Source organism: Lissotriton helveticus, chromosome 12 (genome assembly GCF_964261635.1).
Source record: "Lissotriton helveticus chromosome 12, aLisHel1.1, whole genome shotgun sequence".
Taxonomy (NCBI): Eukaryota; Metazoa; Chordata; class Amphibia; order Caudata; family Salamandridae; genus Lissotriton; species Lissotriton helveticus.
In genome coordinates, this window is record NC_136073.1 from 238356504 (window position 1) to 238933219 (window position 576716).

Below are 576716 nucleotides of genomic sequence, written 5' to 3' on the forward strand. Positions count from 1 at the left end.
TGTGTGTGATTAAATCAGAGAGGGTCTTGCACACAGACTATTGGATTAGAATACTTATCAATACAACATGCAATTATTTTGCAATTTCAAAAGAAAATGGTTTTGCATACGTAAGAAGAACCTTACAGGATCTAACTCACATAATTATTTGTGAGTTCATATCTAGAAATGTATCCATAATACTCTAGCAACTTTACTTCCTTTTTGGTATCTACTAATGTACGCCAAAGCTTGTTGTACAATTCACTCCATGCATTTTCTATAAAAGGCAGGGGATTTACCACTGTATATTTTGTCTTCATTTAGAGACTGAGATTTAGTGGGTTATTGAGTCAAATGCAGCCAAAAATGCCAAAACAATGGATGCTTTTAGCGAGCACTCATCAGCAAGCTCCATGGTGTCTTCTTACGCATCCACCAATGTCTTGATCCCATATCTAGTGCAGAGCTGATGCTTGTTGGGCACCCTGGAGCCCAAAGCCCTCCACATCATCATGCAATCTGGGTAACAGCTCACTCTAGAACTTGAATGTCTCAAATTTCCCACACTGACTCTTCTATGGAGAGGCTCCTTGACAGTGGAATTACAAAAGCTTTTTTAGATTCTTGGGCTTTAAATAAGTCTTCAATGAAAGGCTAACATACTTAAACGTAGAAGGGACTATATTCCCAACATATGCAAACATGCATTTGTTATACTCAGTGATAACACGGTACATGACACCAATTGTCCATACCCACACTAGCTAGAGAATGTACCACTTAAGTGGATGTGACTCCAGGATACTGCAAGTTAGTCCATGAGACGTTCACTTATTACAACCTCATTGGATTGCTTAAATAATTATTGCCCTGATTAAGTCATTGTGTACTTGAACATGAGGAAACATGTTGTCTAGACTGTGTAAATAAACAAGACTCATCAATACAATACTCTTAAGACATCTGGGGCCCGATGTAGGTAAATCTTATTTACCACTTCTTAAATACCGAATTTTACCGATTCGGTATTTAAGAAGTGGTAAATATGAAGGGGGGAGATGTAGGTATTTCCAGATGTGTATATACCGAATCTTTAAGATTCGGTATTTACCGAATCTGGAAATACCGAATCGGTATTTCCTATTGATTCCTATGGGCTGTGAAGCCCATAGGAATCAATGGGCAATACCAATTCTGTAATTACAGAATCGGTAATTATCGATTTTAGCAAGGGTGCAGGGGGTGTCACTTTGACACCCTCTGGCCCCCCCAAAGCAGGCTCGGGTGCCATGTGGCAGGCATACATGCCCCAAGGGCAGGTCTGCCTGTCATATGGCAGAGGTGTGCATGCACACATGTGCATGCACACCGGAATCGGTATTTTACCATCAAATTGGATTTTGCACCTTATTATTGAAATTATTGTCTTAAATGATTTGATGCACGTATCTTGTTATGATATATGAATTAATGAATGTATATATGTGTGTCTTTTATGGCCGTCGGCCGAAATAAAGAAATAAATAAAATTAAAAAAAATACCGATTTTGTAAGGCTTGTGGGACTCAGAAGAGTCCCACCTACATCTCAAATTTACTGAATCGGTAAAAATACCGATTCGGTATTTTACAGAATCGGTAAATTTACCGATCGGTAAATTTACCGATTCTGTTAAATTAAGGGCCCTACATACCATTTCTGGAATACCGGTCGGTAACGGCCGAAAATACTGAATTTCGGCCGTTACCGACCGACCTACATCTGGCCCCTGGTTCTTGAATTTCTTGCTGTGAATCCGCTCAATTGCCCCTTGCTTCACTTCTCACCTTTATCTAAGACCACTAAGTTCCTCCATCCATCCTTGAGTACACTCAGGAAGGAAAACACCTAAATCTCGTCCTCCACATATTGAGAGGTGCACTACAAACCGGTTCTTACCATGCATACTTCAGGTCTCTATGATGCTCATTTAACAATTTCGTTGCCCTTGGCATTTTTTCCTACAACTTCTGCCCTTTCAAATCACTGGTGTGTCAATTAGTTTTCTGGCTCCATTCATTTAAGTGAGAGTATGAGACCAAGGTATCATAGTGGTGTGGTCCTATACGCCCCACTCCATTGTTTAACTCTATCCATGCTGATGACGGAACCGCTCCGTCATCAGCCGCGGTGAAGCTGTGCTTATGACGGAGCGGTTCCGTCATGGCCCGCTCGCCGCAGATTCCGCGCCTGTGCTGGGCGTTCCATTGAGCGGGCGGGCCATGACGGAACCGCTCCGTCATGAGCACAACTCAACCGTGGCTGGTGACGGAGCGGTTCCGTCACCAGCATGGGCCCGCCGCGCGACCCCCCTGCCCCCTTAGCGCTGCGGCGGAATAGCCGCCGCAGCGATGTGGTTAAAGAGTCATGCTTCCATGAAACCTCAATAGCTACAGCCAATTAAAGACCCCTTTAACCACCTGGCCCGCTCTTTTCAACAATCCATTAGTCTGCATGCAGTAAATTGGCTAGAATTTCTCCTTCACACCCTCCTATTGGGAAAGCACAGTAGCTTCTCAATTTCAACTGACATTTTCTCCACCCATGGAACACCTCCCTGGGGCATAGTAATGCAACACAGCAATGTGCGCTGTGCTGTGTTACTCTAGAGTTATTAAGCACTTAGCGCCACGCAAGGTGGTCTTGCATGGCTCGATAAATCAAACTTAGTAGTTGCATCGCCCTTGCACCCCCTTCCGTGACACAAGGACAACACAACTAAATGATAAATATGCCCCATGGCATCTCCTACTCCACACAGAATTTGTTAGGCCAACCTCTTTACATGCTGCCACATACAATCACTATGCAATCTTGTTTGTGTAACACAAGCATTTGTAAATCATAGCTCAGTCGCATGATATACTGCAATTCCCCAAAACACTAACAGTGCTCATATGCAAATTAGGGTTAAGAACTTTCCTCTCTTCAACTGGATTTGATCTTTGCTTCTCCTCAAAGTCAAAATCCACTACACCCTCTTTACTATGTACCATATTTAGCAATCGAGCTCCCGCACTGCACATGTTCACATCTGTGCTCAGCATGGTTATCTTTCCTTCATTAAACCTTTCAAGAGACCGCAATCAACGAACATCTTCCTTTAGGGCCCCAAAAGCCCTCGTCGGTCCATGCACACTGTGCCTCTTTCTTATTTAGCGATCTCCGGGGCTCAATCAATATTCTATCATCTCATCTTGCTCGTTTACATCAAAATTAAAACCAAGGAGAGATCCAATACAACCATATTTGGGTGCATCAGTGGATATCATGAAATCATTTCACCTGCCCTCTCCTCATGTAAAAAAAATCTGTTAACGAGCCCTCTCCAATTTGCAATGCTTTATCATAAACAAAATGATTCACTGGTAAAATATTAATCAGTTAGTAAATTTACAAATAACATCCAAAACTCTTGGGGTCTCGCTATAGCCTTGTCCTCTTATTCTATTTGCAAAATGGGGAAAACCTTCTCTCCAGAAGAAAATGAATTCCTTGTAAAACTCTCCTTTTAAGATCACTAATACTATTTAATACATTTTTCGGGGTTCTCTTTTTCATAAAAACGTCCACCCACCCCACACAACATCTAGTGGGCTGCTTATGCAACACCACTGCCTCTTTTAGGAAGGGGAAACAATCCGCTATCCAGTAAGCACAAGTTACCTCTCCAATAGCGTCTTCCATTGTTTCCATCGCACTCCATGCTCCCTGTAGTAGACAAAAAATGAAGACCCGAGAGATACTTTGGCAGCTGTAATGTAAGGCAGATGAAATGCTATGGTGCAAAACAACAATCTTAAACTTAGATCTAAATAATGAGTGAAAAAAAGTCAAAACAATTAGACGAATAGTAAAACAAAAAAACCCACTGCGGTTTCAAGATGTTCAATTGCTTACACCACGATCCCGCTTGTATGTTGATTGTCACATTCTGGTTAGGGGTGGTTCGCACCAACCAGAACCATACTGCAGAGCCAGTTGGCGACCCCCGTGTGCTAAGTCTATTCCACTGTGGAAGCAGAATCATGCCCACGCTACTGTAGACAACACTTACCGATTGCTAGGAGCCATGGAGGTTGATGTCTGACACGAATGCAGGCTATCTGGAGACCGAAGGAGGCCTAACGCGTCATCACGGAAAGACCGCAAGAGGTCATGGAACCGAAGCACGCCCTGCTGCCATCAGGTCGGGTAAGACTGTTTGAGGCCAGCATGCCTACTTTTGATTTGCACAAACTTAGCAAGTAGCTCTGTTGAAGTTGGCCAAAGTTTTTTAAAGTTTTTTAAAGTTTTGTCTTTTGGATGCTGCCAAAGACCACACTACTACACCAACCCTAAGAGACTGTGGTTTTTATTTAGTTTGTTGCCTCTATGCTATGTGTGCTCTCATTAACATACTCTGTGACCTCATTAACATACTCATTTTTGTTTTCCATAAAAGCATGAATTTATCTGAATAATCATCTTGGTGCTGTTACTCTGTGTATTTTAGGTCTTGAACTTGTAAATGTCTCCCACCTACCTGCACCTCGAAGAGCTTTATACTTCTGAATATGCGCTACCACTGAGAGTCAAGTGCTGAAAGGGTAGTACTTGGCCCAATACTCAGGACCCACAGTAGGTCGGCTACAGGACAACAGGAGTAATTGACCTCAACCCCCATGGTTGGGCCCAGTAACTCCTGTTGGCCTCGTGGCTCTCTGGAAATGGTTTTAACAATTGATGGCAGTGGTGGAACACCTAACGTTTAGAAGTCCAGGGTATGAACACTGCAAAGACTGTTTCCAATTTGTGCCAGAAGCACAATAGGTCCAGATATTTTTTTTTTGCACACTAAGTCTGGACATGTAAATAATGGAGAGCACGGAGTTGGAAGTATACCTTAGCACCCTGTCTACAGGTAAGGTGAATTATCTCAGTAGGGACCCGGGGTAGAGGATTCCCAGGACCAGGGTAAGAGAGGCCTTAGTTGAGTTCATTAGGGACCAGTTTGAGAGACTGAGTGAAAGGGAGGAGACTGTGGTAGACTCTGGGGAGGGAACCATGTTAGGAGCCCAGGAGGAGATCACTGTGGAGTCAGGCTCTCATGTCCCCTTAGTACAGATCTATCCTAGATACATTCAGTGTGTCTTCTCCAACATACTTTCAAGAGTTTCCCCAATAAATTCACCACTTCAAATGTCTAGGGTACCACAGTCACCAATTACAGGAGTAAATCCCTTGGGTGGTTTGAGTATAGAAAATACCCCAAACTTGCATTGGCTCATCAGAAGTCTAAAGATGAGCAGTAGAAGGCCAAGGAGTTTGAAAGGCAGAAGCTGAGGCTAGCTCGCCAGGAACAAGAGGCGAGGAGGTGGGAGAAACAGGAGAAATGGACCCGGAAAGAGAAACTGAAAGAGCAAGATGAGAAGCTAAAAGAGTGGGAAGAGAGGTGGTCTGTTTGAACATGGATTCGTGGTGTACTGCGTGACCGGAATTAGTTTGTGAGAGGGATGGAGATCAAGAATTTTAATTCTCAAAAACCAGTGGATGTTGACAGAGCAAATCAAGGAGTGTGGTACCCCAGTTAGGCAATACCGGTCCAATCTAATGGAGAGGGATCCAGAGAAACATGCAGTTTTGACACAAACATCACAAAGGTCTGAGGCTGCAAGGTTCTAAGCCAAAAGGGGAGAGGAACTCTTCAATGGCTGTTTCCAAGCCTGAGGGCAAGGGTCAGGATAATTCTCAAGGGACCCAAGTAAGTACCACTTGAAATGGAAAGGGTAATGGTGTGTCTGGTAAGGAGCATCATGAGAGGGGAGGACAAAAAGGTTCTTCAAATTCCAATGTGGTGACTTGTTAGAAGTGCCACCAGGTGGGGCCTTATAGAAGAAATGGTCAGGTGAAAGTCCCTGTAGCAGCAGCACCCATGATAACTAGCATGTTAACACGTGAGTGAAGGGATCCGAAGGGGCCCTGTTGCCCTCAACCTTGTGCTATGGACATCTGGGAAAGGAACCTAGATGCTCTGAAGTACATTCATCCTAACACAATGGGATTTGTGTGGGAAGCCGGTATCAATGGGAGGCAAGTGCCTGTCCTTAGAGATACTGGGGCTTTCAGGACTATGGATGAGACAAAGTATCTCAAGCCTGAGGAAATTCTCCCTGGTACCAAAGATACTAGTTTTGTAGTCAGTGGTGATGACAAGGAGTACTCACTTGCCCGTACGGACGTAGAAATTGATGGCAAGGCAGGCATGGTAAATGTAGGAGTGGGAGAGAAGAAAGGTACTGGTTGTCTCTTGGCAATTATTTGATTGCCAATGGCTTGGTGCCAGAACCAGAGGCCTATATGGTTTGTACAGCATCAGCTGTGTTGACAGAGCAGAGGCTGTGCAGCAGTCTCAGACGTTGTATGGGACAATTCCAATTTGCAGGGACCAGGACAAGATAGTTTGCAAGAAAAGGCAGGCTCCAGGAAGGCACTGGACATTGAGCTCATCACTTCTGCACCAGAATGAGAGGAGGAAGAGTCTCTCAGAGCAGACTAGGTGCTGGAGTCTGGGTCGCTTCCAGAGCTGCAGTGTTTGTTAACTGTAGGAGGGCCTACCCAGGAGGATTTCCGCAAGGCGCAGTAGGAGTGCCCTACACTTGTTAGACTTTACAAGGCAACCCAGGTACAGGTCAGCAAAGAAGTGCTCGGAGGACACTATAGTGGGCAGGTGGTTTGCCTATTTTATAGCAAGACAGTAAATCATGAGCCAGGTACTAGCAAGAGGCTAGTGGTTCCGTTGGTGAACAGGAACTTCCTGTTGTCATTGGTCTACGATGTGCTGTTGGCAGAACAATTGGGCATTAAGAAACCCCAGGATGTGTTGGACCCTGTGTTCTACTGGCTAGGGATTTGCAGAGAGACAGAGAGGTTCTGTAGAACATGTCCCACTTGCAAAGTGAGTGGCAAGTCAGGACGAAGGCATGTCTACCAGCTGTGAGTGTTCCGTTTGAGTGGGTAGGGATAAATGTTTTAGGTCCATTTGACACCCTTCACAGTCAGGCAACAAGTACATTTTGGTTGCGGTGCATCTTCCACCAGGTACCCAGATGTGGTACCTCCGAAAAGCATGGCTGCTAAACAGGTTAGAGAACCTTGCTGGGGAATCTTTTTTAGGGTCGAGTTTCCAAGAATTGTAATCTAAGACCAGTTAACCAAATTTATCTCCTCATACACGAGAGAAATGTGGGAGCAAGCTGGTGTGACCTACCACTTCTCCGCGGCATACTAACCACAAACCAATGGTTTGGTGGAGTGGTTCAACAAGACACTTATGAGCATGATAGTAACTCTGCCAGAGAACCTTAGGAGGAAGTGGAATCTTCTCCTACCATGTCTCTTCTACACCTACAGAGAGATCTGTAGAGGGTGGCAGGGCTTAGTCCCGTTGAATTTCTGTACAGATGCCCAGTGAGGGGTACTCACTAGTCAGCGAAGAATGTGGCCGACTATGTGATTGGCTTTTCTAAGCTGATGGCACAATACATGAGTCAGGTAAAGGAAAAGCATCAAGCAATCCACGTGCTTTTGAATGACTGTTATGACCAGGAAGCTATGCTGACTGGATATGAGGAAGGTCAAGATGTGTTGGTGCTGAAGCCTATTCATCCCCAGGCTTTGAAGGAAAAGGACATTTCTGAGGTTAAGTACTATTTGTTACAAGGGAAACAAGGGGAGGGTTCCATGTGAACTGGCTAAAGACTTACCTTTGGAGAGATTACACAATGGATGTCATGGCTTTGGCAGAGGAGGTTGAGGAAGACAAGGAGCTTCTTCCTAACCTGCTGCATGGTGACATGAGGGACGGCACTGGGTGAGGGGTAAAGTTCGCCCCTGAGTTAATGCTTGAGCAGCAGACAGAGTGTAGAGAGGTACTGAGGAGCTTTCCAACCTCTTCTCACTGGCTCCACAGTTGACACTTGTCTGTGTCCACAACATAGACACAGGTGGCAATCTGCCAGTGAAGGGCCAAACGTACCGATTGTTTGACCAGGTTCAGCGATGCATTAAGGTAGAAATTGCCACGATGTTGAACCTGGGGGTCATTGAGAGATCTCACAGTCCTTGGTCTATTTATGTGGTACTAGTATCAAACCACGGGTCTATTAACTTCTGTGGGGACTATTATGCCCATAATGAGGTAACCAAGGCCGATCCCCATCCAATCCCGAGAGCGGATGAGCTTGTGGATTGGGTAGGTGCTGCAAAGAACTTCAGCAACCACTGATTTGAACAGTGGGTACTGGCAGATTGCCTTGGCACCAAGTGCCGAGAAGAAGACTGCATTTTCTATGCCAGAGGAGTTATATCAGTTTAAGGTAATGCCCTTTGGGTTAAAGCCCCTGCCACTTTTCAGCACATGGTGAACCATGAACTCGCAAGGCTGGAAGAGTTCTGTGTGGCAATTCATGGCAATTCGAGGCACCTACAGGTGTTGGCTAGAATACAGGAGGCAACACTGGACATCAAAGTGACCAAGTGTCAGTTGGGGCAGTCCTCCGTTATCTACCTTGAGCATGAGGTGGGTAACGGGCAGGTTCAACGGTTAGATGCCAAGATCCAGTCTGTTATGAAGTGGGAGATGCCCACTACCCAGACTGAGGTGAGGCCCTTTTTAGGACTCACGTGAAAATACAGGCACTTTGCGGCGAACTATGGGATATAGTTGCACCACTGGTTGCATTCACCTCTAGGAAGCAGCCCAGTGAAATGACCTGGACTGAGGAGTGTCAAAGGGCATTTGAGGAGCTGAAGACAGCACCATGCAGTGCACCTGCATTGAGAGCACAGGTCTATACTCAGCCTTTTAATGTACAGATGCCTTTTGCCATGGGGTTGGAGGTTTGCTAGCTCAACTGAATGACAAAGGTAGAAAGAATCTGGAGGCCTTCATCAGTAGAAGGTTAATCACCAGGGAAAGGAACTGGGTGGCCACTTCGAAGGAGTGCTTTGGAACATTGTGGGCCTTGTAGAAGTTCCACTCTTACTTGTTTGGCACTAGGTTTGTAGAGCAAGCGGATCATAAGCAATTGAAGTGATTGATGGCCATGAAGGGAAATTGTTCCCGGTTGTTGAGATGGTCTATATGAATGTAAGGGTTAGCTTTTGTAGTGTTGCACAGAGCTGGGTTAAACCACAAGAATGCAGATGGACGTTTCCATAGGTTTTGTCCATATGACAACCTAACATTAGGAGTTGTTGCAAGGTAGTCTGATCGGAGAGGGGTGTCTGTTGAGACAGAAAAATCCCCTGCATGGTGCCGGACGTGTACCACTTCCCTGACTGTCCCAGATGCATGGAGATCTGGACCCATGGTACTGATTCTTGGTCAACAGCAAACATGTAGCATATGTGTGCCCCATGGCCTAAGCAGGGAAATTAGGTCTTTTTGGACTGGGAGGCGCACACCAAGTGCTACCCTCATGATGGTAGAGGGCTACTGCCCTTACCGGGTGTTAATTAACACAAGCACGATGGTGGCAGCATACCCATTTTGCGTTTGGTAGTAATCAGTAGTGTGAGCAGCCCTTTTTAGGTCGAGGTACTATCCGGTCTGCCGAAGGCAGAACCGGAAGTCCGAGATTTTATGTTTCTTAGTGGGACTATTAGTCCCGCCTCTGCCTTTGGCTCTCTCCCATTGGCTGGCTTCCTAAATGGAGGCCAGCAATTAGAGGAGAGAGCCGTCCCTCCGAATAGGCTCCTTCTTTTTCGGATTTGGGGGCGTAAGTTTTGCTGTTCTTTAGACAGTGACGTTGTCTGTCACTCAAAACAGCAAAACACGCCCCCGAATCCGAAAATGGCCGGAAGTTTGCGGCCGCCATTGTTGCCTGTCCACCGCCGAGTCTTCAAGTGCATCGTCTTGTTATTTCAGGTGTACGGATTGTAAAACGGTCTTCCATGGTCCCTGCAAGGTCGGAGTACCGTCCTGCCCTCAGTGTGTGCGGAGAAGAAAGTACTACGAGTCAAAGCATTCTGCTGCCTTATAACACTGCAGGGATATGTTTACAAAAGGACACGTTCAAGATGACGCACATCTGCCAGCCGATAAGAACTCTCCAGAGTTGGAAATGGTGGAACGTCACACGCAATGTCTTTGCACCGGATTGGACAGGCAGATCGACCTCATTTGCATAGGGCCCTACGCTTGTCTAGATCCAAATAGGCAGCGGTGCAGCCTTCATCCCCCTGGAAACGGCTGGGTGCAGTGGACGGATGCAGGGCGCCACCTCCACCCATATTACCTTCCCTTACACTGTACCCAAGCCATTTTTTCGGTAGTGCATATTTACTGATCTTACCCCCGCTACCGCTATGGGTGCCACAGTCCAGATGAAACGTTGCAGGACGATGGGTGTGTTCCCTGTAGAATGAAGGAGGTCACATTTCCAGCTGCTTGTTTCCATTCAGAGCTCTGACGTGTTCGGTTAGTATGGCCAGTCCCAGGTGGGCTTTCTTGGTATGTCATCCTCACGCTGCTTTACCTCGGAGACCAGGCCGTGCAGGAAGGTTCAATATACCAAACGCAGCAAGGACGAGTTTAGTAAGATTTTGCACTTGTGAAAAGGGAGCCCCTTTGTTGGGCACTCTGGCGGGCACTGACCGGAAGGTGCGGGGTTGGCCCGAGATCTTATACCCGCTGTTTAGAAATGTAATATGGACCAGAATGTACTCCACTAGTTGGAAATGTCAGGCATGATCCCGAAATGGGTGTTTTCATGATTCTAACCAGGGCATGCGTTTACAAACAGGCCCCTTCTCTGCTCTGCCATGTAGGAAGAGGAGTCCACGCTCCGTGGAAACAGTAGGAAGGAAGGAATGCAGACATGTGGGAACATACCTGCAAGCGTTCGCCTTTGTTGGGAGCGAAACACGGTTTTCGTTTGAAGGAATGAATGTGTACATAACTTTCCATGTATTTATCTTTCTCAGGGCACACAAGGTCTTCCATTTTCAGCATACGCCATGGCACATTCAGAACAGTTTTATTTTCTGCCATGTAAATATTAGACCCGTTTTTAACAATTTTTACCCATAGGAGGATCTTGGACAGAACTGAATTTATTGCGAATTACTTAAATGTCGATCACCTCCGTCGCTGACGAGTGATGGTTATATTTTTTAATATCTTTTGTTAAACGAATCACCAGCTGTTGTATGCACCAACATAACTTGTGGAGCCTCTTTGTATGTGTTAAAACAAAATATTTGCATACGTCTGTCTAGCAACATCACTTTTTAATTAGGTTACAAAATGTGCTTCAGTGCCACAACCTTGTGCCTTGCTAAACCTCTTAAGTAACACTGTGTGGGTTCAAATGCTGATGAAGTTCGTAATGTGCCAAACCAACTGCAGAAAAGGGCAGTTGAATATTACGTTGCTCATTGGCACTTATTTTTTAGTGCTACAGTAATACCAGGATTAGGGCGCAGACGGTATTCCGTGTTGTGTGATAATAACGCCGCTCGCACAAATTCTTCCAGTGTAACCTGGAGGAACTGGCGTGAGGAAAAGAGGTCGGTAATGGGAATGTGCATAATATGGGTGCTGGAAAACTGCTTCTGCACGTTATTCCCCACTCCAATCTCAAAAACTCGGAATGGGGCGGTAAATTTGCCCCGTTTAGCTGTTAACCACAATGTAAATGTGTGGCCCTCATTTTTAGGCTCTTAGGGGAAGTAACTGTTCTCAAGAAAGAAGCTACAGGCACCTGATATAAAACGCGTACAAGGTAAAGGGACAGTTTAGGCGGAAGTTCTATGGTGACTGCAAGGTGTAGCAGAAAATCAAAGGTGTGTGCCTCTTGACTATCCATGCTCATGTGTGGTGACGTTGACGCCAATTAAAGGACGGTGCTCAGACTAATCTGTCCAACCTGTTTTGCTGCTCCTTCCTAATGTGAAGATTTGGCATTTGCAATGACTATCCCAAACATTCATTCATGTTTACTGAACATCGAGGGGTGCTTAGAAGATATTGCACGTTAGCGGACTGCTAAAGCCCATTTCTACAGGTGCATTCACGCGCTGCAAACATTGGAAGTTGTAGCGTATGTAGATCACGAGCGATCTTGATTGTATGCCATGCAGATTCGGATAGGTTTATACACACGTCTGATCTCTCTCTTTCTGTCTCTTCACTCTCTCACTAACTCACTGTCTATCTCACTACCTCACAACTTCACTCTCTCTCTAACTGACCGTCCTGCTCCCAGCAGAAGCGGTCGCTCCACACGCTGCTCCCCGCCCTGCCTGCAGCCTGGTATCGTAGCGCTATACCGCCAGACTGCTCTCTGCCACATCGCCTCGCTCCCACATCTGCTATTGGCTGATTGATTTCCATTATTAGATCGTAGCGCTAGATTGCTTGTTTATTCATTAACCTTCTGTATTAGATCGTAGCGCTAGATTGCCTGTTTATTCATTAATTTTCAGTATCAGATCGTAGCGCTAGATTGCCTGTTTATTCATTAATTTTCAGTATCAGGTCGTAGCGCTAGATTGCCTGTTTATTCATTAATTTTCAGTATCAGGTCGTAGCGCTAGATTGCCTGTTTATTCATTAATTTTCAGTATTAGGTCGTAGCGCTAGATTGCCAAAGTGCGCTTTTACTTTCTTTTCAATTGTGCTGCGCTGCCTGTAGATTTGATCTGTGCCTGAGTGTGCCCGTGCCTCTGCCTTTTGCCTCGCGTTCATGCTGATTGTGCCCCAATCCTGTTTCTCTTTTGGCTTGCTGCCATTTTGGTGTTGTTGTGGTGCCTCCCTGCCCGGATCTCCACCCCGCCCTGCCTCCCAGCTGCTCCTCCCTCACCCCTCCCCCTCCACTATCCACATATGACAGATGCTTCTGCGCGCAGCGTTCACGCGCCCCATGCGCGCCAAAGGTAAGCCCGTCTACGCCCGTCCGCGCCTGGACCGCGCCCAGCGCCAGACCCCCTGTCCTCCGCCATATACTCCCTGCCCGCATAACGTACGACGCCGCAACCCTCTCAGCCCTTAACCCCGGTCGCCCACCTATCTGCTACCAAGCAGCCCCAGGACACACCCATGGACCCTTCACCTGCCACTCCTGCAAGTTCGACAGCACCAGGACCCAGACCAAATCCACAATCTCCAAACAGAGCTCCGACACCAATCACCTGAAGTGCATCCTACTCAACACCCGCTCGGTCCACAGACACGCCATCGAACTCTGGAACCTACTCGACACTACATCGCCGGACGTCGCCTTCCATACAGAAACCTGGATGAACGCCTCATCAGCTCCCGACATCGCCATAGCCATCCCGGACGGCTACAAAATCATCCGAAAGGACCGCACCAACCAAACAGGTGGAGGAATCGCCATTGTCCATAAGAACACCATCCGCGTCACGACCAGTTCCGACGATAACCTCACTACCGCCGAACACCTTCACTTCCAAATCCACACCGACCCCAAGACCACACTCAGAGGAACCCTCATCTACAGACCACCAGGACCCAGCACACAATTCAGCGAAGACATCACTGAATTCATCAGCCCACATGCCCTCCCCTCAGAGAACTACATTCTACTGGGAGACCTCAACTTCCACCTGGAAAAGAAAAACGACAGCAACACCACCACCCTTCTGGAAAACTTGGCCAACCTCGGACTCGAACAACTTGTCAATACCCCCACCAACTATGCCGGACACACGCTCGACCCAATCTTCACCTCCAGCAAGCACATCTCCTTCGATCACACCACAGCTCTCCATTGGACGGACCACAGCTGCGTTCACTTCAACTACAAAAAAAACGCGACCCACAACACCTCACAACATATTCCCCGAAGAAACTGGAACAAAATTACCACTGACCACCTCTTCACATCGCTCCACCAAAACCCTCCTGCCAAATCATCAGACCCAAACCAAGCAGCCACCAACCTCACACAATGGATCACCCACAGCGCCGACGAACTAGCACCCTTGAAAAACCATCAAATCAAGCAAGGTAGCAAAAAAGCCCCCTGGTTCAACGATGACCTTAAAAAATCCAAGAAGCTCTGTCGTACCCTCGAGAAAGCCTGGAGAAAAAATCCTACCACAGACAACCTGGCCACCTTCAAAAACGCCACCCGCATACACCACAGCTGCGTTCACTTCAACTACAAAAAAAACGCGACCCACAACACCTCACAACATATTCCCCGAAGAAACTGGAACAAAATTACCACTGACCACCTCTTCACATCGCTCCACCAAAACCCTCCTGCCAAATCATCAGACCCAAAGCAAGCAGCCACCAACCTCACACAATGGATCACCCACAGCGCCGACGAACTAGCACCCTTGAAAAACCATCAAATCAAGCAAGGTAGCAAAAAAGCCCCCTGGTTCAACGATGACCTTAAAAAATCCAAGAAGCTCTGTCGTACCCTCGAGAAAGCCTGGGGAAAAAATCCTACCACAGACAACCTGGCCACCTTCAAAAACGCCACCCGCATACACCACCAACTGATCCGATCCACCAAGAAATCAGCATTCAAGGATCGACTTGATAACAACGCCCAAAACAGCAAGGAACTATTCAACATCGTCAAAGAATTTACCAACCCCACCGCCGGCACCAACGACATCACTCCCTCCCAACACCTCTGCGACTCTCTCTCCTCATTCTTCCACAACAAAATTGTCGACATACACAACAGCTTTAAAAACCAGTCAGAAGACCAGCCCACACCACCCACCTCCGAACCAAAACCGCACTCTAACAACCTGAGCGCCTGGAACCCAATCACCACGGAAGACACCATCCGCCTGATGAACTCCATCCATTCAGGATCGCCAACCGACCCATGTCCCCACCACATTTTCAACAAAGCAGACTCCATTATCGCACCCCATCTCCGAGACGTCATCAACTGCTCCTTCAACTCCGCCACCTTCCCGGAATGCTGGAAACATGCTGAACTCAGCGCCCTTCTAAAGAAACCCACAGCAGACCCCACTGAACTTAAGAACTACCGCCCCATCTCGCTCCTCCCATTTCCTGCCAAAGTCATTGAAAAAGCCGTCAATAATCAGCTCGCCGCCTTCCTTGAATCCAACAAATCCCTCGACCCTTCACAGTCCGGCTTCCGAGCCAAACACAGCACTGAAACCGCCCTCATCGCAGCAACAGACGACATTCGGACTCTACTGGACAACGGAGAAACTGCCGCCCTCATCCTACTTGACCTCTCCGCAGCCTTTGACACAGTCTGTCATAGCACCCTCATACAACGCCTCAACAACGTCGGAATACAAGGAAAAGCATTAGACTGGATCATCTCGTTCCTCGCCGGAAGAACACAAAGAGTCCGCCTCCCCCCCTTCAAATCAGAGGCCACCAAAGTCATCTGCGGCGTACCACAAGGATCTTCACTCAGTCCCACCCTCTTCAACGTATACATGAGTCCCCTCGCATCCATCGCGCACCAACACAACCTCAACATCATCTCCTACGCAGACGACACCCAGCTTATCCTCTCACTCACCAAAGACCCAAACACCGCCAAAACCAACTTACACGAAGGTATGAAAGAAGTAGCCGAGTGGATGAAGAACAGCCGTTTAAAACTTAACTCAGACAAGACGGAAGTCCTCATCCTAGGTTCATCCGTCTCTGCATGGGACGATTCATGGTGGCCACCGGCCCTGGGAACCGCACCCACACCAACGGATCACGCACGTAACCTGGGCTTCATCCTGGACTCCTCCCTCTCGATGACCAGACAAGTCAACGCTGTCTCATCAACATGTTTCAACATCCTACGCATGCTCAAAAAAATCTTTCACTGGATCCCCACCGAGACAAGAAAGACGGTCACCCACGCACTGGTCACAAGCCGCCTGGATTACGGAAATACCCTTTATTTATTTATTTTGAAAGTTTTATATAGCCGGAATCACAGCCAAACTACAGAAAAAACTCCAACGCATCCAAAACGCCTCAGCCAGACTCATACTGGACATCCCTCGTCAAGCTCACATTTCCGATCACCTGAAAGACCTCCACTGGCTCCCCGTCAACAAGAGAATAACGTTCCGTCTCCTTACCCACGCACACAAAGCCCTCTACGATCTAGGACCCGAATGCCTCAACACGCGACTGTCCTTCTACACCCCCACCCGCCATCTACGTTCGTCCAATCAAGCCCTCGCAGATAATCCGCGCATCCATAAATCCACCATGGGGGGTAGATTCTTCTCCTACTTAGCGGCCAAAACCTGGAATTCTCTCCCCACCCACCTCCGCCTTACACAAAACCACCTCTCCTTCAGAAAGCAACTTAAAACTTTGATATTCTATAAGTAAAGCACCCCCCCCCCCCCTCAAGCGCCTTGAGACCCTCTGGGTGAGTAGTGCGCTATACAAATTTCTGAACTTGAACTTGAACTAACTCACTACATCGCACTCTCTCTATCTCACTACCTCACTCTCTCTCTTTCTATCTCACTAAGTCACTTTCACTCTCTTTCACTACCTCACTCTCTCTCTATCTCACTACCTCACAAACTCACTCACTGTTTCTATCTCACTACCTCAGAACATCCCTCTCCCTCACTCTTTCACTACCTCACTCTCTGTCTCTCACTACCTCACTCTCTATCTACCTCTCTCTCACTACATAACTCTCTCTACCTCACTACTCCACTCTATCTCAGTACCTCACAACGTCACTCTCTCACTACCTCACTCTCTAGCTCACAACTTCACTCTCTCTCTAACTCACAACTTCACTCTCTCTCTAACTCACTACCTCAATCACTCTCTATCTCACTACCTCACTCTTTCTATCTCACTCACTTTCACTCTCTTTCACTACCTCTCTCTCTATCTCACTACATCACAACATCACTCTATGCTTATATCTCACTACCTCACAACATCCCTCTCCCTCACTACCTCACTCTTTCACTACCTCACTCTATCTCACTACATCACTCTCTATCTACCTCACTCTCTCTCTATTTCAATACCTCACTCTCTCTCTCTATCTCACTACCTCACTCTCTCCCTGCTAATGCAATAGGTATCACATATGCAAAAAAAAAACTAATGCCAATAGAAATGACAATGCCATTTATTTAGGGATACAAAAAAGATTAAAAAAATGAGCAATACCAATAGCTCTACCTATAATATTGCCGAGACCATTGCATTGTAAATGCTTGTTTATCTGTGTCACTGGTATCGTGGCTGCTGGTCCCATGCTCTCCATGCCACTGGGTTCAGGCTATCCTAGCTGATGAGGGGTGAAACCCCAAAACCGGTTCTAGGATGCTTGGTTCCGGTCCAGGGAGGGCCTGGATTTAGGCACAGATCTCTGTACTGGGGTGAATGTATAACATTGTTCTGCACTCTGTTCATCAATTGTTCTTTTTGCATTTGTCACCCAGAGTGGGACGAGTATGCCAAGACGTGGGTCCTGTGCTCCCCATGCCAGTGGAGTCAAGCTATCCTGGCTGATGGGGGTGAAACCCCTACACTAGTCCTAGGATGCTTGGTTCCAGCCCAGGGAGGACCTGGCCTGGCAGTTCGGGCTGGGCTGTTCCCATTGAGCACAGGGTTAAGACTGATTTGATATATGGCTGGGTTCAAACTGGAATGGCATGGAAGGCAAAAAAAAACGATGGATTTAGGCCCAGATCTCTGTAGTGGGGTGAATGTATGACATTGTTCTGCATTCTGTCCATCAATTGTTCTTTTTCCACTTCTGTAAAGCTCTGTGGCTGAGTACTTAATTCACCCTTGACCTACAAGAATTGTGTGCAACACCGGAGAGCATGTGATACTTACAAATGCATGCTGGGATGCATGTGTGTGCACCTGTGTGTGGTATATGACATGGAAGCCAGTGGTTTCCATTTTGGAAACAGAAGGCCTGGAAAGGTGTGTGGGGGTGAGGATTGCTGACATTCTGGTGGGCAGTGGTGGGATCACACTGATGGAAGGGGAGCAGGGAATCATCTGTGCACAGCAAAGGTCTCTTTGATTCCAGGAACAGTTACAGATCAGTTGGGCCTGGGCTCATTGTCAGGGAAATAGTAAGACTGATAAGGCAGCCACTGTGGAGCAGAGAATCTTGCTAGAGAGGAAGGTTTGTGTCTTTGAACCTTTATGAGGCCTATTACAGTGGAGGGTGACAGTCGTGTGTGCTCCCCAGTTACTCAATTGGCCTGTGTTGTGGGCCAATCAGAATCGGAGCCACTCCTGCTTTGGTACACTATGCCTTTGTCAAAGGCAGTGCAAAGTAAAGAGCACTTCAAAGAAGCTGAAATCCATGGACTAATTTTACAGAACCAGACACTAAATCACATTTGTGTCTGGACCTGGACTATAAAGGTGGGAGAATGAGCCTCACACTTTTTTCAACAGCACTAATCAGTCATGAGAGAAGACCATCAATACCTCTGGCTCCTAGACCAGGACTAGTGACCATGGTCTGCTAGTCTTCCTGCTGGGTGAGTGGTCACCACCCAGGAAGCCAGGACCACTTGCCCTGAGCGTAGAGAACCAGCCTTCTGCCCGTCTGCCAAGACCAGTGGACTCTGTGAGCAGGAGGAATGCACCTGAGGAAAGAAGTCCTAGCAGGCATGCTGCTGTGTATCTCGGTGAGCAAAATGTGCGATGCCGGGTCCAGTCGGGGCCATTGCTCCAGCAAAGTAAGATTCCTCCATGTGCTAAGTGGGAGCCCATGTGAAGTAAGGGCTGATGTCCTTGTGCAGTGCGAGATGGTGACCCCTGCATGCTAGGGGGGCCACCGTGAAGTAAGGGCCATCGCCCTGTGCATCGCCAGTCAGAGACACCCGTTTGCCTGGTGGAGGCCACTGTGGAAGCAGGACTGTTGCCCGGGCCCAACATCTGAGGCTACTGCCAAGAACACTTTTTGACCGATTTTGAGGATCCACAAAGGAAGATGTCTGGCATCGACACACGCTGTCAGGAGACTGAAAGAGGCCCAATGCATCATAGAAGAAAGCCCGCAAGAGGTCGCAGACCCTTATCATTGGGGGACCGGAGCCAGCCAAAGCACACTGTGGTCCTCCTGCACTTTCTAGATTCCATCAGGTCAGATATGACTGTGCAAAGCCAGCATGCCTTATGGGAACTTAGCACATAGCACTGTTAAAGTTGACTCTTAAGGCCAAACTTAGGTTTTGTCGTGCAGGGACTAGCGTGGGTTGCATCTGTGAGACACCTCTAGTATCAAATGGGAAATAACCAGTCTCACTAAAATGGGATGGAGGAACTCTGGGATACTACCCAGAACTACACTAGTGCAACAATCTTATGAGACTGTGGATGTTATTTAGTGTGTTGCCTCTATACCTTGTGTACTTTCATTAATAAAAACTCTTTTTTAAAAATAAAAAAAGCAAGTATTTGGCTTCAGAATTATCTTATTACTGTTACTGTGTGTATTTTGAGACTTGAGCTTCTGTATGCCTCACACCTACCTCCCGCTAAAAGAGACTACCCTCGCTACCACTAAGAGTCAAGTGCTTAAAGGGGTAGTAGTTGACCAAGTTACTCAGGCCCCAGGACATTAGGGGTAACTCCAGTGGTTTCACCTAGTAAATTCTGCTTGCCTCCTGGCCCTCTGAAATGGGTTTTGACAAATACATGACTATGTTTTTCACGGTCTGTAAAGTTCAGTTTACAAAAGTAAAAGACAAAACATTTTAAAATACTGGAGGAAAAGCAAATACATAATCATGGGATCTCAGAACTGCACATTAAATTCAATGTTTTCATTCTTAAGAAATGGCATGGTTTATTTTTAAAATACTTTTCACTCTGGAAACTTTAAACATAATTTAATGAGAATAAGGTTGCCTCAGAATTAAAAGAAAAAAAGTTGCCAAAGCCTAATTTTCTTTCCATGGGATTCAGCCATTTGGCCTTCATTGGTAGCCAAGGCAGTAGATGTATAGGGCTCCAGGGGCCTAAGAGATAATCCCTGCACCATTAAATCCTTTGAGTACCAAAGCTTGTACTTTCATACTATATGTGGAATGCGGGATATAAAACTAAATATAACCCTAAATGTCTGTTCCTCTGTCACACCCCAGAAAAAATAACCTTGTTGCTGTGGTTTTACATGCAAGCCAGAGCAATGCAGCATGGGGAGGTAGTACTTGAGGAGGGTAGCATCACTCATGGAGTGCTAAATTAATTAATTAATAGGAACTCAGCAGTCCACACCAGAAATTATGTTTGCGGTGCCTATTTGGGAGCCACCCAGGCGCGCCGACATCACTTACTTTTTGCGAATTTCCAAGCCAAAAAAGCAAAGAGCCATGAAGCACATTGACCACTTATGTGGTACACTAGGGACCTGAAAAAGGGACAGCTCTGTCCCTAGAAATCCGTTCTTAGAGTGGGAAGTATGGATGAGTCGTTAAGGAGTCTGTGGTTAGAAAGTCTCTACTAGTTAATGCATTACCAATGCTAAGTAACTGGTTGATCTGATAGAGACTTCTAGCCACAGATTCCTCACCTTACCCAAGCAATACCTCCCCGGAGGTGGGTCTGCAGACCGATTTCACAAGAGGAAGTCATGCAGGACCATCCCTATGGACCTGATGGTTCAGACAGTAGAATTTGGTAAACGTGTGCAGGAAATCCCACGTTGCTGCCTGGCAGAAGTCCAGGACCTGATCTCCGTGAGCTAATGAAGTTGTGGCAGCTCCAGCTCTGGTGAAACGAGTATGCAAACCCTCAGGGAGTTGCTTTGTAGCCAGTGCTTAGCAGATTCTGATACAGAGAATGATCCATTGTGAGATAGTGCTCTTGTGAACACTCCGTCATTTCTCTGCTCCGACATACCCCAAAAAGAGTTGGTCATCCACTCGGAACTCTAGTGTGCGGTCAAGGTAGAACAACAAAGCTCTTTTGGGGTCCAGAAGGGGATGTCGCCCCCCCTCCTTGGAGGATGCGGCACAGCGTACAAAATAAGCAGAGTGATGGTTCGGCCTTAGTTAAATGGAGTGACCACTTTCGGAAGAAAGGAAGCACTTGTACAAAACACCAGTTTGTCTGGGTAGATGTTAAGAAAATGAGGCTTGGATGACAAGGCCTGAAGCTCACTGACCCTCTGGGCAGATGTTATTACCACCAGGAAGGCCATCTTGATGGTAAGGCACCTGAGAGGAAAGTTATGTAAGGACTCAAACTGAACACACATCAAGGAACGCCAGGGCCAGATTAAGATACCACTGATTCATAATGAAAGGAGAAGGAGGAAACATGTTGCAAACCTTTCAAAAGCCTGTGTGCAATAGGGGATTGGAAAAGGGATGGTTGGTTAGGCAATCGATGAAAAGTAGAGATTGCAGAAAGATATCCCTTAACAGTGCCCAGAGCCCTGCTGGGCAAGGCAAATAATGAACAGGAGAACCTGAGAAAGCGAGCGGGTCAGAAAGGGGAATCAATGTGCCTTTCTGAACACCATGCCACAAATTTTGTCCAACCGCAGGTATAAACTGGCTTAATAGAGGGCTGCCTGGCTGCCAGGATAACGTTACAGACTTTGGGTGAAAGATTAAAAGTGGTCAACTGTCGTTGCTCATTCTCCATGCAATAAGGCAGAGCGTTGACAGGTTCGGTTGAAGAAACCCCCCCCACTGCTGCAACAGAAAATCCTCCCGAAAGGGCAGCCTGATTGGAAGACCAATGGCCATGCTCAACAGCTCAGGATACCAGTCTCTCCGTGCCCAATCTGGCACCACAAGGATGACTTGGGCCCGGTCGTTACTGATCTTCTTGAGAACTCTGGACCGGAGTGGTGTGGAGAGTAAGGCATACAGGAGGCCTGAACTCCACTCGAGAAGAAAAGCGTCTCTGAGCGAGAGACGCAATGGAAACTCCAGCACGCAGAACTGCTGACATTGCACAGTCTCGTCGGTGGCGAACAGATCTAGCCAGGCTCTGCCCACTGCTAAAAGAAACCTTGCACAACCTCCGGATGGAGATGCAATTCGCGATCCACTACACTTCATCGTCTGAGTATGTCCGCTATGGCATTCAGCAAGCCAGACAGATGTTGAACCACCAGGTATATGCGCTGCTGTCCAGAGACCCAAGACCTCTTGACAAAGGGTTTACAACCCTACCCTCCCTGTTTTTGCAGTATCACATGGCTGTGGTGTTGTCCGTGAACACTTGCACAAGCCTTCCCTGGATGGAGGGAAGAACAGCTTTCAATGCCAATTGGATCGCTCGGAGCTCCAACAGGTTGATTTGGAGTCCGGATTCCACCGGAGGCCAGAGTTCTCCAATCTCCCAGATGACCACAACCTACTAGGAATGACACATCTGGCACTACTCTCAGATCTGGTTGGGGAGAGGGTCGGTCCCGGTTTGTAAGCCACCACTGCTGGTCTTTTGCAGTTTCCTCCGAGATCAGGACCATGTCGGAGAGATTCCCCTGATGCTGCACCAACTGGAACTTCAGGTCCCACTGCAGAGCCCAGATATGCCAACAGGTATGTGTTACAAGCAGGATGCAGGAGGCTATGAGTCCCAGCAGCCTCAGAACCAGTCTCACCGAAATCCAAGATAGAGGCTGAAACATCGGTATCATAGCCTGGACTCACCATTTGGGAGGATAAGCCCGAAACTGCAACGTGTCGAGAACCACTCTGATGAAAGGAAGCACCTGAGAGGGAGTCAAGTGTGATTTAGCCATGTTTATAGTGGACCCCAGCAAATGCAGGAGGTCCGCCGTAGTCTGGAGGTGGGAGACTGGGGCAAGCCCGCCTTCAACAGCCAGTTGTTGAGATAGGGGAAGACTGGTTCCCCTGATCACCACAGATGAGATGCAACTATCACCTTCACCTTGGTGAACACCTGAGGGGCGCTGGTGAGGCCAAAGGGGAGCACAGTGAACTGAAAGTGCTCTTGGGCCATTTTGAACTGCAGGTAATGCCACAGTGTGTGAATACGCATCCTGCAAGTTCAATTCTACCATCCACTCTTCTGGGTCCAGGGCAGACAGGACCTGAGCTACAGTGAGCATTTTGAACTTCTCCTTTTTGAGAAAGATGTTGAGAGAGCGCAGTTCTAAGATAGGATGATGGTCTCCATTCTTCTTGGGCACCAGAAAGTGGCAGGAACAACAACCACAACCCACTTCTGGCATCAACACCCTCTCTATGGCTCCCTTGGCCAAAACAGCAGTCCCATCTTGACGGAGAAGAGATAGGTGGTCCTCTGTCAGCCAGTCATAAGTAGGTGGCACGGAAGGAGGGGTAGTCTCGAAGGGGAGTGAATAGCTTCTTCGGACAATCTGTAAAACCCACCTGTCCTATGTTATGAACTGCCAGTGGTGGAGGTGACTGCGAATCCTGCCGCCCACTGGGTGCCCATGATGGAAAGTGACCATTATAAACAATGGGGTATACCAAAATGGTCTCTGGACCTGGGTATCAGTTATTATAAAGAAACAGTTATTATAAAGAAACAATGGTCCTGGACCAAATATTTAAGGAAGAGTTAGATTAACAGAATTATCAACTTATTTGAGCTTACATTAATCAGCTCACAAACGTCTGTAAATTGTGAAAATAATTAAAACAAACAGATGTGCAGAAAAACCACTAAGTATTATTACAATATATTCATTTAGTCATTTAAAGTAACAATCATTAGACGGTCAAGAAGGTAGGAGAATGTTCATGGGGACGTGTAAGAAAGAGTGCCCAAGTGTATATGTAGGAGTCAAGAGAGCTCAAAGTGTGTAGAAAAGTAAAGGGCATATATTTGCAAGACTGTACAAAACTGATATCCAATAAACAGTTAGATGCAACCTGGCCACATGCAAATTATTCATTTAAATTATATTTTCTAAAGTTGTAAGGAGAGTTTCCTCAAGTCTGTAAACAGGGGTAATGGGGAAGGGGAATTGGTCCAGGTGCGGTAGGGGGTAGCATCGACGTTTCGATCCGGCTTATAGGCAACTGAGGGACTTTAATACCACCAGAAAAAATATTTTTTCCTTTTCCTTTTCAGGTCAAATTTAACGACTAAAAATCAACTAGTAGGTACATGTAATATGTCCTGTACATATATTTCACTTTTGTAAGTCTTTATGTTTTATTTAGAAACACGTGTGTAAGGTGGGGATTTGTGTACCCTGTCCTGAAGAAGGAGCCTAGTCTCCGAAACATGTCGACACACACACAAGGGAGGTCGTGCACATAGCCTTGCACTTAAAACCTCAGTTTCTGCACGTTTTAATAGTGCCAGTTCGGGGGCAGATTAAAATATTTTTCATTGCCCCACGAGCCAGGCCCTTTTTAAACTTCACTCGCCGTCTTTAAACCTCACCACTCACATAAGATACCTTCACACACACCACACATAGTCTTGATTAAGTGCTCCCGCGTAGTCGCAGGTCGTAGCACGCCCCATCCCGTAGAGGGGTGCGAAGACCCCAATGATGAAGCATGACACCAAGGTTCCTTTTGGTGTGTGAGGGGTATTTTAAAACATAGGGTGTTCCCAACCATAGTTAGGGAAACCGTTTCTACAGTGGATTCTATTTGTTTGTAAACTTTAATACCTCAGCCTTCCGGATCTCCCTCAGGACAAGGGGACAGGTAAAGTGACCCTCATCAATCTTGCAATGCTCAATTGGAGTCCAAAACCTTGTTACACCAATGCCCATAAAGTGGCAAGGGCCAACTAAGGACAAATCCTGTTATTCAGAACAAACCATGAATGGTGGTGCCCAGACCATCCATGGAACGTAATATTCAGGCCCGTATGTGTAAGGACGTCGATCAGATCGTCTCCAGTTGTATAAATTACGATGTACCCCGTATTGCCTGATTCGTTCAGCAAACGAATAACCATGGTTGGGGGGAAAGCATATCAGCATCTGAAGAGGTGTTCTTTCCACTGGCTTCACCCAGAACCTCGCACTAGTCCATGGGGTTTTTATAAGGTTTTATTCTTCAGGTTCCATTCCTCCGTATGTACCAGCCCAAATATTAGATGCATGGCCTCATAAAATTCTCGTAGCTGGGCAGGGGTCACCCGGCTCCTGGAAACTCAGGAAGGTGCATAGCCAACCCAGATGTTGGCTCAACCGCAGAGCTAGGCCGCGAGCGGTGACACTCCATCTCATCAGCCAACGTATGAGGAGAAGTCGAAGCACACTTCGGTATCTATTTCTTCTTATGTTTGGCCTTACCTGAGTGGCTTGACAACTATGAGTGCGACGCAACCCCGGGCTCTTTCTTTCGAACAGGACCTTGATCGTTGCACCTTCCCATGTCGAGCTGCTAGAAGCTTGAGGGGTCTCTCCCTTAAGGCCTTCGGGTGAATGGCATTGCAGTCGGGACAGGTCTTTGGGCCATAGTCCCGCGTGAGGCACCAAAGGCAAATAAGGCGGAGGTCCGTCACCGACATTTGCTTGTTTCAGGCACCCCATGGCTTGAAGTCGACCTTCCTAGATTACATATTCCTACCAAATCAGGAAGATATTCTCAAAGAGTCGACAATATGGCGAAAAAACCTCATTAAAAGTTACTAAGGGGTAGCTCTTCCCGGATCTGTGCTAACTGGTGGCAAAAGAAAAGAATTGACATCAGCGCGCCTGGGTGGCGCCTCTATAGGCACCGTGAATGTCACTTCCAGCACAGACGACACAGACGCCATGGGAGCCGAACGACACTGCCTACGAGTGCACAGGGGTACTGCTGACAAAACATTTACGGATCCAGTCTGGGGATAATTCGCAGGTCGTAGCACGCCGCATCCCGTAGAGGGGTGTGAAGACCCCAATGATGAAGCATGACACTAAGGGTCCTTTTGGTGTGTGAGGGGTATTTTAAAACATAGGGTGTTCCCAACCATAGTTAGGGAAACCCTTTCTACAGTGGATTCTATTTGTTTGTAAACTATTGACCAGGGGGTGTGAATCCACCTGTGAACCCTCCCTCCTCTTTTTGTTAAATCTACTTTACAGGCAGCGTGCAGCTGCGGGAGTATTTATTTATTTCACGACATATTCTTTCATAACACAAACACACTTATTGATAATACCCATACCATAGAGGACGAACATGGCCTCACCTTTGGGGAAGACGAGATTGACCGCATCCTGACGGCAGTCAACCCATTCGAGGGCCTAAGCAGCACTGAACCAGGACCCAGCATTGCAGATTGGGATGAGCTAACCAATCTACGCAAGACCCAAGTCAAAACAGCCTTACGCGGACTACTCATGACTGAGTATCTAAGAAGTAAGATAGCACCATAGGGTCTGCTGGTAAAAAACGAACCCTTTATTTTCCAAAAAGATATGCAGTTCAAAAAAGAATGGTCACTAATCTCGTGGCATTGTACACGTGATTGGCTGGTACTGATTGTGAAAACAGCCACGAGGTTAGCGCAAGAACTCAAAGTTGACATTCAGAAAATCGAAGTTCATCTAAAGACATACCAAAAACCTGCTGAAATCAAAAAAAGATTAGATGAACTGAATCAAGAAATGAGTGATTTTGAATTCGCTCTAAAACAAAGCAAATTCAACAAATTAAAAAAGGATGAAGAAAGATTCACCCCAGAGGGGGCCTACCCCTATACGAAAGTGGGCTACCAATCAAAACAAGTCAATAGTGACAATGACAGCGAAGCCTCTGACAGTGGGACATCAGGGTCAAATTCAAGCGGCAACCGTAGGCAAAACCCTTCAGAGGTAATTACAGACGACAGGGTCAACAATACCCAAGACAACGAGGTTGGAGGGGTTACCATACACAACCCAATTTCCCACAATACACAGGACCCTTCCCACCATACCATTATGGTCCGCCACAAACAGGTCCTATGTTCCAACAATGGGGTCCAGATTTTGAGTCATGCTACTTCGACCCTCAGCCTTTTTTAGGGGCACGCCCAGGACCCCGCCGAGGCAGAAACAGGAAGGGCAACACAGTAACATGGCAAGACCCGGGTCAAGAAGACCCCAGGATAAACACGCAGAGCATGACAGGGGCATTACATAACCAACCGTCAACCAGCAAGAGGGGGACCTAGTGGTCAACATTGCCCCTCTGGTTCTCACCCCAATTGATAAAGCAGTCCTGAATAAAGGCCTGGGTTACGTTCCAACGAATAAAATTGACTCCTTCAAACTGCATGTTGAGATGAAAGAATTTATACGAAAAATCAAACTCCAAACTTTCTTCAAAGACAAACCACAGGTCCAAAGAAAAGACACTGGGCTGAGACCTAAGTCCACATATACACCCCCTGATAACCAACTACCTGTGGAGGTCCTAGCCTTTGAGAAGGCTATAATGAATGATCTAAAAACACTAACCAGTTCTCAAAAAACCTCTTTCCAGAATACCAGCAAAGAGGAGCAGGAAGCCATACGGAGTCTGGAGACCCACAAGGAAATTACCATAAAACCCGCCGACAAAGGGGGAGCAATAGTGATACAAACTACGGCAGCCTATGAGCAGGAGTGCTCACGTCTATTATCTGACAGACTTAATTACCAGATCCTACGAGATGACCCAACTGAATCCATTAGGATCAGGATTGGTGGGATGGTGGAGGAAGCCGTGACATGACTGGCTAACAAAAAAGGAAGCTGAATTCTTAACACAGAAGTCGCCAAGGATACCTTACTTTTATTGTATCCCAAAAATACACAAGAACATGCAACATCCGCCTGGAAGACCTATTGTGTCTGGCATTGGTTCCATACTTGAACCACTATCCAAATTTGCAGACGCCTATCTCCGACCCCTGGTACAGGCCACGGGCACTTCCCTCAAAGACACTAAGGCAGTCTTACAGCTTTTGCAAGGTGTACCTTTCGACCCAAACACCCAACTTTTACTCAGCTTGGACGTGGAAAGCCTTTATACAAGCTTACCACATGACGAAACCCTAACAATTATTGAGGAAGTTCTATTCAGCACCAGTTGGCAATACCAGACACCCAGAGGAGTAGTACTGGAATGCATAACACTGGCTCTAACTAAGAATTTCTTTGAACTCAAAACCACTATCTACCTACAAAGCCATGGTACGAGCATGGGGAGTACCTTCGCTCCTAGTCTAGCGGGACTCTACGTACATCATCTGGAAGCAACCAAAATTCTAAATGACCATAACCCCTTCAGAGAGAATATCTCCAAATGGAGAAGCTACATTGACGACATTCTTGTCATCTGGAATGGCAACCTGTATTCAATCACTCAGTTCATGGAATGGTTAAACAATCAGAACACCTACCTGAAATTTACACATACAGTGTCAAATGAGAGCCTGGTCTTCCTAGACCTGAACATTTTTCATGAGAATGGAGTCCTGAAAACAACGACCCACTTCAAACCTACATCAAGAAACTGCCTATTAAGGTTTGACAGCTTTCATCCCCGACCCCTCCGGGAAAAGCTTCCTTATGGTCAGTTCCTCCGACTGAGGAGATACTGCACTGAAGTAGCTGCCTACAAATTACAGGCAAATTACCTCAAAATCAAACTAAAAGAGAGAAAATACCCTGAAAGTATAATAAACATCGCCATGAAAAGAGCAAGGAACAACAATAGAGATGCTCTATTAGAAGAAAAAATACCGCCAAACACTGAACAAAAAAGACCAGTGTGTGTCACAACATACAACACCCATTCAAACTAAATAACAAAAATAATCAATAAGAGATGGGGTATTCTTTCCAGCGGAACACTGAGTTTTGACAAACCCCTTTTCGCCCACAAAAGAGGGAGGAATTTGAAGGACATGCTGGTCCACACACGTCCAAAACCAGACACACCTCTGCAACTATCTACACACGGGATACAAGGCCACTTCCCTTGTGGAAACTGTGCGAGCTGCCACCTGACCAAAAGGAGCAAGCAACTTGTCTTCTGCAACGGAACCAAATGGGATCAACGGGGAATGACAAACTGCAATAGCCACAACGTAATATACATGATCACTTGCCCCTGCGGCTTGGAATATATTGGCATGACCACGAGACCCGTAAAGACCCGGATGAGTGAACATAAGAGCAACATCCGATGCAAGAAAAGCACAACCAAAATGGCGACCCATTTCCTGGAAGCAGAACATTGTGTCAACGATATTCGTTGGACAGTCATTGAGCAACTTCCATCTGAATCTGGCCTACATGAAAAAGAACAACGGTGGGTGTTCCGTCTGGGGACCCACGTAACAGGCCTTAATGATGAAATTCCATGGGGGCAACTAACTTGAAACAACGCAGTTCCATTTGATCTTCAAAAAATCAGGTCATACACGTAATGATGTGAACTGAATAGGCACACTAATATATTTTCATAGTTACTCTCAGGAATTACTTTCCCAAACAGGAATTAGTGACTACAGAATGAGCCGTTATAGAACTATCATGACCTTTGTTTCAGAGAATTTAGAGAATCAACAAATTACAACCCTTAGTATTTGTATTCATTGGTTTGTACTGATCATCATTTCTATTTTAACAAGACCACGATGATGCATCATGTAAACATACCAAATGCAAAAAATGCCCCTCTAGTTACCATAAGGTCTGCCATGATGCTAATTATTACCCAAAACTTTGAAATGCCCGATTTGAGAAAATGCACTCTTAACAACGTGCTTTCCACACTAACGTGCTTTTCCACGGATATCAGGGTACTCCATTTGTTTAATTACATCCCAATACACGTTTAACAACGTGCTTCCGCACGCGCCAACACACGCGCTTAATAGGAAGGGATTTGCAGCGTCTGAACTGTACCAACACAGGCGCATGCGCATTGCCACTGCTGAATACACATGCGCGGGACGGTAGCGCTACAAGCAGGGAGCTTTCGCAAGACCTAAGTGCTCAAACCGAGATACCTGATTCAAATTAAAACGCGATGCCCGGAACACCTTTACATGGGCATTTCCGGCAATCCGAAGGCTTCAATTAACCAATTAGTGTTAGTATAAAACGGCACGAAAACGTAAGCCAGCTCACTCTCAGCGGAGCCGCGTATGGGGCAGTCAGGTAGCAGTGTCTCCTAGACCTTCGTGAGTATATAATTAGGACTGATGGTGAAATGCCGATACCTAAAGTAAGTACCAACAAAGGCATCTGGGGGCTGAATGCATTTCTTGTTTTCAGGTTGCGAATCAGCACGCTAATCCTCTATGTTGAACAGGCTTGTGAGGCATTGGAAGAGAACTATAACAGTATGCCATTCCTATTTCCCTTCCTTTTCTTCCTCACTTTACACCAATAACTCCAAGTATTATCACCACCATAGCTGAAACTCGATAAAAAACTCGTTTCTTAGAGAGTGTGTTTTATGTTAAGTGTAATGCATGTCTTGTATGTGTATTTTTTTCACACTAGGCACGATGTCACCGGTAATTTTACTGCATAGTGATTGGAGCCCACACATACTTTTATCTCCACAGGTCCCTGCGCCTAATGTTTTTGTTCAGAAGGATTGGACCACCAGAAAAAATATTTAGTCCTTTTCCTTTTCAGGTCGAATTTAACGACTTAAAATCAACTAGTAGGTACATATAATATGTCCTGCACATATATTTCACTTTTGTAAGTCTTTGTTTTATTTAGAAACACGTGAGTAAGGTGGGGATTTGTGTACCCTGTCCTGAAGAAGGAGCCCAGTCTCCGAAACATGTCGTCACACACACAAGGGAGGTAGTGCACATAGCCTTGCACTTAAAACCTTCGTTTCTGCACGTTTTTAATAGTGCCAGTTCGGGGGCAGATAAACATTTTTTCATTACCCCACGATGCAGGCCCTTTTTAAACTTCACTCGCCGTCTTTAAACCTCACCACTCACATAAGATACCTTCACACACACCACACATAGTCTTGATTAAGTGCTCCCGCGTAGTCGCAGGTCGTAGCACGCCGCATCCCGTAGAGGGGTGCGAAGACCCCAATGATGAAGCATGACACTAAGGTACCTTTTGGTGTGTGAGGGGGATTTTAAAACATAGGGTGTTCGCAACCATAGTTAGGGAAACCGTTTCTACAGTGGATTCTATTTGTTTGTAAACTTTAATACCTCAGCCTTCCGGATCTCCCTCAGGACAAGGGGACAGGTAAAGTGACCCTCATCAATCTTGCAATGCTCAATTGGAGTCCAAAACCTTGTTACACCAATGCCCATAAAGTGGCAAGGGCCAACTAAGGACAAATCCTGTTATTCAGAACAAACCATGAATGGTGGTGCCCAGACCATCCATGGAACGTAATATTCAGGCCCGTATGTGTAAGGACGTCTATCAGATCGTCTCCAGTTGTATAAATTACGATGTACCCCGGATTGCCTGATTCGTTCAGCAAACGAATAACCATGGTTGGGGGGAAAGCATATCAGCATCTGAAGAGGTGTTCTTTCCACTGGCTTCACCCAGAACCTCGCACTAGTCCATGGGGTTTTTATAAGGTTTTATTCTTCAGGTTCCATTCCTCCGTATGTACCAGCCCAAATATTAGATGCATGGCCTCATAAAATTCTCGTAGCTGGGCAGGGGTCACCCGGCTCCTGGAAACTCAGGAAGGTGCATAGCCAACCCAGATGTTGGCTCAACCGCAGAGCTAGGCCGCGAGCGGTGACACTCCATCTCATCAGCCAACGTATGAGGAGAAGTCGAAGCACACTTCGGTATCTATTTCTTCTTATGTTTGGTCTTACCTGAGTGGCTTGACGACTATGAGTGCGACGCAACCCCGGGCTCTTTCTTTCGAACAGGACCTTGATCGTTGCACCTTCCCATGTCGAGCTGCTAGAAGCTTGAGGGGTCTCTCCCTTAAGGCCTTTGGGTGAATGGCATTGCAGTCGGGACAGGTCTTTGGGCCATAGTCCCGCGTGAGGCACCAAAGGCAAATAAGGCGGAGGTCCGTCACCGACATTTGCTTGTTTCAGGCACCCCATGGCTTGAAGTCGACCTTCCTAGATTACATATTCCTACCAAATCAGGAAGATATTCTCAAAGAGTCGACAATATGGCGAAAAAACCTCATTAAAAGTTACTAAGGGGTAGCTCTTCCCGGATTTGTGCTAACTGGTGGCGAAAGAAAAGAATTGACATCAGCGCGCCTGGGTGGCGCCTCTATAGGCACCGTGAATGTCACTTCCAGCACAGACGACACAGACGCCATGGGAGCCGAACGACACTGCCTACGAGTGCACAGGGGTACTGCTGACAAAACATTTACGGATCCAGTCTGGGGATAATTCTAAGGTAAGGAATCTGCGACTAGAAGTCTCTATCAGATATTACCACAATTATTATCTAGTCTAATGAACAACACTCTCGAAACAAGCTTGGAAGCCCTCAATGGTTGTATGTCAAACAACTGAGTATTAATTATCAACCTGTAATAAAATAGTATCAAGAATATTGAATGTTACTATATCGTCATGGTAAGTATATATAGGTAGGTATGGATTTTACACACTTACCGCAGGGCAGAAGAAAATAAATGGCCAACATGTGATTTGCACCTTGTGTAATAAAGTGCTGCACAGAGACCAGCCTGGTGAATATTTGATAGGTACTAGTGGAATGTGGCAACACTTGCGTGCAATCCAACCAAACCATATTGCCTGGGTAAAGATGCAGAAACAACATCAAGGAGGAAAAGCAAGAAGCTTCCAAACTGTAGTACTGCAGCAACGCAGCATGAAGACAGTAGTTTGCCACATACTGCACAGAATGTATGCAAGTTGTTTGTTCTGTGGAAAGGACGGCTGTATAGGTTTAACCACCAAAACAAGCCTCCAGACTTGCAATTTACAATCAAAATGTAGGCATGTATGCATTAGTCAATGATAAGTCACATTTGTCTAAGTGCAATGGACAACCCTCTGTTTTCTTTTTTTAAAAGAGTACTGCACACTTTTCTGAGATGAGCAGAATGGCACACAACTTTACAGCTATGCTTAAAATCAAATATTGAGATAATACATGTGTAAGCTGTTACCTGAAATTTGTAGATTCTTGAACAATGTGCAGTAACTCAAAAACATTAGGTAAGTTCTGCATCTAAAGAAACACATTATAAACCTTCACTTTACATACAATTAATCTTTAGCTATGCATGACAACCTTTTCACAGGGGCTGGTGGCCACACATGCAACAATGGATAATCTTTTGTTAAAAGAATCTTTGACTTTTTCACAGATTTTTGGTGATATGCCTTACCACTAAGTCAGAACCTACTTAAATGAGTGCCACCGCAACCGACAAAAGGTGTGTTCAGACTTTTGTCATCGCTGAGAAGCAGTGCTGCTTGCACCTGAATCTTTACTGGTAGGTAAACCATGCGCCAAATGACCATCAACATGCACAGCCACACTTGACTATAGGGCATACCGTATGTCCTTCATATGCAGCGACGAGTATATGGAGTTTAGCCTGTTCAGGATGCTAGACCTTTTACTATCTATCTTCTTTTTTAGAATGATGCCAGTGTTAATGGACAAATGCAAATTAGAGTATCATGAATGAATTAATCAACAAGGTCATTTGATATGTCATCAGTGATGTCATTTGATATGTCATCAGTGATGTCAACCAATGATGTACTTTAGCATTTCATGAGTGATGTAATATGCTAGGTCACAAGCAGTGCAGGATGGCAGCTCAAGTTTTAGTTAGTTCACTACACAGTAGCTGGTGAATTTCAGTAGTTTTTGGTTTTTTAAACATAAGTTCATGTCTCATTTCCACACCTAACTATAACGTCACTTTAACTTGACTTGATGATACATATCCTGGTAGCCAACACTGTGGACACAATACTATTGCAGGCAGATAATCTAAACTCAGTAAAATGGCAGAACGTGCCACAATTGAATGGCTCAATGCCATAAAGTGCAAGAATTTTCTTACAGTTCTGTTAAGTAATTAAGTGACAAATTTTGAGAGGTGGCCAAAAGGTTTCCCATAGAAAATGATATGCACGAAATGTCGTGTCAAAAAGAGTATTTTCCCATTATTGGGTTAAGTTGGTGCCATTTTCAATTAATTATTGCATTTAGCCTATTAGAGGTCCGCGTAATTAACAAAGACATTACATTTGGGTGATTTAAGTGCTGCTTAAAGAAATTGGGCACTTCTTTACTATTCCAGTTATTGATGCCATTGTTGAGAGTCTTAAAGGGTAATTTTGATTGCCACACTCCCAACATTTCTTGGGAGCTTGGTAGTGGTTTTACCAACTAATATATTCAGGTTTCGATTGCATCCTTAAGTGTAACATTATGTTTTTAACGAAGAAAGTAGTTTTCATTGCTGCCATTAACTGAACTTGCAGATTCTGAAAATGTGACATTTTGTCACTTATTGAATCCTTATAAGAGGTCGGGTGTATGAGTTTGGTAAGCTCCCGCCCCTGACTTCCACTTTGAGTTGATGGTCACAAGTGTCAATGCAAACAACATCAAACTCATTCTTTCATCATTGGGCTATTGCCAAACTGTGTTCGAGGACATAGCGTAATTGTAACACCAATTATTTACAGCACTTTTCAGACTGCAAAATCTGTGTTGTGAGGTACCACATAAATAAGCAATAATTTAATATTTCACACATTTCAGATGAAGAAAGTGTTTCTAAGACATTATCGTATAAATCAAGACATTTTCCTACCAATGTTCTTTACAATAACCCAGAGGGTAAGTGAAAATTCCTTGTATTTATTGGACATGAAAAGGGCTTTGTTGGAATGTATCAACCATATTTAATGAGTTTTTTTCGCTATGGGAGCAAACAAAGTTACCAACTGGTTAAATGTCCCATTCCTCAAAATATAAGTACTCACTAAACAAGAGGGAAGCAAATTACAGTTGGAATAGCTCATTGGCTACATCTACAAAGCAGTGGTGTGACACTCATTACCGGTCTTCACACAGCACTTGGATTGGCTTCCAAAGTTAGTGAGTGGGTTAGTTGTCAGTGCAGCATTTACCCTTTGACATTTTGGCACCAGGTCTAGAATGAACCCCCAAGAAAGAGAACTAGAAAGATGCACAAATAGACCAGGTGGGGAGGCATCTGTTTAAGTAGGTTTTCTTTATCTGCATAATACCTTCCCATAAAAATAATATTTGTTTGACAACACAGATCACATGAATTTATAACATATCAATTGTGCGAAGCGAGAAGTTTCTCCCCTTAACTCCAGTTGTTGTGTATCTTTCATAGATTCACTTGCAATTCAGTCAACAACAAGGAAACAGATGAGGACACAAAGGATGCTTTCTAGCTTCCCTGGCCCAAAAACGTATAAGACAATGATGGCTAAGCTGAAAGAATTGTAGGGTTCCTGTTGGGATACAACCAGGGATCTAATTACATACATGACCTATAATGATCGTCACAAGATCTTATTTTATACTTTTTCAAAGACATCTTTGGCTTTTGTCACAGGGCAGCAAAAACAAGTTTAAACTATAAACCATACCAGGTACAAAAAAGTGTTAAAGGGGAGTCAATCTACTATAGCAAACCAGGAACATAAACAAATATCCATAGCAAACATTCATGTGTCAGGAAATAAGAAATATTGGAGATACACACAAGGACACCATTCAGCTTGACGAAAACCGACAAACGGATAAGATTATGTGTAGTCATACATTAGGCAGTGAATTATACAAGGGCAACATTCATACTAAAATAGAGTGACATCCGTGCCCTAGGGCAAACCACGCTGCCTTCTTAAAACTGTATGATCCTATTAAACTGCTTTCAAGCTGAAATTAATTAATTTAAAATACGGGACAATTATGCTCGCCTTATGCAGATTGCCAACATTTATGTTTTAGTTTTTTCCTCAAATTTCATTTATTTGTTACCACTGACACACTGCCTTATTTTATTTGAATTGTTATTGCTCTTTTATCTCATCAAACTTTTACTATTGTATTGGCACCTTTTATTTGACTAATAAAATTCTTTTGAACTTAAAACACGGGACAAGACCTGTGCCAAAATGAGAAATAAAATCACAGTATGAATAAAAAGTGATGATTGCAGAAGTATGTGTGGTCATCTAGCACATGTGTGTTCAAGTGAGTAACTACTCCATTTCTCTTTGGCTTGAGTGGAAAAAGGAAAAGAGTGCAGTTTTTCTCAAACTGCACAATTGCAATATTCGCAAACAGCGGATTCGTCGATCCTTCCTCTCCTTGACTGAAAAAGGTCACACTGTAACAATATTAGCACACATGTCCTGGCCTACTAAAAGTGCCGCAAAATCAGCATTAGCAGGTTAGTCCCTCAACCCAACAGAAGGTCCTCTGTCGAATAGGACCTCACACCAGCACAAGCTACTTCAGAATCCTTTGATTTGGTAATGCAAGTGTGAGGGCATTTCAAAGTTATAGTCATTGAGTTTTCAGAGCAATGAACCCCTTTTGACACAAAAATATTGGTCACTTTTCACTCTGATTTGATGCTGCATTTATAGTCCTGGTATCAGTGAGAAATGCAGCTAAAGTTAAGAACACAGATCAGCAGCAGCGACTACGCTAAAACATGGATTTCCCAATACTCAAAATGTAACCACTGCAGCAATAACCTTTTGGTTAATGTACCAATCTCCACAAAGCTGAGCACTCGTTTAAGGCACAAACACATTTAGGAGCGAGCACTCCGTGGCGGTACGGATCCGTGTACCAGGTTGCACTCCATCGAGGTATAGATGCATGTAACAATTAAACATTTGTGTGCGAGACCATTGTCAGTAACAGCAAAAATGCAGTTGAGACCTTGATAACTCAAAGAATGACTCATTTGAGGATCTAGAGGCTAAAAAAAAAACTGAACCCCAAAGGGAGTAGCAACTTCTGTGACAGGGACTATTCAGCTGAGGTACCATTCACTGTAACAGCCAGCACTTGTCGGAAGCACTAATCCATGTAACAATGATCAATCCTCGAAGCATCTGTATCTGGAACCGCAGACACTCACTTGTGGCATTGTATCCAGAGATATAAATAAGGCAGGTGTGACATCTGATGACACAGATCCTCTGTTAGGCCTCCTCGTGCAGTGTTTCAGTTTCCTCTTCATTTACCATCTCCTTGAGGAGTTGGGACCCTTCGCGCCCAGTACCTTCCCGGCCGAGCATCTTCTTGGTGGCGGTGACCAGACGCGAGTAGTTCTCAGGGTTGTACTCTCTGCTTCTTTTGCGCTGGGATAGCAGTGGGAAGCCATCCACAGTATGGGACAAGAAAAGAGGCGGCCGTCGCAGGTTCTCCCCATCCTTTAGGGATTCTGGAAGGCACTTGCGCTTGCTCTCGGGCAACAGCATGATGGTGAGTACGGAGAGGATAGCGAAGGATGAGAAGACAACATGGTGCAGGAAGAAGCCTCGGTTGTTCTGCAGGTCCATGAGGGGAGCTACAGCTTTACCAACAAAGCTGGATGCCATGATGAGCCCCAGGCCAGCACCCCTGCAATACGAAGAGAGAATAGTGAGATGCAGGCAGGGATGTGATAAACATGATACCGCGGCAGAAACCAAAGCAGTAATGAGGAGGAATTGTGACACACGGACCCCTGCAGTAATGGGACTAAGATGTGTCCCTGGCAATCACTGCAATGAGAGAGAATGCCAAACAATAAGAAACGCAATAGCCAGATGGACTCAGTGGTGAAACCTGGAGCAGATGGTTTCCTAAGTGCCGGCCTTATGGCCAAGGGACTTACGTTGCCTAGGCTGAAAGGTCAAAGGATGTGCAGTTGTGACAATTTGGTCATTAAATCCTCTTGTGTGAAAAATGCCCTGCTGAAAGCACCACATCCTTTCAGGGTGCCGAAACATGTTGAGTAAGATAATATATTGGATCTGACATACAGACCTGCATGTTTTTAGACTTGTGATGGGGACAGCATGAATAAAGTCTATACCAGTTGGTAGTCCCTTTGTACAATTTGTATCTCTCACTGTTTCTCCTTACACACATTTGCTACTCAGACATAACACACTACCTATCTCCGTTACACAACGTTTGCAACAAGTCCATGTGACAAACCGGACTATCCCATGACTCCTCTCAGTTTCAGATGTGGAACCCGATGATGAAGAGTGACACGCTAGGTGGGTGAGGAATCATGTTTCCATGGGAACAATAATCCTCAATTCAATTTGAGGTAGTGCTTCAAGCCCCACACAAGTGGAAATATTTGTTGGTGTCTTTCAGGAACAGCCTTGTTTCTCTGTAGCAAAAAGAAAAGAATCAGGCAGAGGCTAGGTCCACAGAGTGACAAGAGACATTTGGAGCCAGGCCAGAGCCACTGCAGTTATGAGAGCAACAAATGTGATTCAGGCCAGAACCTATATATTAATGACACCAGGCAGACACTAATGAAGCAAAGAGAGAATCATATGACCCAAACTGAGACTCCTGCAGCAAGAACAAAGAAATCAGACCAAGTCTGAATCCTCTGCAGTAACCTGGGCAGATCCCCCTGTGGACTGAGAAAATGATAAAAGCAAAACCAGATCCTCTGCAGAAAATAAAGAGAATGACTGAAGGTTAACAGATCCCAAAGGAGATAAAGAGTGAACTAGATGTTGAGAGGTCAGTAATGTGGAAAGTGAGACTGCAGGTGCGTTTGAGGCTAGTGATGTGGGGAGTGAGACTACTGGAGTGTTTGAAGCTACTCATAAGGGAAGTGAGACTCTAATAGAGCAAGTGAGGCCAGTGGCATATGGACTGACACTTTGCTACCAGGGTGAGACACTAGTCCACCAGGAACATAACCAAAAGTGCCTTGTGATCAGTGGGGTGAGCACTGGTGAGATGAATGAGGTGAGTGAAGTAGGAATTGCTAACTCTGCACCCAAGTGTCTAAGGTGATGGAGGTGGCAAGGAATTAGTGCAAGGTCAAGCACATGTGTGATGGACGGAAGGTTCCAGATCCCACATTATACTGAGGTGGCTCCTCATCCCCCTCCTATCACTGGTAAGGGAGCGGTCGCCAGCTACACGGCTAGGGGTAGAACATGAACTCACCTCACAACCGTGGGAAGGATTTCACTGGCAAAGAAGATGCTCAGCATAACTAGGCCATGTGATGCCAAGGAGCCCAGGATGGATATCGCTAACGTGAGTCCCTCGTATAAATCTGAAAACACAAAGCCGCAATAGAGGGGTTTACAGCCAATACAATGAAAGACTATGGCAGTGAAAAAGAATTAGTGATGAACAGTAACATTAAGGTGCCAGTAATGTATAATACTTTGATATGGGGAATAGGGAACATTGGGCATGCGCTAATATTGCAGCCACCATAACACACCAGATCACTACTGTTGTAATCTTCCTTCTTTTTTCCTCCTCCTGTTTTGGTACGTTCCTCCATGTCCCCCCCCCCTCCCAATTGGTATGTTCTGCCAGAGCTTGCCTTAGAATGTTGGCATCCATCTGGCAGTCTTGTAGAGTGGGTGGCAGAATAAAGCCTACTTGACTTCCCTCTGCTTCAGAGATTCTTCTTCTCAACAACTACCAACAAATCAAAATTGCACAAAGACCACAACACAGCAGTGACACAAAAGCGATCATGTCCCAGTGACAGGAAAACCAATGTTGGGTAGAGCCAGACGTGGGTTCCGTGCTCACTGTGCCATTGGATTCAAACCGCATCTTTCTGAAGAGGCACAAATAGGCTGAAAGTGGTCTGAGGTTGATTGTATTCATTTGTACATGGGATCTGGCATGGCTGCTCAGGCTGGATTGTACCTATTCAATCAGGAGAGGGGCAGTTTTGTACATAGATCCTGAAGACAGGAAAGTCATTTTATTAATCTCAGATTAACTTAACCACACCATTCTCACTAAGTAAACAGAGTAAGAGTCGTTGATCAGTATGAATGGCAAGTTTAACTTCACCATAAGAAAGTTTTGAAATATTCTATTGCCCATAGACAAGCTACAGCCTCCCTCTAAACGGTAAGATAGTGCAATTTAGGTATGTTCGCGCACCCTAGATGCAAATCCAATGGTGTGTTCTTTTCCTAAAGAGTGTTGTGTTAAGACTACTCAAATGCCTATTGCACTAGCACGAACCTTCCGTACCCAATTTGCATTAGGACTGATCATGGATTTAAATTTGTTTGAAAGCCTACTTTTCCTATATACCACAACCAAACACAGTGCACCTTCAAAGAAGCCTTTTAAATGGTTCTGCTATTAAAGCACAGCCAGGAATAAATCAAGCATAACACTTGCACAAGCCTAAAAACAACTTAATCTGCCCCTTTTTAGAGGGAAACGTATCATTCTTCATTGCACTAAAAAGGTCACTTTCAGGCAGGATTGTTTTGGAGGTTATCATATGCCCCAAGCTAGCAACAAACACAACCGATTTATGGCACATAAAGCTACTGCATTCTGCTTTTAGCCGTGCCATTAACAAGGTCGCTAAACTGCATTCTCTCATCGACGACAGGCACAAACTAAAGGTTCGGTCCCACGCCTGGATGGTTTTGCAATCCTATGGCACTTTAGAACCAGCAGCATACCTCAGCACGACATATCCAGCCTATTTAAAGAGAAAGCTGTTGGCCATGCAGCCAGGGGTCTTGTCATCTTTGGCTGACCAACCAGCATGGAAACACAAAGACCCTATTGCATGCAGATTATGTGATGCTAAGAAGGAGGACATCATACACTTGGTTTGCATATGACCAGCCTAAAGAAATTAAGTGCTTTACTGCTGAAATCCACTTTCAACGAACGGGGGATACAAACTTGTTGGATGGCCACAGTAAAGAGCACTGACCCTTCGGACCCCCAGAACAATTACAAACTTCCAACATTGCATGGTAAACTACTTAAATATTGCCAGGTCTCCCTGGGAACAGCATAAAACAAGGATGTTTTAGTGACAATATGGTCCTCTAGCAACCAAGAACCCAGGTCATTATCTTAATCGAATGATATGTATCTATAGCACAATATTTCTTCTGCCAAGATTTTTTGACGACAAGCATTTTATACTAATCGATGCAAGGAAACATTTATTTTTGTAGTTTATGGTATTCGATCGCTTGGGTCTGTCACAGTATTTAATATTAACGGGTACTTTAAGAAAAATGCTGAAAAGGTTACCTTTTAAGGGAACTAACAACTTCCCAGCCCAATTTTATATGTTTGTGTTATGTATACCGTTATATTGTGAAGGTTTTTATTAACTTAAAACAATTCTGACTGAATGATTCATAGGCTCTAGTAGTATATTAGCTCTCATACTGAACTTTATATGCTTGATTCCTTTGGACGTTATCAAGCGTCCTCAGGTACTCTACTTTGTCAGATAAATACATACACTTTCTAATGATTATTCCGTGAATTTGAAGATCTCTCTCTAATAACACATTATGCTCGTAAACTGTCTTCGCAAAGATGAGAATGTCCTCTTGATTTGCCATCACATCGAAAAGAATGTACATTAGTTCTTGAAACACACAAGATGATGGACGGAATGTTGCACAATGGCAAAACATTCACCCCCAGTCACAGATCTGAGTTTAATACATCGTTATTTTGCTCACCAAGCCACCCCAGTTCAGAAATGACCATATGCAAATCAGTCTTGAACCTGTGCCTCATGGGAACAGTCCAGACCGTACTGCCAAGCCATGTCTTTCCTGGACTGGAATCAAGCATCCTAGGACCGGTTTCTGGCTATCAGCCGTCTTCAGCCAGGATAGCTTGACTCCAGTGGCTTAGTGAGCACGGGACCCACGTCTGGGCATACCCTTCCAACATAGGGTGAACAGCAAAACACACACGCTTTTGTACCACTTTGTTCGCCATAAGTTGGCAGGGTATGCTCAGACGTGATTCCCTTGCTCACTTTGCCACTGGATTCAAGCAAACCGGGCTGAAGACGGCTGAAATGCCAGAAACCGGTCCTCGGAAGCTTGTTTCCGGTCCAGGGAAGGCATGGCTTGGCAGTTCGGGCTGGACAGTTCCCATGAGGCACAGGGTCAGACTGATTTGCATATGGCCATGTCTGAACTGGGATGGCAGAGTGGGCTAAAGAACGGTGATGGAATAAACCCAAATCTGTTGACTGGGTGTGAGTGTTTGATTGGTTCGGATGCTCCGTCCATCACCACCCCCTTTTGTACCATTAGTTCTTGAAAGACAGCAATGCTCAGGGAAGTGACTGGACCATATCATATGCAACAGAAGATGAGAAGTTGTGCTAATGCCGTTCACATAAGGGCTTCATACTCACACTGTGTTAGTGCCAAAAGCAGCAGAGAGGAGATCCCGGTGAGGATGGCACACAGCAGAAGGATCCCGCGGCGGCCGAAGCGGTCAACAGTTACACACAGGAAGATGCAAGCCAAGGCCTCGGATCCGGCTAGAAGGAAGTACATGAAGTACAGGGGAGGTCCATAGCCCATCAGGTTCCGTGAGAAGCACTGTCTGATGCCACTACCGATCAATCTGCAGACAGATGCGGAAGTCCAAGAATTGAAAACAGCTGGGAGAGTTATAACATGAGTGAAGAAGACTAACGGAGCCAAAGAATAAAGTGGGAGAATCAACCAAAGTAGAGGTAAAAGAATGAGCCAACCATATGTAAAGTAAAGGAATGACAATGAAGTGAACCAGGTTAGGGAATATTTAAACTAAGGTGGGGTGAGTTAAGCAGAGTGACAGAGCCAGGCTGAAGGTTCTAGCTTAAATCTAAAGAGTGGAAACTCCAGCCATGAAGGATCTCAACTGAAGGAGGAAGGAAGCAAAACGCGGGCAAATGAAGAAGGCAAAAAGTAGAAAATAAAGGAAAGGAAAGGTAGTGCAGGTGAGAAGGAGGGATGTGTTAAGAGGGTTGTTACATGCATTGCTTTATTGCAACCTCCAACATTTCAGCACACCTTCAGATATTCTCTAGCATTTACTACCGTCTCATTCAATTTTTACAGAGCATTTTGAGAAGCTCAGTATCGAACTTCAATGTGAGGCCCCCTTCTGTTTTTACCTACCCTTCTTAGTATAGGCCATAGCTCTAATTATCTCAAGGAGATCCAATCATCTTACTCAAATCTGCCTACACAACTTTCTCCGACCTATTATACCTTGTTTCCAGGTTCTCACATTCAAGTTCCAATGTCTGCAATTCTTCTCCAGTCACTTTAACTACCTTTCTGTCCGGCTGTATCTGCTCTTCAAAAGATCTTCTGCCTTTCTCCCAGTCCCCTGCACATCATTCTCCAGACTCACCATCCAACTTTCACCATTCTCGCCAACCTTTCCTTGTCCCTCCAGCCACCTTTTAAATTCAACCTTCCTGAATGCTCCTGGGGCTGATTTGTTTCCCCTGCCACAATATCTGCCTTTCCCCAGATTTATAAAAGCTTTTTTATGCCTTGAACTGGCATAGCCACTCTTCTGCCAAGTCATACCCTTAATCCCCTTAACTGCTGCCTTTGGGCTGGTTTTAAGGTCTGTGGTTTGGCTTGAAATGTATACATAAAGCACAAGTCCAAGCTCCATTGCTACACTGATACTCTGTGTACCCCCTGAAAGGCTCATTATGAGTTTTCCAGTTTGAAAACAAAGCTGGTTATAGCCCAGCTGGCCCCACATGTGCATAAAACAGACAAGCAACCTGATTAGATGATAGACATAGCAGGACACAGATACGTGGACTGAGCGGCAGAGGAAAAGAGCAACATTGATGAAAAACAAAATAGGAGGAAGTGGAGAAGACAAAAGGCAACACCTCACAGAATTTCCAGTGTGAGTATGGCTCATGCTTACGCTGTGAACCCCAAGATGAGAGTATTTTTGCCGATCACCCGTGAACGAAAGATCTCGTAGATGGTGTAGTAGTGGGGAAGTGGATCATCCTCGGCCAATGCATCGATCTCTGTGGGTGAAGAGCAGTAGCAGTGAGTAACAACATGACAATGATACAAATTGTTGTGCCCCCAGCATATAACCTTCCTTATTCCACTGCTCTAATAGTGATGGTACAACTGTGGCACTCACACTCTCCTCTCTAAACTATTTAGGGCTATTACCAAGCATATTTATCAAGAGATTCCTCCCTATCCTGACCCCAGAGAAAGTAATTAATGTGGTGACTTGTTGGATATGTTAAATAATGGGGGGCAGACATGTGCCTCAGGTACCATGGTCATAATTGACTTTACAGAGGACATTGCCACTAAAATGTTTACCTTTGCACAACTATCAGAAATGAAAAAGAGCCACCTGCCTGCTGACTCAAATACACCATCCCAGTGTACAATCTCTGCAGCAATATATTGTGGTAGAGCTTCAAAAAGGTGAGGTTCTAATTACAGCACACCAAAAAATATATTTTAAATGATTTCAGTCTTTATGAGCGTATTGCACAAGTGAAAGATTGAACTATTGTCACCAGTAAAGTTTATGAGACAACACAAGATTCACACAGTATAAGGATAAACAATGGTCCAATGTAGAGTCAAAAAGAGGTCCTCTTCAGATAGCGTTATTTTTGTTATTCTTCTTTATTCAAAGTTCATAAAAACAGGTTTTCCCAGCATAAACATCGCCAACACGTGTTTCGTCTCACACAGAGACTTCATCAAGGCATAAATAATAGTAGGAAGGTGTTCAATAAACCGCTCATGAAGTGAGGACACAACGTTATGTGTTAATAGTGGGATACCCCAAAAATAGAGAGTGTAAACACATAATTGAATTCACTTAACAGGAGAGTCAGCATATCTATCTTGACAAACGTATCTTCATTCATTAATGAGAAGATGTATCATAGGCGAAAAAAGTTTGGGTATGAATTAAGGATGTAAGAGTCCAGAGTTATAGGAAGGATCCCGTAGCATGAATCACACAGTATCCAAGGTGAGCAAGTAAATTTGGACGAACTCCCTGAAGGGTTAAAGAAGTCCGCACTCGCAACCGTGATAAGTTGCAATCCGCCAAGTGGCAGCAGCGCTCGTAACGAGGACTTCTTTAACCCTTCAGGGAGTTCGTCCAAATTTACTTGCTCACCTTGGATACTGTGTGATTCATGCTACGGGATCCTTCCTATAACTCTGGACTTTTACATCCTTAATTCATACCCAAACTTTTTTCGCCTATGATACATCTTCTCATTAATGAATGATGATACGCTTGTCAAGATAAATATGCTGACTCTCCTGTTGAAGTGAATTCAATTATGTGTTTACCTCACTCTTTATTTTTGGGGTATCCCACTATTAACACATACCGTTGTGTCCTCACTTCATGAGCGGTTTATTGAACACCTTCCTACTATTATTTATGCCTTGATGAAGTCTCTGTGTGAGACGAAACAAGTGTTGGCGATGTTTATGCTGGGAAAACCTGTTTTTATGAACTTTGAATAAAGAAGAATAACAAAAATAACGCTATCTGAAGAGGACCTCTTTTTGACTCTACATTGGACCATTGTTTATCCTTATACTGTGTGAATCTTGTGTTGTCTCATAAACTTTACTGGTGACAATAGTTCAATCTTTCACTTGTGCAATACGCTCATAAAGACTGAAATCATTTAAAATATATTTTTTGGTGTGCTGTAATTAGAACCTCACCTTTTTGAAGCACTATTTCTGGTTGTACATTCGTGTGCACCGATATAGCACCTTTAGGTAGTAGGTGCTTTGAGTTTCTTGAGCACCCATTGTATACTATTCGACTGTGTTTACTTACAACACGTATTTACTTATTTGTATTATGAAACATATTTTTCTTTTGAATGTTGCAGACTTTTCCATTTTTGACACTACTACCCTCTCATGTTGAATATTGTGGTAGAGGATAACAAAAGCTGCTGATGGGACGGGAACTATCAACAGAGCCTTGATCCATGATATTAAGAACAGTCATCTGCACATCCAGCTGGGCCATTTCCATTCTTCTAATTGGCCTGCACCGGGATTGCCACTTTCCTCATCCATGTTGATGTTCTAGGTATATGCTTCAGCTCTAAGGCTATGGCCTTCTCCACGGCTTTCAGCAGAGATTGAATTGCTTTGAATGTTTTTTGCTTTAGACTAGGGAAGCGGATATCCACATTTTTTTCAAATCACTGGAATGGGATTCACTTTGTATCGATTTGTTCACAAACTGAGAACCCAGCAGCCATTTTAGAGTTGCAAAGCTTGACGACCGCAAAGGAGCGGGGGAGGCTCTTATAGGTCACAGGGCATAAAACGTTTACGCGATCGCTAACTTGACCAAGAGTTGCTTCCAAGAAAGAAAAATTCCAAGAAAAAAACTTGTGCTATCCTTGTGTTTGGGTAAAACTGGCAAACCGAGCTCTCCAGTACCTACTGATGGTATACTGTTGGTGATAATTTGTCTAGAAGTTTCTCCATAGAATCATCATAAATCACCTGACACCATTCCTCTTTGGGGGGAGAGGGAACAGGGGATACAGTGCAGCTTGCAATTGAGATTTAGAGATTTAACATGTTCATGTCCAGAGTTACCTGGCCTCTCGATTTTATCAGTAAAATAATTCTTCTTTACCTTGAGTGTACTTTCTAAATTCGTCCTTACTTTCTTCTTCATATGAAGTTTCAGCTCTCTGGATTTTTTGCCAAGCTTATGAAGCCCCTTCAACCTCAGCTATTGCAGTTCTCAGGTCTTCAGAAAACCAGGTATTCATATTATTTGTGTTTTTTGTAGACCTTGTATCTCTGAGGCAAAAAGATTAGGAGAAGAGATAACAGCCTCAATATGGGGGCCCATCAGATGAGCTAGTCTTTAGTAGGTGATTGGGTTTACAAAGGGTTGACTTATTATTATTTATTTTTTTAGCCCTCTATGCTTTTTCCGGGGTCAGATTCTAATCACTCCTGTAGCGCTCGGTTTTCCAAAGTTTGGCTCTGATTCGGAGCAAGATGCACCCAATCGCACAGAATAAAGTGATATGATCAGACCTACGCAAGTTTTTCTTGAGTAGGTTTTTTTAAAACTGTGAGCTGGCAAGACAGTATTCACTCCAGGTTGAGCCCTGTACAATGAATGTAACCTCTGACCAATGGCTCAAAACCAAGATCTTGTAAGGTATGCCAAACACTGGCTGCCTGCAACACTTGGCTATCATGAGACCACAAAACTGACATCAACTGAGACTTGCAGGGCTGCTAACATGAGGGATGAAATGATATCCACCAGTTTGGACTCAAAACCCTTCTCTCCTTCAAAGGGGCTGTACACTAACATAAGAAGAGTTTCTAAGGGGGTTGGGGGGAAAAGTTTCATTACAAAACGCCCACTTTATGATAGGCTTGCAAATTGTGTAGCCTCCCAGAGTACATACTGCACACTTGGTAAATACCAATTGTGAAACGTTCTGTATTTAACAGGTACCCCATCTGCATCCCATTCTACGTTGTGCGCCCAAGAATGGAGGATATATACAAATGGGCATGATATTCCCTTCTGTGAGGTTGAGAAACAATGCATCTGTACTTGGACTATAACACCAAGTTGGACGTGAACAGAAGTTTGTGATCAATTCGGTATTATAGCAGTGATCAAAATTGGGGCCTACGTTTTCATAAGCCGGTGATATGTTGGTCGAAACCTGATGAATGGGCAATATTAACTAATGGCTCATTGTTACTCCACTGCCCTTGCCATTAAATCTGTCCATCCTCACTAACCCCTAACTCTATGGAATGGTCAAAAGCAGGAGGGTCATCAAGCCAAGTTTCTAGAATGAGTATCAAGATCATGAATCAATAGATCACCAATGGCAACGCAGTGTGCATTTACTAAACATGCAAATACTAATGCACTACTCACTTTAGATGATGGTGTCAACTGTAGGCGGCTGATTGATATAGTGCTTGATGCAACAATAAGTGAGTTTGGGTTGGGGTTACAGGCCTTATGCCCACTGATAGCACACATCTGCCCGTCACAATCGGTATCTGCCTACTGGTTCAGGGAGTCTTATGTTCAGCTAAATAATGTGCTTTTTGATAATCTTCTATTAAAGAGAAAACCATAATGATTCACTGCTCTTTGGGTTTCTGCTCAACCCTCAAGCCTGGTCTTTGTCCTACTGTCTGTTTGGTCGTACACGTCTCATTCAAAACGACCAATAAAGTCCTCCCTCTAACCAATGACATGTCCTCGAGCAAGAGATGGACTGGTGCATCACTTTCATCCAAGATTAACCTACTAATATATGGAGATCTTAGATCTCAAACTAGAACTTCTGGATTGTCACGTTTTAAGTCATCTATGTGCACCTGTAGCACCTCTGGCATATTTGAAGGTTCCTCGTTAGTCCTACTCATGACCTTAATGCTAGATTTATTCCTCTAATCAGTAGCCAAGGCTCTCTTTGCCTCACACTTGTCTAACCCAGCTCCAGGTGTGGAGTTAGTATTTATCTGGGCTGAGGAGAGACTTCCTCTCACACTCTTCTGTTCAGTCTAGTTTAATATTCTTTGCTATGACTTGCACTACCCTGGGGTGGCGATTGTGAAGGCGCTCATGGAGCGAGAACAGCACTCGTCTGGGGACTACTCAATGTGACAGGACCTTAACTACGTGTCCTCAGATTTTCAAAGTGAACCATCACTCCATGCCTTTTATTTTCCATAAGTAGGTTATATCCTTAAAGTGCCCACTAGAGCAGAATGGCAAGCCCTCTCATCGCTCAAACTGGTCCAAGAAGGCGCTTGCAAAGGTGCACACCAAAGCGGCTTGTTTAGGGGGGTCTATAGCCAAACGAGTTGTGATGCGTTTCCTCATGTGCCACCATCGACTCTTGGGAGTCCTAGTTTCTGATTTGAGATACATCCCCGAACACAGCAGTAGCACAATATAGGCCCCGTACAAAAGGTGACCCAAGTGATCTGGACATTTTCCATGGTAAGAACCACAGCTTTTCAATTATGAAGAACACATTAGCCATTTTTGTTCAAAGAAGTAATTCATAATACTGCATTACTGAAGATAGTGTACTGACAACATCCCACATTTTACCTGCAAACAGGTTGTCATGGTTGTACAATTCATCATCCACGTTAATCCCGTTGGCTTCAGCGAAAATGCGCAGCGCCTTCTTGCACCGGTCGAGCTGCCTCGTGGCCAGAAGCCAGCGCGGTGATTCGGGAAACAGAGACTGACAGCTGGTGGCGAAGGGAGAGATGGCAAAAAGCGTTAGGAAGAGCAATAAAGGAGAATTCAGAAAGTACATGACCTGTGTGGCAAGGATCACAGAAGATGGAACAACTGAGTATACAATACATAAGAGGCTCATGAATTAGGCAGACGTTTCACAAGACAGGGCTTCAAAAGACACAAGACGGCTGGCACTCTTGATCTGTGATGTACACAAGTAACTAATCATTCCCTTTTTCAGGATACATTGGCAGTTTGCCAACTATTTGTTGCAGTTATCAACTAACCATCCGATAGTCTCTTTCAAATAGCCACCAACAAGCCATTACGTACACCCCAAAAACACACATCTCCCATAATTTCCAAAGGACTGTAACATAGCCCCAGCAGGCACCTACATAACCTACGCACAAGCTCATAAAGCCACCAATGGGTATGAAAAAGCCCTAGCAGACAAGCTGATAGACCTATGAGTCCCTCCCATCCCCTTTAGAGACAATTATTGTCCAAAATACACCTTCATTTAGCCCCTCATAAAAACCCTGACAGCCCTCATTCAGACCCAGCACACCTACAAAACACAACAAACAAACCCTACTGTCGCACAGAAGAAAACCTCTCACTAAGCACACAACGGACACTCACACAGCTATCTCACAAAGAGATAAAAGACCTGAAATTTCTCCCAAAGGACCTCTACATATCCGCAAAATATAATTAAATAGAGCCTAACACACCATCCACAGCCCAGACAGAAGAGAGTCAGACCTTTACATAAACTAAACTTGATCCTCCCAAAAAATACAGCACAACCACAAGAAGCTCTGAAGGATCTTAACAACACCATCAAAGTCCACCAGATAGCCCAAACAGGATGTCACATAGACCCAAAACAGAGGCTCACACAAACAAAGCAGGAACTTACACCAACCAGCATATTCTCAGGTGAGACCCCAACATGCCCTCATACAGCCAACATTCCTAATGCCAAAACTAACATATGCTACACCCAGGCAGAAACTTAAATGGCCACCATAATACAGCAACTAGCATTCCTCTACAAAGAGCACCACAAAACCACACAAAAAGGGTGCAATCCATCCTACCTGGCACACCACTATCACATTTGGCACTTCACTGGCAGTACCACTGGCACATTGCGGCAGCAGTAACATCACTGATACCATCAGCAAGCCTGGTTGCTCACTGCAAACCAGAGGATCTCAGGGACTAGCATCATACCTGACACTGACTGGGTGCATCATCATGTGTCACGCATCACTAGAAGCACTGTCACACGTGGGATAACACTAGGATCAGTGTCATACATGGCATGCCACTGGGTACATCATGATACAGGAACAATATTAGGAACAGCTTCTCACATCACTGGTACCAACATCACCACAGCAGTGGCGGCTCCTTTCTGATACACCCCCTAAAACAGTCATGCGCACCTCGCTGATATCCATGCAGGCTGCATTACACGGAACAGTCAACTTCTTGTTTAAATAGTTCTACTTTAGAAGCCTAAAACCACCTTCATACTCTCCAGAGCTTTGGCATTCCTCAACCAAAGCAGACAGTGATGGAGCCTTAATGTTGATGTGTGTTGTGAGAGGTTCTGAGGGAAGGTGCTAGGGGCTCTTTCACCACTGCATCATACGCTGCACATTATCTGAAGCCAAACTCTGGACTTTAGTTTCTCGTAATGTTAAGTTGGCACCTTCATTTCATCTCATTTTATTGTACTTATGAAGCAACCGCGCTTAAGGGCCGAGAAGAACAAACACCACATGGTGCAACGTAAAATTATTTCACCATGCTAGCAGAGCTGGGAATGCCTCGCAGAGAAGGTGTTCTCTCACCAAACAAGAGTTGAGCATACAGAAAAAGGTTATGAATTATAAAGCAATGGAGCAAGAAGGTGAAAGGATATGAATGTATAGTGGAGGAGAGGGGAATTGCAATCTGAATTGAAAAGCATGTTATAAGAGGGAATGAAATATGAACCAGAGAAAACGGGGAGGGTCTACAACATGGAAGCATATGATGACAATTCATAGAAAGCTGAATTGTAGCCGAAGAAAGAACAGAAGCCAGGGGAGGGAGGAGTGAAAGAATGAGATGGGACAGAGTTTAAGAGAATATGAAAAGCAGAGTTAAAGACTGAGTTTAGAGGAGTGAGATAATAGGTACGAATGGAGAACAGTACAAAAGAACAATAATCAAGTCAGGAGAAAATCGGAGAGAGCATGAGAATTTTGACGGTCTAAATTTCAGAAAATAGTGGATTTTGCTAAAATTGTAGACCTGTAAAGGCAGGACTGAGAAACACAAGAGGTGTGTAAAGAAAACAAGAGGCTAGAATCAAACAAGCATGAGCAATGCAATAGGACTTGCATTTGCGAGAGTTTGAGCTATTGGCATTGTAAATGACAATACCTTTTACTTATGTATTGGTTTTTAAAACATAAATAAAAGGCATTGTCATTTAAAATGCCAATAGCTTAAACTCTCGCAAACGCGAGACCTATTGCATTGCAATGGTTGTTTGTAAAAGCGCCCCATGCCGCGCTTTTAAAAACGGCGGTGCCGCCCCTTTCTTTAGATGACCCGCGCCTAAAGAAAGGGGTGTGGCCGCCATTAAATTGAAAGCGTGGCATGGGGCGCTTTTACAAAAAAAAACATTTGTTTGTCAAGTTAACAAACAAATGCTTTTTTTGTAAAAGCGCCCCATTCCGCGCTTTCACTAATAATATTTTAAGTTAAAGTGTGACGTTGCGGCGCTTTAAAAACAAAAACATTTATATGGCGAGGGATGCATCAAGAAAGGCACGAACTGGTTAAAAAAATAAAAGCATTTGAGAGCATGTTGATGGAGCAAGGATTCGCACGTAAAGCGACTTGCTTGAATCAAGAACCTCAAATAACGTTAATAAAATGTAATCTACCTGTTCGTATTGCTAATATTGCATATTCTACATTACACGGGGTGTCCCAGTAACGCTTGCTTATGTGTTTACTTATCCTAAAACGCTTGACGCTAAAATGGCCGCTGCTTAGCGGGAATTTCTTCTGCGCATGCGTCGGTCACACTCGTATGACGTATAGTTCATGAAATATAGATGTTTCTTTTCTTTACCTTCCTTTAGCTCAAGTAACGTGATTGCTCTGGAATATTAGCGTGTTCCATTTTTTCCTTCCCTGTAGTTTACATGTTACTTTCGAGTTTCCATAGACTGACTAAATTTTCGTGCTTTGCCCACTTTAGAGGGGTATACAAACTGTGACATTCTAGCATGTTCCTTATTTTACCCCGTCCTTTAGTTATTCCACGTCAAGTCTAGATTCCTGAAAATTCTTACTAGCATGTTCCCTGTTCTTACCTTCCCTTTAGACTCATAAATGGTTGGTCTTATTTACTTCCTATATGGATATGTGCTCTTTATAATCTTAGTTATTGACAGTTTACTTTCTGTGAACCTTATGCTTTCTGAATTCGATGAACTCTAGATAAAGGTTTTAAAACTTCCGGAGTCTGTGGTTATTATATGAGTGCAACAGAGTAAATAGTATTTTGTATTCTGGTGTCTGCCTTTCTTTTACAGCTAGCTCCCTGATCCATTGTGATTATAGGTACCCGTAACAGTGGATTGGTAAGTCGGGTACATTGGAAATAAATAGGAAGGAACTGGGTTACTGGTAGTAGAGTGTAAGGCTACCCGATTTATGAAACGGTAAATTAAATTTATGGGCCCAATGTGCTTATGGTAAAATTATAGTCGGGTGACCTGCGCGCTCTATCAATGTCCTGCCTGCAACGGCAGGCAGGAGAAAGTCATGAAGGAAAATAGTGTTTGGAGGTTGTAATTAAAACCTACCGAGTAACAACGCACTTAAGAGGGCCAGCCCTTATGGGAGATTGCAAGATGAGACAAGGCTGTACTAAGGAGAGACTACTAAGCCTACTGACCAATGAAAAGCCATAGTTTACACAGGACAGTGTAGAAGCCAATTAAAAAGATAGGCTGGAAAAGGCGTGGAGCTTCAAGTTCATACCTGAAAACAGCATGCCTCGCAGAGCAGCGCATGCGTTGCCCAGGCTCGACCTAAAAAAGACGCCCAGAATGCAGGTTGATGAAGACAGAGAAGAAGGTAAAAATATAAATGAAGATGAAATGGAAGTATGGGAGAAGCAGCAGGGAAGAAGGGGATTTCGTTTTTTGATGGATCAAAGTGGAGTGCTTTCCAAGGCATCCATGAACTGACATTAAACAACAGAAAGACCTATTTGATTCAATAGAAGAAGTAAATGAAGTGGAAAGATGAAGACCCAGGAATCATCGGTTTAGAGGTCATAAGAAGAGGTTATGATTCCAAAAAGAGATGAAGTATAGATGGGCATTGATGACCGATCCCTGGGGCAGGAAAGTACGAGAAAAGAATGGACTCTTGAAACAGAATAGGTACAATCAGAAACGACAGGAAGAGAACTAAGAGCGAAATGTGTCAGAGATAGCAAAGGAAGAGAGGGTGGAACGCACAGCCGAGTTTACTAGCAGCAGACAAGTGGAGAAGCGTGGCTCAATGGTTAGAGCGGCAGACCCTGATGCAGAGGTCTGGCCCGGGACCAGGGTTCAATTCCTGCCTCGGCGGCTCTTGGACTCAATTTCCTCGGACCTGATCATTCTCGCCTCGGTGCCTAGTCTAATCATGGGTCCCACTCTGTGACTTTGGGCAATAGCTTGCTTAATCTCCACAACGGCCCCAGCAGCGCTTGGATGCCTGGCTTCACCTTGGGGGTGACCAGGAGTGGACATTTCACAGGAAAGTCAGGATGGGTTCCACAGCGGTATAAATACAGCGCTACGAGGCCTCCGGGTAGAAGTGCGCTATATAAAATACAATACATTTACAATACATTTAAATTTACAAGTGTAGGAGAATAAAGGAGGGGGCCAGTGTAAAATGCTGAGCGAATTGGAGATTATTTTATGGGGCAAGATTTGCTGCCTCCAATGAACGGGCCGGCTGGACACTGGACTAAGAAGGAGGAAGCACAGAGTGGGATTACAGTAAAACAGAAAGCTGATGATGCAGAGCGTGTTCCAGAAATTCTGGAAATAAAGGGAAGAAGAGACACAGATCAGACATTAGAGAGCTCGGGGAGATCAAGGGAGACTTGAGGGAGCTGAAAGTAAACGAGAACTTGAAAGGAAGGGGGAGTGAACCACATAGAAGAGAAGGATTACAAATAGAAGGAAGAAACGAGGAAGAAGAGGACGGAACTCCGCGACAAGGAAAGTAGGAACAGGATAGAGTGCTGGATCGGTTAAAAAGAAAAGAGGTTCGGAGCACAAATCAGGGAAGCTGTAGCTGATGGAGCAGCAGGGGATGGCCTGGCCGAAGACAAGCTATGGAGCGAGTCCATTTTAAAAGTGAAAATGTTAGGGGTACCAGAGGTTGATAGTGAAGAGACACGGCCATGGGGTAGGGCACGGAGGAGGAGTGGAGAAAAGGTGGCGGCGACAGGATAACTTGGCAGAAGAAGTCTCCACATCCGAAAAATTCCACATATAAAATTACTGGAATGTTCCCTAAAATGTGAACGCAGATAAGATTCCTTTACTGGAAAAGTAAACATCTGCCAAATGTAGCTTAGTTTAGCAATCTGTGAGCAGAGCACTAAAGCGCAGTTTCACGCTCCGTCCTGTGTACCTGACTGAAATGGGGGGGGTGCATGGTGCGTGCCAGACAGGGGCGTGAAGGCACTGTGCGTGCCAGGCACACACCGGAAGGCACGGTTTGTGCGAGAGAGGCACGTAAAAGAATACAGTGCACCACACACGGGAAGGCACGGTGCGTGCCAGACAGACGCGTGAAGGCCCTACTGTGCACCATACACGGGAAGGCACGGTATGTATTGCGACTTATTGCGACTTATATAGCGCACGTATCACCCGAAGGCATCAAGGCGCTTGCTTAGGGAACCCGTCCTGGTATTCCCCTGTGAGATACCCCGGCAGGGTATCCACAAGGTGAAAGCCAGGCATCCCGCCGCCGGTGCATGCCGGACAGACGCGTGAAGGCACTACTGTGCACCTGTAGTAAATCCATGACTCAGTAGTATGAGTGAAATGAGATTTATTCAGTAAAAACCTACACAGCTCTTCATCTGCCAGTATCTTCTGAGTTTCCAGTTTCTCAAGTGTTGAAACATAACATTCCATCATGTACAAGATGCAGATGACATCATAAAGTAAATGACAGCTGAACATGACAATTCACTTAAAGCTACAGTGTACAACTAAACAAGATATAGAATGTAACATACCTCCTTTTCTTCCTGAAGGAAAACAAAAATAAAAATTGAACAATAAAAAACAATAAAGTAACATTTCATGGAGGAAAGAGAAACAAAATAAGTGTACAATAATGAGCAGTAAAAACAGTGCTTAATCACGAAATCTACAAGGCAACTTAATGGATCTAGTACTCTTCCTGCGAGGAGAATTCATATTGTTTACATGCACATCACGTTTTCCAGAGGAAAGATTTTCTTTAACTTTTACAACTTTCGAAATATTCCACCAACACCCTCCTTCTACTTGAACAGCATTTCCACCAATTCTCACAATCTTGATAGGTTCACTATATTTACTCCTCCCTTTCTTCGTGTGAGTGGAATTCTTAATTCTAACAAACTCCCCCACACTCAACATGACCATCTTGGCATTTTTCTTTTGATAAAACCAAATTTTCTCCCTATTCTGTGCTAAAGTGGAATTAATCTTAACTGTTTCTAAAACAGACTCAACATCAACTAAAGGATGAGACCATTTAGACATCCATCCTGGTCGAAAACTGGTAGTAGCTTTCCTTCCCCTTAACACTTCAAAGGGTGAGACCTTCGTTGAGGAGTGCGGTGTCGTCCTATAAAACCAGAGCATACTTTCAATGGATGCAAAAACATCATGTCTCCCCTTAACTGCCCACTTAACACAATCACCCACAACACGGTTCATTCTTTCCACAAGACCGTTTGTTTGCGGATAATAAAGTGAGCTTCTAAGGTGTTTGACTCCACAAGATTTAAGAAACGATTGGAATGCTACACTAACAAACTGAGTCCCATTGTCTGAAATGATAAATTCAGGAAATCCTTCTCTCAAAAATGCTTCCTTGAGGAATTTGATAACACTAGAAGAATTAGCCTCCTTTACAACCTTAACCTCAGGCCATTTGGACGTATAATCCATCAAAACAATAATGAACCTCATCCCCAAAGGTAAAACTTCATAAGGACCCATAATGTCAATTCCCACTTTAACCCAAGGATTGGTAGGACACTCAATGGGAGACAAAGGTGGAACCACAACTTTGAGTGATTTTTCAGATGTAGAGCACACTGGACAATTCTCAACAAACATACGGATCTCATTGTCCATGCTTGGCCACCAAAAATCCTGTCGGACTCGACGAATTGTAAGAGAAATCCCTAAATGTCCCTCATGGGCTTCCTTCATGATAGTAGGTCTGAGACAATGAGGTGGAATAAGTTTCTCACATCTCAGAATTAAACCATCTTCAATTGAAATTTCAGACTCCACCTTCCAATAAGGTTGTAACACAGAAGACAGAGACTTCTCCTTGGGCCACCCATTCTTGACAAAATTGAACACTTCTTGCAACACTTTGTCCTTTAATAAAGATTTTCTCCAATCTTCCTCAGACCCTACAGCTAAAATGGGCACATCTATTGACGCCACAAAACAATCCTCCTCATCTTCATCATTCAAATCATGGAAACTTGTACCTTCACTCACATCATCATTCTGGGGATATCGTGACAAAAAGTCTGCACGTGTGTTTTTACCACCAGAAATATGCGTGATATCGAACTGATATTGAAGTAATTTAGTCACCATTCTAGTGATCCTAGGTGTACAACATTTGCTAGGACCAGCAGACAAGATAGACACCAATGGCTTGTGGTCAGTGATCAAATTGAAATGCCTACCCCAAACATAAGATCGAAACTTGTCAATAGCCCACACACAGGCTAATAGTTCTTTCTCTATGACAGAGTATTGAATTTCAGCACTCCTAAGAACCCTAGAGGCAAAAGCAACTGTAAATTCCCTTTCACCAGAACGTTGAGTAAGAATAGCCCCCAAACCCACTTTGCTCGCATCTACAGTTATAAAGCAAGGCAAATGGAGTAAGAGCATCACTTTTCTTCAAAATACTTTTCACTTCCATGAAAGCACGATCACAGTCACTTGTCCAAGAAAACTTTGTAGAAAATTTGAGCAGGTTACTAATGGGTCTAACTATTGACGCATACCCAGGGACAAATCTTGAATAGTAGTCCAACAACCCAAGCAAAGACTTAACACCAGACCTATCCTTAGGTACAGGTGCCTTCATGATAGCATCAATTAATCCTTGCCTTGGTTTGATTCCTTCAGAAGAGAGTAAGTGACCAAGATACTCTATCTCACTGCAACTGAACTTGCACTTCTCAGTTTTCAGAACAACTCCACTTTTCTTAAAAATTTCCAAGACTTTCCTAACAATGTTATCATGAGTTTCATCATCCTTGGAAAAATTAAAACATCCTCTTGAAAAACAAGAACACCCTCAATAAATTTTGCATCACCCTCTGAAAAACAGAGGCCGCTTAGGCAAGCCCAAAAGGCATCCTTTTGTAGCGGAACGTACCGACTGGTGACACAAAAGCTGTTAATGATCGTGATTCAGGGTGAAGTTCTATCTGATGATAGGCACTAGCCAGGTCTAATTTCGAAAAGATGTTCGCACCTTTGATGCTAGTAAACAGATCTGTAATTTTGGTTAAAGGATGGGAGTCAACCCAGATCTCCTTGTTTAAGGAACTAAGATCCACACAAACCCTGAGTTTCCCATCTCTCTTTCGTGCAACAACAAGAGGAGATAACCACAATGAAGATTCAGTAGGTTCTATAATTCCTTTCTCACATAACCTCGTTATTTCTTTATTAAGATCTTCCTTAATGCTAAAAGGAACACTCCTAAGTTTGTGTTTAATGGGAGTCGCATCATCCTTAACAATAATTTTGTGTTTGAAACCAGTGATCTTACCAAGTTGATCACTAAACACAGAAGGAAATTCATTAACCCACCTTGTGTTCTCTTCTTCACAAGAAACAAGTAAAACCTGTTCCTTCATGCCTGGTCTGAGCTGCATGCCAAAAAGACCCTGATGAAACCATCCTAAGATGTTAAGTTCTTTGACAGCAACATAAACTTTCCCCCTAATTCTCCTACCTTTGAATTCTAAATAATCCTCGAAAAATCTTAACAAAGCAATTTTATGTTTTTCATAGGAAACAGGTTTTCTGTCAGGAGGAAACAATACCCTCTCACCCCATGTTTCATGAAAAAGTCCCTCGGTAATCATAGTGATCCTTGCACCTGAATCTACTAAAAGATCAAGTTTCTTATCACCAACGAGTATCTCAACAATAGGATCTACACAGGTCGAGGGATCACCGGTGAGAGGTATTGATGTGTCATCAGTCTCTGTATCGTCAGTGACAATGGAGATTGTTTCAGTGTCTGAGTAATTATCCGATTCTATAACACAAGCTATGGTTTTCTTTTGAAATTTTTTCTTTAAACAAACAGTGGCAAAATGTCCTATTTTTTTACAATAATTACACGTAGAATTTATCGCTGGACATTTCGCACCTTTGTTGTGAATTGAACTTCCACATCGTAAACAAATATTGTTAGGTACAGAAACACCATCCTTGAATCTTGAAAAGGAATTGTTCACAGTTTTAGTGGATTTGTTCTTAACTTTCTTGGAACTACCAACAACATTTATACTATCTACTGGTTTGTCTTCTAATTCTTTAAGAGAAATGTGAGAAGTTTCTATACTTTTTGCAACTTTAATAGTTTCATCAAGAGTGGGATTGTCCATGGTGAGTAACTTCTGTCTAGTCTGTTTATCTTTACAATGACCAACAAATTGATCACGAATTAATTGCTCTGTAAAATTTTCAAAAAGACAGACAGAAGCTAACTTCCTAAGAGTAGAAAAATAAGAATCAACATCCTCACTTTCAGACTGCTTCCTCATAAAAAATGTATGTCTAAGAACAATCAAATTAGGTTTTTTATCAAATCTTAGTTTAAGTTTAGTGATAGTAGTTTGATACTCATCAATGACTTCATTATCTACAGGAGGATCAGGTAAGTGTTTAAAAATGGATCTACCTTCAAAACCAAGAGAATGTAATAAAAGACATTTCTTCCTTTCAGGACGAAACCTTGAAGCTCCTATGGCACCTAAATATGTTTCGAAGGCATCAAACCAAATGTCCCACTTCACTGGAGGATCTCCAGGAGTATCAAGGAAAGAAGGAGGAGCATTGATAGATTGTAAAGTAGACATTAAGAAGATAAAGTACAGCACAACAAATGAAAGAGGAAAAAAAAAACTTTTAGGAGAAAAAAATACAAAGGGCCAGATGTAGGTAATTTTTATTTACCGACCTCTTAAATACCGAGTCATACCGACTCGGTATTTAAGAGGTCGGAAAATAAAAATACCGAGATGTAGGTAATTGCAGATGTGCAATTACCGAATCGGAAACAGTCGGTAATTTCCGATGTGGTAAATACCGACCAGTTAATGCCCATGCATTCCTATGGGCTTTGAAGCCCATAGGATTGATTGGGCATATTCCGGTCGGTATTTACCACATCGGAAATTACCGACTGTCACAAGGGTGCAGGGGGTGTCACTTTGACACCCTCTGGCACCCCCAAAAGAGGCTCGGGTGCCATGTGGCAGGCATACCTGCCCTAAGGGCAGGTCTGCCTGTCATATGGCATAGGTGTGCATGCACACATGTGCATGCACACCAGAAACGGTATTTTACCATCAAGTAGTATTTGATGGTAAAATACCGATGTGGTACTGCTTGTGGGACTCAGAAGAGTCCCACCTACATACCAATTGTCCGGAATCAGTAATGATACCGACTCGGTATTTTACATACTCGGTAAATTTACCTACCGGTAAATTTACCGAGTCTGTAAATTACAGGGACCTACATGTCAAATTGCTTTTACCGGGTGGTAACGGCCGAATTCGGCCGTTACCACCCGGTAAAAGCCTACCTACATCTGGCCCAAAATGTCTTATTGATGAAGTAAAGTTTCAAATGTGTTGTGTTGTAAGTGGAACTTTCCTTTGTAGAAAATAGAAAACAAAAAGTCTTCTCCTATGTAGTAGATAGACTTATCCTTTCATTCTTTAATGTGTTGAAAAATGAATCCTTTCAAAGTCTATGAAAATAATGGCTTCTTTAGAAATAAAATGTCAAAGAGTAAAGAAACCAAGCACCATTTGAAAAAGAATGAAAGGTATTATTGATGGAATTGCTGATGGAATCTTGAATAAAATAAGAAAAAGAATGTAGAACTCGACCATTCAAGAAAAGGACTGGTAGAACAAAGGTAAAGATGTCACAATATCTTCCTTTGATAAAAGAATGAAGAGCGTGGGAAAAAATCGAATCTGCGTGGTTGAAAAAGAAGAATGTTTCCTCGTATTATTGCGTGGTTGGCAGACAAGTGATTGGCAAAACAACAGAGCATGCGCAAGAAACAGGAAATGCCAGGACGTTGTATAGTTGCGTGCGTAATGACGAGATTAGGCGAGAGCGTAATGGATGGGAGACACGTTACTAAGAAATCGAGACACTCTCTGTTGATCCTTAGAGCTGTACTCGCTCGTGCTCCTTCGTGCTCAACTTGCTCGTGCTCCTTACCGTTCCACTCGCTCGTGCTCTTTCGCGCTCCAGTCACTCGAGATCCTTCGCGCTCCACTCACTCGAGATCCTTCGCGCTCCAAGCACCAGTGCACAGCTCGCTCTCGCTCCTTCGCACAGCAGACACTCGAGAAGAGATCTCGCGCTCATGAGACGTTACTGGTAAGTGTATATGTTTGAAATACACTAAGATGACGTGTCACTCTTCCATTCAGGTTGAATAAAAACGAAAGAATGAAAGAAAAAAAAATCGCTCTGTTTTTGCCACAGTTCAAGACACATACAGCAGTGAAATTGACACGCTGCAATAAAATTAGTAGAGAAATATTGAAATAAAATGAAAAAGTCACTTATCTGGAGGTGTCGAAATAGAAGAAAAGTTGAAAGTTCGTTTTGATGAGGAGATGACTTTCAGAGGTGGTTTAGATTGTTGAGTAGAGTAGAAAATTTCTTTGAAAAGTTGAAAATGTCTTTGAGGAAAATGGTAGTTGAGGCAGATGGCTTGAAGTGGATAAAAGAAAAATCCTTTTGAAAAGTTGAAGATGGATGCGTGGGTTCAGCTGTGTAGGCCTGCGTCGCCAAAAATATGTAGTAAATCCATGACTCAGTAGTATGAGTGAAATGAGATTTATTCAGTAAAAACCTACACAGCTCTTCATCTGCCAGTATCTTCTGAGTTTCCAGTTTCTCAAGTGTTGAAACATAACATTCCAACATGTACAAGATGCAGATGACATCATAAAGTAAATGACAGCTGAACATGACAATTCACTTAAAGCTACAGTGTACAACTAAACAAGATATGGAATGTAACAGCACCACACACGGGAAGGCATGGTGCGTGCCAGACAGACGCGTGAAGGCCCTACTGTGCACCACACAAGGGAAGGCACGGTGCGTGCCAGACAGACGCGTGAAGGCCCTACTGTGCACCACACACGGGAAGGCATGGTGCGTGCCAGACAGACGCGTGAAGGCCCTACAGTGCACCACACAAGGGAAGGCACGGTGCATGCCAGACAGACACGGGAAGGCCCTACTGTGCACCATACACGGGAAGGCACGGTGCATGCCAGACAGACGCGTGAAGGCCCTACTGTGCACCACACACGGGAAGGCATGGTGCGTGCCAGACAGAGGCGTGAAGGCACTGTGCGTGCAAGAGAGGCACGTAAAAGAATACTGTGGACCACACACAGGAAGGCATGGCGCGTGCCGGCAAACACGGCGAGGCACGGTGCGTGCCAGACAGACGCATAAAGGCGTACTGTGCACCACACATGGGAAGGCACGGTGCGTGCCAGACAGACGCATAAAGGCGTACTGTGCACCACACATGGGAAGGCACGGTGCGTGCCAGACAGACGCGGGAAGGCCTACTGTGCACCACACACGGGAAGGCATGGTGCGTGCCAGACTGACGTGAGAAGGCCTACTGTGCACCACACACGGGTAGGCACGGTGCGTGCTGGCAAACACGGCGAGGCACGGTGCGTGCCAGACAGACGCATAAAGGCGTACTGTGCACCACACAAGGAAAGGCACGGTGCGTGCCAAACACGCGTGAAGGCCTACTGTGCACCACACACGGGAAGGCACGGTGCGTGCCAGGCAAACATGGCGAGGCACGGTGCGTGTCGGCAAACACGGCGAGGCACGGTGCATGCCAGACAAACGCGTTTATGCGTACAGTGCATCACACAAGGTAAGGCACTGTGCGTACCAGACAGACATGTAAATGTACAGTGTGCACTCACTAGTGGTGGGCGAGAGATGTCCCAGAGCCGAGGCAATGGCCTGGCTTAGCCCTAAGAGCCCCTATATTTGGCCCTTGGGTGTTATTATAGGATGTGCAAAATTTAGACTGTTTTAAACCACATTCAGGAAAGTATTCTGTATAGAGCGCACCATTAACTGATGTATTTTAAGTAAATACCTAGGATCACACAATTTAAACAAGTGAAGAATTTGGAAATAATCACATTTTTCCTGGTTCCAAAATGTGCACATTAACCACCCGATTGGAATCCATGACCCGTTTTACTCCAAAGATTAGTTCTTCGTTTTTAATTCTTTCAAGAATTCCCTCACACACACAAAACACCCACTCACCTATAAGCACTGCGCTTTCTTTTACTTTGCCTTCTCAATATTTTGAAAGCAGTATACCCCCTTCACACAATTTTGCATAGAATCACAATTCCAATTGCTACATTTAACTATTGCCCTATGCATCCAGCATTGAGGCCAAGGTATGGATGAGCGTGTGTTTTGAACACCTTTATGACTCATTGACAGGCACTGTGGGAAACTTGCACTGCCTTCAGCCTCAACACCAGAGCTCTCAATTGTGGTCCGCTATAGACACCAACCTGAAGCCACACAGACACCTAGAGGCGACTATATGCTGTATAAAAAAAATACAGAAACACAACATCCGGGAAAAAGCAAACACTTGTAGGGAATGCAAGATTAAGCAAAATAATATACATGTTCACAGGACCTACATCACTCACAGGGATTACCTTAAAGGTTTTAACAGGCCTTGCTTAGAAATGAAGAAGTGTTTTTCGTGTAAAGCTAGGGATAAGAATATAGGGCCCAAGGGGGTCAGTTTCAAGATCAGGTTTTATGCAACTGGGGCATCCGGTGCTGAAAATATCAAACTAGCTGATATCAAACTCTTTGGCCAGGTATGGAGCCCATCCATTTTGGGTACGCTCTGCCATGCAGTAAAAGAATTAATTATGCTTTACCATAAATATCCCGTTTAGGTTTGATGCTTTCCCAGATTCACTGCTCACACATCTATCTATCTTTCTATCCATCTATCTTTCCATCCATCCATCCATTTACCTATCTATCTATCCATCCATCCATCCACCTATCTATCTATCTATCTATCCATCCATCTGTCCATCCATCCATCTATCCATTCATCCATCCATCTATCCATACATCCATCTATCTATCTATGCATCCATCTATTTATTTATTTTATTTATTTTTGGTATTTATACAGCGCGCTGTTACCTGAAGGTGTCCTGGCGCTAGATGAATACTCCTAGAAGAGTTCGGTCGAGGTAGAATTATTGTGTGAACAGCCACGTTTTAATGCCTCTCATGAAGGCAATCAAATCTGTCATATTCTTCAAGGCTAGAGGAAGGGCATTCCAAGCCTTTGTATGCATCCATCCATCCATCTATCCATCTACCTATCTATTCAATCCATCCATCTATTCATCTATCTATCCACAATTAACAAGCCGGCACTACACACTGTATGTTCTTCCAACTCCAGTGATGAACGGTGGAACCACTGGTTCAGATGTTTAGACAGCGGTTTTGGCAGCTCTATCGATTGCTTGAACTCCCAGTAAGGAATCTTTTACCCTTTTTAATGATGATTTGGAGAAGTATCTTTAGCTCACAATGAAGTTTTGAGTCAATTATTTTATTCTATTTTCATACAGTTTTTACCAAACTAGGACAGTTTAAGATGATTGCATGAATTTCCTCAATGTATGGTTTTAATTAACTAAGACATGCATAAACTTGACTTGACTGCTCTCACAAATCAAAATACCTAGGTTAAATGTATTCTGCCAGGTGGAAAATTCACTTTACGTTCATATTACGAGTCCGCCCGTAAAAATGGGATGGTAATACTAAACTCGGTATTACCGCAGGAACTCGTATTGCCATCCCATTACAGGTTGAAAAAGCAGGAGGTATCACCAGGTGCTGTAACACCGGGTGTGGAACCTCACCCAGAACAAGCATTTACAATGCAATCGGTCTTGCCTTTGTATTTAGCAATGCAGCACATTAGCCTGGGCGCTGAAACATCTGCTGTTCTTTAACATGGAGGGAAAGTAAGCACCAAACTGGTAGTTTTCTATCAAGACAGTTAAATAGAGGCAGTTGAACAGGCAGAAAGCAATGCTGGTATTTTACTGAATTCTACTAGTCGTTTTCTATTAAGACAGTTAAATAGAGGCAGTTGAACAGAAAAAAAGTACCTAAGCGGAAGTAGACAAGTCCTAGGGCTGATCTCCAGAGCCCACAAAGTACATTCACATATAAGTATATACTAAAGTATATACAAGAGGTCTCGAATGCTCGACCTAAAAACGTGTTTTTGTGCAGAGAGCGCAATTTTCACAGAAAAAAAAGTGTGAAAACCCCATTCAGGACAACTCATAATGAAGCTGTAAGTGTGCTTTATCGTCATGTGGCACATCAGGCCGGGGTATCAGTAAGAAGGCAGCGAAGTCCGTAGAAACTGCAAAAGTCCCATCACCCAACTGGCCCTTAACCAACACTCAACACTCTAGCTGGGTCTCACTCGACCTCAGGTGCCCCCTGAGAGGGACGTCTTCTGGATGACCGAGTGAGCTTGTGAGGTTTTTGCCCATCATATCTGCAAGTAAAGTATTTTTTTTTGTAAAATCTAAAAGCATTTTTTGAGGTTTCATTTTCTAACCAAAACTACCCGTTGGACCAAACTGGCTGCAGAGTTAATTTGTCTCAGAGGTGACTATTACCAACTTATCTATACTACTATTATAAAGGAAGAACTTTGCACCTTTGAGGCGGGTAAACTCGGGAACCACAGTGCCAATCCACACACCCGATACATCATTGTAATTGTCAGGGTGTGCAGATGGACATAGGCTATATAAAGTATAAAAATATGCGTTATTTAAAAAATTAACATAAAAAAAAGTAGTCCCTTCGAAGTAGCGCTGGCCGCGACCTGCGTGCTGACGTCAGGAGCGCGGGGAGGAGCGGCGTCCAGGAACGCGAGGAGGAGCGGCGGACATGGCGTGGGGGAGGAGCGGTGACGAACGGCGGAATGGCGGTGAGGACCGGCGGACAGGCGGGAGGAGCGGTAAGTGGCGAGGAGCGGCGGAGCGGTGAAATGAGGAGCGCGGGGGAGGAGCGGCGGCTGAGGTAAGGCTGCGGGCAGGCGGGGGTCGGGGCAGGCGGGGGTCGGGGCGGGCGGGGGCCCGGGCTGCTTGACAATGTCGGGGCGGCGGGGGGCCGGGCTGCTGCACAATGTGCGGTGAAATGAGGAGCGCGGGGGAGGAGCGGCGGCTGAGGTAAGGCTCCGGGCAGGCGGGGGTCGGGGCAGACGGGGGACGGGGCGGGCGGGGGCCCGGGCTGCTTGACAATGTCGGGGCGGGCAGGGGGCCGGGCTGCTGCACAATGTCAGGGTGGGCGGGGGTCGGGGAAGCCTGCACCCGGACAAGGTCGGGACGGGCTGCTAGTTACCAAATACAACCTCAAAAAGTTAAGAGCAAAAGAAAGGGTGAGAGAGAACAAATAACTTTGGCAAAGCCAAATAGTTTGAAATGGTCAAGCTAAATTTGTGGTTTGATTTCAGGTTTTTTTTACCATTAGGGTGGTTTAAGTTAAGTTGAAAACAAAACGTTAAAAAAATGTTAAACTACCTTCCAAGTAAATGCACTAGACGAGGACGAGCAGTAGTGCAGGAGTTCTTAAAAGTGTCATGGACAGTTTTGTGATGGGCAACGAACAGCTTAAGAGAAAGAGCAAGAAAAGACATACACACTCAAAGCATGCTAAAGGAAAAGCAGAAAATTAGTTCCCTTGTATAAGCAGAGGAAGGATAAAATTCACCCAATCAAAAGGATGGTGAAGAGGTAAAGGTCGGAGAACAGGAAAAAACACAAAGGGAGTCAGCCACTGAATTAAGAGGATGGGTCTAAGATAGACAAGAAAGCCATCCAGTTATGCACCAAGGAGCTGACCCGCAGCCCGCTCTTTGTGCTTTACATGAGCACCAGATTTAATTACATGTTTTTTTTGTTTTAGGCCTGGTGAGATTACGTGATTTATCTATAATCACAGGATGTTGAGTCGATCCCAGTTTAAAACCAGATTACCCACAGCCCAGTTCTGGGCAGGGATCAGTGGAATGGGAGTTGAGGCGGCAGCCATAAACAAAGGGGGGTGGGGTCGTGCAAGGGGTTAGGTCGGTGATGGGGTGGGTGGGGTTGCAGGGATGGGGGGTTTAGAAACACAATTTTGTTTAAAAAAGTACCTTTTGCCACTGGCCGCCTCCAGCATTGCGTTCGCCGCCTCTCCTCTTCCTGGGTCCCAGCAGCCCCTGGAACAGACTCTAATCCAATCCCCGTGCTGCAGTGCAGCGCAGCGCGGGGATTTGTCTGAGCAGGCAGGAAAGACGCCCTGCTCAGACCACGGAGTCTGTGGGGTTTCTCCAGCCTGGCTGCTCAATGCAGTTGAGTTGGAGAAAACCTAAGTGCGCATGTATGTTTTGGTCGTCCTGAGACGGCCGGCCAAACGCACGAGCACTTACAGAGTAGAGTGCATGTAGTACTCCTCCTCCTCCCTCTCATGCGTCCGTCCTGCCCCTCCCAACACCGCTGGCTAAGAGCCACCAAATGCAAAATAAAACGATGTAAGAACATTGTTTTATTTTACATTTGCAGGCTCTGAGCCAGGTAGTGGGGTGACGCTCCTCCACCATTGTAGAGGAGCCGCCACTAAATGGGAGGCAGGAAGGCTAGGTCCTACCAAGAGGCCCTCCTGGCCCTCCCAGAGTCCATCCTCAACATTGAAGCGGCCATCATTTGTTTTAAAAAAAATAAAAGTTTCAAGTGTGTCCGTGTTCTATTCAATGCTACTAAATCACCTCACTAGTATGTAATGAAAGACGCTCCTAAAACTGTCTGTATGAATAGGTGTGAATGTCAGCAGGAATAGATACTGATGTTCCCTTCTTATACGGGGCTTTAAGTGGGATGAAAAAACTGGGGGCGTCTCTCAAAGGGATGTGTGTGGTCAATGTAATTAAGGGTGTGGCTTGAAAGCACACAAGCTAATAATCTGTGCTTAGCACAGTGTGCCGCCCGACTGGTATTTTGCTGCTTCTGTTATTGCATCCAGATAAATAATACAACAAGTAACAATCCACCTACAACAAGCCAGGCCTATTGGATTTGTCAATGGCGGTTAGTTGCATAAGATAAATAAGCAACAACTATGCTACAGCTTCATTGTATATAATATTAAAAATGCTTCAGTTCTCACATGATGAGACAGTGGAAGAAAAAAAGAGTCACTTGTGAGTCACCTTAAAGGCAGTGAAGGGTTTGTGTTAAGATTTTTTTTCACCCTCAGGTTGAGGCCAAAAAACGGAGAGCCCGATAGAGACCCGTCTCAGCACCCGCTTTTTAGAACTGCTGGGGCTGAGCACCGGCAGGACCCGGCCGACTTAAAGCCCTGCTTCTATACACAAAAAAAGAACAGCAGGGTATTTATTACGCTCCCACTATAACAAAGAATGGAAGCTCCCCTCGGAGATGAATTCATGAACATTCTGTGGATTATTGCACTGAGTTCAAGTGATGAGCACGTGACATTCTATGGATTATTGCACTGAGTTCAAGTGATGAGCACGTGACATTCTATGGATTATTGCACTGAGTTCAAGTGATGAGCACGTAACATTCTATGGATTATTGGACTGAGTTCAAGTGATGAGCACGTGACATTCTATGGATTATTGCACTGAGTTCAAGTGATGAGCACGTAACATTCTATGAATTATTGCACTGAGTTCAAGTGATGTGGACGTGACATTCTATGGATTATTGCACTGAGTTCAAGTGATGAGCACGTGACATTCTATGGATTATTGCACTGAGTTCAAGTGATGAGCACGTGACATTCTATGGATTATTGCACTGAGTTCAAGTGATGAGCACGTAACATTCTATGGATTATTGGACTGAGTTCAAGTGATGAGCACGTGACATTCTATGGATTATTGCACTGAGTTCAAGTGATGAGCACGTAACATTCTATGGATTATTGCACTGAGTTCAAGTGATGTGGACGTGACATTCTATGGATTATTGGACTGAGTTCAAGTGATGAGCACGTGACATTCTATGGATTATTGCACTGAGTTCAAGTGATGAGGACGTGACATTCTATGGATTATTGGACTGAGTTCAAGTGATGTGCACGTGTATTTAGACAGGTATCTGTGCCAGTTTTGTGACTTCTACCTGAGGCACGTGTAACCTGAAGGACACTGTTTTGAATGCCAGCATGGGCTTTTCGACATTTCACCTTTATGAAACTAATAACATGGGATACATTGGATTGACCTAAAAATAATTCCTTCTGTTTGGAACTCTACAAAATATATGGCTTCCTGCATAAAACACACATTTGAGTATATTTCTTTAAGGAAAAAACAAGGTTGCAACGGTTGAACGTACAATGGGATGTAGATTGCAGCACATAAAACCAAACAAATCTCAAAAGCCGGTAATTAAATAATTAAGATGCCTTTATTTAAAAAATAAAATACACATCGGTGTGTGTTACAAATTACCTTAACTATTTATGGACATTGCAGGGTGTGTTGGCTTATTGATCATCATTCAGAAGTTGTTCTAAATTTTGTATAGCTGTGTGTGTATTCTTTTGTCAAAAATGCAATATCGGACATATATCATCAGTACCTTTGAGAAATATTTGGCAACTGTGTATTTTGGTTCCATATAAGTGTCTGCAAAGTTGTGACGCTTATCACTTTGCATTTTTTTTTTAAACCTTCCCAATTTTCTGAAGTTTGAAGCTGGTAAAGTATTTATACAAGTCTATAATCACACCACCAGGCAACCCCATCTTACTGGCTCAGCCGAGATGCTTATACCCCGCCCCCCCCTCTTTTCTCCATTACTATAGGCCTGGAGGAAGGTATTCCGGCATCAAACAGGGGGAAGTATGCCATCAGTCCCTCAGCTGACCCTCGAGGTGGAATGACCCAGAGAAAACAGTTTCCTGCAGTTGGATTTCCTGCAAGGCTTCAGGCAACAGGATGGAAGGCATGTAATGAGAATGGGCACGTTTATAATTTGCCTTGCCTTAATGCCTTAATTCTACACATAGAACGAGGGGTTCTTTTGACATGATTGTAAACTAGGAGTTAGTGATGCGGAAATGTCACCAGAACTCCATTACATTACGTTATGTACTGTTTATATCACATTTTGTGAAACATGAACAAGTGTTTTGAAACCAGCACTACATATCACAGCTGTATGATGTAGTATAGTGTATTACACTACTCTGTGGTGTTATTGTTGGGTGATAATGTAATTTTCACAAACACTGCAAAATAGATATTTCATCAGTATGTCATAATTCATGTGAAACTTCAGTTGAGAAACTACTGCATAAAGGACGGTCTACTTGTTATACAAAACTTTTTTAACTGCCTGTACACAATTTATGGTGAGTTATGGGAGCACCTCCAACTCCACAGTCCATATGCTTTAGGCAAGCCCTGTAGTAAAAACACTCTTGCCTGCAATAATAACTGGGAATAGCTATGCTTAGTAAGCACTGGGCTGAGCATGGGCAGAACCCTTGCCCTCTAGCAAGAAAGATGCTCCCAGTGCAGCCAATGTGCACTTCCCACAGCTGTGCTCACAGTGCAGTAAGTATGGAGCTTGATGTGCCGGTATTCTGCTCAGTAACACACAGCACAAGGAAAATTTGCTCTGCTTAGCGCCAATGTTTGTTTCAATTAGACTCATCAACAGTAAAGATATGCAACTCTCACTTCTAGGCTTGTCAACATTTGACCTATGTTGCTAGTGTCTGAGACAGTAAAATATCTGAAATCTTTTGTTTATTTTTGCCCCTACAATATACATCATGTTGCCCACCTTTGGTCCTCCCAGATCCAGAATCCTGAATCCGAGCCTGATTCCTACTTACTTTTGTTGTGAACGTATCTAGGACCCTATTTAAATATTCCCGATTTATGCCCTCATGTGGTTATAACAAATCATATCCTTATAAAGGTATAAGAATCATATCCATATTTAGTCATAGCCAATGCAGTCCAAATACGGCAAGGCTACTCTCATAGACTCCTAGAAACTACAACGCGTTCTTTAAACAAACCAAGTCTCCAGCAGCCCGGGAATTCCCCCTGCTTCTGTTTTGATTTGTCCAAGAACTCCTGGAGTCCTGAAAGAACTGTAAGTTCTTAGTGACGTCATATGTCCAACCTTACGTCAAACTCGGCACCTTCCAGGTATAAATATACCAGCATTTGCCTTAGCAAACACACAGTGGTTTGGAGCAGATCGGCTATCTACTTGCCCGACGCCCTGCTGATACGAGTGCTGAAGGAAGCCGACCCTCCCATTGACGCACTGAGAGAGACGCTGTCTTTTCTCCTGCTGAGAAATCCAGCTCCAGTGTTTCCAGTCACCCTTGCGGGTTGCTGGGAGATCGAGTCCTGAGAAAGAGATACAAGACCTCCTTCATTCTGTAAACCAAGGTACGGAGCTGATTAGATCCTTAGAGAATTCTTGATTCAGATTCTTGGCAAAACCATCTTAACTAAAACTATATCTCACTTACTCCTTCCCACGTACTAGGCTTAGGTTAGGTACACTGGGGTAGGCGTATTTTAGAAACACCAGTTGAGCACGTTTAGTCAACTTTTATCATTGTATGCATTTTATCCGTTTTAAGTATCTTATGGCTTAGAAACCATATCAATGCTTTTACAGTATTATTTCATAATACTCTTTTTACTGTACGCACTTTACTTTATGACAAGTATTGCAATTGTGGCAATTCACTTCTCTTGCATGAGAAAGAAGACTGCTCAATAAATAACCACTTTTATTGAAAATGCCCGTCTCTCTATTTCTCTGCACTCCTGGTGAAACTAAGCATGCACGATTGACTGAGTGAAATAGCTGTCTATTGTCTCCGCGACTCTGGAGATATACTCCTTATTCTGGAGGGAGCAAAGTTGTCATGTTTATGCGGTTGTCAGAAACTAATCCCTTCTTGTCTATTCAGGAAAGTTAACTCCTTCCTGTTCACTCGAGAAAGTTTCTAGTGACCTCTGAGCTAGCTGGCATTCATAATTAAGTCTAACATATTCAATAGAGACCTAGTCGACCTCAGTCCTACGTCTAAACTATCGTTTATGTTATTCCAATGCGCAGAGCCTATTGGGAATATAGGAACTACACTACACTTTCACAAACTGAAGTATTCATGAAATGATAAATAAGTGTTTATTTTAAATACGCTTATTTTCATGCAATAGTTCTAGTTCTCAGATTACAATTAGCTTTTACATGTGAGATTTGTAGGTTCCCAGATTGCCTTCTTAGATTGAGTGCATGGCAAATATTGATGTATTTGTTTCTATTAGCGCTACTATATTCCAGGGGCATCAGAGAGTTTTACTGAGTAAAACAGAAAGCATTTCCTTCCCAGTTCCCGAGGTGTGTTGAGCACCGCCTGTCATGCCCGGGCAAGGTGTAGGCATGCCCTGCGGGTGGCACTCTGTTCAGTCTAGGAAATGAGGTCACGGTGGAGCCAGAAGCAGGGGGTAGGGAGTGAGTACAAAACAAAAGGTCACTAGGGTACAGAGCGGAAGACCTTGCGTCATGGCCTAGATTTGACCCGGAGGAAGAAATAGAAACCAGAGGTCCACTCAGCACAAGGTGGAGCCGGGGAGGCAAGATTTTAGGATTCTATGTCAGGACCAGAGGCTCCGATTATGCTCCTCTTTCTTTATTCTTCAGATTTCAGCAGCCAATCATATTGATACTTTTAACAAAACTAACGTTCCCATGACTACCTTGTAGTCACCTGACCAACCATACAGTCCCAGCCCTATATAATCCTCTTGCAGCAATTCAACTTCCTCTTTCTTTGTTGCTTCACAGCCAGTTAAGTGCATTCTTAGTATTGATTACTTTTATTGTTTATGAACATTGTCTGCTGCGTGCTTGTTTCGCATGTCATGCGCTGTCTGCGATGCCCAACTGCTTTATTGGGGTTTCAATGCAGTTTTCCTTCTAGTAGCTGAGGCGTGAGGAGCTGTACAAGCTGTTTACGCGCTGTGTTTATTGCGGGTGGCAAATGTCCTCATGGAAGGGAAGTGTGCCGTCCTGCCTAATTAACTGTGTAAAGTAGGTGAACGGGAGCGAGGACGCGCATCGGATTGTCACGTGGTTCTCTTTCTATGAAAACATTAAGGCGGCCTGCGTGCATATGCGGCGGCCATTTTGCACCGTTCTAACACTTGAAGGCAATTTGTAAAGGCAGTGAGACGTGTTTTTCTTGCTCTCTTGCCTCAGCCCTTCGTTTTGGCTCCCCATTTACACCCTGGTGCCTTGCCTTATCCACAGGGTTGGACAATAGTCAGAGGCTCTGCCTAGAGTGTTGGTAGCAGGTCTTTCCTCCACATTTTAAGTGTTTTACAACCCGCACCAGTGGTTAGACTGGACATGCAGATCGCTTTGATTTGATTACTCCCCATGATTGGCTCCTGATTGGAGGATTGCCCGTCTCCTGCCCTTGGTCTTATCCCCTCCTGAGGCTCTTACAGCACTGCTGCACAGGTTTTGAGAATATCGGAGAACTACGACAATAATACGGAAGGACATTATTAGTATGATGACCCTGAAGTGTCTTTAAAGCAGGACCTAGTGGATGCACTTGATGCAGGAGTGAAGCATTCTGTAAACAAAGCCCTAGTGAGGGCCACTGAACCTCTAAAGCAACACTTTGGTGGGTACGATTTTCAGCAAGGTTGGCTGCCAACCCCCCTTTGAAGTTTGGAGGTGGTCAAGTCCAGCGCAAAAACCCCTAAGGGCCCTACACTGTAGATTTTGAAAAGTTGGCAAGTTCTCTGGTGAAAATAGCACACATATAGCGCCCCGGACCTGAGGCAGGATGACTACAGCTCTACTTCATCTGAGAGCACAAATGATGGAAAGGAATCAGGCCCTAGTAAGCACAAATGCATGTCACACCACACTAACGTAACACATCAAGCTAGGGTACTCACCTCTGAGCCTCACAAAATCATCCATCTGAAGTCTACTATGTGGCTCCCACCACAGAAGTAGTGGACTATGTTCAATCCCATATCAGGCAGGGTTTCAACAAAGATGCAAGTGCACAGCAATTATGTGAGTGCCCCAGAGCAGACATCTCCGGCAAGGTCACCGATACACCGGAGGTGGACCTCACCCTATTTACTTACCTGAAAAAATACTCGATGGATCCAAAGAAAGGGATTGATCGGGCTTGGCGTGGGTGCCAAGATAAGCTACTAGATGTATCAGGACCCCTAACCAAAATACTTGAGCTGGAATACCACGCCAAGGAGTCAGCGACCCCCACTGACCCCGAAGTCTTGGTTGGCTCGGCCCAAAGAGCTATATGTCAACTGAGGAATGCAAACTGCGCCCTATCTAGCTAACAGCGCCGGTCCATCCTCCTCAAACTCTACCAGAAGCTCACTGTGCTCACATCGTCTTGAGTCAGGTCCTACAGCCCAAGGCCTTCTGTCTGGAAATTCCTTTCTGAAAAAATTGTCAACATTCGTAGCAACCTTCAGTAATCTGGATATGGCTCAAGGGTCTCTCAAAAAGGTGTTCATACCAAATTTTGGCAGGGCCGGACGCTTCTGGGCAGGCGTTCGGCCGCGACTATCAAGGGCCAAAATTAGGTTTTTATCAACAAGGTAGAGGGTGATAAGATTCTACCGCTCTCACCCAGAGGCAACAGGAACCATTTACAGAAGGGACGATACATTGACTCGCAGGGCTCTTCCCAGGAGTCTGGCGCCACAGGTGAGAATCATTCAACTTTCAGAGATGCTGCTGGGGGCAGGACCAGGTTATTCATACGTAACTGGCAGTGTATAATGCAGGACCCATGGGTTCTAGAGTCCATTCAAGGTTACACGTTTGAGTTCTACAGCTCCCCAATGCTGTCCTCCCTTTCTTCCACGATGTATTTGTCCCATCAAAAGCGAGACTTCATCACCTCAGAGGTTCAAGCTCTTCTGCAGAAAGATGCCATAGAGGTGCCATCCCCTCACCCAAGCAGGTTTCTCAGTTGCTGCTTCTTGGTATTGAAGAATGGAGGCGGGTCTTACCTGGTGCTGAATCTGAAGGATTTCAATGGTTGGATCGTTTACTGCCATTTCAAGATGGAAGGGATCCATCTCCTAAGGGATATTCTTCAGGATTGAAATTGGATGGTCTTGTTAGATTTAAAAGACACCTACCTCACCGTCCCCATTTTTCCACCTCATAGGCTTGTTCTTTAGTTCCTCTGGCAAGGTTGTTGTTACAAATACAAAGTCCTCCTTTTTGGCCTCTCCTCCCCCCTTTGGTGCTTCACGAGCATCATGAGACCAGTAGTGAAATCCCTAAGAGCCCGAGGTGTTCACCTAGTTATCTACCTAGACAACATCATTATCACAGCCCAATGTCCTCAGTTTATCCTAACCCACTTGGAGTGGACGATTCTCCTCCTTCAGGATCTCGGCTTCATCATAAATGCCCAGAAGTCAATTCTGACTCCCCTGACAGAGGTTGGAGTTCTTGGGTTCTCAAGTAGACTCCCCCCTGTTCCAACTAATTCTCCCTCCCTCCCCCGAAAGCCTGGGGTATCAAGCAAGAGTTGAGGTCGACAATTAGCAAGCTGACTGCATCCTTGAGGTCAATTGCTTACATTGTGGACCTGTTGGCCTCATCAATCCAGGCCATTTCCACTATTGCGGCCTTCAGCGACTCAAAATTCAACATCTCTGAAAGGGCCTCAGTTACTCTGAGCAGATTCTTCTTTCAGAGGAGGCGAGGACGGAGATGTCATGGTGGTTGGATCACATGGAGGTCTGGAATGGCAGGGCAATTTTTGGCTCACCTCCAGAGATAATCATTGAGTCCGATGCCAGCTCGTGGGGTTAGGGGGCTCGTTGCGGTCCGATATCGATGAGGGGGTCATTGGTCCAAAGCAGAGGTGAATCTCCATATCAACTGCTTGGAACTCCTGGGGGATCATTTGCGATTCACAGCCTCTCCCAGGAGAGGTCAGATTCATACATACTTCTACATATGGACAATCTCGCAGCAGTGCATTATGTGAATAAATTGGGCGGGGCAAATGTGCCTTCTGGCAGAGATAGCCATAGATTTTTGACATTTTTGTCCTCAATATTGGATATCGGTGTTAGAGGAGTATCTCTTGGTCTAGAGCAATACCATTGCGGACTGGCAGTCGTGACATTTTCAGGACTTCAGCAACTGGAGACTCCACCCAAAAGTATTCCATGCGCTTCACTGCCTTTGGGGACACCGTTTGGTGGACCTCTTCGCAGCTCGCTTCAACCGGCAGCTTCCGAGAATTTTCAGTTGGTGCCCAGAACCGGAAGCCTAGGCCACAGATTCATTTCCAACAGACTGGTCCCCCTTCTTGGGCTATGCCTTTCCCCCATTCATGATGAATCCCAGAGTGTTGACACAGTTGAAGTGCCAAAGAGACTAGCTGCTCTTGGTAACTCCGCTTTGGGAATGGCAAGCACAAGAGGATTCAGAGTTCCTTCCACTGAAACCTATTTCTGAATCAAATGGGCCTTCCACATCCTTTAATCCTATCACAACACCTCTCTCTAGTGGCAGGGAGGGTTTCCAGGAATGATGGAGTCTCCTAGGACTTCTACAAGAGACTAATGCTTTCATCGGTCAAGCCTGGTCTTCGAGCACACACAAGCGTTATGCGTCCTCCTGGAGACGCTGGTGTGGCTTGTGCCGTGAACGGGGTGCAGATCCTGTTGGAGCATATTGTAGTTTGGTCATACATTTTTTGTCCTCCCTGGCCTCCACTGGCATGCGATACCACTCATTGAACAACTTTAGGTCCGCCATTTCAGCGAGTCATTTGACAGTTGATGGTTTACCAGTAGGCAAGCACCTAATAGTGTGTCCCAATCTTCCAAAGCTTTCTGTTTTATGGGACATTAGTCCTGAGATTTTCTTGGCCAGACAATAAATATCTATTGCGGAAACAATTGTCAGCCAAATTGGCCAGGCTCTTATGTTCGATTTCTTGTAAATTGGTGTCTGATGTATGAGCTTTAGATCTGGCGGGGGGAGTTTTTTCTCCCGAGGATGTTACATTCTCGATTTCTCAGCAGACCAAATGTAAATCCAGGTCAGTGTCTTACCCAGCTTTTTAGGATAATGCTAAGCTTTGCGTGGTGCAATGTCTGAAAGCCTATGAGGTGAGTACTGCTGAATTTCGTACAGTTATGGGGGCCAAGTGTTAATTGCCTTGCAAAAGCCTTTTCGTCCAGTGGCTTCTGCCACTCTTACCAGATAGCAACGATGGCAGACGATTGAGGCTGGTATTGATACCTCTGTGTTTGGCGCCCATTCAGCTCGAAAGGCAATGGCTTCCTAATCATTTGCTTTCGGTTCTAGTTTGAATGATATTCTAAAAGTGGTAGATTGGTCGGCAGAATCTACTATTAAGTCTTTTTTATTATAAACCTATTGTTCATGTTGCTTCTGTAGTGGTGGCTCAGCTTTAAACAAGCATCATCCGAGTCTCCGCTCTGGACAAGAATAAAAATTGGACTAGCATTTAAAAGAATTTTCAATTCTATTAGGACACGGAGGTGAGGATTGTCCCGCCCATTTATTGACCTTTGCCTGCATACAGTTACTGGCATACACATGTAATATGATGTAATGTTTGATATGAGATTATTCTCCCTGATGACATTCTATATTGACTATGGTATGTCTTTCATGAGACCAGTTATTACGTCTTTGGTGTTTTTACTTCCTTGCTAGGAACTAGTGACAAGTGAGTCGTCTTTCTACAGCATTCCGAAATTTGGGAAGTTGGCCTCCCTGTTTCCGGAGTTAGCTTTAGGATGATTGTTTCTGATGTTTCAGATGGAGGATTTTGGGTCTGGTAAAACCAGAATCTTTGAGTTTGGCTCCTGTTGGGGCTGATGGTGATGTTCTCAGTTGGTTAAAGATCCTGTTGTTACAGGGTTCTGGACTGTTTGCCCTTTGTTCCCTTGGACTGGAGCAAAGAAAGAAGAATCTGTGTTGCTGTAAGAGGGACTCTATGGTTGATCAGGGAACTACTAGGTGGTCATGGGAAATGTAGTGTTGTTAAAAGTTTTAATATGATTGGCCTCTGCAATTTGAAGACTGAAGAGAAGCATACTTCTTGCCTCCATGACCTTAATAGAGTTGAATCTTCTTGTCACAAATGGTAGATAATGTTTTACTCACCGGCAGCAGCACTCAATGGCCTTTCAGCTCCGAGGAACAGCAATGCGGGTTGGGGGCCGGTGAGTAGTCTGTGCCACTATGTGCATCACGGAGGAAAGAGGGAGGATTGCATTCTGTACCGCAATTGCCACTGCAGTTTTGTCATGCAGCTTAGTATTGCACTTCAGAAAGATGAAAGGCTGATTTGGCCCCGTAGAGCCCGAAACTTGTAATATGACCATAACACAGAAAGATCTAAAAAAACAACTTTCTAACTTAAGTTGCAGGGCTACGTCATGGACTAGCCCACGTTCACCTGAAACAGTGCTACATAAAGCCTACGTACTGTATGAGAAACATGAGCGAACCCTCGTACCAAGCGGAGAGGTATTTCCAGGAATCTCTCTAAATTAGACGTCAGCTGAGGACTAGGTACACAAGACGAAAGACTGGTGTACATTGAGAGCAAACACGCATGACTGACTCTGGCCCAGCCCTCCCAACCACAGAGAGCACCAACAAATGGGGAAATATTGCGTTCCACTTAGAACAGTGGCCTCTAATTAAGAGAACAGGTCTCGGGTGACATTGGTTCAAACCCGACACGCACAGTTGCTACACCGTGTAATCCTCGGCAAACAGCTCAGTTGCTGCACACCTAGTTTCCTTTATCTGCCAGCTTTGGGAAGCTTGGAGAAGGGCTCGCTATAGTCAGGCAGGTCTGACGAGGGGAAAAGAGGGGAGGGAAGGCCCCTACGGCATACAGCAACACGTGGCAACGAATACAGTTTATGGTTTAGGCAAAGGCGGATAATCATTAAAAGTGAGCTGGGCTGGGGCATAGTCACGTGTCAAACAAGCAAATGAGACCGGCTAACTCCAGCCCTGCATGAATTTCAGATGTACTTGTTTCCCTACAAACAAGTTGTATGTAGGGAAATCTATTTACAGGAGACCTTCAAGCCTCTGCTTCAATGACTATATTTCCGGCCGCCATACCTGTCCACATTGTGTGATCTGGGGCACATCACATTATGTTTGTGCACCTCAGATCCCTTCAATACCAAAACGCCAAACGCTTATTAAGCACTACACAAACAAGTTGAGCATTTACAATTTATTTAATGGAGATGTGGTCATCACAGACCACAAAAGCCAACTGAAGTAGGAGTGGTGCCTGTGCATTGCTGATGCATAAAACAGGCGGCTCGAATCTAGTGATTACACATTTTAAGTGACTCATCAAAACAAACATGGAATACAAAAACACCACATTTTCCACATACATTATTAATAACTATAGTCTCTATAACTAAGGAAGAAACAGAAGCAGCTCGGAGCAGAAGCAGCAGGTTTGAGACCCTTACAGGCTGTACATGATTCAGATTTAGACGCTGGCAAGAATAAAACACGTGTTACTCACCTTTAACGAAGTTCACAAAAGAAAACAAGCACTGGCACAGCTGGTAGGTCCAGCCTTGACAAGTTTACCTTTTATTTAAAAAAAGACATAAGCAAAGGACATTAAAATGGAAAGGTAATAAAAAGTCGAAGTGCTGCTGCCTTGCATTATGTTTGCAAGAAAAACAAGTTAAAAATGCAGCACTGCAAAAATTAATAAAAAATATGAAATTATAGTAAAAATAAGAACTTAGAATAGTCTAGTAACACTGGCATAGAAGTGTACTACTTTCTGGGCAGAGATTCACATGTGCAAGAGTAACATTTTGTCACTCACTGTGAAGAGAACCAAAGGCTGAAGTGGGCTGACCCTCTGCCCAATGCTGTGGTGGGCAGAAGCAAAATGTTATTGACATGCAAAGAGACCAAGTTGTGCAAACAACTCACAGGCCCTCCAGCCGTTCTTTCTCACCCCTTCAATTTTGTGGGCAAATTCCACGTGTGAGCAAATCGGACTGCCCCCAACCGTCCGACGCACATGCCCACCATGACATCGGACAGCCGGGGGACATGAGGTTGAAATGTTGAGTTTCTTCTTTAAAGAACTGTAAAACCCTCTTTAATAATAAAGTCGGATGTTAAGTCACAATTCTGAAAATGCCACTTTCATAAAGTTGCCATTTTCTTATCCTATCCATTTGGTGCCTTCTGCCTGTTTCCTGAGCCCCAAGACTAGGTATAGATGGCAGTTGGCCTTTGTGTATTCCCCCCTGACAGTCTCACAATGGGGGACTAGGTGTTGGGAGGATGGACCGTAGCAGATTCACAAAGGGTTTCACACTTGTCCATTGTGATCCCAGGCAATCTGGAGTCAGGGCAGGAAGAAAGGAAATTCTGGACACCTTTGCTGGGCGGAAGACTCTATAAGCTTCCCCCTTGGCAAAGGGGGCACTAGATATAAAATTAGGACCCTCAGACCCAATCTTCAGATCACTTCTGCAACTGTAAAAGACTCAGAAGGACTGCTGTGCTGCCCTGGTGCCTGCGGAAGGAGGTCTGGACCTGCACCTTGAACCCAGGACCACCAAAGTTACTCCAGTGCCTAGTTGGCTTCGACCCCCCCACCCTCCCCCTGTTATGAGCTACAGGGGCATTAGAAGCTCCAACACCCTTGAACCCTGCACCTGGACTCTTGCCAGCAGTGAGTCCTGAACTTCCAAGTAGTGCCCCTCAGTCCTGGACCATTGGAAGTGGGGCTAAAGGTGCTGTACCAGCCTAACTGTGGTCTACATCAAAAGCGACGCAGAGCAACACAACTTGACGCAGGAACTCGCAGCCCCTGCAGCTCATCCTTAAAACTGACAACTCGGCACAGGAATACACTGCCCTCGCACAGCCTAATCAGATGCAGTACAATTCAACTCTGCACAGGACCTTATAGCTCCCAATCAGAACCGACGCAGCGCGAAGCAACTCCATGCAGGACCACAAATGGCAGCCCTCACAGCTCCTCTTCAAAATCAACGCAGTGCGATGCAGTGCCCCAGGTTAAGCGCATAAGGTACAATTCTCAGTGGGACTAACCTTATGCCTGTACCCAGCACGTGCTCTACAGTGGACAGTCTGAACTTGTGACTTTGTCCCAATTCGGCACGAGCGGATAACCACAGTTGGTACTTTTTAGGTCTTGCCTTCGCAGCGTGCATGCGCTGCACAGGAAAAAGACCTTTAGCCATCGATGCACTTTGCGTCCCAAAAACGTGCAAGCGTTGCATTGCTTTAAATGGCAACGCGTGCACGTTTGGCGATTCCCTTGCGGGAGCGAGCTGTGACACCATATGTTTGTAATTAACTTGCAAACACATGGTGCCCCTGACTCGCTCCCACAAGGGAAACGCTTTGTGTGCTCCCCTCAACCCTTCCACTTTTAGCGTGAGGCACGCGCTTGTTCTTACACGTTGCCCCCTCCCCAAGCTTGTCCTGGCCTGGTGTTCACTCTCATGCATCCCCCAGAAAAACATTGTCCTGCCAGTATCCTCTGGTGCCTTTATTCCCCAGTCTTGTCCTGACAATTCACCCTCCTACACTCATATTATCCAGCCGTGCCCTACCACTTGCCCCTCATACTCCCCCGGTGCCCTGGCCGTCACCCTCTTGCAGCGCAACCGCGGTATCTCCTCGAGTAACACATGCTGGCCCAGCTTTGTCTAATTACACACACTGAGCAGGCACAGAGAAGTCTGTTTGTCCACAAACAACGCCAGCTCAGCTTGGCAGCCGCCATGGTATTATGCAAGTGAGGACACCGCCAACGGGCCGAGTCTTGCAGGAAGGAGGCCGCAGGATCCTTCTCCGTCCTGGGTCCCGTGTGTCCGCCCAATGCTTCGTTTGTCCATCTGTCCGTCCGTGGTGATGTCTACACATCTGCCTGTCTTCGTCTGTGCGTAGACGGTAACACCGGACTGCCCCAGACAACATCAATCTGGTTTTGGCTTCCTCTGCCATACAAGGTACCAACCTTCTGCCGCAGATTTGTCTTGCTGTCCACGGGTCTCTCTGCGGATCGCAGTCGCCATCTGCCCATCTCATGCATCGGCTAGCCATCCTATACTATGTCCGATTATTCCTCAATTACGAGCCTGTCTGTGCGAGATGCGCAGCACTGCAAGCTATTTTGCAGTGCTGCACTGTGTCATGTCAAGATGCAGGAGTTCACCACATTTTCAAGAATACGGTGCACCCCTGTGTTTTCTCTTGCCCTAAAAATAGTTACCTAGCATTAACACAAATGCTCTTGCATAATAGCGAAAGGGTGCCTGCATTGTAGGGATGATTTCCTGCAACACAGACACCCTTGCACCCCCTGGAATGCAGGCACCCTTGCACTATGCTGTAAGGGTGTCTGTGTTGCAAGGAATGATTGTTTATGTGCATGAAGGGACACCTTTCTGCACATAAACAATCTTAGGGACACCTTTCTGCACATAAACTTTAAAGGCAATTTGGTCTTTCTATGTGTGCTGCAGAATGCAGCACACATCGAAAGAGCGAGAAGCGTTGGCATAGCCAATAGGTCTCGCATTTGGGACCTTATAAGTATTTAGTAATGCAGCACAATATCCTTGGTGCAACAACATTAACTGTTGCATAGCTAAACACTTATAAGGTCCCACAGGCAAGACCTATTGTCTATGCCAATGCTTGTTGCTTAAAGGCCCTATTTTTACCTAAACCTTTAAAATTGCATATCTTTGGTTCTACTGATCGGATTTTTGTTGTGTTGGCATCATTTTATTTGCTTGTGTTGCGTTTTTAGTTTATTACAGTTTTTGTGCTAAGTGAAGCCTGACTGCGTTTGTGCAAAGCTACGAGAGGGTTAAGGACAGGTTAATATAGTGACTTTAGTGGTTCATTTTGATAAGGATTGTGGCTGTTGCTTGAGAAGGGCTCACACCCACTTCAACTAACATCTCAATTTATCACAATGATGAATTCGTGATGATTCTATCGCATTATCTTGTGAACCCCAAATAGATACCGGGGAATCTGCTGGAAAATGATCAATGGGTCCTGGTTAAGCAGTGGTGCAACTCTGAAATTGACTGAGTTTATCTAGGAGAAATTCTGCTAAGATTTTGCTGTTTTCATTTCTTTCTCTAAATTCTAGATAGAGGAACTGGAACATTGAAGTGCAAAGGTTAAGGAGAATATCCTAAGTAGAGCAACCGAACATATGAAGGAATTGGCAGGTGCATACTGGTACAAAAGTGAAGAAGCCCAACAAAATGCATAGCTGGGAAGCAAGGTGTTCTCAATTCTGCTGGGTTAAACACAATCAGTTCCTGACTTGGCCTGGAAGTACTCCTCCGCCATTTTGGATTGGGAAGGCTTTAGAATCTCTTATGGAAACAGATACCCAGATTAAATGGGAAGGACAATAACATTTCCGGCATTTCCAAAGTATCATTATGGCTCTCGACAATGTCGATGTAGTTTTCTTAAGCCTCGGGAGCCTGATATTTACATAAAAACAGTGAAATCTCCTTAGAACCCAGAGAGTGAAGATGACAGTAGTGCAAGGACTCCAGCGCTGAGCCAAAAAGGATGAATATGTGTATGACAGAGACTCACTGATCCAGCCCACCAGAGTTTCCGTGAGCTTTGTGGCTGAGCTTGACACATTTCCAAAATCAAGGGAGTCACACTCATTAGCAAAGGTGGAAATAAGTCTTTTCCAGAGGAAGATATCTTTGGTTTACCCCATTTAAATGGCTTAGGCAGAAGACTAGCTGGAGAAGGAAGGGAACTTTATCCTGTTGCATAATGAACTATAGCTTAAGAGATAAGGTTCCCGGTGAATTACCTCCCAATTCTCCCCACTGTTGCTATAATAAGAGTATGGTGATCAAAAGAAACCCATTGCATACTGTTCTTCCATTTACAACTGCACAGATGCAGTTTTTTTTACCAGGCTGTTGCTGTTCTTGAAAAAGCTTCCAAAAACAATGTTTTGGGTACCACTTTAACAGTTGCTGTTCCCCACTCAATGCCTGCTTTATTGCTCACAATGAACACTCAACATTTAGCCACTGCACTCTTGTCCCAATATGACATAACTGAACCCTCTGCCTCTCACAACTCATCGGTCAGGTGCCCAGGGCGGAGCCCAGCTTCTCTGATGCCTGCGCATAAGACGGAGAGCCTCATGATTGTTCACTTGTTGCTGGACATTTGACTAAACCTAGGACTGATCTGTCTGATGCCTCTAAGAACAGTAGCGAACTTCTTTTCTATGGAGATGGATTGTGCCTCAGAAATGGTGGTCGAAATCTTGTTACTGGATAGGCTGTACACATTGCATGAGGTAATAGAGTGCCAACAACTGCCTCAGGTTCGCTCTGCTCAAGTGGCTAAACTTCTTGCTCTTACACGCGTGGACATTTTGGCTTCACACAAAACTAACAATATTTACTTATTCCAAGTATGCATTTTATGTGGCCCATGATGTTGGGCTATTATGGATGCAGGGTGGTACTTAATGTCTGCTGAAACCGCTAAAAAAGAACGGGACAAGCATAAAAAACTTGTTAGACACTTTAATGCTGCCATGTAAAGTTGCCATTGTTAAATGTGCTGCTCACGAGTCTTGTGAAGATGAACTGCCACGAGGTAAGTCATTTGTGAACGAGCTGGTTAAAAATGCAGGTTTATCTCCAAACTATTACATTACTATTTATACTAAGCAAACTGATGAATTTACTGTATTTAGACTTTAAGAATTTGCCTCTGCTACAGCAGCGGGCATCTGAGAATAAAAAGTCATGGATCAAGCAACATTATGAAATGGAGGCTAACATAGCATCAAGAGACTGAATAAGTAGAGTGGTAGCCCTAAAAATGTCTGCTCCCCATCCTCGCAAGGTTGCACCATGGTCATACCCATGACAGAAGGATGGTATGTTTCAGGTTGCAGTACCCTACTTGTCTGCATCCTTCTTTTCCTCGACCTTGCATCATACTGGTCACTCGTGTGCAAATGCCAAGCCCCCAACATTTGAAAAGGGATTAGGACCATTCTTACTGCACACCCACATCTTTGGGGCCCCTTTGACCACCTACAGATAGACTTTATTTATATATCTAAGCGTTGTTCCTATTCCATTGTACTTGTAACTGTATTCAAATGCTGTGGCTGGATAGAAGTGTACCCATGTGCTCCTGTTCATGCAGTTATGGTGATGAAAGCGGTACAAAAGGGGGTGGTGATGGACGGAGCATCTGAACCAAACACTCACACCCAGTCAACAGATCTGGGTTTAATCCATCACCGTTCTTTAGCCCACTCTGCCACCCCAGTTCAGACATGGCCATATGCAAATCAGTCTGACCCTGTGCCTCATGGGAACAGTCCAGCCCGAACTGCCAAGCCATGCCTTCCCTGGACCGGAAACAAGCTTCCTAGGACCGGTTTATGACATTACAGCCGTCTTCAGCCAGGCTTGCTTGAATCCAGTGGCAAAGTGAGCAAGGGACTCACGTCTGAGCATACCCTGCCAACTTATGGCGAACAAAGCGGTACAAAAGGGGGTGGTGATGGTGATGAAGCAGCAGCTAAGGGATTCATACCTGGGCTTGGACTCCCAATACAGCTTTCTAGTGATCGTGGAACTTTAACTGTTTCGACTGTAGTGCAGCAAGCATGCAAGGGGCCTAGGAGTAAAACACATTTTCATTGTGCTCATCACCCTTAATTCACTGCTAATGTGAAGCATTATACTGTATACTCAAGAACAAGCAAGCTGGAAAGTATATGGCAGACCAGCCAGGAAATGACCAACAAGGCCACCTACAAGACAGCCCTCAACCTCTACCACATACAGTTGAGAGAATCAAAGAAAAAGGCCTTAGCCTCAGGCATCAAATCAAGCTCCGATAATAGCAAAGATCTTTTCAACATTGTCAAAGAATTCTCCAACCCCTCAGCTGCAAAAGACAACATTACCCCTCACAGGAAGTCTGTGACAACTTTGCAAACTTCTTCCACGACAAGATCGCCAACATCTACAGAAACGTCAAACGCCAGCCCAAGACCACAACTTCTTCAAGCAACACAGTGACCAGGCTACCATTACAGACATCAGACTAACTGAATGGAGCCAGCTCGCCCCACAGGACACTGCCTCCATCATGAACTCTGTCTACTCAGGCTCCCCAACCAACCCATGCCCTCAACACATCTTCAACCGAGGCGAAGCCAGAATCAGACACATTCTCATCACCTTATCCAACACCTCAATTGCCACGGCCACCCTCCCCAAGGACTGGAAACATGCAGAAGTCAACACCCTACTAAACAAACGATTGTCAGACCTCAGCGAACTCAACAGCTACTGACCGATCTCCCTGATCCTGTTTCTGGCCGAAGTATTAGAAAAAGTAATCAACCAACAACTCTCCTCATATCTAGAACAGAACTTCCTACTAGACCCCTTCCAATCCGGATCTCGCAGCAACCGCAGCATCAAGACAGTCCTAATTGTGGCTACTCACAACATCCAAACCCTACTCAACCAAGAAGATACTGAGGCTCTGATCCTTCTAGAGCTCTCGGCAGCCTTCGATATGGTCTCCCACCACACACTCATCACAAGGATGCACAACATAGGCATCCAAAGAGCTGCTCTAAAAATGGATCACCTCTTTCCTCTTCCTGAAAATGCAAAAAATACACCTTCTCCTCCTTCACCTCTGAACCCAAGGAAATAATTTGTGGAGTACCCCAAGGATCCTCGCTCAGCCCCACCTGCTTCAACACTTATAGGGCACCTTTGGCAAGCATTGCCAACATCCACAGACTCACATCATATCATACACAGACGACACACAACTCATCTCTCTCTCGGCTCAGTGGACTAATGCATCTACTGCAGGGACCTGTGTTTGACCTCATGGTCACAGGTTCAAATCCCGGCGGGTCTACTCAGCCTTTCATCCATCTGAGGTCGATAAAATGAGTAGCATTGAGTTGGGTAACAACAAACAAATGTTATTCAGCACCAAGATACCCGTAGTGGTAAACTTGCGCTCTACAAATACACATTTTATGTTATGTTATGAAGACACCACCAACACCAAAACTAACTTCCACAACTGCATGACAGACGTCGCCGACAAGAAAGAGGTACTGCTTTTCAGAACAAAAGTTCACCATGGGACACATTCTGGTGGTCCTCGGAACTCTAACCTACTCCTACCCCCAGTGACTATGCTAGGAACCTAGGCATAATTCTGAACAAGCTAAACATGACGTCACAGCTCAACTTTGTCTCCGCCACCTGCTTCTTCATCCGCTGCATGCTTCGTAAGATATTCAAATGGCTACCCCAAAGCTCAAGACGCACCATCACCCAGGTTCTTATCTCCAGTCGGCTGGACTACGGCAATGCTCTCCATGCAGGGTTCGCAGTTCACCTCTGACGACTATAGACCATTCAGAACACCACAGCCAGACTCATCCTGGATCTACCCTGTACAGAAAAGATGCCAGTTAAGCTCCTGATCCATGCATACCAGGCCCTACACAACCTGCTTACTTGAATCACCGCCTTAACTTCCATCACTGACTGTTACCCGTCGGACTACATTTGCGTTCTTTTACTTTATTTTAGGATACCATGTGGGACGCATTACTCACAGCGACTCAGTTTCGAAACACAGCATCGTCTATCTCCACAGTGAGATGGTAATTTAGAGACGCACCTGTCTCTCTTGCAAGCTTGACAATCTCTTCTCATTTTGAGAAGCAACACGGATAGTGCTCTAAAGACTGTTTCTTTACTTATTGGACGAGATATTTAGCCTTGAAAAAGTCCAACGGACAAAGCATGTTTCGGCTGCTTCTGTCTTTTTACATATAAAGATATTGGAAATTTAAAGGAATAAAACCATCTATGAGAAAAGAAGAACACCCTGGATCTTAAACGTTTACCTACTTTAGTTTACTTGTTTTAGTTTATCCTAACTAAACAGAGTTCTTGAGTGTGCTTTAGTACCTGTTCTTTGTTCAATTAAGCCACCTCTCCTTTTTTCTCCAATACTAATTCTAAAGCGGTTTTCAGCCTTGAAAGCAATTCTGAATTTGAAATCAACAGTTGCCTTGATGATGCATTGAATAATCAAGTAAATATACAATTTTCCATCAATTTAACATAGATGTTCCACCAAATGGTGCTAAAGATGAGATCGAGATATTGCACTAAATTGCTTTGAAAACACCAAAGTGATTAGTTTACCGCCCAAGTTTTATATAGACTGTACTATTTTCTCGCCTGAGGTGCATTCAGTCACACTTTCATGCACAGCACTGCTAAACAAGGATTCGCAATGATTGTCCCAGCATCTGGAAGATTGCATTTCTTGAATCTTTATACGGTCCTTTTTCGTTCTTCTCATGAGAAAGATGTGCACCTGCTATCTGAGTTTTAGTTCCTGTCCCGTGAATCATCACTCAGTCTATGAAGATAACCTATTAAAATTCATGCCAATAACATGGTTTGAATTAGATTTCAACTAGCTAATGTAGGTGAAATGCAGCTGCTTTACACATCATCGCTCTTGGTTTTGCAGAACAATCTTGTCCACTTGTTCAAGTAGGCATACAAGTGGCTTGTCTTATCTTTGACACCCGTTTTAATCTGACTCAGCTTGCTCTTGCACCGTACACCATATTCTTTTGTTTTTTTTCTCTGCTCTTGACGCGATTGCTAGACTTGGCATCCTTGGTGGGGTTTCCCTGACCTTTTGCCCTCTGGCCTCTTCTTTTGCCGACTTCCTTTTTGATGGCTTTAGGCTTCTGGGAACTTTACCCCTGCTGACCAGTGCTAAAGTGCACGTGCTCTTTTTATTAAAACACAGTAACATTTGGCTTATCCATAATGGCCATGTTTAATGTACTTACAATACCCTAGTAAAGTGCACTATATGTGCCCAGGGCTGGTACAATAAATGCGACTAGTGGGCCTACAGCACTGATTGTGATACCCTCTTTAGTAGCCCTTTAACCACTTGGATGCTCAGGCCTTTTCCATCCTTCCCATGTAATTTCCATTGAAATGAATGGCAACTCCATGACGAGCTGAGCTCGTCATGAGCGTCGAAGGGGTTAAACCTGTCTCAGGCCTGCCATTCCAGAGCCTGTGTGTGCAGTTTTAAAACTGCCATGTCAGCCATGTAGGCCTGGCAAGTTAACCCTCTTGCCAGGCCCAAACCTTCCTTTTTAATACACATGTCACCCCTATGGAACGCCCTAGACAGCCCTATGGGCAAGGTACAGTGTATTAAAAAAAGGTTTGACAAGTCCTGGTAGTGAAAAACGATTACATTTGTTTTTCACTACTGCAAGATCTATATCTCTCATAACACTGGGATTACCTTATTACGTTTTGTAAGTGTAATTTCCAATTGGAAAAATATATATATTTCAAGTATGGTTTCTCTGGACTATCAATATAAAATCACAACTTATGGTAAAGTTTGATTTTAAATTGTAAGTCTGAAAATGCCACTTTTAGAAAGTTGCCATTTTCATACTTTAACCATTCTGTGCCTCTACCGGTCTCTGAATATACGTCTGGGGTGGAGCGGACACTTGCACCTGAATGGACTGTGCCTGTCCCCACACAAAGAGCTGCATATCCCCTATAGTGAGTCTGGAGCCAGGCCTGGAAGAGCAGGGACTTTGTACACTTTAAAGGCCTCCGTTTGAAGTCTCTCCCACTTCAAGGCACAATTGGGTATAGGTACTGGACCCCTGACATCACCAGCTCAGTACACTTCTGGACCTGAGGACATTCTGCCAGGAAGAAGGACTGCTGTGCTGCTGAAAGGACTGTCACTCTGCTGAACTCCTACTTTGCTGTGCCTGCCTTGCTGCCTGATGCCCTCATTGCCTGTGAGTGAGAAGGACTAGACCTGCATCTCTGCATCCCCAGAACCAAAGTGACTCCTAGGGTTCCTGGCTTGCCTCCTATTCTGAAGTCCCTGGGACATTAACGACTTCCAACAATCATTCTGCAGCCTCTGGACTCTACCGACTGGGAGTCCTGCCAGTTCTGGGCCCTTACAAGTGGGTTTTCTGGTAATTTGCTGCAAATATCACGCATCCCCATCACTGTGCTGGCCGGAACTGATGCACCTCCCCTTGACGCATAGCAACTGTCACTGAAGACAAAGACATCTCATTGAGGCTGCACGGCTTAATGACGATGTATTGCCTTCATCGTTAAGGGTTCGCGATTGATGCGTTTCCACTGCGCGGATCAGAACCAAAGAATTGCTTCATACAGCCAGACCGACGCATCGCCTCCTTTGCTCCTCGCATCGGGTCTTCGACGGCGACACATCTTCCATCCACAGGTACTTTTTCAGCCCGACAAGGTTGGTCCCTGGATCCCACCCGTGCTTCATCATGGTCCGACTGAACTATGGGATTTACCTCGGTCCTGCGCGGCCAGATGCCCCCAGTTGGCGCTAGATGCTTTTAAGCACTATTTTTCAATTTAATATTTAAATATTTATAACTTCAGTTCTATTTATTTGATTTTTGTCATTTTTATCTTGTTAATTACATTAATCTCTATTTCTCTAACCTGGTGTAGATTATTGTTGTGTGGTGTTTTCACTGTTTTGAGAATTGCACACATACTTTACACATTGTCTCTTAAGTTAAGCCTGACTGATCTGTGCCAAGATACCAGAGGGCGAGTACAGGTTAATTCTGGGTGTGTATCTAACTTATCATGACTAGGATTGTGTTCTCCACTTGGAGATGCAAACCAGAGACCCAATAACTAGCAGTGATCTACAGCACCAATCTCTTGCTTCACTTTGTGTCATGCTTTGTTTCACATCAAGCTCTGTTTCAGGCCTGACAACTTCCTAAAAGAGTTCAGTGTGATGAGAGGGCAGGGCTTAGTGTGGAGTACTACCTGAGGCACTTTAACTCACTCCCCAACCAAAATAAGAAATAAAAAAAGCTTTTCAGGCTGCTCTTGAAATCTCGTGAGGTTTCACAACCTGGGATGGATGTTGGATGCTCAGAGATTTCAAACAATTAGCTGGATACCTGCTCTCTTCAGCAGTTTCCAATTAATTGTGCGTAATGTTGGCTCCTCACCGGGTGACTGTTTGAAGGGAATGGATATCAAGTGGCACCATGCCATTGTGTGAAGACGAAGGTCTGGTGGTTGATATAAATACGAGTCAATTGAATTTATGCAGCGATGAAAGGAAGCAATAGCAACATGAATGTGTGGGAATAGTGAGAGGATTGCTGGGAAATTTTGGATGGCACATAAAGTGAAAATATCTTTGTTTCTACAGATCGTTAAGTGCAAGCATTTCATTACCAAGACTAGATACTAGTACACTCTTTCTTATCTTAAAATCAAGCGTTTCATTGCCAAGACTAGATACTAGTACACTCTTTATCGTAAAATCCTAAAATCAAGAAGCCTTCTTGCAAAATTTTGGACTCTAGCTAAGTGTTTCAATATTACCTGCTGAAACTCAATAATGTGGCTCTGTGATTTTGTTAGGATTCCCAAAGAGGACTAAAACACAACAACATAAGAATACAAAGACCATGATGGCCATTCGTGGTGATTTCAATTATCTGGAGGTGTTGTCTTGGTTCACTTTATTCTGGCTCCTGAATAGAGACTAAGCAGATCAACTAGCAGGTCGGACTTGGTCATCATGGTGGCAGAGGGCAGGGACAGGCACTCGTCACATTATGAGAAGATGTAGCTGCCCATAATATCAACTGCATCCATCAAACAATCACTTGGTCATTGTCTTGGACAATGGTAGCTTAGAGCACGAGTTAGGCATACAAACACTCTCTGACAAGACAATGGACAGGTACGGTTTGGCCACAGCCAGCCATCTTGGGAGAAACAGTACAAAAAGTTACACTTACCACCAGTACACAAAGAGCAATCCCAAGGACACAGTCCCAACAGCCTGCAGAATCCACCAATCTCTGCATAGCACGGCCAGCCCTGGCAACAGCAGCTCTCCAGCGACCCAGAAGAAACCTCCAACCATGGTGAACATCAGGCGGTGAGTTGGATCACAGACCTCCAACCCTGTGTGGAAAGGGTATAAAGGTAAAGGGCCTCAAAAAGGGATGCAAGTACAGCCAGAGCACAAACAAACACTATGGGGTCTATTATAATGTCGGGCGGATCGCCACTGCCCGTATGGCGGTGGCGATCCGATCAATAGTATTCCCCGCCCGCCACCCATTTCCCCCCCCGCCACCCATTTCCCCCCCCGCCATATTAGGATGGCGGGGGCCCGGCGAACGGAAAAACCGTCTGCCTATTTTGCGCCGGTCACAAAGGTGACCAGGCGGAAAAGGGGCCTGATATTGTGGCGGTGTCTTCAAGACATCGCCATCCATATTATAATGCAGGCAGGAAGCAGCCAAGGCATGCGGTGATCGCAGTTGGGGGCCCGTTGCGGGCCCCCAGGATGTTGGGGGGGGGGGACACATGGGGGTACCTATGGTACCCACCTGCATTTGCATGCACAACATGGCAGGCACCGCGCTGTGCCTGTCACATTGTGCATGCAAATGCACAACATGCCTGTATAACATTGTGGCGGGTGCTGAATACAGCACTGCCCGCCACAATGTTAAATATACAGGATGCGACTGCCATGGTGGCGGTTGCATCCCGATAGGCACAGCGGGACCGCCACACCTCTTGCGGTCGAGTCCCGTTGACCGTTACGGTGGCGCCCGCCATCGTAATAGACCCCTAATCCTGCCAGCCACGGCACAGCTCCTTGTTTAGCCTCTCTGCCTGTGTAGTATATAATCTGCCTCCATCGATTCACTCCAACTCTTATTCAACTGATGCATGGTTCACCTGAACCCATAAAGTGGAAACTTCTTACTTAAAAAGGGAGAGCCTGAACCATGAAAATCTTGATGAACAATACACAGTCCTGTACAAATCACTTGCTGATGCGCCGGCAAACTGTTCTGTGATTTTGAGTCTGGGGCCACACAATCCTTTAAACCCAAACAGCAGATCCTTCAAGTTTTTGAATGATGGACATAGTATAACAGGAGCATCAATAACACTTGAAGATCTAATTCTACTGACAGCACAGTCAGGAAATAATCAGTGCACCAATTTCTTTCTTTTGTGCATACAGCTGAAGCAAAGGAAACCCCCTCAACAGTAGATGAAAGAAAAAAAAGCCTGTTTTAGTTGCTCTGACTTTTTGAGTCTTGAAGAACTGAACCTGCCGACCAAGGTGACTGGAGCAAGTATAGGTCAAGAGGTGCTTCTGGTCAGACTTCAGTGAGCCTAGTTGTATCTTTTGATCCAACTACTAGGACATCTGTCAATGGAGCACTGTGCTTCAAGCTTTCTGTAGCATTCAGTGATGATCAATAGCAATTAAACAACTGAATACAATCATGTGTAAAGTAGACAGCAAAAGAGCCAACTAGAGCAGTATTTGAGTACCGCTTGCATTGCTCTAGAATGTTTATGAACAGTACTCCAAATAGCTGACTCAGTTGGAACAGAGGGAGGAGAGGAACACTGAAGAACAGTGTGGGCATGGCAAACTCCTGCAGGATGCTTCATTTTGATTTGGCAAATTCTCTTTTGGCAAGAGAAGACCTTGGGCTTCAAATGCGTGAAATCTGTTCAAATAAACCAGATGCCCCTTTTGCCAATCTGTGGATTCACCATTTAAAGCTGGGGGATAACGATTCCACCGGTGAGGCCACAGCTGGCTCAGCTAGGGGAAACCTTTGACTTGGAGGCCCATCTGCCACTGTGCCGGCAGGTCAATGTAACGGCTGCCCCACACTTTTTATGTGAGGCCGACAGTCAGTGACTTTTAGGTCTGGACTACAGGCTTTAGCTACTTGGAAGCCTCGTGGTTTCAAAAAAAGCATATGAAAATATATACCTAAATAGAGGGGCTATCAGTCAGCCCTCTTAATCCACTGGTTTGTTCAAGTGTCATTCATATTCTGCTTCCAAGCCACCGCAGCAAGGGTCAGTGGGTCTGCCCACTTCATCCATTAGCTATCTTGCACTGTGAGTGACTGCATTTTGCTTCATCACATGAGTACAGCTGCCTGAATAGTAGTGCACTGCTTAGCTTATTTTTTCTTTCAAACGTATGCCTGCCACCTTTCAACATCAGAATTTTTACTTTCAAATGTTTGATGAGCTTGCAATAAAATAGCACTCTTTCCAAGTCCAAACCTAATTGCTTTGCCATTGCTTGTTTCTGGTTGAGTCTGGCCTACGAGGAGGCAGACAGGGAAAACTTACCATGAACACCACTCACAGGGAGAAAACATAACACACAAGGGTCAATAACATATCAGGTTCAGATTTTTTTACTTTGCCTAAACTCGCTAACGCTTTGGGTGTTCATGTAGGTTCAAAATGGATACAAGCAGGCATAAAACATGACTCACTTGACATTCATCGCTGCCAGTAGTGTATGCTATGGTGGAGCAGAAGACACAGATATCCCCTCCACGCAGGCAGGGATCTCTAATAATAGAGGTTGGTACTCTGTCAGGAGAACTGATGTCAGGGTCTCTGCTGGCCTGGTTGGCAGGCGGCAAACCAATATCTAAAGGTCCATGGTTAGAAATGGCACCTTTAGCGTGCGTTTCCCTTGTCTTTTTTGCTTCTGACCTCCTGTTTTTGACTGTATGCTGCATTTCGTTTTTGCTGGTTTTAAAACTCTGGGCACGTTACCACTGTTGATCAGTGCTAAAGTGCAAGTGCTCCCTGTGTAAATTGTGATTATGATTGGCATATTTGATTTACTGGTAAGACCCTGTTAAAGTGCACTGTGTGTGCCAAGGGCCTGTAAATCAAATGCTACTAGTGGGCCTGCAGCACTGATTGTGCCACCCACATGAGTAGCCCTGCAACCATGTCTCAGATCTGCCATTGCAGTGTCTGTATGGGCACTTTTAAACTGCCATGTTGACCTGGCAAAAGGCCCGAACCTTCCCTTTGACTACGTGAGGCACCCTTATGGTAGGCCCAATGTGGCCCAATGTAGCCCAATGAGCAGGGTGCTGGGTATGTGAAAGGTAGGACATGTACTGTTATGTTTTACATGTCCTGATAGTGCAACACTGCCAATTTCGTTTTGCAGTATTGCAAGGACTGTCTCTCCTATAGGATATCATTGGAGCTGCTTTGTAACACCTTACTAATGTAATTTTCAATTGGGAAGAGATAGGGATTTGGATTTTGGGCTCCCTGAACTCAAAATTTAAAAATACGTATTTCTGTGAAGTTGTTTTTCAAATTGTATGTTTGAAAATGCCACTTTTAGAAAGCAGGAATTTTCTTGCTTTACTATTCTGTCTCTCTGCCTGCCTGGTTGAGACTGAAAGGAGCAGTTTGTGCACTCACTCTAGACAGTCACACAAAGGGAGCTGAGGGGTGCCCTGCATACCCTGATGGCCCATCACCAGGCTGATGAGCCTTCCTGAGCTAGTGTGGTGGGAGGAGTTGTCACTGACAACTGAATAGGGCTGTGCCTGTCCTCACACAAAGCTGTCTTCACCCCCTGTAGTGTGTCTGGAGCCAGGTCAGGGAAAGGATGTCTTGTGCACTAGAAAGATTATCTTTCACGTTTGCCTACTTCAAAGGCAGAAACTGGTAAAAGTCCTGGAGCGGTGACCCCACATTTTAAGAACACATCTGGACTAAGATGAGATTCTGCCAAGCAGAAGAGCCGGAGAAGCTGTAGGAGGGGAACTGCCATCGTGCTTGTTGCTGTGTTGTGGTAGCCTACTGCGTGCTGCTTCTGTCCTGGAACGTAACATGACTGGACTTTGTTTCCATCATCCTGCTTGCCAAAGTTTTACAAGAGCTTGTGGGTGCTTGCCTTCTGTTAAGAAGTCTCAGGGCCATCAAAGATTTATCTGCAGCCAGTGGCGGATGCTCCCAGGAAGCAGCAGTGGGGCAGGGAGATGAGGAATGGAAGTGGGGGTAGGTATTTAAAAAAAAGAAAAAAAAAATCACCTGCTGACCGTGTGGCTATCTGGCCAAGCCAATGCTGCCTCTCCTCCATCCTCTCAGTCCTCTTCCCAGCTTCTTCTGTGAAAAAAGGAAGCAGGAGGAACCTGGGCTCCCAGGCTCCCCTATAGCCAATCACAACGCTGCAATGAAGCGTTGTAATTGGCTTGAGCGCCGTGGTCAAGCACTCAGCAAGGGAATGTGGGTCTGGGCATGTTCTCCACGGTTATGCAGCCTGCATGAACAACATGCAAAGGGCGCATGAATGTAAACAGTTATGTGCACTTACATGGTGCCCACTACTCCTCCCCCTGCTCTTAGAGCAGAGCAGATCCACCCCACCGAGACGCCGTAGGAGGAACACATAAAATAATAATAATGTAGAATTGTTATCATTTTATTTTTACTTTCTTTTTTACTGCGAAAACCAGTGAGGTAACGCTCCTCCGCCTTAGCGGAGGAGCCGCCACTGTCTGCAGCCCCTGTACTCCTCTGCTGGGAGTTCTGACCTGCCAAGTGGTACTAATTCCAGTTCTGGGCCCTTGAAGGTGTCTTCTGCTGCAAGAAGAGAAGAAACTCCAGGAATCGACCTTCAGCCCCTGTTTTTCCAGCCACTGTCCTGCTATGTGGTTGAAAAACCAAAGCATCGCTGCGGAGCAGCAGAAAAATTGATGCAGCGCCTGCCGTGCAGCCAGAGGATCGCCGCAGCCAGAGTCCAGACCACCGTGTCTCTGACGTCCGAGGCACCCGCTCTAACTCCGATGTAGGGTCTGCTGTGCGGCTGAAGTTTCGGCACATCACCTGTATCACAGCTGGAAACTCGGCGTAGCGCCTGTTTCGCCGCATCAACCCATTGCGACTGGATTTTCCATGTATCGCACCTATGCGCCAAATCTTCACCAACGCTGCCCAGCGGTAAAGAACCCAGGCTGTGTGACGGAAATTCAATACATCACCTCCCCTTTCAGAAGGGAACCAACACATTACCTCCCCTGACAGCAAGGAATCGACGCATCACCTCCTCTGCGCTGCACCAAGGAATCAAGGAATCACCTCCTCAGGCAGTAAGGAATCAAAGCATCATCTCCCCTAAAAGTACAGAATTGAAGCATCACTTTGTTTTTGATGACTCATCTCCCCGGTGCCAGTTTGTTTTCTTGATACATCCCTGGTACTTGGTCATAAAAGTTACGCATCCATAGTTTTCTGTGGACTGAACTGATACCTTTACTTGTGTATGTTGGGTTTTTGTTGTTTTGGTCTTGTTTTACTCAGATAAAGATTGGTTATTTTTCTAAACTGATGTGTGTCCATTTGTGGTGTTTTCACTGTGTTACTGTGTGTGTTTTGTACAAATGCTTTACACATTGTCTCTGAGATAAGACTGACTGCTCATGCCAAGCTACCAAGGGGGTGAGAAAGGGTTATCTAAGCTGTTTAATCCTCTTACCCCTTCTTGGACAGGGTGCAAGCCACTGCTAACTAGAGACCCCCATTTCTAACATCCCTCTTAATCAGGGCCATTAGAACTATTCAATTCTGCAGGTGCTACTTTTTTATTAGATAATTATGGATTTGCCACATTTACCACATAATCCATCATCCACTACATTATCTCCAGAGTGTATTAAAAAAAATAGCTTCTAGCTCAAATGGATCGAAAACTTTCTAAATAAATGTGGCAACGTGGTTTCGTGCACAGTGGAAGGCCATTCGCAAAGATTAAATGGTCATCACTTCTTTCTGCATTTGGATGTTAAACTGGTACTGAGGTGAAATCTTTGCCCAAACAGTATTAGCATGAGTAAAAATTGAAAAATAATAAATGCTATCAAATGGTGTGCTGCATTATGCTGCATAATTTCCCTTTTCTTGCCACATAATTTGGTGCTTCCCTGCCGCATAATTTTAGCAGCCCTTCTCTTAATCTAACATAGTGTAGTCACTACAAATTTCAGACATATCAGCAAGATATAATGTTTAAATACACTGACTGCAAAAGACACTTCCCGCTTGCAAACACTGGTGGCATCAACTTTTCACCTAAAATTGTCTTGAATAGAAATAACACGAGCCTCTGCGGTCTGTAAGGAGCCCTGCGGTGAACAATAGACTAGTGTTTCTGATAAAACCCTGAGGTTGTTTGATCCTCAGGAAGTGCACCCGGATATGGAGATAGCACAGTAGTTCCTTAATTCTGTGAGGTCTCTCTGTGTTTTCTTTTAAAAGTTGAGTTGTTGTTCAAAGCTGGCCTGGAACGGTGCCTTATATTGTCGGAGGACTTAATACTAAGCTGTGGATGACCCAGTGCTCGAGGGGGCAGTCCCCATGGGTATACTGGTGCCAGCTGGGCTTCAGGAGTCCTTGCCTAAAAACACTGCCTTACCACTGGTGTAAACTGGACAGATGAAAGAAAGGTGCTAAGAGCAGGTCTTTGGGAAGGCACAACATCTCTATACTTTACACGCCTGATTTTGAGATGTCAGGTTTGATGCTTTGGATCAATATTCTCGTATTTGGTAAATTAGTTGTCAGAATATGGATCAAATATGTATTCAGAACATGTGAGTTGGCACAGTAATCCACGTGCTCCTGTTGGAATCCTTTGTTCATGCAGAATGCGAATAACATTCTCTGCAGAGTTTGCCTTATTCAAAATACATTTTACACATCTCTTTAAATAATAAAAAATGTTCCACTGACAGCTGTGAACCTATTTTTCTGGCCAAAACACAATAGCTATGCCTCCCTGGTCTTTCAGGTTTCACCTCCTCTTTTGTGGTTTGAGCTAATTCTGCAGTAAACAGGTCGGCATATTTCTTATTATTAGGTTTTCACAATTTCCAGAGGGGATATTGGTCTCACCCCGTCATGAGTATTTATGAATCTTATTCGAAGCACGTAGACCTTCAGACTTTCATGGTTGTTCAACCAAAAATCTGCATTTCTGGTTCGAGTTGAACATTTTCCGTCGTAGATGTATGACTGAAGGAGAAGATGCTTGAGTTACAAATGGTAAAAAAAAAGAATCATAAACTGGTTTAACCCTTCCGAGGATAATGATTCCCCCACCCCCACAATAATCAGTGTCTCATGACTTAGTGATAAATTTGTAATCTAACCCGGAGAATTGCACATAATGGCGCTGTACCGGTGGCTCCCATTTTCCCAACAAGGCGCAAAACAATGTCTCCTTGTTGGAGTCACTGTAAAGTTGTGTGCACTTTCCTGTTCCGGAAGCCGAGACTTAAAAGGTTACTTTGTTCTCGAGGTGGTGGCATTTTTCAAAAGAGTGGATTCACGTGAGCCTTGTCTAGCGATCACGTTAAGTTTGGTTGCCATAATGGCCGGCTTCTTTAACATGAGGGAATGTGATCACATTTTGCAGAGTTCTACAGAATAAATAACAAGTTAACACGTTCCTTAACCATCTGCCATTGACCTATCACAGAAGGGTGCACATGGGCTTTACTTGGACGTGCATTTGCTGCGGGCCGGTCATACAAGGATGTAGATAGCTACCAAGCTCCTTGTCAATAAGGAATCTCACTAGGTCAGTGGTTCTTCACCTTTTGACTTCTGTGGACCCCCCACCTAATCATTATTGGAACCTGGGAACCCCACTAAATCATTACTGAAATTCAGGGACCTCCACCGAGTCATTACTGGAAGCCGGAGTCCCCAGCCTCCCAAGCATTTTCGATGATTTCAACCACAAAACGATACACAAAAAATACAGAAACAAGCAAACATCAAACGAATACCCAAATGATTAAATATTTTAGTTGATTCACAAATTAAAAAAATAAAATCAAAATTGTAATTGGATGGCTGCAGCTTTTCTAAATTCAAAGGGGACCCTCACCTTCCATACAATGTTCTGTTTGATGCGCTTGCACTGTTCCTGCGAATCAATCTGACACATTTTTTGCCTCCCATTTCACAATTTGTCACATTTAAAGAACGTTTTTACATTTTCAATTCAACATGTTGCTTCTTTATGTATATACATTTTATTAATCTGTTAATATTATTTAATTTTCTAAGCATTCGTGAACCGCTTGAGTAAGCTTTACGGACCCCCAAGGGTCTCCGAACCACAAGTTAAGAACCACTGCACTAGGGGATAGCAGCCCAAACCAAAATGGCTGCTGTGCTTGCAACTAAAATATAAGAGATCTCACAGACAGTACTAGTCAAGAAAAGAAAAGTTGCAAGGAACCCACTTTAGGACAGTGATCTGTTGCGGGAGGTAGGGAACAAATGAGTACGCCTCATTTGGAGAGGCCAGGCACTGATTGCATTTGAAGACCTGAGGGCAGATTATCCGATGACAGACAATGAGAGGTTTGGATACCTGCAGTTATGGCAAGTGTTACAGCGACACATCTTGGAGGGGGAATAACTGCCAGAATACACGCCCTTAGAGGGCTGGCTACTGCTTGACCCTATGACAGACAATGCCACCTCTCCAACCTATAGGAAGCTCATGAACAACTCACCAGATCCATTGGGAACCCTAAGGGAAAGTTGGGAGGCAGATATAGGGCTACTAAAAGATGATGACTGGGTGGAGGCAATCCAAAGTCCTCAAGAGATAGTTATTCATGCCCACTTCCGCCCGATACAGCTGAGGATCCTGCACAGTTCCTATTCTTCTAGAACACTCATGCACCGACTTGGGAGATGTGAAACAGACTTGTGCAATACAGGCTGTTGCGCAGTGGGGTCCTTTTTAGGTTTCGACTTGCCGAAAGCTGCGCAGCAGCGTTTTGCGCAAGGCGAAATCTTTTGAGAAGAGTATGTTGGCTTAGTCCCGCCTCTGTCTTCCATTGGCTAGCTCCATAAATGGAGGCTAGCCATTGGAAGACAGATCTGTCCATCAATGCCGGAGCAGATTCGGGGGCGTTCCGGCGATTTTTAGGCATTCAGCCCCTTTGGTAACGTCATTGCGGTGGTGGGCGGTTCCTATTTTTTGGGGGGGGGAAGGTTTGTTTTGGTCATTGCAGGCCGACCGCCGCCGGAAGAAGTCCAGGTGAGTGCTTTTTCTTGCCTTCTGCTTTGCCTTTCTTGCCGTTTGCCGTTCCCGCCCCCCCTCCCGCTGTCCGTGCCTGTGATGTATTCCTATAGGTTCTGTATCGATCCCCCTATTCCTGACCCTATTCTGGTTAACAAATTAACTAGCAGCCATCCCATGATGCAGAAACCGTTATCTGATTACGCCAGACCACGGCACAGGAGCGCGTTATCTGATTAGGTCATAACGCTTGCCATCTAATTAGGCAAGCAATATTCCTCCAGCCCCTGATAAGGCATACGGAGTTCTCAAAACAAATCAAACCTATGACAACCTGGGAAAAACCCTGCGGCCATTGTTTTGATTTCACCGAGAACTTCAGTAAAAGAATGTGCTAACGACCAGCTCGTATGACATCCTTATTGACGTATCTATGTCCATCCTTACGTCAATCTCGGCACCTTACAGGTATAAATATTACCGATATTGCCTTAAGCAAACACACGCGGTGGTGACGAGATCGGAGCAGCGAGACTTGCCGAAGCTCAGCAGAGAGCGAAGCCCACTGACGCTGCCCCGCCTTCCTGACGCGCTGAGAACGAGACGCTGCCTTTCTCCTGCCGAGAAATCCAGCTCCGGCGCTTCCGAGCAGCCCTTGCAGGCAGCCTGGAATATCGAGACCAAAGATGAGAGATACCATCCCTCAACCATCCTAGATTCAAGGTACGGAACTGAATAACCCCTTGCAGAGAATTCTTGAATCAGTCACTTGGCAAAACAAACTTAACTTAAACTACTACTTTCTATCCCCGCCCACGTATTAGGCTTAGGTCAGGTACACTGGGGTAGGCGTAGTTAGAAGCACCAGTTGAGTACGATTAGTCAAATGTTTATATGTATGTATCTATTTTATCCATTTTAAACCACCATATGGCTTAGAAACCATATAAATGTTTTTACAGTATTATTTTATACTTCTGCTTTTATTGTATGCACTTTACTTAACCATAAGTATTGCAATAATATCGATTCATTTCTCTTGTACGAGAAAAGAGACTGATCAATAAATAACATCTTTTATTGAACACGCCCGTCTCTTCCTTTTCTCTACAATCTGGTGAAACTAAGAATGCACGTACTGACTGAGTAAAATAAGTTGTCTTTTGTTTTCACACGACTCTAGAGATACACTCTTGATTAGGGGAGAGCAAAGTTGTCATGTTCTATGGTTGTCAGAAACTAAATCCCTTCTTGTCTATCCAGGGAGGTTCAACTCCTCCTTGCCTATTCGAGAAAGTTTCTAGTGAACTCTGAGCTAGCTGGCAAACCCAAAACTTTAAGTCTAATATCGACAGTAGAAGACCTAGTTAACGTCTGGTCTAGGTCTATACTATTGGAGGTATTATTCCAATGCGCAGAGCCTATTGGGATAATAGGAACTACACTACATGGCGCCCAACGTGTTTGGATAGGCGATAAAACTAACGCAAGACTTTAGAGTAACTCAGTCGTGCTTTTTCACTCAGACCCCTTTTTTCCCATAATACTCCAAAGACGTCTGGAGTGGGTGAGAGGTAAAATCCGCCAAACCTCGCAGGAGGGAACTCCTATGTATGGTTCTTGGTTCAATCAACGTTGAAGGATACACTGTTCAAAAATATTGTGCATCTCATCTTTGTTTCCACAAGAAACCTGATCTGCAAACAAACAGAATAACCATCCTGACAGTAAAATGCCAGAAAGTGATGATGAAAGAGAGATAGCTAGAGTAGCAGCTGAAGTAATAGAAGCTGATAATACTATGCAAGAAGCAGACCCGGATATAATACTCATCCCGGTCAACATAAGAAGATCTATAACGTTAAAACTTATAGACAATGGACTGACACCAAGAGGTGGTACAGTCATATTCGTAATTGAGGCACACGAATATCGGCAGACAGAGGTATTCTATTCATGGATAAACTTTCCAGCAGCAAATGCTGTAACAAAGGAGTTCCACTGTTATAAAATAGAGGAACCTCCGGATACCTACACTCCTTTCGAGGAAGTGGAAGTACCACTTAAATTCCAAGAGCACCTGCTCTTGTTTAATGGCGCCCTAAAACATAATAATCACATCACCAGGCTCGGTCCACTAGGTAGACCAGGAGCAACGTGGCCGGTCCTAGCCGGATACACACCACATCCAGACATCGAAAGAATGTCTGCAGCAGATGTTTTAGTACAACTAAAACAATTAATTAAAATATATAGACAACTAGTCCAATATGTAATGCGGACTTCAACCATCCAACCTGTAGTTAAAATCCCACAGCTGACCCCTCATCAGGGGAACACAAATAAAATTACACCACAGAACATACAGTCCTGCCTAGGTAAAGTACCAGCTAAACGAGAACAAATACCATTCTGGTTAGCACAAAAAATCACCCAAATAGAGGCGGTGTTTCCAGACACCACCCCTGTGGATAAACACAGGATTCTGACTATCTGTCTTCCAATGGGAATCGCACCACACGTGGAGGACTGTGACACTTGGGGTACAGTCTTTGCTTCCATTTACACAAAAACACATGGAGTTCCATCCATGTCAGTAATACCAGATGTGCTAAAACAAATTCAAGACGAATACGGTCCAGAACCCGCTTTAACTCTTGGTATGAAATTACTAAAAGACTTCAAGCAGGTCTCGGCAATATTACTAGCCAACATAAAAGGAGAAGCAGCGAATGTGGCGATCCGCCAGAGGTTAAAAGAGACAGATATAGCAGACCAACCAGCTGAAATTGCCAGAATTATAGAAAAATCCTATGAAGAACTAGGTAGAGATAGTTTGGGTGGAATACCAGTAAAGCCCCAACTAATTGAAAGTCCTGAAAATAATCTAAACAGTCAAAAGAAGAACTGGGATGGAAACAAACAATCCAATCCAAAAGAAAAGAGATTCCAGTCCAGAGGAAGGTCTCCTCGGCGGAGAGAAAGATCTCCGTACCAAGGACCCAAGTCTCCCCAAAGGGAGCCCTCTGTGAAAAAATACAACCTTAGAAATAGGGATAACATAAAGAAACCTGATAGATATCAAGACTTTGATACACATCCCTCTCAATCTTTTCAGACTTCCTCGCAGAAATCGGAAAGAAGAGGACGATCGGAACCCAGGGAAGGGCACGTCAAGTCCAAAGACAAGGAACCTGCTCATCCAAATAAAAAATTACAGTTTCCAAAAAAGAAGGTAGCCAGTATTAAAGTATTCAACAATGCCGAGAATACTGAGGACACAGCTGAGAAACGGAGAGTGGGCTCAGACAATGCTAGACAGCGCAGCAGAAGTGAGCATAGCACGCAAAGTCCTTATGAATCATCTGGAGACAGTGGACACGAATGAATACATTCAGGTGGAAACTGCAGACACCAGAGTTAGCAAACCTCACAAAATATATGAAATAACTTTACGTATAGAAGGGGATAAGACTAGAAAAATAAGGGGCCTTTTTTGGGATAATCTCTCCAAGGGCTATGACATCCTTCTAGCTGAAAAAGATTGGCCACCAGAGTTCGTCAGGGAGTCCCCACATGGCGAAGAAATAATTATGCCTGCCTTCTCAAATCATATTCCAATTCATAAAAAATATACACTTGCAAGAAAGTGGGCAGTAGCTCAAGCTCCTGCTTTATATAAAAATCATATAGGATGGGATGAGGACTCTCCTCCTCACAAAATCCAGTTAAAATCACAACCTACTGCACAAAGGCAGTATCCAATCAAGCAAGAAGCTAAAAAACAGGTAAAAGAAATTCTAGATCAACTAGAATACCAGGGGGTGATTGAAACTTGCACCTCACAAATGAACAACCCTTTGTTTCCTGTCTCCAAACCAGACAATTCATATCGTCTAGTTTTGGATTACAGACACCTTAACTCGTGTTGCAAAACTTTTGCAGTACAAAACTCGCATAGTGCTGCACTAATGAATAACATAGTGCGCAAAAAATATAAAACAACATTAGACATCTCTAATGGATTCTTTTGTCAAAATATAGCACCAGAGAGCAGATACTTATCAGCGTTCTCAATAAATGGCGCTCAAAAAGAATTCTGTTGGTTACCCCAGGGGTACAAGAACAGCCCAGGATTATTCTCAGCGAGAGTAATAGAGTTACTACAAACATATGATGCCGAAGCATTATCGTTTGTCGACGACATATACCTAACAGACGATGACTTGGATACTCACTTGAAGAGAGTGAACACTATAATACTTGGGTTCGCAGCAGAGGGTTACAAATTCAACTTTAAAAAATCTAGAATTGCCCATCTAACAGTCCTGTTCTTAGGATATGAATTATCAAGTGAAGGCAAAAGCCTGGCTGACAATTTCCTAGAGAAATGTGCTGTACTCCAAGAACACTAAAAAACCTACAGTCAATTCTAGGCTTCCTAAATTTCGGAAGAACATACATTGCAAATTACGCAGAAAGGGTCAAACCCCTTTATGATCTAATAAAACCAGATTTTAAAAAAACAAATTGGACTCAAAAACACAGAAATTCTGAGATTCTTACAAACAGATATGTTAATTAAAACAAAATTAGAAACACGTGATAACACACGCAACCTTTTGATTCGAGTCATGCCAGGAAGATGCGGATTCACATACCTGACCTCTAACGAGGGAGAAAAGGTACCAATTGCATTCAAATCACACTTGTACACAGAAGCTGAAAAGAAATTCAGCATTAAAGAAAACATTGTTCATGCAGTTCAAACCGCAATAGCTAGAGAAAAAGATAAAGCTGACGGTAGACACATCACAGTCAGAACAGCAGAATCAGCCTTTGAGGCATTAACAACCCCGTGTAATTTACCAACAACAGCATTGAATCCGGAATGGATACAATGGGTGAATTCCATTACAATGGACAAAGTAAAATACTACTTTGATCCAGAACTAGAGGAACTAAAATATCTAGAATATGAAAGAATATTCCCTCTGCCAATCGACATTCTGCCATTACGACAGTACGCTTGTGTAATCTATACAGACGGACATGCTCAACCATCCGTTTGGGGGGAACAAGCATACAACCCCACATGTGAGATTAAAAAAGAAGTGTGGCGCGGAGGTATACTAAGACCTCTATTAACAAAAACACACTCAGTAGAAACTAATTCAGAACAACAGACTGAAATAATAGCATTGAAAATGGCGCTAGATAATGCAGATCGCGAATTCCCGACACTCATAGTGTCCGATTCGTATTACTGCGTCAAATCATATAACAGCGATTTACATAAATGGATTCAAAACGGTTACAAAGATGACACAGGTGCAACAATAAAACAAAAACTGCTTTGGGAACAAATAGTTCTGTTAAAAAAAGAACTACCAAAGACTCACGTGATACACTCACTGAGTCATCAGCGTGATGGCGTTCACGTTGCAGGGAATTCATTGGCTGAGAAAGCCACAGCGGTAGCAACTGAATCGGCTTCCGTAGCTAGAAAAAAGCGTGCAGTAAAATACATTGACGGTGAAACAATGCTGGAGGTGAAAACGTCATCAAAAGGCAACTGCTCAGCGTTACCGATCAGTTACCCACTCAAATATACATACATAATCGATGCGAACTCCGTTCCTTTTGCTCGAATCCCTGGAGTGGGGGATAGAGTAATTCCAAACAAGGACAGGAGAACTTTGTTAATAGCAGACGCACATATGGGCGAGGGTCTCAGACACCTCAAACTAAAAGATTCTCTGGAAGAACTACAATCAGTGTACTGGTGGCCAGGCATGAGCCTGCATCATCACATCTTTGTAAAAAAATGCCCGGGCTGCAACAGAGATCGCAGCGGCGAGAGGAACGGGGTAATACCATGGCGTTTCACTCAATAAGGGCTAAACAATAATCAGTGAAACAAGTGTAAATAATGCGTCCCATTAACAAATAAAGACTAGTTTCCACTTATAAATGTAGACCCCAGCACTCGGCTGACGTCGGGACTGTTATACAAAGATTTGCGAGTCTAAATGGCATATACGCTAGGAGCATGCTACGTTTGACCAATGTTTTCACTTTAGCCCTCAAGCTTGTGGGAAAGCACGGCCAAATGAGCATAGCGAAGCGGGATTCTTCTCACTTCCTTCCTGAGGGATACGGGACGGTGTAAAGAAAAAACCAAGGCATAAAGCAATCTATAACAGCAAAGGTATTAGGTTCGGGAGCTGGGTGGGTCAAACATCTAATAAGTGTCCAACGTAGTCTAAACAACTTGCCAAGAAATTCTCTGAGGGGATTCAGTCCGTACGAATTGTTGTTTGGAACTAGGATGTTAGTCTTAGATCTTGACAGTCAGACTTCAGTGGTAAAAGAAAAAGGCTTTGATATCAAAGACCGTTTGGCTATTTTGCAGGACTTAAACGAAACAAGAAAAGACCTGAGCAACATAAAGTTGAAACAGCAGCCAACAACCACTGAAGAACCACCACCTGTCCCAGCAAGACCTGTCTGGATTCCAAAAGTCGGGGATCTAGTCAGAGAAAAGATCGCGGTAAAGAAGGAATTTGGGCCTTCTTACAGAAAAGCAGTTCCTGTCTTGTCCATCAACGGGACAAGATCAGTTGTACTACCGCCGCTTGCTGGTAAAAAGGAGAACCGAGTTGTATCCATCGACCTGGTAAAACCACAATCATGTGGCCGATAACAAACAGTAGGCCAAGTGGACTCCCGATAAGTAGTAGAACACCGAGGTTTGCTACAAGTACAGAGGTGCTAACTAAAAGGCTAATCACATTCGAAACGCCTACAGAACAACAAGGACTATGCAACAATGCAATGGAACTCACACCTCTGAAAACCCAAATAAAAACATTTAGTAGACACACACCAACCTACAATGAAGTAACAAATGAATATGCTGAAGCTGCAAGAAACAGTAACCCTGAAGCAATTGGAACAATAGACAGAACGGCATCCGGCTACTTCATCAACTTTGAAGATTCTTCTGAAGATCTAAGTGAATCAAAGACACAGCCATCAACAAAAACTTTTAAAGATAAAGCTAAGGAAATATGGAAACAGCTGAAAGAAACCTATCTGATTTCTCCATGGATTGAATTTTGGGTGTCCTTTGGTGTATTTATCCTGATACTTTGGCTCATCATGATACTATGTTTGGGACGCTTCATTGAGGGAAAATATGCTAAAATGGACACAGCAAGCCAGAAAATCAACTTGATCCTCAAGCCACACACGTCTTCACACATCAAGAAAAGAGAACTTTCTTCAGTCAATTTCACAGCCAATCCTATACCGGGTGGGGTAGCATGGGACAATACTGACTATGAAATTTATGGTCCGGTCGAAATCCTCAAATATCCACACCAAATCAAGATCTCGTTGAGTGACTTTATAAAACCAAACTCATTTGCTGATGATTGGGACTTTGAAAGTATCAATGACATGATGTCTGACCTAGTGATGTCTGCTAAATTTACCAAACATGATTATTTGCAGGGTTCGTCTAATTATGATAGTATGTACTGCTACAACCACTATGGTAACCATTTTTTACATAAATCAGCACAACCTAGAAATGTTTTAAATTATAATCAATGGGAACATTGTGCAACCCCTCCAAAAGGAAGCTCAAGAACCGTTTATGACAAATATTCATATTTTTCAGGGTTCAACACAAGTAATGCTGAAACATTTTTTTTCAAATTGTCAAATAAGACAGGAACAAAAACCATGCTTACAAACACAAAATTGATATATTCGGACTCATTTTTTGAACAAATGAATACATTTGGTTTTGATTATTGGGACAAAAATGTTGAAGTAAAAAGTGTTTGGGGTACAAAAGAATGGCAAGTACAAGGTATAGAATCATTGTTTAGAGCCTGCATGATCCCAGAACAAATTATATTCTTGAATGAAACTATTCAACAAACTACCTGTCTTGGATTAGCCAAAATCAAAGACTTAAATAAACCGTCTATTCCAAAACCAACAATGAACAGCAATAACTCTGCAGATGAAGAGATAGACGTAAACTATGTATTAAACCAAAACAGAACAAATCCTGATTGGAAACAATGGTTAATCTGGCCCACAGATACTAATAACTGTCAAGACAGATTCCTGAACAAAACACAGGGGTTCACATTGACCAGGCCAGACCCTAGATATTCCCAAAGACAACACCCAGGGATAATCACCACCTACAGTGTGGGCAAACTCTGCCTTCATTGGCTAAAAACTTCCACACTGACAGAAATTAAGCAACACCTAACTTTACTTACTGATGGTGCTGACTTGCGTGATTTCATTATGGGACCGCGCAAACAGCGTCAAAAACGCTTCATAGCAGCCTCTATATATGCAGCTTACAACGAGGCCTGGAAGATAACTCAAATTGAGACAGCAGAAAGTATACGGGAAATTGACCGTATTAATTTGGAAAAATCGCTTTCTGTAGTGGACAATGGGTTAATGACTCTGTCCTCCAGAATCTTTTCATTGGACAGCATTGTGTCATCAGCAATCGACATAATATCGCAAGACTTACTATTGTTACAACACGGTCAGTCTCAATTGCGTTCTATTGTACAGCTTGGCTGGACGTTACAAAATCTGCGTTCAGGCTATGTGCCTTGGCGTTTAATCAACACAACGTCACTATTCAATATCTTTAACCTTACTGATAAACAAATCAGTATGGCACAAAAGGGTGCTGATTATACAATCCTGAGCATTGAGAAACTCAAGAGATTACCATTGACAATGTCAGAACGACCTGTCATTGAATGGATAATACATGGGATAATTAATATTCCAATATCTACTTTCAGGTTTCAATACTGCCAAAAATATATACAGGCTGGCATGTACGAAAAATTGGGAAAAGGGTACATTAAGACAACATGGAACTTGCCCTATTCACATGCATGTGTCAGTAATAAAGGACAGAAAGTGTTTCTTAGTGGCAATAATTGTGCGATGTCACTAAGCGGTACACTTCTGTGTAATGGAATTAGTTTGCATGGAGCCTGTGAAGGGAACTCAAATAACCTTTCATGTCACCAGCTAGGCACACCTGCAACAGAGATAGAACCATTCTTTAAAAGACTCTATAACGGGAGTTACATTCTAATTGTGGATCGCAGATGTTGTAGTCTACTGCCCGGGGTTCCTTATCTCGTTAGTACGACTGCGAAGGTCATGTGCTGTGGACGCTTATTGTTCCCCAGCTATTTCCAGACAGGGAGGCAAGGGCATGGCCTAACTTGAAAATTACTTCTATTCGAGTTGATACTTTAAGCAGAATGAAAACAGTGCTTCTTCAGACGCCGACCAGGCTCATGTCATCAAAAGAAACGTATGATCTCCTAGTCGCAAGGACGACTGCAGAGATTCACTCATTGTTATCAACTAATTCCCCCATACATTTCGCAGAAATCCTGAATGAAATCTTAAATATTTCTGATACCAGTGGAGTCTCAAATGTATTTAAGACAGTATTTTCGATGGCATTAACACCATTCAAAGCCATACTGGGTATTTTTCCAGACTTCGTCCATTCGATTTTTGGAGGAGTTCCCCTCATTCTGGGACTAATTGCAGGAATCCTATTCTTAGTCCTTATATTTCGTTATGGCAAACCATGTCACAGACAAAACACCTGCGACAAGGGAAGAAACAATCCGAGCCATTGGATACCGGGACCGGATATCAAAAATCCTGGGACAAACCCGGCTTAGAGACCTGAACATGACTTGGTTTCTTTCATTTCGGCCGATATGGCAAAGATGTGTTTTACCTGTATTAAGGTGCATGCTGTGCAGAGAAGAATGCGTGTTGGACACCTGTCTGACGCTACAATCGGATGCGCCAATGGATGCAGAAACATTGTTGGGTCCGGTAAAGGCTCATGCATTGTGCTGCCCTCAACGGCTGCCAATCCTGATGACGGCATTCGTGGAAACTTCACCACTACGATTAAGGGGTAGTGAAGATAAAGATGAAAGCAGCATCGATCAGGTACAACCTTCTGTCAGCAATACTACTCAAAACGTCAATGGAGACAATCATGCACATGAATGCATGGTTACATCCTTTTCCGAGTTAGTGGAACTCTCACAGGAAGCTGTTGACAGCTTTTTCAGCAGTCTCAACGATATGATGTTCTCACCAGAGCAGAAATAATGACTCTTGAACAAGCTAGCACACGGCGTTCCCGACACCTTGAATTTGGCCTTCAACTTTAATAATAAAGTAGCAAGATCGACTTTTCCTCCAGTTCACGGACAGCAATTTTTTAGCAGCCCCAAAATATTTTTGTTACATTTTACGGGACTCTTTTCTTCTGCTTAAAGTAAGAACTATTCTTAGAGAACTAATTTCTATTTTTAGAAACTTCATAGACATTAGCTGCCCGCTGGTATGTTTATAAATATTTTTGAACTGTGATGAAGTGGTCTCGAACTTTTCTTCTGTATTAAGAGCCATTTCATGTGTAATTCTAATATTCAATTACTAATAATGTATACATATGCGTGATTATTTTAGCATTATTCTACTGCTTGAGTGCATATAGTACATATGACTATTTTTTTCCCGTATGTTACATAATTTCAAAATGCATTATGTGTATTTTGGGGTGGTAAGGTATACACGATACTCTACAGTATGTTTTACTATGCCTAGATTCGTAAATATGGCCATAGTTAGCGTGGAGTGGGTGTGATGTATTCCTATAGGTTCTGTATCGATCCCCCTATTCCTGACCCTATTCTGGTTAACAAATTAACTAGCAGCCATCCCATGATGCAGAAACCGTTATCTGATTACGCCAGACCACGGCACAGGAGCGCGTTATCTGATTAGGTCATAACGCTTGCCATCTAATTAGGCAAGCAATATTCCTCCAGCCCCTGATAAGGCATACGGAGTTCTCAAAACAAATCAAACCTATGACAACCTGGGAAAAACCCTGCGGCCATTGTTTTGATTTCACCGAGAACTTCAGTAAAAGAATGTGCTAACGACCAGCTCGTATGACATCCTTATTGACGTATCTATGTCCATCCTTACGTCAATCTCGGCACCTTACAGGTATAAATATTACCGATATTGCCTTAAGCAAACACACGCGGTGGTGACGAGATCGGAGCAGCGAGACTTGCCGAAGCTCAGCAGAGAGCGAAGCCCACTGACGCTGCCCCGCCTTCCTGACGCGCTGAGAACGAGACGCTGCCTTTCTCCTGCCGAGAAATCCAGCTCCGGCGCTTCCGAGCAGCCCTTGCAGGCAGCCTGGAATATCGAGACCAAAGATGAGAGATACCATCCCTCAACCATCCTAGATTCAAGGTACGGAACTGAATAACCCCTTGCAGAGAATTCTTGAATCAGTCACTTGGCAAAACAAACTTAACTTAAACTACTACTTTCTATCCCCGCCCACGTATTAGGCTTAGGTCAGGTACACTGGGGTAGGCGTAGTTAGAAGCACCAGTTGAGTACGATTAGTCAAATGTTTATATGTATGTATCTATTTTATCCATTTTAAACCACCATATGGCTTAGAAACCATATAAATGTTTTTACAGTATTATTTTATACTTCTGCTTTTATTGTATGCACTTTACTTAACCATAAGTATTGCAATAATATCGATTCATTTCTCTTGTACGAGAAAAGAGACTGATCAATAAATAACATCTTTTATTGAACACGCCCGTCTCTTCCTTTTCTCTACAATCTGGTGAAACTAAGAATGCACGTACTGACTGAGTAAAATAAGTTGTCTTTTGTTTTCACACGACTCTAGAGATACACTCTTGATTAGGGGAGAGCAAAGTTGTCATGTTCTATGGTTGTCAGAAACTAAATCCCTTCTTGTCTATCCAGGGAGGTTCAACTCCTCCTTGCCTATTCGAGAAAGTTTCTAGTGAACTCTGAGCTAGCTGGCAAACCCAAAACTTTAAGTCTAATATCGACAGTAGAAGACCTAGTTAACGTCTGGTCTAGGTCTATACTATTGGAGGTATTATTCCAATGTGCAGAGCCTATTGGGATAATAGGAACTACACTACATGCCTTTCCCGTCCCCCCTCCCGCTGTCCGTGCCTTTCCCGTCCCCCCTCCCGCTGTCCGTGCCTTTCCCGCCCCCCTCCAGCTGTCCGTGCCTTTCCTGCCCCCCCTCCCGCTGTCCGTGCCTTTCCTTGTCTAAAATAAGATTCTAAATTTACTTTTGCCATACAATAAGAAGTGATCAAAGGCACACGGTGCGAGCATTTACGGTGCGAACATTTAGGTAGGTTTCAAAAGCTCGGTATCTGATCCAGGAAATGCTTACATGTGTTTAATTATTCAGACTGCGTGCTCAGATGGCTACAGTATGCAAATGAAATATGCGTCTCTGCTGGAAAAACTGGCTTGCACAACCCTGCATGATCCAGAGTTACATGCAGCGTGATGCAGAAGCAAAGGATATTTCAATTTATTTTTAGGTAAAAGGAGGCTATTTTTTTTCAATGGTCAGCGCCGGTGAGAGAGAATTCCTCTTAGCAGGATGAAGGTTTCCCCAGCATCCGAGCAGCTGTGTCTGTGTAGGCCTGTCTAGTCTGTCCTTCCCTTGCGTGCCCGTCCACTGCCCGCTCCGAGCACTTTAAGCGGTCTCCAGTCGCCCCTCTTTTCTATCAGTGCTATTTCTTGTGCGTGAGACACTACACTTGTATCCCTAATGTGCTTGGTCTTCAGCTTTGCCCTCTCTTTCGGAATTCCCTCCTCTGTATCGCCCCCCCCCTTACCTCCCCCCTCTGTTTCTGCCCAAGGCCTTTTTGAAATCATTCCGATTGATAGAAAGCCAAGAGGCCCTCCGAGATGAATACATTATTCAAATTAAGAGCTGACCTTTCCCACAGAGTGTCCCGTGACCTGTGAAATATTTCTACCTGCTGCAGGGGATTGCTGTGGGGTGGGGGTGGTGGCCTCGGGGGTCGGGCCCGTTTTTCCGGTCGTCCTTTGGTCCGGGGGAGATTGTTGGCGTCTCGGCCAGGAGCCGGAGGGCACTCTGCTGGGTGCTGGCTGGCACGCCACTAATTCAGGGCACTCTGCTTGCCCTTGGGCTAGCCTCGGATTCTGGCTTCACTTGAGCATACAAATTCACCAAGCCTGGGAAATCATTGCTGGAAGGAAACAGCTTACCTGGAGATGTGCACGTAAAATCGTGGGTTATGAAGCGGAGTGGAACAATGCACGTGCTGCACAAATCTATCTGCAAGCAGCAAATCACAGATTTAAATCTCAAGGTAGTAGGGGGGGTTAGGCAGCTCTGGCTGTTACGCCACATCATCTCCCCTGTATGATTTGTGCCGGGGGACACAGGCATCTGCTGGTCAGTAATGCCCTCCAGCTTTAAGAGAGAGGCTTATCGGGACGAACCGAAGGGTCTTCTTCGGAGAAAGGTGATGGTACAGCCATTTAATGGGAACGACGTGGGCAAAATCAAACGACCAGGGCAGCCTTACAGCCTGAGACCAAAGACAGAGCTGAACACCAAGTAGGATTCTGTTTCAGAAGATATTTTAACCATTCTTAAAACGGTCTGCCCAATGCTCCAAGTCTTTTCAATTGTAAACCCTATAACATGATTATGTTGTGCAAATATGTGGCATTGTTTTATCACTTTTGAGGCTGTAAGTTTATATGCAACTCCAGTTTTACAAGCCATTGCATTTACGCAAGTTTGAGCTATTGCCAATGTAAATGACAATGCTATTTCTTTATCTGTTTTCAAAACCAACACATAAATACAAATGTTGTCATTTACAATGCCAATAGCTCTAACATTTCCAAAGGCGAAACCGTTGCATTGTAAATGCTTGTTTTCCACATACTATGGGTTTGTCCCAAAATCCAACAATATTAGAGGGAGGTAACACAGGTCATGGCCAGAGTAACTGGCTTATATATCCCACTGGAAGTGCAGTGGCATATCCTATGTAAAACGGGAGCGGAGTCTGGCCCCAAATACCACAAAATATAGCTGATGCTGGCAACTGGAGTGGCAAAAAAAAACATATCGAGGGGTTGGGGAGTAGATCGTCCTCCAAGGGTGGCAGATTGGGAGATCAACCAGGATTGGTGTCAACAAGCCGAGAAAGTGGTCTATCAGAGTTTGGGATGCCCAAGAAAATTAGAAAAAGTTTGGTGCCTATGGGGGGCGTATAGAAGCCAATGATGGAGCACTCTGGCGGGCACTCGGGCATGTTAATAATGAGGCTTGAATAGTGTTATGAACCATGCTGAGATGTGCCTAATGTTCAGTGGTATGCCTTTGCTGTTTATTTGGCTTTAATGGACACTGTAAATGTGATGTATTTCTATTCTTGCACTGTCAGGTGTGATTTTACAAGTACAAACATGTCCCTATATTTAACAAAAAGATCTTCAAAAAAGAAAAAGTCATGGTGATCATTTGCAGAAATCAGTGAGTCATAATCTCTGTTGATAGAGAACTAATCTGAAATGGAGCAGATTCTCACAAAGCACTACTTGAACCAGGTTGAAAGTATATTCGAGCAGCAAGAAGCAGCAGTGATCTACTAAATTGGAAAGGTTCGCGAAGCATATCTGAGACATTATGTTAGCTGCCCTTAAGTACTAGTGCATGGACAGTGACAGCGCTGCTGTCGCACAACAAGAGCACTAAAGGTGAAAACTGAAAGTTTGTGTGAATTGGACTATTGTGAAATCAGTGCTCAAAGCGGTAACCAAGGACTTCTGCATTTAGGAGAAAAAAGTTGGATTTAGAGAATGGTGTCATGGACCCAATGCCCAGACTCACTTCACCTGCTGTCATTTTAAGACAAGGCCCAAGCTTAGTGGTCTGTTACTGGAGAGACTGGAGTTCTGTACAGAGAAGAGCAGTTAAGTAGGGCAGGAGCAGAGAGACTGGACATTTGTCTATTGCATGTCATATGAAATGTGGGAGCAGGGGTCAAAGTGGGTGGGATCTATGGGTACTGATGTGGTCATATTTTTCAACAAACTTAGTCCCTTTCCACCCACACTTTTAGTTAAAACAACAACGGTCCCAGGGTAGTAATGTCAACATTTGAGATGATTTGGCTGAAAGGTAAAAGGAGGTTGTGTCCTATGTTGTGGACCCAAGGAAGAGGCGAACGGCTGAAGAAGAAACAAGCATAGCAAAGCCAACAGGTCTTGCCTTTGGGTCCTATTAGTTTGCCAATTGTTTTTAGCGATGGTGTAACAGCAGGCTGATGTGTTGCAGTCTGGATAAACAGAAAAAAGCCAATGATGCACCACCCCATGTCATTTTGTAGGAGGCCTTACCACACATGCACATACTTACAAAATGATGCAGGCCTGTTTTTTAGGTCGAGCGTCAGCGAAAGACCTATTGTCAGCCGTATTTGGGAATGTAGACACGAGAGGGGCACGAGCGCAGATTTCATCTCGTAGGCGCGCACGGCGCCGTGCCCCTCTCGTGCCTCATTCCCATGCGCAAACACACTCACACAGCCACACTCACGCATGCGCACATACACAGCCACACACATACACAGGCACACACACACTGCATACACACACGCACCCCCCCCTTAAACAGACGCACGCGCACACAGACAGACACACGCACAGACACACTTGAACACACACAGACACACGCACGTACAGCCCCCCCCCCTTCCACTTACCGGGCTCTTTCTGCGTGTCCCACAGTCCGGGTGTTCTCTGCACAGCTGGGGTACAGAGCTCCCAAAACCCCTCTTCTAACAAAGCGCTATGCACTGCCGCGACCTGTGGACTTCCCCAGGTGATCCACGGAAGGCATGCCCGGGCCAGCGGACTTCCCCAGCTGGTGCAGGACAGACATTCCATCAGGTGCCAGCGCGCCCGGCTTACCTTCGGCCCGCACTGCTCCGCTGCGCCCTTGCGGGGGCTCGCAGCCGCCGCCTGGGACACCCTGCTTCGCAAACACCAGAAACCGAGGAGGACCAGGGTGCCAAGCTTCAGCAAAGGTGCCATGGTGCGCAGCCGTTCAGCAACCGCTGCGATCTGAGCACCTCAGGAGCATGCGCCCGGACTGCATGCAACACTTCCGAACTACTCCTGCTTCTCCGCTGTCCGACACGCCCCCAACTTTCGGGCACACCTCCTTTTCTTTAGGCTGCGCCTCCCAAACTTTTCGACACGACCACTGTGCGTGGCTTCATTGTCTCCCCACCTTCTCAAAGTGCCATTAAAGCTCGATTCACGCCCTCCTCGTACATCAGGTGCCCCGCCTCACCTTTCTTTTTTGTTGCATATTTTATATAGCGCGAACTCGACCCGAAGGTATCGGAGCGCTTTACCTTTACGTGAGCACCGTATTATTTACATTACACATTCAGGCACGGGGAGATTAAATCCCCTCTGTACGTTGAAAAAGGACCAGGCACGTCACACTTAAAATGTACGCGCCCTCACAATACACAGATTCAAAACTTGAGCCTCCGAAGTTATTTTCATCCGTTTCATATTTAAGGCCGGAATCGGAACGTCTGCTTTTTTCACGTGGAGGAAGGTGATTTCATTTCCAGGTCCCAGCGTAAATCACTACAATTCACCAGTGCGGCAGCCGTGTGCTTCACGACGCAGCACTAAATATCCGCAAGAAACTGTCTAGAAAGTGCAGCGTTCATAATTATGCGCTTGTGATCGGATGTAGTAATTTGTAAAAAACATGAAAAGAAAAAAATAATTCATGGAAAAATCCATACTGCAACTGGCGAAATCAGCGTCTGTGTATTATACAATACTAAAGAGGCATCGATTGTGTGTAATATAGATGCTTTATGTCCCTATTGCAAACATTATTTTGTTACTGATTAAATTAATAACTTTTTTTTTTATGAAGCCTGATTCCGCCGTTTTTGCGTGAGCTGTAAAAGAGGATGTTGGTCAGTTAATTGACCTCGGAAGGACGAACGGCTGAGTTGGCCCAGTTTCGATGTCAAAAAGGTTAGGCTCTGATGGCAGCAGCGGGAGTTGAACTTTTAGCCATTGCTCTGTTTGCATTTACCTTTAATATGCACTTTTGATTGTGAAAATTAACATGCAATGCACATTGTACGGAACTCAGAAGGAAAGTACTCAATCAAAGCGGTTATCTCTAACGAAGCTGACCCTCAAAATATGTATTTCTATATCTTTCCTTTTGTGTTGATACGCCACTCAGACCTTGATGTTTTGCATCAGGTCGCATGCTGTTTATTTCTTCTACATTATCACTCAGCACCACCACAGCATCACTCAGCACCGCCACAGCATCACTCAGCACCACCACAGCATCACTCAGCACCACCACAGCATCACTCAGCACCACCACAGCATCACTCAGCACCACCACAGCATCACTCAGCACCACCACAGCATCACTCAGCACCACCGCAGCATCACTCAGCACCACCGCAGCATCACTCAGCACCACCGCAGCATCACTCAGCACCACCGCAGCATCACTCAGCACCACCGCAGCATCACTCAGCACCACCACAGCATCACTCAGCACCACCACAGCATCACTCAGCACCACCACAGCATCACTCAGCACCACCACAGCATCACTCAGCACCACCACAGCATCACTCAGCACCACCACAGCATCACTCAGCATCACTCAGCACCACCACAGCATCACTCTGCACCACCACAGCACCACTCTGCACCACCACAGCATCACTCAACACCACCACAGCACCACTCAGCACCACCACAGCATCACACAGCACCACTCAGCACCACCACAGCATCACTCAGCACCGTCACAGCACCACTCAGCACCGTCACAGCACCAATCAGCACCATCACAGCACCACTCAGCACCACCACAGCACCACTCAGCACCACCCCAGCATCACTCAGCACCACCCCAGCATCACTCAGCACCACCCCAGCATCACTCAGCGCCACCACAGCACCACTCAGCACCACCACAGCACCACTCAGCGCCACCACAGCACCACTCAGCGCCACCACAGCACCACTCAGCGCCACCACATCATCACTCAGCGCCACCACATCATCACTCAGCGCCACCACATCATCACTCAGCGCCACCACATCATCACTCAGCGCCACCACATCATCACTCAGCGCCACCACAGCATCACTAAGCGCCACCACAGCACCACTCAGCGCCACCACAGCACCACTCAGCGCCACCACAGCACCACTCAGCGCCACCACAGCACCACTCAGCGCCACCACAGCACCACTCAGCGCCACCACAGCATCTCTCAGCGCCACCCCAGCATCACTCAGCGCCACCCCAGCATCACTCAGCGCCACCCCAGCATCACTCAGCGCCACCCCAGCATCACTCAGCGCCACCACAGCATCACTCAGCGCCACCACAGCATCACTCAGCGCCACCACAGCATCACTCAGCGCCACCACAGCATCACTCAGCGCCACCACAGCATCACTCAGCGCCACCACAGCATCATTATGCGCCACCACAGCATCACTCAGGGCCATCACAGCATCACTCAGGGCCATCACAGCATCACTCTGTGCAACCATTCAACAACAACTGGTTCTAATATGTTCTCTGAATGTTTCAAGCTTTATTTTAAATGTCACAAAAATATGTTAATATTTCACTTCTGTTCTTGGATTTTCGTCACAATAAAATACACTGAACATAATCTTCACACAAGTTATTTACAAAAGTTTAAGCTATTGCCATTATAAATTACAATCACTTTTATTTAAGTATTAATTATGTAAAAAAATTAAAAGCGGGGGGCGTGGCCAAGATGGCGTCGGAGTAGGGCGCTTTTTCCTACCTCTCCGGCGCCGATCCAGCAAAGCTGCTGATAGCGCGGCACCTGGCGTCCAGCTCGGCCTCTAATCGGTGGCGGAGGTCGCCAGGACACTGCGGAGGAGCACGGTGCCGTCGGCGAGGAGAGGGGGCGCCAGGAGTGGCTGCAGGACCGGCGGAGCTCTGCGGCCTGTGGATCCCCGGTCTGAATTAGCAGAGGCCGGCCCGGCGTGTCGCGGGGCCCATCGCGACGGAGGAGACTCTTTCTGCGCCCCGCCCCGCCTGAGTCATCTTGCGGCAGCCGCCGGGGCTGCAGGCTGTTGCCGGAGGCGGTGAGGGGCAGCCACGATCTCCGGTGAGCCCTGGGGGTACCAGCGAGTAGCGGCCCGGAAAGCGGAGGGGTCCCGGAGCCCTCGGTGAGGGGCGGCGCCACTGTGCCCAATCGGGGTTCGGAGGAGCACCTGTGGTGCGGCGGGGACCGGGCTCCGCGAGGCCCCCGGGAAGCCTAGTCCTGGTGAGTGACCCCCCGCTCTGGACAGGAGAGGTGCGGAGGGAGCCCGGCCTGTTGACGGGGCCCGACGAGAGACGTGTTGGGGGCGCTGCCGGCCCCTGTTGCAGCGGCGACCTAGCGACTGCTGCTGTGGTGGTGCATGCCCCGGGCCCCTTCTGTGGACTGGCGCGGCGCCGCTAGTGCTGTGGGGGTGTAGCCACGCGGCGGAGGGACCTGCCTGAGAGGAGTGCGGAGGCCCCGGAGCACCGGCCCGGAGGGGTGGTGGAGGCCCCGGGCGCTTCCCAGAGGCCGCATTCAACCGGACAAGAGCTGTTGGACTCGGCGCGTGGAGACGAGCACCGGCCCGGAGGGGGTGCTAGCAGTGGACCGGCGATCCAAGCAGGGCGAGGGCGATCGAGGCGGGCGCGGCCTCCTACGCTGCTGAGGGGCCCTAAAGGCTGCGTCTGGTGCCAGACTGGATGGTGTGTGGGCCGAGGGGACTGCTGCTGCCCATTGCCTGTGCCCGGATTTCCGGAGGGGCTCCGGTCCTACGCTGTGAGCTGGTGCGAACTAGAGGTGCTGTTGGGGGTGCGTGCCTGGAGGTCCGGTGGTGATCTGAATAAGGAGCGTGACGCCGCCCTTTTGCCTGGCTCGACCGACTGTTTGAGGGCGTAGCGCTCGCTCCTGGATTTCTGTTGTCTGGATTGCCTCCGCGCATCGCCTCTCCGGGGCTTGTCGTGGCTGACTGGGGACCCCTTGCTCCCTGGGTTTTTGCGCACCCCTACCTCCTGGTGTCTGGGCGCCGGAGATTCGCTGGGAGCCTCTGGCCTGGGGCGGAGTGGTAGACGCAGAGTTGGGCTGCCCGCCGGGGCCAACTACTGCGCCTGCAGGCCCGGATCCGGGCACTGCTTGGTTCTGGTGGTGACTGGTGGAACGTTCGCCCTGTTGCAGGGCGCCCGGCATTATGGCTAACCAGGCCCGCAAGGGACGCGTGGTGAAGGACGGCGCAGCTAAATCATCACAGCAGCCGGCATCCCCCGGTGCCAGTGGGTCGCCAAGAATGTCCGATGACGAGGCCCCGGCCACTAAGGCTTTTATGACCGAACTTTTTGCTTCCATCAAGGAGGACATCTCCGAGCTGCGGGCGCAACTGGCCTCTGACCTCCGGGACGTACGGAGAGATGTTGATGGGATTGGTGAAAGAGTGGCGACTCTTGAGGACCATGATTTGAGCACGGCCAACGATGTCCACTTACTCCAACAAGACGTCATTCGCCTCACGGAGCAAAACATGGACCTGCAGGCACACACGGAAGACCTTGAGAACCTCTCCCGGCGGAATAACATTCGCATTAAAGCGGTGCCATGGGATGGCGAGTCGGGAGACCTGCGAGGCTATGTGAAGGAATTGTTTCTGCAGATCTTGGATGAAGACGACGTGAAGGATATCCAGATGGATAGAGTCCATCGCGTTGGTTTGCCCAGGAGAGGGGGGGGCCGCCCCCGGACATCCTTGTCTGTGTTCATGACTTTCAATTGAAGGAGCGCATCCTCCGGAAGGCTAGGGCCATAAATTCGCTGCAATTTCGGGACCATCATCCTCAGCTTTTTCAGGACCTAGCAGCTTCTACGCTTCAAAAAAGGAGGGATTTTCGGCCGGTGACTTCCCTTCTGCGGGAACGCAACATCGCATATTCTTGGGGGCACCCCTTCAGGATCATCTTCAGGTGGCAGAATCGACTGATGCAGATACGCTCCCTGCAGGAAGCGAAGGAGCTCTTGGGTTTGGATGAGGTTGCCCCGTCCCAGGGGTCGAATGCATCCCCATCTCGGAGGCGACGTCGGACCTCTTCATGGCATAGAGTGGGGTCCTCTCCGGCGCGGGGGCGCCCGGACCGCGATGCCAGCCAGCAGGAGAGGGGGAGTGCAGTGGCTTCAGTAGCTTCAGCGACGGTGCCGGCGTCACAGGCCAGCTCCGGAGCGGCGTGACGGTGACTTGCTACTGCGGATCGGCGCTGGAGGGGGCATGGACCCCCCCGGTCTGGGTGAATGGAAGTCCTTTTGGAGAAGACTCCCCAGACCGTGACCTTGGGAGGAACCGAGCTGGTCTCCCTGCCTTGTCCCCGGAGTGGTCGGTGCTTCGTGAACTGTGGACCACTGGGACTGATGAGTATTTTTTTCACTGTTTCTGTTCTGTTTACACTTTCACTGTTCCATTTTCCTTCAGGGGACAGTTGGTTTGAGAGGGGGGAGGGGGTGGGAAATGTTGGTGGCGACTGGAGTGCTTCATGGCATGTACGGGTGATCTGGAGTGGTGTGGGAGTGGGGTGTGGGGAGGGGACTATGGCGCTGGGGGATCTACGGGAGGCGGGGGGTCGGGATGGTGAGGCGCGGGAGAGATCTGGGGGTCGCATGTCACTGTTCCCCTTGAGCGGAAGATGGTTGACTGTAGGGTGGGGGGGCCCCGATGCTGTTTATAGAGAGTGTTGGGTTGTGGGACCATCATGCCGATTAGTATCGGGACGTGGAATGTTAAAGGCCTGAACTCGCCGCAGAAGAGGCAGAAAGTGTGGAAGTATATAACTGATCATCAGTTGGATGTTGTGGGGCTCCAGGAGACCCACCTGGCGCGTAAGGACGAGCTGCGCCTTCGACATAAGGCGTTTCCCATCATTTATAGGTCTTCGGCGTCCACGAAGCATAGAGGGGTGGCTCTCCTGTTTCGCTCTACGCTGCACTTCCAGCCCCACGATGTCTGTAGTGATAAGGATGGACGCTGGCTGATGGTGAAGGGGCTTGTCCAGGGGAGGCTTTGTACGTTTGTGGTGGTGTACATCCCTAACGCTGGCCAGAATCAGTTTTTGCAGGGACTGTTGCAGCGTGTGGGGGACTTTGCGGAAGGGCACTTGTTCCTTTTAGGGGACTTTAACCTGGTATGGGATGCGAATGTGGATAGCTCTGGGACCCGTAGGGTACATACAGGGGTGTTTTCCCCCTCCTCGCAGCAGGTGGTTGGGGATCTGGGCCTGGTCGACAGTTGGCGCTTCTTCCACCCTGCCTCCCGGGATTACACCTTTTTTTCGCATGTCCATCAATCATACTCCCGACTGGACCACATTTTTATTAGCCAGGCGCTTAGGGGGGATGTCCTTGACTCCGTCATTCTTCCACTCTCGGTATCTGACCATAGTCTCCTGGTGCTTAGCCTCCGGTGGTCCTCACCTGGTGATGGGCAAAGGAAATGGTACTTCCCGGCGTCGGTAGTGCGGGACGATGTCTCTAGTAAGGCACTCCGTAAGGCCATCAAGGACTTTCTCGAGCTGAACCCAGTGTCGGACACATCGGTCTCCAACACTTGGGACGCTTTGAAGGCTTCCATCAGGGGCACTTGCTTGGGCCTCAATGCAAATCTTAATAAAGCACGGCGCAAGGATAGGGACGCTCTGGAGGCTGAATTGGCGGTCCTTGAGCAGGCTCACAAGCTTAACCCCTCTAGAGTTACCCTCCGGCCTTTGACCGCAGTTCGTGGGAAACTGAGGGCCCACTACAATAACAGGGCCGAATTGACGCTGTTGCGGTTAGGCAGGCAGTCTTATTCTTGCGGTAACAAAGTGGGCAGACATTTGGCAAGGCAGCTGCGAGATAGGCGGGAGCGTGAGTATATCGGGGGGATTAGGGACGCTGCGGGTGAGCTGCATCACCGGGACGAGCAAAAGGCGGCCATTTTTGGCCGTTTTTATGGAGACCTTTATGCTGGAGACGAGCTGGATGCGGAGTCTCAGAAGCAGTATCTGCAGCGCTTACCCCTTCCCCAGGTGTCCAAAGAGTGGAATGAGGTCCTGGAGGCTCCAATTACCAGGGAAGAGGTACTCGGGGCTATTAAGAACCTGAAACTGCACAAGGCCCCTGGGCCGGACGGATACACTGCCGTCTTCTATAAGACGTTCGCCTCTGACCTTTGCGACTTCCTGGTGACCCTCTTTAACGACATGGCTGAGACCGGCTCTTCGAAGGGTTCCCTGGCCGAGGCGGTTATAACGGTCCTGCCGAAGCCGGGGAAGGATCCCACCCAGTGTGCCTCGTTTCGCCCCATAGCGCTCCTTAACTTGGATGCGAAGTTATATTCGACAATCTTGGCGCGTAGAATGCAGGATCTGTTACCAGCGATCATACACCCTGACCAGTCCGGGTTTATCAAGGGGCGCCAGACTCACGACAATACCCGCAGGGTTGTGCATCTCATTGAAAAGGCGGACAGGTTTCGCATTCCGGCGGTCCTGGTGGGGTTGGATGCCGAGAAGGCATTCGACCGTGTGGACTGGCGCTTCCTGTTTCATACGATGACGGCTTTTGGCTTTTCGGAAAAGTTCATTACCATGGTGAGGGCCAATTTTTGCAGTCCTAGATCTCGGGTGGGAATCAATGGCCACTTGTCTGCATTCTTCCCGCATTCCAGGGGCACTAGGCAGGGTTGCCCCCTTTCCCCTCTCCTGTTCGCGCTGAGCATTGAGCCCCTGGCGGTGGCGGTTAGGGAACATGAGGGTATTCTGGGCATTCCGTTCGCGGGAGAGCAGCACACGATCACGCTCTTCGCGGACGACGTACTTCTTTCCATTGCTGATCCTGAACGCTCGTTGCCTTGTGTTAGGGAGACCCTGCTGGAATATGAAGTGGTCGCAGGCTTCAAGGTTAATTACAGCAAGTCGCATGTCCTGAATCTCACTCTATCGCCTGCGGATGCGGAACGTTTGCGCACTTTGACGCCCTTAGCCTGGGCTGCTGACTCGCTTGTCTACTTGGGGGTCCACTTGACCCCCACTGTGGGCGGGCTATTCGCGGCTAATTTCCCCTCTTTGCTGGCAAAGACTAGAGCCGATTTGGACAAATGGAAACCTAAATTTCTATCGTGGCTGGGTAGAATCCATGCTGTGAAGATGGTCCTCCTTCCCAAATATTTGTACTTATTTCAGGCCCTCCCCATCCCTCTGGACGGCGACTTTTTTCGGCGCCTTAGAACGCAGATCTTGCGATTTGTGTAGCAAGGGGGCCGAGCGCGTTTGTCCTTTGCGTTACTACGTAGGCCGAGAGCCGAGGGCGGGGTGGGGCTTCCTGACCTCCAGCTTTATTACAAGGCGGCGCAACTGCGAATTTTAGTAGAATGGTCACAGCAGACGTCGGAGAAGCATTGGCTCCATATGGACCGGAGTGTGGCGGGGAGGTCGGTTTGGGACCTGGCTTGGAAGCCTAGGAGGGACCGCCCCTTAAATGCGTACATAAGTACGCCTACGGGTACTGTCCTGAAGGTGTGGGATACGCTGGTTGGGGACGACCGTTGGACTACGTTCCCCTCACCCTTCACGCCCTTGCACTTCAACCCGGCATTTCCGCCGGCTCAGCGAGAGGGGGCCTTCGATGTGTGGAGGGAGGGGGGATGTAGGGCTTTGACTCACCTGTTCCATGGTCCGGCCCCCCTCACTTTTGCAAACTGCGTGAGGGACTATGGGGTTCCCCAGAATGACCAATACCGTCATGCGCAACTGCTCCACTGGGCCACGTCGCCGGGGGTACTGGAGGCAGCCACGCGGCCACCCTCCACTTTTGAGGCCTTCCTGCTACGGACATCGGTGATGAAGGGGGTTATCTCCTTCATATATCAGCTCTTGCTTAGGTCGGCAGTCTCGCCTAGACCTAGGTATATGGACCAGTGGGAAGAGATGCTGGGGAGGACTGTCTTGGATGCTGAGTGGACGGCGTTATGGCGGGATATCTCGAAGTTTAATCATTCGCTTCACCTCAGGGAAGCCCACCTTAAGACTCTTATGCAATGGTATTTATGTCCGACCAGGCTACATCGCTTTTATCCGGCCGCCTCCGATAAATGTTGGAGGGGTTGCGGGTTTTTGGGGGACTTTCGCCACATCTGGTGGGACTGTCCGGTGATTCGGCCATATTGGGACGAGATTCTCTCGCACATTAAGGAACTGCTGCAGTATCCCATTGAGGACTCAATGGCCTCTGTCCTCCTGGGTCTCCGAGACCCCGGCCTAGAGCACCAGACCAAAGCGGACAAGAAGATTTTGTGGCTGTGCCTGGGTGCTGCCAAGCTTACACTGGCAGCTGCCTGGAAACAGAAGGAGGCACCGGCAATCTCGCTGTGGCACGCGCGCCTGTGGAAACTTCTGAGTTTGGAAAGAATGGCGGACGTCTTCCTTGGTAATTATAAGAACTTCCAATTCCAGTGGGGTCCGTTGGTGAATTTTCTGTCCAAGGGCTTACCATCCGCGGTCTGTCCCGCGTCCCTGAGGTCACTTCATTTGTTTCAGGTCTAATTTTGTTGTCTGGAAGAGGTTTGGTTTGAGTGAGTCGCCACCGTGGGGGGAGGGAGTGGGCGGGGGGGGGGGGGGGGGGGGGGGAGTTCTGTTTATTGGTATGTAGTTCACCGAGGAGCATGGCGAGGATGTCTGGCCTAGTTCTTTGGCCCTGCCGGCCTATGGACATGTTGGCTCGGCTATGTGTTGCACTTGTTGAGAGACTACCGCCATGGGCACATGCCGAGCACTGACTTTGCTTCTGTTATTACGAATTTGATGCTCTGTTGCTTTTGTTTTGCTCCCGGAAGGATCTTCTCGCGAGGTACTGATTTGCTCCCTGGTGAACTCCATGTGTGTACTGTTATTTTGAAAATGAAAATAAAAATTTTACAAAAAAATTAAAAGCCAATGTTATTTGTAATATCAATACATCTAAGTCACGTAAATACAAAACATGTTGCATTACAAATGCTATAGGTGTCACATTTGCGAAAGTTATAACGATTGGCATTGTAAATGACAAAGCTATTAATTTAGCTATTTTCAAAACCAACACATAAATAAAAAAATTGTCATTTACAAGACCAATAGTTCAAACTTTCCTAATGCGAGACCTATTGCATTGCAAATGCTTGTTTTTTAAGCAAGCAGGGAGGAAGCAACACAGGAGATGGGGGTGGAGTAGGGGTGGGAAGCAAAACAGAGGGTCAGGAGGGTTGAAAGCAACAGGGAGGGCCTGGATGGTGCAGAAGCACCACAGAGGATGCAGGAGGGGGTAAGCAGCATGGACGGCATGGGAGCGGAGAAAGCAGCAAGGAGGGTGGTGGAAGTAACTCAGAGGGCAGAGTGATAAGTACTTGGCATCGAATGAGAGCAACATAGAGTGCAGGGGTAGAATAGAAGCCGAGCACACAGTCGAGAGAGAGCAATGTGGACGTGGGAGAGTGGAAAAGTGCCAGGGAAAAAAGAAACTTGGTTGGAGAAGCTCACAAGGGCACTTGCCTCTTGGTGGGGAGCGAGGAAGAAGCACATGGGCAAGAGGGAGCAACATGATTGCGGTAGATGGGGGAAGAGAATTAAACAAGAGCTTCTTCAGAACTTGGGGCAGTGGCAGGAATGAGACACTTTGGAAACTCTCATGCGCAAAAGTGCTCACATTGCACATTCTAGGCAGTGACGAAAGGAGTAAGCCAGTATTCTCCCCATTGCTGGTAGAAGCCCGTGCCATCTCTAGTTGCAACTACTATTTGTGATCCACTAAGTGCCGGCAGAGGAGTTCATCCGCTCTGGCGTTTAAAAACCCCACCATGTGGTTGATGACCAAAGAAATGCTTTGGAGATCCAGCACTTTCAGAGCCACAGAGCCTACTGACACAGCCACCAAGAGCCAACCCTGCCTTGCTTGTTGCAATACCACATGACGGTGGTCTTGCTAATGCGCACCGATAACAGCTTTCTTCTCATGGTGGGCAGGAAGGTACTCAACACCAAGTGAATGTGGTTCAACTCCAACAAACTGATGAGGAGTCGAGTCTCCGTATGAGATCAAAGGCCTCTGATCTCAATCTCCCACAGGTGGCCTGCCAAACCCAGCAGTGATGCATCTGTAAGCTCTGGGTGGGGTACTGAGTAGACTGCCACTGACCCAATCAAAGTCCAGTAGCCACCATTGCAAACTTTTTTCAGTCTCCTCTGAAATCTGGATACAATCCCACAGACTTCCTTGATGTTGTGCCCACTGGGATTTGAGATCCCACTGCACAGCCCACATGTGCCTCGTAAAGTTTTTGGCTAGCAGAATGTGGAGACCAACAACCCCAAACTGCCTTAGAGTTACCCATGAACGAGGCTGAAATATTAGGATCATAGCCTGAATGTCCTGGACTCTCGGCGCCGAGCTGAAGACACCAAATTGCACTGTATCCAGAACAGCTCCAGCAACCAGGAGCATCTACAAAGGAGTCAGGTATGACTTTGACATATTGAAGGTGAACCCCAACAATGTTAAGAGGTTCACATCGTCTGGCAATGGTTGACGACTGCCTGTGGCGAGCCCGCCTTCAGCAGCCAGGGGTAGACATACTCCTGACCTCCGAAGGTATGCTCCAACCACCGTCATAACTTTCGTGAACACCCAAGAAGCACTGGTGAGGCCAAAAGGGAGCACTGTGAAATGAAAATGCTCCTTGCCCACTCTGAACCACAGGTAGCTCCTCTGGAGCTGTAAGAAGGGGTAATGGAAAAAGGTGTCCTTCAGGTCCAATGCTACTCTCCGGAGTCTAAGGCAGACCGGACCTGTGCTAGTGTGAGCATCTGGACTTTGTACTTCCACTGGAAGGTGTTGAGATGTTGAAGATCTAAAATAGGATGGCGGCCTCCATCCTTCTTTGGCACAAGGAAGTGGCAGGAGCAACGCCTGGTTCCTACTTCCAGGGTTGGAACCCTCTCTATGGTCTACAATTCTTACTGTAAGATGGACAGGTAATCCTCTGTCAGCTGACCTGATAGTGGTGGAAGGTGTGTCATGGTAGAAATAAATGGGAGGGCATAGCCCAGATGTGAGATTTTTGAGGACCTGCTTGTCTGAAGTAATAGCCTTCCACCCTTGGGGGAAATACTGAATACTGCCTACGACAGGGTGGCTATGTGCTGGCAAGGACACACTAAAGTGTTTTTTGCGGCTGCTGGAAGGAGGTGCCCTGAGCTGCATGTTGTCCCTACTGCCTTTAAGGATGTCTCTGAGAACTGAGACCCCGGCCATGAAAGGGTTCAACAGCCTTCTGGCCTGGTGTAGGAGTCTGGCGCTGGCAAAATGGAAAACCTCTACTGTAGCCATTGAGAGGCAAAACTGCTGGTGAAATTGCCTTGTGGTGCAGAAAAGTCATAGGAACGTGTTGTGGCTCTGCTCTCCTTGAACCGTTCCAAGGCCGAATCTGCTTTCTCACCAAAAAGTTGGACATCCTGGGAGAAGCCGACAGTTCTCATTCATGCTTGGTACCAAAGGGTCACACTAGTACCCAATGCATGCCCTAAGCAGTCAGTTGTATCCAATCCCGAGCGGAAGGCAAATTTTGCTCCATCGCAACTTTCCTGTATAGTCTGGTTAAGGGCTGCCGGAAGGTGGTCCAGAACAGCCAGCAAAACTTGTGTAACCGTATCCCATAGGACATGAGAATAGAGGCCAAGAAGACAAAGTGAGAAATTGACAGACCTCAAGACTGGGATGTGTATGAGAAAAAGGAGTTTCCCAAATGTTTGCTTTCTTTTGGATTCCCAATTAGACTTGATAGTTGGGCAGCATTGGGATTAATCTTGATGGTTGACACCTCTATCACCAGCCTCTCTGGCGTTGGGTGTTCTGTTATGTTATGACGAAAGATTGAGTCACCTGCTGCTGGACGATGGCGATGAGTGACCTGAATAAGGTTTTGACCAAGTACTCAAAAGAGTATCCATAATGGCCTCATTAAATAGTTGGAGCCTGACCAGGCAGAAGGACTTCTGTCAATACATTAGTGTTTCCTTACAAGGTGGGCAGATGCCTGCATAAAAACAGCAAAAGAGGTGATTGTATCCATGGCGGGACTGGAAAGGGGAGGGGGGGGGGCAGGCTGAGTATCTGGGAAAGTATCAAGCCCACTGGCATCCTGAAGTTATTCATAACTTTTCTCCTCATCATATTGGGGAGCAGAGTTGTCCCCTCAACATAGTTATCATTTGTCTGAGTAAATGCCAAATGATTGTGTTAAGTTCCAGGCCCTCTCATGTGGTATAGAAAAGGTATCGGAATCTGAAGGGTTGTCCAGTGACTGTGCGCCGGTCATAGCTGGATGAGAGCTTGTTCGAGGTCGTCGTACATTCCGCTCGGAGTCAGATAGCACTATGAGCTTATTATCCTTCTCCAGTAACGTCGTCTATGGGGAAAAAACGGTGCAGGCAATAGCATGAGAACCGAAGTCAGCACCGGAGCCAGTGCCGAACCCGGTGAGAGTCCACGGGGCACAGAAGGGTCCAATGGCAGACCCGCTGGTGGAAGTCTGACTGGAGGCCCATGCAGATCCTTGGGGCTCACAGGCACGTCACAGTGAGCCAGTAAAGGGCCAAATATAAATAAATAAATATGTATTTGTAAAGCGTGAACTACTCACCCATACGGGTCTCAAGGCGCAGGGGGCCGTTGTGGAAATTAAGTGAGCTATTGTCCAGAGTCCCATGGTGCTGAGCTGTGCTGCCGCCGGAGCCGGGGATCAAACCGTGAGCCCTGTGCTCCGAAATCAGCTGCCCTGGCCTCTGCACCACACCTCTCCACAGCAATATACACAGCATGTCTTCCATAAAAGCCTCTACTTACTCGGACCAAACTCTGAATGGAGATCAGTAGTAAAGCCCAGCGGCGGCCGCCACTAACAAAGGCTGGTGGGGTGGGTGGGGGGAGTGCAGGGGGATGGAGAAAGCGCACAGTGAGGACGTGGGTATGTTAATAATAATATATTTTAAAAACGTACCTGATGCCACCAGCTGCCTCCCACGTCGCGTCGCTCCTGCTGACCTCTTCCTGGGTCCAGGCAGCCCCTGGGACAGACTCCTAGCCAATCCCTGCTCTGCAGAGCAGCACAGGGGTTTACCTGAGCAGGTAGGAAAGACGCCCTGTTCAGGTCATGAAGTCTGTGGGGGTTTCTCCAGAGAAACCTAAGTGTGAATGTGTGTTTTGCTCGGCCTGAGACGGCCAGCAAAGCACACATGAGCACTTAGGGAGTGCACAATCACTCCTCCTCCACCCTCCCATGCCCCGCCCCTCCATGCACAAGCTGGCAAACAAAAAATAAAACGATGCTAGAGCATCGCTGTATTTTTCGTTTGCTGGCTCTGCGCCAGGCAGCGGGGTGACGCTACTCTGCCATTGCGGGGCAGCCGCCACTGGTGAAGCCGGGAGGCGCTTTTGGAGCCCTCCTGCCCTCTCTGGAGCGCAAGAGTGGCCGGAAAGGGCCAATTCATGCTTTGAGTTCATTTTCTTGGACTTACCTGAAGACCTCAACCAAGGTGATCTGCCACAGCAACACTTAGGGAGCAAGTCTTTACTTTAGACCGGTTGCGGCACAAAGTATTCTTCCGTTTGGCCTCAGTCACACTGGCCTTCAGGTACATCTGGGCATAGTCATCCCAGGCACAGACAAACATCTGTTTGCGGCAGTCCCTACATGGTTTAAAATCCAGTACTTTTAGGGGGTTATAGTTTCCCCTCACACACTTGATAATTTGTGAAAAAGTAATAGTCAAAAGACCGAGGAGAAGCTCCGGATCCTTGCCTAGAAGACGTGAAAAGAAAGGAACAAACGTCAGCCTGTAGGCGGGGTTTATATGCGGCTAAACTCGTCATTTCTGGAGCAGAATGACACCAGTGCATAGTCAACTCAGGGCGACATAACATTCCCCCGCCCCACATACCCAAACCCGCAAAGGAAACACAGACAATTATAAGTTTGGGTAAAAACTGCTGCAGGATTTATTTACATACAACATATGTAAAGATGGTGGGTTAGCTTACGGGCGATCCAGGACAGGCCGCATTCTCGCCACCTGTCCGCCTGATTGAGCCAAACAGCACAGTGGCGAACCACCCAACTGCTGTATAACATAATAAAATACTGACACACCCATTTGCTGGGCGTGCCTAGGCAAACCCCCGGCTGCACAGGCCCACAACCGCCCGAAGGACTACTGGGGTGCCGACACGGATTCCTGCACCTCCCATGAGGTTACAGGTAGGCTCTGGCACCCCTATGTGCCCGCTGAAGTACATCATTTGCACCTCTCTTCTTCCGGATCGCCCCGTAACTCCGCCTGCAACGATAAACAAACACATTACAAAACGCCCCAACCCTTACCATTAACACTCTGGGTAAGCGGAAGGGAGGGAAAAGAGTGTTCAGCGAGGTCGCGACGGCGTCCGGGCGGCAAAGAGGATTCGAGGAAGGGGCGCCGCAGCATAAGTACACCATAAGCCCCTCCCCGCCGCCCGGACGAGATTCTCGGCCGGCCGCCTCCTCCAACCGGTGAGGCGGAGGTGCCGGACATTACAGTGGGGGGGCGGGACCGCCCTCCTTGACTAGGTACCCGCCCTCTTGATGGCCACTGCGTGGCCTCGGGCAGGCGCATAGTCAACTCAGGGCGACATAACATTCCCCCGCCCCACATACCCAAACCCGCAAAGGAAACACAGACAATTATAAGTTTGGGTAAAAACTGCTGCAGGATTTATTTACATACAACATATGTAAAGATGGTGGGTTAGCTTACGGGCGATCCAGGACAGGCCGCATTCTCGCCACCTGTCCGCCTGATTGAGCCAAACAGCACAGTGGCGAACCACCCAACTGCTGTATAACATAATAAAATACTGACACACCCATTTGCTGGGCGTGCCTAGGCAAACCCCCGGCTGCACAGGCCCACAACCGCCCGAAGGACTACTGGGGTGCCGACACGGATTCCTGCACCTCCCATGAGGTTACAGGTAGGCTCTGGCACCCCTATGTGCCCGCTGAAGTACATCATTTGCACCTCTCTTCTTCCGGATCGCCCCGTAACTCCGCCACAGCCTGTGCGGTGGTAACCGCTGCCGCACAGGCCCCCCACCAATGTCACCTATACTACCTGCATCCTCTGCTCATGAGTGCCTCCTTCAAGTCCAACAAAAAGAGGTCTAAGCCCACAGGCGTGAGGTGGACACCATCCTCCTCGAAGTACCCCTTGACCCTTTCCTGAATCAAGCCATGTTGAATGAAACCAAGCCCTCTGTGCTGTGTGAACTTTTTCATGGCCGCATTTACGCGTCTTCTAGTCCTCTCGATTGCCTCACTGGACAGAGCACCCCGCCAGTGCCTCCTGGGCACTAATTCAGACCACCCGACCTCGCATTCGCGCAGCATGCTACCAATGATACCCAGGTCCGTTTTCATCCTGAGAAGCAGAGCTGACTTCCCCACTGAGGTAATGTCATTGCCACCCAAATGGATTATTAAATGCTGAGGAAGAGGCCCCCCCCGGGAAAGGATCTCCTTCAATCGAAATAGCAGGCTATGCCAGCGCATACCGGGGAACCCCCACCACACACACTCTATTTCTGCGAAGGTACCAGTCCACTGTCGGATGGCAGCCCAGCGCGCCAATCTGCTGACCATAGAATGCCCCAAGACCCACACGCGAGTACCTGTCAAAGAAAGACGCGATATGTTCAAGGGTGTTTATTCGAGACACATGTTATACAAATGTGAAGCACAGCAAACGAAATTGTGAAGCACAGCAAACAAAATCAACAACACTGAAAAAGAGGGGGGGGGGGAGAGGTCAAGGCCTGACATAACGCCTATAACAGGCAGATTCCCAACGTCCCACCGACTGCACCTGCCCTGGGGACATCCCCGCGCGGAAAGCTGAAGTGGCCGCCCCTATGCGGAATGAGTGACTCGAGAACTTCTTCCCTACAACCAACAAGCCAGCCCTGTCAAGGCAAGCCAACATAATCTTGTCCAGTTGATATTTTGTTAAAGGGCAGGAATCGGCATGCACTAAGAGGTAACCAGGCCCCGACGGGCGTAATGCCAGGAAGGCTTGCAGCAATGCCACGGGGCAGTAGCGGGGATCACCAAGGGGGGAAAGTCTAATCAGGGACCCCCTCCCAGACTGGTCAGTTTTGGATCTTCTCAGCTTAACAGACAACCCACCCTCGAGATTGATATCCGCCACACCCAGGGCATCCATAGAGGTATCGGACTTAGAGCGCGCCACCAGCTCACTACTCCTGAATGCACCAAAGAAAGCTAGGGCGAAAGCCGCCGCGAAGAGAGACTCCTCGTACCTGGAGTGCACAACAGCTTGCAACCTCTGCAACATGGCCTGGAGGGAAGGGAAATCAATGGGGGACCTGTCATCTGGGGCCCTAGGATCCTCCCTCGCCCAACCCTTCAAGGCAGCCCTAATTGCAAATGAAGAGGTGGGGTCAAGTCCCCCACACAATCTAGCCTCGTGCCCAATTGCCGCTAGGTGGCCGCACACCCAAGAGTGCGATTTCAACTGCCGTTTAGCCCACACTATAAAAGCATGAACTTTCTTCTCTAATGGCAATGTTTGCAGACCCAAGTCCGAGATCACTTTAGTGAACGTAGCACGATGGCTTGCGTAGCGCTTACGTGTACTCAGAGCTAATGATTTTTCGCCCAGTTCCCTCATGTGCTGCTCCACTCCAAGATGTGCCAAAGCCTTGGCGCAAAGGGGGTCATCTCCTCTCTCGCCTGAGGGCAGGCTGCCCGGAAACGGTCCAGCTGAAAACGAGAGAGAGCGTCAGCTGCGACATTGGTGACCCCCACAATGTGTCTGGCTCTAAAATCGACATTGCAAAACAGGCACCTGCTAGCCAGTTCCCGGAGCAGAGACAGCACCATGGGGCAGTTGGCGGACAACCCATTGATCGCCTGCACCACTGCCATGTTATCTGACCAGAACAAGACTTTCCTGTGGGACAAGGCCTCCGGCCACAGGTGTAAGGAAATGACAATCGGAAATAGTTCCAGGACAGCAATATTGGAAGTAATGCCGCGTTTGCGCCAAGAGTTGGGCCAACGCTGCGCGCACCACTCATCTCCCAAAATGGCCCCAAAGCCCTCGCGGCCTGAGGCGTCAGTGTACATGTTTAACTCTGGACTCCCCACCCAAGGGGACCTCCACTTCACAGTCCCATTAAATTCCGCCAAGAAAACATCCCACATCCTCAAATCCTTCTTGAGACCGGAGGTCAACCTGACAAAATGGTACTGTTTGTTAATTTTCGCAGTGGCTTTGGCCAGGCGCCTAGCAAAGACGCGCCCCACCGGAATCACTCTCGCAGCAAAGTTTAGCTTACCCAAGAGGCTCTGAATGACCCCCAGCGGCGCCTTGTCTTTTCCCAGCAAGGCCTGGATGTCCCCCCTCAAGGCCCCCACCTTCTCTGCCGGCAAACGGGACACCCCCTGTACAGTGTCAAGCTCAATCCCCAGGAAAGTCAGCACCTGAGCAGGGCCTTCGGTCTTACCCGGCGCTAAGGGCACCCCCAAGCGGCCAGCCAGCTCCACAAAACAGTCCAAGCCCTCCTGGCACTCCTGCGTGCCCTCCCTCCCAATGAACAGGAAATCATCCAGGTAGTGAGACACCGCAGACACATTGTATTCCTCCACGAGGGCCCACTGCAGAAAGGTGCTGAATGCCTCAAAGAAAGCACACGAGACAGCGCACCCCATGGGCATACATTTGTCAAAGTAGTACCCCCCTTTCCATTTGAATCCCAAGAGGTGCTGACTGTCAGGATGGACCGGTAGCAAGCGGAAAGCCGCCTCAATATCTGCTTTGGCCAGCCAAGCTCCTACCCCTGCCCTCCTCACCAAATCTATGGCCATGTCCAGGGAACAATAGGAGACCGAACAAGCTTCTTCAGGCAACCATGAATTAACAGAGTCCCCCTCTGGGAAGGACAAATTGTGAATCAATCTGAAGGCCCCAGGATCTTTTTTGGGGACCACACCCAAAGGGGACACAACAAAGTCGTGGAGGGGGGGAGACAGGAAAGGCCCAGCCACCCTCCCCAATGCTACCTCCTTGTTGATCTTTATGTCTACGACCTCTGCGAGCTCCCTTACTGATTTTTGGTTATCAGCCTCTCTGCTGACTCTGGGGCCCTGATAGGGGATCTGGAAACCTTCGAGGAAACCATGGGACAGGGTATCCCTATCTTTCACATTGGGGTATTTATGAAGGAGGGCAAGTAACCTGGGCAAAATGATTGGCGATGGACCTTTGGTCCCGCGATAGGGGCAATCCCAGACCGGCACCACAGGTGGACGATGGGGAGGGCTGAGAGGCTCGCGCAGCTGGGAGACCACAGGAACTGGGGTAGGGGGGGTGGGAAGGACCCTGGGAGTACTACTTGTCTTTGTTGGCAGCATTGGGGGCAGGGGATCTCTTCTCGCAAGAGGACTCAGGGTGGGGGCCACCGCACTTGCTGCACGCATGGGAGAACTTGCAGGCTTTCCCCCAAGTGCAGTTTCCCGCATTAAACATCCTGCAGGTGGCAGGAGCATATTTCTTGGCGAATTGCTTGTTAGAACCGCCCCCCCCTCGCCCCCCACGAAAGGACTGGCGAAAATTACTCCTCTTCTGGGTGAACAGCTTCTCATTATCTGACTTCCTGGCCTGGACAACACTGTTAACACTTTCTACTTCACTTTTACCCATATGAGCAATCCACAGTCTGACCTCAACCTGATCCCACTCCAGCTCGGGGCAGACAGACATCTTTTTTCGGAACTCGCAGTCATAAGAATACCACCCCATCCCAGTTGTTGCTTCCGCTTCATTAACTATGATGCTATTGTATTGAAAAAGACCCTGTGCTTGGTCCGGAAAACGTTCAGTTATGACTGCTGCCAGGATGGCGAAGGCCTGACGCCAGTTTCTAATAGACTTCTCGGGCCAGGACTGGAAGCGAGCTTTCTTCTCCTCATCTTTAGACCCCATCCTACGCACATCTACCCCATCCGCCCCCAACATGAGGAGCGAGAAAATGTCAATGAACTCCCTCCTCCAAATGCCTTCCTTCGCCGCCTGGGGAACCTGCCAGGCCAGGGAGCATTTGCCTGATAGAAGGGGCGCCATGGTCATGAGGGCAGCGGGCGCAGGGATGGGCACCAATGATGTCGGTGGAGCCACCACACTGGTGGTCGGCAAAGGGGGGGGAGTGGCCGATAGCCCCGCTAGAGGCTGGGCAGCGACAACCGCCGGCAAAGGGGCCACCTGGGGCACACCCTGCATTGGCGGCGAAACCTGAGGAGGAAAAGCACCCGGCACCTGACTGTCTAACACGCTGACCGTCTGGACAATAGGTAAAGCGCCGGGACCCACAACAAACCCCCCTTGTGCAGGAGCACCACCCCACACTTGAGCAACATCTGCCTCCCCGGCAGAAGACAAAGGGGCCACTGGCGAAGATGGCAGAATCACAGGTAAAGCAGAAACAGATGATCCGGACTGGGCAGGGCACAAACTGGCTCTTATTTCGGACATAAAAGAGGCCAGCGAGTCAGTAATCTTACCCAGGTCCGCCCGGGTAGCGAATTCCGCACTCGGGACCGCCAAGCGTGGAGGAGAGGGGGGGCACACCCGGACCACCGCCGGGGGGGATGCCGGGGCATGTACTATCACGTTTCTGATCGGTTCAGCCGCCCTGGACTTTGCGGGGGGCTCCGGTGGGAAGTCTTTGACTGTTGGCTTCCTAGTGCGCTTGGACCTCCCTGTGGTTGTGTCCTCTGCCGCCTCAATTTCAGTTATGAGTGGGGCAGGGGGCGGCCCCGTTGCTCTAGGGGGGTTGGCAAGTAAAAGTCCACTCGCCCACGCCACCCCATTAGTCTTTATCGCATCCAAAAGGGCTTTCATCTGGGGGTCTTGCGACGGTCCTAGCCCAGAGTCCTCAACCAGGGAAGTCTGTGTGAAAAGGGCGGGGGACCCCTGACTCTCCATGCCGCAGTCGAAAGTATCCTGGAAAAGAGAGGACCGTGAGGACGTATACACACGACTTTGAATAAACCACAAGACACCATACACCCCCGAAAGCTCTCCCCCGAAGCACCCCACGACACTAGACCAAAAGGGGGGGGGGGGCGAAACTCCTGTCACGCGGGCAGATTCCACACAGGGAGGCCCACTCGCCAAAAACATACCTCAGCAAGATCCTTGTGACTCGGAAGTAACGCACCAATGCAGTCCCCCACACGAATAATGTACCTGAAACAACAGAATGGGCTGTGAAACGCCTGAATCACCACATCAAATGCCCATGCCGGGATCCACAGAGCACCATGATCGTAAAACGCCGGTAAACGCCCAACGTGAAAGCGTGCACAAACATTCAGGATGCGTGAGACTCTCTACAAACACATCAATCACGCGCGTGTGAAAACGTACCTTGCGCTTCCCCTGCGTAAGCGTGTGCGCAAAATATGACGATCGGTGAGGCACGGGGGGGGGGGGCCGGAGGGGGGGGGGGGCAGGTGGGCAGGCGTGCGGCAGAAGGTGCGACAAGATGTCCCGATATCCGGTAACCACGGAAGGGCTAGGCGCGGAAGCGACTGCGCGCAAACGGCCGGACTCTAAAAGACAAAGGGAAAGAGGCATGTGAACAACGAGGCCCCACCGGAGCCGCAAAGCGTGCGCACGCGCCAACCAAGATGAGACCCATGCGCAACCTCCACACGTCTTCTGTAAGAGAAACCAATGATTAGAAAATTACGCCAATTTGAAAGGCATGCGCCCGGCAGCCAAGCCCCTGTAGGCCCGGGATCCCAGGACGCAGGCCCCCCCCTACCTCCGGCAGTGTAAACACTCCGCACCCCCGGGGAGGGGCATACGAAATGGCGGGCGCCCGCCAGGTCCCTCACCTTGATCTCGGTGAAAGAAACATTTGAGCCAAACGATGCGCCAAGCCAAAGCAGCGTCGAACACGTCGTGTTCTGCCCACCTCCCCACACTCAGAAAACATAGCAAACCGCATATTGAACTCCAGCATGCGTGCGACCACAGGGGGGACGACGCTACAAACACAAAAGCGTTATAAATCAACATTCCGAATACATCCGCCGCGCCATCACGTCACAAACATTGAAACATTTTATAAGGCATCATTAGGAGAACATCCGCCGCGCCATAACACACCCAGCCCTCCAGCATAGTGAAACTACTAACTAACACATGTATTGACTTGAGCATAATCGTAAAGTTGGCCAAAACAGACATAAATGAGCCCGCAAGCTGTAAATTGGTTCCCTGCAACCCCTCGAAAACATGCCCCGCGCCATCAAGCAACGTAACACAAAGCATCAATAATCGAAAACAGCTGCATTAAAGTGGATACGGCATTTACTTAAGCATGTACAACAGATGCAAACCGAAAGGATTCGAAACTTCGAGCATGGAAAGATCTGCCTATACATGAAGGAAAAGGTTAAATACATTTCGAGCGGCAAGCATCCCATGCGCGACTGGCAGGCAAAGGGGGAACAGCACACGCGATCCAGCAACATCATACCTCACCCACGCGGGCAGGCCCCCCCACAAATAACCCGCCGATCAGGACACAAAATGGCCACCCCGACGGGAGAAAGATAGGCGGGGAAAGCGAGCGGAGGTCGACAAACCCCCCGTAAATACAGGCCCAATCCCACACGGCCGCACAAATCACCCCGGCCCCATCCCGTTGACGACGGTCAGCTGCTCGGGGAACCGCTGTGGGGCCCGTAAAGTACCCGCCGCAACCCGCATCCGCCAGGGACAAGGACCGCAACGGCCCCGGACGTCCCCCACCCCCCACAGCAGCCCGCCTTCACGGGCCACCTCGCCAGCTCTCACCTCACCTCGAGGGGGCAGGCGGCCAAGCAGGGACTGGGGGGTGGAGGCAACAAAAGGCCCGAGGCCCCGCTCACCTTGAAACGACGAAAGACGACAAAAGAGTGTTCAGCGAGGTCGCGACGGCGTCCGGGCGGCAAAGAGGATTCGAGGAAGGGGCGCCGCAGCATAAGTACACCATAAGCCCCTCCCCGCCGCCCGGACGAGATTCTCGGCCGGCCGCCTCCTCCAACCGGTGAGGCGGAGGTGCCGGACATTACAGTGGGGGGGCGGGACCGCCCTCCTTGACTAGGTACCCGCCCTCTTGATGGCCACTGCGTGGCCTCGGGCAGGCGCAAAGCATCAGAATGCCACCTACTGGCGCGCAGCAGTTCTGCTTTTAAAGTTTACAGATCCAGTCTTGATGCCAGGGGAATATTCACAATGTGAGGAATCGGAGGTTAAAAGTAACCATCAGAAATAAGTGTGTGTGTGGGGGTGGGGGTCATTTTAAAGTTATATCTTTTCGTGACATTTATTGTCCGATTTACCTCTTTTAATGGCTGAGATCGTGTTTTGGCTTTTAAAGTCAAAGTTTAAGTGGTATCTACCCCAACTCTACAGGCCTTTTTGTGAGGGTGGTCTGTCAGGAAATACCCCCTTGTGTGTAAAAATAGGGGTACCCTTGATGCAAGTTCCTAAATCAGGGAAAATTAACTAGTGTGTAAATATCACTAGGAACGATGAAAATGTAAGTGGACCTAAATATCTATTGTGAACAACATGTACATGCAATCCAATACAATAATGTCAAAAATATATATTTTTTCTATTGAATATATAAATATAGATTAATAAAGATAAATACAAAACATTGTAATGTAAAAAATATTTATAAAACGCAACTAACACCTGGCGGTTTCTTGGCGCTAGAGCATGGGGAGACAGACAGTCCGCAGGGCGAAGAGCGTTAATTGTAAGCATTACAAAACAGATGAGTTTTAAGGAGGGACCTGAAACGAGTGTAGGGGGAAGCAAGTCTTATGCCTAGAGGGAGTGTATTCCAGAGGGAAGGAGCAAGGAATGAGAATCTCAGTCCTCCCTGTTTCTTACGTTTAAAAGCTGGGACCTCGAGTAGGGCCAGGTGGGAAGAACGAAGGTTGCGTGAGGGGACATATGGGTGCAGTAGTGAAGAAATAAAAGACGGGCCCATACCGGTCAGGGACTTAAAAATAATGCAACCTAATTTGAATTTACAGCGTTCAGAGACGGGAAGCCAGAGGAGGGATTTTAGCAAAGGACGGACGTGTTGGTGCTTAGGTTGATGATAGAGAAGACGTGCGGCCTGATTCTGGACAAGTTGCAGCCTCTTCAGTTGGTAGGCCGGAATGCCAGCATAAAGGGAGTTGGCGTAGTCTATCCTAGAGATGACTAAAGCTAGCAAGACCAAGGTAAGAGCCTCAGTGGTCAGGAAACGAGCAATCTTTCGAATTTTCCATAACTGAAAGAAACTGGAGGAGACTACAGCATTGATCTGGGGTTTCATCGTGAGATCGTTACTGATGATAACCCCCAGACTTTTTGCTGAGTCGACTGGACTGGGGGGAAGGCCCAACCTCGCGGGCCAAAAGATGGATTTCCATGGGTTGGCAGCCCCCCCGACAAGGACCAACTCCGTCTTGTCGGGGTTAAGTTTGAGGTGGTTCACCCCCATCCAGTCACTGATGTGACAAAGGGTAGACTGAAAATTGTCAATGGACTGGTCCGAGGCGTTGATGTCGAAGACCAGCTGGATGTCATCCGCGTAATTAAACGCGGTGACATAGCTACCTCGTAAGGATCGAATAAGGGGGGTCAGGTATAAATTAAAAAGGAGAGGGGATAAGGAGGAGCCCTGCGGGACGCCACATGTCAGCCCGACCCTATCAGCAGAAAACTGAGAAAGCCGGACCGCCTGGTGGCGGTTGCTCAAAAAGGAGCGAACCCAGTCAAGGGCGGTACCCCGAATGCCGGCCTCCCTGACACAGCCGACCAGAATATCATGGTCGACCGTGTCAAAGACGTCCGACAGATCCAGGAGCACCAGAGCCTGACTGATGTTAGAGTCCGCCCCTCTCCGCAGTTCCTCCATGACTGAAAGTATAACTGACTCCGTAGAGTGGGCGGGTCTAAAACCGGCCTTTTGGGAGTCGAGGAATTGTGAATGTTCAATGAATGAGCTCAAGGTGTTAGTGACATGAGACTCAAGAACTTTGCTCAGGTAGGGGAGGAGGGAAATGGGACGAAAATTACTCATGACCGTAGGGTCTGCCATGGGTTTTTTAAGAATGGGCACAACCTCGGCAACTTTAAATGAGCTGGGAACCAGGCCAGAGGAGAGAGAATTATTCAAGAGCGCCAAAGGGGGGGTAGGACAGGCTGTGAAAGCCTCGCGGAGGATCAGGGGGGGCAGCAATCAGTGGGGGATCCAGAGGCGACCCTATTTAAGAGAGCTAGAACTCCTCCTCCGAGATTGGAGGGACCTGAGACAGCCGCTGAGGGTTAGGAGAAGGCAAGAAGGAATCAAACCTAGAGGAGTTGGGTGGGGCCAAGGACGAAATGCTATTTTTAATATTAGCAATTTTATCCACAAAAAACTGGTTGAGGGAATCGCAAAGCGCACGGGAGGGGAGAGGTTTAATGGTAACCCTGTCTGGGTGCGACAGCTCCTCTACAATGGAGAAGAAATCTTTGGTTTTGGTGGCCGAGTCGACAATCTTTTTAGAGAAATAGGAGGTCTTTGCTTGTAAGACCACTGATTTGTACTCTTTAAGCAGGGTTATAAACCGCAGCTTCGTGTCAGGAGCATAGCCTCGTCGCCAACGGCGCTCAGCCTGCCTAAGTCCAAGCTTTAGGACTTTAAGGTCCTCAGTGAACCACCTTTGTGCGTCGGGAAGGCGCTTAAGTTTAATCTGTCTAAAGGGGGCAACAACGTCACTGCCTGATTCAAGCCAGCACGTTAGGGCAGAGGCTTGGGTATCAATAGAATCGGAATTAGGGGGGGTGGAGGTTCTGAGTAGAGTGACAAATTTGCTAAGGTCGGCCCTGTTCCAGTTTCGAGCCGAGAGGTTACCCTCCAAATCCCTACTAGGGCAGGACGTAACCGTAACAGAGAAGGAGATTATGGAGTGATCTGACCATAGGCACGGAGAAATGAGGGGAACAGAAATATCCAGGTTGGAAGTCGAGACCTGGTCCAGGACGTGACCTTTAACATGAGTCGCTGAATTTATATGTTGAAGGCAATTCATGCCAGATAAGAGATCAGAAAATGTAACAGAACAGGCACTCTTCTTCTCATCAAAGGGCCAATAATTAAAATCTCCTAGGACTAAGATTTTTGAATTATTAATAACTAATTGAGAGAGCATGTCACGAACATCGTCGGAAAATTGGGCATGAACTGGGGGGGGGGGCGGTAGACTAGGACACAAATGAGAGGTGTCGCTGGGGATTCCAATCTCAGCACAAGGTAGTCGACCAAGGGGGTACTAACGGTAGTCAGGGCGGAAAATCTAATAGGATGTTTAACAATAGCTGCTACCCCACCTCCTGGCCTACCGGAGGCTCTATTCGCTTGAAGAATATAGTAGCCAGGGGGGATTACAGCAAGGATATCTGGAGAAGACTCCTCGTTAAGCCAAGTCTCAGTCAGCAGCAATATATCAGGATTTCCGGAGTCTAAAAGATTAAAGATTTCCAACTGGTGTTTTACCAGTGAGCGAGTATTAAGATAGCTCACTGTAAGTTTAGAGTGTAAAGACCCTTTAATGGGGAGGGGGTTGATAGCTGAGGAAAGCAGTGTGGCCGGAAGGGGGACTGAGGCCAGGGGGGAAGCTAACTCAGGAAATGTCTCTCTAACACAGAGTAACCACAATGGCTCAAGTCTCGACAAGGTAATAGGGGGAAGGGGCCTGTGAGCATGCAGTCGGGTTAAATCTGCGGACGAGGATCTGAAAAAGCGGGTAGAGGAACATGCCCCATGCACCGACCGGCCGCGGACGGGCGCAGACGGGCTTACCTTAGGCGCACCTTTGGCACGCCATCGTCGCGCCTGCTGCGCTCATCCGCTGCGCGTTCGAGTTGACATGTGCAAGATGTAGTCTAGCCCCGCCTCCAGCTAGACTGCAACCTCGGGTCCTGCCGGTCTGGGGACCGACCTAAGATGGCACCCTGCCCTCCACACAATCAGCAATACAGCCGTGATGGACCGGGGCAAGGGGAAACACACCAGGCAGCAAGTAAGTGCAGGGAAGAACATTAGTGAATTAAAAAAACGATTTAGCAATTTAAAAATGCAGGGTAGATGCTGCGGTTTAAAAGCTGGCAAATACAATTGAAATTAAAATGAGGCTAAGCGTAAGTAAGTAGCAGGACAGAAGAGAGCACTGTAATCTTCAATCATTACTCAGCGCGTGCCTCGCAGCCTGCCCCCCAACGCACAGCAGTGTTTGTAGGAGCTGCCACCACCTACTAGGACCGCAGCGATTCACTCGCACTCAGCCAAGAAGTAGTCTAGCCCCGCCTCCAGCTAGACCGCAACCTCGGGTCCTGCCGGTCTGGGGACTGACCTAAGATGGCGCCCTGCCCTCCACACACTCGGCAATACAGCCGTGATGAACCGGGGCAAGGGGAAACACACCAGGCAGCAAGTAAGTGCAGGGAAGAACAATTAGTGAATTAAAAAACGATTTAGCAATTTAAAAATGCAGGGTAGATGCTGCGGTTTAAAAGCTGGCAAATACAATTGAAATTAAAATGAGGCTAAGCGTGAGTAAGTAGCGGGACAGAAGAGAGCACTGTAATCTTCAATCATTACTCAGCGCGTGCCTCGCAGTCTGCCCCCCAACGCACAGCAGTGTTTGTAGGAGCTGCCACCACCTACTAGGACCGACATTTAGATAAAACAATTCAATCCTCTGATCTTTATGGTTGATTCAAGCAATCCCATTGCTTATTCTTTGGGGGAGGGGGGTAGTTTAACAATAAATGAGGTGTATATATTGTCTAACATGGATATATGAAGACATATGCTCAAATATTCAAATTACATCAAAAACATGAAAACAACATAGTCATGTCATTAATACAGAGGACAGTTATATTTGGCATGGCTCATGGAAATCTGTATCCTACGTGCATATATACACCACTGCGTTAATGATATAACGTGTCTTTCATCCCTATATTGAACAGAACTCAGGTAGACTCAGGAACAAACCAAGACGAGCCGAACACCGGGAATTCGAATATCCCAGCCGCCCAACTCTCCAGATGGGCGTGCATGACCGGCTCCCTTGCTGCTACCTCCCGTATCTATAGATCCATTGTTAGCTGCCATCAGTGCGGGTCACAAGTATCTGCTGGCCATACGCCCGATTATATGTTTAAAGATACATATCGTCATCATTAATAGAGACATATGTACAGAGCATACAAGCCCGATTTACCTTATATCATTAACGCAGTGGTGTATATATGCAGACTTGACCACAGCTCGTCACTGCTTTGTTTCATTTGAACTGGATCACGTCTTATGCTCGGCAGACTTGAACCATCTTTAATGTGGCCCTCTTTATCATTCCACCCTCGGATGTCCTTCCATGATAGATTCCTCTATTTGGCGAGAAGGCTTCTATACATTCACAGTTCCAACATCAGTGGGCCTCGATGAGGTTTTATTTTTAATATACATGGCTTCCTGATGAAGGCACCCAGCCGAAACGCGCGTAGGATACAGATTTCCATGAGCCATGCCAAATATAGCGGTCCTCTGTATTAATGACATGACTATGTTGTTTTCATGTTTTTTATGTAATTTGAATATTTGAGCATATGTCTTCATATATCCATGTTAGACATTATATACACCTCATTTATTGTTAAACTACCCCCGAAAAGAATAAGCAATGGGATTGTTTGAATCAACCATAAAGATCAGAGGATTGAATTGTTTTATCTAAATGTTTTGTATTTATCTTTATTAATCTATATTTATATATTCAATAGAAAAAAATAAAATATTTTTGACATTATTGTATTGCATGTACATGTTGTTCACAGGAAATACCCCTTTCAATTCTGAGCATTCCGGATCAAATGTGTGTGCATCTCTTATCGCACGTGAGCTAAGGTTATCTTTTACTTTGACATCATGACTGAATATTTTCATAAAGCTGTGTGCGCCTCTCCGAGGGCGTGGCCGTGTCTGCAAACGCACGCAACAGGTGCCCTTGCACCCGAGTTTGCTTAGGATAATGTGTGCGTCGCCGCAGACTGTGTCCGTGTGTACTCTGAGGGTGTGCCTGTCCGTGTGTGCCTGCGGTCTGCGCCTGTGGTTTGGGACCGCCTGGGTCTCTCAGCAGCGGGCGTGAATGCTGGAATTGAACGCACACAAGTCCGTGTGTGCAGGGTTCGTTTTCGTTGCGTCTGAAACGGTCTTCCAGTGGAGCCCTCCCGAGCACGAGAAGCGCTTTTAAAGCCTGCTGCTGCCTCTCAGCGCCCAGGATGCCAAGAATATGAATGGGACGTCAGTCTGTCCAGCCAAAACTAACAGTTCAAGTCACAGAGCAAACACTGGGGAGTTCAGTCAGAGCTCATTTCAGAAACAAAGGCCAGGCGCTGCTGTCTGCCTGATGTCCAAGAAATCAAAATGCAAACCCGGGAGCTGATCCGGGTGCTGCCCCCCCCCCCCCCCCCCCCCTCTTCCCTTACCAAGCTCCCTCGCGCTGGCATCCTCGCACAGAGGTTCCGGCTGTCTCAACCACGTGGCCAAGGCCACGACGCATCTCAAGCATGGCATGCTCCGCCAGCTCTCTGTATTGTGGCCCCGAGACGCTCAGGTGCCCAAGAAGGCACGGTGCCAAAGCAGCGTCATTTATTTGCCAGGTGGACTTGTTTTCCCTGATACACATCTCTCGGCTGAGTCCAACACTTTACTTTATCCCTGTTTCCCTCTACAGCTCACCAGAGCGCTTTGAAGGGGCCCTTGTGCGGCGTGAGCGCTACAAAGGTACCCCACATTACCAAACCCTACTCCTTTCTTCTCTCGTATACATCGGTCTCAGTCTAGCGCCTTTCATCTTCGCTCCGTTTAGCGCTTTAAAGTAGCCTAGGAAACACAGGTAAACTAACGGCGGGCCCTCCACTCGCCTCAGCACAGGGGTGGTTTGTTTGCAGACGACACCACTGTGGCGCTAGCGCCAGATTCTAGGCACCCTCAGCATCACCACTGCCCCTCTTGCCGTACAAGGCCTTGCGCCTCCCACAGTGCAGGTCTGAGGCCCATGACCCCTGGTACAAAAAGGTCTGTCCCATGCATCGTGCGTTGCAACAAGGCCCTGCACGTGCCTCGTTACACGGCCATCCCTACGGCATCACAAAAGCGCCAGTTCTAACATACAAGCCGTGGTTTAAATGGAGCAGAAGTGCTGGCACTCACTGTCCAGAGTACCTGCACAGCGCGTGCTACTCTCGCATTACAGGCATTTAAGCAGCGCTGAGAGGTGCAGGTACTCTCCCTTCAAAATTGAAGAAGTGCGGGTACTCCGTACCGGACAGCACCTGCCCATTTTAACCGCGTGTAACACGGGCCACGAATCCCACGATGCTGGATGCTTGTGGTAACACTTGGTCTGAAGGGGGAAAGTGCCAGAGGTTGGTCAATGGAGGGATCAGCAGCAGAAATGGGAAGAGGGGAAATGAGTGAGGAGCCGGGTGGCTAGAATGACCTACCCCAAGGTCATACCTCCCAGTGTAAAGGGGTAAAGGGCATTGTGAGGAGAGGAGCTATGCGACCAGGAAGAACGGAGAAGAAGTAAAAGTGTGGTAAGAAGAGGCAAACAGAGTGCCAGGGAGGGAAGGGGAAGGGAGACATACATTAATAAAGAAAGCAGGATCTGGTAAAGCGGAAGAAAGTGAAAGATTAAGAGAAAGCGAGACAGGTGCAGGAAGAACCAAGTGATGCACAAAGCTTTTTCCAAAAGTAGCTGGGTCTTACTTAGTTGGGAATTACACTTGGATACCCCAGGACTGGTTTACAACACATTTTATCTCAGCGGATGTGTCTCAAGCGAGGGTTAGCTGCGAGTTATCAAAAAAAAAATCTTTGTGATTCAGGCTTAAATATTCAGGTGTAATTCAGCCCTATGACCAAAGTACAACGACTCTGATAAAAAGTTTAATTAATTTGGCCATAGGACAGTAAGAAAGAGGAAACAAGAGACTGAGAAACCCAGAGACAGAAAGCAAAAAAAAAAGAAACAGCATAAAAAATTGAGGCAGAAAGAAATGGAGAGTAAGAAATCTACAACATGTTAACACTTGACAACGAGGGCAAGAAATCTTGCAAGTAAGCACCCAAGAGTGAGAGAATGAAATCAAAATACAGAGTACGAATTTATAGGGATTAAGAAATTGAGAGTGAACTTAAAAATACAAGAGCAAGATTTAAAATAGATTCAAGAGCAAGATATAAAATACAAAATCAAGAGCGAGTGCAAAAGACTGAAAAGCAAGACTCAAAGGAGTAAGAATTTGAAAGAGCGAGCACAATAAATTGAGCAAGAGTAAGAAATAGAGCTGGGAATAAGAAATGGAGAGAGAAAGAAATTGGAAGACAGAAATTAAAAGTCAGTGACTCTGTTGGAGAGTCTAAAATTAAGATTTGGAAACAGAGTAAGAAATTGAGACTGAATGAGTAAAAAATCATGAGAGAGTAAGATATAGTGAGTGAAAGTAAGAAATTGAGCATGGGAGTAAGAACAGAGTGGTAAATCCATATACAAATTTTACATTATCATGTGGCAATACTACACCAGTGCCATGCAATTAGAAGTTGAACACAAAAGAATGGGGAATTACAATGCAGAAGGAGTAGTTTCTTACCTGTAACTCCAGTTCTGTAGTAGTGGTATCTCTGTTATAGTCATAATCTAGTGAATAGTCCCGCTCATGTGCGGGGACCCCGGAGCAATCAAAAATAATCTCTTTAGCTGTCTTCTTTGCAGTAGTGCATAGACACTAGAGAATTAAAGAAAGATAATGCAGCCTATACATGCAAGGCTACACTGTCCAGTACTTCAACTAGAAAAGCAAAGGATATTCCACCAATATCACATTTAAACCTGTCTGCCAGGTTTCACCATGGAAAACACTTCCCCCCCTTCACCAAATCCTTGGAATGATGGAGAGGAAGGACACGACAGACTGGCTGCCCTATAGGCTGCCCTTATGTTGCTTAAAAAGGGATACCGTGCCTTTAAGGAAACTTTCCAGAACTCTCCTGGTATCCCAGAATGCACAGCAACTCCCTCCATTTTCAGTACTTTTTTCCGGCTCCTGTTAGCAGGACCCTGGAGCATTGAGCTCTCCCTTTTTGGGATTCTTTTCTACAAATTGTGCACTTTTAAAGTGTTAGAGTGTGTTCACTCGACGTGTTTTGCCTCTTCTCATCTTTGCTGGAGTTGATCTGGTGTTTTGGTCTGCTCGTTTATCAAATATGTCTGCCTTATTTGATAAATGCCCTGAGTGCTCCAGGAAAAAGGCAAAATCGGATCCTCACAGGGTTTGCATCCTGTGCCTGCCTTCTTCTCATGTTCCTGAGGAGTGTGATATCTGTCTGCAGTTCCCTAAAAGGACCCTGAAGGACAGGGAGAAGACCAGGCTCCAAGGTTTGAAACAGAGAAGGCAGCAAGCATAAGGTGGGTCTGGGCATGAAGGGGCTCCTTCCTCTGCCCGTGTGCCGGCCTCTTGGGGGCTCCCCAGTAAAGAAAAGGCCAGAAAACGCCACCGGTCTCCGTCGATAGCCTCGACGTCGGCGTCAAAAGGAATGACCACAGTCTGTTCCCCGTCTCCCCAGGGCTCTGGGTCGAAGCGCATTCGACGTTCGACGTCGAGGGGACTGACGTCGAGACCTCCGACGAGGTCGACGTCGAGGACTGATTCGTCGTCGAGCCATCATCGACGTCGAGAGAGGTCAAGACGCCGGCGCTCGCCGTCGAGGCGACACGTAAGTCAGCGACGTCGAGACTAAGATCAGCGTCCAGACGGAGGTCGTCGACGCCGAGAAGATCGCCGTCGTCGAGGAGAAGATGGCCGTAGTCGAGGAGACGATCGACGTCGAGGCGACAACCATGGACGCCGAGCAGCTCGTCGAGGCGACGTTCGTCGACGTCAAGGAGACGCTTGTCGACGTCGAGGGGGCGCTTAGCATCGAGGAGGAAGCCTAGACGTTCTAGGACCAGGACGGAGTCCTCGGCTTCAGCGAGTACACGGTCGCGGCGGCGCCGTCGCTCATCTACGAGGGGTAGGGCCTCAAGATCGCCCCCCTCTGGTTAGAAGAAGAAGAAAAGGAGAGTGGGACAGTCTCCGGGCTCGGAGTACTCTCAAGTTTATTCACCCTCTAAACCGAGGTCTCTTACACCTCCTCCTTTGCCCGTGGATCCTCCTCCGCGGAACCCGACTCCTCCTCCACTACCTCAACCTCCTACTCCACCACCTCCGGTTCCTCCTCACCGTCCTCCTCCACCGGCTCCGCCAAGGTCGGCCTCGTTGCCTCATTTGCCGACGCCGCCTACGGGGCCTCCGCAACTTAGGCTCCCGGTTCAGCCTCCACAGCGCCCTCCTTTCCGGCCCGCGGAACGCCCGGAACTACTGCAAAGAAGACAGCTTAAGAGATTATTTTTGATTGCTCCGGGGTCCCCGCACATGAGCGGGACTATTCACTAGATTATGACTATACATAGAGATCCCCTACTACAGAACAGGATTTACAGGTTTTAAAACCAGAATTAATTGAGCAGGAGGTAAATGTGTGCAGAAGCACCTGATTGGGGTTGGGCAAAGGGCGGGGGTGGAGGGACTCATAATCAGGGCTCTGTGAGGTACCCAAATAAAGCTAGTGTCAATGTCTTTAGAATGCAACAAAACAATTTATGACGCCCACCTCACCCAGACCAGGCAGATTTTTTTTGTAGTTGCACCAATGAGAAGGTACTTGGGATGTCTCCTTCTGATGGAGGAAAGTTGTGAAAATAATTACAGATTTAAGAATTAAGCTGTCCCCTTAAGAGGTGCATGTTTTGTATGTAAAGGAGGAATTTCAAATTAGAGGCGACTGGGGGTCCTACCTGCCGGGACTATTCCACGACAATCTGTCGCGATAGAGACAAGCACATAATTAATAAATAAATTCCGCATTTATAAAGCGCACACTTATCACCCTTAAGAGTATCCAGGCGCTGGGCAGCCGGCGGGGAGATGAAGTGAGCTTTTGTCCAGAATCACATGATGCTGAGCTGAGCTGCCGCCGGCAATCAAATAGTCAGCCTCTCTGGCTGCTGCGCCACATCTCTCACACAAAAATTGACTCTTATTTGCCTAGCTGAGAGATCAATTTATTCATTGAGAGCATATATACAGCAGATGCGTGTTGGCCCCACAGAAATAGGGATGTAATCAGATCCTGAATGCAAAACATTTTACCAGCATTCACAAGATGCGAAGTAAACTCTGTATGCGAGAGAGTGCCCAGTGTCGTCGAGTGACGGCTTGACCTGAACCAGATTTCAGGGGCACTGACATGGCATACTTGCACATAAAATGAATCTGAAAGGGGTTCAGTTACATAGTTTGCTAATCTGGCATAGATTCGACCTCGTAGACCAGCACGGGCAACACTTTTCTGGGCCAAGAATTAAAACTGCTCCCGGACATGCACTGACTTAGTGTTGGAATTGAAAACAAAAGATGAAGTCATAAGCAGTAGAGTCTGACTGATAACTTGTGTATTTTTCTTATTTTTTTTTTATCTGCTGCAAAGAAATTGGCAACACTGGGAAATGTGACAGTAAATCTGTTCTACCTCATTTTTGGTCACAAAGACGCCTATTTTAAACTATCTTACAAGGAAAAGGCACTTGCTACTGAGATCCTTGTGTGCCCAGCAATGTTCACATGATAATAAGAATGGTAAGATAGCTCTGGTGGTTAAAGCAATTGTTGGAGAGCTCTGTGTGCATTTTGACTCAAAGTAGTGAAGTCATCAAATATTACAGCTAAACAGGGGTGGTTTGACTCAGCCTGTACCAAAGCGAAAATAGCCCTCGTAAATGCCTTAAAACCTCTCCCCAGAGATTATCTCAAGATCCGCTCTACGCAATGAGTATAAATTAGCCAGGAGTGCGAGAGAGAATGATCTGAGGGCACAGGCGTGGGAAGACCTTGAGCAGGCAGCTAGCTCTGGCAGCAGTACAGATTTTTGGGAAGTTGTAAATGCTCCTTATTTTAAAGAGGTCAGTGACCCCGTACGAGATGTGCATGTAGATGAAGAGGCATGGGTGAGACATTTTGAAGGAATTGTTGGGCTATCAACTCCTTCACCTACATTAGTATGCTCCCCAGAAACTTTACCACAGGAAGGACTAACCTTCACTGTATCCGAGGTCCGAAAGGCATTCGAATCCTGTACCCCAGGTAAAGCTCCGGGGCCAGACGGTGTACCAATTGACCTCTTCCAATACGATTATGACATGTGGGTCCCCTTACTTGCAAATATGTTTACCAGCTTTCAGATAGTAGGTCCACCTCCATCATGGAACCAGAGTGTAACTGTCCCAATTTATGAAAAAGGGGACAGGGGCTCTCCAAAGAATTACCGGCCTATATCTCTCCTCGATACCACCGCCAAATTAATGGGGCGGGTTCTACTGGCCAGATTGGAGGATTGGGCAGAATCGCATAATATAATCATGAAGGCACAATATGGGTTCTGCAGAGGTATGGGGACGGTCAACTCGTGCCTAAACCTTTCCCTAACTATAGGGAAGTACTCAAAGGCTAAAAGCGGGAAGCTATACATGGCCTTCATGGACTTAACATCAGTTTTTGATTGCGTCTCACATTCCAGGCTATGGTCCATGATGGAGAGTATGGGCATTGACCCGCCGATCATTGGGTTAATCCGCAGCTATATGCCAATGCCACTGCCTGCGTAAGATATGGCAGGAAGGGGGAGTGCACTCGTCATTTTAAAATCGAAAAGGGAGTTAGACAGGGGTGTGTGCTCGCCCCGTTTCTCTTTTCAATCTATACGAACGGAGTCAAGTCCTCCCTGTCTGCTCTCTCATTGGATGTGCCCAAATTCGATCAAACCCCCCCGGCATACGCTGATGACGCGGTACTGATGGCAAGATCGGGGCTGGCCTTACAAAAATGAATTAAAGCTTATTCCAGCTTCACGGCCTCCCTTGATCTAAAAGTCAATGAATCCAAATAATTTATAATAGTGGCCGGAGAGACTAGAGGTGAGAAACATCCCCATTTTCAGATGGCTGGTAAGGTTAGTTCAAGGGAATTGAGGTGGTTGACTCCTTTTCATATCTCGGAGTGCTCTATGATAAGGATCACTCATGGGCTAAATTAGTGAAAACAAGAGGCCAGGGTATGCATAGGAGCCTCAGTGCTGTAAAGAGATTTGCAAAAAAGTTGGGTGGACGCCCATTGGACGCAATTAAAAACATTTACTTAGCTAAAATAAAGTCAGCTGTAACATACGGAGCAGGTGTCTGGGGGATGGTTAATGCTGCTTTGTTATAGCAAATAGAAGACTACTTTTTTAAAAATCGTGTGTCTTTACCCCAATCAGCCACAAATTACATTTTACATCTCAAATTGGGGTTTACTTACCTGAGTGACACCATAAGGTTAGCCCCAGTCCTTTTGTGGCTATCAATATGGCAGAGAACTACGGTGGACTTGACCCAAACCATTATAAGGGAATGCTGTAACATAGATCACTACAAAAAGATTGGGTGGCTAAATTATGTAGACACTGAAGTGAGAGCTCTGGGGATGCTAACACTTTTTTCAGGACCCTGATTCCTGCAAAGAGGTCAAGAAGAAATGGTTAACGGATTATACTCCCAAAGAGTAGAATATGCCTGTAGGGAAAAAAAACTGTTCCATTATTCCTCCATTGCATACAATCTGGTCCCAACAATATCAGGAGGGTTTCATTACTTAGCTCGTATCAATAATGCGCAGAATAGATTTATTTTATTGCGCTTCAGACTTAACATGATCCCGTTACTCCTGGGATACCCACAAAATAAATACGGATTAGCAGATCTCGCTCACTGCCCTTGCAATAACCATGCTGTGCAGTCAGATCTACATATCTTACTGTTTTGTAACAATTATTCAGAGTAAAGGAAAATATTTATACTTCCAATTTTGAGGCAGCATAAATTTAGGCAATGTCGGGTCGCCATGTACTTTCTAAAAGCTTTACTGGACCCATTTGTATGTTTTTGTGTCACTTCATTTTTATGGGCCTGTTTTGGGAAGAGGAAAAAGGTGGGCCCACATCTTAGTAGTATTGTGGAATTTTAATCATGAATTGTTCTTTTTTTTTTATATAAATAATTTTATGGTCTTACTTGGATCACAACAAATCTGTTTAATACTCATTTTAACTAATGTATACATGTATTTTTATTGACTTGAACATTTTTATGAGTATTTATGTGCTTTTATGGTCTGTCTACAAAAGATCGAATAAAGCTGTGTGACTGACTGACTCAAAGTAGTATAGAGGGTTATGAGGCCTACTCCACACCAAATTGTCTAACAAGCAGATCACAGACTTGCATTTTATGTAGGTAGGTTACCGCTTTTGACAGAGATATCCTTTTGTTACTTGTAGATCATACGTTGTAATACTTCTAATGTAGCAGAATGAGCTATAAACCAACATCAAGGAGTTGCATGCAAACTTCCAAGTCATGGTGTTGGAACCTTATTAATTTGATCTCAACCTGTTTTTACTCCAAGGTTATGACAAGCATTTACAATGCAATGGTTTTGCCTTTGTTAAAGTTAGAGCTATTGGCATTGCTCTTGACATTATTTTTATTTATGTTTTTTTTTGTAACAAATAAATGGCATTGTCATTTACAATAGCAGGGCACAGGGAAGGGGGGCGAGGAGAGACGAAGGAGAGCTGCGGGCTCAGGGAAGGGGGGGCGAGGAGAGACGGAGAGCTGCGGGCTCTTGTTGTAATGCTTGCATGGATGAGTTGGTGGATGCATGGATGAGTGCATGCATGGATGGGTGTATGGATGGGTGTATGGATAGATGCATGGATGGGTGGATGGATAGATGCATATATACAGCCAATCCCTCAACAATGTATGCAATCCACCAACCCATCCAACCAACAACCCATCCATGCATCCACCCATACATCATGCATACATTCATCATTCATGCATCTATCCACCCACTGTGTCCCACTCCGACCCCTCTAAATATAACTCATTTTTTCTGTATATAGAGAGGACTGTATTCACTAGTATATGCAGTAGACCTTTCTATTCTACCATTCGTATGCGACTCTTGCAGTACATCTATTCATATCCCTTCCATATATATATGGAAATATAACGAGAATCAACAGTCTCTTTTTTGTGTGACTACATCTAGTACATTTCAATTGTTTTCCTGTTTGTATCTTTTACTTAACGCATGTAAATCAAAGTCCTTAGGTTTGGCAACTGGTTCTTATGTAATGCGCTCTGACACCTTCGGGTAAAGTTCGCGCTACATAAAATCACATTAAATAAAACTTTACCCCACAAATCCAACCATCCATTTGTGCCTAGGCTTACATTTTACGGCCTCGAAGCACACAGAGAAGGGACAGTTTACTAAGTCGAGGCTTTGTAGGGTGCATGGCAGGGGACAGTTTTAGGCGCCAAGGGAGGGTAAGGAGCAGAGTCAGAGTACTTCACAGAGGTAGGGGGCAGTTTTTTCTGACATAAAAATGTCCAACTTGCTGCTTCGATTATATAAGCTGCTTTTAACCTCTGACCTTTAAAACAATTCATGTCCTACATTTCTGATCAAAACACATAGCCAGTGGTGACGCTGCGATCAATTCACAACTTTATGTCAGTCTTTAAGAAAGTTTCATATAATACCAGTCTGGAATGTCAAACAACATCATTCTGATTGCAGGCTAGTCTTCAACACCTGGCTTGCCCTTAGCGGGCATAAGTCCACGATACAGGACAGAAAAAACACAACCATCAAACCCTTGGATCTTAAAAATACCTCTGTTTCACCTCCACCTCAGGCGAGGAAAGGGGGTATTCTGTGAAGTCCAGGACCCCTAGAATACTTCTAATGGACCATAGGAAAGAAGGCAGTATTCTCCCTTACCTGAAAGGGATTTTTTGAACTGACCATCCAGATTCATAAGTACTGTGCCAGAAAACCTAGGTGGTGGCTGATGGAGTAAAAACACAGTCCATCCTTTATAAAACACCACAGGCACACTCGTCTGATAGTGGTGCTCAACCAAAGCGTGGCATTCTCCTGAACTTCCAGTACTGGTACTCTGCCCGTGTACCCACTTCATACATACAGCACTTTGCGGAGTTCTTTGTGCTGGAAACAGCTCTCTGCTGGCGCACCACCATACCAAACCACAGAGCAGTCGTGCACTCTGTTGGGAAACAAGAACATCAATCTTGACCGGCACAACAACCTGCTTCAGCGGTAGTTAGACAGGCAATCCCAAGGTGTATAATCTTAGCCAGCAATGAATGCTTCAAGCTGCGCAAATCCCATTTCCAACATAGAGCAACACCCTTCAACATTCCATGTCATTCCAGTACTTACATCCACACAGCACCATACATACATCTTAAAACTACACAATCCGTTGTGTGTCGGGGTCGGATGCCCCGCACACAGCCCTACTCTACACACACTAACATGAGCTGCATCAATACCCACAGAAGATTGCCACAGCCAAGCCACCGCCCTGCATCTCTGGCGCTGCACAGATAAACAACTGTCGATATATGTGATACCAGTGCAGCAATCCCGGCTGCCGTATCATTAAAGACAGGCACGCATCATTTTATCATCTTCCTGCTACTATAATGCTTCCTATAATTGACAGATGTACCATTGCCGTTGCCACGTTTCACGTCTCTACCAGGACTGGTCCCACCAACAGGGTTTGGACCCCAAAAGCTTTACTGTCATCTTTCTGTCCACGAAATGGGTACCAAAGAGAAGGTGGGTGGCATTAATCTATGTAAGCATTTGGAGACAAGTCAGCCTGCACTAGGAGTCATTGTGCGCTCGTAGCTCGCTGCATGCTTAACACCAACACCCAGCACTGCCAGTGCCCTCCCGTGGCTTCGATTATAGCTGAGGGTGAGACAGTTATACAGACTCCGGTTTCACCAGAGGGCCGGCAAATGTCTGTAAAGCAGCCCTGGACAACACAAACATGTGCAGACGCACCCAATGTACCTGCTGCAAGGTGATACTGAATACATAGCAGCCTGTCCTGCGTTGCGGCCCAGGAGCAAGCCATGGGCTGAGCCCTGCTGAGGGCCGTCCTCCGGGTGACTGGCGGGAAGGGGTCCCCTTCGAAGCCACAAGCACCGGCACTTTAACGAGTGGAGTGTAAAAGCAGTGCGGAAGGCCACTCCATCCACCTGAGAGCCGGGCCTCCACTGGAAGCTGGCCTGAGTCGGGGCGAGGCTGCAGACGACGACAGCCGAGCTACGCCAGCCTGCAGCAATGAGGCGTGGGCACGGAGGGCTGCGAGCAGAGCGAGGAATGAGGGAGCAGCGTCAGGCAGGAAGGGTGACCGGGGCAATGCTTCTGTGTGTAACACATGGTTTTACCTGCAATGTGGCACAGAAAATGCAAAGTGTTCCGTTATTTTTAAAGGGCAATCGATCCTTTCATTCACAACTATAAGCTTTCCAAGTTAGCCATTGGGTGCCAGTGCCGGCAATGCCGGACCAGATTCGGGGGCGTTCCCGGCTTTTGGCTGACGTAGCGTGACGTCCCCAAAAGCCAAAAATTCCCGGGAACGCCCCCGAATCTGGTCCGGCATTGACGGACAGAGCCCTCTCCCAATGGCTAGCCTCCATTTATGGAGCTAGCCAATGGGAGAGTGGGGACGAACCATGCCCCACAGAGAGAAATCATCACGTTTTTCCTAGTGCATGCGCACTTCGTACGCATCGGCTAGGCAAAACCTAAAAAGTGCCGGACCATTTACTTGCCTTAGGTCACTCTGAGCCTTTCCGCATATGAGGATATTGGGCACCCCCTGGCCTTTCGAGCACTCTTTGACCAGCAGTGCACCGGCCTTCTCTGTTGAAGATGGGGCAGGTTGGGGCTGGTGTGTTTCCCACCTTTTCCAAAGATGCTGAATCCTAGGGTTGAACGTGAGTGACTGTACACATGATGTGTGAGCCAGACTATGCGTTGTGTGGGCTGTCTCTCTATAGATACTGGAGACAGGCCTTGAAACTGGCTTAACAGCCAGAGCTGCTGACTCTGGATTTGGAGAACCAGGTTCGAGTCTCTGCGTCATCTCAACATCCTGTGATTCTGAGCAAATCGCGTAATCTCCCCGTGCCTACCAAAAATGAACGTGTCCTTGTGTAATGTAACTGATGCTCATGTAAAGCGCTCCAATACCTTCGGGTCGAGTTGGCGCTATATAAAACTGCAACAACAACAAACATATCACTGTATACCACAGAGTTCTTTGGCCTTGCCACCAGAAGACGTGAAAGGCAACTTCAGTGGCACTTTCGGTCGACCTGGTATAAATAGTTTCCAGTAGAAACATCAGCAGCATCAGGACTTTCTAGGAGCCCCTGGGGGAGTACGGCCCATCTGTTCAGCGGAATGAAGACAAGACATGTTACCCCTTCAAGGAAAGGACCAAGCAAGGCCAATGTGTATCGCTGAATCTCTCATCCACCAAAGAAAGAATGATGTAAGAAACTGGCGACCTGTAATCCACAATAGAAAGGGACAGACACACAGACACACACCACCGCCCACCACTGACCCCGCACAGGGCTACCAGCGACGAGGTGAGAAGTGCAGAGATGAAGGAAACACACAATGGGAAGGGGCAGGGGGAGGGCAGGGGGGAGGGCCGCGTCACTTCCCGGAGGCCCCCGCAGACCTGCCACTCACAGGACCAGCACCCGGGGGTGGACTCTGGAACAGGCTGACTCGGAAAATGAGCCCACCTGGCACTGGGAAGTGAGCTCCAGGCACCATCTGTGCTCCAACCTAAAAGGTGGTGGATGGGAGCACATAGAGGGTAATCTGTGTGTAATGGTCCAACAAAGCAATCTCGTGGGTGTGGGGGCGTCGCAAGCCACGAGGCCCTCGGCTTCATGGCTTATTGTCACAGGAGGCCTCGTGACATTATAAGACCTTTAAAAAGATACACGTATGTATGTATACATATCTACATATATATTTATGCGCATGTGCAATGTACAGGCACATAGATACATGCACATCTGTGAACACATATCATGAACCCAAACCCACATATACGTGTACATTGATAACACACATTTAAAACAGCCAGATGTGCAGACAGATTGTATGTGCACGGCCCCCCGGCCCCCACTCACCCGCGTGTAGATGTGCTTCTTGGTCAGAGCCATCCTGCCGGCCCCCTGGGGGCTGTCCCACCCTCTCCGTGTGTCAGCCGCTCCCTTTGTGGGGCTGCTCCCGGCGCATCCCCTGACACCCCAGCAGGATGTGGCTGCGGGTGCGAGCGGCCGGCCCGGCTGCGGTCAAGTCAAGTCAGAGAATTTATATAGCGCACTACATACCCAGAGGGTCTCAAGGCGCTTAAGGAGGGGTAGGGAATCACTTGTCAAATATCCACGTTTTAAGTTGCTTTCTGAATGCTAGGTGGTTCTGGGTAAGGCGAAGGTAGGTGGGAAGTGAGTTCCAGGTTTTAGCTGCCAGGTAGGAGAAGGATCTACCTCCCATGGTGGTCTTGTTGATGCGAGGTACATTGGCAAGGGCTTGGTTGGAAGATCGAAGCTGGCGGGAGGGGGCGTAGAAGGACAGTCGTGTGTTGAGGCATTCTGGTCCGATTTCGTAGAGTGCTTTGTGTGCGTGGGTAAGGAGCCGGAAAGTGATTCTCTTATTGACGGGAAGCCAGTGGAGGTTTTTCAGGTGACCAGAGATATGTTCTTTACGCGGGATGTCTAATATGAGCCTGGCTGAGGCGTTTTGGATTCGTTGGAGTTTTTTCTGGAGTTTAGCGGTAGTCCCGGCGTAGAGGGTGTTTCCATAGTCCAGTCGGCTCGTGACCAGAGCGTGGGTGACCGTTTTCCTAGTTTCGGTGGGGATCCAACGAAATGTTTTTTTGAGCATGCGAAGAATGTTGAAGCAGGATGAGGAGACGGCGTTGACTTGTCTGTTCATTGAAAGTGAGGAATCCAGGATGACGCCCAGGTTCCGTGCATGGTCTGTCGGGATGGGTGCTTTTCCAAGGGCTTCTGGCCACCAAGAGTCGTCCCATGCGGAGGGGGAGGTACCTAAGATGAGGACTTCTGTTTTATCTGAGTTCAGTTTCAGACGGCTGTGTTTCATCCATTCGGCTACTTCTTTCATTCCTTCGTGTAGGTTCGTTTTGGCGGTGCTAGGGTCATTGGTGAGTGATAGGATCAGTTGAGTGTCATCCGCGTAGGAGATGATGTTGAGGTGCCTGGTGTCAGCGGCGGTGGGAGTGACCCCCCGGAGCTCCGTCTGCCTCTGCCCCCTGGAGGGCTCCCCGATGCTGGGCATAGCTGCCAATGTTTCAGATTGCTTTTGTGTGACATTTTCATAATCTCAGTGTAATTATGAGTGACATTCAACGACTATGAGTGACACTTTCTCACAAGCAAAATCAAGCAATAAATACGAGAGGAACATATAAATATCAGAAAATACACCCATTTGAGCAACCAGAAACTCTAAAATATTTAAACTGCTGCAAAGCACCAGAGCCAGGTGTAGTGGCGACAGGCGTTCCAGGCTGCATTGGCCATGGAAGCAGTCAGAGCGAACCCCCAATCTGTGTACTCAGATGATTACAACAGGCACCCCAACCACCATGCTATCTTTCTCGGTTCAATCTCTTGTCCTGTGGGATAAATACACAGATCTTCACAGATGGCACATGAAGCCACTCCATTAACAGCAAGTAATCAAACCTGTAACTTGTAGTTTACACATAGGTTTTTCCAACAAGCTCACTAAGTGTCTGTGCTCTGTCACCATGGTCGCACCCCTTCGGTCCCTGCAAGATGTATACACATTAAAGCAAATACCCTAAGGCTGCAGTGCCTAACACTATAATTTGCAGTTTACACATAGATCACACTTCCTAAAACATACACAGTCCTTTACAGCAGGCACTCTGGTCACTCCAAACACATAACCTGCACACACATCTGCAGCTAGCACATGAACCACATGGGCTGTTTTATAGTGCAGATACCTTTCCCAGCGTTTGCCCCTCCTGTTGAGTTTGCTGCTGTCCACTGGGAGCCCCACAGAGAGTCCACATGTACAGATACCTTTATGGCAGGCCTCTGTAACTCAAAACCCAAGATTGGACAGATTTTGTTTTGATTTTTATAGCAACTATTTACAGGTTCAAAATCGGGCAGGAGGATGGGAAATTAATGAAATCCAAAGGCGCACCTGGGATGGACTTTGTTTCTGACCACCCACCTCCCAAAACCATTCCCTTCCATCTTCCAACCACCTCAAGTCCCTCCTCACCCAGTAACAGGATACAGACCTCTGTTCAAATATTGGTCTTGTATATATGCGTACAGTTACAAGCCACAGCATCAAGTTATTGCACAGCAGAGTTATTAAAGTGGGCCTTCAGCACTAATAACAGATTCTATGTTTGCTTCAAATGTTGCGGTTTGATCGACCTCATGAAGATGAAAGGCTGCGCTCGGCTGCGAGAGAAATCTATGAGGAAAGGATAAACTCGTGCGCACCTTAGTCCACTGAGCCCCCGGCTGACTTCAACGTAAAGGTAGGTGAAAAGTGCTGTGAGCAGAAGGAACCACACAAACCCTCCCCAAAATACACAATATAGCAAGGCGTGAATAATGTGTGTAGATGAGATCAACCTCACCTTTTTTCTGCGTGTTAAAAACGTTTTCTAACTGCAAGTGCAGCCATACGTCTCCCTAAAATCGATTTGTCTGTGCACGAAGAAAGATAGCAAAATACACCAGAGCCTCTGAAATGCTGGGGACAGCGCTGCGCTAGAGCTGCTGAGCCCGGGCCGATGACAGGGAGGGAGAGCCGCGGGGTCCTAGCGCCGGGTACTTCCGTCCGAGGGACGGGGCATTCCCAAAAAGAGCAAGCACTTTGTGAGCTGGACTAAGAAGCGGAGAGAGACTAGGCTCCAGCAGTCGCCGCTATCATTTACAGTGCACCCCGTATGAGCAGCGCATGAGTAATGGAATCCCACTGAATGAAAGGAAGAGCAGCTCGGCACCTCCTATACACAGGCACCCACAGTTTGACATCTGGTCATCTCTCAGCAGCTGCCTTGTCCCAGCTAGCGAAGTTTCATCACTGGTGTGTAAGCCTGTTGCGTGCTTGTTGATTTGTGATATTTTAGAATAGGTTATTGATTTGCAACGCACTTTGGAGTACGACAGCACTCCGTGCAGCGGTATGCACCACTTTGTGTGTGCGGTGTACCTTCCAGAGCGCTGCCCCATCCAGCTTTATTCACAGATATGGAGGGGACTATCTATATGAAGACAGTGTGGAGAGGACTATGTATATGGAGAATGGTATGGAGGGGACTGTATATGGAGAATGGTATGGAGGGGACTGTATATGGAGATGGTATGGAGGGGACTGTATATGGAGATGGTATGGAGGGGATTATGTATGGAGATGGTGGGAGTCTGAGCGAAAGCACTACATGCACTGGAGACAGCACAAAGGACTGCGTGCTCTTCCCACGTTCCCCTTTAGCTTGCATGAATCTGCCTTCCTCCTCCCAGCCCCACTCTGGCAGAGATCCATGACCTCCAAACCCAGACCAGCACAAGAAGGTGAAGATCCCCCCCCCCTCTTACCCTCCCCCTCACCCCACCCATCTGTCCCAACCCACCCCCATCTACCTACCCCCACCTCCCTGTCTCACACATGATCTGCCCCTTTTGGTGCAGTTACCGACTGTGCTATGTACATCCAGCACCACGAGGCATTCTGGAACTTGTAGATTTTGTTGTTTAAATTGTTGGGGTCAACAATAGCTGGCACTTGTGGCTGGGGGAGCAAGGGTGACGACAAGCAGTGGGAAGGATGGTCATTGTGGTGGGGGGTAGAACGTGCTTGCCAGTGATGAATAAAACAGTTAAGAAGATAGTAGAGTAACACATGTTGGATCATAATGTTTTTTTTTCCGAACTCGCCGCCGTCAAGTAAGTTCCAATTAGGAGTCAGTGACGACTATTTATCATGTGGGTGAGTAGGGATAGGGTGCACGTATCTGTGCGCTCGCAAGTTTTGAAAAGGGAGATTGGATTTAGAGAAGTGCAACCAAGTATCTGCGCTGTACGCTCCTGCATTCATTCAACCAGACAGTCAGATTTGTTTTTTGTTGTTGCACTTTCATATAGCACCAACTCGACCCGAAGGTATCGGAGCGCTTTACAAGAGCACCAGTTGCATCACAGCCGGACACATTATTATTTTATTTTTTCTTTGGATTTTTTTTTTAGCACAGGGATATTAAGTGAATCACAGGGTGCCTGAGCCTCCCGCCAGACTCGAACCTGGTTCCCCAGCTTCAAGGTCGGCCGTTTTAGACGTTAATCTCTGCAGTCCTATTGAAAGTTGTCACTCTTTGGGAGTGACGTCCGCACGTTCGGCTGCTCTCCGCGGCTTTGCGTGGAATGGCACGCTGCTGCCCTCTGGGGCTTTCCGGCAGTCGCCTTCATCACGCATTGATTTCACGAGTCACTTCTTCCCCCCCACCCATGGTCGTTTGTTTCCTTCTACATTGGCCACTCCCCTACCCCTCCCCGTGACACACTGACACGAATCGAGAACGCGCCAAAGGCCAGACGGACACAAGACAGGAACCTGACCGACAGAGAGCCGGGCGGAGAAGGAGCAGCCCGGAGTACAAGATACCGGCAGCCCAGACTTATGCAAATATCACCAAAAGCCTGTAAGCAGCACAACAAGCAGGGCGTCCACACGCACGTGGGTTCTGAAGAGAAACTTATTTCCCTTATCCCCTCTTAAAAAAAAAAAAAAAAGTGCGAAAAAGCAACGAAAGGCGACTAAACTTAGAGAGCATAACTCACCCGCTGGGGACGTTCTGCCGGCTCAAAATAATGCCATTCTCTCCCCTTTATGTCAGAGACACACATGCGGATCTCGTTTGAATTGTAGCAAGTAAAGCATGCAACAGTCATGCAGTAAACAACAACAGATCCCTCCGTGTGAGGAGGGCCACTATCTTCAGCCACAGCGGGGGGCTTCTGGAACAGCGTCAGGCAGGGTGACCATGCCGGACCAGATTCGGGGGCGTTCCGGCTTTTGGCTGACGTCGCGTGACGTCGGCAAAAGCCAAAGAATCTCGGGAACGCCCCCGAATCTGGTCCGGCATTGACGGACAGGCCCCTCGTCCAATGGCTAGCCTCCATTTATGGAGCTAGCCAATCGGAGGAGGGGGCGTATCCCGACCCACACACACAACTCAAGAGGTTTTTTGGCGCATGCTCAAAGCGCATGGCCAGTCAAAACCTAAAAAAGGGCTCCTTTGGGTAGTAATAGAGTCTTATTAGTACAGACAACCCCCCATCTACTGCGTTACGTTTTAAATCCTGATTTTCTAGTTCTCCCAGCCACGAACTCTTAATACAGAGTGCCTACCAGTAAGGACAATATCTGACTCCTACACCTTGTAACCCTGAGTCTTATGTCTTGTGCAAGTCATACACTTGTATGACATATTGTCTTTGTATTATGTGTGCATGTGATGCAAAGCGCTTTGACACCATACATTGGAATGAGTAAAATTAATTACAAACAATAAAAGTGCTTTTTAAATCATTATTGGTGTAATTACTCATGCAGGCGGATATATCGGACATTCTTACAGCGCATGCATGTGGGTTGAACAAAGTCAAATACCGGCTTCCAAGTCATAGTTTCTGTTAAGTACCTTTGAAGTGATAACCCGCTGTGTGACTTTGTTTCCCTCTAGTCCGTTGGCTTCTAGATGTTAGGGTCCAGATAGCTGTAAGCCAGACTGATATTATAGCAAAAGGAGGGTTGGTGGCCATTCAAAGCAGGCCTTTGTTTTGGTCTCAGATGCAAGTTAAAATAAAAAACCCTTCTCAGGCTGCTACTCAGAATGAAAAGCAAACAATGTGCGGTCAATGCTGATGTGTCCTGGTGTTGTCAAATTCAACATATTTCACTGGTGCCTTCCCAGATCCGCTCAAGAACAGTTACAGGGTCTAGATGGATCCCCTTCATTTCCTGCACTGCACTTAGCACATTAGTGATTCTTATGCATAGCAGATGCATCTGAAAAATAAGTAAGGCCCAAGGAAGAAGGGGGGAAACTGTTCGAACCGCTTGTTCAGACTGTCAAGGACTGAAAGGGTGGAGCAGTGAATAATTGGAGCCCCCATCATGAATCTCTTAGTTCCTATTTAGCACACGTGCACACGCCTGTAGGGTCGAACGTGCAAACAGATGTGGTTTCGAAGTGTTGCATCTGCACAAAGTCATTGGGCGGTAACTCATGTGTACAGTATATTTTATTTGCATGTAGCTGATCAGACGGTCCTGCTGAAATCTTTAACCAGACCCCTCAGGATTCTGCAGCCGGGGATGGCAAATTCTGCAGCAAAAAAAGAAAAATTGCAACCCCAAACTTTGCGGTATGTCTGCTGCAGGTAGAACATGTACTTGTCACTAAAATATGGCTTGGCCACTGCTAAAGTCACCGATCAGTCAATTTCTGTGACCTGGCAGAGTGTCCAGCAGCAGCGCACCTTGGAACAGAGGGCGTGATGCCAGAGTGCATTTGTAAATGTGAAAACTGATCTTCCTGGCACCATACATCCACTATTCCCTAGATACACAGGCTAGCAGGAGGAAAATGGAGTGGCAGGTACACTAGGGACTCGGGAGTGGAAGGGCAATGATGGTGAGGCTAGGGGACCACGAGTGTCCTGGGGGAGGGGTGTTTACTACGGGAAAGAGGTGGCACAAGAGGGGGAGACTCCTCTCTTTCATGGTAAACTGAGAGGGTGTTGAGTTAGAACCCGAGCTGCAGACTTTGGACCTGGGGCACCAGGGTTGAGTCCCAGCATCGCTTCAACATCCTGTGATTCTAGGCAAATCACTTAAACCCATGTTTAATGTAATTGGAGCTCATGTGATGAGCTCCAATACGCAGCAGTGGCTCCTAAACTATGGCGGAGGAGCATTGCTGCCCCCCCCCACCCCCGAGCAACTACAAAAGTTGAAAAATAAAATGATAATAAACCAGGTTTATTATAATTTTATTTTTCTCTCCTGGGCGAGTCCTGGGGAAGGGGCTATCGCGGGGATAGTCACAGAGGGGGGAGTGGTGGGCACTGTTGTCAGTGTGTATGTGTGTTTGGCCGGCAGTCTCAGGATGGCCAAACCGGCATGCGCACTGAAGGGGTCTCTAAGCCGAGCTACGTTGCCGGGTTGGAGACAGCAGACATAGGCTTCCAGTCTCTCTGGATTGGATGCAGCGGATTCTGAGAGCCTGTCCTGGTGAGGAGCAGAAGAGCAGTGGTGCGGCAGGTACGTTATTTTTTTATTTTTTGTTGTTTGACTGTCAGTCATTGTTCATTCCACCCTTTTCACCCCTGCCCCGCCACTCACCCCGGACATCAGCCGTTACTAGTGGCGAGTTTGCGCTATATAAAGCTGCAAAAAAAATAAAGAGCCAAGTGGCAGCAGGTCCCAGGAAACAAAGTGCCGGGCGGGGTGTGGGGTGTTGCATGTTCTTACTTCGCATTCCGTTGCAACGCATGCCTTTACCACGCATGGGTTACAACGGAATGGTATTTCTACGCATTAGCTTTTCCTCGAATTCTTCCGTTGTGACGTCATACGTCGTTAAGAGGAAGCGGAAGTTTTTTTCTGTTTTCTCTTAAACGACGCTGATTGCCTGCATATCCCGACGTGACTTCTGGTGAGGTTGTTTTTTTTGGGGGGGGGGGGGGGGGGAGACCCCCCCAAGCCCCCTTTTTTTACTTTTAACCTTTACCACATATGCCATTACTACATACCTCGCAGTAAAGGTATGCGTGGTGAAGGCTTTCATGGTAACCACGCATGCATTGTACTGCATGCGTGGTTAAGGTATTCGTGGAAACGGCCGCGTTGTAGTGGCCGTTTCCTGGTGTGGGGACCTGACAACATGGGAGTTCGGCCTGAGGATTTTAAAGGCAGGCGGAGTATCTTAACTCCTCTGCCCGCCTGCTAACCCGTTTCTCACCCTCCTTTTATTGGCTTAGCATACAGCATAGCCAATAAAAGAAGGATCAGACTGAGTGACAATGACAATTTGGCCGGCAATTTTGTAAAAATAGCGGCATCTTTTCAAAAGGGCTGATTATCCTGGAGGGTCTGTTTAACTGGCTTTAGCTGGATATTCTTTTCTCTTGTTGAATTTCACTTCCTCGCACATGAATGATTGCAGACGTAGAAGCCTGGCCCATCGCATTATTACAAGAGTCAAAAATTCTCATAATTAGCTTCTGAGTGACTACATGACATTTTAGAAAAACACAGCTAAAGTACGCATCATTACACATAATAACACAAAATGCAACTACGACATTTGGCGCTACATTTTAATGTAAAAAGCGACTGGTTGCTCCGGCTGTTCCCATTCCCTGGTGTTACTTTCTTTGCTGTGAACGGACCACATTTCTGTGAAGTGTCATACAGCCATAATTTCGAGAATTTAGCATAAAAAGCATCATGTAAAATTACTGTAATCGTGCATTATTACTCCAGCATAAAGGACATTTCTCCCTGGGCTTACATATTATTGGGTGAACCCAAGCAGGGTCATACTAGCAGCTCTACTCAGGTGAGATGCTGAGCGCAGCCCTGGGGATGCCCCTAGACTGTAGACCCATGGATACACACTTATTTTTGATATAGTACTAACCGACCACCCTGCTAGACAACCATTGAACCCAAAAAACAAGGAACAAGTCCTAACATATACAGGTGGGGACTTATTAGCATAGGCAATGTGCAAAGATGTCACTATATCGTAGGAAGGGCCATCACACACAGAAATGGGAAAATAATTTTTAAACATGCTTTGAAGTATTGAAATGAAACAAGCAACTTTCCCACAAGTAATAGAAAACAGAACTTACGAAATTGTGACCACAGTTTGAAGCAAAGTTGGGGCCGGTTTGATAGTCACATTTAAAATGAGCAGTTTTTCAAAGAGTAAAAAGAAATGCGATGCTCGCCTGTAACATTCAGATTGTGGTTTACTGCACATGCTCAGTCTGTGCACCATTTGTCTTTAATGCTCTCATGAATGATCGATATTCTGTAACAGGCCTGTACTTCTTGCCAGATATCCAGCATGATTTACCTCTACTAATCCCCCTATTTAACACCTTCAGATAGTCTTTCAGAAAGCAAAATTTAAGGCACAAGGGTTATTTAAAACTCTATATTCTTATGTAGCTGCCTGAGTGCTGTTGACATGTTTCGACGTCAGTAATGTGTGTAGGAGATCATTAAGGCCTTCATCAAGACATAGTAAGATCCTCCAGTCTCTTCTTGTTTGGAAGGAGTTTGCTTATGAGTTACTCTCGTTTCACAAAGTCTTGAGCCTGAGTTAGCTGGTTCCCACTACAGAAGCTTTTTAGTCGGTCTTCTATTTAACATGAATGTCCTGGGTTCTCGTGAAGACGGAACCCCATGAATCACTCTCCATGATAAGGCAAGCCACAGAGACAATACTTTACTGCATGTCCTGGATCAATATAAGAAGGGCCCGAAGGACTCCTTGGGATGGCTGAGCTCCAATGTATCCACTGATTCCAATGGGCGCGTGCCAATGATCCCACATCCTTTCAAATGGGAAGAGCAATGCAATGACCCACACCTGGATGGGCACTTTATTCCGGAACGTGGTAGGTCTACCACTTCCGTTAACCTTCCTGGTCTAACTAAGCCTCCCCAAGATGCATCTGTTGCAAGTGGAGTGGTCTGCAAAGTTGTGAGCCTCATCATCGTCATGGGACACGGAGAGTACTACATGTCTATTCCTAAGCAGACCAAATTGATTCCACTTCCAATGTTTACTCAAGCTGAGATACTGTGAACAATCTTTCTCCCTGGTGTGCTGTTTAGCTGCAGTAGTACATCAGATTAAATTGGAACTTACTACACTTGTGGTAATCAGGCTTGTGTTCAGTTACACAAGGACCAGTCTGAATCCTTTTATCAATCTTATGCAGAGATTCCCATCTGATATTTTGTCACGTGACCTCCCGCTCTGCGTAAGAGATGGAGCAGAAGCATTTCAGAAACTTCTCCACTCTTTGCCATCTTGATTCCAAGCTACGGGATGAGTCTATGAGAGCCGCTCAGTTGTAAGGTACTAGAAGAGGTAGCAAAGTTAACTGCCAACACATGCAAGCTGATAACTATGCAGCTAGTGGTGCAACAAACTATTATGTAAAACTGAATGGCCATAGATTTTGTCCTGGCTAATAAGAGTGGTAAACGTGATCAATAGGGCTGAATGTTGTACTTAACGTAACCAACGTTTCTGCAGGTTGCCTTGAAGTTTTTTAGACACTACATGAAAGTGTCAAAGATCTGCGCTCTATTAATAATATTTTTGTGCTTGAAGGTTTGGAACACTGGCCATGGTTTAAAACAATTGTTGAGGTATGAAAATACTGTAAGCAGCTTTGTGCATTACGGACTTCATTTCCGAGTCGAGTCTCATTCCCTCTATCGCACGCGATACGATAAGTGAGGGCGCTTTCCCATCTTACCTGATGACGGTCTATGATGATGATGACATCATTATGATATTCGTGAGAAGTCTGATTAGGACTCTTTGGTAAGTTATAAAAGCGCTGTGGAGTACAAAGTTTATTGATTAATGAATATTTAGGGGTGAAAGGTTGTGTGATCAAAGAGCAGAAGGGGGATAGACTGTGGACATTTTAAACACACTGGGCCTGTCTTAGCAAAACCAGAACCTGCTACAGCCATGTGTGATCCTCACACTAATAATGCCCGCAAGTTGTGCGCGTCTATGAAGTTGAGGCGTGTTTGGCACTCGAGATGTGAAAGTTAGGCAAAAAGTGATTTTAGTTGTGTTCCTTGTGAAGCCCTTCTCTAGTTCTCATGAGCAAAGCTAATGCACCTGCATATTAGTTTTGTGAGAACCCTCTGAATTGATCCATACTAGAAAACTGTGTGATTTGCAGTCTAAATGTGTGTCCTGCCTGGAATCAGAGACACTGCATCGATCCAATTTTTTCAGGAGACCGGTCGGTGGAGTTTATTGACAAAAACATGAGAATAGTCTGTGACTCACACTTTCATACTCAAACAAATAGGGAGTGAGGCTTTCTTTGACAAGGGGATGAACAGGAAGAGGACAGAAGAGAAAGATGCAAACTCCTCACAAGCAAACAACCAATCACAGCGGAGATGAGCTGAAAGTAGAGTCACGCCTCACAGACAGATGGAAAGTGAGAGCTATCTGAACTGGGCAAAATGCCAGGGGGTTGTGGAACGATCCACCGCAAATATATCCTAAAACTTGGAACCAGGAAAATAAGATTGTGAAACCGGAGATACACACAGTTTAACAGGGAGACATGAGTATACATTCTATTTTTTATTTTTGAGGTTTTTAGATTAGGATACACGTAAACGAAATGAACATCACAAGGTGAGTTGTAAGGAAGCTGAGTCACAGATAATGCAAAACAGAGAAAAAGACAAACATCATTTCTAAGACCCAACACAGGAAACAAAATAAAAATAACATAGCTAATGCAGGAAGACTCAAAAAGGAAATGGAAGAAGGAGGTTACCATGATACCAACGTGCCAATGCTGTACATGTGATCTCTGACATTCTGCAGTAAGAAAAATTGAGGGGTGGTGGTCCCAGTAACTCATGTCTTTGGCATCAGGAAAGCTAGGGTATGGTCTCGCTCTTGTTGGTGGTGATTTGTGGTTTACTTGTGCCCAAATATTTTGCAAGCAGGTGTTCTTTCAATAGTTGCTTAAATAGATGTGGGGCTTGCCTAATATACGGCGGCAACATGTGCCAAGTTTTGGGTATTTTCTAAGAATACTCTTATACATGTTAATATTTTTTAAATAGTATATTACGTACTTGTTTTTGTGTAGTGTGATCCAAGCTAATAAGCACCAGAGCACTTTCCTTTGCTCCAGAGGTTTCTTGTGTTTTGTATGATAGTTAGTTTCCTTTTGATGTATTGGGGTGCACAGTTTTGTAGGTTAGGGATGATGATTTGTAACAGCATCTTGCCTCAAAGGGCAGCCACCTCGAAGAGAAGGGGTGTGAGATGGTCACATATGCCTTTATTTTGACTGAATGAGCTGCTTAATTTTGACCAATTTTAGATGTAGTGGCACTTTTTGGGGGAGCCAGGTTAGGAGCCCATTTCCATGGTTAGGGAGAGGTATCAGGAAGGACTGAACTACAGTTTTGAGATCTTCTCCAGAAAATAATTGTTTTCATTTCCAGAAACGTATATATTGGAAAAAGGAGGACTTTAAAAGCTGTTTGCTATGGGTATCGAATTTGAGGTTCTACCACTTCAGCCTTTAAACTACACTCTGTTAGCGCAAAGAGCCATGTGTCAATCATTTTGGCTTCTGTGGTGAGAAAAAATGTAATTGTTTTAGAGTCATATAATCTGCACTTTAAGGGGGGCGGCACAGATGCCGATATCAAGGCAAGAATTGGCAAAGCAAGAGCTACCTTCAGTCAGCTAAAGAAGATCTGGAGCTTCAAGGACCTAACGCTGTAAAACAAGATCAAGCTTTTTAACACCAACATAAAAACTGTCCTGTATGGAGCAGAACAGTGACCACCACAAAGTCCAGACCTTCAACAACACCTGTCTGATGAAAATCCTCTAAATTCTCTGGCCAAACACCATCAGAAACAACGATCTTTGGCAGCAGACTTTACAACTCTCTACCCATGAAGAAATCACTGAATGAGGCTGGCAATGGAAAGGTCAAACCATGCACACGCCCAAGTCAAACACCACCAGAAAAGCCCTGCCCTGGAAAGCTCAAGAGAAAAGGAAACGCGAAATCGAGACTGACTGCAAAGAGATGGGCTACACCTGGAGTTAGACTGAAAGAAAAGTCCAAGACAGAGATACCTGGAGAGTCCTGGTTCCTGGCCTATACCCCTGGAGGGGTAGTAGGCATAAGTAAGTAGCTAAGTTATCACCCCTAGCCAGGTGCAGTTGGTAGATCAGGTTTATGGTTGACAAAGGTGAGCTTTCGTTTACTTTATTGTGATTTTGCCTTTAAAGTGTGTGGTGAATGTTTTGCACTTAATCTCCCAGGGATCTGTTGTGAGGTCATCAGGAGGTAGGATACCTTTCACAGGTCATATGGTTTTTGGGATCTATTTTTAGCTGTGATGCTCTGAGATTTAAACAATCTACCCTGAATTTAAGGGTGTTGCACTTGTAGAGGCATCTCTTTAAGTTAAGGAACAGTCTGTGTTAGGAGATAGCATTTTTCCTCAATTTTCTCTCAAGCATGCCAACAATCTTGGTTTGTTATTTAGGTGGGAAGAAAACCAAATATTTGTATTCTTTGTTCATTTCATCTTTTTTTGGGGAGGCTACCTTGTCTAGGATGTCTGAGTTGTAAAGGTTCATGAAACTGGAAGTCTCATTTTCATAGTTGCCGATCTTTAAAACGGATTCAAGAGTGATTGTTAGTTTAGTGTCCGAGCACTGACTAACTTCTCAAAACTTGCCATTTCAAGGTTTCACAGGTCATTAGAACATAATATACCTATTACGTTGTGGATTTTAGGAATTTAAGGGGAAATTGGTAAAGAAAAGAAGCCAAGGCATGATCATACCCATCTACTAGGGGTACCAACTATAAACATCCGTACTTTGGATATAATGAGACATAGAATAGCACCTTTGGGGGAGGGGAGGGGATATTAGAGTGTTGAACATGGTCATGTTATCTAGGAAAGTTTAAAGATGTGGAAAGATTAAGTCTTATTTATGTCCCCATTTTAGGTTAAAATTATCTAAAACTATGCTCTCTGAGCAGGGGAGGAGTTCAATAGTCAAGTAGTAAATAAAGTCATGCGTTAATTTTCGTTTTTTCCTTTGAGGGGAAGGGTGACTGCAAGGTCCAAAAAGTTCTTGTATTGTAACAGCCTTCAGGTATGAGAATATCGAAAACAGGTTGTGATGCCTGTGTTAACCAAGTCTTGTGAGGAACAGGAGGTCAAGTGTATTGTGGCACAGGAAATCCTCCATCTCTGTAGCATTTGAGATGGTCCATCTATAGTTTGGGATGGTGCACTAAAGACATGGTTGTTTCTCATCTTAGGGTTTAAGGCAGGGAGATAATATAACTTATTTACTTATTTGAGAGTTTTGAACAGCACAGATACATAAAAGCTCCTGGGGTATGCATGTGCTGTTCGGCTAGAAAGGAGGTTATGAATACTTTTATGTATCTTATAGTTCTTTCAGGGTATGCTTTGTATGGTGATGTTGCCCTTATAGGCTGCACTTCTATAAGTTTGGTGTGTTGAGGGTATTGTGTCTCTTCCAGTTCTCGGAGTACTAGAGTATGTGTGGTCAGACGGTTGTGAGTTTCGACAGTAATGGGTGAGGTGGAGATAGCGGAGATGCTGGTTTTGCCTTCTAGGGCTCAGAGAACAAACTGGGCTATTTTCACGAACTTTTCATTGCCTTTTTGTCATTCATTGGTTGCTATATATGAACTAGGGGTGGATATCATTTGCAAGAGTGTGGAAGATATGATTTCTCTTGTGTGATATGTTCTGGGTGACTGCCTTGGCTTAATACTTCTGTATATGCCTTGTTTATGTCTGTATCTGTTGAAAGTTTCTCTCTCAAAGTTTGCAAGCAGGGCTGGTCCTACATATAAGGCATGTGTTAGCTTGCAGACTCTGAGAAACGACCACAAGAATGAGCCAGTACTGCAGGCACTTGGGAATAACCTCAGTCAAGTGCTGGCCATGGGAAACAATCACACATGGAGCAGCGCTAGTGGGAATAGGAAACAACCACTTGTTTTCTACAGCCTTTGAACAATGGGAATTAACCAAACACGTAGGCCAGACCTGCAGGCACAGAGAAACACCCACAACTGTGTACCAGCCATGGTGGCACTACCGAACAAAAATGCAAAAGCTCCAAGCCTACTAGTCACATGTGTGTACCAGAGAAATTATGACTGTCATGTGCCAGCCAAACAGGCATTGGAGACCAACTTTACACGTCAATCTGACAGGCAATAAGGAACAACCATATTCATATGCCAGTTCTGCATGAACTTTAAAGCAAACTCACATATGTATTAAACATGCATGCACTGGGAAACAACCACATACATACAGAAGCCCTGCCAGGCCTACAAAACAAACACATGTATGCGCCAGCCCTGCATCCACTGAGAAACAAAAATAGGCATCAGTCATTCCTTGCATGTCTCAACCCTCGAGGAACTGTCAAATAATTTCATCTATGTACCCATCCTGTTGAACCTGGGGAGTCATTACTTGTACTTGGTCTCACTGGAAGCACCTGGCCTCAGCTGTATACATTTTCCTGCTTCAGGAAGGATAAAGAGCAATTATATGCATCTGCCTTCCCAGGAGAGACTGAGGAACAATTGCATGTATGTTACATGTTGTACTTGACCTGGAGTGATTGAGGAAAAATTGTATGCATCCCTCAACTCTATAGAGACTCTGGAGCAACTGCATCCATGTGCCTGGCGTGGGGAAACTTGCATGTGGAATATCTGCACGTGCTTGAGCCAACGATATGGAGGAAAATCTGTGTGTGAGCTAGAAATACTTAGAAACAACTGCATGCCCATGCCCACACCGGAGACACTGATGGACAATGGCATGCATGTGCCTGATGGAAAGACGGTAGAACAATTGCATACATAAGCCTACTCCGGAGAGATACGAGTAGCCGTTGCATGCATGTCACGACTGATGAACAGCAAAACTGCCAATACCATTCGGAACAAGAACGTTTATGGTCTGACAGGATGGTGCCAGGCAATATTGTACACTTACTTGCAACATAGAGGGAGAGGAAGATCCCAGCCAGGGCCGCCCCCTGGAACAGCCGCGTCAGAAGGAACATGAGAAAGTCCATGGAAATAGTAACACCAGTGCCGAAGAGGACTGCCAGGAGAAGGGCAGCCAGAAAGGTGCTTCGACGTCCAAACCTAGGGAGAGAGCACACCAGCATTACAGAAAGGCCACGTTTAGCAGGATAGGTATTGGGCAGCCAGCAAGTACAGACTATGGGTGCAGAGAAGCAGAATAGCTCTGCAGGGTGCAACCACTGGCAAAGAAGTCAAGCAATGCCGCACTACTGGCGCGGTAAACCTCAGAGTGGAGACTGCTACTGAACACGTTCAAATGAAAGGACTCTTCCCTCACGAAAGCCAAGGCAATCAGCATCCTGGGCACAAAGAGTTATTGCATGCTGAAAAGAAAGGGTGGTCTACTGGAGGGTTCTGAAGCAGGGGTGTTGAACTGAGGAAGGGTGATGTACTGTGGGGTTCTGTACAGAAGTGGTGTATTGATGTGGTCTGAAGCAACATAGGTGTCCCAAAGAGCTCCCGTGTGCTAGGGGTTTTGACGGTGTAATGGAATTGGAGCAGAGTTATGAAGTAGGACTGATGCTCTCCAGTGGTACTAAAGCAGTGGTGGTATATTGAGGGAGTTATCACTGGGGTGGTGTACTAGGAGGCTCTGAAACAAGTTGCATCAGACCTTGTTCAGGAGACCACAGGGCAAGCAGGGGCAACTGGACCATAACGGTGGTGGCTGTGGTCATTGGATTCTGGTGTTCTGGGGCACATCTCACGATGACTCTGCAATCTGGGCCAAGAGCACACTTTCTACGCTTGACTCAGGGTAGCGAGGGTGAGCAATCAACGGTTCCTCAGCGAGGTTATGTGGGTGGTAGAGACAGAACAAACAACAGGACAAGGATTCCTTGTCTAGCTATGTGATTTTCCTTTGCTAAAAGAAGTACTTTAATAACACCAAAATGATATATTACACACAAGGAATGTTAGTCACACAATGTTGTGCACTGCTGGTGATTTGTTGTTTTCTACACAGAAATCAGTAGACTAGATTCAATCACAGGTGCCAGCGAACTGTAAGGGGAGATAAGCAGTATCCATGGTTTCTATGATGTAGCGGTCACTCTGTATTTTGTTTTCTAGACAATTCTCTTTGAAGTCTGTGACAAAGTTTGCAGTCAATGTTCAGCTCAAGCAATGGTTTTATCTGAGATGTGGGCACTTGTTAGCAGTAGCGGCTCCTCCGCCAAGGCGGAGTAGCATTGCCCCACTGCTCAAAAGGAAAAATAAAATAACGTATTGTTATTATCATTTTAGTTTTCCTATTGCAGTCAGTGGCGGGGCAGGGCTAGTCAGAGCTGGGGGAGGAGTGGTTTCAAGGCCCTAAGGGTGCACAACTGTATGGACGGCCCTCTTGAGCCAGCCAAACAGTCATGCACACTTTACATCTTACCCACCAGGCTGTAATGCACAGCCAGGTGAGGAACATGCCCAGCCTCCCATTGCTCGTCTGAGTGCTGAACCACAGCGCTCAGACCAATCACAATGCTGCATTGCAGTAATGTGGTTGGTTCAGGGGAGCCTGGGAGCCCGGGTGCTTCCTGCTGCAGCACCGGAGACAGGAAGAAGAGGACGGAGGAGAGGCAGCGGCCAGCTGTTTTCAGGTAAGTGTTTCTTTTTCTTTTTTCGTACAGTCCCCCCTCCCCCGGTCCAGTAGCAGCTGCTACTGCTTGTTAGGCTTAAGTACGAGCATACAGGCTTTATTCCAGCAGAAGATTTCAAATCAGTTGTACAATACCTAGTCCTCTCGAAAATCGACTATGGTAATGCCCTTCTCACCGGGTCTCCCAAAATTCACTTGGCCCCCTTTAAATCTGTTCTAAACCTAGCGCCTAGGATTATAACTGGTTGCAAAGGCTCTGAACACATCTCACCGGCCCTAAAGACCCTCAAATGGCTTCCTATTGAAGGCAGATCCTCCTTTAAATTAGCCTGCATTACTCACAAAGGCCTCCATCAAAAAACCCTGCTCTACCTTTCTAACAAACTCAAAAAAGCGGGCAGTGCCCGTTCGATGAGAAGCAGTAACTCTCTCCTCCTCGTCCCTCCTTTGCTATAAAAGAAAGCCACACAATCTCGCTCCTTCTCTGGTAAGTCCCCCAGCATCTGAATACCCTCCCAAAGAACTACGACTGAATGCTTCATACGTCAGTTTCAAAAAAAGACCTTAAATTGCACCTGCTCAACAAATACTGGGGTCCATAATCATTTTATGCCCATACTTGCTGCTCAGTCTCTTCTTTTTTGAATCCCCTACCTTCCCCCCTTTCTCCCACCTCTACTGCACTCCACCATACCCATCCACTCCTCTTGCGTCCCCCTCGGTTCATCCCTCTCTTTATAATTAGCCACCCCTCCCTCCATTCTCGCCTAACTCTTCAGTTTTCATTCAAAATATGAGTCTAGTCCCTTTTTACTGGTTAATAATTTGTAACTGTGTTATCCATATACTGCCTAGTATATAGCTCCAATTTTGGAAAAGGGGGGGGGTGGTGATGGACAGAGTTTCTGAATGATGCAGAATACTCTTACCAAGTCAATAGATCATGGTTTTAATCCATCACCGTTTTTTAGCTCACTGCACCATCCCAGCTCAGAACCTGGCTATATGCAAATTAGTCTGTTCCTGTCCCAGTGCATGATGGGAACAGGGCAAACCAAACTACCAAGCCAATCCTTATACTGGGAAGGAAACAAGCTTCCGGGGACCGGTTTCTGGCATCACAGCCTTCTTCGGCCCGGCTTGCTTGAATCCTGATGGTGCAATGAGCAAGGGACTCACGTCTGAGTATACCCTCCCACACATAGGGGCTCATTAGGATAGCGGTTTTTCCGCATCCTCTGGGCCGGCGGAATCCACCGCCGGCCCGGAGGATGCGGAAAAACCGCAGCGGACCAACCAAAGACCCACCGCCACATTAGGATGGCTGGTGGGTCCTGTTTTCCGTCCGCAGCTTTTCCGCCGCGGTTGGCTTACAACCGCGGCGGAAAAGCTGTAATATGGTGACGGTGTCTCTCAGACACCGTCCACCATATTAGGATGCACAGAAAGAAATGCTTTTACACGGCGGATATTCCGCCGTGTAAAAGCATACGGTGCTTCACTGCGGGGGCCCGTTGCGGGCCCCCTGGGTAAAGGGGGGGTGGGGGGTGCACATGGGGGGTACCTATGGTACCCCCCTGCATATGTATGCAGCAATCGGCAGGCACCGCGCGGTGCCTGCTGCTTGCTGCATACATGTGCAATGTATGCTTTTTTAACATTGCGGCGGGTGCAGCTTGAAGCTACACCCGCCGCAATGTTAAATATCCAGGATGTGACCGCCAGGGTGGCGGTCACATCCTAATTTGCACGGAGGGACCGCCGCAGCCCATGCGGACGGTCCCTCCTACTCTAGGGTGCGTCCGTCCGCCATCCTAATGAGCCCCATAGTGTGGATAAAACCGATTTTGGAAAAGGGGGGTGGTGATGGACAGAGTTTCTGAATGATGCAGAATACTCTTACCAAGTCAATAGATCATGGTTTTAAACCATCACCGTTTTTTAGCTCACTGCACCATCCCAGCTCAGAACTTGGCTATATGCAAATTAGTCTGTTCCTGTCCCAGTGCATGATGGGAACAGGGCAAACCAAACTACCAAGCCAATTATTATACTGGGAAGGAAACAAGCTTCCGGGGACCGGTTTCTGGCATCACAGCCTTCTTCGGCCCGGCTTGCTTGAATCCTGATGGTGGAATGAGAAAGGGACTCCCGTCTGAGTATACCCTCCCACACATAGTGTGGATAAAACCGATTTTGGAAAAGGGGGGTGGTGATGGACAGAGTTTCTGAATGATGCAGAATACTCTTACCAAGTCAATAGATCATGGTTTTAATCCATCACCGTTTTTTAGCTCACTGCACCATCCCAGCTCAGAACCTGGCTATATGCAAATTAGTCTGTTCCTGTCCCAGTGCATGATGGGAACAGGGCAAACCAAACTACCAAGCCAATTCTTATACTGGGAAGGAAACAAGCTTCCGGGGACCGGTTTCTGGCATCACAGCCTTCTTCGGCCCGGCTTGCTTGAATCCTGATGGTGGAATGAGAAAGGGACTCACGTCTGAGTATACCCTCCCACACATAGTGTGGATAAAACCGATTTTGGAAAAGGGGGGGGGGGGTGATGGACAGAGTTTCTGAATGATGCAGAATACTCTTACCAAGTCAATAGATCATGGTTTTAATCCATCACCGTTTTTTAGCTCACTGCACCATCCCAGCTCAGAACCTGGCTATATGCAAATTAGTCTGTTCCTGTCCCAGTGCATGATGGGAACAGGGCAAACCAAACTACTAAGCCAATTCTTATACTGGGAAGGAAACAAGCTTCCGGGGACCGGTTTCTGGCATCACAGCCTTCTTCGGCCCGGCTTGCTTGAATCCTGATGGTGCAATGAGCAAGGGACTCACGTCTGAGTATACCCTCCCACACATAGTATGGATAAAACCTATTTTGGAAAAGGGGGTGGTGATGGGCAGAGTTTCTGAATGATGCAGAATACTCTTACCAAGTCAATAGATCATGGTTTTAATCCATCACCGTTTTTTAGCTCACTGCACCATCCCAGCTCAGAACCTGGCTATATGCAAATTAGTCTGTTCCTGTCCCAGTGCATGATGGGAACAGGGCAAACCAAACTACCAAGCCAATTCTTATACTGGGAAGGAAACAAGCTTCCGGGGACAGGTTTCTGGCATCACAGCCTTCTTCGGCCCGGCTTGCTTGAATCCTGATGGTGCAATGAGCAAGGGACTCACGTCTGAGTATACCCTCCCACACATAGTGTGGATAAAACCGATTTTGGAAAAGGGGGGTGGTGATGGACAGAGTTTCTGAATGATGCAGAATACTCTTACCAAGTCAATAGATCATGGTTTTAATCCATCACCGTTTTTAAGCTCACTGCACCATCCCAGCTCAGAACCTGGCTATATGCAAATTAGTCTGTTCCTGTCCCAGTGCATGATGGGAACAGGGCAAACCAAACTACTAAGCCAATTCTTATACTGGGAAGGAAACAAGCTTCCGGGGACCGGTTATGGCATCACAGCCTTCTTCGGCCCGGCTTGCTTGAATCCTGATGGTGCAATGAGCAAGGGACTCACGTTTGAGTATACCCTCCCACACATAGTGTGGATAAAACTCCATCCTTTCACTTTGTATCGACAATAACGAGACTAGTACCTTTTACTTTTTAATAATTTGTAATTTGTATTTCTTTGTTGCTTAGCAAATGGCTTCATCCTATCCCTTTGTATCTTTATTAAGATATGTTATTTACTTTGTTGCTTAAGCCTATCATTTCTCTATGTTTCTTTCCGTTGCCATTTGTTTTTTATTAACCCATGTGTTATCGTCTTACCAATGTAAAGTGCACTGATACCTAAGGGTGAAGCCAGAGCTATATAAAAACCTCTTAAACAGGCAACAGCTGCATGATGAGCAGATGTGCTTATGGGCTCAGGGACTCGGCCAGGCCCTGCCTTCTTCTCTTTGCATGGGCCTGGTGCAGGGCCACAAACACTGGGAAGTTGGCTCCGACTGGGCAGATGCTGGCACTCCAACGGGTTGGCTTCCGTCCTCTGATCTGTGGTTCAAGTCCTATGTCTCCATGAGCATAAGATCAGCAAAAGTCTGTTGTACTCGTCTGGTGGCAGTTGCAGGAGCAGGCATGGTGGGTGGGAAGAGAGGGGGTGGGTTTCAGTGCAGAAACACCCATGGAGGCAGAGAGACCTAGATTGAGCTCAAGTTACTCTCCCACAAACAGTCCGCTGTTCTGAGCCGTTCCTCTCTGGGCTCGGCAGCTTGGATTCTCCTTACTCGGTCACTCACCTCCTGCAGGGACAAACAAGCTTCTCCTCTTCCCAGGTGAAGTAGCACCCAGGTCACAAGCAGACTCATAGTTCTTCCATCAAGATGTGGAGACTTCAAGTGTTGTCTCCTCACCTTTGGAATACTGGCTGTCTGGCAGATACATGTACTAGAACGCAGTAATTCTTCGAGTACTCTCCAGAGCACTTCCTTCCTGGAGCTAGAAGAACCAGGAATAAGAGCGAAGTGGAGTAGTATGGGTATCACCTTTATTCACCCTTACCAGATATGGGATGTTGATCCAACTGTCAATACCAAAGAATTGATTTGTGGTGGTTCCTTTTCATATGCTGCTAACGTCTTTGTAGAAGGTGATGGCTCTCACAGCAAGTAGTGACAATGCTTTCTCTAGGCAGGGGGACCCAAAACATGAGCACAATGAGGAGTGAAAACACTGCACCAGGCCGTCATTGGCCTTCTGGAAGTAGCACTCCAGGAGAAACAAATGGGCCAGCCCAGTCTACAAGTTTCCATCCTTCACACAGATTCTGCTGGATCACCCCATTCCCTGACCATGAACCCAAATTGCAGTGCTCTGAAAGTATTAATTAGCAATTCACTTTTAAAAACCTCATCATGGAAATTCTCAATAAAGCGTCTAGGGTTACCCTCTCCGGCTCAGGAATTTAGGCACTATACTTCCACTGTCAGGCAAGGCTACTTCACAATATCAATCATGCACCCTGGAATGCCAGGATAAATCAAAAATGGATCCCACCGTCTCAAAAGTCAAACACAGAAATCCACACCGAGTCCTGCTACCATGTCAGCTTTACACAACCGGCACTCAGCATGCATACAGGATATCAATGCAAGGGTACGGATGTTTTAATGCATGCAGAACTTTACACAAGTGGGCCCAGTAGGCCCTAAACTGCTCCTTAATCAGAGGAAAGGTTTTTTCAGTACTAGAATTACATATATACCAAGCATTTGCAATGCAATAAATCTCACATTTGCCAGAGTTTAAGCTATTGGCATTGTAAATGACAATGTCTTTTATTTATCTGCTTTGATAATTAACACATAAATAAAAGGCATTGTTATTTACAATGCAAATAGCTCAAACTATTGTAATTGCGAGACCTATTTCACTGCAAAGAAGCGGCCGCCATTGTCCCGGGATGCTTGGAAAGTGAAATCGCTCATGGCACACTGAATGTTGCAGGAAAGCAGGTCATGCCTGCAGTAGGAGAAACTCATTAAAGAAAATAAAATAGTGCTTACAGACTAAACAAGACATACTGTGTAACAACAGAAGTAAAAGGGCCAGTCCTCACGGGAGGTTACAAATGAAGACAAGGCGGCACCAAGGAGGGACTAACAATCCTATTAACGAATCAGAAGCCAGCATTGACAAAGGACAAGGACACAAGCCAATGACAAATATGGGCGGAGAGCGGGCGGGGCTTCAAGTCCATAGTAGAATACAGCATGCCTTACAGAGAAGCGCATGCGCAGCCCAGGCTTGACCTAAAATCAGTACAATGCCACCACTGCTTAATGTCAACAAACAAGAAAATGGAGTTTAGTCCATTGTCTGCTAGAGAGCTTAGTTTCATCCAGGCAAAACACCTATTGATTGCCTCTCGCCTTGATTTACGGATCGTTACCTTGAAGTAAATTATTAAAGGGCTGCACAGGCGTTTCAAGTGTCATTTCTATTTACTCGAAGTATCTGGGTATCTGGGTGACTATCTGTGGTATACGGAGGGGTTTCGTAGCAGGAGGGGTGAACTGAAGAGTTCTGGCAAAGGAGTGCTGTATATGCCCATAGCTTTTGCATGGACCTCAACAATCTGGGGCTGATGGGCATGTGAAATGCATATGGGAAATGTCTATTTTGTGCTGCTGTGTATCTAGTAATTTCGCTCTCACTTTAGCGGCTGGTCTCTGGCGCTCTGCCTGCTAAACTTACCACACTCTGGCACAAGGCCTTCTTTAGCTTTTATTAGTTAATGTCAATAGAGCAGTGCAATCTAAGGTTTGAGGTTTTGTGCTTTTCACGTCACTTCCTCACGCTGCTGTGTTTTCTACTGAAAATAAAGGTACAATGCAGAGAGCATGGGTGCAGATAGAGGAAGGATTTTTTGTTTATTTTTAAGTTATAGTTTGGGTTCTTGTGAAACACCACAAACCACCGCATGGCAGCCTGGGTGTTTTAGAATGTTCGAGAATTGAAAGCCACCTTCCACCCCGATAAACGACAAAGAGCTCAGGAAGTGCATACTTGCACAGCCCGCCATGTTCAGACACATGGTAAATACTCCTAGTAGCTGTAGTAGGCTTGAAATGTTGCTGAAGTGCTCTAAGAATACTCAGTCCAGACTCCTTGTCAAAGAAATGAGAGATATGGTTCTCAACTTGACACACAGGGTGGCATTTCTCTGCAATGCTCACTACGCCACCAAATTCAAGCTAGCCTGGCTGATGAAGGGTGATACCCTAAAATCGGTCCCAGGATGCTTGTTTCTGGTCCAGGGAGGACCTGGCCTGGCAGTTCGGGCTGGACTGTTCCCATGAGGAGCAGGGTCAAGACTGATTTGCATATTGCTTGGTTCAATCTGGGGTGGTGAGGCGAGCAAAAAAGCAATTGATTAAACCTAGACCTGTGACTGGGGGTGAATGATTGATTTGTTCAGCATTTCGTCCTTCATCTGTTCTTTTTGTATTCCCCTGCCAAGCCGCACACCCCTTTCCACCTCTTCAGCCCCCACATATCCACAGTAACAGGCTACACCCCTCCTCTCCAGCTAAGTCCCTTCAGGATATGGAGGGGAATCTTTACATACCAACTAACACCCGGGTCCCCATCTTTGGTAATCCTTCACAGCGACACTCATCCTACCACTTATCCTTATCAATGAGTTTGTGATTATTACTGCTATGAACATGTGGTGATGTTGTATGTTCTGTGTTCCAGATGGAGCTGGAGAGCAATCCAAAGGCATTTTGTGCAGAGAGCAATCCAAAGAAAGAGCTCAAAGGGGGCTTCTTGACAATATTCCAGGGGTACTTATGGCAGGGTCCAAGGATTAAAGCGACGGCACCCAGTTATTCCCACCAGCAGCTGTAAGACTGAGCAAATGGTGGCTTGCCTGGTATCGCTCCACCCTGTTTAAAGGTTCACCAGATGTTGTGTAGTCCTGGTAGCGAATCAAACGAGCAGCCAACGTAGATCTGATCATTGCTCGCTGCCCAGAATCAGCTGTAAATTAATTCATTAACTTTCCGCATAAAGCCTGCACTTGTCTGGCTATAGGATATCAGAGCTATGCAGCCTGTTGTAAATCTTCATTCTCCCTGTGCCCAGCCATGTACGTCAACAAGCAGCATTCATTTACACTTTGTTTATAAAAATAAAAGAGCTAGTGATGTACCCTGCTTTGCACAGCTGCAACGGAGCTCAGTGACACTGAAGTCACAACAACAACTGTATTCCCATTAAGACATATAGTGTGAAGTATCTGCAGCACCATAAACAACCTGCCAAGCACCCCTGCTGCATTGTTTCCATCTAATACTTTAATTTAACTTGCTTTTATACCTTGGTGGAAGCAAAGATTGTATCTACACAACAGTTACCAGAGTGATCAAACATATAATCTTATATGGATTACCAATTGTTACACAGTCCCTATCTGAAATATATATTAATAATCTCTGGGACTTTTCAACACTATTGGGGACAAAGTTATCACCGGAGTCTAATAGGTATGGGGAGCGAAAGAGCTGTTTTGAGTAAAAACAAGAAAAAATGTGTTCCTTTTTAAGAATTTCGTAGCCATCCTCATGATTCTAAAGATATAGCCCCCGTTAAGAATGCACTTTATCTGGCCAAAGGGATGGTAGCCAGGGAGTAAAATGGGTTTCCACAGAACCACTTTCAGGAGACAATGAAACTGCACAGGGAGCTTGACATGGGATTATGAATAACACCAAGCAACTTAGAGTAGAGTAGTTGGAGCCCACTTTGCAGTAAAACAAATAGCTCAACATAGTCTCAAAGGGCACCCATTACTGGCTACTAACAACACATGAAACAAGGACGACTTTCCTCAGGCAGCTCTAAAGTGTGCACCCTAAACCTTAGTGTCTAGATAATATTGACTCTTCCTAGGGATGTCTTCCTTCTTGTGTCCTTGTGGGAGTAAAGGCCATTACCTGGATATGAGAAGTCAGCCCTACTGCAGGACTTTGCATCATTCTGGGTTTACCTTATTGTTTGGTGTCCAAGTCAGTGGAGGCGAGTAATGGTAGGGCTCACTCCCTCACGAAAGGCCATTTATCATGCCAACTCTACACGTATCTTACGGAGTCCAAAGAGCAGAATCATGAAACTGAGACTTGTTCTGACTTCAAGGTTCCAAGTCCAAAACACATTATATGGACAAAGACTCTACATTTGATGACACTTGTCCAATGTTGTGCTGGGACAAGGTCATTTTGTGACACCTCTGAATAAATGTCAAGTGAGAGAACTTTCTACTTGCTACCAAAAACAGTTTTTCACCAAGACCTTCAACAGATTATGACCAAGAGACAGGACTTACTCCTCAGTGGACACCAAGGGATAACTAAATAGGTAGTGACTATCTATGCTTACGCATCTGTGCTCCTTTATTTCAAAATTCAGTTTCTATGAGGTTTCCTATGTAGGCTAGTAAACATTTTCTTCTAGTTTGTTTCAGTTTGGACATCCAAAATGTGTATTAAATCTGAACTCTTGCTTGAACTGAATGTAATTTGTTCCTGCCCACTATCCAATTGATTTATATTTCACACTAAATCATTCTGTGTACACTACAGAAGACGAGAAATACTGTCAGTATATCAACCATAAATTAATTTCTCATTCCCTAAGGTATTCTCAAAGTATGTTCACTTTAATATTCACTTTACAAGCAAACTATGAAAATATATTCGCATTCGAGCCCACTGAAATCCAAGCGAACACGAAATAAGCTTGATCTTGCTATTGAAAGTAATTGAAACAAGCATTGCTAAAACTAACAGATCTGACTTAAAAGTGAGAATGTTTCATCAAGTACTGATGAGTTTAAGCACCCAATAGGTAAATATACAAGCATCCTGTCAATCTTCCTTGCACTCATGCATCCATTCATCCAACCACTCACCCATTTTTGCACTCACCCACTTAGCCAGCCACAGTAAAATGGGCATATGCAAGATAAAAGAATAAAAGTAATCCAGAAGGACTAATGAAAAAAGGAGGAAATGAATAAAAGGTGACATATATTAGGGAAAAACATTGAAAACGAAATGACTGGAAGACCAGTCAAGACATTAAGACACATTCTTTCTCAGATGTGCATGTGATGCAAAATGCCTTTACCCACAGCGCAATAGTCAGTGACAGAAATTCCCTAAACCACTGCCACATGCAGTATGTCATCATGTGAAGAACCATAATGTGAATGATACACAAACACACAGATGTTGGCTGATTCAAAGACCCTCCCTGAAGGTACATGTATAAGTTAATTTTTATTACAAGGGCCTGGCATACAACTACGCCTGCCAAGCGCTGCTAGCAAGGATTATCTAAGGGCAGATCTTCAAACCCCAGTGTGTCTACAGGCTTCAACAAAGTAATAAAAAGCCACCTTTAAAGACCTATCGGCTTCCACATATGTTTCTCACAATAAATAAGTCTGGCCTACTGTCTTTGTTGTAATTTTTCATAATAAACAGATAGGACCTGTAGTATCTGACATAACTTTTCTAATGAAGAAATAAGGCCCTTGGATTTATATCACTGGCTCATAATCTTAACTAACTCATGGTATCACATGCTAGCTTTCTACCATGATAGCCATCAGGTAACCAATCAGCAAAATTACAAATATATATAAAAAGTCTTTTGACAAAACAATGTACAACCTCTCTTAACCGCATGCGCGCTAAGCGTTTTCCCGCTGTGCGCTGAGTTTTTCAAAAACCCCGCGTTACATGACTATCTCAGCTCGTCATGAGCGTACGAGAGGCGTAACTCATGACGAGATGAGCTCGTCATGAGCGTCGAAGGGGTTAAGGTGGTCTAACGTGGATTATCACAATACAAAACCTTTACCCCAAGGGTTTTCAGAGGTGGGGAACCAACACCAAAACCTTTGCTTACTAAATTATTCTGCAAGATTATGTGACACTAAATACCTATAATACAGGGTTATTCCCCTAAAGGCCTATTGGCTTTAATAAAATCATTTCACAATACGTAAGTCAGATCTACTACATTTGTTGTAACATTTCACAATAATGTATCTGACATAACTTTTGGCAATGAACCAATCAAGCCTATTTCCTTTATCCCTGGCTTGTCACATAACGCAGACCTACTATATTCAGCATAAACTTTCCCATAAGGCAACAATCAGGTGTATATTTCTAAAATGACAAATAAGCACAAAATTAGAGTGGTCAAAACAATATACAACCCCTCCGAAATGGGAAAAAATGCGAACTGCCACACTGCAAATCTTCTTCACCCAAAAGTGTATGTAAGAGTATGTAACCAACACGAAAACCCTTGACTACTACAGTAATCCGTGAGATTCCATAAAATAAAATTCTTACATCCTTTAACAGAGTTGAAAGGCAACCCACCCCTAATTGCCTAGTGGATTTCGCAAATGCTTTTAACAATAAATTAGTCCGGCCTACTGCCTGTGTCTTAACTGTTTATAATAAACAGAGTAGTCCAATGGCTTCTGACATGCATTTTCCGTATGAACCAAACAGACCTATAGTCTTGATCATTGGTGTGTCAAAATAACCAACTCAGGCCTACTGAACTCTGCACAAGTGTTTGCACAAGGCAACCCTCTGGCATACAGTCAACAAAAAAGAGAGTTAAACAGGTTTATCAAAGGGCATATCTTCTACCTGCAGGGTTTGTCAGTGGGGGAAACAAACACTGAAACCCTTACCTACTAAAGTAACCTGTGAGAATATTTGTCATTCAATACCCACCTGCAGGCTTTAACACAGTACAATAATAATCCACCTTAAAAGGCCAATTGGTACCCGGATACGTTACACACTATTTTATACTCCGCCAAGCTGAGGAAGGGGCTGCCCAGGGCGACCCAGGTGGTATTTCAGATTTGGCGCCAGTCGCTGCGTCGTATGGGATGGTGGGGGAGACTAACGGAGGAGACCCCGCTCTGGCATAATGGACAACTGCCGGCACTGGCATCGCTGCTGGGCTTCCGAGGCTGGGATTTGATAGGAATCTCCACATTGGGGCAGGTCCTGAAGGGCACGATACTCAAATCCTTTCAAGAGCTTAGTACTGAATACAGTATGCCCCGAACGCAGTTCTTTAAGTACCTACAGTTCAGGCATGCCCCCACGCCCGCGCTGGAGGGACTTGAATCCGTGCCTGAATTCAGCCCGATAGAGGCGAAGATATTCATGGGGGATCTAGAGGACAAAAAAATTTCCCGCATTTACCAAACACTAGTTACACACTGCTCTTCCAACTTACAAACATTATGGGACCGCTGGGTGGGGGATGTGGGGGAATTGGAGGAGGAGGTTTGGAGGGAAGCCCTTGAGGCTCTTAGAGGAGCGGCTATTGCCATGCGCCTGCGCTTTATACAATTCAAATACTTACACAGGGCCTACTATACCAGGGAGCGCTTGTGGCGGGCGGGTTTGATTGAGTCGCCAATGTGCCTACGGTGTGGACACGAAGAGGGTACCTTCATTCATACTGTGTGGAGCTGTGAACGCTTGGCTGGATTCTGGACTGGGGTGTGAGACTGTCTGTCGGAGGTGCTGGGCTGGGACCTCCCCCGTACCCCCAAATTGGGACTGCTCCATGTGCTTGAGGGAGTGGGTGGTAACATCTACAAGAGACATTTACTTTTACTGGGTCTTACAGTAGCTAAGAGGTATGTAGCTCAGGCTTGGAAAGATCCCAGGGCTCCCAAAGTGGTTACATGGAAAAAAGGCCTGGATTTCTGTATGGGGTTGGAGCGACCGATATTTGAAGCCAGGGGCTGCCCTAAGAAACATCACAAAATATGGAAAAAGTGGCCGGAATACAGGGGTCTTTGGTTGGAACCCCCGGCGCCGCTGGAAGAGGATGCGGGGTTGCTCTGATGGTGTCATAGAGGCGATATCGTACACACTATGTTCTGTATAGATTACAGATTTTCTTGAGAAATGTAGAGACGTGGTGCAGGGGGGAGGATAGGGGCCATTGGGGTGGGGGAAAGGGGTGGGGGACGGGGGGGTAGGGGGGGTAGAAGTTATGTATTAAATTGTTTTATGGATCGCTGAATATGCTATGATGTACTTGTGGCAGCTCCTCCGTGGTACGGAGTGCTGTGTTGTATATAAGATCTGTCAATAAAAAGAGTTTTGAAAAAAAAAAAAGGCCAATTGGTTTTAACAGATGATTATCACATCCAATATGTTAGGTCTACTAAGTGTGTCGCAAATTTTCATAATAAAAAGATTAGGTCTATAGTCTCTGACATAACTTTTTCCAATGAACTAATTAGTCCTAAAGCCTTTTTTTACCACTATCGTATTACTATAACCAACACAAGCCTTCTGTTTTCCGCATAAGGTTTCCCACAGGCAACTATTGGCATACAGTCATAAAAAGTACAACATTACAGTTGGCAAAAGAATATACAACCCTTCCAACGCCATAACAAGGTTTCTCAAAGTGCAAATCTAGTATCCCAAGAATCTGTCACAAATGGTAGCCAACACCAAAACCCTTGCCTCCTACGGCAATCTGGGAGATTTTATGTAGCTAAATGCCCGGTTTAACACTGTGTACTGGTAATCTACACTTACAGACATATTGGCTTTAACATATGCTTTTGTTAATTAATAAGTCAGGCCTACTGCCTTTGGCATATCTTTTCATAATACACAGAGCAGACCTAGGGCCCTGATCTTTGGCCGTCACCATAATCAACTCAACACTGCAATACAAGCACTTTTTTCCCCAGCTGAAGCATACAACTTTTGACCAATCAAAATCTGTAATCCAAAGAATGAACATTTGGATTGAGCAGACTACCATACACATCCATCTATTCACTCACCCGCTTATCAACCCAACCATTCACCCATTCGCACATGCACTCAATCAGTTTCAGGCTCATCCACCACCCACTCACTCACTCATCCATCCATCTTCCTCCAACCACTCATCCATTCGTTCACCCACTCAATTATCCATCCTTCCATCCATCCCTCCATCTGCTTTTCCACTTATTGACTCGTCTAGCCATCAAATCTCTTACTCAACCACACACACACACACACACACACACACAGACACACATTAATAAACTCACCAATACACACACTTCAACACTTCTTCCAGAACTGGACTCAACATGCTAGAGGTACTGCAGCCTCAAAAAGTGGGCATTACCCTGCAGATAAGCCTCGTAGAAATGGACAGAATACAATATGGGTCACCAGGGAAGTGGCTTCACTTCCGGCACGGCCTTGAGAAATGTACAGCAGAACGCCCCCTTGCCATGGGCACCAAAAAGTTGACAGCAGCTCTGGTTACACTTGTGTGGTTTAAGCTAACCTGGAGGGGAGATGTCAAACGCTCCTAATTGCAAGGCCCCTCTGAAAGGAAAGGAGGTGACAGATTTTTGCATACAAGCTGCAAGAGAAGGAACCTGTGAGAAGGCACTCTTCTTATAGAATAATGGAAGGTGATTGTATCTGAATCCAGTCAGTCTTATTTTTGCAGGCCTGCTATCTGGCTGAATGCTCAGCCCTTCATAATACTGCAAATTCTGCTGTGTCGGGCTCACTAAAACAATCCTGGCAACCACAGACCTGGTCTCGAGGCTTCCACTGCCCCGTGAGCAGCACAGTAATCAATATGGCTGTCCTGTGAGCAAAAACAGCACAGCTCCCTTCTCCCCCTGGAGGCAGTTCTAACTTCAGGTTTATTTATTCCACCTTTACTATTTCCTCACAGGTGGGGACTCAAGAACACCGTCTATATTTTTTTTGATTGTTTGACATGCTACATGTCCACTTAATTCTGTTAATTATGATGAATCAACTGAAGTTCATTTAACTTATTTTAGTTCCGGCCGCACAATACATGGATGCTTATCGTTTCTAGGTCGGACTCTCCAAGAGTTTTCTGGGCTTTTTCTTTTTCTAAATTGTCCTACTTTTGTTTTCACTTTCTAAATTGTCCTACTTTTGTTTTCACTATCGTCACACTTCCCTAATATGGTGGACGCCACCCATGCTCCTGCCTCTCTCACTTCCACACAGCAGAACTCAGTAATGGTGACCTCAAAGCAAGCCCAAGCACTTTTCCGAGCTAAGTAAGTGTGCAGGTGGCGGCTTGTTTAACCGACCCCAGTTATCAAGTTCACTTTGAGACCTAAAGGTCTGTAGGATATCACAATTAATATTAGTCCTCGTCCAACATTCTCGGTTACTTGTGCCAAGGAATGGACTCAAACATCTGTTAACAATGACTCACCGACCTCTGGAAAGATGCCGCTGCCATGCTTTCCAACGGCAGGTGTTTGGTGAGTCATCTTTTTAGGCTTTAGATACTGTTTCAAGTTTGACTTTAGCTCCAGGACAGAGCCAGACCACAAATGTGCCTAGTGGTATCACCCGGTCACAAAACTGTACATGTTGATCATGGGAGAACTCTTAGACATGATGTTACCTTGCTCTAGTTTCCAGTTTTTTATATTAAAGAATCATAGTTAATAAGGGTTCAATTTTAACAACTTTGTATTTTATTTTCTCCATTCTGTATAAAGACCCCTGGTCCTTCCCCCACTTCCAATCTGAGTTTTTTCAGACTTTTATTTCCTGTTTTATACTTCAAGCCAGAACGGTAGTAGCCCATGGCGCAGGGGTAAATTGTTCCTTCTTGAAAGAAGACGGAAATTTGCTCGCCTCACCAATTATGGTATATTTGCAGCAGCTTGCAGCATTAGCAATGCTTTCCAGATTTTAGATTTGGTGTTCACTTCAGGAGATTAAGTTACGCATTGTAATTATTTTCCTAGAGACTGGTGTGTGCTGTTTACAATCCGGATCCAATCAATTTCTAGTCCTATTCCCAAACAGCTTGTCTGTGGTTGTTCAATGGATCAGGCGAGGTCAGAATCTTTATCTGGGGCACAAACTGATTCTTTATCCAATCTTCACACATATAAGGACACAGTTTTAAAAGACTATTCATTTTAGTTATCTGGGTCAGGAATACTATAGTACAGTACTAAAAGGTACCTCCTTTATTGCAAAACCCAATTAGACTAAAGCCAATCTGTCTTTAAGGGTAGATTGTCAGTACACAGCTTTGAAGCAGGCTTTTTGCTACATAAAATCTCCCGGATTGCCATAGGAGGCAAGGGTTTTGGTGCTGGCTACACTTTGTGACAGATTGTCACTCTGCTTCTGCCTTGCCTAGGAACTGGCTGACTCAAAGCGTTGTCTGAATGAGCAGCACAACCCCTGGCACAGTAAGTGGCCCCCGGTACAATGAGCAGCCCTGGCCACTGTTGTCCTCACTGATCACCACTGCATATTAAGTGGAACTCTTTGAGCAGCAGAGTTGGGAGACTGGCAATAGAGCAACATATCCAGTGCTGCCCAGAAAAGTTGAACAGAACCTTTTCATATAGTGATCAAACCCTTGAATGTTTGAGCTAGTCTCATATATACACACAAAGTGAGGCCAAGGGACCAGTATTCGTGTTGCAAAATAGAAGAACCATTTTACTGATGCAGGGGATGCCAGAAACAAACACAAGACAATATTGGGGCCCTAATGGGACCACTTTCAATGTTGTCCAGCACAAGAGGCTTCTAGGTTGATTGCAGTTCCCGGGCAAAAATGCATCACATAAGTACTAGGCTGATTTTGATCTGTACATGGCAAAACATGTGTCAATCTTATGTCAGGTGAAAATGTCTTCTTCTTTTACAAAAATCAATTATGTTTAAAAGAAAAAAAAAAGATGATATACCACCGCAACAGTTCCACAGGTATTTTCTTCTCTATGCACAGCATTTTGATGAGTTTATGGGCAGGAACAGTGATGGGATTATGACTTGAAATTACTGACATTTGCATAATTATCTGCCTGCAGTGCACATAGTTTTTTGGGAGGGATGCACAATTTTGTAGTCAAATGCATTATTTGCTTCTACAGGGAACTATTTTTGATATGGACTCCGGCTCATTTTGTTTCTGCCAACCCCATAGTGGCTCAATTGCTCGGGCTCCCTCGTCAGGCCAGAATTTGTTTTATATTATGTGTTTGGTACACACAAGTCAAGCAGGATCTGCCTCTCGTTTTCTGCAATGTTGTGCAGATGCCACACGTTAGTCAATAAATGTACAGCTCAAATTTTTCTCCTTAAAGTTGCATTGTTTCACAGATCTTCAATAGGCGGTCACGCTTTTCTGGCCCAGCGCCCAAGTTATGGAACTTCTTCCAGTTGGGTATAAAACTTACATCTTCTCACATTCTTTTCAGAAAACAAATTAAAACCTTTTGATTTAACTAACTATTCTGCTTTATTATAAATGAAGTCCTACTTTAGCACCACATAGCATGTGAGGCTAACGAAAACTGCAGTATTTCATTACTTTTGCGTCATGTAAAAACTGCGTCTTTTAACAAATATATCTGGATATAGTAACCCGGTGCAGCATGGAGTTGATTTAAAATATATCTGCCAATGCAGCCTTTGATCCCAATGCAGGTCATTGAAAAATATGTTGACAAACATCTCTGGGTACAGGTGACAAAGGAAGTTGAATGCAAAGGAGGGTCAGTGGTAAGTATGCGTGGTGTGCGCAACAGGAAAAATGTTTCAACCCAGACAAAACCATGAAATAGATCCATAGCTTATGAATGGGAAAATGTAGAGACAGAGGTTGCAGCCATCTTGTCCTCAAACATACCTTGTTGGTACAGAGTACTAAAGATCACATATTGGCTGTTCGTGAGGACATAGCGGACTATAAAAGTTTACTTCTACATTGATTTCATAATTGCTTGTAACTTTGGCAGAACCATGCTAATCCTAGTGAAAATTCATACTGCAGTGATGTTATGCGCGGATGCTGCCTGCGCATGCCATGATTGGGCACAATGATTCAGTAGTCCTGCATTTACAAGGCAGCCCCAAACAAGCATGTACTATTAGTTCAGATCGCAGTCACACAACTAGCAAAGTAGCTCAGCTTGAATGGTGCAGAATTTAGGAACCAGCAATTGCAGGTTTAAAATGTCGGCTGAGCCGCCGACTCAGACTTTCAGAATTTTGAGGACAATAAAGGGGGGGTACTATTCTAAATTAAAACTGTAACACATACTACAATGCTATAAATTCACATGGGTGACAAAGAGTTAGTTATTACACTACATCTACACTAATCTGAACTAATGAGGCACTCCATGGTCAACATGCACTAGGTATTTCTACAGGCTGGGCTCAGTGCCTCAAGTCACCACCCCTTCTGAAGATAATCTAAGAATGAAGCTGCCATCTCTGCCCCCACAGACTGGCCTGGCATCGACTACATACCCTGGCACTCTAGCGCTTCTTTAGGGGCCCATTTTGAAGTCTTTCAAGGGCCCTTGCTCAGGTTCCAGTCTCTTCCAGGCAATTTTGTTTAGGAAAAGGGCTTACCTGTCACAGGTGGACCCGAAGACGAGGAAGCCGCTCAGGTAACCAAGCATGAAGCTGACCTTCTCCACCGGTACCTTCCAGTGATTGTCACACACCAGGTCCCACTGCAAGGAAAGAGGTGAAGTTAAAAACCTGTGACCGCCTGGAAAAAGGTTGCTTTATAGACCTAAGTAAATAAAACAGGTCAAACATACTTTACATTTCACTAAAATGTTTTAAATATATATATTTTAACTTCAATCTTTCAGTGTTAACTTTATCTTCTCCAATACCTGGTTTTAGGAAACTCAAATTGGGTCATCAGCAAACCCATCAATTTACTGAGATGCATTGGCATCCTATTAGGAAAACAATAATATTGTGTACGTCTTATGCGAGTACATAAAAGCAAAGTGGGATAGTGTTTCAATTTTCCTTTTTACTACTTAAACTTAAGGTCATCGCCCCCAGTCAAACCATGGTGTGATCACACAAAACATTGGTATGGTTCACTTGAAACCTTAAACGCAATGATCACTCTTGAAATCCTGATAATTCGACTAGGTATCCCTGCATGTCACCAAACTAAAACAAGCATTGGAAATGCAATAGGTCTCGCATTAGAAAAGTTGGAGTTATTGGTCTTGTAAATGACATTTTATTTATTTGTTGGTTTTTAAAATTGCTAAATTGATGGCTTTGTCATTTACAATGCCAATCGTTATAACTTTCGCGAATGTGACACCTATAGCATTTGGAATGCAACATGTTTTGTATTTACGTCACTTAGATGGCAGCTCTGGTCGTTAGGCCACATCTCTAGAGAGCAGGAGAGTGCAGCAGGGGAGAGAAGCACAGCAATGCAATAGGACTCGCATTAGGAAAGTTTGAGCTATTGGTATTGTAAAGGACACATTTTTTATTTATGTGCTTGTTTTGAAAATAGCGAAATTAATAGCTTTGTTATTTACAATGCCACTAGTTTTATCTTTCGCAAATGTGACACCTATTGTAACACAATATGTGTTGTAGCACTGAGTGGTGTGAGAGTGAGGGGTTGAGGGTGAGTGAGGGTGAGGGGTTGAGGGTGAGTGAGGGTGAGGGTGAGTGAGGGTGAGGGGTGAGTGAGGGTGAGGGTGAGTGAGGGGTTGAGGGTGAGTGAGGGGTTGAGGGGTTGAGGGTGAGTGAGGGTGAGGGGTTGAGGGTGAGGGGTTGAGGGTGAGTGAGGGTGAGTGAGGGTGAGGGTGAGGGGTTGAGGGTGAGTGAGGGTGAGGGTGAGTGAGGTTGAGGGGTTGAGGGTGAGTGAGGGTGAGTGAGGGTGAGTGAGGGTGAGGGGTTGAGGGTGAGTGAGGGTGAGTGAGAGTGAGGGTGAGTGAGGGTGAGTGAGAGTGAGGGTGAGTGAGGGTGAGTGAGGGTGAGTGAGGGTGAGTGAGGGTGAGTGAGGGTGAGTGAGGGTGAGTGAGGGTGAGTGAGGGTGAGTGAGGGTGAGTGAGGGTGAGTGAGGGTGAGTGAGGGTGAGTGAGGGTGAGTGAGGGTGAGGGTGAGGGGTTGAGGGTGAGTGAGGGTGAAGGGTTGAGGGTTGAGGGTGAGTGAGGGTGAGGGTGAGGGGTTGAGGGTGAGTGAGGGTGAGGGTGAGTGAGGGTGAGTGAGGGTGAGGGTGGGTGAGGGTGGGTGAGGGTGAGTGAGGGGTTGAGGGTGAGTGAGAGGGTGAGGGTGAGTGAGGGTGAGTGAGGGTGAGGGGTTGAGGGTGGGTGAGGGTGAGTGAGGGTGAGTGAGGGTGAGTGAGGGGTTGAGGGTGAGGGGTTGAGGGTGAGTGAGGGTGAGGGTGAGTGGGGGTGAGGGTGAGTGAGGGTGAGGGTGAGTGAGGGTGAGGGTTTGAGGGTGAGTGAGGGTGAGGGTGAGTGAGGGTGAGGGGATGAGGGTGAGTGAGGGGTGAGGGTGAGTGAGGGTGAGGGGTTGAGGGTGAGTGAGGGTGGGTGAGGGTGAGTGAGGGTGAGGGTGGGTGAGGGTGAGTGAGGGTGAGGGTGAGTGAGGGTGAGGGTGAGTGAGGGTGAGGGGTTGAGGGTGAGTGAGAGTGAGGGTGAGTGAGGGGTTGAGGGTGAGGGTTGAGGGTGAGTGAGGGGTTGAGGGTGAGTGAGGGTGAGGGGTTGAGGGCGAGTGAGGGTGAGGGTGGGTGAGGGTGAGTGAGGGTGAGTGAGGGTGAGGGGTTGAGGGTGTGTGAGGGTGAGTGAGGGTGAGGGTGAGGGTGAGGGGGTGAGGGTGAGGGTGAGGGGAGGGTGAGGGTGAGGGAGGGTGAGGGGGATGAGGGTGAGTGAGGGTGAGGGAGGGTGAGGGTGAGGGAGGGTGAGGGTGAGGGAGGGTGAGGGGTTGAGGGTGAGTGAGGGTGAGGGTGGTGAGGGTGAGTGAGGGTGGGTGAGGGTGAGGGGTTGAGGGTGAGAGAGTGAGAGTGAGGGTTGAGTGAGGGGTTGAGGGTGAGGGGTGAGGGTGAGGGGGTTGAGGGTGAGTGAGGGTGAGGGGTTGAGGGTGAGTGAGGGTGAGGGGTTGAGGGTGAGTGAGGGTGAGGGTGAGTGAGGGTGGGGTTGAGGGTGAGTGAGGGTGAGGGTGAGTGAGGGTGAGTGAGGGTGAGGGTGAGTGAGGGTGAGTGAGGGGTGAGGGGTTGAGGGTGAGTGAGAGTGAGAGCTGAGGAGTGAGGGGTTGAGGTGAGGGGTTGAGGGTGAGGGGTTGAGGGTGAGTGAGGGTGAGGGGTTGAGGGTGAGTGAGGGTGAGGGGTTGAGGGTGAGTGAGGGTGAGGGTGAGTGGGTGAGGGGTTGAGGGTGAGTGAGGGTGAGGGTGAGTGAGGGTGAGTGAGGGTGAGCTGAGGGTGAGTGAGGGTGAGGGTGAGGTAAGGGTGGTGAGTGTGAGGGTGGGGTGGGTGAGGGTGAGTGAGGGTGAGGGGTTGGGGTGTGTGAGGGTGAGGGTGAGGGTGAGTGAGGGTGAGGGGTTGAGGGTGAGTGAGGGTGAGGGGGTGAGGGGTTGAGGGTGAGGGGTTGAGGGTGGGTGAGGGTGAGTGAGGGTGAGGGTTGAGGGTGAGTGAGGGTGAGGGTTGAGGGTGAGTGAGGGTGAGGGTTGAGGGTGGGTGAGGGTGAGGGTGAGGGGTTGAGGGTGAGTGAGGGTGAGGGGTTGAGGGTGAATGAGGGTGAGTGAGGGTGAGGGGTTGAGGGTGAGGGTGAGGGTGAGTGAGGGTGAGGGTGAGTGAGAGTGAGGTGAGTGAGGGGTTGAGGGTGAGGGGGTGAGTGAGGGTGAGGGTTGAGGGTGAGTGAGGGTGAGGGGTGAGGGTGAGTGAGGGTGAGGGGTTGATGGTGAGTGAGGGTGAGGGTGGGTGAGGGTGAGGGTGGGTGAGGGTGAGTGAGGGTGAGGGGTTGAGGGTGAGGGTTGAGGGTGAGGGGGTGAGGGTGATGAGGGTGAGGGTGGGTGAGGGTGAGTGAGGGTGAGGGTGAGTGAGGGTGAGTGATGGTGAGTGAGGGTGAGGGGTTGAGGGTGAGTGAGGGTGAGGGGTTGAGGGTGAGTGAGGGTGAGGGGTTGAGGGTGAGTGAGGGTGAGGGGTTGAGGGTGGGTGAGGGTGGGTGAGGGTGAGGGGTTGAGGTGAGTGAGGGGTGAGTGAGGGTGAGGGGTTGAGGGTGAGTGGGGGTGAGTGAGGGTGAGGGGTTGAGGGTGAGTGAGGGTTTGAAGGTGAGTGAGGGTGAGGGTGAGGGGTTGAGGGTGAGTGAGGGTGAGTGAGGGTGAGGGGGTGAGGGTGAGTGAGGGTGAGGGTGAGTGAGGGTGAGTGAGGGTGAGTGAGGGTGAGGGGTTGGAGGTGAGTGAGGGTGAGGGGTTGAGGGAGGGTGAGGGTGAGGGGTTGAGGGTGAGTGAGGGTGAGGGTGAGTGAGGGTGAGGGGTTGAGGGTGAGTGAGGGTGAGGGTGAGTGAGGGTGAGGGTGAGTGAGAGGGAGTGAGGGTGAGGGGTTGAGGGTGAGTGAGGGTGAGTGAGAGTGAGGGTGAGTGAGGGGTTGAGGGTGAGGGGTTGAGGGTGAGGGGTTGAGGGTGAGGGGTGAGGGTGAGGGGGTGAGGGTGAGGGGTTGAGGGTGAGGGGTTGAGGTGAGTGAGGGTGAGGGTTGAGGGTGAGTGAGGGTGAGGGGTTGAGGGTGAGTGAGGGTGAGGGGTTGAGGGGTTGAGGGTGAGTGAGGGTGAGTGAGGTGAGTGAGTGAGGGTGAGTGAGGGTGAGTGAGTGAGGGTGGGTGAGGGTGAGTGAGGGTGAGTGAGGGTGAGGGGTTGAGGGTGAGTGAGGGTGAGGGGTTGAGGGAGGGTGAGGGTGAGGGGTTGAGGGTGAGTGAGGGTGAGGGTGAGTGAGGGTGAGGGGTTGAGGGTGAGTGAGGGTGAGTGAGGGTGAGGGTGAGTGAGGGTGAGTGAGGGTGAGGGTTGAGGGTGAGTGAGGGTGAGTGAGAGTGAGGGTGAGTGAGGGGTTGAGGGTGAGGGGTTGAGGGTGAGTGAGGGTGAGGGTTGAGGTGAGTGAGGGTGAGGGGTTGAGGGTGAGTGAGGGTGAGGGTGAGTGAGGGTGAGGGTGAGTGAGGGTGAGTGAGGGTGAGGGGTTGAGGGTGAGTGAGGGTGAGGGTGAGTGAGGGTGGGTGAGGGTGAGTGAGGGTGAGGGTGAGTGAGGGTGAGTGAGGGTGAGGGTGAGTTGAGGGTGAGGGTGAGTGAGGGTGAGTGAGGGTGAGGGTGAGTGAGGGTGAGGGGTTGAGGGTGAGTGAGGGTGAGTGAGGGTGAGGGGTTGAGGGTGAGTGAGGGTGAGGGGTTGAGGGTGAGTGAGGGTGAGGGTGAGGGGTTGAGGGTGAGGGTTGAGGTGAGGGGTTGAGGGTGAGTGAGGGTGAGTGAGGGTGAGGGGTGAGGGTGAGGGGTTGAGGGGAGTGAGGTAACCTGGCATGGTTACCTGAAAAAAATGTGGGTGTGAGCCATGTGAAGGGGTCTGCGGTGAGCGGGAGACCCGAAAAGGCAGAAGTGGGGAAGGAGAGGCTGCGGGTAAGGGTATGCACGAAAGTAAAATGTGCACAAATAGGGCCATGCGGTGGGCGACCAAAGCGGAAGCGTCTGGCCAGGCTGGTGGTGCCGGAATAGCTGTGCACATGTCAGGCCATGCTTCGAGTAACTTATAGAGATGCGGCTGACAGGATAGTAGGGTTGAGAGCAAAAGCGCCGAAGGGGCGCCTGTGTATATGCTGCTAATAATTAAAAAATGCATATGAGAACTGTATTATCGCAAATGATGGAAAAGATATCTCACCTGAAAGAAAAACAAGAAAGGAAACAAGACGGAGGGCATTTCTGTGGGGAGGGGGGGGAGGAGAAATGCACACGGCGGGCAGGGGAGGGGGCGGAGCGGGAGAGCGGCATGAGGGTGTGAAGCAGCCGGGGCCTTTGAAGTGATGCTAAGCTTCACTTCAAAAGGTGTGGGAGGAATGCGGCTGAGGGAACAGACGGCGATTTGGTGATGTGCACGCGCATTTTAGGTCAATGCGCTTGCGCATTGACCTAAAAGCCACGGGCACAGCAGCAAATCGCCACAGTTAGGTAAGCTTTGTTTAAAGCCCTATAGTCTCGCTTCTCTCAATGCGCATGCGCATTGATAGGTCACGAGACCTAAACAACTAAAAAAAAGATCCATCCATTGCATGGGCAGGATCCTCATTGAAAACAAGTTGCTGTCAGCCAAGCTCCTTCCACACAACACAGCAAAGGCAGTCACAACTCTTCAAGCCGGTCCCCTTTAGCGTGTGAATTGATTTTAGAGGCGTCTCCAGGCTCTGGCCACAAGGAGCTTTTAGTATGGCCCTGGGCCTGGAATGCATGTATATGTGGTATTTGGAAAGCATGAACATAGCCAAAAGGTCGCAGAGCGCAATACAGGGTAAAAGACAAGCAAACAGTTAACAAGTGTTTGGAGCGGAAGCTGGGTTCTGGGGGAAGGCATGCGCCGTTACTGCATTGTGTTGGCAAGGTGATTTTAGTGAGACACTGTAATGCAAATCTTTGGTCAGTCATGTCTTGCCTGGGAGTAGGTGTCAAAGCGCAGCCTCCAAATTACCTCCAACTTCTCACCCACTCATTTCTGATACAAGGACCACACTCTGGAGGCTTTTATGAAGGCAGCATGTCAGCAATCATGCATATGACTGCACTGAGAAAAAAAACTATCTGATCACAACAGCAATGTTCAAATTGTCAACTAGACCTAATTTCCTGCAAAACATCTTCAGTCAATCGTTGTATTTGAGCCAATATTGCTTTGCAATTTGGGGCTTGTAGTTTCATATTTAACATTTTGGGGTGCAAAAACCCCTGCAGGCCGGGGCTAGCTTTTCAGGTGTCAAACGTGACACAGGAGTGTTCGTTGCCAGTTGATACTGTGAATAAATAACATTTTGTCAACATTTCTTTGATTACCTCTACAATCACCCACACTTTTTAGATACTCTGCCTGCAAATTTGTCAAAAACAGAATAAATCTACTGCAAATTAGTTTTATCTCTATTTGTTATTGTGAGACCTCAAGCACTAATGAAATATTTATTTAAATTCCGTGTACTAGCTCACATTTTAAAGACTAATTTAAGTTTCTAGTTTGGGGGGGGGGAGAGTAAATTATTTTACACAAGGGTGTCGCGTAATTAAAGCTTTGAAAACCACTTCAAGTCAGCATGACTTGGAACTTTGTTAGATTTAATTCTCACACCCTAACTCACCATTTTTTTCCAGAAACACGATTACATAACATATTTCAGAAATAAATGTATTTCATGTCAAAAAGTGCTTTACTATCCTCCAGCCTGTCACAGTTTCATCTCCCACGCGTTTGCTCTGCGGGGTGCTTTTTCAGCTCTACATTTATTTAAGTTTAGAAGGAAACGGCAACCTAGGAAGAGCCTAGCATTGCACTTAACAAAACAGGCTTTGTCTTGAAAGGACAGAGTATCAATCACACCTTGCACAACATTCCTAGACATAGAAACAAATCTGCGACCTGAGGCCTGGACAGGTGTGTGTGACAGGAAACAATGAATGCACACAGCACCCTGCCACTGAGAATGGACACAAAAGGCTCGATTTATAAACCATGCACGTGCGCGTCTTGAGGCAAGATTTCCAAGTGCAAGATGTTCACAAAATACATCCTTGCGCTCACAAATACTTACTCGCGTGCTATTTTGTCTCAAGAGAGTGCAATAAGGAGCATTTGTAAATTCAAATCAAGGGGTGGGAGTGGGTGGAGTTTCCATGGAAAGTTTGAAAAAGACCAAATACTCAATTGTATTTGGGGATTCTTAAAAACCTTTCCAACCGCTTGCCACCCTAGAAATGGTTGGAGATGTACTTAGTGTACTCCTGCCAAGAAAGGGATTTTTCAGACTGGAAATGGTCGAAAATGTATTCTGGCCAAGAGCAAGAGTATATTCATTTCCGGGTTAGGTAAGACCAGCAAACGCCCTCACATTGGGAGGTGGTGCAAGGAGAGTTTCTTCACAAAGACAAACACTTTCCCCATGGAGAACATTTTTGTAAAAAAAATGTTCCAATACACCAATTGAACACCATGCATAATTGTTAAAGTGTAATTATGCAAAAGGAAACACCTCTGCACTGGCAGTATGAAGGAATTCACAAACGTTTTCTAAGGATATGCCTGGGTACATGTGACTGTAGTTGTTATGAATATCTGAAAGATGTAAACCTGCATCCATGTGACCTTTCTTTGGGAATTGGGCCATTGTGTCTGGAGCCACTGTGTGCTTGCACAGAGTCCTAATCTCTGAAACAACATTGACTGCTCGGCGTTTCCAACATTGAGCTATGGGTCCATGCCAAGGGCTGACTGGCAAGGAAACGATGTCCCTGCACACCACAGGTGCACCTGTGCAATGCGGACCATGACATTCATGGTGTGACCAAGGATCATTTGACGACTGCCGGTTCCTACCCAGCCATACATCCTCAGTAGACCAGGTGAAACCACAGGTATTGCCGGACCTACAGGGTGATGGAGTTGGCTTGACATTTCCGTAGCCAAATACGCCATGGTAACAACGAGGACTACCCGTCCTACCATTAAATATTGGCATCCCCAGGGGCATTGTTAGAAAGGCGATCCCGGGGGAGGCAGAAGATGTCTGACTGACCACCCCTAGGTCCACCCCTCCGTCGAGAAGTAGCCGAGCGTTATCGAGAGGCCTCCTGGGTGAGGGTCCTCTCCTAGGATCGTACAGCAGGGTAACCACAACACTACAAACGGACACCACACAAGAGGTTAAGTTCTTAGGCTTTATCAAGAATAAAGGTTGCTGGGTCTCAGCGGTATATACAGGCAGATCGAGGGATCTGTAGAGTCTCGTAAAAGGGACAGGGTAGCGGGACAGTCTCGGTATGGATACAGGAAGGGATACCCTGCGCACAGCTCTCAATCCTCAAGCCGGGGGTTCCGAGAGGTCGAGCCGCGGCAGCGCCAGCAGGACTCGACAGGTGGTCTTAACGGAGAGGAGGCCGCGGCAGCGCCAGCAGGCTCTCAAGATGGTTCAGCCGCGGCAGCGCCAGCAGGCTCTCAAGATAGTTCAGCCGCGGCCACGCCAGCCGGCTCTCAGGTGGTTCAGCCGCGGCAGCGCCAGCAGGCTCCTAGGATGGTACAGCAAAGGTGGGCCGCGGCAGCGCCAGCAGGCTCTCAGGGTCTCTTCAGGTTACAGGCAATGAGTTCTTCTGGTGTTGGCCGTGACAGCGTCAGCAGGGCTTCCAGTCCAGGATACAACTGGCGTCCTACTCCGGGGCTGGCCCAGATATAGGACTGGAGTCCTTTGATGTCCGGACCCTCGCGCCTGGGAGTCAGGGGGGCCGGGATGATGGTGTCCAGACCCCCAGCAGGGGGGTGGAGCCAGCGCCCAGGGAGGCCGGAGGGCGATCAAAACCAGGCGTCCGGGGACGGCTGGAGGGCCATCGAAACTCCCTTTTCTCCGGGATCTGTCGAGTGGCCACTCGACCACCTGGGTGGATCTTGGTGCCTCAATGTCTGGGCTTCGCTGGACCTGGGCCGGGGCCGAGGCCACGTGGTCGGGACGTGGTGGGCCCAAGATGGAGTCGGGCGCGGCCTCGTGCTTAGGTCATGAGGGGCCCATGATGAAGCCAGGCCGGTAGTGGGGGTCCGGGATGGTGACCGGACCAACAATGTTGGGGCGTGCAGTGTCGGGCAAAAGGGCTGCCCGATGCTGGGTGGAGGGCCGATGTCGTCCTGGGCCCGCCATGCGGGAGGGGTAGGACCACGCCATGAGGCCGGGTCCAACACGCGTCCCCCCCAGCTGAAGGCAGGGGAGAGTTACCCATCTTCTTGGGGATTCTCCTCGCCGAGGCGGAAGAATCGGGACAGGCCGTCAGCATTGGCGTGGTCGTTGCCGGGGCGATGCTCCACCGTGAAGTCCATCCCTTGCAGGGAGATGGACCATCGCAACAGTTTCGGGTTTTCTCCCCGCATCTGCATCAACCACCGCAGGGGCCGGTGGTCGGTCTGGACCCGGAAGTGGGTGCCGAAGAGGTAGGGCCGGATCTTCTTTAGTGCCCACACGACGGCGAAGGCTTCCCTCTCGATGGTGCTCCAGGGCTGTTCTCTGGCCAGCAGCCGCCGGCTGATGAAGGCAACGGGAAGGTCGATTCCCTCAGGGTTCACTTGTGAGAGGAGCGCCCCAATGCCGTGCTCCGAGGCGTCGGTTTGGACCACAAACTCTCGGCTGTAGTCGGGGGCCTGGAGCACAGGGGCGGTGCACATGGCAGTCTTTAGAGCCTCGAAGGCTGTTTGGCACTCTGGGGTCCAGCTCACCTTCTGGGGTAGCCTTTTGGAGGTCAGTTCTGTGAGGGGCCCCACAATGCTTCCATAGTCTTTTATGAAGCGCCGATAGTATCCTGTGAGCCCCAGGAAGGCTCGGACGGCTGTTTGGGTGATCGGGGGCTCCCAGGCCAGGATGGCGTCAATCTTTGGCTGGAGGGGAGCCACCAGGCCGCTCCCCACTTGGTGTCCCAGATACGTCACGGACCCTTGGCCGATCTGGCACTTGCTGGCCTTTATTGTTAGTCCGGCCCGTCGGAGGGCCGACAGGACCTCCCGGAGGTGGGTCAGGTGCTCACCCCAGTGGCGGCTGTACACCGCAATGTCGTCTAGATAGGCGGCACTGAATTCTTCTAGTCCGGCCAGTACCCGGTTCACGAGTCTCTGGAAAGTGGCCGGGGCGTTTTTCATGCCAAAGGGCATCACTTTGAAGTGGTAGTGGACATCAGGGGTCGAGAACGCCGATCGCTCTTGTGCTCCAGGGGTGAGGCCGATCTGCCAATACCCCGCCGTGAGGTCGAAGATGCTGAGATATTTGGCGGCCCCCAGGCGATCGATCAGTTCATCCGCCCGGGGGATGGGATGGGCGTCGGTCCGGGTGACTGCATTCAGCCCCCGGTAGTCAACACAGAACCGGAGCTCCGAGGGTGTGCCAGGGACGGTGGCTTTAGGGACCAGGACAACAGGACTGGCCCAGGGACTGTCGGAGGGTTCGACTACCCCCAGAGCTAGCATCTTGGCCACTTCGGATTGAATGCAGGCCCGAACTCGGGCACTCGGAAAGCTCGGTGTCTTACAGGCGGGTTGTCTCCGGTGTCCACATCGTGGACACACCACCGGGTGACTCCAGGGGTGAGGGAAAATAGGTCTGCAAATTGCCCCAGCAGCTCCCGGCAGGGTAGAGGAGAGTGTGACCCCTTCGATGGAGCCGTCTTTCTCGGTGATGCTCATGAGATCTGGTACGGGTTCGGAGTCGTCTTCAGCTCCGTCATCGGTCGCTAGCAGCAGACTTAGTTCAGTGCGGGCGAAGTGTGGCTTGAGCCGGTTAGCGTGCAGAACCCGGAGGGGGTTCCGGGAGGATTCCAGGTCCACCAGGTAAGTGACGGGGCTCTTGCGCTCCACCACTTTGAAGGGCCCCGTCCATTTGTCCTGGAGGGCGCAAGGTTCAACCGGGGACATGACCCAGACTTGCTGGTCCGGCGCAAATTCGATGGATGAGGCGTTCTGGTCATACCAGCGTTTCATCTCCTCCTGACTGGCCTCGAGGTTGGCCTCGGCAAGTTCCCGGAACTTCCGAGTCTGGTTGCGGAGTGTCAGGAGGTACTGGTAGACATCTGGTGGGGCACCCCGGACAGCCGTCTCCCAGCCTTCTTTGACCAGGCTGAGGGGGCCTCGGACCGGGTGCCCATACAATAGTTCGAAGGGGCTGAACTCCAGGGACTTCTGGGGTACCTCTCGATACGCAAACAGGAGGCAGGGCAGCAGGACGTCCCATCTGCATCGTAGTGGCTCGTCTAAGCCGTTGATCATCCCCTTCAGTGTTCGGTTAAACCTTTCTACAAGTCCATTTCCTTGGGGGTGATACGGGGTGGTGAACTTATATGTGACCCCGCACTGTTGCCACAGGGATCGCATATGCTTGGAGATAAAGTTTGTACCCCGATCACTCACGACTTCTCGGGGGAAGCCGACTCTGGAGAAGATCCCCATCAGGGCTCGGCCTACTACTGGGGCCGTGATGGTTCGGCGGGGAATGGCCTCAGGATAGCGGGTGGCATGGTTCACCAGAACGAGGATGAAGCGGTGCCCCTGAGAGGTGCGGGGGTCCAAGGGCCCCACGATGTCGATCCCCACTCTCTCGAAGGGGGTGGTGACCACAGGAAAGGGCTGGAGTGGGGCCTTGACTTTTCCCCCGCTCTTCCCGCTGGCTTGACACGTCGGACAGGATCGGCAGGGGTTGTGCACATCGTTGCGCATCTTCGGCCTGTAAAAATGGGTCACCAGGCGGCTGTAAGTTTTATCCTGCCCCAAGTGCCCGGCGAGGGGCACGTCGTGTGCCAAGTTCAAGAGGAAGTCTCTGAAACGGAGGGGAACGACCAGTACTCGGCTGGCCCCTAGTTCGGCAACTTTCTGCTCGCTGTAGAGAAGGTCGTGGTCCCAATAGACCCAGTGGGACCCCGAGGGGCCTTCAGCGGCTTGAGTGACGGCTTGTTGTCGGATTCCCTCGAGGGAGGGACAGGTATTCTGTTCCTGCCGGAATTGTTCGCGGGTGGGGCCACCTTCTTGGCGCCATTGAGCTAGTTCTGGAAGGTGGCCGAGCTCGGTGAGGTCTTCATGGTTGGGCCCCTGGGGGCCAGATTCAGGGTCGGCGTCCTCGGGGACGGCGGCCGGTGGCGGTGCGGGCCACTCTGGTTCCTCGGTCGGAGCATCCTCCGGTGGGGCGAAGGCTCGGGCGGACATGGAGCGGGTGGTCGCACAGACCCACTCTGGAAGGCCTAGCATCCCCAGATGCTCTCTCAGCTCGACGCTGGCCCAGGGGGAACTTTCCAGGTCGTTCCCGAGGAGGCAGTCCACGGGGGCATCGTCCCGGACGGTCACCTTCAGCATACCCGACACCCCTCCCCATTCGAAGGGGATGCGGGCCATCTGGCACAAACTCTCGGAGTTGTCCGCCGTCCGCACCGGGCACATGATATTGGGGAGAATTTGCTCTGGGGTCACCAAGTGGCGTCGGACCGCTGTTATGCTGGCTCCAGTGTCTCGGAGGGCTTCGGCCCGGCGGCCGTTGATGGTGACCCATTGGCGATATTTCTGGGTGTTGCCTGGAATGGGGTCTCGGGGGACCATGTCTCGATCACCCAGGCATGCTAAGATCATGGCGGCGGGCTCCCACTCGGCCTGTTCGTGGTCGTTGTCGTCTTCCTCGCCTCTTTCTTCCCCCAGGGCGGCGGCCGCGATCTGGCGGTTGGGAGGACCGGTGGTGCCGGGTCGCTGGTTCATCGGGCAGAGGGGGTCATTCGCGTAGTGACCCTGTCGCTGGCATCTGTGGCACGTCACATTCGGGCGGGGCCCGGGTCGGGCTAGGGGAACCCCCCTTCGGCCCAGGGCTGGTGAAGTGGAGGTAGGGGAGGACCCCGTGGGGGTGTCTCGTCCCCTGCTCTGGCCTCCTCCGCCGCCCTGTGGTCGGTGGATCCCCGGGGATCCCCGGCCATAGTCTCCCATCGGACTCCGGGGGACTCGGGTGCTCACCCATCTATCCGCCTCGACAGCGAGTTTTCGGGGCTCAGTCAGTTTGCTGTCGAGGAGGTGCTGCCGGAGTTCGATGAAGCAGTTGTTGGACAGATGTTCCCATATAATGAGGTCGACCAACTGCTGGTAGGTGGTGACCTTGCTGCCTTTGATCCACCCCTCGAAGGCTCTGCTGTAAAAGTTCACGTATTCCACCCATGTGGTACCGGGGATTTTTTTACAGTCTCGGAATCACTGCCGGTACATCTCGGGGGTGAGTCCATAGCGAGTGAGGAGAGCGGTTTTCATGTGCTCGTACGAGGTCATCTTGGCGTCGGGGAGCTCTAGCAGGGCGTCTCTCCCCTCATTGACGAACTTCCCCCACAGGCCGGTGCCCCAGTCCTTGAGGGGTACTCGATGTGCGGTCATGGCGACCTCGTAGGCTTTGAACCACTGTTGGATGTCGTTGTTCTTGTAATATTCCTTGACGACATCCTTGGGTATGTGCACCTTTGTGTCCAAGGGCGGGGGCGAGGTCTTGCCCCCGGAGGCGTTGGCATCATTCGTTTTGGCCTTGAGTTCTAGTTCTTTTAGGCCGCGCTCATGCTCGAGCATGAGTCTCTTTTCATCGAGGTCTCTTTGTCTTCTCTTCTCTTCCAGGTCTCCTTCTAGCCGTAGTTGCTCGAGTGCGATTTTCCTTTCCGCCAGCTGTAGTTCTCCATCCAACCGGAGTCGGGCGAGCTCCAACTCGTGGAGCCGGTTCCTCTCTCGGGCGTCTTCGTGGGGGCTCGTGCCTGGATTGGCGGGTCTCTCCCCCGCTGGGGTCGTGTCGGTCTCCGGGCGTCCGCTCGGGCCCGGGTTGTCTTCATTCCGGGGTGGTGTCTCATCGGCGTCCACCCATGCTTGGAGGGCTGATTTAAAGTCTTCCTTGGTGCTTAGCCCAGTGGTAGCGATGCCCAGATCTTTGCAGAATTGTTTTAATTCTTTGTGACTGTAATCTTCCATTTTTTCTTTCTGGAATTCCGTAGTCGGTCTTGTCTCTTGCGTAGTCATGGTCGTGGTGTGTTTTTCTCGGTAGTGAGTGAATCACCCTTTGTACGATCTGCGTCGGCTCGGATCCCGTCGCTTGCCACCAATGTTAGAAAGGCGATCCCGGGGGAGGCAGAAGATGTCTGACTGACCACCCCTAGGTCCACCCCTCCGTCGAGAAGTAGCCGAGCGTTATCGAGAGGCCTCCTGGGTGAGGGTCCTCTCCTAGGATCGTACAGCAGGGTAACCACAACACTACAAACGGACACCACACAAGAGGTTAAGTTCTTAGGCTTTATCAAGAATAAAGGTTGCTGGGTCTCAGCGGTATATACAGGCAGATCGAGGGATCTGTAGAGTCTCGTAAAAGGGACAGGGTAGCGGGACAGTCTCGGTATGGATACAGGAAGGGATACCCTGCGCACAGCTCTCAATCCTCGAGCCGGGGGTTCCGAGAGGTCGAGCCGCGGCAGCGCCAGCAGGACTCGACAGGTGGTCTCAACAGGTGGTCTTAACGGAGAGGAGGCCGCGGCAGCGCCAGCAGGCTCTCAAGATGGTTCAGCCGCGGCAACGCCAGCAGGCTCTCAAGATAGTTCAGCCGCGGCCGCGCCAGCCGGCTCTCAGGTGGTTCAGCCGCGGCAGCGCCAGCAGGCTCCTAGGATGGTACAGCAAAGGTGGGCCGCGGCAGCGCCAGCAGGCTCTCAGGGTCTCTTCAGGTTACAGGCAATGAGTTCTTCTGGTGTTGGCCGTGACAGCGTCAGCAGGGCTTCCAGTCCAGGATACAACTGGCGTCCTACTCCGGGGCTGGCCCAGATATAGGACTGGAGTCCTTTGATGTCCGGACCCTCGCGCCTGGGGGTCAGGGGGGCCGGGATGATGGTGTCCAGACCCCCAGCAGGGGGGTGGAGCCAGCGCCCAGGGAGGCCGGAGGGCAATCGAAACCAGGCGTCCGGGGACGGCTGGAGGGCCATTGAAACTCCCTCTTCTCCGGGATCTGTCGAGTGGCCACTCGACCACCTGGGTGGATCTTGGTGCCTCAATGTCTGGGCTTCGCTGGACCTGGGCCGGGGCCGAGGCCACGTGGTCGGGACGTGGTGGGCCCAAGATGGAGTCGGGCGCGGCCTGTGCTTAGGTCGTGAGGGGCCCATGATGGAGCCAGGCCGGTAGTGGGGATCCGGGATGGTGACCGGACCAACAATGTTGGGGCGTGCAGTGTCGGGCAAAAGGGCTGCCCGATGCTGGGTGGAGGGCCGATGTCGTCCTGGGCCCGCCATGCGGGAGGGGTAGGACCACGCCATGAGGCCGGGTCCAACAGGCATCATTACAGAAAGTGCCCCAGGGACACAACGGGCATGTGTGGCTGTGTTGTGCATCCCCGGTGCAATTTGGTATTACAGAATTTGTGCGGACCCTTCTATAATACAGATAGTGCTGACGCACATGTTGCACCAGCGCGATCATTAGAGGGCATTCCCTCATTTGCAGAGGCGCATGGCACAATGCAAAATGCCTCTGCACCTGCGCCGTATTATGGACGCAGACACAGAGGCAAACATAGCTCCTTAAAGCAGACCTCTGGAGGGGAGAAAAATGGTCTCATGAATGACCCAGACATCCCCTTGCAGGCGGGTGCAGTCACTCACTGCACTGGCCTGCAAGGAGATCTCTCTCTCTCCGCCTAAACGTGCAGGCAGGATGCCACCTGCACAATGAAACACAGAGCGGCTTTGAAGCACCCATTCTGTATTCCACTTGAATGCGCTGCCCCAAGTTCAGCACGACTTCGCAGAGCCCTGAGGGAAGCACATTCACCACAATAGGGCACACTATCCCTGTTTGCGCCTGGCGCACCTGCTTTAAGGTGTGCCGTGGTACAAACAGAAAAAGTGCGCCTTTGAGGATTTGGGTGTATTATATGATATGGTTCCTTCTTCAGTCTTTTGTCCAATTCCAGTATGATCGGAGGTTAAGGGTGCCATATTTATGCCCAGAAAATGAAATGCCCTGTGGGGGATGATGCTTTCACTAGTCAGTGAGCTACCAGGATCCCTTCCGCTCTATGATCAGCAGACACGAGCCAAGATGGCCATGTGGCCGTGATCCACGACGGCTCCGCTGCTGAATATATAACAAGCATTTACAATGCAATGGTCTCGGCATTATTAAAGGTAGAGCTATTGGCATTGCTCATGACTTTTTTTTTTGTAATCATAAATAAATGGCATTGTCATTTACATTGCCAATAGCTTAATCGTTAAATAAATGGCATTGTCATTTACAATGCCAATAGCTTAATCGCTCGCAAACGCATGACCTATTGCATTTACGCCCACACAGAGCCACACACACAGAGCCACACACACAGTCATTCACATAGAGCCACCTACACAGAGCCACTCTCACATAGTCACCCACACATAGAGCCACCTACAAAAAAAGCTATCCACACAGAGCTACACACACAGAGCGCTACGCGCTACACACACACACACACACACACACAGAGCGCTACACACACACATAGCGCTACACACACACACACAGAGCGCTACACACACACAGAGCGCCACACACACACAGAGCGCCACACAGACTACACACACACACACACAGACTACACACACACACACACAGACAGAGCGCCACACACACACAGACTATGCTAACACATATCCTGCCTACTGTCCCAACTCCTCCATGCACTGTAAACCCCTTTAACCACTCTACACTCACCCCAAATCTTCTACACCACGATAGAAAACCACTTCCAAACAATCACACGTTGGACCGCACTGCTATAATCCTCCTGCATTCAATTAATAAACCTGCTTATCACACAAATAAAAAAATCCTAAACTCTACATTAGCATTCAAAACTCGTCCCACAGCTTGATATATACATGTCTCCCTTCAGCCTCTCTCTAAAATCTAACATCACCCTCCCACTATTATGACCACCCTTGGTGTGAGACTCATAGGTTTCACCCCAAGAACCTACAGCTTACATTCTCAAACCCTACACGATTCCCCCACCCATTGCAGCCACTCCAAACACTCAAGCTACATACACACACACATACACCATATATAACCAAATCTACACCTTGATGTATATCATCCACCACATCACACCTATAGGCTCCACTGAGTCATCTTCGACACCACACATCCACATCCACATCAAATGTCCAATAATTACATTACACAAACACATACACATGCCACACACTTAGAGCCCAACCCAACACGTATACCCACGAAACTACCCCGTCACGTCCACTCATACCTTTCGCATGAACACGACACACTCGTCCAACACCCACTAACACTTAGCCCCTCTCCACTCCCCTACAGTATCTCTACACAAGTCAGTGAGTCCTACACCGACCCCACCAATTTGACACCACTACACCTCATTAACTCCGGCGCACCCTACAACCCCATGCCTCCTGCATACCTGCTCACTCGTACGAGTTCCATTCAATTAGTAAAGCAACGCGTTTTATTTAGAGCGCTTAGAAACCTAGACGTGTCGTGTGAAGCGCTATATACTTTTTTTGTTTTATAGCGTTTATGGTACTGCTAAGTACGCCGCACACCGTTAAACTCCTATGCAGTACCACGCCGACCTCTCACGCCCGTTCCAAGCACCGCACAGCATCCACACCAAGCCCTGCCTGCACACCTCACACCCGCACACCCTCTTCTAACAGCTACTGACTGCTGCAGCATCGAAGCGCTGGCAGCCCCTGCCGGTTCATTGTTGAGTGGAGGGTGGTGTGTGTGTTTGTGCGTGTGTGGTTCCAGCGCAGACTGCTGAGCGCAAAAGAGGTGTGTGGAGATGCGAGGTCTGTGCTGCTCTGCTCTTTATGTGTGTGTGGGGGGGCGGTAGCGGGGAGGCGGGCGCTGTCTCGTTGAATCAACGAGAGAGTGGCGCTAGAATAGTGGATGGGAGGAGAAATGGATGCTCTGGTTGGGATTCAGGGACTCTCGGAGCCGGTTCTTGAAAGAGATTTCCACCACGCGACAGGGACAGCCCCCTCGCCCCCCTCCCAGTGTCTGGAATGCCAATGATTGGGTGGGGGCGGACAGTGTAGCGTCTGGAATGTCCCAGGATGAGGGGGCAGTGTAAGTTATGAAATGCCAGGATGGAGGGTCCGGTCAGTGTTGAATCTGATACGACACAACCTGGGGTCAATGCAGTGCACTGAATGCCAGAATTTGGTGGCGTAAGTATGGTCTGGACCACACAAAGCCAAGCCTGTGTCTTTGATACCAGGGCCGGGGGGGGGGGGTAGGGGTCTTCAGTGTTCAGATCCGAGGGCGTGGTGTGGATCTGGGGTCACAGGTTCTAAAAAGATCTGGTTTTGGAGGTGGAAAGTCTGCTCTGGGAAAATCGCTTTTGAATCATGTGCGCACACTTCTCTGTGGTGTTCAAGGTGAATGCGCGTTTTATTTCAAATGTGTTAACACGCATGCCATTCTCGGCCTGGGAGCGACGAACAGAAAGAAAGACACAGGGAAATAAGCGGAAACAAACACTTCGCGTGCCTTCAGCCTCCGTGGAGAAATGTGTAGCGTGGAGCCTGCGTGTTGGGGGCTGCGGGGACTCTCTGGCATCACTAATGAGCCCACGCCAGCAAGAATTACGGAAGGCTGTGCAATTATGTCCCATCTGCTGCCTGCTCCTTCCGCCCTATGAGCTCAAACGCGCCTTTAATTGTTGAGTCACAATTCCAAAATGCAATCAATCAGCCCTGCCCGAGCCTCCACGCTAAAGCTACATGCCACATACCTGTACCTCCGGCAGCAGCCGGTCGCCTCTGGAGGGGGTCTTTAGAGAGTCCTCTTCATAGAGACCTGGGCCGCCCCCGCGGGCCCCTGGCTGCACTGGTTTGAGCTGGGCGAAAACGGGAGGTTCCTCCTGGTGCATTCCCGGGTAGAGACGCTGCGGGCCCAGCCGGGAGGACATGCTCAGCACGGCGCTGGTGGCCATGGGGAGTGCAGGCTGTGCGAGCTGCAGGACGGAGTGTAGTGGGGCTGCTGCTTGTGCGCTCTGGCTCCCGCTCCGTACCTGCGATCCTGTGCGTGTCTTCTGTCTGGGCCGGGCTGCCTCCGCCTAGCTCCCCGGCCATTGCGAGCTCTGTTGCAGTAATGCAGCAGCAGGGGCGAGGACTCGGCGACTTCTTGGTGCGGCGGTTGTCGCGAAATGGCATAAAGAAAAGCACCGCCATTTTCAGATTCGGGGGCGTGTTTTGGACCTCTGAGTGACAAATGACGTCACAGGGCTAAAGAACGCAAAAAACACGCCCCCGAATCCGAAAGAGACGGGGCTTCATTGGAGTGACTCCATTCTCCTCCAATGGCTGGCCTCCATTTAGGAAGCCAGCCAATGGAGGAGAATGGAGGTGAGAGGGGGGTTCAAACCCCCTAACTCCAAATCATCAATTCTTCAGGACTCCCCCCTCACTGCTTCGCTGTGAGAGCTAGGTCCCTCGACCTAAAAACGGAGGATAGTGACATGAATCTTCTTTAAAAATCATTGATCCCTACCTGGAGGCTCTCTGAGTAAGCGTGGACGGAGCCAGGACAGCTGAGAGCAGCGCACATTGACCCGATCGCGGCCGATTGAAGGAAGGTTGCTGCGAGCAAGGCCCTGTTCAGAAGACAGGCAGCGGCTCAACTGAAGGAATCTACGTGCCAGGCCGACACAAACCCCTGGTACCAGAGCAGCGGTGAGTGAATTGGGCTCCCCTCCTCCAGGGAATGCCCCCCGGGACAGCAAGCACTCTTCCCCCGTAGTGCTGGCGAGCGGAGGTTACGGGGACCACACTGCATGGCAGAGGGGGGTAAGCCCTTAGACTCAGGACACTGGGGGAGCTGCGAGCGGCACTGGAGCAGGGAGCAGCATCCACACAGCCCTGATGGTAGCGCCGTAGAGTAAATGCAGAACAGAAGAGGTTGGGCATCGCCGACGGGAGACACAAGAGCGGCCCTGCATGAGTGAGCGGTGTGCCTGACCTTAAAATGGCGCCCATGAGGGACACTGATTAAGCGGCTACGAAATTGAGAAAACGGGACGATCTGGAAAGGGAAACAGAGACGCTTGAACACACACATGGCTGATGAGCACATTGGTGCCCCCCCACACGCTTGCCCAGAGATCGCAGTAACAAACCACAATCTCACTGTATTAAAATACTTAAATTACTGCAATGACCTGAGCCACTGGGTGGGATGTGGATACCAAAAGCAGCGGGAATTTGAACAGCAGAGGTCTGAGACATTAAGGTGAGGGCCCTTATTAAGCGCCAAATAGAGGGGACTAAACACCAAGGAGACCTTGCTAGGGTCTGGGCCTATAATCCGCACCGCTCTCCTACACGACCGAACTGCCCTGGGGTAAACATGTCTCACAACAAACATCTGCCGCAATAGGTTGATATATGGGCCAATCGATCGACAATCCACTTACGCCACCGTTGGGCTTCTGATGGTTCTTTTCTGGACGCTTTGATCCCCCCTTTCATAGCTGTTGACTGCATGCGATGCTGGGGGCTTACTCCTGCTGTTTGCTCACACGCCCCGCACATCCTGATACTTTTTTAATTGCTGTTCAGATGTCGTACTTCCACGAACCATTATCTGTCCCTACTATCACAGCACTGTGATGGCTGGCTTTCCTCTGCCTTGTAAGCTTTAAAATGGCGAGGCCCCGATTGCCGTGCCTTGTTGCTACCGCCGGCATCTTGTTCTCCGCTCTGTTCTCCTCAAAATGGCGGCCCCTCGACTGCTCCAAAATGTCTCCATTGACCCACTTCTTGGACGCCTGCGATTACCACACTGCGATGGACGATGCTCTTTCGCCTTGTAAGCATTAATATGACACACCAATTTTATAATAATGGCCACCATGAGTGGGCCCCTTTCCAAAGCACTCCTTCTCCCCTTGTTGGGGAGGGATCCAGCATTATGTCCTGGAGTCTCAGAGATCCCTCTGAGAGAGTCCACAGCAACAAGGCAGTCTCTAACAGCGGAGTCCTGGTTTTTAACCCATTACCACTGGGAGCACAGCACCTTACACCGTGACCGACGTGCTCAATAGAACTTTTTGGACTATGCCCCCCTAGGCGGAAACTATAACTCATCTGTATGTACTGCGGTGCCCGAGCAACCACTTCTCGATGACCGGTGGAGCTGTCCCAAGCAGCTATATAGGAGTTTGGTTCTGGTTCACCCCACGGCCGTCACCTACCCAGCCAGACGTCGGACTCTGTTTTCCCTCGTCTCCCCGTTGTATCTCCTATAAACTCCCCCTCCTCCTCCCTCCATTATTCTCCTCTACCTCGCCTATTCCTTCCCTCTCTCCCCTATTCGTCTCTCCCCTTGCATATTTTTCTTCTCTCCTCATGATTATGCTATGCCTTTGTACTCATGTAATTCCTGTAACTACGCTCCAGTAACTGATGTAACTTTGTAACCATGTTCTGAAACAATGTTTCTTCCTCATGTAAAGCGGGTCTAGCCAGCGCTATATAAAACTCAATAAATAAAAATAAATAAATATGAAGACTTTCAGGCTATGTATGACATCTAGCAATCTCAGAGTGCACTATTCAGCCCCCTCTCAAGATGTTTGAACCGTTCCTCGGATGTTAGGAACTTCGTAGCCCATCTTAGGTGTGGCTACCTGTAGGCTACACGCCCACAGGTAAATTGTTTTGGGCACTGGTCTACACTCTCTGCTCAGCCGCCAACGCAACCACTCGAACAAAGGGCATCGCCCCTGGAGTGCAATCCCCATTAGTTCACCAAAGGCAACTTTGCCTTTGAAGCTTGCGTTCTGAACTAACATCCTTATTGGCTTCCTGCAAAGGCGAGGTAACACCTCACCCTGTAGCAGGCTGCTATTGTTTCTAAGCCTGGGAGTCATTAACACCACTCCCCAGGAAAGCAGACAGTTGTGTGATGGCCAGTGACTGTAAGGTCACTGGACAAACTGGGTCACGGAGTGGCAACCTCCTAATAGTTTTCATAAAAGTGACATTAAATTCAGCTCAGGGATCAAGTCAGGTTTCATGCCACAATTAATTTGATACCTTGAAGTACACATCTCAGTAGTCCTATTCAGAAGTCAGCCCGGGCTGAGAGTCAGCAGGCAACTCTGTGTTAGCTAATGAGGCCACTAGCTCTTCCACTGCAAATATGACAATTTGGAAGTCTTGTTGTTAGGACATATATAAAAAAAATATGTCCCACCTAATAATATACAGCTCCATCCCTTCGGACTTGGTAGGTCTTACTTGGGTGAGATTTACATATATTGTCAAGGAAAGTGGCAGCTTTACAATTGGTTTAAATGGCAAAGTCGAACTCGTAGTTTCAACACCGCCCTTCCGGTCTGCAGTGGAGGGCAGGGAGCCATTTTGTACTTTGTCGCACACAGGGTGGCACAATCAGTGCTGCAGCCCTGGTTGGACACTCTGCCTTGCATGCCCTTGGTATCCTGGGCACCATATACCAGGGACTTACAAGTAAGCCAGTCTCTGCCAATTAGGGATAGCCAATTCGACACACACTTTGTTAAGGGTCAGAACACTGGCACTGAGGTCTGGTTCGCAAGCCTCAGTACACTCTCAAAGTCGATAAACCATCAGTATCAGATCAAAAATGGGGGGGGGGGGAGGGGGGGGTGATCATGCAAAGAGACAGCGCCTTACGGCGTTGGTATAGTAATATGGGCCCTCATGTTCCTCAAGAACATATGGATCACCACCAGAATTTGCTTCCGCAGTGTGGAACAGGGCCATCAGCATGATGGACATGCACCGACATACTGATGTCTGCCACAGCCCAGCCACTTTCCCACCCAGCCCAAGCTATGGAATAAAAGCAGATTTTATGCCTGGGCAGAGCACTGCCTCCATTCACCACAGTCTTACTTGAGGCCTTAATTACTGCATTTACAATAGCACTATATTCTATAGGATAATATGAATTTCTTACTTATTTTTGCTGTGGTCTTATCCTTCTGACTATCCCTCTTATATCATATGTGTGCTTTTGTTCCTTCTGAATGCCAAAAGCACACTTGTTGCAAGCAACCCTGGGGCTGAATGAATTTGGTAAGGTGGGGCTCACACACAAGGTCAGGTACTTTCTTAACAAGCATTGGCAAAGCCAAAAGTTCTTCCCATTAGGACCTTTTGGCTTTGCCAACAACTGTGATAAAAGCTGCTACTATGCAGCAGTCTCGTCATTTTGTAAGCACAGCAATACACATGTGCATACAAAATGAGGGTAGACATTTTAAAAACATTTTTATTGCAGTAAGATGGGGCGAGGAAAACAAAGGGCTGGTGTGTGGGAGAAGCAACAAGGTGGGGCGTAGTAGAAGGGCATGGTGAAAGCAACAGCATGTTGGGGGAAGCAACATGGTGAGGAAGTGGGAGAGGTGGTTAGAGGCAACAGAGTGACGAGGGGAGGAGAAGCAACAAGTGAGACACACAGGCCGCTGATGGAGTGAGGGGATGGGAGAGGTGGTGGAAAGCCAAAAGGAGGTGCAAGTGGAGGAGAAGCAACGAGTGAGAGAAACAGGGCACCGGTGGATGGAAGAAACACAGAGTGTGGCAATGGGGAGAAGAACAAAGGGGCGCGAGAGCAACGAGGAGTGCCAAGAGGAGAAGCATACCAGCGAGTAAGTAACGACAGAGGGACAGTATGAGGGGGTGAGAAGCAATGGGTGAGAGAGACGGGCGTGGGTGGGAAAAGCAAAACAGAGGTCAAGGTGGGGAGAAGAAGCAAAACACATGCCCTTTCATGGAGTACTTACACAAAAAGAAAAAAACTAGTTAGCAGAAACTGTCCAACAGAACCAGGTAATCAAACACATTACAAAGAGAAAATACTCCATGGGAGGGTCGATTTGTGGCCATTTCAATGTGGGGCAACCACCAGTGTTTGCTCCACGGTGATTGCCGTGGTTTTTTTTTCTTAACAGGAGATGCTCGCGCTCCCCTCCCCACCCTGCCCATGGGCATTATGCTATCTTCAACGGCAGCTCTGTTTAATTGGGTGCTGCAGCGAAGGTGGCAAAATGTCAGTTGGCCAAAATAAATGTAGCACAAAGTCTGCATAGCAGGAGGGACAAGATTGACTAAAAACCCATCTACAAAGAAGCAGGAAAAAAGTGACAGTAAGGTCAACCAATGGCAAGCAATAGGCAGGCTCCCGTGTACGTTCTTATTAAGCACACTATGTCTGGCAACAACAGATGTACTCAACCTAAAACAATTGGGAAGAGGGAGTAAATTCATGCTGAGAAAAAAAATTGAAAAAGAACAATTGATGGACAGACTGTAGAATACAGCATACATTCACCTCTGTACAGAGATCTGGGCCTAATTCCATCCATCATTTGTTTTGCTCCCATGCCGTTCCAGTTTGAACCCTGCATATGCAAATCAGTTTTGACCCTGCGCCCAATGGGAACAGTTCAGCCTGGACTGGAAACAAACATCCTAGGACCGGTTTCGGGGTTTCACCCCTCATCAGCCAGGATAGCTTGACTCCAGTGGCATGGAGAGCAAATGTTGTCAGCATCGAGCTAGCTGCTTAGATGTATTCTAGTTGTTGAATAGTGCAAATGGCGGTCATTGATACACAATCGTTTCTCAAACATTCCTATGAAATCTTTGATTTCAACATTGGAAAACATTTACATTTGCTAACTGATGTTGAAAGTGGACTATGACCACATTCTCGGCAGGTCCCTGCAGAGGTGAATCCCTGAGGTTTCAAAATTTAAAGGAAAGATTAATATTTCTAATACCAGGAGGTGAAGAACACATCTCATTGTGAACCATCAAATTATGACTAATATTATGAGTTTCCTATTGTAAAAGTACTTCAAGTTATAAAGATTCTACCACCTTAGTACAGTACTACAGGTCTCCATAAATGTTGAGATTTTCGCACCCTTTTTCGTAGAACTGCTCTCCAGCATCAAATGTTATCTATAATGTGAGTGCTCTGGTCCTATTCTACTTGGTGATCGACTTGGTCATACTAGATAATGGCCCGCAGCATCATTTCTGATATGGGTAGAAAAAGTGCACAACCAAATCGGAAATTACAAAAAACGTGCATCAAGGTCACATTCACGCTGTTTAGTCATTTCTCCACGTAAAAGCTGGTGAAATGCCTGGGATGCAAAGTGGTCCAAAATGGGGTGTTCCCATGGGAATGAAGTGCAAAAATCCCAATTCCTGCATTAATGACATATTTCTTCAGGTACAATCAGGGCTAAGTCAGAATCTGATGGTATTCTCCCAGAACTTTGTATATTGACAGTATCATTTCAGGACTAACCATCTTGTTACAGAGTCCAATGTTTGTTTCCTCTGAATGTGGATTATTTTACTTGGGTTGATCATGGAGGTACTGAATACACTAAGTATATCTTCATTGCTATAAAGAAGAATAAAATCAAGGAACATCGATGTAGAAACAAGTATGAATGTATTCTATTTTAATTGGCTAGACCCTCCTCCAGTAACATCAATTGTTCCTTTGCAGACCAGGTTGATCTTGGCTCACATAGGATTTGTCCTTAATCATTTCAAATAAATAAATTCCCAGGCAATTTAGGGCTAACCAGGCCCACACGACCTCAGCTGAAAAGGCCCTACACAAATCTCAAGGGTAAAAAACACGCAGAACTAGCACACGTCTATTACAATACTGCCACAAACTGTTATTGTTGAATTGAATAGAAATCATAAGAACTTTATTTCGGTTTAGTTTGCAAACCATAAAAGTACAAAATACAGCAATCCAAAATTCATTGTTAAAAAAGAAGGAATCCTCATCAAGATACAATAGTACATAACTAGCAGAAATTTATAGCAGCCCGGATTATACAAAAATTTACTAAGTACGTATACATAAGAAAATTTAGATAAAGTTCATTACAAATCCAGGAATTTTCTATACTTTACAATTGATTTCAGAAATTCTAGTACAAAAAGGATGCTATCGCTATGTAATAATTGTAAATACATCATAGCAGGTCTAATCTGACAAAAATTAAGTTTCTTTAAAAGCGGTACCAGAATGTAGAGCGTGGGGGCTGTACTCCTTTCCGGTGACGTCCCAGACGCTACAAGCATGGGACCAGCTGGCGCTCCGCAAGGGTTGGACCTCCTTCCCCTCCCCAATGACGCCAATAGTAGATAACCCTGACTTCCCCCCCCCGGGTTGTTCATCCTTATCTTTCATCGCTGGCGAGAGAAGGGTTGTAAGCGGGTGGGCATGCTTTTTGATCTAGAAGGACTGATTCTGTTCTCGACACTACGATCGGACTACTTTCCGCTGGGGCCAGAAGATGAGTTCCCTCATGCGCAAGTGGCGCATTGGGTAACCCGGACGGCTAATGTGGCCCTCATGTCGAGACCGCTGACGGCCTTTGAACGTTGGCTGGTCTGTAAGAAGGACGATCGCAGCCTTATTTCAGAGCTCTACGCCATGATTATGCGCGGCCCCCGAAAGCAGCGTACGAAGGCGAACGTTCGGTGGGAGACGGAATTAGGGCGCCCCTTATATACCAAGGAATGGGAACATGTGTTCTACCGGGCTCATCACACGACCTCTAATACTACGGGAACTGAATCGGCCTATAAAACAGCGACCTATTGGTACTACACCCCAGCGTGCGTAAAAGCTTGGGACAAAGCGAAGTTGGGACTCTGCTGGAGGGGCTGTAGGATGTCGGGGAACCTAGTTCATCTTCTATGGCGTTGCCCGAAACTGGAACGCTATTGGGCAACAGTCCTTGACGAGCCTGATGCTGCTTTTCAGATCACACTGCCCCGTCTGCCCGAACATACCCTGCTGGGGCTTCCACACCCTAAATTTGACCCCTTGCACTCCCTTAGGGGCAAACAAATAGCGCTGGCTCTATTGGCAGCGTGACAAGTCCTTTTAGCACAATGGGGTTCCCCGGCACTACCTGATGTGAGGGATTGGTTTCAGTGATTGTGGCACACCCTGGCTATGGAGCGCCTTTCCTTGAGTATTGATGGGAAAGGTACTAAATATGCTATCCTCTGGGCGCCGTTCTTGCAATTGTTATCTAAAGAGCTTCGGGAAGTGACATGCCCGAAATACCTGCAGATACTACAACTTATTCCCTTGGATCCGGCTGGTGCCTTACCGTGCACCTGAAGGCCTCCTAGTTCTAACGAGCAGAGAGAGACTGAAACATGGGGGACAAATGTCGCCTGGATGTGCTGATGCGGAGGGGGGTGGGTGTGGGGAGGGGGAGGTGGGGGACATAGGATGGGTGGGGGTAAGGGTAGGGGGGGTCCTGTTCTTCTTTCTGTCCTTTTTGATTTCCTCCCCTAAAAGCGGTTTCTATGCTTCCGGTGTGATGGTGATGATTCCTTAAAACGCAGGGTCGGCCTCCGGAATGTAGACCCAGACGCTGTGTTCTATTATAATGTGAATTTAGCCTGCCGGCGTGTTGATGTAGGCAGCTGGGCTGTGTTATAAGACACTCTAACCGCATATTAAAAATGTTTGATTCTAAAAGCGGTACCAGATAGCGTTTACGGGGAAATTCATAAAATTTGCATAAAAACATCAAATGCAACATATCCTGCGGAGACTTTCCGTCGCAGCCGCAGGGAGCTGCTTCTTTGTTAAAAATAGTTTTTTTGTGGCCTAACAAGCAGATAATAAAATTGATTCATTTGGAATCTAGTTAATAAAAATTTCTCATAAGACGTCAGAGAGCCCATTAAATAAGGTTCAATGTGTAGGGTTATTTTTTAACATAACATATGTTCTAACACTCGATTTCTGGACCTCTATAGCTTCCCTCGATGTTCTCCTTTCCATGAGGAATGCTGTTTTGATTGCCTCGACATCCTTCATGGTAATACAATCGGGAGTTTCAAATAAGTCATCCCGCCCTAGGCTCGAGAAACTTATCTTCAAATATTTCAGTCAGGGTATAGCAGATGAGTTGTCCATAGACAGACAGTCTTTTAAAATCATATGCCTCAGGGGGATGTCAGGGTTTAACCATAATTTCAACCAGCAGGACAGTGGGCGCAGGGAGACAATATCACTCACATACTAGACCCCCAGTTCTTCATGAACAGCTAGGTTGGACGTACCTTGCGGGATGATTATGATTTCTATTTTCTTAGAAGGACCACAGTACATGCTTCTCTGACCACATCTTGGAGGATGCAAACAAATAGAAGCACATTTTCAATATAATCAGGGAACTGGTCAAACCCATAGCTCCTAACAGTTTTTTCAAATCACAATTTATGTGACAAACTCTCTGAATTCAGACATCAAGTCCTCAAAATAAGGAAAACTAATGCACATGGTCATGTTGACATTACTTCTAGAATGATCACTTCCCAACGTGAAGTTCAAGGTAATCACGGAGGATGAATTCTCACATTATTAAGCATTACTAAAAAAAGAACTGTCCTGTTGGCACCACACCCATCACTATCGTTCAATAGCCCAGTACTGACTTTGTAGAGAAGTAGGAAGGAGTATGCTGTGTGGTGTATGTCGTATGTGTCCTCGGCAGCTTGCAGGAGTAACTATTCTGCGGTCAACTAAATTGCCACAATTATATTGGATAATTCTAATATTTGCTCATAAAAGAGTCAACCAATGATTCAATCTGTAACAGGCTCCACCCAATTAGTCATTGCGCTCGCCGGAATTCCGCATCGACTGCTGTGAAGGCAACGGCCCAATTGACACTTCTCCCAGCACCTACCTGCCTTGCTTGATTCTCCTGGGTGCCAGCTGGGGGCCAGCAGAAACCGACACATCGCTCCACACCGAACCACGCCGCATTGGCCTACAAGACCCAGAAGGCCTTGCGTGACGTGGCGCAAGGACGTCACCAGAGGGCGCCTGCGTCCCTCTTAGACAGCGCCGACCTCCCGCAGCGTGGGACGCGCCGGAATCCGCATCGCCTGCCGTGAGGGGAACGTCCCTATTGACACTTCTCCCAGCACCTACCTGCCTTGCTTGCTTATCCTGGGTGCCCGCTGGGGGCCAGCAGGAACCAACACATCGCTCAGCACCAGACCGCACCGGACCGCATTGGCCTACAAGACCCAGAAGGCCTTGCGTGACGCGGCGCAAGGACGTCACTAGAGGGCGCCTGAGGCCCTCTTAGTCCACGCCGGCCTCACGCATCGCGGGACACGCGCAGGTGTGCCAAGGTGCTGCCCGGGCCAAGGGCGGGCCCGTTGGAGCCCGATAGAGACCGGAAGAGGCCGGGCCGGGCACCCTCTCTAACTCCAGCGGTCCAGCAGGTCTGTTTGACTTCCATTTTATGCAGTGTTTTAGGGATATTAACATTTTGGACTTTCTTGTGTTTACTGCACCCAGCTAGAGATGAATACTCGTGAAGGAAAGAGAAGATTTGCACCTTCGGGGGAAAGCGTCGCAGGGACACTGGACCAATTTTTAATTAGGGCCAACTCTGTTCTTGCACATGAGATCGCTCTGACCGAGCGTCGTCATCCTTAGATGTTTTACAAACTAAACGCTCATTATTGGGCGCCCTGACATCTGCGCGTACACCTGAACGTTGCTTGGTCACAGGCTCTGACTCTTGTGGCTTAGTCGAAGGTGTTAGTCAGCCTTCACATGCCTCGCTGGATTTATCGACAATAGTGGAGGTCCCAAATACTGCCCCTGCTGATGATTTGGCCTGTGAAGGTACATCTGCTGGCACCCGAACACGTGCTGCTACAAGGACTGTGCCCAAATCCAAACCTAAAATAAAGGGACCTATGGTAACTATGCCGGAGCCACCCATAAAGAGGGGGCCACAAAGGCAGAAAAGTGCAAAAGTCCAGAAGACCAACAAGAATGGTGGACCATTGATTATGACATCTCCTCTGACCGCAGAACCGCAGCCTACAACATCTATTAATGGCACTGTGAACATTGGCCCGCTGGGTGTTCCTCCTGAAGCTCTTGAGGTTCTATGGGTGAAAATGGGGGCCATAATTGAGTCATCTCTCTCTCCCATCCTTGATAGGTTAACTAGTATTGAAGAAAGATTGACTAATTTTGAATCGCATGTTGTGCCTAATCTTCATACTATTGAAGACTCTCTGATAACAACTGGTCGCGCGATTGAAATTCCATCGAATGTACTGTGCAATCCTGTAATCCCAAAACCCCCTCCGCCGACCACCTCAATAGCTAATCCTAGGTTTCCATCTTCTAGTAGAATTGGCAAAGAAGGTTTAGCACCTGTTGCGGGGCTGGTTGCTCCGGGCGGTCAGGTGGATGAGGATGGGAACATTTCTAGTGAATTTGCCCAGTTAATACCGAGCACCCCAAGGGAGGGGGGTAATAGAACCCAGGGTAGTTCAGAAAGTAACATCACACACAATCGCTCTAATTGTGGCATAGGCACTCAATTAATGCTGGCCAATGGACACTCTGGTAGAAATCCCCTTCACATGTATAATGGTTCGGCCCATAGCTCTGTCGAGAATGGTTTTAGGGCACTACACCTCCCACCAGCCTCTGCTCCTCTGGTAGTGGTCTTGAGGAATGTACCGACCTTGCAAGCCGGGCAGCTGGAATCAACTGATCAGCTAATGGCCAAAACTATGCACTAGCTAACATCGCAACTGAAGCTAGCCAGAGCTTGGGGCTGGGACATCTGCAATCAATTGATAATGGCAGAGACGGGCTCCGTGGGTTGGACACTCTATGAAGGATGGGGGGGTGATTGTGTAATTGCCAACTTTGATAATTAGCAGGTTGTTGGATTTCTACTGGAGCACCTAGGGAGAAGAAGGGAATGGTGTCATTGTGGGGAGATCTTCCTCTTACCACTGGGGTATTTCTACAGACCCGGCCATCCTTCTCTGCTAGGGGGGGGGGGGGTAGGGGTGTACTCCATGGACTCAGAGGGAGATCTTCTGACCTTGAACTGGCTAATAGATTTGCCCCTTTGCCCGGTCTTGATGCCTGTGATTAACTGCTACCAGTAGCTGCTTCAGAGATAAAGGAAGCTATCAGTCAACCCGCTGTTTTTCCTCTGCCTAAGATAAGCCCACAGTTAGTGGTGAGTACAGGGACAATAAGTCCCATTATATCTGAAGGTACTCACATTGGCAGTGTGGACTGCACTCCTATCCCTTGTCCCATTGATTTGGGTAGAGTTGAACGTGATGGTGAATATACCCATAAATGCAGAATTCTGATATGGAATATTGCGGGTTTAAGATCTAAAAGAGATGATTCCAACTGGCTATCTTATATAAAACATACAATATAATTGCCCTCCTGGAGACCTGGGACAGGGGGGGTAATTTCTGGTTGGACGGTTTTAGCTCATACTTCTTACCTGCATGTCCAGCTTTAGTGGGCAGAGGAAAAGGTGGTCTTTTGTTTCTTCTTTCTTTAGACTTAAGGGGCTCTGTAAACAGGTTAGAGATAGACTCTCCCCATTGTCTGATATTGGAGCTTAGCAAGCAAAACAATCCAAAGCTTTTATTAGTGAATATCTACAACTCGGGGAGAAAGTGATTATGTAAATCAGCACCTAAGTACTTTGAATTATTTTCTTAATGAATATAAGTTAAAGCAATCCACTTCTTATTATGTTTTATTAATGGGTGATTTGAATACGCACTTGTGTAACTCACATTGTTTATTTGACGATCCGAATGGCTTTAATTACGCCACAGCCCCACATTTTGAGCACCCTACACGGGGCGAGGGCCTTGAGTCCCTTTTAACTGATGCCGATCTTTTCGAAGCTAGATTCCCGAACCCTCAAGATCGGTGCCCCACGTTTAAAGCCAAGGTTAGAAATACCATTATAGTTTATATGTTTAAGTCCCCTGTGTTATTGAACAAGGTAATTTTTTTATAATGCCCAGGAATCACCTTTGAGCGATCATAATCCAGTTATTCTAATCTTGGATATTACCTGTGGCATCCCGGGCAAAGGAGGTAGGAATTGGGTCCCGAATAAGGTGTTACCTTGTGATCTGGGGAGGAGGCTTAGATGGGCCAATGTAACCCCGGATACATTCCTCAAGGGCCTGTGGGAGAAATGTACAGATAGTATCACTATTTGCACTGACCCTCTAAGCACTAATGATGCGGTACTTAGAGCTTTTGAGGGCATTTGTACTCAGATAGGCTGTGACCGAACTATAAAATCCAAACCGAGAACCACATGTGGCCCGAAGTGGTTTGATGAGAAATGCTCACACGCTCACCGCTCCTTAATCTTAGCCCTGAAAAAATAACCTCGTGATAGGGATCTGATAGCTGGGTAGAGGAAGGAGTATAAGCAAGTAGTTCACAGTCGGAAAAAAGAGATCAAGGATGAGGCATGGAATTCATTATTGTCGGTGGAGGTGTTAAGGGATAGCTCCAGGTTTTGGGCCATTATAAGCATGCCTTTCTTTTTTGGGGAGGATAATGAAGCACAGGACTGTAACATCACAGAAGCCCAGTGGCTCTCTCATTTTGAGGCGATTTATGAGTCCAGGGGGGCTTTGGACTTCACCCCCTGGCCCTCGCTCCATCAAGCTAGCACCCCGATTGAGTTTAATGAGGGGGAAATAGAGAAAGCCATAAGAGATACTGCCAGCAATAAAGCGCCGGGCCCAGATGGCGTTCCTGCAGATCTCTATAAAAATAACCCTCAATTCTGGACTAAAATCTTTGCAAATGTTTTTAGTGCTGTGGGTTCAGCAGGGTTCCCGGCCTCTTGGTTAAAATCAATTATTATTCCTATCTTTAAAAAAGGGGCAGCGAGGGGATCCTCGGTGTTACAGGCGATATCCTTCATTGATTCCTCTGTGAAAATTTTAGGAAAGGTAATCTTAACTAAAATTACAGACTGGGTAAGTGAGAGGGGGATTTTGTCTAATATGCAATATGGATTTAGATGTGGGAGGAGCACTATGGACCAGTGTCTAAATCTGCATATATTAATAGGCAAATACACTATGGCTAAGGAGGGTTGCCTGACAATGGAATTTATGGATTTATCCAGTGCGTTTGACCTGGTTAGCAGGTCGAAGTTTTGGAACATTTTATTGGAAAAGGGACTTGACCCTTGACTAGTTTATTTTATAGCAAATTTTCATCAATACCTCACAGCTTTGGTTAGGATATCTCATGCTGGTGACTGCACCAGATCTTTTAATTCAGGCAGGGGCGTCCGGCAGGGATGCATTTTAGCACCCCTGCTTTTTACTCTTTATATTAATGATTTGGACAAATCACTGGTGAAGGCAGCTCTGGATATTCCGCGTGTGGGAGACTGCCCAATCCCTGTTCTCCTATATGCGGACGACACAGTACTTTTAGCCCGTACTGCGGTGGACCTGCAGCGGCTTTTAGATGCCTTTGGGGCGTACATGCACTCACTGGACTCGATTGTGAATAATTGAAAGTCACACACTATGACAGTAGGTCACAGCGCTATAAAAACATTTTAATGTAATGGCGTGGACGTTTCCTCCGTGTCCTCCTTCACTTACCTGGGAGTCCTATTTGATGATAGGTCATCCTGGGTTCTGCAACAAAAAGTTAAAAAGAAAGCAGTCATACAAGCCTCCTCATCTCTTTTAGGGTGTGCACAGCGTCTGGGGCTAGGCCGATAGAGGCTATCCTAAAGGTTTATAAAGCCAAGTGCCTGGCTATTGCGGCCTATGGATCCTCAATATGGGGCTATAAAGATCAGGCTGGGATACAGATAGCTGAAAATAAATTTCTACGGAGTCTTTTGTCTGTACCACAATCTACCCCATCATATGCTATACATCAGGAGCTAGGCTATGTCACTGACATTTTGAGTAGAGCTCCGTTGCTTTGCTGGCTCAAAATTTGGCTGAATCCTGATTTAACCCTGAACCACAGGATTTTACGGGACTGTGTTAAGTTAGATAGGTCCTCTAAAATTAAATGGCTGTCGCATGTTATCCAAAATAGGACGGCCAGAGCTTTATGAGAAGCCTGATAAGATTCGGAAGGAGGGTGTGTTGTGGGTAAAACTGAACTTTAAGAATTTTCTGACGTTGGGGTGAGAAGAACAGGAGCTATGTAAACCTTTAGTTAGGGCCATTACTTGTTAAAAACATCTATTAACATGGAACCTTACTTGTCAATTGTTAACAAGCCTTATCATTGTTGGCTCCTAACCAGGCTCTGTTTTAATTTGATTCATCTAACATTGGGGGATTACCAGGGATGGTGTATTCCGGATGATGCCGAACCCTGCCAATGCGATAATTTCTCATCCCAGGATACTTTACATTTTATGATGTTCTGTGACTTTTATTCCAATATTCGGATGAGATTTCTGGTACCTATCCTGAGAGGAAGGGGTTTCTCTCAGGTTAGACCAGCGTTAATTTTTCTACAGACTTTGTGTAACCCTGGTGATATTTTTAATATTGCATCTTTTTTGGTAGCAGCAGTGAGGATTAAGAATAAGAGAAATTTGATGATGATTTCTTCCTAAGTAAGAGTTTAAGGTTTACTGCTATTTTTTAGGACAAGGGGTTTGACTCGGTGATAGTGTTTTTATCTAAATGAATTGAAATATTGTCTATGTATTTTAATTGTTATGTTAAATTATTTGTAATATTTCTTATATTTGTGCTTTGTTTTTTTGTACTTTTATGATTTTAATTAATCAAATAAAGTGGATTGACTGACTGACTAGTCATTGTAATCAATAGCACCAAGCATTTACAATGCAATGGTTTCGCCTTTGGAAAAGTTAGAGCAGCGCAGCTATGCAGTTTAAATTCCCTTTATTGGTATGTCCGTGTGCTACATACAGCACCTGGTTACACTAGTGTGCTAGGTCCTTTAACGGTAAAATACACTCAATCTAATCACCCTACAAATGGGGTGCCAAATAGCACAGCTGAACGCCTTGCGCCAATATACTGTGTGATTCTTGACAAAAAAAATCACAATCTCCCTGGGCCTAAAAAACATGCCTCCTCCCCTCTATTATATAATCCAAGGGCTCCAACTGCCGTGGCCAAGTTTGTGCTTCTTAAAACTGCACAAAAGTGCCTTTAGGGTTCAGAGAGGGGCAGTGCGCAGGGGCAGTGGGCAGATTGTAGGCCTCATGCGTGGGCAGTGTGCGGGGAGTGGGGAGTTTTAAGGGTCACTCATAGGAAGTGTTTAGGGGCAGTAAGGCGTTTTTAGGGTCGGCTCAGGGTGGCAGCTAGCTACAGTAAGGTGTTATTAGGGCCCAGGGATGGATAGGGTATGGCTTACCAATGTGTATTTTAGTGTAATTAAACCACAATCATTAAATAACATTTTATGAAGCAGCCGGGCTCGTAGTAGTAAACACCACATAGAATCACACCGTCCGTAGTGCAAACCTACAACGAAGCGCCAAGAGGCGCTGGGACACGCGCTGGGCGCATTGAGGACTCCTGGTCGCTGAATACCATTCCTAGATTAGCGTAATCTAGCGCCTAGACGCCCAATCCGTCTGGATTGTGTCATTGTAAGGATCTCATTACATAATCCAGAGCACCTCACCGAGTAACCACCTCGATGATATTCAATGTATCGACATTGGAAGGATGAACAGCTAAGCCACGGCTCGGCTGGGTGCTTTATCTGACATAACCTCAAGGCACTGGAATTATGCATCGGAGGGGGGCACATTATGCAGCAGGGTTGACTGAAATATGAGGCAAGAAAAGGCAAATGGTGCAGCGTCATGCAACGCATTTGCTGATAGCATGACATCATTTTGTCATTTTTACCCTCGTTAAAACTGTCTGGGAACAATAGTCTGCAGCTCGTCTTAACACACAAACACAGCAACAAGCCTCAGAAAGGAGAGAAGACAACCTTACGAGGGGCTTCCACTGCCCGCCATCAGTTGTCACTGCGACTTTAGTAACGTTTGAAGTGTGTGAAATAGAAACGGATTTGTTTTTTGTTCGAATCATGCCATGGTGGAGCAGAGGACGAATTATGCAGCAAATGCAGCGCTTCCATAATGTGCGGAAAACGTCGCAGCCGCACAATGGCACAGCTCCAGTGCGCTGCAGGACGTGTGTTTGTGTGACTGTTTGCCTATTGGTGCAGATGTGTAGGCATCCTGCAATCTTCGCCCGTGTGCACCTGTGTGGGGTGTCGGTGTGTCTGTGTGTTTCTGTCCTCTGTGACTCTGTGTGCACCTGTCTGTCTCTGAGTAGTCGGACGCGTCTGCCCCCCTGTGTCTGTCTGTCTGCGTGTGTGACTCTGTCGTTTGAGGAGTTGTGCATGGCTATCTGTTGTCTGTGTGCCTCTTTGTATGTTTGTGTTTGAGTGTGTCGTACTTCAGTAGTTGAACGTGGGTATTGTATGTGTGAGTTTGTGTGTGTGCCTATTTGTGCATTTGTGTTTGTGTGTCTGTCTTTGTGCACAGTTGTGTGTCTCTTTGTGTGTCTGCCTTTGCATAGATGAATGTGTGTGCTCGTGTTTGTGTCTCCTTGCCGTCTGTGTGTGTGTACTCTGTGTCTATGTGTGTGCTTGTGTGTGACTGTTTGTCTGTCCGTCCGCGGCTCTCGCAGTGAAGTGTGGCAGGGTCGGAGCAGTGCCTACAGGGCAGAGTCCTGGTATCCCCCTCCCCCCGGGGTCTCCCGATCTAAATACTCTATCTGTACTACCCTGAGTGACCGCCACACTTTTCTGAACCCGCTGCCCGTTTCACGGAGGCGGATGGCAACCGATTTCCTAATCCAGGCCCTCAGCTCCGTACTCTTACCCCGGCGGCCAACTTGGTGAAGCGTAGAAAGGAGGAGGGAAGGAGCCCCGGCCACGAACAGAGCTATACAGCAAGCCGTAAAGCGAGAGGAAGTGCTGTAAGGCCGTGAAATACGCTTGACATAGAAATAAAACTACAATTTGGCGGCGGCTACTGGACAAAGACAAGCATTTACACACGGGCTCAGGGAGGGGGGACGGGCTCACGTGGGTGGTGAGATCTGCACGGTTCTAACGTCTTCCGCTGATCCTTACCTGATCGCTGCTGCCCTCCTCCTTGCTGCCGGTACGGATTTGCGGTGGGGGCGGGCACCACAATGTGCCCCGCGCCCCCTCCGCTCCACCCTCGTCAGGCTCCTCTCCGGTCTCCCTCCAGGCATGGGAGACCGGCAACACCGGCAAAGGCTTCCCCCAGGCAGGGGGAAGCGGCAAACAGCAAGGCTTCCCTTTCCCTCCCCCGGGCTGCGGGTGCGGGACTTCCGGCCGGCCGCGAAGGGATTGGCCGGCCGGCCAGGTACTTCCGGGTCGCCGCGGGCAGCGCGGCGGCCCTCGCTAGGCAGGCAGGCGGGCACAAATCGCGAGGTGGGCACTCGCTGGGGGCGTGAGAGGACACGGACGGCGGGAGGGGGCGGGAGGGGGCGGGAGAGGACACGAACGGCGGGAGGGGGGCGGGAGAGGACACGGACGGCGGGAGGGGGCGGGAGAGGACACGGACGGCGGGAAACGTGCACAGGACAGCAAGGGGGGCGGAAAGGCACACGGAGGGGGCGGGAATGGACAGCGCATCTGAATTCACTTTCAGTGAAAGGGGAGGGAACGGGAAAAAACGTAACTCCGCCCTGGGAAAAAATCTCCGGAACGCCCCCGAATCTGGTCCAGCCTTGATGGACAGATCCGGCACTCAATGGCTAGCCTCCATTTATGGAGCTAACCAATGAGAGCCGGGGGACGTTCCAGGAGTCCTTATTGACGACATAGGATTTCACCTGCGCTGAAGAGCTGCGCAGAGCGCAGCCTTCGGCAGGCGAAACCCAAAAAACCCTATCCTTCATAAATGGGCACAAAGGAAAATTGACAAACCATCAAATAAGTTGAGATTCACGAGACAGATACAAGGAGAGGAAACTGAAGTGTGTAACACTAAAAAAGAATCAAGATAAGGTAAGTATGTACAAGGCAGGCCGAAAGGGAAGTAACTTACTGCAACCACTCAAGTGACAAACAGGAAGTCCAGTGGAAACATTTTAGCACCATAAATGTTTTTCAGACGTTTAAACCAAAGAAAAAAAGAATTGCTCATTATGGGTTCATTAAGTGAGATCTGCTTTCTGAAAAATTCATATGGGGGACCACATTAAGACGAGTCAGTCAGTCAGTCAGTCAGTCAAATGTACTTTATTCGGTTACTGTGCAAACCATAAAAGCATACTAAAAGACAAGTAATATCACCAAATATAAAACCATGGCATATGATAAATACACAGATATGTACATATAAAAACAGTAAAAACAATTTGTGATGATTACATCTTAATACAGCAAATAGGATGGATACATAGTTTTATGATGTTAAGTTATTCTCCTTAGGGTTCTTACGGGCGCGGCCAGAAAATTAGCAATGTTAAAAATTTCCCAAACATTTGTCAACATTTGTAGATAAAGTAAGGCTGGTCTAACTTGCATAAAGCCTTTGTTAACTAAAATTGGGGAAATGAAACTCTTCCTGATATCATTAAGATGCTCACAGAAAAACATAAAATGCATGATGTCCTGCCCAGAGAAATTGTCACAGGTACAAGCCCCAAGGTCGTCGACCCTCTTCCAGCCTCGCTGATCAACGAGAAGAAAATGAAATTGATTTAATCTAAATCTGATCAGTAAAAATCGGTGGTTAGGGTTTGTGACAATACCCAGATATGGTTCCATGGACAGTGTGGTTTTCCGCAACTGGTGAGCCCTTACAGTTGCCTTTTTCAGCTCTCTCTCTTCTCTGGCCATGGTAGCTATATGTAGGTATGTTTCCTTGGACCATTTTATATCTCCCCTTAGTAATTTTTCCGGCGAGTTATATAATTCTGGTCTACCCAGCTTAGTGACAACTTCTGGACATATTTGAGCCAGGGGATACAATACCCACGATCAAGTGCCATACAGTCTTTCAGAATATCATGATTTAACACTAAGACCAGTCATATCCCAATCCACACAGACTTTAGCTTTGTTAACCACATAAATTATTTTGCAAAAAATTATCCAATACTCACTGATATTCTTGTGTTAGAGAAGATACATGATTTTCAGGCCAAATTTATCACACATTATAACCATAACATAACAATAAATTAATAATTTGCAATATGTACAGAATTGTGGATGACGGTTTAACCCAACAAATACATGAACAATGTTTCTAAAAAGATATCCGAATCATGGTCGACCACCCCGCAGGTCCCTTGTGGCATCACCTAATTCAATCTACTTGGGCCCGGGAAGAAAACCCCTGCGGGTCCCTCCATCACTTGTCCTTTACAAGATAAACCCTCCTGCTTCCTCAAGATAGAGGAAACTTGCAGCAGCATAAAAGCTGGTCTCCCAAAAACAAGCATACCAGAGCATTCCAATAAAGGGATGCCCCGTCACCCAATGGAAAGATGGACTTGGGCAACCGGGCCATACTTTGCTTCTCTTGTGGTCACGCCCCCTCAAGGATTCCCAAGGCCATGTAATGGAGTACCCTATCAGGCTATGGAGAATCACTGTTGTGGATGCCACCAGCACTTCACTAGAGACCGTAGTACCCCTGCCCCGGATTGAACCAACAGCTTAAAAAATAATTCTATCTTGAATTCGCCTGCACTTATATTCCTGTGCCAAAGTTGTCTATTTGTTTGGTGGCCAAATATGACTCCTCCTGTAGCCCATGGTATCAAGAAAGGACATCACTTCGTCAACACTGTGCTAGCAGCAGGGATGCCAGGCAGGAAAAGAGGCTCTTGGGCCAGAGGAAGGATCACACCAACGGTCATCAAGGACAACAAAGCAGCAAGGTGGCGATCAGGTGAGGTTGTCCCCTATGTAACTTACTTGGCTGCCCTGGTCGGCCATCCAGGCAACCCAGTAAAGCTCCCCCCCACACCAAGTGACCACGAAGCGCTCACGAAAAATTCAAATGATGCAGCCAGTCGGTTGCTTCTCTAAACTGGTCCAATCTGGCACGTACCAGTCTTGGATCAGCTAGCTTGCACCATAGCCCCTTGTCCATTTGTTTTGGCCACCCCACAACACTTCCAAAGTTCGCTACACTTCTGAACCTCCTCAGAGTGTTTATTTCATAATCCCTCCTTGCCCCACACCTTCAAAGCTCTCCTGAGCTATTTGCTGTTACTTTACCAATCCAAATCTCCAAACACTGTTGCGCTTTTGTTTCTTGCTGCCCTATTACCTTTGAAACTCCTCTAATCTTTTGTTTCCTGCCCCAGTCTTCCTGCTCCATTTATACTTCCTGTGAGCTTTAATTTCCTGTCCCTGCCTCACTCCTTCTTTCAAATCTCTCCTGAACTTTTATTTTAAAGCTATCAGAGCAAGCAGGACTTTGAGAATGCAAACATTAGAACTCAACTTGTGAAGTGGTTTCACCAGGAAATCAACCTCTCTACAAAAATCATGTATTTAGACATCTACATAGATTTGAACCACAGCAAAACTTGAAAAGGAGCCCTACATCCCAGTGATTAATTTGAGAGGGTCTTTGGTGGTGATGAGCACCATCACTCATTGTTAGAAGGCCAGTGCATATGGCAATTCAGTTGCTTGCTGTCTGCACTGAAGGCCAGAAATTGAAGTATGTGAGACTCAGGCTGAGGAGTTAGTAAGCAAAAAAGTCTGTTCGCCGGATAAGTCAGGAGGATGCCCAGGACACCATGCAACATTGAATGAGTGGCATTGTAACGATGACTAAGAGCCACAGCCAGTGCTGGCCCACCCATGTAGCATAGGATGGGGCAGGCCATACATTTTAACTTGGCTGGCTTGCACTTTTTAGGTCTCGCCTAGGCAGCGCTGGGTGTCTCTTCGAGACAGGCTGTATACACTCTGTGGGCTTACAGCCTGAAGATTGCTTTTGATTTATTTATTCGCATGTCCTTCCAAAAACTTGCTTCTACGTGGGTAATCTGTGTTTTTTGTCCCTCCTTTTTGTGTCTTTCTCACTCCCACTGAGCAGTGGCCTACTACTTGTATCCTTTCACTTTTGTCTATTTCAGTTCGTGTATGCGCATTAAATTTTTTCAGTTCTTTTAGCCTGTGTTTTGGAAAGGTTCCCTTTTGTTTCTTTGTAGTGTTGATGCTACTAGCACCATTTCAGTAAACAGGCCTGTAAATCTTGTCCTTGTCTCATCACATTTGCTGTTTTACGGGGGGGCCTCTACCGTTTACCCACACCCTCCCTCATCACTGCTTGGCCCCTCTGTCGTCAGTACCCTTTGCGTCTCCTGCCCTTGGAGTCTTGCTTTAGCTTCCCGGCCCCTCGTTACAACTGCTTCCAATGGAAAACAACACGCAGACGTGAGACGCCCAATCATCACACAGAGGCCCAATGCATAAACAATATTTATTGAAGCTATATATGCAAACCCAAACCTTTACATTTATTTATTTTATAAAAGGAACTATTAATGCACAGTCTTGCAGCTACAGCGCAAGCTCCAAACGTTGACATTCAGGAGCAAGGAAAGCAGTCTTGCAAGCAATGGACTTCATCTACTGCTCGCTGTGTCACATGACTCAAGCTGGCTGACCGGTTGTACAGAGATGATGCTGCAGGAGGTGGTAGATTTACAGACATTGATTCACAGTTTTACATCACACTGCATCAGCAATACTCCACATACCAGCTACCACTTCAATCATATGTTGTGATTGCTCTGCCTTAACAATATATAGTGTTCCGCTGCCTTTCATTTAGGTTTATATATAAATTCTTTATACATACTTCTGTACTGAATAGAGGCTAAAATAAGCCCCCTTCTACTACTGAAAGAACTACGACACTGTGTGCTGTGCTGAAAATGACTTAACAAAAGCATGTACTATAGCTCGCTGGACACAGGTCAAAGGGAGCTTATGTAATCTGCAGTAATGGGTTCCCATGCTACTGAGGTAATGCAGGGTATTAATGCTTCAGTTGGATAACATTGACAAAAAACAATTGCATGGCTAATAATGCTACCGGAGCAGACAAAACATCCAACATACATCACATAATCAGCAAAACATTAAAAACTATTTTATTAACACAACCTACACAGCTACGGTAGAATAGAAAGACCAAAAATAAAACCTCTCACAAAGGCGAGACCTGTTGCCTTTGCCAGTGCTTGTTCAATCTGTCTGCCTTGTTCAATCCTCACTAAGTAAGGGGCGTTCACTGACTCCGCAGGGGGTGCGTAAGCACTTCTGCAAGATAACCTTTGAGTACCAAACGGGTATTTCTATCACTGACTAACCACTTACGACTGAATGTATCTGTATAATAAACAAGGCTAACCAGTTCTTACCACACTTCACTATCAATCCAGTGACGAAATATAGTTCATTGATTCTCCTGGCACTAACAGTGTAATTTCCCCATATACCGGGCTATTTATACACTGTTGGCCCAAAGTAGCCCCAAAACTAGCCTTGAAAAAGTTGTAGTGACAAAACATTTGTCGTCTGTATTAGATGACAATCAAAGTGAGGGGGACTAATATGTAACCTGTCATTACATGCAAATCTAGTAACAACCTATGTTAGACACTGGAAATTATATCTTTGTTGTCAGAATGTACACTTTTTTTATAACGTTTTATATAGCGCAAACATGATCCCGAGGGATATCAGAGCGCTTCTCAATTACGGATGGTCAAGGTTATGTATGCCTAACGTGTAATTTTTGCATTTTGTTTTGCATCCTTAACTCCTGTGTTGTGCTCCAGACAAATATTATGCTTACAAGTCTGATGCCCTTGTCATCGCTCTTAATACACTTTTCTGGTGGTTAAAGTGTAGTCTGTTGGAGCAATAATTAGACTGAAATCCGGTTTACCATGTGGATCACAAAATTAGCCACTGTAACTTAGGGGTGTGTGGTTTTTCCAGTACCAATGCTACCTCTGTAATAGTCAATACTGCCTGGCCGTGCTGGCCCATCTTCTGGGCTTACAATGGTAACCTTGACCTTTTACTAATGGCTATTATAGATCATTGTGCCTGGTGATAGCCCAGTTGTTAACAGACAAGAAGGCTCACCTATTAAAAAAATCCTATTTAGAGGACTGCTAAGTCTATTTTAACACATGCATTCCTTTGTACATTCACTTTACATACACCAATCTACACAAAAGGGCCCTACACCCACACACACCCACACTTCACTAGCACCTTTTGGAAAAAAAGATCTCCGACAAAGAGCCCCCTTGTGGGTGCCGTTAAGCATTGCACCGCCGGCCAGACAAGGAGCACGCCCTATGATGAAGCATGATACCCACTCAGATGTGTGAGGGCTCCTGTTCCTAAGGGAGCGGGACTCTTTCCGCTCCCCTAGCATCTGTCCGACCTCTTTTCTTTTTGTCTTGGAAGGAACTGCATACTCTTGTTCTAAATTTTATCTCATAGGAGCACATATGGTGGACCTAAAAGTGCTCCTACTCCCCCTTTTCTTGTGAGATACTTACAATGGTGGTACCACATGTACCGTGCCACGAAGCAAAACACAATAGCACCCAGGCCTACAACCCCATGGCACTGTAGCAGTACACCATACCACCTGTGCTACATTATCAGATAGTTGGGATGGGTGAGCAGTGGGTGAATGATGGGCATTGACCAGGTAACTACAGTGACTGCTGCCTATACTTAGGTCTGACCAGCACCAGATCAGCAGCCACAGAATCAAAAGGCAACACAATAGAGGCAACACCATTCTGTAAAGGCCTCCTGAGACCACATTGTGGACTTGCAGAGGAAACAAACTTGCCAACATTATGATACAAAAAATATAAGATATTTGAGGTTTCTAACCTACTAATTAACATAATAATTAAATCACACACACTTTGACCTGCTGAGGAGACTGGAAATCACATCACATGGTGGTGCACAGTTTAGATGATATAACCAAGTGCTTTCTGGCCTGGATCACATCATGAGAAATAAATGCGGCCACCTCAAGATCATTAATACATTCTTCAACCACAAACACATTTGCTTTGTTGGCCCTTGGTGACTTCAGACACCATATTAAGGCATGGATTTGTTAAAACTGCACGCTCAGGGATCTAGCTTTGGACTCTCAACAAGATGAATCCTCTGCTTTCCCAAACTCAGGAGGATGACTCAACTGAATAGTTACATGGGGATTGTGACTCGTGGCTTACGAGTCACTAAAGGAGTTGCACAGCTTTATGCACATTTGTGTTACATTTTTATCACGTACTCATTAGTGAACCCATTTCATCCATTTTGTTTCGATAATTTATTCATTTTTTGTCCGTCACGTCATAGAAAACAAAGTTCCATATTTTCACGCTTGTTTATTGCTCTCGGATTGCCCATCCGGGCCTATCCATAGGCACGTAAAGGAAACTTCATCAGTCCATTACATACCATTCGTTGTAATTCCAGGTACAATGTGGGGAGAAGGGGAGAGTAAGACACGCAGTATAACCGATTGGGGGAATGCGAGGTGGATGGGATAGTAGATCTAAAGTGTTTTCGGAAACTGATTCTGTTTAAACCACGAGGAGGGTGTTTATGGCAGGGGTAACGTTTGGGGAAAGTGCACAGAAGGCAAACAGTTGAATAGTGGGGAGTTATAATTTCCGTAAAAAGGACGAATTATGAGTTTGAGTAAATAATGATTTTGTGTTTATTAATCATGATTGAAAAAAATGTGGGACTGACATATGCATTCTTAATAATCATAGATACCCCTGAGGAAGGTCAACATGAGACCGAAATGCATTGGGTGAAGATATGTAATGGACTGATGAAGTTTTCTTTACGTGCCTATGGATAGGCCCGGATGGGCAATCCGAGAGCAATAAACAAGCGTGAAAATATGGAACTTTGTTTTCTATGACGTGACGGACAAAAAATGAATAAATAATCAAAACAAAATGGATGAAATGGGTTCACTAGGGAGTACGTGATAAAAATGTAACACAAATGTGCATAAAGCTGTGCAACTCCTTTAGTGACTCGTAAGCCACGAGTCACAATCCCCATGTTGATATTGTTCTAATCGTGCACTAAAAGGAGCGGAGTGCATCAGGAGTGTATGCACGCTGAAAGTGAAAAAAATGAAGAGCTTCAATTAACGAGAAAAGAACGGGTGTGCTGCAGATCCTCTGAACAATCAACTGAATAGTTGTCATGTAGCCCAGTGCCTAAATTAGCACGGTTGGTATGCAGGAATTACATAATACGATCTTTGTTTACTGCACGTGCCAACCAAACGGGATGAGGTGGGGTGTGTGTATGTCCGTGTGTCTGTGTATATGCAAGTCCTCTTTTCAAGTTTACAGTGCTGCATAAAGGTTATGCAAAAAATGAAGCAGGGAACCCTGGGTAGTTACCAAATGTTAGGCAGAAGAGCAACCCCTTCATATGGAGTACTCTACAACACCACTATACTGCTCACCTTCAACTGTTTTTTATAGCAGAGCCTCTCGCTCTATATATATATAAAATAGATAGATAGATAGATTTTTGTAGTGGTCTTGTCTTCTACTAGTAGTGTTGATATTGTGTGGGGCACTGGTTATTTATTGTCCTAGTGCGGTTTCAATCTTTTGGTTAGTGTACGAACCTATGCTTACACACAAAAACTGCCAACAAACACAGGAAAAATCTAGAAAAAAATACTAAGGAAAAATTACGTTTTTAAAGCACAGTGTAAAAGCAGGGGTTTGTGGGTGGGCACTGCAAGAGATCGACTCAGTAAAGGATGTTATTTTAGTGATATCTTAAGACAATATTCTAGACACAAAACAGCAAGTAGGGTTTGTCAATTTTGACTTCAAGCTTAACAAACATTGGCAAAGCCAATAGGTTTGCTTATGCGAGAGCTATTGGCTTTGCCAATGTCTTTTAGACATGTACAGCAGCGTGGAGTGGTGTTGAGTTGAGTGGCATGGTGTGAAGTAGAGTGGCTTAGAGCGAAGTGGCACAGAGTGAATTGGTATAGGGTAGAGTGACAGTAGAACGGTGTAGAGGGGAGGCGTGGAGTGGACAGGTGTAGAGTGGTGTAGAGTACAGTGGCTTAGAGTGGATTGGTGTAGAGTCAAGTGGGGTAGAGTTGCGCAGAGTAGAGAGTTGTGGAGTGGCGTAGAGTAGAGGGTTGTGGAGTGGCATACAGTAGAGTGGGGTAAAGTGGGATAGAGTAGAGTGGAGTGGAGTAGAGCAGAGTGGATTGGAGTGGAGCAAAGCGGAGTAGAGCTGAGCGGAGTAGAGCAGAGCGGAGTAGAGCGGAGTAGAGCGGAGCGGAGTAGAGCGGAGCGGAGTAGAGCGGAGCAGAGCGGAGCGGAGCAGAGCAGAGCGGAGCAGAGCAGAGCGGAGCAGAGCAGAGAGGAGTAGAGCAGAGCGGAGTAGAGCAGAGTGGCCTAGAGCAGAGTGGCCTAGAGCAGAGGGGCATTGTGTGCCGTTGACAGAGGAGTGTACAGTGGCACTGTGTGCAGTGAAGTGGCGTAGAGTAGAGGGTTGTGGAGTGGCATACAGTAGAGTGGGGTAAAGTGGGATAGAGTAGAGTGGAGTGGAGTAGAGCAGAGCGGAGTGGAGTGGAGTAGAGCAAAGCGGAGTGGAGTAGAGCGGAGCGGAGTAGAGCGGAGTGGAGCGGAGTAGAGCAGAGCGGAGCGGAGCAGAGCAGAGCGGAGCGGAGCAGAGAGGAGTAGAGCAGAGCGGAGTAGAGCAGAGCGGAGTAGAGCAGAGTGGCCTAGAGCAGAGTGGCCTAGAGCAGAGTGGCCTAGAGCAGAGGGGCATTGTGTGCCGTTGACAGAGGAGTGTACAGTGGCACTGTGTGCAGTGAAGTGGCGTAGAGTACAGTAGAGTGGCGTAGAGTGGATTGGCATAGAGCAGAGTCGCACAGAGTAGTGTGATGCAGAGTAGAGTGGCGCAGAGTACAGTAGCCCAGAGGAGAATGGTGCAGAGTAGAGTGGCATAGAGTGCAGTGGCATAGAGTGAGTAGAATAGAGTGCAGTGGAATAGAGTGCAGTGGAATAGAGTGCAGTGGAATTGAGTGCAGTGGAATAGAGTAGTGCAGAGAAGAGTGCCGTAGAGAACAGTGCCACGGAGTAAAGTGGTATACAGTGCAGTGGCATAGAGTAGAGTGAAGCAGACTAGATTGGCATAAAGTGCAGTGTCGTAGAAGGGCCCAGAGTAGAGTGCAATGATATAGAGTGTAGTGGCATAGAATAGAGTGGTGCACAGTAGAGTGGAGTAGAGTTCAGTGGCGTACAGTGCAGTTTTGCAGAGTAGAGTGGTGTAGACTGTACTGGCGTAGAGTGAGGTGGTATAAGGTGCAGTGGCATAGAATAGAGTGCAGTGGTGTAGAGTAGAGAGGTGCAAAGTAGAGTGGTTAGAGTGCAGTGTCTTAGAGTAGTGTGGTGCAGTATAAGGTGGAGTGGTGTAGAGTGCAGTGACAGAGTGGGGCAATGCAGAGTGTTGTTTAGTGCAGTGGCGTTGAGTAGTGCAGAGTCGTGTGGCATAGACTGCAGTGGCCAAGAGGAGAGTGGTGCAGAGTAGAGAGAATTAGAGTGCACTGGCATAGACTGCACTGGCGTCGAGTGTCGTAGAGTGCAATGTCTTAGAGTACAGTTCTATAGCATAAAGTGCAGTGGCGTACAGTGGAGCAGTGTAGAGTGCAGTCGCTTAAAGTGCAGTGGAGTGGTACAGAGTAGAGGCGTATAGAGTACACTTGCCTAGAGTAGAACAGAATAGAATACAGTGGCATAGAGTGCAGTGGTGCGGAAAAGATTGACGCAGAGTGTCTTGGCATAGAGTGCAGTGGCATAGAGTGGAGCAGACTAGACTACATTGACGTTGAGTGCAGTGCCATAGAGTGATGCAGAGAAGATTGCAGTGACAGAGTGCAGTGGCATAGAGTACAGGGTAGTTAGTGGGAGGAAAAAGAAGCGACATAGAAGGGGGCAGGTGAGAGGGAATAGAAGCTGCATAGACGGGGATATGGGAGATGGGCTAAAAACACAAGCACTCATTTGGAAGGCTTGAACACAAAGAAAAAAGTAGCTCCAAAAACGTGAGCAGTGAAAGGACACAAGCACTTGGTCCATGTACAAGGGGAGGGCAAAACACAAGAAAAGAATAGGACACCCGCATGCATGCTGTGTGTTAGAAATGGGGGTCTCTAGTTGGCAATGATTTGCACCTTTGTCCAAGTAGGGACCCTTCTTCCTAGTCGGGGTAAGGGGAATACACTTCTAAAATAACTCCTGCTCACCCACTTGGTAGCTTGGAACGAGCAGACATGTTTATCTCAGAGGCAGTGTGTAAAGCATTTGTGCACACATACAGTAATACAGTGAAAACACTACAGATGGACACCACACCAGTTTAGAAAAATAGGTATTCTTTATCAAAACCAAACAAGACTGAAACAACAAAAATCCACAATACAGTAATCAAAATATGATTTTTAAAAGGTAAAAATAGTTCTGTTCAAAGCAAATTGCAGATGCAATACTTTTGACACAAAGTACCTCGGATGCGCACAAAAAATGCTGCAGGGAAGGTGATGCATTAGTTCCTTACACCCAGGGAAGGTGATGCGCCGGTGCCTTACTGCAACGCAGGCGAGGTGATGCGTCGGTGCCTTACTGTCATGCAGGGGCAGTGATGTGTCGGTTCCTTAATGCGGCCCGGCATTCTTGCAGACGTGGCACCCAGACGTGATGCATGAGGATCGGGGATGCGCCGGTTCTTGCAGCCGCGGTCCCACGATGTGTTGGTTCTTGCAGTCGCACCGCCGGGCCTGCGTCAGAATTGGTGCGGTGATCTCAGACTCCGTAGATCAGTGCATTCGATGTGGCATGCAGCGATTTCACGAGCCACAGGCAGGAGCTGCGTCAGTTTCTTCGGCGATGCGTTGGAAACCGGTGAGGATGCGTCGCGCTTCTCATCGTTGCGTTACTTTCTCAGCAGGAACAACCTCCAGAGGCCCAGAACAGCAGCAGGCATCTCCTGGCAGATCAAAACTCCCAGTAAGGAAGTTCAGGAGAGCTGGTGGTGAAGTATTTGCATCCCTGAGACTTCAAAACAGGAGGCAAGCTCTACTGCAAGCCCTTGGGGATCTTCCTCAAGCAGGGGATATAGCACACAGCAAAATCCTTGTCCTTTCCTTGGCACAAACAGCCACTGCAGGCCAACCCCAGACAGCACAAAGCAAAGGGGCAGTACTTCTTCACAGTTTCTCCAGCTCTTCTCCTTGGCAAAGGTTCCTCTTGAATCCCAGAAGTAATTTAAAAGTCTGGGGTCTGGGCACCACTTTTTATAACACAAATTCCTTTGTTCTCTGGTGGCAGAGACACTCTTTGCCTAGCGAAAACCAGTTTTGTCCTCTCTGGTGCAGCTGCCCGGCAGGAGGTGGAAACAGCATTGTCCAAGGCAGACCAGGCCCATTCAGGGGTGAATGAAATGTCCTCCTCTTACTCTGAATGCAGCCCAGGTCCATTCAGCCCAGCCTTGATTCAGGAAAGACAGGACACACATCAAAACCTCCCCGGTGGCTGTCCGAGAGAATGCACATTCACAGTCCCTGTCACTCCAAAGCTAGACAATCAATACACAAACTAGCAGAGGCACACAGCATGGCTTAGCAAGAAAAGACCCATTTTCTAAAAGTAGTATTTTCAAACACACAATATAAAAAACATCTTTACTAAAAGATGCATTTTTATATTCTGAGTTCCGGCATACTAAACGCAATCTTTCTATCTTGTCCCAGTGGGAAGGTATATTTATGATATGTTATAAGTAAACTCCCATTCTATCCTATGGGACAGATAGCCTTTTTTCAATGGTGAAAAACAAAATACACTGTATTTCACTATCAGGACATGTCACACACTTCAGTACATGTCCTACCTTTCACATACACTGCACCCTGCCCATGGGGCTACCTTGGGCCTACCTTAGGGGTGACTCGCATGTAATAAAAGGGATGGTTAGGGCCTGGCAAGTGAGTGCACTTGGTGGGTTCACATGGCAGTACTAGACTGCCCACAGACACTACAGTGGCAGGTCTGAGTTACATTTACAGGCTGCTCATGTGGGTGGCACAATCAGTGCTGCAGGCCCACTAGCAGCATTTGATTTACAGGCCATGGGAACACAAAGTACACTGTACTAGGGACTTACCAGTAAATCACATATGCCAGTCATGGAATCACCAATCCATAAACACAATTTACAAGGAGAACATATGTACTTTAGTACTGATAGCAGTGGTAAGGTGCACGGAGTCATAAAACCAACAGAAACAGGGTCCAAAACAGGAGGCCAAAAAGTCTGGGGATAAACCCGCTGGAAAAGCCAGGTCTAACACTGTGTCAAGCAGGAGCGAAGCAAATGAGAGCATAGCTGAAGGTATAAAATGGTAAGCTATGGGTGGGCTGTAAGCCCACTCAATGTAAACAACATATCTCGAGGAAACTGCACATGTGCTGTCTAGGGGACACCCAAAAAGTGGCCAAGAATGCATGAGAAAAGAATAAAACATAAAACAGGTTGATGGAATGCCATTTGTGCTGGAAAAACATTTTAAACAACAGAAAGCTGGCATCGTCAAAATAAAGATGAAGTGGTCACCAAAGAGAGAACGGGAGATCACTTCCTTCCAGATAGTCCTTATGAATTCCCATATGTTGATCTACAGAGTGTTTGCAGTACGAAGAACCAATAGGTAGCTAACCTCTGTTCTTTTTTAGGCTGTATTTATTAAGCTTTTTCAAGATAGTGATATGATAAATACATGTGGTATATCTGCTCATAATTGCAGACCATAAACATATGACTCACAATCATACATTTAATAGGATGATACACAAACCGTACAGAACTAATACAAACAAGCGTATAACTAACCTCGGTTCTTTATAGTCAAGTCATTAACTTGTATTGCTTTGAGGGAAAACTTAGGCAGTAGGGCATGCAATGTCGGTTCTTTTTATTTTCATGGCTTTAGGGAGGAAAAAAAAAAACAATTCCCCTTGCATTGGCAGGTCTTTCAGGTTATCTGATTTTTCTCAATTTTATTGCTCCGATCACAAGTTGTACGATTTGTACAGTTAATATATGTTATTGTGTGCACATGGTTGAACTCCAATTTAACAATAACGAGCAAAGTATACCTTCAGGTGCCCCAAATCTGATCTCCCCAAAACCGAACCATCTCTGGAGAGATATAGTGGTAGCACCACTGGCACTGGGTAATGCCAGTGGCTGAAACGCAATCTGCAGTGGCAACCACCCTGTTTAAAATAAATAAATAAATAAAAACACACATTTTGAGCCCTGGTACATATATGTGTTCATGGAAATTAAGTACCACCTGCAGCTACACCCCAGAGTTATCCCACTCTTGAGAAAACAAAACCAATCCCAGATCGGCTCCCCCATAGAAGTTCTCCCTGACTCTACCTACGGTCTCTGTTCTGCCACCTGTGTTTGCCTGTGTTTTGCTGTGGAATAGTGTAAATATGGCATGCCTTGTGAAATAGTTCATTAGTGACTGCACCACCTGCATCTTTGTTTTTGTGGCTCTAATTTTCAAGCCTTATTTGCTCACCAATGGTTGTTTTTACCTTGTACTGCTGTTTTAGGAGCCGCTCGCTCCTTTCCCACCCATCTTTTCGCCCTCCCGCTTCCCAGCACCCTGCACCCCACGACCTACTTAATGGAGGCCACAGTGTGGCCTTGCTGCAGGCACGCCAAAGGCAAGCCACTCTTCACAAATCTGTACCTGGACTGCGCCCAGCGCCAGGAACCATGGCCCTCCGACCACTCACAGATACTCTCCCGAAGAACTCCGAGCCCTAGACCATTGACCCTGCAACCACTGCTTCCTCGCATCTCCTCGATCAATGGTAGGACCATTCATCTGCTACCACTGTCTATTCACCTGCAACTCAGGACCACAAGGAAACCTGCGCCATTCCCACTTCACCGATTTCAACCTTCCAAAACCATTCCAATGCCTCTTGCTCAATCCCCGATCCCTCTGAAAACGCGCTACCGAAATCTGGGACACCATTTCCAACCTCACACCTGAATTTGATCATCAGAGACTTGGCTCTCTCCCCTCCTCCACCCCTGACATTGCCACCGCAACACACAATGGCTATAAGATGATGCACCGGGACCGCACCAACAATCATGGAGGAGACATTGCCATCATCCACAAAGAAACCATCCATTGCACCACCATCGAAGACGACACCACACCAATCATGGAACACCTCAACTTCCAACTCCACACCGACAGCAGAACAACCATCAGAGGCACACTATCCTACTGACCCCCCAGGACCATGCCCCTGCTACTGCGACGCCATCACGGACTTCATCGCCCCACTAGCTACCGATTTAAGCACTACATTTCCTCAGCTACCTCAACTTCCGCCCCAACGACACCACAGACCCCCAACTCCTCCAGTCTCCTGAAATGCCTCACCCAGCTGGTCACCGACCACACACGCAGCGCAGGACACATTCTTGACCCGATCTTCACGGCCAGCGACAGAGTTAAATACAGTCATGCCACAGAACTCACCTGGACAAACCACACAATTGTCCAATTCACCATCGTATGATCCCCTTGCACCACCGCCAGGCCTTCCAGCTCCTCCCTCCACAGCTGGAACAAAGTGACCAACCTGGAGGCCGTCCAGAACTACACTACCTGATCACCAACTGCGCCGACAGAGTCGCCCCCATCAACCCAGCTAAGACCTGCAGACCCACCAAACAAGTCACCTGGTACACGCCATAACTCAGGACAATGAAACAGAGCAGCAAACTACTGGAGAGAAGATGGTACAGTAGCAGAGACCCAATAAACAGAGTCAGCTTCATGTCAGCCCTCAACAAATACCACCAACACCTCAAAGACACGAAAAAAGACGCCCTGGAAAACTGCATAGAAACAAGCACCAACCACATCAAGGAACTTTTAAACATCGTCAGCGAGTTTGCCTGCCCGGCAGCCATCAAGAACACGATCTCCCCTTCACATGAACTCTACGACACATTTGCTAACTAATTCCACACCAAGATATCCACCATTTACATGAGCTCAGAACGCCAGCCCACAACCTCAACAGCCTCCTGACGCCAACAGACACCACCTCCAGCCATCCACTCACCACATGTGAACAGTTTACCACCCAAACACCAGAACCATCATGAACTCCATCAACTCTAGAGAACTCACCAACCCCTGCCCCCACTGCCTCTTTAACTTCAGAAGCAATGAAAATCAGCAGCCAACTCACCATCACCCTCAGCACATCCATCACAACAGCCACCTTCCCGGACGTATGGAAAAATACAGAATTCAGACCCCTCCTCAAGAAACCCTCCGCCAGCCCCAGCGAACTCAAGAACTACCCCCCATCCATCTCCCTGCTCCTATTACCCACCAAAGTTCTCAAGAAGGCAATCAACTGTCAGCTTACCGAACACCTGGAGAGAAACAACCTGCTCTCACCTCTCAATCTGGTTTCCGCCCCAACCACAGCACTGAGACTGCCCTGAACGAAGCTTCATACAACTTCTGTACCCTTCCTGACAGGGTAGAATCGGTAGCCCTGATCCTTCTCGATCTCTCAGCAGCATTTGACACCGTATCCAACCACACACTCCTCAAGAGACTTCACCACATCGGGATCCAGGGTGACGCCCTCAGATGGATTGCATCCTTCCTCACAGGATGAACCCAGAAAATCTGCCTGCCACCCTTCATCTCAGACCCAAAGAGCACTATCTGCGGCATCCCTCAGCCCAACCCTCTTCAATACATATATGACGCCCTTGGCCAACATCATCAAAACCCATAAACTCAACATAATTTCCTACGCCGACAACACCAAACTCATCGTCTCGCTCTCAGCATACCCCTCCACCACGAGGACCAACTTCCAACTTCCACAACTGCATGACCAATATAGCCCACTGGATGAAAACTGGTGAAGCTCAGCACTGACAAAGCTGAAGTGCGGATCTTTGGAAACAACTCCTCCCTATGGAACGACACCTAGTTGCCTGTCAAACTCAGACTTTCTCCCACACCAACAGACCACCCCCGGAACCCTGGCATCATCCTGGACAGCAAATTTACCATAAAATTACAGATCAACGCAGTCTCTACCACCTACTTCCACACACTCTGCATGACCTGAAGGGTGTTTAAATGACTCCCCATCGGCAAAAGGAAAACCGTCACTCAAGCTGAAGTTACCAGCCAGCTGGACTACGGCAAAGCACTGTACGCAAGAACCACCACCAAACTCATGAAGAGACACCAGACGATACAGAACTCAGCAGAAAGACTTATCTTCAACCTGTCCAAATAGAACCACATCACTCGCCACCTCAGGAACCTCCACTGACTCCACGCCCAGAAAAGATGCTTACTCAAATGCTGACACATGCCTACAAAGCACTCCACGACCAAGGACCAGGGCTGAACTTCAACCAACCGTCCAGAGATCTTCGCTCCACCTCCCGCCTCGCATCTGCAGAGATCTTCCCTCCATCTTCAGTCAGCACCCTCTATAACAGAATTCAGGAAGAGACTCAAGACTTGGCTATTCAACTGATCCTAGCACCTAGAACTCCTTGCGGAAGATTAGCCACGCACTACAAATACAGATTAATTTAATGTCATGCCATCGATAAGGTTGAGGAAAGCACTGGTCTCATTTTAATTCAGTTTTTAAGACACTACTACTCACAGCCTTTCTTGCAATAAACTTATTAGATTCATATACAATTCAAAACGTTATCCCTCCAAGGGGTTGAAAGGACAAGGTGTGGTGAAAAGAAAAGATGTGGAGAGAGTAGAAGTAAGGCAAGAATGGATTTTGGGAGAGTACATGCAGGAAGAAAGGTTAAGAAGAGGTGCAGAGAGCGATTCGGGGGATCATTATGTCAATCTTTGAAAGTCGGCTCGACATATGCAAATTAAGGGAACAAAAGTGAATATAAACTTGTTTCGGATTTGTGATATATCAAATCATTCTCCTTTTTTTGTGCATTTTTTCTATTATTTTCGCTCATCCTAAACTGGTAGCACTTCCAAATTGGTCTGAGACTTGTAATAGCTACTAAAGGAAAATGCAGCAAAAGCGCCTCTCTGCAGCATGTCAAATTCCTATTACACACTGCTCAACATTTATAGGTCTACCCCCTTCTGGGACAAAATATTTGACTTCATCAATAAACTTTTCTCCATTTCCCATTCCAGAGAACTGCCGTACCTAGCCTTCGGATTCACTCTAGAACCTTCCCTCCACACCGACGACAGGGCACTACTTGATCTCATGCTCACTGCAGCTGTTAAAATTATCCTTAGTAATTGGAAGGACTCTAGCAAAGCTACCTTTGCTTGCTGGCTCAACTGGATAATTAGCCTCAGGGGTGCGGATAACATAGCCCTCCAACAATCACCTTGGCGCCCCCCTATGAGAAGGATGTGGTCTACCCTTGACAGTTATTTCCCCACCCATAAACCACCTTAGGTATTCTCTCCCCCCCCAGTAGCTCTTGTCCAGGTCTGACACCACCTCAACCCGACAGTGTGGAATTACCCTGTTTGATCATAGCACTCTACCTATGATCTACCGGATAGGCCCACTAATGTTGTCTGTATCACCAATGATGTATATATGATGATGTATGTATTATTATTGTGTAACCTACTGTACATTACGGTATACCCATCTCGCTCTATTGTACTATACTGTTCATCTGTAACAATGTATGTCTTTAAGTCTGTACTACTTGTATTTTATTTTATGTGATACTGAAACATCCAATAAAAACTTATTTGAATTGAAAACATTTATAGGTCTAAATCTAATCGTCCAACCCCCTGCCCTGTGCCCGGCCTTCCAACATATTGGGAAAAACATTCAGCTGGTCTAGCCAGCCCTATAGAAAATGCATAACTTATGTGTAATTATAACCCTCACCCATGGTCTGAAAACACCTACTGTGAAGTGTAAAACCGGAAGCAGAGGAGTACCTACAATTGGTAGAGCCGGTACAGTGGCACCAAGGCCCAGAACCCGAACGGGTTCTTTGAACCCTGAAAACTACTGCATTGTACTACCTAAAACAACAGTAGTCCGAGGAGCCATTTTCTTTGCTTGCACCAAGGCCTTGGTATTCAGGCTACGCTTCTGACAAAGTGTCCTTTCAGTCCTTGAAATGGGATTCTTGGAGGCAGCTGGCTCCATTTAAAACCCTGAATAAACACCTCATTGGTTAACATTTGTTTGGGATATGAAAGAACATGGAATCATGGCCCAGATCTGGAGCAGTAACCCTTACAACAATCTGGCGCTGTAAGGCAAGCCCCCTTCTCGAAGGCTAACGTAGGATAACATGGGACCTTGATTTAAACAACAATATAGAAGGTATACAAGAAGGAATAATCAGTTTCCACCCTAGGCGCCCCAAGCTGGAAGAAACGATAGACCATGAATGTTATCAAAGGGGGCTTTGATTTTCAAGTACCCAGGTATTTAAAACGTGTAGACGTGATCTGACTAAATTTCTATCCTGAAAAACAATTTGGAAATAAAAGAGAGTTTTCCTGCACAAAAACGGGCATGTCATAGAAACAGTGCTTAATTTGAGCCGGTGGGGGCCACCGACACTTATTTTTGGGGCTCGGGTCTTGTCTTCCTGCAAGAGAAATTTGCCGATTGCAAAAGAAGGAAAAACACACAAAGGGGAAAGACGAGGTAGAGAAAGGCGGAAAAACCGTCAGCAAAGGAGAAAACAGGAACCTGTAAGAGTGCGATAATTGGCAGAGCGCCTGGTAGTGGATTAAAGTGGCATGAGGGGAAATGAACGCCTCAGTTTTGGCATGCTGACATTTATTTGCACGGGCCGCGGGCATCTGAGCAGCGCTTTGGGCACCGGCACTCATTTATTTACAAATTAAACACTGTATAGAGAGTATCTCGCGTCCTTGGACTGGTAAAGCAAGCTGTGCAAAGTCACATGCACAAGTCCGCTGGAAAACAAATTCAGAACAAATAAACCCAAGGTGGGGAGCCCTCAGCAGATATATTGGAATCTGAGCATAGAAACAGGGTGAGATTCCATTAAACCTCTATTTGTATGGCGACAGCAAGTTGAACACTATACTTTTCCATTCTCAATTATTTTTTAGGGGCTATAGAGAAGGTCACAGGCTGGGAGGTCCCTGTGATGTTTACAAAGACACCTTAACATGCATTAAGAGACTAAGAGGATACAGTTACATATATGTGGGTCTGAAAATACAATTTACTTATAGAATGTCTTGTACATATAGGGCCTGATTACGACTTTGGCAGTGCGGCGCAGGGTCTGCCCTGCCGCCGCACTGCCAACGTTTTTTTTTTTTGGGGGGACGTTGAAAATAAGCACCACAATGGGAAAGCCAAAAACAGTTTCTGCATAGCATGGAGAGAAAAGTCCATGCCATGCAGGAACTGGTGTGCATGCACACAGAGGGCACGTGTGGTGCCTTCCTGTGTGCATCCAGATGCAGAGGAGGCTCGTTTTTTCCTCTACGCCACAGTGTTCATGGAGGAGGAAACTGCAACGCGTTACATCTCGGTATACTCATGAAGCAACTACGCAGACTTCAGATGACCCAAAATGCATCTGCAAGGCTCCTCCTAGGGATTCCTAAATTTCAGTCAGTGAGAAACCACCTTCAGAGTCTCCACTGGCTACCGATCAAAAGCCGAATCAAGTTCAAAACCCTGTGCATCACATATGAGGCACTACACGGTACCGATACCCAGTTCTTGAAGCAGTCACTGTATTGGTACTCTCCAAACACATGCCTTCGATCACAAGGGGCAAAATTGATACTTTCTCAGAGATATTTTTTAAATCAAACTGGGGCGGCAGAAGCTTTGTGGTTATGTTATGTTATGTTAATGTTATTTTTATAGCGCACAGCTGCCCCAGCAAAGGGGCGTCCTGGCGCTTAGACAGCTACCATAACATAACACACAAAATGAGAGATAAGGGGGGGGGGGGCTACTAAGAAACAGGGAACAGGAAAGTTTTAATAGCACGCCTGAAAGTGGACAAATCGTTCAGAGCTCGAATGTATACCGGGAGGGAGTTCCACAGCCCCGCAGCAAGCACCCGGTAAGAGCGGCCACCCATTCTACTGAGTTTGAAGCGGGGGCAGACTGCCAGATGAAGAGCCTCTGATCTTAAAGATCTCAAAGGGATGTAGGGGATAATCAAATTGGCAAGAGCCGGCGGCGAAGACAGTTTTATGATTTTAAAGGCCAGACAGAGCGCTTTAAACTTGATCCTCTGTCTGACTGGTAACGAATGTAGGGCCAGGATGGTGCCCGACACCGAACAATGTCTGGGAAGACCAACAATGGCCCGCGCTGCGGCATTCTGAACCCTTTGGAGCCTGGATGCCTCAGCCTGGTTTACCCCTAACATCAGCGCGCTTCCGTAGTCCAGCCGGGATAAAATCGAGGCTTGGACCACGAGCTGCCGAGTGGGAGGATCAAAATATTTCAAGATCGGCCTTATGCCACGCAAGATGCCGTAGCAGGTGGCTGCAACCTTCTTCGTATGTCCTGTGAAGGTGAGCGCGGGATCCAGCCAAATTCCTAGGTTTTTCACTTCGGAAGCTGGGATAGGAATAATACCCAGCTCTGGAGGCCACCACTGGTCTCTCCATAGCTCAGCATGTTTCCCCAGGACCAACACTTCAGTTTTGGTGGCATTCAACTGTAAGCAGTTGGTACGAAGCCAGCTTGCTACTGCCACAAGTCCAGCTCGGAATCTGGGGGCCTCCACTTCTGGGTCTCCACTCAGTGTCACCGCCAGCTGCGTGTCGTCCGCATATGAGGTCATCGTCAAACCCCACTGTTTGACGACTGCAGCTAGCGGTTTCACGTAGAGGTTGAACAAGGTGGGGCTCAACGAGGAGCCCTGTGGGACCCCCAGGCCCAAGGGATGAATGGTAGATTGGCAGGGTGGTATTGCCACTTTAAAGGTTCGACCAGAAAGAAAAGATCGAAACCACTGAAGAGCGGTACCTGCTACTCCAGCTTCCTCTAGGCGTTGGATCAGTATATGATGGGACACAGTATCGAAAGCAGCGCTCAGATCTAATAACAAGAGCGCTGCCGTGCGTCCGGAGTCAAGCACCAGGCGTAGATGTTCGATGATATAGAGCAAAGCGGTCTCGGTACTGTGTCCTGGCCGAAAGCCATTTTGGCTGGAGTCCAGTATCTGATTTCGGGCAAGGTGATCAGACAAGATCGAGTTAACATGGGCTTCTGTAACTTTAGCAGTCTAAGGCAGGAGAGATATGGGGCGGTAGTTCTCAGGCAAAAGGGGGTCAGAGTTTGCCTTTTTCAAGATTGGGGTAACTACCGCCTGCTTCCACAAGGAAGGGACCGTCCCAGTTGACAACGACATGTTGATTAAAGTGAGTATTGGGGCACGACATAGCGGGGAAAGCGTATTAATAAGAGCTGGCTTCAGCGGATCCAGGGGAGAACCTGATTTAACGCTGAGGCTAAGTTTGTCAAAGGCCTCAGTAGACAGATCAGGTAAAAAAGACAGAGTCTCATGCCCCAAAGAATTAGGGTCAACTAACTCTGGATCCAGCCGATACAGGTCAAACCCTCGGTAGATTTTCTGCACTTTCTCCAGAAAAAAGGTAGCCAGATTCTCGCAATGGGAGTCAGTGCAGATCTCTGCCGAAGTAGCTCTTTTATTCATAAGGTCTTTCAAGACCTTGAATATTAATTTAGAGGGGTTGGTGCTGGCTTGAAATTCCTGAGCATAGAATGCGGCCCGTGTTCTGCAAATTGCCCTGTGATAGAACTTAAGTTTGGCAAAGTACAGGGTTTTCAGGTCGGGATCATAAGATCTTCTCCAGTCCCTCTCCGCTTTCCGGCAAGTTTTTTTAAGCTCGGCGAGGGAATCATTATACCACGGGCTGGGTACCTTCGAGTGACCTTTCGACCAGCATTTGGGTATAAGAGCGTCAAGAGCGTCAGAGATCCATGTGCAAAACAGTTGGTACCCATGGTCCACATTCAAAAGAGCGCTCAGGGGTTTCTGCTCCAGCAGTCTATAGAACTCTTCAAGTTTAAGCTTATGCCAATGTCTTTTAAGAATTGGTCTATCCACAGGTTTAAATGGCTTATCATGTACAGGACAAAAGACTTCCACCAGCAGGTGCTCCGTCCATCCCATCAACTTCGGGTCAGACACCTTCACCCTCTCAAGGGTGGAAAAAAAGGGATCAAGGATATGACCTCCAGTGTGAGTTGGAAGAGTGACTCGCTGGATAAGTTGAAGAGCTTCAAGATCCGCAAGCAAGGTGTTAATGGGTATGGACGACCTGTTATCAAAATGGATATTAAGGTCACCCATGATGTTAAAATTCGCGCAGCCGAGCGCTAAGGAGCTTACCATATCGGCAAGAGCGGACTTAAAGACTGAGTCATTGCCAGGTGGGCGGTAGATGAGCATACCGCTGAAAGTAAAATGATGGCTAAAAGCTACTTTGAAGAGGGCACTTTCACAGGCAGGCAACCCCAGAGCTTTCCATTCAGCAGGGAAGCAGGATTTAACTGCCATGGCAATACCACCTCCTCTCGTAGTCCGATTCAAAGTGTAGATAGTATAATCCGATGGAAAGGTAAGATTTAGGATAGCGGCATCCGTGTCCTGAAGCCAGGTTTCGGTAAGGAGAAAAAGATCAGGATCGTCTTTTTCAATAAGGTCATGTATGAACTGGTGATGTTTAACCAGTGACCTCACATTCAAACTCCAGATCCGAAGGCCCCGGCCTACCTTGATATTGCGCTTGATGGGGGTTACATCTACCAGGGAGCAGATCTTAGTCGGGCTATCAAGAGACCATCTCTTGCAGGCGCAGACGTAAGGGCCAGATAGGGGGTCTACAGGATCACATCGGCAGACCGCAACCCTATTCCCGATAGAAAGCAAATCTGCCCGTGTGTAGTGCGGCATTGGTGAAACGTGCCGAATAACAATGGCCACAAATGAACAGAGTCCTACCACGTCTCGCGCTTCCTCGTCGCTGACGGGCGCAGACGGGCAGGACTCTGGCACGACTCCGGCTAAGCGAGGGCGCCCCACCTGCGCGTCCCGCTGCGCGGGAGGGGGGAGCTTTAAATAGGCGATCCAATCCCAGCGCGAGCGCGAAGACGCTCCAAGATGGCGCCCGTTGATGTAATGCAGAGCCCAAAGCAAGATGGCGCTCACACAAGACCACCCTCGGGACCCAAGTGGACCCTGGTGGGAGCTACGAAGCTCTGGAACACCCTCACTCCTGCTGTCAGAAATCTTCCCTCCTTGACATTGTTCAGGAAAACCATTAAGACCTGGTTGTTCGTTGAATAGTGCTCCAGCTCGCTTCTTGACTGCTAGTGCCAATACACCGTATGGTATTCGTGCACTGCATACATTTATAACATAACATGACATTGCGGCACCACGGCGGTCCCGCCAAGCCAATTGCGGCAACCTGACCGCCACAGCACCGATTGGGAACTGCAGTTCCCTGGCGGCTGCAGCAGGGTTGTGACGGTCTGACTGCCCAAATCATAATAGGGCGTTCGGGAGACCGCCACTGCCACACCCCCACAAGTCTGGTGTTCCGTGGACAGCCAGACTCGTAATCGGGCCCATATTGTTTTACCTTTTAGTTTGAGCCAAAATGCCAAAATAAACATATTTCTTTTACTCCTAAACAGTTCTGGAAAGGACAACAAATGAAAAGGGTTTATTGAGTGTCCCTGAATATGGTAGCACCTCTGAACAATATCTTGGTTTAATGCTCATAATCCGGATGAAATTGTGTTTTATATTACCAACACAAAGAAAGGGCAAAGTGGAGGCACATCAAATTAAGGCCATGTTGTGATAATTTATTAGACACATTCAAAGTATAACAACTAAATGGTATATAGTGTAACAATATTTAAGGTACAGGTATTAAAAGCCAAGGGCGACATATTCGCGGTGAGCAACGACAGCATTAGCCCATCTTATCTGTGTTGCTCTAGTTGGGCGGCACCACATTAAAGAGGAAATGCACAGCGTCTATCCTATGGCGTCACAGGTGACACCTATAAACTAAAAGAGTGAATGGGTAGCAGGGCTGGTAGTCGCAGCAGCAGAATCCACAGTTAGCTTAAAGAAAGCATTTCAAGGAGTCCCAAACACTACCAAGGGAGGGGAGACATTTTGGTGGCATGAAGGGATTTTCCCGCCCAACTGAGGCTACTCAAAAAGTCAGCATTTGCGCTAGATTCAGTACCTTTGTCTATTAAGTACGTCCGGAGGTCAAATATTCTTTGAGAAGCACAGGAAAACTTACACATTTTAAATTAATTTGTCTTCTCAAAAAGCACATTTGCTGCAGCATTTGAAATATTGTTTACTGCCATGTGAATTTTTGTGTGTCTGTTTGATTTTGTGGGGCTGTGCACGTTTCGAGAGGGGGGTCATGAAGAATGACAGTCATGGTGGGCGCAAGCATAAGTGGGGGGCAGATGTTCATTACTGGCTTCAAAACCTTGATCAAGACCACTTGGATCATTCAGCAAGATAAAATTCTGTACTTAGGCCATTCCCCGGTACAGCAACTTCGACAACATCTTTCTATGTGAAAGGTACTTGCACATGACCAAGGACAGCGCGGAAGTGGGGTCTACACTACTGCAGCAGGCAGGGAATGAGTGAGACCAGAACAGCCTGATCCGCAATCATTTAAGTTGGTTACTATGGGTCCAAAAACATTTACATAAAGACCTGTCTACAAAGTGTATCTTTTCTTGAGGAGCCCCAAGGATCCAAAGAAAGACCACTGCTGCCTGGCATGACCAGATACTATTACAGCTATCAAGACAATTATTAACAAGTTATCTGAAAAGAAATATGGTTTTAAAAAACCAAAACCTTTCAAACTCAAGTTTGGAAAAACGTTACAAATTATACTGTAGAAAACCAGGAGTATAAAACACAAATTTCAACATTCCACGTTCACATAATCCCAGAAGCCACATAATACAATGTAAATTCAGTTACTGGGGCTTGTAGTGATTAAACCTCATCGCCACCACACACCACACACCACACACTTCCTGACCACCGAAGCACTCACCCTGGCCCGATTGGCGTTAGTCATCTCTAGGATAGACTATGCCAACTCTCTCTACGTTGGCATACCGGCATACCAACTAAAGAGGCTTCAATTGGTTCAGAACCAGGCAGTACAGCTCATTCATCACCAACCCAAGCACCAACACGTACGCCCGCTCTTAAAATCTCTTCACTGGCTCCCTGTCTCTGAGCGGTGTAAGTTCACACTGGGCTGCAATATTTTTAAGTCCCTTGTCGGCACAGGTCCTTTGTTCATCTCTTCACTACTGCACCCCTATGTTCCGTCCCGCAATCCCCGTTCCGCCCACCTGGCCTTACTCCAGATCCCGACCTTCAAACGTAAAAAACAGGGAGGACTGCGGTTCTCATTCCTTGCCCCGTCCTTCTGGAATGCCCTCCCGCTAGGCTTGAGACTGGCTTCCCCCCTAACCCACTTCAGGTCTCTCTTAAAAACCCACCTGTTTCGCAACGCCTATAACTAACCTTCTCAGCCCCATGGATTGTCTGTCGTCTCTATGCTCTAGCGCCAAGAAAACGCCAGGTGTTAGTTGCGCTTTATAAGTTCTTTTTACATTACATTACATTACACCACACACCTGGTACCAGTGGTCAGAGAGGTCATCTTATAGGAGCCAAAGATTATGGATGTGGTAAAGTGACATGGGGTACTGCCGCACAGAGCCAAAAAGCCAACAATGTGCTTACTGGTCCTTATCAAAACCAGATAATGCCTCCTCTGACATTACAGCGGGCATTTGGCCAAATTGAAACAGGTCAAACCCAAAGTAATATCAAAATGTAGCCCAGTAAAGGACCTTTTGTGCTTTTAATATATTATCTGGGTTAACATACCCCCAAACGTACGTTATAAGGTTAATGCACGTCAGAGAAGTTGTATAACCGCACAGAGGCACAAGGCTACAAGCAGTTGCCTTGATTAGGGCATGGAACTCTGTGGTGACCTGAAGCATCCTTATAATGTACTCAAATCAGGGGTTTGATATCCCTTATAATAAGTGGATGACCTCTCTCCTACAAAAAGTATGGTATGTGGAATGCCAGCCTTTCCAGTGACAGGCCTCACCAAAAAGATGATGGCATGTGGGGCCTCTGGGCGTGGGTCCTGGTCTCACCAATGAGAGGCCACAGCAGGGGAAATGGGAATGGTACATGGCCTCTCCAGCAAGAGGACTCAGGAGGAGAAACAGCAGGTGTCATTGGCTATAGAAGGTAAGGAGGTCTGAATGAGCAGCCTGTCCTGTCAAAGGGTGTGGCACAGGCTGGGGCTTCACTAGTTCATTGTAATGAGCTTTTACAAGTGACTAGTGACATTTTCTTATTACAGGCACACGTCACTTAAGAATTGTAGATTAAAACAGATGCTCTTTTTTGTTAGTAATCGTACAAAGACTTTATTTCTGATATATTTGGAGCGTTCTCCATTATAAACCCATGTAATGAAAGCTCTATGTTGCTTACACAGAACAAAAAGAAGTTTAATATGTGTTAACCTACAAAAAGGTTTTTTCTCTCACTAAAAAAATATCCTACTTAGATCCCTCAAGAAGCACATCAGGTGGTCCTGACACACAAGAATAGACATTACACAAATTAAACTTCAGCCAAATTTCTTGAAAGGGCACTGCGGTTCCATGATTCAAAGTTTGCTTTAAACCTCTCCCTTTAAATCGAGTTAATGTTTTGAGAGCAGTAAGGAATTTCATATTCGAATCAACGGAGTACTCTTGGCACTGTGTTCTTAGCTATGGCTTAATCACCAAACAGTACACTAGTTATTAATCCTTGACATGACAGTCGAGTCGGAATGACCTTCAGCACCTATTGTCTTAGAATGTGGCTGTCAAAACTTTCTTCAACCCAACACAATACCTAAACACTATACTCATTACCAATTTCCTGGATTTCTTCCCAAAACCAGATTAGGATTGATCACGAAAGAGTTAAGCAAAATATACATCTCCAGCCAGCAATCTACACTGCAGCTTTATCCGTCCTTGGGCCACCAATACAGCAATATCAGAGAAGCGATACGTGGGAAAAACATTTTCACTGTGGTGAGAGTCGATTCATTGGTCTCACTGCATTTCTGGTTAATTTGTGAACTATTCATCGGAAGAATTATCGTTATTTCTTTAACTAATGATTACAAAAGGAAGACAAACAAATATTAGGCCTGAGTGGAGTTTCACTCTGTGGAATTCCACAGAGTGACAGAAAAACCCCACCAAATTCCGCAGAGTTACACTACCGGGCAGAGTACTGCCTGGCCACCGAAAATCAATTTCTCAAATATGCCTTGTTGTATAATATAGTTGTTTAAATGACCCTACCCAACAGTTCACATAAATCTTATTAGACTTTCAAACCTATTCTACTAGTGTCCGAATCCCAGCATCGAGGTAATGGCGTTCCTATTCCTAACGCAAGTGGCATAGCTTCCTAACCGTCCATATATCCTCTTTTCTTGATTCAGTACAATCAAACTCATAGTCTCTCTGCAATTTATTGTGATTAGCTTCAACAGTTTCAAATTAAACAACTCAAAGTAAAAAGACATTCATTTAAGCCTTTCATTTGTAAAGAATCTATGTAATGTATCCATCCAAAATATTTCTTTCCTCAGCAATAATTTGCCACATTCACATCTCCTGTCCAGGATTGGAAATCATAATTGGTACACAGTCAGTCTGGGCTCTTTAAAATGCATCACTACTGCAGAATTATCATTATTTTTGCTTTGAATATTTGGTCAACCTAATTTTGACTTTCTTTTCCATTTTCTGTTCATGATAATTGGTGTAGTCAGATTACGCAATGTCGCTCACCACAGGATTTTAAGCTTTACAAATGTGCATGGAAAAAGTGAATTGGGCATGTCCTTCAATTCAGGATATTTTCGAAAATATGTTCTTGTCGCCGCCATTTCTCATCAGAGACTAAATTATGGTTTGCCCCTGCACATTGCTGGCACGAATGGCCTTGGCTCACCCTGGGCACATTGCAAAGTCTACAACAGTGTATGAATGGGTTTACTCAAAACTTGCCCTGCAACGGAACTCAGGCCCTCTCCCAGCCACAGAAATGCCTTCTACAGGTGTGAAATGGGTGCGGGTCAAGCTCATAGGCATGGTTGGTATGGCTGAGGCTGCCCGAAGAGGGCCTCAAGGGCTGGTGCAATAACAGCCGTCGGGAACCCGTAATTTCCGGTTTGAGCCGCATTCAAGAAGGGGGCAGGAGCTCACCCCAGGGGAAAGAAAATCGTGCCAAGGTTGGAGTGAAAACACTGGGCCAATGGGGGGGGCAGGTGATGTTTGAAACCCCCCCCCCCCGGAGGGGGAGGGGCACTATTGTACCTTACCTGGGGGCATGGGGTTAAAAGAACGGCGCTGCCCTTGCAGAAGGTAAATTTGTCGAGCAGCACGCAGGAAATTCATGCATGTAATAAAACTGCAGCCAAGAATTCCCATGAAAGATACATACACACAACTGGTGTAATTTTAATCACAAATGTATATGTGGGATGTGTACTCATTGGAGTGGGCCAAGTGCAGGGGTTATTAGTGTAGCGGACACCTGCGCTCTTGCCTCAGCCTGCTAAGCGCTGCTCCTCTGTGAGGAGGAAGAACAGATCTGACACGCATCAGGTACCACACCTGGCAGGATACAGCAGCAGTGATGCAAATGTTATCAACGGAAGGAGGACAATGGGCGTGTTGCTTGCTAGCAGGGTTTAACCTGTAAAATAAATAAAATAAGTTCAAGGACTCAACGTTTTTAGGTCTCTGCCTGCTAAAGGAACTGGCGAGACTTAATGAGATAGAGGAACTTTCACAAGCAAGGTTATGCCCCGCCCCTCTTTTCCATTGGCTGGCGTCCTAAACGGTGGCAAGCCATTGGAGAAGAGGTCCTAGTGACGTTCTTCTTTCTCTGTAAGCCCCGTCCTTTTCAGACTGGCTTACTCAACTTCCTATTGCTGTAAAAGATTTGTTATATTTATGGGGCCTGCCCCATAAAAATTAGAAACCTTTTTGTAGTATTCTCTGTGTTGTGCCTCCCAGGCACCTGTAGTTGGAACCTTGCCTGTTTCATGGTTCCATGCTTTGTCTGAGAACACTTATGTTTGACAGTTGATGACTGCCACTGCTCCCTGTCGCTGTGCTTCTTCTAAGCTAATAAATACTTCATTTCAAATACTTCTAGAACATCTCTTGAATTATTACTAAAAAAATATTGGCGACGATGCTTAGAAGAAGGTAAAGGACCTGCCTTACCTCGTATCTCCTCGTGTACCAACAGGGAAGGAGTTAACTCAATGGAGAAACAAAAGCAGCCGCTCTACTAAAGAAGACAAGCCGGCGGATTTATCACTTGAAGCGAGATAAGTAATTTCGCTTTACTTTCAGCGCGTAATCGGCGAATTTAAAAAAAAAAAGAAAGCTTAAGCGTAACTTCCAGCATACGCTCTCGGCGTGTGATGTCACCAGCCTGTCATCAATAGCGTGCCCTGATTGGCAACGCATCTGCGTAGACTTTGTCTAACGTGTGGTTGGCAGCACTCTGTGACTCTGTATCACCTTAGTAACATACGCCCAAGCTGCTCACGTCAAATAAGAGGCGCGCCCCCTTAACAACGTGTCCGCGTTACCTTAGCAACATACGGCAAAGCTGCTCGCGTCTCAGAAAAGACGCGCTTCCTTAATAACGCGACCTTAGCAACGAGCGGAGTTTGTTCGTTACAGTCAGAGACAGACGCGCTGATTACACTGAATGGTTAAAGACTAAGTCAATAAATGCTCTTTACTTTCCACATTACAATTAAGAGCATCTGCACTATGAAAAGAAAAGTCTAGCACCACAATTTTCTTTACTCCAGTGTTAAAAAAAAAAAAAAAACATTGACACTGTCTCCTTCCCAGTGTAAGTCAATTGAAATAATTTTATCTCATCATATGTACAATCTTTTATGGTCAGCGACAGGGCAAGTCAATCTAATTTTGGAACTAAATATTTCTGTGGAAATTTTAAAGAAAACTAAATTTCACTCAAGATGCAGTCAGTTTCTCCTCCACCTCCTTTTTTGGAAACCCCAGGAAATCCACCTATAAGTTGGAAAAAATGGTTCGATGCTTTCGAGACGTATTTGGGTGCAATAGGCGCGTCAAGATATCGCGCAGAGAGGAAGAAATGTCTTTTACTACATTCTTTAGGTTTTGAGGGGAGAGAAATCTACAAACATTTGCCTCCTTTGGTTAGAAACAACGCAGAAGAAGATATAGACGAATATACCGAGACTAGAATGAGACTAGAACTGAGATTTGATGTTAAACCTAGTCTTGTGGTAATCAGACACAAATTCTTCAAAAGGGAACAGCTACCTGGGGAGGATGTGGAGACATATGTCTCTAGTTTAAGACAGCTGAGTGCAGAATGTGAATTTGAAGGTTTTAGAGAGCAATTAATTAGAGATCAGTATGTTTGTAAATGTACAGACAAGTCAATTCAACAAAAACTACTGACGTTGGGCAATCCAACTCTTGAGGAGACTATCCTTATGGCCAAGAGTATAGAATTGTCTAAAAAAGAAGTGAAAGAACTAGAGAAGAAATGTGAAGAGACAGTTTCCATTGTTAGAACTAAGGAGAACAAAGACAACAAAGCGGTTTTTGGTCAACAATGTTTTGAAAAGAATAACTTTCCCGGTTCGCAACGTTTTGAGAGAAATGCTTTCTCTAGGAGTGACATTTGTTATAGATGCGGAAATCCTTCACATAACAAGAACAACAAATTTTGCCCTGCCAGGAATTCTACCTGTCGGAATTGTGGAAAGTTTGGTCATTTTGCAAAAAATTGTCAAGTTTCCAAACAAGGGAATTCGTCTTTTTCTAATAAAAGTCAAGGGCAGGGCAATGTTAATGTGGTTGGGAATGTCACAGAATTTTATGGAGGTACTGGGAGGGACTCAGATCCTATCAATTGTATTCAAGACGACCTTAGGGATATGGTCGTAGTGGTACGAGATGATGGTGTCATCATTGGTGACCCTTCAGAGTGTGTTGACCCTTATGAAGATTTTGGTGTTGGTGATAAAGTTATTTCCTTGTTGGTAGATTCAGGCGCAAAAGTAACAATGATCACCCAAGAATTGTTTAACGAAACTTGGCCTGAAAGGGAACTCCTGCCACCAGATAGAGCCCCTGTTTCTTATGAAGGACACAGGATAGCTCTCTGGTTTTTTTGAGGATATTATTCAGTTCAGGGGTAGGAAAATTTTTGGAAAAATATAGGTTTCCATTAAAGGTTTGAATATTTTGGGGTGGTTTCACCAAGGGTTGTTTAAGATGGTTCTAAGACCTGGGACTAAAGAACAAATTAGTATTGATCAATCCTATGACTATTTTGAAAATCTTGCAGTTGTAGATTCAAATGAATACATTGAAAAACTAATTCTCAAGTTTCCTACTGTTTTTGGAAACAGTCTTGGTATGATTAAAGATTTCAACCATGAGATAAAAGTTAAAGATGGGGCTATTCCTGTTAAGCACAAGGTCAGGAGTGTCCCTTTCAGCGTGAGAGATGCTTTAGAAAAGGAGTTGAATGGGTTGTGCAAGAAAGGGGTCATAGAACCTATAGAGTCGTCCTTGTGGTGGTCTCCTCTTGTTGTCGCCAGGAAGAGGAATGGTGATTTGCGCGTCTGTGTAGACTTGCGCAGTGTCAATAAAAACATCTGGATTGATTCACACCCTTTGCCAAAAATTACGGACTTGTTGTCCCTCACCAGAGGTGCTAGGTGGTTCACTAAGCTGGATTTAGCTTCCGCTTACCACCAGGTGGTGTTGAGTCAATCCTCTAAACATTTGACTGCTTTTGTCTCTCTTTTCGGGAGTTTTCAATACTGTCGGATGCCGTTCGGCCTTGCTTTGGCCGCGGCAGTCTTCCAAAGATTAATGAGTCAGATGTTTAAGGATGTTCCTGGAGTAATTGTTTTCCAGGATGATGTTTTGATTTTTGGCGAAGACAAGGGGGGTCATGACTTTTCTTTGAATCAAGTTTTAGAAATCATGCAGGACAAAGGAATTGTACTCAAATCTGAGAAGTGTGTTTTCTTAAAGGATAAAATGGAATTTCTGGGACACGTGGTCTCACATAATGGGGTGGAACCACGTCCTGGTCTTGTTAAAGCTATTGTAGATGCTGTTCCACCTATTGATAAATCTGGTTTAAAGTCCTTTATAGGGCTCAGTGAATTTTACTCCAGATTTATCAAAGATTATGCATCTAAAGTTCAACCTCTCACAAACATGCTAAAAAAAAAAATGTGCCTTTTATTTGGGATAAGAACTGTCAAGAAATTTTCAATTGGATTAAATCACAGCTAGTGAGTGAAAATGTGCTCAAACCTTTTGATCCCAATAAGGAGTGTGTTGTCACTGTGAATGCAAGTGGTTTTGGCCTCGGGGCTGTGCTTACTCAAAAAAATGGCCAAGCTGACAATACCATCGCCTATGCCTCGAGAGTGTTGCGTGGGTCTGAGGTTAATTTCTCTGTCATCGAGAAAGAGCTTTTGGCTTGCTGGTGGGCAGTCAGGAAGTTGAACCCTTTTCTTTGGGGTAGTCATTTCATGATTCGTACGGATCATAGCCCTTTAGTTTCTATTTTGTCTGGGGAGAAAATCAAAGAACATACTCCAAGAATTGCTAGGTTGTCCACTAAACTTATACAGTATGACTTTGACATTGTGTATCTCCCTGGTTCGAAGAATGTCAGGGCAGATTATTTTTCACGTTTTCCCATAACTGAGAATGATTCTGAACTTGAAAAGGAGGATGACCTAGAAGACTGTTTTGTTGCTGCGACAGATCTTGAAGGAATGTGTGCCGTCAATGAGGTTGAGTGGAAAGAGGAGTTGTTAAAAGATGAGGTTCTGGTTCAAGTTGCTAATTACTTGAAGTCTGGTTGGCCTAAGGAGAAGAATGTTTCTGGAGATTTCCAGACCTATGTTAAGGTTGCTGATGAGCTCACTGTTGAGGATGGCATTCTTTTGCGGTGTGGCAGACTCATTCCTCCTGAGAGTTTGAGAAAACGTCTTGTTGATGGTGCACATGAAGGTCATTTAGGGAAAACTTTTACAAAGCGTAGGTTGAGGGACGTGTTTTGGTGGCCACAAATGGATGTTTGTGTTGATACTTTGGTTGACAATTGTGTCATTTGTAAATCTTCTGACAAGAGTCATAAGGTAAGGACTCCCCCTTTGGAGCCTATTCAACTTCCGGAGAGGGCGTGGCAAAAGATTGGAGTTGATTTAGTTGGCCCTTTTTATCTCCTACCCTCTTCTTCTCGTTTTGCCATTGTGGCCATTGATTATTACTCCAAGTGGCCAGAGATTCGATTTGTCAACGAACCTTCCTCTGCTAATGTCATTCTTTTTTTGAAGGATATTTTCTTGAGAGAGGGTTTCCCTTCAGTAGTCATGACGGACAATGGTGTACAGTTTGTTAGCTCTGAATTTGAGTCTTTTCTTAAACAGGGTGGTGTTGGTCATAAGAAGAGTTCTTTGTATCATCCTCAGGCCAATGGCCTTGTGGAAAGGATGAATCGTGTGCTCAATAGTTGTGTGCAGTGGGCCATCGCCAGCAAGTGTGTTGTGGAGAATGCTGTACGTTCCATGTTATGGTTTTATCGCACTACTGCGCATTCCTCTACTGGAGTTTCTCCTTTCGAACTTTTAAGGGGAAGAAAGCCTTCTACCAAAATTTGTCCTGGTTGGATGTCCAAGTGGGTGAAGATGAATGTGATGGATGGCATTGATGGTTTTGTGAGGGACAATATTTCGGCAGCTCAGAGGAAACAAAAAAATTATTTTGATGAGAGGAAAAGATCTGTGCCTCACAATATTTCTGCTGGTGAGGTCATTCACATCAAATATTCTGTTCATGTCACCAAGGGAAGGAGCAAGTTTTCTGAACCACTAGTGGTCGACAAGGTATGTGGGAATGCTGTGCGTGTGAATAACAAGGATTGGTGGAACATTTGTAAAGTTGTAAAAGTTGGTAGAGATGATGTGTTATCCAGTCCTGTTAGTAATAACGGAAACGATAATGTTGATGCTGATGTTGATGCAACTTTTGTGTCAGAGCCTCGCAGGAGTCTCAGAGTCTGTAGGATTCCTGCCAGGTTCAGATGATTTTATTGTAACTTTATTGTATTCTTTTCCGCTTTCTGTTGTGTCTTTTTACTCTGCTCTTTTACCTTATCCTTTTTCTCATTTCCTTCTCGCTTATGTTTCTTTTTCTCCTCTTACCTTCTACTATCTATCTATCATTGGTTTTCTTTCAATTTATAGAAAAGAGGATAATGTAGTATTCTCTGTGTTGTGCCTCCCAGGCACCTGTAGTTGGAACCTTGCCTGTTTCATGGTTCCATGCTTTGTCTGAGAACACTTATGTTTGACAGTTAATGACTGCCACTGCTCCCTGTCGCTGTGCTTCTTCTAAGCTAATAAATACTTCATTTCAAATACTTCTAGAACATCTCTTGAATTATTTCTACACTTTTACAGCAGAAGGAAGTCGGGGGAAGAGAAAGGCTATGTCAGACAACCGCTACGCGAGCGCTTGTTCTGGTTGGCTTCCTCCACCCCACTTCGACCACTCCATTTTCTGCTTGTTGTTATTTCGACCTCTATAGCCATTCGACAGCAGAGAGATTGTATTGGCGTTCTTGATCAACACTGTTCTGAAATGCTCGATTGGTCTTTCTTTTATGTCTATTATTCAACAATAAATTGTGGGGAAACTGTCAAGGAGAACATCAATCAAAGAACTCAAAGCCAATTAGCGCCCGGGCCTAATTCTTCTTCGCCTATGAAGGATGTCTTGTATTCTGTTCCATGAAGTACTAAATAACCTAAACTTTTGAGTAGCAAAAAACCCAGAAACAAACAGTAAAAAAAAAAGCCACACAATTGGTGCTTCTGTTGATTCTTACCATCCATTCACGAAACACTTCCTGTTTTACTCTAGCACGTGTTGGCAGCAGAGAATTTCTATTGGCTGGAATGGTAGCCCTCCCCTTACTCAGAGCACACTCTTCACATCTGTCTTAGTCACAACTAATCGTGTAGTTTGTTTGGTAGCTACAGGAAGTCTGAGCAGGAAGCTCAGTTCTTCTGGAGGCGGGTCCTGCGCATAGTCAGCTGCCTCCAGCCTGTCTGCGGTGCTGAAGGGACACAAGTTGTGTTCGTTTCAGTGTTCATTGAACCAGAGTGGGGCTACGAAAATAAAGAGAATTGCACTCTGGGTTCGCCCCCAACCAGCCCGGGTTGGGTATTGGTCCGCCGAGCGGGGCGGCAAAGCCGCAACCCGAGCCTAAGGCATTGATGAACAAGGTGAGACGCTGCAATCGAGACCTGCTCTACTTTTTATGTATTGCATGACTTGGTGTGTCCTAATCTCAATGTATACTCCTTATCTCGAGTGGGCTATTCTTCAAATTTGTCTGCAGCCTGGTTCTTTCCAGTGACTTTCTTCCCAATTACTTTCTTCCCAATGTTACTTACCTTCACCCCACAACCAAGACGTATGCTTTCCGTACTTTCAGCTCCACCCGAATCCAGTAAAGCTCGTGTTTGTAAATGCGGTAACCTAGACCACCGCACTGCAGTTTCCATTACCGAGTTAAGGAGACCGTCTGTTGTGCACCCCTTGTGCTCCCTGTGGCTGGGGCTGTTGTCTGCAGGGTTCGGGTGTCTTCATGGAGAGAACTGCGTCCACCAATCTACAGGGCTGTGGTCAGCGAGTTCTGTGGGTGCGTTCTGGCTTTTGTGAGTGACTTTCAACTTTTGTATTTCCAAATACATAGAGACTGGTATTGTGTTGGTTAATTACAGAAATTGCTACAATAATAGGGTTGATAACACCAACAGTGCAGTGCTCCATTCTCTTCGGGAAGAATTAGAGTTGTTTGTGGGAGGTATTACTATTATTTGGGCTGGGGATTTTAATACCACGGAATGCCAATTGCACTAGATAAGGCATGTGTATTTTAACACAGCCCATTTCCCAGATCTTATGTGTTTACATGACCACAAGCAATGGCAGCAGGTGGTACGTCACAAGGCAGTATTGTGCAAACAGCATTTCAACTTTTGTGTTACCTTAAATAACAGATGTATAACATGAAAAACACCGCCTGAGGTTGTAGCACGTGGAACATGCCACGTCCACTCACCGTGAACATTCTCTTTCTTAGTGAGCACGGCTTCAGGAAGGGGCCAACCTCTGTTCATCTAGCTCGCATTCTTTGTATTTTTCTGTAGCACGATCTGGGTGGTGTGAGCAACAGGCTTATATGTTGTGTTGTGTGTGTGTGTTGCTCTGTGTGTGTGTGTGTGTGGCTCTGTGTGTGTGTGGCTGTGTGTGTGTGTGGCTGTGTGGCTGTGTGTGTGTGTGGCTGTGTGTGTGTGTGGCTGTGTGTGTGTGTGGCTGTGTGTGTGGCTGTGTGTGTGTGTGTGTGTGTGTGCGCGCAAATGCAATAGGTCTCGCATTTGCGAGAGATTAAGCTATTGGCATTGTAAATGACGATGCCATTTATTTATCTGTTTTCAAAACCAACACAAATAAAAATGTTGTCATTTACAATGCCAATAGCTCTAAATTTTTCAAAAGCGAGACCGTTGCATTGTAAATGCTTGTTCTTCAGAACCTGCAGGTAGTGCTTCTGAATGCTGGTGTTGCCAGATAAAAATGGTGCCCGGTCTTGATTCGGCCTCATGCCTGTTTTTGCACTGCTTTGCACTTCTCTCTATCTCACTCTTGAAGGATCTATTTCATCCTGGCTTTCTCCCTCCGTCACTGTTTTACAATATTTCTCTCCCGCTTTTTTTCTTCTTTCTACCTCCTCTGACGCCCTTTCTCTTGCTCTGGGTAAAAGTCTGATGATGAAAGCAACGTCTCAGATCCTAAAACGAGTGCTGGTGCCGCCTCCTGCAACCACCTGCACAAATTAAGAACTGCCTAGCAGCCCACTCCAGGAATTACCAGAAACCAGAAGCCCACATCTGGCACCAGCTAGGACTCCCCCACTTTCAGACACCTCTCCCTGCCCTCTAGCACCTCCTGCAAAGGAGAACCAATACCCTACTGCAAATAAGTGACACTCCTACAGTTCTTTCACTCAGCTTCAAACGCAAATTCGTTTGAGGATATTTGTATATATGTTTTAAACTGCATAGGTGGACTGCCTAGTCTCTTGAATAACTTCCTGCTCAGGTACCGCATCGGGTGTGGGAGAACTTATAGAGAGAGGTCAGTCATTTTCAGTTGGTATTTATATTTTCAGGGCAAAACAACTTTGGCCTTGCTTTGCAAAACAGGGATTGTCAAATCCTTGTAGATTTCACTCTCAAAAAAATATTTTAAAGAAATGTGCAAAAGTCCAGAGGATCAGCAGTTTGGAAGACTACAGTGTGAAGAGGCCAACGTGAAAAGGGCCGAGTTGTTCCGCTCCAAGCCTGGTTTTTAGGTCGAGCCTGGGCAGCGCATTCGCTGCTCTGCAAGGCATGCTGTATTCAGTTAGGGACTTGAAGCTCCGCCATTTCTCCGCCCATATTTTTCATTGGCTTGTGTCATTTTCCACTGTAAACTGTGATTGTTCATCGGTCAATAAGCTTAGCAGTCCCTCCTTAGTACGCCTTGTCTCATTTTGTAACTCCCGTAGCGATACCCCCTGTTAGGTGTATTGTTTCTCGGTAGGCTTTAACTACAGCCTACGAGCACTATTTTCTCTAATAGCTTTGTATTGTCTGGTGTTGCAGGCAGGACACACTCTCTCCCAACGCTTACATTTTTTTTTTATAGCACTGACGCCGAAAGCATTTGCAATGCAATAGGTCTCTCATTTGAAAGAGTTTAAGCTATTGGCATTGTAAATAACAATGCCTTTTATTTATCTGTTTTAATAACAACGTATAAATAAAAGGCATTGTAAATTAAAATTCCAACAGCTCAAACTCTCATAAATGAGAGACCTTTTGCAGTGCAAATGCTTGTTACACTTTCCTTTCGGCTACTTGCACTTTACATTTATTATTCAAGTTCCAGAATTCAAAACAGGACTCTGGCAGCCATCCAATCAGATGTCATACCTTCCGCCATGTGAATTTGAATAAGCCGGGAACTGGCGCAATAACCACCTCATGCATTCCGTCTCCTGGCTGGCACATTATTTGAAAACGGGTGCATTTCCTTCTAGTTTATGATTCACAAATGACATTTCTCGACAGGTGTAGCCTGCGAGATGGCACGGCGACTTAATTACATCCCGCAGGCATCCTGGTGACCAGCGCGTCACAAGCTTGAATCCGAAGCAGGCCAACGCGTCATTCAGAGTTTGATAAACTGTGTGACTTTAAGTTAGGTGATCGTAGCAAGTGTGACTTACAGTGCTTTCGAATCCGCAAAAACGGTGGTATTAGCGCTACATAAAAACTAGCTATTATTGTGACCTCAGAGCAATGCAACCAGTCGGGGTTTCAGTAATGTTTAAATCCTTCCGATGCCCACGTGCAAGTTTTGCGCTGCAATTGTTATTTCATGCATTTAACCCCTCCCATGCTCGTGACGGAACCGTTCCGTCACGAGCCTCGGGTGGGCTGTGCTGGTGACGGAACGGTTCCATCACGGCCCAATTCCGCGCCTGCGCTGACATTCTAAAGAGCGGGCAGGGCCGTGACGAAACCGTTCCGTCACAAGCACAGCTCATCCAAGGGCCGTGACGGAGCGGATCCGTCAAGAGCACGGGAGCGCCGCGCAGCCCCGCCTCCCCCTTAGCGCTGTGGCAGAATAGCCGCCGCAGCGAAGGAGTTAACCAAAGATGTTAACAAAGCCTGCATTTGCGCTGCTGGATGATAAAGCATTAGCTTGCTTTTGGTCTAGTGTTCGACTCTACGTGGACTACCAGGTTTTAAACAAGCAATGGCAAAGCCAATAGGTCTGGTCTTGGTGAGCTCATTTGATATTTTTGCAGTTTAACTCAAATATATTCGACTTCTTGGTCCATGTAACCATAATAATCACAATAATCCTATGCTATACGTACAAATATGTAGAGATGGGAATGTTCACTGCAGGGTGTACGGTTATTGTGCTCCCCACCCTGAGTGCGCAAATGTGAGTTTAATTTACGCCCTAGCCTTATGCTAATCTAGAGCGTGCAAAGAAGGCCTAGGCCTGTACCTTGACATGAATGAGGTCTTGTGACCTTGAGGTGTATACCAAGTGGTCTCATTTGACTGACAGTGGATATTCGTTCCTATCATAGGGTTATGGTGATAGAGCGGTAGTGACAGCATACAGTGCTTTGTGACTCAGTAGATGTGACGAGACCGTTTTATCTTTGTTACTGGAGTTGAGACCTACTAGTTCATGAGTGTAAAGTTCAGCTCCTAAGCGCTAACCCCGAACCTTGTGTTAAATCCGGAGTGTATTATTCTTGTGCATGTGTGCGGCATGTATGGTGCCTAAAATGTGGGTATGAGCGAGCCAGAGCAATGGAGGCCTGAAGGATCCATTTTGGAAGTCCATGGCCTGTTCTGGTGCACAAAATGGAGTTGAGGTTTTTTCCCCAGACAGTGGAAGTGTGCTACTGATATTCCTGAAGCTGGAGACAGGATATCTAGACACTAAAGTGAGGAGAGAAGAAACAGGGTTCCTTTAGAAATTAAATTAGATTCTTTTGCTGAGAGAACTGCCATTTGGTAGGTGGTTGGGGTGAAGGGAGGGACTCCAGTTTCTATCAGCCGCGGCTGCTGCAGGTAAAACGGGTGGGGCCAGGTGAGGGGGGATTTAGAGAGACAACCACGAGGGAAAATTGATCATTTATTTAATTTTCCCTCTTGGTCGTCTCTCTAAATCCCCCCCCCCCCAACCAGGCTCCACCGCTCTTACCTGCAGCAGCCACGGCTGGTTTCTATCATTCAGAGTGAGAAAGCTTCTTTAGGTGTGGCCCGCCTTTTGACTCTTTCTTGACCACTATCATGGTCTGCTTATGAGGTCAGTGCAAAAAAAGGTAAAAACCTTAATGCCTATGTTGTGGGTACTCCAGGTTGGAGACCACCCTGGTGTGAGGAGCATCACTCTGCACAAAGGCTGCGTCTAGTGAACAGCCTGGGGAGGACAGATGAAAAGAGAACCAACTCAAAACCAGTTTTCAGAATGCAGAGAATCCACACCCGCTTCTGCTTAATTTGTGTAAAAGTGGAAGCCATTGACTTACTTGTTTCAGTTTCAAGTTCTCTACAGCCAACTAAGGGAGATCACCATAGAGTACGCAGAGGACCGCTGTACAAGCAGAGCTGGTGTCTGATTTGTCAGTCAGCTTTCCTAAGGTGAGGGGATATCACCTGGTGCCTGGCCTTGCTAGATGCAGTCTCTGGCTTGAAGTGTCCTGAAGCAAACACGCTGCAGAGAAGGGGAAGGCGTCTCTCAACCCTGCAGAGGTGTGACTGACCAGAAGAGCTAGAGGAGCTCGCCCCCAGGTGCAGTGTGGATCCGCTGGCTGGAAGAAGACTAGGGAAGAGTGATCAGTGTGCTGCGAAGCTTGTCGGCAGAAATCTTTTTCTAAAGCGGTTCCAAGACAGAAATGGAGAATGTGGCCACCAATGCCAAAGTCACCGCCCACCTCTACGGATGTCTGATGGCAGCTCCTGCTGTCGTCCTGCTGACGCCCTGCCCCGGATTGTGGGTCGCGCCTCCAGCCGGTGTGTCTCCTACCAGGAGTGGGGATGAAACAAGACGCTTGCTACAAGTCCACTCCAGATGCCAATAAACAGATTCTGAGGCCTGCACTCTGGTGAGACTGAACAATAGCAGAGACTTGCATGAGAAGTGATTGCCATAAATGAACTCGGATAAACTGCACTAAAGCCGTAATATATGGCCAAGGGACAATTAAACCCTGGAATGAGACCCACATAGACCTATAAACTCAAACAATGGGGGCTCAGTTAAAGGACTTGCTATCCTGCTCAACCAGGTTTTCTTCTCCAGCTTCTGAGTGACCACCCCTGGATGGGCCCGCACAGACAACTAATTATTGCAATGAAAAACAGGTAAAACGCCATGCGCCGGAATGCTAAATCCACTGGAAAAACCCTGACACAACAACTGAGCCACTTTCCTATTAAGGTACAAATTAAGCCATGAGAGGAGTTTCTCAATTTGAACCGGGATGGGCAAGGTCTTACAGCTTGGATGACTGGAGGACTCCTTCTCTTTATCTCTGGATTTTTTAACACAATTGAATTCTGGATGCAAGGGGTGCCCACAGAATGAGCATACATGCTTGAATTTAGAAGATCCCGCTGGCTGAGTGCACAGTTTCTGGTTAAATGCCCAACAGGACCTTTTCTTGTCCCCGTTACCCCAATGGGTATGATAAGGCTGCTTAATGGGGTTCTTGCCATTCACACTTTCAAGTCGAAGATTAACCTCCATCTGGTTACATCTAATATCAGGGTCCTCCGCCTTAGCCCATCTAAAGTACCTGTCGTAATCCAACCAGGCACACCATCCGTACATGTGATGCACCTTAAGTAACTTGTTCGCATAAAATATCATGGCAGCAGCAACCTCAGGCTTTTTCGATTAAAACTGTCATAAAAATTTTTTTTAAAAAATAACCAATTTGTTATCGATTCTTCAACCTTAGGCTTCTTCTCTTTTGAGGATGAATATTTACCTTCCTTCGCTTTTGACTCATCCTCCCTCCTTTTGGACCTAATTATTGTGAAAATATTAACAAATTTACCCTTCCATATTTCCTCTTTGACCTAAACTGGTACATGCGACGCTAACTTCCCCAGCTTGGAGAGCAAAGTATCCAGTTCCCCCGCCGCCGTGCACGCTATGCCAGAGTCCTTCGCAGTACCTTCAAATCCATTACCGGTTGCCGCAGGAGTGAGATCCGTACTACCCGTTAGGCCCACCAGTCCCACCTTCCGGGTTCCACTGTCTGAACTAGAGCCATCGCATGCATTTGCTAGGGACTCAATCTGTCTCTGCAAATCAGCAATGCAGGACAACGTGGTGGCAGAAGGGACTAAGAGGCAGTAAGTGTGTGTGCTCCCTGTCTCCCTGCTGCAGGACTCACTAGCTGAGACAGCAAAGATGCAATAGAAGAGAGGCCCCAGAGGCAGGCTCTGTAGAAGCCCCACAACCCTTCGCAGAATACACCTGAGCCACTGGCTGTTAGAAGCCCAATCATCCGGCCGTCCCCCGCACCTGGCATCTGCGGGCTAGGTCCAGATCCAGGCTGTCCCACAGGGTCCCCGGTTCTCTGATCGGAGTAGCTTCAAGGACTGCCTAATCCCAGCCAGCACATTGAGTACATCGCTGGACCCAGACACCACGTGTTGGAGATCAGTGGGAATGGTGATGGGTGACTGGCCAAAGGTGGGAGGAGGACTAAATTGTAGATAGTCTGGTGGCATGGGGGGCATTTAAGCACATATTGGAGACAGTTGGAGTGGTTAACCCTAGATTGGAGTCATTCACCTCCCCTGTGATCGCACCAGAGTCCGCGGACTGGACTATGCCCTGTGGGGATGATTGACCAAATTGTTTCTTGATCCTTCTCCTTACAGGCGGGAAGGCCACCTGCGGCGAACAATTGACCACCCCGGGCAATCTACTAAGACATGTTCAGGTTCTGGTTCTTGCTCAGAGTCAGAGGCAGAGCTGCTGGGATCCCCCACAATGCCCCAACTTAGCAAGGACCATCTTTAAGAGCTGGGCCACTTCAGGGTCACGACCCTTCCTCTTGCCCACCCTTCCCTCTTTTGCTGGCATTGTAAATAAATCCAGGAAACACTTAACACCAACAGTATATGCAGCAGCACCATACCGTTTAATTATTGGAATACTCTCCTCGAGTCCTGTAATTTTTTTATTTCTATGGAACCTTATGTAAAGCGCTCTGATACCTCCGGGTCTAGCCAGCGCTATATAAAACTCTCAAAATAAATAAAATAAAATATCCAAGTTCCTGGCCCAGCGCAGCTGGTAGAAGTTGGTGCTCAATTTCGCTGCACGTCAGGCAACAGCCCCAAAATTAACATAGGGCAGGGAAGGGGGGAGGGCGACCGCCGCTCATGGGTAAAAAGGCCCAACGCTACGGAAGGGGTCCCCAGCTAGTGAAGAAATTGAACAAAAAGGGGGTAGCATAAAAGTGTAAAAGCCCTCGAAATGGGGAAAACCCCAGCTACAGACAACCCAGAATGCTAGCCTGGAGCATTGGACCCTGGGTCCTAATGCCAAGCCCCGGTAAGTCGGAGTGCTGTCTTAATAGGGAGTTATTCCCTATGCAAGCATATGACATAAAAAAGCATGCCGCTGCCCAAGCTTGGAAGCCATAGGCTTGTAAAAATTGTCAAAACAAAACAAAATTAATAACCATTGCCTATCATTTTAATAGAGCAGTAGAAATGTTTCCCATCAGGTTGTTAACCTTAGAACAGACATTAAGAAAAGACGTTTGTAGTTTTAATGCACATCACTTGAACATACGATTCTTACTGAAGCAAAGAAAAAATATGATTCTTACTGAAGTAAAGAAAACAAACTATTGGCTTTGAATTACAATTATCTGACATAGTTTTAACACACAAGTACGACTAAACAAATGAAAAATAGATCAGGGAGGGAAGAAAAAAGGGATTAGCAAAATTAAGTAATGCCACACTATCTGTGGCTCTGAAGTCCATTTATTTTTGGGTGAATGCAGACATGTGATAAGGCAAAATGCAATCACAACAGTAAAAGGGAGCCAATGGCTGAAGTGAGTGAATGCATCTCTCCATGATTAATGCTGTGGTGGGCGGAAGTAAATATGAATGTTAGCTAAACCAGCCAATGAATGGAGAGAGGTTACCCAAAGTCCCTCTACATACGAGTGTCTGTATTTTTTTATTCAAGGTCACTCAACACCAATGGACCGACACCCTCAGCCTCTCCCAGCCTGATGCCTCTACCAACCTGAACTAAGTAGTAGATAACTTCAATGCCTGGATCACATGTGCCGCCAACCGAGTCGCCCCCACCAAACCGGCCAGAACGAACGGACCCACCAAATGAGTCAGCTGGTACACCCTAGAATTCAGTGTGTCGAAATGCAGATGCAAACAACGGGAAAGAAAATGGTGCTCCAGCAGAAGCTACAGTGATTGAGCCATCTTCAAGTCTGCCCTCAACAACTACCACCATCTCTTCAAAGTCGTGAAAAAGAAGGCCCTGACACACGGAGTAGCGATTCAGTATTAACAACAGCTAAAGACGGAAACCCTCTGTGTAGAAAGCATCAAGGGGGAGGGGGGGGGGGGGGGGAGGGTGATGGGGCTAAGATCTGCTCCCCGACCACCTGAATAGTCATTTTGATAGTATACCGCTCCCCCGTGAACACCACCCAAGTTCGTGGAGCTCTTTACAGAATTAGTCAATGACATCCGCTCACGGTATCAATGTATCCTAGTGATGGGAGACTTAAGCTTCCACTGGGATCAGATTCCTAGGGAAAGCAAGGCCAAACAACTGGATGAGGCGCTGACCTCTCCCGAACTCAAACAATTGGTGAATGACCCTACACATGAGAAGGGCCACTTACTCGTCGGACATACCACTTACTCGATCTAGTCTGGACATCCCACCCATTTACCGGTCCATTAGATATTAGTCCCTGCGCCTGGTCCGATCATTATCTAATCAGCGGCCAGTTCACACCCATAAAGCAAGCAGCCCATCCCACCCCAGAGTGGAGAGTGCTGCGGGGCTGGAACAAAATCAGAGCCGACGACCTGGTCAACACCCTACATAAATCAGCCACCTCGATTTCTACACGGAGCAACCTTGATGCTGGAAGCATCACTCTGTCTACCATGCTGAAGCATGCCATAGACATAGTAGCCTCAACGCGTAGGGAGAGAATCAGGGACAAAAGTAAAGGGGCCTCTTGGTCCAACGATGCCCTAAGAGCCATGAAACAAACCCTCCGCCAGCGGGGGAGAGCCTGGCGCAAAGCCTATGATCCAGATTCCCACTATGAGTACCTCTCCATGTTTGCAGTCTACAAAAAAGTAATCCTAGCAAGGAAAGCCGTATTCTATGAACTCAGGATTGCTACTGCAGACGATACACAAAAGGAAACCTTTCTGGCTCTAACAGAGCTGAGACAAGCTCGGGTACTGAAGCCCCACCGTCCGGAAGACTGTAACAAATTTCAAACCTTCTTTCTAGAGAAAGTTAAGGACTTGTTGACGGAGATGTCTATTACGCCCATCGTCCACTGCCCTCTGGCACCAGACCCTCGGCCCCAACTTACGAGAAACCTAAATCAGGTTCATCCGCAGAACCCTGCCCACCAAGGATATTTAAGCTGGCATTACCAGGGATCGAAAGTGAGGTACTCTCGCTCCTTAATCAATCCTTGGAACTTGGCCACGTCCCCGCTAATTTGAAAGTAGCACGTGTTACCCCACTTCTAAAGAAACCAGGGCTGACGGGAAGAACTTTAAAAAAAACTTTAGGCCGATCTCCCAACTTCTCTTCCTGGCGAAAGTGCTGGAACAGCACGTGCTGAAATCCCTGTCTCACCATCTAGAAGCATACAACCTTCTGCAAAACAACCAGGCAGGGTTCAGGGCTCATCACAGCACGGAAATGGTCATGCTGGCAGTGCTGGATGAACTCAGGCTCCGGGCCGACAAGAAAAAGCCATGTGCCCTGGTTTTGCTGGACCTGTCTGCGGCATTTGACACGGTTAACCATAATCTACTTCTGTCGCGGATCTCTAAGCTAGGCATCCAGGGCACGGCCCTTATGTAGCTCACATTTTTCCTCAGCTGTCGATCCCAGAGAATACAGATGACGGACCACGTGTCTGATCCAGGCAAACTCTCATCTGGGGTTCCACAAGGCTTGGCGTTGTCACCCCTCCTCCTTAACGCCTACCTCCAGCCGCTGATAGCCGCACTGAATCTCATGGAGTGTCAGATCTACAACTACGCCGATGATACCCAAATCATCATCCAGATAGACAGCTCCCCAGCCGCCCACTCAAGAATGCAAAATATTTTAAAATTCACTGTCAACTGGATGATGGTCAATTCCCTCAAAATCAATCCTGATCAGACTGAGGTATTGGCCATCACCACCAATTCCAATCCCTGGAGCAACCTCTTTTGGCCTCGGGAGCTGGGCACCAACCCGGAACCGGCTGTGGCTGTAAAGAGCTTAGGCATCAAAGTCGATGCCAAACTCTCTATGACTCGGCAGGTGTCTGCAGTAGTGGGAACATGTGTCGGCCTGATGAGACAGCTACGGAAGCTTGCCTCCCTTCTCACATTTGTCACAGTCAGACTGGCCGTATCAGCCATGATAGTGTCACGACTTGACTACGGAAACACCCCTTTACATCGGCCTCCCGGAAAAGCTGTTGGCTAGGCTACAGGTCATCATGAACGACACTGCAGACTAATATTTAGACTGACTAGGAGGGCCCATGCAACCCCACTCCTACATCAGCTGCACTGGCTCCCAGTCAGGCAGAGAACTAAGTTCAAGGGCCTGTGCATTGCGCACAAAGCCATCTATGGCCAAGCCCCTACTTACATTAAAGATCGTTTAACCCTCTACACCCCTAACAGGGTGCTACGATCTTCAGAGGCTAGCCTGCTGGTCTGTCCCCGCTTCTGCCTCACCTCCAAAGGAGGAAGAGCCTTCTCTACCTCTATCCCTCCACTCTGGAACAAAATGCCAGAGAACCTGCGCAAGGAGCGCGCCCTCCTCCCTTTTAGGAAGAAGTTAAAAACAGTCCTTTTTGTGGAAGCCTGGGACCTCCCCTAATCAATAAGCATCCCCACCTTAGGCTAGGGCGTGCCTCTCTCTGAAAGCGCTTAGAGATCTGACGGTGATAATGCGCTCTGTAAATGCGAATTACAATTTTGGCATCGAGGCCAGTGCCAACCAGACAAAGGAACTCTTCACCATCGTCCCAGAGTTCACCAGCCCATCAGCCACAGAGAACTCGATCTCTTCCTCATAGGAACTCTGCAATGCTCTTGCAGACCACTTCCACAGGATAGCCGCCATATACAGAAACTTCAATTCCCAAGCCACCTACCTCCTCAGCATCCCCACTCCTGCAAAGACAGCCACCAGCCACCCGGCCACCCGTTCAGCATATGGGAACAAGTCAGCACAGCGAACACCAAGGCCCTAATGAACTCTATCCACTCAGGAGCACCAACCGACCCGTGCCCCCATCCACATTTCAACCTCGTAAGTGATGAGATCAGCCACCAGCTCATTACCATCCTCAACACATCCATTAGCACAGCCACCTGCCCCGATGACTGGAAATACTCAAAGGTTCGACCCCTGCTCAGAAACCCTCCGCAGGCACCAATGACCTCCAGAACTATTGCTCCATCCCGCTGCTCCCGTTTCCTGCTGAAGTCCATCAACCTTCAACTCACCGAACACCTGGAGAGAAACAACATTCTCAACTACTCCCAATCAGGATTCAGAGCCAACTGAAACAGCCCTGATCCCAGCCACAGAAGACATCCGTACCCTATTCGACAGAGGGGAATCAGCCGACCTGATCCTTCACAACCTCTATGCTGCCTTCGACACTGTCTCCCACCCCACACTCATCAACCGACTGCACCAGAGTGGAATCAAAGACAATGCTCTTAGATGGATGGCATATTTCCTCGCAGGGCGCACACAGAAGATCCATCTCCTTCCCTTCAGCTCACAGCCAAAGCACACAAACTGCGGCATCACGCAGAGCTTGTCCATCAATCCCAACCTCTATGACACAGCTAGCAGCCATCATCAGAGCCCACAAAATCAACATCATCTCTTATGCTGACGACACCCAGCTCGCCCTCTCAATCTTAGCAGACTCTACTACGACGAAAACCAACTTATGCAACTGCATGAAGAATGTCTCAGCCTGCATGAAAGACAACTGCCGGAAACTCAACATGGACAAAACTGAAGTACTAATCTTGGGCAGCCACACCTCCCTCTGGAAAGACTCCTGGTGGCCATCGGAGCTCAGACCCATACCCACTCTGAAAGATCAGGCCTGCAACCTCTGCATCATCCTAGAGAGCGAACTCTCCATGAAACAACAGGTCAATGCAGTCTACTCAGCATGCATCCTTTCACATGCTCTGCAGAATTTTCAAATGGCTACCCACCAGCACCAGAAAAACTGTGATACAGGCCCTCATCACCAGTCATCTGGACTACAGCAATGCACTCTCTACAGGCACCACACCGGTCAACTCATGAGACAAATCCAGACGATCCAGAACACAGCAGCCTTACTGATCCTCAACTCACCCAAAAGGACCCACATCTCCAAGCACCTGAGAGACCTCCACTGGCGTCACATCCTGAAGAGGTGCCACTTCAAGTTTCTGACCCATGCCAACAAAGCCCTCCACGACCAAGGACTAGCATACATGAATCACCGCCTAAACTTCCACCAGCCACCCTGAAACCTCCGCTCACCCCGCCCTCGCACAGACACTGGGCATCCGCTGCTGCCACACCGGAGGTAGATCCTTCTCCCACCTTGCAGCCAAATCCTGGAACGCCCTTCCCCTTCGAGCATCACACTCCCTGGTGGACTTTCGGAATTGACTCAAGACCTGGCTCTTCGACTGAGAACCTCAGCCCCGTGCCTGTATACCCTCATGGGTATAATTCACACTATTTAAGCACAGTTTGATTGATTGAGGATTTCTGTTCACTACATGAAGCTGGCAACAAAAGTAAAACAGTCTTTAGGCTAGACTTAAAAACATCTGATAACATTTGCTCTGATGGACAACTGGCAGAAGGATCTGGGAAAAGGTGTGTCACTCAATCAATCAAGGGTTTATAGACCACGGCAACTCAACCTGTGAAGGGCTCGAAGCACTGGAGTTTGCTACCTGCTTTGTGGCGATCTGTTCATTTGAACAGCCAGGTCTTGTATGCTTTTCTGAATTGCTCAGACACAGACTGAAGTTTGAGGCCCACAAGCAGTGCTATGAACGCTAACCTGGCAAGTGGAATAGAAGGAAGGGAATATATCTGCCTAGCTTGACTTAACAATCCTATGAGGTACTTGACAATACAAGCTGACATAGTGGCGCTTAAGTTGCAACTACACTGTAAAGTAAAAGCAAGTTAGTTATTACTCACATTTATCAGTCATGTTACTTAAGAGAAAAGCCCTATGTTACATGGGAGATTGCATGGCAGTGTAGTGTGCATGCACAGTGTTGGGTGGCTACACCTTGCTTCAAGATGGGCCACACCAAGCTGCCATAAAACACTAGGAGGCTCTTGCAAGCCTCCACCCTCTAAGTGGTGCTGAATTCCTGGTCTGCACACTGCCGACTCCTAAAGTTTGTTCAATTGGTCCATGGAACTTATAGACCAAGGCGTGAACTGGAAAGGCCTTGTGTCCAGACTGGCATTCACAGAGGGCTGGCTGCACACTGTAGAGCAATCTAGCGCACAGAACCCCAGTGCCTGTTGAGAGCTCTGCTTTATAGACTGTAGATGCTTGAGATAAGACGCATCGCCCAATATTAAATTCAGTGTAAGAAAGATTTAATCAGTAAAAGGGTCCCCAATTATCACCTGAATTCTGGCCCTGCAAGGACTCAAGGTCTGTGCCCGTTGAGCATGTCCAAATTCCTCAGTGCAGCAAGGGTACCATGGGCCTTAAGAAAAGCAAGAAAATGGTTCACTTGACTGCGGTTTGGCTAGTAGTATACAGCATGAGCAGGCTTCAGTTGGACTCTCAGATCCATTGACCCTGGTGCTATTGCACATTGCAAACTATGTCCCTGAAAGTTAAAGACTCTGCTACAGGTCTAGCAAGATTACCAATCCACAGGGAAGATCTCCTGTTTGTCCCTGGGGACTATTTCAACTCTCTATGCCCATACTCTCTGCAGTCCAGAGTAAGGCCACACAGGTGGTTTGAAGTGCAGTGAAGACTGGTAATAAAGTATAGGAGATTAAAGCACTTTCTACATAGGTCTCTGTGTAGAATAAATGACACTGGCTCAAATCAAAGCTGGTTCACTCACTTTTTCAGCACTGAGGTCCGTTAAATGACCAACCATGACCACCCAGTTTCCAAAACCCAGAACTAACCAGTTTTCAAAGTAAGCTATCCAAGCAGAACTACTACTTATTATATTTTGACTTTTTATTTCCAGTGGTCTTCGTCCGCCGCTTTTTACAAACACAATTCTTTTAGGTACCTAGAGGTGATCAAATATCCATTGTGCCATTCCGAAACAGTTCATGCCAGGTGTTGCCCTTTTAGGCTCCTCCTACCTTGGTGACAATGTTCCTCTCCAGTCCAGCCTCTGAATGGTAGTCCCAGCCTCTGGTGCATGGCCCGGTTCCATTAATCTGCGGCCTGGTCCCATTACTTGGAATGGCAGTCCCATCGGTCTTTGAATAGTGGTACAGCTCACAGCGGCTCAAACCCGAGGCCGGAGGGGGCAGGCGAGGAACGCTGGCATTAAGGAGTTCAGTGCCAGTGAGGTTGGCCAAAGTCCCAGGCAACAGAGCCGGGTCGGGCCTGCAATGATGCTCTGGTTCTGCAGCGTAGAACACCTCCGAAAAGCAGGCCAGAGCCAGGAGTACATTAGGAAGCCAGCTAGCAGCGGCCAGAAGGCGGGAATAACGCCCAAAGCCACCAACCTGTGGGGCTACCCTGGTGTCAAAGTCCATGGAGCCAGAGCTGTGTAACAATAATGTCAACTGGCAAAGGGGGAAGGGTAGTTGTCAAGGGATTAAAGGAACAGTCACTTGCCAGGGGTTTGGAGGAGTGTCAGGTATGCTAGTGATCAAGGGAACACTGGATAGCAACTTTCTAGAAATGTTGCCTTTCAAGAGGTTAGATGGATCACTTTTTATCAGCGGACTAGAGAAGACACGGACTATCAAGTTCCTACAAAGGACTTGGACAACCAAAAGGAATGTTGGCCATCACAAACTTTATTTGCTCTCATGGACCTAGAAAGAATATCGGGCATCAAAGGGATGAAAGAAAAGAGAACTATAAAATAGCAAGAATGGACACTGTCGATCAACGAGCTAATAAAAAGGAAGTTGGTTAACAAAGAACTAAAAGGGGGTATTTGTTGTCAAGCAACAAGCTGCGTGTTGATTTCAAGGAACTGGGAAGAGTGTTTACTATGAAGGAGCTTGAATAAATACTGGCCATCAAGGGACTAAATCGTGGGTTAGCTGTTAAAGGGATGTTGGTTATCAAGAAGATAAAGGGATGGTGGCTATCGAGGAACTAAGAAGGGTATGGCTCTCAAAGACCAGAAAGGTGTGGTGCTGATCAAAGAGCTAAAAGGGGAGTGAATGTCAAGGGCTCAGATGAGATGGTGACTATCAAGTGGCTGAAAGTGAGAGTACAAATCATGTGGCTTGAAGGGATTTTACATGTCAGGCGATCAGAACGGGCACCGGGTACTTAGACTAAAATTGGCTGTTGAGAGTGTTAGGGAACGGTGACCCTGAAGAGGCCAGAAAGAACTCTTCAACGGTGAGAGATTATTTTTTGTCAGGAGTGCTAGCAGGATTGATGGACAGGCAGAGGCACGCGGCAATGTCAACCATCAATAGGCGATGGTGATCATCGAAGACGAGAGGGAAAGATATTCAGGGAGGACTGGATGGAGTGGATATTTCCCAAAGGCAGGTGGGAGAAAAGTAATTAACTGGAGAGGGTGATGCTCATAGAAGGTTAGAGGAATAGAACAATGGTCAGCTAGGGCTTGAAAGACGGAACGTGGTCATTGTAGACTCAAAGGGTGGGATGTGCTCATCAAGTGATAGAGGGGTACAACAACGGTCATCGAGGATTACAAAGATGCAACACGGATCAAAGAAGACGAAAAGGATGGAAAGGTATTCATCGAGGGATAAAGGTTACACAAAATCTCAACAAGGAACAGAGGATGAACAATGGTCAACAAAGGAACAATGGTCATAGAAGACAAGAAGGATGGAGCGATGGTAACAAAGGCTGTATGGACAGAATGACAGTAATGGAAGACTATAAGGGTGGAATGGTGCTCAGCGAGGGATAGAAGGACCAGTGCTCAAAGATGGGTAGAAGAATGAGCCAACAGACGGATGGAGCATTGGTAATAGAGGGCTAGAAAGGCTCAGTGCTAATCAGAGATAAAGTCAAAGGTGGTCATCGAAGTCCAGTGGGTACTGGCTATTGAAAAGAGGGGAGGAGGCAGCGGTTACGAAAGGCTACTAACAATGGTACAACATGTCAGGGCTGTTACAGGGAGACACCGTTTGGTGTGTTCAGGAAGAAAGAAGCCGTTGCTGCCAGAGGGAAAAGAGAAGTGGCCTTTCAAGAGTGAACTGGCAGGGGCCTCTTAAGACAGGAGAGGAAACTTTCAGGGGGAGGGGCTACGAGCGAAGAAAACACTGGGAGCTGTCAGATGAGATGACAGCTAAGGTATGTCTGTGGGAAAAGTAACAGCTGTCAGGGGAGAAGGGGCAGGTGTGATAAATAGAAGGGGCAGTAAGAGACAAGACAAGACACGAACTTTAAGGGCAGCCTGTATCACCTGGGAGTAAGGAGTCAAATATAGACCTGCGTGGATTAGCGAGATCCCGGCGGGTTAAGCAATCCTGCGCCGGTTCGTGTCCGGGTCGACGGTGAGAAGTGCACCCCTCCGAGGGGAGCAGTCGTGGGCGGCTGAGGGAAGCGCTATGTGGGTGGCTCCGTTTAGGGGTCCTCAGAAGAGGGGTCTGAAATGCACAACAGCCGAGGACTCGGAGGGGGAACCAGCGTGCAGGGGGCAGCCCTGGGTTATAAGGGGAGGGCTCCAGGTGGGCAGTGGAAGGCTCGGGTAGGCGAAGGCAGCAGGAGACCGTGGAGGGTGTGGGGCTGGGCTCCGAAGAGGGCATGCAGAAGGTCGCCACGGCGGGCGCAGGTGCAGCGAGGGCGGCAGCGGAACCCCGGGCTCCTGCAGCCGTCTGAGTCTGGCAGTGCGCTGAGGACGGCCCGCGAGTGACTCGTGAGCCTCAGACAGGGAGGCGGAGCCTCAGACAGGGAGGAGGAGCCTCGGCCGGGGCAGGGGGAGGAGCCACCGAAGCGTCTGCCCGCTTAAAAGGGAAACTCCGGGCGCGACACTGGCACTACAACAGGGCTCTATGAAAGGGTAGAGGAGGAGGAGACGGAAAGTGTGCAACGAGCGGCGGCCAGAAGTAAACACTAGAGTGAACGGGAAGAGGAAGGAAAAACACGGGGAGGGAGAAAGGTTGCTTTAAAAGGGCACCTTTTTGTGGGCCCAGAGTTGTGATGAAATAAAAAAGCGGGAAGTGTGGTGGAGAAAGGTATATTGGGAGGATGAGAAAGAAGAGGCTAGATGTGAGGAAGGGGAGCACATGAGTATCAGGGATTACTTACTTGCATGCTGGTGCGAGAGAAGAGGAGGAGGCTGGAGGGAGTAAAGGCGTGAGGATAGGGAGGGGTACAGGAAAGAAAAACACGAATGAGCGATGAAGGGGAGTATTGAGAGCAAAGCCGCAGTACCAGCCCAGGCATAAGTCCAGGGTACACTGCAGTAAGTTGACGGCGCCTCAGTGGTTTTTTTTTTTGTGGTTTTTTTTAGAGAAGTGGTTACCCTTCCCCCGAGCCCTTGCCAAGTGTTGCATGTCATTAGTGTGAGGTGCTCTAGGCTATTTTCGTAGAATTCTGGGACACGAAGTTTAGTTTTTTCCCTTATGAAACAGGACTACATGTCACAGGGAAAAAACTATGGACTGGCACGACCAGTGCTTTAAATGGGCCGGTACTGTCCGGTACGGAGTACTGGCATTTTTTATTATGCGAGGGAGAGTACCGGCACTTCTCATGAGAGATTTAATACTTTTAATTGTAGAGTACCTGCACTTCTCAGAAAGAAGCCAGGTACTCTGGTACAGAGTACCTGCACTTCATTTTTTCAATTTCAAGCACTGGGCACGACTCTGGCATGGATCTGGGAGACTTGGCAGCTATGCCACCAGGCCTAATGAAGTTGCTTTAGTGTATGTAATAGGGATAGGCTTTCGGCTGCACTTTCAGTGAGGTCTCATCATATATAGTGTTTATAATCACCCCTTCTTAGCATTTTAGCATGCGCAGGGACTTGGCAGTAGTTATCAGACGCTGCAAGTGCTGTCATTAGGTTTCAAAGAGGTTACCATAGTCTCTCGAATTGTTGTGGTTTGATTTAAAAAAGAGCGCTTGAAACAAAAGTACTGCACTTCCTTGGCACAGAGACTGGTGGATTGTTTTAGGGAAAAACAAAGGTGTGTTGTCTATATTATTCTTTTATCCACAGCTCTTTGACAAGTAGTATACAAAGTTACCCAAATGTAAACTTTCAACAAACTCATTGACCTTGAAAGAATGAATGGCTGCAGTGCCCATGCCAGAATCTGAAACTGCAACCTTGGTTTACAAACTGCTCTCGGCATCAAGTGCTTAACCCACTAAGCTTTATCAAAGCATATGCAGTTTTTTTCCGGTAGGACTGCTAACATCGGAATACGCTCAAGCACCCATGTGCATGTACATTAAATGTATAGCAGCGCTGAGCAGTGCAGGTACTCACTCTATCAAATTAAAGAAGTGCAGGTACTCGGTATCAGACTGTATCTGCCCATTTACCTCTACCTCCTAAAGTAATTCACGCCCTCTCTATTATCTGAAGGAAGACCTCCCATCACTGAAAACTCTATTCTCCATGACTATGGAAGTGCCTTCCCAGTGTGTTATTGTGGTTGGAGTGTTTGCCATTTATTGCAGTATTATCCTTGTACCTGTGTTTGGTACTCTTTTGTAACATGCACACGCCACTTTTCTCTTGTAACACTCTGTTTGCTACCTCTCACATTTTGTTTGCTTTTGATACTTGCACAAGTGCCACCATTGCCTACGTAACGTTTGTTCTTGTACCTCTGTGTCTAGCATATATTGCAGTATATTACCTCTAAATGTACTTTGTTTTCTCTTGTAACCTGCATACTGGTCAATCTTTCCTCCTGTAATGCATTGTGTGCTACCTCATGTATTTTGTTTGCTCACAATTGTCAATTTTACCTCATGTAACTTATCGTCTGCTTTTGTAAGTTGTTCACTTGTAATTTTTCTGTTCCATTTGTGAAGCACTCTGACGCCTTCTGGTAAGGTTGCTCTATATAAAAATGCATAAATAAATTTAAAGCTGTGATGAGCGGTATCGCCACGTAGTAATGCTGCAGAATCATTATTTATTTATTTGAGAGTTTTGGACCTGAAGGTATCACAGCCAACTCTATGATCCAAACTTAGATAAACCAGTCTAAATTCACCCAAACGAACACTTAGACTTAGTCTGTCAGAAAGGAGCAGTTCCAGTTGCGGCGAGATTGCAAACCCGGTACTGCAGAGTGCAGTATTACCATGTACGGAAATAAAAACCCTTTCACAAGTTGCAGCAAAAGATGGTTGAATTTTGAAAATCCCACTCAAAAGTTTTCTACATGCTCAGAGGGGGTAGTTAATTATGGCAAGCGAAAATAAATGCTCACAAAAGTCACATTTCAAAGCAAATCTACAAGAAACACCACACTTGTGTGAGCGGATGGGGAAAAAACGTGGAACTCAAAAATGTATATTTCATGGATTTGACGTTCAGTGCCTTTACCATACAGTGGCCTACAATGAGCAATAGGTAACACCAAATGCACTTGTGAATTCGACATGTAATTTGGAACTACAAAAAATGTTACATCGGCTCACACACTCACAATTGCCACCATGGATAAAGCACATATAAAAGCCACTTTTTCATGCTGCATGGAACGAAAATGGGGGAGCCGCCACTCCCACAGCAGAAGCCACAAGTGGAAACAACCCAATTCCAAGGGGAATGGGTAGCATCCCAAAGGAAGATGACGACCCAGACTGATCAGGAGAAGCCGAAACCCTCTAAACATGTCCACAGTTTACATTCTTAGAATATATGGGCCAGATGTGGAGAGCATCCAGGGTCGGACTGGAACACAAAATAGGTCCAAGAACCAAACTAAAAGTGATCCCCATTTACGAACCAAAAAAGAAAAAAGTAGCCCATATTTGGAAATTAAGACAGTTTTGAACTTGTAAAGACAAGCAACATATGTGTTCTACAAAGCTATTGGCAACTCCTGCATTTGTGTTTGCTTCAGGCAATAATTGTTGTAATACACTAAACAGTAAACACTACTTCTCTTGGACCTCTCAGCTGCCTTTGACACGGTTGACCCTGACACTCTAATACAAAGACTACTAAACCGGCATAGAGGGGATTACTCTCGACTGAATTGCATCCAACCTTCAAAACAGAACTAATGAAACCCATACCTACCTTTCTAAACCAAACTTCACAAAAGCAAGGGTCCCTCGATGCTCTATCATCTCACCCATGGTTTTCAACATTTACATGAAGTCATTACCGGCACTGATCAATCAATTTCACCTCACATGCTATAACTATGCAGATAGTATACAAATATTCCTTAAACGGGAAAGCCCCAAAGACATTGGAAATCCACCAATTTTCAGTTGTCTCAGCGCCGTGGATCAGTGACATGGAGCCATCTCAAACTAAATGTTCCAAAACTGAAATACTCATGTGTGACGATTGGAAAAATTATGACCTACTCACCGCCAGGCCTGATGACCTGGGAACACCACCTAAAGTATCAAAGGAAGTAAGACATCTCAGAATTACCATACTGTCAATGAACGTCCAAGTGGACAAACTAGCAAGACCAAGTTTTGTTACTATAAAAACTCTGCGACGTATCTTCCCCCACCTGGGATTTCCACACAAGGTCCAGGCTAAAATTTCTCTTGTCCTGTCTAAACTCTATTACGCCAACAGCCTCTACCACGGATCATCTTTAACAACTATGAAAAGATTATTAAGGATTAAGAATTTTGTTGCCAGACTACTCTTGCTTATAAAGCCACAAGCCCACACCTCGCCTGCCTTGAAAGCCCTACATTGTTTACCGGTTGCCAGAAGATCCACATTCAAGCTGCTTTGTATCACCCACAAAGAGATACATGGAACAGGACAGCTCTTCATGAGGAATACAATCACCAAATACATTCAACAAAGGAACCTCCACTCTAGATTTCCTCCTCGCCTGCAGTGGTCGATGCTCCAAATCTACCCATGGCTCAATGCCGCTCAGGATCAAGAGTAATTCATGTACAATGGAAGCTGGCATCCATGGAGGATAGGACTACTATGTGAGTACATCACACACCACTCCATACACAATATTGACTAGATGTGAGCTATTTTGTCAACCATGGATGTTTGAATATATTTGAAAACCCTTCCCTCTTCTCCCACCCACTATCCTTTTCAATCCAAATAACAGACTAACATGTCCACTGTTCAAATTAATTTCTTTTTCCCCTTTACTAATTCACCACTAATCCTGTTTGGGTTCTGGAGTAGCGTGCTACCCGCCGAAAAGTGCTTCAATGCCCCATCACGGGTAGCAAGCGCTATATAAAGGCAAACCCTTTCCTCTTCTATCCCTCCACTATCCTTTTCAATCCAAATAACAGACTAACATGTCCACTGCTCAAATTAATTTATTTTTTACCTATACTAATTCACCCCTAATCCTTTTTGGGTTCCAGAGTAGCATAAAACTCGCTGAAAAAGCCCTTTGACGCCTCATAAGGGGTAGTAAGCGCTATATCAATGCAATGCAATTACAATTAATACCAGCAAAAACAAACAGCCCCCAGACCATAAAACCGGCCCACAAACCACCAAAGACGGACCTGTCATACCAGCCCTGGGAGCATCCAGCACTTGCTTGCCGCCCTTGGGAATGCAACGGAACCAAAAACAGGGATTTGGGGGGAAAAACTCCTAGCCCCATGAAACTAGTGTTGGTGCTGTAGTTCCAAGGCAGGCAGAGATTCCAGGCTTTAGTGGACAATCTTCACAACTTGTTCCAGGCTACATTTTACAGAGGTTTGAAGCTGGTAACGCCTGCCCATCTCAGGTTGGTCCCACAGAACATTGTGTTCCTCTCAGACTCCTATACAGAAAGCTCTCACTGGGGCACTGAACTGTATTTGTGTGGCACCAGTTCCTCCAATTTTGAAGAAAAGAAAAATGGAACACACGTTCAATGTACATATGGTGTGTGTGATGTGGATGTGGAAATAACACGCCGCAATGGTCGATGCCCCGAATCTACCCATGGCTCAATACCGCTCAGGATCAAATGGATTTCATATACAATAGAAGATGCCATTCCCGGAGTATAGGACTACTATGTGAGTACATCACACACCACTCCATACACAATATTCATGAGATGTGAACTATTGTGTCAACCTATTCATGGAGAACTAATTGTCCTTTCTTTGTAGATGAAAATGCCTCATCCAATAGGAGGAAGCCAAGCTGCTTTAATAGTTTAAAGGTGACACCACCGGGTGCTTGCCTCAGGGAAGGTGGTGGTCAGTGGTGGGGGTTAAAATATCTCTTCTACCTCCACCGGGTGCTTGCCTTAGGGACGGTGCTGGTCGGTGTTTTCTCTATGAAATGTAATGAATTAACAGTGGAACATACAGTCATTATCCTTTTTAAAAAAAAATTACAAACAAAACCATCATCTGGACTCCAAACCATAATCACCAACACTTGCTCAACAAGTAGAAGACATTGAGAGGTAAAATAATTGCAAAACCTAATGCTACAGCCAAAACATTTCTCTTCAGTATCCAAAAAAGAACACAAACAACAATCAGTTGAAAAAAATAAAATAAAAAATGGCTGCTCTTGACATAAAAATATTTTTGAACACCTCTGTTAATGTCAAATTTTCCTTTCAGACCTACCCAACAGCACAGAGAAGGGAGAAAACGAAATCAGCCATATCACCGAAGAAAGTGCTATACCACCAAAAGGACAAGCAATCAGACAAAGGAACCCAACTGAGGTGAAGCTAAATATATTAACTATTTAAATTATCTATCTTTCTTTTCGCAGGAGTCAACTGCAAACCATAGTACAAAAACATAGTTGGCAAAATCAGAGTTATTAAATAGCATAAACAACATGCTCTTAGTAAAGTCAATAGGCAGTCAGAGAAATAATAGCAGATTATTTTACAGGTTGTAAACAATAAAACATTTCAGTTTACTCTAACATATAGTCACTTTTTGACTTCTTGTTTTTCAGAAAAAAATCAACATGTCAATTGGAAGAGAGGCAACATACATCAAGTCCAACAGAGGCAATCAATTACTAAAGTATGGTGGCTACCATTAATGTAAGGAGAGATTAACTGAGCCAAGGTCATTGGAGGTGCGTGCAATATTACTCATTCCACTGTAAAGGAAGAGCGGTTACTCTTGGTGACACTGTTGAAAGGGCCACAGAGCGTAACCACTCTGCCTCTGCAATGGAGATCGAGGTTAGAGAAAACATAAATCAAATTAAAGTACTTGCATCCACCTCCAATGAACCCTGTGGCACAGATTTGATGGTGGTATCCCAAGACATTCCTATGCATTTGGCAAGTTGTATGCCCACAATTCCAAACCTACATAAAATTATCCAGAGAAAAAAACAGGCAAGTAACCCCCAACGTGTAACACCCCAAGCATACTCTGATATTAACATTCCTCCTTAACTGACTAACTTTTACTAACAAAACCTTTCTTTTGCTTAAGAACAAAAACCCTCAGAAAAGTATACTAATCTTTAGCACACCTCATGACCAGGGCCGGACTGGGAACCGAAATCGGCCCTGGCAAAGTGCTCAGCCGGCCCCACCCTCTCCCCTGGGGGTGCGACCGCACTCTTTGCCAGGGCCGGTTTTCGGCCGATTTTGTTACAGGGCCGTTTTTGCAGCTAAGCTGCAAAAAACGACCCTGTAACAAAAACGGCCCCCTGGGGCCCAAAACCGGCCCCCACCCATGCGGCCGACCGGGGGATTGCCCGGTGCCCACAACGGGCAGTCCGGGCCTGCTCATGACGTTCTTAAAATGGAGACTGGTGATATTTGGATGATGGATTGGACCTTTAAATCCACACCCAGTTAATTCACCCAAATATTCACAATTCACGCCAACATTAATAACACTACAGTTTCTTTAGTGTACAGTTTATTCCCTGATAAGCAAATCTCAACCTACACTGAATTTTTAACCGTGGTAAAATCTAAAAGACTCAATAAAAGTCCTAGAAAAGTGATAATTGATTTTGAATTACCCATGATTAACACCATAACCAAAATGTATCCTGATATCCAAATTCAAGGATGCTTTTTTCACTCGTCACAGGCCTTTTGGAGAAAAATTCAATAAACATGCCTAGTTGTGGATTACATATCAGACATTAAACTGCAATATAAGTTAAGGAAACTAACAGCTTGGTACCTCCAGACAGTGTAGATGAATAGCGCACATCAATTACAGAATCTGAGTATCTTACATCAAAGAAAGAGAAATTGGCTCCCTTACTAAATTACTTTGAGTACACATGGATTGGCCATCTAAGCAGGTCGGGTCGCAGGAGGAATCCAAGGTTTCCTGTGAAGTGGTGGAACTGTTACAGGACCTGCTTAGAGGGAGTTGCAAAGACTAATAATGCCATAGAGGGATAGCACAACTCCTTCAACAAATTAATTGGAAAACCTCACCCAAAATGGTATGATTTCTTGGAAATATTGAGGAAGGATCAAAGTTTCCAAGAGATGAGAATAGCGCAATCATTAACTGGCAGTCTGAACCAACGAATTTCCAAAAGAAATGTTAGAGCGACTATTGGGACAAATTCAACAGTTTTGGTTGATGGTGGCTTCGGGCTGCCTAGTCAATATTTCACACATCCAACATTTCTGACACTAACACCTACTCTATCTCACTTGTCTGTTTTGCAATTCATTTTTAAAAATTAGACTGGCATTTTTCAAAATATTTTTCTAAATTAAAGGCATGTCGGGTTTCTTACCTGGAGTTGTCTTCCTTCTTCAACTCTTGGTGATTCGTAAACAACCACCCTTCACCAAGAGTCTTTTGCAATCAAAAATCCAAAGTTTTAAATCCATAATCCATGAAGCAATCCAAATTCCATTGTAAACTTTTAAAAGAGACTCAGATTGGCATAGCCATATTTCCAGCAAAATCACTGCTGCAAAATGTATTGTGTAATCTAAAAAAATGCAACACCCCCAAAAAAGAGTTTTGGGCAAAAACCCAACAACAAATCCATCGGTGCAATCCACTGTCCATATGATTTAAATCCATCCATAATCTTGGAAACGATTCGCATTATCCAAAAGTTTCTCATGCTCCAAATATCCAGCAAAAGCCTAAAATCCACAAAATACATTTCAAAATGTTCACAGAATCTAGTAGATGAACCAAGGCATCAGTTTTGTCCAAACTTCCATGTGTTCTGAGTGCTGTGAATGTGGTATACTTTGTTAAAATAAAACGCATCGCAAAAAAAATGCGAAAAATAATATTGCTTTTTTTTGCTTTGGCTTAAATGAAATCCTAATCTTTCTTAAACTTTTTTTTTAAAACCAACTTTGTAAAAAAAAGCAATCATCCTAACGTGAGCCTACAACCGCTATTTGCACAGGAATTAAAATGCTTGTTAAACTTTCAAAACAAACATCTTAGTACTAACATGCATCTAACTACCTTCCTCCTCTCTCCTTACTATAAAGTATGCCACCCACAATCTCTGTTTATTAAATTAAATTTGTCTTACCTGACCGCAGTTCTTCCTTGCTTCCTATCTTGATCGCAACGCTCTACCGACCGTAGAAACAGACACACAACACGAACATCAATTCTGAAAGGAAAAAAGAAAAAAGGACAATTTCTTCATTCGACTTCAATGTAAAAGCATGGGAAAGCAGTGAATATATATATGTAGCCAGAGACCCTATTTAATTTCACAAGCGTCATTTAGAATCCCCCTGCAATGCCTTCATCCGGATGTGTAACACTGGAGGACGCTCCCCCTGTTGTTGTTGGGAAAGACTTCCCTGTATAAAATGATGGTGTTGCCCCGCTTTCTATATGTCTTACAAAATACGCCATACCTAGATCCACCCAGATATTTTCTAGCTGTGGAGGCACTAGTGCGAACGATTCTCTGGGATGGGAAAGCTCTAGAATAGCTTTAGCGAAATTGACACAATGCTGGTATGATGGAGGGATAGCTCTCCCGGCATTCCAATATTATTACTGGGCGGTACAACTCAAAGTGGTGAATCACTGGGTCCATCTATCAAGCGAGGAGCCAGCGTAAAGAAGGGACATAGATAATATGGAAACCGGGGGATATCTCAGGGCCCTTTACGGGGGGGAAACATGAAATAGCCCAAAATACTCGGTGACAGTTAGACTATGGCAAATAGCGGCAACTACACTAGAATGGCGCAATAAAATAACGTGAGCTACGCCGTTGTAGGACTCAAAACAGCCAGGTCTGTTAACAAATCAACCAGGCTTTAATGAATGGGAAGTTATTGGTATTTCAAAGGTGAGATGAAACCCTTGGCTGACCTGCAGAAAGACTATGAATTATCATTAACCAAAAATCTCTCAATATCTTCAGACATGGCGAGCGCTGCAGAGAGCTATTCTAAAGGGGATGATACTTCCAGATTCCACCCCACTAGAGGATAGGTTACTAGATGACTATTTACAAAAAAAGGCCATAACCATGACATATCACAAGATACTAAACAATTTCTCTAGTGTACTAGAGATACTACGTACTAAATGGACAGAAGACCTGGGGAAAATAGATGACGATGAGTGGCTGGAGGTGTTGGCATCTCCTAGAGTGGTGGCCATAAGGTCACATTTCAGACTAGTCCAGCTGAAAATATTACATAGAGCATATTACACAACCGTAATATTGGTTAAGATGGGCAGACTAGATTCAACGCAATGTCTCCGAGGTTGTGGCACCTTTTTTCATATATGGTGGGAATGTATGGAAAGAGGTCATAGCTAGTATGAAGTCACTAAGTGGGCAAGACATCGGTGCCACTCTTAAGGATTGCCTATTGAACATTTGGGAAACAACAGACCTCTCATCAGGGGAGAAATGATGGGTCACACTGGGCCTCATAGTGGCTAAATGTAACATAACATGAAAATTGAGGGTATCTTCAGTGTCTAACTACCCTGTGTGAATGGGAAAATTATATGGATTGGTGTATGCAGGTTGAGAACTTGGTGTATGAAGGTAGGGGTTGCCCGAACAAATGGACTATGATTTGGGGGTGCTGGAACGAGAATAGGGGTATGGTTTGTTTGCCTGTTAGTAAAGACTCCCGGCGATAGAAGACTAAGGTGTGGGGGATTCTGTATGCCACTGGACTTGGAAGACAGAAAGATACAGTGATATACACAAAATGTAATTTGAATGTTCGGACATGTTTAATGTTATATACTCTATGATGTGATGTCGATCATGCTGAATACCGCTGTCATGTGTTTCTGATTGCAACAATAAATGTTATTGCCCTGTTTATGAAGAATTAATTTTAAAAACGTATATATTGTAAGCTATGTTTATTAATTTATTTCATATTTTTAATAAATCTTTTTATAATTCGTGTCCTACAAAAATACTTTAATAAATATTAATTTTGTTTTACATCCAAATATTAGTTTCATTTTTATTGCATAGTTTAAAAAGTTGAGTGTACATATATCCATGCTTACCTATTTTTATTAGTTTTCCTAATATTTTTTAAATAAAATAAAAAAATACCCAGGGACGAGCTCAGCTCGTCATAAGCATGCAAGGGGTTAATAGTTTTAAAATTAAGTAATAATATTAAAATAAATGAATACTAGGATTTTTAAATGTATATCTGGATATTAATACACCCCCACTCAAAACCCCTATTTCCCTAACATCGCGTGCCACAGGGTAAGTATTACACCATCAAGAGTATTGCTTTTAATTGTTTTAAAATTATTAAAATGAGTAATAATATTACAATAAATTAATACTTAGGTATTAAAATGAATACCTGGATATTAAAACACTCCCCCACCCAAAACCTCTATTTCCCAGTAGTTAATTTGTAAAAAAAAATCAGTGACGGGGCTCTCGTCAGGAGGCAGCTTGCACCAGCCTATTTCTCCTGCTTAAAACGGAACCAACCTCTTAACCATGAAAGTGGGGAAAGGATGTGGCGTAATGACCAGAGATACCGCCTTTGAAGCTGTGGAACCAGGTTCGAGTCTCTGCATTGGCTCAACATTCTGTGATTCTGGGCAGATCACTTAATCTCTCCGTGCCTACCATAAATTAATGTGAACGTATCCTTAACTGGTGTTCTTGAAATGCCCCAGTGTTGATGATTAAGTGCCGGTGCTGAGCACCAGAAAACACCTGCTCAAAATAAGCACTGGTTCCCCTCTCATAAGTCTTGCTTTTAAATGTTTTTTAAATTAATATTGAAAATTACAATAAAGTAATACCCCATTTTTATTATTAATACCTGGGTATTAATACGCTCCCCCCACCAACTCCGCTATTTCCCTCACACCCCGTGCCAGGAGTGGAGTATTACACCATCATAAGTATTGGTGTTCATTGTGTGTAAATAATTACATTAAATATTAAAAATGAAAACATAGGTATTCAAATTAATACCTGGGTATTCATACACTCTCCCACCCAAACCCCTATGTCCCTCACATCCCGTGCCAGAAAAATATTGGTTTTCATTATTATCACAATATTAAAAATAAAATTTTTAAATTACAATAAATACCCAGATATTTAAATAATTACCTGGGTATTAAAACGCTCTCCTACCCAAAACCCTACTTTCCCACACATCACATGCATGTTACACCCTCAAAAATATTGTTTTATATTTGTTTAAATAAATCAAAAGTAAAATAACTAATGCCCAGGTATTTAAATGAATACCTGGGTATTAATACACCCCCCACCCAAACTCCCTATTTTAACACATCCTATGCCAGAGGGTGGGTGTTACACCTGTTAGAGTATTTTTTTAATTACTTATAATATTAATATGAAATCCTCCAAAACATTGCGTTTAACAAAACTAAGTAAAAATTTACAAAGAAAATTCAATAACATAACTTACCTATACAACTCACCTTAAATTGCTGGCATGCGTTGAAATACCTTCTGCGTTGTAATGGCATATGTGATGTAATGGCTTCGTAGTAAAGGTATTCTGATGTAATGCCTGCTTTGCAATGGTTATTTCCTGTGTGAGTGGGTGTATGAGTCTGTGAGTGGGTGTCCCGAGTCTCTGAATGGATCTGTCAGCGGATACATCCGTGTCTGACTGGGTCGGTCATAGGGTGTTTCAGTCTCTGTGTGGGTCTGTGATTGGGTGCGTCAGTAGGTCTGTCAGTGGGTGTCTGAGTCTCTGAGTGGGTCTGTGAGTTGGGTTCGTCCGTGTTTGAATGGGTCTCTGACTGGGTGTCTGAGTCTCTGTGTGGGTCTGTAAGATGTGTGTGGCAGTGTTTGAATGGATTTCTGAGTGGGTCTGTGAGATGGGTGCGTCAGTGTTTGAATGGGTCTCTGACTGGGTGTCTGAACCTCTGAGTGGGTGCATCAGTGTGTGAGTGAGTCTGTGAGATGGGTGCGTCAGTGTTTGAATGGGTCTCTGACTGGGTGTCTGAACCTCTGAGTGGGTGCATCAGTGTGTGAGTGAGTCTGTGAGATGGGTGTGTCAGTGTCTGAATGGGTCTCTGAGTGGAAGGCAGAATACAAGCAGCAAAAGTATAAGAGTGATACAATTGTGGAGAAGTGTGGCTCACTGGTTAGAGGAGGTAGACCCTGAAGCAGAGGTCAGACCCGGGACCAGGGTTCAATTCCCGACGCGGCAGGGTCTTGAGCCCAAATATCCACGGACTCGATAATTCTCGTTTCGGTGCCTACTCAAGTCACAGGTTCACACTCTGCAGCTCTGGGCATTAGCTTGCTTAATCTCCACTACGGCCCCCCTGCGGCGGGATGCCTGGCTTTCACCTTGGGGATGCCCAGTACGGGTATGTCACAGGGAAAAGCCAGGACGGGTTCCCAAGGCAAGCGCCGAGATGCCTACGGGTAATCGAGCGCTATATAAGAACGCTTAATAATAATAATAATAATATTAATAATTGTCAAGTGTGATAAATATGAATTCGACAATAAGGATGGGAGGAGGGCAGAGCCAGTGTAACAGGTAAGCAAGCAAAAAGCCAGGGGTAGAGGGGAGTGGGGATAGAGAAAAAGGGAAGGGGGCTGGGCAAACAAAGGCAGGGAGGGTAGCCAAGGGGGGTCAGTTTTCCCCTAGGAAGGGTGACCAAATAAGAAGGAACTCATCAGCCCTATCCATCATGTTATAGATCACTTTTTCATAGGAGGCAGTCCTAAGCATGGCTGCAAGCCATTCCCCGTGAGTTGGGACATGCGGAAAGTGCCCATGACGCAGTATGTAGATTTTGCCTGTTGTGAGAGTGGTGCTGAGGAGGCAGCGGGAATGGTGTGTTAGCTGGGGGAGGTTTGCCAGGCCGTGCAGGACGAGCAGCCGACACGATAGTGGGGTGTGTATATCCAGGGTCTCCCCCCAACGTGGACCCTACTACGGTCCAGAAAGGACTGACCGCAGATGAAGCATGTCACAGGACGCATGGTTGTACCCCCAACAGGAGGAGTGGGGCAGCACAGCCGTGTTGGTGTCCAATGCCAGCCCTGCATTGTCTTGAAAAGACTGTACTTCATCATGGCCTCTTAGGTTCCCCCGCCCCCTGGGACTCCAGTATCTCCACTCAGTCCTCATCCTCTTATTCCACCTGGAGACGGTCTGCAGGACCTCTCTGAGGTGCTCCACTTGCGGCTGTGAGTATAAATGGCAGATCAGAAGGTTATACAGCCTGGACATCACACCCTTAAACTGCCCCGTGTATCCAGGTACGTGAGCACTGGGGATGGGGGAACAATCCAGGGCCACAGAAGTACTCTGCTTGCTAGACAGTGGTGCAGTTGTATATAGCGCCAGCGCAACACCGCAGAGGACTTGAGTTCACCCTGAGAGAGAACCTTTAAAGCATTGGTATATGTCATCACTATTTCAAACTTCACCACACCACAAGGTGAGCATATTCCAACAGCTGTTCCATACTTTTCAGCACTGGATGATAAACCTCAAACCAACTAGTATGGCTGACTTCACCATACAGTTCCCCATGTAGCACTGGACATCATCTACGGGTATTTCTGTCCTATGGGGTTATCTGTTTTCATTGTGAAAAGGGCATTGCAGTGGGTGATGTTATGTTTGTAAGTTTCCTACATCAACCTTTGTTCAGCCATTGGACCTCTCTTTAAATTAAGTGTTGGTTCAACAGTGTCAACTTCAGTAATGCCTCCCTACTGGAAGGGTAAAAGTGAAAGTGTGAAACAACAGGCTATCTATTTTGTCAAGATGCTTCAGCATTCTAAATGACCACAGAGGGTGATGCGCCTTCCTCCGGATCAGCCACCCCGTTGTGTCACAACCACATATGTGAGCCAGCCCAGCACATGCGGTGTGTTAGTGACAAAGCATACATAGAATCCCAACCTCAGTTTAGGAAGCTAATCATATTGTTGATGTGAGGTCCAAGGTGGCATGCCCACCTGCCCATCAATTGATATGCAAACATTAATGCCCCATGCATGATTATGCACTCTGTTACCATCATGTACCAGAACTCCCCAGCACCACAGCTGTGTTAGGTGAAACGCTGATAGATGATTTCTTTCTCTTGGGCTCCACTATGTGAACATGGTCTTTGGGTCGTGCGATTGCAGCATTTGTGATGGAGCATCGGGTACTTTTTTGATGTCGCCGTGCACACCTTCACAGAGCGATTACCTTTATCGCAGAGGTGGCACTTTTGAAGAGTCGCGGCCCATGAGCCACTGCTGGGAACATCTCTCAATAGCGGTACCAGGTTGTCTACAAATTGATTTTTCCTTAGCATTCCCCTCAAGATGGCTGCAGCTGTCAGTGCTTTGGAAGGGATCACATTTCCCTAATTTCCATGGGTGCTGCTCAGGCACCAGGTATAACATCTTTCCTGTCCATGTATATTATTTGTGGAAGTGCTATTCGCTCCTTCAATGGGTTCTTGCAAAAATCCCTGGTGTAACACCCTTCCTTGAATGCTCTCGTCATTACTGAAGAGATGAAACTCACAGAACGTCCCCGACTTACGGTGGTGCTGGGCATACATGTACATCGATCCTTCCCACATCTGTGTTGGAGATTTGATATTCATTAACTGTGTTTTTGTTGTGTAGTTATTCCTTATGCCATACTTTTTACAAGGCGTTTCCAACATCCCTTGAACATCCCTTGACCAAACACAGGTGACGGGGAACTAGTCTGACGCTGGCGTCAAGGGGGAAGGCATCTGGAGCAGGTCTCGGAGAGCGCCATACAAAAAGCAAGAATTTCAAGTGTTTTAGAATTTTGCTTTTAAATCATTAGGAAAAGAAGGCAAAGACTCAGCACTGTTGTGAAGATGAGTGGGATGTTGTGTTCACAGGTGGGTTGAGGAAGCCTGCTGTGTCAGACCTCCTTTCGATCTTGTGGTATTGCATAAGCATTTATATAGGAATAATTACCCCATTTGGTACTGATGTGCTTTGCAGAGGGTTAGCACTCTACTCTGTGGCATGCTTACAACCTTAGAGACTTCAGCATGCAGAAGGAATTATAGTTTGTCATGCTGATTAACACACAGCTGTGACAAGTCATAGCTCCTCCTGTAGTGTACGCGTCTAACATGTAGTAATGTCCTTTCTCTCTAGCACAATACAAGTAGTATGTGAGCAGTGCTTTCATTAGCTGCCCAACTCCTCTACCCTTTGTAGAACCATTTGGTTTTGTGCCTCTCAAACTTCCTCCAAGCACCGTCCCTGCAAGCTCCAGCCCTGAAATCTTCATGTTTATTGGCTCCTGCACTAGAAACTCAGCCCTATTGGTTCCAGGCCTGCAAGCCACTGGCCCGTCAGCTGCAGCCTTGCTAGCTCCAGTCTGATTGGCTCCAGCCCTGGAATCTTCATGTTTATTGGCTGCAGCACTACAAGATCAGTCCTATTGGTTTCAGGCCTGCAAGCCACTGGCCTGTCAGCTGCAGCCCTTCAAGCTCCAGTCCTATTGGCTTCAACCCTGGAAGCTCCAGTATTGATGTTCCATTTCTGCAAGCTCCAGGCCTGTCAGCTTAAGCTATGCAACCTCTAGTTCTATCAGCCCTAGCCCTTTAAGTGTTTAATTCTGCAAGTTCCAGGAATGTCACCTTCAGGCCTCTAAGCTACAGTTTTATGCAAGCTTCAATATTAATATTCTAGTTCTGTAGGCTCCAGTTCTCCAAGTTCCACTCCTGCATACACAAGTCTGGTACCTCCCAACTCAGTAACTCCAGTTCGGCAATCCTAGTCCTGGACAACCGCCAACCTACTGATCCCAGAATGAGGACTTAGCACTTAGCAGTGTTTTATTCCTTTGACTTATTCCTTTTGGTTCTACTGAGTCATAGAAGAGAATCTCTCTTTAACTTAAGTTGATACACAGGCAGGCAGTGTGGTTTCTCGAAAGTCATTCCCTTGTTTCAAAACCTCTTGAAAAGAGACGAAGAATCACTCCCTTTGTGCAGCCTCTGATAGTTGGCTTGTGGGTGTGTAGCTCTGCATCTGTGCATGTGTTTGTACTGGTTATTTACATTTTAGCCTGCGTGTTTCTTTGTGTGTATGTCTGTGTGCACTCCATAGACAAAGTTAAGCCTATTGGCTTTGCCAGTTCTTCCTCAGTGCTTCCTCTTTTGTCCGTAGTGTGCCTCATTCTGCTTAGGGGTAGCAAGCGCTATATAAATGCAAACCTATCCTTTTCAATCCAAATAACAGACTAACATGTGAACCGCTCAAATTAATTTTATATTTCACTATACTAGTTCACCACTAATCCTTTTTTGGTTCCAGAGTAGCGTGCTACCTCGCAAAAAAGCAATTTGACGCCTCATATGGGGTAGTAAAGCGCTATATACATACAAATATCTTCCTCTTGCTCTCTTTTCTGCCTCTCCCTTCATTCTTCTCGTGTATCCCCTCCCCCGTCAGCCAAAGCACACATTTACAGCTCTTTCTCATTTAGCAGGAACACCTGAGCTCTTGGCATTGCAAGCTCTCTCTCTTTTGAGATAAGTTAACAGAGTCTGGTACCAGGGAGAGAAGTAGACGGTGCTAAGAGGTACCTGCAGGAGGCAGCTTCTTTCAGACATGGAAGGTTACTGCAGGCCTTTCTCGGAGGAAGGGAGGACGTTTTGGAGGTGAAATAGACCAGCACAAACAACCCTGGAGCAACATTAAACAAAGTGCCCTCGGAGAGCGTCTTGTTTGCACCCCTGGGGTACCTTGGTGTTACAGAAGGGCTGTAGATGATTGTTCTGCAGTAAGGATTGTGCCAGCTCAATCACAAGATGTTCTCTCATTTACCTCAGGAGGTGGCCCCATGCAAAATGAGGGAACCATTTGTCATTGTGCCCACTCCCATAAGTGCAAGGACACAGAAGCCATCAACACAGATTTTTGTAAACCATTTTTATTTAGTTGTTGTTCAAAATGATAACTGTAGGATGCTGGCTCTGTATATACTATACAAAAGTAAGGTATAGTGTGCACAGAGTCCAGTGGATCCCCAGAGGCTTTACAGACCGTCCTGACTCGCTCTGAGGCGGTCGCTCCCCACGCTCCTTGGGTATCGTAGCGCTGTACTGCTCTGTTTGCTGTTTGTGCATTGCTCGCATCGATTGGAAGTCATCTGTGCCTCTTTAGCATCGAAGCGCTCCACTGCTCTGTTTACTGTTTGTGCATTGCTCGCATTAATTAAAAGTCATCTGTGCCTCTTTAGCACCGCAGCGCTCCACTGCTCTGTGTACTCTTTGTGCATTGCTCGCATTGTCTTGCTTATCATTTGTGCCTCCTCAGTATCGTTGCGATATATTGGTCGCATTGCCTGATAAATATTATTTGCGCCTGACTGTCGCCCCAATCTCGTCCTGTTTTCGCTTTCGTATTTGCTGCCATTTTGTTGTTGTGCCTCGTAGCCCGCCCCTCCACCCCGCTTCCGCCTCCCAGCTGCTCCTCCCTCGCTCCGCCCCCCTCCACTATCCACATATGACAGACGCATTTGCGCGCAGCGTTCACGCGCAGCGGACGTGCCCCATGCGCGCCGAAGGCGCGCCAAAGGTAAGCCCGTCTACGCCCGTCCGCGCCTGGACCGCGCCCAGTGCCATACCCCCTGGCCCGCGCAAAATCCACTCCACTCGCGTAACGTATAACGCCGCTACCCTCTCTGCACTCAACCCCGGCCGACTCCCAAACTGCTACCAAGCCGCCCCAGGACACACCCATGGACCCTTCACCTGCCACTTCTGCAAATTCGACTGCATTAAGACCCACAACAAATCCACATACTCCAAACAGAGCCCCAACACTAACCACCTGAAGTGCATCCTACTCAACACCCGCTCGGTCCACAAACACGCCATTGAACTTTGGAACCTACTCGACATCACATCGCCGGACGTCGCCTTCCTCACAGAAACTTGGATGAACACCTCATCAACGCCCGACATCGCCATAGCCATCCGGGACGGCTACAAAATCATCCGAAAGGACCGCACCAAGCGAACAGGAGGAGGTATCGCCATCGTCCACAAGAACACCATCCACATCACAACCAACTCCGATGACAACCTCACAACCGCCGAACACCTTCACTTCCAGATCCACACCGACCCTAAGACCACACTCAGAGGCACCCTCATCTATAGACCACCTGGACCCCGCACACAATTCAGCGAAGACATCACTGACTTCATCAGCCCCCACGCCCTCCCCTCTGAGGACAACATTCTACTGGGAGACCTCAACTTCCACCTGGAAAAAAACGACAACAACACCACCACCCTATTGGACAACCTCGCCAATCTCGGACTCAAACAACTTGTTGACACCCCCACCCACTATGCCGGGCACACGCTCGACCCAATCTTCACTTCCAGCAAGCACATCTCCTTTAATCACACCACAGCTCTCCATTGGACGGACCACAGCTGCGTTCACTTCATCTTCAAAAAGACTACGACCCACAACCACCCACAACCAATTCCACGGAGAAACTGGAACAAAATTACCTCTGACCAGCTCTTCACATCGCTTCACCAAAACCCTCCTGCAAAATCATCGGACCCAAACCAAGCAGCCACCAACCTCACACAATGGATCACCCACAGCGCAGACGAATTAGCACCCTTGAAAAACCATCAATTCCAGCAAGGCACCAAGAAAGCCCCCTGGTTTAATGATGACCTTAAGAAATCCAAGAAGATCTGCCGCACCCTCGAAAAAGCATGGCGAAAAAACCCAACCTCTGACAACCTGGCCACCTTCAAGAACGCCACCCGCAAACACCACCAACTGATCCGATTCACCAAGAAATCATCATTTAAGGATCGACTCGACAACAACGCCCACAACAGCAAAGAACTATTCAACATCGTCAAAGAGTTTACCAACCCCACCGCCGGCACCAACGACATCACTCCCTCCCAAGACCTCTGCGACTCTCTAGCATCGTTTTTCCACAACAAAATCGCTGACATACATAACAGCTTTGGAGACCAGTCCACCCCACCCACCTCCGAACCTGAACCCCCCCCCAACAACCTTTGCGCCTGGAACCCAATCACCACCGAAGACACCATCCGCCTGATGAACACCATTCACTCAGGATCACCAACTGACCCATGTCCCCACCACATTTTCAACAAAGCAGACTCCATCATCGCACCCCATCTCCGAGACGTCATCAACTGCTCCCCCAACTCCGCTACCTTCCCGGATAGCTGGAAACATGCCGAACTCAGCTCCCTCTTGAAGAAACCCACAGCAGACCCCACTGAACTTAAGAACTACCGCCCCATCTCACTCCTCCCATTCCCTGCCAAAGTCATTGAGAAAGCTGTCAACAGTCAACTCGCAGCCTTCCTCGAATCCAACAAATCCCTCGACCCTTCACAGTCCGGCTTACGAGCCAAACACAGCACCGAGACCGCCCTCATCGCAGCAACAGACGACATTCGATCCCTACTGGACAACGGAGAAACAGCTGCCCTCATCCTACTTGACCTCTCCGCAGCCTTCGACACAGTCTGTCATAGCACCCTTATACAACGCCTCAGCAACGTCGGAATACAAGGAAAAGCATTGGACTGGATAATCTCGTTCCTCGCCGGTAGAACCCAGAGAGTCCGTCTCCCCCCTTTCAGATCAGAGGCCACAGAAGTCATCTGCGGCGTACCCCAAGGATCTCCACTCAGCTCCACCCTCTTCAACGTATACATGAGTCCCATCGCATCCATTGCGCACCAACACATCCTCAACATTATCTCCTACGCAGACGACACCCAACTGATCCTCTCCCTCACCAAAGACCCAAACACCGCCAAAACCAACCTACACGAAGGAATGAAAGAAGTAGCCGAGTGGATGAAGAACAGCCGTCTAAAACTGAACTCGGACAAAACGGAAGTCCTCATCTTAGGATCATCCCCCTCCGCCTGGGACGACTCATGGTGGCCACCGGCCCTGGGAACCGCACCCATACCAACGGACCACGCACGTAACCTGGGCTTCATCCTAGACTCCTCCCTCTCGATGACCAGACAAGTCAACGCCGTCTCTTCATCATGCTTCAACATCCTACGAATGCTCAAGAAAATCTTCCGCTGGATCTCCACCGAAACAAGAAAGACAGTCACCCATGCACTGGTCACAAGTCGACTGGATTACGGAAACACCCTTTACGCCGGAACCACAGCCAAACTACAGAAAAAACTCCAACGCATCCAAAACGCCTCAGCCAGACTCATCCTTGACATTCCCCGCCAAGCTCACATCTCAGACCACCTGAAAGACCTCCACTGGCTCCCCGTCAACAAGAGAATAACGTTCCGCCTTCTCACCCACGCACACAAAGCCCTCTACGACCTAGGGCCCGAATACCTCAACACGCGCCTGTCCTTTTACACCCCCACCCGCAAACTTCGATCATCCAATCAAGCCCTCGCCGCAATCCCACGCATCCAAAGATCCACCATGGGGGGAAAATCCTTCTCCTACTTAGCGGCCAAGACCTGGAATTCTCTCCCCACCCACCTCCCCCTTACACAGAACCACCTCTCCTTCAGAAAACAACTAAAAACCTGGATATTTGATAAGTAAAGCTACCCCCCTCCCTCAAGCGCCTTGAGACCCTCTGGGTGAGTAGTGCGCTATACAAATTTAAACTTGACTTGACTTGACAGAGGTTAACACCTTCCATACTCATGACCGTTAGAACGCTCGCACGCTGGGCAAATTCCCCTGCTGTACGAGCATTATAAAGAAACGGGTGTGGTCATGACGAGCTCAGCTCGTCATGAGCACACGACCACGTGGCTCATGACGAGCTGAGCTCGTCATGAGCACCATGGTGCTGCGCGTGCCCCCATCCTCCCAGCACAGCAGGGTAATATGCCCCGCAGGGAAGGGGTTAAAGTAGATAATATCTTACTCTTCCCTTTGTGGTAGTGTGGTTGAGCAGTCAGGCTTATCAGAGGTCTGTGTTAAGCATTTGTTGTACACACTCGGGCAAGAAATGATTACACACATAAAGACTGACTACAAGACCAATTGTTTTGTATAAAAATATTACTTTGTTACTTTTATTTTAGAACCAAGAGTAACTCAGTTGCAGGTAAGAACCAGTTTTAAAATATCAATACTTTTGAGGTACAGTAAACTGTGTTTGTAAAAGCAAGGAAAATACTTCACAGTGATACTGAAAATACTTTGTGGTGTCAAATCCACAGTAGCAGTATTCGGCAAGGTAAAAGATAGATACATCGTGCAATACCAAGAAATGCAATGCATTCCTATGGGAGAAAAATAATTTACAGTTAAGTAGTTAGCTTACACATCCATTCTTCAAGGGTTTAGACCGACAATGGGCAATGGTCATATCAAGGTCGATTCTGCATCACCAGCGGCCGGGTGTAGAGGTCACTGGGCCCAAGGTTAGCCCATGGAGACTGGGGGCACCTATGAGAGGTGCTGGTTGCAGGGAAGTACCTGCGGTGTCAGGGCACTGGTCCTAGGGGTTTAGGCAAGCACCGGGGGGGGGACGGGGTGGCCACAAGACAGCACCAAAACTGGACCATCAAGGTGCAAGCACAGCATCAGGTGTCCAATGCAATCCTATGGAGATTCTTCTTTTTGGACACAGGCTGATGGGATGTTGGTGGCCACAGGGGCACCGCCGGTCAAGCTCCCCAAAGCCTGGGGGGTGCAGGGGTGCCTTTGGATGTTGGATTTCCTCTTACCGGGCTGGTCGTTGTTAGGGGGACCCTTCGGATTCCCACTGCAGGTGTCATCATGGAGATCAGAGGAGGTCAACTAACACTGGATGTCAGGATCGCTGGGGAGACTTCACTGGACAGGTGAGCTACGCAGACCCTGGGCCGTGGGTGTTGGGTGCAGAGTGGGCAGGACTTGTGGTTCCATAGGGCACAGGAGTCCTTGGAGTTGATTTCTTCTGGACAGGTCCACTGGAGATTGGAGTCTTTTCTGAAGGCAGCAGTCCTCCCAGGGCTTTCAGAGACCGCTGACTACACAACAGGTCACCTTTTTATTGCAGGCTGTTCGAAGCTGGAGACAGGCCGGTAGGGCTGGGGCCAAGGCAGTTGTCGTCTTCAGGCTTCTCTGCAGGTCGGCTTCAGGGATGTCTTCTTTCTTCTTAGGTCGTCGCAGATCTGAATTCATTGATTCAGGGATGCCCCTAAAGTACTAAACGTTAGTGGTGTTACCAGGAGTTACAGGTAGTAGCCAATGGGCTACTTGCCTTTAGGGAGACTACACCCTCTATGTGTTTACTCCCTTTGGGGATGAACACATCCCTAACCCTATTGGCTAAAATCCTTCCATCCAATATGGAGGATTTTCAAAGGAGCGGGTCACTTCAGCTTAGGACACTTTAGGGGTGACCCTGGCTGGGAGGGGACACACCTCTCCTGACTACTAATTTTCCTGCAGAGCTTGCTGCCAAACGTGGGGCTTGGTCAGCGGGGAGGGCATCTCCATCAACTGTAGAGGCCCTGGCTAGCATAACAAAGGGCAGGAAGCCTTTGAGGCTCACCGCCCTGAATGCTGTTTGTGCTTGGGGGTAGGTGTGAAGCACCTCCACCCAGAGAAAAATGTGTTTCTTTTCTGACCCACAAGAGCTCAAGGCGCCTTCGTTAGGGGATCGGAAACATGTCTGGAAGTGGCAGGCTGGTGCAGACCAGAGAGTTGGTCTTTTTTTGCATGGGACATCTCTAAGATGACCTCTGAGCGCCTTTTACAATACATCCAACACTGGCATCAGTATGGGTTAATTATGCTGAGAAGTTTGATATCAAACTTCCTAGCATTCAGTAAAGCCGTCATGGAGCTGGGTAGTTTGTAATGACAACTTCCCAGCCCATGTACTCAATATGGTTTCACTACACTTACAATGTCTAAGAATGAAATTAGACACTGTAGGGGCATATTGCTCATGCAGCTATGCCCTCACCTATGGTATAGTGTACCCTGCCTTTGGGCTGTGAGGCCTGCTAGAGGCGTGACTTACCTATGCCACAGGCAGTGGTTTGTAGGCATGGCACACAGGCATGTGTGCCATGTCGACTCTTCAGTTTTAGCTGCACTTAAGCCCACAGTCTGCAATGGCAGTGTGTATGTGTTAGGTGAGAGGTCTCCTCGGTTGGCATAATGCATGCTGCAGCCCTTAGAGACCCTCTCTGGTCACAGTCCCTGATACCTTTGGTACCTTTTACAAGGGACTTGTATGTGAGCCAGAGGTGTGCAAATTGTGGAAACAATGGTACAGTGTAGGGAAAAGAGCACAGGTACTGGGGCCGGGTTAGCAGGCTACACACTCAGTCCAAGTTGCGTCAGATACCAGGCAAAAGGTGGGGGGTTAATGCAACACAACCCTATTTTTCTACAATAACATAATAAACCCAGACGGTGCAATGGGGTTATGAGCCAGACCGTATAGAAACGTTGCAGATTTGTGAGTGACAGCAAGTTAATACATTTATAGGTGCCTCTAACAGGGCTACATGCGAGTACTGCCAATCTGTGGATTGTTGGTGGGGCTGGAGCAAACCGTTCCAGTTGCCTGGGAACCAGGGGCAGCACGAATATTGCAGGATAAGGCCAACCTCCAGGGTTACTGTGAAATTAGCCACCACTTCTATCCAATGTTTCGCCAAGGGTTTCTGATGGATGCCTCTGTATTCCTGTAAGTGTAGGGCAATTCCCTCTTCCAAGGTACAGTTCTCCACTTCCGCTTTGCACCGACTATGCGCCTGGCAGTCAGTGCAGAATAATGTCCCTGCGAGCTATGCCCAAAGCGTGTTCTAAAAATATTTAGCCAGCTTTCTTAGATGCTTGTCTGCTATATGAGCACAGTAGGCAAATCTTCACAGTGTGGAGCATCCACCGTCCACTGTTTCTTATTCTGACATGACCTTTAGCCAAAAATGTGCTTTCTGTAGGCAGCTGCAGGTCATGTGTGTAACGTCCACCTCAGCCTCGACTAGAAGCAGTCAACAAAGATGGTTCACCACATAGAGGGTGGCATACATTCAGTGCACCCTGTGAGAGTGTTTTGTGGGAGGAAGTCAAAGGGGTCCCTGGGAACCCCTTGTATACCAGTGGAGTCCTGACTTGCAGAGAGAGCCCTGCACCCTCTTTGAAAGTGAAGCTGAATCTCCACCTGCAATAAAAAAGCAGACCGGAGGGGCCTCCAGCAGAAAAACAAGCATTTGCAATGCAATAGGTCTCGCATTAGAAAAGTTTGAGCTGTTGGTCTTGTAAATGACAATTTTTTTATTTATGTGTTGGTTTTGAAAATAGCTAAATTAATAGCTTTGTCATTTACAATGCCAATAGTTATAACTTTCGCAAATGTGACACCTATAGCATTTGTAATGCAACATGTTTTATATTTACGTGACTTAGATGTATTGATATTACAAATAACAATGGCTTTTAATTTTTAAAAATAATTAATACTTAAATAAAAGTGATTGTAATTTATAATGGCAATAGCGTAAACTTTTGTAAATAACTTTTGTGAAGATTATGTTCAGTGTATTTTATTGTGATGAAAATTCAAGAACAGAAGTGAACTATTAACATCTTTTTGTAACATTTGTAATAAAGCTTGAAACACAGAGAACATATTCGAACCAGTTGTTGTAGAATGGTTGCACAGATTGATGCTGTGATGGCGCGGAGTGATGCTGTGGTGGTGAGAAGTGATGCTGGGGTTGCGCTGAGTGATGCTGTGGTGGTGCTGAGTGATGCTGTGGTGGTGCGGAGTGATGCTGTGGTGGTGCTGAGTGATGCTGTGGTAGTGCTGAGTGATGCTGTGGTGGTGCTGAGTGATAATGTGGTGGTGCTGTGACATATCTTATTCTATGTAATGACTACAATTCCATTCAAAGAACAATACATGGTTTACACCCCAATATGATAACAAGAGGCCCTCTCCCCAAATGTGTGTTACTTGGAGCAACACCACAACAACAGTAATTTTTATGACTGAAGCGATTCCTTATAAGCTAATAAGTTTTATACACCAAGTAACTGCAACATATTACATCGGGTAGATGCTATGTTTCGCCCGCCAGTCTCCAGAAGCACGTAGGACTACCTGGTTAGGTGAGCAATAATAGAGTTACCATGATGAGCAATGTGTGTTTTGCTTTGATTACACAAGTGCGGTGGTATATATATACACTTTTGGTGACAGTAATAAATAAACATATATTATAGCTATTGCAAAATGAAATTGCTTGTATTTTATGTGATATTTCCATAGGATTCTAAAGCTTTCAAAAAACAAAAAGCCAAGGTGGGATTTCCCTGTACTAACACATAAATAGGGCATCTAGGCTAAATGACAGTGTACAGAGGGCCGTACTGTTAAAGGTCCCGAGGAAAGCCCCTGGATGATTCTCTCACCACATAAGGACTGAACTATGTAGCCCTTACACCACTGGAAGGACTCCCAATGACAGCCCAACGCTCTGATTCCTTGAGTTTTTAACCTTGCATAGGTTAAATTTCGATATTGTCACTAATAAGATAATAAGATGAACCCTAATGTAATTTTCGAATTGAAGATTAAGACCCTTATTTCACTTTCCCACAATGTACTACTTGGTGTGCAGGAGGAGATGTGCCAAGGATTTCCTGAGGTCCGTGGGTGGTAAATGGTAAGCAAAAAGGCTCTACAGGAATCTAAAAAGGGCAAATATACAGAAGGTAATTGACTCCGAGGCTACGAGGGTGAACAGCAAGCCAGAGAGCAAAAAATATGGGTAAAAATAAAAAGTTACCAGGATGTATAGCTGTCGCAAAGTAGACAACACGGTCCTAGTAGTCCACTTAAAAAAAATAAGATAGGAACAGAATGAAAACACTGATAACGATGCCATATGGCCAACAGTCAGGGCAGCAGGCAAATACAAATCAAGAAAAAACAAACAGTGAATTCACCGCTATCATTTTTCAGACTATCGTTTGTTTAGCAACTATTAGTCATCATCCTCAAGTTTATTTCGGTTTTTAAAAATCTTTAAAACCACATACAGTACAGTTTCATAATTCATTAAAACACAATATACATTTGTTAAAATAGCATCATAATGAAAAAGCAGAAAATAATAGCAACTACAGTGCCTTTGCGAATGATATTGGCAAAACAATATTTCATTAGACACTACCCAAATTGTGTGTAAAAAGTACACGACACATAGCAGCTATATATGTGAAAGTGCAAGTAACAATCTATAAGTGAATAAACCTCGGGGCACATGAACAACATTTTAAAGTAAGACCGGCCATACCAGGACTAGTCACGTGTCCGTGGACGTGCAAAAAGCATAATTAAAGAATCCATACAACAGCGTGTTGAAGCCACGTGCAAGGGGCTGACTATAACCTATAACCCTCCAAATGCTCCAGCGGAAATGTATATCATAATGGCCCGAGCCTAAAGTCAGATGCCTAAGGCACACTACAAAAGCCGTCAACCATGGCATCTTTGCCGATCAGAGACACGGAGGCCAAATATTTGGATATGGATCTTCTTATCAGTGTCAGACCTCATTATCCTCAAGGCAAGTTCCATTTCCGAACCCCAAGTAAGAAGCACATTGGTTGGTCTGATCTATAACATGCGGGACACAAGCTTGGCAGAAAACAAAAGGAAATGCCGTTGGCAGTCAGACGATCGAAGGAGGGCCCTGCGTGGCAGACCCCCAGCCCAATGCCCATGTCTGTAGCAGTCTCGGCACTTACAAAATAAAAGTGAAAGCGCGAATGCCGTGCTGAAAAAACGAGGTCTGCTTGGGTTTGAAGATCTGTGACAACGATGGATGACCCCTTTAATAGCGCAGGGCCAAAGCATATTACAAAAGCATTAGATATAGCGTAGAAATTAGGGTAGTAAAACGGCCTGACGGGTTATCCACTGGGTGTATTACGTGTTCTGTGAGGAGACCTTGTAGGGCGGGGGCTGCCCGCGCATGCGCGGCATTTCTAACTTTTATTCTGAAGAGCCCCGGTTAGAAATGCCGCGCATGCGCGGGCAGCCCCCGCCCTACCAGGTCCGGCAGCTGAAGTCCCGTCGTGAAGAACATCGGAAAGGGGCTCCCATGCCTAAGGGGAGAGGAGCCCGGTGAGTGGGAGTGGGGGTGGGGCTGTACATGCGTGTGTCTGTGTGTGTTCGCGTGTGTCTGTGTGTGTTCGAGTGTGTCTGTGCGTGCGTCTGTCTGTGTGCGCGTGTGTCTGTTTAAGGGGGGGTGCGTGTGTGTATGCAGTGTGTGTGTGCGTGTGCATGCGTGTGGCTGTGTATGTGCGCATGCGTGAGTGTGGCTGTGTGTGTGTGTGTGTGTGTGTGTGTGTGTTTGCGCACGGGAATCTGAGGCAGGGGATGGGCACGGCGACGGCCTAGACGTGGGTGTTCACAGATACCAATCGGCACTCGTGCCCGACCCCTGTCTCAGATTCCCAGGAGACGGGCAGCTACAGTTGTCGAGCTAAACACATGCGTTATCTAGCTCAACCTAATGAATGCACTTCAGGCACAGCAAATGCATGAAAACAAGGGACAAGCTCTTTGCTCACCCCCACAGGTCTAAGTACCATCCACCTGCTCTTAGTGGGCTCTATGTATGCTCTCAAAGAATGGATGTGGAGGTGATAAACATAACCTCCTCAATCCAGTCAGCCAAAGGACGAAATCCAGGGAGTTATCCAAGAAGCCAGAGTTTCAGAACCAGTCTTGCACCTTTTTTTTTTGTTGAAGTTTTATATAGTGCGAACTCGACCCGAAGGTATTGATTGGAGCGCTTTACATGAGCACCTGTAACATTACACAAGGTCACATTCATTCTTGGTAGGCACAGGGAGATTATGTGATTTGCCCTGAATCACATGATGTGGACCCGACAGCAAGACCTGGTTTCGGTTCATTCATCATCCATGTGTAATTTTTTTGTCAACTTGTGTGTTTATCTTTGTCTTCAGGTAACAGCAATTTAAAGCCAATACTACTTTTTGTTGCACTAACCATTGTAAGCATATGGCTATCACATATATGTGGCAGGCAGTTTTTTTGCATTTCCTTTTTTGTGGTTCATGCTTGCATTAACAAATTTAAATAAATAAAACTTAACCATCACACCAGCTTGCCAAGGGAAGACTTATTTGCTTTGCCAATAATTGTTTTTGGATTAAGGTCCTTATTTGCATTACGGCAGCTAGTTCCTACTGGCTCTCTGAGAACAGGAGAGTTGAACAAGTCTCAAGCTAATGGGACTCCTTTTTTATACCCAGGACTGATTTCCTTTTTTGTTCTGGTTTCTGAAACACAACTGACAAGAACAACATTTAAAGAGGCCATCCAGTGTAGTGAAATAAACAGTTATTTTTACCCAGTTTTGCATCCATAACAATCACCAACAACAGACTTTCAGGAATCTTGTTTTTAGGTCAAAGCCTAATTGACAGCACTGCTGCCTGGTTTGCTAACAACATCTTGGGGACATTCGGAAAGCTTCACTGGCAATGCATTCCACTCATTGCTTACCATCGGCTTTGTGGTTTGTAACTCCTCACATTTGCTTGCTTTCCATTTGCTGACTTTATTTGTTTTAGGCTCTCCAGCTTCAGTTCATCCCTTCGCAATCCAAACCCTATTTACTATTCTCTTCAACTTGTACTGAATTTCGGCAAATAGGCCTTTAAATATTGTTCTTATCTTGCCACATTTGCTGTGCATTCAAAGACAGAAGTCAAATGTCAGTTTCTGTCTTCCAGGGAGACTGGTGTTTCCTTTTCTTTCTCCGACTTAAAAGTGAGAAGAGATATTTCAGAATATGAAAAGCACAAACGAAGCACAATATTTTGGTAATTCTGAAGTGTGGTGAAACCAAATATTTTAATTCGATCAAAACAAATCGATACACTAGGTGATGATACTTCCACACATTATCGTTTGTGTGCTGTAAACCTTTATCAGTAAAACTGTATGTCTGTGCAAATGGAATGGTCATTTCAATTGAAGATGTGTTGTCTGGAATGACAGTGCGACACCACACCATGTATACTCCACTTTCTCCCACTCCACTCTACACCACTCCACGACACTGCACTCTGCTCTGCACCACTCCACACTATGCCACTGCACACTGCACTATACTCTGCACCACTCCACACTGTCATTCCACTCTACATCACTGCATTCTACTCTGCACCACTCCACTCAACTCTACACCACTTTACTCTATGCCAATACACTCTACCCCACACTACTCTCCTATGCACCACTGCACTCTACGCCAATGCTCTCTAATCTACTCTGCCCCACTGCGCTCTATGACACTGCACTCTACCATGCGCCACTCCACACCACTGCACTTAAAACTAATACACTCTACGCCATTGTATTTTACACCAATCTACTCTGCACCAGTGCACTATACAATACTTTTCTCTACAACACTCTACTCTACATGATTGCACGCTGCCACTTTACCCTGAACCACTCTATGCCACTGCACTCTACACCAACGCACTGTACACCACTTTACTCCATTGCACTCTACAACTCTACTCTGCAACACTGCACTCTCTGCAACTGACCTCTATGCCACTCCACTCTACACCATTTCATGCCACTGCACTCTATGCCACGCCACACCACTGCCTCCACATGCCACTACACTCTACGCCAATCTGATCTGTGTACCACTGCAATCTAGAACACTGCACTCTACACCACTTCACTCTACACCTCTCTACTATTCATTATTGCACCCTTCACGACTGCACCACTGTACTCTGACACTGCACTCTGACACTACTCAGCAAGACTGCACTCAACGCCACTCTACTCTATGCCACTGCACTCTACACCACTCAACTCTATGTCACTACACTCTATGCCACGCTACTCTGCGCCACTACACTCTATGCCACTGTACTCCGCTCAATGCCACTATAATGTACTCTACACCACTGCACTCTATACCAGTCTACTCTATGCCACTACATTCTACTCTACACCTCTACGCTCTACCCTACGCTACTTCACATGACCCTGCTCCACTCCACTCACTTCACTCTACTCTGAAGCAGATCAATCAAGTGTTTGTAAAGCACAAGCTACTCTACGGAACGGGTCTCAAGGCAATGAGGGGTGGGGAGAAAAAAGGGGGGGTCCCGCAGTTCTTGGAAGGTCACAGAGTTCCATCAAAGAGCCAGGTCTTGAGGTCCTTTAAGAACTTGGGGAGTGATGGAGTCTGTCGGAGGTGGAGAGGGAGGGAGTTCCATGCTTTGGCAGCGAGGAGGGAAAAGGAGCGTCATCATGCTCTGGTTTTCTTGATGCGCTGTACCGTCGCGAGGGCGAGCTGGGCCGAGCAGAGAGAATGCTGGGGAGCGTGGTATGTGAGGCGGTAGTTCAGTGGCGGATGCGGTAATATGGCGGGCCTTGTGTGCGTGAGTGAGAAGCTTGAAGGTGATTCTCTTCTCGATGGGGAGCACTTGTAGAGTCCGTAGGTGTTGGCTGATGTGCCAGTGGCACGGTAGGTTGAGGACTAGTCTGGCGGCAGCGTTCTGGAAGTTCTGGGGTTTGAGGGTGAGGTTCTTGTTGATCCCGGCGTAGAGTGTGTTGCCGTAATGCAGTCTGCTACTGATGAGCGCGTGTGTGACGGCTTTCCTGTGTTCGAGGGGGATCCAGTTGAAGGTCTTTCAGAGTAGGCGGAGGGTGTGGTAGCAGCAGGAGGTGATGGCGTTGATCTGGCGGTCCATTTTGAGTGGGGCCACCAAGTGCCATTCCAGGCGTCGGGGTGTGGGCCCATGATGAGCACCTCGTGTTGAGTTGTTGCCAGCTGTTCTTCTTCCATCGGGCAACGGCTTCTATTCCATCTTGAAAGTTGCATTTGGTGATGTTGAGTTTGTTGGATAGGGAGAGGATAAGTTGGGTGTCATCTGCGTATGACGTGATGTTGAGTCCGTGTGATCTGACGATGGATGTGAGTGGGGCCATGTAGACATTGAACAGGGTTGGGCTGATGGAGATCCTTGAGGGACTCCGCAGGTGGTTGGAGTGGGTTCTGAGAGAAAAGGAGGGAGTCTGACCAGTTGCGTTCTGCCGGAGAGGAAAGAAAGGATCCAGTTGAGGGCCTTGTTCCGGATTCCCACGTCGTGAAGTCTGCGGGCTAGGGTGCGATGAGAGACAGTGTTGAAGGCTGCAGAGAGGTCTAGGAGGATGAAGGCCAAACTCTCTCCTCTTTTGAGGAGGAAGCGGATGTCGTCTGTTGCCACAAGAAGGTTGGTTTCAGTGCGGAGGTTCTTCCTGAAGCCTGATTGGGAGAAGTTGAGGATCTTTTTTTCTTCCATGAAGGCAGCGAGTTGACTGTTGACAGCTTTTTCCTTGCCTTTGGCTGGATAAGGGAGTAGGTATATCGGTCTGAAATTCCTTGAGGTTGGTGGGGTTCGCCGAGGGTTTTTGTCAGGAGCGGGTTGATCTGGGCGTGTTTCCAGTTGTTAGGGAAGGAGGTGGTCTCAAGGAGCGGTTGATGATTCGTTGAAGCTCGGGGCAGTAATGTCTGTGGCTCTGTGGTAGATGTGGTGGGGACAGGGGTCAGTGGGGGCTCCGGAGTGGGTGGTCTTCATCATATTCAGGGTGTCTTCGATGCTGAAGGTGGACCAGCTGTCTAGTGTTGGCTGTGTGGTGCTGGGAGCGGTGGGATGGGGTTCCTTGTGGGGGTTGTTGTTGTCATAGCTGTCATAGATGGTCTTAATTTTGTGATGGGAGAAGGCACAGAGTCTGTCGCAGAGGTCCTGGGAGGGTGTTATGTCTGTAGACTCGCTGTTGGGTTGGGTGAACTCTTTGATGATGCTGAAGAGTTCCTTGCTGTTGTGTGCATGGGTGGAGATTCTGTCCTGCAGTGCTTTCTTCCTAGATAGTCTGATGAGTTTGTGGTGGGCAGTGGTGGCTGTTTTTAAGTTGTCACAGTCTGTAGGGTTTTTGCAGTTCCTCCATAGTTTTTCTAGTTGTCTGATGGTGCATCTGAAGTCTCGGAGTTTAGTGGAGAACCAGCTGGCTTTCTTGGCGTGAGCGTTGGAGGGTTTCTAGAGGGGACGATGGTGTTAGCGCAGTCAGTGATCCAGTTGTGTAGAGTGCGGGCGGCAGTGGTGGGGTAATCGTCTGTGGCAGTGGGAGCGGAGCTGCTGAGGGCAGTAGCGAGCTGGTCATCGGAGATCTTATCCAATTCCTGTGCTGGAGCTGGTGTGGACGTCTGCGGGAGATGTTGGTTTTGGAGGTGAAGTGGACCCAGTGTTGGTCAGTCCATGGGAGTTTGGAGGTGTGGCTGAAGGTGATGGAGTTTCCTGCTGTGAAAATGGGATCGAGGGTGTGTCCTGCTGAGTGCTTTTGTTCGGGTGCGATCTGCTTGAGTCCTATGATGTGGAGGTTGTCCAGGAGGGAGGTGGAGTTGAAGTCATGGCAGTTGTCAAGGTGAAGTTGAGGTCTCCTAGCAGCGTGTAGTTGGTGAAGGTGATGGCATGCGTCGTGATGCTGTTGGTGATGGAATCGGAGAAAGATGCACTGGGTCTGGGGATCTGTAGATGAGGGTGCCTTTGAGGTTGGTGGACGTGTTGGTCTGTATCTTGAAGTGAAGATGTTCCATCAGGTCTGTGAGCCCGTCGGTGTAAGTGCTCAGACGAAAGTTGGCTTTGTGGGCGATGTCGATGCCTCCTCCGAGCGGTTGGGGCAATCCTTACGGGTGAATTTATATCCTTCGGAGATGGCGATTGCAATGTCTGGTCCGGTTGACGGCGTTCGTCCAGGTTTCGGTGAGGAATGCAATGTCCGGGGAGGTTCTATCGAGGAGGTCCCAGATTTCTGTGGCGTGTCTGTGGAGGGAGCGGATGTTGAAGAGGATGCATCACAGAGTTTAGGATGCGATGGTGTTGTTGCTGGAGGGAGGTGATGGGTCCTGGGTCTTGGTGAAGGAGTGGTGGCTGTGACGGCAGGTGATGGGTCTGTGTGTGTCAAGTGGTGAGGAGAGCTTACAGTTGTTGTTCTTGCCGACGATGAGTTAATGGCGAGCCGAGGGGCTGTAGCGCTGGTGGGCCAGAGAGCCAGGGTTCCTGGCACTGGTCGCGGTCCGGTCGTGGACTGGCGCAGATGGGCTTGCCTTTGGCTTGCCAGCAGCTACCATTAAATAAGGGTGGCAGAGAGCAGCCTTGAACCCTGCTAATTAGGGCAGAGTCACCACAGCAGAAGCGGCACACCAGCAGAGCTGCGGGGTGAGAGCAAGTCCCTGACCAGGAGGTCAGAGGTCTTACTCCGCTACCCTCACGCAGCGGCTGCCATTAAATAGGGGAGGGAAAGCGCAGCTGGAAGGAGGGAGTGGAAACGGAAGAGGGAATGGTCTGCGGAGGACGCAGCGGCTGGAAAAGGGCAGAAGAGTGGGCTCGGAGGAAAAAGGCAGCAAGCACAAAGGGGCACAATACAGGGGCACAAGAAGTAAAAGGAACAAGTCAAAATAAGAGGCACAATAAAGGGGCTCACAAAACAAGGGGTACAATAACTAACAGGACCGGTGGAGAGCGAACTCAAAACCTGCTAATCAGGGCTGCGTCACCCCAGCAGAAGCGGCACACCAGAGGAGCTGCTGGGGTGAGAGCAGGTCCCTGACCAGGAGGTCAGAGGTCTTGCTCTCTACATCACTGCACTCTACACTCTGCACCACTCCACTCAACACCATTGCACTCTACTCTGCACCACTCTATGCCAATGGACTTTACACCACTTTACTCAAAGCCAATGCACTCTACGCCAACCTACTCCGCACCACGGTACTTTATGCTACACCAATCTAGTCCACTCTATGACACTACACTCTACAACTGTACACTCTATGACTCCTTTTGGACGCTGTACTCCATTAAACTCTACTCCAGTCTGTGCCACGCTACGACACATCTCCACTCAATGAAGCTTTATGCAACTCCCTCTACACCACTTCATGCCACTATACTTCACTCCATTCTATGACACACCACTCCACTCCACTCTATGCTTCACCATTCTCCCACACTACCCCACTCTATAGCAATCTACTCCTCTCTACAACACTCTCTTCTGTCCAACACCCTCTATGCCACTCCACTCTGCTCTACACCACTCCACGACACTCTATGCCACTATACTCTACAACACTCTACTCCACTGACACTCTCTACTCCCATCTAAGCCACTCCCCCCCCTTCCACTGTATGATACTCTACTCCCTCCACAACACTTCACAACACTCTACACCACTTTACTCTATGCCACTCAACTTTACGCCACTCCACAATTCTCCATGCCACTCCACAATACTCTACTCCACTTTAAGAAACGTCACTCCACTCTCCTTTGCCCCACTAACATTTAGCCATGCTGAACAGTAGCCACAGTGATGTACAACATGGCTAAAACATATTAGTTAAGCCAATAGCTCTTGCATAGGCAAGACCTATTGGATTTGCCAATGCTTGTTTTATGACGTTTGAGACTGTGGTTTTAGGTGTATTGTGGCATCACTCACCCAATACCCCCTTTAAAACTTCAGACTCTACAAATATCCTTTCATTAAACCTCTCTGCTGTGCATGACTGCTCAAAGACTATTTCTAGACTAATTGAAAGCACTTGACATCCTCCAATTATAAGATTATCTGTAGCTGGGTGCAGGCATCTGTCTGTCAGTGTTTTATAGCTTCTTCAGATCTGGGCTGTCCACTGCGATCGGTGATTAATACAGTGGTCAGGGATACTGCAGCTTACGCCCAAGTAAATGGTTCTGGTTCCTTATTTCGTGTTAATAATTCTTGGAAGAAGCCAACATGTGCTTCTTAAATGAACACCCAAGCCCCACCTCCGGACTGAATGCAAAGTTATCTGCATTAACCCCTTCGCTGCGGCGACAATTCCGCCGCAGCGCTAGGGAGGTGGGGGGGCCACGCGGCGCTCCCATGCTCGTGACGGAACCGCTCCGTCACAAGCCTCGGGTGTGCTGTGCTGATGACGGAGCGGTTCCGTCACGGCCCGCCCGCTCATCAGAACGTCCAGCGCAGGCGCAGAATCCGCGCCGCGCAGGTGCGCCGAGCGGGCCATGACGGAACCGCTCCGTCATCAGCACAGCGCGCCCGTGGCTGGTGACGGAGCGGTTCCGTCACCAGCATGGGAGGGGTTAATACTGCCAAGGGCTGGAATGCTCATTCTGCCACACTCACCTTTCCCAGGAGTCTCTGGGCAGCTTTCAAAGCAGGATGGGCTGCCAGACCCAACCTTGAAAGCCACCATGGCCCTACCCTACTTGTGGATTTTTTACCAAGCCTATTATTGTTTTTCAGTCCAGTCCTGCTATTGCCCTTTAGTCAGAAATGTAATATGAAGTTTGCAGGAAATATGCCTTTTCTGTGTGGTAATCCTATATTTTTCGCCTTTTGCAGACTTTACAAATCTGTGCATTTTACTGTTGCTAACCAGTAATAAAATGCCTGTGCTCCCCTTTGAACCCTTTGAACCACAATTAAAATGATTTATTCCTGACTGCTGTCACATTTACCCTGTCTGTGAGTCCCCAGTATATGGTGTAAAGAGCGCACGCAGGACCTGAAGTTAAATGCTACTTGTGGACTGCAGCACCTATTGTGCCATCCACTTTAGTGGCAGTGCAAACATGGCTACAGGCTTACCTTGTTTATCCTGACTGTTGAAGTGTATACCTGCAGTGCAACCTTTTTTTTGCTGGTAAAAAGCTCCCTTTTAAATATTAGTAGTCACCTTCATGTAGGCTTTGAAGCCCACAAGGTTCTGTTATTTCTAAGTGAGACATGTAAAGAATAATGTTACCATTTCCCTACAGTAACAAGTCCCTAAAAGCTATTTTCACTGTGGCAGGCCTAGCTGTCCTATGTAGAAAATTAGAGTACAGATTAAAATACTAGTACTGGTAATTTGGAAAAGTACCCAGCTAAAAAAATAAGGCACTATTTTCAAAAGATTTTAAACATGCAAATGCAATGGTGAAGTTAGATTTTTAACGAGTATTAAGTAAAAGAATTTTTTAGAAAGTTGCCCTTTACCTGCCTGAGCTGTCAGAAGGCAAATTAGCATAATCCTCTGCCAGATCTCAGCCTGTGGTCAAGCCTTGGATAGGTGTAAAATGTCTCTAGGGATCAAAGTTTAGCCTGACCTGAATGGGCAGTGATGACATCCTGTGACACCACAGTGCCTAATCTTGCTTAACAGGTCCATTGTGCCACATGTCACACTTATACCACAGGTATACCACAGGTATATCCTTTATTATGTGGTACCGAATATATGATTACAAAGTGAATAAACAACTCCCTGGATGGGGTAGGCCGTTCCTGTATTATATTTGTCAAGGAGAAGGCTTGTTTAAATATCTATTACCTCTCCTTGTGCTAGCCGACCTCTGTCATGAGAAGAACAGCCCACCACAAAGTAAAGAGTAGCCCTAAATTGTGTCTTAAAATTCAAATAAGGTGAGATAGGAAATTCTGGTTTTCCATAAATATATAAATGAATTACCTACTCTCGTTCGCCCATATGTAGTTATAGTTAGGACCACCGTTTACATAGGAAAATCGTTTTTGTTTTGCAAATAACTTTGGCACAGTTTGACGAATTGTCACAAAATTGTGTAAAAGCATCCCTTTTTTGGTTCAGCTACTGTGTTGAAAGTTTTGGGGTAACCTGTCAAGCTGGGGCCGAGAAAAACATGCTTTCCCCATAGGGATTTTTCCTTTTTTGAACACGACTACATTCCGAACTGCTTAACAGAATTTCACCAAATTTAGCAGAAAGCTAGATGTTGGTCCAGAGAGTGTGTTTTTCGTAATTTGGTGTAAATCCGTTCAGTAGTTTCAGAGATATTAAAGTTTTAAAAATATAGATATATGGGGACATGAGTCCTTGCAGTGGGCTTGCAATTTCTACTAAAATTTGATTGGCTGCCAAAACTTCAACCAGGAAGTGTTAGCAGCCATCTTGGAATTCAGCTTGAATCTGATTCCCACAAAAAAAAGTTAAAAATTATGAAAAGGGGGCACGGTAGGAATACCCTGAATACCCCATATTTGGTGGGGGTAAAAAGTATTTTTGGGATTAAATTTTGCAGTGAATTCACAGATGGGCCCGTGTATCCACAGCAACATTTAAAACAAGCATTGGAAATGCAATAGGTCTCGGATTCATTTGAATTAGAGCTAATGGCATTTTAAATGGCAATGTCTTTTCGCCATGTGTTATGGAGGGTATGCATGTGGTGTGTAGTGGAATTATGTGGGTTGGATTGGAATTGTAGCAACGGTGGCATGCTGCGCTTTAGATGAATATGTTTAAAAGTAAAGTGCACCATACTGTGATTGCTACAATAGTTAATTGTGGATGCGTTAACAATTGATGTGTGCACTGATGGCTGGTGGTGTGTGTGCCTGTAGAAATTGTGCACTGACGGCTGGTGGTGTGTGTGCCTGGTGGAAGCATGCACTGACGGCTGGTGGTGTGTGTGCCTGGTATAAGCGTGCACGGTCGGCTGGTGGTGTGTGTGCCTGGTGAAAGCGTGCACTGATGGCTGGTGGTGTGTGTGCCCGGTGAAAGCGTGCACTGATGGCTGGTGGTGTTTGTGCCCGGTGAAAGCGTGCACTGACGGCTGGTGGTGTGTGTGTGGTTGTGTGTGGTGGTGAGTGTGTGGTGGTGAGTGTGTGGTGGTGAGTGTGTGGTGGTGAGAGTGTGGTGTGAGAATGTGTGTGTGTGTGGTGTGTGTGGTGGTGTGTGTTTGTGTGTGTGTGTGTGTGTGTGTGGTGTGTGTGGTCTTATGTGTGTGGTCTTGTGTGTGTGGTCTTATGTGTGTGGTCTTATGTGTGTGTGTGTGGTGGACTTAGTTCGAGTTTTCGTACCCTGCACACTCACACACTGCCCCTACACACTCACACACTGCTCACCCTGCACACTCACACAATGTTCACCCTGCACACTCGCACACTGCTCACCCTACACACACACACACACACACACACACACACTGCTCACCCTACACACTCTCACACTGCTCACCCTGCACACTCACACAATGCTCACCCTACACACTCACACACTGCTCACCCTGCACACTCAAACAATGTTCACCCTGCACACTCACATACTGCTCACCCTACACACTCACACAATGTTCACCCTGGACGCTCACACACTGGTAACCCTGAATACTCACACACTGCTCACCCTACGTAATGGAAAAAGACCTAGCTCTGCCCTTTGGCCTGTGTTGTAATCGTACAGTAGGTTGTGAGTAGTTGCGCTTGATTGGTTGGGGCGTCCCCTCCTTGCTGCTCCCCTCACAGAGGGCCGGCTGCCTCCATAAAGCTCCCAAGACACGTGTTCAGCTGTTCTTTGTTTTAGCTCCTGTGTGTCAGTGCAACCTGTAATGAAAAGATGTGTTGCTTTTCCACCAGAGACGGTAGACCTTCAATGTGGGCCCAGGTGTCAGCAGTAGTCAGTCAGCATTCATGCAACCATACCAGAGCAGCAGTGAAACAATTTAACACACTCCCGCTGTCGTCTCAGTAAAGAAAGATAAACCACGCACTTAGAACATTAGCGACTTAGTGCTGTAACTCGTGGAAGTCCTGCTGCTCACGGGTATCAAAGCAGTCCTCCCAGTGCACTCCAAAGGGGTGTGTGTCACTCTCACTCTGCTGTCACTCATGCTGTCACTCTCACTCTGCTGTCACTCATGCTGTCACTCTCACTCCGTTGTCACTCATGCTGTCACTCACTCTGCTGTCTTTCTCACTCTGCTGTCACTCTCACTCTGCTGTCACTCTCACTCTGCTGTCACTCTCACTCTGCTGTCTCTCTCACTCTGCTGTCTCTCTCACTCTGCTGCCTCTCTCAGTCTGATGTCACTCTCACTCTGCTGTCACTCATGCTGTCACTCTCACTCTGCTGTCACTCATGCTGTCACTCTCACTCTGCTGTCACTCATGCTGTCACTCTCACTCTGCTGTCTCTTTCACTCTGCTGTCTCTCTCACTCTACTGTCGCTCTCACTCTGCTGTCACTCACTCTGCTGTCACTCACTCTGCTGTCTCTCATGCTGTCACTCTCACTCATGCTGTCACTCTCACTCTGCTGTCACTCATGCTGTCACTCTCACTCTGCTGTCTCTCTCACTCTGCTGTCTCTCTCACTCTACTGTCACTCTCACTCTGCTGTCACTCACTCTGCTGTCACTCACTCTGCTATCTCTCATGCTGTCACTCTCACTCTGCTGTCACTCTCACTCTGCTGTCACTCACACTCTGCTGTCTCTCACTCTGCTGTCACGGTCACTCATGCTGTCACTCTCACTCTGCTCTCACTCTGCGCTGTCACTCACACTCTGCTGTCACTCACACTCTGCTGTCACTCACACTCTGCTGTCACTCTCACTCTGCTGTCACTCTGCTGTCACTCACTCTGCGCTGTGACCTCTGCACTGGGAGTGCTGGGTGTTATCTCCTGATGAGAGAAAGGAGAAACAACCGAGCAAAACCAAATTTACAGCAGAAAAGACTTTGTAAGCCGGGGGCTGGAACTTAAGGTGTGCTACTATTGCAACCGGACGGTACGCATGTTATCGACTTTTAGAGCGTGAAAGCCTAAGTCAGTTCCAAGGAATTTGATTCCACAGGGCCTAGTAGTTGATCTTTGAAAGTTCATACACTATTTCACGTTATTGCCCGTTTCTTTGATTTTCCGGTGGAAGGTAAATATGACATGCCATTTTATATTGCGAGGTTATTCTAGTATGGCGGCCTGATTCTGCAGCAGATGCATTAATCCGCTGAGCGCTCTTGGCAAACCTCTTGAATGGCGTCTTATCATCTCACCAAGCTTGGAATATTAAGGATCCCTAACCTCCCTCGTGGATTGTTACAAATACTTCCTGGTCGTAAACTCCACAAACATTGAACTACATCAGGTTTTACTGTAGTTTTCATCCTGGGTGTAGTGCCAGGGCCTGTGAGCGGAAGAGCGAAGCCCTCCGGAGCCGCCCAGGTGACTGCATTGTTCAGGTGAGCAGGGCGGCTTGGGTTTCTGCAGGAGTCTGTCTGCAGCTGTCCCCTCCCAGGATTGTCTCATACCGGAAGCACTGCCGCAGCCCCACGGTATCAGTCTCTGCCTCGGGGCGGCTGATGAAGCCTGCATGGACGCCGGCCAGTGCACTGTACACACTGAGTGTGAGATGAGGTTGTGTTTCTGTATTTTCTGTGATTATTTTGCAGAGTTCACTGCGTAACGAACACATTACAACAATCTCACAGTGCATTACTGGGGTGAGGTCGTTTTGTTTCTCTTTTTGTGCGATTTTATAAAGCGTTATGATCTTTCTTTGCCGTCGCTTCAGGGAGCTAATTAATCGTTGTTTTGTAACAATCTGCCATGGTTTTTTTTTTATTTATTCATGCGACGCTTTCACTTACTACAGTGAAACTTTGGACCGACTAGAGCAGCGAATCCTTAAAGTAAGGACCAGAAACTTGAGGCGATCTAACAGAACCAAGGCCTTTGTGCCGCCAGCACTTCATGCACGTACAGGAAAAAACACTTAAATCACTCCAGGCCCTCGGTGGCCCATGGGGACAAGTCCAGTCCAAGCTGAAGCATGCCATCACAGGTCAATTTAAATGTAAAACAATGTGCACGCAAGGCCGACTAATATTAGCGAATTTCCTTTTGTTTTCATTTCACTTCAGCCAAATAAATAATTATGCTAGCAATATCCACAAAAAACACCTCACACCTCATTGAAACCGTCAAATACACTGCACTGACCTTTGACCTCCGCAAACACCAACCTGACTGCGGTCTGGGATGGAAATGATTAGAAAGAGATATCTCATTCCTGGAGCACTGCACAGAGGCACGAGGGCATGCACAGGGCAGAGTGTGCGCTATGAAAATAGTAAATGCACGTAGAAGTGGATTTTTAAGGTTTTCATTGGTTCTCAATTGTCTCTGGAGTGTCTTGAACCCTGAGAAGGGTTTAGACAGAACCGGACACAGCGCCCGTAGAAAGCGAACGAAAGCGATTGCGAACTACAAAAATAAAAAAAAGCCAGCGAGTGGTGCGTGCACGCGCGCCACTGCGAACATATGTTTTGAATTATCTCGGCTGTCAAGCCGCGATAATTCAAAACATATGGCCTCTGGTGTGCGTAACAGACACCAATAGGCCATAGGCGGAGCTACGCAAACGCCTATGGCCTATTGCGTGTTCTGTTTAAAAACAGCACGCACACCAAGGCCAATGGAAATGGACCTTGGAAATCCACACACACAAGCGTGTGGAATCCCAAGGTACATTTTCAAATCGCCCGGAATAGGACTCGGAGCTGCGCGACACTGCTGCGCAGTGTACGCAGAGCCCGAGCCCTAAAAAGGCTCCAGCGTGTCTTTTTTTAAAGCCCATGGGTGGGCCAAATACCATTGGAATGAAGGTATTTATGGAGGGGGGCTTATCCAAAGCCCAGGGGGCCAGGCAGCCCCTCTCCTTGAAAAGAAAAAAAAGGGGGGCAGACCCCAGGGGATGGGGTCCCCAGGGCCAAAAATGGGCCAGGAGGTGAGCCGCTCAGCTGCCCTCCCTTTACATTATATAAGAAAAAAGGCCAGGCCCCTAGGGATGGGGTCCCTGGAGCCGAAATCGGTTTGGGGCCGTGTGACCCCCGTTAACCATTGAAAAAAGGCCCAGGGAAAGGGGGCCACGCAGCCAATTCCTTAAAAAAAACACATTAAAAAAAATCCTCTGGCAAGTCAGCGAAAGCCACGCCCCCTTAAACCACCACTCTGCAAACACGCCTCCTGGCGCATTGGTGATTGGAGGATTATCCCCTTGGAGGCTGAGGCTCCTTGGGGTCAAAGAACCCCTCCAGTAAGTCCCAGACAGCGAAATTGCTGAGAGGACTTGGAGGCCACGCACCCTTTCTCCACCGCTCTGCTAACGCACCACCTGATGTGCTGCTGGTTGGGGAATGAATGCCACTTTACTCCTGAGGGCCTCAGGACTAAAGGGGACTTCTTCCCCCAACCAGTACTGCGCCAGGAGGCAAGTATGCAGAGTAGTGGAGAACAAGGGTGCAGCTTCTGACAACCACTCAGCAATCCAGCTGCGTGGGTCTTACTGGAGGTAACAGGAGGAGGAGTTGGCCCCCCGGGACTCTCAAGACCCAGGAGGACTTGATCCTCCAACTAGTAGTGCGCCAGGAGGCGCGTTTGCAAAGTGGTGGAGCAAGGGGGTGTGGTCACCGAAATCCTCTCATTAAACCAAATGTATGGGACTTTCTGAAGGTAACAGGAGGGGTAGTTGGCACCCAAGGACCCTTAACAGCCAAGGGTACTACATCCCCCTTACATCCCCCTACTAGTAGTGCGTGAGTATGCGTGTTTGCAGAGTGGTGGAGAAAGTGGGCATGGCTTTCGACAACCTCTCAGCAATCCTGCTGTGTGCGGCTTACTAGAGGTAACAGGAGGGGTAGTTGCCCCCAACAACCTCCAGTAAGTCCTACACAGTGGGATTCCTGAAAGCTGATTGGAGGCCCTGCCCCGTTCTCCACCACTCTGCAAATGGGACTAGTACTTAAAAAAACATAGAAATGTACTGTCAATCAATCAATCATAACTTTATTCGGAAACAAAAAGTCTCCATAAAAGTACATTTAAAAATACAGAGAATGTAAAAACTGACATTTCGTAAAAATCACAGTAAAATTTATTAGAAATACGTCATTAGAGTCTGGTGTTACCATAAAACAGTTCTAATAAGTGTCCATTGTTAAATGTGCCCAAACAGCAATCTTGAGAAACAAGCCCACTTTAAAAATACTCTTGTCATCAGTGAGTTGGAGCAACTTACTATGCGCTACTCCAAAATCCCTCATGGTGAACTTCTTGATCAGGGGAAGTAAAATACTTTTGGTAAACTTAGAATAAAAATCACAAAACAATAAAAAAAAAATGTAACAAAGATTGGCCTGATCATCTACTACACTGGCAGGGAAAAAGTCCAAATTTGCCAGAAAACATAACAAGTATTTTACTGTGCCTGCCCAAAATCGAAAGAATAAACTTCACTCCCAACGCCCCATAGGTAGTTTTAAATACCCTGTAATCAATGTATTAGAAATTCACTGAAAAAAAACAAAGGTTATAGGGACTTTATAGTTAGGAATTAGTATTAAAAAACCTTAACAATTCACTGAAAACGCCAAAGGTTACAGGGATGTTATAGTTAGGCACAGATTTCACTCATACAAAACCAGTTAAATTCAGCAGTTATAGTTAGCTGAGCTAACTATAACTCGTGCCCCCGCAATGCACTGCTTATGACCTCACATATTACATCACTCATGACATGGTCAGTGACATCACTGATGACACCATCCACAGAATCACTGACACACACACTCACAGCCCCATAGAACCTTTCATATACCCACTCCCACACAACCATTCACAAACCCATTCACAGACCCATACCAGTACTTACACATAGACTCAGTGAGTCATACATCTACACATACATCCACTTACTCACCAATACAGCCATTCATACAGCCACTAACCACTCAGTCACTAATACAGCCACTGACATATCAACTCATATAGCCATTCACACACTGAGTCAGTCACCCATATAGCTACTCACACATCGATTCACTCACCCATAGTCAATCACACATACTCTTACTCACCCATACAGATATATATATACACCCATTTACTTACTTATACAGACACTAACACCTTCTCACTCACCTATACAGTCACTGACACAAGCACACTCTCACCCATACAGCCCCTCTCACACTCACCCATACAGTCACTCATATATCCCCTCACTCACCCATTCTGCCTTTTACATATCCAGTTACGCACCCATATACCACTGACATATCCACTTACTCACCCACACAGCCATATACACACTCATACAGTTCCTCACACATGTACTCACTAACCCATAAAGCCATGGACTCACCCAATCACTCATCCATACAGGCAGCCACACACCCTCTCACCCACCCACCCAAACAGCCACTCAGAAAACCTTACAGGTACACAGACAACCAATCACTAACCAATACAGCCACTCACATACATCCTCACACACCCATTCAGCCACTTAGACACCAACTAACAGACTGATCCTGAAATTTAGACAACCAGTCACTCACCCATACATTCACTGAGAAACCTAATCACTCACTTATACAGTCAGTCACGCACCCACTGAACCATCCATACAATTTAGATTCATTGTAAATTGAACCACGTGGGTACTCTAGCCATATAGGAGTGGTTCCAGCAATCAAACTAATTAAAGTTGGACCAACTGCATGGAGCATTCCCAGAACATGATGATGTATGGTGGAGGGGACTGAGGTGGTTAGCGCGACTCATGTACCCCGTGTGCCTGATTGACCTGAAGTTTGCCTGCCCGCCCTCTTTTTCTTTCTGTGCCCCGAGTGTGTAGTGTTCATTTCTGTGCTCTTGGGACTGGGAGTCCCTCCCGATTCCTCCGTTCTTTCCCGCCACTGCCTCCCGTGCGGCCCCGCCCCCGGCACCCATTGGCTCTTCCCTCCCGCCTCCCAGCTGACCCCTCCTCCACCCTCCCCTCTTATGGCGACAGCTGCTCGGCCGCGCAGCGGACGCGCCGCTGGCGCGCCAAAGGCAAGCCCGTCTGCACCCGTCCGCGCCTGGACCGCGCCCAGTGCCAGGAACCCTGGATCTCAACGATGCCAACGTACCCGAAGAACATACGACGCCGCCACCCTCCGCGCACTCAACACCGGCCGGAACCCCGCCTGCTACCTGGCCACCCCGAAACTCACAACGGACCCTTCGCCTGCCAAGAGTGCAAATTCACCTGCATCCATCCCGGCCCAGCACCCACCAAGCCTACCACCAGCAAGAATCACCTCAAGTGCATCCTGCTCAACACCCGCTCCGTCCACAGGCACGCAGTCGAAACTCTGGAACCTCCTAGACACAACAGCACCTGACGTCGCCTTCCTCACGGAAACCTGGATGAACGCCTCCTCAGCCCCCGACATCACCATAGCCATCCCGGACGGCTACAAGATCACCCGGAAGGACCGCACCAACCAAACCGGAGGAAGCATAGCCATCGTCCACAGAAACACCATCCGCATCACGACCAACTCGGAAGACACCCTCACAGCCGCCGAACACCTGCACTTCCAGATACACACCGACCCCAGGACTACTCTCAGAGGCACCCTTATCTACAGACCCCCGGGACCACGCACTCAATTCAGCGATACCATCGCAGACTTCGTAACCCCGCACGCCCTCACCTCCCCAGACAACATCCTCCTAGGGGACCTCAACTTCCACCTGGAAAACAACAATGACAGCAACACCACCACCTTGCTGGACAACCTTGCCAACCTCGGGCTCAAGCAACTTGTGGACACCCCCACCCACTACGCCGGCCACACGCTTGACCCCGTCTTCTCCTCCAACAAGCACATCTCCTTCAGCCACTCCACCGGACTCCACTGGACAGACCACAACTGCGTCCACTTCTCCTTCAAGAAAACCACGGCCCACCACCACCCAGAGCAGGCCCCCCGCAGAAGCTGGAGCAAGATCACCGCCGACCAGCTCACCACCTCCCTCAGCCACAACCCCCCCACCATCACGACGGACCCCAACGAAGCAGCTCGCAACCTCGCACAATGGCTCACCGACTGCGCCGACGAACTCGCACCACTGAAGAAACCACCCAGCAGACCCCACAGCAAGAAAGCCTCGTGGTTCACGGACGACCTCATCAACTCTAAGAGAACCTGCCGCTCCCTGGAGAAAACCTGGCGCCAGGACCAGACGACAGAGAACATGACAGATCTCAAGAACGCCACCCGCAAGCACCACCAACTGATCCGCACCACCAAGAGAACTAATTACAAACAGCATCTGGACAACAACACCCACAACAGCAAGGAACTCTTCAGCATCGTTAAAGAGCTCTCCAACCCCAGCGCCTGCAACAATGACATTACACCCTCGCAAGACCTCTGCGACTCACTCGCCTCGTTCTTTCACCGCAAGATCGTCGACATACACGACAGCTTCGGCGCACAGACCAACCACCCAACCACTGAACCAGCGCACCCGACCGCCACCCTCTGCACCTGGAACCCCTTCAGCACCCAAGACACCGCCTGCACCATGAGCACCATCCACTCCAGCTCCCCCACCAACCCATGCCCACACCACATCTTTAACAAAGCCGACTCCATCATCGCACCCCTACTCCGGGACGTCATCAACAACTCCTTCGCATCAGCCACCCTCCCGGAGAGCTGGAAGCATGCCGAACTCAGCGCCCTCCTGAAAAAACCCACCGCGGACCCCACGGACCTCAAGAACTTTTGACCCATCTCGCTCCTCCCGTTTCCCGCCAAAGTCATCGAGAAGACTTTCAACAAACAACTCTCCGCCTTCCTCGAGACAAACGGATCCCTCGACCCTTCACAGTCCGGTTTCCGAGCAAACCACAGCACCGAGACCGCCCTCATCGCAGCTACCGACGACATCAGGTCTATGCTCGACAACGGGGAAACCGCCGCACTCATCCTCCTGGACCTCTCAGCAGCCTTCGACGCGGTATGCCACCACACCCTGATACAACGCCTCAGCGACACCGGAATCCAAGGCCCGGCCTTGGAATGGATCATCTCGTTCCTCGCCGGCAGAACCCAGAGAGTCCGCCTCCCCCGTTCCGGTCCGCGGCCACCAAAGTCATCTGCGGCGTCCCACAAGGATCCTCACTCAGCCCCACCCTCTTCAACGTCTACATGAGCCCCCTCGCGGCCATCGCACGCAAACACAACTTCAACATCATCTCCTACGCCGACGACACACAGCTGATCCTCTCCCTCACCAACGACCAGGACACCGCCAGAGCCAGCCTCCAGGAAGGAATGAAGGACATCGCGGAATGGATCAGCCGTCTGAAACAGAACTCAGACAAGACGGAGGTCCTCACCCTGGGACCTTCCCCCTCGGCCTGGAACGACTCCTGGTGGCCACCTGCCCTGGGCACTGCTCCCAAACCCACAGACCACGCACGCAACCTGGGCTTTATCCTGGACTCCTCCCTCACGATGACCAAGCAAGTCAACGCCATCTCATCATCCTGTTTCAACACCCTGCGCATGCTCCGTAAAATCTTCCGATGGATCCCCACCGCAACCAGGAAGACTGTCACCCAGGGCCTCGTCACCAGCCGCCTGGATTACGGAAACACCCTCTATGCCGGAACCACAGCCAAGCTCCAGAAAAGACTACAGCGAATACAGAACTCCTCGGCAAGACTCATCCTGGACATCCCCCGCCACAGCCACATCTCTGCCCTTCTGAAGAATCTGCACTGGCTCCCCGTCAGCAAGAGAATCACATTCCGACTCCTCACCCACGCACACAAGGCTCTCCACGACGCGGGACCCATGTACCTCAACAACCGCCTCGCGTTCTACACACCAACCCGCCAGCTCCGCTCCGCCAGCCTCGCCCTTGCCACCGTCCCACGTATTCGCAAAGCCACCGCCGGAGGAAGGTCTTTCTCCTATCTGGCAGCCAAGACATGGAACTCCCTCCCCACCCACCTCCGACTGACACAGGACCAGCTCGCCTTCAGGAAACAACTCAAGACCTGGCTGTTCGAGCAGTAGCGACCCCCCCCCAGCGCCTTGAGACCCTAACGGGTGAGTAGCGCGCTTTACAAATCCCCTGATTGATTGATTGATTCTCTGTGTCTTTCTTTAAAACATTTTTGTTATTCTCCTAACCCCTTGTTTGGACACTTGTTCCACGTAAACTCTTTTGAGATCTTGCTGACTTAACAACGAATCCAGGTAAGTACTGTTATGTCATCCTTTTAACACATCCTAATTATCATTTTTGTGAAAGAGTGGTTTTGAATTCATCCTATGTGAGATCATTGTGCAAGCTAAGGAGAACTCTTGGCGCTCAGTGCAATATTGCACGTACTTCCTCATGCGAGAACTCTGTTAGTATTTTTAGATCCCAAGCATTATTCTTTCAAATCTCACTGTAGCTGAGGAACCTTCTTTTACTTTAGTCTGCCTGTCTCCAAGATGGTGATCGCCTGATTCAAAGATGATGGCCAGCCTAAACGCATCCTATCACAGCAGGCTTGTGGTCAGCCAGGTGAAAATGGGCATGTTTGTATTGTACTCTGGTACCCCCACACTGCCTACTGTGTGACTCTCCTTCAGCCAGCTATCTCAACAGAAGAAGGCCCAGGTTACATGCAGTGGTTCCCAATCTGTCGTCCGGGGACCCCTAGGGGTCCACGAAGCTTCCTCAGGGGTAAATGACTACTTGGAAAATTAAATAATATTAACAAATTAATAAAGTGTATATAAATAAAGAAGCTAAATGTACAATTGAACATTTTAAAATGTACTGCAAATTTGGAGAAATTTGAAATTGGAGATAAAAATTAAATTAGTATCCTCAGATTGATTTGTGGCAGCAATGCAAGTGCATCAAACAGAATATAGTATGCATAACGACTGGCCTCAAATTAAAAAACATTTTTTATAAGTGTTTGCGATTTAAATAAAATGTGCCATTATTTGTTTGAATGTTATTTTCTGTATTTTTGTGGATTGTTTTGAAGTTCAAATCATTGACGATGCTTAGGCTGGGACGCTTGGCTAGCTGTCATGAGTCAGTGGGGGGGGGGGGGGCGGATTCCAATAATGACTTTAAGGGAGGGTGTCCCAGGTTCCAGTAATGATTGACTGGGGGCCACCAGAAGTCAAAAGTTTGAGAACCACAACTTTAAGGAGACATCCTTACCACAAGGGGATACCAGGCTGAGGCTAAAGTCCTGAAATAAGAGAGTGCCAATGCCTCGGAATGTCAATTTACATGGGGCACTACAGAGTGTTACACCATAGCAAGCTGAAATGCACCTGCTTTGGTACCCTGAAGCTTTTTAGAAAATGTTTGCCCCCACTGCCTCTTTCTGCCAAAGAAACAATCATTAGGGCTCTGGATACATCCTGTCTCGATTATGCCAATGCATTGTATGTTGGGCTCCCTGGCTACCTTATGGACAAGTTGCAGGTAGTGCGCAATTTGCATTGTCTGCCGATAAAAGCTAGGGTTATGTTCAAGGCTCTGGTCACGGCCCACTCCGCACTCTATGAGTATGGCCCGGTTTATCTGAGGAAGGGCTTCTCGTTTTACATCCCAGGCAGACTCTTGCGCTCCTCGAACGCGTATCTGGCTGCCACCCCTAGAATTCGTCTGAAAAGAAAGGGGGGCAGCTCCATGGCATATCTCGCCGTGAAGTCTTGGAGCCCTCTCCCATTTGATCTGCGTAGCCTTTCAAAATCCACTCAGTTTAGGAAAAAACTGAAAAAGTTACTATTCACTTAAGCTGGTTTTCTGCCTAGCCTTCATTTCTGTATCCCGTTCTGGTTTCTCTTTGGTCCGCGCCGGGACACTCTTCTGAGTAGCTGCACGCGTTATAAATCATTGCTAACATAATATAACATAGCTGTGTGAAGGCCTAATAAAGAGCGCAACCCATAGGCCTTATGCGAGGGATAGAGAAGGCACCCCCCTTTCTTCAGCCCAGAGATGGAGGTAGAAGAGAGCAGATTCTTGAAAGACATGGGAGGGAATGTCTGTAGCTAAGGAGAAGATGCAGAGGAAGCTGAGATAACCTGAAGATGTGACATGAACACCGTTAATAACAATTGTTGCTACTACAGTTTGGTGGCAGCAAGCCACTTCGAGGTGTCTATGTGCCTTGTCTGCACTGGGCAGGGACTAGGGAGGCTCCATAAAACGGAAATTGTCATAATGGAAAATAAACTACTTTATTTCAACAGCGGAGGCTAGCATGGAACATTAACAGGTTAATGGTACTCCTCATAGCACTTCCGTACCACTTAAAAACCATAGAGAGCTAAACATATATACAGAATGTCCTCGCAAACAGAGACATTGAGAGGCGGTCTGGATTGTAACAGAGTGTTCACGCGCTCACAGAGTCAGTCATAGCAAAAACCCTAATGCACGCGAGACTTAAAATATGGACACTCCAAGCTCACTTTTGTTATAACTGACGTAACGTGGCGCCCTTTCGCCAGTTGGCGGCGGTGGCACTGCTCCTGCTGCATTAGTGATAGTTACGACCATGGGCCCTCGGGCAATCCATTCATGGGTAGCAGCACTGGGGCATGACAAGTCAATCTACAGCTTCCTCTCTGGTCCGCGGCAGGTGCAGCACCCGGCTGGTGTGCACGCGGAGCTCCACGCCGCAGGCGCGCAGAACGGTATGCGGAAAAGTGTCCGAGGCCCAAAAACACAAATCAAACACCCAGACCCTCAGCACCGGCGAGGAATGCCCGGATGACCCGGTCAGACCAGTTGCTGCTCTCTGAGAGAACGAGGACAGGCGCAAGTATGTAAACAGAGGGAGGCGGGATCAGTGCAGACAGCAACGTTTCAATGCCTGATGTGAATCCCCCCAGCTACCGAGTCGACAGCTCTGACCGCTGCACCACATCCTCTTCCCTGTTGACGGTGCAACCTATATTCAGTGATGATGTATTCGTCTGTTTCGCACAGAAAGGACACATCGTTTAACATGATTACATAGCAGCAGGCAAACTGGAGACACAATAATTATTTGCTCATCTAGAGAATAAACTTTGTAATCTTAAATTGTACAATTTGTTACCTAGGAATCCCCCTTATATCATAGAAGAATTTTCAAAGAATTCAGGACGACTTAACCTCAGGCATATTTTTGAGAGAGCAGAGCTAGTTCCCCCCCCCCCCCCCCACCCCCCATCCCCATCCCCTGTTGGTCACACTGTAGCAGTAACATGGGAAGGGGTATGTTCACAGGCTCTACATAAGAAGCACTGGAATAGCGCCTAGTCAGCAGCGATTCAAAGAGAGGAGGGAGCCTATCTCATTTGCACAGGTGCATGTCCGTCACTACACGCTGTCTTGCTCATCCAATAGTCTTCTGCTGCAGATGTGCAGCAGAGTCAAATTCTACAGCTGCTCTGAAGTTTGTAGAATAAACCTACTAAAAATCACAGCCTTGGGATCATTCGCTCTGCTGAAATGTGATATACAATACTGTCAGTCAGGTGGGAGAGGTGTGGCGCAGCAGCCAGAGCGACTGACTCCAGAGCTCAGGGCTCACAGTTTGAAAACAGATGGCAGCACAGCTCAGCATCATGAGACTCCGGACGAGCTATTAGCTCACTTAGGGCCATATGTAGGTGACCAAATACCGGTCGGTAACGGCCGATTTCGGCCGTTACCGACCGGTATTTTGATTTTCTGATGTAGGTGGCCAAAATATTACCGATTCTGTATATTTACCGAATCGGTAAATTTACCGAATCTGTAAATTACCGAATCGGTAAATGTACAGAATCGGTAATATGGGATGTAGGTGGCACTGGAAACAGTGCCACAGGCCCTTAGGAATTCGTTATTTACCATGAAATATTATGGCATGGTAAATAACGAATTCCTGTGTACATGCACATCTGTGCATGTACACCTGTGCCATGTGGCACACAGACATGCCCTAAGGGCATGTATGTGTGTCACATGGCATAAAAGCCAGAAACAGGGGTGCAACAGGGTGTCAAAGTGACACCCTGTCCCCCTTGTAAAATCGGAAATTTTACCGAATCGGTAATTACCGATTCGGTATTTGCTATTGAATCCTATGGGCTTCAAGGCCCATAGGAATCAATGGCAAATACCGAATCGGTAATTACCGATTCGGTAATTACCGATTCTTACCGATTCGGTAATTGTTAAGGAATAATTACCTACATTGCATTTACCGAATTTTAAATACCGAATCGGTAAAATTCGGTATTTACGATTCGGTAAATGCCATTTACCTACATATGGCCCCAAATCTCCCCAAACGGCGCCTTGAGACTCTTAGGGGTGGGTAGTTCCCGCTGTACAAATATCGGCTTTAGATTTAGTCAAGGAAAGGATTCTTCTCTCAACGTTGCAAATGATCTGAACTGGCAATGGTCAGTCTCAGAACTTAATTTGAGCCAGTTATTTTCGGTGCTCGCCCTGGCACTTAATTGCCAACACCGGTGACAGTCTGCCAAATGGTGGCACTGTTTGTCTAAATTAAAGATGAGCTCACGACAGTTGTTTACTAATTAAATAAACATTGAAAAGAACTAATACCTGCTGCCCAACCTATTCTCATAGCTTTGGGGGTCAGGAATAGTCTGAATTGTCACTCTTGTAGGAGTGCAATGGTTAGTAGTTGCGTTGATACTGTTACCGGCAGGGTTAATGGGTGGTGCAACCCAGTGTGGCCTCTTGAGGAGGGCCCTGGCACTTCTTTTTTCACAAATTAAGCACTGGTCTGTCTATTTTACATCCATGTTATACAGGCCAGATAACCCAACAAGCTACAATAGGTCTTGCATTTGTGCAAGTTTAAGCTATTGACATTATAAATGACATTGCCTTTTATTTATGTATTTTCAAAACCAGCACAAATATAAAAGGCGTTGTCATTTCTAATGCCAGTATTTCAAACTCTCGTAAATACGAGACCACTTTCACAGTGGCCGCACCCCTTTCTTTTGACGCTGCTCGTCGTATTCAGGTTACAGCGAGAGACATCTAAAGATTGGGGTGTGCCCACCTTTAAAGTGAAAGCACGCCATGGGACTCTTTTATCCCCCAAAAATATATGTTCACAAACAAATTATATTTTTTGGTAAAAGCACCCCATGTCGCGCTTTCACTTAAATGATGGGCACACCCCATATTTTTAAGACTCGGCTCGCTGTAACCTGAATACAGCAGCAGCTTCTAAAGAAAAGGGATGCGGCCACTTTGTAAGTGAAGGCATGATATGGAGCCTTTTACTGCAAAAAAAAAGCCTTGTCGTGCTGCTGCTAAAGTTATAACAGACCGTGCTGCCAAATTAAATAAATAAAGAAGCGCAGCCGCTATACTTTAAGCAGACCGCACTGCTACAGTAAATAAAGAACGATAGAAACATGGCTGCTATAGTTAAAGCGGACCGACATTAGTAATTAAAATAAAAGCTGGTGGTGTGCTGCTTGTAGGAAAGCACACAGTGGGTGGAATAGGGGCAAATCATTGAAGAAAATAGTGCTGGATAAAGCAGACTGAGCAACAACACAAGTAAAAAGTCCAGTCTTAATGGAAGCTTACAAATGCAGACAAGGCGGTAACAAGGATGGACTCCTAAGCCTATTCATGAATGAAAAGCAACGATTTAGAAAGGACAGTTACAGGAGCCAATTGAAAAGATAGGTGGGAAATGGGCAGAGCTTCAAGTCCCTACCTGAATACAGCATGCCTCGCAGAGCAGCGCATACACTGCCCAGGCTCGACCTAAATATGACATGCATACAAGCAGCAGATTCAAAGTAAGGAAAACAGCCTTTGCCTTTACTGACATTTAGTGTCACACCTTGTATGTACCAGTCCTGTTGGAAGAGCAAGCAGTGGTGTAAATGGGCCACCCTGGGAAAAAAGAATTACGTTCTCTTTGCCCAGTCCTATGACACCTACAATGTTCTTTGTCTGCTTGGGTTTAAGACACACTATGATATTATTCACCGCATGGTCCCTTTACCAGCCAAAGTACACAAGGCTAGTACCCCAGCTCATTTCTGTATTAAAGGGTGAGGCCTCAGGGCGCATTCAGCACCTGCGCACCACATTTCTAAGTGAGTTATGAAGGCAGGCCCAGTCCAAATCAGGGACTCAATGGCACTTCAGTGCGTGTTCCTGTTGCAGAATATGTGAAGGGCCTGCACTTTTGACAAACGTGCAGATTATCCATGAGTCAGCCACGAGGTGTCACAGATGCAGCCCCACCCCCGCCGCCACACATCTGCAAAAAGTGGAAGAAAGTGCAGATAATCGCAGTGGCCATTGGGATTCCCTTTCACTGAAGGGTACAACCAGGCACCAGATTGTTTCATTAAACAACAGAAGGCATGTTATGTGTATTTGTAAAGTACACTATCACCCGCAAGGGTATCCTGGTGCTGAGCAGGTGTGTGCTTAGCCCTGCCTAGGGTAGGTAGTTGCCTGGCACAGAGAGCCTGGCTTTGCACCAGAAACCCTGCACCCACCTATCGAGGGGGAGTTGCGAGCCCCCATAAAGTGAACTTTGTTAAAGACTTTGTCCACCCATGAGTACTTCCTCACGGTTTAAGTCAAAGGCTGTGGGGTAAAGCCGCATGAACTACTTGACAAAGTGAGAGCATAACTCGGGTAGGGTCATGAGGGCACTCACTTCAATGCTTCAAACAAAGTAGGACCTTCTTTTCACCCATCACACTTTACTGCTTAACACAGAATGTGTAAAGTGACATCAGCAGTCTTAAAAACTCCCTTATGGTGGGGTATGTAATGCAGAATCACATTCAAAACTCTTCGCAAAGCCTTGCTAGTCAATCTGGCCAATTGGTAAGCCCCCGCAGGATACCTAGAATCCAGCAACTCATTTTCAATTGCTAAAATCAATAAAAATTGATCATGCAGGTGGGCAAGTCCATCAGAGCGCTGGGCTCCCCACCTGATTTTGAGATCACAATAGATCTATCTACCTGTTTTTCAGAAAAGGCTGAACATTGTTTTAATATTGTGGACAATTAGAGAAACTACCCTCCTTTAAACAGGATCCGCGTCCTTGCTCCCAAAAGTCGGGGCACCATGGCAACTACCGGCTTAACTAACAGGTTTGCGTTTGGTGACCCTACTTCCATCACGGTTGACATTTTGCTGCTGGAAGCTGGCAACCGAGTTCCAGAGGCTCAATTGTGACCCAAGAGGAAGATACATTATAGACCACTGTGAGCAAGATCCAAGTTTGGTAAACGACTAATTGGTTAAAAGGGGACATTTCTGAAAAATAGCATTATTACATACGTTTAAGTACTTTGCGCATTTTAGGATAAAGTGTCAATTCCAAGTGTCACACATGAAATAAAAACGTCACACCAACACATAGCAACTATGACACACATGCAAAATGGAAACCTGGCAGTTCTAGTGTCACCAGTCGACCAAGATATTTCCCTTTTAAATGTGTCAGGGGTGAGATTTTTGACCACCAATCTAGGGTGAACGCCAGGGTTATTTAAGAAGTAAGTGAGAGCGGTGAGCAAGTCTCAGGGTTGAAGACCAGTATTAGGAGAGTGAATATGCTCCTCTGTTACCCATGTTTGCAGGGTCCCACTCCACCTAGTGGCGGCAGTAAAAACTGCAGGCTTTACCTAGTAAAATGGTGGATGTCTATGTACTCAGAGTGAATGTACAATTGGCCAGGTGGACACAGCTGAAATGTTCCTGGGTCACAGAGACGTACGCTGAGATGATCAGAACACTGCCTTCTTCAGGTCCTAAGTGATGAGAAGAAGACAGTAAGTGGTGGGTGAACAATCGCCACAGTAGGGCAAAACGTTCTGTGGGCAGGCCTGAGCATTAAACAGTCTCCTAACATATCTTGGGTGAGAGGTGGCTTCTAGGCATGGCTGTAGGCCAGATGTTTGACCCAGATGGAATCCCAGAAGATGAGTCTAGGCAGCCTAAGAGTTGGTGTCATTTCTCCTTCAAAGAAAAGGAGGGTATTCCACCAGGCTGCATCTGCAGAACAGCACTGTCTTTTCCGTTGAGATGCCTTTCATGTCAGCCTGGGGAGGCTGCGGGGAACAGGTGCACGGAAGCCTGTGTAGCCTCACGCAAGGAATAACCCAGGTACGGCAGGTGTTATACTGCTACCAACCGTAGTAAACCCAGCAAGTTGTGTACACACCTGGGCTGTGTGAGAATGTCCCCTCATGACTCTATGAAAGGTATTACTTAAGGCCACTTCTAGAAGGTCTGGGTGGGCTTTTCATCCACCTCCCCCCATGTTTCCTACAGATCAGAGTACAGTCTCCACCCACTTTGTGTGTTCCACAATCAATGGCTTTGGGTCTCATATGACTGAGGACTCCCCCTCATTCCAGCCATAGGGTTGAGGGGTAATGAGGGGCAGCACACAGGAGACAGAACAGGGTTTCCAATGTCCCCGAAACTGACATTGCCATTTCAAGAATTATTATAGTTGAGGTAAGGACACCACATCCTCACCAACAAGCCAAGCAAACATGCCAGGATGCCCTTTTCAGAATCATCAAGGTTTAGTTAAAGCCATAGATGACATCGGAGATGCAGAAATAGACCCACGGCAGGTGTTGCCCTTTTAAGAATCACCGAGGTTTAGAAAAACACCAGGTGACAGCAGAGCAAACAAATTAAACCCGTAGCAGGCGTGTCTTCTTTAAGAAGTGTGAAATCAGGGCTAGGGAAGCAGGTATTTCAGGTTAATTGCTGTTTATGTATGATTTCTTGAATTGCGTTTACGTTTTGTGGCTCAATTTACATTTGCCAATTCCATAATCAAATATAGGGTCAACGCATGCAGTACCCTCAGCGTGTAGCCTGACAGCGAATATAGCCACGGGAGTAACGCAATCCCCTGCAGCCCCTATGGTGTAAGGGGAGGAGGGGGTGTTGAACCTACAGGGGGGCTCCATTCAGCTCGAGGCCAAGAAATATCTGTGAGATAGGAGAGACTAAGGGGCCCCTCTTCACATTTGGGGGGGGGGGGGAGGGAGCGGCCTCATTTTGTGTTACACCACTGATTATAGCAGTACAATGAGGCAAAGCTTCTTCAACTAAGCTATTTAAGAAGTTTTGATCTTCCAAAAAGTAAAAACATCTTAAAAGCAGAATCCAGGAAGTCTAAGAATGCAATTGGTTGTATTGTGTAAATTAGTATTTATATATTTGGAGACTCTGAAGTGTTCTTAAACTCGCAGCTGTCTTTTTTTCCTTTCATTATCCACCCGGTTCTGCCGCCTGGGGTGGGTACGTACGTATACCAATCATAGATTGCACTGACATCTATTTTGCTCTCGGTTTGAAAAATCCCGGTAGAAAAATGCTGCATGTTAACTAACCTGGCTACAGAATTTCATTTTTAGGTCTCGCCTCCCAGGCTGTCTGGTTGCAAAAGACCTATTGCGGGCTTACTAAGAACTTACAGTGAGTTTAGAGCCACCCATTGCTTACCATTGGTTGGCTATCTCACTCTCATTTACATGCTTCTTATTCAATGGCGTGCCTTCCTCTTCTTGTGTTAGCCCCTCCTCTGGAGCATAGCCTTCTTGCCATTGTTTTGATTTACTGACTTGTATCCTTCCAGTGCTTACTTTTAAGGAACTGCGTTTTTCTTATATCATTTTTTGAGGACACCTTCACTTTGAATCAAGCGCTTTAGTGTTATTTCAGATTTTTTTTTATTTACCAATCCATCTTGGATCGGTAAAAAAAAATATCACCTGCATCATCTCATGGGCACAAGCATGCATAGTGAGGCATTATCATCCATTTGTGAGCCTACCAAATGATGCAGTTGCATTTTTTCTTTTGGCCATGCTGCACAGCACTACAAACATGCTTTTTGCAGATGCTGTACAGCAATAGGTCCCAAAGGCAGGACCCCATTGCGTTTGCAAATGATTGCTTGTTATTGTGAAATGCAATTTGCTTCTAACAGTTTAGGCATGGAAGTATTAGAACTTCAAATAATGGTGCATTATTTACAGATTTACAGCTGTGGAAGTTTATGATTGCCTCTCTGTAGAAGATGTCTAATGGTCTGTTTGCAGACAAACATGGTAACTGCCTCCACATCATGGTGGCACTCTGCTTTCAGTCCTGCCTTTGTACACACATACATGTAACATAAATAATACAATTCCAAGTCCTAAGTAGAATACTGCTGTTTGTTAAAAGGGAAAGATTGGATGATGGTGATCCACCTGACGTGGGACCATGTAGCATCAATGTGCATTGACAAAGGTGAGTTTCCTGCTCGTGTTTTGAGGCCCTGCACAGCAGATGTTCATTTCGGGTTGTGAAATGTCCCCATAGCATCAGCGGCAGGCATAGAATTTTTTTCCCCTTTTCTTTTTAGTGCAGGGGTCTGAGTGCAGTAAGCCCTGCCCGCTCAAAAGACCCGGTCACAGTTCACACACAGTGATTTTTTTTTTTGATTTTTTTTTTTTTTTTAGAAGTTGACAGGTCTCTAGATCTGACCGACGTTTTTGCGGGGCCCACTTCATCAAACTCATCAGGCCCGTTTCAAAGTTTTTAAACAAGCATTGGCAAAGCCAATATGACTGGTTTAAAGGAATGTTGCCTGGTGATGTGAAGCATTACAAGTAGATTGGATATGTACTTGTCAGGAAGCAAAGAACTATACATGGAATAATACTGGTGTGGGTAAAAGGTCAGGTGATAGTTGCACTGTTAAGCCAGACCTAAAAATCCATGTAGGTTAATGACTGCCCTTCTCCCATCTGTGCTGTTGTCAGAGAAAAACAACATACATAATTTAGTTCTCTAAGACACTTTAATAGGGTTATAATGGCATGCATATGCCACTGAACTTTCAGGCTTAGGCAGCTGGATAAATAAACAAAATGATCATAGCTGTGGGGAGGGCAAGCACTTTTTTGTGGAATCACACAACTTTGGCCCAATCAAAACATGCCAATCAATTCAATCAACTGGCATTTGTATATCGCGACTAATAACCCTTAAGGGTAACTGGGTGCTGGGCTCCTGCTGCTGAAGGTGGAATCAGTCAACAGTCAGGTCTTGAGTCTCTTTCTGAATTCCAGGAGGGAGAATGAGGTTCGGAGGTGCAGGGAAAGGTCGTACCAGGCCTTGGTGGTGAGTTTGGAGAAGGAGCATCCTCCACTCTTGCTACGGCGGATGCTAGAAATGTGCACGAGGGCAGCGGAGCGGAGGCGTCTGGAGGGTTGGTGGAAATTCAGGTGGTGGGTGATGTAGGCTGGTCCTTGGTCATGGAGGGCTTTGTAGGTGTATGTCAGCATCTTGAATTTTCATCTTTTCAGGATGAGGAGCCAGTGGTGCTTTTTGAGGTGCGGGTGATGTGTGTTTGTGTATGGAGAACGGAGACGAGTCTGGCAGTTGTATTATGTATTGTCTGGGGTCTCTTCATGAGCTGGGTGTCGATTCCTGCGTATAGTTTGTTGCTATTGTCCAGCCAGCTCGTGATTAGGGCCTGAGTGACGATTTTCCTGGTATTTCCCTTTGAAGATCTTACTGAGCATGCAAAGAGTGTGAAAGCGGGTGGAAGAGACTGCATTGATCTGACTCATCATGGTAAGTTTGCTGACCAGGATGATGCCAAGGGTGTTGGCTTGTTCAGTCAGTGTGGTTCCGAGTTCAGCGGGCCACCAGCAGTTGTACATGTTTTCCTGGATCCCAACGTGTAGGTGGAGCCAAAGCCTTTCTGTGGTGATGCTCACATAATTGTCTGGCAAGAGCTGCATTGTCCAGTCAGACCATAAAAAATGTCCTGAAAGAAAAGAGAAAATGCATCAGAGCCAACACCTGTCTCCATCTACTGGTGTTAACAGCTTTACCTTCAAATAAGTAGACAGGATTGCTTAAAAAATCTATAAATATTTGTTGCAACAAACGTGGGGTCTTGAAAAAGCTCAGGGTCTGTGGAATAGTGACCCATCTGTCCTCTCTTTCTGGCGGGCCTGATGCATTGTAGCCATGGCCTCTGGAACTGTAACAACAGACACCATGGTTGGCTTATTTATGTGGAGAAGAAAGACAAATTCTAAGAGCTCTGAAGTTACCACGACAGGCGGGAAAAGTCATTGAGTCCTATTTTATCGTTTACGTTCCAGATGTAATTTTGCATGTATGTTAGCAAGAACAAAACTATACATATCAATGATACAAAGAAGAACCCAGGGCTGGCTGAGCTACTTAGGCCTTACTAAAGCCAAATTGACCACTCTGAATATTATGGGATATTAGGCGATTAAAGCCTAAATATGCAGCAGGTTCTATGACAGAGTTATCCTTCTGTGTTAAACTTTCAACACAGACACACAGTTTTTAGAAAACTATGAGTTTCCTGAACAAAATGAAACTTTCTTCGTTCAGGAGATAATATTCAAGATGGTTTCTTCAATAAAAAGTTATTTTGGATTGTATTAAAGCAAGGGAACGCCATTTTATTAAAACTAACATTTGTGTACTCAGAATTAAATTAATTTGCAATAAATATGAACACTGCTGTGCTCACCTGAAACCAAGATTATATTAGCATGCTTCTTTCAATAAAAAGTATATGCATCTTTTATTCGTGCTTCCTAGCAACATTTTATAAATTGTGTCCTGAAATGCAGCGTCTGATTTATTCTGTTCCCACAAAAAGGTGCATATGAAAGCACAATTTACTAGCAAGCAGCGATACTGAAGAGCATGGTACATTCTTATCACCTTTTGAAATATATTAGAATGTATGCAATTACGTAGTTTGTGCTGACCACTATAGACCAAAGCAATTCCTCAATCTGTTAAGGAAACACCATCCGGGTGAAATTCTCACCACTGTGGTCCATGAATACAGCAGCCAAGAAGGGGACAGCCACAAGTTATCTTTTTGAAGATTGTCAGAGCAGTGTTGTATTTCATATGCAGTGTTTTAGGTCTCACCGATAGACAGCTATCACCTGTCTGTTGTTGAAGTACGATTGTGTACTATACCAAAACATGAAGTGGGCTTAGGGTTGGTCCTTTGCTTCCCAGACACGGGCTTTCTTTTCAGTTTCATTTGCTTCTAATTTAGTTAAGCTTGCTTCTTATTTGGTGAGTTCTACGACTTATTGTGTCGACCCTCCTCTTGAGCGTAGCTTCTTTACCATTCCTTTGATTGGATGACTTATCTCCTTCCACTGCTAACGTTCAGGGAACTACTATTTTCTTTTAGCAATCAATGGGAATGCATGTGTTTTCTTGATTGTGGAGGCTTCCCACTCAAAACCTTGCACTCTCCATTTTGCTCCCACCTTCCCCTGCACCATAGGTTATCTCTTTTGTCACCTGCTCCTCCCTGTCTGGCTTTTTCTTTTTTTAAATTTAGTTTTCAAATATTCCCAAGCTCCTTTGTTGCTCCCCCGTCCCTGCTGCTACCACAGTGGCATTGACTTGTACCCCCACCAGCTCCTGCATTGCTCAATTGCTCCTCCCCAGTAGGAGGGACCCAAGAGCTGCAATTGGATTTTGGGCATCTCCATTCTCTAAAACGTGTTTTCACTCTTTGTTTTTAAATACCACTCCAAGGTTGGTATCTACCATCTTTAAAATGTAAATTGAAAGAAAAAAAAACAGATGTATGCATGAGTATATGTTTGTATGTCGCTACAGCTTTTTTTGTTTGTTTTTTACCGATGCTGTTGAACATTGGCAAACAAGCATTTTTTTTTCTTTTAGCCAATGCAGAATACCATCAGCAAAAATCATTGGAAAAGACAAAAGATTGGGTAATGCAGTTGAAAGCTGAGACTATTGGTTGTGCCAATGCTGTTTGTAGCTTTTAATTCCTTTGAGTTATAGGCAAATTGTTTGCAGAAATGTGTAAATTACGGAGAAGATGTCAATTATAGTAGATTGTATCAAATCCATAATTATGCAGAAAACGCACAGACCACAGCATCGCCCAATTCCATTGGCCCTAATAATTTAGCCACTATTCCAATAAGGGAAAAGAGGTTTTTTTTTTGTAAATATATTTTTATAGCAGAATCAGGAATGAACAGGTCCAACAGGCCAACCTACACACCGATGGCCCCCAACATTCAGTATGATAGCAATACAATACACAGCCGACTAGCCCACATCCCGGAGGCTGGGCGGCGCTTCCATGAACCAGTTCGCTGGAGGTACCTCGGTGCGTGCCCTATTCGGGCCATAGGTCAATTGTAACACATCGTATCTGCTTTTACCCCAGAACACCCAACCCATCCCGCTCCATCTAGCCCTAGGCCACTCCGCTGTCGCTTCTTTAAGTCATCATTACGACCTCCCAGGGCCACCCGGTTCCGGGAGGCTGCCGCTGGCCGGCAAACCACCCCTACCTCCGACTCCCTCCCAGTACCCCCCCCCCCCACCAACTGCTGCTAATGCGGGTGTCAATATCCCCCTCCTGTTCTAGAGTGACAACTACCAGGAAGTTCTGACAATCAAGTAGTCCCATGGAATCCCTGCCTATACCTGATCGGTCTCTTCGCCTTCAGTTAAGTAGTCCCTTAAAGCCTGCACTACCAGCTCCCAGGACCGCGCCAGTTCCAAACTTTTCTCGTTGCCAGTTCTAGTCGCCTGACGCAACCTTAGCACACTCTCACAGCCCGACCACTTCACCAATTCATTCCTCCATCTCCGCACAGACGGCCCCTCTTTAGATTTCCAATGCCAAGTGATTTCACGCTGTGCCAGCATTAAACCCAACCCAATGAATTTGCTCGTTACCTTGGTCTTTTTGGTGTGCGGAAACCAAAGAAGCAGACATGCAGCCATGTCAAAGTCTACCTCCCGATCCGTGACAGCGTTCAGGAGTTCCCCTACCTCAGGCCAGTAGTTCCCTAACTTCGGGCATCCCCACAACATGTGGTCTAGATCAACCTCAGGCTCTAGGCATCGTGGGCACATGGCATCGAGCACCTGGAAGTGTCGACGTAACCTCTCCGGGGTCAAATACGCCCGATGGAGAACGAAAAAATGCACCTGCTGAAACCTCGCATTCCTCGTCCCTTTCCAGGTCCTGTGCAACACCTGACCCCATACGGAGTCCGGGATTTGTTTACCTATGCTGGCCTCCCACCGCGATTTCAACTCAACCAGCGGTACCAGTCCTTCATGTAACATTCTGTTGTGGAGGCAGGTCACCGCCTTGACGGTGCCCGCGGCCATCACCACATACTGGCACACCATTGTCACCTCCGGTTCCACCAGTCCACCTCCCCAATGCCGCTGTATCGCTGCGACAACCGCCGCATGCAACAGGAAGGTACCACTCGGCAGGCCGAATTGCTCTTGTAAAGTCTGGAACGGGGCCAGCGTTCCGTCCACATAGAGGTCTCCTACCATCTGCAAACCCAGGTCTTCCCACGCTAATAATTGGGACCAATCACCTCCGTGCGGTAAGGCCGTCAGCATTCCCAGCGGAATCTCCGGTGCATATGGCCGGCGCTTCCCAGCCCTCTTCAGGTTCCTATTCCAACACAATCTAAGTGTCCTTTCCTCCATCATAAGATCCCTACAAGCTAGTCTCTGTTGCATCACTATAGACGACAAGACATGTCTCTGAATGCCGACCCCTCGGCCGCTATCAGGCCCCCTAAATTCTCTGGCCACGTTCTGTGTCAGGACCTGGAGCTGCGCCGCCAGATAATATAACTCAAAGTCGGGGACTGCCATCCGCCCCTCACACTTGGGTCTCGTCAAGGTGGTCAATGCCACCCTTCGGCGACCCTGGCCCCAGAGAAAGCCAGTCACCAACGTCTTCAGCTCCCTAAAGATGCCCTGCGGGATCCACACCGGTAACGTTCTAAAGTAATAGAGTAGCCGCGGGAGTGCCACCATTTTCAACAGCGCAACACGACCCAGCACGGACAGCGGGAGGGAGGCCCAGAAGTCCATGCTGCCCCTCAATGCTCGGATGCAGCGCCCCACATTCCCCTCAAGGAGGTCCGCTGCGTCATGATAGATGCGCACTCCTAGGTAAACAAAACAAGAGGGTTCCCACACTACCGGCCTCGTGAGCCGCGGGCAGAGCGTGGTCTTCCGCAATGGAAACACACAAGTCTTAGTCCAGTTCACCTTGAGGCCTGAGAGCCTCCCGAACCTGCCCAACATGTCCACCGCGCCTTCCAATGCCCTCCCAGAGTCCGCTAGGTACAATAACAGGTCGTCGGCATATAACGATATATAGTGCGATTCAGGTCCCTGTGCAATCCCGTCGTAGACAACGCCCGATCTTGCCTGCGCCGCTAGCGGTTCCATTGCTAGGGCAAAGAGCAGAGGGGATAGCGAACAGCCCTGCCTTGTGCCCCTACAGACCGGATAAACCGGAGAGACCATGGTCCCCAGCCGCACCCGCGCCTTAGCCGAGGAATAAAGCACTCTCGTCCAACCCCGGAACCCTTCCCCAACTCCGAACTTCAACAACACGCCATCTAGAAAATCCCACTCCAAGCTGTCAAACGCCTTTTCGATATCAACCGTCAACACTACCGGGCCCCGTTCCGCCGTAGCAGCACCATCAATGACCCCAATCAGCCGACGGATATTCATCGAAGTGCTCCTAGAGGGGATGAACCCCGCTTGATCCCTATGCACTAAGGAGGTCATCAGCGGTAGGAGCCTGGTAGCTAGGATACGACTCAAGATCTTGTAATCTACGGTTAGCATAGACAATGGACGATAAGAAGAGACATCCAAAGCATCCCTGCCCGGCTTCAGCAGCGGCCCTACCAGCGCCTCCCTCATAGAGTCAGGCAACCGCCCCAATTGTCTCGCTTCCGCATACACAATCAGCAGCCTGGGTGCTAACACTTCCATAAATTTAGCGTAGAACTCGATCGGCAATCCGTCCACCCCAGGGGTTATAAGGGAAAAGAGGGTTGGCATTTACCACAAAAACCTTTATTTAAAAGGAGTCAAATAATGCATTTTGAAGCACTCTGATCAATTATTCAGAACTTATAACCTTTACAGAAAACTTTGTGACGTGTATAATCAAATTTAGAGTGACTTTGTCGCAGAATAATACACAAACATTGCCAAAGATTGTACTTCAAATGTGGTCACTTTTTTTTTTTTTTAAATCAGGTTTCCATTGTCTTCAATGGCATCTCCCTCCACTTTGGGGGCTGATGGCCTAGGACGTTGCCTACATTCCTTAATAGGTTGTGCTTGTCCTGCTCACAAAATAAGAGTGAGGTGTTAATTAAAGAAAACAACCTCTATAAACTCAACTCAGTACAGATGCTATATGACTGAATGACCACGGCCTTTGACAAAACAATCCAGCTAAAAGCATCTAAATTCACCAACACGGGGGGCGTGGCCAAGATGGCGGGCTGACTGGTCGCTCCTACCGTGAGCTCCTGAGTCCCCGGAGCCCTTGACCCTTCTCGCACCGCAGATCTCCCCCGGATCTGGTGGAGAACGGAGCGGTAGCGGCTGAGAGCCCGGTGGGGGCATCTTTGGGACCCTCGGAGGCGCGGACACGCAGAACGGCGCCTCGCAGAGCCGGCCCCTGCGACGAGCGGACGCTGCAGCTTGCAAGAGGCCAGGCGGGAGCGGAACGTCTGATCCGTGGCGCCTCGGTGAGGTGGAGTGATCCCGGGCCCTTTGTTCAGCGGGAGTCCGGCCGGGTCCCCCCTGGCGACGCTGGTGCCCCCTGGTGTGAGGGGCGGGAAGCCACGACGGAACGGCGCCCTCCGCCCCTAGCTGTGTGAGGAGTCGGGGTGGAGCGCTACGCGACCCCGGGGATTGGCGGTGCCCTAGGGCCTGGCAGGCCAAAGACGCTGACGGACTTCCCTGGCGGGCCCCGGCTCTGGGGTGCTCGGATTGGGCTCCGAGGAGACGCCTATACCTGCCTGGCCGACCCGTGACCGGTGGGCCTACTCTGGAGTGCGGTGGTGTGTCCCGGGCCCTCTGACCACCGGGGGCCCGGTCGAGTTCCCCCCGGCGGCGCTGGAGCCCCCTGGAGTGAGGGGGAGACGGCCACAGTGGAGCGGCGCCCACCGCCCTGGGTTGTGAGAGGTGTCGAGAGGGAGAGCTACGCGACCCCGGGGATCTGCAGTGCCTAGAGGCCTAGTGGGCCGGAGACGCCACCGGGCTCCTTCTGCAGGCCCCGGCTCTGGGGTCGCCGGATCGGGCCCCGGGGAGACGCCTTTACCTGCCTGGTAGGCCTGTGGCCGGAGTGACTGTTCTGAAGGCGGCAAGTGGAGGGTCCCGCAGAGATTGCCAGCCCGGTGTCCCTAGGGCTCGTGCTATCGACCCTGCTCCTAGGTGGTCCTACTGCCCCCGTGTGCTGTGCCTGGGGCCCGACGAGAGCTTGGTTGGCCGGAGGGCGCTGGACGACGAGTGGCCCGCCCAGCGTTGAGTCCCACGGAGCGGCGGTGCCCGCCTGGACGGCTGCGGTGGTGTGGCGAAGCGGCCGGAGGCCTGGAGACGGGAAGGAGACCCACCCCTAGGAGGCAGGGACGCGCTGGTGGAGTGTGGCAGTGGTGCGCTGATTGTGCTCCTCTTGCGTTCGGCCTGCCGGGGGCGTTGGGGAGCTGTCGGTGAGCCCCCGGGGTTGTACTGGATCGCCTTGCTACGGACCCCCTCACATTCCGTCAGATTTCTCTCCCTGCGACGCAGTGCCGCCTCTGAGATGGCAGGTAACAGGGGAGGCAAGAAGGGGGAGCATACCTTGCCTGAGATGTTGGGCAGAGGTGCCCCGAGACAGGACAGATCCCAGCCAACACCGAGCCCATCGTCCGGATCTCGTGGAGCAGAGGGGGGTGAGCCCCCGGTCACCAGGTCTTTTCTGGAGTCGCTGTTCAGCACGCTCAGGGAGGACTTTCAGGCCTTGAAACAGGAGGTGGCTGGTGAGGTCCGAGAGGTTAGAAGGGAAGTTGATTCGCTTGGAGAGCGGGTCGCCGCTGTGGAGGAAGCTAATCAAGCCAGGGACGAGGAGATCACGCACCTACAACAGGAAGTGCTGCGGCTTCGAGACCAGCAGATCGACCTCCAGGCCCACGCCGAGGATCTTGAGAACCGATCCAGGCGCAACAACATAAGGGTCAGGGGAGTTCCGTCCCAAGAGGAGGGGGAAGACATATCGGCCTACCTCCGAGATTTGTTTCGAGATGTACTGGGTGAGGCGAGTGACTTTCCGGTGAGGATCGACAGGGCGCATAGAGTGGGTCCCCCACGCAGGGCCTCGGCGCCGCCCCCAGATATATTAGCCTTTCTACCGGATTTCCCTCTGAAGGAGCGGATCCTCCGTGAAGCACGTCAGAAACAGCCGGTGAGCTTCAGGGGTCACCAAATTGCTTTATATCACGACCTGTCCACGATTACGTTGCAGAAACGCAAGTCCTTCAAAATTGCCACGGACTTTCTGAGGGAGCATGACACGCAGTACTCCTGGGGCCACCCCTTCAGGCTTATCTTTCGATGGAACGGGACGCTGCACCAGATGAGATCCCTTCAGGACACGTGCGGAGTGCTGGGGATCACCGCTACTGATGAAGATGTCCCGACGCCTCAACGCCGGCCTTCTAGAGGGGGATGGCAAACGGTTCGACGGCGCCGGTCCGCGCCTCGGCCTTCCCGCCCGGACTCTCCTAGGATCAGAGCGGAAATGGACAACGCCATTCGGGAAGTGTCCGGTTCCACTTCGCCTAGTGACGTGGCTGTCACGGCCTGAGCTTCGTCTAAGGGGAGATCATCTTGGCTTCACCGGCACTGCAGGTTTGAGGGTTCCGGGGGGGGGGAGGGGGCTCTGGGGGAGCATGGATGGTGGCTGGACGTCCACTCGGACACTTTACCACAGACTTGCCCGTTAGGGGCTGGACTGGGACACTGGGGGTTTCCACCGAGTTGGGGCTGGGGTTGCGGGGAGTGGGTGGGGATCGGAGTAGGGATCTGGAGGTGGGGTGGAGATGTGGGGAGTTGGGGTGTTTGAGGGTTGTTCGGGGAGTTGGGGTGGGGGGGATCCGGGGTTCGGGATGTGCCTTATTTGTCTCATGCTGTGATCTTTGTGCCCTCCTGCTGCCTTTTGGGAGGGGGGAGGACTCTGCTCGAGAGAGAATTCTGTTTGTGCGCTGGGTTACCCCCCTGGTTTCAGGTTGTTGTTCTTGCCTTGCCCATCCTGCACTGTGCCAGTGGGTGGGATGTCGTGTTGGCTCTGCTTGGCGTTTACCCTGGCCCCTGTTATTTGCTTGCATGGGGCCCCCTGATGCTTCGAATACACTTGTCACCGCCCTTCTGGTGCTCCATTGTGGTTCTCTGCTGCGCTTACCCCAATCTGCCTTCCCGCCTTGTGGTGCGCTTGCTGTGCCTCCGGGCCCCATTAACGCTGTCTATCCTTGGTCTGTTCATGGCCCTGAAGATTGTTACCCTTAATGTGAAGGGGTTGAATAACCCGGTCAAGCGCAGGGCGATACTGTCCCTTCTCGAGAGCACCCGGGCGGATATCTGCCTTTTACAGGAAACGCATCTCCTGGCCCGAGATTGTCCCAGGCTGCGATCTCCGAAGTTCCCGGTTCAGCTCTTTTCTTCTGGGGCTGCTAAAATGGCGGGGGTTGCTATCTTGGTGTCGGGGAAGTTCAGAGGGGAGGTGTTGCACAAGGTGGCGGAGCAGAAGGGGAGGCTCCTGGCCTACAGAGTTAAGCTGGGGAGTTTCTTTTTCACGGTGGGTTCCGTGTATAGCACTAATGATCACCAGGACTTTTTGCAATCTGCTTTAGCTGACATTGCGTCTACGCCGGATAGGCACATACTCATTGGTGGTGACCTGAATATGGTCTTTAACTCATCTTTAGACAGATCTGCGCAGCGCCATCCTCAGACGGGGGAAATCTCACAGCTTAGCGCCTCACAGTTAGGGGACCTGGACATACACGATCTGTGGAGACGCCTACACCCCACTTCCAGAGCCTATTCCTATTACTCCCACGCACATAGGACTTACGCCAGACTAGACTACCTCCTGGTGACGGGACCGCTGGCCGCTTTGGCGACTGCTTCTGATATTGGGGTCCTCACACTGTCGGACCATGCTCCGGGCTCAGGTAGCTTCCAGTTACCGCCGGTCTCCCCGCAGCGGGGGGTCTGGCGCCTCCGGGACACCCTGTTACATAGACGAGAGATACTGACACAGATTCGGGCCGTGATTGCGGGATTCCGAGAGCACAACGAGAACGATGATACTTCTCGGGCGACGCAGTGGTCTGCCCTGAAGGCGGTGCTTCGGGGTGAGTTTATCTTCATCTCCTCGGCGGAGAATAGGGAGAGACAGCGGAAGAGGGACGAACTTACTGGTACGGTTCGGGAGCTGGAGCGGATGCACCAGAGGACGGGGGCCCCCAGAATCTGCAGGCAACTTAAAGCGGCGCGGAAGCTTCTCTCCGCACTGGACATGGACAGGGCGGAATATGCGGCGCTGCGCCTGAAACACGCGTACTATACTGGCGGTGACCGCTGCGGCCGTTTGCTGGCGAATAAACTGCGAGTGCGACACCAGCTTCAGAAGGTCAAGGAACTGTCCGTACCCGGAGACGGGTTGGCCACTGAAGATAACCGAATTGCGGACGGCTTCCGCCGATACTATGCGGACCTCTACGCTGGCGAGCCTTCCTCGGCCTCGACCGCGGCTGACTACCTCGCTTCGGTCGACCTCCCGGTGCTCACGCCGGAACAGGCGGAACACTTGGACCGGGATATCCGCCCGGAGGAAGTGATCGGGGCCATCTCCCGACTCAAACATGGGAAGGCCCCGGGGCCCGACGGCTACACTCCGCTCTTCTACAAAACATTCTGCCAGGAGCTAGCTCCGCTGCTGACGCGGCTTTTTAACTCCTTTGCGGAGCCTGGAGCCATCCCCCCGGATCTGCTGAGTGCGACTGTGACGGTTATTCCCAAACCGGGGAAGCCCCGCGCCGAATGTGCATCCTATCGGCCGATCTCGTTGCTCAACGTGGACCTCAAGCTCTACACCGGGATTCTGGCGGCACGTCTGGCGCCCCATATGCCGGGGTTGGTGGATCCGGATCAGGCCGGGTTTGTCCCGGGCCGGCAGACGGTGGACAATACTAAAAGGGTGGTCCACGTTTTGGAGAAGGCCTCTCGGATCCCCGGGGAGCGCATGCTGTTGTCGGTGGACGCAGAGAAGGCGTTCGACCGTGTGCACTGGCCCTATCTTGAGCAGGTTCTTTGCAAACTGGGGCTGGGTGAGAAGTTTCGCACCCTCATATTTAACTGTTACAAGTCTCCTACTGCGACCGTGAGGGTCAATGGCTGCACCTCGGGCCGATTCGAGATTGAGCGGGGAACCAGACAGGGATGCCCCCTGTCTCCACTGCTCTTCGCTCTGTACATGGAGCCGCTTGCCCAGAGGATTAGACGTAACCCAGAGGTGTCAGGTGTCAGGATGGGTGGCTACACCCACACCATCAGCCTATATGCGGATGACGTGATCTTTATGCTAGACGACCCGAAGTCCGCGCTTCCTGCCTGTCTCGCTGAGTTGGACGCTTTTGCGGCTGTGGCGGGGTTTAAGATGAATATGAGGAAGTCTGCGGCCCTCGACATTTCGCTCGCCTCTGCTACCAGGCTCGAGCTGCAGGGACGTTTCCCCATGCAATGGTCTGGGGATCTGATCCCGTACCTGGGGATACTGCTGGCACCGTCCCTGCCCGCCATGGTTGAGGCTAATTATGCAGCCTTAGGGAACAAACTGAAGGAGGAATTGCTCCGTTGGAGCAAAGGCACGCTATCGCTGTTGGGACGCATCGCTGCGGTGAAAATGACTCTCCTGCCGCAGGTGCTGTACCTGTTCCGGGCTTTGCCACTACAGCCGCCGAAAGGGTGGATACGACAGACTCAGGCCGATATCGCACGCTTTGTCTGGCAGGGTCGTAAACCTCGACTCCGGAGAGCCCTCTCCACTCTGGCGCCTGAGTCCGGGGGCCTTGGCATTCCGGACTTGCACAAGTACTATCAGGCGTCGCAATTGCGATACTTGGTTGAGTGGAGTAAATGGGAATCGGACAGACACTGGCTGTTTCAGGATCAGGCGGTGGCGGGCAGGACTTTGCAAGAGATACCTTTCCTTCGCAGACGTCATAGGCCCCCCAATCTCTATGCGTCCTATGTCACGCAGACCACGCTCCGTGTTTGGGATGCCGTGAGTGCCCGCCACGAACTTACCACCTTCCCGTCGCCACTTACCCCCTTGGTGGGGAATCCTGACTTCCAGCCCGGAACAGAACCTGGAGCGTTTTCGCTCTGGCGAGCAGCCAGGTGCTGTGCATTGTTTCATATTTATGGCCCGGAGGGAGCCGTGTCCTTCGCTGACCTGCGCAGGGAATACCACCTACCCGAGACGGAGCGTATGCGATACATGCAAGTCCGTCACTGGGCGCTACAACCGCAGGTACGGGAGTTGGCTGACCGGAAGCTCACTCCATACGAGCTGTGGCTTGCGACGCGTTCCTCGGACGCCAAGCTCATCTCGGATATTTACCGGCTCCTCCAACCCCCCCCCCCCATCACTTTTATAGCCCCGGAAGGGCTCGCTGGGGGCGGGAGCTGGGGAGGGCCCTGAGTCACAAGGAATGGGACGACATCTCATATCGAGCGCGGCACTCCGCTTACCACACTGGGCTCACGGAGACTTTTACAAAGGTTTCCACGTATTGGTATTACACACCTCAGAGGCTGCACGACATGAATCATCACATACAGGACACCTGCTGGCGCGAATGTGGGCAGACGGGTACACTCACGCACATTTTATGGGATTGCCCGTTGCTAGATCCATACTGGCGGGAGGTCTTGGATGAAATAGACCAGTGCTTTGATATAGAATTGCCGCGTCTTCCCGCCTATGTTCTGCTAGGGTTGCCCAATGGACTGATGTACCCACTAAGATCTAGGAAGGGCAGACAAATAGCGATCGCACTAGGATCGGCGATCCAGAACATACTTATACATTGGCGTACCACCACACTTCCCACTATCACAGGCTGGTTGCACAGGTTGTGGCACGTTCTGGGGATGGAGAAGATGTCCCTCACGGTGGCAGGGGAAGTAGACAGATTTGAGGACCTGTGGCAGCCCTTTGGTGTCCTCTTGCAATCAGAGTTCAAGGAGATCACCTGTCCACGTTATCTTAGGCTGATGCGGCTGACCACCCAGACTTCCTAATTGATGGGGGGGGGGAGGAGGGGCGGGCGCGGGGTTCCTTCGGGCAGTAGGGGTGCTGATGGACATTTACTCAGGCACAGGTTGGGTAAGGGGGGAGTTGGGGGGGGAGGGGTGGGAGTTGGGGGGGGTGTTTTGGTTCTGGAATAAGTGCACCTCACCGCTTATGCTTTTGTGGGGGCTCGGTGAATGCTTGGCTAGTCCTATCCTGCCACTGATGGCGCTATTGCAGGGAGCCTTTGCAGTATGCTATCTGAATGACTGTATTCCTTGTATGTATTGTTTTTCCTTGTTGCAGAAACTATAATAAAATACTTTAAACCTAAATTCACCAACACAAAAAAAAATCCCCATGAATGAATGAAGACCTAAACATTATAAAAGGACAAATTTCAACATTTCATGATTTCAACGGACCTGCCAGAAATCAAAAAATCCTCTTGACAAAATGTGCCTACATACGCACAACAAAACGTATATAAGTCAGAAAGGCAAACAGAATCCAATACTCAAGCAGGGTCTACAACGCCAAAAGCACAGTCAATTAACTCCATAAAATTCTATCAGAACTCCAAAATCCTTAAAGCAGCCCTACAATTATTACCCATTCTCGTGATTTCTAAAAATAAAATGGTGACTCAGTACACTACCATAGCAAATACCTAGCATTCCTGTTTAGCAAACAAGAAAAACTGCTGTTGCCTGGAGATGCTGCCAAGGAGAGGGAGAAAAAAATGCTAAAATGCTGCCTACGACAAACAGAAAAGATGCATGCCTCTCTATCGTCCCAGGAAAAATTAACCAAGTTAGTTTTATACACTTCAAAGACACTTTGTTGCCTTTTTTCCTTTCTTGAATTGTCCCAAATGATACAAGCAACATCACTACTCATTCTCTCAAAAATTCATTATGCAAATGGACTTTATCACAGGATCACTTTGTCAACTATGAAACGACTCCAGAGAATGCAGTACTCAGCAGCAAGATTACTTCTACAGGTTGAGACATACACCCATCTCGTGTACCCTGAGGGCCCTCCATTGGTTACCAGTCGCAAGAAGATCTTTTCATACTGATATGTGGACAAAGACTCCCCAACTAGAAATTTGTGCTCAATGATTGATGGGCCATCTGCGTAATGGCTGTAAAAGAGATGAGTAATTGAAAGTCATGTATGGTATTGAAAACAATAAAAAATCTTTAAAAAAAAGAAATTGTGCTCCAGACGTACACCAGGATTAATTATTACAAGAAGAAAACAGTTGGCAGCATTATTTTTCCCATGTCAGCCATCACATTACGAAAGTGACTCCAGAAAAAATAGGAGCTACCGACAGCTATCCGGAACTTGAAAGAATGGTTACGAATTGGCTTTTCCCTAGTGCCCCCCCATGGACATCTTGAAACGCCATAATTTCAACAGTGTGACTCAAAACAAGACTACGCCTGCTCGGTATACAAAAATAAGACCCAATCAACTCGTCAATATACTACTCAAGATTATAATAAATGTTACATGCGCTCATATACTATACTTTTCTACCATCACCCACCGACCAAACCCTTTGATAAACAAAAATGACTGATTGTGATCCTCAAATACCTACCCATCTACCCATTATCTCCATGCCCTGCTGGCCTTCAACTCCTATTCAAAATTTCAAGTTATTATTTGACTCCTATACAAAACTGCACACCATTTGCCCTACTTTCTATAAGTACTTGTGTGAATTGGCCACATCCCCACCCATAACCACAACTTCTTCCACCTACCAAGAGGTAATCACTTGCATTCACTCTATCAATACCCTAATCGGAGTCTACCCTAGCAATTCCCTAAACAGTCCCCTGATCCACACCTACTCTATCTGTTCACCCCACCGATTATTCAAATGAACTAACATATTCACCTCTCCAACTCCTGCTAGTAATCGCCTCTAATCCCCTCTAATTCCACCATAAACAATCTGCGGTAAAGCATGGAAAAGTTCCTTGTAAGAAGGCAGAACTAAATCCACAAACTAAAAAACACTAAATTAAATACTAACTTTGGGTTCTAGAGTAACATGTTCCTTGCCATAAAGCACTTCAAATCCTCATCAGGGGTAGTGTTATAAAAAAACAATTACAACTCAATACAATTTACCCAGCATGGTCAGTGATCAGACCAGCACAGGAAGACAAACAAGCCTGGGCAGACATAACCCGCCTGGGCAAAGATATAGCCACTATAAGAAGACGTAAAAGCAGCATGACCAGATATAGAACCAGACTGCGAAAAAAAACAATAATTCGGACCACAGTAATTCTTTCCATCCCAGTCTGGGCAGACATACACCTTCATTTCACGGGGATGCCACACTGGCCCCTTTCTGCCCATTGGACAATAGTTATTGTTTGGCCTAATTCTTCCAAAGAGTTGCTTGCCCTTGTGGCTTCTACCTGTTGGCATTACATCAATGTTCTGAGTAATCAAGTCTGGTTTAGACACTAGAGAGTGACTTGTCACCTAGACACACAGGCTATTGAAGCATGCAGCTAAGCCCAACCCCACATCTGTCAGAACCCATCACACTGGCAAGAAATTTCAGAGATAAGCTCTGTTTCTTATAAAAGAGGGAGATGCAGACTAAAGGGGTGCCATGTGTTCTAAGCATACCTGCTCAGTCTTAGCGTGGTACTGCATCCTCTCCAGTCGGTCATATCAAACTCATCATCTTTATCCCATCCTTGGACTCTGATGAGAATGCTAACTTGTGGGAAGCAAGAACACAAAATGTATATTTAGTTGGTACATGCCCATTAACAACCTGAATGAAAACAGTGATTCCTGTGTGAGGGGACAGACAAAGGCTCTATTGACTTACCTGTGGTTCCCCTGGTCTCTTCCCAGATGTTCTTCCAATCACACCCTGCAAAGAAAAAGAAAGAATTAAAACCAACAGAGGTGACCGATATAACTCGCGGGTGGCGGGGAGGGCGGCGCGGAGTTGCACAATGAAAAAAAGAAAATAAAATAAAATTATACACTTACCTTGCCGCTGGGTTCCACGTCTCTGCTCCTTGCTCTTGCTCTCCTCGTGGGACAGGAAGCCAGGAAGAACAGCCAGGATCCCCTGACCAATGCAGCGTTGCGATTGGTAAACACCCAGGCTCCCCTGACCAATCACAACGCTGCAATGCACCTTGTGATTGGTTTAGAGCATCCTGGTTCAACGCTCAACCAAGTAATGGGGGCCTTTGCTTGTTCTCCACGCATGCTGTTATGCAGCCTGCATGGAGAACAGGGAAAATGCGCATGACTGTTTTGGGCAGCCCGAGAAGGCCGACCAAACAGTCATTGCGCACTTAGAAGTGGACAAACCCCTCCTCCCCTCCCCTGCTCCAAAAGAAGAGCAGCCCCGCCCTGCAAAGGAAACATAACATGATAATAATTCAAAGTTATTATCGTTTTATATTTCCTTCACTGCTCAAAAGCAGTGGGGTGATGCTTCTCTGCCATAGCGGAGGAGCTGCCACTGAAAATTGAGGAGGAAGAAACAATAAGGAGACTAAAAGAAATGTTATGTTATATTGATTTGTATAGTTCACTCATCACCAGAGAGGTTTGGGGTCACCAAGGTGCTTATACAAAGAGCCAGATCTTCAGCTTCTTGTGGATCTCCAGAAGAGAGGAGAACGCCCTGATATGTTGAGGGAGGTTGTTCCATGTCTTGGGTGCAATGTAGGAGCATGAGCAGCAGCCAGTTTTGCTTATGCGGATACTCAGAATGTGTGAGAGTGCGGCAGAGCATGGGTGTCTGGTTAGTTGGTGAAAGTGTATGCGGCTGTTCAGGTATTCTGGTCCTGTGTTGTGTAGGGCTTCGTAAGAGTGGGTGAGAAGTTTAAATTGGCTGCACTAGTCAATGGGTAGCCAGTGAAGCTTCCTGAGGTGTGCTGGGCAACGAGAGGCACTGTTAATAATGAAATATAACACTGCTGTTAACGGATTAAATGAGATTTCTGAAATCTTTAAAAGCGGTGCTTGAATTAGAGGTTGTCTGAGTAAATCAGTGTTGGCCCTTATGTGACTTTGAAGAGGGCACATAAAACCAGAGAACCCCACCCTCCAAATTCTATGGTCGGCATGTTTAAACCACCATGGGGCTTTCCACTTTCCAGTGTTATTCATTTAGGAAGCAGCCCCCTTAAATGAATGGTCATATAGTGTGTTCTAACGTCCACACTGGGTTAATAAGTCGTAGTCCAACTCGGGTTGCTTTTGGAAACAAAGTTAGGATAGGTATGTGCATTTCCCACGTGAACACCCAATTCATGAAGCGTTTACTGGTTTGATAGAACTTCAGCACCCAGAATGCACTTTGGAGGCATTTTGTGGAATAAATGTCTTTTAACATTGTTGCGCCGCTTTAATTGAACGATAAAGTCATTACTGAATTCACCATCTGATGCACGAGGAGGTGCCACAACCCATATCTATTTTTTGCCCTAAAAAAAGCGAGGATCACGTGACAGTCGCACAACATAGGAAGTGCCAAAATAGAAGAAGGACTGTACGGAATCCCTGATTGACGATAGATGCCAATACTCTGGTGAAGACGAAGGTGAGCAGAAGGTTAGCAGGATGCCCCTCCATTTCACTTATACGGAGCTGGACACTGTATACCAAAGCTAATGTTTGCCCCCGTTTGTCCACACAGTGCCTAATGATAAGGCCATCCGCCGAACTAACGGACTGACTCGTTTGTGAGCCGTGCTACACAGAGCCATGGTAAGTGGAAAGTTCGGTTTTCCATACTCTGTAGTTGCGCTTAGTCATTTCCACCTCGATAGTAATAGTACCCTAATTTTCATCCCCCAGGTGCTCATGCTCTTCCATACGCCCTGAGAGGTGAGTGCCCGGTTTTAACAGACAGGTTTATCTACTCCGACAGGACACACAAGGGTTTACTTACACGATGTTTGGATGTCTCCTTGTCGTTTTGTGTAGTGAGCTGTGTCCACAAATTTACAATAAAGGAATTAGTTTCTACAATTGAGAAGGTACGTAGGCGGAAGCCGTTACATGGCTGTACTGACAGAATACCCCATTTTTGAGCAGTCTTAAATCAGTGTGTTTGTCTTTTTTTAGAAATCTTTTGTCCTTATGAGAACCCCGCACTTGGGGGTTCGAAACGCGTCGACCTGGCCTACTGTCAATGAAAATAACTAGAAGGACTGTGTTAGGAGTTAAAGATTGGTCTCTAATCTAGAGTCCCTGTTAAATAATATTCACAAATAAGAAAATTTGGGTTTATTGATTAGCACAACTAAATACCTTTGACAAAAGGCTTCATTTGTTTATGTGGTATGTGTGTGTTTGAATGGAGTTTGGGATGGATGTCTTGGCCAAAAGTTTGGAATGAATGTGTTGTAAATTTGTACAGAATTTGTTTGTAATTGCAATATTTTGTTTGTTTTTGTAATTCTTGGATTATGCACAAAAAATCTTTAAGTGAAAAAAGGAAAAAAGTCTAACTAGTGAAATAAAAGAATAAATAAACTAGAGACGTAATTTATAAAACGGATCGGGATGTCTTTGTTCATTTAGGTCATAATAGAAATGTTGGAGTAATGTTCAGTATTGGCAATTGTGTTGTTTACTTTATGCATTTGGTTTAGCCTTACTGGTTAGGAGTCAAGACCCTGTGTTGTTTTCTTGGTGATGTGGGTGTGGCATGGTAGGTTGAGTATGAGTCTTTCAGCAATGGTCTGGAGTCTCTGTGGGAGTTGTTTGGAGATTTTGGTATACAGAGTGTTGCTGCAGTCCAGCCTGCTGGTGATGGATGCTTACGTGATGGTCCATCTCTTGTTCTGCGGGAACCATTTACAGATTTTCTGCAGCATGCTTAGGATGTGGAAGCAAGAGGTGCACACTGTGTTGACTTGAGCCGTCATGTTGAGCTTTCATTTTGTCAGAGTTGAGCTGCAGACAGTTTGTTCACATCCAATTTGCTACCATGGTCATGCAGTTGGTAAAGTTGGTTCTGGTGATGGTTGTTTTGTTCATCAGGGAAAGGATGAGTCATCGGCATAGGAGATGACGGAGATGTCTTGTGATTGGATGATGTTGGCGAGCAATGTCATGTATATGTTGAAAAGGGTGGGGCTGAGGAACGATCCCTGTGGGACTAGGCATATCAATTTCTTGGTCTCTGATGTGGACAGTGGTAGCCTGACCTTTTGAGGTCTTCCCATGAGGAAAGAACAGATCCATTTGAGAGCAGGTCCTGGTATGCCAATCTCATGGATCCTTCTGAGGAGGATGTTAGTGGAGTGTGTCAAAGGCTGCAGAGAGGTCGAGCAGGATGAGTACTGTTGACCAGAAACAAAGAAAATACCTTTTTTTCCTCCATGGGTTGGCGCTGGGATACAAAAAGGCAGAAGAGGATGCCCACCAGGAGTTCGGGACAGAGGAGACCACTGAGTTTGAAGACATGCTGCAGACACCAGGAGGGCTGAGTCGCCACGGTGCAGGGAAGCTAGGACCCGCATGAGACAGAGAGAGAGAGAGGCGACCAGAAGCAAGAACCACAGCTGTATTGCTTTCTGTCAGCACCAGGAACTGGAAGAGAACTTTGCTCCCCTAAGGAGGGGAGTAGCTCATGCAGGTTAGTCACCACATATGCAAATGGTGCAGCAGAGCAGGAGGTAAAAAGGAATAATGAAGAAATGGTAGGGAATGAAACCCTCAGGGTGTATAGCTAAAACCACTGAGGACATATCCCGGCGACTTTATTTCTGCAATTATGTTAATGATTTTCTCCTAAGGAGCTAAAGAAATAAGCACTTTCAGGAACATTGTGTACAGAGTTGGGCAAACCGACACCATAGGAATAAAATTACTTTAAAAAAAATGTTTATTTTCCTTAAACCTGTTATTTTGCCTGAGGATGAAGAAGGGAAGATAGAAGTGACAGAAAAGAAGTAGTTTAACAGTAAGTGGGGGGAGGGGGCTTGACCAGGGGGGAAAGAATGATACTTACCTGCTGCCTGTCTCTTTTCTGAGGAACTTCAGTCCAGGAAGTTGTGGGTTGTGAAGAGAAAAGACAGGAGTTAAACACTAAAGAGGCAAAATACCACTGACAAAGATCCCTGTACCTGAAGTTTTAATGGGAAAAACAAATGAAACAAATAAAGCAGTCAAAGAATTGCCAGAGCAAAAAGCATGATTGGTTACATCAATTCTGACATGTACAGCAATCATAGGCCACATCCTGTTATCCAGTGCATGGAACAAGTTAATAACAATAAATGATTTGACTGACAACCGGAAGAATATACACCAATGACGAGAACAAATGTATCCTATCATCATACAAGAATACATCTCATCACTGAGTGACAATACGACACATTACTGTCCTAATTTATTCAATAAGGGAGCCACAAGGCACACCATGTTCATGTCATGACATAGTTCACGAGTGAACAATAAAATGCTCCATTGTTTTATCTTTCTTCTACCGCTGTGCCAGATACCATCTCATCAGTGGGCTGTAGTATGGCACTTGTTGCACCATGATACCTAATCACAGTGCTAACTTATTGCACTTTTCTTTCAAACGCGGCCCACCTTGCCTGTTAATATCATAGTGCTTCAGGGTGAGGAGTCACTGACGTTGATACTTGGAGTTTTGGATGAAAGGCTGCACTGCTTGGGAAGGTGGGTGGCTTCCTCGGTCATTTGCTATATACATGGTATAGCCAGGAGAGGCGCAATCTGGTATCCTTTGTTGTTACTTGACTCTAAATACACCACTTCATGTCATTCATTTGAACATTTTCTGGTGAGGGGAGAACACAGCACCCGAACCCACTCTCTACTTCCAGACTCACTCACATTTTCAACTCGGATCTCAACTATCTGCCCCATCACTTTTAGGCTTTGCCAGCTGCCACTGTCCACAAACCTAGCCTAAGTCTATTTGTAAGAAATTTAAGTATTACCTGCGAAGGGTGCGAGTCACTCACAAGTAAAAGAGCCGCAACTGTGTTATTACTGGGAACCAAGCACCCCATTGAACCACTTGACTCTCTCAGGGTAGTGAAGCAGAGCATCCAGAGGCCTACTCACAGAAGGTGATGTGGGCTAGCAATCCCAGTTCAATGGCACGCCACAACGCTCAATACATTATCAACCAGTCAGCGCTTTTTCTTTTAAAACAGACTTTGATTACACAAACACCACTAAATACTACATATTAATTTACAAATATAGACATGGCATAGATGGAAATACCTTTGGTGACTCCTCAGATCACATTTCAACCTCTAGGTGGCCCAGAACCCCATAATCGCAATACCCTCCTTTACCAGATGCGACACAACAATATAAAGAGGTGTCATTTTAAATAAGACAGGCCTATTGCTTTATGATAGGGGCTCCCCGTTAATAACAATAATCATTCTGTCATTGTAATGTATTATAAAGGCCTTATAATCAGGGTATTAGGGTGTCACAACATTAATAGAATCAGCCACATGTTTTGACTCAACCCTGCATCACCCTTTAATTCAACGGAACCTGTATTAATAGTCACAGACATTCATTATAATGGTAAGCATTCATTGTTCAATTTCTACCTTGACAATAAGGCACTTGAATTCAATACCATATGTGAGTCTGAGACTTTCTTCACAATCTACAGCCCACAAAATGCAGCTATAGCACCAACCACTAGGAGTTCCAAAACTCTGGAGCTCAAAAGCAAAACTTCTGCTCCGGGAATGCTTGATAACAAAGCGATACCTCTCCCTAAGTCATAAGTTTTTAGGTTCCAGGAGAACTAGGGTAATTTGTTTAAATACATAATATGGGCGCTGCTGCTCTCTTGCAGCTTCCCGAAACTCTTCAATCAAGACATTTGTAAAGCACGCTACTCACCCTTGAGGGTCTCAAGGCACCCATTGGTGGTGCTCCTCCCCATTTCTGGAACCACCACAAGCAAATAAATATGCAAATTGATCACTCTTGGGGCATTATGAAGCACTGCAGCCCAAGGTATGTGAATATTTTATGAGCAGTATTGCTGCTGTGCTCAGTAGCCACTCGCGGAGGTATTTCCTATTGTGGGGGGGTGCCACGGTCCCACTCGTGGCACCAAAAGGATGGAGGGAGGGTTTGTAGGTGCCGCCAGGTGAAGTCCCAAGGGGCCTAGGAGCTGGTATTCTTCCTTCTGGCGTTTCCCAGCAGGAGTTGGTTATGTTCCCTGCCTTCTTTGAGCATGTGCAAGGAACTGTACATCGGTCTTGACTCACCTCATCATACACAGGCCCAGTGGAATGGGCAACACACCTGGCCTACCTTCTTGCTTTGTGTACCAGGATTGGGAGCCCCGGACATTCGTTGATGTGGCTGGTCCATGGAAGTGGGGTCCCTGGCACAGAAGATTGCTCAGGGAGGGCTGTCACATGCACAGCCCTCTTCACATGAAGTATTAATATAACATTGTGCTGACCCCTAGGGGCTTGATCCGCCCTTGGCGAGATTCCCCTAAATGCGACGGAGCGGCACACACTCGTTTTTCTCATTCAAAAGGCAAATCGTTAAAACAGATATCTCTGGCTCCATTGGGCAGATTTTCTTTATCTTTCATCATTCTATTTTTGCTGTTGATGGCCAGGCCCAGTCACCAGGTGCAATTTTATGAGGCATCTTAGCATCTCTAAAGGGAACTTTGTATGAAGTGCTGGATCTTTACTCCTACCTGCACCAGACCTGTCCTCGGCCTGTGTGCCGGAGGCTCTCTTCTGTTTGGGGGCCTCTGCCACAGCACTCCAGCCAGCAAGCAGAAGACTCTCCCTGCCACTCTCCCCAGGCTTTATGACCTCCTGGTCATCTTGAGGGGCATCTGTGTCAGTAGCAGAGTCCAGGGCAGGTGTACAGAAGTACTAGGGGAAACATCCAAAATCCCCCACCAGAACCTTTCCCCTAACTGGGGTCACTAGCCATCAAGAGACCCATCCTTGTCCTAGGTGTCAGCTGGAGCCAAAGCCCTAAGTCCATCCTTGTAGGGCATCAGGTGGCTTCTTCCTCCAACTGGGCATCCTTCCACTGTTGTCACCTCCAAGTCTAGAGTTTTCCTAACTGTCTCTTACTTGTGCATGGGTTTTTAAGTGGGAGTGGAAAGTTCTAGATGCCAGGCACCCCAGCCGAATCCTAGGAAGCCACATCATCCTTTCACACCTGTCCCATCCTTCCTGAAAAGCATTCCAGGACAGTCCACAATAGTGACTTCCAGTTTTCTCTAGTAAGAGCTCCTCTGAGGGCCTCAGCTCTGACCCTTTCTGTGACAGCTGTCTGGCCTTTACCCACCAAAACTTTGAAGGAGAGCCCTTACTGTTGGTGCTCCAGAGGTCTGGGCTCACTCCTTTGATCCAGTGGGCCTGCCCAGGTGCAATGTGACAAGCTAATTATCAGATGCAGATTTCCACCCCACCGCTTCCCTTCCCAGGAATCAATGATGATTGCCCTTTTGTGCGGGAGGTCTTTGATCCTTCTACTAGGGAGTAGAGTAATTAACGTGGCTGAGTATAGGGGATAAAAGAGCTGGCATCTGACTATGATCTGGGCCAGAGAAATATGACACGTCCCATAAGGTGTGGATGTAGTATGTTGGGAACTGTAAATTCAAACGCTGGGTGCATGCTTCTCCCCATATTGATACTTGCCTGTACCTTGTAGGTCGCAGTGGAGTTAAAATGTACTGGCTGAGCAGCAAGGGTCAAAGCAAAATAGATAAATACACCAGATATAACAGGAACTAGTCGTACAGTGGAGAAACAATAGCCCCCACGGTGCGGAGGAGCCCCCAGCTCCAAGGGCCCCCCTCCGGCACTGTGCAAGGGTGGGCACAGGAGCTCTTCACTAGGTGGGGGTCCCACCTCCAGGCACTTTGCAGGGGCTCCCCTCGGGTTTCGTTACGCGACTGTATTTTTCCTGTCCTGATTCACAAACTTGAAAATCAGTGTATAAATATTGCTCTCCCTCCCCTGTATAAGTAAAACCCTAAGCTCACACCAGTTTTATTAAATTCAGATTCAATAACACAGGCAGCTTCACCCCTTTGCTTGGTTTCATAATGCCTAGAAATAAAAAGTTCACAGTGCACACATTAAACACTGAACGGAACACGGTATGAATAACTCATATGCATATTGTTTAACAGCGTGAATTAGCATCAGGGCTGTGGCCCTGGGCTGGTAGTGTAGCTCTAAAGTCAAGCACATGATCCATGCGGAAACTGATTCTTATTAGATAGTTACACACAGGTACTGCAGAGCAGGAGTGCCCATCTCTGCATGTTTTGGCCTGATATGCAGATTCCCTAATCTGCACTTGCTCCTGGCCAGGGTAACTCTTCGCTTGTGCCTGGCTGATCACATACTAATACCTATATAGTGTGTTGAGGCCTGGATAAAGGTTAATGTAGTATGGTTTTTTATGTGTCTTCTTCCTCAATTAGTTTACAACCTTACATAGACTGGACACCATTGAGGGTAATCACACTATCAAATTGTCCATAGTATGTAACTTTAATACCTGTACAGAGTCAGAGGGACCATGAACAGGGCAGCCTCTTCCCCAATAGAAATATAGGAGTCCCATTAGTCAGGTTCAATTTCTGAAATTGTGTGACGTAGGTGCCTTGTGGTGAGTGTATAATCCCTTCCTATTGCGTACTTGCTCACAATTGTGAAATCTGTGCACAGGTCATACAACTGCATATTTATGTCACTAAAAAAATGGTTACACTAGTGTTTTAGTTAGGGGAATATTTCAGAGACAACATAACGTTTTAAACTAAAAAAAAACACTGACATTTACCAGTTATGGTTATCTCAAGCAACTATAATTCGTGCCATAAAGTAACTAAAACATGGGCCCATGCCATGCACAGTCTTGTCATCAATGTCATTTCAGGTGTTGCAGTCATGTTATCAATGATGTAATATGTAGGGCTGTAAGCAGTGCATGGTGGGAGAGCAAATGATAGTTCCTTTAGGCCAAGAGTATGGAGGGGGATGAGCGCACCTCTTCCTTCATTTTAAAGGGTCCCTGGAGCTGAAATCGGCTCGGGAGGGGGGACCTCCACGCATGACCCCTTCTCCAAGTAATTATAACTGTTGACCCCGATGCCCTTACCCACCCCAGGAGTCATTTAAATTTAAAAATAAATTACTCCACAGGATTGCTAAAAATCCGACAAGGGCTAGGGGGCAGAGTTTCCCTTACCCAAAGCCACGCTCGAAAGCAAGCCGACCAATGAAACCGCGTGCACACGTGCCGAGAAGACCATCTTGTACCTCAGCTGACACTAAAGGCAGTCAGTCAATCAATCAATCAATCAATCAATCAGGACACTTATTAAGCGCACTACATACCTGTGAGGGTCTCAAGGCACTGGGGAGGGGGGGGGGTGCTGCTACTGATCGAAGAGCCAGGTGTTGAGGAGTCTTCTGAAGGCCAGTAGGTCTTGGGTCTGCAGAAGGTTGGTGGGGAGGGTGTTCAAGGTCTTGGTGCCGAGGTGGGGAAGGATCTGACACCTGTGGTCGTTCTGTGGATGCGGGGAACTGTGGCAAGGGTGATGCCGGCGGAGATGGCGAGTGGGGGTGTAGAAGCTGAGTCGTCAGTTGAGGTATGCTGGGCCGGTGTTGTGGAGAGCTTTGTGTGCGTGGATGAGGAATTTTAAAAAAAGAAGGTTATCCTTTTGTTGACGGGGAGCCAGTGCAGGTTTCTCAGGTGGGGTGTGAGGTGGCTGCGGCGGGGGATGTCGAGGATCAGACGTGCCGAGGGGTTATGGATGCGTTGCAGTCGTCTCAGGAGCTTGGCTGATGTTCCTGCGTAGAGGGCGTTTCGGTAGTCCAATCTGCTGGTGACGAGGGCCTGGGAGACTGTTCTTCTAGTTTCGATGGGGATCCATTTGAAGATCCTGCGGAGTATTCGGAGAGTGTTGAAGCAGGATGCGGAGATGGCGTTGACCTGCTTAGTGATGGAGAGGGTGGAGTCGAGGATGACCCCTAGGTTGCGTGCATGGTTGGTGGGTGTCGGGGCTGTTCTCAGTGTGGTCGGCTACCAGGAGTCGTCCCATGGCGAAGGGGTGGGGCCGAGGATGAGGACTTCCGTTTTGTCCGAGTTCAGCTTCAGTCGGCTGTTCCACATCCATTCGGCGATGGCCTTCATGGCGGTTGGTTTTCATGGTGTGAGAGTCTTTGGTGAGGGAGAGGATTAGCTGGGTGTCGTTGGCGTAGGAAATGATGTTGAGGTCGTGCTGTCGGGCATCGTGGGCGAGGGGTGCCATGTAGATGTGGAATAACGTCGGGCTGAGCGCTGGGGTACGCTGCACATGATCTCGGTGGCACTGGAGCGGAAGGGGGGAGTGGGAAGGCGGACGCTCTGAGTTCTGCCGGAGAGGATGGATGTGGTCCAGTCCAGGACCTTCTCTTGGATCCTGGCGTCGTGTAGGCGTGTTCGTAGTGTGCGGTGGCAAACCGTGTCGAAGGCGGCTAACAGGTCCAGGAGGATGAAGGCCGCTGTTTTTCCATTGTCAAGCAGGGTCCTGATGTAATCGGTGGTAGCAATGAGGGCGGTTTCGGTGCTCTGATTGCTGTGGAACCCGGACGGGGACGGGTCCAGGATGCTGTTCTCCTCGAGGTAATGGGTCCGTTGTTTGTTGAAGATTTTCTCGGTGACCTTCTGCGGAAATGGAAGCAGGGAGATAGGTCGGAAGTTCTTGAGGTCCTTGCGGTTCGCCTTGGGTTTCGTGAGTCAGGCGTTGATCTCGGCGTGCTTCCATCTTTCCGGGAAGGTTGGTGTCTCGAAAGAGATGTTAATTATTTTCCGGAGATGAGTTGCGTTGGCTGTGAAGACTTTGTTGAAGATGTGGTGAGGGCATGGGTCTAACGGTGATCCGGAGTGGATGGCGTTCATGATCTCGCTGGTGTCTTCGTCGTGGACGTTGATCCAGGAGAGCAGGCGGTTGGTGCGGGTGATGGTCGTGGGAGCGGTAGGTGTCGGGGGTCGCGGCGTTGAAGCTGTCGTGGATGTCGGCGATCTTGCGGTGGAAGAAGGTGGCCAGTGAGTCGCATAGGACTTGCGAAGGGGGAATGTCGTTGTTGTTGGAGCTGGGGTTGGAGAGCTCCTTCATGATGTTGAAGAGCTCTTTGCTGTTGTGTGCGTTGTTATCTAGGCGGTCTTTAAATGAAGCCCTCTTGGCGGTTCTGATGAGTTGATGGTGTCTGTGAGTGGCGTTCTTGTGGGCTTTGTGGCTGTCGTGATCAACAGGGAAGTAACTAGAGGAGGGCAGGGGCAACTGGCCCCCAGTGACATTGTTGACCAGTTGAGGCCCAAAGGCCAAATGGGGCCGTCTGAAGGCTGGATGATGCTCTATTAAGGATAGCTTCTGGTGTCTGAAGGTGACCTCCGAGGTCCAGCTGAGATCCCTGAGACTGACATAGGGTTTCTGATAGCCAGCTGAAGGTGTTGGATGGCACAGTGATGGTCAGGGCAATGATAGGACCCACTGGGGGTGAACGAAGGTCTTCAGAGTGCATGCAGGATGCATCTTGAGGGCATGTCATTCTCATAATAAGAAAATGATGAGCGGAGGCAGGAGGCTTAGATTCACAGATAGAGGAGGTCTGACAATGCATATGTGTAGATTGTCAAGTGGAGGATATACACCGTACACCATTTTGACCTTGAAAGGGGGCACAGAGTACAACAAATAATGAGCACCTTCTTCAGATTGGAGCACCACAAAGGCAAAGTCAGGTCAGTTAATCATGCAAGATATATTACAAAGAAACAGCAGTAACTCCAGAGGCACAATAAGTGTGTATACACATAGAGGGCAGTAATGAGGTATTGGCCTCTCGGGCAGCAACCAAAGGAAAAAACATGCACACACAATCACTCAGGACAGTGGCAACCCACTTTGCACTTAATCACAACACTCATTTTGATTACACTCAAACATGCAAACTATGCATTTTCAGACTTTGAAAACAGGTCGAGAAGAGATAACATACGAGTGCGGAAGCTGAGAGAGGTAACTGAAGGTACTTACATCACTGGATGCCCCAGTGATCTGTTGTAATCAACTCAGAAGGAAGACATCAATTTTTAGTCTGAATAAAGGGGGGCCTATACAACATAGCATCCAGATGGCCTAGCGAGGGAGCCTGATCCAATGCAGTGTCAATCAGTAAGCCTACAATATGACCTGGATGCAGCTGCACTCCTGAAACGGAGATAATATCGACCAATGGTATCAGCACCAGATAAGCGCCAAATCACATACTGATGAATGTTCCCTGTACAAAAAGAACAGTTGATGGACAGAATGCAGAACATTCACCCCGTGAGGCACAGGGTCAAGACTGATTTACATATGGCGAGGTCTAAACTGGGGTGGGACGGTGAGCAAAAGAATGAAGGATTTAACCCAGATCTCTTGACTGGAGGTGAATGTTTTCATTTGTTCCGCATACCGTCCATCAATTGTGTAATTGTGTTTCTTTGTTTTCTCGCCCTAAATGCACCGGGTATGCCCAGACGTGGGTTCCGGGCTCACTGTGCCATTGGATTCAAGCTATATTGGCTGATGAGGGGTGAAACCCCGAAACCAGTCCTAGAATGCTTATTTCCGGTCCAGAGAGGACCTGGCTTACCATTTCAGTCTGGACTGTTCCCATGAAACACAGGGTCAAGACTGATTTGCATATGGCCACGTCTAAACTGTGGTGGCATGGTGAGCAAAAGAAGGATGGATTTAACCGAGATCTCTTGACTAGGAGTGAATGTTTTGATTTGTTCTACATTCCGTCCATCAATTTTGTGTCTTTTGGATATTCCCTGTAGGCGTGCAGTCAAAGTGTAATAAAAAGGAAATCATGATATCTTCAATTGAAGCAGAGCAAGCCTATAAGTAGGTGAGGAAGAATTGAAAATTTGCTCGGAATACAAAACCAAGCTATCAGGCTTTGTGGGGAACAATAAACACCAGAAGGCAAAATGACATACCATTAACAGGGTGATACAATACCACCATGGACAACCAAAGAGGCATGAATGTGCTTACAGGCAATCCTGGTTTGTGAACTCCAGATTGAATAAGGGAGAGAGATGCTGCCCTACTAGGTAATGTGAATCTCTGGAAACTGCAAGTTGGATCTTTACTTAGCCAGGCTTGCTTTTAAATGATGGACAGAGTCAAATTTATTGAAGGCAATTACTAAGGTCAGAGGCACAAGTGGTGGGGGAGCACCAGACGAGAGTGAGATTTTGACCTTGTTATTCCAGAAATAGACTTCTTTTTACAAGGGCAGAAAAAAGGCTTCGTATGGAAATGGACGTTGAAGATTCTGCCCAGTTAAGAGTGGCGTCTTTAGGTTGATATGGTTAAAAGTGAAAGTTGCAAATCTGAAAGATTTCTCCTTTTTTTGCAAGTTGTAATGAAATGCTTCTTATTGCATGATCACCCTGAAAGTTTTGGACTGATGGTGCTATTTTTTTAACTCTGATAGTACACTGAGGAATGCTAACCAGACCTCAGTGCCACTGTAGTTATACAAAATGAAGGAGTTGTGCCTAGGAAGATATTGAAAATGGAGGTTTGAAGCCTACACCTGGGGAGGGGGATCCTAATGATCAGGAGAGAGAGCCCTCACACACCTGAATGGGTGCCATGCTTCATCATTGGGCTTTGCTCCTCGTGGGGCTGGTGCTGCAATGCCCCGTGGCCCCCGAAAAGGGGCTCTTAGTCGGAGTTTTTCTGTTTTTTGCTGTATTGATGTGCTTTGTGAATTAAAACTGTCTAAGTGGTACCTATCTATCTAGATTTAATAATGTGGTCCCCTTGACAAAGGGAAGAAGAAATAATGGAGTGCTGTCAATTGGGATCTATGGCCCATGATGGCCTCACAATAAGTGTAATAGGGTCGACATGTTGCACGCGTCTAGGGCCCAGGATGGATCTGCGGCACTTCCTGAGGACCGGAGAAAAAGCCCTACCCTACACCTAAATGGGATATGTGAAGAAAGTAGGTATTCCCCCAATGAAGTGGTATCTGCTATAACTATTTGTATGCAGATGTAAGGCTAGACAAAGGTTCCAACCCTGTTTCAAGATTCAATTATGCCCCTTAAGTCAAGGCAGAGTGTTGCATAAAACTGCGGACGACAGTGGTCCTGCGCTAGGTTGTGCCTGTAACCCACCCCTCTCTGCCTGCCTGGACATGAACCCATTACAAAACATATGTTGAATTGATGTACCCTAATTGGCATACGATGAATTACTTATAAATCCCTTGTATAAAGTATTGAGGGTACCCAGTACATGTAAGTTTGAGTGTCCACCCAGAGCTGCAGTACTGATTGGGCCAACCTGTGTGTGGCAAACTACAAAATGTCTCACATCCTGAAAGAGCAGTTTTAAAACTGATAGTTCGACTTTGCTATTTAAACCAATGACAAAGCCCCCACTTCCCTTAACAATATAAGTCTCCCCTAAGGAAGGCCTATAGAGCCCTAAGGCAGTGACCTCCATACTATTACGTAAGACATATACGTTTAATGTGTTCTAACAGCAAAACATCCAAATTGTCGTTTTTGCTGTAAAAAAGTTATTAACACTTCTGAAGCTTAAACATACAGTTCATTAGAAGGAAAACAAGGCTGGTAATGTATCAGACATATGGCAAAGGACACAAGGCAACAAGGCCTATAGAGCATAACTAAAATATTTTTACATTTTTCATATTTATTTTTATTGGGTGTTTAAACTTACAACAGTTGTGTCTCTCCAAGATCCAATTCAATCAAGTAATTATAAAGCCAAGTTACATTCATGAGTCCTATTCAGCAGCATCTACATTAGTGAAATTGCACACCAATGTCAACAACGTGCTATGTGACACATTTGTGCAATATACTGAGCACAACAATGTGCTATGTGACATATCCATGCTATATACTCAGGGCCTCTGGAATAATGCGAATCTATGGTTGCATCATTTTTCACATAATTATGAAATTGCCATGTTTGCCAGATAATCCATCATCTGCTGCACAATCTGCAGATTTTAACAAAAAAATGTTTGCAGCTCAAATGGATCAAAAGTTACTACACATGTGGTTGTGCACAGTGAAAGGCCCTTCGCAAAGGTTAACTGGTCATACTTCAGGTGCTTGTTTCTGTTTTTGGTTGTTAAACTGGTACTAATGAGGTGAAATCTTTGCCCAGACAGTATTACCATTGTAGGAAACCGGCTATTTCGGGTAGGCTAAGGCTGACGCCAAAGCCAGGCCGAAACCACCATTCCAGTCAGGGCGAAGGAAGTCACACGCCAAGATAACCCCTGCTCACCCTCTAGGTAGCTTGGCACGAGCAGTCTAGGCTAAACTCGGAGGCGATGGGTACACCACAAAAGAGACTCCACACAAGGTTATATTAAAATAACTTTTGTATTGTCAAAACATATCAGATAGAAATTACACATGTACATTGTGCCAACTGGCACGGCAATATTCACAAGGGATTATTTACAAGACAGGGTCACATGGGCCACTGTCTGAATCAACACTTTGCAGATATAGAAATACTTGTCAGTAATTAGAATAAAAGTATAGAAACTTCACTGTAACACAAAGTAACAGTTATAGATCACATCCAGTAACTGCTGGGAACAGGTAAGTACCACCTACGCAACCCTAACCCCTTAGGAGACTGTCACGCAGGGGACCAGGACCTCACTAGGACCACCTGTACTAAAAAGAACAACCCCCTAAGTATCACACAGCATTTAGGGGTCTAAGAAAGAACACATTACCCATGATGTATGAAACACATTCAGAGGAGTAGTAAAGGAAAACCACCTAAGTAGCACACAGCGTTTTAGGGGTCTAAGAAAGGACACATTACTCATGATGCATAAATATACATTCAGAGGAGTAGTAAAGAGAAACACATAATGCATAAACCTACACATTCAGCGGTGTTAAGAATAAAGCACATGATGCAATGAAATTACATTCAGAGGTACCAGAATAATACAGTAGCGCAATAGTCACATGATGTCTAAAAACATTCAGAGGTGCAGGAATAAGACATGATGCAAGAAATCACATTCAGAGGTACAAGAACCATACAATTGCGCAAAACCTACACAAGCCACCACCTGTGGCAGTCCCTAGGCCAACTGGCCTTGTTGGGGCTAGAATGCCCTGAGTCTCAATGTCAGGGGCCTAAACGATGCAGGGGCCCACTACTTGCTGGGCCCCTGGGAACACTCACAAGGACCTAAACGCTGCAGCTGGCACTAAGTGCTGCGCAGCTGGGAAGGCCGGGCACCTCTGTGCCATCTCTATCCCTCTCAGGGACTCACTCTCCATCTTGCGCCTAAACGGTGCAGCTGCCCACTAATTGCTGGGCAGCTGGAGACAAACTGCGACCGGGCTCTCGCTAGCCCTTAGGAGACAAAACTGCGCCAAACTGTAGGAGCCACACAGGCTCTGGGCAACACTACACAGACGTTGGAGCCACACAGGCTCTGGGCACCCCATGCCCCCCATGCGGGGGCCACACAGGCTCTGCAGGCAATGCCCCCATGTTGGAGTCACACAGGCTCGGCGTCACGTTGGGGCGACCCGCTGCCAACCGGGGTCGCCCTTGAGGTCCTCCTGGCGATGCTCGCACTACTGGGGGCGGGGAGTCCCTCTCGGGGGACTCAGAACACAATGCCCCTTGATGCGGCCGCTGGGCTGGCAACCCAATGCCCCCTGGACGTTGGAGCCTCGCTGGCTCAAAGCCCGCAATGCCCCATAACCCTTCTGGGGCTCCATCCTACGTTGGGGCGGCCCGCTGCCAACCGGGGCCGCCCTTCCCGTACCTCCATCTCTACGTGGGAGCGGTCCACTGCCATTCGGGACCGCTCTGGACCTGGTGCCCCCCCACCGGCACCGCCAGCAGCCTCACGGAGCCCCCAGCCCTCTCACTCACCGGGCTGTCTTCGGCGGGGCTCCTCTGCTGGGCTCTCCTTCGCCGGCGCTGCTCTCCCGGCTCCTCTCCTCGGCCGGACTTCCTGTCTCTGCAGGGCTCCCTCAGCACACGGGAGCCCTGCCAACCGGCCGCCTCGTCTCCCTGGGGCTCCCTCAGCCGAGAGGAGCCCCGTCCACCGCCGCCATCTCCCGCGCCTTCTTCCTCTCCTTCCTGCCGACTGCGGGGGGGGCGGGGCTTCCGGCCGGCCGCAACAGGATTGGCCGGCCGGTCAGTCAATTCCGGGTCGCCGCGGGCAGCGCGGCGGCCCGATCCTTAGGCAGGCAGGCGGGGGCTGATTCCTTCTACGGGCCAGATACCGGGTGGGCACCGGCCATGGAATAGAGCGCTTCTAAGCGCTAGGGAAAATGAGCAGAGCGCTACCCGCGCTATAATCGAAAATGGAGCGCTCCTCAGCGCTAGGGAAAGTCCAGACAAAGCGCTCTCAAGCGCTTGGGGAAAATGAAGCGCTCCACAGCGCTAGACAACAGGCAGAGCGCTCCCAGGCGCTCAGGGGGAAGCACAGCGCCTCCAGGCGCTAGGAGTACAGCTCCCGCGCTCCTCCCCAGGAAAATGCAGCTTCTCCATGCTGCCAAAGCCCCAGAGCTTCCCAGGGGGGGCAAAGCCAGGTCCCCCCATCAGCCCAGGCAGGCAGAGGGGTCCCCCAGGAGTCCAGGAAAGTCCATCAGGAGTCCAGGGGCTGGGCAGGACTCAGGGATTCCCTGAGCCCAAGCAGCAGCACGCCCCTGGCAGATTCAAGTCAGAAAACATGAACAAATTGGAAGGGAACACAGCCCCTTCTTATACACAGAAAAGGCTTTGAAGTCTTTTGAAGTCTTTGTGTAAGCGAGCCCTAAGCCCTGGGTGTATCTGGTTTCCCTCTCCTGTCAGCCTCACGTCAGAGGTGACAGTGGGCCATCCGGAGGGAGAGGCAGCAGGGTGGGCTGACAGGCACCGCCTGGTACCACCAGAGCTCTTCCCTCCCATCCGTGACAGCAGATGGGGGCCTTTCATCTACGGCTGACTCAGACCCCCTCCTCCGGGGCCCTGCAGACCCCGTCCTACTCACCAGACGGTCCATCTACCAGCAGGCCCAGGCATGCCTGGGCCAGGCCCATCAGCCAATCACGCGCCAGCAGACTCACTACACAATTATGCCAACTTCTAAAAGTAGCACTTCTAGACTAGACACAGCCATGCCGCATATACCATTCTGCAGCATTCATTCTCACGAGTTTACACATATCAAACTCGACCCTGCACTCCCCATGCATCAGGAATCTACCATGGGCATACATATTCCCCATTCATTCCTATGGGAGGGCAGGTCACTCACCATCCATCCACAGAGAGCACACGCACTTTACACTGCACCACAGTGAAAAAGTGCGCAGAGGCCTAAAATCACCAATCCAGGTTCCAAAAACAGGCTAGGAAAAAGCAAAAAGTCACGGGGTGAACCTGCCCAAAGGACCGGGTCCAACACATCCCCCTTCCAGCCAAAACGCAGGGTAGACCAATCACTACACTGATGGTCTTCCATGCTTTGGGCGACAAAACCACGGAGATGGGCCTGCAGGGCAGGGCCACCTTACAGTTTTTCGCCACTCTGAACCCACAGGGATTTCCCTCAACAAAAGCTCTCTGACACAACTAGGATACCCCACTGGTACACACTAGTCATCCACAGCCAGGACCAGGCCCTAGGCCATCCAAAGATCACAGGTCCTAACCAATCCACAGAGTGGGGGCAGAAGCCCCTGGCACACAACAGCCAATCTCCACTCTCTATCTCAGTGTAGCTACAACTACCACTGATCCAACAACCTAGGGTCCACACCCTCCGGCTGACTAGAGGTCACGGCAAGAATGCCCAACCCTACCTCTATTCTACCAATGTTAGAACTGGGGGTCTCTAGTTGGCAGAGGTAAGTACCTTAGACCAAGTAGGGACCCTTGCTTCTAGTCAGGGTGAAGGAATAACCCTCACAGGGAAGCACTCACAAGAACACAACTCTCCTACCAGATCAGGACCTCACTCCGTCACTGGTCTACCACGTGGAAACTATTCCACTTCTGAGGTACAAAGCACACAGCACAGTCCCTCTTCAAGCAGGTGGGGGGCACAGCACACAGCAAAGCCCCCTTTCCTCTACCTTAGTGAAAACAACAAACTGCAGGTGGGCCCCAGAGCACACAGCAAGGGCAGCCCCCTCAGTCTCTTCAGCTGATCTACTTGGGTAGAGATTCCTCTTGACCTGGAAGCTTCCTAATCTCCCAACATAGGATTTAAACCCTCAAGTTGCACCGGGGTCAGAAGTACACCGTCCTTCTGCACCCCCTTCCAGTTCTATGATCACAGGCACAGTATGTCTCAGGCTAGCCAGAGCACACGCCAGCGGCGTAGCAGCGACACACTCTCCTCCAGTACTCCCTATCACAGGATGATTCTCAGTATGTTCCAGGCTGGACAGAGCACACGCCAGCGGCGTATCAGCAACACACTTTCCTCCCACCGGGGTCAGAAGTAAGGACACCGTCCCTCGGCACCCCCCTCCAGAGTTCTGCACCCTCCCACCTTGGAGCGGTACCCCTGGAAGCCAACGACCGGTCAGGACACTGATTACAGATGCCCTTCCCTCCAGGTCAGGGTGAACCTGAACCTGGCCTCCCCCCTCCTCGGGGAACGACCTCCAGAGGCCCCACAAATTGTCAAGCACTCTAGACGGTCAAATGCTCAGCGAGCCAGGACTTCTGCACCCTCCACTTAGGAGCGGTACAGCCAACACCAGGACCGCCGGAGTTCCTTATTACAGACGCTCCCCTTCCTCTAGACACAGGAAGATCCTCCTCAAATGACTTATAAGTACAGCCTAGGCCCCTGACTTGGCGCTCCCTTAGGGAACCCTCCAGGCCCTGAGACAGGGTTTCGGGCCAACGTGGGACACACCGTCCCACACTCACTCCGCCTCCACTGAGACAGTACGTGAGCCCCTACACCCCTACCATCCTAATGGGACCTAGCTGGGCTACACATGAACCTCTTCACCTACACAGGATCATCAGATACACAAGCCACTACTGTTAGAATCACTCCCTAATGTCTCTGTAAGACATCCAGCACACCGCCAGACATCCACCTTCTTGTCCAAATGCCTCTGCAGGACCTCCTGCACACCACCAGAGGTACACCTCACGTGCAAGCTCCTTAAAAAAAACTCACACCAACTCCTCCAGTTCAACACAGCACTCATCCACACACTCCCCCTCCAGACTGGTGAGACAGTTCCTCACTGCCTCTGACTCTCAACCTGTCACTCTCTTACTGAGCACCAGGCACCATACTCTGGGAACTGGGAATGGGAATTCACGCACTGGACACATTTAAGCTGCCACCACTGGATCCTACCATACTGGGGAATCCAGACACACACACTACACTCAGGGAATAACCACTCTCCTGAGTAAGCAATTTCTCCTCCACACTCCCTCTCTTCCCTCTACCCACACAGGGACAGGAACAGGAATTGGACCCTGGACCCGGCAAGGGATTCCTAATCTACGGGAACCTCCCCTCTCTACTGGCGTCCCGCCCTGTCATTTTCTCTCATCTGCCACTAAACATAAAGTGCAGGAACACCATCTGAAAATGACACTCTTGAGGAAAAACAAAATCAAAAACAATAATCCCAAATATGTGACTATCTGAAAAACGCAGAGTTTTTGTAATGTAGCCAGTTGTTGCTATGGCACTGTGCAAATACAAGTCCAAATCCGCACCGCTGACCCACCAATGTAGGAAACCGGCTATTTCGGGTAGGCTAAGGCTGACGCCAAAGCCAGGCCGAAACCACCATTCCAGTCAGGGCGAAGGAAGTCACACGCCAAGATAACCCCTGCTCACCCTCTAGGTAGCTTGGCACGAGCAGTCTAGGCTAAACTCGGAGGCGATGGGTACACCACAAAAGAGACTCCACACAAGGTTATATTAAAATAACTTTTGTATTGTCAAAACATATCAGATAGAAATTACACATGTACATTGTGCCAACTGGCACGGCAATATTCACAAGGGATTATTTACAAGACAGGGTCACATGGGCCACTGTCTGAATCAACACTTTGCAGATATAGAAATACTTGTCAGTAATTAGAATAAAAGTATAGAAACTTCACTGTAACACAAAGTAACAGTTATAGATCACATCCAGTAACTGCTGGGAACAGGTAAGTACCACCTACGCAACCCTAACCCCTTAGGAGACTGTCACGCAGGGGACCAGGACCTCACTAGGACCACCTGTACTAAAAAGAACAACCCCCTAAGTATCACACAGCATTTAGGGGTCTAAGAAAGAACACATTACCCATGATGTATGAAACACATTCAGAGGAGTAGTAAAGGAAAACCACCTAAGTAGCACACAGCGTTTTAGGGGTCTAAGAAAGGACACATTACTCATGATGCATAAATATACATTCAGAGGAGTAGTAAAGAGAAACACATAATGCATAAACCTACACATTCAGCGGTGTTAAGAATAAAGCACATGATGCAATGAAATTACATTCAGAGGTACCAGAATAATACAGTAGCGCAATAGTCACATGATGTCTAAAAACATTCAGAGGTGCAGGAATAAGACATGATGCAAGAAATCACATTCAGAGGTACAAGAACCATACAATTGCGCAAAACCTACACAAGCCACCACCTGTGGCAGTCCCTAGGCCAACTGGCCTTGTTGGGGCTAGAATGCCCTGAGTCTTAATGTCAGGGGCCTAAACGATGCAGGGGCCCACTACTTGCTGGGCCCCTGGGAACACTCACAAGGGCCTAAACGCTGCAGCTGGCACTAAGTGCTGCGCAGCTGGGAAGGCCGGGCACCTCTGTGCCATCTCTATCCCTCTCAGGGACTCACTCTCCATCTTGCGCCTAAACGGTGCAGCTGCCCACTAATTGCTGGGCAGCTGGAGACAAACTGCGACCGGGCTCTCGCTAGCCCTTAGGAGACAAAACTGCGCCAAACTGTAGGAGCCACACAGGCTCTGGGCAACACTACACAGACGTTGGAGCCACACAGGCTCTGGGCACCCCATGCCCCCCATGCGGGGGCCACACAGGCTCTGCAGGCAATGCCCCCATGTTGGAGCCACACAGGCTCGGCGTCACGTTGGGGCGACCCGCTGCCAACCGGGGTCGCCCTTGAAGCCCTCGGAGCTTCCTCCTGGCGATGCTCGCACTACTGGGGGCGGGGAGTCCCTCTCGGGGGACTCAGAACACAATGCCCCTTGATGCGGCCGCTGGGCTGGCAACCCAATGCCCCCTGGACGTTGGAGCGTCGCTGGCTCAAAGCCCGCAATGCCCCATAACCCTTCTGGGGCTCCATCCTACGTTGGGGCGGCCCGCTGCCAACCGGGGCCGCCCTTCCCGTACCTCCATCTCTACGTGGGAGCGGTCCACTGCCATTCGGGACCGCTCTGGACCTGGTGCCCCCCCACCGGCACCGCCAGCAGCCTCACGGAGCCCCCAGCCCTCTCACTCACCGGGCTGTCTTCGGCGGGGCTCCTCTGCTGGGCTCTCCGGCGCTGCTCTCCCGGCTCCTCTCCTCGGCCGGACTTCCTGTCTCTGCAGGGCTCCCTCAGCACACGGGAGCCCTGCCAACCGGCCGCCTCGTCTCCCTGGGGCTCCCTCAGCCGAGAGGAGCCCCGTCCACCGCCGCCATCTCCCGCGCCTTCTTCCTCTCCTTCCCGCCGACTGCGGGGGGGGGGGGGGGCGGGGCTTCCGGCCGGCCGCGACAGGATTGGCCGGCCGGTCAGTCACTTCCGGGTCGCCGCGGGCAGCGCGGCGGCCCGATCCTTAGGCAGGCAGGCGGGGGCTGATTCCTTCTACGGGCCAGATACCGGGTGGGCACCGGCCATGGAATAGAGCGCTTCTAAGCGCTAGGGAAAATGAGCAGAGCGCTACCCGCGCTATAATCGAAAATGGAGCGCTCCTCAGCGCTAGGGAAAGTCCAGACAAAGCGCTCTCAAGCGCTTGGGGAAAATGAAGCGCTCCACAGCGCTAGACAACAGGCAGAGCGCTCCCAGGCGCTCAGGGGGAAGCACAGCGCCTCCAGGCGCTAGGAGTACAGCTCCCGCGCTCCTCCCCAGGAAAATGCAGCTTCTCCATGCTGCCAAAGCCCCAGAGCTTCCCAGGGGGGGCAAAGCCAGGTCCCCCCATCAGCCCAGGCAGGCAGAGGGGTCCCCCAGGAGTCCAGGAAAGTCCATCAGGAGTCCAGGGGCTGGGCAGGACTCAGGGATTCCCTGAGCCCAAGCAGCAGCACTCCCCTGGCAGATTCAAGTCAGAAAACATGAACAAATTGGAAGGGAACACAGCCCCTTCTTATACACAGAAAAGGCTTTGAAGTCTTTTGAAGTCTTTGTGTAAGCGAGCCCTAAGCCCTGGGTGTATCTGGTTTCCCTCTCCTGTCAGCCTCAGGTCAGAGGTGACAGTGGGCCATCCGGAGGGAGAGGCAGCAGGGTGGGCTGACAGGCACCGCCTGGTACCACCAGAGCTCTTCCCTCCCATCCGTGACAGCAGATGGGGGCCTTTCATCTACGGCTGACTCAGACCCCCTCCTCCGGGGCCCTGCAGACCCCGTCCTACTCACCAGACGGTCCATCTACCAGCAGGCCCAGGCATGCCTGGGCCAGGCCCATCAGCCAATCACGCGCCAGCAGACTCACTACACAATTATGCCAACTTCTAAAAGTAGCCCTTCTAGACTAGACACAGCCATGCCGCATATACCATTCTGCAGCATTCATTCTCACGAGTTTACACATATCAAACTCGACCCTGCACTCCCCATGCATCAGGAATCTACCATGGGCATACATATTCCCCATTCATTCCTATGGGAGGGCAGGTCACTCACCATCCATCCACAGAGAGCACACGCAATTTACACTGTACCACAGTGAAAAAGTGCGCAGAGGCCTAAAATCACCAATCCAGGTTCCAAAAACAGGCTAGGAAAAAGCAAAAAGTCACAGGGTGAACCTGCCCAAAGGACCGGGTCCAACACACATGTTTAAAAACAATGAAGTAATACTATCATAAAATGTGCCTCGTTACACCACATAATCTTCCTTTCTTGTTGTATATTTAGTTAACCCTGCCGCATAATTCCAGGGACTCTATATATATATTTATATCTACTAGATAATCCAAGCACTTTTTGTTCCACCTACATGCTTGTGTGGCAACCAGTTATATTGGAAGGTGTCATCCACTGGTACCCAAACAGTAGGGCCATCTGGAAAAAGGAATATCCTTGTGGCCCAGCATCCTCATACTCAAAGAACGTTGTACTCCATCACCAACCCAACTCAGTTACTCTCAGTGTCTTAAGCCTTGTCAATCTGCAGTGCTAGATACGTGTTGACCGGTCCAAAATATATTTCATTCTGGATCTTGCCGGCCTCATGGACCAGTACGCCTCCAATTGTTCTTGCAGTATGTACATCTTTTAACAAATTTCTTTATCCACGGAGCCGATTCATGTCCCCAGTACATATTTGCAAGTAACAAGGACAACCCTATCAGCCAATGCAGACCAGAGCATATATGTATTAATTAAACAATTGTCCAATGGGACTCATTTATTGTGGAAACCTTGGATGTTAATTCGAGAGAATACGGAATTATTTTAACTTATTTACCAAACCCAAATTTAATTACAACAAGCATTTACAATGCAATGGCCTCGCCTTTGCAAAAGTTAGAACTATTGGAATTGTAAATGACAACATTTTTATTTATGTGTTGGTTTTGAAAACAGATAAATAAATGGCATTGTCATTTACAATGCCGATAGCTCAATCTCTCGCAAATCCGAGACCTATTGCATTTGCACACACACACACACACACACACAGCCACTCACACACACACACACACACACACACACACACACAGAGCCACACACAGAACCAAACACACAGAGCCACACACAGAGCCACAACACGCTTATTTTAGGACCTAATTCAGGGCGCACAATACATTGTGGTATAGATAAGACTAAGAAATTAGCCTTTATATGTTTACAATAGTTTTGAATCTAGTTACGACGTTTGCTCGCCGCCCAGTGATTCTGTGCAAATTAGTTAATATCCCCGCGTCATAGGCAACATGGCAGTAGGCAATCTCCTTATCGCAGTAGGATGTGGCGAAATGAACAGAGCTGCTGAGCAAGAAGCTGTTAGAGTCACGGCGTACGCTCACCGCCGGGTGATACTGCACTGGAGATTCTGCGGAGAAGATGCATTTTGCCTGCAGAGGAACACAGGCCTTGTCTGCATTTCCATTGCTACTTCTCCTGCCTCAAGCTACGAAGAAACGTGGGGAGTGCTGGCGCTGTAAGGGTTAAGGGCTGCGGGGCACACCGTGCGGCTTGGTCTGGGAGAACGACTCCGCAACCACACAGAGCCCTGCAAAATAAAGCTTGAATCACTGCGGGCCGGTCCGGACTGCCCCCCCGTGAGGAGACCCTGGGTGCCTGTCCGGGGGGCTCCGGGACGGGAGGGGCCTCGACCACCGGACTAGTACTGGCCAAGGGAGTCTGGGTAAACAGAAAGACAGGGGCCTTCAGTAGGGGTTTCAACGATGGTTTTATTGGGATATAGGTCTTTTTCATCGGGACGGTGACTCCGTCTCTCTCAAAAGGGATGTTCGGTGCAAAGTCACAAGCACGTCCTCCAGCTTAGTCAGGAACCGGGTGTTCTTTTTCCTGGATGGATGGTCTCACAGCTCCTGATTCTCGCCGGTACCCAAAACAGAAAGGAAACTCGGGTCAGCCTTCAGAGCCACACAGGATACCGTACAAAGGGCCGGGGGTGAGGGAAAAAACGCTAGTGTGAAGTGCTCGGGTCAAAAACAGGAGTGCAAGAAGTGCTCGTGCTCAGGCAGTCTTTAACAACTAGGACTGTACACTGTTTACACCGGGGGCTGCCTCCTCCTCCCTATCCACCCCGTGACCCGGCCCAGTACCTCTTGAAGCCACGCCCCTCCCGTGGGTGCGTGGCGGGGCGAAGCGTCCAACCGTGGGCCTCCTGGCTTGTCGTCCTCGGTCTCTCGGGTCTCTTTATCACGCCTTCCGTCCTCCTCGTTCACCTCCGCTACCAGGGAATCGCCGTCAGTCGTTCTTCCGCTACTTCCTCCTTTTGACGTCACCACGCTTGCGATGGGCGGGGTCTCGTCCCTCGAAGTCTGTTCCTTAAAGGCGCCGAACGTTGTGTGATCGTCCGGCCATCCGGACTCCGGCTCCTCAGTCCAGGCGTCCGGTGGGAGCTGTGGGGAGAACGTGGCAGGTGAGAGGGGGGCGGCGGACCACCAGTCAAGGGGGGGGAGTCCCTATCAGGCCGCCTGCCCCGTCACAGTGCCTAATACGTGGGACGCAATCCCAGTCTCGGAGCCCTTCGACCCATATTTATGCGGGTGGCAAGTGACCAGTAAGCGCTGCCATTTACTTAGTTACGGTACAAGCTGGAACCTGAGTAAGTACAAAAGTGGCCCAAAAATCACCGGGAGCCCATAAATATTGCACAAAACCCTGAAAAACAAAGAAGCAGACACTGTGGGACTGATGTGTAGAACACGCTTTATTTTGAAGCGAAAAAAAACCATAAAGGCGAGGGTTTTTGTTCCAATTGCTTCTTGGCTTCAAATATATTTTTCATTTTCCTCGGTACATCGAGAGACAGCCCCCCTAGGAGACCAGCACCACCGCGAGACCTCAAAATACAAGAACCCAATAAATATACATGGCCTTTTCTGCAGAGCTCGACACTTTACGAGGCAGATTTATCGCGCCACGAGGTTCGGCTTTGTGGATTCGGGGAATTGTGGATTCATGGAAAGGGTGACTGGCAGTGCGTGTACGTTAAAACAAAATAAAGGAGGCATGCATGCACTGAAAGAAATGCTACTTGTACGTATATCGGGGGTGGCGACACAGACACCATCGTACAAGGAACGTGTGTGTATGCATACATACGTTCCCCTACTGCGAACACCCCTCCCCCCCAAGCATCACATATAGGCCCATATATGCATGGTGTTGTGCCTGTCCTGGAAGGGGTAGAAGAGAAAGGCACTAAAAGGATGAAGAACGTGACGTGACATTGAGAGATGTGAAAAAGGAAAGGAAATGGAGGGAGAGATGGAAGGAGGGGCGGGGGGAGGGAGGGGAGAACCAGAAGGAGGGAAGAAGCAAGGGCGGAGAGAATTGGCTTGCAGGAAAGAAGGAAGGAGAGAATAATTTATGAAGGATGGGTGGAAGCAAGGAAAGAGAGGAGTGTGAGAGAGAGAGGAAAGCGAGTCAAGTAGTTTTAGGTTTGAGTAAATTGATGGGGGAAATGAAGTACAAGCGCTCGCCATGTCTCTAAGCCCCGTCCTTTTCAGACTGGGGGAGCGTGTTTTTCTTTCTCCCCTCTTCTCCATTGGCTGGAATGTAAACAACAGGTGTGTTTTTGACTTGTTGTTTACATTCCAGCCAATGGAAAGAGGAGAGAAAGAAACAAAAAAAACACGCCCCTCAATCCGAAAAAGACGGGGCTTAGAGCAACAAAATGACATCACTGAGCCCCCTTCTCCAATGGCTGGCCGCCGTTTAGGAGGCCAGCCAATGGAGAAGAGGGGCGGGGTTTACCCTCGCTACTCTAAGACATTAAGTCTTGCTGGCGAGACTGCGCATGTGCGCAGCCTACGCCAGTCTCGACCTATAAACCAATAGATCGCAGGGCACATTTAGTTTCCATCTGAAATACTTTGATTACAGTCATATTTAATAAACATTGAAGTGAGTGATCATAGTGCAGACGATGCAGTGCTCGAATAGTGAATATATTTACAACATACATCAACAAAGACACTATACAAACTCCAGTACATACCACTGTTCGTTTAGCCAGGTGTAGCATTAAGACAATAGGTTTACACACACCTGGTGGACCCTCCTTGACATATCCTAGAATTGCCACTAGTGGGGTGCATTGAACTCTATTACCAGTCACTTCATCAATGTAGTCTCCCACCTGTGTCCAAAGGTTCACTACAGCTGAGCACTGCCAAGCAAGGTGTAGGAATTCTGCAATGTGTATGCTACAAAGCAGGTCTCGCGCTTCGTTCCGCAATCCCATTGTAAAACTAAAATACTTGAAAGAGAACACTATTTATGACCAGAAAGATAAGGGGGACATTTTTCATACACTTTATCTACATTTATATATTAATAAGTTTGACAAAACTTCAAATGATGATCCAGGCCTTAAAGCTCGTCTACTTAACAGAGTTGGATGAATGAAAGAGAGAGTAGGTAGTAGTGGTCCCTGAGAGGGAAGAAACCGCACAATCTATCTATGGTATGTATTTTACCCTTAGATAAATAAATGGGAATCAATGTATCACTACAGTTGGGTCGGGGTGCTAAAGTAGCTTGAAACACCTACTATTAAAAGGTGCTATTAGCATATTAGAACCTAACATGCATACAATTTAGTCAAAGAACAAAGCTGTTACAGCACACCCTTTGTAATTTAAAATAATCCAAATATAGTATTGGTTAAGTTCTAGACACCGTATAACAGTTTATAAACAAGCATTTACAATGCAACGGTCTCGCCTTTGAAAAAGTTAGAGCTATTGGCATTGTAAATGACAAAAATTGTATTTATGTGTTGGTTTTGAAAACAGATAAATAAATGGCCCTGTCATTTACAATGCCAATAGCTTAATTTCTCGCAAATGCCACACACAAACACAGAGTCCCACACACATACATACTTACAGAGTAGTAGAGTGAGTAGTAGAGTGAGTAGTAGAGTGAGTAGTAGAGTGAGTAGTAGAGAGTGAGTAGTAGAGTGTAGTAGCGAGTGAGTAGTAGAGAATGAGTAGAGAGTAGAGTAGTAGAGTGATTAGAGAGTGAAGTAGAGTAGAGGAGATTGAGTAGAGAAGTGAGTAGTAGAGTAGTAGGGTGAGTAGTAGAGTAGTATAGAGTGAGTAGTAGAGAGTAGTAGAGTGAGTAGTAGAGTGAGTAGTAGCAATAGAGTGAGTAGTAGAGTAGTAGAGTGAGTAGTAGAGAGTAGTGTAGAGTGAGTAGTAGAGTGAGTAGTAGAGACTGAGTAATAGAGTAGTAGAGAGTGAGTAGTAGAGAATGCGTAGAAAGTAGTAGAGAGTGACTCTTCTTCTAAGCGTAGATTTGTACACAATATAATTGTGTAGGTTTCCCACAAGTGATTACAACTGCATTAAATACGTCAAGTTTGGAACAAATGTGTACAGAAACATGACAAAAGATATGGCCAAGGAAATGCCCATTAACATGGAAAAAGTTCAAAGAATATATCATTGAAATCCAGGGGAGGTTTCAATCTGGTACCCTGAATAGAGCAGTGATACAGCAAATCACAACCTTGCCAAGAGGCTGTTCACACTTTCAGCTGTTTAGGATTTAAAACACACCCCTATATGCATTGGGGCCGTAAGTATTTGTGGCTAGTATTAGAAAAGTTAAATTTTCTCTCCTCAACCTCCTTAGCATAAAGATTGTCTGCTTCCTAAAGGAATCATGTGCCCCCCAGAAGCAGCTGAAGCTGCAGAGAGCCATTTGTGTGCAAAGAATCGAAGGCATTGGAACGGAAGGCATGTGCCATGCAAATACCGATAGAACAATATAATATTAAAACAAACAAAAGCGGCTCAAAATAAGATAAAATAAATTATAAACTACTACCACTGCGTGAGAACCTGAGGTGGGAGCAGGGTAAATGCCCCCGGCCTGCCTTTAGCCAATGCTGCAGGATCCAAGCTGTCAATCACAGGGAACAGATGAAAGATGACGCCACGGGGTGTCCTTCCTCGCCCCATAGGCTCGGCTTAACCTAAAACTGACCTCGGATTAAGATATGTTGGTGACATAAACCAGAAAGCCATCAGCTTAGATTCTTGAGCAGAAGATGTAAGCATTGGCACATTTTCAAACACTCATTAAGGGTGCAGTAGGCCACAGAAAGGCGCAGGGGGCAACTGTGTGGTAGATAGTGACGCACTGCTACAGAGCACGACCGCAATGCCCCCTTCATTTCAGAAAACACCCTGACATCGAGCAGCTAGAACATACACTCTCTTTAATGGCACTGATGTCAAAGGCCAGCTGCCAACCGGCCGCATAATCAAAGAATGGAAACATCTTTCAGTCAACAAATCTCCAGTGGCTAAAATCCATACCCTATAATCTGAGGTTGATACAAATTACAAAGGCTTCTCGGTAAATAGTGCTTTACGCTCACAGAAACTGAGCTTCTACAACATATTTTGTTTTGCCTCTTGGGATCTGATCTGGCAGATGTGGAAACGCTTAGAATGGAAATGCAATCATTACAACTTTATTGCACTTTAAAAATGGATTTTGAGGCGTCCACCGGTGCAGAATGAACACGAGTGCAACGGGCAAGCTGAGCTAAAACAACTTTTCATGCAAACACCGCTCCCCCCCAGAAGACCCCCGCGCTAGCCATTGGTAGGCACAGTCACCCTGTACCACCGGACTCCCGCTCCTGGGAAGAATGGGAAATATTCTGCGAGCCGAGATAACTCTTTGCCGGATAAAATCTGAGTGCGTCGGGCCGAGGTGGCCAGTCTGCAGCTCCCGGAGGCCCTGGAAGTGTACGGCAGGTACAGTGGAGCCAGCGGGACTGTGCCTGGGAGGAGGCAATCTGTAGGCCGGGGCGGCCAGGGGCCCAACTCCACAGGGAGCGGTGATCTAGCCCCATCCACCAGATGGCGTGGGTTTCCAAAGCCTCACCAAACACACACCTATATTCACATTCCCAAAGCCTCACAAACCCCATACATCTGCACATACACATTCACACACACAAGCTCACCCGCATACACACCAGCAATATAAACGTACTTTTACAACAAAATGCCCACACACAATCCAAAAAAACAACGTTGTACACCCAGGTGCGCACTCTACAATTCGGCCATCGCACACCAAACTGCACAGGAAGTACACTGCCCGAGGCAAACACATACCACACACATACACAAACCACGGTCGTACATAAAAAATGCACCGCACACACATGCATCCTCAAACACAGACAAACGAGCACAGATACACAACAGACTACCCATGTCAAACAAGGAAACACAAGCGTTCACGCATGCACACATGAACACAAAATCACCACACGCAGGGCGGCTCTATTAAACGTTTCCCCAGCTCTGCGGTGTCGGAGACGAGCTTCGTTGGGGGCCGCAGCCCCGGCTCTACATCTGCTTCGGATTTGAGATGTGATGGGCGCAGCTCAGCACACCAAGCTCGTGTCTGGAGCGCACCTCAGTGTGCCACTAGTTAGAGTGTTAAAATCAATGCACGTCTAAGCGTTTATCTGTTTCTGGTGCCTCGTGAAGACAAGTGTATGTAGGAAGCGAGCTGCTGCAGTAGAACTAAATTTTGAACGTATGCGTGCGGTGCATATACACTGTACTTCACAGATCCTGATTGTTATCTCCTGAATCTGTAACTGTTAACCCGAATCAAGTTCAATGCCGTGAATGAGAGGTAATTGCGAAGAGCTGGTGCGGAGCTCCAAGAACACTTTGTCCCGGTGCTGAACTACTATTGAAAGTGTGGAGGGGGTGTAGCTCGAACACACACGTCCTCGTGTCAAAGGGCGCATGTGGCTTTCGCAATAGTAAACCTTTAGAACAGGTCTCCGGTGGCGCTGCTAATGTCTTTAGTTTTATGTCTGTATTTCGTGGTACCCCGGGCTTACCTTCGCTGTCTGTGTCGCTGCCATCATGATACACTGCGTCTGGGCAGGAAGTCTCGGCCGCTTGGAGGGCTGCGCGTTTATCATGGTAGGAGGAGGCGGCGTTTTCTCTGCAGATACCTTTACAGAAAGGCTCGGTGTCCAGTAGTACCAGCACTTTAGTTTTCCGCTAGAGCGTATGCGGTAGTGTTAATGTAATCACCATCTTAAACATATAATGGACTTCTTTTGATAAGATAAGCCTCTCTTTTACACCCATTCCAACATGGCCGCCGCTTTCATCAGATGTCCTGCTGAAGGCGCGGCAATACGGCTTTTAATCGTTCACAAGTGACTGCAAGCTACTTTAAAGAAAATTCAGTATGCTGAGTCATTTCTTCCCTGATTTTGCACTCAGGTTTCCTGATTCTACATCCGAATGCCAACCCAGACAAAGCTGTCTACAATTTTGCCATTTGCAGTGTATACACCATAAAAATTCAGGATTAGAATTTTCAGAAGTCATACATAAACAAGTCAGGTCCCGGGCCGCGCTGTGATTGGCTGACGTCACGGGGGTGTCCCGGGCCGGCAGCCAATCACAGCGCGGCTCGGGAATGACGTCACGGGGGTGTCCCGGGCCGGCAGCCAATCGCAGCGTGGCCCGGGACAAAGGGGCGAGGCTTAAAAAAGCACCAGAAACGCCCCCGAATCGCGTTTTCAAGAGAAAGCGCGATTGACAGCCTCTGTCTCCCAATGGCTAGCCTCCATTTATGGAGCTAGCCAATGATAGACAGAGGCGGGTCATCACCCGACATAGAACTCAAGAGGTTTTGCTAGCGCATGCGTACTTCGTACGCATTGCTAGGCAAAACCTAAAAAGATGGGGAACACACAAGGAGTAAAATGCAGAATAGTCGGAGGTAAGAGTATTTCTTCACTTTTTTATACCAGCTGATCTGTCAAGTTTTTCTTTATTTGTTCACTTTAGATGTATTGTACATCATATGGCTGTTCTACTAATGTCGCAGATCGCTTGGTATTGCTTATTGAAACTATGATGAAAAAAACATCCCACAATATCAATAAAGTCATGGCTATCAACCAGTCCAATCACACGACATTCACACGCAGTAGCCAGGATACTGCATGTATTAGTTTAGCACATTTTTTTGCTCCTATATTTCAACACCTCCTGTTTAAGGTCACAGCGGATACAGGTCTCATTCTCATGCTCTTGTGCAGTACTGTAGTATAGAATTTACCCCCCCACTATCCCCTCCTCCACGGTGAGGTCATGTGGTTCTCTGATACCCATCAGCGTCTTGAGGGCCCTTAGGAGTCTATTCTCAATAGAGTGTGAGATGTAGTTTGGCCTGTATGGGAGCAACAAGTGTGATCTCAGGGCGTACTCCAATCATGCCACACCATGGTGTTGCATAAAACCCGGAGGGGCAACACACATGAGTGGCTACCATCATATTTTAGGAGTTGTCTGGATGTATTGCACATATAAATGAATGGAAAAAAAGGAAATCAGGTATGTAAAAGACAGTAAGCCTATCAGCACGGCGGCTGTAGGTGCGCGCTTATTTTTAATTGTTTTCTAGCGCTTGACTTTTGTTCAAACTACTCACTTGTTTTTAATTGGGGAATTGCTCTTGGGGGAAACTGTCTACTGTTTAATATTTCGCTGTCTGTGGCACGACCTGGGACCCAAGTACCTCAACGACGAATGACCTTCTACACGCCCACGCGCCAGCTACGATCTACCAGCCACGCACTCGCCACCGTACCTCGCATACGCAGAACCACCGCCGGAGGAAGATCCTTCTCCTACCTGGCAGCCAAGACTTGGAACTCCCTCCCCACTCACCTTCGACGCACCCAAGACCATCTCTCCTTCAGGAAGCAACTCAAGACCTGGCTGTTCAAGCAGTAACACACCCCTTCCCCCAGCGCCTTGAGACCCTCCCGGGTGAGTAGAGTGCTATATAAATGCAGTGATTGATTGATTGATAGTGCAGTCAGTCCCCGGTCCACCATGGTCCCCTAGCGACTGATTGCTGTGGAGGGACACGGCTCCTCCCCCTGCTTCCGTCATTTCCGCTGACGGCAGAGCATTTAAATGAGTGGAGGCCTAGGCGGCGCAAAGATAGTATGGTGCCTGTAGCGCGTGCTTATTTTTAATTGCTTTCTAGCACTTGACTTTTGTTCAAACCACTCGGCGTAACACAAGCCCCCGCAGCCCCCGCTTTGCGGGGGGGCCTCGCGCTCCGGGGGGCCCCGGCCGGCCCCTCCTGACGTCATACAATACTCTGTGTGTAGGCTCTAAAATGGTGAGCAGTGCGGGCCCCGGCCGGGGCCCCTGCGAGTATTTGAAATGGTGCGGGCCGCGGGGCCCCGGCCGGGGCCCCTGAGTCTTTGAAAATGGTGTGGCGGGGCCCGGCCAGGACCCCTGGGAGAGAGGAGTCTTCGAAATGGTGCTGGGCCCCCGGCCGGGGCCCAGAGAGAGCAAGTCCGAAATGGTGGGGGGGGGGCCCCGGCCAGGGTGTGAGTGTTCGAGTGTGAGTGTGGCACTAGCAGTTATTAATTTATTTCCGCCAGTGCGTGCCACTCGAAATTCTCGAATAATCTTCTATGAAAAGAAATGGCTGACAGGGTGAGTCCTGACATAGTTTGTTTCACTTTCCGTTCCGCCGCGCGTATGCGCGTATGCCGCGGGGGGAGGGGAGGAAGGGGGGGCTGGCCTGTACGTACCAATGCCAGGCAGCCGGGCCCGGGCCCAGGGGTACAACACTGTCTGTCATGCGCAATAATCGCCGGCGGAAGAAGACAGAGAACAACGAACTTCGATTCGAATCGAAGACAATGCGGGCCGTCCGACACGTCCCCGCAGGGGACACAGATAAGAGGGCGGCCACCGTAGTGCCACAGGAAGGCACACGGGGCAGCCCAGCTCTTTAGGACCCGGGGGGTCCCGCGCGTCACGTCCTTCCCGTGGTGGGCGGGGGAGAGTATATATTCCTCCCCCGCCCACCGAGCGGCCTCTTTGTCCGCTGTCCCCTCACCCTGACGCCGTTTGGGGTGCACTCCGTGCTTCGGCCTGAGGCCTTGTCTGGCGACGGTGGGCTTTGTCTGGCGACGGTTTTTCGGACTTGTGGTGAGTCATCCCCTTCGGGATGGTTCTGTGTTTCTACTTGTTGGGTGAGGGGACTAAGGAAGTGATTTGGCATAGCGGTTTGCGCGATGCCCGGCCACGGCAGTTTGGGTTTCGGGATCACTTGGGTGGATACCGTCTCATTACCTTGGTGTTCTTGCAGTGAGGCCGTGGGACTGCCGGAGGGTTTTTATGCTTTCTCCGCTTCTGTGTTCGGGGACTGGGGCGGTCGTGTTACTGCCGCTTGGCTTTTGACTTTATGAGGCAGCGAGGGTAGCTCCACGCCTAGGATGGCCGGTTCTGAAGATCGTGTTATTCATTTGTATTTAATACATAGTAGGTGTGCCTCGGTAATGCGATTGGGAAGCACCCTGTAATCCCCGGGGGATGTTGCCCCAAGTTTATACTGTAGGGAATTACTTTTGGTGTGCATTTATCTCCATGCGGTTAACGTAGGATCGGCTGGGGGAATAGGCGCAGATATTGGAGTCGGAGGCTCCTAGCATTTTTGCCAACAGTCTTTAGTCCAACGGGCTTGGTATCGAGCGAGGTGTCACGCAGATTGTGTGTTTTCTCAGCTTTTGCATTTCACACTTTTGTAGTCCTCTGCAGTGTTTTCCACCCGTGGTCTGCTATGTTGAATTCCTCTCCGTGGCCTGCAGGCTGTAAATGCTTCCGATTTCTGCAGTGTTGAATTCCTTTGTTTTCCCTCCGGTCGTCCAAGCAGAGGCCTGGTCTAGCGTCGGTGTCTGTTTTCTTTCGAAGGGTGAGTCGTCCCCTTTCGGGGGTCGCTGGTTCCATCACCACAGTGGGCAGTATTGTCAATTATATTGAACGCGTTTGAATTGCGTGGCAGGTGAAAGATCTTTCGTGGGGATTTGCTTTTCCGAAACATTAGTTGTGTTTGGGCCGGAGGGCTCAGCGAGTTTATCGGCGGCGCCCGAACGTACTGCTGGACTGCTGTGATCCTGCTGCGAGGGCCTCCCGAGGCTTGTGCCGGGAGAGACTTACAATTTATTTGCTCGTTTGGATGTTTGTACATTTTACCCGTTACTCCTGTATTGGTTAAGCTGACTCTTAACTGAGCATGAAGTCTAACGCAGGGTGTTCTCTGGACTTCGTTTACTTGGGCAGGCAAGCTGGTGGGAGTGAGGTCAGCGGGATTTCACTCTTGCCTGCCTGGTAATTGTGTCATGCTACCGGACATACATTGACACAGGTGCGTGTGTTTTCTTGGGAAACCTCCCGCTTTACTTCACCCTGTTGCAGCTCCTGCCCCTTAGCTGCGCTTGGGAGCTAGGGTTCTCGTTTTCCTGAGCACCCCCCCCAACTGGAGGAGTGGAGGCGGGGTGAGTTCCTTTACTTCGTTGTGACTTCTAGCGCTGATCTCCTTCTCCTGCGAGTAGGCTATTGGCATGGTTAGCGGCAACATCCGATTTTACATGCAGTCGGGCTGTGTCGGGTTGGCAGGCACAGTTTGTTCATTTGTTTATGCGTGTTTTCATAGCGTGGACTTGACCCGATGGGGTCAGAGCGTTTCACAATAGGAACTAAACTATTAATGTGAACATTACAGGTGAGCAAGTTCTAGGCATACGTCACATTGTGAGGCATCATTGACTTTCGTGAGCTACATTTTCTGAGGTAACTAACGGTGCATTACTTAAGGGGACATCCGTGAGCCAACAGTCGCCCAGTGTTCTACGGGTGTGCTGGACAGGAGTTAGTGGGGGCAAATTTATTGGTACACTCAAGGGGTACGATAGGTTAGTCCAGCGAGGCACCGGATTATGGGAGATGTAGAAGTTTTCTGGGGTTGACGACAGGCGCCTCGAACCTTGCTTTCGGTGCTATGCGCTAGGCTCTGGATTTTGTTTTGGGGTTTTGTTGGCCGCGTTTACACATTTGCCTATGCTCGGCGCAAGTGGGTAATAGCGTACGTGTGCTGCCATGTTTAGGGGCTCTAGCGGCGTGATGTCCGGCGCAGGGGGGTAATGGCGCCCAGGGCGGCCATTTTCTAGGGCAGCTTCTTTCCCTATGTCCGACTCACGTGGTCAATAGCGCTGGTAGTCGGCCGTTTTAGGGGCACTACTTAGTGATGTCCTGCGCATGCGGGTAAGGGTGCACGGTGCGGCCAATTTTATGGACAGTTGCCCGCGAGATGTCCGGCGCATGTCTGTTTTACCTTTGTTTACATGCAGGGGCTTGGTACGGTCTTCTTGGTATGCGTGGTCTACAGCAGGAGCGGAGAGAGCTGCGTTTGCTCTCACGAGTAGTGCTGACCTTTTATCACTAGGACTGCTGTTTCAGTGCCGCTTGCTGCTTCTGGGCGTCACTAGTATATATTCCCTTCGGAATCACTCTAGGTTCTGGTAGCGAAGCCAAGCCCTCGCACTCCAGGGTTCGCCCCCCTGGCCTTCTCAGGGGGCGCGGGGGTCGTACGGTTTGCCTTTTGACCGGGGCAGGCTCACCTTTGGTAAGCGGCAGATTCCCTGCCTGCCCGCTTTCTCAGGGACTCGTCTTTCCTCTGCGTTTATGATCCGACTTGATTCAGGGTGGGGGAACTAGTCGGATGCAGGGGGTGGGGCGCACTGGCTTAGCTGTAAGAGCCCATTAGCTCTTACAGCTGTAGTCCCCTCTGGAGCTCAGAGCTCCTAGCGTCTCAGGCCCATTGGTGTCCGGTATTGGGGCCTGGGGCTCGGTTAGTCGGGCATGGGGGGCACTGCAGGCACATGCGGCTTCAAATGTTGGCGTGCTGTAGGCGCTGCTGTTGCTGGACAGCCAGGTTGTCTTTCCCCTCGTAGGTTTGGGGGCTACGTTTACTTCACTCCGTGGTGCGGGCTAGTGTGCCGCGGTTGCTTGTCCAGGTTGACAGTAATCCTGCCCGATCATGAAGTTTGCAGCTCCCTACCTCCCATGCAAAGTTTTTTCTCAGGAGCTAACAGATGCCTGTTAGGGATGTATGCTGGCTCCCAACAGTCCCCGTGTCCTTGGGATGTTGGTCTTTGTTTCAATGGGGATCCCATCTAGCATGCTGCTCGGGTTGTTGAGGGTGCGTCTGTGCACTCAGAGCTGCTAGCTATGCAGCAGTGGCTTCGGGGCCCAGGGAAATCGTGGCACTTTTATGCGCTAGGCATATTGCGGGGTGGCTCAACCAGCACCGGTCATTCCGCTGCCATAGTACAAGGGCCCCGGCCCCACGCTACTTGTTTTGTTTTATTTGCCGGAGGTGATGCGGGAGACCGGGGTTCGAGCCTCGGGAGCGCGCCCAGGCAAATCCCTTTGTCTCCCCGTGCCTCATTGTGTTATTTAAATACGGTGCTCGGTAAAGCGCTACAATTCTTTTGGTCGAGTACAAAAGGCTCTACATATGCTTTGGCCGTAAGGGTGAGGTCTAGCTCGTACTGGCTTATTTTCATTTTGCTTTTATAACAGATATTCACCGCCTTCAGATTGCTTTTAAGATGTTTCGATTAACTTCCCCTATTAGAGCGGGTGCACAAAAAATGAAGGGTCTTACATGTCCTTAATTACTCCACCGATTATTTGCTTCCAGCTGGCAAGACAGCTCGGAGGGTGCATCTCCTTCAGGGTATTGACCTGAGTTACGTGGTGGTCCAATCCCAGCACGGTCGAGCGGGTATTTAAGTAAAACGTGTGTTCCTGTGAGTATTGCTTGTTAAGGGCAGTGCATGCCAATACATCGCTTACGGACTTCAGGCGCTTAGACCTTCTAAGCACAAGACATTAGTATTGTGATCCAAGTCATGACCAAGTTGATCTTTCTCTTCAGTGAGCAGACATTTATAGTCTTTCACTAATACACTTGCATAACAGTTCCCATATTGGTCATCGGTGTTCCGGGACAAATCCTTATCTCCCATGGTTTTAAGGGCGATGCAAGCTGCCGCACCATTACTGTCCTGTGTTCGTGTCGGCGAGGACAGTGCTGGGGTGACGCGTTGGGGAGCAGCTCATATGGAGAATGCAATTTTACAATTACACATATCACATCATTTAAACTGTTCTTGGTCCACACGTAGCGCGCTAACCGCGACCGCGGTTAAAGTAGAAGTAACGTACTGCAATCCAAGGCAGACTCTCAAACTCAAGAACATACGTTATGTAGGCAATGCTGGAGCTTGTGCAAGTAATGAAAGGAAAAACCATGTAAGAGGTAGCAAACTGTTACAAGAAAAAGGTGACGTGTGCATGTTACAGTGCCAAACACAGAGAAAGGGGTTATACTGCACCATAGAGGGTTCGCGCAGACAGCAGGGCTCTTCTACCTGTAACTTGGGGATGCCAGCAGGGAGCCAGTCACTAGGTTGCACAAGGGCAGATTAACTCCAGGCCTTATATGTACTGCCTGGTTCATACCTCTAGGCGGTTAAGTTGCCCAGGATAATGAATATAGGGCTTAATGTCCCACTACTGCTTTCCAGCAGACACTTTGGCTCAGTGGGCTGGTTGGTGTTCTGGTGCATCGCTAGGAACAGCATAACCAGCCGGTGTACTTCTTCAGGCGGTCCCGATATACCCCCCCAGCTTGGTTAGCTCCTGGTGTGGCCTTCTTTAGGTATTCGTGAATGTTTACAAATAGGCTTATTTACAGTATATTATGAGCTGCTGCTGTGCTACAAAGTGGAAACACAAGTCTCGATCCTTGCATCCTGTTACTTTAATCAGACTTTTAGTTACAGCCACCGGATAGCACACAATTTTGGCCCAAGGGCTGCGGATTTATCGGTTGTTGTATTTCTCGTGCACAGAGTAAGTTGGACACTTATTGGCACGTTTCACCCAGTTTGGGTTGTGTCTCAGCAGGTAGGCCTGCAATTGTTTTGAATGTGTTTTACTGGTAGGGCCCAGAGGGGGCAGGTAATTAACAGTCTTTGTACAAGCTGCAGGGGAAGAACGAATGTCTCTCTTTGTGCTCTGTACCTTGGAAATGTCACACATAGCGATTGTGCCCAGGTACCTCTGATAAGGGTGGCTAGTTCATGGTTGACAGTGCAAGGAAGCCTTATTGTGGCCCTTTATGTTGTGCAACTAAGCAGCATTGACTGGCACTTTGACTCCCATGGTAGCGTATTTACGTCATTGTTTCACACAGGCTCACGTTTAGCTTGGGAATTGCTGTCATAATGCAGCCTTATCCTTGGCCTTGCAAGGTCTCTTGGTAGTCATTGGTGTATTTACTGATTTGGGTCTTACTCATGCTTCATGTTTTTGGCTGGCACGAAAGTGTTATCCTGGTCCTTTTTTGGTCACTCATAGTGCACGGTATTGATGGAAATGTCACACATAGCAGTTACTCCTTGGGAGCTATGGATAGGGGGCGACTTTTGCTTGTTTCGCTGCAAGAAAGCTATTACTGTGGCTTAGTTCTCTTTGCACATTGAAGCTTTGACTCTACCATGAGACGGCCTTGTTGTATGTTAGCGCTCCTTTTTCTACGCAAGGATAGGGAGGCTTTGTCTTAGCGGCCAATCTACAAGCACTTCTCAGCACTTTTGCCTGGCAAGCGGTATAGCCCATGTAGGCGATTGCCTTAGCTGTCTTTCCGTGAAGGGTCAGCAAGGGACTGGATTTTCCTCAGTCTAAGTCCCTCTGCAGGGGTTGTCTCACAGGGAGGGCCCTTGGCATTGGCCATGTCAACAGATGGGCTGTTGGAAGCGTAGTGCTCCTTTTGTAGAAATTTAGGGAGGCTATGGCACTCATACCTCCCCCAGTCTGATCCCACGAAGACCTATCAGCTCTGACATTCGTGGGACACTTGGTGGTCCACGGGCGGCCAGGTAGGCGATTGCTTTAGCTGTTTTTCGTGTCCGCAAGGGGCAGGCAAATTCCACAGTCTAAAGTTTCTCAACAGGGGTTGTCTCACAGTGGAGGGCCCCTGGCTAGGTGCTTGGGTAAGCGATCTACCCAGACCGTATGTAGTTGTTTCAGGTACGAAAGTTGGGATTCCTCGTGCAGCGTGCACCTACCAGAGGGTACGATGAGGAAGTATTTGTTCCCCTAGTTGCACAGCATGGTTTACAGTTGTATAGGCTGCCTGTTAAGCGCATCATAGGGGCCAACTAAGGCCAAGCACAGGGGGACCACTTGGGCAAATTTTGATCCTTGCCAGGTCATGGGCAGCCATCTTTAGCTAGAGCCTGTGGGGGTGATAGTGTTCGATTCCCAGTCTGGGGGTATGGGCCAGTTTTCCCTTGCCACGCGGTGCGGGGGTAGCGGGCTCTAGGTGCCTTTGAAGATCAGGCAAGGGTGTTTTGGACTGAGGTGCGTGTAACGGTATTTACACTTTCTCAGACGGGTTCCAGCGGATACTCCTACCCACGTATTGGGAACCTGGTGACACTCTATCTTTATTCGACTCCACCCCGGTGTAGATAAAAGGGTCTCAAGTGGTTAGCAGGGTCCAGGTTCCTGTGACCAGGCGCTTGCTCAGTAAGCAGCATAGGTTGACCCGTTGCAAAGCCTTGCAGTGTATCATGATCAGGACTCTACGCGCTCAATCCACCTTATGCTGGCCGTGACACCTTGTGCGTGCACCTAGGTCCTCTAACTAGGGATTGCGCTGGTCACTGCAGTGTTCTATGGCACTTGATAGAACGACCACAACGATCTTACGGTGGGTCTGCCACCAGTGGGGGACAGGTAATTTTCAGTGGTCAGACATGTCTCCATCTCTTTGGGGCAAGGCGCTAGTCAGTAAACGCTACTTTTCGGGAGGCGCTGGAGCCAACACACAGGAGGTCCTGTGCTGTATATACTTAAAGGGGCAGAGACACATACCTTGGTAGCCCGACACCGTTCCGGTGGAAGTATCTAGGCTCACACAGGTGGTTAGCAGGGACCGGGATTCGGTGTCCGGTCTTAGGGTCAGCAAGCAGGGTAGACCGCACCTGTTGGCCCTTCATGGAGGTTGTTCAGTACCATCCACAGGCAACACACTCTTTCCCTCCGCCGTGTTGTGACACCAGGCTGCGTCGCCGTGGAGCTGTGGAGGAGGATTGTTAATGTGTCTGGGCTATGGGGGCTAGCAGGCACTTTTAGAGGAAGAACACTAGGGGAATTGCCCACACGGTAGTGACAGATGAGCTCTGTGGTCTGATTTCTTATCCCGAGCTCCAGTGGCATGATGCCCTGTATGGAACAGTAAGGCAGCTGGCTCGCACGAGGTTTGCTGCGCCAGGCGGAAATATCTTGGGCAGAGATTTGGCCTTTTGCATGTGGGTTATAAGCCCAAGCCAAACTCCCTTGGTGTTGCTGGACTTTTGGGTCAGCGGTCCACGTGGGTATGGACCCGTTTTTCTGAATTGGGAGGAGACCCTAGTAATAGCAAGTAAGGAACAGCTAGGAGGAATGCCGGCCTTGGTGGGGGGCCCTGGCTGCGACGGTCGCCACACCCAGGTCTGTGGAGGAGTTACAGGGCGATCCAGAGGCGGAAAGGTACCCGGGAGTACCCTCTTCAGGAGCACAAAGGATGCTGAGGCCTAATATCCCTAGGAAGTCTGTGCGGTGGACCCTGGGGGTACGACGGCGCCCCGCTATCCTACGGGCGGTTGGAAACCTGTACAACCGGGGGTTGCTTGAACGCTCCGCCCCTCGTAGGGGGGGGGCGTGAGCAGGAGGGTGGACCAATGGTTCACCGGAAGTGGGAGGGGCTATCTCCTCCCATAACCGCTAAGCAACGATTGGCTAAGGCCACGTTGCAAATTGGCCCGTCAGGTGGTAGGTCGCGAGGGGCGGCTTGCCTTTTGGATCGCCTGTAAGATAACCCACCGTGTTGGCATTGTGTATATGCTAATAAACCTGCAGCTACTTTTTCCAACAAAAAAAGTTGTCTTGTCTGCTTATTTCTGCCAAATGTATGTTACTGTGAGCGGGCTGGTGAGTGGCGCCGATATTGGCACTATGCGGGCCGTCCGACACGTCCCCGCAGGGGACACAGATAAGAGGGCGGCCACCGTAGTGCCACAGGAAGGCACACGGGGCAGCCCAGCTCTTTAGGACCCGGGGGGGGGTCCCGCGCGTCACGTCCTTCCCGTGGTGGGCGGGGGAGAGTATATATTCCTCCCCCACCCACCGAGCGGCCTCTTTGTCCGCTGTCCCCTCACCCTGACGCCGTTTCCCTCCCTTCCGCATACCCGGCGCTTTCAGGGTTGGGGGGGTTTCTAATCTTTTCTCATTTGTGTTGCAGGAGGAGTTACAGGGCGATCCAGAGGCGGAAAGGTACCCGGGAGTACCCTCTTCAGGAGCACAAAGGATGCTGAGGCCTAATATCCCTAGGAAGTCTGTGCGGTGGACCCTGGGGGTACGACGGCGCCCCGCTATCCTACGGGCGGTTGGAAACCTGTACAACCGGGGGTTGCTTGAACGCTCCGCCCCTCGTAGGGGGGGGGCGTGAGCAGGAGGGTGGACCAATGGTTCACCGGAAGTGGGAGGGGCTATCTCCTCCCATAACCGCTAAGCAACGATTGGCTAAGGCCACGTTGCAAATTGGCCCGTCAGGTGGTAGGTCGCGAGGGGCGGCTTGCCTTTTGGATCGCCTGTAAGATAACCCACCGTGTTGGCATTGTGTATATGCTAATAAACCTGCAGCTACTTTTTCCAACAAAAAAAGTTGTCTTGTCTGCTTATTTCTGCCAAATGTATGTTACTGTGAGCGGGCTGGTGAGTGGCGCCGATATTGGCACTAAGGAAAGCCAGACCCACCCACGCTCAGCCTTTTGACTGCGAGACTGTCCAAACTCCGAAGTAAGTCGCACCGGCGGGGCCTGCAGGGTCCAAGTTAGTCCACTCTTGTGTGCATGCGATGAGCACAGTTGGGTCCTGCAGTGTGCTATGGGGTCTGTGTGTAGCGGACAGAGGAGCGCCCTGCCTCTGAGGTGTGCAGACTCCCTGCCCTATGCAGCTATGCTCTGTCTTTGGAGCAGGTTGCTTACCGACAGAGGAGCTCGAATCCCCGTCTCTTGTGTGTGTGTGTGTGCATGCAGTGCAGTAAGCTCTGACGTTAGCTCGTGAGGTCAGTCTCAGTGATGACAGCGAACACATTGCATTAGGCTCTCTGGTGCAGGATTCGGTAGCTTCGGTGGCTAACAGAGCAGCTTGTTGGCATAACCTGCTCGTCCAGATGTTTTCTCTCTTTTCAAATATTTACTCTTGAAAATGTAAAGTACCTTAAAAAATATTCAAATGAAATTGAGCGGATGGATTTATCTGTGAACGGTAAACGATTAACAACAATTATGACTGAGGGAGGGGCAGGAGGGGGGCAGGATACAAGAAGGAGGGGTTTGGGTGGATTGGAGGGGGTCAGGATGCAAGAGGAGGGATGAGGTGAAGTAAACTATGAGGGAGGGGTTGTGCTAAAAGGAGGGGAATGCAAGAAGGAAGGGTTCGGGTGGACTGTAGGGGGGAAGGACGCAAGAAGATGGGGGTTATGGTGGCCTGGGTCAAGGAGAAGGGAAAGGATGCAAGAAGGGGGTGGTTTGGGCGGACTGGCCAGGGTCAGGATGCAAGTAGAGGGTTGATGATGAAGTAAATTCTGAAGAGGGGAGAATGCAAGTATAAGGGAGGGGCTGGTTTAGAAGAAGGGGAGTGGAAGAAGGAGGGGTTCGTGGTGGACTGGGTTAGGAGGAGAGGGCAGGAGGCAGGAAGGAGTTCAGGGTGAACTGGGTGAAGGGGAGTGGGCATCATGCAAGAAGGAGGGTGCCAGGGTAGACTGGGTCAAAAGCAGGGGCTGGATACTAGAAGAAGATCTGAGGGTGAACTAGGTTAAGGCAAGGGGCAGGATGCAAGAAGGAGGCCAAACATCATGTATTTTGAATTTGCCCTTGGCCCACAGTCAAGAAACATTACACAGATGGTAGGAAGGAAGGGCAATTTTGGAGGGAGACATGACCTGGCCTGCTGGTGCTGCTCTCTGCTGCTGCACGTGTGTTGTGACTGAGGATTGGAAGCCAGAAGGCTATTCTCATGACAGTTCTGTGGGGGAGAGTGAGAGTCTGAGACTCTGAGAACGAAGCTTGCATCGCCGCTGCAACTTGCGACATTACATTTGTCACCGGGCGCCACTGACTGAGGCCTCCGGCTCTCCTCAGGCATGCATGTACCATACTACTAGCTATTTTGAGATGAGTAAGAGGGCACTGACTGCACTGCCCCATCTGCGTTGTACCTGGTGCTGGTGTGTGTGTGTGGGGGGGGGAGGTGTGAGAGTCTGAGTGAGGCACTTTTGACTGTTGTGAGCACTGCAGTTATTGTTATCAGTCCACTGCCAGCAGGGAAGCAGCCACTTGTCTCGAATCTATGAAATGGCGGCGGCAGGGCCGCAGCAGGGACAGGGTGGATGCGCGCGGGCGCAGCCAGCGCGCACACACTTTTTGTTCACGACAGTCCGAGCGACTTATACTTTCCACCGCCGCGTATGCGCGTGGGGGGCGGGGGCAGGGCTGGCTGGTGAGTGGTGACCAATGTCAGACAGCAGCCCTAGGGGTACAACACATGCGCATTGCGCAACAACAACAACGAGCTCACTGTCACACGCAAAATGCGCGTAGAGTAAGGTGTGGCGTGTGGCATCAAGGCCGCCCAGAGTCAAGAATAGAGAACGAAGACAAAGGAAGCCAGGCCCGCCCACGCTCAGGACTGTCCGTCCCAACAGTAAACTGAACTCGAAGTAAGTCAGTCACCGGCGGGGCCTCCAGGGGTCCACTCCACTCTTCTTAGTTCCAAAGTCCACTGTCCAAACAGTAATATAACGAAGTATTTTGACCTTGGGGGTGCTGTCCCGACTCCCTGCATCTGGTATGGATGTCTAATATTAGACACTGTGAAATGGCATTTTACGTCTCTCGTCGGCGTCCCCTTGCTTGGCTAGCTCCGAGAGCTGTAGTCTTGCGATGCGGATGCTGATATTTATAAGGCGAATCCATCAATCCAATTACGCTGATTGAAAGCCAACGTTGGCAAGAACAAAGTGGGGATTTATATTACGAGAGAAAGGGGCGGAGGAGGGGCGGGCGCCGAGGATGAGAGATCGCGAGGTGGAGGGGTAGTCAACTTCAAGATGTCTTAATCCCACCCGAGCCTGGGTCTGTTTGGAAGAGAAGGGTCAGTTCTTTAGAGAGTTTCGTTATCTGTTCTGTGGGTTCCCAAGTCAGCAATGGTGAGAGGCTTGGAGTGTTGGGGGACAGTGGGTATCAGTCACAGTGATGTGAAGCGGAACGGCGAGGGAGATGGAATCTACCATCACAATAACACACCTGATTAAAATAGTGCATGTATGTATCACTTATTGAGCATGGCCCCTCTGCAGCAAGCGCAGCGCCCGCTACACTATCTCGCAAGTCACAGACCCCTCAAATAAGCACGGGGGGTGACCGGCCCCAGTGTCAACTCAACAAACATAAAGTTAGTAGGAAGGGCAATTTTGGGAGACATGACCTGCTGCTCTGCTGCACGTGTGTCGTCAGGAAGGAAACCTTGCATGGCGGATGCCCTATTCATAACAGTTCTGTCACTGTGGGGGAGAGTGGAGAAGCTTGCATCGGCGCTGCAACATTACATTTGTCACCACAACTGAGGCATGTACCATTACTACTAGCTATTTGATTTTGAGAGGATATTCTGTGCGTGAGGAAGAGGGCACTGCACTGCTGCCATCTGGGTTGTACACGGTGTGTGTGTGGGGGGTAAGGTGAGAGAGGAAGCTTTCCACCTCTACTGCATGGACTTATTGTCTGCTAGCTTGCTCTTGCTCCTCGTGTTAGGGTGGGAAGCTTAAGCTGTTGACGCCCATGCTGTAATCCTGCTGTAGGCCAGTGAAGCTAGTTAAAACCTTTCAGCAAACACAAGTCTAACTCAATGGCATTTGCCAGTGCTTGCTTTCTTCCCTATCTCATTGGAAAGGGTACTCAAGTGATTTTGAGGTATCTAAGCTTGAGCAGCCACGAGTTCCGATGGTCACAGTCGCTGTGCTCTACATGCTGGTGAGTGCATGTTTGTTTCAAGGTTTTTTTTTGCTTTACCAGCGCAGAACCAGAATGTTAAGCTGATGAGGTCCTTCCAGGTGCGCTGCTGCGCGTGAGGTGGGGCACCAACACATGCATGCAACTGAAGCAGCAATAATGAACTGGGGAAATCTTGGGAATGGCGCTTTGAAAGTTTTGATAAAAGTTTATGGTACACGCAAAGCTGGAGAAATGTTTAAAATAGAGAAATGTCCTTGTGTCAAAACTGGAACTTTGATGAGAATGGATAAGACTCATTTAAAAAAAATCCCTTTTGTTTAAAAGTGATGGCAAAACAGCGTTGAATTGTAAATAACAGCACTTTGACTTCATAAATCATGACGGACTGGCGCACTAGCTTTCGATATTCATAAACTTGGGTAGCAGCATGTATGATTAATGTATGATTCAGTGACTTGTCGGTAGCACCTGGGCGCCGGGTGGTAGTGCAAAGTGGTACATGGTGGGCCGCGCGCCGCCGGGGAGGCATGGTGGGCCGCGCCGCGGGGGGGCCCCTCCATGTGCTTTGCAGGGGGGCCCCCTCAAGTTTCGTTACGCCACTGTTTAATTGGGGAATTGCTCTTGGGGGGGAACTCGTCTTCTGTTTAATATTTTGCTGTCTGTGGCATAGTGCAGCCGGTCCCCGGTCCACCACTGTCACCTAGCGACCGATTGCTGTGGAGGGACGCGGCTCCTCCCCCTGTCTCAGTCATTTCTGCTGACGGCAGAGCATTTAATGTTGATGGATGCCTGGACGCGCCAACGGCGTGCCAAAGGCAAGCCCGTCTGCGCCCGTCAGCGTCCTGGAGGCAGCTGGAGCCTGGAACTCTGCTGGTCTGAATCCATCTTTACATAAGGTACTTACGCTATGGAAACTCTTTTGGAGCGAAGTTCCTTTTCTCAGTGTAATAAAGCTACCAACATAGAGACTGCGGTCTCTTAACAGGGTGCCAACATTGTAGCTGGGGTGACACTAATGACATCCTAAACATAATGCCCGTGCATAATATACAAGGACAGGAAGAGCTAGATGTTATATTTAAGAATCAACAATACAGCGAGGCCCTACTTTTAAACTGCCGCTCACTTAATAAACATGCCTTACACATATATGATATATTATCTGAGACCAAACCTGATTTGTTGTTTCTGACTAAAACATGGCTGTCTGTCTCATCCAATCCCATCATAGCTTCAGCCATCCCCCCTGGCTATTCTATTTTAAGGAAAGATGGGGCTGGAAGCAAGGGAGGCGGTATTGCCATTATCAGTAAAGCGGACATAGCCATTACTTTTATTCCCATGGAGGGAATCGAAGGGGCGGAATGTTTATGTTTTCAGGCCACTTTGTCCCCCCATCAGTGCCTTGCGGGAGTCCTCGTGTACAGACCCCCAGGGCATGCAGGAGCATTTTTGAAGTCTATTGGCAATGTTATTGCTCCTATGGCCCTTAGATTTAAACAGTTCATCGTTTTAGGGGACTTTAACATACACATGGATCGACAGGACACCTCGGAGTCTTTCTTCTTGTTGGAATCCCTGGGTGCTCTCAGTATCGTGCCATATATATCTGTCCCCACGCATGAAAAAGGCCATACCCTTGATCATGTTTTTGCAAATTGTCTGATCCAGACAGAGCCCCCCTACCCCAACTCTGGTCAGATCACTATCTGATCAGTTTTAGGTTATCTAAAGTGATAAAGCATTCACGGGCTCAGGTTAAGCAGCCACCTTCCATCTCCAGACCTTTTTATAAGATCACCCCAGATGCTCTTAAATACGAACTAGACCTTCATCCACCTATGCTCACTGGTGACATAGATCTGGATGCTGAAGCTCTGGTAAAATGGTTCGCACAAGACACTCTGTCTCTTGCTCCTACTATCCTGTGTCCCACCTGAATAATCAGATCCTTAGCTCCCTGGTTTAATGACACCTTACGTCAGTGCAGAAAGGACTGTAAATGTCAGGAAAGAACCTGGAGGAAGGATTTTAAGGTGGAAAATAAAAACTATAAAGAGGCTTTAAGAGACTACCACAAAAACATACAGGAGGCTAAGAAGAGTTTCTTTGCTTTAAAAATTGATTCTGCGGGAAATAAAAAGCAGAGAGATTTTGACATTGTTAAAAGTTTCTCTTCACCTAAGGCTGCAACCAGGCTCGCCTTTCCCTCGGACGAGTGGATTGGAAGCCTAGCCAACTTTTTTTACACAAAGATAGTAACTATACAATCCTCGTTTGATGGCCCAGACAAGAAAGATGTGCTGGCCACTCAACGGGCTGTCCCCCAGTGCCAGGAAGATGGGTTCTCCCTCTCCCCACCTATACCCCTAGAGACAGCCCTGGCAATAATGAAGGGTCTGAAATCTGGCTCGCCTGTAGATCCATGCCCGGCCAAATTTCTGGCTTCTATGGCAAAGATTTTGAACCGCACTGTAAACTGTGTTTTGAACACGTCCCTCCTTAACGGACAGGTCCCAGTAGGATGGAAGAGTGCGAAAATAATCCCTTTATTAAAAAAAAAACACTGTGGATCTCACGGTCTTTACTAACTATAGACCCATTTCTCTTCTGTCTTTTTTTGCAAAAACAGTTGAAAAATACGTCCACACACTCAACTGCTGTTCACCTGCAGGAAGGGTGAGGAGTGCCACGGGGAGAAGATCAACAAGTGCCTTAAAGAAGCCTTTGCCTGGTTCAAACATAACCATCTGAAATGTAATACAGACAAGTCTGAAATCATTTTCTTCGGCTCCCCCCGTTGGATGTCTGGAAACAATGGTGGACCCTAGACATGTCTCCTCCCCAGGCCGCGGTCAGGACTGTAAAGAACTTGGGAGTAAAAATGGATGACACCCTCTCTTTGGTACCTCAAGTTCAGTCGGGACCTGTTTCGTTCTCCTTTAGATGCCCTGTAGGTTTTTATTTCTATTACAGACCAAGCATAGAAAAATGGTTATTCAGGCCCTTATCTCAAGGTGGGACTATGCCAACGTTCTCTATCTGGGCCTCCCGGAGTTCTTACTTAACAGACTGCAGTGTAAAAAGTTCAATCGGGTCGGGGACCATCGATATTTGCCCGGCAGTATTGCCTCTGTGACCCTCTAGTTATTTAATCAAATGAAGAGGCAGGCGCTGGAGACTGGAAAGCAGGAAACGAGGATTTTTATTCTCTCCGGAGGAGAACACAACGAAACGGACAGAAGGTATCGTTCTGAGGTGCTCTAACTGTATTCCTGAGGCCTGGCCTCTTATACACACATTTATGACTTTATTGTAGATTACACATACATGTTAAAGCTTTGATGTACGGAAAAGACATTCTCGGAACTCCCCTTTGGGCCCGTTCCCACACACATTTACAGTTGAAGTCCCCACCCTAGTCACAACAGGTGATGAGCATCGCGCAGCTGGATAATCCGCCGATTCACGGAATGTGGGGGGTTTGATCGGATCTCATGGGGTGGGGGCTTTGATCAACCCGGGGATTCTTTGATGGGGGAAGCTTTCTATTGTACGGGGAGGGGCAAGGATGGTATCGGCAGAGCTGGGTGTCGGCTTGGGAACGGGGAGGACAAAACGGGCACACGGGGAAAAAGGGGTTTGCATCTAAGGGCCGGAGATCATGAAAGGAAAGCAGGGAGGTGTCGCGCTGGGAACAGGATGAGGGCCTGGGGCAGAGCAGCGCCGAAGAGGGGTTTATGACTCAAGGCAGGTGCAAGCAGGGGGTGGCCAGCGTGCAGGCTTAGTGAAGGCGAAGGGCTATGTCAGGGGCCAGCGGCATGCAAAAGGGTTCGTTCTGATCGGGGCATCTTAGAAAATGGCGGGCGCGCACGACAAAAGTGTGGCATCAGGGGAAGAGGCAAGATGGCGCAGATAATGTTCACCAAAACGTACTAATTTTCAACAGTCCTCCCTTTAACATATTCAAGACATCTTGCTGGTTCATTTTCTACTCGGTTCTATTGTGGTGGGCATGAGAAGGAAAATGGTAGGAACCCTAGATGAAAAGAGTTGTAAACAATACATTTTAACTTTTCTAGTTTTCAGGAGGCGGGCCTATTTGATAAACTTTGATAAACTTGTTCAGCAGGAAAGTCATAGGAATGTAATACAAAAACGGCGAGCAGCAAGTACATATCATAACGTGAACTGGCAGGTTAATACATATTTCAGATTCGGATTGGAGCAGGATCAATACAATGGCGGCTGGGAGAGAAATGAGGCATAGAAAAAACGGTGATTGAGGATGTCAAATGTTCGAAGTTTTACGAGTTCTCATTGTTCTTTGTGGTCTTTCGTTGGCGCTGTTGAGCACCGGCGGTGGAGCTACAAGTCCAGCTCTGTTCTAAGCTCTGCGTTGCAGGGCACGACCCTTTCCTCGCGTTTCTGGTCGGAAAGGTCCTTTTCGCCCTGTGTCCTTTGAGGTGATTGTCAGAAAGTTCGGATGGAAGAAGAGCGTACAAAACAGTCCATAGGGTAGGTCAGAGGGAAAGGGGGATGGAGCAAGGCCAAATTAGGAACAAACTAGGGGAACGAGAGACTTCAAATAGGCGGGCGTGTGACCGAATTCAGAGAGCGGGGACTTGTCGACAGGCATTGGACATCGAGCAGGGGCATCAGGTCGACCCTTTCTTCTCATGTTGTCGAAAACAGTGCCTCGTCCTGCAGCTCTTTTCAGTCGTGGTCTCGCCTTGGCTAATGTCGCAGGTGTTCCTTAGTCTGCAGTCGGGCCTCGTGCTCCCACATCCGGTCCTTTTCTCCTCCAACAGCGGTACCCTTAAACAAGTTTGAAAAGACAGTCTTTAGAAAATTTGCAGATGAAGATAATCAAAAAGTCTATTTCTCTCCCAGCTCCAGGCAAAGAATGAAAAATGCCCGTTATTTTAGTGTTCACAACTGGCATATGAATGACCGGTGACGGGTTCTGTTGGATTTACTATGACTTTCCTTCATAATTATTTATTACAGGCATGGCAGTTCATCTGATGGTAACCCACCCTTGTGAGACAAATCTGGCGAAGATATGCCGTTCTCTAGAGTTTTACATTTACAAAAGGGTGCAGTGAGTCGTCAACATGGTACTACACAGGTATTTTGCTGAGAGACGAACATGGCTAAACATTTCCTTTCTATCGGTGCATCCTGTTTTGCAACTACTGCGGGGTTCATTTCGATGATTTCTTTACCTTGAACTAGTCTGTTAACCTTGTAAAACATCATTCTGGGTCCTACGTAACCTTTTACAGCCCGATTACTTATTTAGGAAGGACAGGGGTTTTATGGGAAACAACCAGGGACATATACAGGGGAGGTAACGGGGGTGGTCATTTTTTCGGTTTGGGTATTGCGACCATTCGGGGAGGGGAGGGTCGCGTATTCTGAGGTCCTTGTTTTATACCATAGGAGCCGTTGACATGTAGTTCCCTTATTTTCGGGTCAGATTAGGGAACTTCTGTCGTCTTACCTGTCCTTTCCCTTACGGCCCAACCTTGGTTCATTGACTTCTAGCGGAAAAGGAGAGGTAATGACGCGGCTTCAGGGTGATTGTATTAAAGACAAGTTTTTGTGCAAATACTGACAGTATTTGAGGCCAATTAGGTGGTGTGCTAGGGGTGGCAATCTGCCAATTTCGGGGCTAATCACTCGGAAGAGTGGGAGTGCAAAGAACAGAGGGAGAGAGAGAGAGAGAGAGAGAGAGAGAGAGAGAGAGAGAGAGAGAGAGAGAGAGAGTGCAACGGCAGGCTAAATAGTACACGTGCAACAGAGAAGGTGGCAGTGTATTCAAGAAAGGCTATTTAGTGCATTACACAGTAAAAGGGCATTCACGGGTCTGCGTTAGAATCTTGTAATCATGCAGTTTGAGCATTAGACAGGGTAGAGGGGACGTGCTTTGAGAAAAGGAAAGAAGAAAGGAGGTACCATTTTGTCGCACTTTCTCGCATTCTCGGTCCTTTGACCAGTTGGGTCAACGCCTCAGTCACACACACACATTCCCTCACAGTTTCGCATCATACGTGACATGGGTTCATTCATCCGGTCTGGTTTAAGGGTGATCACTTTTTATCAGGTTGTGCTAATTTTTCGGGTTTGTTCGATACGTGAGTAGTTTGCAGGCGTGCTTAGACACCACCTTGCGGCGCTAGTCCGTTTCGTGTATTAGACATGGCAAGGTTTCAGATCTTCGCCACACCTTGGCTGTAATTTCTGATGTGACCTGCAGAGGGAGAAAAAAGGGGGGGTGGGGGAGACAGCATTCGCGCGCATTCAAATACATGGATTCATAAGTCCTTTACTTACCTCTTACTCGTCTTTCCTCCTTGGGGCAGGGTCCCCGGGGATATGGTTTCTGGAGTCGAGGGGGGTAGTGTGTTCATATAGGCCGTGTGCGGGAAAACATGAAAAAGGAAACCAGAGGTGCTTAGTGCGAGGTATCTGGTCAAAGGATGTATCTCACTATCGGGGTCCTTAAACCTCTTTCAACGCTGTGGCGTTCTAAGGTTCTTCGGTTCTTGGGTCAGCTCCGTTCCCTGATACTTTTGGAACGTTGTACTTTGTAATATTTACATTATTTCATTTCACCCTCCTCTTACATTCTCTCATTTACACCGTTCGTTTTACCCATCCTTGGAAGTCAAGGTCTTCCTTTACGCGAGAGTTCATGGGTCAGTCGCGTACTTTGAAGGCGGAGTGTCGTGTTGTCGATCCGATCCGTCCTCCAGGGCTGGGCAACCATCTTCTTTTAACCTTAAAGAGAGAGCAGAGTAGGGTGCACAGAGAAGAACTTTCCCACCGATCCCACATTTTTAAAATAAAGCATGCAATACCCGTCCATAGTTTCAAAAAAATTTATTTTGCAAAATCATTTCAGTATGTGAATTATGGGGGGTGCGGTCGTATTTGGCCGGTCGTGGCAATGGCTAAAGTGCGTACAGTGGGGGGTGTCGTTTGCAGCAATAAAACATCGGAAAGTTTTACTCATTCATTTGTAAAAAAACGTCTATTAATTGGCTGGGGGTTCGGGGGCATTTATTTTCATAATTTAGAAGCATAATCATAATAGTTGTAATCAGATTTCCTATATGCATACCGTACGTGTGCGTCGTAAATGAGGTTTACATCAGTTATAAAAATACAATACATTTGTACATTTGTAATCAACATTTGTAACGGGGATCCTTTCATACTGTTCGTCGAGTGAGTTCTCCTTGTCTTTTCTAGCCAAGTGTACAAAGGATCATATAAAATCTCAGAAAATCAAGTTTATATTAGTGCGAAGGAACACCACGAGGTGTTCGTAAGTTCCGATTGATACCAGCGCCATTTTGGGCGGGGCCGGCTCAGTCCGGAAGCAGCATCAGGGGAAATGTTTCCCATTACTGGCAGTTTGGACCAGAGTCCTTTTCGGCAGTTCTAGAATTCATGCTAACAGAAGGAGTGGCAATGTCATGTTTGTTTCGTTGGCGATCAAGGCAGCCGTCCCTTACCGGAAACCTGCAAAGGCCGAAGGTTCCGCCGGGGACCTTTGTATGATCTTCAAGGCTGCGGAGATGCTGTCGGAGATGGGGGCTCGTGCTCCAGAGGGCAAATGTTCGAGTTATATTGCTGGTCAAAGTTACTCTAGTGGCCGGGGCCCGCCTTCCAGCAGATCCAGACGCCATTTTGAGGCCCTACAGGGGCCACTCCCGTCGAGTTTGCAAGAGTGGAAGAGACCCTTCGGAGTGAAAGGAAGAGGTCCCTGTTTTGAGAGAGCGGGACGTTCGGTTGGGGTGCAGCTGTGATGCCCCCACCTGGGGGGGCGAGGGAGACTCGTCCGCATCGTCTCCTTTTCCCGGTGTACTCCATGCCGCTCCTTTTCATCGCCCCGCATGAAGGCCTCTCCACATCCGGTGTTCCCCGAGTGCCACCATTGTACGTTCGGTGCTGCGCAAGTACTGGGGTGTCACCATTGTACGTTCGGTGCTGCGCAAGTACTGGGGTGCCACCATTGTACGTTCGGTGCTGTGGAAGTATTGGCACCATCGCCTGACTGGGGGTGTTCGGCGTCGGGCCGGGGGCTGGGAAACCTCCTATCGGTGGAGGTGGGAGAGGCTCGTCCGCGTCGCCTCTCCCTCCCAGCCCAACTTGGACAAATTGTTGTGGAGGTACGTGCAGGACATCCCGCCGTCCAGGACTGCTGCGGCTGTGACGGAAGAGAAAAGGAAGAGGTGCCTCGTTCTCCTCTGGACATGTGGCGGGACTACCTTAGTCTTTCCAGGCCCGTTGCGGCCGGCCAAGGAGACATGTGGCGGGACTACCTGCAAATGCCCAGGCTGCGGGCTCCTGCCTCTCCTCCGGCTCCCCCATACGTTAAGATTTCCTGACCAAGAGTTGGCGGCCGGGCTCGCCTTATATGGGTTGCCGTTGGTTGGGCGTAGCCGTAACCCTGCCCTACTTTGGAAGGTTCCAGAATGGGGGGGGGGCGAATGTTCTGTTTGACTTTCATTTTCTACAGTTTATCGTTATTATTCCTTGTTTGTTGTGTTAAATTAAAAGTTCAAGTTCATTAATGGTCTACGGATTTTGTTTTACCATTTCTTTCTTTCCAGGTTGCTTTTATGCTAAGTTTCTGCTAACAGAGGTCGAGTAACACGGAAACACGTGTAGAGGGATGACGCAGATTTGCACATTACATACACACAAACTCAGACGGGGGACAGTACAAGTACGACATACAAAGACCCAAGACAAATATAAAAACAGTTATTGGTCATAATTATCTCTTTCCGTCTGTGAATTTTAAACGAGGCTGGGTTCCCGTCTTGACATTGCCCGACCTAGGAGAACGTGAGCATGCCGCTGAGATTTTCCTGGCGAAATCTGTGCCATCGGGCATAATCAAACGTGGTGGTTCTGTCTGGTCTGTCTATGTAAGTCGGGTTCTTCTTTGTCTCGCGCCTTTTCTCGTACTGTCGGTCTGTCGTTCTTGTCGGCCCTTTGCCTTTACTCACGCTCAGTAGAGTCGGGCATTGGGCTTTCCAGTGTCCGACATACCTACAAAAAGCGCATTGGTCTGACCCTAAGTCTGGTCGTCCTTTGCATAGTGTCGGGGGATAAGTTGTGGGTAGCGGTGTCCTGGGGTTGTCCTGTCGGTATATTTCCCTACTTGGTTTATCCTCGTCTTTTCTCTGTCGTTTCGTAGCCTCTCTGCGCCACATACCGAGACTGTCGAGCATAATTGGCGTTGTCTTATTATTTCGAAGGGCTATTTCTAACGTTTCTATTTTATCAAGGTCAAAGGATCCTGCCAGTGGCCACTGTTTGTCTTGACTCTCTTCGGTATACCTGTGCCATAATTTATTATAAGCTATGGTGACTAACCCATAGTTTATGAACATGTCCTTATTAGGGGTGCCTTCTAATGGAGCTATATGGTCCACCTCTAATACGCGGTCCGGACTAAACAGGCTATTTATCAGTGGGGAGAAGACAGACATGACGGCTCGTAACGAGGGACTAAAAAGTCAGCACTGCCTATCTTATCACTAGGTGCAAAGACCGTACAGAATATTTCTATTCAACGTTGTTTGCAGGCAGTGAATACCTCATGGATCAAAAAAAATATAAAACCAAACGACCAATAAATAACAATGGGGAGAATGAGTAGGTCCGCAAAGATCTGCGTTACCTACCCTTTTCACTATCTGCAAAAAGGGTGGTCTCTTCCCTGCTTGCAGACAGGGAATCTCCAGGAAACAATAGTTTGCGAACAACAGTTCAGTTTCAAGCAATTATTGAGTGGGGGAGAAAAAAATAAGCACGGCTGCTACCCTACCTATCCTCCACTGTTTGCAAAGAGAGAGAGAGCCTGTTGTTTCTCCGTTTGCAGACAGTGAATCTCCAAATAAAAATAAACAGAGCAATACTAGTATTTTTGAACAAACAAACAATCAAGCAAATTTTTCGCAACTTGTCGTGGTAACACGACCTTACCCGGACCGCATGGACAGTTTCTTGTCTTCCGAATCCAGCGCCCGATCGTCCTCTTTTTCTCGTATTTCTCACGGCACTCCTGATGGTTCCCAGTCAGGACCGTAGATCACTCGAGAGAGGTCTGTTCGGAACTAGTGAAGTTCGGATGATCGGCTGCCAGACGAGGGTCTATTGGGCAAGAGCTCTCCCGATCGTTGCAGTCGTTCACTCTGTCGTCGGGACCTCTCCCACTGGATCCACGAGTCGCTGATGGGCCCCACGCTTGGGACGCCAATTGTAAAAAGTTCAATTGGGTCGGGGACCATCGATATTTGCCCGGCAGTATTGCCTCTGTGACCCTCTAGTTATTTAATCAAATGAAGAGGCAGGCGCTGGAGACTGGAAAGCAGGAAACGAGGATTTTTATTCTCTCCGGAGGAGAACACAACGAAACGGACAGAAGGTATCGTTCTGAGGTGCTCTAACTGTATTCCTGAGGCCTGGCCTCTTATACACACATTTATGACTTTATTGTAGATTACACATACATGTTAAAGCTTTGATGTACGGAAAAGACATTCTCGGAACTCCCCTTTGGGCCCGTTCCCACACACATTTACAGTTGAAGTCCCCACCCTAGTCACAACAGGTGATGAGCATCGCGCAGCTGGATAATCCGCCGATTCACGGAATGTGGGGGGTTTGATCGGATCTCATGGGGTGGGGGCTTTGATCAACCCGGGGATTCTTTGATGGGGGAAGCTTTCTATTGTACGGGGAGGGGCAAGGATGGTATCGGCAGAGCTGGGTGTCGGCTTGGGAACGGGGAGGACAAAACGGGCACACGGGGAAAAAGGGGTTTGCATCTAAGGGCCGGAGATCATGAAAGGAAAGCAGGGAGGTGTCGCGCTGGGAACAGGATGAGGGCCTGGGGCAGAGCAGCGCCGAAGAGGGGTTTATGACTCAAGGCAGGTGCAAGCAGGGGGTGGCCAGCGTGCAGGCTTAGTGAAGGCGAAGGGCTATGTCAGGGGCCAGCGGCATGCAAAAGGGTTCGTTCTGATCGGGGCATCTTAGAAAATGGCGGGCGCGCACGACAAAAGTGTGGCATCAGGGGAAGAGGCAAGATGGCGCAGATAATGTTCACCAAAACGTACTAATTTTCAACAGCAGGTAGTGCAGAACGCGACAGCCAGGGCTGTTCTGAGTCTTGGGCCTAGAGAACAGACCTCCAGCCACCTTAAGAATCTGCACTGGTTACCGGTGCGCAGTAGAATCCGCTTCAAAGCTCTGGTTCTAGCCTTTAAGGCCCTGCATGGTATAGGAGCAAAATACATCTTCAGAAGAGTCTCTTTTTATGTACCTAGCAGATCACTCAGATCTGCCCATCAACATCGTATGGTCACCCCTAAATTTCTTGGAGCCCGCAAAGGCGGTCTCTCCTTTGAAGTGCAAGTGGCTGGACTTTGGAATAAGCTGCCTCTCCCACTTAGGCAAGCCACCAACCTGCTCGCTTTCAGGAAACAATTGAAAACATGGTTGTTTCAACAAACAATATAGCCGTTTCCGTCTTCTTCGGGTCTTTCTTTTCTCTCTCTTGTCTACCCCCGCATTTGTCCTCTCTGTCTTAAGTGCCAGGACACTCTATTGAGTAGCTGTGCGCTCTAGAAATCTATTCTAATATAACATAACGTAATGCTCTCAAAAATACGAGGTAGTTTTCAAATCGAATTGCAGAGACTGGCCATCTACACCGAGAAGATAGGGGTGATCACAGAAGGGTTGGGCCAGTCCCTCAACAAATAAATGGTTATTTTCACTTGACGCTATAACTCAATCGACAATTAGCTATTTACAGTAGTAAAAACACAGAAAGTCTCCCGGTCTATACTAAGCAGTGTGAATGCGTGTGCTGTGTGTGTATATAGGTATAGGAGCCTGCGAAGATTGCAGGTAAAATGTATCAGTGTCCTCCAGCGCTCAATTCTTCTACGATGATGCCACATCCTCTTGCGACCATGTGCACCAACAAAGTACTGACTACTGCCTACAACAAGCAATTGCAGACTTTGGCCCCAAACACAGATGCACTCAATACAGGGAAAGGGGCCTTGGCCAAGAAATACCAGGTGATGCATCAAACAAAATTTGACAGAGGGTCACGAAATCCTCCATTTGCCTAGCGCACAAAGAAAACGCATAAAAACTACTCACCAGAGGGTATCTTTCTCCTACACGACTTCATGCAATGTTGGGAGTCCCACGTCTTACTGGAAAGGTGAGAGAGGCCCTTTCTTCCACATGGGGTGGTCCTTCGAACGCACACAAGCCTTCTGGAAGCCTGTAACATGTAAGCCATTGCGGGGATTACGCTTCCCTTGCACCCGTTACTGATACTTAGGGTGACCAGGCGTCCCGGATTTGCCTGGACAGTCCCGGTGTTCCACCAGCTGACCCGGCAGATTTCAAGAAATTTAGCTCATGTTCCAGTTTTTAAAGAGGATTAACTGAAAACGGCGGAAGGTGCTTTTTATGTTTTACAAAGCAGGCATAGTTAGCAGTTATTTCAAGAAAGCAATTGCATTAACAGGCAAGCTTCTGGGTTTAAAAATAGCATTTTATGTATGATCTAGCTGCCTGTTCTGTAATTCTCTGCTGAGGAGCGCTGTCATTCTGTGCGCTCGCTTGAAGTAAAATTGCAGCCCTTCTTCTATTTTTGTGAAATGTCCCGGTTTTTTGCTTTAAAATTCTGGTCACCCTACTGATACTGTTATACAACCCTGGGTAACGCAGCACTGCGCATATCCATTGACCACACCACGTAGGAAACTCATTATTTTATGTTCTTGGAAGACTAACCGCACTGAAACCCATTACTGAAAATTCTATTCTCCATGAGCATGGAAGTGCCTTCCCAGTGTGTTCTTGTTCCATTTATTGCAGTATTATCCTTGTACCTGTGTTTGGTACTCTTTTGTAACATGCACACGCCACTTTTCTCTTGTAACACACTGTTTACTACCTCTCACATTTTGTTTGCTTTTGATACTTGCACAAGTGCCACCATTGCCTACGTAACGTTTGTTCTTGTGCCTGAGTGTCTAGCGTATATTGCAGTACTATACCTCTAATTGTACTTTGTTTTCTCTTGTAACCTGCGCACTTGTCACTTTTTCCTCCTGCAATGCACTGTTTGCTCCCTCATGTATTTTGTTTGCTCACAATTGTCACTTTTACCTCATGTAACTTAACGTTTGTTTTTGTAATTTGTTCACTTGTAATTTGCTCCTCATGTATCATTACTGTTCCTATTGTGAAGTGCTCTGACTTCGGGTAAAGTCCGCGCTATATAAAAACGCATAAATAAATAAGTAAATAAAACATTCAAAGCCACTTAGCTTCCTTTTCGAACATTTATGAAGCATGATAGACTTCTGGGGCCTCGGCCGCTTCGCAAAACTGGTTAAAAAACCCGGGCTTCATGTCCTGGACTTTAATTCGAGTAGAGTCTGATGCAAATAAACCCTCTTGATTCTATATCTACGATCATGTTTCAGCTCTGCGATTCAATGTTGTGTAGGCAGTGGCAATAATATGTGACCCGGACAATCCGTGTGAGACAAGCTGTCACCTGTAATGTTCCTGTGCACTTTGAACATCACAAACAATTGCATGAATGTATGGAACAACGCTGGCACCTAGTGGCCAAACGGGAGCGCTGTTCAATGTTTTAAGAGCTTTTAAATGTGCTCCGTTCGAGTTACCGTACAGGACGCATTATTTATAAGATGCTGTTGTGTACACGTTTGATTGGACTCATTTATGGCGGGCAAATCACGATATTTAAACGCCAAAACATGCGGAGTTCTAGCAAAAACGTCCAGAAGAACAGGAAACAAGATGACTTACCTCAGGCCCGGCTCCAGGAATTTTAACATGGTCAGCGACTAGCTGCCGCCTCCCCCCCAAACCGGCACCCAACAACCAGAAACGTGGACACGAGACTTCTTTACTTTTTGGAAGGCGGGCGCTAGTCGCCCGGCCGTATTTATTAAGATATGAAATTAAAAAAGGTTTTAATTGCATGATCAACAATTTATACAAAAATCAGCAGGACATTAGGTACAAAATTATTGTCAACAAGTTTGAGAGCCTGACCTTAACAAAACTCTAATACATGTTGTTTCCTAACCGAGACTAACATCCTCATCTTGATTTTTGTACATTTCTGGCCATATGGCAAGGTCACTACCGGTGTCAGGTCCTACAAGCTGCGCCTCCCCTAGAGACGTGCGCATGCGCAGTGTTACCCCGGGAATTGCCCGGTCTACGCCCTGAACTCCATTTACCCACTAAAGGAGGGCTATTACTCTGCGCCGGTGGCGTCATGAGTCCACGCGTGCGGGGTGGCTACCAGCCTAAGGAAAGCGTGAACTACTCCTACCCGCGCTCCTTTGCTTTGCAGCATCCATTACCTTGCCCCTGGAGTTCTGGGAGTGGCCCGCAGGCCCCTCCCCCTGGGCGGGAACCTCCATAGGATGATGCCCGCCCCCTCAGACCTCAAATATGTGCTCACCGATAATGACCTTACCGCATGCCCCATACCTAATAAATACGACGACCTATGGAAAAAATTCTAAAGGACAGCTACACTGGCTAATAAATAACAGCATTACCGTACAGCTACAAAGGGAAAAAAGGCCTAAAGACACTTGGCATCCAAGAAAAAGTACTTTACACATAATTCGCGAAAAAAGGGGAAAAAATTCCTAAACATACAGCATCATCAAAATATACCACAGATCCATTACTAATACCATGTAATACATGTGGACAGTACCTTCGCAAACTTACCATTAAACCGGACATAATGAATGCCACAAAACTTTGTTCTAAGGGATGGTGGGTGGGAAAACAAAGAAGCCCCGAGCGCGGGGCACACGGTGCTGTGGGAGAGCGTCCAGGGACAAGGGGGTCTCCTGGGCGCTCCCCACCTCTTTATTCTCCAGGGGCCAGGCGGGGGGGGGCACGCCCCCCCCCCGGCCCGCCCCTCCTATAGCCCGCCCCCCCCGACCCGGACCTTTTACCTGGTGTCCGGGTCAGGGAGGCCGCCGGCCAATCGGTGGTGCGTCGCGCCCCCCAGGGCCCGCCCCCACCACCGAGAGACAACAAAGGAGAATGGGGGGGAGACGGTCGCCGCGCCGCCATGCGTGCGGGGGGGCCGAGGGCCCCCCCTTTTCATTTGGGTGGGCCAAGGGTGCATTTGGGTGGGCCACTGCGGGCTCGATTTGTCAGATATATGTCTAGGCAGACCTGCTTCAGGGCCCTCCTTTATCGCTTCTTAGTCTTACAAGGCCCAGTAAAACACACTCTTTTCCAAATCTCTTTCTAAATATGATCACTCTCAAATGTTTTTTCCATGTAATGTTCCTTTGAGGGGAAGAGGAGGTTTCTGAGGTGGGAGTATCAGGCAAGTGACACTTCATGGGCTTCCTCTGTGTGAGCCTTCAGGGAGAATCCCTCTTCATACCTACCTCCACCTGACCCCGGACTCTGCAACGCACTCCCTTACAGGCTTGATTATACCCACTCCTCTCCAATGCACCTTATCTCACAGCTGACCTTGGGCCCCAACCTCATATTAGGCACCATCGGGCTCCACTCTTATTTTTCCCATTAAAAACATTAGTAAAATCACCTTTAAACTTAAAACATTGAATATAACAGTAAATATAATTAGCACGCACTCTAAAGAATGTTCCACAGAAGCCCTTATGACCCGACTGCTAATTAAATAAACAAAAACAGAAAGGCCATGACAGGGCCGGCTACAGCGCTGATGCGAAAGTCTTTTTTGGCGCCGCACCAATAACCTCTTTCTCCGTAAATACCTTTACTACCACCTTCCGACAGTGCCCTTCATCCCTCTATGGCCCCCCTATTGACCTCTTCCTCAGATTCCCTCACTGTCACCCTCCAACAGCAACCCTCATCTCCCCATAGCCCCTCCCCCTCATGACCTCCTCCTCAGACTCCCTCACTACCACCCTCCACCAGTGCCCCTCATCTCTCCCTAGCTCCCCCCTCCACCCCATGACCTCTTCTTCAGATTCCCTCACTACCACCCTCCACCAGTGCCCCTCATCTCTCTATAGCCCCCCTCAAGACCCCCTCCTCAGACCCCCTCACTACCACCCTCCACCAGTGCCCCTCATCTCTCTGTAGCCTCCCTCATGACCCCCTCCTCAGACGCCCTCACTACCACCCTCCACCAGTGCCCCTCATCTCCCCATAGCCCCTCCCCCTCATGACCCCTTCCTCCGATTCCCACACTGCCACCCTCCACCAGTGCCCCTCATCGCTCCATAGCCCCTTCTACTACCTTCTCCTCGGATTCCCACACTGCCACCCTCCACCAGTGCCCCTCATCGCTCCATAGCCCCTTCTACTGCCTCCTCCTTGGATTCCCTCACTGACACCCTCCACCAGTGCCCCTCATCTTTACCTAGCCCCTCTCTCTTATGCATTTCATTTGTTGTATAGCGCTACTCATATCAGTGTAGGGTGTGCCAGTACTTTACACCACACACACATTATACAGAGACAATGAATCATACAAGTATGTAAATCAGTCTACAGGGAGTGTCACAATAGCCAATGAGGATTACAAAGTGTAGGAATCACATCATCCATACTGGTGGGTATTATATTTTAAAAGGGTTTGGTATGGTGAAACACAACCTTGGGATTTAAAAAGTATTCCACGGGGGTCAGCTTTACTGATAAAAATGTACATCTGCCCAGACATACTCATTTTAGCAACATTAGAATAATGAAAGACTGAGGAAGTTCTAACTATATCACAAAACAAAAAAAGCAAAGTTCTAACTCTACCGTTCATGTTTGTAGGCAGCTCTTAGATGACAGTTCATTAGTCACTGTCCTATGTTAGGATTGTAACTTCTGAACTGCAAGTAACACAAGGATCTCTGTGACAAAGGCAGTAACCCACTGAGCTATCCACATAAAATACAGTTCATCTGCATTTAAAAACTAGTAACAGACCAATGATTACTCTCTAGAAGGATTATTAATCACCAGCGTTATCTCGGCATTTTGTATTGTCTAATTGTTGTCCTGCATCGGCCATGATAATGATAAAAACTGTTTAAATGAAGCACATGAAGTATGTGTGGTGCTGGGCCTGTGCAGATTTTTAAAAGAAAAACAAATAGTTACACATTCTCTTACCTACTACTCCATTAGTCAAACTTTGTGTCCCAGCCTGATGTGAGAAGCAGCTGCAGGGGTCAGGAAAGGTGAATAGGAATAAACAAACTTCTTTTCTCCTGCTGCATAGAAAAATATCCACGCAGCAGAACAGTAGGCAAAGGTGACCTTTGTCAAAGAAAGGATTTGTCACCTTTCGCCGCCATGTGGAGATGAAGGGGTGAAAAATTAAACAAAGCCTCGTTTATATCTGAATGGTCTTTTAAACCTGTGAAGTACTCTGGTGTGGCTGCGATAATATCTAAAACTGTCTGTGTGTGTGTGCGCGCCCCTGGGAAGCTGCCTCAGCCCGGGCGCACACACACAGACACCCTTTGAGGTCAATGCGGTGCGCGCCTGCCTTCAAGCCCTCACTGCGAGGGTCAAGGCTCCTGCTTGGGTGGGCCAGGCTCATGTTTGGGTGGGCCTGGCCCACCCGGCCCACCCGCTAGAACCGGGCCTGACTTACCTCACTAGTAATCCAGGGCTTTGAGTTAGATGAAAAAACGGGGGGGGCAATGTAATTAAGCGCGTGGCTTTAAACACGTAAACTAAAAATCTGTGCTTAGCATAGTGAGCCGCCCGACTTGTATTTTGCTGTTTCTGTTATTGCATCCATATATATGATACAACAAGTAACATACTGTAGTATCCTCCTCTTATTGTATATCTTATATTAATCTTCTCTCTAGCTGCTCAGCCTATGTGAGTATTCTAATTGGAATGTTTGGTGTATGTTCTAGGTGTGCAAGGCTTGAGTGACTGAAGAGAGTGACAGTTGAATGAAAGGGGCTGATCAGCCAGCAGGCTACTCCCGGTAGGACTATCATTGGGACTTATGGATACCTATCTACTTGTATTATCTTTACTTCAATAAAGATACATCAACTACATCAACTGGTCTTATCCCTGATTACTACATAAAATTTATGGCGACGAGGATGGGATGTATCTACACTTAAAAGGAAGTACAAGTAAATACAGAAACATCAACTTGTCATCTACAAAACGCTGTTGTGAAGATATTCCAAGCAATGGACGAATAAACAAAGGAAAAAGAAGAAGAAGCAACATGGAAGACATCCACGAGGCCTCACAGGTATCTTTCTTTAAAGACTTTAAGCTAATGATGAAACATATGAAACATACTCAAAAACAGCGCGCAGTGCAGTCCTACCGGTGTCCTTCACACCGGACAGCCCCCAAACAAACGTGCTGTACATCATCTAAACAAGTCACTTCTACAGCCTACTTCAAAGATGCTGCGCAAACTGATCTTCAAAGTACAGTAAGACTTTATTTTTTCTACATGGTTTCTGCACAGATTGTGTACACGATTGTGGCAGCTTTGAGACATTGGAGAAAACTACAGTCAATGTCTATCAGTTGTGATCAGTTTAAACGTTTTTACATCAAAAGAAAAGAAGTTTGCTGTGTGAAAATATCTCAGTTACAAGCAGAGTGTATTACTACATGTCCACTCTTTGAGTCATCTGTAACATAAGCTGTGTTTCAGTTTTGACTTATGATGCCAGAGTTATCAAGTCAATAAATTGAAGACAGGTGGGACATGAAGGTTAAGTCATGTTTCCGTTTTGGCGCAGTCTGTTCTGAGTGCCAAACAACTCGACTAAACGATAAAGGACACTTACTGAGAGAATGATGTCAAGTGACAAAAACGTTAAATGACTTCCCAAAATTCGCTTGAATGTTTAAACAGTATTTGAGTAAATGTTGTTAAGCTGTCAACTTTGAAAGAGCCAGACCGAAGAAAAGAAAATCGTAAACAGAATGAGGAAAGGAAAATATCTGAATTAAAAGCCTAAGCCTAAGAAATGTGACATTTTGCCTAGAAGTCAGAATGAGAACTCTCTATATTTAGATTCAAGTCCAAATAGTGACACTATGACAATTTTGAAACACTTGTGAACCGATTTTGTCACTAAGAGAATTTAAGCAAATAGTATTCAACATGTAAAAATCGTACTTTTAAAAATATGGAGAAACATCAACTGTTTACAGTTTTATGATGTTAATGTATTTTTAGTATTACCTTATCTTATTTCCTTAAGCATATAATTTCATGATATTTAGCACTATCTTTCATTTATAAGGAAAGAGGTATGTAGTATCCTCCTCTTATTGTATATCTTATATTAATCTTCTCTCTAGCTGCTCAGCCTATGTGAGTATTCTAATTGGAATGTTTGGTGTATGTTCTAGGTGTGCAAGGCTTGAGTGACTGAAGAGAGTGACAGTTGAATGAAAGGGGCTGAGCAGCCAGCAGGCTACTCCCGGTAGGACTATTATTAAGACTTATTTAAGACCTTAAAAGAGCTTATGGACACCTATCTACTTGTATTATCTTTACTTCAATAAAGATACATCAGCTACATCAACTGGTCTTATCCCTGATTACTACACATACCTACAAGAAGTCAGGACTATTTGCTTTGTCAATAAGATAAATAAGCAACCGACACTATGGCTTGAATATAATATTGAAAAAGCCAACACTTAAAGCTCTGGTGACACCACGACAATGTTGCTGCTCCCGAGTTTCAAAAAGAGAAGGTAAATCAGGGAGAAAATGACTCTTTAAAAGATGTCCCTTCTCCTACACGCTCACCTGGCATGACGTCACTCCGTAACTTCTCCATTAGTGAAAAGTGAGCAGTGTGAGTACACGCCCATGACGTGCCTGGGGTCCCTGCAGTCCGGAAAAAAATGGACCGCCTGTGCCATGGCATAAAACAGAGCCCGATAGAGACCCGTTTCGAGGCCCCCTTTAAAAATCTGCGGGGCTCAGTAAGACCCGGCCCACTTAAAGACCTGCTAGTAACTCTTCTGTTCTTATTATACCAGCCTTTGACTGTACGCTTGAGGTTTTCTTCCACTGGATGGTAGGGTGGAAGTGTACATTAAGAAGATGTAGCCACATGGAGGATCCACACACCCCCTAGGCTCCACATTTTCCATCCAATCAGCTCCTGCACTGTCAGCCCTCCTTTTCCTACCTCTGCTATGGAATGGGTGGAATAAAGGGAAAGAGGTCGGGGTGTTTATTTTTGTGTGCACGGGATGAATCCCTAGGATGAATTGGGCCTAAATGTGATGTTCAAAGATGAAGCTAAGCAAAGAACATTCCAGCATAACCTGTTCAAACCAGGGGCTGTACCGAACCATGATGCTTCCATTAAATGCATGGATCAGGCCCGGTGGCTGCCTTGCATCAGTCAGTGGGTGCAGGTCTCTGGTCTGCTGTGGAACTGAACTTGGCACTGTGTGGGCATGGGCACTATTGGAAGAGAGAGAGGCCTTTAAGAAAATAAATGTTTACAATGTTGGCACATGACGATGGATGTGTGGGCACCAGTCCTGAGATCCAAGCCGATTTCAAGACATTCTAAAGTTTTCAATTCCGTCTAATTAAACAACACCCCTTATGTATGATTGCATTCCTCCATAGGCACAGAGTGGGTAAATCTTTTTAATACATAAGGCCCCAGTGCTATACTCACAACCTAAGGGTGAAGATCCCGCTCAGGTTAAGGAGAGAAAAAAATATATATACCCTTGTGTCCTGTGAAAATCCAAAAGAATGAAACCTAAAATACCCTTTTTCATAAAAACTGATGAAGCTCCTCGGGTAGGCTTCAGCTAATGTATTCTTTTACCATATATTAATCTCCCATTTAAGTACTTTCATGTCCAATGAACTGTCGGCTCCAAAGTATTTGGAGCCAAGGCATTCAATTCCCCGTTTGAACCAGCGGGGGAAGGTTGTTTTCCGATTCCAGGACACATCCTGAGGAGGTTGTCAAAGTACTTTCTGCCACCATAGCTGTCAAACGAATGGGACTGGTATGCCCAGACGTGGGTCCCATGCTCTCCATGCCACTGGAGTCAAGCTATTTAGGCTGATGGGGGCTGAAAGCCCGAAACCGGTTCTAGGATGCTTGTTTCCAATCCAGGGAGGGCCTGGCCTGTTCCCATTGGGCGCAGGATCAAGACTGATTTGCATATGTCTGGGTCCAAACTGGGATGGCATGGTGAGCAAAAAAACTATGGATTTAGGACCAGATCTCTTTACTGGGGTGAATGTATTGTAGTGTAGTTTCTATTTACCCTATAGGCTCTGCGCATTGGAATAATATAAACAACAGTGTAGACGTAGGACTGAGGTCATCTAGGTCTCTACTGACTATATTAGACTTAACTAGTTTTGCGAGCTAGCTCAGAAGTCACTAGAAACTTTCTCGAGTGAACAGGAAGGAGTTAACTTTCCTGAATAGACAAGAAGAGATTAGTTTCTGACAACCGCATAAACATGACAACTTTGCTCCCTCAGAATAAAGAGTGTATCTTTAGAGTTGTGTGAAAACAATAGACAGTTATTTCACTCAGTCAATCGTGCATACTTAGTTTCACCAGAGTGCAGAGAAATAGAGAGACGGGTGTTTTCAATAAAAGGTGTTATTTATTGAGCAGTCTTCTTTCTCATGCAAGAGAAATGAATTGCCACAATTGTAATACTTATCATAAAGTAAAGTGCGTACAGTAAAAGGAGTATTATGAAATAATACTGTAAAAGCATTGATATGGTTTCTTAGCCATATGATACTTTAAAATATATACATACATAAAAACATTGACTAACGTGATCAACTGGTGCTTCTAAGATACGCCTACCCCTGTGTACCTGACCTAAGCCTAATACGTGGGAAGGAGTAAGTAAGTTGCAGTTTAAGTTAAGTTGGTTTTTGCCAAGAATCTGAATCAAGAAATCTCTTACGGGTTTAGTCAGCTCCGTACCTTGGTTCTAGAATGTAGGAGGTCTTGTATCTCTCTCTCAGGACTCGATCTCCCAGCAACCCGCAAGGGTGACTGGAAACACTGGAGCTGGATTTCTCAGCAAGAGAAAAGACAGCGTCTCTCTCAGTGCATCAAGGGAGGGTCGGCTTCCTTCGGCTCTCGCATCAGCTGGGCTTCGGGCAAGTAGATAGCCGCTCTGCTCCAAACCACCACCGTGTGTTTGCTTAAGGCAACGTTGGTATATTTATACCTGAAAGGTACCACAAGGGTATATATATTTTTTTCTCTCCTTAACCTGAGCGGGATCTTCACCCTTAGGTTGTGAGTATAGCACTGGGGCCTTATGTATTAAAAAGATTTACCCACTCTGTGCCTATGGAGGAATGCAATCATACATAAGGGGTGTTGTTTAATTAGACGGAATTGAAAACTTTAGAATATCTTGAAATCGGCTTGGATCTCAGGACTGGTGCCCACACAAGACGTAAGGTTGGACATAAGACGTCACCAAGAACTAACAGTTCTTTCTGGACTCCAGGAGTTCTTGTGCAAATCAAAACAAAAGCAGGGGGAATTCCCGGGCTGCTGGAGGCTTGGTTTGTTTAAAGAACACGTTGTGCTTTCTAGGAGTCTATGGGAGTAGCCTTGCCGTATTTGGACTGCATGGGTTATGCCTGAATATGGACATGATTCTTATGCCTTTGTAAGGATATGTTTTATTATAACCACACAAGGGCATAAATCGGGAATATCGAATTAGGGTCCTAGATAGAAACACAACAGTATGACAATGTTCTGCATTCTGTCCATCAATTGTCCTTTTTACCATAGCTCTACAGGGAATAAGTAATATTTAGAGGGTTTTTGCAAGCCCTCGAGGCATATAGAAATTGCAGGATTTCTTCCACTAAAGTTCATGTACATCAAGTATTAGATTCATATTAATCAGAAAAGCTTTAATAGGACAGTAAAAAATGGACAGATTTCCTTGCAACCAGTAGAATAAATAGTGAACAGTTAAGAAGGAACAAGTCACTAAATGATTGTAATTATGCATATGAATTCGATTAAGAAGGGCTTCCCTCTAAAACGTCCCCATCAATTTCCATCAATGGCAGATTAGTTGTCTCATTTCAGTAAACTATATTGGATTTGGTTGTGGACTTCCCAACTCTCAGAATAATTTTCTTTCCCGTTAGGATGTCTCTTTGTAGCCACAAAAGATGTTTTTGTCAAAACCTGATGGTACAGCATAAAAAGATGGACTAGTCAAAATGAAGTAGATTCCAAGAACTACAAGGAGCCTTTGGTTCACATCAGACTTCACTAAATCTTGTTGAACGTCACAAACATGAAAAAACAATTTATGGGAAGCCAAGCCTAATAAAGATGTATTGCACAACCTGACTGTTCATGAGAGACAGAGGAAAGTCTTTCCATGTCTTGTATCAGTCTTCTTAAAGTGAGTAATCTTTGACAATATTCTTTTTGTCTAACCTAAACCACAGATAGAGAGTCTTGGAGCAGGAAATGTGAGTTACCCCCGGCTTGTTTGCTGATGTAAAGTACGAGTGTAGCATTATTTGTGTAAAATAAAAACCTGCCTCCGTTCAGCAAGAGAAGGAATGCCTTGAGAGTAAGCAAAACTGAGTTAATGTCCAAACAATGTCTGTGCTGTAAAGAATGCTGAGGAAGACATAGGTAGTATATTGCTAGGACTCTCATGGTGGAAGCCATCTTTGAAGATAGGGAGAGCAGGTTGGATTTCACAGATCATCACATCAGGAATAAGGGTGGGCGGAGTACTCGGAATAGCACTCTGCAGAGTTCCATTGAGTTTAAAAAAACTCAGTGGAACTCCGCTCTGCCCCAGTCCCACCCGTAATTTTTAAAAGAAGAAAAAAAAACACTTACCTGCTCTCTGGGGTACCCTCCTCCTCATCGTGGTCCCTCCTCCTCACCATGGTCTCTCCTCCTCGCCGTCATCCTCATCGCAAACCCCTAAATTTTACGTCATGCGCAGTCCATGCAAGACGTAAAACGTAGGGGTTTGCAGTGAGGAGGAGACACCATGGCGAGGAGGAGGGCAGCCCGGAGAAAGACTGAAAAAAATCAAGGACCCCCTGAAGATACTAGGCGTTCCTAGGACAGGGAAACAATTCTTACTGACATAACATTCCTAGGCAACTAAAGACTAAGCTAAAATCAAGTTCTATACTTTCTGAATGATATCAACACAGGCTCAGTGTACTACCATAAATCAGTTAAAAACAGTTCAGTTCATTGTATTCATACACATTTTAAAAATTCTGACATAAGCAGCCATGATGAAACATAAATAACATCACAAACAGTATACCAACACATATACTAACAATCACTTTACATACAAATATGAGACAAATAATTGAACATGATCTAAGACAAAATTAATATTCATGTGGTAAAAACCACAAGTGGCTATATTTTGTAGATGTAGATTATTTTCTCTAAGCACGTTTCGGCGTATCACACGCCTTCTTCAGGAAGAGCCACATAAATATCTGTATGAAAAAAATCAATAACATCACATAAAACATATGGCAATAAAGTACACTTAGTCTGTGTAAGGGTAAAGGCTGTACAATATACGTACATACAGTGAACTCCATGTGTAACAAGGTGTTACCAAGAAACAAGGGGGAGGAAATGAAGAAACAACCAGTGCATCAAATATGAATAGGGGGAAGGAAGGAATACCCAAAAACTCCACACCAGAGCAAGTGATTCAAAGACACATAAACCTAGGCTCAAAATGTAAATTTAGACATGATGAATCATGTCTAGAGACCCTATAGTGTATGTGTAACTTACTAAAAAGAAGAAATGGAAACTAGACCTTAGTTGGAAGTCTATCAGCAGTAGGCGAATCTGTAAAGAAGATCGACCAAAGAGGTCTATAAGCATAATCAAGGTAAAAAAAGATTATAGAGCAGCTGGTATGTATAAGCAATTACCTGTTGACAGCCCTAGGTCCACAAAATGTGTAGAGAGCTATAGGTATCAAATGATGAACAGTCAATAAAAACGATCTAAAAACACATAGAAATGACCATGTATTATACATTTTTATATAGGAATAATCTCTAAGGAGTTACTATGAAAGCAGATAAACAAAAAACTCACCTGAAAATAATTATATCGGTCTCAGAAAAGGTGGACAATGGTACTGATATGACACTTAAGACAACAAACAGGCAGGACTTCGGGAGAAGATAAAGAGAATGATGAACTCCTTCACAATTATCTGTAAGAGGCAAAACATGTAAAATTTTAGAAGGCCTCAATATAATAATCTCATAAGGGCGCTTTAAAACTGCTTAAATCAAAAATACTGGTACCTTAGACTCTGTGATGGGGTCTTGACATATTGGCACCAAATACCCGAATAACACGATAGTCACGAGAAAGAGGCTGATATGAATAGCGTGTATGTAAATATAACAAAACATGATAATTTAAAAACTGTATCTACAAGGTTGTACTTCTCAGACGAATGCACATTGAGGCATAGCTACAGGGTGTACTCCTATGCTATGTGCGGTGGATTGATAACCCACTACTAAATATAGAGAGTCGCTCTAATGCGGGCATAACGGCTTATTTAAAACTACACCGACAACCAGCTCGGAGGGAGACTAAGATGAGTCAAACCCTTCCGATATTATACAGTGCATCAAATGATAATGACAAACTGCAGTGTCGTAATTATGACAAAAATATTCGGCATGGCATGGGGCTGTACGCAACCGGCAAAGAATACTCACGTACAGCAGCGGAGATAAGATCTACCCGAAGTCCATGCGGTGGAACAAAACCTACCGTCTTGTTTTCGTCTGTTAGATTCCTTCTGACAGTGATGAGTTTTTGGATACTGAGGCAGTAGCCTCATTACTCCACATTTATTTTGAATTTTTTAGTCGCTGTTTAGGTTGTCTTATTGATGTGTGACGCTTTGTCACAGTTGAGGTTGTATCACAGGGTCAGCTCAGTGATGGGCCGCGGGTAGCGGTCAATTGAGTTTGCAGAATTGTCAGCATGTTTCCTCTAAGAGTCTCGTCTTTGTCTATCTAGTACCTTCCGATAGTGTTGAGTTGTGGGTGCCTGCCGAGGCGATTATACCGCCAGACAGTGAGAGGGTTTTGGTTGCCTGCCGAGGCGATTATGCCGTCAGGCAGTGATGAGTTTTGCGTACCTGCCGGGCGTTTGCCTTCAGGCAGTGATGAGTTTTTGGATGCTGCGTTGCTGTTTCAGTGAACAAAACCTCAATCGTAAGAAACCTTAAATACGAAATCTGAACGTGCCGATCCTTTTCAGATAATTACTTCCGGGTGGCCTAACCATAGAGGCCATGTGGAAAGTACTCCAGAACCTCTATAGTATGAGTGGAGGAAACCGTTTATACCACTAGAACGCTAACCCTCAAGTCTAACAAATGCAAAAAATAGAAGAGTTTAAACGTTCAAATTAGTATGAATGTAAGAACAAATAATATACAGTATAGTGAAGTATAAATAGTGGCTTGTGAGCGATTCTAAAAAAAAGAACAAAAGTAAAAGTAATTTCACAAAAAGTTCAATCAAAATGGACCCTCAAAACTCGCAAATATATTAGCTGTGATATTAAGAAAGGTAGAATGTCATCCATCAAGCGGAATTGTATTTAATTTCATTTTCCCATGGGATAACGTTGTTTAAGCCTTTTTTATGTGTGGCCAAAGTAAAAATCCAAAAAACTTCATGTTTTTTGCGAGTATCCTCCGTTTTAGTGCCACCTAATAGGTCCAAATTTTCAATTATAAACCAACGAATCTCAGTTGGTTTATGTCGATATTCCATATAATGCTTCACTAAGGGAGCATTAATTTTGAACGTATGGATGGCTGAACGATGTTCAGTGAGGCGCGTGCTGAAAGATCATGAAGTCTCTCCCAAATATCCCAAATCACATGTGCATTCGAGGAGGTATATTACGTGTTTAGTCTTGAAGTTCGAAAATGTATGTGGTTGAATAGTATATCCTTGATAGATGTAAGCTGCACCTTCTATGACGGTGTCACAGGCTTTACATTTTGTACATTTGTAAGTTCCTGTCACAGGTGCTATACCATCAATGGTTTACTGGATAAACGGACTACCTTCAACAAATCGGGACCTGATAATGAGATCTTTGATGTTTTTATTCCTCCGGTGAGCAAAAAGGGGTTTAGGTATTTTTTCTTTATCTTCCGGACTACTGTTTAAAATGTGCCAATTGGAATTGATGATGTGCCAAACTTTATTGTTCATGGTACAGTGTATAGTAATACATATCAATTGGCTATTGGTAGTAGATATTTTAGGTTGTACGAGACAATCTCGATCGTAAAACCCTGCTCCTTTGAAGGACTCTCGAATAAATCTGTGAGGATAACCACGGGCAAGAAATTTAGATTTTAACTTATTTGCCTGGTTATTAAAGTCATGAATATTAGAACAATTTCTCCGGAGATGGAGAAATTGGCTGAAAGGTATACTCTGTTTTTGGGCACGAGGATGGTAGCTATCAAAATGAAGTAGCGTAATACGTGCAGTTGGTTTAACAAACAGGTCCACTTCCAGAGAACCTTCATTGTGTCTGATGATATCGAGGAATTCTACTCGATTCTGGCTAATATGCGACGTAAAACAAAGATTACCATTGCAAGCATTGAGCCACTTGAGAAATTCAAACAGCTTCTCTTCCGTGTCGGTCCAAATGAAAAGATGTCATCGATGTAATAGGACCAATTCGAGACAGACTCAAAAAATGGAGCCACTGTATTATGTATGTGAATCATTTCAAAGTGAGCCATATAGATATTGGCCACAGACGCAGCTACAGAAGCCCCCATACTTACGCCTTTTGTTTGTTTAAAGAGATTGTTTCCAACCTCAAGGGTGTTCTCAGTCAGAACTATTTCCAGACATTGAAGAAGAAATGTTTTAGGACATCCAACGTTATATTTGTCAATAAACCAGGAGGTGGCTAGCATAGATTTATCTTGGGGATATTGCTATATAAAGATTCAATATCTAGCGTAACTAGAACATTGCTAGCCTGGTTGAATGGAAGATGTCCCACTTTATTGATGATGGCCGTTGTGTCCATGACATACGAGGGTATTTTTGATGAACAATTGTTACTTACCTGTAAACAGGTGGTTCTCCAGTATTGGTGTCTTTCATAGATTCACATGCTTGAATATTCCCCGTCGTCGAAGTGGGAGTCCCACGGTAAATAAAATAGCAATAATGCTAATAAATATATATATATATATATATACATATAGTATCATATAAGTAATAAAACAGATAAAATATGTACTGAAAAACCTTTACAAAGGTTACTACATAGAAATGCATTAGAGAGAAAAAACTCATTTGTAACATATCAGTGTCATTATGTTAGTCCAAACTGCAGCCAATCAGGCTCAAGCACCCTCTAGAACCTTCTCCTCAGAAGCTCAAGCCCTCAGATTTTCGTAGCACTAGTAATAATAGCGCATGAGGAGAACAGAGCCTCTGAGGGGAGGATGGGTGGGTCGCATGTGAATCTATGAAAGACACCAATACTGGAGAACCACCTGTTTACAGGTAAGTAACAATTGTTCTTCTCCAGTATTAGGGGTGTCTTTCATAGATTCACATGCTTGAATAGAATAGATAGCAGTAACCTCCTAGAGCTGAGATTGCAATATTTCCAAAGCATTGAAGAAACAATATATAGCATAAAAGCAAGGCAATCTCAAGAATGGAGGAGGGAAAGAGGCTCACCTTATTTGAAAAGATGACGAAGCACTGCTTGCCCCACTGCGGTATCCGCTTCGTTGACAGCTTCCAAACAATAATGTCTGGTAAATGTGTGCCTGCTGGACCATGTCGCAGCACGACAAATCTGGTGTAGAGGCACTCCGGCAAACAATGCGATGGACGACGCCATCGCTCTCGTAGAATGTGCCCTCACTGGAGTAGGTAAAGGCCTGCCAGCCTGCTGATGGCAAAATGATATGGCTGAAGAGAGCCATCGTGTTATTGTTTGTTTAGTCACTGAGTGTCCTTTGCGCAGTAGTCCATATGCTATAAATAGCTGATTGGATTTACGGAAAGGGGCTGTTCTTGAAATGTAGAATTTTAGACAACGTTTGATGTCTAAAGAATGTAGTCGCTGTTCCGCAGGGGATTTAGGATCCGGGAAAAAAGTCTTTAAGAACACTGGCTCGTTCAAATGGAAGTCAGTAGGTACTTTTGGAAGAAAAGAAGGATTGGTACGAAGTGATACTCCATCTGGTTTGAACTGTAAATATGGAGGCTTGATTGTGAAAGCGTGCAAGTCACTTACGCGACGAGACGAAGTCAAAGCCAAAAGTAAAGCCACTTTCCAGGTCAGAAACTTGAGGTGTGAGCGATGAATTGGCTCAAATGGAGGTTTCATAAGTTGGGATAACACCACGTTGAGGTGCCACGCTGGAGGAGGGCGCCTTAACGGAGGGAACTTCCGGAAAAGTCCTTTAAAGAACTGTCGGATGATTCTGGATGAACAGAGAGACGTAGATCCATCATGACGGTAGCGTGTGATAGCCGCCAAAAAGACTCTCAATGTGGCATGTGAAAGACCAGACTGAGCAAGACTTAAAAAGAACGGTAACAGTTGGTCTGGAGTAGAACTGATAGGGTGTACGTTGGATGCTGCGCACCAATGACAGAAACGTTTCCACTTTAACCTATATGTCTTGATGGTTGATGGAGCTCTAGCCGACGCTAGAATGTCTCTACAGTCTTGAGGTATATTTAAAGAGGCAAATTCAATGAATTCAGGTTCCATGCCCACAATTGAAGCGTTGATGGGTCTGGGTGACAAACTTGTCCACTGTCCATTGTCAGAAGATCCGGACGTGGATGGAGACGAATGGGTGTGCATTGGGACATTAGAAGGAGTTCTGAAAACCACGCCTGTCTGGGCCAACGTGGGGCGATTAAAATCAAGCGGCAGGGTTGTCTGCGCATCTTCCACAACGTTCTTGGCACCAATGGGAGTGGTGGAAACGCATAAGCAAATAGGCCGGTCCAATCCATGAGTAGGGCATTGCCGCTGGATTCCGGATGTGGATGCCAACTGGCGAAAGTCTGGCACTTCCGATTCACTGGAGTTGCAAAGAGGTCCATCTTGGGATGACCCCATTGGTGGAACACGAGGTTCAGAGTCGGCTGGTGTAACTCCCATTCGTGAGTGGATGACGCAGACCTGCTTAGGGAATCTGCCAGTATGTTTGACGCTCCCGGCAGATGGACTGCTGTCAAACAAATGTGATGACGAAGTGCCCATTCCCAAATCTTTTGGGCAAGACGAGACAGGGGCTGAGATTTTGTGCCTCCCTGTTTGTTCATGTAGTGCATGCTGGTGGTGTTGTCTGTTTGGACCAGCACCGATTCTCCGCGCACCACTGGTAAGAAAGCCTTTAGCGCTAGGAAGATTGCCAGTAATTCTAGCCTGTTGATATGCCAGGTCTTCTGAGTCGCTGTCCATTTGCCTTTGATGGAAAGTTCCATGAGATGGGCTCCCCATCCGTCCATGGACGCATCCGTGGTCAATGTTAGATCTGGAGGCTGGGCAAGGAAGGAGGCCCCTTGGATCAGATTGGTTCGTTGCTCCCACCAGAGCAGACTGGTCTTCATGCAAGATGTGACTGTCACTTGGTCGTTGAACGACCCCGACACCTGTCGCCATTGTAGGTCCAATTCCTCCTGAATGGGACGGGTACGTAACCTGCAATTCGGGATCAGTGCGATACAAGATGATGCCATTCCCAGAAATGATTTTAACATTCGCACTGAAACTGACTTTTTTGATCTGATGGTGGAGACCAGATGAAGTATCCTCTGTCTCCGCTCGGCGGAGATGAACGCTTTTGACACGTCCGTGTCTATAACAGCTCCGAGGAATGTCCTGTTTCGCAGAGGAGTGAAATGTGACTTCTTTACATTGATGGTCAACCCTAGAGAATTGAATAGGGTGAGGCACAGACGTGTGTCGTGATGCAGCTGGCTTGCGGATTGGGACTTTAAAAGACAATCGTCCAGGTAAGGAAATATTTGGACTCCTTGAAGACGCAAATAAGCCATGACCGGGGCCAGAACCTTCGTGAACACACGAGGAGCTGATCTGAGGCCAAAAGGAAGGACTTTGAACTGATAGTGATTGTGTCCCACTGTGAACCTCAAGTATTTCCGATGCTGAGGAATAATTGGTACATGAAAATAGGCGTCTTGCAGGTCTATTGTCGTTAAAAAATCGCCGCTGCAGAGAAGCCGCAAGACTTCTGACAACGTTAACATCCGGAAGGACTGTTGTTTCAGGAATAGATTGAGATACCTCAAATCCATAATGGGACGCCACTCCCCCGTCTTCTTTAGAATGAGGAAGAACCTCGAATAGAAGCCTTTCCCCCGCTGAGATACAGGAACCACTTCGACTGCACCCTTTGTTAATAAAAGTAGAACTTGATGATGCAGTTCTTCCAGGTGGGGAGGTGGCGGACCCGAAGGTGGAAAAGGAGGAGGAAACTCTGTGAATTCCAAGGCGTGACCCTTGCGCACAATGTCCAACACCCATTGGTCCGATGTTATTTGAGACCACTGAGAGTAAAATTGCGAGATTCGACCTCCAACATCCTGCTGAACTGGCAAGTCATTGCCGTTTGTTGGCGTTGTTGGCACCTCTATAATTGGACTTTCCTCTATAGGGTCTGGATTGTTGTTGACGAGAAGACTGCTGATTTGAGTACCGTTGGTTCCCCTGATTGTACTGGCGGTACTGTGACTGTCCTCCTCGGGAAAAAGTGGACGAGGTGCCCCGTCCCCGTGCTGCACGAAAGGGCTGTTTCTTAAATTGTAAGGATCCAAGCGATTTTGCCGTGTCGGTATCCTTCTTTATGGCTTCCAAAGACGCATCGATTTGGGAACCGAACAAAGATTGGCCATCATACGGCATGTCAATGATCTTTGACTGAACCTCTTGCCTGAAAGATGTAGATTTTAACCATCCCTGGCGTCGGAGCGCCGCAGCACTGGCAAGGATACGGAATGCAGTATTTGCAATATCCACAGCACAGTCTATAATCTCCTCCGAAGCTCTTTGTCCATCCTGAAGAACCTGGAGCGCTTCTGCTTTGGATGACTCTGGAAGCTGTGCAAGGAAGATGGACATGTCTGACCACATTTGTCGGTCGAAACGACCCAAAATTGCGAGAGCATTCGCAGCACGAGCTGAGGTTGATGCCATGGATGAAAACTTCTTTCCGATTGCATCCAATCGTCGACCCTCTCTATCGGGAGGGGAAGTGACAGGCGCTGCAGGATTGCGCGCACGACGTTGTGCTGCCTGAGTCACCACAGAGTCTGGCTTTGGATGAGATAGCAGACAAACAGGCGAGCCTGTTGGAGCCTTGTACTTCTTCTCCAACCTAGGTATTTGGGCAGGCAAAGAGTTAGGAGCCTTCATAATCTTTTGCCCTTCCTTCCAGATAAATTCTATAATTGGTATGGTATGTACCTGCTTATAAGGCTGATTCTTAAAATCATACAGGAAACATTCTTCGTCTCGCTGGACCCTTGTCAACTTGAAGCGGTCCGCCGCTTTGTCCATAAGCTTATGAAAACTAGCGATGTCCACAGGAGGTGAATCACCTGAAGTGCCCTGTTGTGGCGAGGGTGTTTGAACTCGATAATCATCGAATTCCGCCATAGAAGGATCTTGCTCACCATCCGTATCTGGATAAACCTCGCCTTCCTCTCTCTCTGGTTCTGAGTCAGTGTCCATCTGTGGATTAGGAGATAGAGGAGTGCTCAAATGTATCGACGGTCTAGGTGGTGATTGTAGAGGTTGATACGAAACTGGTACCTCAGCAGATTCATGAACCGGAGTACCCTGGGGGGTAGGTGGAAAGCGTCTATTGTAATCGTCCAACATGTGTTGGAGGTTAGAGAAAAGCGTCATTGGAATAGACGTCATCGGAATTTGCACGCATTGGTCCTCGTGCTGATCTACCTGCTCATCTTCTTCTTCTTCCTCCGAAGTAGTGTCTTGGCATTTAATTATCAAATCTGATGGACTCTGGGCGTCCCCATACCCAGTGTCATCCGGAACAGACTCAGTCTCATGGTCTGAGACAAACAACTGAAGTGGTGGTTGTGGAGCAGGGGATTGGAGATGGAAAGCAGAATCTTCCTCCATATTGAATGAGGACTGTACTGCAGAAACTGAAGTGTCCAAGGGCACTAAAGGCACGTTGGCGTAGGATGAAGAACCAGAAGTTTCTGTCAACGCAGATCCCTGCGTAGACGATGACGATTTGGAAGCAGTCGTCGTAGACGATGAGTCTGTAGGCGTCACCGTAGACCTAGAAGGCTTAGGCACTACTGTAGCTGATGTGCTCGTCGACGAGCTCGTCAACGATGTTTTCGTCGACGATGTAGTTGACAGCATTTTAGACGTCGACGGCGCCTTCGTCGACGGAATCTTCGTCGACGGAATCTTCGTCGACGATGTAGTTGACAGCATTTTAGACGTCGACGGCGCCTTCGTCGACGGCGCCTGCGTCGACGAAATCTTCGTCGACGGAATCTTCGTCGTCGTCGTCGACGGGAGCTTCGTCGACGAAGGTAATGACGACGATGGTTTCTTCGTCGACGATGGCTTCTTCGTCGACGATAAAATGGGGATCGTCGACGGGATTGAAGAGACAGAGGCGTTCGTCGACGTGCAAGCCGTCGTCGAAACTCTCGCCGACGATGATGACGCCGACGTCGTCGTGACTGTGGTCGTAGACGAAGCCACAGCAGCCAATCTCGTCGTTGGAGTGGTCGTCGACGAGCCCGTCGACGACCGCGCTGTCAAAAGTGTAACCACTTTAATAGAAGCTGGAAAAGGCGCCTGAGAGCCAGGTCTCGTGGGCGCAGTCATAACAGGCACAGTAGTAGTAGGTGGCACTGCAGCCACAGTTAAAGCCAGCTTTCTTTTCTTCAGGAAAGGAGATGGTAACTCCTGAACACTGCCACGCTTAGAAGCCATAGAAGAAGGGACTGACTGAAGGCTTTCTGCATCAGAAACAACGTCCTCCTTATCTTGAAGGCGCTTAAGCCAAAGTAGAAGGCGACCCTCCCTGTCCTTAAGGGTTTTAGGATTGAAAGTTCTACAGAACCTACAATCAACCGCTTTGTGAGCAGGATACAGGCAGTAAATACATTTGTCATGAGGGTCCTTCTCAAATAAACGCAATTTCCCACAGGAGGAACAAGGTCTAAATAAAGACTTCTTACTTGACATCTTTGTGTAAAACAAAACCTGTGAAGAGTAGAAATGTAGAAAAGAACTGAGCAGAGCTCAGGGAGACTCCCTTCACACGACGTGCGGTAGAAAATCTGAGGGCTTGAGCTTCTGAGGAGAAGGTTCTAGAGGGTGCTTGAGCCTGATTGGCTGCAGTTTGGACTAACATAATGACACTGATATGTTACAAATGAGTTTTTTCTCTCTAATGCATTTCTATGTAGTAACCTTTGTAAAGGTTTTTCAGTACATATTTTATCTGTTTTATTACTTATATGATACTATATGTATATATATATATATATATATTTATTAGCATTATTGCTATTTTATTTACCGTGGGACTCCCACTTCGACGACGGGGAATATTCAAGCATGTGAATCTATGAAAGACACCCCTAATACTGGAGAAATGTATGGTCTTAACAGTTTGTCCGAATATTTGGAAAGAGGTTCCGAAATGGAGCCAATGGTGGATACTATTGGGCGATAGGGAGGGTCCGGAGACGCCAGAGAGCAGGTAAGTGATTTTTATTTTTTTTATTTTGGGCCGTGGTGCAGGGGCTAAGGGGCTACGTCCGCTCCGCCACAGAGTCGGAGTTTTGCTTGAACTCCATGTCCCAACGGAGCGTGGAGTTGGCAAAACTCCTCAAATTCACTGGAACTCGGAAGGACTGAGAATCTTTCTACGGATCTCAGCGAGAAGATTCTCCTTCTATGAATCTTAGGAGACAATCTGTGACATGCAGCTACAAGACTCTGGAGTCTTGGAGATCACCACGCCCATCTCCTGGCACAATGCACTCCCAAGAGGGGAAGGCCTTACCTTTCCCCTTGTTTGACCCCGTCCCATAGACTGATTTATGGGTTTGTGAAAGGAAAATAGGCTATCCATATGCTGGCTATTTTGTAAACCAAAAACAATTCTTAGGGCTTGCCTACAAGCTAAAAACAAGCTTGAAAAGGGTTTTAATATGAACCTCATTTTGAATACTGAGATCAAGTCCAAGTCTCCTTTCGATGTTGTGTGGTCAGAATTATTTGTAAAATGAATTAAATTATTCATTGTAAAGCATGCCCTATTTCAAATCGTTTTCTACAAGGCCATAGGTTTTAAGGTCCGCTCTGTGGATAAATTCATATTTTCCCGCTAAACCCTGTAGGACAGCACAGAAGAGCGTCCTCATTCTGGAGCTGAACTTTGTGTAGACTCAGGGCTGTTGTAAGAGTGAACGGTCTAAGGTTCAGCCCTGAAAGCACCTCAAGAAGCACAATATAGTCGGGGTTTCCCTGTCCCGATTGTGAGCCGGAGGATGGGGGGTAAAGGTTTTCGTGGTTTTAAAGGAGGTACTGAGGGCACTGGGAGACTCAGAAGCAAAGAAGGGACCTCAGGCTGGGGGTCCCGCTTTTATCGAAAACCAACACAAATGTTTCAGAACCGCTTGCCCAGCGCCTGGAGGACAGCGGATCTCTGTAAAGCGCCCATTAAAGAACACCAAGTCACTGGCGACTGGTGACATTTGAAAGTGGTGAGACATAGAAGTTCAGGAGGAGTGCCAAGTGGCGACTTAGTGCAAACAGCGAGCCTGTCAGCCATAGGAGAGGTTCTCCCCCTGGTAAAATTTTGAAAAAGAAGTGGGCAAAGGGTGCATTTTTAAGCAAATCTGAGACAGCAAGAAGGTTTCTTAAGCAATTGTGAAAGGGCAGACTTAAAATAATGAAACACATAAAAATGCTCCATATCTTTTCGAATTAAAATTGTTCAACATCTTATATATTACCTGTATATCTTACAAGTTAAAACACACGAGAGGTACTAACAGTCTGAATTCAAAGAATCTACTGGAACCTAATAGTGTCCCACATTCATACTGAGACCACAAAGTTGACCCAGAAAAGTAACATTGTTATACCAGGAATAGTGAGAGAGAGAAGATACAGAGTCTGAAAAACTGGAAAAAGTACCCATCAGCCCACTCAAAAGTGGAATCTCGTCATCTGGGTTTGTTTGTATTAGAGAATGGTATCCTGTAGGCTCCTCCTCAGAGAGAATCTGAGGCTGCCTAATTTCGGACCCAATGATCAAGCATACAACCAACAGATGACAGTGTGTGAGCGGAAGGGGCAAAAGTTGCAGTGCTCAAAAGAAGAAGAAGGAAGGAAAATGATCCATGTGATTTAAAAATACCTACTTTGATGTCATAAGAAACTTTATTAGGTCTGACCATCAATGTGGTATCATTAAAAGCAGTATAATGATAGCATGCAAGGAATTGCTATCCACCATGTGTGTTAATTGGTCAACATGTTTCAGCCTTAAACGGCTTTCGTCAGGACCTATGATGTGCTACTGCAACACTTACTTAATGTGATGTGATAAGTGATCTACACCCACTCTCCAATTTCTGAAAAAGAAAATTGGTGTATCTTCTCCTGTATATACAATGTGGGAAACAAAAACAAGACAGGATTAAAAGTATACACATCTGTCGCATGTATCTCCTGTCTCTGTGAAAGTTACATATTTGATTAAATAATTATCACTCACCCTGGTTGAAGGGAGAAAAAACCTCACCTCACCTGGCAACTGCTCAGGATAGAAGGAGGCCACGCACTAGAAATAAGCGCATAGATCTGAAGTTAACTCCAGAATCAGTCACAAAAATTAAAGTTAAAAGCATTTCATTAGTGATACAATAAAGGCAATATGGCAGGCCTAGATTATGAATGTATGAGGATGCAAAAGCATCTAACTAGAAGCCCCGATTTGGCTTAACTGAGCTGCCTTGCATAGTGACTAAGGTAGCAGAGTAAACAGATGTCAGGAAACAAGGGCGCCATCTCCTCAGCTATAAAGTAATTAGTTCCCAGTATGAGATATCTGAACCCTCTGTCTGAACGAAGCCACCTCAAAGTATGGTATCAAGCCGCGATCACTCACCTCTCCGTCGTTGCCTCGGGTTAGAAACTGAGCCGAGGGGGAGGTGGTAACGCAGAGTTGTACACGGGATTTTATCCGTGAATAGCGGACCTTAGAGAGAACTATCGAAAGGAAAGCTCTAATTGGCTCACTGAGTGTCAAAGGTCTGAACCAATGGCAGCCTTCCCTCAGTACGACGACTCGGGGAAGGGTTGTCCACGGGGGTTTTTTTGTAATTGGTTCAGTGAGGACCAACAGGAACCGTTAACTACAGGGCCGCTGTTGTTATCAGCGCGTAGCGGACTTAAGAGTCCGTGAGTAGCGGACCTTGGTGGAAACTATCAAAAAAGACGCTGTGATTGGTTCAACCCGCATTAGTAGACTGAGCCAATAACAACTGTCCCTTAGTCCGCCGGAAGTGTGCCACCTCGTTTGATTCGTTATCTGTTTGCGAAAAACGGAGGCAGACAGTCCCCGATGTCAACTAGTACTGGTGAAAGCAATGACACATGCTCATGCAGTTTCTGGAAGCTTATATCTATATATATTACTGCACACTTGTTTAAGTGTTAAACGGCACATATAGACTGTAGAGGCCTCGCGCAGTGAGAGCAAAAGGTCAGGTGTAAAGCTGCGATAATAGAGCAACCCACGCCCGTCCTCAAAGTGTGGGTCGCCAGGTCAGTGTTGTGCTGAAAATAAATAACACAAAGGCATTGGTGTGGCACCAGATAAAACACAGCAGATCACACAGATGTAATGTGTGGTCAGATGGTATTCTAGTAAATGCAGAGACTTAGACGATTGTGCTAATTCATATTGTGGGACCTTAATTAGGAATCCGGCAAAACACTTGGAGGGCACTATGCCCAGTGATCTGTAATCGAAGAAGTGAACAAACGCACAGTGCATTGGTTAGGGCACCAGTTGAAAAACGACTAGTCAATCAAATGTAAAATGTGGTCTGTAATGTTAATTAAGTGACTCTGGAGATATTAACATATGTGCCACCTAATGTTAAGAGACCCTAGTGGAAAGTCTAGCGAAACACTTAGGGGCTACTCAGTTGATGATATAGAGAGGACTGAACGATGTTAGAGAAGCTCATGGAGGGCCTCTTTCTGGGTCACACTATATGTAGTCATTCCTATGTACCTCAAACCACAGGGGCAGGTAATCTGGTAGATGATGACGTGCTGCGAACAATCATCGCGAGGCCCTGTTGGAACCTCCAGTCAAGAAACCACCTATGGATAGGTTGGTATGTGTGACCACGTACAACACCTCATCTTCTAAGATCCAGAAGGTAATCAGACAGAAATGGCGGATCTTGAACAGCTCTGGTGAGAACATTCCTCTCCCACTGTTCTCATTCAAAAGAGGTACTAACTTGAAAGACGCACTGGTCCACACGAGACCTCGACAAGAAGTCGAAGAAGCCACGTCTACCTTGTGGAACCTTCCGCCAGTGCAAGGACATCATCCATGCGGGAATTGCTCAGTGTGTCCACAAACAACGAAGACCCTAGCAGTCGACATCAGCACCACTCGACCATGGCTACTTAAACGCCATACAAACTGTAACAGTGAGAAAGTCATCTACCAGATTACCTGCCCCTGTGGTTTGAGGTACATAGGAATGACTACAAGAAAGATCAAATTGCGCATACAAGAACACAAGAGCACAATTAGGCGCAATAAGCAGGCGACCCGGCTCACCTCGCACTTTCTTGAGAAAAAACACAATCCTGATGATTTGAAGTGGCTAATCTTAGAACAACCATATATACCTGGTCATGTTACAGATGTCTCACTTTTTCTATTGAGGAAAGAACAAAGATGGGTCTTCAAATTACGCAGTGACACGGAGGGATTGAACGACGACATCCCGTGGATGCAGTTATGAGTCTACTCTTGGTGCATACATCTGTACACCCACTAATGCAACCTCTAGAGTTGACTTCATCTAATAATGTTATAGTGTGACCCAGAAAGAGGCCCTCCATGAGCTCCTCTAACATCGTTCAGTCCTCTCTATATCATCAACTGAGTAGCCCCTAAGTGTTTCGCTAGACTTTCCACTAGGGTCTCTTAATATTAGGTGGCACATATGTTAATATCTCCAGAGTCACTTAATTAACATTACAGACCACATTTTACATTTGATTGACTAGTCGTTTTTCAACTGGTGCCCTAACCAATGCACTGTGCGTTTGTTCACTTCTTCGATTACAGATCACTGGGCATAGTGCCCTCCAAGTGTTTTGCCGGATTCCTAATTAAGGTCCCACAATATGAATTAGCACAATCGTCTAAGTCTCTGCATTTACTAGAATACCATCTGACCACACATTACATCTGTGTGATCTGCTGTGTTTTATCTGGTGCCACACCAATGCCTTTGTGTTATTTATTTTCAGCACAACACTGACCTGGCGACCCACACTTTGAGGACGGGCGCGGGTTGCTCTATTATCGCAGCTTTACACCTGACCTTTTGCTCTCACTGCGCGAGGCCTCTACAGTCTATATGTGCCGTTTAACACTTAAACAAGTGCGCAGTAATATATATAGATATAAGCTTCCAGAAACTGCATGAGCATGTGTCATTGCTTTCACCAGTACTAGTTGACATCGGGGACTGTCTGCCTCCGTTTTTCGCAAACAGATAACGAATCAAACGAGGTGGCACACTTCCGGCGGACTGAGGGACAGTTGTTATTGGCTCAGTCTACTAATGCGGGGTGAACCAATCACAGCGTCTTTTTTGATAGTTTCCACCAAGGTCCGCTGCTCACGGACTCTTAAGTCCGCTACGCGCTGATAACAACAGCGGCCCTGTAGTTAACGGTTCCTATTGGTCCTCACTGAACCAATTACAAAAAAACCCCCATGGACAGCCCTTCCCCGAGTCGTCGTACTGAGGGAAGGCTGCCTTTGGTTCAGACCTTTGACACTCAGTGAGCCAATTAGAGCTTTCCTTTCGATAGTTCTCTCTAAGGTCCGCTATTCACGGATAAAATCCCGTGTACAACTCTGCGTTACCACCTCCCCCTCGGCTCAGTTTCTAACCCGAGGCAACGACGGAGAGGTGAGTGATCGCGGCTTGATACCATACTTTGAGGTGGCTTCGTTCAGACAGAGGGTTCAGATATCTCATACTGGGAACTAATTACTTTATAGCTGAGGAGATGGCGCCCTTGTTTCCTGACATCTGTTTACTCTGCTACCTTAGTCACTATGCAAGGCAGCTCAGTTAAGCCAAATCGGGGCTTCTAGTTAGATGCTTTTGCATCCTCATACATTCATAATCTAGGCCTGCCATATTGCCTTTATTGTATCACTAATGAAATGCTTTTAACTTTAATTTTTGTGACTGATTCTGGAGTTAACTTCAGATCTATGCCCTTATTTCTAGTGCGTGGCCTCCTTCTATCCTGAGCAGTTGCCAGGTGAGGTGAGGTTTTTTCTCCCTTCAACCAGGGTGAGTGATAATTATTTAATCAAATATGTAACTTTCACAGAGACAGGAGATACATGCGACAGATGTGTATACTTTTAATCCTGTCTTGTTTTTGTTTCCCACATTGTATATACAGGAGAAGATACACCAATTTTCTTTTTCAGAAATTGGAGAGTGGGTGTAGATCACTTATCACATCACATTAATTAAGTGTTGCAGTAGCACATCATAGGTCCTGACGAAAGCCGTTTAAGGCTGAAACATGTTGACCAATTAACACACATGGTGGATAGCAATTCCTTGCATGCTATCATTATACTGCTTTTAATGATACCACATTGATGGTCAGACCTAATAAAGTTTCTTATGACATCAAAGTAGGTATTTTTAAATCACATGGACAATTTTCCTTCCTTCTTCTTCTTTTGAGCACTGCAACTTTTGCCCCTTCCGCTCACACACTGTCATCTGTTGGTTGTATGCTTGATCTCTGAGGAGGAGCCTACAGGATACCATTCTCTAATACAAACAAACCCAGATGATGAGATTCCACTCTTGAGTGGGCTGATGGGTACTTTTCCCAGTTTTTCAGACTCTGTATCTTCTCTCTCTCACTATTCCTGGTATAACAATGTTACTTTTCTGGGTCAACTTTGTGGTCTCAGTATGAATGTGGGACACTATTAGGTTCCAGTAGATTCTTTGAATTCAGACTGTTAGTACCTCTCGTGTGTTTTATTGTTAAGTTGGGGGACTAGGTACTATTTGGTCTATAAAAACAGTTTCCCCTTGGACCCTCCACCACTCCTTTTGTCTTTTTGTATCTTACAAGTTAAACAGACTATGTATTCTATCACTGTTCGCTGCAGATCAAGCTGCACAGCACATTTGCATGTGCCTGCGTTACGGTCCTGTCCAATGTGTATCGAGGCCCAGATTCTGATACACAGCACAGCAGAAATAATTAAAACCATTGATATTTAAAAAGTGTCAGTTCCCCATCTGCACAAATGCCTTTATGCATTTTATTTATATCAGCCTTGTGATGAATGGTATATGATGTTTCCTTATAAGTCCTCAGACAACCCATGCTCTATCAGGTTAACAGCTTCATCTGACAGTGTAGAGCACGTCGTGTTGCACACTCCTTGCTGATATCTGCACTTCGAGCTTACTGAGCCAACTGGTGAGAACTGCTAGCTTGTCCTGCAGGGTCATAAAACATTTTTTAAACGCATTATGTCTTGGGCATCTAATAGTATTGCTTTGCCTTCCCATTTACATTTTGTAACCGTCAAAGTTGTTAACCTTTCACTGCTTGACTGGTTACAGTTCAGCATCCTGATACTAGTATTTTACTATGTTAGCCTTGCTCTTCCTGAAGCCCGAGTGGTAGGTTAAATTGCGGTAATTTGGGCTGTTGGCTGCCATGCAGAAAAGATAAAACGTACTGATTTTAATCTATTCAACTCTACTCGGAGTCTGCCCTTCTCCCCTCCCAGCAGTTCAATAGAGGTCAGGCATGAACTCCACTGAGTTCAAGTCTGATTCACTAATAATGCTTTCTTTTTCAAGAGATACAGCGCCTTGAAAAAAAGGTACCAATATGACTGTGGGGTTTGTACATAAGTGCCCTGAAGTCTCAGCACATGAGTGGAAGTGTTGTCAAGTACAAGGGCTGCAACCCTGGTACCGGAGAGTCCCGCTTGAATCCCGGCTACAGCTCACTATCCTGTAATTCTTAGCAAATCATTTAATCTCACAGTGGCTATCAATGTGAAAGTGTTCCCATTCTCTTGAAAATCTGTCCATTGCCCTTCGTGGAGGTTTGCACGTACTGCACAATATAAAAGTGCCAAAAAACACCTTGTACAGTGTACTGTGACATGGAGCATCTGTTTGCCAAGTGAGACACCGTGTGGCACAGCTGCAAGAAACTCAGGCCTTCCGTCAGCTGACTCTGGAAGCAGAAGGATTCAAACCAAGGGGCATGCATAGCAACTGTAAATCCAACCACTGCAAAAATGTAATACAAGCAAGTCATTAGTCCAACAAAAAAAATAAGATTACAGTTAAACGGACGTTTACTGAATGATTTTCAGCGCCGCCCGTGACATATGACATTTTAATTTAAACATGGTGGATTAACATAGACTATGACGAGTGTTAACTGTTAAGCACAATGCATGAACACCCTTCGAGTTTTTAAAAAATATACCTACCTTTCCTCAGGCTGGAACCACCACAACTCTCTCCACGAACTCCAGTGCTGTTAGTGCCGCAAGTCCTTGCCAACCCGGAAGCGTTGCTCCTTTGCTGAAAGAGCCCCAGGATTGGATCAGGCAGACGTTGCCAGCGCTCAATCTGAGTGCAGTGGGCTTCGGCTGCCCACCCCACCCCCCTCACTATGCACGGAGGGCGAAAAGCGTCTAGTGCTAGTGCGCATGTCGGGATGGCCACTGAAAGGCAGCCGGCCAACCTGATATGCGGAGCGACCGCTGAGCCTGTTACCAGGCGAGGTCGCCCCCACACACACCCCTGCTACTGCCTCCTCAGCTGTGCCCTTTTGTGCCTTTGTGCCATTTGCTGCCTTCGTGGTAATCACTCGTTCTTCAATCTCTTTGCCCTCTGCTGCCTCGCTTTATTTTCTCTCGTTTCTAATCTATTTTCCCTCTGCTGCCTCGTCTTATTTATCTCGTATTTCCTTCTCTTGCCCTTTGCTGCCTGTTTACTTACTCGTTCTATTCATTCCCTTTGCGTTCGTTTTCTTCTTCACATGGCGACCCAGCCGCCACTGAGCCGTCCTCTGCCCTCCTTCCCGCCGCTGCCTCCCTGCGGCCCCGCCCCCCCTGCCCATTCGCCGCCCCGCTCCCGCCACCCAGCTGCTCCTCCCTCCCGGCTCCTTCTTATGCCGCCCCCATGGACGCGCAGCGTTGACGCGCAGCGGGCGTGCCGATTGTGCGCCGAAAGGCGCGCCACAGGCAAGCCCGTCTGCGCCTGGACCGCGCCCAGCGCCAGGACCCCTGGCCCCCGACGGACCTACGACGCCACCACCCTCATCGCACTCAAACCCGACCGACCAAGAGCCTGCCACCGAGCGACCCCGAGACGCACCCACGGACCCTTCACCTGTCAAGCCTACAAGTTCACCTGCCTCCGGACCTGCACCGCAGCCACCAAGCCGAGCACCAACAACAGCCACCTCAAGTGCATCCTGCTCCATCCACAGACACGCCATCGAACTTTGGAACCTGCTCGACACAACATCACCAGACGTCGCCTTCCTCACGGAAACCTGGATGAACGCCTCCTCAGCGCCCGACACCGCCATCGCCATCCCAGACGGATACAAGATCATCCGGAGAGACCGCGTCAACCAGACTGGAGGAGGCATCGCCATCGTACACAAGAACACCATCCGCATCACGACCGACTCCAACGACACCTTCACCGCCGCCGAGTATCTCCACTTCCAGATACACACCGACCCAAAGACGACCCTCAGAGGCACCCTCGTCTACAGGCCCCCTGGACCACGTACACAATTCAGCGACGACATCACGGACTTCATCAGCCCGCACGCCCTCCGCTCCGCTGACTACATCCTCCTAGGTGACCTCAACTTCCACCTGGAGAACAACAAGGACCGCAACACCGCCGCCCTGCTGGACAACCTCGCCAACCTCGGACTCAAGCAACTGGTCAACACCCCCACCCACTACGCCGGCCACACGCTTGACCCCGTCTTCTCATCCAGCAAGCACATCACCTTCAGCCACTCCACCGGACTTCACTGGACCGACCACAGCTGCGTCCACTTCAGCTTCGGAAGAACCACGACACACCGCCACCCGCAACAGGTTCCTCACAGGAGCTGGAGCAAGATCACCGCCGACCAGCTCACCACCTGCCTCAGCCAGAACCCACCCACCAGCACAACGGACCCCAACAAAGCAGCCCGCAACTTCACGCAGTGGCTGACCACCTGCGCCGACGACCTCGCACCACTGAAGAACCCTCCTTGCAGACCCAGAAGCAAGAAGGCCTCCTGGTTCTCCGAAGAACTCAAGAACTCCAAAAAGGACTGCCGCACCCTCGAGAAAGCCTGGCTCCTCGTCCAGACCACAGACAACATGACCGCCCTCAAAGACGCCACCCGCAAGCACCACCAGCTCATCCGCATCACCAAGAAGAAATCACTGAAAGAACGACTGGACAACAACGCCCACGACAGCAAGGAGCTCTTCAGCATCATCAAGGAGTTCTCCAACCCCGGCAACAACGACATCACTCCCTCACAGGATCTCTGCGACTCTCTCGCCTCGTTTTTCCACCGCAAGATCGCCGACATCCACAACAGCTTTGACGCACCACCTACGCACCCAACCGTCGAACCAACGCCCCCCACCGCCACCCTCCGCACCTGGACCACGGTGACCACCGAAGACACAGCCCGCACGATGAACACTATCCACTCCGGATCTCCAACCGACCCCTGCCCCCACCACATCTTCAACACGGCCGACTCCATCATCGCACCCCAACTCCGGGACGTCATCAACACCTCCTTCAACACCGCCACCTTCCCGGAGAGCTGGAAGCATGCCGAGCTCAACGCCCTACTGAAGAAACCAACAGCGGACCCCACCGACCTCAAGAACTTCCGCCCCATCTCGCTCCTTCGTTTTCCTGCCAAAGTCATCGAGAAGACCGTCAACAAACAGCTTGCAGCCTTCCTCGAGACGAACGGCTCCCTCGACCCCTCGCAGTCCGGTTTCCGAGCCAACCACAGCACCGAGACCGCCCTCATCGCAGCCACCGACGACATCAGAACCCTGCTCGACAACGGGGAAACAGCGGCCCTCATCCTCCTGTACCTCTATGCAGCGTTCGACACCGTCTGCCACCGCACTCTAGTCCAACGCCTCAGCAACATCGGGATCCAGGAGAAGGCACTGGAGTGGATCATCTCGTTCCTCGCCGGAAGAACACAGAGAGTCCGCCTCCCCCCGTTCCGATCCGAGGCCACCGAAGTCATCTGCGGCGTACCACAAGGATCATCACTCAGCCCCACCCTCTTCAACGTCTACATGAGACCTCTTGCAACCATCGCACGCCAGCACAACCTCAACATCATCTCCTACGCCGACGACACCCAACTGATCCTCACCAGAGACCCCGCCACCGCCAGAACGAGCCTGCACGAAGGGATGAAAAACATCGCCGAATGGATGAACAACAGCCGGCTGAAACTGAACTCAGACAAGACGGAAGTCCTCAATCTGAGCCCATCGCCCTCCGCCTGGGACGACTCCTGGTGGCCCCCCGCCCTGGGCACCGCTCCCAAGCCAACCGACCACGCACGCAACCTGGGCTTCATCCTGGACTCTTCCCTCTCGATGACCAGACAAGTCAACGCCGTCTCCTCATCGTGCTTCAACACCCTGCGTATGCTCCGAAAGATTACCGATGGATCCCGACCGAAACCAGGAAGACGGTCACCCAGGCCCTCGTCACCAGCCGACTGGACTACGGGAACACCCTCTACGCGGGAACCACAGCCAAACTACAGAAAAGACTCCAGCGCATACAGAACGCCTCCGCCCGACTCATCCTGGACATCCCCCGACGCAGCCACATCTCCGGCCACCTGAGGGACCTGCACTGGCTCCCCGTCAGCAAAAGGATCACGTTCAGGCTCCTTACCCACGCACACAAGTCTCTCCACGACCTGGGCCCCAAGTACCTCAACGACCGCCTGACCTTCTACACGCCCACCCGTCAGCTACGCTCTACAAGCCTCGCCCTCGCCGCCGTACCACGCATCCGAAGAGCCACCGCCGGAGGAAGATCCTTCTCCTACCTGGCAACCAAGACATGGAACTCCCTCCCCATACACCTCCGGCTGACACAGGACCATCTCGCCTTCAGGAAACAACTCAAGACCTGGCTGTTCGAGCAGTAGCGGACCCCTCCCCAAGCGCCTTGAGACCCTTCCGGGTGAGTAGCGCGCTATACAAATGGTATGATTGATTGATTGATTGATTGATATGCGCACTTTGAAGTGGGTGTGGACGACCAGGAAGTGAGCCTGCATTCTATTTTGAAGCCCCACCCACTCATACCTATAACAGCCCGGCTGTGTTCGTGGCAAATAAAAATAATAAAATGCACAGCGCCCGTGGCCAGAAAACTGTGTAGCTTCATTTATATTAAAATCAGGGGCTGGTGGAGGCCAAATATAGGGAGGCAACGCCCCGACGCTCTAAAAAAGGAACCGCCACTGTTGCCATCTGTAAAATGTCAGGATAAGGCATTGGAACATCGGAATAAGAGCACTTATATTTCCTAGCAATTTTTAAAAAGTACCTTTGTTCTTTAATGCGTTTCTTTTACATGTATGCCCAGCATTCTTGTCAAACAATGTTTCTGACCTATGATCTCTCGCTTCCGTGTCAGAATAAATAACAGTTTGTAGCGGCGGGAAAAATTATCATCTGCCTGTTTGTCAGATGCCGAAGGTTGTTTGAGATGAAGTAAATATAGAACAATTCCGACCTCTAGTGCGAAATAACAGTACTGTCAGATGAATGATTGCGAATTCAAAATAGTAAAATATATGTCCATGCTGAAAATCGGTTGGGATTGGTGGATTGAAGAACATATTTCCTTCAGACATAGCTGCCAAGGTTTTAGAGTGACATTTTCATAATTTCAGTGTAATTATGAGTGACATTCAACGACTATGAGTGACACTTTCTCGCAAGCAAAATCAAGCAATGCAGGCAAGAGAAACATATATATATATATACATATATTTTTATCCAACACATTCGTCGGTTTCAACGAAAGTAGACGGCACTCGTGGGCTGTGATTAAAAAACGTAATTTTTAATGGCAGACCCCCTGCCCCCAAGACAACAGACGCGTTTCACCAATTAGGCTTCCTCAGTGTCAACCCGTGAAAACAAACAGGCACCATTTTATCCCCACCTCCCCATCAACATAGACAGAGGACTGGAGCGCCAAGTTCATAACGGCGGCCATACTTCAATGTGCAAACATTGCCAGCAGTGAAATTACAACTCAATGTACATGGGGAACGGTGTCAGAAAAGTGCACGTGCAGTTAAAAACATATTCTTCGTACCACCACAAGTACATGATGTTATTGTATATAAAACGCATGTATCTCCAAAAAGAAGGTAGCAAGAAAAGGAAATAATCATTATACAAATTCTGATAACGGTATCCACCTCAGTACAATTCATTTGCTATGTGTATCAAAGTACGCAATTAACGTGGATATAAGCACTATTTACAACTATAATAATTATATCATATTGTCAGTTTCATTTACAGAGCCCATGTTTATCATTGCTTGGCTTCTATAAAGAAATGCTACCTCTATCTTGAATGGTATCTAAATGGATAACATGTCAACATTACTTATGCATTTAAATGGGCAGTCGTGGTGGTACAAGTCATTATAGATCATTATCATTTTATCAGACATTATTGATCCTACCCCTTGCGTTTGCTTGTCATTCTCTTTTGGTTATCTCGCCCTGTATGGGCAACTATGACCTTATTTGATGGATCACCTAATGCTGGTTACAAGAGAAGTTCAAAGATGTAATGAATCTATCTCTTATTGCATTTACCTGCTAGTACTCCCTTGATTTCTTAGATGGTACTAGCTGTCACTGGACAACCTAATTCCATTCAGTATTTGGACCATGATGTTATTCGAGGTGTACCCACAGTTCCTCGTCATTATTCAGACCCCTCGGCTGCATAGTCTGGAGATCAATGATGTATTTGGACTCCAGTGCCCTAAGGGATCTGATTTTGTCTCCACCTCGCTCCCTCTTCTCAAGTTGGTCAATGAGGAAAAAAGTTAATAGATCCCTATTGCTTTTATGGTGGGTTTCGAAATGGCGTGCCACAGGGTAGTTTTTATCTTTGTTTGTTATGGCACGCATGTGCTCCAGGATGCGCTTTTTTGCTGCATTAATGGTACTCCCTATATATCTCTTGGAGCATGGGCAGACCAGGCAGTAGATGACAAATTCAGAATTGCAGTTCAATAATTTCCTAATCCTCCTGGTCGGCTGTGGGTCATTGGGCCTTTCCTCGTATTGGGTCCGCTTTTTGCTGTGTTTGCAAGCTTTACAGTGCATGCACGGGAAAAAGCCTGAGATAGGGTGTGTTTTCGATGTTCTCACAGTATCCTCAAAGTGACTATTGGTTAGATGATCGCTGAGGGACTGACAACGTCTATAAGTTACTGATGGTTTCAAAGGTAACTTATTTCTTAAGACTATGTCTGTTTTGAGGATATGCCAGTTTTTATTTAGGATCTGGACCACTTCGTTTGATCTCATGTTGTAAGTGGTGATCATTCTAGTCACTGTCTCTGGATCTGGGGTCTTCGATTTATTTTTCAGGAGATCCCTCCTATTTATACGGTCTACTCTGATCGAAGCATCCAATAGAGACGCTGTCGAATACCCTCTGGCTTTGAAGCGTTCTATGGCTGCTTGTTTTGCTTCCGAAAAGTCAACTGCATCGGAACAATTTCTTTTCAAGCGCAATAATTCACCAAAGGGAATATTCGCTTTCATGCTCCTAGGATGATGGCTGGCCGCATGCAAAAGGGTATTCCCTGCTGTGGGCTTACGGTAAAGTTTGGTATTAAGGGATCTTCCTACTATGAAGACCTCTAGGTCCAGATAGTGTACGGACTTGTCACTGATGGTGCTCGTGAATCTTAAATTGAGACTGTTGTCATTGAGCGCCGCCACGAACTCCTCAGCCGAGGCTCGATCGCCGCGCCAAATGACAAACAAGTCGTCAATATATCTGGTCCAGATCATTATATTGTCTAACCACTTCTCGTTGGTCCTTCCCCAGGCCACGTGCTTCTCCCACCAGCCCACGAATAAATTCGCGTAGCTAGGGGCGAAGCACGTTCCCATGGCAGTCCCTCTGATTTGGCGGTACAACTTCCCTGCAAATAAAAAGATGTTATTATACAGATAGAATTCGATCATTTGTATAAGCATGCGATTATGCTGATGGTATTGCAAGTTTTTCTTTCCAAGAAACCATTTTACCGCAGACAGTCCTTGTTGATGTCCGATACAAGTATATAGGTATATAACAGTTTGTAGCGGCGGGAAAAATTATCATCTGCCTGTTTGTCAGATGCCGAAGGTTGTTTGAGATGAAGTAAATATAGAACAATTCCGGCCTCTAGTGAGAAATAACAGTACTGTCAGATGAATGATTGCGAATTCAAAATAGTAAAAAATATGTCCATGCTGAAAATCGGTTGGGATTGGTGGATTGAAGAACATATTTCCTTCAGACATAGCTGCCAAGGTTTTAGAGTGACATTTTCATAATTTCAGTGTAATTATGAGTGACATTCAACGACTATGAGTGACACTTTCTCGCAAGCAAAATCAAGCAATGCAGGCAAGAGAAACATATATATATATACATATATATATCCCAGAGGCCGCTTGAGGAAATCGGATGCAGCGCGTTGTCTCCAGCATGCAACGAAAAGCAGACACGAACCCAGATTGAGTGCAGAAAGTAGCGTTTATTTCTCGCTAGTCAGCCATAACGCGTTTCACCACAGGAGTGGCTTGATCACATGACAATGTTCAAACATTGAATGGACCATTAAGACAGCTAGCACCCTATGCACGTGACTGTGATAGTGCTGGACATAAAAAAAAGAGTGAAATACAACTATGTTCCTTTTTTCGAAAAAAATAGACTAGCTTTACAAAAACTAAGGCTATTGAAAGCAAAGCATTCACCATCTGATAGAGATTATTTGAAGTAACTCAAAAGATTACATGTAAATGACCTAGGTTATTGACCAACATATTTTGCCAAAATACAGGGAAACTTTTAACTTAAATGCACGAATAACAATATAAATATTTTAAATAATTGCGCAACATTAAGTTAAAAAAAAAAGTGCAACGTGCAAATCGACATAAGTCAATACATATTCTTAAAATGATTATCATACAAAAATAATTTCTGTATAAAAACTTTTCTCATTTCATATATATACACAAATATTTTGCCCAGAGGTTAAAACCTGTTGGTCATGACATAATTTATAGCGTAATGCTTAGTTGTAATAAGTCTGAGTGTACTAGTTATTGTAAAGAACCCCCTCACGGGTAAGTAGTTATCAGAAGTCAATAACAGATGGTAGTCGAAGGACAATATTAGTTGAAAAGTCATTGAGTGCAAAAAGTGGGTAAAGTGCATGAGTTTAAAAACCTCAGTATAAGGGTTTTGTGAGTAAAAAGAAGAAAATGGCAGCCATAAGGGACAAAGTCCAATAACTGTGTGGTTCAAATAATACATTTTTATGCCACTTAGCAAGACGATATAACTAAAAAGTTAAATCTATAAACAGTAGGTTTCAAAGAAAACAGGGAGGAAAAGGACACAAGGGACAGGTTCTCAATGCAGCATAGGATCAGGGGAGAGGAAGTGAAATTAAATTAAAGTAAATTATCACTTCCATGGGGGTTCAGTGAAGTATTTACAATCATAAACAGGTGTGTAAGTCTTCAGTGTTGTTTAATCCTCCAGGGCTCTTGCTGTTGAAGTTCAAGATGTACCTTGTCTCCAACTTACGCATTTTGTGTTCGCGATCACCTCCCTGTTTGGTTTTGGGAACAGTGTCTATGACATAATACTTGAGATCCATTAAGTTGTTGTTATGGACCTCCCGAAAATGTCTCGCCACTGGGTAGGTGGGATCAGAGTTGGTGATTGCCCTGATATGCTGCGATATCCTTACACTAGCTGGTAGTTTGGTACTTCCCACGTACCGTAAGGGACATGTACATTCCAAGATGTAAATGGCGTACTCAGTTTTGCAGTGGAGGGATTTTGAAATTTTAATGTCTTTACTGCTAAAAGCTGTACGGTAACTGGTTTAGTTGATACCATAGGTACATGCTTTGCAAGAATGACATTTTGTGAACCCCCGTGAATTTTTCAGCCAATCTTTAGAAGGAGTCACTTCAGGGCAATTGGATACCAGACTATTGTGGAGGGAAGTAGCCCTTTTGTAGGTGATACTGGGCTTAGTTGGCATGGTTTGACCTATTACAGGATCAGAGCGAATAAGGGCCCAATTTTGATTAATGATTTTGTTTATCGCACCTTTTTTGGGCACTATAGGGCACAATAAGTCTGACCGTACTGGAATCTGGTGATTTACTGGATTCAGATATAGGTAGTTTGTTTATTTTTGGAACAAGGAGGAGATTTCTGTCCTGTTCCACAGTTTTGTTGATGGCTGTTTGAATGATATGTATAGGATAACCTCTTGCGAGGAATCTATCCCTGCATTCATTTTGTGCCATCCTCAAATCAGTCGGGTTACTGCAAATCCTTTTTATTCGCAGCATTTCCCCGTAGGGGATGCTGCGAATAAGATGTTTGGGATGAAAGCTGGTATAATGTAAGATGGAATTACCAGCTGTCTCCTTTCTATATAGCTTGGTTTCCAGTATATTATCACGGATGTATAGTTCTATGTCTAGAAAATGAATATTGGTATGACTCATGGTACAGGTAAAATTCAAATTGATATTGTTGGTATTCAAGAGGTTAACCCACTCCTGGGCCTCTTCCCTAGTACCATTCCAGACAAAAATAAGGTCATCAATATACCTGTAATACATTTTGACATGATTGTAGTAATATTCACCTAGAGTACCCTTTAGGACCAGCTCCTCCCACCAGCCCATAAAGATGCAGGCATAGCTGGGGGAGAAGCTGGCCCCCATTGCCACCCCCTCATTTGTTGATAGAAAGTTTGATTGAAGGTGAACATATTATGATGTAAACAAAAGGTCACCATATCTAACAGCATCTTGCTATGTTCGGGGGAGGTGGGTCTATTTTTGGTAAGAAAGTAACTCAAGGCTCTTATACCATCTTTGTGATCTATACAAGTATAAAAGGATGATACATCCAAAGTAAGTAATAGATATCCAGGGTCCCAAACAAAGTTCTTGATTTTGTCAAGAAAGTCACTGGTATCTCTTAAGTAAGAAGCTAATCCAGTTACACAATCCTGTAGGAAAAAGTCAATATAGTTTGAGGTGTGTTCCAACAAACTATTCCTACCAGAAATGATGGGCCTTCCGGGAGGGTGCAGAGAGTCCTTATGAACTTTAGGAATAAAGTAAATGTTGGGAATGGTGGGATAGTCTTTTTTCATGTACTTCCTACTATGAAGACCTCTAGGTCCAGATAGTGTACGGACTTGTCACTGATGGTGCTCGTGAATCTTAGATTGAGACTGTTGTCATTGAGCGCCACCACGAACTCCTCAGCCGAGGCTCGATCGCCGCGCCAAATGACAAACAAGTCGTCAATATATCTGGTCCAGATTATTATATTGTCTAACCACTTCTCGTTGGTCCCTCCCCAGGCCACGTGCTTCTCCCACCAGCCCACAAATAAATTCGCGTAGCTGGGGGCGAAGCACGTTCCCATGGCAGTCCCTCTGATTTGGCGGTACAACTTCCCTGCAAATAAAAAGATGTTATTATACAGATAGAATTCGATCATTTGTATAAGCATGCGATTATGCTGATGGTATTGCAAGTTTTTCTTTCCAAGAAACCATTTTACCGCAGACAGTCCTTGTTGATGTCCGATACAAGTATATAGGTATATAACAGTTTGTAGCGGCGGGAAAAATTATCATCTGCCTGTTTGTCAGATGCCGAAGGTTGTTTGAGATGAAGTAAATATAGAACAATTCCGGCCTCTAGTGAGAAATAACAGTACTGTCAGATGAATGATTGCGAATTCAAAATAGTAAAAAATATGTCCATGCTGAAAATCGGTTGGGATTGGTGGATTGAGGAACATATTTCCTTCAGACATAGCTGCCAAGGTTTTAGAGTGACATTTTCATAATTTCAGTGTAATTATGAGTGACATTCAAAGACTATGAGTGACACTTTCTCGCAAGCAAAATCAAGCAATGCAGGCAAGAGAAACATATATATATATACATATATATATATCAAAAATTACACCCACGCGCTCCTCTAAAAGTAAATTAAACGAGTGACACAACTTTTCAGAAAGACTAGTAACTGCTGAGTTTGGTGTGCTCTTGATCTATGCCTGACTCTGAACACTGCAGGCATCGGGTCTCTGCCCTGTCTGTACAAGGCCTCAAACTGTTTAGCTGTTATTGTGCTGCGTTTTGGCAGCAGGCATTACTGTCTGTTTACTGTAGACTGTATGTTCGTTCTATGTGTAGCTCTGGGAACCACAGAGTCTGCAGCAGTTTTATGCTGTTTGCATGCCGGAGGCTTGCGTCTGTGTGCACAGTGTAGCTGTGGAAGATGCTGTATGCATGCAGGAGGCTTGCATCTGTGTGCATAGTGTAGCTATGGAAGATGCTGTATGTATGCAGAAGGCTTGTGTCTGTGTGCATAGTGTAGCTGGGTGCAGCAGACCTTTTTAGATAGCATGCTTCAGTCCTCATCTCTCAGACTTGGCCTACATGCAGCTGGATGTCTGTGTGTTGCACTCTTCAAACTACATACAATGCGCCCAGGCCTTAAATTCTGTGTGCAGCATGCCTCAGAATTGGCATCAAACCCCTTTACTCAGACTCTGCATGCACAAGACCTCTGTCTAGCTGTTAGCACCAATTCTTTGGCTTTCAGTTCTCAGCAGCCAGGCCTCGGGCTATCTAGTGCAGCAGGCCTCATGGTGGTTAAGTTTAGCATTTAGGTTCTCTCCAAGTTACTCGTTTATTTATCTTTGCTGCCTTCTATAGCGCACACTGTCACAAGACCCTATGAGTATGTAAATGTAGTATACTTGTAAAGCGCACAGCTGCCCCAGCAACGGGGCGTCCCGGCGCTGTATAACTCTGGGGAACCCGTCCTGGCTTTCCCTGTGGGATGGTCCCTTGCTGGGAGTCCCCAAGGTGGAGCCAGGCATCCCCGGAATTGGTGGGGCCGTTGTGGAGATTAGGCAAGCTAATGCCCAGAGTTGCCGAGTGGAACCCCTGATTAGAGTAAGCACCGAAGCGAGAATTATCGAGTCCGCTGACCAAGGTCCACGACCCTGCCGCGTCAGGAATTGAACCCTGGTCCCGGGCTGACTTCTGCTCTCAGCCCTGCAGCCTCTAACCAGTGAGCCACACTACTCCACTGAGTAGAGTATCAGAGCCCCTTATATAGCCCTAGGCACACACTTACTTGAAATTAATATGCAGGTGCTGTATTTCCATACATGTGACGCCGGCAGCCTCCGCACTTTTCAAAGTGTGAGAAGAGCACCTCGCTGCCGATAAATACATTAAACACCCGTCCAGCTATTCAGTATTTCCTGAATTAAAATGTCTTTAAATCTCCACGGAACACATTTTTTCTATTTAATTCAGGAAAGCATGCCTCTTAAGATCATATATTCAGCATTGAGGGGAATAAACCTTAGACCTGCAGTGGACCACTGATAATTCTTTTTGTGTTTCTGTGCTAACTTTTTTTTTATGGCTGCAGCTCAGTAAGGACATTGCAGCTGCCTGTGTTTGCGATGCGCCCAGCCCATTAGCACTTTTCGGGTGAGCGAAGCGTAAACACACTCTTATGGTTTCATTCACATTGAAATAGTTTGGCACACCACGTAACGTCATTCCTCAGGACACATTGTCGTTGGCAGTTGGAACAGATATGGCTTGAATCTCGTGCAATCTACTTGTGCTGGGGATTGAGTGAAGAACGATCACCGGCCTGGCTCGCCTCTCAGAATCACGATGACTGAAGCGCTTGCCCATTGCTGAGACTGTAATGACAGTCACAGTGAGTCACTGCCAGGGGCGGCTGGTGACATTTGAAAGTGGTGAGGCGTAAAATAATTTGCATATTGCACCGCAGCGAGCGAGTGCAGCGAGCGAGCCCGAACCACCTTGCATCCAAACATACATCATTCATGCATCCACCCACCCACCCATCCTGCATCCATACATCATTCATTCATGCATCCACCCATCCATCCATCATGCATCCACCCATCATGCATGCATCCATCCATACATCATTCATGCATCCACCCATCCTGCATCCATACATCATTCATTCATGCATCCACCCATCCTGCATCCATACATCATTCATTCATGCATCCACCCATCCATCCTGCATCCATACATCATTCATTCATGCATCCACCCATCCATCTTGCATCCATCCATACATCATTCATTCATGCATCCACCCATCCACCCACCCATCCTGCATCCATACATCATTCATTCATGCATCCACCCATCCATCCACCCATCATGCATGCATCCATCCATATATCATTCATGCATCCACCCATCCACCCACCCATCCTGCATCCATACATCATTCATTCATGCATCCACCCATCCTGCATCCATACATCATTCATTCATGCATCCACCCATCCATCATGCATCCACCCATCATGCATGCATCCATACAACATTCATGCATCCACCCACCTATCCTGCATCCATACATCATTCATTCATGCATCCACCCATCCACCCATCATGCATGCATCCGTGCATCCATCCATACATCATTCATGCATCCACCCATCCATCCACCCACCCATCCTGCATCCATACATCATTCATTCATGCATCCACCCATCCATCCATCCATCCACCCACCCATCCAACCTGCATCCATCATTCATGCATCCATCCACCCATCCATCATGCATGCATCCATCCATGCACCCACTCTCCCTGTTCAATTTCCTTTGCTGCGGCTCTTAGAACCAGAGGTTTTGTTGAGTAACACCCCACCAACAAGTCACTGTCATATACGTAGGCCTAAGCTACTGAAAAAGCATCAGACCTGTACAAAATGTCAGAAACCGCTGTGTAGACCACATCAAGAGGGTCGAGCACGGGCACGCTTTGTGGTTGCTAAGAGGTCGCTTTATTGTCGAGGCAGAACAGTGCTAACTTTTGTGCTCCAAACTGGAGCCCTTACTTTTCCCGACCACTGTTCCATGAAATAGGCCCACACAAGAGGCAGGAGCACCATAGTGCACATTCATTATTTATGTGGCGGTGATGGGGTTCGGCGGGGCCGTATCCTAGCACTCTGATCATACCTGAGTGTGAACGCCGGCTTTCCCTGGCCGAGCGGTTCCTTCGGGACTTGTCGTATTCCTGGATCCGGTCAGGTCAGAGGTCAAGTCTTCAATCAAACCCCATACAAACAGAGGCCGCAGTACGAGGGAGGGAGAGAGAGAGAGCTCTGCCCCCCCAGACAGGGGGTTATGTACCCGGGCTATGTATTGACCAGCCAATCCTGGTGCTGTATGCAGCGCCAGGATTGGCTGGGGGGGGCACCATGACTCCTCGCCCTGTCGCCCTGTGCAACCCTGGGGGCTGCGGCCCGCCCCCTGGTCCTCTCTCTAAGGGGGAATTCACCAGAAAACGATCTGCGCATGCGCGGGCATGTTTGTGCCCAAAAATACACTTGCGCAGTTGCAGCAGGCCCATCCTCCCCCCCGCCCTGCGCACTTCGGGAAAGTTGGGTGTCTCCCGGTTTCCCGGCCGGCAGATAGCGCGCTTTTTTAAAATATTTGTATTTGGCTTTTAATGACGACGCGGTGGGTCCATGGGGCTTAGTGGGGCTACGCCCCTACGCCCCAATGGACGCACCGCGCCTGGTGCAGGTGAGTCGACGGATGATGCTGCCGTTATGGTCTCGTCCCCGCCAACCACGTTGGCAGTCGCACTGTAATAATATTTAATTTTATGCGCAGGCTGAAGCAGCAGGCACTTGACTCACTGATTGTCTCTCTCGAGTCCCTCGCCACTTCTAACTACCAGGGACCTCGCTTCCTGTGCTGGCAGCCGGATGAGGTCACATCCGATTAATAAATCTCCACCCCCCCCCCAACGGCGCCACAGCAGCCAGTAGCAACCTCTGCTGAGCTGAGTGAGAGCAGGCCCCGCCCGGGTTCAGTCTTCGACAGTGAGTGACTCTGACTGTGTGTCTTCAGTGATTGACAGCCGCGGTGCCAGGGCTGGAATTAAAGCCAAGGCAGTCACAGATTGTAACATTGTAGCACCTCACTGACTCTCAGAGCCAGAGAGACAGATTTAACTGTTTAACTATCTGAGCCAGCTCTGCTGGCAAGCGAGTCTGTGCAGTGCAGCGCCCGGGGAGCAGAGCCAGCACACAAGTTAGCACGAGTTTCTGAGTAGCATTAAAAAAGCGTGACATTGCATTTCAGTGCGGTGATGCGGAACACCGCACTGAAATGTGTGATACTTGGCAGGACTGTTCAGAGAGTGGTCCTGGTACCTCCAGGCCCAGATGGGTCGCGCAGTCATCTCAGAGGGATAGCTAGTACGTGAGAAGGAATACTGGAGAAACTTTGCAGTGTTTGTGAGCCAACATCACCATCTAGAGGCAATGCTACGACCACAGATGACAGGCAGACCTCACTCACTTAAATTCTCCCTTGGAATCCAGCAATCCAACGATAGGGCAAATGTGAATGCGAAAATAATACAACTACCGTCCAGCAAAATAAAACTATGTAAAAAAAAAAATGGTGTGCTTTTGTATCAACATGTTCGTCCCACAGATAGGTTGGAAAGCGAGTTGCTGCTCTGCTGAGTTTCTCCCATTGCTCCCGCACACTTCTTCCTGGACTGGCATTATCCTCAAACACCGCTTGTTCTCTTCAGCGACTTCAGCTCCGACTGGGGCTGCCTTCTTGACGTCAAGAGCCTTACCAGCAGCCAGAGCACGACTTGTAGCAGAGGACCTCCTACATGGACGAATCCTGTTAATTTATTTATGTACTCATCATTGTATCCTATTTATCTTATGTTTTTCCTGTGATTCACCCCTGATGTTGTGGCTTCCTACCTGCTCACATTGAATGTGCAGTACTGACCTAAGCATCATGGATTCCTCCAAAGACTCTAACCTGTGCCCCCTCTTCCTAGTCTGAAGAAGATCAGCTCAAGCAACGAGTCCCAACTGTTACATTTCTTTCCCTGGAGGCTCAGCTACATCATATTGCCCTGATCTTCAATGGGTTCTACTCCTTGCTCTTCCCCTCTGATCACCTTCCTTACTTAATTCTTCCCGAATTGTGTGCCATCTCCTCCATATCCTCCTTCTGCTTCTATTCGCCTTCACCTCATTCATGGCATTCTCCTCCTCCCCTACATCTCCCTCACTTCACCCTCTTCCTTCACTGCCGATGGTCAGCTGCAGCAACAAACCTCTCCTAGCAATTAATGCTCACAGAGATACAGCTGCATCTTATCTATTTTTCTTTTCTCTCTTCTTTATCATCTTATGTACTTTTCTTTGCGCTCATCTTTATGCATCTCTGGCCTGTGATTCACCCCTGATGTTGTGACCTCCTACCTGGGCACATTGTGTGGTACAGACACAAGCGGCAATGGTTTTCCCCCCAAGACTCTCCCTGTGCCCCCTCTTCCTACTCTGCAGAAGATCAGCTCAAGCAACGAGTCCCAACTGTTACATTTCTTTCCCTGGAGGCTCAGCTACATCATATTCCCCTGATCTTCAATGGGTTCTACTCCTTGCCCTTCCCCTCTGATCACCTTCCTTACTTAATTCTTCCCGAATGATGTGCCATATCCTCTTTCTGCTTCTACTCACCTTCACTTCATTCATGACATTCTCCACTTCCCCCACATCTCCCACGCTTCACACTCTCCACCTTACAAATAGGTCGACAAATCAAGTGAAAGGCTGGAGCCAACTGTCCATCCACCCCCCACACACCCCAATTTGTCCAAAGCATCAGCAAAAAGGTTCAAACACAACACCCTAGAACAACTTCCCAATTCCCTTTTCGTTGACCAATACCATAGTGGTTGTTATGGGAGGCTCAAAACTGACCTCCTGTTTTTCACCCGCAACATCTCATCCTGGGCCACCATTTTCAATAACTCCCTCAACGTTACTTCCTCCACCTCAATCCCACATGGGCACAAACTAAAAATCTCCCCTTCAGCTTTTTTCGATGGCTCACTCACTATACAACATTGGCAAAGTCCTGATCCAAGCCAAATACACTTATCTCTCTCTTTTTGACCACCTAAGTCCATCCCTAGCATTCCAAACCTTCCAGACTCCTCATCTAAATCCTCCCTCAATTCTCTCTCCCCTTATCCACATGAACACCAGTTTGCAGCCCTTATCTAACTCTTCCCTCAATTCTCTCTTGCCTCCCCTTATCCACCAGGATACCAGTTTGCAGCCCTCCCATGGGGCACAGCTGCCCCCTGGCAATCCCGTCCCCCTCCTTCACCCCTGCTTCCACTCCCCCAAACCCTACTTCCCCATATGGGATGCTGCCCTCAATACTCGTTCCCAGCCAATGACCTGCTCGCTCATCTACACCCCAATAAGAGCTGGGATTTTTTTAGAAAGATCCTCCCCTCGCCTGCTTATTCAGCCCCCTATCCAATCCATCTTTCCAAAAGCCTGACTTCCCAGCTCTCACAGTGACTTTTCCACCTTATGCTCTCCCCTCTTATCCACCCCACCTTCTTCCCCCTCTCCCTTTTTCATGAATCCTGTACAAACCCCTTACATTTCTCTTCACCCCCAACACTCCGGAACTGATGTTTGAACCACTATCCCCTTATGACAACCTCCTCCCTCCCTTTTCCCCTAACCTTGCAGAACTTTACACTTTCTATAACCACCAGCCAGGGCTACTATCCTTTTCGTGCTTGTTTCCAGCCCCCATACACTTATTGCCCCCTGCCTGTGCACCTTCTCCACCTCTTCCTCTTATCCCTCCCGACTTTCTACCTTCCTATGACCCACTTCTATCCCCCGTCCTCCCACTACAGACCCCCACCTTTCTCTTCCTCAGTTAGAAGTAAATACCTCTACTTTATTCAATGTATACCCAGATAGATTTCTCTCCTCCACAGCTGCATCGACAATTACTTCCAATCAACATCTTTTGACGAGTATCCCTCCATTCTATAATCCTATATCCACCCCCTCTCCATGCTCTCCCTCTCAAGTTGAACCCCATGAACCCATCGAACAACCTAACATTCTGTTTCCAGCTCTGCTCTCCTTAGAAAATAAACTAGGACTTTTCATCTCCCAGCTTGAAACTACCATTTCCCACTTTAGTACTAAAATGTCCACTCTTCCCAACTCCTTACTTCCTTTGGCAAGTACTCACTTCCCCAAACTTCTGAGGAGTACCCTGCTCCCACGCCTCAAAGAAGCAGCACACAATCTGTCACCTACTGACATTTCCAACTTATTGGCTAGCTACAATTCTTTCAACCCACTCACCTTCTCCTCGCCAGCTAAAGATAATCACTGCACTATACCAACCATCTCCCTCACTCGTGCTAAACATCAACCATCTTCAATCCAGCCACCTATTCTCAGGATCATCACCCCTAAAAGCCCTGACTCAACCCTTCACCAAAACAGTCATCTCAGAGGTTCGTTGTCTGCTGCACAACTGTAGATCCGCGAACAAACACAAGCTGGAAATTTCAGACATCACTAATATTTACAGCCTGGATATACTTTTCCTCACTGAGACTTGGTTCAACAACACTTCTAAAACTTCTTTCGATCTATCTTCTGCTCCCCACTGACTATTCCATTCACAGGAATGATAGAGAAGATAAAGTTGGGGAAGGCGTAGCAGTTATCTTCAGGAACTTCATCTCAAAACCTTTCCCAAAAGCTCTTTCTGCACCTTCGAATGCCTTTCTCCAGAGCTTCAAATACAGCACAAATCCCCGGTCAGGTTTCATACCATCCATCACCTACCTGGTGACAGCTCCACCTTCACAGAGGAATTCACTGGCTTTGCGAGCGGCCAATACTCGCAAAGCGACAAACAGATTTTTATTAAAGACTTTAATCTTCACTGGGGCAATATGGAAGATTCAGCGGCCAACAGGCTTGCCACTTTTCTCTTAGGAAATTATCTTGTTCAACATAACACAAAACGACTCAATCTAATGGCTCCATTCTTGATCTTGTTATCTCCAAAGGAGATATACTAACTGCTGTTGATCCTATGCCAGTAGACTGGTCTGACCACTTCCTCATCCCCTTCTCTCTGCACTTGTCTCATTTTATTACTCTTGGCCAACCTAAAAGAACTACTACCTTGTTCTGGAACACCAAAAACATAGATCGTGACATTTTGTGCAACACAACTATGAGCTCACTTCCACTGTTAAACCCGCACTCTGATGTCAACGACCTGACCACCCAATGTCTCACCAGTCTATCAGCTGTAATTGATGTTGCTCCACTACAAAGTAAAAAGAAAAGATCAACTCCTTCTGCTCTATGGTTTAATAAATCCCTCTACAAAGAAAGAAAAAACTTGAGGAACCTTGCAAAACTATAGAGATATTCTCCTTTCACCACCAATCTCTGCCTCGCAAGATCTTGTTGCCACAAAAAAATGAAAAGGGAGGTCTCCTCACAATCCGTTAGGGGACGAGGAGAGAAACAATTGTTACAACTGACAAGTAGTCCCTAGTTGGCCTATAGATAAGGCAGAGAGGGAGGTTCCTCAGTTAGATTGACAATGGGGTAAGGGGGAGGGAGGGGGAAGCCAATCAGCCAACAGATGCCATAACCATATGAAAAATAAATCACAAATAATGAGGGAAAATTACAGAGACACAATTCAAACCACAAGGTGTATATACTTGCACAAATTTTTAATTCACAATATACAAAAATTAATATATAATGCCAGTTTAAAAAACATAAAAATGTACTTAGAAATGTACATGGGTACAAAGGAATAATTTAAAAACACAAGAACACAAGTTGTCGACGCAGCGTTTCGGTATCTAGGATTTTGACCTTCATCAGGACAGGGTTTCTAAAAGAAGAAACATCTTATTTAGAAATGGATCTATTACATTTTGATCATCATTTTGTTCACACATTCACAGCATTACAAGAAAGACCCACGTTATCTAGCATGATTGCCTGACAAGCACAGTGTTACGTTTTTCATTTAACAAAGATGGGCACATTTCCGCCTCTTTTATTAAGCATGTGGTATGGTCTTGGAAGGAAGGGGGGGGGGAAACTGGGAAGGCTAGGGTTTGTAAATTTTACGCAAGCCCAGGGACTGGAGTGGGGGTAGCACATCTCTAATTGAATATTACGGCCAGTTTTTTAGTTACTGGAGCACGTGGGGGATTATCAATTTCCTGCCGTTACAGAAACCCATTATGATGGAATTGTACAAGTACCTTTGAAAGGAGAAGACAGGATCCTCTCTATTCGGTTCTATATAAGTGTTGTGACATCCAACCTTGTGGAGGCACGTTCCCTTGGATGATGTGGTAATTCTAAAAGTTTTTAGAAAATATTTGTATTATTCATATCAAGTCATCATGGGACTTACTGCTAAAACATGAATGCGATATGAAGAATTACCTTAACAGTTAATCTTCTTGGTGTATCTTTTAATTCTGATCACCAATGAGATGGTTCAGATGCGAACTCTGTGGAGGCTACCTTCATCAATTGGTAAGTCTCTGTGAGAGCCCTGTATTGTGGTAAAAAACGGGTAAATCCAATATATGGTGTCTCTACTAGTATCGTAAGAGTATCTGATAGGGGCAGTTTGTGTAATTACCTTAAACGAATTTGGTATTCCTGGTGTACGTGTAGATATTAAACACCGCTGAGGTTGATCAGATGGATCTCTTTGGAGGTTACTTTCATCAGTTAGTAATGCTCTGTGGCGTCTCTATAGTCCTAAACTATTTTAGTAATTACCTTATGCCTTTAGGAAGCGAAGTGGAAGAGTGCAGGTAGCCACCGATTATTCATTGATCACTGGTCATTTCTAGGGGAAGGTTGATGGACACCATTTAGTGATTTACCTACTATTTACATTCACTTAGAGGTAAGATCATAGTTATTCAATACTTACCCAGGTATATATCATTTTGAATGTATTTCTTAAAATAGTAGTCCAGAGTCTGGTGTCACGTCGCAGGAAATAACTTGCTGCGGGGGAATGATATATCTCCGCGCTGGGTACGTAATATCACCAGGCTGGAGAGAGACGTGCATAGTATTAATTTACGCTTTTTTTTAAATTGTTTTCAAGATGCTAGTTATCTCTGCAGTTTAAAACTCTTTTTAGCGTCTTGTTCCACCCTGTTTGTCATTGCAGTTCCTCGCATGTCCTTCTTAGCAGGTGTTTGCGAGTGGTTACGCGTATTTGCAGGTAGTGATAGGTTGGGACAAACATTATTTTATTTACTTTGTATCTGGCCTCTAGCGGGAACCTACTGCTCACCGCTAAAATTAGTTATACTATTCCTTAAATCTAAACGCCCAACATTGCCTCGCTTTTTAAAAAAATTTAAATTTTTTAATGAACTGTGGTTTAAGGCAGTTTATTGCCGCTTCGGGTGTTTGACCTGGTTTAGCCCTACCCACCGAAAAGCTTACCTTAAGAGTGTACTTCGGCCTCCCTGCTACCTCGCGTCTCTCCGTCCACGAATGCAGCAGGACGGCGGTAGCCTCTTCTTATACACCGCCTCGGCACTTAGTTCAGCCGGCGCTTGTTGAGGATAATTAGTTGGCGCGCGTTTTCTGTCACGCATTGAACTACTCGAGTAGTTCAGGTGGAAGAACTACTCTTGTAGTTTGGATTGTCTTCCTGTCTGTAATCATGCCTCACTTCCTGTCGGGCAGGAATGCCTCGGATCATTTGGAATAGTGAGTTAACGCGCGGTTTCTGCTAAACATCAGTACTTGTGGCACCGCCTCCGGCTTTCACATGGCTAGTAAGGGAGCCTTCCTTTGAGGAAGTAAAATAACATAAACTACACGTGTAGTTCCTTTTTGAACAATTGGAGCGGTCCAACGCGCGGCAGAAACCGCGCGTTAACTCACTATTCCAAATGATCCGAGGCATTCCTGCCCGACAGGAAGTGAGGCATGATTACAGACAGGAAGACAATCCAAACTACAAGAGTAGTTCTTCCACCTGAACTACTCGAGTAGTTCAATGCGTGACAGAAAACGCGCGCCAACTAATTATCCTCAACAAGCGCCGGCTGAACTAAGTGCCGAGGCGGTGTATAAGAAGAGGCTACCGCCGTCCTGCTGCATTCGTGGACGGAGAGACGCGAGGTAGCAGGGAGGCCGAAGTACACTCTTAAGGTAAGCTTTTCGGTGGGTAGGGCTAAACCAGGTCAAACACCCGAAGCGGCAATGAACTGCCTTAAACCACAGTTCATTAAAAAATGTAAATTTTTTTAAAAAGCGAGGCAATGTTGGGCATTTAGATTTAAGGAATAGTATAACTAATTTTAGCGGTGAGCAGTAGGTTCCCGCTAGAGGCCAAATACAAAGTAAATAAAATAATGTTTGTCCCAACCTATCACTACCTGCAAATACGCGTAACCACTCGCAAACACCTGCTAAGAAGGACATGCGAGGAACTGCAATGACAAACAGGGTGGAACAAGACGCTAAAAAGAGTTTTAAACTGCAGAGATAACTAGCATCTTGAAAACAATTTAAAAAAAAAGCGTAAATTAATACTATGCACGTCTCTCTCCAGCCTGGTGATATTACGTACCCAGCGCGGAGATATATTCATTCCCCCGCAGCAAGTTATTTCCTGCGACGTGACACCAGACTCTGGACTACTATTTTAAGAAATACATTCAAAATGATATATACCTGGGTAAGTATTGAATAACTATGATCTTACCTCTAAGTGAATGTAAATAGTAGGTAAATCACTAAATGGTGTCCATCAACCTTCCCCTAGAAATGACCAGTGATCAATGAATAATCGGTGGCTACCTGCACTCTTCCACTTCGCTTCTTAAAGGCATAAGGTAATTACTAAAATAGTTTAGGACTATAGAGACGCCACAGAGCATTACTAACTGATGAAAGTAACCTCCAAAGAGATCCATCTGATCAACCTCAGCGGTGTTTAATATCGACACGTACACCAGGAATACCAAATTCGTTTAAGGTAATTACACAAACTGCCCCTATCAGATACTCTTACGATACTAATAGAGACACCATATATTGGATTTACCCGTTTTTTACCACAATACAGGGCTCTCACAGAGACTTACCAATTGATGAAGGTAGCCTCCACAGAGTTCGCATCTGAACCATCTCATTGGTGATCAGATCTAAAAGATACACCAAGAAGATTAACTGTTAAGGTAATTCTTCATATCGCATTCATGTTTTAGCAGTAAGTCCCATGATGACTTGATATGAATAATACAAATATTTTCTAAAAACTTTTAGAATTACCACATCATCCAAGGGAACGTGCCTCCACAAGGTTGGATGTCACAACACTTATATAGAACCGAATAGAGAGGATCCTGTCTTCTCCTTTCAAAGGTACTTGTACAATTCCATCATAATGGGTTTCTGTAACGGCAGGAAATTGATAATCCCCCACGTGCTCCAGTAACTAAAAAACTGGCCGTAATATTCAATTAGAGATGTGCTACCCCCACTCCAGTCCCTGGGCTTGCGTAAAATTTACAAACCCTAGCCTTCCCAGTTTTCCCCCCCCCCTTCCTTCCAAGACCATACCACATGCTTAATAAAAGAGGCGGAAATGTGCCCATCTTTGTTAAATGAAAAACGTGACACTGTGCTTGTCAGGCAATCATGCTAGATAACGTGGGTCTTTCTTGTAATGCTGTGAATGTGTGAACAAAATGATGATCAAAATGTAATAGATCCTTTTCTAAATAAGATGTTTCTTCTTTTAGAAACCCTGTCCTGATGAAGGTCAAAATCCTAGATACCGAAACGCTGCGTCGACAACTTGTGTTCTTGTGTTTTTAAATTATTCCTTTGTACCCATGTACATTTCTAAGTACATTTTTATGTTTTTTAAACTGGCATTATATATTAATTTTTGTATATTGTGAATTAAAAATGTGTGCAAGTATATACACCTTGTTACCACAAACACATCTTCCGTGAAAAAGTGATGCACTTTAGAACCCTCCTTGACTCCGCCAAAAGCACCAACATCTCTCCCTCTTCCACCATATTTGATGACACACCACCCCCCCAAGATAGCAGCAGTATTTGCAGTAATCTTTGATGGAAAAGTAAAACCACGTGTGGATCAGATCACCCATCCTACCCCTATTGAGGATTGCAAATCCTTAGTCCTGTGGCAGAACTTTGACATAATCACCGAAACGTCCCTCCATGAAAGCATTCTAGACACTGAACCCTCTAACCATTCCATCAACCCGATCCCCAGTGACAATGCCGTTGACTTTTACACCCACACACTCTCCTACTGGACCACTCTGATAAACCTCTTCCTCAACCAAGGCTCCCTTCCTGTTGCCCTTAAAACAGGACAGGTTACCCCACTTCTTAAGAAACCCTCTGCTGATGCGAAAGATCTCAACTACTTCCACCCTATCACCAACATTTTTTTGTTGTTGCTAAAAATCACAGAAAGTTGTGAAGCAACTTTCCCAGCATATCAAGGACAACGTCCTCCTTGACAAATTCCAATCTGGTTTTAGCCAAGGCTGCAGTTATGGAACCAGCCCTACTTCAAGTGATCGATGATGCCCTGCGAGTACTTGACTCTGGTGAAACTTGTCTCCTGATCCTTCTTGACCTATCCACAGCCTTTGCCACTGTTAATCACAACACTCCTTTGAACACGTTAAAGCCAAGAATGAGTTTTGAAGGTACAGTGCTCAACTGATCAAAATAGCTAATTGTCTCCCCACTTCAATGGCTGTTGGACAATGCGTCCCTCAAGGCTCGATCTTTGTGCCCACACTGTTCAACTTTTACATTGAACTGCTGAGAAATCTCCTAAAAAATGTGATCCATGATCACCTATATATGGATGACACCCTAATCTACCTAAAGGTGTCTTCCACTCATGCCATTTCAATCCTCAACACCACTCTCAACTCCATCTGTGGAAATCGCAGGAATTACCATTAGAATAAGCTGAAGCCATTTTGTTTGTGGCATCCATTTGCATTAGCCATGTGATTCTGCCATCTTCACTACTGCTTCCCTTTCTATTTTGCTTGAGTCATCAACTATAGTTAACTCCTTCAGTACTGAGCCAGAGCACTGCGCATGCTCAGAAAGGCCTGTAGCTGCCAGAATGCACCTGTGTTAGAATGTAACTGTCAGGCTATTCCAACTGAAGTAAGCAGTACTATTTCCCCTCCCACTGTGTTGACCAAGCAGTTTCTGTCTGCCCATGTTAGTCAATAACTATTCCTGTACATGCCTGTACCTCCTCTTTGAGTCTCCATGCTTACTCAGCGGTAAATAGGGTATAAAAGGCCCTTGGTTTCTGTATTCCTTGTACTACCTCATACAGTGCCCGGGGGAGTTGTATTGATGTAGTCCCACTCATGAGTGATTAATAAACTTGGTATTTGTTATTCCAGCTTCAGTGCCCCGACCTGACCTGGTCAGAGCCGGTCGCTCCTCCTGCCGCGTGGCCCACCCAGAGTGTGCGCCGTTTCTGCCTGCCACCACCGCTGCCACTGCCAAGTTGGTATCCTGCCCCCTGAATTGTGCCTGTTATTGTCTTTTAGTCCGTTAACTGTTGTACCCCTGCTCAAGTTTGCTTTGCCCCCTGCATTGTGCCTGTAATCGTCTTCTTTTGTACCCCTGCTCAAGTTTGTTTCTGCCCCCTGCATTGTGCCTGTAATCGTCTTCTCTTCTCCATCGTGAACTGTGTACCCCTGTGCCCCTGTGCTCTGTTATCGTTCTCCTCGTCATGCCCCTGTTCGTTCTGCGACCCCGCCGCCGTTTCTGCTGCTGAACCCACCCCGCTCCCTGCCGCTGCTCCCCCGCGGCCCCACCCCCGTTCCCTCCAGCATCACCGTTCCCCTCCCCACTCGCCACCCCGCTCCCGCCTCCCAGCTGCTCCTCCCTCCCACTGAACACAAAAGGTAAGGCCCGCGAGGCGGGAAGCTGTGACCCGACCTGACCTGGGCAGAGCCGGTCGCGCCTCCCGCCACGTGGCCCACCCCGAGTGTGCCCGGTTTCCGCCTGCCGCCACCGCTGCCAAGTTGGTATCCTGCCCCCTGAATTGTGCCTGTTATTGTATTTTAGTCCGTTAACTGTTGTACCCCTGCTCAAGTTTGCTTTGCCCCCTGCATTGTGCCTGTAATCGTCTTCTTTTGTACCCCATCTCAAGTTTGTTTCTGCCCCCTGCATTGTGCCTGTAATCGTCTTCTCTTCTCCATCGTGAACTGTGTACCCCTGTGCTGTTATCGTTCCCTTCGTCGTGCCCCTGTTCGTTCTGTGACCCCCACCGCCGTTTCTGCTGCAGAACCCACCCCGCTCCCTGCCGCTGCTCCCCCGCGGCCCCACCCCCGTTCCCTCCTGCATCACCGTTCCCCTCCCCACTCGCCACCCCGCTCCCGCCTCCCAGCTGCTCCTCCCTCCCACTGAACACAAAAGGTAAGGCCCGCGAGGCGGGGAGCTGTGACCCGACCTGACCTGGTCAGAGCCGGTCGCTCCTTCCGCCGCGTGGCCCACCCCGAATGTGCCCGGTTTCCGCCTGCCGCCACCAAGTTGGTATCCTGCCCCCTGAATTGTGCCTGTTATTGTATTTTAGTCCATTAACTGTTGTTCCCCTGCTCAAGTTTGCTTTGCCCCTGCATTGTGCCTGTAATCGTCTTCTTTTGTACCCCTGCTCAAGTTTGTTTCTGCCCCCTGCATTGTGCCTGTAATCGTCTTCTCTTCTCCATCGTGAACTGTGTACCCCTGTGCCCCTGTGCTCTGTTATCGTTCCCTTCGTCGTGCCCCTGTTCGTTCTGCGACCCCACCGCCGTTTCTGCTGCTGAACCCACCCCCCTCCCTGCCGCTGCTCCCCCGCGGCCCCACCCCCGTTCCCTCCAGCATCACCGTTCCCCTCCCCACTCGCCACCCTGCTCCCGCCTCCCAGCTGCTCCTCCCTTGCTCCGCCCCCCCCCCCCCACTCTCCATTTATGGCAGAGTCGGCGCTTGCGCGCAGCGGGTGCGCCAATGGTGCGCCAAAGGCAAGCCCGTCCGCGCCCGTCCGTGCCTGGACCGCGCCCAGCACCAGACCCCATGGCCCCTGCGGATGCCAACCCACCTGCCGGACGTACGACGACGCCACCCTCAGCACACTCAACACCGGAATCCTCCCCGACTGCCACCGAGCCATCCCAGGACGCACCCACGGACCCTTCTCACCTGCCAATCCTGCAAGTTCACCTGCATCAGGACCTGCAACCCACCCGCACCCACCAAGCCAAACACCAACAGCAACCACCTGAAGTGCATCCTGCTCAACACCCGCTCCATCCACAGACATGCCGTGGAACTATGGAACCTGCTCGACACCACATCTCCAGACATCGCCTTCCTCACGGAAACCTGGATGAACGCCTCCTCAGCGCCCGCCATCGCCATCCCGGACGGATACAAGATCACCAGGAGGGACCGCACCAACCATATAGGAGGAGGCAACACCATCCGCATCACGACCAACTCCGACGACACCCTCACAACCGCCAAACATCTTCACTTCCAGATCCACACCGACCCCAAGACCACACTCAGAGGCACCCTCATCTACAGACCCCCAGGACCCCGCACTCAATTCAGTGAAGACATCGCAGACTTCATCAGCCCACACGCCCTTCCCTCCGCCGACTACATCCTCCTAGGAGACCTCAACTTCCACCTGGAGAACAACAATGACAACAACACCACCACCCTCCTGGACACCCTCGCTAACCTCGGACTCAAGCAACTGGTGAACACCCCCACCCACTACGCCGGACACACGCTTGACCCAATCTTCTCCTCCAGCAAGTACATCTCCTTCAGCCACTCCACCGGACTCCACTGGACAGACCACAGCTGCATCCACTTCAGCTTCAGAAAGACCACAACCCACCACCTCCCGCAACAAGTTCCCCGCAGGAACTGGAACAAGATCACGATCGACCAGCTCACTGCATCACTGAACCAGAACCCTCCCGCCAGATCAACGGACCCCAACCAAGCAGCCCACAACCTGGCACAGTGGATCACCAACTGCGCCGACAACCTCGCACCCCTGAAAACCCATCCCAACAGGCCCGGAAGCAAGAAAGCCCCGTGGTTCAACGACGACCTCAAGAACTCCAAGAAGAACTGCCGCACCCTCGAGAAAGCCTGGCGAAAGAACCCGACTACAGACAACATGACCGCCCTCAAGCAAGCCACCCGCAAACACCACCAGCTGATCCACACCACCAAGAAGACAGCATTCAAGGAACGATTAGACAACAACGCACACAACAGCAAGGAGCTCTTCAGCATCGTCAAAGAGCTCTCCAACCCCAGCGCCGGTAACAACGACATCACTCCCTCACAGGACCTCTGCGACTCACTCGCCACGTTCTTCCACAGCAAGATCGAAGACATACACAACAGCTTCGGCGAACAATCCACGCACCCAACCACAGAACCGACGCCCCCCACCACCACCCTCCGCGACTGGACCCCAGTCAACACAGAAGACACCATCCGGACGATGAACACCATCCACTCCGGTTCACCAACCGACCCATGCCCTCACCACGTCTTCAACAAGGCCGACTCCGTCATCGCAACCCAAATCCGGGACATCATCAACTGCTCCTTCAACACCGCCACCTTCCCGGAGAGCTGGAAGCACGCCGAACTCAGCGCCCTCCTGAAAAAACCATCGGCAGACCCCACCGACCTCAAGAACTATCGCCCCATCTCGCTCCTCCCGTTTCCTGCCAAAGTCATCGAGAAGACCGTCAACAGACAGCTGGCCGCCTTCCTCAAGACGAACGGATCCCTCGACCACTCACAGTCCCGCTTCCGAGCCAATCACAGCACTGAGACCGCCCTCATCGCAGCCACTGAGGACATCCAAACCCTGCTCGACAACGGGGAAACAGTGGCCCTCATCCTCCTGGACCTCTCCGCAGCGTTCGATACTGTTTGCCACCGCACCCTAGTACAACGCCTCAGCAACGTCGGAATCCAAGGGAAGGCCCTGGAGTGGATCATGTCGTTCCTCGCCGGAAGAACCCAGAGAGTCCGCCTCCCCCGTTCAGATCTGAGGCCTCCGAAGTCATCTGCGGCGTGCCACAAGGATCATCACTCAGCCCCACCCTCTTCAACGTGTACATGAGCCCCCTCGCAGCCATTGTACGCCAACACAGCCTCAACATCATCTCCTACGCCGACGACACCCAGCTGATCCTCTCCCTCACCAACGACCCCGCCACCGCCAGATCCAATCTACACGAAGGGATGAAAGAGGTAGCCGAATGGATGAAGAACAGCCGCTTGAAACTGAACTCAGACAAGATGGAAGTCCTCATCCTTGGACCATCACCATCGGCCTGGGACGACTCCTGGTGGCCCCCGGCCCTAGGCAGCGCACCCAAACCAACGGATCACGCACGCAACCTGGGCTTCATTCTGGACCCCTCCCTGTCGATGACCAGACAAGTCAACGCTGTCTCGGCTTCATGCTTCAACATCCTACGCATGCTCCGAAAGATCTTCCGATGGATCCCCACCGAAACCAGGAAGACGGTCACCCAGGCACTTGTCACCAGCCGACTAGTTTACGGAAACACCCTCTACACCGTCACCACAGCCAAACTGCAGAAAAGACTCCAACGCATCCAGAACGCCTCCGCACGACTCATCCTGGACATCCCACGCCACAGCCACATCTCCGGACACCTGAAAGCCCTGCACTGGCACCCCGTCAGCAAAAGAATCACTTTCCGCCTCCTCACCCACGTACACAAAGCCCTTCACAACCTAGGCCCCAGGTACCTCAACGACCGCCTGACCTTCTACACTCCCACCCGGCAACTACGATCGACCAGCCACGCACTCGCCGCCGTTCCACGCATCCGAAGAGCCACCATGGGAGGAAGATCCTTCTCCTACCTGGCAGCCAAGACCTGGAATTCACTCCCCATCCACCTCCGTCTTACCCAACACCACCTCTCCTTCAGGAAGCAACTCAAGACCTGGCTGTTCGAGCAGTAGCGGACCCCCTCCCCCCAAGCGCCTTGAGACCCTCCGGGTGAGTAGCGCGCTATACAAATTTCTTGATTGATTGTCTATATGTTGGTTTAAGGACCAGTGGACAAATAAGGGTGAACCCCTGCACCAGTGAGCCCCTAAAAAGGCTCATTTTTCTACAAATTGGCGCCCGAACAGGAACTCATCAGGGACGCGGCCATCCAAAAGAAAGGTCTTGACGGAGGAATGGAATCTACTGAGGAGGTACCCTGCATGAGGAGACCCTTTGCCTTTGCAGAACAACGTGAATTCCGGTTTTCCTAATCTGACCCTCAGGTGATGGCCGGTCCTGACTGAGATCTCTTTTGGCGTAAGTTTTGCAGTGACCATTAGGTCAACCCAGAGCTTGGCAGGTGGAGGCTGGAGACTTTTGTCATTTAGTAAAATTTCAAAGTAGAGATACGGAGCGCTCTTGAGTGTTCTGCCAGACCATTTGGTAATTTGGTCTCTTCTTGTAAAGGCTTGAGGGTTTTACCCTATCTTGTTTTGGGTGGGGCTGCAGACCCCTGTAAGGGCTCTGCTTTATGATTCGGCAAATGTGTTTTCGAACACTCTGCCAGACATTCTGGTAATTCGACACATTTTGGAAAAGGTCTGGGGCTAGAGCCTGTCTTTTTTGGTATGGTCACTGAAGTGGCAATCCTGATTTTGGATTTGCTTGGCCAAGAATCTGATTTTGTTTGTTTTGTTTATTTTAATAAACAAAGGCTGGTAATGAGGAGATTTTTGTCTCTATTTTTTACACTTGAAATAACTACTATTTGATTATAATATATTTTATTATAATATTTTTGGCATGCCTGCTCCTAGCACACTTCGTAGAATGTGTTGCTGTCTTGGAGGTACCAATATGGATCTAGAAAGTAATCAGCCGGCTCCCCTAGGTGGGACACTTAATAGGTTATATATATATATATATATATATATATATATATATATATATATATATATATATATATATATATATTAAATAGGGTATTTCTTCCGTAAATGTATAGTTCACTATGGAACAAATATACAAAAAAGGATCCTGATCTACAATGGCCAGTAAATGGGTCATTTAATATTAAATGATTATATGTTTGATTGTGTAGAAATGTAGGGATTTTTCTCCTTATGATATTTGTAACATGGAACAGTCTATGGGCTGTTTACTTATCTTGGTGCAGTCTCTGGACTACTTTTGAGAGCTCTTTTGTTTGAAAATATGATTTACAATTGGTGTGGTTTGAGTACAGTCTGTGGGCTGCCTCTTGTTTTTGTCCTAGTGTTGATTTGTGGGTTGATTGTGTGTTTGAGTGTCTATGAGGTTTGTGGACTGACACTGGTGGTAATGCTTGTGAAGTACTTGTTTGGGTGAGTAGCGACTGTGCTCTTTGTGCAAGGATGGCTTGCTTTGCAAACTGTGTTGTGTGTTAGGAGTGTGTGGCCCCTTCTTGAAAATGTCTGGAATGAGCTCAATTTGGTTTGGTGTCGTCATTGTGTTCTTCAGATGCCATTGGAAGAATTACATTTTAAATTTCAAGAATTAATTATATGAAATATGTTAAGTAACTGCACGCTACTATGGCAAGTAAAAGCAGTAACAAAGTATAGATGTGTGAACATTCAATTATTATATTGCCACAATGGTAAAAAATTAGAATTAAAACTTGAAGCAGAATTTTCTAGTATTCCATATAAAAAGAGAAAATGTTATCTCACAACAAATAAAGTGCTTTGAGACCTTTGGGTATAGCAAGAGTTATATAATGTTAAAACTAATTTTACCTAGAAAAAAAAGGCACGCAATAGGGAAAAGTAGGACCCACAGAGAAAAACGAATTTATGTGTTTTATACAAATAGGACTTAAATTAAAAATAGATGGCCAACATTTTGTTAGTACTGCCCATCAGCTGTGCAAAATGTTACAGCACTATCCTTAGATACATCATATTAAATATTAAAAGGCATTCACATTATATGAGTAATTGGTTGCTGCTCAAATAAAAAAGTCCACATTTGTAAAGCGCACAATCACCCGTAAGGGTCTCTAGGCGCTGAGGGCCGTCGGGAAGATTAAGCGAGCTATTGCCCAGAGTCACATGGTGCTGGGCTGACCTGCCGCCGGAGCCGGGGATCGAACCGTGGTCCCCAGATTCCAGCGTCAGTCGCCCTGGCCGCGGCGAATAAAATAAAATAAAGAATAAAATAAAAGCGTCCTTCTTTTACCACACTGCCAACAATAGATTTTGACTGGCTTTGAATGCCTGTTTTTTAACTAAGCCTCATTTCCAGCACCAGAAAGAGAGCTTGTAACAGCTGCTCAAGTTGTCTGTCCGAAGGAAGCTGTCTGTCAGAGCAGAGGGAGGTAATGAGTGGTTTCTCAACTTTTTGGGGTTTCTGTGAGGACATTATAACAGTACATTGCTGTCATATTGGAAACAGATGCCATTATAAGAGGCCCTGTGCCATTAAATGCCAGACAGGATTTATCAGTCCTAGGCACAAAACCTTTTCTCCTGAACAAGTGTGAAGCCAACGCCTGCCGGTCATAAAAAACAGCTGTATAAATAACACAGGCTTTACCCAGACACAAGCTATAAATAAACGCTGTGACAACAAGGTTTTAAGTTAGTACAAAGTGGCATACAAATATGTGCATTAAAGACTACTAATTGTGTAAGTTGAAATACAGCTTCATTATTGCGAATACCCTATTTACCGCTGAGTAAGCAAGGAGACTCAAAGAGGAGGTACAGGCATATTCAGGAATATTTATGGACTACATGAAGAAAAATTATTAAAAGTCACTGCACTAAAACCATTTTTTGCATTATCATGATCTTTGTAATGTCTAATAACATCACTGTGAAAAAGCAATAATATTTAGCACTGTAGAAAATTATCCTGTGCAAATTGTGCATTAAGATTTCAATGTTTAAATGGTTAAATAGATTGTGCATCCAAATTAAAAAGGTGAGTATTAGTTACTCTAATGACGATATTACTGTCTCTTAGTAACAAACTTAAAATGTAGAATGGCCTAATGGCTGCCGTGTCAAATACAAAGTCTATTAAAAGTTATGGAAAGAGTAGCTGTACAGACGTGAATTATATTGCAAGCCTTTTGTGCACAAGAATTCTGGGTGCATTATGGCATTATGAAAACTAAAATTTTGAGCAAGTTCTTTAGGTGCTAGAAAACACATTGCATAGAAATAAAAAAAAAAAAGAAGACAGCAAAAGTTACATCCTACATTTATAATATCACCACCGGAGTGAGCCCCTCAGTCATGATTCTTGAGTTACTTGAACTGTTATGGCCACATGGGGATAGCCTTGCTCAGACAGGGGAACAACAGGTTTGAGGGTCAGAGGCCAAGTCCTGTATTTCAAACTGACCAGCACTACTGAAAGCAAAATGTTCACGCAGGGAGTTTTAGAGCATTTTTTTTATCTGAGGTTAGCCACTGTGACAGTGTGTGATTTCCACTTTTAGGGGACTACATTACACTATGAAAGCATCACAGCGTTTCTTGATGTGTACATGTACATATATAATTGTGTAAATGCAAGTTGTACATTTAGTCTACAGCCTTTGCAATAATAATACAAATAAATAAACAGGGCTGTATTTGATTTTCGATTGAACGGGTAACTTATTCCTTTTCAGCAGATATGCTTCTATTTTGGTCTACAGCAAATAACACGTGTTAAGCAAAAGTACACTCCAGTGCCACTTGTTAAGAACAGATGCATACTGGTAAGTAGCATATTCAATATAATACCTGCTTGTAATGTTGAAGAGTAGTTTAACAAGTTCCTTTGTATTAATTCAATTTCCTGATTCTAACATAGTAGGATAAAACACTACAGGTAATGTAAACTTTGCTCTAATGATCTGAGGCTAAAATGTGCCTAGGAAAATTGGGGTCAAATTAATTCTCAATTCATGTTAATAGTTAGGATATCGTCATTAGTAATTTAACTACATTTAAGAAATGGAAGAATTTACTTAGTTGTTTCAATTAACTTATGGCCTTGATTAAGCCTTTCTGGAACAAGATTGGACACCACAGATCTGTTTTTGGTAAAATTAGCTAGAGGAAATATTGCATATTCTGTTAGGAGCAGATGGGGATATCCCTGTTTTCTTGAGAAATAATACAAGTATATGAGATATCCAGGGTGTGGTTTATCCTATTGAATAACATTATCAAGGGGCAGCAGCGTCTGTGGGCCATGTGCAGAGAACAGCTCTGCTATGCATACAGAAATAATGGTTATAACGTAATATTACTGTGCCAGGGCTAAGATAAGGAAGCAATGAAATTAAGCTTGCATTCACGCGCCATCATGTTAAAACAGTACAATAGCTAAAGGAATTGGTAGTTGGTTATTGGATTCATGTTTTTTAGTTATCTCAATGTGCTTGTACACTAAAAATTACAAAGTGGTACAGTCCAACAGTATTGGATATGGCCTCCTTGATATGGATTCTCCTAGCTATTTACCTCCTGCAGGTCTGTTTGTGCCCAGCTGCCGAAGGGGGTAAATATTGTCAACAGGTCACCTACTTAGGTTACCTACTGTCGAAGGGGGGGTAGCTCCTGGGAAAATGAAAGGAAGCATAATTAAGTAACACACTATTTTTTGGTTTTTGTTTGTTGTTGTGTTCTCTCTCGCTCTCTCTTTTTCGAGCCTGTCTAAGAGGGTATGGAACAATTGGTTGGGCTTGCTTTAGTCATTCATTTCACAGGATACTGTGAATATATTCTTAAATAGAGACAAAGCACCTCACCAGTGCACGTCTAATTTGTTATTAAGTAATACAGTTTGAACAAATTGTTAGAATTAACAAAATGAATAAATAAATATGCCATGTTACTGCCCATCCGGTCTGTAAACTCATAAAATTGGAATTAGATAAGGATGATTATCTAAATCCAGCTCAGGTACCTGCCCCCCTGACTAGGGGGGCAGGTACCTGAGCCCGGATCACTGCTGTTGAAGCCTGGGAAGCTCCTATCGACGGAGCTCAATACCCGCGTGGGTGGGGAGAGGATCTGCCTGCCTGCGATCGCCTCCGCCTGCATCTGGCTGCCTGCATTCCCCGCCTGTATTTGGGCCTGGGCTGCACGCGCCGACTGGGGGGTCCTGCACCTAGATGCGGATCACTGCTGTGGACGCCTGAGACGCCCGGGAGGCTCCTGACGGACTGCGGAGCCCACTGCCAGCGCGGGTGGGGAGGTGGCCAGCCTTCGTCGCTGCACGCATCTGTCCCCCGCCCTACCCGGGGACCCGTGCTGATTCACGACAGAGAGGTCTGTCTTCCGGTAGGTCGGGGTGGCTGTGCCGGTCGGTCGGAGTGCCAGTTTTGGCGTGCCTGGATCGGCGGGTCCCGGCTATCTGGGGTGTTTGTATCCTCGGTCCGGGGGCTGGATCCATCGCTCCCAGGGGGGCTCACGGAGAGGGGACACCCTGCTGCAACGGTGAGTTCATGCCCTCATCACCCCACCACAATAACCATCACTGAAACCGACGGAGAGGGGGCAAGCGGAAGGGAGTTGAAGCGGTCCGACCCAGCACGGATGATAGCTGGATGCCGCCCTTCCCCCCCTCCCAGTAGATCAGCATTAAAAACGGAGCAATCGACCTCTAGAGCGTCTCCGGTGTGCCCTGTTTACGTGTCTGGGCGCCCACCGCGCAGCACTGCGCTGGAGGACTTGTAGCGGACTTGTAGCAGCTTTGTGCAGCCTGACGACCAGAAGGTAATTGTACGCTAAGCTATCTCAAAACGATATTAACATATATTCACACAGGTTTCTCACTTTCTGCCCGGAATTTTACAAGCAAAACTACTAATTCAAACTTTCATGCTGATCATTCATTTTACGCCCGGAATGCACTGTAGGCTTTGCATTTTCGCGGGCTTTGCGGTCTCCTCACTCACCATTGGCCAATATGGCTGGGGGCCATAAACCGGAGCCATAAATCACCCTCCTGCCTGACAATTGACCATGAGGCCTCTTACCAACGCAGTCAGGAATCTGCAAAACAGAGATAAGACTCCCTCCCAGTAACCTAGGAATTGGGCTGGCTCATACAGGAACTGAAACTACCCTCCCCTGCTCTAAAAGGAACAATAACAAAAGAGGACTACCGTCTCGATCTCCCCTATTTGGTGGCCATCTTGGTCTAGACTCTCTCTCGCTTTGGCGGCCATCATGGACTAGTCTTTCCCACAATTTGAACATAACCTAAGAACTGGCCATTTATACCAATCCCACCCATCACAGACTGTACAGAGCACGGCATCTAATTCTCATGTGACTTAGTGTCTGCCTTTTATTGCAGTATTATATATTTAATGGTATTTTATACATTTTGTGTAACCTGTTCTCATATTTTATCGGTTGAGCACTAGAGTCATATATTTGTCTATTCTGGCCTACGTTTGCACCTATATTGGTTCCAGTATATCTTTAGTATTTATTCCAGTATGTATGTACTATTCTATCTTTATTTGCATATTGTATATTTTTTTGTAAACTGATCCCATCTCACTTTTATCCCTATTATGCACTGATTGCTACCTCATATACTTTATTAAGCTGTAAGCTGCACCCATTCACTTTCTACTACTGGATTACACCGATGCTACCTCTTACATCTTGGTTACTTTGGGCCACTCACTAGCGTCACTGTGGTTCCATTTATCTGATTGCTACCTCATATATCCTGTACATTTCTGTAAGTTGCATCTACTCACTGTTTACTCCCGGATGGCACCGAGTGCTACCTCTCATATCGGATATTTGGCCACTCACTAGTGGCTCATTTACGCTATGTAACCTACGGTTGACAGTTGTTGTTGCACATGTGTATTCCTATTGTGCCTCCTCGAATTCAGTAATTCATTAGTAGTTTAGCCCTATTTTTATACTGTATATGCGGTAAGCTGCACCTATCTCACCTTTATCCCTATCATTCAATGTTTGCTACCTCATTTATTTGTTGGTTCTTCGATGTAAGCTACTTCACGATGTTGCACTGATTATTAATACCTCATTCACTTCGTTTAGTCATGTAAGCTGCCCCCAGCCACTGTCTACATCTAGACTACACTGTTGTTACCTAGTACACTCTGATGTGTAAAGTTGATTCCACCTAAACGGTTCTACCCCTCATATTCTGTACATGGTGTAAGCTGACTGCTACCTCGCATATAGGATACATTAGGAAAGCTGCACCTACGCACGGTTTGTTCTTGGATTGCACTGATTTCTACCTCTTATACTTCTGGTCACTCACTAGTGTCATTCCTTTGCCCTGTAACTAGCGGCTGACAGCTTTTATTGTCTTCCTATCTCCTACACCCAACATCACAGCCCTACTAAAATGGAGCTCAACGGCAAGCACACTTTTAGAATTAACTACCCTTCTACACTCACCAAAAAAGCCACTAAACGTTTTAAACATAACTTCTTGAGGTCGCACCCTGAAACACCCTTTGCCGACACCTACTTCTCACCGGGCAATGGAGCCCTGAATACTGATATCATCTTCCACACCTCACGCAGAGCCCAATGGAGAAAAGCGTTCCTATCCCTACTCACCGTCTCCACCACCAGGAAAACAACTCATGGCCTAACTCTCTCTATCACACCTTCCCACCTCTTCCCTGGCAGGACTACCATTACTATCTACAATAACGGGATTGTCCTAATTCAATCCACGGACAAGAACCTGGAACTACTAGACAACCTGTTCCCCAAGTTCAAAGAGCACCTTTCCAAGCTGCGGACCCCCACCCAGAACTCCACCAGCACTATCACCCCTGACGTCGCTGCCCCCACCTACAACACCTCTACCCCCAGCACCCCAGTAAACGGCCCACCAGCTGTTAACGCCTCACACTCCCCAAGGACAGTCACAAATCTCTCCATCACATATACTAGCCGCCCCTCTAACATGACCCCTCTTATCCCCACTCATACCCCCCCATCCCTCTCCCCCTGACGTAACTCCCACCCACAACACGCCACCATCTGAACACACCACCACCTGGAGTTTATCTACCCCCCCCCCTCCCATTCCCCCCAAGGCAGACCCCTCTCCCGCCCCAGCTCCCTCCCCACGCCCATCCATGAGTCTCTCACACCTGACACAACAAATCTCACCCACAACACGCCACCATCTGAACTCACCACCATTCGGAGTCTATCCACCCCCCCCACGGCGGACACTTCTCCCTCCCCAGCTCCCTCCCACAACACTCTCACCCTCCCAATAAAAGATACAGAACATACCGCCTCCCTTACCTTAGCATCCCCCTCTCTCCCACCTCCTATTCTCAGCCCTCACTACCCTCCTGTCTCCCCCACTGTCTTCAGCCTTCACTCACTCTTCTACTCTCCGGCACCGTCTCCCACTGACGTCACTATCTATACCTCCCACCCACCGCCTACTTCACCTACTTCACCCACACCCCTCGCCCACAAAAACGCCCACACTTTGAATGCCATCCCACTCATTAGCACCGCAGAACGTTCCAACAACGCTAGTATATCCCCCCCCTCAATACCCTGCCGGCTTTCCACCTCACTACTCAACCATTCACCAATGGCTCTCACCACCAACCCCCTCCCCAATGCACCTCCTGACCTGACTTTATCCAACCTCCAACAAGTCAAAGAGGATATTCTACAAATCAAAAAAGATGTCCACGCAATCAAAGACCTTCTCTACTCACAGCCCAGTCCACGTCCCACCATCCCTCTACCCCACAAACGACGCACCCTCCCTACATACCCTCGCCTCCAACGACACCCGCGCTGGCCGACTATCCCAGTTCGCAATAACTCCCACCGCCCCCGTCGTGCCCTCAAGCCATTGTCGGACCGCGACCTATGCTCTCTCCTACGCTCTTATGGCCCAGGTCCGGTAAAACACATATCCAACACACACATCCCCATACCCACAATTCTTACAAACCCTCTGAGGCGCCCATCACTCAACAACAGAGGTTCCGTCCCTAACAACCTCAGAAAAGTCCCCCTCACACTAGAAAGCTCGACCACCCTTCTCTCTCCCAAACTCAAGTGCATCCTACTGAACTGCAGATCAGCCCAGAGACACTCCTCCGATATCGCTGATCTCGTCTCGGCCATGGATCTGGACCTAGCCATTCTAAAGGAAACGTGGCTTACTGAAGCCTCTACCCCGATTATGGACATCCTAGTCCCCCCCCAATTATCACATCATTAGGCTGGACAGGTCTCCTGGCAAGACGGGCGGGGGAATTGCATGCATTTTTAGGAGCAACCTCTCCGTTACTAAAGTCACCTCCCCCTCCCTTTTCTCCTGTGAACTCCTCTGCCTCGACATCACCAGCGAGGGCAAGCAAGTTTGTGCTTTACATCTCATCTATCACCCGCCTGGTGACAATCTCATATTCACACAACAACTCATGGACATGATCAATTCCAATGCCGGTCGGCAGACCACCCAAGTCTACCTGGGTGACTTCAATCTCCACTGGAACGATCAGAAAGACACAGTGGTGAATAGTCTCAAAACTTTCCTTAATGCGCTTGACCTCACCCAAATATGCGATAGACCAACACACGACAAAGGCTCGATACTCGATCTCATCATTGCCAAAGAGAACTCTACACAACTGGAGGCGATTCTACCCTGCGACTGGTCAGATCACCACATTATCACCTTTATCAATGAAAAAGTTAAACCTAACCCGACTCAACCAATCCAATCCAAAACATGGAAAAGGGACATGAAGAATCTTAACCCCTCTAACCTGCCTCCCCACATCGGCAATCTCCTCCTTCCCCCTTCTGGTGCCTCGGATGTTCAATCACTGATCAACCACTACCTTGACTCTATGAATACAATAGTCAATGAAGTCGCCCCATTGCAACTGAAGAGTCTCCACCAAAATTTCTAACCCCTGGTATGATGATAGACTCAATGACGACAGGCGTACTATGCGAATGGCAGAGCGCACCTGGAGATCGGACCCTTCAGCACTTCATCTCAAAAGGCTTAAGAACAAGAAAAATGCCTACTTTAGGAAAATAAAACGCACAAAGTCGGACTTCTTTAGCCGCCAGTTGGATCAAGCAAAAAACAGGCCAAGAAAGCTGTTCGAACTAATCAAGACCCAAACAAAGACACAACCTTTACAATCAAACAGCACAACAAGCAACACCCCACACTGTGAAGCCTTCTCTGCTTTCTTTGAGCTAAAGACTGACAACATAAGAAATGACCTCATCATGGATGTAATCCGATTCCCCAACCACACCAGAATGGCTAACACTCAACCTAAAAACAAGGCCTTTTGGCTGGTCTTCGATACCTACTCGGAAGAAGCAATACACAAACTGCTCTGCACCTTGAAGCCCTGTAATCACCTCACAGACCCTCTACCTGCTAATGCTGTAAAAGACTTCATCCCCTTGCTCCTCCCTCTCTGGACCAAAATCATCAACAGCTCCCTGCAACAAGGTCTCATTCCAGACTCCCTCAAGGTGGGGCAAGTCACGCCTATACTCAAGAAACCTACAGCTGATCCGTCTGACCTAAACAATTACCGGCCCATCACCAATATCCCCACCCTGGCCAAACTGCTGGAGAAATGTGTCCAACTCCAACTAACAAAACACATTGACCAATTTGACCTCCTCAACCCTCATCAATCAGGCTTCCGAGCGAAACATAGCACGGAAACAGCTATGACACACATAATTGATGACGCCCTCCAAATTCTTGATCGCAATGAGTCCTGCCTCCTCATCCTTCTTGACCTCTCGTCAGCATTTGACACGGTCAAACATGAGAACTTGCTGGAGCTGCTAAGCTCTAGAATGGGTCTATCGGGAACTGTTCTCAAATGGTTTTCGTCCTTCCTTCACAATCGGTCTCAGAAGTTCAAGATCGACAATGTGCTATCTACACCTGTGCCTGCAGATCTAGGTGTTCCACAAGGATCCTCCCTCTCCCCCACACTGTTCAACCTTGTCATGGAACCGCACGCCACCCTGCTCCAAGCTTCCAATGTCCAATTCCATATGTACGCCGACGACACACAACTTTACCTAAAGCTACAATCCCCGGAAGATATCAAACATCTGAATTCCACGCTTATTAACACTCAATCCTGGCTGGCCGATAATCACCTCAAACTAAATGCTCTGAAAACTGAGTTCCTACTCATCTCACCCCCGGTGAAAATTTCCACCACCCAAACCTGGCTCAAAAACTTAACAGCACTCAATGTCCAACCTACCATCGTGGATTCGGCGAAATCCCTAGGCATCACACTCGACGCCAAACTCAACATGCAGCAGCACGTTAGCAAAGCCACAAAAGCAGCTAATTTCCAAATCAACACACTGAGGAAAATTAAACCCTTCCTCCCGGCCGAAGACTTCCAAACTGCTGTACAAGCTTTAGTCATCCCTCGAATAGACTACGGAATTGTGGCCCTCAGCGGACTCCCGCTATCCACAACAGCACCCTTAAGAGCCTCCCTGAACGCTGCCGCGAGACTCATTACTGGCTCAAGAAAACATTCGCATATATCCCCAGACTTAAAGTCTCTAAAATGGCTGCCCCTTGAAGCCAGAATACAGCTAAAAATTGCAGTTATGACACACGCGGCCTTGCACCACAATGCACCCAACTACCTCGCTCAAAAGTTGTCTATATCAGGAGGCTCAAGATCCAATAGAAGTACAAAAAATCTACTCCTGAAACCTCGTAGATTTCGGAAAGAGAAAACATACAAGCGCTCCTTCTCAGGAATGGCACCCAGGATCTGGAATGCGCTCCCTCCTGAAACTAGGCTTATCTCCTCCAATGCACTCTTCAAGAAAGAGGTGAAAACCATCCTTCTGGCCAAGATCTCCTGAACCTTATAGGTGCTGGATCAGAGAGACTGCATTGCTTTGCATCACTGTTCACCTGGTCCTTTGGCACTATACTTCTACGTGATGGGGACACCACTACGCTACTCTCTTACTACCGACCAATATATGATACACGTTGGTTTACTGATTCACTCTCCCGATGCCCCCACTCAGTTCTCTCTATACTAAAACACTGATTTAAGCCATCCACACACCCATGGTGTACCTGAACTCCTTTGTAGTGGGAACAATGACTTGTGCCATCTGATATTACTTGTTTACCTGATTGTATACTGACATGTTTTATGTATGTTATTATTATCCTACCATGTTAATGACTATTATATTGCTCCCATTTTCTCTGTTCATTCCTACTGCCCCTACCCTGTCTTTGTGAAGCGCTCTGATATCTGTAAGGATCTTGTTCACGCTATACAAAACTTTGAATAAATAAATAAAATAAATAGATGAAAGGATGGGTAGAATAGACTGAAGTTCCCTTATTTGGCCTTTAAGGGGAACTATATGTGGGGGGGGTTGTTCCAAGTTCCAGGTGGCAACACCATTATTGTTGATGTTATTAGAGCACTACATAAGTCACAGAGGCATCATTAGTTAGTCCATATAATCAAGCTGACAACCCTTGCTAGAGCTGGTGAATAGGTTTCTCCCCTGAATATGATATTACATGGCACAGATCTTGAAAGTATGATACATATGGTTCACAATGCTGAGAAATAAGCCCATATGCCCTTAGCACACATTTTTAAGAACAAAATGTTCTTTTGCTTGTTTTCTTGTCTGCCACAAACAAGTTCTGCTGGGAAATTCACGTACCTACTAGGTTATGTTCAATTTATCAGTTACTCATGTAACATGGATCTCTGTTACATTCATAGTTTTAGAGTTTCTCGCTACACCTATAATATGAGAGCATGGACATAAAGGGTAAACATGGTTGTTCTTATACAAAGAAAATAATTTTAGAGGTTTCTGCAGTTTTGCACAATAGTGAAAGTTCACAAAGTAGAAGCTGTATCGTGAAAAACATTAGTTTTGAAATTCCTTTTCTTTGAGGTTCTTCAGAAAAAATAATATAAGGTCGTTTTTTTAAATAGAATATCCTTTCATTGATTATTTGTGTGTTGTGTCTAAAGATTTCTGTTCTGTTTACTAACAGATATTTGCTGCCTTACAACCACTGCCAGAGGAGTCTGGACATCAGATACAACTAGGGAACCAGCACAGGCGTTGCTGGCAACTATAACAGCGCTGAAGGTGGAAGACTGGAAGAAGTGTGTACCCCTACCACTGTCGGATAAATCTTAGGTAAAGAAGGGGTCACAAATCAGGACGGAGAACTGATCATTCGCTTTGTTCCAGTTTTTTGATGCCTAGCTGAGAGAGGCACAGACCGATAACAAGAACAAGGTGGTTTTGCCTGAGGTGTCCCCCTCTGAAACAAGGGTTGCCTCGGATCTGTGCATCAGGCTTCTGAGTTCCGGTCCCCAAGTTAAAGCAAGTCTGCACCTTTGTTTGTTGATAAGGAGATGCCTGGGCACACTGGGTACAATCTGCGGCCCGACAAAAGAGCAGTGCGCCAGCGGAGCAAACAGGGGTTAGGGAAGGACTTGAGTTCAGGGTACAGGTGCTGTTCCTCTGGTGCCTGTTAGATTAGAGTGAAGAATACTGGTACACTGCCTGAGACACTGGACAGGATTGTTGATGGTATTTGCCCTGGAGGGTGATTGCCCCATCCTAAAAGAAAAACTTTTTACTTAGCTTGGGTTGCGATTGCTTTTCCGGGTTCCAAGTTGTGCAGCTCCACTGTGGGAGAAGTGAACCCTTGATGAACAATAAGAGCCTGCCTGTGATGCTCAGACCGACACAGGGAGAAGACTCCCCTTTGGCTGGTTGTACAGTGGCTTCAATTCCCAAGTACTTATTTTGTTAGCAATGTACTCCTTTGGTTGCCCCATTTTTGAGGTGGAGCAGCCCTTTGCGGCTCCTAGTCCTAATTCCCATGGCCCCGTTCAGTCCTCCTGGTCCCCCAAAACAAAGATTGTTTTTGTGACAATATGTGTATTTGCTTTAATATTTGCATTTGAAATATTGTTTTGTCTGCAAGAAAAATATTTTGTGCACACTTTGATAAATACTACTCCGCCCCCAAACATATCATGGTACTATAGCCCTCATAGAGAAGAACACTAGAAGGTCTATCAAAATAATGTTAAACGAAATGTTTAAAATATAAGTGCCCAACTAGTAACGGATCAAGAGATTAGTCAACTGATGTTAGTGGATATAAGTTATAACTTTCATGTTCCCTCTATTGCATAGCGATGTCTTCAGCTAATGCTAAAAGGATCGACTGTGGAAATCGCAGGAATTACCGTTAGCATAAACTGAAGCCATTTTGTTTGTGGCATCCATTAGCCATATGTTAGCCATGTGATTCTGCATTCTTTACTTGTGCTAGCCTTTCTATTTCGCTTGAGTCATCAACTATAGTTAACTCCTTCAGTCCTGAGCCAGAGCACTGCGCATGCTCAGAAAGGCCTGTAGCTGCTAGAATGCACCTGTTTTAGAATGTAAATGTCAGGCTATTTCAACTGAAGTAAGCAGTACTATATCCCCTCCCACTTTGTTGACAAAGCAATTTCTGTCTGCCCATGTTAGTCAATAATTATTCCAGGGAGAGACAGGGCAATCACATTTTACAGTCAGCCCTGCTAGTCAAGACAGTTCTTAACAGAAATTCGTTCAGACCTTTCTTGCACCTATGAACAAAACTTGTTCCAGAGAATCGTATACATGGATTTGTGGCAGGATTCCTGAAAACGATGACAGCAGTACCTTCAAAAGGACTAAAGCTGGCACCACTCGATCGCCACAAATGCAGCTGACAGTTTTGGCACGTGGGATGGAGGGCATGACCATTTTGCTGGGAGAACCACTCCACCCTGTCTGGAAGAGAGGGCAGAGTACCAAAAGATTGGCATAACAAATGCTTTTCTTGGGTGATCAGAACCAATGGTGCTTGATCTTCCTGAACCTTCCACAGGACTTTTGACAGAAGTGAAAAACGTAGCAGGCCACATGTCCAACTGCGTCTTAAATGGGCTTTCCAGTGAATTACATCACAATACATTTCAAACTTCAACTGACATCTAACAAAACATTTTACAATGCTTATTGTTAGTAATTGTTAGCGATGCAAGGCTGGATAAAGAATTGTATTTTTTATCTTTACACTGGATAGAAATTTCAAGGCAATCTTCAAAAGAACCATTCAAAGGACGTGTATTGGACAAAATAACAAATGACTTAGCTTTGTGATACTATTTCTATGGATACTCTAACTGCAGATGCCTCGCCTTGTGAATATCCTCAGGGACCAGTCTGGATCCAGAGATTTCCGAGCATTGCTCCCGTGCAGCAGCAGCTGGCGTTGCAAGGCTCCACATCTGCTTTGTCCTGCCACGGAAGTGGTGCCGGAGCTAAATATAGGAGCCAACTTTTCACACTGATGTCAGCTTCTTTCTGGACACTGTCCGTGCCACTGCACAGGGAGCGTATTAACTGATCAGATGTGACAGTGTGCATATAGCTAGTCTGGAATCTTTATATGGATGTAGAAAAGAGTCTGTTCCACAAAACAAGGGGAGGGAGGGCATTGAGGAATATGCAGTTAGAGTATTGACCAGAGTGAATTCACATAAGTAACTTGTTCTCCTGATAGATTCTTCTAACAGCAGATTCCTCACTTTGTGAATACATTCCAAAGCAGTAACTCCCCAAGTGATGGGTCTATGGAATGGCTCCAAACAGAAAATCCTTCAGGATTAAGGAGGCAAAGGGCCCTTCCTACCAGACCTTGCTTTCAAGGAAGAAGTGCTCTGTGAACATATGGAGCAACGCCCACTTCTCCACCTGACAGCTGTCCAGTAAGGCAGTGTGTGCAGTGCAGTGTAGCAGCCTTGGCTCTGGTCGAGTGAGCCCTTCTGGGGGTTGCTCATGGCTAATGTGTAACATCTTTATACAGAGGACTATCAACCTTGATATGGTCCTTTCCTGCATGGTTTTACTACTTTTTGCTCCAGTGAAACTTACAAAGAGCCCATTTTCCATCTGGTGATCTTTAGTATGACTGATGTAAAAGCTAAAAGCTCCTTTGAAATCCAAGCAGTGGAGTCTCTACTCCTGCTTTGAGGGGCGAGGCGGAAAGAAGAACACCAGAGAGGGATGGCTAGTGGAGAACCGGGCCTTATGGGCCTAGCGGCGCAGGGCACGCCTGATATCTCCGGGTTCACCTGCCTTATCAGACAGAGACACGAGACACTCTGTTCGGCGTAGAAAATCAGGTTTATTAGCTGCAGATAAGCACAGTGGTCCTAGAAGTACATCAATGGTTAGTTCTCAGGAGACTGCCACTTTATTCCGTGGCGCACAGACTTTTATACCATACATATTTACAATACTCACTCCCAAAACATCCAAGACTGACAAATAGGAATAGTTCGAAAACAAGCTATTGAATGTCAAAACAGTCTTCTTTCAGACCCCGTATGCTCTCCTCCCCTCAAGTTAATCAACACTGTCCGTAATTCAATTTGCAGGTGGTAGAACATGTTTGAATGCTTCAAAGGATAGTTTATGTAACAAGAGAATACACGGAGAGAATAGTGAAGGTCAGTCAAATAGAATAAAGTCAAGAAGAATGGTGGGACCCAAACAGTGGATTTAGACAAGGATTAATAAGTCTAGACACGGATTTGACAAACTCGGCTAGACCCTGACATCGGTTTGGTAATCAAGGACAAGGGTTACTCTTTAGCAGACGAGACACGTAGCAGCTGAAAAGGTAAAAACTCACTCACGGAACCTCAGACCCTCCTTTTGCCATACTCATGCAAAGCACAAAGGACTCACGCTAATCTGAGTCAATGTCAATGTTCATGAGGTCATTAAGCTGTTGCTGCAACATCATCTTAATGTTTTCTGTTTGCTGTGACATAGGCTTTGGAACACATAAGGTGGCACAAAGACCACAGAGTGCGGGGCCACATTGCAAACGGAGATAAGAGAAAATGATGGCCAAAATCATTCCGAGGAAAGTTAACACTTTCCATCCCCATGTGGACAGTAGTCCCCAGAACCATCCCATCACAGACCAATTTCCTGAGTCCTGATGAATAGACTCGGAAATGACATGTAGCTTAGAAATGGCTTGGTATGCTGTAGGAGCATTAACCGGAATGTAAATGCAGCAACTAGACCCAATCAATTTACAAACTCCTCCTCTATCAGCAAGAACAATGTCTAACACCATTCTGTTTTGTAAAGTCATAAGACGATCCGCCTGAAGTTCAGCCGTCAAATTACTCAAGGCTCCGGAAGTCACATTTATCATAGCCTCGACAACACGAACCAACTGTCTAATGTTTCTGCTATTGACCATTGGGCCCCAGAAGGGAAGAAACCCTTTTATGAAGTCTCCTCCCTCTTGTCCAGCTGTGTCTCCTGAATCAATAACCCCTCTACCATATCTTTTCCTGTGATGTCCTGAAGGAGCAGTGTATGTAGGGGGAAGTAGGAAAGCTATATAGCATGTTCCCGAAAAATAGGCAGGAAGCCATGTTTAGGCCCTATCATGACAAACGAAATATGTACCTTGAGATGGTACTAACGTAGAAGAAATCAAGTGGGAATAGACATAAGTATGGGAACAAACACTATTTTCCTGTTTATTCTTATTATTCTGACCAGTTATTTTCAGACACAGGGAGCCTTCATGAGGTACAGTCCAAATCGGTAGGGATCTTCTTTCTTTGGCCCTGTCAGTGAGGCTAGTAATGTAGCGGGTCACATTCCAACCATCATATGCTCGTTTCTCATCCACGGGATTCTTACTAATATCAGCAATTTTAGCCATAGTCACTATTCCTTTAATCAAGGGACTATGACTATAGTCTGATCCACCAGTATAGATATCACCAGGAGGATATCGGAGTTGGTTCTGATATGCATTGGAAAACATAGCCAAATAAGCCCAAGCGGAACCTTCATACGAAAACGGGAGAACCAAATATGGCATCCCTTTCTCAGCATTATGGGGCAAAAGCCCACAAACCCAACAATCAGTAGTATTAACTACCAGTTGATGCTGATGTAACAACTGAACAAAAGAATTGTTAAAATATTCTGGTCTCCTAACTTGTTCATGGTCTGGGAGTGTGTAGAACTTATGCGGGGAGTTAGTAGAAGAAGAAAGCAAAGGAACAGAAGTCGGAACAGGTGCTTGCTGCATAGTGTGGACAATCCAACCCACAAAAGCTAATAAAATACATAAACATACTAGAATACATAGTGCTATGCCACATCGACTAAATAACAATTTCTTGTATTTGTTTCTTTTTACAATCATAACATCATTCCCTTCCATCTTAATATCCACTTCTCTAAAGGCGTTGCTCACAGTAATCTTCCTAGATCACTTGGCTGTGATTATTAGCCGTCCTATGACACTGCAAGTCCTGTTGACCTAGTCACTATTCAGGTCACAGCTCAAGACTCCTACCGTGACTCTGCAACTTGATGGATAGTGGAAAGGAAATGTCTTTTGCTTAAAAACAAGCTATCAAAGGACAAAGGAAAAAGAAAAAAATGTTTTCAATTAATGTTCAATTGTCTTTGGACATCCTAGATCTTAAGTTGTACCGGGTCTTGCCAGGTACCGTTTGATCCTTAAACAGAGTCTCTGGGTTAGTGGTGTCTAGTCTTAGATGCGGTGGTACGGCTTCTTGTAACACATCATCCTCTTCTTTTTCAGAGTTTGTCCAGTCCAGGCGTGCACTACTAAAAGGTACAAATTGGGGTACTTTCTCACATTCGTTATCGCCAATGCCTTCTTGAACCCACTGATCATAGGGTAAAGGCAGGGGTACCCTCTTACAGTGCATGCCGTGGACATAGTTCTTCTTTCCGGCGACCTTCACAGCTGTCCGTGTTGTTAAAACGACTTGTCGCGGCGGCCCCCAACGAGGTTCCAGATTCTTCTTCCTCTGAAAATTCTTCACACACACATAATCCCCAGGTCGGATGCAGTGACCTGGATCTGAGGAAGCCTCCGGTAAAGCGTTTTGGACCTGTTGATGAATAACACGTAATTTAGTGGTGAGGTCATGCAAATAGTCAAACAACAATGGGCATAGAATGTCAGAGTACTTTTTAGGTCGCGGGACTCCCCAAACATTGGCTGGGCGTCCGAAAACGACCTCATACGGACTAAGTCCTAAACGAGAGTGCACAGTTGTTCTCGTAGAGAGAAGTGCCAAAGGTAAAGCGTCAGGCCAAGCAAGGCCTGTGCTGACCTGAATCTTTGCTAATTTGAGCTTGAGAGTGCTATTATAGCACTCTACCAAACCCGCTGACTGAGGATGGTTTGCCACATGGAATTTCTGTCAAATCCCAAGACCCACACACACCTTCTGCATGATTCGACCCACAAATTCACTTCCATTGTCACTCCAGACAATGCGTGGCCAACCAAACCTTGGGAAGAATTCTTTCAAAAGGACTTTGGCAGTGGACAAGGCAGTATTATCCTTTAGGGGTAAGCCACTATCCATCTGGAAAAGGCACAGACCACCACAAGGACATACTTGAGGTTGTTGAAACGTTCCATATGAATGTAATCTATTTGTAAAACCTCAAAAGGATACGTAGGGGGAGAAAAATGACCTGCCGGAGTTGGGGTTCCCTTTCCTGGATTATGCATTAAACAAACAATACAATGCTTCACTACATTTTCCGCACATTTAGGAATACCTTCATTCTGCCATACTGGAGCCAGAAGCTTGCATATTCCTTTCACACTGATATGAGCTGGACCATGTGCCATAGTAACTACAGGTAGTACATAGGCATCTGGTAACAACCATCTTTGGTGCTCCGACAATTCCGTCCAACATTCGGTCTCATCCAACATTCCCGTACTTTCTCTCCACTTGCTTAATTCCTTCTCAGTCGCTTCTGCTTGAATCATCTGCACACTTTCCACTGTGTCTTCACACATACCTCCTTCTCTAACCCAATTTGCAGAGCCTGCAACATACATATGACTCTTAACGTTCCTCGCTGTTTCCTTCGCTACTTCATTTGCAAATGCATTCCCTCGACCTACATCATCAGTAATCTTCTTATGCGCACTGCACTTTACAATCGCTATTTGGGTAGGCAAAGTAAGTGATTCAAGAAGATCAGTAGCCAACTGACCATGCTGTATTTTAGTCCCATGGGAAGTAAAGAATCCTCTTTCCTTCCACAAGCGACCAAAACTATGAGCCACGCTGAAGGCGTATTGGCTATCGGTGTAAATAGTCACTCTCTTTCCCTTCGCAAACACGCATGCTCTTGTCACTCCAATCAACTCAGCTGCTTGTGCTGAATTGTGTGTGATACGTGCAGTTTCTACTATTGTATGCAAAGTGGTAACAGCATACGCTGCAGTCGTATCACCATTAGGAAGCTTAAAACACGAACCATCTACCCATAGGATCCCATCCGGGTCCACAAGTGGTGTATCTTTTAGATCTATTCTGCCTTTTGTTTCCTCCTCTGTTCGGAGTAGGCAATCATGCTGATTTTGTGTACCCTCCTCTTCTGGAGTAGGCAACAACGTTGCTGGATTCAAAACATTGCATCGTTTGATGTGTATGTGGCTTGCTAAAAGTGTCAACTCATACCCAGACAAACGAGCACTCGTCAAGTGTTGTGTTTTTGTTCTATTCAAAAGAGTATCTACTGCATGTGGTACCATAACAACAAGAGTGTGATCTAATACCAGCCCAGCAGATTGACGAATAGAGATCGCCGCTGCTGCTGCTGTTGCTCTGAGACAACTAGGCAATGCCTTGGCTACTGGATCCAAAGTAGCCGAAAAATAGGCACATGGCCTTTGTTTGTCTCCAAATTGTTGCGTTAAAACAGACAATGCACAACCTTCTCGTTCATGCACGTAGAGCGTAAAAGGCTTACTATAGTCTGGAGTACCCAACACAGGAGCTGAACACAAAGCAGTACGTAGATCAGAAAAACTCTTCTGACATTCGTCAGTCCAAGGAAGAGGTTGGGGTGTGTCTTTCAACGTAAGTGCCAACAAAGGTTTAGCTAGTAGGGAAAAATTTGCAATCCACTGTCTACAATAGGAGGTAATACCCAAAAAGGCACGCACTTCCTTTTGTGTGGATGGCACAGACATTCGTGAAATTGCATGAATACGTTCTGGAGTCAATCGCCTTCCCTCCTTTGACAAGAGATGACCTAAATAGGAAACTTCTTGTCGACAATACTGTAACTTAGAGGGTGACACCTTATGATGTAAATCAGATAAGTGGTGCAAAAGCAAAATAGTCGCATCTTTACAGACATCTTCCGAATCAGCAGCTACCACTAAATCATCAACATACTGAATTAAAGAAGCACCGGCGGGCAAAGAGAAGAAATCCAATTGTGATATCAAAGCTTGGCTATAAATGGAGGGACTCTCACAGTAGCCTTGAGGTGCACGTTTAAATCTAAAGCTTCGGCCTCCGAGAGAGAAACCAAAGAGATCTCTACTTTCTTCAGCAAAAGGAATACTAAAGAAAGCATTCTTAAGATCAATAACTGAGAACCAAGCAGCCGAAGCAGGTACCATTGTGAGCAAAGCAGTAATGTCTGGGACGACAGGAAACTCAATCACAAAACGATACACAGGTGGCTTAGAAGGATCGGTACATTTAAGAACGGGCAAAACAGGACTATTACAAACGTTTCCTCTAGTTTCTTCAATGACACCTTTCTGAACTAAATCATGCACAATAGCCAACAAAGCTCTTTCACCATCGCTAGAAATCTTGTATTGAGGAATACGTGGCAACTGAACATTCGGCTTGACAGTAATCACGTAAGGTGGAATTCTGAGCAAACCAACATCATTCGGACCCGTGGCCCAAAGTGTAGCAGGAAGTGAACGCAATTCGAGTGGCAGTTGATCTTTAGACAAATACATAGGAGAAATCAATTTATCTCCCAACGTAAGATGTACACCAGAGGGGGAACAATACAACTTTGCATGAAGACGTTTCAATAAATCCAAGCCCAACAAATTCTCACCACAACTGTGATGTATTCCTATAGGTTCTGTATCGATCCCCCTATTCCTGACCCTGTTCTGGTTAATGGTTAACTAGCAGCCATCCCACGGTACAAAAAAACGTTATCTGATTAAGCCACACCACGGCACAGGAACGCGTTATCTGATTAGGTCATAACGCTTGCCATCTAATTAGGCAAGCACTATTCCTCCAGCCCCTGATAAGGCATACGGAGTTCTCAAAACAAATCAAACCTATGACAACCTGGGAAAATCCCTACGGCCATTGTTTTGATTTCACCGAGAACTTCAGCAAAAGAATGTGCGAACAAGCCCGTTCGTATGACATCCTTATTGACGTATCCATGTCCATCCTTACGTCAATCTCGGCACCTTACAGGTATAAATATTACCGACATTGCTTTAAGCAAACACACGCGGTGGTGACGAGATCAGAGCAGCGAGACGCGCTGAGGAGCCCAGCAGAGAGCGAAGCCCACACGCGCTGCCCCGCCTTCCTGACGTGCTGAGAACGAGACGCTGCTTTTCTCCTGCCGAGAAATCCAGCTCCGGCGCTTCCAAGCAGCCCTCGCAGGCAGCTGGAATATCAAGACCAGAGACGAGAGATACCAGCCCTCAATCATTCTAGACCTCAGGTACAGAACTGAACAACCCCTTGCAGAGAATTCTTGAGTCAGTCCCTTGGCAAAACAAACTTAACTTAAACTGCTACTTATCTACTCCCGCCCACGTATTAGGCTTAGGTCAGGTACACTGGGGTAGGCATGGTTAGAAGCACCAGTTGAGTACGATTAGTCAAATGTATATATGTATGTATCTATTTTATTAGTTTTAAATATCATATGGCTTAGAAACCATATCAATGCTTCTGCAGTATTATTTTATACTCCTGCTTTTATTGTATGCACTTTACTTAACCATAAGTATCGCAATAATATCGATTCATTTCTCTTGTACGAGAAAAGAGACTGATCAATAAATACCATATTTTATTGAACACGCCCGTCTCTTCCTTTTCTCTACAATCTGGTGAAACTAAGAATGCACGTACTGACTGAGTAAAATAAGTTGTCTTTTGTTTTCACACGACTCTAAAGATACACTCTTGATTAGGGGAGAGCAAAGTTGTCATGTTCTATGGTTGTCAGAAATTAAATCCCTTCTTGTCTATCCAGGGAGGTTAAACTCCTCCTTGCCTATTCGAGAAAGTTTCTAGTGAACTCTGAGCTAGCTGGCAAAACCAAAAACTTTAAGTCTAATATCGTCAGTAGAAGACCTAGTTAACCTCTGCCCTAGGTCTATACTATTGAAGATATTATTCCAATGCGCAGAGCCTATTGGGATAATAGGAACTACACTACATGGCGCCCAAACGTTTGGATAGGCGATAAAACTAACGCAAGACATTAGAGTAACTCAGTCGTGCTTTTTCACACAGAACCCCTTTTTTCCCATAATACTCCAAAGACGTCTGGAGTGGGTGAAAGGTCATATCCGCCAAACCTCGCAGGAGGAGACTCCTATGTATGGTTCTTGGTTTAGTCAACGTTGAAGGATACACTGTTCCAAAATATTGTGCATCTAATCTTTGTTTCCATAGAAACCTGATCTGCAAACAAACAGAATAACCTTCCTGTCGGTAAAATGATAGACAGTGATGAAGAAAGGGAGACAGCTAGAATAGCAGCTGAACTCCTAGTAGCAGACAATACTCTGCTGGAAAATGACCCAAATGCAATACTCATCCTGGTCAACATAAGGAAATCTATAACCTTAAAACTTATAGAAAATGGACTGACATCGAGAGGTGGTACAGTCATATTCGTAATTGAGGCACACGAATATCGGCAGACAGAGGTATTCTATTCATGGATAAACATTCCAGCAGCAAACGCTGTAACAAAAGAGTTCCACTATTATAAAATAGAGGAACCACCGGATACCTACACTCCTTTCGAGGAGGTGGAAGTACCACTCAAATTCCAAGAGCACCTGCTCTTGTTTAAAGGCGCCCTAAAACATAATAATCACATCACCAGGCTCGGTCCACTAGGTAGACCAGGAGCAACGTGGCCGGTCCTAGCCGGATATACACCACATCCAGACATTGAAGAAATGCCTGCACCAGATCTTTTAATACAGCTAAAACAACTAATCAAAATACATAGACAATTAGTCCAATATGTAATGCGGACTTCAACAGTCCAACCAGCAAGTAAAATTCCACAGCTGAACCCTCATCAGGGTAACACAAATAAAATTACACCACAGAACATACAGTCCTGTCTGGGTAAAGTACCCGCAAAACGGGAACAAATACCCTTCTGGCTAGCACAAAAAATCACTCAAATAGAGGCGGTGTTTCCAGACACCACCCCGGTAGAAAAACACAGGATTCTGACTATCTGTCTTCCAATGGGAATCGCACCACACGTGGAGGACTGTGACACTTGGGGTACAGTCTTTGCTTCCATATACACAAAAACACATGGTGTACCATCCATGTCAGTAATACCAGCTAAAACAGATTCAAGATGAATATGGTCCAGAACCCGCTTTAACTCTTGGTATGAAATTACTGAAAGACTTCAAGCAGGTCTCGGCTATATTATTAGCCAACATAAAGGGAGAAGCAGCAAACGTGGCGATCCGCCAAAGGTTAAAAGAGACAGACATAGCAGACCAACCAACTGAAATTGCCAGAATCATAGAGAAATCCTATGAAGAACTAGGAAGGGATAGTCTGGGTGGAATACCGGTAAAACCTCAACTAATTGAAAGTCCTGAAAAGGCATTTATTAAAAATAATTTAAACACTCAAAAAAAGAGCTGGGATGGAAACAAACAATCCAATCCTAAAGAAAAAAGATTCCAGTCCAGAGGAAGGTCTCCTCGGCGGAGAGAAAGATCTCCGAACCAAGGACGCAGGTCTCCCCAAAGTTTGCCCTCTGGGAAAAAATACAACCTTAGAAATAGGGATAATCTGAAGAAATCTGATAGATATCAAGATAATGATACACGTCCCTCTCAATCTTTTCAACTTCCTCGCAGAAATCGGAAAGAAGAGGACGATCAGAACACAGGGAAGAGCACGTCAAGTCCAAAGACAAGGAACCTGCTCATCCAAATAAAAAGTTACAATTTCCAAAAAAGAAGGTAGCCAGTATTAAAGTAATCAAAGATGCCGAGAATACTGAGAACACAGCTGAAAAACGGAGAATGGGCTCAGACAATGCTAGACAGCGCAGCAGAAGTGAGCATAGCTCGCAAAGTCCTTATGAATCATCTGGAGACAGTGGACACGAATGAATACATTCAGGTGGACACTGCAGATACCAGAGTTAGCAAACCTCATAAAATATATGAAATTACATTACGTATAGAAGGGGATAAGACTAGAAAAATAAGGGGACTATTTTGGGATAATCTCTCCCAGGGCTATGACATCCTTCTAGCTGAGAAAGACTGGCCACCAGAGTTTGTCAGGGAGTGTCCTCATGGCGAAGAAATAATTATGCCTGCCTTCTCAAATCATATTCCAATTCATAAAAAATATACACTTGCTAGAAAGTGGGCAGTAGCTCAAGCTCCTGCTTTATACAAAAATCATGTGGGATGGGATGAGGACTCTCCTCCTCACAAAATCCAGTTAAAATCACAACCTACTGCACAGAGGCAGTACCCAATTAAGCAAGAAGCTAAAAAACAGGTAAAAGAGATCCTAGATCAACTTGAATACCAGGGGGTGATTGAAACTTGCACCTCACAAATGAACAATCCTTTGTTTCCTGTCTCCAAACCAGACAACTCATATCGTCTAGTTTTGGATTACAGACACCTTAACTCATGTTGCAAAACCTTTGCAGTGCAAAACTCGCATAGTGCTGCACTAATGAATAACATAGTGCGCAAAAAATACAAAACAACATTAGACATCTCTAATGGATTCTTTTGTCAAAATATAGCACCAGAGAGCAGATATTTGACTGCGTTCTCGGTAAATGGCTCGCAAAAAAGTTTCTGCCGTTTACCCCAGGGGCGCAAGAACAGCCCAGGATTAGTCTCAAAAAGAGTAACAGAATTACTACAAACATACGATGACGAGGCATTATCATATGTCGACGACATTTACCTAACAGATGATGACTTGGATACTCACTTGAAGAGAGTGAACACCATAATACTTGGGTTCGCAGCAGAGGGTTACAAATTCAACTTTAAAAAATCAAGAATTGCCCATCTAACAGTCCTGTTTTTAGGATATGAATTATCAAGTGAAGGCAAAAGCCTGGCTGACAATTTCCTAGAGAAATGTGCTGTACTCCAAGCTCCTAGAACACAAAAAAATTTACAGTCAATTCTAGGCTTCCTAAACTTCGGAAGAACATACATTGCAAATTACGCAGAAAGGGTTAAACCCCTTTATGATCTAATAAAACCAGATTTTAAAAGAATCAATTGGACTCAAAAACACACATAAATTTTGAGATCTTTACAAACAGACATGTTAATTAACACAAAATTAGAAACACGTGACAACACACGCAATCTTGTGATTCGAGTCATGCCAGGAAGATGCGGATTCACATACCTGACCTCTAATGAGGGAGAAAAGGTACCAATTGCATACAAATCACACTTGTACACAGAAGCTGAAAAGAAGTTCAGTATTAAAGACAACATTGTTCATGCAGTTCAAACGGCTATAGCAAAAGAAAAAGACAACGCTGGCGGTAGACGTATCACAGTCAGAACAGCGGAGTCAGCCTTTGAGGCATTAACAACCCCATGTAATTTACCAACAACAGCGTTGAATCCAGAATGGATACAATGGGTGAATTCAATTACAACGGACAGAGTAAAATACTACTTTGATCCAGAATTAAAGGAATATAAGATATCTAGAATATGAAATGACATACCCTCTGCCAATCGACATTCTGCCTTTACGACAGTACGCCTGTGTAATATATACAGACGGGCATGCTCAACCCTCAGTTTGGGGAGAGCTGGCTTACAAGGCCACATGCGAAATTGTAAAAGAAGTGTGGCGCGGAGGTAAATTAAGACCTCTACTTACAAAAACACACTCTGTAGAAAATAATTCAGAACAACAAACTGAAATAATAGCGTTAAAAATGGCGCTAGATAATGCCGATCGCGAATTCCCGACACTTATTGTGTGCGATTCGTATTACTGCGTCAAATCATACAATAACGATTTACAGAAATGGATTCAAAACGGTTACAAAGATGACGCAGGTGCAACAATAAAGCAAAAAGTGATTTGGGAACAAGTAGTTCATTTGCAAAAAGAACTACCAAAGACTCACGTGATACATACACTGAGTCATCAACGTGATGGCGTTCACGTTGCAGGGAATTCATTGGCTGAGAAAGCCACAACGGCAGCAACTGAATCGGCTTCCGTAGTCAAGAAAAAGCGTGCAGTAAAACACATTGACGGTGAAACTATGCTGGCGGTGAAAACGTCATCAAAAAGCGACTGCTCCGCACTACCGATCAACTATCCACTCAATTATACATACATAATCGATGCAAACTCAGTCCCTTTTGCTCGAATCCCTGGAGTGGGGGATAGAGTGATTCCAAACACGGACAGGAGAGGCTTGTTAATAGCAGACGCACATATGGGTAAAGGTCTCAGACACCTTAAACAAAAAGATTCTGTGGAAGAATTACAATCAGTGTACTGATGGCCAGGCATGAGCCTGCATCATCAGATTTTTGTAAAAAACTGCCCAGACTGCAATAGAGATCGCAGTGGCGAGCGAGGAGGACTATTACCATGGCACATCGCTCCAGAAAAACAACAACAATAATTATATACCTATCACGAAAAAGCGTTATATTAACATAAAAAGACTAATTTCCACTTATGAAGTAAGACCCCAGCACTCGGCTGACGTCTGGACTGTTATAAAATATTTGCGAGTCTATAATGGCATATACGCTAGAGGCATGCTACGTCTGGCTGAATGTTTTTTCTTCTTGCCCTAAAGCGTATGAAAAAACATGGCCAAATGAGCATAGCATAGCGGGACTCTTCTCACTTCCTACCTGAGGGAACGGGATGGTGTAAAGAAAAAAACAAAGGCATAAAGCAATCTATAACAGCGAAGGTATTAGGTTCGGGAGCTGGGTGGGTCAAACATCTAATAAGTGTCCAACGTAGTCTAAATAACCTGCCAAGAAATTCTCTGAGGGGATTCAGTCCGTACGAATTATTGTTTGGAACTAGAATGATGATCTTAGATCTTGACAGTCAGACTTCAGTGGTTAAAGAAAAAAGCTTTGATATCAAAGATCGTTTGGCTATTTTACAGGACTTAAACGAAACAAGGAAAGACCTGAGCAACATAAAGTTGAAACAACAGCCAACGACCACTGAAGAAAAACCACCTGGCCCAGCAAGACCTGTCTGGATTCCAAAAGTCTGGGATCTAGTCAGAGAAAAGATCGCGGTAAAGAAGGAATTTGGGCCTTCTTACAGAAAAGCAGTTCCTGTCTTGTCTATCAACGGGACAAGATCAGTAGTACTACCGCCCCTTGCTGGTAAAAAGGAGAACAGGGTTGTATCAATCGACCTGATAAAACCACAGTCATGTGGCCGATAACAAACAGTAGGCCAAGTGGACTCCCGATAAGTAGCAGAACACCAAGGTTTGCTACAAACACAGAGGTTCAATCCAAGAGGCTACTCACATTTGAAATGCCAACAGAACAACAACAAGGACTATGCAACAATGCTATGGAACTCAAACCTCTAAAAACCCAAATAAAAACATTTAGCAGAGACACACCAATCTACAATGAAGTAACAAATGACTATGCTGCTGCAACAAAACACACTAATAAAGCAAACAGCAATCCTGAAACAATAGGAACAATAGACAGAACGGCATCCGGTTACTTCATCAACTTCAGTGATTCATCTGAAGACCTGAGTGAATCAAAGGAACAAACATCAACAAAAACCTTAAAAGATAAAGCTAAGGAACTTTTTCAACATCTGAAAGAAACCTATCTGATTTCTCCGTGGATAGAATTCTGGGTGGCCTTAGGTGCACTTATCCTCATACTTTGGCTCATCATGGTACTATGTTTGGGACACTTCATTGAGGGAAAATATGCTAAAATGGACACAGCAAGCCAGAAAATCAACCTGGTCCTCAAACCACACACGTCTTCACACGTCGAGAAAAGAGAACTTTCTTCAGTCAACTTCACAGCCAATCCTATACCCGGTGGGGTAGCATGGGACAATACTGATTATGAAATCTATGGTCCGGTTGAAATCCTGAAGTATCCACATCAAGTCAAGATCTCATTGAGTGACTTTGTAAAACCAAGCTCAGTTGCTGATGATTGGGACGTTGAAAGCATTAATAATATGATGTCTGACCTAGTGATGTCTGCTAAATTTACAAAACATGATTATTTGCAGGGTTCGTCTAATTATGATAAAATGTTCTGCTATAATCACTATAGTAATCATTATCTGCATAAATCTGCACAACCTAGAAATGTTTTGAATTATAATCAATGGGAACACTGTGCAACCCCTCCAAAAGGTAGCTCAAGAACTTTTTATGACAAATATTCATATTTTTTCAGGGTTCAACACAAGCAATGCAGAAACATTTTATTTCAAATTATCAGATAAGACAGGTACAAAGACCATGCTTACAAACACTAAATTGATATATTCAGACTCGTTTTTTGAGCAAATAAGTACATTTGGTTTTGAATACTGGGACAAAAATGTTGAAGTAAAAAGTGTTTGGGGTACAAAGGAATGGCAAGTACAAGGTATAGAATCATTGCTTAGAGCCTGCATGATCCCAGAACAAATTATATTTTTGAATGACACTGTTCAACAAACTACCTGTCTTGGCCTAGCCAAAATTAAAGACTTAAACAAACCATCTATTCCAAAGCCATCAATGAACAGTAATAGCTCTATAGATGTTGAGATAGACGTAAACCATATATTAAGCCAAAACAGAACACATCCTGATTGGAAAAAGTGGTTGATCTGGCCCACAGATACAAATAACTGTCAAGACAGATTCCTGAACAAAATCCAAGGGTTCACATTGACCAGGCCAGACCCTAGATATTCCCAAAGAAAACACCCAGGGATAATTACCACGTACAGTGTGGGCAAGCTTTGCCTTCAATGGCTACAAACATCCACACTGGCAGAAATTAAGCAACACCTGACTTTACTTACTGATGGTGCTGACTTGCGTGATTTCATTATGGGACCGCGCAAACAGCGTCAAAAACGCTTCATAGCAGCCTCTGTATATGCAGCTTATAACGAAGCCTGGAAAATAACTCAAATTGAAACATCAGAGAGAATACGGGAAATTGACCGTATTAATTTGGAAAAATCACTTTCTGTAGTGGACAATGGGTTAATGACTCTGTCCTCGAGAATATACTCTTTGGACAGCATTGTGTCTTCAGCAATCGACATAATATCGCAAGACTTACTGTTGTTACAACACGGTCAGTCTCAATTGCGTTCTATTGTACAACTTGGCTGGACGTTACAAAATCTGCGTTCAGGCTATGTGCCTTGGCGTTTAATCAACACAACGTCACTGTTCAATATCTTTAACCTTACTGATAAACAAATCAGTATGGCACAGAAGGGTGCTGATTATACAATCCTGAGCATTGAGAAACTCGAGAGATTACCATTGACAATGTCAGAACGACCTGTCAGTGAATGGATAATACATGGAATAATTAATATTCCAATATCTACTTTCAGGTTTCAATATTGCCAAAAATATATACAGGCTGGCATGTACGAAAAATTGGGTAAAGGGTACATTAAGTCAACATGGAACTTGCCCTATTCACATGCTTGTGTCAGTAATAAAGGCCGGAAAGTGTTTATTAGTGGCAATAATTGTGCCATGTCACTAAGCGGTACACTTCTGTGTAATGGTATTAGTTTACATGGAGCCTGTGAAGGGTCCTCAAATAACCTTTCATGTCACCAGCTAGGCACACCTGCGACACAAATAGAACCATTCTTTAGGAGACTATCGAATGGGAGTTACATTATAATCGTAGACCGCAGATGTTGTAGCTTGGTGCCCGGAATAGCTTATCTCATAACTACGACTGCGAAGGTTATGTGCTGTGAACGAGTATTGTTCCCCAGCGCAATGCCAGACAGGGAGGCAAGGTTATGGCCGAATTTAAAAATTGCTTCCATTCGAGTTGATACTTTAAGCAGAATGAAAACAGTGCTCCTTCAGACGCCGACCAGGCTCACGTCATCAAAAAAAACGTATGATCTCCAAGTTGCAAGGACAACGGCAGAGATTCATTCATTGTTATCAACTAATTCCCCCATACATTTCGCAGAAATCCTGAACGAAATCTTAAATATTTCTGATACCAGTGGAGTCTCAAATGTATTTAAGACAGTGTTTTCGGGGGCTTTAACACCATTTAAAGCCATTCTGGGTATTTTTCCGGACTTTGTCCATTCCATCTTTGGTGGACTTCCTCTCCTTTTGGGACTAGTGGCAGGAATCCTATTTTTGATTCTGTTATTTCGCTATGGCAAACCATGTCACAGACAAAACACCTGCGACAAGGGAAGAAACAATCCTAGCCATTGGATACCGGGACCGGATATCTAAAATCCTTGGAATGTCCCGGCTTAGAGACCTAAACATGACTTGGTTTCTTTCATTTAGACCAATGTGGCAAAGCTGTGTTTTACCTGTATTAAGGTGCTTGCTATGCGGAGAAGAATGCGTGTTGGACACCTGTCTGACGCTACAATCGGATGCGCCAATGGATGCAGAAACTTTGTTGGGTCCGGTCACGGCTCATGCATTGTGCTGTCCCCTGCGGCTACCAATCCTGATGACGGCATTCGTGGAGACTTCACCACTACGATTGAGGGGTAGTGAGGTTCAAGATGAAAGCAGCATCGATCAGGTACGACCTTCTGTCAGCTATGCTGATCAAAACATCAATGAAGGCAATCATGCTCATGAATGCATGGTAACATCTTTTTCCGAGTTAATGGAACTTTCGCAGGAAGCTGTTGACAGTTTTTTCGAGAGTCTAAATGATATGATGTTCTCACCAGAGCAGAAATAATGACTTTTGAGCAGGCTAGCACACGGCGTTCCCAACACCCTGAATTTGGCCTTCAACTTTGATAATAAAGTATCATGAACAATTTTTTCCAGTTTACGGACAGCGGAACATAATTTTTTCAGCGGCCCCAAAAATATTTTGCAGTTTTTCGGGACACTTATCTTCTGCTTAAAGTAGAAACTATTCTTAGGGAACTAAATTTCTATTTTAGGAACTTTAGAGATATTAGCTGCCCGCTGGCATGTTCAAATATATTTTATTTTGTGATGAAATGGTCTCGCATTTTTTTCTTCTGTCTTAAGAGCCATTTCATGTGTAATTTTCATATTTTATTAATAATGATGTATGAATATGCGTGATTTATTTAGCATTGTTATACTGCTTGAGTGCATATAATGCATATATATATCTTTTCGTATATTTCATGTTTTCAAAATGCATATGGATGTATTTTGGGGTGGTACGGTATACACATGCTCTACTAGTATATTTACTATGCCTAGATCTTGTAAATATGGACATAGTCTGCGTGGAGTGGGTGTGATGTATTCCTATAGGTTCTGTATCGATCCCCCTATTCCTGACCCTGTTCTGGTTAATAGTTAACTAGCAGCCATCCCACGGTACAAAAAACCGTTATCTGATTAAGCCACACCACGGCACAGGAACGCGTTATCTGATTAGGTCATAACGCTTGCCATCTAATTAGGCAAGCACTATTCCTCCAGCCCCTGATAAGGCATACGAGTTCTCAAAACAAATCAAACCTATGACAACCTGGGAAAATGCCTGCGGCCATTGTTTTGATTTCACCGAGAACTTCAGCAAAAGAATGTGCGAACAAGCCCGTTCGTATGACATCCTTATTGACATATCCATGTCCATCCTTACGTCAATCTCGGCACCTTACAGGTATAAATATTACCGACATTGCTTTAAGCAAACACACGCGGTGGTGACGAGATCGGAGCAGCGAGACGCGCTGAGGAGCCCAGCAGAGAGCGAAGCCCACACGCGCTGCCCCGCCTTCCTGACGCGCTGAGAACGAGACGCTGCTTTTCTCCTGCCGAGAAATCCAGCTCCGGCGCTTCCAAGCAGCCCTCGCAGGCAGCTGGAATATCAAGACCAGAGACGAGAGATACCAGCCCTCAATCATTCTAGACCTCAGGTACAGAACTGAACAACCCCTTGCAGAGAATTCTTGAGTCAGTCCCTTGGCAAAACAAACTTAACTTAAACTGCTACTTATCTACTCCCGCCCACGTATTAGGCTTAGGTCAGGTACACTGGGGTAGGCGTGGTTAGAAGCACCAGTTGAGTACGATTAGTCAAATGTATATATGTATGTATCTATTTTATCAGTTTTAAATATCATATGGCTTAGAAACCATATCAATGCTTCTGCAGTATTATTTTATACTCCTGCTTTTATTGTATGCACTTTACTTAACCATAAGTATCGCAATAATATCGATTCATTTCTCTTGTACGAGAAAAGAGACTGATCAATAAATACCATCTTTTATTGAACACGCCCGTCTCTTCCTTTTCTCTACAATCTGGTGAAACTAAGAATGCACGTACTGACTGAGTAAAATAAGTTGTCTTTTGTTTTCACACGACTCTAAAGATACACTCTTGATTAGGGGAGAGCAAAGTTGTCATGTTCTATGGTTGTCAGAAACTAAATCCCTTCTTGTCTATCCAGGGAGGTTAAACTCCTCCTTGCCTATTCGAGAACGTTTCTAGTGAACTCTGAGCTAGCTGGCAAAACCAAAAACTTTAAGTCTAATATCGTCAGTAGAAGACCTAGTTAACCTCTGCCCTAGGTCTATACTATTGAAGATATTATTCCAATGCGCAGAGCCTATTGGGATAATAGGAACTACACTACACAACCAGTCTTTAAATTAAGCGGGGCTTCCAAATGGTAAGGACCAATAGAGATGGGTAAAGGACATGAAACTGGGTTGCTAACTGGGGCGCCAGAGAATCCTACAGAAACATTCGTTAAGCCAGACAAAGGTGCCCCAGGGAGGTTTGAGTGAATAATAGAACTTCTCATTGCACCAGTATCTGTCATGTTTCGTACATCCGAGAGGCACAAACAGCCTGAATACCGCACACCTCGTGCATTGGGAAACCAAGAAACTACATTTCCCGGCAGGCAAAGGGGCAGTGACGTGAAGGACGTACTGAGTGTACGCATCACATAATCAAAAGGAGCCCAGGCAGCCACGGCTTTGCCGATAATTCTTGACCCTGCTCGGAAGACGGTTAGTTTCCGAAACTATAGCGGTAAGATAGCGGATTTAGACCGCAAATTTCTGATTCCTTGCGGCACACTGTGTGGTAACAGTGTCTTTCGAGCTGGTGGCGTGGAGCCTTGTTTGTTTCCTGATTTTTCTCTCGGCTGAGGGGAAATCAATGGCGCGGCTGCGCAACTGGTAAACCACTGAGTCACGATCTTCAGTGCCACGCTGGGAAAGTGGCTTCTTGTTGTTTATTGAGTATTCCTCTCGGATGAGGGGGAAAGAAGCGAATCTTTGTGTGCAAAAGCTCCTTGTTTCCAGTCCAGGAAATCGAGGCTGATCCTCGGTGAAACTTTGTGCTGTGAGATTCCAGTGCTCCTTCGTGTAGGGTGTGATATTGAACACCCACTAAACATTGATACGCTTTATGTGAACCAGTACAGAGGACCCAAATTATTCCTGTTTCTATATTCTTTGATGTTACAACACATTTGTTTTTCCTTTCTACTTACTCAGGAGACACATGAGGGGTACATATTCAGAGGGATACAGCACACCCAATGAGGAAGTTTATTACTTATTTTAGGTAGGTGTGTTAGTCCACTCGTTGCATTATACAACCCATATAGGTTAAGGTTTTCATGCAGTGTCTTTGTCTGGTTCTTTCACAGCTGGGTAGTGTGCCTGGTACCACCTCACGTCGTGTCTACTTGAGAAGCAACCATTTGTATTTTTCTTTACAGGTACGGAAAGTGGTATTATAAAACCCGTTCGTTGGTCTGGGGTTAGCAAGAGAAGTGGGTGGGTTAGATACACCATATAGGGAGGGTCTTCTAAACAAATTGTTCTTTGTCGTTACAGGTCTCCCTCCCTGCCGTTCCCTTCCTTTCCCTCCCCGGTTGAACTTCTTCTGTAGTCTGTGTTATTTAATTCAGACTCTGAGGTCGTTTATAGGGGAGGTAATAGGCATAGCAACACAGCCCCGAAGAGGCCAGAGAGCAGAGCCTGACAGAATTATCGGCCCAAGAATTTTGTCCGCTTCTTGGCTGTGTTGATCCCCGAGAAACCATGACGACCTTAGATGACGTACTGGCCGCGTTAGCACAGGTTCAGGTAGAACTCACGGCGTCAAATAGAGAGGTGGCTGCCTCTAGGGTGGAGAATGCACAACTGAGAGCCCGTTTGGATAGGTTGCCTGGGACCCCAGCAGTAGTGGGTGGGGGACCCTCCGCATCCACCTCGGTGGTGGTAGAAATGCCATCTCAGATCCCTTTGGCACCGCCTGAGAGGTTTTACGGAGACATTAAAAAGGTTCAGGTGTTTATGACGCAGATCATGTTACACTTTATGTGTAAACCAGAAATGTTTGCTACTAACCAAGCAAGAGTAGCCTTTCTTATCTCGTACCTGGGGGGTGAGGCTGCACAATGGGCAGTCCCTGGTTGGGAGAGACGATCCTCTTCTTTATGAATGGGACAAATTTCGTGCAGAATTTGAAAAAACGTTCGACAGGAGGGCAGAAACTTTTACCGCTGATCGGGAATTGTTGAAGCTCAAACAAGGAGATAGCGATCTAGTAACCTACTTAAACAACTTTCGTCGGTTGGTGGCGGAAACCGACAGGCCCGAGATAAAGCAAACAGCCATATTCTATCAGGGTCTTTGTGAGGAAGAGGTGTGGCGCCGCGGCCAGGGCGACTGACTCCGGAAGCTGGGGACCACGGTTCGATCCCTGGCACCGGCGGCAGATCAGCTCAGCACCATGTGACTCTGGGCAATAGCTTGCTTAATCTTCCCGACGACCCCCAGCGCCTAGAGACCCTAACGGGTGATTGTGCGCTTTACAAATGTGGATTATTATTATTATTATTATAGGAACTGAAAGACGTTTTAGCCCAAATCGACCCTCAACCACGTACCTACGCTGCTCTGATAGAATTGACACTTCGCTTGGACCATAGGATGAAGGAACGAAAGGGAGACCACAAAAAGAAGGACAGACCGATTACACCCTACGAAAGCCAAAGCTCTGGTGAGAAAGCAGCCGCTCCACCAGAATCCATGGATATAGGAGCCGTGAGGGCCTCACTAACCGTGAGTGAAAGAGATTACCGGCGTAAACATGGATTGTGCCTTTACTGTGGCAAGAAGGGCCATTTTCTAAGGGAATGCCCAATAAAACCAAAAGCAGGTAGATTTCGAACAGGACAAACCGCAGCCGGTGCTGCGGGGATGGAGCAGGGAAACTCCAAAGCTTGAAGGTGGATGAAGGGGAGCCATCAAGCAGGAAAGTTATCCCTTCCATAACACCTGACGTCGGTCAAGAGAAGAATCATTTGTTTTTAAAGATGGTGTTGGTGATGGGTTCAGAAGAAAGATGTGAGGGCTATGATAGACTCGGGAGCTACTGGTTGTTTCATGGACTCCATGGAGGCCCGGAGGCTGGGAGTGCGTTTAATCCCTAAGACACACCCGGAAATCGTATACGCTGTTGATGGAAAAGATTTAGAGGCAGGACCCATTACACACCATACACCGGAATATGAGCTCTCATGCGATGGTACGCATTACGAAAGAATGACCTTCAATATCATCCAGGCGCCCCAATATGGAATAATCTTGGTGCTTCCCTGGCTGCAGAAGCACGAACCTACGATACAATGGACTACTAAGAAAGTCCAGTTTTTGTCTCCTTATTGCCAAGTGCATTGCAGCAAAGAGCTGTCTCGTCCATCACAAGCATTGGCGGCTCTTCAAAGAATAGCCACGGCAGCTGAGAAGGAGGTGTTTCTTCCAGAGTGTTACCAAACCTACGAGGCTGTCTTCAGCAATAAAGCGGAGGTTCTTCCTCCACATCGAACCTATGATTGCCGGATCGAGTTGGTTCCTGGGGCAGAAATACCCAATGGTCGGATATACACTCTCACAGTGCCTGAAAATGAAACCTTAAGGGCATATCTAGACATATATCTTGCCCTAGGATATATCCATCCTTCAAGATCTCCTGCGGCATCGCCACTCTTTTTTATTCCAAAAGCGAATGGCGAGAAAAGATGCTGCATCGATTACAGGGCGTTGAATTCCATCACAGATAACTTTGGCAGACCATAGCGGAGGGTTGGCTTTGGCGCGCTCGTTTATTGAATATACTTTTAAATACTGCACAACTCAGCTGACTGATAGCTGAGCTGCGCACCCTGCTCTGTTTTAAACCGCGCTATGTTGAATACTAGCATCGCGCGCTGTGTGTGATTAATCTTTTTAAATTGTCTAAATGCTGAATGCAAGCATCGCGCTTACACTTGAACTAAACCTCTGATTACTTACCTGATCACTCTCGCTCTTGACCCCGTTCCGCCCCGGCTGTGTGCCGTTTGAGCGGAGGGTCAGCCCATGAGCGACACTTCCTGCCTGGTCCCGCACCACTGCCGCCCTGCCTCCCCATCGTGCAGGTCAGCGGTGTAGTGGTTGCTGAACCTGGGTTTCTATATCTCCTTCCTGTTTCCTCTTGTATTCAGATAACTTTGGCAGACCATAGCGGAGGGTTGGCTTTGGCGCGCTCGTTTATTGAATATACTTTTAAATACTGCACAACTCAGCTGACTGATAGCTGAGCTGCGCACCCTGCTCTGTTTTAAACCGCGCTATGTTGAATACTAGCATCGCGCGCTGTGTGTGATTAATCTTTTAAAATTGTCTAAATGCTGAATGCAAGCATCGCGCTTACACTTGAACTAAACCTCTGATTACTTACCTGATCACTCTCGCTCTTGACCCCGTTCCGCCCCGGCTGTGTGCCGTTTGAGCGGAGGGTCAGCCCATGAGCGACACTTCCTGCCTGGTCCCGCACCACTTCCGCCCTGCCTCCCCATCGTGCAGGTCAGCGGTGTAGTGGTTGCTGAACCTGGGTTTCTATATCTCCTTCCTGTTTCCTCTTGTATCCAGATAACTTTGGCAGACCATAGCGGAGGGTTGGCTTTGGCGCGCTCGTTTATTGAATATACTTTTAAATACTGCACAACTCAGCTGACTGATAGCTGAGCTGCGCACCCTGCTCTGTTTTAAACTGCGCTATGTTGAATACTAGCATCGCGCGCTGTGTGTGATTAATCTTTTAAAATTGTCTAAATGCTGAATGCAAGCATCGTGCTTACACTTGAACTAAACCTCTGATTACTTACCTGATCACTCTCGCTCTTGACCCCGTTCCGCCCCGGCTGTGTGCCGTTTGAGCGGAGGGTCAGCCCATGAGCGACACTTCCTGCCTGGTCCCGCACCACTTCCGCCCTGCCTCCACATCGTGCAGGTCAGCGGTGTAGTGGTTCACGGCAATCAGAAATAAATGACGTTTTGGACCAAGCGCAGCGGACGAGCGCAGCGGACGAGCGCCGACTTCGCGCCGAAGTCGCGCACAAGTCAAGCCCGTCTGCGCCCGTCCGCGGCCGACCGGGGCTAGGGGCACGTCATTCTGCCCAACGTATTATCTACTCCCCGGCGCAATTGCTTGATCTCCAGGGCCCATGGCCCCTATCTGCCCCTGCATGCTCTTATCTTTCCTCCCTTGGTTTGCTTTCTGCTTCTGGCATTCCTCCCCCCCACCACACGCCCCCTAACTCCCCTGAGGGTGCTGTTAATTCTGGGTTCACTAAAAAGCTTTCGGCTTATTATTTGAACACTCGATCCGCCGTAGCCCACTCGCATGAACTATCGGTGCTACTGGACCTCCACTCTCCCGACATCTTGTTTCTTACAGAAACTTGGTTTTGCGATGATTCTCTCCCCGTCCTTCTGGCCACTTTACCAGCACCATACTATGCCATACGCTCAGACCGACTTAACGGGAGGGCTGGGGGAGGGGTAGCGGTCATCGCTCGTGCCGATGTCCCTTTTCAAACTCTCACCTTGCCGGACATTGCCACTACGGAGTACCTGGCTATCCGCACTACCTCCACTTCCCACCCACTTACCTGTATACTCATCTATCGCCCTCCCAAATCACCCCTACAGTTCCTCCCCAGTTTTTTGGAAGTATTGGCCACGATTGCTATTAATAACTCTTCCATTTTACTCTTGGGTGATTTTAACTTTTGGCCTGCTGACCCTGCAGAATGCCCTTCCTCTAAGGAATTTTCAGACACGCTTCAATCTCTAACTTTCATACCTCATATTCACTCCTCCACCCATGTCAAAGGACACGTCTTAGACCAGGTTTGGTCGTTGAATTGCCCGGTGAAGTCCATTTCTATCTCACCCTGTACATGGTCGGACCATCACTTAATTTCTTTTACCCTTCTCATTCATCCCCCGGTTAAGTCCTCACTTCCTAAAAATGTCTGGGTTCGGGCTTGGGGGCGAGTAGATCCTGACCACCTATCTAATCTACTCACTACTTCTTATCCCCCACTACAAGGTTTGTCTACTCTTTCCCAGGTTACTTCCATCAATCAGTGGCTCACCTCAGGATGCGATACCATCGCTCCCATGAGGCGGGTCACCTCAAAGCGGGAGAAGGACGCTAACCTATGGTTTAAGGAGGACCTTAAGACTATCAAACTAACGGTACGCAGAGCAGAGCGTGCCTGGAGGAGAAACTATTGCCCCTTACTCCGATCGGAGTTTATTAACATCCTGGCCCATTATAAACAGGCTATCTTGGCGGCAAAAACAACTTATTTCTCCTCCAAAGTCCTCGCTGCGGAGAACCAATCGAGGGAAATATTCTCGATTGTGCACAATCTGGCATTCTCCGACAGAATCACCTTGAAGCCCACCCCCTCATTGGAACTATGCCACTCCCTTAATAATTTTTTTATTCAGAAAATTGCCATCATTGAAGCTAATATCCCCCCTCCCTCCTCAGCCTTTGGGGATCCTCAGTGCCCCCCCCCCCAAGGGACAACTCGTTGCCCTCCCTCCTCTAACCAAGGAATCCCTGGCCTCCTTAATCCCGCTAGTTAAATCCGGTTCCCCTCTTGATCCTTGCCCTTCTCATATTCTCCGTCATATTTTTTCTTCCTGCTCTGACCCCCCTCTTCAGTTTCTTAACAGTTCTCTTTCTCAGGGCGTTGTGCCCGCTCCATTGAAATCAGCTATTATTGTCCCCATCCTGAAGAAACCGGGTGCAGATCCCACGGCCCCTACCAACTACCGCCCTATCTCCCTTTTGCCGTTTTTGGCAAAAGTACTGGAGCGCCATGTCACCCGCACAGTTCTTTTGTGGAGACGCATGGGATCTTAGCCGCCCGTCAGGCTGGCTTCCGCCCCGCACACTCTACGGAGTCCGTAGTACTATCGGTCTTGGACAACCTCAGGGGGGGAATGGACACCAACCAGACTCAGGCTTTGGTCCTCCTCGATCTCTCAGCCGCCTTCGACACGGTTGATCACACCATCTTACTTTCCCGTGTCGGAGCGGCGAGGATCGGGGGCACCGCCCTGGTATGGTTGTCCTCCTTCCTGAGAGACCGCACTCAGGCGGTTCGCCTGGGTGATTTTACTGCGGACTTCCGGAAAGTTCAGTGCGGGGTCCCCCAAGGTTCCTCCCTTTCCCCCCTTTTGTTTAACCTCTACATTGCCCCCCTTATTTTTTCTTTGCAGCAGATGGAGGTCTCCGTGTACAACTACGCGGACGACCTCCAACTTGTCTTTAACTTGTCTTCTTCTTCTTCTTCTGTCTCTAACTTTCAATCTATTATGATTCATATCCGAGACTGGATGAGCCACAACCATCTGAAACTCAACCCAGACAAGACTGAGCTTGTGTTGACGGGTGGCTCATCCAGTCCCTGGTCTTCTTTGTTTTGGCCCCCTTCCCTAGGGTCCCCTCCTGTTCCCTCCACCTCAGTAAAAACACTAGGCATTAAACTCAACCCCCAGCTCACCCTTCACTCCCAGGTAAGTTCTGTGGTGTCTTCTTCTTTTCTTTCACTGCGTAGTATACGCAAGGTGTCCCGTTTCTTTTCTTTCAACGCCCTCAAACTGATTACCTTGGCAATGGTCATATCCCGCCTGGATTATGGGAACGCCCTATATGCCAGTATACCTGCATATAGCTTAAGGCGATTACAGCAGATCCAGAACCAGGCGGCACGTTTGGTGTTCAAGCTGCCAAAGTTCCATCATGTCACCCCCCTCCTCAAAACTCTACATTGGCTTCCTGTTCGCGAACATGTCCAGTTTAAGCTTGCTTCCCTTACCTTTCAAGCTCGACTGGACACAGCACCGGCTTTCATCTCAACTGAGATTACACCCTATATTCCTACTAGGGAATTACGTTCTTCCACTAAATCCCTTCTTACAGTCCCTCGGTTTCGGAGGAAGAAATGGGGAGGATCCAAATTTGCGACCCTCGCCCCACTCCTTTGGAACTCCCTACCCCCAGAACTCAGAGCTTCCACTCTTTACCTGCAATTTAGGAAACAGTTAAAAACCCATCTGTTTACCAAAGCTTTTAATTAGTCTTTTTTTTTTTTTCTCTTAGTTTCCTTTTCTTAGCTTCACCTTTCCACTATGTTATTTGCCAGTTATAGCGCCATGAAACCGCCGGTGTCCGTGCGCTTAATAAATAATTTTAAATTCAAAAATTCAAAATTCAAATTCAAATTCAAATTCATACAGTTAAGAATCAGTATCCCCTACCGTTAATTCCTGTCTTGCTGGAACAAGTACGGTCAGCAACCATATACACAAAACTGGACCTCCGAGGAGCTTATCACCTTGTACGTATGCGAGATGGTGATGAGTGGAAGACGGCTTTCAAGAGGCGGGACGGGCTTTATGAGTACCTGGTAATGCCATTTGGGCTATGTAACGCCCCAGCCGAGTTTCAATTCTTTCTAAACGAAGTGCTGAGAGAATTCTTGGATCACCATGTCGTCGTGTATATAGACGATATACTTATTTACTCGAACTCCACTGAAGAACACATTTCTCACGTTAGGTCGGTGTTACGAGCACTACAGGAACATCACTTATATTTATATTGCAAGATCACTAAATGTGAATTCCATGTAGCAACGGTGGAATTTCTGGGGGTAATGCTCACTCCCTCCGGACAAGTGATGGCAGAACGAAAGATCCTGGCAATATAAGAATGGCCTCGTCCAAAAAACATCAAGGACATACAGAGCCTATTAGGGTTTGCTAACTTCTATAGGCGCTTCATCCAAGGATTCTCGGGCATGGTGGCCCCTCTAACCCGTCTTACGAGGAAGAATGTGCCTTTTGTGTGGAATGATGACGCTCAAGAAGCCTTCGATCAGTTAAAATCATCCTTTTCTACCGCTCCGGTGCTCACCCATGCCAATCCCGATCTGCCCTTTACAGTAGAGGCAGACGCATCCGAAGCAGCTCTGGGGGCGGTGCTGTCACAGAGGGAAGAAGCCACAGGCCAGTCGCATCCCATAGCCTATATGTCAAGAAAACTAAGCCCGGCAGAGTATAATTACACCATCGCGGAGAAGGAGCTGCTGGCCATCCGTGACGCATTCCTGGAATGGAGACATTGGCTGATGGGAGCAAAACATCAAGTAACTGTATATACTGATCACCGAAATCTACAGTTCATGCGGGCAGCCAAACATTTAACACCCCGACAACTACGCTGGATGTTGTTCTTTGAGGAGTACCGATTCATAGTTACTTACAGACCCGGTGCCCTCAACAAAAAAGCGGACGCCCTGACTCAACAGGAGAACCCAACACTACATACCGCTACTCCTAACAGAGCCATTATCAATCCCTCCAATGTCATCGGAGTTACCCAATCTCACGACTTCTTGAAAGGGGTGAAAAACGGGATTCAAACCTGCGTGTGGAGAACTTGGTTGAGACATCACCCTGAACGGAGAATGAAACAAGGCGTACCCATGAGAGGATCACAAGTCCTTGTTCCTACAAAAACATTGCGTAAGACTGTGTTCTCTTGGTGCCATACCATTCCCTGCTCAGGTCACATGGGGTACGGAAAAACCCTCGAGAAGACCTTAAGACAGTTCTGGTGGCCTTCGATTCGGCTGGATCTTCGTCGATGGGTAGCAGAATGCACGAAATGCAACCAAATGAAGTCTGATCGTCAGCAACCACAGGGGCTGCTTCAGCCTCTGCCCACACCTGCTCACCCGTGGGAAAGGTTTTCTGTAGATTTTATAGTGGGTCTTCCAAAGGATCAGGGGAAAGCAGCCATAGTGGTAGTGGTGGATTACCTGACCAAAATGGGACATTTCGTGGCCTGTAGTACCACTTACTCCTTGTACACGTAGTGAGGTTGCATGGTCTTCCGGGGGATATAGTGTCCGATAGGGGAACGCAATTTACAGCACGCTTTTGGAAAACGTGGTGTGCGGAGCTGAAGATTAAATCTTCTGTGCAACCAGTTTCCACCCTCAAACTGATGGACAAACGGAGAGACTGAATCAAACCTTGAAACAGTATCTCCGTTGTTACGTTCAAGACAATTCGGATGCGTGGGTGGATTGGTTGTGGGTAGCGGAGATCGCCTACAACAGTACCCAACACTCATCTACGCTACATACACCTTTCTTTAGTTCCTATGGACACCATCCCCGGTTTGATCCCATGTTGTTGCCTAGTTCATGCACCAAACTACCGGAAGTCCGGGAGAGATTGTTGCGGGTCCGCAAGGTACTCCTGGCCACACGTAACAATCTGATGAAAGCCAAGGCCAGATATAAGGTGCAGGCGGACAAACATCGCAGGCCAAATCCAGTGTACAGGAAAGGGGATTTGGTGTGGTTGTCCACCAAACACATCAAATTCAAGAGGCATAGTGTTTTCAATCCTAGGTTCAAAGGACCGTACAGGGTGGTTAAACACGTCAACCCTGTTGCGGTGAAGTTGCGTTTGCCATCACACTTTAGGATACACCCTGTCTTTCATGTGTCACTCTTGAAACCCTCTCTATGTCCTGTGCGCCGTGCTCCCCTGCCAATCTGGGTACAACAAGAAAGGGAGTTTGAAGTACAGAGGATTCTGGATTCCAAATGGGTGAGGGGACGCTTGTATTACCTGATCTCCTGGAAAGGCTACGGTCCTGAGGAGAACTCTTGGGAGCCGGCGGGGGCAGTGCATGCGCCCAGGTTGGTCGCCGGATTTCATCGTTTGTGCCCGGACCGTCCTCAGCCCGGTGCCCGCCCCTTGTGAGGAGGGATGTACTGTCATGTTTCGTACATCCGAGAGGCACAAACAGCCTGAATACCGCGCTCCTCGCTCATCGGGAAACCAAGAAACTACATTTCCCGGCAGGCAAAGGGGCAGTGACGTGATGGACGTACGGAGCGTACGCATCACGTAATCAAAAGGAGCCCTGGCAGCCACGGCTTTGCCGATGATTCTTGACCCTGCTCGGAAGATGGTTTGTTTCCGAAACTATAGCGGTAAGATAGCGGATTTAGACCGCGAATTTCTGATTCCTTGCGGCACACTGTGTGGTAACAGTGTCTTTCGAGCTGGTGGCGTGGAGCCTTGTTTGTTTCCTGATTTTTCTCTCGGCTGAGGGGAAATCAATGGCGCGGCTGCGTAACTGGTAAACCACTGAGTCACGATCTTCAGTGCCAACGCTGGGAAAGTGGCTTCTTGTTGTTTATTGAGTATTCCTCTCGGATGAGGGGGAAAGAAGCGAATCTTTGTGTGCAAAAGCTCCTTGTTTCCAGTCCAGGAAATCGAGGCTGATCCTCGGTGAAACTTTGTGCTGTGAGATTCCAGTGCTCCTTCGTGTAGGGTGTGATATTGAACACCCACTAAACATTGATACGCTTTTATGTGAACCAGTACAGAGGACCCAAAATATTCCTGTTTCTATATTCTTTGATGTTACAACACAACATTTGTTTTTCCTTTCTACTTACTCAGGAGACACATGAGGGGTACATATTCAGAGGGATACAGCACACCCAATGAGGAAGTTTATTACTTATTTTAGGTAGGTGTGTTAGTCCACTTGTTGCATTATACAACCCATATAGGTTAAGGTTTTCATGCAGTGTCTCTTTGTCTGGTTCTTTCACAGCTGGGTAGTGTGCCTGGTACCACCTCACGTCGTGTCTACTTGAGAAGCAACCATTTGTATTTTTCTTTACAGGTACGGAAAGTGGTATTATAAAACCCTTTCGTTGGTCCGGGGTTAGCAAGAGAAGTGGGTGGGTTAGATGCACCATATAGGGAGGGTCTTCTAAACAAATTGTTCTTTGTCGTTACAGGTCTCCCTCCCTGCCGTTCCCTTCCTTTCCCTCCCCGGTTGAACTTCTTCTGTGGTCTGTGTTATTTAATTCAGACTCTGAGGTCGTTTATAGGGGAGGTAATAGGCATAGCAACACAGACCCGAAGAGGCCAGAAAGCAGAGCCTGACAGTATCCAAAAGAAACGGCTCTGAAACACCCAATGCAACAACGTTAACATAAGGCCCATCCTGATCCACTGGAACTGATACCACTCCCTTGCTTTGTCTACGGCTGTCCTAGCTAGTGGAAAAATCAGAATTGTCGGTCTCAATGCAATAATCGTCATTGTAATACTGAGCGGACTGAGAATTCTGCTGATCAAAATAATTCACAGTATTCTGTGGGGGTATGGAAGGCTGTCCTTGAGACGGCACGCCTCGTCCTCTACCCCTGGATGCTGACTGAAAACCACCAAGACCTCGTGGCACTGATAGTCCACCATTACGTTGCAATAAAACCGGACAACTATTCTTGAAATGACCTTCCTCTTTACAATAGGCACATTGATTAGGACCCAACAAAGCTCGTGGAACAAACAATGTAGGCTTCTGTAACAATCTCTGAAACTGTGGAGGCTGTTGTAATTGATTCTGAGCAGAACGAGGGGGATAAGCTTGTTACAAAAGAACCTTTGTTTTTAGTTCTTTAGTCTTTTTCTCTGCTTTTTCCTTTTCTTCCTTATCCCTATTCTCATAATATTGAGCAGTAGCTAATATCTGGGTAGATGAAGAAACAGCCCACGAACTCTCAGAATCTTTCAATTTATGCGATAGTTCGGAAAGTAAGTTAAACACAAATTTATCCACAAATAATCGCTGTCCACCCTCCGTACTCAAATCTTGACCACTATGGTCGATAAATGTTTCCTCGAAACGAGTAAAGAAATCAGAGACACTCATCTTTCTTCTGTTTACACGCAGCTAACTTGTCCCAATTAACTCGGAGAGCAGGCATCATCTTTTTCATTAAAGTTATTATTCTACCAGGCAATTCAGTGATCAAAGCATCGGGTTTAGCACCACCTACTTGTAGTAGCGCATCTGCGCCAGCTAAAGCAACCCACGTACCACCCAAAGCTTGATCATGATCTTCCTTACGAATCCGAGCCCATATTGTTGGAGGAACTACATTACCCATCAGTAAATCAATATCTGCCAAATTCATAACGCATGCATCAACAGTCTGAGACAACTCTTTATAATACCCAGCAGGATTCTTACGAGGGTCCGGTAGAGACTGTTTAAGCGCTAGAACTTTAGATCTTTTCCAAGGGTCATGTACCCATATACGCTGGAAATGAGCAGGGACAGGCGGAACAGCATTCTGATCCCCTTCCCTCCATATCGGAGGTACTTCTCGCATAGGATAGTGTTTCACTTTACGCCTCACCGTAGGATCCGGTTCAAGAGAAGTTTGAGAGAAAAAGGAAGACCTAAAAGTGATAAGGGTTCGAACAGCATCTTCGACATCAGGACACACAATAAGACCCTTATCGAAGGTAACCTGTATATCAGATAAACCCTGAGGAGGTAAATCCAAACCCATATCACCTCATCGTTTAATCAGGGTATTACACATAACATTAAAAACGTATCTCTGCGTGGGCGCATTCCACTGGAGGAAAGTATCCAAAATATCATGAACAGTATACAGTGGACCACTCATGATCCAATTGCGGGCAAGAGAATCTAACCTAGTGCGTTCATCAGTATCTGGAATTTGACTACGAGATTGTCTTCTGGACGAAGCAGGAGTCAAATTAAGAGCACCGAAGAAAGGCGACGAGACCGGAAACGGTATCAACCAATCGTTGACGAGCTGTAGGAGAGTCAGACAGTAAAACTGGAGACATCGTGTTAAGCACAACAGGAAAAGAACTATCGATAGAAAAAGAAACTGGCGGTGAAGGAGACGGAGGTACAGAAGTCGGTGGCAAAGGAGGTGATGGTGGAATTACTGGAAGGGGCAATTGCAGAGGAACTGGAATAACTGGTTGGACAATAGGTTGCTGAACAATAGGTTGTAATGGAGGTGCATTAGCACCTAAAACATAAGGTGGAGGTAATCGTAACAGCTGAGACATGAAAGGATCTTCATCAAGATCTTTACTTTTTGTGGGAGGAGTCAACACTGGATAACATCTATCTATTGCCATGCGGTGCTGTCGTTCCGAAACGTCAATCATTTGATCAACTTCATTATTTTTAAACTGTTGTGCAGCCTGTAGGATCGTCATATCCTGTGCTTTCTTATCCTTTTTCGCTTGTTTAATTTATTTTTGTTTGGCTTCCTTACGCCAGAGGCGGAAAGAGTCAAACATTGCCGGCCGGGCTTTTCTTTGGAACAAAATCGATTCTAAATTGTCTAATATGTCAGGCTCAAAGCTACCATTTTGTGGCCACTGCAGAACACCATCTTTCCTTGTATATCTAATCCATGTATCATTAAAAATAATAGGACCAAGACCATGTTTGGAATAGAGCTCATAAGTGGGAGTTCCAACCGGAGGAATTGGACAGGAGTCCTCGAGCTGGGAATCCCTATTACAACTAAAACAACAAAATTTCCTAAACTTACTAAGTCCAGGCATTTCATAACGAACTGGACTATTCTCGAACTTCAAGGGGTTTAAGACAATTACTAAGGCACAAACGTACTTACCCCTCGGCTTCGACTAATGCATTGGTCGAATAAAAACCCAAAACAAAAAGAGTGGGACCTACCCAAGTATACTTAACTAAGTATCTTCTCACGCCAACAGGTGTTCGTCTAATGTCTCGCGATACCAATCATCACCAGGGGCCAAGGCAGGGCGACAGTCAGGGCAGCAGTCGTCCGCAGCCGTCGGAAAGGATTAGCCGCGCAGAAAAAACCTTCGGCCCACTTCGACATACAGGGGTCGCTCTCGTGGTTCGCAAATCCTCCAGAATTTTCTTGCGAAGCTCCTCACGATCTTTGGGCTGAACCGCTACCACTGAAATCGCCCCACGTTGGGCGCCAATTGGAGAACCGGGCCTTATGGGCCTAGCGGCGCAGAGCACGCCTGGTATCTCCGGGTTCACCTGCCTTATCAGACAGAGACAAGAGACACTCTGTTCGGCGTAGAAAATCAGGTTTATTAGCTGCAGCTAAGCACAGTGGTCCTAGAAGTACACCAATGGTTAGTGCTCAGGAGACTGCCACTTTATTCCTTGGCGCACACTTTTATACCATACATATTTACTATACCCACTCCCAAAACATACAAGACTGACAAATAGGAATAGTTCAAAAACAAACTATTGAATGTCAAAACACACCCTTCTTTCAGACCCCGTATGCTCTCCTCCCCTCAAGTTAATCAACACTGTCCGTAATTCAATTTGCAGGTGGTAGAAAATGTTTGAATGCTTTAAAGGATAGTTTATGTAACAAGAGAATGCACGGAGAGAATAGCGAAGGTCAGTCAAATAGAATAAAGTCAAGAAGAATGGTGGGACCCAAACAGTGGATTTAGACAAGGATTAATAAGTCTAGACACAGATTTGACAAACTCGGCCAGACCCTGACATCGGTTTGGTAACCAAGGACAAGGGTTCCTCTTTAGCAGACGAGACACGTAGCAGCTGAAAAGGTAAAAACATTGCGTTCGCCGTGCTGCCTGAGTAAGGCAACACAAAATGGTGGTTAAACACAAAATGGCGGCTAGATACGAAGCGGAGTCAAAACTCACGGAACCTCACTAGTCCTACATGAAAGTGCATCAATTTTTGGCAAAAAAGTGGCTCTAATCTGCAACATCAGTTTGTTCAGAAAAAAGTGGTGGGTGAACAAACCAAAGTTATTGCTACAAGGAAGACTGTTTTGAAATTGAAGAGTCACAAAGAACTGTACATTGACTCAAATAGAGTACACATTAGGAAGGTGTAGCCCAAATTAAGGTGCCACTGTGACCTAACAAAATGTTAGGGGAAAACGTGTGGACCAGACCTTTAAGGAAAAGCTTCATAACAGCTCATTTAAACATGGATGGTTGGTCTCGTAAACACAAAAAGGCCAAACGGACCAACAAGTAACCTTTAATTGCACACAGGAAGTGCCTGCTGGGCTTACAAACTGCAGAGAAACAGAGTTTTTCTAACAAGTCTGTGTGGCGGGAATAGTAACACGCCACAAACTTGTCCTAGCGTCCAGAATGTGGGTGCCTGGCCTCCAAAATGATTTTCAAAGGAATAGGGCAATTGCAGGATGCGCAAGACCAGGAGACAAAAAGCCTCAACACCACCCTAGTTGGGTCATAAGAATGAGCAAATACACATCCAAATCATATCCCAAATGTTTTGGACTAGCTGAAGTGGTGGAAAGGGATCCTCTAAACTAGCTGAAGATGTAACTTCAGCTCATAGACTGAGTATTCCAGGGAAGACTGCATTGACGCGGTTTGCTGTTGGTGGTCCGCAACGGACAGTGGTGTGCCCACCTTCAACCGTCAGTTCTCAAACTACCAGAGTATGTGTTCTTCCATACTGTGAAGATGTGCCGCAAGCACTGCCATCACCTTTCTGAACACCCGGAGGCGATGGGTGGACAGAAAACAAAGTACTCCCACCCCACCATGAAGCTAAGGAAACACCTGTGGGACTGAAGAACAAACGCATGAAAATATTTATCCTGTAAATTGGAGATGCCCAGGCAATCCCGAGTCTATAGCAGAAGACTTGGGACAAGGTTACCATTCTAAATGTGTACTTCCAGAGGAAGGTGTTTCAAAACCTAAGATTGCTCTCCATTTGCCATCTTTTTGGGGCCCCAAGATGTACCAGAAGAAAATAAATTATGTACCTATATCAGCTGTTCTACAGTATTGGAATCTTTCATAGATTCACATGATTGAATAATTCCCCGTCGAGATCGGAGTTCCACAGTATATTTTAACAGTAATGCAATGTCACACATATCCTAAAAAGGCTCATGGCCAATTAGTTTGGTAACATATTATAGTAAAAAAATAGAGACTAAACATAGGTGTCAACCAATCAGGTTGTCCTGCCCTCTAGAACACTCCTGTAAGAAACCCCAGTCCCTCAGATTTTCAAAGCACGAGTGCAGGAGCTACACCCAGAGAGAGAGAAAGAGGGGAGCTTCACAGGGGAGGAGGGTGGGTCGCATGTGAATCTATGAAAGATTCCTATACTGGAGAACTACAGTTACAGGTGAGTAACTTATTTTCTTACTCCAGTATTGGAACTTTCGTAGACTCATATGCATGAATCAGATTAAATAGCAGTTAAGAAGCAGACTGTTTGTTACTTACTTCTCTTTTTTTAATTCTAGAGCATGTATCCATAGATATATCATATCCATAAAACAGATACAAAGTTACATACCCATCGTTACATAAATATAGAAATATACACATACATGTAACAGGAAAAAAGAGTAGAAAGAAAAAAATTGCAGAACCAGAAAAAAGGATGATGAAGAGAGTTAGGAAGAAAGCTCATCATCACTGGAAAAGATGTTGCAGTACTGCTTGCCCCACTGCTGTGTCATTGCAAACTGTAGAATCCAAGCAGTAATGCCTGGTGAAGGTGTGTGCATTCTTCCAAGAAGCTGCACGGCAGATGTCCTAGAATGGCATACCAGCAAACACCACAGCTGGGGCTGAAACAGTTCAGGTAGAGTGAGCGTGTACAGATGTCTGTAACGGCTTCCCTGCTGCATGATGGCAATAGTAAATGGCACTAGAAATCCAACGAGCAATACTCTGGAAAGAGGATAGCCTTTTCCTAGAGCACTGTGGGCCACAAAGAGTTGGGTAGACTAGTGAAAGCTTCTAGTCTTTTGCAAATAGAACTTCAATCATCTCTTGACATACAATGATTGAAGAGCTCGCTCCCACTGGAGTCGTAGGATCTGGAAAGAATGTCTTGAGGATGAGAGGTTAATTTAAATGAAAGTCTGATGCGACTATAGGAATGAACTTAAGGTTCATCCGGAGGACCACTCAATTGCAGGAAAGGTTCCTGAATGGTTATAGTTTGAATTTAGCTCACTCACCTGTCAGATGTCAATGCTACGAGTAAAGCTACCTTTCATGAAGCTAATTTGAGATCCGCTCTGTGAATGGGTTCAAATGGGTGCCTCATGAACTGTGAGAAGACAATATTGAGCTGCCTGAGTGTGTAAAGTGCACTGCTTTGTTCCTGGTCAACACCAGTCTGTTCACCTTCAATTGGAGTGCGGAGAGTAGGAGGTGAGCTTAGTTCTTAGCCATTTATTACACTTAAGTAGGTTCAATGCACACAGCTCTCAGGTGGAATGTGTAGACTGAACAAGGATCAACATTTACTCTGTCATATTTATACACAACTCAAAGCAGAGCTTATGTGACTTCATACAAAATTGCTTAGCCGTTGAAATTGCTCGTATCAGCTCGAGGTCAGTTCAAAAGTTGCATCTTACCAGATAAGAATTGAGTATCAGTGGAAAGACCTTCTAATTCTGTGGTCTATCAGCTACATGTCATAAACAGATAAGTAAATTAGAGCACAATGGTCATCTTCCAGCATATCAGGAGAGTAGCACAAGTGAACAAAGTCTAACTAAAACAAAGTTAGGAGCAAACAAGCTTTTCTTGCGAATGGGAGTTTTTTTTAGTTGAACAACATTTCTAGACCTATAAAATGAAATGAATGTACTTTTAGTCCACTCTAGAATCCAATTCCTAAAATTAATATGCACAGACGGCCCTTGAACTAATAAGTTCATTCATGTAATTTGAATATTCATTAAGTCAGATATTTCTTTTTGCATGAGCATGGCATGTGTCTTGTGAATAGAAGTAGGTGCAGGTTTGCAAAACGATAGACACATTATAAAAAAAACATTGGTAGACAATTTATACATAAACGCAACCCCACAATAGCTCCTCCCACTTTTAACACTATAGTGAAGAGTTTCCAGCCCCAAGTGGTTACTAGGCCCCAAAACCATCCTGACCAAGTCCAATCTCAATTGTCCTGGTGTATTTCAGCCGCTAATCGATGAAGCTTTAGTATAGCTAAATTAACATTAGGAGCGTTGTCTGGTATAAATTCACAAGAGCTGCCAATCAAATGGCATACTCCCCCTTTCTCTGACAGCAGTATGTATTGTATTGTATTGTAATTGCATTTATATAGCGCTTGCTGCCCCTCACGAGGCGTCAAAGCACTTTTCGGTGAGTAGCACGCTACTCCGGGACCCATAGAGGATTAGTGTTGAATTAGTATAGTGAAACATGGAAGTAAATTTTAAGTGGTGGAAAGGTTAGTCAGTTATTTGGATTCGGATTCAGAAAGATAGCAGAATCTTGAAGCACGCTACTCAGGAAACCCATAAAGGATTAGTGCTGAATTAGTATGGTGAAATATGAAAGTACTTTGAGTGATGGATATTAGTCAGTTATTTGGAGTGAGAAGGGTAGCGGAGGAATAAAAGGGAAGAAAGATTTGCATTCATGTAGCACCTGTTACCCCCGATGGGTGTTGAAGCGCTTTGCTGGCGAGTAGAACACTACTCTGGAAGCCATAAAGGATTAGTGTTGAAAAGATTTGTATAGTGAAGTATGAAGTAATTTGAGTGGTGGACATGTTATTCAGTTATTTGGATACAGAAGAGTAGGTAGCGGGATAGAAGCGGGAAAGAGGTTATATTTATATAGCACTTGCTACCCCTTGATGGGGATTTGAGGCGCTTTATTGGAGAGTAGCACGCTACTCTGGAACCCATAAAGGATTAGTGGTGAATGAGTATAGTGGACTGGAAATTGAGAAGAGAACATGTTAATCTGTTATTTTGATTGAAAAGGATAGTGGAGGGACAGAAGAGTGAGACTTGTTTTCTTTTTTTTGAGGTCATAGCAGTAGGAGGAGGCTTTTGGATATGTAAAAGGGATTTTTGAGGGGAAGAGTCAGAGGGAAGAGTTTTTAAAGGTCTGGTTTGGGGGATCGAAATAGTAAAAAGAGGTGTCAGATGATGCAAGGAGGGGTAGAATAGGAGAGAGTCTAGAAAAAGTTATTTTGGGGATCATAGTAGTGGTAGGGGATAAATGAGAGAGTGGATTTAGAGAATATATGTATAGGGTGAGAGGTAGGGTAGTGCTTTTGAAATAGTAGTTGAAAGAATTTTGAGATGAGTCAGAAGGTTGGGCCCAAGAATATATTGAGAGAAGTATAGGCTGAGAAATAGGGTAGTGCGTTTGAAATGCTAAATTAGAAGAAAGTGGTAAATATATAGATCCATAAGTATATTGAAAGTATATAGATGCATAGAGGAGGTAAGTATATATAGATTAAAGATATTGATAGAGGTACAGGATGAGAAATCGGGTAGTGCATTCCATATGCTTTTTCAGGAGATACGGTAACAGACACACAGATCCAAGTACATGGAGGTACATAGATGCACAATGGAAGTAAGTACATGTAGACCAAAGGTGATTTTTTTTATTTATTTACAACATAATTATTCTACATGTTTATAGAAAGCAATACACAAAGATAGGTACATATGTATAGTGAAAATAAATGCCTACATACAGAGGAATATGCAGTACATTTCTGTTTGCTTATGGTGCTTATGTGGGGAAGAGCCAATTCTTGAGTAGTTTTCTGAAGATAAGCTGGTTGTCGGTGGATCTTATGTTGGGGAGTAAAGAATTCCATAGTTTGGCTGCTTGAACAGAGAAGGATGTGCCACCCATGTTTTTTTTTCCTGTATCTTGGGATTTTGAGGCGAGATGCCCCTTTAGAGCGTAGGTTCCTTTGTTGAATGTGTTTGATGATTTTATTCCTGATGAACAGTGGTCCCATTCCATGTATTGCTTTGTGGGTGATACAAAGTAGCTTGAACGTGTATCTTCTGGCAACCGGTAACCAGTGCAGGGCTTTCAAAGCAGGTGACATGTGGCCTTGTGGTTTGATATGTAAGAGTAGTCTGGCAGCCGAGTTCTGAATCCATTGTAGTCTGTTCATGGTCGTTAAAGGTGATCAGTGGTAGATGCTATTGGGGTAATCGAGTTTGGACAAAACAAGGGGGATGGTAGCTTGGACCTTGTGTGGAAATCCCAAATGAGGGAAAATTCGTCACAGCGTTTGTATAGTGACACAGCTTGATCTTGCTAGTTTGTCCACTTGGGCATTCATCGACAGCTTAGAGTCTATGGTCATTCCAAGGTTTCTTACTTCCTTCGATACTTTAGGCGGTGATCCCAGTTCATCAGGCCAGGCGGCAAGCGGGTTGTAATGTTTCCAAACGCCACACATGAGTATTTCCGTTTTTGAAGCATTCAATTTGAGATGGCTCCACGTCATCCACTGATCCACAGCTCTGAGGCAACTGAAAATTGGGGATTTTTCAATGTCTTTGGGGCATTCCAGTTGAAGGAGAATTTGCGTGTCATCTGCATAGTTATAGCACATGAGGTGAAATTGATTGATAAGTACCAGTAATGACTTCATGTAGATGTTGAAAAGCATGGGGGCGAGATGATAGAACCTTGAGGGACCCCTGCTTTTGTGGAGTATGGTTTGGACGAGAAAGGTGTATGGATGACATTAGTTCTGTTTCGAAGGTAGTCTAGAGCAGTTCCTTCTATGTCGGCTTCATAGAGTCTTTGTTTAAGAGTGTCATGGTCAACCGTGTCAAAGGCAGCCGAGAGGTCCAAGAGGAGTAGCGCAGCAACCCCGCTGTGGACAATTGTATTCTTCAGGTCATCCCAGATGGCAAGGAGGGCAGTTACAGTGCCTCTTCCTGGACGTAAATAGTGCTGGTGCTTTGTTTCTGTTTTAAGTACAAGTCCAATGTGGCTGCTTTGTCTGTGTAATGATTTGCCAGTTTGTCTGTGAAATCTTCAGTAACATGATGAGTTCCTTCTAGGCAATTTGGTTTGCGAAATTAATTGAGTATTTTATAGAAGTCTTTATTTGCACACTTAGCATTTTAAATTCTGTCTGAGTAGTACCTTTTCTTAGCTTTTTTGATAGCTGACTTGTATAATCTGTTAGTTTTTTTGTAGGTGAAGTTTGTCTTGTTTGGAGTTTGTTTTGCGCCAGGTACGTTGCAGCTTTCTAATTTGTTGTTTTATGGGTTTTTTTCTAAGTTTCTCCAAGACGCTTTTTTTCTTTTGTGATGTTGTGTGGTTTTGAGTTGTATCAGGATGTCAAAAGCTTCCTGTAGCCACTCAGATTTTGAACCGAAGTTATTGTTTCCAGATTTGAACTTGATGTTAGTTGTGTTTCTAAGTGTTCTAAATTGAGTTTGTTCCACGGCCGATAGGTGGATGGATGTAGGCTAGTTTTAGGTGAGCAAGTGGTGGTCTGACCACATGATTGAAGTTATAGTTTGAAAGGTAACTAGTTCAGTACTAGCAAAAAAGACATCTAGGATATGTCCAGTGATGTGGGTGGGTTTGTGTGACAATTTGATTCAAGTTCAATGCATCTAGGCCAGTGATTATTGTTTTTGGATGGGTCATATTGGGGTGGTCATACCAAATGTTGAGGTCACCCAGAATGCATAAGTTGGAGTGTATTGTTATCAGGTTTGAAACTGTGTTTAGAAGTGCGCCTGGGAATGTCGCCTTGCTAGGTGGAGGTCTGTAAAGGAGCAGGTAGTTACAGGATGAAGACATGTAATATTGCATCTTGTTAGAAGAGCCTCACAATTCTTTATGGAGATGTCATCAACTTTAGTGATATGTAATATTTGCCTGAACACAACAGCGAGACCACCTCCTTTTTTGCCTATACGATTTTGAGTGATCGTTTGATAGCCTAGAGGAATAGTTTCATGCAGGACTGGAGCCATATCATCTGAAACAATGCGATTTTGCAAAGTCATAACGCGGTTAGCTTGCATCTCTACAGTAATATCTGCCAATGTACTTTGGGTGGTATTTATGATGGCTTACAATATTCTGCTATGGTTTCTTATGTCTCTATTTATTGCTGTACCCCAAAGCAGGATCAGACCTTTTATTGCATCCACAAACTGCTGTGCTGAAGTATCTGTCTGATCTACAGTATCCTTTACCTGCCTTCTGGTCAAATAATGCCTTTTATAGTAATTCCGTGGAGCAATATATGGAGCGTAGGGGGTGTGAGAAATGCAATATAACATGTTCCAGACCATCCAACAGGGAGCCATACATATGCATTTTTTCCACACCCAAAATAGCTATTGTTGGATGTTGATGGAGTGGTGGCAAGAGGTAGACAGAAATAACATGTCATTATGTTAAAAGTAATCGTTTTACTGCAGGTGCTATTTCCTAGAACTATTGTTCCTATCCCTCTTACACCGAATGGTGCCGGTATTTGATATTCTTGGATAGGGCGCAATTCATCCTTTTCCACCTTTCGTTGCTGTGGAATACCGAAACCCATTTGGTAGTATTACATCTTTCATATTCTTCATTTTCTATCTTAGTACCATTAAACCTCAGCTTCCTATCAAACGCATTAAAGGTGTCATATGCAAATGTGTGGTAGATATGGTCTGCAAGTGCATATTTGTCTTTTTCATTGTAACACATTTATCGCCATGTGTTTTCCCATAATATTTCCGCCCATGCCTTGGCTGACCCCCCCAGATGAAAATGGAAAAGGAATAAGTGGCCTTCCCCGATGTGTATGGATGGTAACATTCCACAAACCCAGCAATTAGTGATATTTGTACCATTGTGGGTATTTTGTAACGTTTGAACAAATGCATTCTGCTTATTCATTTGGCGGTGCAAATTCTTAAGAGGAGACAAGGTGAAGTGATCATGTTCAGATGTGGTAGGAGTAGGAGGCACCAAGCAATGAACAGGCTGGTATGTTTCAAGCCACCAAAATAGGCCAAATAATGCCAATACCAGTAATAGAGAACATACAAGCCCCACTATTTTCCTCTTTTTGGTCCAGAATTGCCGGCTTTGAGCAGGGGCATTAGGAGCAAGTACTTCTATTTCTCCTAATTAGTCAGAAGACCTCTTTCCAAAAGGCCTTATTGGCAGGTCCACAATTTTACCCATTTCAACCTAATCTATATATAAATATCTGTTTTAGAAGAATCAAGGAGCAGCGTAACTTTCAAACAGAAACAGCAATATAAAAAATCTCCAAAATTCCCTTCTACACTAACCTATTTTATGTTATTTTAATTCGTAAGGCGCAACAGCTACCCAAAAAGGGTTTCCCGGCGCCAGCTGAAAATGACCAGAAGGAAGGGACGATTACTGATTAAACAGACAAGTTTTTAGGCTTTTATGGAAATTCTCATATACAGTTTCATTGCGAAGCGGCGCAGGGAGAGAGTTCCACAAAGTTGGGCCTAAGTAGGCAAAGGATCGACCACCCATATGTGACAGTCTAATTCTAGGAATAGAGATCTTTGCCTGAGTGGCAGAGCGGAGCGCATGTGAGGGCAAGTAGGGGCGAACCAGAGCCTGCAGGTATTGAGGGGTCACTCCAGATTTGATTTTAAACATGTAGCCCAGGGCTTTGAACTTAATTCGGCTCTCCAGCTTGAGCTAATGAAGGTCACGCAGAGAGCCTGAGATTGAGGCTGTTCTGAGAATCTGACAGATCAGTCTGGCGGCAGAGTTCTGGACTACCTGTAGCTTGCGCGTCACCTCCTTATTTGCCCCCAGGTAGAGGATGTTACTGAAGTCCAGTCTTGAGGTAACAAGAGCCTGGACCACAGTTCTCTGGGTAGAGCTGGGCAACATCCAGATAATCTTTTTGAGCCATTTCAGTATGGTAAAACAAGTTGCAACCACCTTCACTGCTTGGTTTTTCATAGATAATAGATCATCTATGATGAAGCCTAGATTGCGAATATGGCGAGAAGGCTGAGGAAAAGCACCCATTTCAGTAGGCCAATGTTGAGGCCCTCGCAGATCTTTATTCTTCCCCAGGATCAAAACCTCAGTTTTCTCCCAAGAAAATTAGCCTGCATCCAAGATGCAATATTACGCAGACCTAGCTGAGGAGCAGATGTCACAGATGCTTCCTCAGAAGAGAGGGAGAAGATAATCTGGGTGTCATCCGCATAGGAGAAAGGGGACAACCCAGTCTCATCTGCAATGTTGGCTAAAGGTCTGACAAACATTGAACAATTAAGGGCTTAAAATGGAGCCCTGAGGTACCCCATAGGGGGAAGCATGATTATTGGAACATGCAGTTGGAGAAAAGACCTGGAATGTGCGATCAGTGAGAAAATAAATTAGCCAGTTAAGTGCTGGTCCAATAATACCCAAGGATCGTAAAGCCTCCACTAACACGGTGTGAGACACTGTGTCGAAAATTGTGCTTAAATCAATCTATACGAGGGTCACCGTGTCTCCCAAGTCTAGATGATGTTGCAGCCTTTCCGTAACTCCAAGGAGTGTTTCAGATAAAAAAAAAAACTGCTCTAAATTCTGATTGTGATGGATGTAGAAATTTTTGTGATTCAACAAACTGGGCTAGTTGAGAATTTATGTGCCTATCAAGCATTTTTGAGAAGGCCGAAGCAATGAGATAGGCTGGTAATTAGAAGGCTGGTCCGGATCAGATTTGGCCTTCTTCAGAAGAGGAAGCACCATTGCGTTCTTCCACCCTGGGGGAACTGTTGCTTCAGAAGTTCCATGATTATAAGGAGTGAAGGCGTCTCAAGCGTCTCAGGCGTTTCAAGCAGTTGAAGCACCGAGATTGGAAGAGGATCACAGGGTGAATCAGATTTAATGCTATCTAAAATCTGTTTGAACGAGTTTATATCTAGTGGGGACCAGGATTCTAGTTTAACCATTGATATGGGTGCCTCTTTATCTTGGTAAGAGGTGGCTCTGGCTGCAGGGGAAAATAAAGATGTTTGCTGAAGGAGGTTATCAGGTTTCCCGTCCTTCATTTCAGAATATATTTTCTCAACTTTATGGAGAAAAAAGTTAGCCAGGTCTTCACATTGCCGACAATTTAGGGCATGAGGCATGGCTTGGGTTTCAGAGCCCGTGAGCTCTTTGACCATTTTAAATAGTGTCTTGGAAAAATTCAGAGCACTGGAAATAGTCGAAGTGACAGTCAGCACGAGCGGATTTACAGATAGTAAGGTAGTCCTTTTTTGCCTTGTTATATGCAAGTTTGGTATCCGACGTGTAGTTCCTCCTCCAGCGTCTTTCAAAAACTTTGTATTTTGATTTTTCCATTTTTAAGTTCTCGGTAAACCAAGGTGCAGGAAGAAGATGGTTGTTCATCTACTTAATAGAGAGGAACTCAGTTATCAATGGCCTTTAAAAGCCACTTTTGAACGTCACCTGAAAGAGTAGCCAATATTTTTTTAGTTATAGGGGCATTGGAAGATAAAAGCTTATTAAGGACTTTACTATCTAGTTTTCCCCAGTTCCTAGAGGGTTTGCTACTATGAGGTGCAACTACAGGTAAGTTTGCGAAGATCTCAAAGCGGAAACTGACCGCAAAATGGTCAGACCAACATAAAGGGAGGGCAGGTGAACATTGAATGTTGGACAGACTGGAAAAAATAGGGTCCAGTAAATGGCCAGCAACGTGAGCGGAACCAGAGTTGTAGAGTGTGATGTTCAATGCAGCCAGATCAGAAGTAAAGATAGTGCTATTCACACATGCGGGATCATCCAAGTGCAAATTAAGGTCGCCCAGAATCAAAAAGTTGACAGTATTTATGAGAAAAGGTGTTATTGAATCCGACAAGGATGAAACCCGCGGCCCAGGGGGACGGTACACAAGTATGCCTGAGAAGGTAAACTTGGGAGTCAGGGCAATCTTAAATAGCGCTGCCTCACAGTTCGTGAATGACTGTTCTTCAAATTTACACAGGTATGAATTCTTGTAAATTATGGCAATGCCCGACCTGTCTTAAGACCCCTATCTTTCCTGACTATGGCATAATTAAAGGGTAAGGCAGTTGCCACATCAGGGCCAGAGCTCGTGTGCAGCCATGTTTCAGTAAAAAACATGGCATCTGGTTGTTCACTGATGTCTGCTTTATGCTTAGGTAGTGAGTGACAATTGATACTAAGGAAGGAGAATTCCTTTGTGGCTGAGGTGGCACAGCTAGGGGAGGAATCTACTTGTGAAGTAGTCAGCGTGCTGGACTCTTTACACAGCGTAGTTAGAAATGAAAAACCGCAGCATAAGTAATTTGTGTCTCTGTCCTCAGGGGAAAGTAAAGTACAATTAGCAGAATGTGTGCTACAATGTTGCAAAAGCTGTTTGGCAGAGTAGCATAATTTTTGGCCCTCATTTGGATCAGGGGGCATGGCCCGGGTCCCGTTTGGGCGCAGACTGACTTGCCTTTGGCGAGCTGGTGGCTCGCCCTCTGTGTGCGTCCACTGAAACATCCTGCTTAAGTAGCAGTGAAGCGGTAACTGGCGCGCAGGCACCCAACTGCCCCTTATGGCACCGGAGGTCAATCTCAGGAGTTTCTGGTTCACCTTGACCTCGCCCTCCACACAAATGGCACCAGCCGCGATGGAACAGGGCTTGGGTAGACGCAAACCTGGTGAGTACGTTGAGGAGCGATAAGGTTAAAAATCAGAAATGATCAAGACAATGAAAACAATGTTAAAAGGCTGTCCAAATAAAGTGCAATTATAGAGCATTAAATCCTAGAGCATTAAGTCCCCAGTGTCTTACTTCAAAGCCTCACTGGCAGGCTTTATGTTCAGATCTAGGTGTTGGCGGTTTTGATCACCGGCTTGGGTTGCTACCTCACGAGAGATAGTTTCTTCAATCAAAGTCTATAGTTCTGTTTGGCCTTTGGCTGTAAATTGTATCGGGGCTGAACAACGTCAGGATGCTCAAACAGAGTCTGTTCACCTGGGTCAGGTATAATGGCAGCAAATTCTTTTTCCAATGGCACCACCTCACATCCCCAAATAGCACTTTCTAAGGGATCTGATCACATTCAAAATCAGGTACTCCTCTTCTCACCCACTGATCAAATGGCCAAGGGAGTGGCACTTTCTTTATATGGCTGCATGGATCTAGTGATTGTGCCCTGTGCATTTAACAGAAGTCTGAGTAACAAGGAAAAAACTTGCACAGGGCCCTTTCAGCGTGGCTCAAGGCTGGTTTTCCTCTGAAAATGCCGGGTGAAGACCCAGTCTCCAGGCCTCAGATTATGACCTGAACCTTCAAGACGAGGAGGGAGACTGGCCTTCACCTGTGAATTAATCAAACGCAGTTCTTTAGTCAACCGGTCACAATAATGAACAAGCAGCGGATATTCAATTTCTGAAAACTTCCTAGTCTGGGTACGCTCCAAACATTTGCAGGCCTCCCCATGATTACCTGAAAGGGAAATAAACCCATTTTTGAGTGTTCAGTATTACGCATTGAAAACAGAGCTATTGGCAAAGTGTCAGGCCATTTTAATTTTGTCTCAACAAATATCTTTCCCAGTTTCCCTTTCAGTAATCCATTAAACCTCTCCACAAGGCCTGCTGCCTGAGGATGGTGGGCAGTATAGAACTTGTGCCTCATCTGCAAGCCTCTGCAGCCCAGGTCCTTCACTTTGCCAATGAAGTGTGGCCCATTGTCGCTCCAAAGAACTCGCGACAAACCAAATCTTGGGAAGTACTCTTTCAGGAGTACCTTTGCAGTACTTATGGCTGTGTTATCCCGTAGAGGATAAGCCTCCACCCATCTACTAAAAGCACATACCACTAAAAGAACGTACTTGAGCTTGCCTACTCGTCCCATCTCCATGAAATCCATTTGCAGGACTTCAAAGGGCAAATCTGGGGTTGCAAAATGGCCTGTTGGAACGGAGTTACTTTTTCCTGGGTTAGAAGAGTTCAGATGTGGGAAACCGTAGGGGCTCATCCGGTAGCGATTCCAGCGGGGGATACCCCCCTACCAACCACCGCAATCAGCACCGATCAAATTGGAACCAAGGTTTCAATCAAGGTCACATGTTCCAGGGACCACCACAAATGATGCCACACTGGCAATACCCCTTCTATCCCCAGGGACCACCACCGTTCTTCCCAATGAACCCTCCTTTTCACGACAGAGGTTGGGGCAGAGGAAGAGGGCGAAAGCGAGGAGGTCAGAAAGGGGTACAGTGGCAAGACCAACCATCCACATCAACACCAGTGGAAACCAGGAGCACAACCAGAGGGAGGAGAGTTTGATAGTCAACCTTTCCTCCAAATCCCTTTCCACGATTGAGACCGAGGTCCTCGAAAAGGGCTTATGCTTTGTCCCCACACCTATCCCAGATAGCTTCAATGAAATGTGGGAGGTGATAACTGTTCAGAAAGATACGCCTTCGTTCCTTCTTTGGTGAGGGATCAGAGAGCGACACAACCGACACAGGGCTGCACAAACCCTCCACATTTACTCCAACTGATGGGATGGTTCCACCTGAAGTTTTAGTCTTCGAGAAGGCAGTCCTTAAGACTTTGGAGAATAAACCAAATACCAGTACCTACAGTAACCTCACTAAAGCTGAAAAACAAGCTGTACACAGCCTGGGGAATGATACCTCCATCATCATCAAACAGGCTGACAAGGGGGGAGCCACAGTAATCCAAAATTCTAATGACTATGACCTTGAATGCAAAAGACAACTGGCTAATATAGCCCATTACAGATCACTGGCCATTGACCCAACCCCAAGGCTTACTACTACCATCACCAGTCTGGTTATGGAAGGCAAAACCAACGAGTGGATATCCAGAAATGAGGCTGACTTCCTACTCACTAAGGATCCTGTTATCCCCTATTTTTATACCCTACCCAAAATTCATAAGGGTATCACTCCTGTACCAGGTAGGCCAATTGTATCGGACATCGGCTCACTGTTGGAGCCTCTGTCCAAATTTTGCAATGTGTTCCTCCAACCTATAGTGAAGAAGATACCATCTTTTCTCCAAGACACCAGGGATGTGCTCCGCCTCATCGATTCCATTGAGGGTAGAGAGAGTGTCGACCTCCTCCTTACTTTGGATGTGGAGGCGCTCTATACTAATATTCCCCAGCAGGCCACTCTGAAAGCGGTTGAGACCACTCTCCGGTTGGAAGATTGGACCTCACCCACACCCGTTTCCTTCATTATGGCATGTGCTAGCATAGCATTAACGGAGAATTTTTTCCAATATGGGTCCCAATTTTTCCACCAGCTACAGGGGACCTCTATGGGTTCTACATTTGCCCGAGCCTAGCCTGTATCTATATGGCCACTTTTGAAGACCAATGTATCCACTCAGCGCATAATTCCTTTATCCAGAATATCACACTCTGGCGCAGGTATATCGATGATATACTGGTCCTCTGGCGAGGGGACCGGGAGAGCTGCAACGCTTTCTGCGCTTGGATCACCCATCAGAACCCTTTCCTCAGGTTTACAGGCACGATTTCAGATACCATGATACCATTCTTGGATTTAACCATCTGCCTGGACCATGAAGGGCTAAGCACCTCTCTCTATCGCAAGGAGACGGACAAGAATAGTCTGCTCCTCTTTAACAGTAATCACCCCAGAGCCTTACGGGAAAATTTGCCCTTCGGTCAGTTCCTGAGGATCCGCAGAAACTGTACTGCCAGTTCCGACTACAAAAAAGAGTCTGCTCTACTCCAACACAAACTACAAGATAGAGGGTATCCCACCAGATTAATTCACAATTCTCGCAAAAGAGCCCTCAATAACCCTAGGGAGGCCCTGTTGGAGACACGTCAAAAAGAACCTGACAACCTGATTACTTGTGTTACTTGTTTCACAAGAAACTCAGCGTTTTTGAAAAAAACTGTGAACAAACACTGGGGTCTACTCAACACGGGGGGCCTTGACATCTCACGTCCCCGGTTTGCCTTTAAATGCACATCCAATCTCAAAGATGCCCTGATCCACACACGCCCCAAAAAACCAACAACCACTGGCCAAAGTACCTTGTGGAGGCTTCCACCAGTAGTTGGTCACTATCAGTGCGGGGTTGTGTGGTTTGTCCACAGACAATACAGTGTAAAGATATCAAGCTATCAGATACCTTTACATGGCACATGAAGAAACACACAAATTGCAATAGCCCCAGATGTATCTACTTACTGGTCTGCCCCTGCGGAAAAAACTACATTGGCATGACAATGAGGCAGGTTAAGCTGCGAATCATGGAGCATAAAAGCAATATTCGGTGCTCTAAAACCCATACTAGACTCTATGAACACTGTGTCCAACATGGCCACCAGGCAGACAGCATCAGATGGTTAGTACTGGAGTCCCATTCATCCATCACACAACAAGCACTGTTCAGGATCGAACAGCGATGGATACATCGTCTTCAATTAGACACACTGGGCTTGAATGACTCCGTCCCTTGGGCATCATTATCAAGATGATCCTCATATATATGAATAAATAACCACTTACTGTCATACATGAACAACCCAGCCCTCCCCTTTCCCCCACCTGATGATGTTCCACTAAGCCTTCCTACACATGAATAGCACCTTGCCTTGTAGGATCCCTATCCACTTAACTTACAACCATTGTACGTTTTTTTACACCACCTCCGAGTATACAAACAATTGTCTCACTTGGACACTTATCTACAACTCGTAACAATGATTCGGCTTTGATGTAACCTCATGATCTCAACCACGTTGTAACGATTAGATTTTTGGGTATAACTACGGGATTAACTGTCTTGTGGGCACTTGGGTTCCCTCTCCTTTAACCCTTTCAAATATGGCCGCCACGTTCTCAGCATCGGGTATTAGCAGTCAGTCACGACCACGCATGCGCAGACGGGTACGCCGGGAACCACACCCACCGGCAGAGTCTGTTTGGCGGAAGTACGGGACACTATTTAGTCCCGGTTGTTCTGTTACTCCAGTACCATCTGTTCCGCGCTACCGTCGGAGCGCTCTTCGTGGGGGTAGGTTTCGGAGCCTGGCTGCTCACACTACAGGTAAGCGATATATACGTCCGTGAACGGCAATATCCCTGTTGAGCTGTAGGTGCCCTCCTAACCTCGCCGCTGCTATCCTGCCATTATACTAGAGTGCCTTCCCGAGTGATCCACACACCCTTGGGGGCACATTTCCCTGGTGTGGCGTTTTGTGGCTATGGCTCGCCGTTTTGAACGGGGGGCGGGCCACACGGGGAGCTCGATTTGGGTAACACGGTGCCACATCACGGCTGCTTCCGCTACCTGTACCTGGGTGTTGCCTGCACCGTCTGTCCCACGCAGGGCAGGCCTCATTTCTTGCACCCGAGTGTCCGCCCTGCGTCTCAACGGGTTTGCCATGCATTCCGTACCTCTGGCAGTGCCCTGGAGGGATCCGGTTTTTACTCGTTATTATCTCGGTAGTGGTGGAGGATACTACAGCGAACAATTCCTTATCTCCCTCCCGAGATATTTCGTTCCTACCACCCTATGATTAGCCATTCAAACAGTGTGCATTTCTCACACCCCTCTCCTTCTGAAGTGGATACTGATACTCAGTATATGTTGTACACGTGTGTCTCTTTCTATTACAGGTACCTTACCTTATTGAGCAGCCCCACGGGAACAGACTGCGGGGCCCAATTGGGACATTCCTAGGGTAAGGATTAGCTCCTGTGATTTCAGCCTTATGACATCGTTTTGCCTCCAGTTTGAAGCATCTTCATATTTCCAGACTATTTAGATATGGCCATAGATACCTTAATTTGAGTTGCCAATCTAAAGAATTTCTATTTCTCTTGATTTTAATTATGTTCGTATGTGTGTACCAAGGAGAACTGTGGTAAACTGGAGAGTTCTAGTGTTGATGAAATACTGCCAATGTTTAAACTGCCTGGCTTATTTCTACACGTTTCTTCTAGGTCTCCCCGTTAGAGCAGCACCATTAGGCCTGCGATTTTACTGACCGAGTGAGGTTGTATGTTTCTCCTTTTATGTTCACTGTGTAGTACTGAGCACTTGAGGTCCTGAAGAATTGCCAGTTGGCAAGAAACATGTCGACCTATCTAGAGGGTTGAGTTAGTCAGCTGTACCCCTTACAGTCCCTACCTCCCCTCTCACCCTTTTAACCAAGGGAGTCAGCCACGCGAATAAATAGCCTTGTGGACTGACCCACCTTCTTTTAATATCACCACCCTGTCACGACTACACCTTACCCAGACCCCTCACACGCACTCAACCATTGGCTGGAACAAAAGAACTCCAACAAAGAGCGCCTTTTTGGCGCCCGTCGGACATTGCAGCGCCAGTCTGATGAGGAGCAGGAGACCAATGATGAAGCATGACACCTGACTGTTTGGGTGTGTGAGGTCTTCTAGTTCCAATAAGGGAACATCTTGTCCCCTGCCTTGGTCCTCCTCCTTAGCACACGGATACGTTTTATCGCTCCTCTGGGGAACTTTGTACCAATTTGCGATTTAGAAGTAGAGCATACCATGCATCTTTTGACATGGGACTCTGACACCCTGGGAATCAAACCATCGAACCATATATGATATATCGTTGATACTATATCTTTAACACTGATGTGGGCTGGACAGTGGGCCATGGTAACAATAGCATTAACATGATTTGGAAGCATCCATCTTTGCTTTTCTGACAGATCTATCCAACATCCTATCACATCCGGACGCCCATATCTTTTCCACTATTCCTTCTCCTCTTCTGTAGCTTCTTCCTGTATTTCCCGAACAAAATCCAGTCTGATTAAACATAGGCACGTCTGATTCCATCTAGCTGTCCCTACAACACACATTAGACTATACTCTGATTTGGCTGTTCGTTTAGCTGTTTCATCAGCAAAAGCATTTCTCTGTCCTATCTCATCTACAGTTTTCTTGTGAGCACTACATTTAACAATAGCAACTCTTTTTGGTAACATCAAGGCATCCAATAACTTTACTATTACTTCCCCATGCTGTATTTTTGCACCATGCAAAGTCAAAAAGCCCCTCTCTTTCCAGAGTCGTCCAAATAAGTGGGCGACCCCATAGGCATATTGGCTATTTATATAGATATTTACAGTTAAATCTTTACTTAATTCACAGGCTCTAGTTAGAGCTGTACGCTCTGCAGCTTGGGCTGACATTTGTTGTATTTTACATGACTCAATCATAGTTTTCAAGATAGTAACTGCATAGGCTGCTGTACTAGTGCCATCGAGTAGTTTGAAACATGAACCATCCACATCTGAGTTTTGTTTAATAATATGTCTTCTGCATGTGGTACCATAACTGTGAAATTGTGACCGAAAACATACATTTCGGATTGCTTTAATGGAGTGGATGCAGCATCTAAAGTGTGCAAGAAATTCGGCAAAGCTCTCGCCACTGGGTCCAATGTGGAGGAGAAATACGCACATGGCCTATTCCTTCCCCCATGGGACTGGGTTAATCCAGCCGGACTGCAGCCATCTTTTTCATGCACATACAAACAGAAATCTTAGTTATAATCAGGGTTACCTAAAGCAGGAGCATTACATAAATCATTTTTCAATTGCAAAAAGGAAGAGCCACACTCATTAGTCCAAGGAAGCGGCATGCATACATCCTTTAATGTTAAAGCAAGCAGAGGTTTTGCAATTAGTGAAAAATTAGGTATCCATTGGCGACAAAAATAAGTCATTCCAATAAATGTAGACATCAGACTGGGTACGTGGTCTTGCCATGGTCTGCACCAATTGTATACTATGTGGGTGCAGTTTCCTACCCCCTTTCAACAGGAGATGACCTAAATAGGTAACCTCCTACTGACAATACTGTAATTTCAAAAGAGAGACTTTATGCCCCAAGTTAGCTACGCGCTGCAGTAATTTCACTGTAGTCAGTTTGCAACCCTCCTCTGTGTCAGAAACAATAAGGAGGTCATCAATGTATTGTAATAACACAGAGTCCTTACAGGGGTTAAAGAGATCCAACTGTTTCTTAAAAGCTTGGCTATAAATACTAGGACTTTATGTATACCCTTGAGCGGCTTGAGTGAAAGAAAGGGAGCAGCCACAGAATGTAATAGTAAATATTGAATTCATGTCAGGTACAACAGAGTACTAGGGAACCACAATTTTGTTAATAGCCCAAAGATCATACCATCAGCGCCCTTCTTCAAAACAGCAAGAATTGGATTATTACATGGGCTACCATCTATTTCTTTAATAATGCCTTTATGTATCACATCGGAGATCACCTCTTCTCCTTCCTTGGATATTTTATACTCGGGAATGCGTGGTAAGGGGACACACTTTGTAACTTATCGCAGTGAGATCTATCTCCATTCTCCCTACATCATTGTCCCCAGAAGCCCATGTCCCCGGACGCAGCTGCATAAGATCCATTGCAACAAAACGTCAACTAAAATCGTCAGCACCCATTGTGATAAAGACACCATCAGGAGAACAATATATGGTTGCAGGCAATTCTTTCAAAAGATCTAATCCTAACAGATTTTCAGCACCGTTTTCTGTAGTAGTAATCAGAGTAGTTGTCCAATAGTAACGTCAAGTGGATGTGAATTAGTGCTCTGAATGGGGATGCCAGAAAATTCCACAGATTTATTAAATTTACCGGTTAGGGAAGCCCTCGGAAAAAGGGATTATGAACCATAGAGGTGCGAATAGCACCAGTATCTAGCAGGAACTCATGTGCCCTCCCTCCCCCAGATGTGCAGTAACATAGAGGCCAGCTTGGTTTACTGGTGGTATGAACGTCCTTCCACCCTTTCCATGACTGCCCTATTGAGGGTGTTAAAAAAGTATTGTAGTCAGTGTCAGTATAGTCATCATGGTAAAAGCTTTTGTCTGTTAAATAATTCTGGCATGTTGTCATTAAATCGTTGGATAAATTGTAGTCTATTTGTACCACTTCTGCTTGCACTCCTTGTCAATCAATTACTCCTTCCACGCGCCACTGTTTGGCCCTGTAAATTAGGGCATTCATCCTTCCAATGACCCACCTGAAAGCAATAGGCACACTGATTTTTGCCTAATGCTGCCCTACATTGCTGCGCTTGAGCTGATGCGGCTCGACCAGTCCCTCTTTCACGTCCTCTTCCTCTCATATTTTCAATTCCACTCCTCTCCGTCTTCCTTTATCTGGAAAAGCCTGTTGCAATAATACTTTAGTTCTTAAGTCTTTAATTTTTTTATCAGAATTTTCTTTGTTCAATTTTAAATAATCTTCATAATAAGTAGCGGTCATGTGAAGATCTGCTGGATCTTTGATAGACCAGCTACTCTCAGACTTGGTAATAAGGTCCTTCAGCTCCTTATGCAAGTTATTAATACATTTATCTGCAAATATCCTTTTGCCAGTGATTGTAGACCTGTCTTTTCCACTGTAACGTTTAAACACTTCCTCTAATCTGGTGAAGAAATCAGACACTTCCGCACTCTGTTTCTGTTTGCATGCAGTCAGTTCGTTCCAATCTATTTTCTCTGGGGGTGTTGTGTTCTGTAACTTAGTAAGCACCAATCCAGGGACAGCAAGTATGCATCGGTCAGGTGGAGCACCTGGGACTCGGTGTGTCAATGCCATCATGATTCTGCCAAGTGTCACCAAAATGAGCGACATCCACTCTAAGTATCCCATTCCACACATCGCGTGGAAGAAGAGTGACAAAAAATGTCTACATCTTTTAAAGTCATGGTGCAAAGAGTAATAGCAGACTGGAGACCTTCATAGAAACTTTTTGTATCTTTTCTATAGTCATGCTGATCTTTCTTTACATCTAAAAGTTCTTTCCTGTGCCAGGGGTCATGAACATACTGAGGTATCGCAGGCTGAGCCTGTGCAGCTCCAGCTGCAGGCACAGGTGGCAGGGAATCTATTTCCCTCATAGGATACCCTGTGCCAGATCTGTAGTATCTTTTCCTAACCTGTTCGGCCCACATTAAACAGTATTCTATTGCGGTTGGGATACCAATGAATGAAATCTTATGATCCGTTGCATCTCTCCACATTGCTACAACATTTTGAGGGGATTCTTCAAAAAGCCCATCCAACCATTCACAAATCTGATCTGTCATATATTGTATGAGGGAATTCTGATCACAGATAGGCATATCCTTAATGGTAGCCAGAACAGATTGCAGATTCCCATTATCATATTCATTGTCAATCCATCCCTTTGCCATGTTCTTAAATACTTCAGTTTGCTCAAATGAATCCCAACTTCTATTATGATATTGAGATTTCCTGTTCTGTTTTCTAAACACTGGAGGGTTATTTGGTGTATGTTGTTTTAAGATGCAAGTGGGATTCAGTGTAGTACTGCTAGAGTGGGACCCCAGAGGCTGTGATCCAAGAGAGGAATGCACCTGAATTGAAGCCCACGTTACTACTTGTCTAACAATATATCTGTAAGAGACATTAGTGACAGATTCCTTACCTTAGAATATTCTGCAGGCGTCAGACTGGATCCGGAACGTTTTTCTGCTTAGCAGTACCCCTGCACGCCAGTAGGTGGCGTTGTGCGGCTCCGTGTCCGTCACTGGCGTCGTAAGCGCTGGGATGACGTCACAGAGGCTACTTGGGCACCACCCATGCATGCTGACGTCAGTTCTGTACATGACTTTCCATGCCGAAATGCAAGAAACTGACCATTGGTGCATAAAACTAGGGCCCTAAAAGGGAATAACCTTAACCCTAGTAATCAGTTCGCAGGACGGGGAGGATGGGTGGGGGGGGGTTGGGTAAGGAATCTAACACCAACTAATGCCTCTTACAGATATATCGTTACACAAGTAGTAACTTGTGCATCTGAAAGAGACACATTAGTGATACATTCCTTACCTTCGAATAGATACCCCAGCAATACCAACCCCGGTGGTGGGTCTGCGATCAAGATTACACCAAAAAGTCACAGAGCACAGAACGGCCAAAGAAGTCATCTCTCCGGACGGGACTGTCAAGGCAGTAGTGCTTTGTAAACGTGTGCAGCGAGGCCCACATAGCTGCCTGACAAATGTCCTGCAAGGAAACGCCACGTCCCAAGGCAGTAGTGGTTGCCGTAGCCCTGGTCAAATGGGCACGCAGCCCCACAGGAGGTTCCTTCTTGGCCAAGGAGTAACATGCTTTGATGCACAAAACGACTCACCGGGAGATGGTTCTTTTATGCACAGCCCAACCTTTTTTGGCACCCACGTAACCAACAAAGCTGATCATCCACCTGGAACTGCTGTTTACGCTGCAGATAGAATGCTGGCGCACGTTTTGGGTCCAGACGGTGGAGCCTCTCCTCTTCCCTGGAAGGATGCGGTGGCGGAAAGAAGGTGGGCAAAGTGATGGTCTGCCCAAAGTGGAAGGGCGTAACAACCTTCAGCAATAAAGAAGGACGGGTCCTTAAAACCACCTTGTCCGGATAAATTGAAAGGAAAGGAGGTTTGGAAGAAAGGGTCTGGAGCTCACTCATTCTTCTGGCAGAGGTGATAGCAACCAGGAAAGCCATCTTGAGAGTAAGACGACGTAAGGGACAGTTACGAAGGGGCTCAAAGGGAGCGCACATCAGAAAAGTCAAGACAAGATTCAAGATCCACTGAGGCATTATGAAGGGCACAGGTGGGAACGTATGCCTAATGCCTTTGAGAAAACGGTTAACAACCGGGGACTTAAAAAGAGAAGGCTGATCTGGAAGCCGTAGAAAGGCTGGGCCGAAGAGAGAAGGAACAGAAGAACCTCTGAAAGAGGGGCAGAAAGGGGATCCACAGTCTTAGCTGTGCACCATGCCACAAATCTGTTCCACCTACAGGCGTACACCGTTTTGGTGGAGGGACGCCTGGCTGCCAGACTGACATCACAGACTTCGTGAGGATGATCGAAAGATGTCAACTGTCGCCTCTCAATCTCCAAGCATGGAGGTGAAGGCTGGACAGGTTCAGGTGGAGGACCGTCCCCTGCTGCTGCGACAGAAGATCCTCCCGAAGAGGCAGGCGGATCGGAGGATCGATGCTCATACTGAGTAGCTCGGGATACCAAACTCGTCGAGCCCAGTCTGGTGCCGCAAGGATGACTTGGGCCCGGTCACGCCTGACCTTCTTCAGCACTCTGGGCAGAAGTGGTATAGGCGGAAAGGCGTACAACAGACCTCAGCTCCACTAGAGACGAAAAGCGTCTCCGAGCGAGTGCCGCCTTGGAAACTCCAACGCGCAGAACTGATGACATTGTGCGTTCTCTTCCGTGGTGAATAGATCTAACCAAGGCTCTCCCCATAGCAGAAAGAGACCTTGCGCCACGTCCGAGTTGAGACGCCACTCGTGATCCACCATGCACCGGCGGCTGAGTTCGTCCGCCCTGGCGTTCAGAGAACCTGCCAGGTGTTGAACCACCAAGGTAATGCCTTGATGTTCTAGCCACGTCCACAGGAGCAGAGCCTCCTGACATAGGGTCCACGACTCCACCCCGCCCTGTTTATTGCAATACCACATGGAGGTGGTGTCCATGAACACCTGCACTATACTTCCCGGACAGAGGGAAGGAATGCCTTCAGTGCAAGCCGGATTGCCCGCAGCTCCAGAATGTTGATATGGAGCCGGAGACCAGAGGCCTCTGATCTCCGACCCTCCCATGTGGCCACCCCATCCCAGGAGGGACGCATCTATCACCACTGTGTGCTCCGGTTGGGGAAGGGAGAGGGATCTGCCACTGACCCAATCGCGATTCGTGAGCCACCACTTCAATTGTTGTGCAGCGCCCTCCGAGATCTGGACGAGATCGGACAGGTTGCCCTGATTCTGTGCCCACTGGAACTGCAGGTCCCACTGCAGAGCCCGCATATGCCATCTGGCATGCGTCACCAGCAGGATGCGGGAGGCCATCAGGCCCAGAAGCCGGAGGGTCATCCTGACAAACCAGAAATAGAGGCGGAAAGAGCGGAATCATAACCTGAATATGACGGACTCGCTGCTAGGGAGGAAAAACCCAAAACAGCGTCGAATCCAGAACCGCTCTGATGAAAGGGAGCTTCTGAGAGGGACTCGGGTGTGACTTTGGCACATTGATGGAGAACCCCAGCAAATGCAGGTCAGCGGCCGTCTGGAGATGGGAGACGACTGCCTGGGGCGAGCCTGCCTTCAACAGTCAGTCGTTGAGGCAGGGGAAGACTGACACCCCTAACCTGCGCAGTTGAGCTGCGACCACCGCCATTACTTTCGTGAACACCAGAGGGGCGCTGGTAAGGCCAAAAGGGAGCGCGGCAAACTGAAAATGCTCCTGGCCTACCATGAACCGCAGGTAACACCGGTGGGCCGTCAGGACGGGGATGTGAAAATAAGCGTCCTGCGCTACCATCCAGTCTCCAGGGTGCAGGGCAGTCAGGACCTGAGCCAGGGTCAGCATCTTGAACTTCTCCTTCCAGAGGAAGCGATTGACGTCCCGGAGGTCCAAGATGGGGCGCAGGCCCCCCTTGTCCTTCTTGGGGACCAGAAAGTAGTGGGAATAACAACCAATCCCTACTTCCTGGTCGGGAACAAATCAATGACCCCCTTGGCCAGGAGGGCTGTGACTTCCTGACGGAGAAGATCCAAATGATCCCCCGACATGTGGTGGCACCGAGGTGGTGTGGCTGGAGGGGAGGACAGAAAGGGGAGCAAGTAAACTTGGCAGATTATCTGCAGCACCCACTTGTCGGATGTGATTTCGTGCCAGTGGCGGAGGTGGTGACGGACCCTGCCTCCTACCAGCGATGGGTGCCCCTGAAGCTCAGATTAGGAAGGCTTGGAGGTGGAAGCAGCGGGTGTGAAGGTGGACTGACCCGCACCGCTGGGTACCAGACCCGCCCCTGCGGAAGCCACAGCCACGCTGAGACAGGTTCGGTGCAGGCTTTGTGGAGGAGCGTGCCTGGGCGCCTTTACCTTGGCCACGAAAGGAACGAAACCCAGGCGTGGCAGGGCTCCCTGTGTAGAGACCCAAGGACTTAGCCGTTGCCGGCAAGTCTTTAAAGCGCTCCAGGGCACTGTCCGCCTTGTCGCCAAAGAGGCGAGAGCTATTAAAGGGCATGTCCATGAGCGAGCTCTGGACATCAAGCGAGAACCCGGTAGACCGCAACCAGGCATGGCGCCGCAACGCCACAGTCTTGGAAATCGCCCTGCCGAAGGAATCAGCCGAATCCAGACCACACCTGATGGCAAACTTCGCCGCCTCCTTGCCATTCGCAATCGCTTGGGAAAGGACGTCCTGTTCCTCTTCAGAACACTGAGGCAGGACCTCTGCAACCGTATCCCACACGGCGTGGGAGTAACGGCCCAATAAGCAGGTGGTATTAACCGGCCGCAACCCCAAGCTGGCCAAGGAGAACAATCTCTTGTCTTATTGGTCCAGCTTCTTAGAGTCCTTATCCGGCGGAGCCATGGAAAAAGGCACTCTGCAACGTCGAGGCCTGAATGACCAGGCTCACAGGTGTGGGGTAAATTGTCAAGAAGGCAGAGTTACCAGGCGCCGGGCGATGACGCCTAGCGACACTCTTATCCACCGGTGCCTCCGAGGCCGGCCGCAACCAAGTGCCTAAGAAGACTTCGGTAATGGCCTCTTTGAAAGGGATCAGCGGTTCCGACGATGTAGACGCCATCTGGTGCACCTCCGTAAGGAGGTTGGTCTTAAGGGTCACCGTAGGGAGGTTGAGATGGAGAGCCTCCGCAGCTCGACAGCACCATAGTGTAGGAAGCGAGCTCCTCCATAGTAGGCGGAGGGGACACAAACCTCGGGTCAGATGACACATCAAGTTTACCCGCATCTTGAAGGTCATCCACCCAATCCTGCTCGGAGTCACACTGCCGCGCAAGGGGGTCTCGGATCCGCCCCAGTCCTCATCCGGCTCTGGAGTAGAAGAAGCCTGCCGCAACGGCAGGACCAGAGATGGAGAGGGGACCAGTGGCGCCGGGAATGGCGCTGGCCGGGGCCGAAAAGGAGCCGCATCCCAATGTAGATCCCAGGTTGGAATGAAATGGTCCAACAACAGGGGCAGGGGCGGGATAAACTGAACCCAGTACGGCACCTATGGCGGCGCTGGGCCGGAGCCAGCTGTGCTGCACCTTGTGGCGCCGGAGCCGAGGGCGCTGGATCCATTGGGGCCGGTGCCAGAGGTGGTGCCGCCAGGCCAACAGGATCTGGACACGGGACCGCGCGGCAAGCAGGTGCGCCGGCGGGAGCCCGAGGCCCAAATAGGCAGTCCATGGCAGCAAGAAACTCTTTCATCTGTTCGGGAGTCACCGACGGACCTGGTATAGCGGGTAGGCCGCTGGACTCCCAGACTCCGGAGGAGCCGCAGGGGCCGAGCCCCGGTCCCCCTTGTACGCCTTTGAGGAGCGACGGGGGGTCGTCGGAGAGCGAACACGCTTCTTCGATGACTTCTTATGGCGTTGCTTACCGGAATCTGAAGGGGAAGACTTAGAGCCCGAGGAGCGACGGCTTTGGTCATGCGAGCGGTCCCGCGAACAGCCCCTAGACCTGGAATGGCGGTGAGAGGAGTGCCAGACCTCCAGGAACTTCCTGCAGTGCTCCCACAAGGCCTTCAGAGCTATGGCACGGCAGTCCCGACAGTCCCTGGAGTCATGGTCGGACTCCAGGCAGTAGAGGCAAACATCATGGGGTCTGCCACCAACATACAGCGGTACAAAAGGGGGGTGGTGATGGGCTGAGCATCTGAATCAATCAAACACTCACACCCAGTCAAAAGATCTGGGTTTAATCCATCACCGTTCTTTAGCCCACTCTGCCACCCCAGTTCAGACATGGCTATATGTCAATCAGTCTGACCCTGTGCCTCATGGGAACAGTCCAGCCCGAACTGCCAAGCCATGTCTTCCCTGGACCGGAAACAAGCTTCCAAGGACCGGTTTCTGGCATTCCAGCCGTCTTCAGCCCGGCTTGCTTGAATCCAGTGGCAAAGTGAGCAAGGGACTCACGTCTGAGCATACCCTGCCACACTTATGGCGGCCAAAAGCGGTACAAAAGGGGGGTGGTGATGGACGGAGCATCTGAATCAATCAAACACTCAAACCCAGTCAAAAGATCTGGGTTTAATCCATCACCGTTCTTTAGCCCACTCTGCCACCCCAGTTCAGACATGGCTATATGCAAATCAGTCTGACCCTGTGCCTCATGGGAACAGTCCAGCCCGAACTGCCAAGCCATGTCTTCCCTGGACCGGAAACAAGCTTCCAAGGACCGGTTTCTGGCATTCCAGCCGTCTTCAGCCCGGCTTGCTTGATTCCAGTGGCAAAGTGAGCAAGGGACTCACGTCTGAGCATACCCTGCCACACTTATGGCGGCCAAAAGCGGTACAAAAGGGGGGTGGTGATGGACGGAGCATCTGAATCAATCAAACACTCACACCCAGTCAAAAGATCTGGGTTTAATCCATCACCGTTCTTTAGCCCACTCTGCCACCCCAGTTCAGACATGGCTATATGCAAATCAGTCTGACCCTGTGCCTCATGGGAACAGTCCAGCCCGAACTGCCAAGCCATGTCTTCCCTGGACCGGAAACAAGCTTCCAAGGACCGGTTTCTGGCATTCCAGCCGTCTTCAGCCCGGCTTGCTTGATTCCAGTGGCAAAGTGAGCAAGGGACTCACGTCTGAGCATACCCTGCCACACTTATGGCGGCCAAAAGCGGTACAAAAGGGGGGTGGTGATGGACGGAGCATCTGAATCAATCAAACACTCACACCCAGTCAAAAGATCTGGGTTTAATCCATCACCGTTCTTTAGCCCACTCTGCCACCCCAGTTCAGACATGGCTATATGCAAATCAGTCTGACCCTGTGCCTCATGGGAACAGTCCAGCCCGAACTGCCAAGCCATGTCTTCGCTGGACCGGAAACAAGCTTCCGAGGACCGGTTTCTGGCATTCCAGCCGTCTTCAGCCCGGCTTGCTTGAATCCAATGGCAAAGTGAGCAAGGGACTCATGTCTGAGCATACCCTGCCACACTTATGGCGGCCAAAAGCGGTACAAAAGGGGGGTGGTGATGGACAGAGCATCTGAATCAATCAAACACTCACACCCAGTCAAAAGATCTGGGTTTAATCCATCACCGTTCTTTAGCCCACTCTGCCACCCCAGTTCAGACATGGCTATATGCAAATCAGTCTGACCCTGTGCCTCATGGGAACAGTCCAGCCCGAACTGCCAAACCATGTCTTCCTTGGACCGGGCTGGGTATGCTCAGACGTGAGTCCCAGGCTCTCCACACCACTGGAGTCAAGCTATCCAGGCTGAAGAAGGCTGATAGCCAGAAACCGGTCCTTGGATGCTTGATTCCGGTCTAGGAAAGACATGGCTTGGTAGTTCGGGCTGGACTGTTCCCATGAGGCACAGGGTCAAGGCTGATTTGCATATAGCCATTGTCTGACCTAGGGTGGTGTGGAGTGCAAAACAACGATGGATTTAGGCCCAGATCTTTGTACTGGGGTGAATGTAAGACATTGTTCTACATTCTGTCCATCAACTGTGTTTTTTGCAATTTTCTCCTCGAGTGGGCTGGGTATGCTCAGACGTGAGTCCCAGGCTCTCCACACCACTGGAGTCAAGCTATCCAGGCTGAAGAAGGCTGATAGCCAGAAACCGGTCCTTGGATGCTTGATTCCGGTCTAGGAAAGACATGGCTTGGTAGTTCGGGCTGGACTTTTCCCATGAGGCACAGGGTCAAGGCTGATTTGCATATAGCCATTGTCTGACCTAGGGTGGTGTGGAGTGCAAAAAAACGATGGATTTAGGCCCAGATCTTTGTACTGGGGTGAATGTAAGACATTGTTCTACATTCTGTCCATCAACTGTGTTTTTTGCACAAACATATACAGCGGCACGACCCACAAGACAATGCAGGGCATCCCTACGTGCACCAGGAGACAAGAGAAGGAGACAAAAGTCTCAAAAAAGTGGTCAAAAAATGACAGAGGTATGTGCTCTCAGCGCGGAAAAAGAACTGATGTTCAGCGCGCATGGGTGCCGCCTAAGTAGCTTCCGTGAAGTCATCCCAAGGCTTACGACGCCAGTGATGGACGTGGAGCCGCACGACGCCGCCTACTGGCGCGCAGGGGTGCTACTCAGCAGAAAAAATTTCCAGATCCAGTCTGACGCCTGGGGAATATTCTAAGGTAAGGAATCTATTACCAACGTGTCTCTTTCAGATACAGAGGATCAAATTGGATGAGCTGGTATTTGCACATTTCCCCGTTGAGGCACAATATTTTGCACATTCTGGGCAAGGGGTGTGTTAGGCTGGTGAACAGCTGGACCTTGTTGTGCTTGCCCCAGTAAGGGTTGGGCAGGTAGAACAGCAGGGACTGGGACTGGCGCTTGAGGGGCAAGGGGTGGGGGACCATTTAATAATGAATCTAATACTTCATCTTTACCTTCTGTTTGAGCTACAAACCTTGTGGTAGTGGACATGCAAAACTCTATCAATGCAGTCTAGTGATTCCTGTTGCTTGTGCCTTTGCCTTTGGCATGACCGTCTTCCCTTGCTCTTTTTCTCTATCTTTCAGTTGTTTGACAGCTAATGTGGTGGCATGTTTTTCCCACTTCTGAAACTTTCCTACATTGCCTGTCTCACATTTTTCTTAAAAAAGCATTGTTGCAAATACTGTATCTTTTTTAAATCAAAAGAGCCGCCCAGCGGCCATCTCAAATCTTCATTCTCTTTTGTATATTTATGCCAAAGATTATTCCAAAGGTTCACCCCAGCTCCAAATTTCACTATCATTCTCCAAGCTGGGCTCCCTTCCATAAAGGATTGGAGTGACTCCTGAATAAAGGGTGTCCAAAACAATTAGAAATGCATTCCCTTACTTTGCTCATTGTCCCCTAAATTTAGAGACCCTCACTAAATGAGTAAATGAATAACTCCAATCTCTCAAAATGACAATTGTCTATTCAATTCAATCAATTGCGCAAACATGCATTCAGAACAACCGTACCAGACTAATGTGGGGGCGTTTGTCTCTCCACACTTAGACAAATGTGTCAGTCTGCCATCAACCCGATTTGGGACCTCAGCCGGGGAAATCCTGTTTCTTAGGGACACCGGTTTGAAACGTCAGATGGCAGCTGTGAGAAACTTGTCTCTCTTGTTTATTGGGCCCCGCAAACAATCAGTCTCAGGTCGGGCGCTTCAGACTCAAGAGCTGTTGGATGTTCCACCAGAGTCACCATCTGCGTAAAGTGCATCGCTTTATTCCTGGTCAACATCTCTCCGACTCTCTGCACTCCAATTGAAGGTGAACAGAGGCGAGCTTAATTCTTAAGCCATTTATTACACTTAAGTGGGTACAATGTACACAGCTCTCAGATGGCATGTTTAGACGGAACAAGGATCAACTTTTACTCTGCCATATTTATACACAACTCAAAGCAGAGCTTATGTGACTTAATAAAAAACTGCTTCGCAGTGGAAATTCCTTGTATCAGCTCGAGGTCAGTTAAAAATTTGCATCTCACAGATAAGAATTGAGTATCAGTGGAAAGACCTTCTAATTATGTGGTCTATCAGCTACATGTCATAAAAAGTAAAGTAAATCAGAGGACAATGGTCATCTTCCAGTATGTCAGGAGAGTTGCACAAGTGAATAAAGTCTAACTGCTGACTAAAACAAACTTAGGAGCAAACAAGCTTTTCTTGCGAAGGGGAGTTTATTTTTAGTTGAACGACATTCCTAGGCCTATTATATGAAATGAATGTACTTTTAGTTCACTCTATAATCCAATTCCTAAAATTAATATCATGAGCGGTGGAGGTCTGAGTGGTGGAAAAACCCAAAATAATCCCCTGACGAAACGCTTAACGATTCTATATGGGCATAATGAAGGTAAGGTAGATCTCCTAAAGCGGGAGATAGCTAGGTGGACCTTAAAGGAGGCATGAGCCAACCCTGATTTCGCCAAGCGCATTAGAGAAGAGAGAATCTCTTGAGGTGAAGAGAAAGTATCCACATTAGCTTGTTAGCATCAAATATAAAAAAAACACTTCCACTTCAGCCAATAGGTCGTCTTAGTACTGTCCACTTGAGTGTTGGGCAGAGTTTCCCTGTAATCCGATAATAGGTTCAGATGGGCAAACTCATTGTGGTCAGGAGCTAAGACAATAAACGGAGAGATGTGGGATCCACATGAAACACCAGGCCCTGGGACATTGTTTAAAGAGATGGAATCAGTTTCAAGAGAATGTGATGCTTCTCCGAGAGTAGGAGGAGTTCCATAAACCAATGTTGGTGTGCCCCTTAGGGAGCTATGAGGATCAGCCTCCAGGGCACGGCTTTCATTGTCATGAGCAGCCTTGGTAGGAGAGGAATTGGAGAAAAGGCGTAGGCAAAGATGCCTGATCATGCCATTGAAAATACAATACCCCATGATCCCTGATGGTGATGCCAGCTTGTGAAGAACTGGCCTTTCTTGAGCTGGGGGGTCGCAAAAAGATTGAGACTCCGTTTGCCCCACTGGAGGAAGATGCGGTTAAGAGTGGCTTGATCCAGCTCCCATTCGTGACACAACTTTAGTCTGCTTTGAGTGTCTGCTGTGTTGTTCTGGTTGCCAGGAAGACCTTCTACCTTTAGGGACTCTTGGTTGGAAATTGCTCATTCCCAGATGCACTGTGCGTCTTGGGAGAGGAGGCGTAATCTTGTGCGGCCTGGTGGGTGATGTAGTGCATTGTGGTGATGTAGTCCATCCGAATGAGCACCGCTGAGTTTTTTAATCTCAGAAGGAAAGCTTGTAAGGGGCAGATGGACTGCCTTGAGCTCCAACAAGTTGATGTAAAGAAGGCAATGCAGCTTTTGCCACTGACTTGCAAATCTTGAAGGAAAGCTCCCCATCTGTTGCAGTGGGATTAGAAAGGAGACACCAACTGAAACATTCTTTCATTGTATCTGCCATGAGATGGCTTTGACCATGGTTGGTGTGATGTGGAGTAGATCGTCGAAAGATTCTTTGCTTGTAGCCACTGCTTGTCCAGTTACTCTTTGAGAGGACGCATCCTTAGCCAGCAGAATGGAACAAGAGGGAATCAAGAAGATGACATCCCCAAGAGGGATTTTTAAATTTTTAACAGCAAACTGAAAGACCACCTACTTTGGGTAAATTCTGATAGCGAGATCAGTTTTAATTGCCTCTCAACAGATGGAAATACTCTGTTGAGAGTACCTGCTAGCATTGCTCCTTGGAAGGTAAGAGTCTTTGAATGATGAAAGACTGACCTTTCTGGATTCAGGGTAAGGCCTATTTCCCTGAACAGTGCTGTCCAGGCTGCTGTAGATGCATTAGCTGCGTACATGGAGGGTGCCTTGACCAACCAATTGCCCATATAAGGGAGCACTTGTCTTTGTTTTCTTAGAAAGACTGCCAGGGGTTCCAAGCAATTTGTGAATATCCTAGGGACAGTAGGAGGCCAAAAAGGGAGGACTCTGAATTGATAATAGCTCTTAGCTATTGTGAACTCCATCCACTCCGGATCACCGAACGACCCCTGCCCTCACCACGTCTTCAACAAGGCCGACGCTGTCATCGCACCCCACCTGCGAGACATCATCAACACCTCCTTCGACACCGCCATCTTCCCTGAAAGCTGGAAACACGCCGAACTCAGCGCTCTACTCAAGAAACCAACAGCGGACCCCACCGACCTCAAGAATTACCGCCCCATCTCGCTTCTCCCGTTTCCAGCCAAAGTCATCGAGAAGACCGTCAACAAGCAGATGGCCGCCTTCCTCGAGACGAATGGGTCCCTCGACCCCTCACAGTCCGGCTTCCGAGCCAATCACAGCACCGAGACCGCCCTCATCGCCGCCACCGATGACATCCGAGCCCTGATGGACAACGGAGAAACAGCGGCCCTCATCCTCCTAGACCTCTCCGCGGCATTCGACACTGTCTGCCACCGCACCCTAGTACAGCGCCTCAGCAACGTCGGAATCCAGGACAAGGCGCTGGATTGGATCATCTCCTTCCTCGACGGAAGAACACAGAGAGTCCGCCTACCACCGTACAAGTCAGAGGCCTCCGAAGTCATCTGCGGCGTCCCCCAAGGATCATCCCTGAGCCTACCCTCTTCAACGTCTACATGAGCCCCCTCGCGGCCATCGTACGCAAACACCACCTCAGCATAATCTCCTACGCCGACGACACCCAGCTGATCCTCTCCCTGACCAACGACCCCGCCGCCGCCAGAGCCAACCTGCACGAAGGGATGAAAGAGGTAGCCGAGTGGATGACGACCAGCCGCCTGAAACTGAACTCGGACAAGACGGAGGTCCTCATCCTGGGCTCCTCACCCTCCGCCCGGGACGACTCCTGGTGGCCTCCCGCCCTGGGCACCGCACCCAAACCGACAGACCATGCACGAAACCTGGGCTTCATCCTGGACTCCTCCCTCTCCATGACCAGGCAAGTCAACAGCGTCTCCTCGGCGTGCTTCAACATCCTACGCATGCTACGGAAGATCTTCTGGTGGATCCCCACAGAGACCAGGAAGACCGTCACCCAGGCCCTCGTCACCAGCCGACTGGACTACGGCAACGCCCTCTACGCCGGGACCACCGCCAAGCTCCAGAAGAGACTCCAGCGGATCCAAAACGCCTCAGCCAGACTCATCCTCGACATCCCACGATCCAGCCACATCTCCGGACATCTGAGAGACCTTCACTGGCTCCCCGTCAACAAGAGAATCACCTTCCGCCTCCTCACCCACGCACACAAAGCCCTACACGACCAAGGCCCGAGCTACCTCAACAGCCGAGTCAACTTCTACGCTCCCAAACGCCACCTCCGATCAGCCAACCACGCCCTCGCCGCCGTCCCCCGCATCCGAAGAGCGACTACAGGAGGAAGGTCCTTCTCCTACCTGGCCGCCAAGACCTGGAACTCCCTCCCGTCTGACCTGCGCCTGACCCAAGACCACCTCTCCTTCAGGAAGAAGCTGAAGACCTGGCTGTTCGAGCAGTAGCGGCACCCCCCCCCCCCAGCGCCTTGAGACCCTACGGGTATGTAGCGCGCTTTATAAGTGTCACTGATTGATTGATTGAACCGAAAGAACTTCTTGTGAGATGGGTGTATGGGGCTATGGAAATAAGTGTCCTGCAGGTCAGGGGTGGACATGTAATCTCCTGAGTTCAAGAGCAACAGAATCTCCTGCCAGGAGACCATGCAGAAGGACTGTTTCTTCATGTATGTGTTGAGATTCCGCTAGTCTAGAATAGGTAGTCATTGCCTGAACCTTTTGTGGACCAAAAAGAAACGGGAATAGAATCCTCTCCCTCGTTGTGATGCAGAAACTGGTTCTATTGCTCCTCCCTCCAGCATTGGAAGGACCTCTAAACGGAGAAGGTGGCGATGTTTTGGAACAGATGGTTGAGGTGGAGTGGGAGGTGGAATGTGAAGAAATTCTAGAGTATGCCCAAATTGAATAAGGTTGATAACCCATTGGTCCGTAGTTATAGCCTGCCAGCGATGAAGGTATTTAGATATTTCGCCCCCCTAACTGGGTTGAGGAATGAGGACTAGCCGGAGTATGTTGGTGGTCACTGGCGACCAGCTGAGTCTGGTGTCTGACCTCCTGCTCTACATCTTGCAGAAGACCGGTTGTAAGTCTCTGGTGGTGGCTGTCATTGAGAAAACTGGCGACAATAGAGCTGAGATAAGGAGGAGTAAGCAGGGTACCGATTTTGCTGGTAACCTCCCCTGTAAGATGGAAGGCCTCCCCCCAGGGCACCTCAAAAAGGCACCTAATGAAATTGAGGCATCACCATCGAATTATCCATTTTGGTAACCGCCTTAATAGCTTGAAGTGTCTCATTGACGTGTTTGCCGAAAAGGACTTCTCCATCAAAAGTAAGGTTGAGAATTTTGTTTTGGACTTCAGGGCAGAACGATATAGCTCTAAGCCAGCCCTGGTGGTATAATATGGCTGCACTAGCCAGCAGTCTAAAGGCAATGTTGGCAATGCCCATCGCACAGTCAATTACCTCTGACGGCGTGCGCTCTCCTTCCTGGTGGATCTTTTTAGTCTCTGATTTACTCTAGTCAGGTCGTTGATCCAGGAACAGGGCAAGATCCGAGCACATCTGGCTGTCATATCCCCAAAGAATCACAAGAGAAGCTGCTGCCCTAACAGGGAGTATCAACATGGAGAACCTTTTACCAACATTGTCAAGGCACCTGCCTTCTCTGTCTGGCAGTGCTGTGATCGTGTGGACTGGTTCTTTGACCTGCATTGTGCTGCTGTGAGATGACTGAGTCAGGCTTTGGTTGACAGGTCAGACAAACAGTAGCGTCGTCTGGAGCCTTGTACTTTTTCTCCAGATGGGGGAAGACCACAGTTACTGTGGCCGGAGTTTTCATGACTCAAGCCCTCCTTCCAGATGCAACTCACAATGGGCTTAGCTCTTAGGGTTTTCCTAAATGGTTCCTTAAAATCGTAAAGTAGCAGTCTGCTCGCACAGAAAGCATAGGTAAGTAGAACCGCTTCGCTTCTAGCTCTAGTAAATTGTGGAACCCACCAATATCCTCGGGTGGAGAATCAACAGGGGTTGGAGATGGAGATTATGTGGAAATTAGATAATCATCCCATTCTTGGTGTGGGTCACGGAGCTCACGCTCCTCATGGTAGTCATCAAAAGTCACAGGATCATGAAGCAAAGCAGCCTGCTGTGAATGGCGTATAGAAGAAGGTAGCAAGAGTGGATTTTGCTGTGGAGTAGATGAAATGATGAACAGCGCTGGCGGAGTGGCTGGCGCTGTAGGAGCAGAAGCTGGAGGGAAACATTTCCTATAGTCCGACAACATAAATTGCAAGTCAGTGAGTAGTGCGGAGGGCATGCAAACCATTTTCTTCGGATACTGCTGTTGACATTGGTCCTGAGGGACATAGTAGCACTGACCTTCATACTCTGCATCATCATAACTGTCCTCTTGGCACATTACATGCAGCTCGGACGTGCTGTGCATATATCAGTAAGGTCTATCATCATCATCCGAGATTGCTCCTCCAACAATTGTGTTGGAACCAAAGGTGACAACTTACTAGGACAGGTGTTGAAGTACTGGGTTTTTAAGAACCCAGCGGTGCCAGGGAACACACCCTAAGACTTCGAGTCCTTCCTGTCCCAGACTATTGAAAAACAGAGTCTTCTAGGTGAAGTCAAAGATCGAATTTATTGGCTGCAGCCAGTAACAGGTATCCTAGAAGTACAACACGGTGTATATTCTCAGGAGACTGCTGAAACTTACAAAGCCAGCCTTCTCTTTTTATACAGAATATTATGCTTCAGGCAAACATTCCTTGTTTTACAGTTGACCATTCACATATTTTCACTACAATGAAAAAGCAGCATCATGATGACAAGCTTATTTTCAGTTTGTCCAACCCACAGTAAATCACCCGGCAAGGCCCAACATTTTCATCAGATATCGACGGACCCCTAATAAATTTGGGCACCTCCTCCTCGTAAAGCAGGTCATAAAGTAAGGAACAGAGACAGGTGTGTGTAAGATTAGGCGTGGTTTGTGTGCGATGAAAGGTTTATGGCATGTTGTGCCTTGATACTAATCTTGATCGGCCACTGGGAGAGGAACTGACCGAACAGGTTTGGCCCCGGGCAGTGGAGTCAGCTTGCCCAGGTCGTGCAGAAGTCAGCAAAGGTGTGCGTGTCCTTCAGACTGGTTTTTGGCCTTAGTCACCGGCCTATGTGAGGGCAATCACAAAATGGCTGCCGTATACAAAATGGAACCTGAGGGTTCAGGACGGAATCTCGAATTAAAGGGTGATTTCGTCACTCGAATATGCCGAAAATGCTTGTGTATGATATACTAGTCATTCTCGGTCTGCTGGTATCAAAATCGTCATGATACGACGATGTTTATGGCACGGGTCCAGAATTTTCAGTACCACAGCCCCTCCTTTTGCCCTTACATAGGCAATAACCTATACTCATGCTAATCTGAGTCCAGGTCTATATTCATAAAGTCATTGAGATGTTGCTGTAGCATCATCCTATTACTTAGCTCGTCCCTCGGTACAGGTTTCCTTACACACGATGTAGCACAGAGGCCACATATAGCAGGAGCACACTGTACGCACAGACAGAACAGGAAAAGAATGGCTAAGATCATCCCAATGACCATCAGAATCTTCCATCCCCAGGCTGATAACAGTTCCCAGAACCACCCTATCAACGACCAATCTCCTTTATCCATATGAATGGATTCAGAGATCTTATGTAGTTTGGAGACGGCCTGGTACACTGTTGGAGCGTTATCTGGAATGAAAACACAGCAACTCGACTGGATCACTTTACATACCCCACCTCGGTCTGCAAGTATGACGTCTAACGCGACCCTGTTTTGAAGGGTCATAAGACGATCCGACTGGAGCTCAGCAGTCAAGTTACTAAGGGCACCGGCAGTAACAACTACGGTGGATTCAACCACTCTCGTCAATTGCCTTATGTTCCTGCTGTTAACCATAGGTCCCCAAAACGGCAGAAAACCCTTAAAGAAGTCTCCAAATTCTTGTCCTGCAGTGTCTTCTTTACTGAAGACACCTCTAACTATCCTTGTCTTATGGTAATCTGCCGCAGCTGTGTAGGTGGGAGGCAACAGGAATGAAACAAAACATGTGCCCGAGAAGTCAAGGGGCAACCATGTGTAGGCTCTATCATGACAGATGAAATAGGTACCCTTAGCTGCTAGGAACGAAGGGGAAGTCTGAGATGCAAAGACATAAGTTTCCGTGCAGATACTTTTTCCTAACTGAGCTCTCCGATTCTTGCCATTACCTTGCAGACATAGGTGGCCCTGATGGGGTACAATCCAAATCGGGGAGGATCTCTTAGCTCGCTGTTTTTCACTCAGAGTAACTCCATATCCGGTCACGTTCCATCCAATATATGCTTGTGTCTCATCTCTCGGGATAGTCTCATAGGAAGTATCTTCCCTAATCATATCTACTATACCCTTAACTAGGGTGCATCTAGAAACAGTGTCCTGATTGGTAATTATGTATAGGCAGTTACTTGTGCATGCATACAGCATTACTCAAAGGGGAAAGAAGGAGAACCCACATTCATTTGGAACAAGATAGTTAATCATCTTTATGTCACATAAGTTATGGTCGAAAAATTATACAGTTAAGTACAGCACTGCATAAATAAATTGAAGACAACCACAAAAACTTGGTGCTTAAAGGTGATCGTGATGAAGGTGGCGACGCAAGTGGAAAAGGTGAACAGCAAAAACGGCGCACTGTGACGAAGTGCAAATTATTTACAGTGAGTGGCTCGAGGGTAAGTGACAGAGTTCAGAATCAGCTTGAGGGCACTGACTGAAGCTGTGCTTTAATCGCTGTCAGGGAAGGCCAGATCGTCTGTTTGACCTGGCGTGTGATCACAAGAGTGAATCGGCGTGTGGTCTCACGAGTAAATCGCGGCGTTATGAAGCTGATTCTGAATTGCCTCACCCTGGTGAACCAGATGACTTCATAGGCGGCCCCACCTGACGTATGAGATACTCCAATTAAGTATGGGCTAGCCATATGCACGGAATTATAGCAAGCACGCCCCAACTTAGACAACCCAGTCCTGATGACGATCCAAACTTACACGGATCGAAACGCCGTCGACCTAACAGCACATTCATAGGCGTACTCCTTTTCTGTGGCTCAACAAACAATTTAAAAATCTTATGTACTGTGATATCACTCTGTCACTTACCCTCGAGCCACTCACTGTAAATAATTTGCACTTCGTCACAGTGCGCCGTTTTTGCTGTTCACCTTTTCCACTTGCGTCGCCACCTTCATCACTATCACCTTTAAGCACCAAGTTTTTTGTGGTTGTCTTCAATTTATTTATGCAGTGCTGTACTTAACTGTATAATTTTTCGACCATAACTTATGTGACATAAAGATGATTAACTATCTTGTTCCAAATGAATGTGGGTTCTCCTTCTTTCCCCTTTGAGTAATGCTGTATGCATGCCCAAGTAACTGCCTATACATAATTACCAATCAGGACACTGTTTCTAGATGCACTTTACCTACCCAGTCCTGAACTGGTCTATGGGTTACACTCCTGTAAACTTTACAACAATACCCTTAACTAGAGCACTATTCTTTGGATTATCTTTTTCAGAACGTAGGGGGTGGACTTCATGTGCATAAATGAACATCGTTCTGTATGCCCACACAGAACCATTATGGCTGAAAGGCAGGACCAGGTAAGGGATACCTTTATCAGTAGTGTGAGGCATAAGACCACACACCCAGCAGTTAGTCGTGTTCACTACTAATTGGTGTTGGTGCAAAAAGTTGAACAAAGGAGTTATTAATAAACTCTAGTCTCCTAACGGACTCATGTTCAGGTAAAGGGTGAAAAGAATGTGAGGAAACAGTAGGGGGAGGAGGTATGGGCTGTGTAGTGGGTGCAAAGGTCACTCGAAAAGAGAATAAAACATATCCTATTAAAAACATCATTACACTGACCAACATAAAAATGCCTAATATCAAAAAGCTTTTCTTGGTCATCATTCTACATATCTTAGCTTTAAAGTTCATCTCTATGGCAGGTCTCTCCATCTCGAAAAACTCCATCCTCTCTAATTTCTGCTCACGATGGTAGGGTGTTCTATGCTAAGGAATGCTTCTGTCAGTCCAGGGCAACTCCCTTAGACCAACCAGAACCGTCGACCTAACGTCTTCGGCTGCACTCCAAAGACTTCGGCAACCGCGACCCTACAGCTGAACCCGGATGGTGGTTCAAAAAACAAAAATAAAAAGTTTCTCAGATGAGAGAGCTGCACTTTCAAAAATAGCAAAGTAAAGGTTTTATTTGTCCATAGTTCTCGGCCTCAGGTTATAGCGTCTTTTTCCAGGTAATGTCTGGTCTTGGAAAAAGGGTTCAGGCTCTGCAGTGTTCAATCGGATTGACAGTGGCACAGCCTCTTGCAAAATATTGTCACTTTCACTTTCAGAAATTGTTCCTTTTACACGTGCATCGCTGAAAGGCAGAAAACGGGGCACAGTCTCAGTCTCAACAATACCCTCCTGGACCCACCGGTCGTACGGCAGAGGCAAAGGAACCCTCTTGCAGTGTACGCCGTGGATCCAGTTTTTCTTTCCTTCCACTCGAACGGCTGATCTCGTTGAGAGAAGAACTAGGTGGGGGCCGGTCCAACGGGGCTGGTCATTCTTTGTCCGCTGAAAATTCTTGACCAGCACCCAGGATCCAGGAGTAATAGGATGTCCTGGAGCTTCAGAGACCTGAGGCAGAGTATCGTGAACCTGTTGGTGTAAAACACGCAATTTAGCCGTGAATTCATACAAATAATCAAGCAGTACAGGGTGTTCGATCTCACTGAATTTTGTCGGCCTAGGCACTCCCCATATGTTGGCCGGACGGCCGAACACAATTTCATAGGGACTAAGTCCCACTCGCGAATGCACAGTCATTCTGCTTGATAGGAGTGCTAAAGGCAGAGAGTCAGGCCATTTAAGACCAGAGCTCGCTTGGATTTTGGCCAATTTTAGTTTTAGCGTGCCATTATAGCACTCTACTAGTCCAGCTGATTGGGGGTGATTTGCAGCGTGGAATTTTTGCTGGATACCTAGCCCTTCACATACTTTCTTCATCACTCGACCCACAAATTTACTTCCATTGTCACTCCAGACCATTCCAAACCTAGGGAAGAACTCTTTGACAAGGGCTTTGGCTGTGGACATGGCAGTGTTGTCCTTCAGGGGATATGCTTCTACCCATCTTGAAAAGGAACAAACAACAACGAGTACGTATTTCAGATTGTTGCACCTTTTCATGTGGATGAAATCTAGCTGCAAAACCTCGAACGGGTACGTTGGAGGCGCAAAATGACCAGCTGGAGTTGGGGTTCCCCTACCAGGATTGTATTTCAAGCACACCATGCAATTCTTGACCACATTCTCTGCACACTTAGGAATTCTAGCATTCTGCCATACTGGAGCCAACAACTTACAAATCCCTTTCACACTGATGTGAGCCATTCCATGGGCCATTGTAACCACTGCAAGCACATATGTATCGGGTAATAACCATCGCTGATGTTCTGACAATTCAATCCAACAACCATTTGCATCCAATTTACCCGTACTCTCTCTCCACACACTCAACTCTTTCTCTGTAGCTTCAGCTTGAATAGATTTCACACTATCGTATCCTCACACATTCCAATGTCACCAACCCATCTCGCAGGGCCTGCAACATACATTCGGCTCATCACATCCCTCGCTGTTTCTTTTGCGACTTCATCAGCAAATGCATTTACACGACCAACATCATCAGTCACCTTCTTGTGTGCACTGCATTTTACAATCGCAACCTGCAAGGGCAACGTAAGTGACTCGAGAAGCTCATTCACCAACTGACCATGCTGAATCATGGCTCCATGCGAAGTCAGGAACCCACGTTCTTTCCACAATCGTCCAAAACTATGGGCCACACCAAATGCATACTGGCTGTCAGTATATATAGTCACTTTCATTCCTTTTGACAACACACACGCTCTTGTAAGTGCAATCAACTCTGCTGCTTGAGCTGAATTATGTGGGATACGTGCAGCTTCAACAATCGTTTGCAAAGTCGTAACAGCATATGCCGCAGTCGTATCACCATTCGGAAGCTTGAAGCATGAACCGTCCACCCATAAGGTACCATCACACTCCACAAGAGGAGTGTCTCTGAGGTCTACTCTCCCTTTCGTTTCTTCCTCTGTTTGAAGAAAACAATCATGCTGTTCAAAAACATCTGTTTCTGCTACAATCGGCAACAACGTAGCTGGATTCAACGTGTTGCATCTTTTTATGTGCACATGACTCGCTAAAAGTGTCAACTCGTAACCTGACAATTGAGCACTAGTTAAGTGCTGTGTCTTGGTCCTGTTTAACAAAATGTCCACTGCATGTGGAACCATTACAATCAACATATTATTCATCACTAACCCAGCAGACTGCCGAATAGAAACAGCTGCTGCGGCTCTCAAACAACTCGGCAACGCTCTGGCTACCGGATCCAAAGTCGACGAAAAATACGCGCATGGACCTTGCTTGTCCCCAAAGGACTGTGTCAGCACTGACAATGCACAACCTTCTTTCTCATGGACATACAGTGTAAAAGGCTTACTGTAGTCGGGGGTACCCAACACAGGAACCGAACACAATGCATCACGCAATTCGGAAAAACTTTTCAGACAATCTTCAGACCATGGAAGGGGATTCAGTGTATCTTTACAGGTCAATGCCACCAAGGGTTTGGCCAGTAAAGAAAAATTCGGTATCCATTGTCTGCAATAGGATGTGATTCCCAAGAAAGCGCGCACTTCTCTCTGTGTCCTTGGCACACTCAATTTTGCAATTGCCTGAATTCTTTCTGGGGTCAGTTTCCTTCCCTCCTTCGACAAGAGATGACCTAAGTAGGTCACTTCTTGTCGACAATATTGTAACTTTGAAAGGGACACTTTGTGATGTAAATCAGACAAATGACGCAACAATGACAACGTTGCTTCTTTGCAAATTTCCTCAGTATCTGCAGCGATTAGTAAATCGTCAACATACTGAATAAGGGTAGCGCCATCAGGTAAAACAATTGTATCAAGCTGTGTTTTTAAAGCCCGACTATATATCGATGGACTCTCACAATAGCCCTGGGGAGCGCGTTTGAACCGGAAGCTTTGTCCTCCTAAACAGAAGCCGAAAATATCCCTGCTCTCCTCGGCAATCGGGATGCTGAAGAAAGCATTCTTCAAGTCAATCACCGAGAACCAAGTCGCAGAAGCTGGAATCATAGTCAATAGGGCAGTGATATCAGGAACGACTGGAAATTGTGGCACAACGATTTTGTTCACTTCTCTAAGATCAATCACAAACCTGTAAACAGGTGGCTGGGAAGGGTCAGTATGCTTCAAAACGGGCAAAAACGGGCTATTGCAAATGTTGCCTCTTGTCTCCTCAATTACATCCTTTTTAATCAAAAAATGATCGCTAGCAACGCTTTTTCACCTTCACTAGAGATCTTGTATTGGGGAATACGTGGCATTTTAACATTCGCTTTTAATGTCACAACATATGGCGGTATTTCCAAAAGACCCACATCATTAGGACCAGTAGCCCAAAGAATATCAGGAAGAAGCGACAATTCTGTTGGAAGTTTATTCTTCGACAAATACATTGGGGAGACCACTTTCTTACCCAGTGTAAGTTGTACTCCTGAAGGAGAACAATACAAGGTTGCATACAATCTTTTCAACAGATCCAAACCTAACAAGTTCTCACCACAACCCGTTGTCAAAATAAGGGGTGCTTCTAATTCACAAGGTCCAACAGAAAGGGACATAGGACTAGAAATCGGGTTCCTAACCGGGGCACCAGAAAAACCTACTGAAACATTCATTTCGCCAGACAAAGGTGCGCCAGGGAATTTAGAGTGTATAATAGAACTCTTTGTAGCACCAGTATCCAACAGAAAAGGCTCTGACACACCTGATGTAATCACCTCAACATAAGGTCCACTCTGATCTACTGGAACTGAAACAACTCCCTCGCTTTGTCTATGGCTGTCCTAGCAATCATTACCTTCCATATTCTCATCTTCTGCATAGTAGTCATCAGCATAGTACTGAGGCGTCCTACCAGACGCGTTATTCTGCTGATCAAAACTATTTATTGAATTCTGAGGTGGAAAGGGGCGTGCGTTCTGGGGGAAATTTCCACGTCCTCTACCTCTAGATGCTTGTGGAACACCTCGACCTCTTGCGCTAGAAACACCATTCATACGCTGTAACAAAGCAGGGCAACTACTTTTAAAATGACCTTCTTCTTTACAATATGCACACTGATTAGGGCCTACAGGAAAACGTAGTTGAGAAAACTCGAACCTTTGCGAGTTTTTCTGAAACTGCTGAGGCTGCTGATAATCACGCTGGTTACTACGAGGCGGATACGCTTGCTGTAAAAGAACCTTAGTTTTTAACTCTTTAGTTTTCTTTTCTACTCTATCTTTTTCGTCCTTATCTCTATTTTCATAATACTGTGCAGTAGCCAATATCTGTGCTGATGAGGAAACGGCCCAAGAACTCTCTGAGTCTTTCAATTTTTTACACAACTCAGGAAGCAAATTATGTACGAACTTGTCAACGAACAACCGTTGACCACCTTCTGTACTCATATCTTGACCACTGTGGTCGATAAATGTCTCTTCAAACCTGGTGAAGAAATCAGACACTGTTTCCTCTTTCTTCTGCTTACATGCAGACAATTTGTCCCAATTCACTCGCATAGCAGGCATTAACGTCTTCATGTAGGTAACAATTTTACCAGGGAGGTCTGCAACTAAAGGCTCAGGTTTAGCACCACCAACTTGTCGGCCATCTGCAGTAGCAATATTAGCCCAT

The 576716-nt window shown here is 46.9% G+C and overlaps 1 protein-coding gene across 1 annotated transcript; it reads right to left on the minus strand.

Moving 5' to 3' along the window:
* Positions 1 to 35142: 35142 nt before the first annotated feature.
* On the minus strand, positions 35143 to 286808 carry SLC22A31 (solute carrier family 22 member 31). The gene is made up of 9 exons (XM_078670830.1): positions 284070 to 286808; positions 195262 to 195365; positions 175559 to 175713; positions 92084 to 92252; positions 49101 to 49246; positions 43875 to 43983; positions 42343 to 42557; positions 39111 to 39222; positions 35143 to 37544 (listed from the first exon to the last, which is right to left on the minus strand). The coding sequence occupies exons 1-9, from the start codon at positions 284469 to 284471 to the stop codon at positions 37124 to 37126; spliced, it is 1833 nt and encodes a 610-aa protein (XP_078526956.1). The 5' UTR covers positions 284472 to 286808; the 3' UTR covers positions 35143 to 37123.
* Positions 286809 to 576716: the final 289908 nt, after the last annotated feature.

Coding starts and splice junctions, on each gene's coding strand:
- SLC22A31 (XM_078670830.1), bottom strand. CDS start 284,471: ATGGACTTTGACACCAGGGTAGCCCCACAGGTTGGTGGCTTTGGGCGT. Junction 195,366..284,069: donor AGAGGAACATTGTCACCAAG/GTAGGAGGAGCC, acceptor CTTTCCTTGCAG/TGGGACCTGGTGTGTGACAA. Junction 39,223..42,342: donor GCTTTTGGCACTAACACAGT/GTGAGTATGAAG, acceptor TTGTGTTTTCAG/ATTTATACGAGGGACTCACG.